Raw genomic sequence first — 564,764 nt, forward strand, 5'->3', positions numbered from 1 at the left:
GCTCTTACTGCTAGGATAAATGAGGCAGAAGAAAGAATTAGTGATATAGAAGACCAAATGACAGAGAATAAAGAAGCTGAGCAAAAGAGGGACAAACAGCTACTGGACCATGAGGGAAGAATTTGAGAGATAAGTGACACCATAAGACGAAACAACATTAGAATAATTGGGATTCCAGAAGAAGAAGAAAGAGAGAGGGGAGCAGAAGGTATCTTGGAGAAAATTATTGTAGAGAATTTCCCTAATATAGCAAAGGGAACAAACATCAAAATCCAGGAGGTGCAGAGAACCCCCCTCAAAATCAATAAGAATAGGTCCACACCCTGTCACCTAATAGTAAAATTTACAAGTCTTAGCAACAAAGAGAAAATTCTGAAAGCAACCTGGGAAAAGAAGTCTGTAACATACAATGGTAAAAATATTAGATTGGCAGTGGACTTATCCACAGAGAGCTGGCAGGCCAGAAAGAACTGGCATGATATATTCAGAACACGAAACGAGAAAAATATGCAGCTGGGAATACTATATCCAGCTAGGCTATCATTGAAATAGAAGGAGAGATAAAAAGCTTCCAGGACAAACAAAAACTGAAAGAATTTGCAAACACCAAACCAGCTCTACAGGAAATATTGAAAGGGGTCCTCTAAGCAAAGAGAGACCCTAAAAGTAGTAGATCAGAAAGGAACAGAGACAATATACAGTAACAGTCACCTTACAGGCAATACAATGGCACTAAATTCATATCTCTCAATACTTAGCCTGAATGTTAATGGGCTAAATGCCCCATTCAAAAGACACAGGGTATCAGAATGGATTAAAAAAACAAACAAAACAAAACAAAAAAACAACCATCAATATGCTGCCTACAAGAAATTCATTTTAGACCCAAAGATACCTCCAGATTTAAAGTGAGGGGGTGGAAAACAATTTACCATGCTAATGGACATCAGAAGAAAGCTAGGGTGGCAATCCTTATATCAGATCAATTAGATTTTAAGCCAAAGACTATAATAAGAGATGAGGAATGACACTATATCATACTCAAAGGGTCTGTCCAGCAAGAAGCTCTAACATTTTTAAATATCTATGCACCTAACTTGGGAACAGCCAACTATATAAACCAATTAATAACAAAATCAAAGAAATACATCAAAAATAATACAATAATAATAGGGGACTTTAATACTCCCCTCACTGAAATGGACAGATCATCCAAATGACATCCAAATGAAATGGACAGATCAACAAGGAAATAAAGGCCTTAAATGACACACTGGACCAGATGGACATCACAGGTATATTCAGAACATTCCATCCCATAGCAACAGAATACACGTTCTTCTCTAGTGCACATGGAACATTCTCCAGAATAGATCACATCCTTGGTCCTAAACCAGGTCTCAACCAGTATCAAAAAGATTGGGATCATTCCCTGCATATTTTCAGATCACAATGCTCTGAAGTTAGAACTCAATCACAAGAGGAAATTTGGAAAGAACCCCAATACATGGAGACTAAACAGCATCCTTCTAAAGAATGAATGGGTCAACCAGGAAATTAAAGAAGAATTGAAAAAATTCATGGAAACAAATGATAATGAAAACACAACGGTTCAAAATCTGTGGGACACAGCAAATGCAGTGCTGAGAGGAAAATATATAGTGGTACAAGCCTTTCTCAAGAAATAAGAAAGGTCTCAGGTACACAACCTAACCCTACACCTAAAGGAGCTGGAGAAAGAAAAACAAAGAAAACCTAAACCCAGCAGGAGAAGAGAAATAATAAAGATCAGAGCAGAAATCAATGAAATAGAAACCAAAAAAAAAAAAAAAAAAGAACAAATCAACAAAACTAGGAGCTGGTTCTTTGAAAGAATTAATAAGATTGATAAACCCCTAGCCAGACTTATCAAAAAGAAAAGAGAAAGGACCCAAATAAATAAAATCATGAATGAAAGAGGAGAGATCACAACCAACACCAAAGAAACACAAACAATTATAAGCACATATACTATGAGCAACTCTACGCCAACAAATTTGACAATCTGGAAGAAATGGATGCATTCCTAGAGATATATAAACTACCACAACTGAACGAGGAAGAAATAGAAAACGTAAACAGACCCATAATCAGTAAGGAGATTGAAACAGTCATCAAAAATCTCCAAACGAGCAAAAGCCCAGGGCCAGACGGCTTCCCACGGGGAATTCTACCAAACATTTAAAGAAGAATTAGTTCCTATTCTCCTGAAACTGTTCCAAAAAAATAGAAATGGAAGGAAAACTTCCAAACTCATTTTATGAGGCCAGCATCACCTTGATCCCCAAACCAGACAAGGATCCCATCAAAAAAGAGAATTACAGACCAATATCCTTGATGAATACAGATGCAAAATTTCTCACCAAAATACTAGCCAATAGGATCCTACAGTACATTAAAAGGATTATTCACCACGACCAAGTGGGATTTATTCCAGGGCTGCAAGGTTGGTTCAACATCCACAAATCAATCAATGTGATACAACACATTAATAAAAGAAAGAACAAGAACCATATGATACTCTCCATAGATGCTGAAAAAGCATTTGACAAAGTACAGCATCCCTTCCTGCTCAAAACTCTTCAAAGTGTAGGGATAGAGGGCACATAACCTCAATATTATCAAAGCCATCTATGAAAAACCCATCGCAAATATCATTCTCAATGGAGAAAATCTGAAAGCTTTTCCGCTAAGGTTGGGAACACAGCAGGGATGTCCATTATCACCACTGCTGTTCAACATAGTACTAGAAGTCCTAGCCTCAGCAATCAGACAACAAAAAGAAATTAAAGGCATCCAAATCGGCAAAGAAGAAGTCAAACTATCACTTTTTGCAGATGATATGATACTTTATGTGGAAAACCCAAAAGACTCCACTCTAAAACTGCTAGAACTTATACAGGAATTCAGTAAAGTGTTAGGATATAAAATCAATGCACAGAAATCAGTTGCATTTCTTTACACCAACAACAAAACAGAGGAAAGAGAAATTATGGAGTCAATCCCATTTACAATTGCACCCAAAACCATAAGATACCTAGGAATAAACCTAACCAAAGAGTCAAAATATCTATGCTCAGAATGCTATAAAGTACTCATGAAAGAAATTGAGGAAGACACAAAGAAATGGAAAAATGTTCCATGCTCTTGGATTGGAAGAACAAATATTGTAAAAATGTCTATGCTACCTAAAGCAATCTACACATTTAATGCAATCTCTATCAAAATCCCATCCATTTTTTCAAAGAAATGGAACACATAATCCTAAAATTTATATGGAACCAGAAAAGACCTTGAGTAGCCGGAGGAATGTTGAAAAAGAAAACCAAAGTTGGTGGCATCATAATTCCAGAGTTCAAGCTCTATTACAAAGCTGTCATTATCAAGACGGTATGGTACTGGGGTGCCTGGGTAGCTCAGTGGGTTAAAGCCTCTGCCTTCAGCTAAGGTCATGATCCCAGGGTCCTGGGATCAAGCCCTGCATCGGGCTGTCTGCTCAGCAGGGAGCCTGCTCCCCTTCTTCTCTCTCTGTCTGTCTCTCTGCCTACTTGTGATCTCTGTCTGTCACATAAATAAATAAAATCTTAAAAAAAAAAAAGGACAGTATGGTACTGGCACAAAAACAGACATATAGGTCAATGGAACAAATAGAGAGCCCAGAAATAGACCCTCAACTCTATGGTCAACTAATCTTCAACAAAGCAGGAAAGAATGTCCAATGGAAAAAAGAAAACCTCTTCAACAAATGGTGTTGGGAAAATTGGACAGCCACACGCAGAAAAATGAAATTGGACCATTTTCTTACACCACACACAAAAATGGACTCAAAATGGTGAAGGACCTCAATGTGAGAAAGGAATCCATCAAAATCCTCAAAGAGAACCCAGCAGCAACCTCTTCAACCTCAGCCACAGCAACTTCTTCCTAGGAACATCACCAAAGGCAAGGGGAGCAAGGGCAAAAATGAACTATTGGGATTTCATCAAGATCAAAAGTTTTTGCACAGCAAAGGAAACAGTTAACAAAACCAAAAGACCACTGACAGAATGGGAGAAGATATTTGCAAATGACATATCAGATAAAGGGCTAGTGTCCAAAATCTATAAAGAGCTTACAAAGCTCAACACCCAAAGAACAAATAATCTAATCAAGAAATGGGCAGAGGACATGAACAGATATTTCTGCAAAGAAGACATCCAGATTGCCAACAGACACATGAAAAAATGCTCCACATCACTCGGCATCAGAGTAATAGAAATCAAAATCACAATGAGATACCACCTCACACCAGTCAGAATGGCTAAAATTAACAGGTCAGGAAATGACAGATGCTGGCGAGGATGCGGAGAAAGGGGAACCCTCCTACACTGTTGGTGGGAATGCGGGCTGGTGCAACCACTCTGGAAAACAGCATGGAGGTTCCTCAAAAAGTTGAAAATAGAGCTACCCTACGACCCAGCAATTGCACTTATGGGTATTTACCCTAAAGATAGAAATGTAGTGATCCAAAGGGGCACATGCACTGCAATGTTTATAGCAGCAATGTCCACAATAGCCAAACTATGGAAAGAACCTAGATGTCCATCAACAGATGAATGGATAAAGAAGAGGTGGTATATATATATATACAATGGAATACTATGCAGGCATCAAAAGAAATGAAATCTTGATATTTGCAACGGCGTGGATAGAACTAGAGGGTATTATGCTTAGCAAAATAAGTCAATCAGAGAAAGACAATTATCATATGATCTCCCTGATATGAGGAAGTGGAGATGCAATGTGGGGGGCTTGTGGGGTAGGAAAAGAATAAATGAAACAAGATGGGATCAGGAGGGAGACAAACTTAATCTCACAGAACAAACTGAGGGTTGCTGAGGGGAGGGGGTTCGGGAGAAGGTGGTGGGGTTATCGACATTGGGGGGGGTGTGCTGTGGTGAGTGCTGTGAAGTGTGTAAACCTGGCAATTCACAATTCACAGACCTTACCCCTGGGGCTAAAAATACATTATATGTTTATAAAAAATTTTTTAAAATAAAATAAAAGCATATTTTATTTTATTATTATTTTTAAAAAATTTATGTACCTAATAGAGAGAGACCCAATGAGAGAGGATACACAAGCTTGGGGAGAGGGAAAGAGAGAGAACAGGTTTCCTACAGAGCAGGGAGCCTGATGCGGGGCTTGATCCCAAGACCCTGGGATCATGACCTGAGCTGAAGGCAGATGCTTAATGACTGAGCCACCCAGGTGCCCCAAAAGCAAAGTTTTAAAACTGATTCAGTTCCTTGTCACCTTACAGCCAATCGAGACCTGCCTTTCCTCTGAGATTGTGTTTTCCAGTCTCTCATTGAGAAATTAATAAAAGTTTAATCACAGGAAAGATTTTCCCAGTAGTTATGTGGATGCTGGGTTCATCATCCCCATACATTTCTGTTGCCCCTTGAACATTGAAATGTCTCCCTAGCTTGTCCCCTCATTTAAAATGACGTTTCCATACTCCCAAGAAGCCTGGCTTCTTAAAGAAACTTTATCCCAACCGCCCTTCCAACAATCTTCCCTTGATTATCCAAATCAGAAGCTTCATTCCTATAGAGCTATAGAAGGAATTATTCTAGATAAAACTTGGCACTTGATAGGACAGTTTTTAAGGCAACCTAAGGCAATCAGCCTATGGTCTCCCATCTTTTTCTTTAAAAACAATCCTAGAAACAAAATCCTTCATGTAAGATTGCCTGAAAATGCCTGCAAAAAAACAAAAAAACAAAACAAAACAAAACCCCCAAAACGAACCTGAATGTAACATATGGTAGTCACAGTCAAGTCCTCACAAAAATGTCCATAGCCTAATCTCTGGAACTTGTAAGGATGTTATTTTACATGGTAAAGGAGATTTTGCACATTTGATAAAGGACCTTGATTTGGGGGGATAATCCTGGGTTATCCAGGTGGATCCAATGTAATCACAAGGGTCCTTGTAAGGGGAAGGAGTAGGTCAGAGATTCTGTGATAATGATAAGGCTAAAGGTAATGATACAGACATAACTTAGGAATTTTTTTATAAAAATGATACATGGTCAGTGCACCTGGGTGGCACAGTGGGTTAAGCGTCCAACTCCTGGTTTCAGCTCAGGTTGTGATCTCAGGATCCTGAGATGGAGGCCCTTGTCGGGTTCTGTGCTCAGCACAGAGCCTGCTTGAGATTCTCTTTCTCCCTTTCCCTCTACCCCTTTTACTTGTGCTCTCTTTCTCTCTGTCAAATAAATAATCTTTAAAAAATAAAAAAAGATGTGTTCATTAAAAATTTAAAATGAAAGAAAAATAGAAAAATGAGTTATTTGAAAGTTGAGCTATTAAATATATTTGGATAGAAAGATAAAAAATATAACCATGGAATTATGTTGCACATGAGATTTCCAATCAAGATCCTAAATTTCTTTTTACTTGAATGTGATAGACAGTAACTAGACGTAGAAATGGAGGTGAGTGTTGAGGCTTGCTAAGTGTTTCTTCACCATGGAAGCTATTTTTAAAAGGATTTTAGGGTCATAAAAAATTATTAGAGTGATTGGGTTGGGGTTACTAGTTTTCCATGTCCATATTTTAAGTTTGACAATGTCAATGTAATCATGAGCATGAAAGATGAGGAAACAGTGTTCCTATACTTCTATTTCCACCCCTTGCCTGGGGCAGAAAGATTCTAAGGTAGATCCCACTTCTCTCCACCTCCTGGAATTCTTGCCCTTGAGTATTCTGCTTTTTTAGTACGGACATGACCTTTGACTTGAATCTAACCAGGAGAACACAGCAAAGGTGATAGGATGTTACCTCCATGGTTACACTGCATAAGATGTTAATATCTGGGGAGTTTCTGGGTGGCTCAGTCCATTAAGAGTCTGCCTTCAGCTCAGGTCATGATCTCAGGTCCTAGGATGGAGCCCTGCCTTGGGCTCTCTGCTCAGAGGGAGTCTGCTTCTCCTTCTCTCTCTCTGCTCCTCCCCTTTGCTTATTCTCTCCCTCTCTCAAATAAATAAATAAAATCTTCAAAAAAAAAAAAAAGATGTTAACATCTACCTTATTAGGAGTCAGATCCTTGCAGACTCTTGAACCTCTGTTTCTTGCTCCCTATTGGATAGAGCTACCCTAAGTTTCTTCCCCCAGGGCTTTTTTTAAATAGGAGAGTTCATGGAATAGCTTCTTGCGCAGACAAAGCCACCAGTGGGAGAGTTTTGATAAGACAGTCAAATGATTTCACATGTAGATATTCTTTCCAAAAAGAAATGAAACTGTGTCTCATTCCATCCTTAAAACTGACTCTCTTATTTATCCTTTGAGTTGGAAATGGGAGATGAGAAGGGAGTCTGGGTAGTGAGCTGCTCAGGTTACTTAGATTTCATACATTACTTGGCTTATACTTATAAGTATAAGTATACTTATAAGTGGGGAACCACTTATAAGCAGGAGTCACGTTATTTTTATACTTGCTCAAACCTTAAAAAGCCCTCAGTCATTGGAAGCAGTCTTCTGAATGACAAAGAATTAACTTGTGTTTTGAAAATTGGCTTTAAAATTGAGTTTCTTTCTAATTTCAGTAGTCATACACATTTAATTTCAAACCCAAGTATTTATCTCCTTCATAATGAAAATTAATTTGTGTGAGTGGCATTTGAAAGTTTTTTATTTCCATTTCATTTTATTTCTTTTCAGTGTTCCAAAATTCATTGTTTATGCACCACACCCAGTGCTCCATGCAATATGTGCCCTCCTTAATACCCACCCTCAGGATCACCCAACCCTCCACTCCCCTCCCCTACAAAACCCTCAGTTTGTTTCTCAGAGTCCACAGTCTCTCATGGTTCATCTCCCCCTCCAATTTCCCCCATATCACTTCTCCTCTCCATCTCCCAATGTCCTCCGTGTTATTCCTTATGCTCCACAAGTAAGTAAAACCATATGATAATTGACTCTCTCTGTTGACTTATTTCACTCAGCATAATCTCCTCCAGTCCCATCCATGTTGATACAAAAGTTGGGTTTTCATCCTTTCTGATGGAGGCCAAATATTCATTGTGGATATGGACCATATCTTCTTTATCCATTCGTCTGTTACATCTTGTTTTTTTCCACAGTTTGGTGACTGTGGCCATTGCTGCTATGAACATTGGGGTATAGATGGCCCTCTTTTTCACTACATCTGTATCTTGGGGGTAAATACCCAGTAGTGTAATTGCAGGGTCATAGGGTAGCCCTATTTTTAATTTCTTAAGGCATCTCCACACTGTTTTCCAAAGTGGCTGCACCAACTTGCATTCCTACCAACAGTGTAAGAGGGTTCCCCATTCTCCACATGCTGTCCAACACTTGTTGTTTACTGTCTTGTTGATTTTGACCACTTTAACTGGTGTAAGGTGGTATCTCAATGTGGTTTTGATTTGAATCTCCCTGATGGCTAATGATGATGAACATTTTTTCATGTGCCTGTTATCCATTTGTATGTCTTCTTTGGAGAAGTGTCTGTTTATGTCTTCTGCCCATTTTTTTGACATGATTATCTGTTTTGTGTGTATTGAGTTTGAGAAGTTCCTTATAGATCTTGGATATCAGCCCTTTGTAGTGTCATTTACAAATGTCTTCTCCCATTCCATGGATGCCTCTTTGTTTTGTTGACTGCTCCCTTTTGCCTGATCCACATCCTCTCTCCCTTTGTGATTTTAGCTTCTCTAATTCCATTTGATTCAGGTAGGACTGCCAGTCATGTGGTCCCACTTTCCTTGCTAGAGGGGTGAGAGCATGAGTCAGTGTGACCAAACCACAACAGTGATGGAACTTGGTAGAATTCATACCCTCAAGAAAGCCAGGAGCCATTTTGGAAATTGCAGTCAATATTGAAGAAGATCCTGGCCTTTTTATTTAACATACTTTGAGTCAGGTTTCTGTTACTTGACAGAAAATGATTGTGACAAATACAATTTGTTTTGCTTTTGGAAATCTTGGTAATAAACACCTCTATTTTGGCTTCTCCATTAAACTGGATGTACTTGATTTTATTTCTTGATAATTCTACCCTGATTAAATTAGTTATATTTTAGTTACTGAGGCAGGAATATGTAATAGGATCTCTTATTCTCTGCTGTAGTTTGAATGAGAAATCCTCAATGAAAGTGTTAATAGCTCTTTGTTTCCTCAATGATAAATATAAATTATACTTAATATAGTTAGGTATCTTCACAATTTTTAGGGCATAAATGATCATATTCAAAGACTAAGTTTTTAGTTGTCTAACACATTTTTATTTCTTATAATCATTCAAATGATAATGTGTGCATTTTAAACTTACACAAAACAGTGAAATTCATTCAGAAGAAAGTGAATGCTTCCAGTATTTAGGATAGATTTTATAAGATGAAATTGTCAGAAATATGTGTCAGATAAAATACCATAAAAATAAAACAGTGATTTTACATTTTCCCAAGGTATTTTGAGTTTGTCAACATAACTGTCCAATATCCTTGCTCTTTAAATATTGGTTATAGAACTCTAAAGCCTGTGCTTTTATCTGTTTTGTAATGTTACTTGGCTTCTTAAGTGCTAAGGGAATTGTTTGTTCTTGATTATCAGAGGTTAAAGAAAGGCTTGCTTAATACATTCATAAATCTCAATCTTCTTTCTCTTGTGCTGTTCGACCTTCAGACACTCCCCCTCCTTTCTTCCAGACTCTTCATTCACTACCTTTTGTCCTTGCATGCATATGCTAAACTCATATTTATTAAGGATTTATATGCTACACATTAGAAATGTTATTACAGTAGATAAGAACCTTGACCTCATGCAGGGATGGTCTCTTGATTTACTTTTACTGAAATGTTTAAACTCAAGATGAACTTGAGTCATCAAATTATTCAGCATCATGATCCATTTATTCTGAAGCTGATGTTTCTTATTATTCACTAATACCTGGTCATATTAGAAAACCAAGTAATTAGAAAACAATAAAAGTGGTGGTAAAGTATAAAAGCATAATACTCTGCTTGAGTGGAATGTAGTATTGCCTATATAATGCATCTGATGTGTGTTTGGGGAATATATACACACAAGAACCATGTGCACACACACACACACACACACACACACACACACACACACACCCCACAGCAGTATGGGTCCACCTTGAAGCATAATGCTCAATGGAAAAAGGAAGAACGGTATACGTAACCCAATATTATTTATTAAAATAAAACAAATAAAATAAAATTAAAATAAATAAAATTTTAAAAAGAAGAGTACAGTTTGTAGAAGAACATACCATAACTAAAAGATGCCCGGTAAGTTCATAAGAAAGACTATCCATGAAAGATGACCAGGGCATGGAAATAGGGGTAAAAGAGAATCAGTAATCTCATGAAGGAGAGGGAACCTTGAACAGGTGAATGACAGGAATGTCCAGGGCATCAAGATGGCTGACTCATTCCTTTCCACCTGTCGTTCTTGCCTGATGAAAGATAGAAATGTTTATATTAGAAGTTACATAAAGATGCACGGATGGAAATAAAACATCCTTACCTCTTGCTGTTTAAAAATTCCTGTTTAGGAATTCTCACTAGGAATAAGCATTTCATCATGGTGGTCTATAGAAATAAATATATTTTCCATTATACAATGGAAATAATTGTTTCCATTATACAAAACACCCAATTCCCCTTCTCCTGGATATTTAGATTGTTTTGAATACTTTATTACTACAAATAAAAATGTTAGGAATATTTATATGGTTAAAATCTATCATAATTTTTAGGCAATTTGTAATTATTGACTATATATGATTGACTGGTTTAAGGCTTTTGAGAACAGTGTTTTATTCTCTCTAACAAGATAATACCAGTATATATTCTCAACCTTCTTTTCTAAAACATGTTTTTTACTTTTTTTTTTTTTTTTGGCTCTTCTTTCATCACATCTTTGTCTTTTTGTAAGATTGGAATCATATAAAATACTATTTTTATAATCTCTCTTTCCCTTCACCCCCATTGTGTTCCCTTATTTTTCAGATTTGTATGGGATTTCATTTTTTATTTTTTCAAAGATTTTATTTATCTATTTGTCAGAGAGAGAGAGAGAGAGAGAGAGCACAAGCAGGGAGAGCTACAGACAAAGGGAGAAGTAGGCTCCCTGCTCAGCAGGGACTGATGTAGGACTCCATCCCAGGACCCTGGGATCATGACCTGAGCTGAAGGCAGATGCTTAACCAACTGAGCCACTCAGGTATCCTTGTTTGGGACTTTAATTATATATGCTTGATAGGAGCTATATTTTTGTCTTTTATTGAAAAAGAGCATGTAATGAAAAATATTTTTAAAAATATTTAACTTTAAAAACTTCATTTCGAGACCTTACTTTTTAAGCCTTTGGTGGGGTGGGGAATCTTGAATGGTGCAATCAATATCTTTATATCTAAATTTTATACAATGTATAGGCTGATTATAATTTTCTTTATTTTAATAACTATTATTTTAGCTGTTCGATGAAGTATGCCTTAAAATTTTACATAGAATTGGCTTTATGGTGTGTCTGTGTAGCTCCGTTTGTTGGGTGTCCCAGTCTTGATGTCCACTCAGGTCATGATTTTAGGGCTGTGGGATCCCACAAACCTTCCCCCTCTCCCCCCACCCCCAAATCAGGTTCTGCTCTCAGCGGGAAGTCTGCTTGAGATTCTCTCTCTCCTTGCCCCTCTGCCCCTCCCCGTGCTTGGGCATACATGTGTGTACTCTCTCTCTCAAATAAATACATCTTAAAAAAAAAAAAAGAATTGGCCACTCATTCATAGCTTTCATGTCTGGTATTCAGAGTAGCAAGACAACATTTAGTCTGTTGGAAAGCATTGCTTACTATACTCGTAATTCAAGCCCACTGTCAAACAGCCAGGGAAAGTTGTTCAGATTGCTTTCCTATATCTCTATGAAAGACTGAGGAGGTCAGGGGTACAGTCGTTGGGTAAATTTATGCTCAGGAATTAATTCATCATTGACTGAGCATAGAGTGTGGGCAGCAGATTCTGTGTGCTACAATAGGAAAATGGAAGGGGGAAAAATGCATACCCTTTTTCTTCCAAGAACCTTGAATCTGACTGGGAGAGATAGGATAACTTAAAGGGACAAAGAAGTCATGTTGTAAGGCAGCCATGTGCTGTCTGAGAAGCAGAAGAAAGAATACTATAGGACTGTCCTAGATGGTGGTATGTACTAGAAGCATCAGAGGAGGTGTTGGGGGCAATGCTGAGGTTCAAAGAGCAGGGAGAATTTAGAAGGATGGAGAAGAAGTTGGAAGGGTGTGTGCAGTGGGTAAGAATGGTGAGGGTTTGAAGGAATGAGGAAGGACATAGTATGGCACGGTGCTCCAGAAAGCCTAGCACTGTGATTGAATTGCAAAACAGGAGGCAAAACCCTCAAAGAGGCTACGTGGTGGAATGGGGCTGGGTTATAGGAGTGAAAATTCCTCCTCAAAACAGAGTGCTTTCTACCACTCATGTGAGGGACCACTCTCTGAGCAACCGAAGCTTCCTAGTTTCTGAGCACATCTGTTTATTCACTAGTCAATTTACAAATTAAAACCAGGGACATTTTCTCTAGTTGGTGTTAGGTATGGGTTTTGACTTGTTTAGTAACGACCTTTTCATTTCAAAGATTATTTTCTTAAATGTTAACTGAAAAAGATCCCAAGTAGTATGTCCATGAAGAAGGGAGGAAGGGTAGGCAGGAGAGGGAACAGAACTTGGCCAGTAGGAAAGACCTAGCAAATGATGCTAAGGGGCACCTAGGTGGCTCAGTGGGTTAGGCCTCTGCCTTTGGCTCAGGTCATGGTCTCGGGGTCCTGGGATCAGGCCCCACATTGGGCTCTCTGCTTGGCAGGGAGCTTCCTTCTCCCTCCCCCTCTGCCTGCCTCTTTGCCTACTTGTGATCAATCTCTCTCTCTGTCAAATAAATAAAATCTTAAAAAAAAAAAAATGATGCCAAGAGCAACTGTGCTTTGCACTCAGAAGGAGCATGTGCTCCAGGAAAAGTACTTTTAGAAAATGAGATTAAGGGGCACCTGGGTTGCTCGGTCCTTAAGCATCTGCCTTCAGTTCAGGTCATGATCCCAGGGTCCTGGGGTAGATCCCAACATCGGACTTCCTGCTCAGGAGGAAGCCTGTTTCTGCCTCTCCTGTGTCCCTGGCTTGTGTTTCCTCTCTCACTGTCTCCATCAAATTAAGGAATAAAATCATTTTTTTAAAAATGAGATTAAAACCAGTGAGATTTTACACCTAGAAATGAAAATATGGTGTAGAATTTCTAAGAGATTGACAAACTAAAGACAATGGAAAAAAACAAGAGCATCCGCTCTCCAAAAACAACAACAGACTCTAGAACCCAAGTTTATACAGATAAATCAACGTGACAGGGTCCTGCTTCAGTGTTTTCATTCATTCATAACAAATTGGGATCTTACCTGTAAGTTGCAAAGCATGATTGATGAGAATGGGGATCAGCATTTGCCATAAATTACTGAAGTCCTGTTGTAGCAAAAAGAGTATGTGCGGTCAGCTTCTGTGCTTTGTTATCGCGGTGCTAAAACTTGAAAATTGCTCTACTTGTGTTGGACATTCAATTCTCTAGCTTGGGCCGGGGAGGGAGCAGGCCAAATCCTAGGTCCTGGTAGATTCTTTAATCTGAGGTTTCATAGTGGACTCGTGGCAAACCTAAAAACAGAACTTGCATTTTAGTTTTCCTTGAGTAAGCTTTAGATATTATATAGAATTGGCCTGTTATTCCTCATTTTCAAATACAGAATTTAGGATTGAGAAACAGTGTATAAGTTAACTTCTTAGTCTTTTGGAAGACATCATCTCTAATACTTGTACTTTTACATAGGTTAGAGAACACAGCATGTTGATTCACCTGTAGCAAGACGACTGGTCATTCACACAGATTCAAAATGGTAGAAATAAAATCAAATGGGAAGTCTGAACATTCTTATCTGGGTTTTCATCCCATAAAGTGAGATTTATTCAGAAAGGCCTGCATTCTGCCTCTGTTGGTGTAACCACGTGTAATGCGAAATTGAATAAGCTTATCGATGGCATCCTTCTTTGTTAGGGGTTGGCACTCTTTTTCTGTAAGAGGCCAGAGACGGAATAACTTTTGCTATCCAGAGGGGCTGGATGATCTCCATCACAACTGCTCAACTCTGTTGTTGTAGTCTAAGAGTCCTGAGGACAATAAGCAATGAGTGGAATGTCAAGTAGGAAAACTTGACAAAAATGGGCGGGGGGAGTGGGCCCAATTTTCCCAGCAGACTAGTTTGCTGACCCTGATCTGTGTTTTCAGAGAAACTTAAACAATTAACTAAGTGAAAGAAATAATCAGAGTTTCAGAGTTTTAGGCTGTCGTTTCCATTACGCTTTTCTCTTCTTGGTGCCAAATTAGTGTGATTTTTAAAAACCTCTATGAATTATTTCTATTATTTGGAAAAGAAACCATTGGCATTAATAATTCTAAGAGAATAAAACTCTTAAATTTTAAAAATTTTAATCTTAATTACTACTTAGCCAGAAAAATATGTACAATGTACATATACATAGCCAGAAAAATATGTACAATGTACAATGTATATAAGCAATGCAATGCAGAAATTACATAGCTTCTATAGATTGTACATATTAACAGTATCTTAATATCCTTGTACATCATTGTACATCCTTGTACACCATGTACAATGTATATCATTGTACATTGTACATATTAACACTATCTTAATATCCTTATTTTAGTTTGTTTAAAAAAAAAAAAGTAGGACAACTTGTTGGTACAAATCCGGTTCATGTTACTGCAGTGCAAACTCCAAGGAGAGACCTGGAAATAGACCCCAGCCGAAAAAGTGAAGGAATCCTAACATGACTTAATGCCTTCACTGTTTTTGAAAATGGTAGGTGAAAGTCATAGAGTAGTGGATTGTGTGTAAGTGGTAAAAGGCAAGATGGAAAATGAGATGTATGGTTTTCCTTATGGCAGGAAAGGAATGGAGAAGGGAAAGAAACAATTGAGTGTCTATGTCTTGGGCATTGTGCTAGAGTCTTTTGTTTTTGGTGTTTTGTAAATAGGCTCGGTCATAGTAAAAATTTTATTTAGGCTTTGTCTTGTTGTGAATCTCAAATTCGAGCTCTTGCTGGGCTAGAGGTTTTTGAACTGTAAAAGCAACCATGCAAGGTATTTTTACCTCCTTATTTGCAGCTGAGAGAACTAAAGCTCAGAAAAGTTACTGTCACAGTAAATGGTAGAGCCAGGATTAAAACAAGGGCTTTATAATTACAAAGCCCAGCCTCCTTCCATTGTGCTACATTGTACAGATGTGATTCTCGAAGGCAGCAGAATGTCTGAGGCATACATCAACATCTTGGAGAAGCCTGGGGATGGCTTTCCTTCACAGTCTGTGTTGACTCTCAGGGATGCATGGCTTTTTTAGTATGAAGGAGGAGATGTTCCTCAGAATTGTAGAGGACAGATGGTGCTACTTAATTCTGAGGCAAAGTGGACATAATTACTTCAAGAGTGAAGTGCTTTCGGTCCTATCTAGTAGGACATGCTTTCGGCTCAGGTCATGATCCCAGGGTCCTAGGATCGAGCCCCGCATCGGGCTCTCTGCTCAGCAGGAAGCCTGCTTCCTCCTCTCCCTCTGCCTGCCTCTCTGCCTACTTGTGATCTCTCTCTCTCTGTCAAATAAATAAATAAAATCTTAAAAAAAAAAAAAAGAGTGCCTTAACCTTCAGATACATGCAGATGGCTAATAAATCCTGGTGTACAAGGGGCGAGATAGGTAAATGACTAATTTGGATGTTACTTGGCTTGTAGGAAACACCCCTCCCCCACCCCACAAAAAATCCTGTCTGGGCAAGCAGAACATTGGTGTCAGCTCTTGCAATGGAAAATTCAGTTCTTCACCCAGTGTACAGATCAAAGCCAGTTCACTGACCCAGAACCCACTGATTAAAGATCCTTCTGGAAGGACCTTGCAAAGCCACAAGGACATATGATAAACACTCCTCTAATCCTCTCCCAAAGGAATGTACAGGCTTTTGCGAGGTTAACTATAAACTAGAATGAGTGGAATATTCAAACCGATTGCAGATTCTCACATACAGTTTCTTGAGCTAATGCAGCTACTGTGCCATCAGAAACACCATCACGACTCTCGACTTGGAAAGGAAGCAATGGAGATGTTGGAGTTCTGGCACAAGATAATCTTACAGTGCTTCTGGTGGGTGCCTGTGTGTAGGGAAATGGGTACACACACCAACTAAGTAACTGACAGAACAGCCCCCCCCCCTTTTTTTTTGCTGACTTATAAAGTAACAGCAAATAAAAGCCAGGGAAAAGGTGCCAAATGGGAAATTTTCTATCCTTTCAAAGAAGTTTGAACCAACATCACATTCCACCCAGAATTTCAAAAGATTATCCCCATCTTCATAGACTTAAAGGACTTAGGAACAGGGGTTCCCACTATATCCCTTCTGATTGGACTATCTGTAGCCTCCCCACCCAACCAAAGAGGGGAATTCTAGTAGATGATGGTGGTGTTCATTAACTGATCCAAGTAGCAGTCCCAGTCCCAGCTGCTGTACTGAACCTAATGTTTTAGGCAAATTGTCATTAGCTCTGGCATTTGTAATGTGCTGTTTCTCTGTTACATGTGTTCTTCTCAATTCCCATCTGGGGAATCAGCAATAATTTATATTCGCATGAAAAGGGAAGCAAGAGATACTCGTTTTCTTGGTATGTACCGTGTTTTTCCTGATTGGCGCCCCAGCAAAGTTTGCAGGGACCTTTGTCATCTTGCTTTTCTAATAGAACATTGTGCTTGTAAAGTTTATTCATGGTGTCCTACTAGATAGATCAATTAGCAGAAGGTGGCAAGTATTGCATAAGTATTCCAAAACTAACCAGAAGGCATATGCATTTGGGGAGGTGGGTAATAAGCCCTGTGAAGATTCAGGGTCAGCAATATTGGTGAAATCTGTGGGTTGGTAGATCATCTTTACTACAGACGGCTGATCGAGTGACAAGGTACACTATACTTAGCAGTAAGGCTCAGTTCCACTTATTGGGTGACTTAGAAGACTGGCAAGTTATACAGGGGCTTGGAGTAAGGGGAAGGCTCTACAACAGGTTTGGTACTATAGGGTAGGTGATTGTGCTAGAAGTTTTCATGATAGAAAAGGAGCCTGAGGCATCAATGGCAATCCCCAATCAAGAGGTATAGTGCAGACTTTGAGAATTTAAAACAAGGCATTTTCTTTTCTTTATTCTTTCTTTTTTTTTAAGTTTATTTATTTATTTTAGAGAGAATGTGCACAAAGCAGGAGGGGCAGAGGGAGAGGAAGAGGGAGAGACAATCTGAAGCAGACTCCGCTCTGTCTGAGAAGCCTGAGAAGGGGCTCTAATCTCACGACTCTGAGATCACAAGCTGAGCTGACTGATCAAGACTAAGATGCTTAAGTGACTGTGCCAACCAGATGCCCTGAAAGACCTTTTCTTCTGTAGTGGAAAAGTATTCACCATTTCAAAAATAGCTCCTAGGGGCACCTGGGTGGCTCAGTCAGTTAAACATTGGCCTTTGGCTCAGGTCATGAACCCAGGGTCCCAGGACTGAGCCCTGCATCAGGCTCCTTGCTTAGCAGGGAGTCTGCTTCTCCCTCTCCCTCTGCCACTCATCCTGCTTGTACTCTCTTGCTCTCTTTCTTTCAAATAATTAAATAAAATATTTTCAAAAAAATAGCTCCTTGAAGTCCAGAATTGTGATGCCACCAACTTTGGCTTTCTTTTTCAATATTCCTTTGGCTATTCACAGTCTTTTCTGGTTCCGTATAAATTTTAGGATTATTTGTTCCATTTCTTTGAAAAAAATGGATGGTACTTTGATAGGAATTGCATTAAATGTGTAGATTGCTTTAGGTAGCATAGACATTTTCACAATATTTATTCTTCCAATCCAGGAGCATGGAACATTTTTCCATTTCTTTGTGTCTTCCTCAATTTCTTTCATGAGTACTTTATAGTTTTCTGGGTATAGATTCTTAGTCTCTTTGGCTAGGTTTATTCCTAGGTATCTTATAGTTTTGGGTGCAATTGTAAATGGGATTGACTCCTTAACTTCTCTTTCTTCTGTCTTCTTGTTGGTGTAGAGAAATGCAACTGATTTCTATGCATTGATTTTATATCCTGACACTTTACTGAATTCCTGTACAAGTTCTAGCAGTTTTGGAGTGGAGTCTTTTGGGTTTTCCACATATAGTATCATATAATCTGTGAAGAGTGATAGTTTGACTTCTTCTTTGCCGATTTGGATGCCTTTAATTTCTTTTTGTTGTCTGATTGCTGAGGCTAGGACTTCTAGTACTATGTTGAATAGCAGTAGTGATAACGGTCATCCCTGCTGTGTTCCTGACCTTAGCAGAAAAGCTTTCAGTTTTTCTCCATTGAGAATGATATTTGCAATGGGTTTTTCATAGATGGCTTTGATGATATTGAGGTATGTGCCCTCTATCCCTACACTTTGAAGAGTTTTGAGCAGGAAGGGATGCTGTACTTTGTCAAATGCTTTTTCAGCATCTATGGAGAGTATCATATGGTTCTTGTTCTTTCTTTTATTAATGTGTTGTATCACATTGATTGATTTGCAGATGTTGAACCAACCTTGAAGCCCTGGAATAAATCCCACTTGGTCGTGGTGAATAATCCTTTTAATGTACTGTTGAATCCTATTGGCTAGTATTTTGGTGAGAATTTTTGCATCTGTGTTCATCAAGGATATTGGTCTGTAGTTCTCTTTTTTGATGGGATCCTTGTCTGGTTTTGGGATCAAGGTGATGCTGGCCTCATAAAATGAGTTTGGAAGTTTTCCTTCCATTTCTATTTTTTGGAACAGTTTCAGGAGAATAGGAATTAATGCAGAAAAATGAAATTGGATCATTTCCTTACACCACACACGAAAATGGACTCAAAATGGATGAAGGACCTCAATGTGAGAAAGGAATCCATCAACATCCTTGAGGAGAACACAGGCAGCAACCTCTTCGACCTCAGCCGCAGCAACATCTTCCTAGGAACATCGTCAAAGGCAAGGGAAGCAAGGGCAAAAATGAACTATTGGGATTTCATCAAGATCAAAAGCTTTTGCACAGCAAAGGAAACAGTTAACAAAACCAAAAGACAACTGACAGAATGGGAGAAGATATTTGCAAACGACATATCAGATAAAGGGCTAGTGTCCAGAATCTATAAAGAACTTAGCAAACTCAACACCCAAAGAACAAATAATCCAATCAAGAAATGGGCAGAAGACATGAACAGACATTTCTGCAAAGAAGACATCCAGATGGCCAACAGACACATGAAAAAGTGCTCCATATCACTCGGCATCAGGGAAATACAAATCAAAACCACAATGAGATACCACCTCACACCAGTCAGAATGGCTAAAATTAACAAGTCAGGAAATGACAGATGCTGGCGAGGATGCGGAGAAAGGGGAGCCCTCCTACACTGTTGGTGGGAATGCAAGCTGGTGCAACCACTCTGGAAAACAGCATGGAGGTTCCTCAAAATGTTGAAAATAGAACTACCCTATGACCCAGCAATTGCACTGCTGGGTATTTACCCTAAAGATACAAACGTAGTGATCTGAAGGGGCATGTGCACCCGAATGTTTATAGCAGCAATGTCTACAATAGCCAAACTATGGAAAGAACCTAGATGTCCATCAACAGACAAATGGATAAAGAAGATGTGGTATATATACACAATGGAATACTATGCAGCCATCAAAAGAAATGAAGTCTTGCCATTTGCGACGACGTGGATGGAACTAGAGGGTATCATGCTTAGCGAAATAAGTCAATCGGAGAAAGACAACTATCATATGATCTCCCTGATATGAGGGAGAGGAGATGCAACATGGGGGTTAAGGGGGTAGGAGAAGAGTAAATGAAGCAAGATGGGATTGAGAGGGAGATAAACCATAAGTGACTCTTAATCTCACAAAACAAACTGAGGGTTGCTGGGGTGAGGGGGGTTGGGAGGGGGAGTGGGGTTATTATGGACATTGGGGAGAGTATGTGCTATGGTGAGTGCTGTGAAGTGTGTAAACCTGGCGATTCACAGACCTGTACCCCTGGGGAAAAAAATATATGTTTATAAAAAATAAAATTAAAAAAAAATAGCTCCTCACTTTTTATGGGGCCTTGATAAAAACTTAGTGCTTGACCTTGCAACGCCAAATGACTTTGCAATTGCTATACTTAGCATGACATGAGTTTTATTATATCCATTATTAATAATGATAATAATATTTTGAGCTTTAATTATAGCACAATCACTAATTATATGGCCATAATCAAGAGTTCTCACATCATTTGTTTCTAATGTAAGTTTTTTTAAAAATTATATTTCCTTTTTTTTCAATAGTAATTTTTTTTGTGGAATTATAAGGGACTTGATCACTCTACTCTTATCAATAGATAGATCATCCATAGAGAAAATTAATAAAGAAAATGTCTTTGAATGACACATTGGATCAGATAGACATAATATACAAAGAAAATAGAACATCCCATCCCTATACAAGAGAATACACATTGTTTACAAGTACACATGATACATTCCCCAGAAGAGATCATGTATTAAGCCATAAACAAGCCTCAATAAATTTAAGAAGAATAAAATCATACCATGCATCTTTTCCAATAACAATAGTATGAAACTAGAAATACATGCCAAGAAAAATAAACACAAACATGTGGAGACTAAAAGAGATGATACTAAACAACTAGTGGGTAAATGAAACAATCAAAGAAGAAATTGAAGAAAGATGGCAACAAATGGAAATGAGAACACAACAGTCCAAGACTTTGGGACAGAGCAAAAGCAATTCTAAGAGGGAAGTATACAATATAAGCCTACCTCAAGAAATAAGAAAAAGCTCAAATAAAACTCTAACCTTACAGCTAAAGGAATAAGAAAAAGAATAAACAAAGCCCAAGGTGAGTATATCCCCTATTACTAATAACTGCTCTGGAATATACTGGCATGTACTAGAATTATTATTAGGTTAACTGAGTATAAGGTCACTCCACTTAGGGATGATATCTTATGATCAACAGAAAGAGAGGGAAACCATTGAGTCCACTTCTCAGGCCATAAATGGAACACCATGTTGGTGCTTGTCAGATGTGAACTCTGGCTCCACTCTGACAGTTGGAAAAGGGAAATTCTCCTAGGAGGCAAAGCTGAGACCCGTATTCATGGAAGTTCACTTGGCATGGGTGAAGAAGAGATATGGGCACCTAAAGAGTGAGCAATAGCTGAGCTGGTTGGGTAGAAGTCTTGAAGCAGTATAATGAAAAGATCAGAGTGACAAATATGTGGGAAACTGGATTCTGGAGGGTCTTTTGGGAGTGGTTACAAGACATAGATTTTTGTGTTCCTGTTAATGTCGAAAAGAAAGCCTCAGTGCTAAGAAGTCAACAGTAAGTGGCTAGAGAGAATGACTTCTTCAGAAAACCTTGTCACTCTACTGCTGGTTCACTGGGCTACCCATGGCCTGAGTGCTGGTGATGGCTAAGAGCAGGGACTTGGTCTTAACAGAACTAAACTAGCAAGTGCCACTTCCATGTCCACCATGCCAGTGTCAGAGATGAGTACTGACCCCTCAATAGAGCACTGTCCTTCAAAGACATCATTGACAAGGCAAGAAACAACAAATGTTGGAGAGGCTGTGGAGGAAGGGGAATCCTCTTACACTGTTGGTGGGAATGCAAGCTGGTACAGCCATTCTGGAAAACAGTGTGGAGGTTCATCAAAAAGTTAAAAATAGAGCTACCCTATGACCCAGCAATTGCTATACTGGGTATTTACTCCCAAGATACAGATGTAGTGAAAAGAAAGGGCACATGCACCCCAATGTTCATAGCAGCAATGTCCATAATAACAAAACTCTAGAAGAATGGATGCAGAAGACATGGTCCATATACACAATGGAGTATTACTCAGCCATCAGAAAGGATGAATACCCAACTTTTGCATCAACATGGTTGGGACTGAAGGAGATTATGCTGAGTGAAATAAGTCAAGCAGAAAAAGTCAATTATATGGTTTCACTTACTTGTGGAACATAAGGAATAGCATGGAGGACACTGAAGGCAGGGGAAAATGAAGGGGGAAAAATCAGAGGGGGAGATGAACCATGAGAGACTATGGACTCCGGGAATCAAACTGAGGATTTTGGGGGTGGGGGGTGGGGGAATTAGCCTGGTGATGGGTATTAAGGAGTGCACATATTGCACGGAGCACTGGGTGTTATACGCAAACAATGAATCATGGAACACTACATCAAAAACTAATGATGTACTATATGGTGAGTAACATAACATAATATTAAAAAAATACCACAAACGCAGAAAAAAAAAAACACAAAAAACAAAAACAAAAAACAAAGACATAACCTAACCCCTTAGCGGTAGATTGGTTATATTTGCTCCTCCATTCTGGAAGGGGGTGGCAATTCATCATTATAAGGATATGTATCTTTCTGGCCTGCATACAGTATCTCTGTATGCGCATTTCTAGCACTCACAGAGTGCCCCTTCTACTGTCCTGGGTCTTCTATACAAAATTGTTTTAGACAAAGAAACACATTCTGTATCAATAAGTATGATAAATGGATCATAAGGATGGAGTCAATTCATCTTTTTGTCTACTCTTGGCCCAAAGGTACAGTTGTGGAATGGCCTATATTACAGCTCAGGAAAGAAGTGAGGCCAAGGACAAAACTCTGAGGGTTTGGATTGCTGTTCTGTAGGCTGTGGTACATGAAGTGAACTATCTATTTCCAATAGATAGTAGAATTTTCCCATTAACAAGAACACATTGCTTTGGGAACTGAAAGGGAAGAAGCAAGATGAGCTCCTCTTACTACCACCCAGGGGCAACTCGCTTGTAAAATGGCCGTTTCTCTGCCTGCACCTGTGGGCATTTCTGGATTTGTGGAAGAATGCTTCTGAGGATACAGTAAGGGTTCTACTGAACTTGAAAGTATGGCAACAACCTGGACACTTTCAACTCCAGGTCACTGCCAGTGGACTGTCAGGCCAAGAAAGGGGTTGCCATATTGGCAAGGATGATTGATTCTAGTCACCATGGGGAATCATGGTTGATATTATACAGTGAGTACAGAGAAACATATGTCTAAAGGGCAGGAGATTATGGGGGCATCTTGGTGTATTTCTGCCCAGCAGTAATGATGATCAAGTAGTCATGTTCATGGCTTAACATTTTCTGACTCTAGTATATTATTTGATTACATTCACTTTGTGTTTAATTTTTTGTCTTCTTCTAGAATGTACATTACACAATGCCAGGTATTTACTTTGTTCATTTATGTACTTTAAGTGGCTAAAACATAGTAGTGATTCTATAAATATTTTTGAATATATGAAGAACTACTAATGTAACTAATAAAAATTGAGAAGGAACAGAAGTATTAGAAGCTAGCATAAGTGTACAAATTCTTCCTATTTCATATATGGGGGTTAATATATTGTCTCATATTCTGGTAAATCAAAACATACAAAGTAAGCATGTTATTTAAAGTTTAATGTTAATGGGTAGGGAGAGAGTAGTTGGGTTATGGACACTGGGGAGGATATGTGCCATGGTGAGTGCTGTGAAGTGTGTAAGCCTGACGATTCACAGACCTACACACCTACGGGCTAGTAATACATTATATGTTAATTAAAAAAGAAAAAAAAAGTTTAATATTAAGTACCCAGAATGAATTAAAATAGACCTTATTATCAGTGGTCCTCTAGGGAGTATAAATGGGTTTGGGAAGAAAACTTTGGTTTATTTTAAATTCTTATTTTTATCAAATAGCTGTGCATAGTTAAAACTATTCTATAAACTTTATAAAAGCAATTATTTTGAACTTCCAGTTCTCTTTATTTGCATTTAACTCAAATTTTCTAAATTTTAAGCTTACACTGCTATTTTTACATATTCTCTAAATGAGTACTCACTGTTAACATGTTTATGGAAATATTGCTCCTTGCTGATTCAAGGAGTGTGCTTTACCTGGGTTTCCAAATTTTTCTAGATTTCTGCTTTACAATTGCTTTCTATGTTTAGTATATTACCCCCAAATATGCATATAGCTATATCATACATCTTGTAGTCATAAATCCAAATGATTGTCCACAGTTTGAAAGTCTCTATCAGCTTTTATTTCTTCCCACTGATGTCCACCTTTGCATAATTGTTCATCTTTCTGCTCTAAACTAACCTTGTTGGTCTAGTCTTACCTTGGATGCCCTTTCTTGGTCTCTTCTCTCTTGTTCTCCAGAAGTGTAGACACACCAAACCAATTTCCAATAATAGACCTATAACTTGGAAACCAAGGAGGGAAACCAGGTTAGTTTGGTTTTTTTTTGTTGTTGTTGTTTTTTTTAGATCTATGCCTTCATTTTTTTTCCCCCTTGGTTTGCTCTGTCACTTGATTTAAACATACATACATACAAACATTTATTTATTTTTGGTGCTAGTCAAGAAAGAAGAGAGAGAATATTTTGGAATCCTTGCTTGACTGAGAGATACTTCCATTCTGTCGTCTGTCATGAGGGATAATTTGTATGTATATGGAATGACAGTCTTTGTGCTGTGTATTGCCTCCTAGTACTTAGCATTGGAGAAGCCAAAGCTTTGCTGATGCCCATTCTCTTTATAGATGCTCCCCACGCCCCCAGAGATGTGGGGATCTTTATTATTCACTAAGATTATGTAATTTTTTTCTTCCATCTTTTATGCTAGGCACTTGGTGATCAGTTACAATTTGAGACCCTTGTTCTTTCATTCTGAAAAATTGCCTATTTCCCTTATAGCTTTAGAGGAAGTCTTTTTACGTCCCCTTTTCTGTGCTCTTGCTGTTATTTTGCTATTGTCATCATTTGCTTCTATGATTGAAACATGAACCCAGAGATTCTATTGGCATATCTCTGATAATACAGAAGAAGCCAAGTTATGGAGAAGAACATAGAGCCCATGTGCAAAAGAAGCAGAGATGGGAAGTGAGTAAGTTGTCTTCGCTACCTGTCCGGGTTATTCCTGTGGTTCCCCAAACTGTTTTTTCCCCTCAGGTGATAGGGAGATTTTTTTTTTTTTTTAAGATTTTATTTCTTTTATTTGACAGAGATTACAAGTAGGCAGAGAAGCAGGCAGAGAGAGAGAGGAGGAAGCAGGCTCCCTGCTGAGCAGAGAGTCCAATGTGGGGCTCGATCCCAGGACCCTGGGATCATGACCTGAGCCGAAGGCAGAGGCTTTAACCCACTGAGCCACCCAGGTGCCCCGGTGATAGGGAGATTTTGATTGAGTTGCATTTTGATTTAGTTTGATCTATGTTTCTGTCACAACTCTGAAATGAGTTCTGAATATTACAGAGTTATGCTCCTGAAACATGGAGGGGAAGTCATTGGCTTGGGCTATTTGTTTTCAGAGATACAATGATTTTATTAAAATTCCCTTGACTCTTTGATATCTAATGATGGCTGAGAGCCTCTTTCTCCCCTAATAAGTGATCACCATCTAAGAGAAGAGATTGTTGTTTTAAGAATCTTGCTTGGTTTTAATTTCATGAGTCTGAGGATTTTAAATCTCATATGACTTTATTGAGGAAACTGAAAGCAGCATTCTTGATGTCCTTAAAGAGAAGATAATGTAAATTGTTTGGAGATAATTTAGTCCTATCCCTGCTCAAATTTAGATTTTTTAAAAGATTTTTTAAATCTAATTTCAAAATTCGATTTTTTGTTTGTTCCCTTGTTTCAGATTTTTATTTAAATTGTAGTTGGTTAACATACAGTGTAATACTGTTTCAGGAGCAGAATTTAGAGATTCATCATTTATATATAACACCCAGTACTTGTCATAACAAGTGCTCTCCATAATGTCCATCACCTATTTAGACCATCCCCTGCCCGCCTCCCTCCATCAACCCTCAGTTTGTTCTCTTTAGTTAAGTGTCTCTTATGATTTGCTTCCCTCTCTCACTTTTTTCCTTCTCAGGTGTTCATCTATTTTGTTCCTTAAATTCCACATATGAGTGAAGTCATATGAAATGTCTTTCTCTGACTGACTTATTTTGCTTAGCAAAATATCTTCTAGTTCCAGCCACAGTGTTGCAATGTTGCAATGACAAGATGTCATTCTTTTTTTTTTAATTTTTTAAAGGTTTCATTTATTTATTTGACAGACAGAGATCACAAGTAGGCCGAGAGAGAGAGAGAGAGAGAGAGAGAGAGAGAGGAGGAAGCAGGCTCCCTGCTGAGCAGAGACCCTGATGTGGGGCTCTATCCCATGCCCCTGGGATCACGACCTGAGTGGAGGGCAGAGGCTTTAACCCACTGAGCCACCCATGCACCCTGATTTCATTCTTTTTGATGGCTGAGTAGTATTCCACCACACACACACACACACACACACACACACACACACACCCCTTATTCTTTACCCATTCATCAGTTGATGGGCATTTGGGCTCTTTCCATAGTTTGGCTATTGTTGATAATGCTTCTATAAACATCAGGGTTCATGTGTCCCTTCAAGTCTGTATTTTTGTACTCTTTCAGCAAATACCTAGTAGTGCAATTGCTGGGTCCTAGGGTGGTTGTATTTTTAATTTTTTGAGGAACATCCATACTGTTTTCCAGAGTGGCTACACCACTTAGCATTCCCACCACCAGAATAAGGGGGTTCCTGTTTCTCCACATCCTCACCAATACTTGTTGTTTCCCATGTTATCAATTTTAGTCATTCTGACAGGTATGAGGGTGATAGCTCATGGTTTTGATTTGTATTTCCCTGATGATGAGTGATGCTGAGCGTCTTGAAAGTTAGATTTAAACAATATGGTTCCAAATATTTTTGAGGGAGGGTTCTCAAACATTTAAGGCTCATGTATACACTTGAAAATCATTGTCATGATTAAGATGTTAAGCTGTGTTTCACCACATCAGCACTAAGCACATTTGCAGAAAAATGTTAAAGTCACGAAACATATGAACTTTCATATTAAAATTTGTCTCTAAATTTCTGTACAACTTTGATGGCTTACAGCAACAAATATGTCATTAGTACAAAAGTAAAATGTAAAACTGTGAACATCAAAATTGTATGCATTATGAAGTTACTTATATTAAAAATGATTTGATTCACAAAAAAATCCACCAGAAAAAATTTGACATAGAGGTTCTTTTAGAAGACTTAGTGTGTTTAAAATTGTTCAATTTTTCAGGAGCATTTCTAAGTAAAGGGTATAAAATTCTATAGGCTATTGCCATATTTGAATTTTTGTAATCATGCTGAATGTCTTGACTTCTTGAAAAACTGTAATCATAAAAAATTCAGAACAAACAAAGTTGCGTATATTTCCAGGTTTATGTCATAGGACATTAAAAGATTACCTACTACCCAAACACCAACAAATTTCTTTGTTTTAGGTTTGACACATGGTAGGGCCGCTGGCAGATTATGTGTTTTATGGGCAAGGGTCAGCCTGTTACAGAAATGTGAGTACTCGGAGAGAGGAAGAAAAATTATTTTTATCAACATTTTAAATCTTTTTCAGTGTATTCATTATTGAATCCAAAATAAACATTTCAACTCTCATTTTTCATCATTAGACTTCAGTGGCACAGCATTGATCATTTTAGGTCACGGTTTTTCTATAACATCAGTTAAAAAGGGATTTAGTTGAGGAATGTGCTATGCTAACAGTTAGTAGGAATAATGAATGGAGGAAAACATACCCACTCTGTGTAGACTTTCCATCTGTGGAGTTTTTGTGAGGAGGAGACCAGTTATTTTGGCTGAGTGCACCCAAGATGCTTTAATCATGGTGCAAATAGGGAAAAATCCTTAAATCAGAGAATTGGATTCTATCAGGATGTAGCTGGCATTTTTGTAGGAGAAAATCTTTTCTATTTTTGGAGCTTTGAACCATGGCCAACTTGTTAAGAACATAAATCCTACTTCCCTTTCACTAGGTTTTCATATATTTTGATGTATTCTTAGGTTCATCTAGATTTAAAACTTAGAATTGAACTCTTCCTAGGGAACAGAATTTTTTTTCCACCATGAAGTGATTATCTTTGTCTTTAGTAATGCTTTTTGCCTTCACATCTATGTTGATAGTAATCCTGGAACTATTTCTTGGTGACAGTTTGCGTGGTAAAAGTAGTTCATCGTTTTACTTTGGTCCTTACATTTTCATGTGTTTGTAAGTATATTAAAATTGATTTTTGAAAAATCAAGTCAGACAATCTTAGACTTACTTCATTTTTTTCCCCCTGCATGTTGTACATTTCTCTTTCCTTTCTTGACTTCTGGGATGATTAAGTGTTTTTTTCTCACTTATTTTTTTTTTAAGATTTGTTTATTTATTTATTTGAGAAAGAGAGAAAATGTACATAACATGTGAGGGGCAGAGGGAGAGAGAGAATATCCAGCAGACTCCCTGTTTAGTGTGGAGTCTCGCACTGGGCTGCATATCCCAGGTTATGATCCCAGGATGCTGAGATCATGACCTAAACAGAAATCAAGAGTCAAACACTCAACTGATTGAGCCACCTAGGCATCCCTTTCTCACTTATTTTAATACTGTTAATATAATTAATTATATAATTATATACATTAGTATATAAATATATATATTAATTATAATTAAAACTGCTTCTCTAAGTTGTGATTCATCTATTGTAAACTATATCAAAAACAAAAGTCGATTTTTAAAAATCTACTACAGATGATACAAGGATTCAGAAAATGTTGAGTTTATACTTTTCCTTACCTATTTAAGAGCTCAAAGCTCCTGTGCATTTTAGTCTTGTTTTAGTAACTGAACAAGACAGTATTATTGTTATGGTTACTATTATATTGTCAGTGTTTATTTGGATTTCTATAAAATTTTCCTGAGGTATAACTTGCATACAGACGTTTGCAATGAAACATTTTTTCTCAGCTGTGTCTTGACATTTCATTTTCTTACAGTGACTTTCAAAAAGCAAATTTATCTTTTATAGTTTTAGCTTTCATGTTAAATCAATGACATTTAAAGTTGATTTTCATGTGTTTTGTGGGAAAAGGTTCAAGTTTTAATGTTTTTCCATGTAGAAATATCTAGTTATAGTAGTACTATTTGCTAGGAATACTTTCCTCAATACATTGAATTATCTTGAAAATAAAATAGAAAATCAATTGATCTATATATGTGGATGAATTTCTGACCTTCATATTTTGTTCAATTGATCTACGTAACTATCCTTAAGAAGTTTTGATTACTATAGTATTATTGTAAGTTTTGGAATTAGATAATCTATTTCCAACATCTTCATTTTTTAAAAAATTTATGCAAGCTATTTTAGATCCTTTGCATTTTTATATTAATTTAGGGATTGGCATTTTTATATAAATGAGTATCCTGGAATATACACATTTTTAAAATTTACAAACCAGATTGAAGGAAAATGACATCTTAGTAATAATAAGTTCTCCAAGCTAAACATGATATACCTCTGCAATTATATACGTCATCTTTAATAACTGTATAGTATTTGTAGTTAAAATTGTAAAGGTCAGGCATACCTTAAGTACACCCCTCATGGGTCATGTTTGTTATAATGGTATCTTAAAATTTCATCTAATGAATCTTAAGCTTTGTATTAGGTCTGTTTTGTATACGGTATCAGGTATGATTGAGATCCTTTTCTCCCCCATGGGTCTGTTTCTGAGCTCTCATTCTGTTATTTTGATCTATGTGTTTGTCCTTAACCAACACTACACTGTCATAGTTACTGTAGCTTTATATGAAGTCATGAAATTGAGTAATGTGAGTCCACCCATTTTCTTCCAGCATTGTTGTGGATATTATAGTTCCTTTGACTCTTCACATCCATTCTAGAATAAGCATATCAGTGTTTAAAAAAAAATTCTTGCTGGAATCAAAGAAATACAAGCCACAATGCAATACCATCTCACAACAGTCATAATGGCTAAAATTAACAAGTCAGAAAACGACAGATGTTGGCAAGGATGTGGAGAAAGGGGAACCCTCCTACACTCTTGGTTGGAATGCAAGCTGGTGCAGCCACTCTGGAAAACAGTATGGAGGTTCCTCAAAAAGTTGAAGATAGAGCTATCCTACCACCCAGCAATTGCACTACTGGGTATTTACCCCGTAGATATAAATGGAGTGAACCAAAGGGGCACGTGCAACTGAATGCTTATAGCAGTAATGTCCACAATAGCCAAACTATGGAATAAGCAAACTATGTAAGAGCCCTGATGTCCATCGGCAGATGAATGGATGAAGAAAGTGTGTTGTGGAGACACACACACACACACACACACACAGACACACACAGGAATATTATGCAGCTATCAAAAAGGAAATGAAATCATTTGCAATGACCTGGCTAGAACTAGAGACTATTGTGCCAAGCGAAATAAGTCAATCAGATAAAGACAATTATCATATGATCTCACTGATATGTGGAATTTAAGAAACAAGGCAGAGGATCATAGGGGAAGAGGGGGAAAATATGAAACAAGACAAGACCAAAGAGGGAGACAAACCATAAGAGACTCTTAATCATAGGAAACAAACTGAGGGTTGTTGGAGGGGAGAAGGGTGGAGGGATGGGGTAACTGGGTTATGGACACTAGGGACAGTAAGTGTTGCAATGAGCACTGGGTATTAGACTGATGAATCATAGACCTGTAACCCTGAAACAAGTAATACATTATATGTTAATTAATCAAATTTAAATTTTAAAAAGTCACTCTTGGAGCACCTGGGTGGCTCAGTGGGTTAAGCCTCTGCCTTCGGCTGAGGTCATGATCTCAGGGTCCTGGGATTGAGCCCCACATCAGGCTCTCTGCTCGGCAAGGAGCCTGCTTCCCCCTGCCCCACCTGCCTCTCTGCCTACTTGTAATCTTTCTCTCTCTGTCAAATAGATTAAAAAAAAATCTTAAAAAAAAGTCACTCTCATATAATGAGAAATAAAATTAATTATGTGTGGGAATTGCAGGATTGCTGGAGCACAGTGAGAAAAGTGTGACTTTCACTGGATGATTCAATCATGTGTATGCGTTACCTATAAAAAAAAAGTTAAATTTTAAAAAATAAGAAGTATAAAAAATTAAGAAAAAATTCTTGCTGGAATTTTGAGAGGGATGTCATGACCCCAAGGATCAAGTCATATGCTCTTCCAAATGAGCCAGCTAGGTGCCCTTTGATTAGAATGTCTTCAATCTAGTCATTAAGAACAACTGACGCCTTAAAACAGTGGTTTTTCTGCTTCATAATCATGGTATAGCTCTGCATTTATTTAGGCTCAATTTATTTATTGCTCTCATCTTACTTGTGCTTTTACTTTGTGGCCCAAGTATTTCATGTGTTTGGTGTCAGCAAAAATGATCCGGGTTGCTCAGTCGCTTAAGTGTCTGACTCTGGATCTCAACTCAGGTCTTGATCTCAGGTTCCTGAGTTCAAGCTCCGTGTTGGGCTCTAGGCAGGGCATGGAGCCAATTTAAAAAAAAAAAAAAAAAAGACAATCGTACTGTTTTCTTTTTTCAATTTGAGTTTTAAATAATTAATGACTAGTATATAGTGATGCACTTACTCATTCGCTCATTTATTGAGGTATATCTGATTTATTTCAAAACTTTGCTAAATTGAGTTCTAAGAATGTTTCTATACATCACTTGAGGTTTTCTACCTGGACAGTTATAATCAGTGAATAGAAATGGTTTTATCTTTTACTTCACAAATGGGATGCTTTTTATTTAATTTTATTACCTCATTAGACTGGCTAGGACATGGAACAGAAGTAATGCAAGAGGACATCCTCACTTTCACGACATTAGGGAGAAAGCATTCAGTTTCTCATCATTACACGTTAACTGCAGGAGTTTTGCAGATGTTCTGTATCAGGTTAAGCAACTTTCCTTCTGTTCTTAATTTGCTGAGTTTTGATGATGAATGGATGTTGAATTTTAGCAATGGTTTTTCTGCATCTATTGAGATGAACATGTGGCTTTTCTTTAGTCTGCTGATACAATGAATCCTTCTGGCCAAATTTTGAATATTAATCCAGTCTTAGGGTCCCAGGATAAATCACACTTGATCATGAGACACTCCCTTTTTTTTTTAATTTTTTCTATTTTGCTGGATTAAAATTGCTAATACTGTATTTAAGATTTTCTGCATTTATGTTCATAAGGGAATGTTAAATTGTATTTTTATATCTTTTACTGGTTTTATTTTTATAAAATGATTCCTTGGGAGAGTTTGTGAAAACTGGTTTTATTTTTTAATGTTTTGGTAGAATTCATTAGCCAAACAATCTGGGCCTTGAGATTGTTGTGCTGTAAGTGTTTTTATTATAAATTCTTCTTGTTAGTACAGGACTGTACAGATGATCTGTTTCTTCTTGTATAAGATTCAGCAAGCAAGTTCTGTTAAGGGATTTATCTGCTTCATTAATTTGTTGAGTTTTTGGATAGAGATTGGTGGTAATACTGTCTTTTGATTTTTTTTTTTTTTAATGTCTTTAGGAGCCACAAAAAATGTTCCCCCTTTGATTCCTGATAAGGGTATTTTTTTTGTCTTCTCTGGTGGTTTGGATTTTTTTTTTTTGATCACTCTCAAGAAGTTTATCTATTTTATTGATCTCTACAAGGATTCAGGTTCTGATTTCACTAATCGCTTTCTCGCTTTCCATCTCTTTGTTTACAGTTTTACCAATTTTTGTTCTTTTTTGCTTGCTTCAACTTTATTGACTCTTCTTTGTTAAGGTTCTTCAAATTAAAACTTACTTTATTTGGTACATTTTTCTCTTTTTCATATATTGGTATTTAATGCTATAAATTTTGAACAGTTTTAACTGCATCCCATAGAACTACACATTCTGCGAGCTCAGTTCTTTGAAATACCTATTAGCTCTTTGTTAGGGGAAACAGCTCTCCCTTGTATTTTTTTTTTTTCTTCCTTGTAATTCTTGCACAAGACAAGCTTCTGAGCAAAAGTCATTTTTGAAGAACAAATATGCCTTGGAAACTGGAAATAGTGTCTACTTGAAGAGGGAGAATGCTGGAAATGTCACAGGTTAATATAGCTTCCTCTGTGGCTTACTTCCTTAGAGACATGTATTTGAAAATAATTTGTATTATGTTGTTTGGTGAATTGTTTTGTAAATAACACTAAAGTCAAATTGGCTAGTAGTTTTTTGCAGGCCTTTTGTGTCCTTAGTGATTTGCTCTTGTTTTGTAAAGTATTGAGCGTACTGAATTTTTCTCTTTTCTTTTCTTTAATTTCCTTCCTTCCTTCCTTCCTTCCTTCCTAAAAAGAGAAAGCACAGGCTGAGGGAGAAAGAGAGAGAAATGTCAAGCAGGCTCCAAGCCCTGTGTAGAACCTGACATTGGGCTCGATTTCACAACCCCGAGACCAAGACCTGATTTGAAATCAAGAGTTGGAGACTTAACTGGCTGAGTCAGCCAGCTGCCCCTGAGAGAGTACTGAAATCTCAAGCTATAGTTGTGGGTTTCTCTAGCTCTCTTTCCAGTTGCTTAAGTTTTTGTGTCAGGTATTTTTAAACTCTCTTCTTATATGTATACATTTTGGGGATTGCTGTAACTTTTTTGGTGAATGAACCTTTTGATCATGATAAAATGTTCTTCTTTATCCCTTTTTATGTCTACTTTCTTTGAAATAAACATTGTCAGTAAATTTCCCCTTCGATTAGTGTTTGTACAGTATATTTTCCATTGTTGTTTACTAACTTTCTGTATACTTAATAGGTGTTGCTTATAGAAACCATACACATATTTGAGTCATGTTTAAATCCAATCTGACAGTGTTTCTTCTAATTGACATATTTGGACCATTTACATTTCATCTGATTATTTAGATGGTTGAAAGCTACCACCTTACTGAATAATTTATAGTAATTCCATCATTTCTTCTTCTCTGCTGCATTTTAATAATCTTTATTTTGCTTCCACTTTACCTCCACTACTGTCTTACAATTGATACCCCTTTTCTTCCTTTTTAAAAAAAGTGTGTTCTGTACAGTTTACTATATACATCTCTAAATAACTAGTCTACCCTCAAATAATATTATTTTACTTCATATGTAGTTTAAGAATTTTGCAACAGTTTATTTCAGATTCCCTTTTCACATCCTTTGTGTTATCTTGATAATATGTATTACTCTTATACATGTATTAATCCAGAGTACATTGTTACTATGTTTGCTGCATAATGAATTACCTTATAGAGCAATTAGGCATTGTTTTAAGCATGATCTTAAAATGGTTTTTTATTTGTTCTCCCTCTGAGTCTTCAACTACATGTATATTAGACCATTTGATACTTTCCCACAATTCTTAGATGCTGTGGTTCTTATGTATTCCTCTCCCACCATACACACTGATTTTTCTCTCTGTTTCAGGTTGGGTAATACACACTGATCTTCCTTTAGTTCACTGATTTGTTTCCTCAGGTATATCCAATATACTTTTGGTCCTGATGAGGTCATTCTTTTTTTCTTTTTTTAAAGGAGTATTTATTTATTTGAGAAAGAGAGAAGTATGTGTGAGTGGAGGTAGGGGGAAAGGGCAGAAGGAGGGGAAAAGAGAGAATTTCCAGCATAGTCCTGCTGAGCCAGGAGTCTGATTCTGGGCTTGATTCCAGGACCTGAGACTTTTTTTTTTTTTTTTAACCTCCTTTCCGTTCTTTTATTTTTATAGTAAACTTTCTGGAAGTATCTGGTGGGGGTTGTAGGGAGCTGGTGGTGAGGGGGCTTTCCTGGATGGGGGTTAGAGGGATATTGCTCTGAGCTCACTATCCCAGGGGGCTTGTGTGGAGAGGGTGTGAGGAGTGGGACCAGCACAAGGGGAGACACAGCCACACAAACACACAGATTGCAGCATGTGGGTAGAGGGGAGGAGAGGCTGGATGCCATACTGCACTTTGGGAATGGGGCCAGGCCGGGACCCCCCTCAAACTAGAGCCTGGGGAGGAGGCTGGAGGCCATCACATTCCCTCCCCATCTTGAGGAAAAGATGAGACCCCAACCCGGGGTTAGGGAAGAAGGTAGGCAGCTAAGTGGTCCTGGGAGGGACCATTACCTGGGTTGAGATCAAAAGTCGGATGCTTAACTGATTGAGCCACCCACAACTGATGAGGTCATTTTTAATTTTTTTTAATAGTATGTTCAGTTAGCCAACATATAGTAGTACATCATTAGTTTTTGATGTAGTGTTCAATGATTAATTTGTTGTGTAGAACACCCAGTGCTCATCACAACATGTGCTAATGAGGTCATTCTTTATCCATTATCATGTGTTGGATTTGTATCCAAGGGACTCTTTTTAAATATCTTCTAGCTCTTTGTTAAAATTCCCTATGTGTTCATATATATTGTCTACCTTTTCCTCTGAAACCTTGAATTTATTAACTATAGTTATTTTCCACTTTGAATATTTGGGCCATATGTAGTTTGGCTCTGTTGTTTGCTGTTGGTTTTTACAGAGCTCTTGAGTGTCTAGTTTCTATAGGTATGATGTTTATTGGCTTTCGAATTTTATTTTTGAACATTCTTTGTGAACTTGGAAGGAAAGGTCTTCTCCAGAGAGACTTTTTACTTGATCTTGCTGAGACCCGGAGACCATAATGGCTCAGAATGATTCTCAGTGAAATTCTTGCCTGAATTTTCTTTCAGTGAGAATGGTTTCAATTTGGGTTTTAAAAATAGATTTTGGTTGCAAATTATTAGTGGTGATATTTCTGTTTTTGAACTTAGTATCCAGGTATGAGGAATCAAATTTCTGAGGCAGTAATAGGATTTCTAGATTACTCATAGGATAATACGGTCCTAGGGAAGAACATACTATTACAGCATTAAAAAGACAAATACCCTCAAGGTAATTGCACTCAGAAGTTTTTTACTTAGAACCCTAAAGCCTGCCTTTTCTTTTTTCCTTCCTTCCTTCCATCTTTCTTCCCTCCCCTCTCTCTTCCTTCCTTCCCCTGAGAATTTCTTATTCTTATGCTAACTCACTGATATATTGTGGAAGATGTAATATTCCATATTATATCAAGGAATACTTACTGGTTTGGGTAGAACAGTTGATTTTGGCAACAAGCCCATTCCATTGTCAAAAATGGAATTCATGGGGTGCCTAGGTGGCTCAGTGGGTTAAGCCTCTGCCTTTGGCTCAGGCCATGATCTCAGCGTCCTGGGATCGAACCTCTTATTGGCTCTCTGCTCAACGGGGAGCCTGGCTCCCCCTCTCTCTCTGTCTGCCTCTCTACCTACTTGTGATCTCTCTCTTTGTCAAATAAATAAAATCTTTAAAAAAATGGAATTCATCCTTGTTCTTAAATTTTGTTGTGATAATTTCATAGTTTGACTTCAATATTTAGGCTAGTGTTTTGAATGTTAAGCCTAGTTGTGAACCAACATCCTACACTATGTTAAACAGTGTATTGTTTAACATACAAAATGCTGTATTGAAGCACTTAGTAAACATCATATATTATTTGAAGTTTTAATGGGAATATTAAATTAACTCAAAAGTGGAAATAGATTTCAGTTCTCTGAATTATGTATGTTCAATAGCATAACAATGAAAACAGGAAAATGATTTTTTTTTTTACCTTAAACTGATCAGAAAATTCAGAGAAAGTGGCACAGAAATAAGATGCAGAAAACTTAAGGAAAAATATTGAGAGTTCATTAGCTTTGCAAGATTTGTAGTATTTCATGAAGTTGCAGTATATGACGATTTTGTCACACTCCATGGGGCTAAAGATCCGTGTATAAAAGAGAGGATGTTATACTGTAAAATTAATCAACACAAACACAGAAATGTAGTACATGATGATGGTGGAAACCATGGGTAGTTATTTGGGGGTAAAAAAAGGGCTAGAATTTTATTTCAGATGTCCTACGAAAAATAAAAAAATACACACCCTTAACTCCTATTAGATTCCCAAGTTAAAAAGTTAAAAAAACAAAGCAAAACTCTTTATTGGAAAGTAGTGGCAATTTTTTCTGTAATAGTGGTGTGAGGAAGCTCCAGACATAAAATTCATACTCCATAAAAAAAAAAAGACTACATGAAAAGACAAACACTCTCAGTGATTAAAAAATTATTTGAAATAAAAGTAAAACTGAGAGAAGACATTTACAACCGTTCATGCAAGGCTCGTTTCTTTACTGAGGGTTTTGTTCATTGTAATTCACATCTTCCCCACATTTGAACTTGTGTGGCATGGGGATGTTTGGAAGCTTCCTAAAATGGTATGGCCACGTGAAACACGAGGCCCCAGACCCACTGGCAGGTGGTGTATCCGACTTGCCCAGCAATATTCCTGCCGCGGGAGTCAAGAGCAGGCTGGCTCCAGTGAGGGGCAGTGTCTGTGTGAGAGCACAGCCCGGGTTTTAGGTTTTTTGTTTTTTTGTTTTGTTTTTTTACAGACTGTTTTTCAGAAATGTTTCCATGCCAATGCTCTGAATTGTGCAGAGGACCCTGTTTCAGGAAAGACCGTGGACGTGGATGATTCGTTGTTGCCGTAGCGGGGTTTTGAAAGGTCAGACGCAGAACTGGAGACATGTGGTTTTTCTTCATTTCCTGTCTATCTGTGAGAGAATGAAACTTGACAAAAATTCCTGTCTACTTACCTGTCAAAGAGTGATTTTAATATGCTCCAATTAGAAGTTATAGGTGATAAGAAAGCACTTTTTCTCAATTTCATAGTCAGGGACTTTTTTTTCTTGTTAAAATTAATGATGTCTTAGATTTGATGGAATATGAAATACAATGGGTTTTGACAAATCAGTGAAAGTTAATTCAAGTTTACATTTAAAGAAATGCAAATGGTGCTTAGAAGGATGAATAGATGTTAATCTTATTTATAATTTTGAAAATAAAAATTTAGAGGAAAAAGAAAATGCCATTTCACCTGTTCGACTCACCACAGATCAAGTACAGAGTGGTTGAGGGTATGTGTAAACACGTTGTCCCACAGGTTTGGTGGCGGATTAAACTCTTTTCAAAAAACAAATTGGCATCCTTACAAGACAACTTGATGTGTATCAAAATTGGGAAGAAAGATAGATTTTTGGCCAATAATTCAATATTTGCCAACTTACAGATCTATTCATGTTCAGATACGAGCTGACAAATAGAGTCACTGTGTTATTTTTAATGTAAAGAACAAAAATAACTTTAGTATTAATGACTAGTTGCATAAATGATGAGACATCCAATCAGTATAATGCTATCTAGTCCATTAAAAGTGAGGCAGATGTTTATGTGCCCATAAAGAAAGATCTGAAATATATTTTCAGCAAAAAGAGACCAGGTTCGGAATAGTGCCTGTGTACATATAAAAAAATGCTTTGATCTGTGGAGAAAACAAACCAAACAAGCCAAATATATTATATACATACACAAAGGCAAAATTCAAGAGGTATATGCTGGTAGCAATATTATTTTCAAACAAAGAACTAGGTCAGGGGCACCTGGGTGGCTCAGTGGTTTAAGCCTCTGCCTTCGGCTCAGGTCATGATCTCAGGATTGGGCTCTCTGCCCAGTGGGAAGCCTGCTTCTGACTCTCTCTGCCTGCCTCTCTGCCTAACTTGTGATCTCTCTCTGTCAAATAAATAAATAAAATCTTTTAAAAAAAAAAATAAGACAAAGGTCATTGGCTTGACAGTTTGCACTTGAAGGTAAGCAGCCTCAGGCAGCTCTAGGTATATGTACACAGTAACTCATATTTGTATGATTAATCGGCTACCCTAACTATTGACCTTGAACCTGTTATGCATCGTTTGCTTCTTGGTGTGAACCTCATGGGAAGAACAGGCCTCTCTGACCCTTATGTCCTTGCAGTTGCTTTGTCTAGATTGGCTAAAATTGACTCCACACTTCTGTAGTTTTATGGGTATGTTAGGTATTTCTCTTTGTTGAAAGGCACCATTCGGTTTCTTGGTTTGTTTTGTTTTTGTCTAAACACCAGCAGTTCTTTTTCATGGTTCTTGAGAGACCTGTCCTAGAGGGCCGCCCATTAAGCCGGCTGTTTGTCTTCTTTGCCCTATGTATGTCCCCAAACATGCCGCTGTCAGAGAGTCCACGGAAAGCAGTGTGCTCACGATGGCTGGAATATGTCCATCCTTTCTGGTGATTATTGGGACAAGCACTATTATTTTTGCTCTTGCTTGCGTTGAATGATTTATGAGTGAACTATTTAATTTTTGGAGCACTTGACATTTTTGACCTCTCATCCATCAACCCTTTCGAATTATTTTGCTTGGTAGATTGAAATACTGCTTCATTCCTTTACGGATATTTTCAGTCTTTCCTTGTCACAGGAGTTACTGCCCTGGGTTTACCCACGAGAATTATTAGGGAGGTAAGCAGATGGCTTTCAGAAGCAGGAACAGCGAGAGCTCAGCGGAGGACATTTGCGAAGAACAATGGCCCTGTTTAAGTGCTTTGCTATCATAAATTCTTAGAAAATAGCCTTTTTCCCTTAAACATTGCACTTCTGTCATGATGGTAAAGCAAACCAAAAAACCTTAGTATTCTCCTACTTAGAAAAAGTCTAAATAAAAATTTTTGCTGTTGTTAATTGACAGTATGAATACATTGAAAATGACATTAATATAGATGGCTTTGTGAGACAGTAATAAAAGTAGTCCTGGTTTTATTCTAGTTATTTAGCTAAAAGCATTCAAAATTGCTATTGAAATGGTGATAAAGCACTTTTGGTTCTAAGACTCGATCGTTAATGGTGAATGCCTTGTTGTTGTTGAACCTTAGCAAAAATTGCAACAACATTCTAAGAGTGAAATTGGTAAATGAATCAGATACTATCAGTACTCTGAGATAATGAGAAATCTTGGTCATGCAGTATATAGTTAATAAGACAGTTGTTTTGTGTCTACATTTGTTTTCTTGAACTCAAAACTTAGGGGTTAATTAGACTGGTTTGATACTTTTCTTTATAATATTGTCAGTATTGTTTCTTGGGGTGGGAGACTTAATTCAGAAGATAAGACCCAGTGTAAGATTTTGTTGTGAGTAAGACACTGGAGTGAAAACAACTATTCTCTTAACACTAGCTGAGTTCAAGTTCTGTCTCTGTTTTGGGGCCTAGTCCGAGATGTGTTCACTGGTTAGTCTAAAGAGTGCCGAATCAATCATTTTGTTCCAAGCCAAACTCCTGGGAAAACGTTCAAAGAAAAAAAAATATGTGTTTATTATGCCCAAGAGTTTTCTAAGGCAAGAAAAAGGAACTGCTACCTATCCATCAAGGGAAGATGTTTTTCCTTTCTGTTGAAAAATTTATAATTGATCCCCATGTAAGACACATTAAAGTAATAACACTGTGCTCTCTTCATTTCCTGGGTCCTTCTTAATGACAGAAAACTTCTTCTCTATTAGGACACATATACAATGACACCTCAGGATTAAAGCCAGTTAGAACCCTAAAAGTTAGGTGACCCAATTCTACTCTTTGGAGGATACACTCATCTTTTTTTTTTTTTTTAAAGATTTTATTTATTTATTTGACAGAGGGAGATACAGTGAGAGTGGGAACACGAGCAGAGGAACTGGGAGAGTGAGAAGCAGGCTTCTCGCTATCAGGGAGACTGATGTGTGGCTCGATCCCAGGACCTTGGAATCCTGCCCTGAGCCGAAGGCAGACCCTCAATGACTGAGCCACCCAGGCGCCTGGATACACTCATCTTAAAAATATAAACATCCGTTGATTCAGCATAGCTCTCTTGTCTTCCTGCTATGTGTCAGTCCCTGTCCTATGCATTAAAAATACAGCAATAAATGTGACAAAGACTCTGTTTATAGGAAGCTTATATCCTAGAATGAACTATAGTCTTCCAGAAGCACAGGAAATAAGGCCCTTTTCTTAGCTGAGGTTTTATAGATCAAGGGTACTCTATCATTTAAAAGTAACTTCTTGAAAAGGCACTCTGACGCATTGCTTCTGTAATTTACTCCATGATATCTTAAATTTGATTTCAGAAAGAAAATCTCCCTAAGTCCAAGCAATTTTCATTTATTCTATTCTTAAGAAATAGAGGATTGCTGGTTGATGACCTCTATACTAATGATTTTTAAACTAAAGGCTTTATTAAATTAGAGATAATGTTCAATGCCTCTAGGTCCAAGACTGTTTTGCATTTGTAGCAGGCATCTGGGTGATGCTGTCAAGGCTGGCTCTCCAAGAAAGGTAGTGCTTATTTACAAATGTGCCCACCACCTAGCAAAGCCTGTAAAAATCTATATGGTGAAGGTTATAGTCATTCACTGTGTCATTCAACACATTTATGACAGAGCAACCAGAAACTGAAGAACATAGTGGTTAAGAGTTAGGGATTTAGAATCAGAGAATCCATATTAACCTGTCCTTTCATCTGTAAAGTGGAGATGATTGATATTACTTGCCACATCAGGTGGTTATGGAGATTAAATGAGATAATGAATACGAAAAGTGCACATAATTTCTGGCACATATTGTTACATGTATGTGATATATATATGTATATATACATATATATATATATGATTTCCAGTTATTATAATATGAAAGGTTATGGCAGGCTTTTCCCATATGCTCAGAGAAAACACAATCACAATTAAGCATGCGAGTAAGATTTATACATTAATACATGTATACATTAATACATGCCCTTTATATATCTTCATTTACTTAATCCTCACAGTAATCCTGTGGTAGGTTAAATCTTTAATCGTTACTTATTAGAGGAGGAAACTATAGTAAGGGACAGTTAATTTGCCCATAACTAGGAAAGAGTTGATCCGGATGTCAAATTCGGTTTAATTCCAGGATCTGCCTGTTAACCATAGTAGTGCTAGTCTTATCTAAAAAGCCATAAAGTTGAAGGTCATCTCTAAGGTGGGTTTTGGCAATGACACAATCCCAAAATGAGCATGGGAAAAGTAGGTGATCAAGTCTGTCCTTGCCAGTATTGAGAATGGCATGGACAGAGACTGAAACATGGGATCAAATAGGAAGGAAATGGGAGTATTGATTTATTGAAGCATGCGTTAATAGGGGACTTGAAAAAATGGGTCAAATACCTTGCATACTCTGAGATTTTATTAATAGAGCATTAATCTCAAGGGGATGGAAACTTTTGGGGGACTTCTTGGGTTCCCACTGATGGTGTTCTTCAGGAAAGATGAAAAAGTGATGAAAAAGACCACTAATGTCAAGCAGTTGACATACATTTCAGGGAGATGTGTTCCTTAGGATATGAAAGGTGTGCATTTTTCTGTGTTGTGTTTGGGTGAAATGTGCAGTTTTCCTTTCCAGTTCTTAAGAACGGTTTATGCATCCACATATGTTTTCATCTGTAACACTGCTATATATTTGCCAAAACGTGAGCAGTTATTTTCTTTGTTTCATTCCTGGGATTATTTTTTTCCCCTGCACTCAGCAGCTAGAGATGTGCTTGGATAGGCTCTGTCCCATCTGTCTGGTTTGTTATCTTGGAACTCTAGAGACTATATAAAAGAAACATAGCTGGCTTATTGCTCTTAAAACACCCTGCCCCTCGAATGTTCCCAAACTCATACCCTTCCTCTCACTCAGTGGGCACACAGGCAGGATTCTAGAGGCTTGGCTATGCTTCTAGTTCTGCTACTCAATATCCACACAATATTGAAAGGGCAGTTTATATTCTCTGGGTCTGTTGTAATGCAGAGGTAAGGACTTTGAATCTTACCAAGATATTTGAGGGTAACATATGAAAAGTACTTCACATTTCTCATAACATTGTGTGTGTGTGTGTGTGTGTGTGTGTGTGTGTGGTTTTAGGTGTTATTTTATTTCCAACACTCAGGATAACCTTTCATAGATGTTGTTATGTCTGAGGAAAAACTGCAGATAAATACTCTAGGTTACTCTAGTTCTCCATAGGAAAGTGAAGCCTCTGAGAATTTATAATGGAAACATTTTGTCTTGGAAGACTTGAGTCTGGAGAAGAGTTACATCTCACCAATGTTGTTTTGGCCCTTGCATTTACTGATACATGTACCTTTCTCTTCATGAGATATAAGGGGCATATCTTGGTGCTTCATTAAGCAGAACAATGAATTGAGTTTTGTCTCCCCCCCCGCAATTTTGGCCATTTGCTACTCTATTTTTTTAAAGATTTTATTTATTTATTTGACAGACAAAGACCACAAGTAGGCAGAGAGGCAGGCAGCGAGAGAGGGGGAAGCAGGCTCCCGGCTGAGCAGAGAGCCTGATGCGGGGCTCAATCCCAAGACTGTGGGATCATGACCTGAGCTGAAAGCAGAGGCTTTAACCCACTGAGCCACCCAGGCGCCCCCATTTGCTACTTTAGAAGAGAAGAACAGATGTGGAGGTCCAGGCTAAACTATTCCTTTCACACAGACTTAAGGTAGGCTGAATAATGGCAGCCAAGAAGTCTACATCCTAACCTACAGAATCTGTATTTGTGTTACTTTATACAGTAAAAGAAATTTCTCGGTGGTTAGTTAAGGATCTTGAGGTGGAATGATTATCCTGGATTATCCAGGTGACTGCAGTGTATTTACAAGCCTTTTTATGAGAGGGAAAGAGAAAAAGTTAGTGAGCGATGTGGTTACAGAAGCTAAGATTGGAGTGATATGGGGACAGGAATCAAAAAATGTGGACAATCTTTACAAACTGGAAAAGTCAAGGAAACAGATTCTCTCCTAGAGCTTCTGGAAGTTATGCAGTCCTGTTGATACCTTGGTTTCAGACCCATTTTGGATTTCTGACTTCCAGAACTATACGATGATAAACTTGCTTTGTTGTAAGCCCCTGGTATTTGTGGTCATTTGTTATAGCAGCAATAGGAAACTAATACAGCTTTTACTGGATACTTTCAGAGTTCAGTGCATACTGCAACTAAATCGCTAAGTTTTTTCTCCTATATTATTATGGGAATATTATTGTTCAGATTAGTGGCAAATGTAGAAACTGTTAAAAGTTTTACTATGTTTCAGTTACCGAAATTGTCAGGAATATGTAATCACATGCTCTGTTAGTGTTTCCAAAGAAACTATTAGTGAAACTGAAAATTGTAGTTACTAGAACATTCCTTCAGCTATCAGTATATATTTTAAATTTATGCTGACAAAATAGTTTCTATTTTCTTCATCTTTTAATTGTAAGATTCTTGTCAAGCAATCAAAGGTTTTTCTTCTCTATGGTAACAAGTATCAGAGGTTGAAAAATACCAACAATTAAAAAATTAGAGGAAGGAAAGTTATTGAGGTTGTGAAAGAAACACCCAAGCTCTGTAGTCATATTGCACTTGGGATTTCTTTCATAATGACTCTGTGTTAATTACAGATATATTTTGTACCTTCTGGACTTGGATAGCATTATTGAAGTAATACATTGAAAACCAGGAGAAGAATTTTTTTTAAAACAGGACAAGATGAAATTTAATAGATGTATGTATGTACTTAAAAAATTCTTGAAAAGAATTTTTTAAGTACTCATTAAAACTTGCCATGTTAATGTGCAGAGCTTTTTTTTATATAAAAGATTTTATTTATTTATTTATTTGACAGAGAGAGTGAGAGATCACAAGTAGGCAGAGAGAGAGGGGGAAGCAGGCTCCCCACCGAGCAGAGAGCCCAATGCAGGGCTCAATCCCAGGACCCTGAGACCATGACCTGAGCTGAAGGCAGAGGCTTAACCCACTGAGCTGCCTAGGTGCCCAGCTTCTGAGCTTTTTTTTTTTTTAAGAGCTCAGAGCCTCTATCTGAATTTTCCTGTATTTCCTAGATGAATTAGGGCAAATTATACCCAGTTACTATTAATTGAGATGCAATTGAGGCATGATTGTATACATATTAAGATAGCTTCATAGACATTGCCCCCACATGGCCAAACATAGCCATTGTTGAATAATTTGTATACTCAGGTATCATATAAATATTTAAATAAAACATTAGTATTCTGCATTATAAACTTAATGATTTGGAAAGAGGAATACGTAGGCAAAGTTACATTTCTAAGTATGTTATCCCATAGGGGTAATGACCTGGTAAATTATCTAGTTACATTAATATTTTACACTTAAAAAGTAGAAATTTTTGATCTTGTGAGATAGTTGGAGTGAGTCTTAAGAAACATAGTTGGATTTTGATTTTAAGGTGAATTTTGAGTTACTAATGAGATCACTTGCCTGCTAACTCTTTTAATATTCTTGATACTAAGATGTTTTCTAATAAAATATGGCCCATAAATAGTATAACTGGGGTCTTTTTTTGCCTAGTCCCAGGCCTGTGAACACCCGTTGTCCTACTATAAATCTTCACAGTTACCTCTTTCATGGTCAGGTTTCAATGAAAAATTTTCTGGTTACCCTACCCATGAGCAATCCAGACAACTTTAATAAAACTGAGAATTAGTTCTTTGATGCGGTTCTTAAAATTGTAATTCTTGGATAAAGAAGATATGGTCCATATATACAATGGAATATTACGCCTCCATCAGAAAGGATGGACACCCAACTTTTGTATCAACATGGACAGGACTGGAAGAGATTATGCTGAGTGAAGTAAAGTCAAGCAGAGAGAGTCAATTATCATATGGTTTCACTTACTTGTGGAGCATAAGGAATAATATGTAGGACATTAGGAGAAAGAAAGGAAAAGTGAATTGGGGGAAATTGGAGGGGGAGATGAAGCATGAGAGACTGTGGACTCTGGGAAACAAACTGAGGGTTTTGGAGGGGAGAGGGGTGGGGAGATAGGTGAGCCTGGTGGTGGGTATTAAGGAGGGCACAGATTGCATGGAGCACTGGGTGTGGTTCATAAACAATGAATCTTGGAACACTGAAAAAATAAAATTAAATTTAAAAAATTATAAGTCTTTTATGTCAAAAATCTATCTTTAATTAAATGGAACACAAGAATTTATTTATCCAGATGAACCTCATTTTTAATTTCTTAAAATCTGGATATACCACAAAACTGTCCCCCAAGTTTGGCACTTGTATTTGTATTACATCATATTTTTATTTTAATTTCCAAAGAATTGACATCCTTATAGTTTTCTCATTTAGGAGCCTTGATTTGCTTATATAGGTCTCATTTTTTGTACTTTAGTGAAGTTTTAAAAATTATTTTAAAAAATGGATCTAGTTTCTGAGTATTGATTTTATTGCTAGAACTTGATAATTTGTGTTGAACTTGTGAACGGAATTTTCTTCCCACTATGTTTTCTAAATAGCCACTGCAACTATGAAGGAAAGCTATTGTTTTTCTTTCTTTTCTTGATTACATAATGTGGCCATCTTTTGGCGTTTGAATAATTTCCCTCTTGAGTTCTTTGATTTTCTAGGTTTGTGGTCAAATTATCTGCAAATAATGGTGATTTTATTATCTTCTAACTGGTACCCTTGATTTTTCTGAGTTCATTTAGTGATTAGAATCTCCAAATAGTCTTAAATGATGGCAGTGAATTTTAGATATTCCTGTCATTTGGGGAACTTTTTGAGTCTGAGAGAATTCAAAACATTCTTCAATGCAGGAAAATTCTTTGATTTCTTTGATTATTTATCCTCTAGTCTTTCTTACTTGAAGTCTTATATATTCTGTTTACTGGCCTTTCATCTTCCATCTCTGTCTTCTTCATTTTCTATTTCATTACTTTCTTCATATTTTGGGTTTGTTACCCTGAAAGCTGAGCTTGACATGGGGAGTCTAGTACAGGCACTTACTGAAGGAATGCTCTCAAGAGAAATCTGTGAGGGAATGAGCAAAGCTAAGACCAGAGAAGCTAGGCAAAGACAGAGATTCAGCTGAAGCCTGGCCTGGAATTAATACCATGGGGAGCTCCAATATATGAATGGCACTCTCTTTGAGACAAGAGGACCTAATGTGCCCCTTTGTTAGACAGCTCCTGATTGGGAGCCATGCCTGAAAGAGTGATTGCACAGGCCAGAGTCAAATCACAGGTCATATGTTCAGCTCCAAATAGTTATCATTGAGTAGTTAGAGCAGCTGGAGAATGGGTACATTGGCCCAATGCACAGGCTGAGTCACCACAATTATCTATTAAATATTCTATGTTGAAGAGTAATTTCTCAAGTAATTTCTTTTTTTTTTTTTTAAGAGAGAGAGAGTGCCTTTGAGCTGGTATGGTTAGGGGACAGTGGGCCAGGGAGATAGAGAATCCTAAGCAGACTTCATGCTAAGGACAGAGCCCCACACAGGGCCTGATCTCATGACACTGAGATCGTGACCTGAGCCAAAATCAAGAGTTGGAAGCTTAATGGACTAAGCCACCCAGGTTCCCCTCAAGTAATTTCTTAAAAAAGAAAATAAGGATAGCAACAACAATAACAACAACAACATTTCCACCTTCTAAGCAATGTTACAAATAGGTTTTTTTGGGGGAAAAAAGTCTGTATTTTTATTTGAGAAAGCATAAACCATCAAGAGCTTTAATTTTTTTCTAGAATTTCCTTTGGTTTCTTCTAGTTTAAGATTCCTCTTTTTCATGTTTATGTTATGTTCTTATTACACTTCATTTTCATTGGGAGGATATTATCCTAGTCTTAAAGATACTTTCTTATTACTTTTGTTGTAATTGTGAAGCACGAAAGTGGCAGTTTTTTATTTCTTTTTCCTGAACACTGTTGAGAGCTTCTGTCGTGTGGAATCCCACTGATCTTAAAATGGTCTTACCAATTTTCCTCATAAACTTCTGTTCAGTGTCCAAAATGGCTAGTCTCTTAATCATAGAATTTGTAAGGGTCCAAATTTCTTAATGAGATCCCTTTAGTTAGTTGGTTGTTTTTTTTTTTTTAAGTTGAAATATAAAGACATAAAGTGTCCTGTTAGTTTCAGGTACACTTCATAGTGATATGATATTTTTTTACACTATAAAAAGACCCCCATGGTAAGTCATCATCACACAAATTAGGATATTATTGGCTATATTCCCTATACTCTCAGTTAGTTTTATATCAGGAGAACAACTATTTGAGATGTCTCCTATGTTTATGATGAAATTATTGTTTATTTTCTATTGTTCAATTAAATTTTTTTGGCTGAGACTGAAAATATGAAATGAATCTAACAACCACAAAAATATTTTATCTTTGCTATAAAGATGTATGTATACAAGAAAAATGTAATTTTTTGTTTAGGGAACTGCAATTTCATCCAGATACTCGGAATGCTATTAGGAAATCCATCTCTTACTCTAGACAGGGGTCTAGCACTGACTTGTTAAAAATGAAAAGGAAAATTTTTTTTTGTTTTAAAGGACCTAATCTTGTCTACGCTCATGGAAATGGAGACCAACTGGAGCAAGAAGGGCTTTGTGTATTGGAGGCTGAAAGGAGTTTTAAAGCTTTCCTCTTCCTTTTGATGATGGTTGTTATCCTCCACTGATAGGACTAATACATAAGTTATTATGTTGTTCAGTGGAGTGACTACAATAACTGTTTACCAAAGCCCATCAATATGTTTAGGTTATAAAATGCCATTGGAATTTGATTAGATACCTGTCTTTCTGTATCACATTTCTTATGAGTGAAGCTCTGTTTCTATAAGCTGTACATAACTGTCTTTTGGAAAGATTTAGGCTCCACTGGTGGACTCTTCAGATTATGTTTGAGCAGGACATTGCCTTCATGTAAGAGCAAATACTAGGGAATTTTAAAAATAAATGATTGAAAAAGGTATACAAATATATACATATAATTACATGACTAAAATTTAGACATGGGAATTCAAGGATGAGATTACTTCCAACAGAGAAGTCTTAGAGTTGTAAAGCCCTGTAGTTGAAATAAGGACCTCAACTTTAAATGTTAGGACTAGGGAAACCTGGGCAAGCCATAGACTTGTTTTTTATACTGTGGTAACACTATTCTAGTAAGGTTAGATATCTTAAGAAAAGAACAGAAAGACAATCTCATAAACATTGTAATTTTATAGGACTCATGATACTGATTAATTAAGAACTGTATTACCTTCTTGATGGTCCTTTAACAAATTACCACAAAGCCTGTGGCTTAACACAGATTTACTGTCAAACGCTTCTTCATGTTGAATGTCCGACATGAGTAAATGTTGGACAAAAATGGGCAAAAATCAAGGTGTGAGCAGGACTGTGCTCCTTATGGCAACTCCATGGGAGGACATGTTTTCTTTTATCTGCCAGCTCCTAGAGGCTATGTTCCTTGGCCTGTGTCTCCTTTCTCCTCCTCAAATCCAGAAATACTGCATTTCTCTGACCTTTATTCTATTTTCATAGGTCTCTGGCTATAGCAAAGAAAGGTTCTCAGTTTTTAAGGACTCATGTGATTTGGTTGAGTGCACACAGATAATTCAGAATAATCTCCTTATCTCAAATTCCTTAACTGATAGCACATTCGCAAAGTGCATTTTGCTGTGTAAGGGAACATACTCACTGATTCCACAAATTAGGCTGTAGACATCTTTGGTGGGAAAGGTATTATTCTGCCTTCCGCAGAGCAGATAATTTCTAGGTGAAGTAAGAGATACAAATCTCTACCCGAAAATACCTGTTGGGTCTAATACAGTCTGTCGTCATGGCATATTTCTAACAATAATATCACTATAGAAGCTCACATAAAATTTAAAATCAACTGAAATTGCATTTCCATTTTCTTTTACTCAGGGCTAACTCCTGAATAGACAGTGTTTATATCAATAGTTTTTCTTTCTTAAACTCCCTTTTTAATCAATTAAATCCATATTCAAATTAGGATGGATTCAGTAAAGCTGATATGCACTGAGGTTGGGTTTTGTGCTCCAAAACAGAAGAAGGTTAACTTTGCAACCTTGAAACAAATAAAAATTTACCTGTGGTTCTTAGAAATGAATTTTAATGGGAAACAATGTAGTTCTATTTAAGGAAGTTTGCTCTGCTTTAGAAGCCAAGGCATTCTCATGACTTAGAATAAATGTAAATAAAATTATGCTGCTTTCAGTGTTTACCAAATCCAGCTGGTTATAGACATTTGCTGTTTTGCAGGTCTACAAACAGTTCTTGGATTTCTTCATCTGCACCTCTGACCTCTGATTTTTCCTTAATGACTGGAAAAATTAGTTCCTGCAGATTTGGAGCCATTCTTTGTTCTCAGACTGATACTGTGGAAAGATGAGCAGCTCATCACACTTGAAGTACCCCACATTTTGTCCTGGGCTTTCCTCTAGTCAGTCAGAAGGACATGGTTGGAGGTCAAAGAAACCAGGGAGGCACACTGATTTTTCATGAAAGCTGAGTTAGGTAAGATTTCACTGGTGACAACCAGCTCTGTTCATGTCAATAGTACAACTTCTCTCTCACTGACCTTTTTAAGTTTAATGGAAAACAGTCACCTAGAGAGAGGTTGACAGTAAAGCCAGAAGAGAAAACAGGACTGGGCATTAACATACCCCCACCATATAAGTAGAAACCTGGAATTCACAAGAGGAGATTTTTAAAAACTGACTCACTCCAGGAGACCTTGAAGCAATTTTCTTAAGTAACAAGTAAATCAGAAGAGACAAGAAAATACACAGCTAATGTGTATATGTGAGTGGAGGATGATACTCTGGTAGAGAAAAGGATAAAGCTGTTGAAACCTCACTGTTGTTCAAAAGTTTTTGTGCATTTTTTTCTAGCTGTTGTCTTTCTTGCCTGTGGCCAGATTGGGTTGGGTGAACACCACAGCACAGACCATCCACATCTCCACATCCTCTGTAGATGTTGACATCTTCTTATCTTCTCATCAGAGTTTTCTTGAATAAACTCTCCATTCATCCTCTCTTAGGTAGAGCTGTAATCACATGTCCCTGTCTTGAAGGGCAACAGTGGTCCCAATTTGCCCTCTGAGCATGAGGGTTTCCAGGACATGAGGCTTTCAACTGTAAATCTGGGAGAGTCTTGGGTAACCCCTTTTGGTTTGAGTGGGTTCTTGAGATGTAAGACTTTTGGAGCTAAAATCTGGGAAGTCCTCAGAATTGACTAAGATTGCTTACCCCACCAAGTCCCTTACCTTGGAGTTACTCTGGGACTTTGGTGTAAGCTACATGGAAAGAGCTGCCCTTTTGCTGACTCCAAGGGTCCATAAAGTTCTTGTCATGTGGGGAGAGTCCACGTTTTGAGAATGAACCGTCACATTGAGAAACACTACTAAAGAGGCAGATTGAAAGGGAGAACTCTACTCTTTTTACGATTTGATACTGATCGCACGCCTGCCTCTAACCATTCTAAATTCTGAATATATTCTCTGGATTTTTAATTTCTGTTAGCAAATTCCTTTTAAAAATTTTTTTAACTTGAACAGGATTGATCGTCCATCATAGGTCACTTATATTTCACATTCTCTTAAATGGTGGCAAATTGCATGTCAAAGAGATTAGACCAATTCTTTTTTTATTACCAACGTTTAGCTAAGTATTGTACACAGTATTTGATATTGTCAGACTTTAGTTTCTTCCAGTGATGTTAAATGGTACTGAATTATTAGTAGACTGAATCTCCTGTAACAATAATGATGTTAAAAAATGTCATTTTTTTTTTTTTCTTTCTGGGAGTCTAGATTGAGATTAGTATCCTAAATCCTTGGACCATTTTGCTATTGGCTGTTTGTCTTTCCAAATTGCTTAGTTCCATTTTATTTTATGTATCTCTAAGTTATTGCTTGTCTTTTATCATTGGTTATGATTTCTTTTGACATATGTAACTTTTTGTTATTGGTGTAGTGAAACTTACTGATCTCCTTTTTTAGCTTTTTTGGAGTGTGTAGGTTATTTTTAAAAATTTACCCATTCCCTACTATGAGATATGTTTCATATTTTCTTCTAACATTTGTGTTGTCTCTCATATGTAGGTCCTTACTGCCCTTGAATTTTGTTTGCAAGCTAGACATTTAAACTTACCCAAAGAGAAAGTCAATTCCCTTTATTCCTTCCCCAAATGATACAAAATAACATCTCGTCTTCAACTGGGCTCACCGTTTATGCTTGGTTCTGTTTTTAAGAACTCTAGTACATTTAACAGGATGATTAGTTTATGCCTGCATCGGTGTAACATTGTTGAAAAAACTACTACAGCTTTATAGTAAAACTTGACATGAAGTAGTTCTGGTTTTTTCTCTTTTTTAATATCAATTTTAGAAAGTTTTTTCACTGTAAAATCTTTTCAATGTTTTGATTGGAAGTGCAATTATTGTATAGATTTGTTCAGGGAAAATTAATTGCTTTAGGCTTCCTTTCTATGAATAGGGTATAATTTGTTCCTTCATCTTCTTAAATGTTAATAATAGTGTTTTATATTTCTCTCCAAGAAAAAATTTCCAACTTTTATTATGATTGTATTGAAATGGATCCCCAAATTTTCTAACACTTGTGCTATAATTTTTTCATTTCACGTAAGTTAAAAGAATCTTTACATACGTGCTGGCCTTGTTTCTGGTGTCTGGCACTATTGGCTCTAATAATTTCTTTTCATGTAGCCTCTTGAATATTTTATGTGATCATATCATTTGGAAACAAAGTCTGCTCTGTGTGTGTGTGTCTCGATGTGTGTGTGTGTATACACACACACACATACATATACATATATACATATAATTTATATATAATGCATCTAATTTATATATAACATGTATAATATATATAATTGATAAAACATATAAAATAACATAAAATATGTAATATATATTATTTATAAAATATACAGTTTGTATATAAATTGTATATAAAATATAAATATATAAATAAATGCATATACACATAAGTATATAAATATATATTTATGTAAATATAAATACACAATTTGATTTGTATTAATTATATATAATATATATAAATTATATGCATATATATACTGAGACACACACATATACAATTTATTGTAGTCACAAAGATCTTCAGTAGAGTATGGTATAATAGTGATTATAGTGAGCATGCTCATCTTATAATATTTACTATTAGGTTTGATCTACGAACATGGAATATTTCCATTTATTTAAAACTTTAAAATTCTTTCAAAAATGTTTGGAATTTTCAATGTACAAGTCTCACTCTTGCGTTATTGAGTTTACTACTAAATATTTTGGTCTTTTTTATGCTAGTGTGAATAGAATTATCTTAATACCACTTTGAGATTATTAGAAAATAAAATACAATTCTAGTATATGGAAATACAATTTATTTTTCTGCATTTGTATCCTTTGTATCTTTTTCTTGTATTTTTCTGTATTATTCTACCTTTTGACTTTATTGGGGTTATTTAATCTGATAGATTCTGGGTTTTTAATTTTTGTATGTGTATGGATTTCTCAGTTTTCTGTATACAAGAGGATATCTGCAAAGACTGATTTTCTTTCTTTCTTTCTTTTTTTTTTTGCCTTTCCAAACCAGCTGCCTTTTCTTTCTTCTTCTTGCCTGATTATACTGGCACTAAATTCTAGAATAGTATTAAGATTGATGAGGATGGACATCTTTGTTTTGTTTCTGATCATAATGCCCTCAGTTTTTCACCTGTACTGTGATGACAGTTGTAGGTTTTAATCAATTCCTTTTATAGGCTTTAGAAAGTTTTCTTCTACTATAGGCTATTGTTGAGAGTTTTCATCATAAATATTAGATTATTGTCAAACGCTTTTATCTTATTCCATCAATACAATATATAATAATAATCAATTATCAGTTGGATAATTTATTTTCAACTCTTTTTTTCCTGCATCTAGTGCTGGTAGGTGCAGATTCAAAGTTCCTGAATGTTCTGGTATCCCGTAGTTCTTCATATAAATGCCTAAGGGTATGTGCATAAGTACATATGCATCTAGTCATGTGTATATGTGTAGATATACATATCTGTGTATTGTATTTATTTCCTTAACTAAATGTTATGATGTTATGCAAATAGGATGGGGTTTGGAGGAGCATGAACCGAGTTTAAACCCTAGGATTTAAATTAAGTACTGGAAAAAAATTAACTAAGTATTAAGAAAATCATTTCATTTTCTAAATGTGTTTATTCACCTCTAGAAAGACACTGCTAATAGCATTCTTGGGTGCTGATAAGGATTAGTGAGATGATTTAAGTAATGTCTGTTACAGGCATGCCGCACAGTTGTGTGGTACATGACAGATACTGAACAATGTTAATTTTATTCATGTGTTTTTTTTTAAAGATTTTATTTATTTATTTGACAGACAGAGATCACAAGTAGGCAGAGAGGCAGGCAGAGAGAGAGGAAAGGAAGCAGGCTCCCCACTGAGCAGAGAGCCCGATGCGGGGCTTGATCCCACAACCCTGAAATCATGACATGAGCCGAAGGCAGCGGCTTTAACTCACTGAGCCACCCAGGCACCCCTGCATGTTTAATAAATAAAGTTCATAAACTTTATCACTAATTTATATTTCATGTGTCTCAGTATTATTCACCTCTTTCCTGAGATTGTTGGATTTTCATTCTTTATTGCTCTCACTTCAGCAGGAATAGAGTAGTTTAGTAACAGGATTAAGCATGCAGTAAGAGAAGAGGCCAGGAGATCAAATCAAATTCCCTTTGTTAAATTTACTATGTTTCTGTGTTGATACATAAGCACCAAAAGGCTATGAGATGTTCGTGAGAATAGATTCACAAATAGATATTAAAACCTAAGTCACATCACTCACACCAAAATCTGTAAATTTTTTTGTTCCCTCAATTGTTTGAATCCTAGCCAAAAGAACAGTCCTTTATCTTGCTAAAAAGAATGTTCATAAGCCTCCAACTTTTAAAGATCCCTGTTGGAACTCCATAATGAGAATGAAGAGAAAAAACAAGCAAGTATAAATTGATGGTATTGTATTACCTGTCTCTAAAACCTGAAAACAATGAATTTATATTATTCGGGGAAAATAATACTAGTTGTCTTGGTTACCAGGGAATGTATTTCATTAAATGGCAGTAACTCTTGAATTGACAAAAATTGTTTACTTGAAATGCATAAAGATATCCTAATGGTTTGTGTGGTTATCGTTAACTATTTTAAATGTCACTGTAAAATCAGAAATTCTACAGTTATTCCTTTTTGTTGTTCCTTTTTGAAGGGATATGATTCCTTTGACCATCACTTGGAAGTGGTATTACCAAAATAAACAAAATGGAGAAAAACTTACGAGGAGTTTATGACACCTCGAAAACCAAGAAAATTCTTTTTTTAAATTTCATTTTACTAAGGCCTCTCTGGGGGCAATCTGAGCCTGGGAGATAGAAATAAGCATGAGCCACAGGTGGCCTGATATCCTAAAGGCTGCCCAGGAGTCCACAAACACAGTCCTGTGATTTCTGCTCACATGAAGGTGATAAATGTGCCATTGTTGATAAAAATAATTAAAAAAAGAAAAACTTGAGGTGAGACTGGTAAGTATAGAATTTGCCATTGTTTTTTGTGAGTTCCCATCTCAGACATCCTACAAGTTCATTCATCTGTTTGCTTCTACAATAGAAAGTAAAGATAAATAAATAAATAAATAAATAAATAAATAAATAAATATTAGAGAAATGCGTATGGTGGATCCAGTCCCCTTTCCAATTTAAGAGTGATTCCAAAGGTCCTATACTTGCACTCATAATTTTTATTGTTCTGGAAAAACAATTTCCAGAATAGCCTTTCGTTCTCAGATGAGTCATGACCCACTGTGGGAAATCTACCCTAAGTAAAGGCAACTGCAGGGCAGTTGTCTCCCAGAGATCCTGGACTTGGATCTGGAAGTGGTAACTGACGATATCTTGAATGTAGTTACATGCATTTTTGTTGTCCTTGTTTAACGAGGGCTACTTGAGTTAGGCAGGATTGAGTTTGTTGTGCTTGGAAGCACAAATAAGAATACTTACTTTCCATAGCCAAAGGTGAGACTCTGTAATAAACATGTCTTTTCAGTCATAAATTTCTATCTTATGTTTGGAGAAACATACATTCACCTTAGTTATCAAAGTCTGTAAAAGCTGAAAATGCCAGACACTCTGCTGGCGATTTCTTTTCCTTGAAGTCCCATGACTGAATCCCTACTAATCAATCTCCAGAAGATAGACTTTCAATCAGTATCTTGTTACATAAAGAGAGACATCAACCATCAAACGTTATGTCTGTGATGGTCACCTACATAGCAGTGGTGGTAGTAATTTGGATGCTTGGACACTAGCAATAGCACAGTGGCTGTGGTGGTGAGATCAGTGGCTGCCATCAAGCAGTACTTGCTGTGAAGTCTGGACTTAGTGGAGGCAGCAGTGATGTTTATAGGGGTCTGTTATAATGGCCTGATTCTAAACATTGTTGGCCTTGTATTCTAGGTCCTGCAGTCATCCTGGAGATTGGGAGTTAACTAATATCCTTTTCATAAATTATCATTATTTTTTGTTTTATGTGGCTAGAGTTAATTTCTCTTGATTTGCAAAGTTAAATACCCAGATCTGTGTATTTTTCTTTCTTCTACTCAGATTTCTCACTTTCCTCTTGTCCCATTTAAGTACTTATTCAGCCTTCTTGCCACATTGCCTAAGGAAAGGGATACAGTTGGGTTCAGAAGAAATTCTGGCTTTGTTTTTGAAAAACTTATGCTTTGGAATGGGATTGACAAAATGTCTGACAGAATCAAGGTTTAGTATAGTTCATCTCAAATTAGGAATTTTTGAGGACTGAGAGAAGGAGAGTTAAGGATATGGGGATGGAAGAGATGTCTGTGCAAAGCTTTCCTAACATGCTTTTAGCAAGGCAGCAAGACCCCAGGGAGGAAATGGCTGGAGAGTGCAACTAGGTAGATGAGGTCATGGGTGGTTTTCAAACAAAAGATTGCTGTGTCCTAAGCAGGGCATTTTTTAAGCTGTGAGTTCTGAAGTGCTGAGTTGATGGGAGGCAAACCTTGTTTGGACAAATGAATCAATGATAAGGACTGTTTTCCCAAAATTTGACTTTATGAGAGTCCCTAGAACTTCTTAGAATTTGAGGGAGACTAAAAGGAAACATGAAGACTGAGATTGGGTTTCCTACCAATGAAGTCAGATAGGAATTCAAATTTTTAAAAAAACTGAGTCAAGAAAAAAATAAAATCATAATTTCTACATTCTTGAGTTTGTGAACTGAAAATTTTATCCACTAGGAAATTGTTTAAAAAGAAGCAAGAGTCTTAAAATTCTGGAATAAAATTAAAGAATTTTGAAAGATAATCTTGGATTAAGGAAGCCATTATAAAAACATGAAATTTAGAAATGTAGCAGTTAAGAGATTGCTACATTTAGGGGCGCCTGGATGGCTCACTGGGTTAAGCCTCTGTCTTCAGCTCAGGTCACAATCTCAGGGTCCTGGGATCAAGCCCCTCGTCAGGTTCTCTGCTCAGCAGGGAGCCTGTATCCCCCGCTCTCTCTCTGCCTGCCTCTCTGCCTACTTGTGATCTTTCCCTTTCTGTCAAATAAATAAATAAAATCTTAAAAAAAGAGAGATTGCCACATTTGAAGATTTAAAATATTTAAGTCTCTACATAGTAAACCACGTGTCATATAAAAGATAATTGATTAAATGTTTAGAGTGCTTTTACAAAGTATTAAAAGACTCTGTGCGTTAAAAGTTGAACTGAAACATAAAGTAGCAAGTTGCACCAAAAGAAACTCAAATATTTTTAGCCTATGAGGATACATTCAGTATTGGTGAAATAATCAAAGTAGAAATGAAAACATTGAGAAGTTATTTTTTCTTATTGACAATAATAATGAGGCTGTAGTGATGATAACTACAGCAACAATAGTAACGGTTTACCAAGCATTTACTATGTGCCAGCTCCTGTCCTAAGTATTTTACATGAATCAAGTTATTTAATGCTCATGAAATCCCAAGGGATTACTATTTCCCTCTAGAGTTCAACATTCATGGATACAGATAAATTTGTCTGCTGTGTCCTAAGCAGGGCATTTGTAAATTTGTAAATTTGCCTGCTTTGTTTACTCTTAGATCCTTAGTACTCAGAAAAGTGTCTGGCTCTTAATAGGTACTCTATAAATATTGACTGATAGGATTAATTTTTGTTTTACAAATGACAAACCTGGGGCACAGAGAAGTTAAGCATGTTGCCCAAAGACACAAAGCACATCAGTGGCTGAAAAAATTTATGCTATCAAGCAGTTACTCACCAGAGTATGAACTCTAAATCACTGTACTATCTCACCCAGAAAAAGAGTAAGTAATGAACAATATATGAAAGATACAAGTGGAAAGATACTATCTATACAGGGCAATTGGCAACACATATCAGAGTGAAAAATATGCCCTTTAACTCAACAGTTCTACTGCGGATGTACTCACATGTGTGAAGATTTACTTCAAACTGTGTTCACAGGTGCATTCTCTTTATTGACAAAGGACTTTAAAGAAGCTAAGTGTTCAGGACTCCCTGGGTGGTGTAGACATTTAAGTGTCAGATTCTTGGTTTCAGCTCAGGTCTGATCTCAGGGTTATGAAACGGAGCCCATCAGGCTCCATGCTCACCATGGAGTCTGCTACAGTTTCTCTCTCTTGCTTGCTTGTGTGCGCTTGCTCTCTCTCTCTCTCTTTCCATCCCCCTCTGAAATAATAAATAATAGTAAAATAAATAAATCTTAAAAAAGAGGAATTTAAGTAGTCATATATTCGGTTGAATAAATTGTGATCTCACTCTGCAATGGTGTGGTTAAAAACAAGTCATTCTCTGTGTGCTGATTTGGAAAGATTATCATAAGGGGAAACTGCAAGGACCAAAACAATGTAGTCTGCTTCTATTTGCCAAAATGAGTCCAGTATGTTCTATTTCTATGACTCTTTGTACATATCTCTTAGACACACATAACACATACACCATAAGCTTACAGTCTTTCTCGGAGAGGGACTTGGAGTCTGTTTATGGAAAGAGGCTTATATTGGATTGTATACCCTTTTGTAGTCTTTGAATGTGACCATGGACAAGCATTACTTTTTTAATAAAAAGCTCAAGCATAAACTAAATATTTGCACTCATCCAAATACATTAGTGTTAGTCTATGAAAATGTTCTCCATGGAGAAATAAGAAGAGTAGGAGGGCAGTAGAATCAGAGGCAGAAATGCAGAGAAGTGAACTTTTCTTCTTTGATGTTGAGTTTCTTATAACAGGAATATGTAATTTAAATTACATTTTAGAATGATCTTCTGGCTTTTCTTTTTAATCTGGAAGTACACACATGCATAATGAGTTTAAAGACAAAATTTTAAAGTAGGTTTGAGACTAGGAAATTGGAATTGTTTTTAAGGGTATAAAGTTTTACAGACTTTGAAGATGAATATTCTACAATCCACTCATGTAAATGTGGATGCTATTCAACAGTTGGTGAAAACTATGATTATTGTACACCCCAGTTCCAAGTTTTATTGTTGTGTTTATTTAAGACATTATAGTCTTTTAGTTCAGGACCTAGTTTTACTGTACTGTGATAAAAGAGATGAACTCTTAAGATACTTTGGAGAATTTTGAAGTTTAAAAAAATGTGGCAGAATGGCTGTTGCCATCTAGAATTTTTAAAATTGTTATTTTCCATAAATTTGAAGGAAAAATGTGTTTCCACTTCATCTATTTCTGCCATTCCATATAACTTTATTTCTTAAACAGTAGCTGAGAATAAAAAAGATGTGTTTTGAAATACCCAAATGGCATCATCTCCTCCTTGTCCTTGACCATCACCAGAAAGAATCCAAGTAAATTATTTAAACAGACTGAAGGTCAAATGCAGATGAACAGGCAAGAAGCAAAAACAGTTTCGTGTGTTTTGTAAACATGCCAAAGATGCTTCCAGTGAACATTGGCCGGTTATGTAAGCGTGCATTTATCTCTTTGTATATTCACCCATCAGGCCACTAGGGCACTTGATTGGGATTTTCAGAGGCTAATAACCTCATAAAACCCATTTAAGTGGGAGTAAAGTACGTAACAGAGCATGTACTCTCATGCTTATAAGCAAATGTTGTAGCAGGGTAAAAATGGAAAAGCGGGGTAGTCTTATATTTTTAATAAACTAGTGAAGAAACATTACAAAATAAAGCATGTTTATCATGATGAAAATTGTTAAGGCAGACTCACCCCTTTGTGAATGATGGGGATAGAGATTGAAATTATAACTCTGCTAACACTAAAGGGACTCTATAGAAAAAAAAATCTATTCTCAAGCACTAATGGTAGAAATGTGAGAAAGACTATCTCTTTTTTCTCAAAACAATTGGAATCTTAGGGGTGATAAAAAGAAGGCTGTAACTGGAAGCTTCTTCAGAAGTTAAAAGAGTTGATGTTACAGATGGTGTGAAAGAGTGAGGCCCTTCGAGGGGATGAAGATACTCTGAGGAGCAAACACAAAGAAGCTGGAGAAAGCTTGTGGCAAGTGGGGTGCCTGGGTGGCTCAGTCACTGGGTATCCACCTTCGGCTCAGGTCATGATGGTGGGGTCTTGGGAATGATGGCCCACATCGGGCTCCCTGCTCAACGGGAAGCCTGCTTCTCCATCTCCCACTCCCCCTGCTTGTGTTCTCTCTCTCTGTGTCAAATAAGTAAGTAAATAAATCTTAAAAAAAAAAAAAAAAAGCTAGTGGCAAGTATAATGAGGGAGCTGGCTTCACAGCTGACGAACTGCTCGGAGTCCATTTATTTATTTATTTTTTAAAGATTTTTATTTATTTATCTATTCGACAGAGAGGGAAAGTGCACAAGCAGGGGGACAGGCAAAGAGGGAAACAGGGTCCTAGGGAGCCTGACACCGGGACTCCATCCCAGGACCTGAGAGAAATGCAAGTGCCTTGCCAACCTGGAGCCACCCAGGCGTCCCCAGATTGGCGAATCTTTAATTCCAACTCCACATGTCACTGTCTCAGCCTATTTTTTCAGTCTTTGGAACAAAGTACTTAGTGTGTTTATACTGCAGTTTCCTCTGTGGGAGCCAGTAGATTTATAAAGCTCCTGATATGCTATCATACAAGGATTAAGGTCAACTCAGCCCATGGATATATTGGAAACCTCCGTGGCATCTTGATGCCCCCCCTCCACAGTACCAGGGACAGGAATGCCCAGGTGATGCTAGTCTCATCCCTATCGCAGCCCCTCACAGATGCTTGGGCAGTGTGCGGGCTCCAATTCCTACATCCACCATCAGAAGATGCAATTTTCTGAGCTTCAAGGGGAAAAAAATAAAGGGGACGTTTATCCCTTGGTCACAGATGGGAGTCAAACAAGGGCATCCACCAAGAGTAAAGAGTGTCTGAAAAATTGTGTCTGGGAATGAGGAATATCTAGAGCCTGAAGGTCATCTTAGAAACTTCCCTCCTATCCCACACTGTTCCAGTGCTGGCTAGAATGGTGTAGATGATCTTTACGTACTGAATACAAACAGAGTTCCAAACGTACAGAGGTCCTAGAGATTGAATAATGGGGAAAAAAGCAGGGTAAGAAAATCTATTCTCTTCTCTCCACCCACCTTTTTGCCTCTCTGCATCTTCTCTACATCCATCTCCGTAGCTTCTTCTCTGGACGCAGCTCTTCCTCTCGTTTGGCTCTCAGTCTCCTGCACTTTTTCTTCAGGTCTCTCTGGGTATCTCTCCTCCCCTCATACATTTTTTGTAACCTCCAAAGAAGACAGGAAGTAGGAAGAGATTTTCCAGAAAAGTCAGTACTTTATATAATAGCCATCACATGTGTGAGTGGAGAGTGTTTCAGTCCCCCTGCCTGTCCCTCCCCTCTCTCTGTGACAAATAAATAAGTAAAAGTCTTAAACAAAGATATCTGCCAATCTGATTTGAGTCAAAAGAGGCTTAAGTAGCACCTGTATGAGTACAATTATATATTTGATAAAGAAGTGGCAATAAAGCAGAATTAGAATCTATGTCTAGTCACACTTTTGTTTTCTTTATGTGGAGGTATTGTAAGAATCTGTTTTCATACCGGGAGTGGGGGGAAAAGGGGGCGCCTTAGTATCTCAGTCATTGAGTGGCTGCCTTCAGCTCAAGTCATGATCCTAGGGTCCTGGGATCAAGCCCCACATGGGGCTCCCTTCCAGTGGGAAGCCTGCTTCTCCCTCTCCCACTCCCCTTGCTTGTGTTCCCTCTCTTGCTGCGTCTCTCTCTCTCTGTCATTCTCTGCCAAATAAATAAATAAATAAAGCTTAAAAAAAAGGAGGGGGGGATGGCTTAAGTACAAAGGTAGCATTTTCCTTCTTATATCCTATCTTCATGTCGTATCTTCATTTTTGGGCAAGAATTGCCCAAATAAATCATTTAGAAATTGTTTTGTTCTAATTGTTAGTGTTCATTATGAATTTCTATAAAGTAAACATGTTTCAGAATTTTGTTCTTTTTTGAGAAATAGTCTATTGATGAGGATTTGCTTTTTTTTAATTATTATATGAAGCTATCATGACATGGAAAGCTACATGTCATATTCTCTTGGATAAAAATAACCTAATATTTTCCAAGCACTTATGATATGCCATAAAGGCACTGTGCTAAGTGCTAAATGTGTTTGTGCGTGTGTGTGTATAAATATATGGGCTCGTTAAATTATAATTTTAAAGAATAAGTGCTGTGGGCTATTATTTATTTTACAGATGAGAAAAATGAGGCACAGAGGTTCTATGAATCCAGGTCACAAGGATGTAAAGTCATAGACTGAGGGTTAAAGCCACTCTGATGCCAGTGGCAATGATTTTTAATTACTACCTTAATCTAAAAAGGGGCATTTTCTTTGCATTATGTATTATTATACCGATTTACTAGCTAAAACAGTCTCTCTCTCTCTCTTCTTTTTTTTTTTTTTTTTTACTCTTTTTTTCAGTGTCAGCAGAACACTTGGCATTGTGGCTTCTAGAACAAAAGGAGAGTCTGCTAAAAGAGTGTATTTCTGCCTATTGCATAGTACCTGAAATTCCATATAAGAGAGCTTGATTTCTTTTGTCTAGGATTCCTTTAAAATACCAGTAATGTTGGAGAACACTTTAGATTGTTTCCACTCCTTTCTTACTTAATAGAATTAAACTTTCAGAAGCTTTGTGACCATTCATTTTTATGGGAAAGAAGGAAAGAAAGTATTCGCAAGCTCTGGCTGCTTGCAGTATCTCACTGAGCAGGAGCAAAAGGAAAATGGGAACAGTTTGGCTTATATTTGACCCAAACATTCTGTCTTTGGCTCTCTTAAAATTCATTCTAAACTTTACAATTATGTCTCCAATATGCTAAGGTTTGACTCATTGGCTTGGCTTCTCCAAAATCTTCCAAATGCTCCATAAGACCATCATAATCAGGAATTCTAGGAGTCATCAAAAAATATTTTCAAGTTGCAGTATGTTCAGAATAATACACCTTTAAATCGGGTCCGAGTGGTTAATTTTTAAAAATTAACTAAAAAATTATTTGCTAAAATAAAACAACTGCAGCAAACTTAACTCAAATTATCTTCAAATATGGGAAAGTAAGAAACACAAAATTAAAAAAAAAATCAAACAGGAAAGGAAAAAAATCAAACATCCTGAGTAAAATAATTTAATGAATGAAATATCTTTAAAGACAAAGATCCCATGTTTTGTTTTCAAAAGACCATCTAAGTAGCTGCTTCTAAGGGAACCATCTAGAGCAAAAATGAATCTAAGTAGTTGAACCTATATGAATCAAGAAATGACAAGCAGAAAAGAGGAAAAGTGGGAAATTTTAAGGAAGAACAGCATTTATTGAGGCAATGAGTTAAATCTTCCAAAAAGATTAGATCATGAATAAGTTTACACCTAAAATAGGGCAAACTTTTTGAAATTCAAAAAGCAAATAGAACTAGAGAAAACAAGAATCATTGTGGGAATTTTATTTTTTAGAAAAGATAAGACCAAATAAACAATAAAATACGCAAGGATCCACAGGTTTTGAAAAATACAATTAAGTTTATACAGTTACCTAAAATTGAGAAACATGTTGCTCAACAGAAGATACCATCTGCCAAATTTAGAAAAAAGGCTTGAAAATATTTGCAGCATGAATATTAATGGGTTAATAGCCATGCTATTTAAAGTTCTCCTAGAGACAAACCGTAAGAGACTCTTAACTGTAGAAAACAAACTGAGGGCTGCTGGAGGGGAGGTGGGTGGGGGATGGGGTAACTGGGTGATGGGCATTAAGGAGGGCACGTGAGGTAATGAGCACTGGGTGTTACATAAGACTGATGAATCACTAAATTCTACCTCTGAAACCAATAATACATTATATGTTAATTAAATGAAATAAAAAACAAATAAAAATAAAAAAGAATAAATTTCTTCTAGAAATCAACAACAAATCAGGTAAACATAAAACAAAATTAAATACAATGGAGATAAAAATATTATTACCTGATGAAAATGGTTGGAAATGTTGGAAATACTGAGTTTTATTAGGATTATGAGAACCTTGGAGCACCTGGGTGGCTCAGTCGGTTAAGGTTTTGTCTGGCTCAGGTTATGATCTTGGGGTCTTGGGATTAAGCCCCATATTGGGCTCTCTGCTGTGTGAGGAGCCTGTTTCTCCCTCTCCCTCTGCCTGCAGCTCCCCCTGCTTGTGGTCTCTTTGTCCCCCTTCTCTGTCAAATAAATAAATAAAATCTTGGTAAAAAAAAAAAAATGAAAAAAGCAAAAGGAATATGGAGAACCAGCACTCTGTAGACATTGTAGTAGGGACATAAATGTGGAACATCTCTTAGCAAACATTTTGCTGGGATTTATTGTTCAAAAATTCTGTCCCATAGATAAGGTCTAACAAATGTCAAAAGGTTAATATCCAAAGGCATTTATTACAACTTTATTTAAAAATGCAAAAACAAAAACAAAAACAAAACAAAACCCCATGGAAATAAAGTAAGTAAATTGATCGTGGAATTAAAAAAAAAAAAGTGGCGTTGCCTTGGCGGTGCAGTCAGTAAGCAGTTGGCTCTTGGGTTCGACTCAGGTCATGGTCTCAGGGTCCTAGGATCCAGCCACACGTCAGGCCCCATACTCGATGGGGAGTCCGCTTGAGATTCTCTCACTGCCTCTGCCCCTTGCACTCATGCACACACACACATGCACACACACTCTCTCTCTCAAATAAATGAATAAATCTTAAAAAAAAAAAGTGGTACCATCATACAAAATGTAAAGAATGAGCTAGATCTTTATGAACTGTCATGGAAAGTATTCAATATAAATTAAGTGAAAAGAGCAAGATTAAAGAAAAAAATAATGCTTACAAATGTGTGTATATATATTAAACGTACACACACATAAGCAAAGATGTAAGCATATAGATGCACATAGGAAGATAAACTCCCCAGGGATATATTCACATTTAACATTTTGATGCTGACAGGGAAGTGGGTAAGTGGTTGGAATAGGAGGGACTTAGGTACTTATTTTAAAAGTTCTTTATTACATTAATTTTACAAGTATATATATACAAGTGAATTCTGTAAAAGAGTAACCAGAGAAAGAGCTAAACTGCATTTGAGCATTCAAAAGACCACCCAGAAGTCCCTCTTTTTGTTTTGAGCTTTTAAACCTTTTCTTATCTAAAAAGAGGGTGTTTTTTGTTTTGTTTTGGTTTTAGTTTTATTTTTTTAATAAGTAAGAGATCCTCTAAGGGTATAGAAAAGGAACATCTGATTTGTCGTTTTTTGGACTCATAGTTGCGTTCTGTATCTCAACTGTTGGGAGATCTGTTTCCACTGGGTTGGACTGGTTCTTACCCTGCTCTACGGACAAGAGCCTTAAGCTCCCTAGCATCCTTCTTGGACTTCCCATTCACTTTTACGAAGCAGTTCCTTAAAACTGATAAACAGCAATGAAAAGTACTGAGGTTCCTTGTCATACTGAGTGTCTTTGTAGCTGTGTTTCCAGACTTGCCTGTGCATCCATGTTTTGAATCTGTCCTGAAATTTACATATGGAAGGCACACTTTCAAGATTCATCTGTAATCTGGATGTGAAATTTGGAGCTTCTTCTATTTGCATGATTTAACGCACTATTTTTATGTACCCTTAATGTGTATTATTTTTCCTGTTCACTTGGAAAATGTATTTGATAAATAATACGTATGTAAGATATTTATGTTTTGCTTTGAAGAGTGAAGAGCCCACTGCACTCACTACATAGAGTGATGTGCGATTAAAGGGTTCTTTAAAGGATTTTCATTCATCCACTTATTCAAAATAAATAATGTAGTAAATGCTTCCATTACTAAATAGGAAGGAGTAGTTGCCGCAGAGCGACACATATTCAATATTGACTCCCCCCTTACAGAAGTGCCAAAATTCTTAAAATATCTAAGACAGACGACTTAGATATTAAGCAGAAAGCCTCTGGAAAGTCGAGTGAGGGGGTTTAATACTTACACCCAGGGATGAGGGAAATATTGGAATTTAGGATCAAAGAAGACAGGTCCTGTTGAATACCTTGTTCTCTTAATTGGGAACTCTGAAGAGCTACAGTCCCATAAACAAGTAAACAAATTTAGGGTGCTATAAGCCAACCCAATCCCTGATTGGATTAACATGCCCTGCCTCCTCAATATGGTTATCCTTCTCTGAAGGAAATAACATTATCCAGAGTTTCTACATTTTTTATATATAAGGTATGTTAATTAATAAAATAATTGCATACGATACCCCCAAAAGAAGACTAAGAGGGGAAAAAAGGAAGGAAAAGAAAATAACAGACAAGCCAAGTTGAAGGTTAAAACAATTATGATAACATGAGGGGGCTCCTGTCAGACCAAGCACCCATCCATTCTTCTGATAATCACCATTAACTGTGGACGGAAGTACTCCACACTACTCAAACCAAAGCAAGAGACACCGTGAATTGTGTAAAAAACAAAAGGGCAGTGAATGAGCTTCCCCTTTTCAGAGCTTCTTGCCTACAAGCAGACCTCAATTTGTACCATGTGGTATGACTAAAAAGCTTGACAGGGAGACCTGCAGTATTACTGGCCAGAGGAACCAGAGAACAGAGTTGTGGGCTACCAAAGACACTGGAAAGAAATAAGAAGCAAAAGCCAAAGAAGGGAAAACCAAAATTCTGCTGATAACCTTTGCAAAATATCTGGCTGATACCTGAACCAAAGATACACAGGGTGGACTAAGAAGGACCTAGTTTAGTGGGCAGGTGCTGAACTGGAACTCCAGTTGCTGCCTTCCAGACAAAGTTGCAGATAATAATCAGACACATTGTGTGTGAAACCAAAAGCATCACTCTTGGGAGGAACGTAACAGCACCCCAAAGCCTCAAAATATAACAAATGTAACATCCAGGATAGGTTGTGAAGTGACCCAAAACTCAAAGAAAGAATAATGTCTCCCACTCTCAAGAAAAAAAAACAAAGAACAAAAAACAAGCAAACAAACAAAACAACTCCTCAAAACCCAGAGAAAGAACTTGGTATGATCCAGATGAGTATGTATACATCAATTGTTTTTATAAACCAGTGACCAGAACAAAACAGAATTCTAAGTACTTACAATATTAAAACATCATATATGTATGAACGAATCTAACAAAAGATGTGCATGTTCCCTCTATACTAAAACTATCAAGACATTAGTGAAAGAAAGTTAAAAAGACTTAAACCTGAAGACACCTTTCCTGTTCATCTTTTGGAAGAAGCCCTGTTGTAAAGATGTCCGTTTTCTTTAAACTCATCTGTAGATTCACTGAAGCTCAATGAAAGTAGCAGTTGCCATTTGCTATAATTCAAGGCTGATTCTAGAATTGGTAAGAAAATGTCAAGAACAAAAAGACTTGGGGTCACCTGTGGGACTCAGTCCATTAAGTATCAGACTCTTGATTTTGGCTCAGGTCATGATTTCACCTTCATGGAACGGAGCCCGTATCCAGCTCCGGGCTTAGCAAAGAGTTTGCTTGAGATTCTCTCTCCCTCTCCTTCCACCCCTCCCCCCTTGTTCACTCACTCTCTCTCTCTCTAAAATAAATAAATAAATACTAAGAAAAACAAACTGACAAACAAACAAAATAGCTGTGACAATTAGGGGAAGAAGAAGAAAAGAAGAAACACCCACCTGCAATGAAGCAGAAGCCTTCAAGTCAAGAATTATTCTAAGGATGTAATAGTTAAAGCAGATAACTATTCTCAGAAGGAAACAGATGAATGGAATCAGATGGGGAGTCCAGAAGCAAACGCAATACTTAAAAGTCACTTACCTTGTGACAAAGTTTACATTGCTGTGAGGAGGGGACAGGGTTGTGTTTGAATAAATAGGTCTGGACCAATCAGCTATCTGTGTTAAAAAAAAAAAATTGAAAGAAAATCCTACTTCATTTCACCCTCATCTTATTTCACATTTTACACAAAAATTAGCTACTGCTATTATCTATATCGAAATGGGAACAATACAACACAAAACCATCTGGACAAAAATAAAGACTGTTCTTGACATTGAGACGTTTATGAAACACGCACAAAAGCATGAATTCTAAAAGAAAATAGAAAGTTCATGAATTGCACTAGATTAAAATTAGGAGTATTCATCAAATTTTACACTAAGAAAGGTAGAATGGCGAACTAGTCAGTAGGAAAACATACTTGAAGTACATATGACAACAGAGAGTTTGTATCTAAAATAAGCAAGGAGCTTTTCTAAATCAGTAAAGAAATAAAAATTCATGGAAAAATGAGTAAGTCTAGAATAGGCACTTCCTTTTAGCACACCTGCTGGGCTCCAACTTTGCAATATTGTTCCTTCCTGTCCTCACACCATCCAGCCAAACCCTTTTCCCCTGCTCCAGAATACCCAGGTGTTCTTTCCTCAAGCTCCTCTCTCTTTACATGTAAACCAAGAGAAAAAAGACTCCTAAGTTCTCCCCGCTGGAACATACTCCATCATCCAAACACATGTACACATTCTCTTTGAGGGCCTCCAGTTGAGTGGGCTGTAATGTGACTGCAATCTGTGTTTGGCCAGCATCAGCATAGAGAGTTGATGCATCTTTGAATCAGACCTGTGTTTTGTCTTTGTCTCTGTTCAACTAGTCATTAGGGACCTCCTAATGCCAGCAGCCATGAGATCATTGGTACAACCGAGCTATATGACATTGAGGGAGGGAGGTCTGAGATAACTCTTCCTGGAATTTACTTGTGTCCTCTGGGCATTCTAGGGCTTAATCCCCAATGGACCACTCCTGTCATCCAACGGATGTCTGCTGTGCCCACCTGAGATTTTAGTCTTATAGGTTCACTAGCACACAGCTCACTGTTGGTGGCTATGGTCCTAGGAAGTTGGTTTCTTAGGGTCAGACGCTCAGTCTCCACTAGGGCCAGATAGCACGCGAGGAACTGTTTTCTGAAGGGATAGCCTAGCTCCTAAGTATTCGATGTCTGTGCACATGCCCCATTGTAGCATGCCAGGAACTCTGTATTGTATTTTATCTATCCCACGTTTGTCTAGCACATGGCCAACCACTGGGTCATGTGGCCCAAGCAGACTCCCACTTGTTACTGCATAGCCTGTCATTGCTCTGCTCTCCTCTTAAAACTTGAAATAAAAATAGATTGGAGTAGTATTCTCAAGGAGTATATACTGCTTCCAAAGCCTGAAGCAGACTGCCAAGCTCTGTGCCTCTTAGTGATAGGCAGTATGAAGTGCTCTTGACCTTGTTGGGGATAGCACAACATAACCAGGAACTTGGAAGTTACCGAGTCTGCAGATGTTTCTGTTTTACCCAGACTGCTGCATTGTTGGATTTCTTTTTTTTTTTTTTTAAAGTATAGATTTATTTACTTAGGAGAGAAAGAGCAAGAGGGGCGGGGTGGGGGGAGCAGGATGAAGAAGAGGGAGAAGCAGACTCCCTGCTGAGCAGGGAGCCCAGCAACTCAGGGCTGGATCCCAGGACCCTGAGCTGAAGGCAGATGCTTACCTGACTGAGATACCTAGGCAACACCCTCCCCCCACTTGAATGCTGTATTGCTGTAATTAAGTGTCTCTGTCAGAGGGGACTATTTCTGAGGCCTCTACTTGGAATATCCTACTGTAATAGCTCTCATTCTGCAGGGCAAGGAGCCACTGTGAGGATTCTGCCAGCTACCAAATATATGCAGGGTGATTAGGCATTCAGAAAATGACCACCAAGTGGTGTTTTGGATGCCCTGTCCTCACTATGAGATGGACCTGGGCCAGGATATTATTACCTGGTCTGCATATGTCCTCCAGTAATAGGGGGGCTATCACAGTGTTTGGGGACCTTTAGTATCAACAATAGATCAGATCCTGTAAACAAAATCTTTGTAAATATCTGGACGCTTTTTCCTACATTCCTTCACTTGGTAATTGGCCATAGGTTTCTTTTTACAACTTGCTTTAGTATTACAGAGACCCAACCTTCTACCTTAATCCTCTCCTTCAGTCAGTGGGCCCTGGCTTGAGAACTTGCTTGGGACTGGAAACCGAGCAAGCTAGGGACTGATATAGAATCAATAGAACCTTCTTGGTTTTGCCATCTATGTTGCCCCTATGTTTATTTGTCATGAATCTCCATGGGCCACAGTCCCTTGGTTAGCAATCTGGTCTTGCTGCCAGCTACAATAATTCCATCAGACTTGAATCTTTTTTTTTTCTTTTTTTTTTAAATAGGCTCCACATCCAGTGTTAAGCCCAATGTGGGGCTCAAACCCATGATCCTGAGATCAAGACTTGAGCTGAGATCAAGAGTTGGACGCCTAACCAACGGAGCCACCCAGGCACCCCTCATCTGACTTGAATCTTATGGTAAGTCCTGCTCTCTGGCCTATTTTATTTCAGAAACTTCTCATCAATTGTCCAAGATCTGTTTCTGTAACACCATCCATCCCACCGGTCTTGCCCAGCAGAGGACCATTACTGAGCCATTACTGAGGTCGGTGATGCTTTGAACTCTTCACTACCACATTTCTTTATGTCTTAGTGTGGGCCATGTCTCCCTAGTGAACACAATCATTTGGTAAGTTCTGGAGTTGTACATAGTAGATCCATTTGAGTATGCTACATCTGTGAGCCTTTTGTTCCTTTGGCTGTCAAGGCCAAGGAGCTCTAGCACCTCAGCTTCTTCAGGATCCCCTTTAAGGGTTCTGGCAACTGCATGGTTTCTAAGTCTTGGGACAATATGCCCAGTGAGCAAACTCTGCATTATTCAGCTGTACACTGAGCCCTGGTTTAGTACATGCAGAGCCTATCCCCAGACATGTTCTCTCAGCTCCTGGTGGAGCCTATCCGCCAGGTCCTGCCAGTCCTTGCTGGGATGATCTCTTTATCTTCTGTAGGGACAATACTTTCCTTCCTGGGCTATGCTGAGGTTTTGATCCTAGTTATTAGTGTATCAGCCAGAGGGAGAGGTGGGATGGATCTTGAGAAGGGCAAGTATTTTCTTGCAGGACATGTGGCTCAAGTGAGGCTTATGCATGCTCTCCAGATGGGGTTTGTATAGACATGTGTGTGTATGTGTGTGCACACATGTACACCTCTGTGTAAAAGGGGAGTTGCTTTTCCCCCATCTAGTTGCTTTCATGTGTTAGTTCATATATTCTTCTTAGTTAAAATTCTTGAAGATACTATCTGCTTGACCCAACCCCACTTATCGAACTCTCTAGGTCAGGTGTGATCAGAAAGGTATGAACTTTATAGATGGGCTCAACAGCTGAGCAGAGAATGTGTCTGAAATCTCAGTTCTAAAGAATTGTGTTTGGGCTTGGCTGGCACCTTGAAACATGACTATGACAACAATAAATACTGAGACCATTTCACAAAGCAGGTATATATAGAAGCCTCTTCTCTTTTAACTGTTGTTCTGAGTTTAGAGGTACAAAGTAGGGAATGTTAGATATTTTTGTCCTTTTTCCAAGACATAAGCACTTGGGAACTGTGTAGGTTCTGGGGTTTGTTTTCAGTTCTAAATTACGCCTGCTATTTCTATTCTGTGTATTAACACTAACAAAATGAAAAGCCAGGGAAAAAGACTTTGAAGTAACTTCCAACTAGGTTTTACAATGCTTGAATGATCATAAAACAAAGCTGATTTTTAAAAATATGTTTAAAGTAGTAATTATGAAATAGAGGTCATTTTCCCCCCTAATTCTTAAGTTTTTTTGCATTGACCCATTATTTTTGGTTGTGACCCACTTTTAGTGGTTTTTCAGTACATCTGGCACCGGGAGGTAACTTTTCAAATGGGAAAGAGTCTCTGAGTAAAAGTTGCATTTTATAAGTGCTTGAGCTCTGCTTTGCCTCTGAGGATCTGGGATAAAATAATGGGTAGGTCCCATAGTCAAGGAGAAAGGTACTTTCTAAGTATATAATAGGAAACCTCTCAGTACACATAGAGGCCATATGGAATAGAAATACTAGAAATCAGCCTTACAGATGAATTTTAGCTTATTGATACAGCTCTCCTACATTTTTTTCCTTCCTGCTGTTGTTAAGATGGCTATAATACAGGGAATCCAAAAGAAATCCAAAACTAGAAAGCTTATTTTTCACTATTTAACTATAATTAGGTGGTCAGCATTGACTGGTTGTTTGCTCTCAAACTTCATGGCAAATGACATCCTGATATTTTTCAAGGTTTACCTATTATAGCTCATTCTGGATAAAATATATGGATGCTTTTCAAATCCCATTCTTTTGGTTTATGTTTTCATTTTGTTCTCTAGTAAAATAAGGGGCTATGTTTGTATGTTCTTATACCAGCTATCATTTCCTAAAGTCTGAATGCTTATCAATTATAGAGATGACTTAGTATCTATAGAAATTGCTCAATGTCTTATCTGTAGTCTATAAGAAGGGTCAGTTTTAACAGCAAAACTTTACCCATGCATAGTGTGAATCTATAGATCATATAGATAAAGATATAGAGATGGATACCTCCTAGGGAAAGAAAAGCTTAACTTAGGAGGTAGGAGGGAATAAAAATCCAAATTTTGAGCTAAAGGGAAACCACATTGGTAGCCTTGTGCTAAAACGGATATGTGTGGGAGAACACCTGGGCCACATATTTGGCAAACTCAGGGCAGGAAGATGTCATTGTAAAATTCTTAGTGTTTGTAGAATACCTGAAGAGGGCCCATCAGAGGTGAATCAGTCTATGGTTTAAAGGAGAAATGAATGGTTTTGTCTCTATTACCTCATATGCCAATGGTTATCAAATGTTTTTGATCTCAAGACCTCTTTATACTTTTAAAAATTAACAAAGACCCTGAAGAACTTAGTTTAGAATATTTTAGAAGATGCAAGGACCCCCAATCATGTATGTGGTTACCTGTCAGAACAATGATGGCAATAAGGGATATCTGGCCTCTGGAAAACTTCACTGTACACTTAGAATGAGTTTAAGAAAGGCAAATGACATATAAGGTATTATTTTTAAATAGTTTTGACCTTCTGGACCTCCAGAAGTCCACACAACCATACTTCAACAATGGTGCCTCAACGCACCATCTGGAAAAATAAGTTTGAACAAAGGGACACAGACTTTGCTAAATTTAATTAAGTCCTATTGATTTAGTTTATCTTCACTGGGTAAAATGTTCCATTTATGGAAAAACACATTCACATGATAAAAATTATGTGTGGATGTGTTTTTTAGAAAGTATCAACCCAGCCTGTTTTACGAAGACCAAGAAAGCATGTGTTTCTCTCTGAAAGGTGGGCGGGAGTCCTGAGCAGAGCAGACTGAGTTTCCTGAACACAGGTCGCCATGTCCTGACTGTGGTCTCCTGCTAGTGCATCCTGAGCTACTATCACTCTTTATTCAGGAATTCCAACTGGACAAATGGATGAACTACAACATTTGCGGAGTGGACTAGATTCCCAGGCCAGTAGTTCCTCCAAAGGCAAAGCACTGAGAATCTCTTGAAGAAAACTAGGGGTTTACCTAGGTAAGAGGAAAAACAGAGTGTACCTCTGAGGGAAGGAAGGGGGAGACCTTTAGACAAACAGGTAAAAGCTAGAAAAAAGGAGGTTTCCCATAAGGAGCTCCTTTGTGAAAAACTGTTTAATTTTTCTCTTGGATTCCCTGAATACTCATCTTCAGAAGATACTTTTCTTTAAATTTTATTTTATTTTTTCAGTGTTCCAAGATTCATTGTTTATGTGCCACACCCAGTGCTCCATGCAGTGTGTGCCCTCCTTAATACCAGGCTCTCACAAACCCCTACCACCCCCTCCAAAACCCTGTTTTTTTCTCAGAGTCCACAGTCTCTCATGGTTCATCTCCCCCTCTGATTTCCCCCAACTCCCTTCTCCTCTCCTCCGCCCAATGTCCTCTGTGCTATTCTCTATGCTCCACAAGTAAGTGAAACCATATGATAATTGACTCTCTCTGCTTGACTTACTTCACTCAGCATAATCTCTTCCAGTCCCGTCCATGTTGATACAAAAGTTGGGTATTCATCTTTCTTCAGAAGATACTTTTAAAACTATCTCCTCCCTCCTATACACAGCTTTGTTAAAATACTTTCTAGATATTTCCTATATTGCAGTGAAATGAAGATTTCAGAAAATAGGGAATGAGGCTCAGATGTTGTGAGAGAAAAGGCATCATGCTCACTTGTCCCCCTTGCTGAGGTGGCCACACCAGGAACAGCCTGGTGTGGAAGAGAGCCAACCTCGAAGTCCCTGGTGAGCTCTGTAGGGAAAGAGTATAATGATAAGCAACCACAGACCTGGGAGAAGTGCAGGGCCATGGAGAGCTGTCTTGGTGGTAATGGAAGAGTGCACACGAGACAAACTCTCCTCATTTTTCAAAGACATCTGCAGAAGATGACCCCCGACAGCAGAGAAGGGAAGCAGGGAGGAAATTTTTCACTGTTCTCCTTTTTAAAAAGCAATTTCCTTACATATTTCCTTACAATTTCCTTACATTCCTTTCGGTCCTTATTTTTAAGTGGGCTCCACACTGGACAATGTGGGGGCTTGAACCCACAACCCTGAGATCAAGACCTGAGCTGAGATAGAGAGTCAGATGCTTAAACAATGAGCCACCCAGATACCCCATCATCTTTTGGTCTTTAATCCTGATCTGTGATCCCCTGTCTTTTAATTAAGAGTATGTAAATCTAGCAAGTTGGTTTTGAAGAGATTCCTCTTGCATCTAATTTTGAATTGACCCATCTGCTGATTTTCTCAATTACACATTTATTAAAATGGCAGATAAATTTGTTCATATCTGTGCTAATAAGAGAACTATCAGGGCTATTGATCAAACTATTTTAAAATAGTTTATTTAAAATAATCTGGGAGCTATTTCTCTGTATTCTTTCCTAGGAATTACCTTCTATCTCTCATTAAAGGCAAGGAGATAGAAATTAAATCTTGCAAAAAAAAAATCATACACACCTATCTCTTTTTTATTAGAGGGTATTTATTCTAACATTAATTTCTCTTATATTTATTAAAAGATATATATCTTCAATTTAAAAATATTAAATATAACAAAAAGCATTGTGTGTATTAAATAACTTTATATGTCCGATAAGCAGTACTGACTCTCGGGAAATATTATATACCACATTCGGTGCAGCCATTTAGGTCTTCAGTCTCTCCAAAAATGTAATTACAAATCCAGCTGGCGTTTGGAGCCGGTACTATAGCCACATCTGTCTAATACATTTTGTTGAATCTATTAATCTTTCATGCAGCATGTTTAAAAATTTTCTGAAAATAAAGCATTCTTCACGTATAACTAAAGTATAATTTATTTATTTTGAGATTCCAGCGGGGGCAGAAAAATGTAGCCATTCTGTATCGAGAACTCCAAGTTTAATTAAAAATACTGTTGCAGATTACTGTTAGAAGTCATCTGACAGCGTCACTGTGTTGCTGTGGTCTTTTACTTCTACTACAATATGGCATATGAGTAAGAAAAATAGTCCTTGCTCCCCTTCTTTCTTGTATTGCATATCAGGAGTTAATCATAAAACAATGGTCTCTTAACATTGCAAGAAACTTTAATGAGTCAGGATCATTCAGAACTTCAAATCCTTTTTGAATTGAGGCACAGCATAAATGAAAAATGCCCAAGGATACATAGGTGGCAATATCATGAAACATAATGAAACCATTATAGTATGATAGTATCATATTCATCACCCATTATTAACATTCTTCATCAGTTCACAGTGCTTAGGGATGACCTTCAGGACTTCCCTTATTTTCATCCTACTGTGTACAAAGCTTTTGCTGTGAGATTTTAGTTGATGAGGAAGCTAAGCGAAAAGCTGCTCTCCTTTCCCCAGGAGGGGGTAATATCATGAAGTCATATATGTATCAGAGACGAGAAACTGTTACTTTTCAGGGAATCCTCTGAAATGGTTTAAATAACTTTTCCTCCTGTAAAGACTGAAATATCACAACAGGATGTTTAAAGTTCCTTCACTGTTTTTTTGAGGGCAGAGTTAAGTGGAAAGCAGAAAGGAAAGGAAAAACATCAGTAGGGCAACTAGCAGTCATACTAATACCGATGTGCTAATAGTTTATCAAGACGATATTCCAGCCCATTGGAACAAACCTTGCATTTATTTTCCTTCTTTTGGATTTATGAAGACGTAGGAGTTATTTGCCCATAAAACACATTTTCCCACAATCCTCCTGTTGTGCTGTATCCTATTTACTTTGGAGAGTGTTTAGGGGGGTCATATTTCTCCTTTTCATAGTCTTTGAGCATATACTGTATATACACTTACTAGCTGTTAAGCCCCCCTAAAGGCCCTCTTTTCTAGGCTCTCCTATGGCAGTTGGATTCCAGGAATGGTCTCCCTTCTTCACCCTGCCTTAAAGCCTCTCTTTGCCATATAAATTTCCTACCTCCTCTCAGTGAATAAGGGCAGTCCAGTTCCTTGTCCCTTGAATCAGGGTTTTCTTTCTGGCTTGCTTTGGAGAATAATAATATGAGTTGAAACTGACAGTGTGTCCCTTCCTTCCAAGCATAGCCTCAAGAGGCATCGCATGTTTTCCTTTGACTCATGCACTCGCCTATTACCCGCAGAACTCGCCTGAATCTGCAGCCTGGAGAACACAATAGCAAAACCAAGTCCTGTCTGTCTTCCCACAGCGGGCCAACATAGAATAGCCAAGAAATCAGCAATCCCCACATATGTGATTTAGCCTCTTGTTCTGTAGATTTTCTGTGGGTGAGCCTGTTTTTGTGGACGGCTCAAGTTATTTCATTTTGACACATAGATATCACCTTTATTATCTTTTTTGAAATTTATCAATATCCAATACATATTATAGATGATAATATATTCTCTATTGGATACAGAGCTATTTATCAAAATTTATCAAGTATATATATATATTCTTATTCAGCATATTATTTAAATCTTTATCTTTTTAAATTAGGGTCTGTTTGATCTTGAATTCTTAGAAAGTTATATTTTCTTGATAGGATTTTTATGGCATTTTCTCAGTATGATTTCTTAGTTTCTCCTACTAGCCCCCATCAGTTTTAGCTTTATATATTTCAAATCTTGGATGGTAAGTGAATAGTAATAATTGTCTTGAAAGGTTAAATAATAGTTGGCTAATGGTCATTTTCATGGTTTTCATTTTGTAGTCTGTTTTTATGGTCTTAGTATTTTCACTGCTTTTTGTTAAGACTGATAAATCCTTAGGATGCATATATCAATCATTTTAATGAATCTTTTGTAAAAAAGATACTAGAGGATTTAAAATACTTGATTTTTTTTTCTTTTCAAAGGAAATTGTTGGTGGTTCTTGAACAGATTAATGTAAGTAGACAACTTTCTCTGAGACTGTGAACGAAATGAGAAAATATAATACAAAATAAAAAAGGAAGAGCTGTATAGATAACAGGAGTTATAAATTATTATGGAATATTTTGAGTAACCATATAGGAATAATCAAAATACTATGTACAACTTTTTTATTTTTTTGAGAAAAATGTGAAATACCAAAACTGGCACAAGAAGAAAAAAAGTAGACCCCGCAATAGACCAAGGGTTCTTGAAAATCTTGGATTGGTGGTGGAAAGCATTTCCAAGACAGTGCAAGGCAGATATACCAGAGGGAAGTTCTAGCGATTTTTAAATTTACAGATAATAACTTAAAAAGTTTTTCTGGTTATACGCTATTGAAATATTGCTACAAAATTAGCATATGTTAGAAATCTCAATTCACAGAGAAGAAATAAAATCGTGGTCTGTTTCATAAATGACACTTGTAATAAAAAACCTATATAAAATACACTTGTATTTTCAGTGATGAATACACCATGACCAAAGGTCTATTCCTATAAGGTAAAGACATGACAGATTAATAAATTTTGTCTTTTGGGAGTTGGCACTTTTAAGCACTTTTGAGGACTCTCTTTTGTGCCTACTCTGTCATCTGTAAGAGTTGGGAATCCAGGGTTTGTTTTTTTTAAAGCATCTACTTATTACATCACTTGAACGGAGGTTGAGTTCATTGATTTTCTAATGTTGAACAGTCCCTGCCTTCCCCAGAAAAAATTAATTTGGCCATTATAGTTTCTTACTGCATTCTAGGCATCAGTGTGATAGTGTTTTACATAGAATTTTTCCATTTATGTTCTTGAATAAGATTTGTTTATAACTTGACATTCTCTTATTACCTTGTCTAGTTTGGGTATCAGAGATCTAACTAGCCTCATTCATTCTCTGTTCTGTAATTTTATGTTCTGTAAAAGAGCTTATATTTCAGGAATGTTATTGCTTGAATTGATGTAGAAACTCACCTCCATAATGATTTTGGCTCATGTTTTTTTTCGAGAGAGAGGGAAAACCATGTGTATTTTTAATCCTTTTCCTTAATAGTTATGGGATACTCTTTTTTGCTATATCTTTGTGAGCAACTTTTAATGAATTGTATCTAACATAAAAATTTGCATTATTTATATTTACAATTCCATTAATTTTATCAAATACATGTATATCTTTATTCTTTTTCTTCCTAATATTTTTTTGCTTTCTCTTTCTTGTTTATTTCTTAATCATGCCAGAAGTTTATCTTTTACATTATTCTTTTCAAGGATAGTATTACAAAAATATTTGGTGAGCACCATAGTACAGACACTCATGAGTTGAAAATGGCACTGCTTGATCTTTGCCCTATGTGTTATTTGGAATTATATTTTAAAATTTTTCTAACTTGTGTTATGATCCGAGTTTAACCATTTTTGATGCTTGCTTGCAGTTATAGTATGTAGCCAATATTTACAAATGTTGCATTTGTGCTTGGAAAAAATATTCTCAACCATTTATTAGATATATTCTATTTATGGCCTTTAGATCAATCTTATGGATTTGTTTGTGTGTACGTGTTCTAGTAATTACCGGGTATTAAAATTCTTGCAAGTATGCACTTGTCACTGTTTACCTGGATTTCAGTCCATTTTTGATTTATATATTTAAGTCTGTGCTATTAAGTATATACCTTTTTAAGAATGTTTTACCTTGGGGCTCCTGGGTGGCTCAGTGGGTTAAAGCCTCTGCCTTCGGCTCAGGTCATGATCCCAGTGTCCTGGGATCGAGCCCCACATCGGGCTCTCTGCTCCGCGGGGAGCCTGCTTCCTCCTCTCTCTCTCTGCCTGCCTCTCTCTGCCTACTTGTCATCTCTGTCTGTCAAATGAATAAATAAAATCTTAAAAAAAAAAAAAAGAATGTTTTACCTTCCAAATGACTTGAATTATTTTCATCATGTATTATTCCTTTTTGTATGTTGACTTGCTTTTTTGATTTAAAGTTGTTTTTTATATTCCTAGTTATATCAATCTTCATTTTGTTAGTATTTAGCTATTATCTCCTTTTCTGTTTCAGACATCCATCCTCTTTTATTTTTATTATTTCATTGTGTTTAATGTGACTAGTATATAGCTAGATACAAAGATTATCAATTTAGGGAAAAATTTAGGGTTGTTGAAGACCATGTCAGCAGTAGTCGACCTTTTTATTCCATGTACTATCTCTTATACAGTGTTTAATATATAAACATACTATGTCTTTTGCATTATATTTCATTTTCTGAATGAAAAGATAAAATTTTCCATGGGATATTACTTTTTTTATGATTTTATTCAATTTTTTTGACAGATCACAAGTAGGCAGAGAGGCAGGCAGAGTGAGGGGGGTAAAGCAGGCTCCCCGCCAAGCAGAGAGCCCGATGTGGGACTCAATCCCAGGACCCTGAGATCATGACCTGAGCCAAAGGCAGAGGCTTAACCCACTGAGCCACTCAGGTGCCCTGGTATATTACTTTTTAAGTAGAAAATAATGAATTGGATTTGGATTTGGTTTATAACAGAACTCAGGCTGGCTAACCTTTGTGGTGCTGGAAATAATTAGCAGAAATTGGTGACCATCTCCCTTCTCTTCTGGATAGTTTTGATAAGTTCTATAGCATGTTTGATTACTAATCTGCTTGTAAAAAAATCTCTTTATTTTACCATCCCCTGCCCAGTGTCTGCCCCATCTCTGTGCTTTGCTTTACATAATAGAACTCTTTGGATAAGTTGCCCTAATGGTTGTTTCCAGTTCCCTTGTCTCATTTTCTCCTAAACCATTTTCACATACAACTTCCCATCAAAATTAGTCTTATCAAGATCACCATAGTTAATTTTTCATCTTCATCTTATGGCCTTATCAGAATTTAACATAATTGATCATTTTATCTCCCTCAGAGCCCTTTTCCACCAAACCTCAGGGACATTTCACTGACTTTCTTCCTATTACCTGCTACTTCTTAGTCTCATTTTTTATTCTTCTTTCTGAATTTGAAGCAGTAGAGGACCCTGAGACTTACCTCCTGGGATCCCTTACTACTATATATTCTCTCCCTTGCAATGCTGATCCATTTTGTGAGCTGATCCATTTTACAATATTGAGTTCCCACATTTATAACTCTACTATGAAACTTTGTTCTGATCTAGTAAATATTTCTACTTGGATGTCAGGTAAACACCTTACTGTGTTCAGTACTGTTCACATGTTCATATGTTCACACCATATAGTTTTATTTTCTACCATGAGATATGAATGAAAGTGAAGACCGCAAGCTTTACATGCTTAGACTTGTCGTTTGATCTCCATATTGTTTATTTCTCTCTTCCACAAGTTGAAAATTGGTTTAGTTCTTATGAGTTACCTGATAGATGAGAGATGTTTAAGATGGCAGGCTCCCCTCCAGGCTGGTCCCTTGATGATCCCTATTTGTTTTATTTGTGCCATTCTAATTTTTGTGTTATGGTGACCAAAGTTTGATCGTCCTGTAGCAAATGCATTACAGATGACCCATGTCTTTGCAGTGTGTTTGACTTTGTCCAGGAAATATAGCTATAATTGTTCTAAACAAAATTTGATTTCTTTACCCCCAGGGCCTTTGGAAGTGTTTACCAACCTTTTTGTTACAAATGAGATGAGGGTTTATTTCCAGCATCTAAGAGATAAGCAATGCTACTCAACACCCCGCAATGTACAGGACAATCATCACAAAATAAAATTATCAGTAGCACCAATGTTGAGAAACCCTGCTTTACAGTTGGATCACTTCTCATTACCTCCTTTGGTACTTCTAGCTACCCTCTTTTCTCTCCTGAATGGTAGCTCCATTGCTACCAAGATTGTTTCCATTCTCACCTCAGTGTAATTTCTTCTTTGCACAGCAGCCTGCCAGTGACCTTCTAAAAAAAATCATCTTATCTATTCAAAAATCTTCCCATGGTGTCTCCTCTAATTCAGAGTAAAAGCCATAGTCCTTAGAGTGAATAGCCTGTAAGGATCTACTTCATTTGAATCCATTCTCTTGCTACTTTTTCTCCATTCCAGTCACACTGGCTTCCTTGTTCCTCCTCAAACAAGCCAGACACATCCTTTTTGGTAAGATTCTATCCCTGTTATTCTCTCTGTGTGGACCATGTTTCTTGCAGAGGTCAGCATGACTTGCTTACTTCAATGAAAAAAAAATTTTTTTTAAGGATTTTATGTATGTATTTGACACAGAGAGAGAGAGAGATCACAAGTACGCAGAGAGGCAGGCAGAGGGGGTGGCGGAAGTAGGCCCCCTGCTGAGCAGAGAGCCTGATTTGGGGCTAGATCCCAGGACTTTGAGACCATGACCTGAGCCGAAGGCAGAGGCTCAACCCACTGAGCCACCCAGGAGCCCCCAGTGAAAACTTTCTTGATCCAGTTCCCTTTCTACAAAATTCCTTATCTGCTTTAATCGGTTTTGTTTCTTACATAGCACTTATCATCATCTAGCACACTATATCATTTATTTATTATCATTTATTTTCTACCATCCACCACTTAAAAGTAATCTGCATGAGAACAGTGATTTCTGTTATTTTTGATCATTGACACATTCCCAAGGTCTTGAGTGGGACCAGGTACATTGTAAACACTCAGTAAGAAAATATTTGTTGAATGAATGAGCACGATTATCTTGATTTTTTATATCATACATTGAATAGTGTGGCAGCTGTTCAAGAATGTTTACCTGATTACCTTTATCCTTAGTTGCTGGTAACTTGCCTCTTCCTGCTTGGATTTCACTTTTACTTTATTTTTTCTAATATTTTATTTATTTACTTGAGAGAGAGAGAGAGCGAGCATGAGAGGGAAAAAGGTCAGAGGGAGAAGCCGACTCCCCGTGGAGCTGGGAGCCCCATGCGGGTTGGGAGTCCAATGTGGGACTCAATCCCAAGACTCTGGGATCATGACCTGAGCCAAAGGCAGTCGCTTAACCAACTGAGCCACCTAGGTGCCCCTGGATTTCGCTTCTGATTTAGAAGGTTAGAGTTCATTCAATGACATCTTTTTCAAAAGAGATTTTAGATGTGAAGTGTTTTAGGAGAGACTCTCCTTCTGACTTTATTGTGGGCTCAGGTTGGTTTTATGATGTGGCTCTTTGGCTCCCTGAGGCAACTGACTTAAAGTTTTCCTTATGTAAGTCACAGTAATGCCCCTTTCCCTCTATGACCACCCAGGTCTTACTATTGTATATTTATGTTTTCATATTGGTGACTACCACGAGTATCATCAGTTTTATGCATTTATGGCTTAAGTCCTTCAGTAGGCAAATGAAGGTACTGAAGATGGGCTCCTAAACATTGAACCATTTATAGTTTTCCCTCCTATTTGTCTTCCCATTTAGGACCCCCTGGTATGGCCTAGCTTTATGTGAAAAGAAAAAAGGAGGACATGACAATATGTATCATCTCACAATGTTTGAAAAAAGTTGCTTTGGTGCTACAACTTACCTACAGATGGTTTTAAAGGCATAACCAGAACAATAAGACATAATTCTTGTTAATTCCTGTATTTGCCCCAAACTATCTCCACTAGCCTGTGAAATCAATTTACCTAGATTCCCTCACCTCAATCTAAGGTTTCCTGTGTTATAGATTATATTAAAAGCATAAAAAGATTCGGCTTGATTACCCCGAACTCCACCCAGGAATAATTACTGTAAAGTACTCTGTATCCTTAGTATCCCATTTGAGATAACACAAGTGCATCTTTTGCAGCTATCCCTTCAAAAAAGTTACCAGGCAAAGACAACAAAACTAGAAACCTTAGGTACTTTTTCAGGCTAAGGCCATAATATCAATGAAATGCGATTAAGTTTCTTCCAATCTCAGGCTGTAGTGAACCAAAATTTTATGTTTGTGCGTATACTTTGTGCAAAATTTGATTTACAAATATAAATTTGAATCCATATAAATCAAAAAAACATTTGGCTTAAATTACTGTGGGGGGGGACAACATAATGCAGTAGCTTTATTTTGCAGTATTTGCATTTGGACTTTATGAAGTAATTTTGTAGTTTTGATGTAACGAGAAAGTAAAGACTTATTTTAGAAGACATGATTAAAAGGACTCTGTGATCTGTTATTCATCAGTGCATGACTGCTGGCTTTTGTTTTTGACATCATAAGAAACATGATACTTCTCTATTCTTTCATGAAAAGCACCATTCTTTTTGAGTTACTTTACTTTGAGGTGAAATTCAAAATCTATGAGAATTTACATGGATAGGAGATAGAAATTCATATCAAAGTGTGTTTTCTTAGTCATAATGAACACAGAAAATCCTCTTTCTTTGCTCTCTATGTAGCTTGTCTGCTGGAGGAGTGAGGTTAACCAGGAACAAGAAGGATAAAAATCTATTGGCAAATAAACTTTTACCTAGAGAGACAGTATAATTTTTTTCATGTGATCACATTCCACAAGTTCATAAGAAATGCCTTGAGTAATACTATGTTATTTTAGGTTTTCATTTCATCCCTCCACATCTTTACTACCTTATCCTTTTAAGACTTGTTACTGGATAAGACACTACAATTTGTCCTATATTTTTTAACTGCTGGATGCATTATTAATAATAAAGCGGGTCTCTCAATTTTGTAACACTTGTCCCATATTAAGTCATCCACCAAAAAAAATGTAAGAGACCACTGCTTAACTAAAGACTAGGATAAAGTCATGGTTGCTGTCTTTATCTTATAAAATTTCTCTAGTAAATTTTCTTTCATGTAGGGATGGTTTGCTTTTAGTTCCTAATGGAAGCTGCAGCCTTTGCTTCTCTTCCTAAGTGCTCTCTGACTTAAGGGAGGGCTTACCATCTCATTTGTAATTTTTGAAAGTTGGATTTGATCTACTGTCAACTAATAAGGAAAAGGAGAGTTGAAAGGACTTAAAAAAAAGGTCAGTAACACAACTTCATCCCAAAGTGGGCAACTTTCAAAATCTAAGTAGGACCATGGAAGTGTGAATTTATGTGCCATTTGTTAAAATAATACAGGAAATTACTCTATTTTTGAAATACAGTAATGGAGCTTTTTCTCTTATTTTTCTTCAGTGTTCTCTCTCTCTCAGCTATAGGCATCCATTAACTTTTTTTTTAAAGCAATTTTTAAAAAGATTTTATTTATTTATTTATTTATTTGAGAGAGAGAGAGAGAGAGAGAGAGAGAGAAAACAAGAGAAAGAGAAAGAGCATGAGAGGAGAGAGGTCAGCGGGAGAAGCAGACTCCCTGCCAAGCAGGGAGCCCGACGTGGAACTCGATCCTGGGACTCCAGGATCATGACCTGAGCCAAAGGCAGTTGCTTAACCAACTGAGCCACCCAGGCACACCGAGGCATCCCTTAGCTTAAGAGCACTTGTGTTTCTGTTGCAGTAACACAAACATGGACACCCTGCCCCAGTTTTGATTTCTCAAATGACCTTTTTTTTTTAAAGATTTTATTTATTTATTTGACAGATAGAGATCAGAAGTAGGCAGAGAGGCAGGCAGAGAGAGAGAGAGGAGGAAGCAGGCTCCCCGTGGAGCAGAGAGCCTGATGTGGGGCTCGATTCCAGGACCCTGGGATCATGACCCGAGCTAAAGGCAGAGGCTTTAACACACTGAGCCACCCAGACACCCCCTCAAGTGGCCTTTGGATTGTATTTATATTTTTTAAAATGCAACCCTTGAGTAATGTAATGAGTAAGTGTAGTGTTTAACAGTTAGTCAAAATGCCATGTAGACAAAGGATATTTCATATGGGAAGTTTACCCTAAGAAAGAACAATAAAAGAGAGGTGCTAAAAAAAACTAGCTGAGCGGTTAATGCATGTCATGAAAGAAATCCTAGAGAAGTGGAAGAAGACCCCAAGAAAATTCTGCTGGTACAACGCTTCGCTATCATGGACAACACGGCATAGGAATGGAAGAGCAAAGGCAGATGACCTTTGCTCATGTCTGTAAGCATTGGCTTGAGACAGAGCCCAGATGGCCATACATACCAAGACAGGCTTAGAAAGTTCCATGTGCCTATTCTAGAGATGTGTTGGTGTGAAACAAATCAAAGGAGTAAGTGATGTTTGTATCCACTGTGAGGAGACCAGCATGAGATACAGTTTTACAGACTATAAACCTGGTCATGAGTGCTCGAGTGATAATCCTAAAGGCCAAATGGATGAGCCACATATTGGTAGATGTCACTCAGGATATGCAAGAATTGTATGTGTCCTACAGCACTGGAGATCTCCGGAAACTCAGCTCAGAGCACTGGTCATGGACGAGAAAGCAAAGCACCTACACAAGCATTCCTTCTGAGACCACCTTGCCATTACCTAAACTTCCCCATGTTAGACTTCAGGTGGAAGGAGGGAAGAAGTACACCCTCTGAGAAGAAAGGAAATAAAAACGCAATGTAATGCATCCCTAATGGTAGATATTTAATGAGAAACAGGCACTATTATACCATCTTTGTGGAATGGGAACCTTCTTAGTGGCCCCATAGATTCCTCCTTAATAACTGCCAAAGGATGACCTATGAATTCTGTTTGCATCAGTGATTTTCAAGGGACCATCCTCAGGGTCTTCGCTGTCAAGCAGCTTCTGAAGTTGAGTGTTAGAAACATGGTGTGTCCTTGTTGCAGTAAGGTTGACTGAGAAGCAGCCTTGGAGACTAGCCTGGACTATAAAGGGCAGGCATGAGTAATGGCATGCCACAGACACTCAAAGGGACGGCGTTTTGGCCCCTTCTACTCAAGTACTTCCCGGAAGCTGCTGCCTCTGAACTTATCTGAATCAATGCCTTCCTTAGGGAGACAAAGTTTAGTCAAAAAAGCTGTCAAGCCCACTTGTTTGGCCACCTGTTACTCAATTATTGAATATTGTATCTAATTTGTTTACTCCATGAACCATGGAGTTTATTATGAACAATGTTTTTATTAAAAGTCTATTTAATAGGGCTTTTAAACTCTTTTCCTATTATCAAAATAATATTCTTTTAAAAATTCCCCACACAGGGATACCTAGGGGGAGCAATTGGTTAAGTGTCTGACCCTTGGATTTGGGTCAAGTTATGATCTTGGGGTCGTGGGATTGAGCCCTGCATTGGGCTCTGTGCTCAGCACGGAGACTTCTAGACATTCTCTCTCCCTCTGCCCCTCCACCTTGTGCTTTCTGTCTTTCTAATAAAATCTTAAGGGTGGGGGAGACCTCTCCCTGGGGCACCTGGGTGGCTCAGTTGGTTAAGCATCTGCTTTCGGCTCAGGTCATGATCCCAGGGTTCTGGGATCGAGCCCTGCATTGGGCTCTCTGCTCAGCAGGGAGCCTGCTTCCCCCTCTCTCTCTGCCTGCCTTTCCGCCGACTTATGATCTCTCTCTCTCTCTCTCTCTGTGTCAAATAAATAAATAAAATCTTTAAAAATAAAATAAAATAAAAACAACAACAACAACAACAACAAAAAACCTCCCCTTATAAATTGTCACATAGTGAACAGGTTACTCAGGCAAACATATGTCTGCACACACATGTTTACCCATCAATAATTAAAGTAGTCCCAGTTATTTTGTACAAACATATTGATTTCACATAGTTGAAATAGTCCCACATTTAACTCACATAAGTATATTTGTGCATACAGAAACATGAATAACTATAGATTACATGGACATTATTTGAATAATTTTAGAATTATCAATTCTTTTTATCAAAAGAGTCATAATCAGTGAAATATTTCCCATTTATGCTTTATGTATATGTGCCTTACTTAAAGGAATGATTCCGTCTTTGTTACAGAATGTCTTGTGCCTTAAGTTAGAGTCCTCCAGAAGCTGACACAAGACAGGGGTGAAGGTGCATGAAGTATATGGAAGGTGCTAGTAGGAGACTGGAGATATAAAACAGAAAAGAAGGAATCATTTAAGGATTCATTGTTAAATAGGTTACCACTTGGATAAGAGGTTAGGGAGCATTTTTCTGTAAATCAGACATGTCAGAAACCGCTAGTCATGCTCTCACGCAGTGAATACCACAAGAAAGAAGAAGGTGAAATAGTTTGAACAGAAAACCAAAAGTAAACAGAAAATTTCATATTTGTGTGGAAATTCCTCATTGAGTAGGTAGAAAGGTCCCTGCATTGCATTATTTCCCCAAAACTCGATGCCTTAAAATTTCACTTGACTTGACTTTGTTTGGCGTTGGAGCAGTGATGATTACCATCCATTCTTCACAGGCTTTAATGTATCACAGAACTGATGTTAGGAAGTCATGTGTTGCTTCACAGCACATAATAAGCAGTAAAAGGTAGTGGTTTTGAATAGTTCTGGAATTGAGTGGCATCTTATTCTACAGGAATTGTCATGCCCCCAAACCCTGTACTCAAGCTACTAAGGTGATGTAAGGAATCCCCCGGGTCTCTGGGAATGGGTGAGAGGAACTGTAACCCAAGACAGTAACCCCTTGAATTGAAGGGAATGTTGCTGAGCATATGCTGTGAGAGGTTAATACCCTAAACCCAGGAATCAAAGAGCCTCAGGTCTAAAACCTAGAGAGTCAGCAACAAGCATGGGTGTAGAGCATAGAACGCTGGACTGGAGCAAACACTTTGGAGATAACCCACAAACAAGATTAGCTTCTAGAAACTTGCTTGCATATGTTTGTCATGTATAAATGGAAGAAAGCCCGGCGGCTTCCAGGAGCAGGAGCTAACCTCCTGGACACCAGAGTGGGGCTCCATTGTCCTGGGACCTCTTGCCCATACTGTGCTAAATTTACAATCTTCTATTCTATTAGTAATACCTGATTATAACCCCATGAGGTTCAGTCTAAGTGGTGTTCCATTCAGAGGGAATGTATCCAATGCCAGCGGCCTTGAAAATAGAGACCTATATTTGGATTCTTTCGGAGGAATAGCTAGAGTAGTTTGATAGTGCATCTCGTATGGAAAGCTTTTTTGAAACTCCCATTTGGTGAGCTCCCCATGTCCCACATAGTAGCTGCTCAAACCTTTTCTTTACTCACGTCCCCATCCGACATCAGGTCTCACTTTGTCTCCTGTGGCTGGGCCCCTCACCAGTATGCCCTACAAAAGAGGTGCCTGAAATGGACCCAGTTTACAAAAGCCTTGCGTTCACTGAGGACAGAGAAAACAAAAACAAAAACAAAATAAAAACAGGAAGAACTCATATGATGGGGAAAAATTTGATCCCATTATTTTTCATTATTTTTATACAAATTTACATATTGCAAACATTTACTCAAAAATTTTATTTGAGGGGCGCCTATGGGTGGCTCAGTGGGTTAAAGCCTCTGCCTTTGGCTCAGGTCATGATCTCAGGGTCATGATCTTGAGCCCCGCATTGGGCTCTCTGCTCAGCAGGGAGCCTAGCTTCCCCCTCTCTCTCTGCCTGCCTCTCTGCCTACTTGTGATCTCTGTCTGTCAAATAAATAAATAAAATCTTTTAAAAATTTTTTCATTTGATCATAGGATATTAAAGGATATTTACTTTAGGGCCCTCACTATAAAATATGGCACTCAGTTGACTTATAATAAATATTTATGGAATGCATAGAGATCCTAAAATAAAAAGTAACAAGTGAAACATTTTATGCCCTTACAAAAATACCATTAGCCCAATGCCAGTTGATACTTTTGGTTCCTTTTTTTCGAGTTAAGGCATTATGCTTGAATCTCAAGATACCAAGCTGAATATTTTATATAAATGTGTGTATATGTACATGTACATATGTGTGTTTGTATATGTGTTGGCATACACATCTATGTGTATATACATGCATGTACACACATAGTATCTTTGGAGAAGCTCAGATAAGAATATAGAGGAAAAATAAAACCCCAACCAAGTGACTTAATTGGCTTTTTAAGTTTCATGGCTATTAGAGGCTTTATTTTTTTTTATAGGCAAAATTTAATTTTGTGGGCCATAAAGTGATAGTTTTCCTATGTTAATTTAAAATAAATCTAATATAATTTTCAGTAGTGACCTTTACTCATTCTCAACTTACTCACGTGTTCTGTCTATAATCAAATGTAACAGTTTTCATATAAACATTATAGTGTTCATTTCTTCATTACATTTATTTTTTTAATTTATTTTATTTTTTTATTAACATAATAATATATTGTTAGCCTCAGGGGTACAGGTCTGTGAATCACCAGGTTTACACACTTCATAGCACTCACCATAGCACATACCTTCCCCAATGTCCATAACCCCACCACCCTCTCCCTAGCCCCCTCCCCCCATTAACCCTCAGTTTGTTTTGTGAGATTAAGAGTTTCTTATGGTTTGTCTCCCTCCTGATCCCATCTTGTTTCATTTATTCTTTTCCTACCCTCCAAACCCCCCCACATTGCATCTCCACTTCCTCATATCAGGGAGATCATATGATAATTATCTTTCTCTGATTGACTTATTTCGCTCAGCATAATACCCTCTAGTTCCATCCCTGTCATTGCAAATGGCAAGATTTCATTTCTTTTGATGGCTGCATAGTATTCCATTGTATATATATACCACTTCTTTTTTATCCATTCATCTGTTGATGGACATCTAGGTTCTTTCCATAGTTTGGCTATTGTGGACATTGCTGCTATAAACATTCGGGTGCACGTGCTCCTTTGGATCACTACGTTTATATCTTTAGGATAAATACCCAGTAGTGCAATTGCTGGGTTGTAGGGTAGCTCTATTTTCAACTTTTTGAGGAACCTCCATGCTGTTTTCCAGAGTGGTTGCACCAGCTCTCATTCCCACCAACTGTGTAGGAGGGTTCCCCTTTATCCCCATACTCACAAACATCTGTCATTTCCTGACTTGTTAATTTTAGCCATTCTGACTGGTGTGAGGTGGTATCTCATTGTGGTTTTGATTTGTATTTCCCTGATGCCGAGTGATATGGAGCACTTTTTCATATGTCAGTTGGCCATCTGGATGTCTTCTTTGCAGAAATGTCTGTTCATGTGGAGGCTTTATTTTTTAAAGATTTTATTTGTCAGAGAGAGAAAGCACACACACAGGAGCTGCGGCAGGCTGAGGCAGAGGGAGAAGCAGGCTCTCCAGTAAGCAAGGAGCCCAATGTGGGACTCAATCCCAGGACCCTGGGATCATGACATAAGCTGAAGGGAGATGCTTAACTGACTGAGCCACCCAGGCTTCCTGCTAGCAGAGACATTAAAGTCATTGCAGAATTCTTGTTTCTCTTCTTCCCTCTGTCTTTTAGGACAGCAGTTCGCACTTCACACAAAGATCCTGGCTACAGTCAGAACATCAGCACTCCAGGAGTCCCTCTATAAATTTAGACTGTGAATGAGATGTTCTACCCTCCTTGTTTCTTTTTCTCTTGGCTTGATTACACAGTACCCCCAAGTGGTCTGTTGAACTTAGAATTCAAACATAAGAGTTGATTTAAGATACTTTGGTGAGCAACAATGAAGCTAAACTCACATTTAAAAAAGAGAAAGAGAGAGAGACAGACCCTAAAACAGAAAAATCTTTCAATCTTATCTGTAAATAAGATTATAGCCCAGTAACTGTGCCAGAGATGGGGAATGACTCTCTTGGTTCAACTGGAAAGTGAAAGACATCATAATCAGTATTTTTTTTTTAAATCTCTTCTCAATGGTCTGTGGGTTTTGGCTCCTGTGTATCTGTTAAGTGGTAATTCTAATCTTCGAAAGTCCATTTTTCCCCCCATCTAAGAAAGCTTCGTATGATCTGAAGCCAAGGAGTGCTGGAAAGAACTCAGGGCTGTTATCACATTTACTGTATAGGATATAGAGCTGCAAGGCTGATTATAGACTGATTTAAGTCTTATGGAGATGGAAAGGGGTTGGGGGGTTGGGGCTGAGGGAGCAATTGTGAACAGATATTTCAGCGAGGCTGTTTTCTGCCTAGGAAACAAAATGAACTTTTACTTCCTATAAAGTATGCACAAAATACGCCTGTTCAGGTAAATGAAGTAACATCCAGTTCAACATTTTGGGTTTTATCAATATCACATCACCAGTACTCTAGTCCTAATGAGTCCTGAGCCAAAGGTCAAGGAACTGTTTTCTGCATCAGCATGTGTGTAGGTTTAAAAGAGGCAATTACAGGAGACCTGAGCAGAAACAGAACTGGGGGACTGAACGTTCAGGCTGGCATACGCTTCAAGACGTTTAGGTGTGTATTTATATATGTGGTCAATTAGGTGGATGGCTAGGTGTGCAGTTAGAATTTTGTATCAAAGGCAAGCCTTTGGTGCCTTCCGGTTCCACCACTGAATTACAGTGCCAACTAAAATAGTGGTAAGGTGCTTGCCAAAACAAAACACTGATTCCCAGAATTCTGATTAGAAGTTTATGCAAATGCTCATCTCTCATGTTAACGTTGGTTTGAAAAATGCCAAGTCAAAACCCAAAAGGGAGTGGGTACAAGCAGCAATGCAGATGGTGGCATACCCATGGGATAATATTTATTTTCTAATCATAAGCTTTGGTGTTGATAAACTCTTGAGTTTTAGATTGAAAATAAACTCAAGTGATTTGTTTTCTCTGAAGACTTGAATTTTTAAAATTATTTTTATTAACATATAATGTATTTTTTGCTCCAGGGGTACAGATCTGTGAATCATCAGGCTTACACATTTGAAGACTTGAATTTTTAAAAACTTTTCAAATAAGGGTCAGGTTCAGTCATGCTCTGGTTTCCATAATAGCATGGAATTGTATGGGAGGCCAAAGTTGTGTGGCTTATGTTAGCACCAACAGCATAGCAGATATCTAATAACATGTATTAGAAAGTGTTAAAGTTCAAATAACAGAAATCAGATTCCACTAGCAGAAGCAGGGAAGAAGTTCCTAATTGTGCCTTTTGTAAATATCCAGAGATCGAGATGGTTTCATATGAGGCTAATCTGGTGGTACCACCTTGCCATCTAAGACATGGTTTCTTTCCATCTCACTGGTCCCTCTTCCACAGGGCAGCTTTATTTTCCGACTGACCACTTCTGGGATCCAAGATGGCATTCAGCAGCTCCTTGTATGACCTGATTGTGCACATTAATGAAAAAGTCAATAAATCTTTTCCTACTCTTCACAACAAATCTTTAGTATTCTTTCCCTTTGAACTGTCATGAGTCATGTGCTCAGGATCCATCCAGTCACTGCAAAATGAGATTTGCTGATCAGCTTAAATTTTGTTATGAGGCTTAAGTTGGAGTCAGGCTCCTCAGAAGTTACGAGTTTCCAAAGAGGAATTAGAGATCATTGAGCAAGAAGAAAAGGTGAAGGAGGAAGAGTATGCTAGGAAAGTAACAAAAATTTATCTGTTACACAAGTCTTAAGTTTGGCAAGAATTATTGACATTTAGGGATTTTAATTTTAAACAATGCTATGATTAAATTTTGAAACGAGGAAGATAGGTTTATCAGTTGGAGGATTGAGGAAGTCTGTGTTAGGCTCTGTACAAGTTATATGTTTGTATTTGGTAAGAAATTGAATGCTAGAGATGATACCACAGTGATGGTATTTTGAAGATGACCTTTTTAGGAAGGACTTGTGCATATCTTTGTAAATGTCACTAAATCTAGGAATGCAAAAACTAAAACTTAAGGGCTATTGGGATGAAGAAAACAGAGATTACATTTACTGTGTGATGATCTAGATTTAATTTGCTTTAACTGTGGTAAAGTTGAAGCAGAAACCATGGTTTTATTTTTATAGAATGAGTTAAACTTATTTTTTGCTTCTGAATTCATTGGATGTTATTAAGGTCCAAGAGTTATATTTCTGAATACTTCCTAAGAGACCATTAGCCAATGTTTATATAACCTTTTGAAGAGATTTCATATTCGGCTGAAATCACTAGGACGATTATCTTCAAAACCATGCATAAATAACCTGTCTGGTTCAGAATTTTCATTATCATAGGTAAAGAGCTTTCCTATCCTAGTTTTATACCAAAATGGTTAATTACTATTTTAAAAGTGTAAGTCAAAATTTTTTTTACACCCAGCAGAATGTAAGAACCACCAACTTTCATGGTTCTGTTGTAGTTACAGAGGACAAAAGACTTCCTCTTAGCCAGTCCTGGCTATACATGTTCTTACTAATTTAACTTGGTTTTTTTGAGAGGTTGTCTAGATCAGTTCCCAAAGGGATTCCAGGTAATACAAACAGCATTATATGGGCTTGATGGGCAATCACATTCTAAGAATAATTTGGGAATGCTGAATAATATCAAAGTATATTTGTAGTTACTAAGAACTCAACTCTTCATAAAGTAGTTATTACTATTATGACCTTTTAACCTATGAGAATATGAAGCCCATAAATATAAGATAACATTTCTCAAGATAGGAAGTGGTAGAGAAGGTTTCATGCTCATAGATGATGACTTCAGGGATAAAATCCTTTTCTTTTTCCCTTATTAACTTTTTATTGTGAAAAATTTTATCCTTACAGAAAATGGAACACGTTGTATAATAATGCCTGATGACTCACCACATGTTAACATTTTACAATACTTGCTTTATTTGTATGTCTGTGTATCTATGCATTTAAAAATTTTCTAGCCATTGGGAATGGTAGACATGACCATTTCATCTCCACAGTCTTCAGCCTTCATTTCCTAAGAAGGCCCTTCTCCTCCATGTCCAAAATGGTAGTAACTACCTAAGAAAATTAATAATTCCCTAGTATTATCTTATACCCAATCCATACTCAAATCTCTACCCTTTTTCTCTGAGTAGATTTTATATCTGATTTGTTCAAATCAGGATCCCACTATAATCAATGCCTTGTGTGTGGACATTAGGGGAAACTGTATTCTAAAACATTACACAAAACAGTCCTGAGGGTTTCTCAGGTTGTTAGAAGGAGAATTCACAGAACTGCATTTCTAGCTTGTCTGTAAAGTACAGAGCTCTTCTGGAATAGAAAAAGGTGTGGATATGAATCACAATTCAACCAGTTACTACTGGATTCATGACCTTGGGGGTGTTGTTTGATCTCTCAAAGCCATCATTTTTTCCTGTCATCTGGGAGTCTTGAGGATTAAAGGAAATAATGTAGTCTCTGTGCTTAGCAAAATGAATCCGTGTGTGCTGATACAGATCAGAGGTGCATTACCTGGAATATAAACTGTATATGTTGGTGGGAGGAAATTTTTAGAGGCAGCATTTGGTCATTTTAAACACCAGAGATGTGCCGTCAGGACGGTGCTAAGAGACAATCACATCAAATACAGGAAGAAGTTAGGAGTAAAACATTCCTTTATATGCCTAACACTGTGGCCCAAATGGAGTCCCCAAGGGTGAGAAATTGTTTCCAGTGCTGCCACATAGGGCTCATGGTTTAAATAGACGTGAATTCTCATTACAAAGTTTTTGTCATTGAAGTTCTAGCATCTGGTGACTCAAGAAAGTAGACAACTCCCTAAATTAGATGTAAGGAAGAATCTCAATCAGCCTTTGGTTAAGCAATAATGTTTCTCCCTCTGTTCAAGTGGCAATCAAAAGAATTTTTTTGACGTGTAGAAAAAAATATCCTAGTAAGTGGATCACAATAGCAAGAGAAAGAGAAGTCTATCAGAATGATGGGTTAGATAGCCATGGGGAAAACAAGGTTTCATTTTTCTCTCTTGTATTGTGGAATATATGCAACAGTGTTCATGTCATGGTTTTAGCTTTTGGTGCCATGTTGCACGGTAAACTGTAGGCAGTAAATATATGAGAATCTCCAGGATGTTCTGCATACATTTAAAACATACTGTTAGTTTAATTTGTCACTGAAATTACAATGATATGGTTGGGTAATAAATTGTTGTCTAGCGGAAACCAGTAGCAGAGGCAGAGTTTCAGGTGGTCACAGAATAAGCTCAACTTACTCTGTCCCTCGGTTGTAACTAAAATTCAAACTGGCCACAGATTCAAAAGTTAGCTCCTGTGCAGATATAAACAAACTGAGGGTGACAGAAGGGAGGGGGGTGGGGCATGGGGTAACTGGGTGATGGGTATTAAGGAGGGCACGTGTTGTGATGAGCCCTGGCTGTTATACACAACTGATGAATAGTTGAACACTACATCAAAAACTAATGATGTGCTATATGTTGGCTACTTGAAAATAATAATAATTATATATTATTAAATTATAAGTTATTAAATCATTAAATATATATTATACATTACATATATATAATAATCATATAGACATCTAAGTTTTAAAGCCAGGCACATGTCATCTTCATAATTATACTGGCTTCCAATAGAAGAAAGGAATCACCTGGTGATAGAAGCTTCAAAAATTCTTCCCCATAAAACAAAGTAAAACATGAGAAGCCCCCACCTATCTAAAATGTGTCTTAAAATAGCAAACTTATCTGGCTTCAAATGAATGTTGTTAAGTGCTGTGGTTGCTCTTTCTTCGGAGACCCCCATTATATCATCCAAATGTTACATCTGGCCTTGTCACAGACACCATGAAGCTGTTTGCCCAGACTGTTGGCCAGGACTCCAAAGTTCTTACTCACCTATGAGCCGTTCCTGCCAAGTCAGGGGAGGATTTCACAATCAAAGCTGTGCAAGGCACCTAGTTGTACTTCAGGGGGAAAGACTACAGCTATCACAGTGATGGGAGAGAGAGGTTGTAAATTACAGAGGGTCTTGAATGGAGATGCTCCCACCTCCCTTAGAACTTAGTCTTGAAATGTCATTTTGCAGACCTTTTTTATATAGAATCCATTGTGTTTTTAATCACAGCCACTTGAGAAGGCTCTACAGTCCTAACAAGTGGTATAGTTGGGTTTTTTTAGTGTTTTGCTTTTGGTTTTGTTTTTTTATCAGGTGAATGTCGGGCACAATATTTAGTCAGGTTCTGTCAGTTTTATAGCTCTTAGATTCTGTGTTTAACTTAAAATTAGCTCACTTAATTCCAGTGTAACTCTGAGAAAGGAAATAAATTATACAATGGGGAATGAACTCCTGCCGGTAATATTGAGGGTAACTTTCACTTATTTTTTTTAAACTTCAAAAATGTTAAGGGAAAAATAAGAATCATAAAAAAGGCCAAATTATTTTGGGAAACAGGGAAAAATGAAACAATAGAAAAATCACTAGAATTCCTCATCAAATGCATACACGTGTGTGCATATATGTATGTGTGTGTGTATCTTTTGGAATTAAAAACCAGTGCATGGAAGGAACCTCATACTGGTCATAAAGATTTGTGAATGGGAAGATTGCGCTGAAGAATTCACAAACACAGTGGAGGGGTTCACAGGAAATGTAAGTAGAAGGATAAGATGAAAACCAAAAGAACAAGTTAACAACAAAGCTAGATCAAAGGACTCCACACATTCATGTAGTAGTCATTCTAAAAGTGGAAAACATACGGAAAATCACGGAAGACATTTTAGACACTGAAATTACTAGAAGACAATACAAGATAATCTTTGTATGACCTTGAGCTAGGGAAGAAATTCTAATAGAATCAAAATGAGAAACCAATAATAAGACAACCCCTAGTTGGGTTTTTAATTTTATTTCCTTTTTCATTTCGTTTAGTTAAAAAGATTTTATGATTTCCTTAGTAATTTTCTGCCTCATGGATCACTTACACATAGACTCTTTAATTTCTTTTTTATTGATTATTATTTCTATTAGCTAGATATGAGTATATCTTTGTTACTAATTCCCAGTTTAATTCCACTTGGGACAAGGCATATTCTGAGTATGACTTAAGTCATCTTAAATTTATTGGAAGTTGTTTTATGGACTATAATGAGGTTTTTCCTTGTGAACTTACTGTGTAGGTTTGAAATGGTCGTGTATTCTGTGCTCTGGTATGGTGTTGGTAAGTGACAATGAGGAAATGTCAGTGGATTGTTTTGTTCAAATCTTTTATAACCTTAGTTATCTTTGGTTTAACACTGAGAGTTTCCTGCAGAAAGCCAGGCTGTGGTTTCATCAATCTGTGGATTTAGCACTTCTTTTCAATCCTGTCTGTATTTTGAATCCCTGTTACTAGGTACATACCCTTTAGGTCCTTAATTTCTTCTTACCCATGTATCTTTATGAAATGTCCTTTTCTATTCCTGGCTTTATTCTTGTATTAAACTTTACTTTCTTATTGTTAATCTAACCATTCCAGCTTTCAAAGATTTTTTATTTCTTTATTTGTCAGAGAGAGAGAGCACACACACAAGTAAGGGGAGCAGCAGGCAGAGGAAGAAGCAGTTTCTCTTGCTGAGCAAGATGCTGGTTGTAGGACTCAATCCCAGGACCCTCAGATCATGGCCCAAGCCAAAGGCAGCCGCTTACCTGACTGAGCCACCCAGGCATCCCACATTCCAGCTTTCATTTAGACTGTGTATGATATATATTTTGATACACACATGAGATTTTAATGTGGCTTATTAGAGATTATGCCCACTTATAAAAGCAAATTGTATGAGGCCAACAGTAGTAACCCTTGAATCAATCACGAATTTATTAAATGCAGTGGTGAGTTTTGTAACAAAAGAAAAACGTTAAGAAATATAATTCAAGAAGAGGAAAATGGCTCTTGTATTGAAGAAGGCAGATACAACCAAATTACTCACAAAAGAAAAAGAATAAAATAAGTTTTAAAAATAGGTTGTATAAAAGCAAATTCAAAACAGTTCTCTATAATGAGGAATTAAAAAATCAATTAATAAACAGGAAAATAGGAGGAAACATGGGTCAGTAAAATAATGAGGGGTCAAGCTGATGCTACTGTGTAAAAAAGCATAGGCTTTCACTAGGAATAGAACTTTAAGCACAAGGAGAGTAAAACATGTAAACACCCTGACCCTTAAAAAATGAATCCTATCTCCAAATATAATAAAAATAATACCATAAATTGTTGCTTTTTTTCTCCCAAGATTTTATTTAACAGCTTTTTCTATCTCCCAAAATTTTATTTAAATTCAAGTAAACATAACGACTTTTGATCACCCTCTATCTGCCAAACACTACCACAGTATCTGTAATCCTCACAGACTCTCTGCAAATGCTGGAGGTAGATTGCTTCTTCTTCTTCCTCTTCTTTCTTTCTTTCTTTCTTTCTTTCTTTCTTTCTTTCTTTCTTTCTTTCTTTCTTTCTTTCTTTTTTTAATATTTCATTTATTTATTTGACACAGAGAGATCACAAGTAGACAGGCAGGCAGAGAGAGAGAGAGGGAAGCAGGCTCCCTGCTGAGCAGAGAGCCCGATGTGGGACTCGATCCCAGGACCCTGAGATCATGACCTGAGCCGAAGGCAGCGGCTTAACCCACTGAGCCACCCAGGCGCCCCGGTAGATTGCTTCTTAACAGGAAGCTCACTTCTCTCTTCCAGCCCAGGGGATTTCTCCGAAGATCATCTGGTTAACTAGAAAGCTCACAAATAAGTAATTTTTTCCCCCTCTGTTTGCAAAAAGGTACTTGACGGAAATTTAGCTACTGAATTAACCAAACAAGTACACTTCTCTTAATATAAACAGAGAAATCCTCTGTGTCAAAAAGAGTTAAACCATTCCATTAATCTAAAGTTTTTCTTTTCTTGTCCTTTTCTTCGGGCTTTGTCTAATGCTATCAAAATCAGAAGCATGACTGTGAGATCAGCATGGTGATTTCCTCTCCCCTGTGGTATCAGAGTCTTAATGAGTTGGTTTATAAACAAATTACCATTGCAGGCTAGATGTACGATGCTCCCCCCATCACACCATCATAATAGTAGAGCATTAAAAGTACTTATACTCATTATTGCTTCCTAATACCCACACTTGCCAGCTGCAAAGGAGTTATTGCTGACATCTTCCTGTTCAGGCTGTATGGCTTATCTTTCAGTACTATTTTTTCCTACAGCCTAGAATGGTGCACACAGCAATTACTTACAGTTACTCTAATCCCACTTTTCTAATTACTGGAAATTAAATGTCAAATGATCCTTTCCTTGTACAGAGACATTAAATCATCTAACTGTTAAGAATATACTTGTATAGCGATGCCCGGGTGTTTCAGTTAAGCATCTGCCTTAGGCTCAAGTCATGATCTCAGGGTCCTGGGATCCAGTCCCGCATCTGGCTCCCTGCTCAGCAGGCACCCTGCTTCTCCCTCTGCCTGCTCTTCCCCATGCTTGTGTGCTCTCTCTCTCTCTCTCTGTGTGTCAAAAAAATAGTCTTTTTATTTTTTTCAAGATTTTATTTATTTATTTGACAGAGAGACACAGCAAGAAAGGGAACACAGCAGGGAGAATGGGAGAGGGAGAAGCAGGCTCCTTGCTGAGCAGAGAGCCTGTTATGGGGCTCAACCCCAGGACCCTGGGATCATGATCTGAGCCGAAAGCAGATGCCTAACGACTGAGCCACCCAGGCACCGCGAAATAAATAAAATCTTAAAAAAAGAATGCACTTATATAAATTGAGAAACTATGAGTCTTGAAAATAGACTCTTCCTATATGCAGTTAAAAATTTCCAGAAAAAAATGACTAACTTAAAGTATCTTTGTTATACCTGGAAATTGTGTGTTAATTTTAACCTAATATAAATAAATCCTATATATTTCTACATAACAGAATAAATTCTTCTCTCAATATAAAATAATCTACCTCTACGGAATGACTATTTTTCCATCAGAACTTTTCCAGATCTTAATCTCTTTGTCTTTCTTGCTCTCCCTATAAGACACACATGCACACACCATTTTTTTTTTAGAGCTTTGAAAAAACATCCACCATGGTCTTTACATTAATGCTGTCTTTCTCTCTAACATTTATTTATTAAATGATAGTACAAAAACTCTAGTGGATTTTTTCAAAGATTTTGAAGAACGTCAGGATAGTAATCTGAAATTTTATTTCAACCAAAAATATATGTTTATTAATATTTTATAGCAATAGTATACAATACAGTTAATCTCCTAAGGGTTTTATGGGTGAGATTTCATTCTTTATGTTACATTCATAAGACATTTATTTCCTGTTCTGTCTGAAGCTGTAGATCTGAGTCAATCTGAGATTTTGCTAAAACTAGATAAATTTGTTGTTCCCAAACTATTAAGATGCCTCATTGAGATTAAATCTTGTTTTATGCCATGATGGTTCTGATAATATTTATATAACCTATTTTCACTAGCTTTTAATACAGCTTATATTAAAAAGCTGTACAGAAGTAGAGAAAGGATGTAGAATGATTTTATCAGATGTATTCTATCACTTAAAATTTATAGCCATAAGAAACAAATGATCCTGGAAATAGTTCAGATCATATAAGAGCAAAAGCTCAGTAAGGGTGTAGGGGTGAAGAGAAAAACAAAACAAAACAGAGAAAAGGTCTGGTCCAAAATACTTCAGAAAATAGGGAGATAGATACTTTAGCAAATCAGAGGAATAAGATGTTTTCAAAGGAGAGGAAGGTAAGAAGAACATTTTCAAAATACAAAAATACCAATGAAAGTGTGACTTGTTGATTTACATTCTTAAAATGGATTCATGTAAAATGTTTCAAAACTGTGTTGATTTCTGTCTTCTGGGTCCTGTAAACCTATGTCAAAGTCACCCTGACCTGTGAGAGTTGCATTATTTTGTGTGTGTGTATAAGATACATTTTGATAGTATTATGCTCATTTTTCAGCCCTGCTTCTCATAATCTCAGTATTTTTCTCCTTTTCCTCCTATTATCATCTGTGCCTTTACATCTGTATAGTTCCTTCCCCAAAGTATACACAAAAAGGCAAACATTCTGGTTCATTCACTGTATGAAAAAGTATGTGCGCTCCACTCATTTGGATTTTTATAATTTATGATATAGGCTCATGTCTATAAACCCTACCTAGTATTGTTTTGAATATTCAAATTTTTGTTTTCTAAATTTAAAAAATATCATGCTTTATATTGGTAACCAATTTTTTTCTACCCTTTTGTTTTTTAGATATCAACACATACATTCATTTCAATTCTGTGTTTTAGTTTAAGTGTAAGTGGTGAACTACTGGTGTATTTAGTGCATTCACATTAAGAAATTTTGTGGCTATACAACAGTACATATATGAGTAAGAGAGTTTTCCAGGTTATATACCTAGATGTAGAATTGCTAAACAGGAGGTTATGTTCATTTTCAACATATTTAGATCAGCCACATTGTTCTTTAAGTTGATGTATAATTAGACTCCCATGAGCAGTCAAGCTTTCTATTTTACTTTTTTAAAACTGTACTTGATGACATACGATGTTATATTAGTCTCAGGTGTCTGACATAGTGATTCAATAGTTTTATGTGCTATTCTAGCCTCACCATACATGTAGCTATCATCTGCCTTCTGTTTTATTAAATCAAGCTTTTTACTTTTTGCCAGATATATAGGGAAGAAATACTACTGTTTTTAAATTTAGAGATCCAAAATCCCTAGTGAGGGTGAGGATCTTTACAAAATTTTTGAACTTTTGGTTTTCTTTAATTCATTTTTCATCACCTTTAAGTACAGTGAACTTTTTATTTAATATTAAATTCTCCAGAATGTGCTCTATTTAGGTTTCTCCTGCCATTGGACAAAAGCTTATTATATTACAGTATCATGAAATAAAACCATTTTATTTGTTAGCATATTATTTTAAAAAAATTTCTCACTAAAGTACATGCTTTACTTGGACAGGCCATATCAGTCTTTTTTTTTTTTTTTTTACATTGTATGCTCACATCCACCATGATAACTATGACATGGAAAGTGCTAAACAAATATTGGTTGGATCAATAAACACATATAATCTTACTGTTCTAATAGCCATTGATCAAACAACCCAACTTCTAGCTATTCAGGATATAGAATACCCATAATACTTCCTATCAGTTCAGTGGTGCACATAGACCTTGAGACATACAGTGCTTTCAATATACGTATTGCAATGTCCCCCTGATCACATTTTCTTTTAGTAACAGTGGTCTTGGATTTGGACTGACTGTCACACTAAAAAAACAAAAATACATGTCTTTATGCAGCATAAGATATCTTAAGCTCTAAGAAAGACCCTAGAACAGAAATAATAATGCAGCAATGACAGAGCTGAGGTCTCATGACTCCCAGGCATGGTGTCTGATGCCCTTGCAACACTTGAGGAATGTGCGCTCAGAGATAGGAGGCTACGTGGAGAAGGACAGTCTCCATTTAGGAAACTCATCAGCTCTTTGATTCCTTCAGCTTTTGTATTCCTTCAGCTTTTGTATAATGTTAGTCACATGCGATCCTCCAATGAATGTACAAGACTACTGCTCGGTCTTCAGATGCAACCAAATACTATCAATATTGATCCTTCTCTCCTTGAAAAATATCAAGAATGTGGCACAGGTGCTAAGTGTAGTACATCATCTTCAATCAGATTCTGATTTATCTTGGATTAAGTATAAGTATACGGGAAGAAGATAAGATCAATAAAAAAATTTTAAAGAAAAAAAGTGTAGGTATACTCCTAATAATATTGTGAGTTAGTGTTACAAGGAAGATTCAGCCAAAGTTTAGATAATCTTTTCCCTAAAGGTAGAAGAAAGGTCACAGAATTCCCTGTTAACCCTTACTTCCAGGTTCTACCCAAATATTGTCAATATTTTTACATTCCCTCCATCTTTTTGTTACAATTGTTAATACAGACATTTCTATGGTATTTTTTGGCATAAAAATAAACCTACAAAAACATCAAAACATCAGGGGCACCTGGGTGGCTCAGTGGGTTGAAGTCTCTGCCTTCAGCTCAGGTCATGATCCCAGGGTCCTGGGATCGAGCCCCGCGTCGGCCTCTCTGCTCAGTGGGGAGCCTGCTTCCCTTCCTCTCTCTCTGTCTACCTCTCTGTCTACTTGTGATCTCTCTCTGTCAAATAAATAAAATCTTAAAAAAAAAAAAAACATCAAAACATCATTAACTACAAGGACTTCCATTGTCCCATGAACAGTTGGGAGGGAAAACACATTAAGTTTGATTATACCTGTTCATAAAGTTATGGTATTTCTTTACCATTTGGATTATACTTTTGCCCACTGAGGCATACGTAATTAGCAGCTTTTTAAAGGTTGGACAGAGGCATTGACCTGCATGTGTAACTTTTTTTTTTTTAAGATTTTATTTATTTATTTGACAGACAGAAATCCCAAGTAGGCAGAGAGGCAGGCAGGGGCGGGGGAGTTAGGCTCCCTGCCGAGCCAAGAGCCTGATGCGGGGCTTGATCCCAGGACCCTGAGATCATGATCTGAGCTGAAGGCAAAGGCTTTAACCCACTGAGCCACCCAGGTGTCCCACGTGTAACTTTTTTTAAGCTAAATTTGTGTCTTGACCCAGTTCCATGATTCAATACTCCAGCTCCCCAAACCTTATTTTCTCTCCGTTGATGGGAGCTAGTGTTGAATGAAACAACAGTAAGTGTTTGCTTCTAAGTATTTATGGCATGAGTGCAACTCAAGTGTGTTATGGAAGACTTCTAGTTTTCCATCCACTGTGTAAGTACCTTGGAAGTTATCACTCCATCCTAACAAATAAAAGACTGAACTAACTGGAAAATCACCAGCTTTACTCAGATTTGTAGGAGCACTGAAGTCACAAGGCCAACCACTGTCCTGACAACTGAGAGACGGACAGGCGGATATGAAGAATCACAACAGAGTAGAAATCCAGGAACAGGAACACTTCTCTGGAAACCTTTACCACAGCAGAGAAAGCCTGAGCTGTAACTGATAAGTTGTTGGAGGCTCAGTATAGACGTCCAAGTTAAAACTCCAGAAAAACTCCTATACTTTTGTGAGTTTTGTCACCCAGAGTTGTTTCAGGTTCTTAAAGTGAAATGCCAGAGAACAATTCCCTCACCCTTCTGGAAGAGGGAGGGCAAGAGTAACTTTTGGAGTATGCCTGAGTATTCTATTATTAATGAGAATTGGCCTCATGTGCCTGCGTGGCTCAGTGGGTTAACCTCTGCTTTCGGCTCAGGTCATGGTCTCAGGGTTCTGGGATCAAGGCCCGCATCAGGCTCTCTGCTCAGCAGGGAGCCTGCTTCCCCTGCACCCCTACCCTCTATGTGCTGCTCTACCTACTTGTGATTTCTCTGTCAAATACATAAATAAGAAATTCTTTTTTATAAAAATGAGAATTGACCTCAAAAGAAGCTGTTTGACTAGAACCTTAACTTTTGGGGGATTTATAGCAGCCTAACCTGCCAGGGGAAAGGAATATCCCTGACCAGCTCCTGCACTGGGAAGCCCTTGTGCTGAAAGACTGAGAATTTATCCTCAGACTGTAGAACTCTTGCCCTCCTGCCAGACCTTGGTACCACATCCCTCAAGGTCTCTTTCCTGGAGTTTCTTTCTCCCAGTTGATGTTGCTGGTTTTCAACAAAAAATTACAAGACAGATTAACAGTCAACACAGTTTAAAGAGAGAGGGTAAACAACAGAACAAGATTTTGCTATGACAGGGATTTGGGAATGAGCAGACCTTGCATTTAGATCAATTATAATTAAACAATAAGGGCTCTAATGGATAAGTAGCAAACATGAAAGAACAGATTAAAATGTGAGCAAAGAAATGGAAATTCTGTGAAAGGGTCAAACATATTGTGTGTTCCCAAAGTAAGAAGTGCTCAGGGAAATGATCCACAAAACATATTCTACTTTCAGTTGCCGTTCAGTTTGGGTGTGTCCTAAGACTTGTAAAATTCCATTTTTGCATATGCTGAGACAAATCCCTGATGATATGTGGCTGTGATATCGTGGCAATGGTCAGCATTTTCCATATCCAGTTTCTTGAACCAGCATTTGTGTTACATCCCATATACATATACACCTAGTAAAATCACTTTAAAAAGTCTAGAGGGTGAGTGATAATGATACACTGCCATCTATACTGCAGGTAATTACCTTAATAGACAATATCCTCATTTACAGAAACGCAATATATCAGCTACCAGCTTCCAGGAACCTTATGTGTGGTTCAGCGCAAAGCTAGGAAAATCGAAACCAAACCAAACCAAAACACACACAAACGCGCGCGCGCACACACACACACACACACACACACACACATGCAAAACACAAAACGCACAGTCCATATAGTGACTCCCAAGTGCAATTACTCAGGCAGTCTTCATAGGATTACCATCACCATTATCATCAAGGGATGATGGTTAATATTGTTCTTACAAATCATCCAAATAGACTTCTAAGGTTAAGTCTGAAAATCACCTTCAAGGATACTGATCAGCAAAAAATAAATCCAGAGTTTTCATCTAGGAATGAACCATAAATTGTCCTACTCTTAGGAAAATTGCTCTTCTCATCCAAGATGTTCTTTTTCCTTAAGATATGATTACCGCTGTAAATGATCACTTCTCTTCTGTCAGAATTTCCTGTTCGTTTATATGTTTCTTGTTAAATTTTCATTTATTTCTTTATGGAGGCTCAGCCACCCTAGGTAGGATCTCTGATTCAGGCACCCACCCATCTACATGGCAGATGTAGCTTCCTTTGGTACAAATACAGGGCAATTTCCACAACTAAACAGGCAGAATGTAGAGCCCATCCTTGTTCAACAATGCAAAATGAAGTCACTATCTAGCCATCATTCCCTTAAGAATGTACACAATTCAGAGGAATTAACTCAGTCATATCTCCCTTAATGCAGATGGTCAGTACAGTGCCAGACTGGACAAGACAAAAGAATTTGCAAGGTGCAAAAGATAGTTTGTGGATATATCATTTTCCACCCTCGATTCCCACTTTCATAGCTCAGAAAACTCAGGTGCCTCCCTTACTTACTACGTATACCCAGATGTTGCATACGTTCATTCAGTAAAATCAGATAGCCCTTCATCCCTTACCACGCCCACTTTCATTTACTTTCAATTATCCATTCTAATTCTCAAGTATTATTTCATTTATTATTTTTGTGGAGGTGTAGTTGATACACAATGTTACATTAGCTTAGGTGTACAACACAGTGATTCAATAAGTTTACATGCTATGCTCACCCCAAGTGTGACACCATACATGCTACTGTATTACCATTGATTTATTCCCTATGTTGTGGCTTTTATTCCTGTGATGTACTCATTTCATAACTGGAAGCCAGTATCTTCTACTCCCCTTCACTCATTTTGCTCATCTTCTCACTCCCCTGTCCTCTGGTAACCATCACTTTGTTCTCCACTTAGGGATCTGTTTCTGCTTTTTTGTTTGTTTTCTTACCATTTGTTTTTTGAGATTGCACATATAATTGAAAACATACAGTATTTATTTCCCTATCAGACTTTCTCACTGAGCGTATAGACTGTGGGTCCATCCATGTTGTCACAAGGTCGCATCCTTCTTTATGGCTGGGTAGTATTCTATTATGTGTATGTATGTGTGTGTTTATATACTTACCTTTATATATATACCACATCTTCTTTATCCATTCATCTGTCAGTGGACACTTGGGTGACTTCCATACATTGGCTATTTTAAGTAATGTTGCAGTAAACATATGCATGCATGCATCCCTTTGAGTTAGTGTCAAACCGTTATTTTGAATATGAAAATGGACATAAACCCATAAGATCTGAGGTTTTTTAGTGAAATATATGCATTTGTTGAATGGACAGCCTGGGACCAAATTGAAAAGCATTCCATTCTCAAAATTTTGTAGTATCACTAGCTGTTGCTTCCTTTCCAGAATAAATGAAGCCCAAAGTCCAAAAAGGACATAGAAGACATTTCCATTCCAGCCAGAATTCATTTGAAGTCATTTGTTGCTCCTGGTCAGGTCCTCGGTATCTGGCCTGCCAGCTCTGGTCAGCTACTGTCATTGGGAAATCTTACACACTTTCATTTCCTGTTGGTATTCTGTACAATATTTAATGGTATGAGCAAGTTCATAATGTGGTAGAGATGTCTATAGTTATTCTACATGGTGCTGCCACAGTTTGTTTGAAATACGCAGCTACAACTCAGACTGAAGAAGTCCTCTGTTTTTGCAACCTAGTTCCTTTTTGAGCCAGGAGCTGAATTTTTCTGCTGAGTAGCTACATGAATTCACTTTCATTCTTCCTTAGAATTCCTATAGCATCTCCATAAGTATACTGCCCACACACTTGTATTCTTAATTGGACAATCATGGAGGGTGCATTTGTCTGACCACATGTCAAGATAATTGGCCATTGCCCATGAGTCCACAAAAATATAAACAATTTTCTTAGGTAAGAGCCCAGTTGTTCTGAATTGCCGTATACACTCCTCATTCCTGCCTGTTGCTTATCCTTCCACTCAGCCTCCTCAACTGTTTTTATCAAATGCAAGGAAGACATGGGCAGATTTCCAGACTGTGCTGTGTGTCTGAATTCAGGAAATTTGGTTAGACACAAGAAAGTTTGCTAATAGGAGAAAAATCTTCAGTTTTAGGAGCTAACGGTTCTGGGAATTCTGTCATCAGTCCCCAAAAGAGGGTTGCAGCCCCACCTTTGGGGATATCCCTAACAATGATTCCCCCTAACCAATCCATCCTCTATCTGAAGCCCCATAGACCAGAGTCCCTTTCAGGACCATGCTCCTGTATATATTTTTTCCATTTTATCGATAAACACTGCTGAATAGGAATGTCTTTCTGGCAGTATAACATAATAGGTGTTTCATTTCTCAGGATAATTTGTTGTGCCTTCGTGGTGGGAGATCTCCACCAAAGCCCACTAGCAGGCTGTCAAGTATTCTCAAAGGGATGTATGTAGCTGTGGTGTCAGGCTCTTGATGAATCTTCTAGTCCAGGGGTCACAGCTGGGGAACAGTGTTAGATTTTTCCCAGAGACCTCAATCTCCGTGCATTCACAAAGCTGATACTGGCTCATCTTCACAGATTACTGTGATGAAAATTTAAGATTGTTAACACCAGTAATGGAAGAAGATATTGAATGTGGATTACGGGGGAACCATATTTTTAAATGATCTTCAAAATGGATGGGAAAGTACTGGGGACCTTATTTATGTTAACACATTGTCAATGTACTGACTTTGTGGATACATTTGCACGCTTAAATATAATTTAGTCACTCATATACACATTCCTACACATTCTGACCTTCCACAAAACAAGAAATACATGTTTCCATTTGATAGGAGGTCACTAACAACCATTCTTCATAGAAAGAGAGATGCTCTTAGCACCTATTTAAAGGAGACACATCTCAGTAGTCATGGTAGCTATCTCTAGATAGCTATCCTGATAGCCATCCACAGGCAGAATTAATTCCTTCTAAACTTAGTCACATTCTCACCTAAATGCTCCCAATGCAAACACTAAATTATAATATTAATCACCACTTTATTATGTAAAATAAGAAAAACAGGAATAAGTAGTTGTTACATATTTTACATATGTGTGTGTATAATATTCAGTGTGTGTGTGTTATGTGTTAGGCATTCAAAGTCCAGAGACTTTGAATTAGGAAAAATCCATAGCTGCTTTTCTCTGTTCACTTTTCCTTCTACTTGAGCAAAAAGGATTTTGCAAGTCCTGGCCCTCTTCGTGCTAACTCTAAACCCACCAGGAGTTTAAAATGACCTACAGCTCCTTCCTCTCCTACAAAGGCAAAGCTATAGGCTTTAGTTCCTACAAAATACTTTATCTATTCCTCCATTGTTTGGTGGTATAAGACTTTATTCTTAAATGATAGTGATTATGTTGAACATCCGTAGCAACTGACAAACAAAACTAAAAGCATACGGAAAAACAACAACAACAACAAAAACAACTTGAAAGCATGCCAATTGTGTACAGTTGACGGTCCCAAGAATGAAGGGTTATAAAACTGGATTTTTAAAAATTTGTCTTCAAGATCTTTCAAAGACTCTCCTTAAAAAATACTCTTGATGATATTGTTGATAGCTACAGCAGGCCGGAAAGGAGACTATTTCAAAATATTTGTGTTCTGACCACAGATTTTGGAGGAACTCCACAATTTCCTTTTAAAACTCTAAGAATGCCTGCATGGGAATAAAAAGAGAATATGGTCATCTGGGAAAAATCAGAGTTGGCCTAACCCAGGAGAAGGATGTCTGAAAGTAGGTCACTTGACTAATAGCTTGAGGGGCAACCTGTATTTTTTTTTCTCCTCTTTCAGAATAAGAAGGAATGAGGAATCACGACTGTATATGTGCTGAAATAAGTAACACAATGAAATGTACCTCTCTAGCTCACCGTGCTCTGATCTTTATTATGTGGGAAATCACAAACACTGTCTAATACTGCTGTTGTTCTTTTTGCGTTTTGATCTCAGTGCACAGTATATAAGTGAAAAAGGTGGAAGTCATATTAATCCTAAATCGATTGGACTCCTACAATCTTCTAGACACTACATATAAGACATTGTTTAAAGATTTCTTTAGATGGTTGATACTGAACCATTCCCTGATCAAGAGACTGATTTGAATGTTTTTAAGCTGTGAAGTCTGATATTAAAACACGCAAGCCTCAAGAGTAATTTTCATGCTGATATTATTTTAATATTTTAGTTCTATCTGTAGTTCTGTGTGATGAGAACATAGAGTCTGTGCAGGGGCTGCTGGGTTCTCTAAAAGGAAAACACTTATTTGATTAAAACCATCTTTCTACTCACTTTGGTTTTACGGACATAGTTTGCCAACAAAATTCTAGAAAACACAGTAGGAAATCAAGACAAAGTTTACATGCAAGTTAATTTAACTAAAAAGAAAAAATCAACGCAATTACCGGCGTGTGAGTCCTTCTGGAAGAACAGCGTGAGAACTGGAATTTTTTTTTTTTCTCAACTACGAGACACTTACCCATATTTAGAAACAAACCAGTTGTCTCTCTTTATATGTATATATATACACACACACACATATATATATATGCACACATACATATATACACACATATATATGAATTTTTATTAACATATTTATTATCATTAACATATATTAACATATATTATTAACATATATTATTATTAACATATTTTAAATTAACATATAATGTATTATTTGTTTCAGGGGTACAGGTCTGTGATTCATCAGTCTTACACAATTCAACCAGTTCTCTTACATCAGATCATTCTTCTGTCAAAAGCAATGTCTTTTGCTTTTTTTTTTTTTTTTTCTTAAGTCTCAACCATAGCCCACCTGGGAGAGAGTATAAGTCACATGTTAGCAAAAAGTTAGAGAACCTCTGGCAAGATGATTCCTAGGTGCTTAACCTGGTGGACTTCCTTCGAAACATCCACAGCTGCTGTTTTAGTTATAATTGAGGGCTTTGATTTTGGGAATCTGGATGGAGAATGAAACGTCTTTGATTTTAATTTGATTTCCCTCCAGCTCACCCAGGGCTTACTGTCTGATTCTCTCTTTAAATTTCATAAAAATCACGAAGTGAGGAGGTTAAAAAACATAATGCACGTCAAACTTAATACTCACATGTGTTTGTTACTTCTTTTACAGTACAATTAACAAATAAAGACTGGGTTTAAACCATTTATTATTGTTAGACGTGGCCAGTGGGAACTCCAAATAGGAGCAAGAACTCTATTTTGTGGTGCTTTTGTATAGAGTTGATTATGGACAGAGTTGTAGGTGTATTTCACCTTTTTAAAAATGCAGATAGCACTTCAGATTTAGTAGTAACTGATTTACAGGAAGATTATTTGTATTTAAAAATAATTCTGAACCACTGCACATGAAAAGTCTATTACATGATGTAATAAGGTCAGAGATACAAAGGTGAATAAGATGTTGTCTCTATGCCCCAAGGAGTCACATTTACTACTTTCTACCAAAAGATTTTGAAGGCCAGTACACTGTAACTCTCTCAGCATGGATCGAATGTCCCAAACCTGCCACCCACCTTCCATCCCATACATATTATATATTCCAGTCAAATTTCTCATAATATTTTTTTTTCTTATCAAATGTCCTATTGTCTTGGTCTCTAAGACTCAGAGTATATAAATGGTTTGTGTACTCTCTGTTGTTTCTGTGAATTTTTTTAAAAAATGATTTATTTATTTGACAGATAGAGATCACAAGTAGGCAGAGAGGCAGGCAGAGAGAGAGGAAGGGAAGCAGGCTCCCTGCTGATCAGAGAGCCTGATGCGGGGCCTGATCCTGGGACCCTGAGAACATAACCCAAGACGAAGACAGAGGCTCAACCCACTGAGCCACCCAGGCACCCCTCTGTGCATTTCTATCCATGTCTTTGAATAGGTATGTGTAAGAGTGGGAGTTGGAAAGAGGCACATAGTTTAAAATTTTTTAAACACCAATGTGTTTTCCAGATGACTGCAAGGACAAAGAGTGACATGGTGCCCAGGGTTGTTTTCAACACTGATAGGGATATGGAGAGACTTAGATAAAGAAGAACACCTCCTCTTGCTCTTAAATCTTACATATGTTCTCCATCTTTTGGATGACAGTGCACACACACATGCACACGCATACAAACAATAGCCTTGTAAATGGCTTTGCCTTGCACACGCGACAGCTTTCTTACCCAACCACCAGGGCCAACTGAATGCTTTCTCCTGTTAAATAAAAAAACTGAGGTTTTCTTTTTGTAAAGTTTCTACACTGTTGTAGGTGATAGTTTCAATACATAAGTTGGAAAGATACCTTAGAGTCAGGAGTAGTCTTATAAATGATGTAAAATGTGGTTACAGGTACGTAACCTTGAGTATAAAAGTATCATGCATACCTTTAATACCTAATGTATATTATAGAATATCTTTGTAAAATATGATTTCCTAGTGTTTTTAATTACACAAAAGAAAGATCATAATTTAATGCATGTTAAGAAATAGAATAGAACTCTACTGAAAAATTGTCCTATAATCTGAGTGTTTATGGAGTCCATCTTGGTTCTCAATATCATTTCTTGGCCTTTGCCAGTTCAAAGGTTCTCTATCATTCTTTTCTTTCTTTTTTAAATTAATTAATTAGCTAATTAATTTATTTCCCAGAGAGAAAAAGAGAGAGCACATGCAGGGGGAGCAACAGAAGGAGAGGAAAAAACAGTTTCCCCTCTGCATAAGGAGCTCAAAGCAGTCTTGGATCCCAGGACGCCAGGAACCATGACCTGAGCCAAAGGCAGATGCTTAACCAACTGAGCCACCCTGGCATCCCAGTTCTCTATCACTCTTAATTCACAACAGCAATTTAAATGGGTGCCATGCAAAGCAGATGGTATGTGCTACTTCTATAGAGAGACCTGTATTTAAATACTGGAACTATAACCTTTTGAAGGGGTGTGTGAACACTCTGTACCCCAAATGGTGGTAATATCCAGTTTCAGAAACACCCACTGAGACCATAATCCATTTGTGATACCTGACCTGGGGCTGGATTTGTGGAACAAATATTCTTCTAGTTACAGAAGTCTCTAGTCAATGTTATCTACCTAAGGAGCTTTACTTGTACATTAAAACATGGCTTCTAGCCTAGTGAAAGAAATTCTGACTTGTTACCTTATTTATGAATAAAAACATTGTATTTTTTTATAGCTGTTTTAGAAGAATTTGATAAAAAGGATTCACATTTGGTGAAAGTTGAGTTTTCAGATATGCTACTATATAAGTATATTTTATTTATTTCTTAAACTGTATTGAGAGGAGTACTCACTGGCCTCTTCTGATGTTTACTTCCATATGTACAATAATCTACCGATTTTTTTAATACAAGATTTGTTTCCTTATTTGAAAGAGAGAAAGCAAGGAGGAGGGCAAAAGGAAAGGGAGAGAGAAACTGAAGTAGACTGTATGTTGAGTGTGGAACCCGATGCGGAGCTCGATCTCAGACTCTGAGATCCTGAGCTGAGCCAAAACCAAGAGTTGGCTGCTTAGCTGGCTGCAACACTCAGGTGCCCCATCATCTACTGATTCTAACAGCTAAGTTCTCTCAGCTCTTCTTAACTCACTTCTCGCTGACTCTTTCTTCCTCATAGAAACAAACCTGCTCATAGGGAACAAGGGTTTTCCATTGTTTCCACCGCAAATTGTGCAGGGACCTACTCCTTCCATGGAATCCTGCCTGGGTCTAATAACAGTGAACAGGTTGAATAAATCTACCAATATCACATTAGCAAGACTGCTTGGCTAAGAGACCTTAGACTTTATCAGTAGTAGGTATGGTGTTTCATTTGCTAAACCGTCCATCACAGTTTTTATAACTCATGTTGCAAAAAGGGATGATATTTATTAAGATCCTTCCAAGATTCTCAATAGTTTATTTTGGTACAAAACAACATTGTGGGAGATTTGAGTAGAAAAGGCATTAGGGTGATTCTATACATAAAAGTAAAAAGTATTTCAATAGGAGAAGAAAGCGAATGATGTACCAGGAATTTTTTTGCTTAAAATTTTGGAAAGTTTGACAAAAGCTAAAAAACTTCTGAAACAATTCACAGACATACTTAAATAAGTCAGTGAGCTGTTTTGAAGCACTAATAGATCAGTTGAATCATATTAGTGGACCTTCCCGAAGAAACATTGGCATAGGTACAGGAATGAAAAGAAAGAAAGCACAAAGCATGTTGAGAGGACAATGAGTAAATTAGATTAGAGAGTTAATTATGTGTAGGGAATAAGGAGAAGAATATCGGAAAGCAGGATGTATGATGAAAATGATGAGACCTGACTGCCAAATGAATATTTTATATTATTCTTCAAAACATGAAAAATAATTAGAGGTTTTCAAACAAGAACAAAATATAGTCAAAAGAGATTATTTCATGCAAGTAGGAATGACATTGGAATCTCAAATATAAGCTCTCCTAAAGCACAAAATGGGTCTTTTGAATAATACAGTCTTGAAAACTTTGTTCTGCATAGAGATAATTATTAGGCAGCACAGTGGAAAGAGAAGGATATTAGAGCAGATAAATAGGAACCTAGATGTTTATTCCATTTCGAAAGGTAAATGATGAGGTCATTTTGTGTACGACACTCATATCCTAGAAGCTTTTCTTCAGCTTTAATAATTCCGTAATTTTTTTCACTATTGAGTGTAATGTTAGCTGTAGATTTGTTGTATATGACCTTTCTTATTTTGAGGTGTTTTCCTTGTGTACCCAATTTGTTGAGGGTTTTTCTCATGAAAGGGTGTTGTGAGAAGTCAAATGCTTGTTCTCCCTTTATTGACATCATCGTGTGATCTTTATCTTTCTGTTAATGTGATGCATTGTATTTATTGATTTGCCTATGTTGAGCCATCCTTGAATCACAGGGATAAATCCCACTTGGTCAAGATTTGTAATCCTTTGAATGTGTTCTTGAATTCAGTGGGCTAATATTTTGTTGAGAATTTTTCCATCTACGCTCATCAGGGATATTGGTCTATAGTTTTCCTATAGTATCTTTATCTGGCATCACTTTGAGGGTAATGCTAGCCGCATAGAATGTTTTCAAGTGTTTTCGCCTCTTCATGTTTTTGGAAGAGTCTGAGAAGGATTGGTAGTAACTCTTTAACTGTTGAATGGAACTCAACAGTGAAGCCATCTGGTCCTGGGTGTGATATTTTCTGTGGTGGGACATTTTTAATCACTAACTTAATCTCTTTACTCATTATTGGCCTGTTTAGATTCTCTATTTCTTACTGATTCAGTCTTGGTAGTTGGTGTATTTCTAGAAATGTATCCACTTCTTCTCAGTTTTCTAATTTGATGGTATGTAATTGTTCCTAGTAGTCTCATAAAGTCTTGTGTATGTCTGTGGTATCAGTTGTAATATCTCCTATTTAATTTGTAAGTTTATTTATTTAAGTCTTTTTTTTCTTAGACCAGCTAAAAATTTGTCAACTTTATCTTTTTCAAAAACCAGATCTCAGTTTTATTGATTCTATTTTTTTTCTGCTTTCTATTCCACTTACTTCTACTCTGATATTTCTTTTTTGACTTTTTCCTGATAACTTTGGGCTTAATTTATTCTTTGCTTTCTAATTCCTTGAGGTGTGAAGTTAGGTTGTTTGCAGTCTTTCTAGTTTCTTTGTGCACTTACTGCTTTGAACTTTCAGAGCTGTTTTCCAAGCATCCCCTAGGTTTTGGTATATCATACTTAACATTTTCATTTGTTTGAAGATTTTAAAACATTTTCCTTTTGATTTATTCTTTGACCCATTGGTTGTTTAAACCCGTGTTGTTTATCTTCCACATATTTGTAGATTTTCCAGCTTTCTTCTTGCTGTTGACTTCTGTTTCATACCACTGTGATCAGAAAAGATAGTTGGTATGATTTCAATCTTCTTAAATTTGCTAAGACTTGTTTTGTGTCCTGTCGTATGATCTATCCTGCAGAATGTTCCATGCGCACTTGAGAAGAATGTGTATTCTGCTGCCTGTGGATGGAGTATTCTATATACGTCTGGTAAGTCCATTTGGCCTAAAGTCTGATTCAATTCTACTGTTTCCTTGTTGATTTTCTGCCTGTAAGGTCAGGAACAAAACAAAGATGCCCACTTTGGCCACTTGTATTCAATATCTTACTGGAAGGCTTAGAGCAATTAGGCAAGGCATCCAAATCCATAAAGGAAGGAGCAAAATTGTCGTTATTTGCAGATGCTATGGTTTTGATTTGTTTGCACAGTGAGGTTAGAAAGGATCCAGTTTTTTTCTAGGTTTCTTGTCTGTCAGTCTCTGTTTGTCATCATTGTCTCCCCTCTTGGTCACAAGATGAACATGGCACCTTTAAGAATCACATCTTACTTGGGGTACCTGGCTGGCTCAATGGGTAGAACATGCAACTCAATCTCCAGGTTGTGAGAAGAAGCCTCACTTTGTGCAGAGGGCTTGCTTAAAAAAAAAAAATTAATAATAAATAAATAAATAAATACATAAATACATAAATATCAAAACAAACAAACAAAAAAACAAACAACAACAACAATAAAAAATTATATCCTTGCATGATAGCCTCTCAGTTGAGAAGGAAAGGACTTAGGGATATTCTCTTGGCTTCAGTCTGGCCTTATATTTTTCCCAAAAGCCCTTCTCCAGGAGACTTCCCCTTGCATTTCACTAATGAGAAATGGGACTAAATGCCACCCTTACTGGCAATAATGCCACCATAACTGTCTTGGACCCTAGAGTTGGGCACATTTGTGTTCAAACAAAAGCAGGGTTCTTGTGGCTGGAAAGAAGAGAGTATGGCTGCTGTGTAGACAATATATATGGCAGTTTTGAAATTAATAAATGTAATTTTATTCAGATCATCAAGAATGTATTAAATCTCTTGTGTTCCAGTGGCCACAATATTAAAGTGAGACAAGCTGGGGTCCCTGTGCTTAAGAAGCACACAGTATTTTGGTGCATTTAGAAAAATAAACAGGGTTTATTCTGGTAAATCTATTTTAAACAGTGATAATAGAGAAGTGAGGGGGAGTGAGGAAAAAGCCTGTCCCTCTGACAAGGGGAAGGGAAAGAAATATCATATATTGATGTGTTACTCTGTGCCAACTTCATAAACATATGTTGAATAAATGTGTGAATTAAAAAATAATTATAACAAAGGCAGACTGCAAAGCTAAGCTAATTAATATATCAAAGTTTAGAATTTATGGCTGTGGACCCAAGGCCAGTATATCTTTCATCATATAGTAATTCGGTTCCTTTACAAATTGCATTGAAAATTGGGTCTAGTTGCCTAAACATTCCTGTCCTCCCTTAAAAGAAATAAAATAAAGTGGGGACATTCTGCTTTGCATACAAACATTTTTGAAAGAATTAATCTTTTGGATCAGATCAAATTGGAGCTCATCTAATTGAATTTTGGTTATATCCAGTAAATCTACCAACCAAATATAACACTGTGGCTCATAATTTCCCAATGAGATAATTAGAGGAGGCTGTGCCTTTTCAGAGATGAGACTTCATTGATGTGGAGGCAAAAGGAAACATAGTCATGTAATAAAATGTCTTGAAGTATTATGCAATTTGTCTCAAAAATACCCTGGTGAAGGGCTACTTTTTTAAAAAATGAAGAAAATGTTAATTGGACAAGCTGTTTTGTAATGCCAATTACAACACAGTGTGTTTATTCTTAGTGTATAATATTCACCAGACTTCCCAAGTCCCACAGAAAAGTTCTGAAGCGGGAGAAAAGATCCAATCCTAATTAGAAGCGGGTTGATCAGAGGAATTTATTTAAGGGGGATTAACTATCCATTCAGAAACAAAAGGCCAAATTCTTACTCCTTCTCAGCTTCAAAAGGAGCTCCCACCAAATAAAACAAGCAAGTGAAGAAGAGGGAAATGGAATCTGGCTCCATTTCTCATCCTTCTGAAGGTGCAGAAAGGACATGTGACTCCCTCAGGCAAGCTCATTAGAATAGGTGACTTGCAAACATGAAGCAGTAACATCGGATATCACACGTTCAGCTTATCTAAAACATTTAAATTAAAATAATGTTGCTTTGGAGCAAGCCCTGCAAAACGGCCAACACTTTTAATGCTTTCTCAATGTCATTGACTTACCATATATATAAATAATCTTGTTCTGGAATTCTCAGAATATATTTGATGTTACAGTACAACATCGGATTGTTAACTGCTCTAATTGTGGTCTGTTGTGTGACAGAAGTATACAAGCTTGGAAGAAGATGGTGGCTCCTAGTCATTTTATGTTTGATATTTTAGAGTAAATGTTTCAAACTCCTAAAATTCATTGCTTTTGTTAAATTAACATGATGGAAATCAGTTCCCCTTTTAAAGTTGAAATATTTTTGTAATAGGAAAGCTACACAGTAACTAAGAAAAAACAGTAAATGCTTTTTACCCGAGTTGATTTCAAGTGTTAGGTGGTACACACTTATAAGAATATCCTTTACTCAGAAGAAATAATAATTATGGTTACTTTTGAATAAAAAAATACGTAATGACTTTTAATGCTTCTATTTTACTTACATTTCTATGACATGAGGAAAATTCAGATAAGTTCTGAACAAATTCATAGTCAATTCAATTTAAGACTTAGGGCAAATGTTTTACTAAGTTCTTGACTGTGTTTTCAAAAAAATCTCAAGCCTTCCTTTTAAAGAGAGATAATAAATACATTTTAGACTTGGGACAAGTGACAGAGGATGTATTTCAAATTAGTCCTTCACTTGAGAAGAATTTTTCCACTTGAAGAAATTATTATATTTAGTGTCATAAATAATTTTGACTATAAACACCTGCACTATTTTCAGGCTCCTGTGTGAACACAAAAAAATACATTTACTTTCATAATAACACGGGTTTGAGATGAAACCCTTGCTAACCTTATTTTTGGCTGAAAAGAAAAGAAGCATCAGCTCAAAATTATGAAAAAAAAATTTAATACTTAAAAAAATGGGATACCTTTTTTTCCCATTTAATGTGACAGATGGTTTTCAATCTTTTGGACGTAATAACTGCCATTTGTGGGGAGAAAATGTAACCCTACAAGTAGGTATTACATAAATGTTACACATTCTCTATCCTAAACACGGACCTCTTACCAGGAGTATGTTTTCTTTTATATTCCTCCAGACTTGCCAAGAGCATCATGCTACATATAATGTTGAGGAATTCTTTGTGTCACTTGACATATCTTCTAAATCTTTTCATAGTTAAAGCATTTGTTATAGTGACTACTAAGTATAAAATGATATGGTGATAATATGATTTATCCAATTAGTCTATTTACCCTGCTTCTTCCTTTACAGAAGAGCGGCAAGGAATTCTCGAATTTGTTAGTAAAATGCACCTTTGCATACAACTTCTAGATTTCTATCATGCTTGTGAAGGGTACATTTTGGTCTTAGATTGAACAGACATTGCTCCCTCTTTTTTTTTTTTTAATAAACTTACATAGTTTATTGTTTTTGTGAATAAAATATTAATGGTAACGGCTACAACCCTGAAAACTTAACACTGACAAGATCTCAGAGTTAGCGAAGCTTTGAGCATAGGCCTGCTTGAAGTCAGCTTTCTTTAATTTGTCCCATAATACTTGTAGAAGAGTATCATAGATTCAAATTCTTAGAAATTTCTAGTGAGACTATGCTTATTTAGTTCACCTTGATTTACTTAATAAGACCCATTATGAGAAGTCAGTGACTGCATTCCCAAAACAGTGAAATCTATCAAAAGCTTTACTAACAAACACAATTTCTGCCTTTTCCTTTTCATGAGATAAACCAGTCAATGGTCAATCTTCACCAAGTGCTTATAAGTTGTCAGTTACAGTGATAAACAGTGGAAAGAGTGAAACTTAGCTAAATAGGCAGTACACCTGCTTTCCTGGGGCCTTTGAAGCTATTGGACCCATGGGTCTGTGAGCTTTTCAGTTTGCTTATAAATGTTAGCTCTTCTTTGTCATGTCCCCCTTGGAAAAACTATCTAAATTTTCAAGTGGAAAACTGAAAGCATCAGGTATGTTTATAAATATATGTGTATATTTCTGGGAATGGTTATATATTTTGTTATTTCTGTAATGTATATCTCCGTTTGGGTCTGAAAAAGTTTATATAAAAGTTTGAAATGTAGTTTTATCATCCACTAATTTTCAGTGGGTTGTTGCTGTTGGACATTTTTACCAGTTTTGAAGATGATCTCTGAGTTGGATGCTAGAAGAGTGACTTACTTTCCTTTGGGAAAATACATGGAAAAAAGTACTCTTTCCACTTGAAGTAAACATTTTTATTTGTTATCCAAATAACATAATTTGTAAGTTTTAGTATTTCTAAATAGGCACTGTTCATTGCTTCTCTTATTCCTTGTATTTTTTTGTTTTTGTTTTGTTTTGTTTTTACATTCTCGAAGCTCAGCTGGTCTTCTGTAAAAGGAGAATAACATTATGCAGCCTGTCCTAAAGCTTAAATAAAGTAACTAATAAAACACATGTAACACATTCTCTTATACTTAGTTGCTCAATAAGTAGAAGTTCTCATTTTCTTTGACAAGGAACAGTCATATATATGAAGTCTAAAAATGGAAAAATGATAGAGAAAAAAAAAGTCATCATCAACATTAATTGTTTATCCTGAACAGAAATCCAATGGACTCAGTTTCAATGTGGAAATTCCTTGGATTTGTAAAGTCAAATGACCAAGACACTGCTTCTTAAACCTTTATCTCTGAAGTAGTATTTGCAATAGAGAAAAATGAATGAAAATTCCTGATGATTGGAAGACAACAGCAAAATTACCAAGTTTTGATCTAAAAAGTAATGGTAATTTTATATATAACTCCATGATAAGAAAGGGGTGTAATGAAAAGTGGTGACTGAACCATAGGCTTTGGAGCAAAGCAGGTTAAGAATTTAAATCTAGGAAACATTGTATATTACGTATTGTGCTCTTTCACAGATTATTTTCTTTCTGTGAGCCATCAAGTAAAACTGACATTGGAGAGCTAGACCATGTTTATCTTAGCATACTCCTAAGGGACAATGGCAATAGTTTCATAGAAATTTTGGCATCTTGATCCTGAGATTTTACATTACCTCCAGATGCTTTAAAAACGAGAAGATTTGGTATAGAGATGGATGACGGGCACAGATGCCACATTTCAAAATCTTTGCTGTTCTCGTGGATGTTGTTAGTCTCCACCCTACAGGACTGATGGCACTGCTGTGAGAGATTGTGTTCAACAAGAACTTGCAAAGTAGACATTTATTTCTCTCTTGTAAAAAATTTCAGGGGTTGGTCCAGAGTGGTACAGAGGCTTTACAGTTGTTAGAAACCCAAAATCTTTCCACTGGGTTGCTCTGCCACATGCAATGGGAATCTTCCATCTGGGAGTCAATGAAAGTGGCTCAAATTCTTGATGTTACATTTCATTCTAGGTAGTGAAATTGGAAAAGAAGAGGGAAGGACACGTTTTTGGTTTTGGGGGTTTTTTTAGGGGCATACCCTCAGACTTGGACATTTCCCTTAGGGTCATTTTTCATTGGCTACTCCTACCTTCAATGGAGGTTGGAGATCACAGCCTTTCATTCAGTAGCTTTATACTCAGATAAAAAGAGAGGATCCCATAATTAAAGGAACAAGAAGAGAATTGATAACAGAGAAATGCTACATTTTCCATGACAGTCTCCTTTATGTTCCTGCCAGGCACAAAGAATCCAGACAGGAGGAGTCACGATTAGTCTAGACTATACTTTGCCTTGATTCCTACTACCTGTCCCAACGAGTTTTGTGAATCTCCCAGGGACGCTGACCGATGGGCCTGCTGCCCTGATACCTGGCTCTTCTCTGTACTGACATTTTCAAAAAAGCAGAGACCCAAGTGTTAATCTTCACAAATTGGAATATACTCTGAAAAGCCAGTCAAGGAAGGAGCTAAAGTAAAACCAAACAAAACAATGGACACATTTAGAGGGCTGAAAGTGATGCGGATCAAGTTGCATGCAAAGAAAAGTTTGAATAAATATTCCTTAGTTGGCTTTGATTTTGGATAAAGATCTTAATCCTAGTTCTGAGTACACACTATTCATGTCTACCAGAAATATTATTTCATCTGAGAAACTGAATTTTGGTTAAATCTTAAACAAATCCACCACATCTCTGCTCTTAGGTTTCTGGGACCTCTGGCCACATCTTCACCCTGTTGTTGAAATTCACCTCTTACCTATCCTCATCTCTGGGTACCCAAATAATCTATATTAGCTCAACCTATACCTTTGTTAACTTGAATTCCTTCTCCTTTGTTTCCTTGGGATATTCAAGTCTTTGTTTTGTGGGACTCTTAGCCTCAATCCTATGACGCTCTGTCAAGTTAGGACCTCTGACATTGCCAAGTATGCAGTTTAGGGCTTGGTGTTCCCATTAGTGACTGGATGGTCCTTGACCATGCTTCACAGTAGCAGGACTAGTTAGTTTGCCTTGGCCAATGTTATCATTTCCTAGAGCTCACTGTTGTGACTTTCCTAGGTCTGACTATATATGTAACCCCCAAATTCCTAATCCCCTCGAAGATGACAGAATTAGGAAGAGGGACCTTTGGGAGGTACTTAAATTATGAGATTGGAGCCCTTTTTAACAGGATTAGTGCCCTGTGACAGGGTTCCAGAGGGATCTCTTGCTCCTTCCACCAGGTGAGGACACAGCAGGAATTCTCCAGCTCTGAACCAGGAAGACAAGGCTCTCACCATCATGTGACCATGCTGGGGCCTTAATCTGAGACTTCTAGCTTCCAGAACTTGAAGCATTAAAATTCTGTTGTTCATAAACTACCCAGTCACTGATATTTTGTTATGATAGCCAGAATGCACTAAGACACTGACCATTCTGGATTAGGTCTACCAGGGGATCAGATACGGACTCATCCCATTCTATTGCAAAGCCTGTGGTAGCATTATAGAATGACAGTTATGTTCATCTCTGAGATCCTTCCTTCATTTGAAAGGATTTAACCTCACATTATAAGATTTGCTCACATACCCATCATTCCAATCTTTGAGGGAAAAACATTTCTAAGACTGCATGATTACAAACAATTCATTTTCTACTATGAGAGTCTGAATGAAATGTGGTTGCTTGAATATCTGTAATTGCTGTAGTTTTCATCGATAACTTTCTTAGAAGTCGGGGGGGTCAGAGAATTTATATTGCCAATTGAGGCTGTTTCAAACTCTTTGTTTTTATGGAGTCTGAGGTAAGTCATTCTCTTTAGGATAATTTTTTTTTTTTTAAGATTTATTCATTTATTTTAGAGAGAGAGAGAGCAAGGGGAAGGGTCAGAGGGAAAGAATCTCAAGCAGAGTCTCTGTTGAGTGTGGAGCCCTGAGATCACGACCTGAGCTAAAACCAAGAGTCAGATGCTCAAGCAATGGAGCCACACAGGTGCCCCAAAGTTTCATTATTTTTTTACATCCTTTCCTTTCTTCTCCCTGAGATAGTGTTTATGTGTATGGACGTGGTCGTTTGCACTGTCCTCTGGATCATTACTGATCTCTCTGGTAGTTTCTTCACTGCCACCTCATTGGACTCCCTAATGCCACCTGGTGCTCACGTGTGGTAAACTCAAGACTAGTTTCCTTGCTTTGGTTGGTTTCCCCTGGTCCTTCATGCGCATTTGTCTACAGCTTGTTTTTCCCTCTGATGACAAACCTCCCTGAGTCTTACCACCCTTAACTGAGGAACTGAGGTAGAATGCCGTCATCCCTCACCCTGGCAACCCTAGGCAGAACCCCTGGCTCAATCCTAGCTACATCCCATCTCCCTGCTCAAAAGACATGGGGACTTTTGAGGAATTGGTAGGCAACCTCTCCTCAGCCTCTTGTAGCCCATTACCTGTTAGCATATGCTGTATGAAGACCACTTTAAATAGACCTAAAATTTTCCATCCTGTACTTAGACAAGACAAAAGTAAGACTCAGTACTCTGGGATTCTCATACATTTTTGTGTTATTTCCCAACAATTACACACTTCCGCACCAGATTTTCAGTCTTGCTAGATAGTTCTTTTATTATCCTTGGAAATAACACCATGTACTCCTTTTTTAGGCAGGATTTGCCTTCTGGTTAACATCAGTTTTCTTTGTCTGTGACTTAAATTATACTCATTTAGATTTTCTGCTAATATATTTCAGAATTCCCAGAAAATTTGAAAAATATATAAAATATAAAAAATGAAAACATGTTTTTGAAATCTTCCCCAAAGGATAATAACAATCATTATTTTATACCTTCTCCATCTTTTTCTATGATTGTATTGTCATTTTGCTGTATTATATCCATATAATTTTATATAAGTAAGTCATATTACCATATATCTTTGCAAATGATTTCTTTCATTTTGCAAGCAATATTAGACATTTTGCCTATTGATGAATATAAAGAAACCTCCGTTTCAAAGGTGTGCTGTATTCTAGTACATACAAAGGCCATAATTCGTTGTATTAATCCACTCTTGGTTTATGCATTAGTAAAAAAATTTGTAAATCATGTATCTCTTTTTAATTTATCTCCTTTTGCTGAGGGTTGCTGGGGGGAGGGGGGTTGGGAGGGGGGTGGGGTTATTATGGACATTGGGGAGGGTATGTGCTATGGTGAGTGCGGTGAAGTGTGTAAACCTGGCGATTCACAGACCTGTACCCCTGGGGGAAAAAATATATGTTTATAAAAAATAAAATTAAAAAAAATGTATCTCCTTTTGTCTAGTCTTTTTAACTTGATTGTATTATGGTTGTCATTACAAAATTATTCAGCTCTTTTAAGAAATACTATATTATTGTAAAGAAGATAAAAATAAAATTCTAGATCTAACAAATAACTAAAAGCAGTGGAACCATTCATATCTTATAGCCTGGGGGTTGCCCGTTTGGCTCAGTCAGTTAAGTGTCCAACTCTTGATTTCAGCTTAGGTTATAATCTCAGGGTCATGAGATTGAGCCCAATATTGGGCTCTGGACTCAGTGGGAAGTGTGCTTAAGATTCTCTCTCTCTCTCCCTCTGCCCCCCTCTCTAAAAATCAATCAGTCAGTCTTTTCAAAAACTCTCACAGTGTGGCGTTTATAGACTCAGCTCCTAGGATTGTGTAAATAAGTAGAATAAAATCATGAAATGAAATCTGGTGTTCCAAATTCATTCTTTGTTATCCAGGACCTTAACATTTTCAAAGAACTTATACTCTTTAAAATGTTGGGAGGATTTCCAGTAACATTTTCTGGCGGGAGAAAAAAAGGGTGGGTGGTGCTTTTTACGTCCTGATCTTCCTTCAAAAATGAGCAGAAGTGAACAAGTGAAAGTGTATGGGTATACAGGAGTTAAAAACAGGCTTTCAGGAGCCAGACTATCTGGGTTCGAATTGGTCTTTCACTAGCCGTGTGTTCTGGGATAGTTTCTTTAATCTTTCTCCATCTTGTTTTTCTTATTTGTAAAAGGAGACTAAATATGTCTTTACCTCATACGGGTTTTGTCAGAACTCAAGAGATTGGCACTCTAGTGTTATGTAAGGATTTACTCTGTGTTATAATAAACCAGTAATTATTATTTCTGATGAACCTGGAAGCAACCACAACCAGGAGCCACGTTCTTTGAAACAGTGCAGTAAAAAGAAAATGGTATTGGTGTTATATAAACTCAACAGGACATGTGGATCATTACTATCGGTTAAAGCCCTTCAAAATGTGTTCTATAATTTGAGGGGGCAAATCCAGTGACCTCTTGCTTCAGATGGTGCTTGGAGGAAGCCTCCCTGACTCCCCCCTGAATGTATGAGCATGGAAAAAAAGACAAGAATGACTCAGGCACTGGGCAGGTTGACAGTGTGTCGGAGGGTCTGAGAAAAGGGCAGGGCAGGCAACTCTGCAGCTGCTGGTTTTCTTCAGAGAAAGAATAGTTACCTCCAAATCTTCACACCAAACACGACCATCTTCCCTGGGCCCAGCATTTCTCTGCCAGCTTGGGGTGGACTCAGGCTGCAAGCAGATGTTGAGTTGGTGCCTGGTACCTAAGTGACAGGAAAACGACCAGTGGGAATGGGAACTGTCTGCTAACTGAGCTCCTGCCTGTCTGAGCTGTGCCTCACATCATCTTTTAACAAGGAGGTGGCCAAGGAAAAACGGCCTCCCTTTCAAAGATGACTAATAGCCAGAATCAGAAATCAGCAAGAGATCTGTACAAAGGTAAGAGGAAAAACACATTAGGCTCCTGAAAACCCAAGGACGTTGTATGCATGGAGATGAAAACTCTCTTTTACTGAGCTAAAATGTGTGGTTTATTAAACAAATGAAGTTATTATTGAGCAGTTAATATTCTTTCAAACATCACATTGGTCTTCTTCTAAATACTTATCCCCTGAATGCATAGTAAGTCAGTGTTTTTCTTTAATATCTGAAAAGAATTCTGAGCGGTATTTTTTTAAAGTAAGGGATATCCCAGTAAACAAGGTTCAGTAATGTTTGAAAGAAGATTCAAATATACATTTGAAAGAAAGGGAGACACAGCAGTGGTTTGGAAGAACAAAAGGGGGCATGAAATTGACTGTGGGTAATGAAAACATGAAGACCCTTCTTGTGTCATTTTCTAGCATTTAAAATACATGGCATATAATTCCTTTGATGACTGAAGGATGGATTTCTTTCATCCTGTGCCCTCTGTGAATGAAAAGAATCCACACATTTTTGGCATTTATATTTCTTGGGCTTAGATGCTTGAAGCAAATGGATGTGGTAAAAGGAAAAAACAAACAAACAGGTATTCAAAATGTATTTCAGATAAAATAGATAAAAAATTTTCAAAAGACAGAAATGAATGTAATATATTAAACAGTGTATCTGAGGAAAACAATAGAACCAGTTAAAAGCAAAACAAAATCCACTGGAGAGATTCAAATCACTTAAAGGAAAAATAATCAGACTGAAGTCAAATTTTCAACATCTAATATTATGTATGTTCATTATACTCAAGAATGGCTGCATATGTGTCAGAAATATATGGGTATGGTAGATCCTATTCTATCCTTAGTGTGAGAATATGTTATTTCTACATTTGTATGAGCCAAATTTTCATTCACTATAGAGAACAGCCTTATATTTGTAAAGTGTACAAGAACCCAGGAATATAGCATCCAGAAATCCTTGTGGAAAATGTACACAAAAGTGAACTCTGGCCCCCAATGTTAAGTAGAGAAACACAGTATAAGTATTACAAATCATCAATCAGTCCATTTAAATATAGAACTAAGTTTGAAGAATAATGAGTATTTGCACAAGAACAGTTTTAAAACTTTGTAAACGTTGACAAGTTACAAAATAAAAAATGAAAATCAGACACAAACAGAATGAGAGCTGTATGCTGGTTTCCTCAACATTCCAGTGGATTAGTTATTGGTTTGTGTTGAGTTTTACAAATGAGCTACAGAAGTACAGAAACAAAGAATGGACATAAAACACTGGAAACCAAACAAGAACAACACAAGCCATTTACCAGAGTATTTTTAGCATAACATTCAAGATCATTTTTTCAAATATAATACAAAATCAATAAGCACATCATATTAATAAATTTAAATAGATTAAATCCACCCCTTAAATGGGAAATTATTAGATTGAAAGGTTTGATTGCAAAGCAATCCTGCCATTTGCTGTATAGAAGATACTCCTCCAAACCAAACGATTAAGGATGGTAGACATAAAAAGATGGGCAAATGTAGACATACATAAAAGCAAAAGTTAATAAATATATCAAATACTTAATTCATAATAAAGTATTAAAATGACAAAGGAAACTTCATAATAAAAATCCCCTTGTATTACAACTGAAGGGATATGAAATGACAAAGCATAATTGGAAAAAGTTGTGAGGAGTAAGGGAAACAATTAGAAAATAGGAGACTCTTGTTCCCCTTTATCAGCCCACAATAGATTGAGGAAGCAAGGAAGTAAGTGTGAAGAAGATTTAATTAAAAAGGAGAAAATTTCTTTATTTTTTTTTTTTAAGATTTTTTTATTTATTTGAGAGAGAGCGAGCTAGAACACAAGCAGGGATGAGGGGTAGAAGGAAAGGAAGACTCCCCACTGAGCAGAGATCCCATTGTAGGGACTCGATCCCAGGACCCTGGGATCATGATCTGAGCTGAAGGCAGACACTTAACCAACCAAGCCACCCAGGTACCCAACAAATAGAAAGTTTAAAATGCACAGTGCAGCTTATGTGCCATACATATATTAATGCATTTAAAAATTCTTTTCAAGTTCCTGTGAAACATTTACAAGTAACAAAATAACATCCCAAGCCACATTTACTGATCATTGGATAACAGAAGGAGAAGATCAAAACAAAAAGTACTGTGTTCAAATTACTTTTTAAAAATTTACCCTTATTCAACTCAGTTTGCAAGAAGAAATCAAACCAATATTGTGGATTATGTGTAAAATGTAAGTAAAATTTTGTGATACACAACTTACAGGATGCATTGACTAGAGCTGTATATAAAGTATTATTTATTGTGATAAATGCTTATATTTCTAACAAAGACCAAATATATATAGCAGTAAATTCAAAATGTTATTAAATTATACCCAACAAAAGTAAAAACAAAAATAAAACTAAAAACTGAAAGAACTGGAAGATAGACCTCACTTATTTAAAACATAGAGATAATTTACTAGATCACAGATGTTAAAAGAGTATGCATACATAAAAGAAGATGTGAGTTTGTAAAAACTATTTCAAAGGATTTCAAATAGATTGGAAGGTAACACTTTAGTAAATAGAAAAATTTAGTGAAATGGATAATTTTCCTACTACTATCTAAATTACCTAAACTGACCTATAGGTGATAGCCTGAACAGGTTAGATCCATTGTAGATACAGGGGAAGTTGTCAATGTGATTTCCAAAAGGATCTTGTGCAAACATTTCCCCGAGTGAATTAGATCAAATTCTCAAGAAGAAGAGAAATTTTCTGTTCCAGAAAGGAAACAGAGTGCTAGGAGGATTTTTTTTTTTTTCAATTTCCCCAGCTTGATCTAATAACGTAATATAATGCCTAAAAAATTGTCATAATTTACCTTTATAGCTCTAGCATACCATGAACAGAAGCACAAAAAAACTAAAAACCACAGAGTAGCCTCATTTTTTAATTTTGATGAAAATCTTTTGACCTATTAAAAATATAGAAACTAACAGCACATTAAAAAATAACATGCTGAGATCAAATATATGTCACCCAAAAATACAATGAGGTCTCAGTATAAGGAAATGTAATAAAAAAAGAAGCAAAAGAAGAAAGAACAGTGTCCCATTACCACTTTTATTATATATTATTATCTTAGTGTGAAATTAGCATTTATTGTAGTCATTAAATTGTCCTTATCAATCCTTTGGGGAAGAAAGAAGATCTACAAAAAGAAAGGAGAAGAAAAGCACAAGGATTTGCTGAAGCTATCAGTTCTTTGATGGAAGCCAGAAAATACCATTGGAAAAAAATACAAGAAATCAGAGATCAAGAGATAGACCACAGAGCATTTGAGGAATCTCAGCCCACTAATAACGCAATCCCCTCTCGTCCTTGCCCAGCTTTGGCAGGGCCTGCCTCTGTGATGGCATGGAAGGATGGTCAGTGTTACAAGCATATAATGGGTTCAGGGGGACTGGCATGTTTCCGTGATGGTTGATTTAGCCTGGTTAGTCTGAACAGCTAGTGTGTTGCCAGCCCATGGCCACCTAAACTGTGTTTTTGTTTTCTTAATCTTTCTTGTGGTCTCCTGTCTTCCAGGATAAAAATGGATAAAAGGTGGGGTCCATCCCATAATACCCTTTTCTTATATATACCATTTTTATCCTCACACAGTACAGGCTCACCTCCTCCCCAAGGGAGACAACCCAAAGTCCCATTCTTATACCGAAGCTATCCAGCTCAGAGTCCAGCATTTCTGAGCATAGTGTGGTCTTGTCTTTAAGGTCACACACGGTTCTCCGTGGTCCAGAGATATACATGAACTAATAGATGAATCAACTGCCCCACGCATCCCCACTACACGGGAGCATGGGCGTGTGCACACACACATTCATTAAAGAAGGTTGGGGTAAGAATAGTTAGCAGCAATAAAAGCCCCATTCAGAAACGGGAAGAATGGGAAACATAACACTCACTGAATCCTATCAAACAGCCCTGCTGGGCAGGAATTGTAAAGACCCCCATGTTCTCATAGTAGAGTAAGCTGCTTATTTAGACCCTGGTTAAGCACCCTTGCCTAAGTGTCCTTGTCCTTGTTTCGGTTCTCTCAGAGACTCTTACGTGGATCTGAAGTGGTCAGTAGAGACTGCATCCTCTTTGGGAAACTTGTGTTTTGAGTTGATCTTGTGCATTTTTTTAGAAGCCTAGAGTCTGCTTTAAGGGTAGAGCCAACACAGGCATTGAAGGTCAAGCCTGTGATTTTGGCAGCAGTGCTATTCCTTCAAATCAAAAACAAAAACTGGTGGGTTCTTATCTGTTTATTTCCAGTCAGTTTCCTATGAAATCAAACGTCGCTCATCTCTCACCAGGTCCCAACTGAAAGAGCCTGATGGAGCTGCAATTCACATACCACACGGTTCACCTTTTTAGAGTGTGTATTTTGAGAGGTTTTAGCATATTCACAAAATGCTGCCACCATCCCAACAGACTGAAGAACATTTTGATCACCCCAGAACAAATCCCATATCCATTAAGAGTCACTTCCCACCCTCGTCATCCTCCTTCCTGCCATTTGCTGCCAGCCCTGTGTAACTGTGAATCTACTTTGTCTCTATGGATTTTCCCATTGTGGCGTTGTGTATAAATGAAATCATTTACTCTCTGATCTTTGTGCGACTTTGTGTGACACTTAGCAGAATGTTTTCAAGGGCTTATCTGTGCTGTGGAACGTAATGATCCCACATTTCCTTTTGTTGCTTAGTAGTTTTCCACTGTATGGACATACTGTGATTTATCCATTCATCACTTGTTGGGCATTTGGATTGTTTCTACTTTTTGGTTACTCTGAATAATGCTGCTATGAATATGTGAGTTCAAGATTTTGCAGGTATGTTTTTATTCCTCTTGGGTTTATACCAAGAGACATGGACATGGATCATCTGTTAACTTTATATCGAACATTGTGAAGAAATGCCAAACTATCTTCCAAAGTGTCTACACCACTTCACCCAGCAGCACGTGAAGGTTCCAGTCTCTTCCCCAACCTTGCCAACACTTGACATTATCTGTCTTTTGATTATAGATGCCTTATTGTGTATGAAATGGGAACTCATTATAGCTGCTCGTTATTTTAATCCTTACCATGTTTGCTGGCTGATCCCCCATATAATATATTATTCTCCCCCTCAGCTTAATGGCACTTATCTTGAGGTCTCCTGAATCTGCATTTCTTGCCGTTAGATCAAAATCTTAACCTGGATTTTGCTACTGAATTGTTTCTTATTAGCAGAGAAAAATAATGGGAGGCATTTAAGAAAGCCTCTGTATCTTTTCATTTCCTAATCTTTGATGGTACTGAAGTAGTGTTGCTTCCCAAATTTCTGCAATCTTGGTCAGATTGGGTTTGGGGCCATAGGGAGCCTTTGGCAGTGTTAGCGCTTTCTTTCTCACCATAGCTTTGGTGTCCTGTCATCTGTACTAATTTTATAGCAGAGAATGGTCCTAAATATTTGAAAACTGGATGCTTTTCTTCCTAGACTGTACTTGCTAGAGGTAATGAAGAGCAGTCAAACCTATCATTGTTTTGACTTCTTCCCGATGCCTGCCCGATTGGTACAATCTCATTCTGCACCTAATCTGCCTTGAGAGTGAGCTCAGGCAGAGTATGATCACATGTTTGCTGTGGTATAATAGCAATCATCAGTCTTCCAGAATGTTCTGTTTCCTTGCTCTGTATCACAGCACTAATGAATAAATCGGTATCACAGTTTTCACTGGGGCATTATCCCCCTCTTCAGGGGCTGATTTCTAAATAAAGTGAAGTTTATATAATGAAGCAACTGAAGAATGTAGTGCCTCAAGCAAACAGAAGGTTATGTTTCTCTTAATCCACAAATGGTAAGTAGTCCATGGCAAGTGGATGGCTCTAAGCCAGAAAGACGTCCAGCAAAAAGGATTCTTTGTATATCACTGTTCTAGTAACTCTCAAGATCGTTTCTGCATCTCTTCAGCACCAAGACCTCACTCTAGTGTTGTAGGAGGCAGAAAGACGATAAGAAAGATAGTAGTTGTAGCTCAATTTTAACCCTTCTATTTTCACATCATATTCTGTCTTTTGAATTTTATCTACCTACCTACATAATCAGCATATATTCACATGTGTACTTTTCTAAACGGGCACCAGTTTCACCATGATTTGGCTTAAAAAAAAAAAAGATTTTATTTATTTATTTCTTTGAAAGAGAGAGAGAGAGAGAAAGCGAGAGCACGCATGCCTACGGGGAGGAGCAGAAGGAGAGGGACAAGCAGACTCCACACTGAGCATGGAGCCTGACACAGGCCTTGATCCCACAACCCTGAGAGTATGACCTGAGCCGAAATCAAGAGTCAAGCCCTTAACTGACTGAGCCACCAGGTGCCCCTCTCATTTGAGTTTTTTAAGATGCTGGTGTTTGTCCTCCTCTTTCTTGACTCAGATTTAAGCCTCACCAAGGAAGGGTTCCTGGTTTTTACCTTAGGACTGAGGAAGACTAGCTCTCTGTTAAACTGGCACGATTAAAAACTTAGTGCAGAGGGTCCCTGGGTGACTCAGTCATTGAACGTCTGCCTTTGGCTCAGGTCAAGATCCCGGGGTCTGAGATGGAGACCCACATCGGGCTCCCTGCTCAGCAGGGAGACTGCTTCTCCCTCTCCCACTCCCCCTGCTTATGCTCCCTCTCTCGCCGTCTTTCTCTCAGTCAAATAAATAAATAAAATTCCTAAAAAATAAAAAAAAAACCCCAAAATCAAAAAAACCCTTAGTGGAGAAGCAAGATCTTAAAGCAGAAGCACTCCAAAAGAAGAAAACCCGGAATGCTTAAATTAAGCTTTAGAAGTCAGGACAGTACCCACTCCACTCACCCCCGGCGACAGAGCTGAACATTTGGGCATCAGTGCTCCTAGGATGTTGAGTCCTTTCCATTGTCTTTCCATTGTCTGCCACTCAAGACCTGGCACTTTTTAAAAGTAAATAAATGGATGTTATTTTTATTTACCTTTTCGTAAAGTAAAGTGATTTTCAGTCTTCTTTTTGGGGTTCAGGGCGATCCTGTGCTGCACTAAAGTGAATACTGGATATCAGGGTCTGACCTACCCACTGGCCACCAGGGTAGCTGAGCAGAGGACACTTCATGTCACACATTTCCTGAACAATGCTAATAAAACATCTAGCAGAGAACACCTGCTGCTCAAAGCTGCTTCAAAAGCATTTAGATCCTTTCATGACCTATTGTAATTACTATTCTTCACAAAACATAAAAATATGTAAAGCTTTTGAGAAGATCACATAAAATTTTCTCCTTAATCTTTTAGATGATAAATCATATTAGATATTGTTTATACCTTGAGTAAACACTACTTGGACACAATGTCCCTTTTTCATAACCTTCAGGAAATTATTTGGTAATGCTTGATGTCAAATTTATATGTAAGGGAATATGTAACATGAACTTATTTGTTTGTTATGTTGAACAGTCTTTGTTCAATTTTCTTATCGGTATTACCACACTTTTCTAAAATGAAGTTATCTCCTTCTTCCTTTGTATTTCTTCTCAGTAATTTGTATACAATCGAGATTTGTTTTCTCCTTAACAGTTTAATACACTTGTCCCTTCAAATATCTGGGCTTTGAGATTTGGGGCAAAAGACCTGGAAAAACAGATATTTTTGATTTGGGATTCAGTTCCTTTAAAGATTATTGGTCTCTTCCAATTTTACTTTTCATTATATTTTGCTTGAAAATTGTCCAGTTACATCTGAGTCTGCACTCCAAAATATGTCTCAGATCTCTCCTATCTGGAACACAACGGAAAGTGACCAATCCAAAACAATTATCAGACACTTATCAGGCAACCTAGACAGTTGCAATAGCTATTTAACAATTTTCCTTCTTTAACTTTTTCTTCCTTTCAAGTCATTTTCCAGCCAACAGTACAGGCGATCTTTTCAAAATGTAAAACAGATTCTTGGATTCCCTTGTGGAAGGTTGAGCTCTCTCTTCAGCCTTCCTACAGTCCGCAGGCACCTGTCTCTTTAACAGGGACTCACAGATACATGAGTCATACCTATCTTGAAGATTACCCCTGCAAATAGTTGTTCAGAGTAACTAATACTCTTTCCAAAAGGGTCCAAAGACTATTTCCATTTTGATGTCTCTTCTGGAAGACCAAATCTCCAGGTTCTTTGTTTGTGCAAGGGCTGATCAGTCAGATGCTGAAGAGAGGTGGTAGCATTTGATAAGGTTATGTGTCCTGTGTGAGTTCCTTGCATAATTTGACCATGTCTTCTTGCAGCTGAAGGTTAAAGTAGTATTGCTGGATTTATAAATTGGCTTTTTCTAACTTAAAAAGAGCCAGTTAACTTCCAGCTAAGTTGATCTCTTTGTACTGTAACTATGGACACATTTCATTGGGCCTGGAAAGTTTAACTGTTGAGAAGAGTTGGGTCAGTATAACATGAGACTGACTTACATTTGCAGTAAGATCAAGGATGGTAAAGACCTGAAAGTAATAAAGATTTTCTATTCAAGGGTCAGGTAATAAATAATTTAGGCTTATAGACCCTGTGGGCTTTCTTGTAATTACTCTGCTGCTATAACATAAAAGTGCTCATAGACAATATGACATGAATTTATGTTCCAATAAAACCTTCTTCACAAAGCAGTTGGCAGACTGGATTTCTCCCATGGGCCATAGTTTTGCCAACCCTTGGTAGAGACAGTATTTGAGTAACTGGTGGTGCTTTGCAGATTTATTAATGAGAGTAATTGTAAAGGTAGATTCTCTTTTTTGAAGCAGGAAACATGAAACTGAGTAGCATTTTTGCCATTCTCAGAGTTGTAGCTCTTCAAGAGGGGAAGGACCAGAATCCTCCTAAAAATAACAGATCACAACCAGAGCACATTCATATTCCATTGTAGTGCCTAGTACCATGGAGTTCGTTTGAAGGTATTTACATGTATCTTAGAATTTTGACTTTTGTCCAGGCCCCGCCTTGACAATTTTGTTAGAGCTGTGTGTTTGGCAGGTGAGGTATGCACAAAAGATGTACTCTTAAGATGTGGCTTAAAACTTACCTCCTAGAGTGTTGCTTTAGAACAGTGACAAATCTGTTCCTGCTGTGGTGGACAGATGTCATGTAAGGTGTTAGCAAGTTTCTGGAGGACTGCCTATGCCAGAACCTACTTATGGTCTAAGAGTGTCAGACTCTTTTAAAGTAGTTTATGTCTAAACCATTTCATATATATATATTAAACCTGATGTTGAGGTGGCATTGTGGCATTCTGTAATGGTTTCTTTTAACTCCACCAGACTTGGTTTGGGAGGATGTCACAAATCCCTCTGCAAGTATGGCCTGGTCAGCATATTGATGAGCAAGGGCATTTCCCTTAGTCCAAATCAGTCTTTTTTTTTTTTTCCATTTTTATTTACTTATTTATTTGACAGAGAGAGATCACAAGTAGGCAGAGAGGCAGGTAGAGAGAGAGGGGGAAACAGGCTCCCTGCTGAGCAGAGAGCCCGATGTGGGGCTCAATCCCAGGACCCTGAGATCATGACCTGAGCTGAAGGTAGAGGCTTAACACACTGAGCCATGCAGGCACCCCTAAATCAGCCATTTTAAACTCACTCTTTTAACTGCTTTTATAATAGGATCTTCCTTTGTTGCATTAGGGTGTCTAGAAGTTGCTTGATGTGTCCAGTGTTTCAGGGTTCCTTCTGAAATTAGGGATACTCAATATTGCTAAAACATCTCAATGTCATAGATACCCAGAGACATACTTAGAGTCTGTTTCTAAATCAACTTTCTTTCTCTAGCTAGTTGAAAACTTCTAGGGATGGCAAACACTTTTGTCATTTGTTTTTGGTTTTGTTTGTTTGGTTAATGTTTTTTAACCAATATAATGTATTATTGGTTTCAGAGATACAGGTCTGTGATTCATCCATCTTATATAACACCCAGTCCTCATTACATTGCATGCCCTCCTTAATCCTCATCACCCAGTTACCTCATCCACAGCCCCCACCAACCCTCAGTTTGTTTCCTATGAACAAGAGTCTCTTATGGTTTGTCTCCCTCTCTGGTTTCGTTTTGTTTTATCACTTTTGTCATTGTAACAAATTTGTTCTACATTATAGGATTATATTCTGTGGATGATATGAAATCTGTAATGCAATACCCAGACTAATAATTTCTCATTCTGCCTTTAGATATATGATCCATCAATAAAAGCAGTCATGTTTAGATTTTCCTAAGGAGTTTCTAATAAGAATATATGGGGCATAGATCATTGTGAGACAGATGCTAAACAGTCATTTCTTTCTCCTTCCTCCCTTCCTACCTTCCTTCTTCTTTCTTTTTCTTTCTTTCTTTCTTTCTTTCTTTCTTTCTTTCTTTTTTTTTATAAGACAAGGGGAGAGGTCATGTTTATGTGTTACTGTGATAAATAGCAATGTATAAAGGAGGACATAACAGTCATGAAATGTAAGCTTGTGATGAAATAAGTATTTTTCATTAACCAGCAAAGTTTATTCATCTAGGTGATCATTAGGTTCATGAAAGACCCCAAAAATATGTCAGCAGAAGCTTTCCAGTGTTTTGCCCCAGCTTCCACAGCCTTGAAGAAAGATGGGTTAGCCCTTGTTAATGGATAAAGGGAAAGACTATAATTAGCTATAAGCCTGACCAGATGGTTTATGAGTGTACAGAGAGATGGGTTATGGAGTTAGGCAAACCTAGAGGAGGGGGTTGTTAGAGCTTGCTTCAGTTTACAAAATGCAGCCTCATGTTAGACCATGAAGAGAAAAAATGATTTTGCGGAAGGTGGGATCCCGATGTCTGAAAGAGGTGGTGAAAACTAGAATTCTCCAGAACTGTTTTTTTAGTTATTTGCCTAGCGAAGCTTTCAATAATTCATGGTCTGTTAGAAGTCTCCCTGAAGACTATCATGCCTCAAGTAAGGTAACAAACTATAGTTGTTTTTCCCTGACGATTTGAGTTCTTTTTCTATGGAAAGTGACTTTGGGAGCTCTTTTCATCTTCAGAGTTCTGTAACAGGTGATTCACATGTTAAATAAGGGTAGAATTACTGGGTAATTTGAGGTCATGAAACCTGTGAAAAATAAGACAGTTCCTTGAAATCTCTGGGACATGAGAGCCCTGTATTCTTGATTCTCTCAAGTAAAAGCAAACAAGTGTCGAATATCAAAATGTAAAAGGAATCTAAAGAAAACAGAACCTCAATCCATAACTTTAAAATATGCTTCAGGTAAAGTTGAAAAAAAGGAAAAATACAAAACAAAAATTTACAAGGGCTATTACTCAAGGGATCAGTCCTACATCTCTTAGCCCTTCCAGAATGATCTTATTCTTTTACTTTTGACTTCCTATGGTGGTGTCTAAGCCTGGGTAAATGTTGGGATGAGTTAGTATGAAGTTGGTGGGTTTATCTTCTATAATCTTACCAGTATGGGTAGAACTCTTGGCCCATAAGAAACTGGTATCTTATAGAAATCTTGAAGCTATGTCTGATGTATGTGCAAAGTTAAGCCTTTATCCAAATTAACTGTGGTTGGATTAGGAGTAGAGGGGACCTTTTGAATTTAGGGAATAGGTTTTCTAAGGATCTCTTAATTTGGCAATACCACTTATGTAAATCTCATTAAGTTATTTGAAATGATATCAGGAGAGTATGGCATCTTTTAGGAATCAAAGAACAGCACATATTTAACAAAAAATTAATGTTTCAGTATTTTAAAAACTAAATTTTAGATTCCTGGGGCACTTGGGTGGCTCAGTTGGTTAAGCATCTGCCTTCAGCTCAGTTCATGATTCCAGGGTCCTGGGATGAGCCCTGTATTGGACTTCCTGCTCAGCAGAGATCCCACTTCTCCCTTTCCCTTTGCAGCTCCCCTGGCTTGTGCTCTGTCACACTTTCTCTCTCTCAAATAAAAACAAAAACAAAACGAAATAGTAGACTCCAGCAGATTATTCTTGGATACAGTAACTTTATGTATCCTTAAAAATTATAGACTCAGAGAATTTAAAGTTATAAAAGAGTAAAATTGTATTTAATTTAACTCTTCTTATTTTGAATTTTGAGGGAATTCTTTTGACAGTTTCGAAGTCTGAATGCTACTTGGCTTTATATCTCCTCCCAACAATTTCATAGGCAGTTTTTGACTCTGTAAAAACAGTGCTTCGTACAGGATAAAAAATGCAACAAATAACATAAATGTATTGAAACTTAGATCTCACAAAAGGATTAAGTTGCGGGGCACCTGGGTAGCTCAGTTGGTTAAACGAGTGCCTCCAGCTCAGGTCATGATCCCAGAATCCTGGGATTGAGGTCCGTGTCAGGCACCCAGCTCCATGGAGAGTCTGCTTCTTCCTCTGACCTTTTCCCCCTCTCATGCTGTCTCTCACTCTCTCTCAAATAAATAAATAAAATCTTTTTTTTTTTAAGGATTAAGTTTCTGTTTAAGAGCCTGTTCTTCAGTAAAACTGATGTCATTCTCCATTTAAAAATTATTTTCTGCTTTTCTACATTGCTTCCAAAATAATTTCCAAATCACTTAGCTTGGATTACATGGTAATTCACAATATGGCACCCAACTACGTCTTTAGTCACTACCCCCACACACTCCACATTACCGTGTAAATACACATCTCATCACTCCCCCAACAAGTGTAGTTGGTTGACTATTTACCCTATGCCTAAGGTGCGTAATGGAAGGAAAATTTCCAAATCGTCTTGTCAACTATTCTCAGGAATAGCTCTTACAGTGAACAATTTTCCACATATTTATATTTTAAATGTATCTTGTTAAGCTGTGTTTCTGTTGTTCCCTAAGGATAAAAATATATGGTCCAAATCTCCAATCATATAATGTACTTGAAAATCTGAGATTAGGTACTCTTTGAACTTTTCTTCTTAAAACTAAATAAATAGTTCATACATATCATTTATCTTCCTTTTTTAGCCCTTTGAGTCATTATTGTACTTTTCTCTCTACCCTTTCCAAGTTCCCCACACACAAAATACAGTATAAGATGCTGTAAAAAATTGTTTCTAGTCTTCTTCAAGGATTCATTTTAAGATTTAGTCTAACAAGGGAATGCTGCTGTCTGCCCTCCTGTTTATGCATCAGTACATATTTGCATTTTAACAGTGGCAGTTTGTGACTGATTCATGGCCGCTGATGAGTCATTTTCTTGATGGATTATGTTAGATCTGTTTGTGATCTGAACATCAAAATTCTGTGATGCATAGCTAGAGTCTCTAGCTTTAAGACAAGAGCAGATGTTACGACTGTATTCAGTCTCTTAAAAGAGGTAACTAATAAGTCATCTATGCTGTCTTTATAGAGCAGTCTGGCAACAAGCATTGCCTTAAAAAAATTGAAATTTCAGCTCCACTGAAAAAAGTTGCTATTTTTCCTTCTCCATTTTCACTTTGGAAAATGAATGACAATGGTTGTCTTTTTAATCACTTAATTAATTTTCAATCAGGTTTTTCAAGTAAATGAAATTTGGACTCTAGAAGTCTCTCATTCTGGAGATTTGCATTTAAGGCAATAAAGATGTGATCCAGGCCATGATATTGCCTGGTTATTACCTGTTTGAGTAGCTATTACCATCTCTGCCACTAATGCCCCATGTCTATACTCTCTCCATATATGTTCCAAATGATTGTTGAGACTGAAATAGTCATGTGATTCAAGTAAGTCTACCCTGTCTCTTCCATAGCTCCCACACCTATTAGCACAGTGGGCTTAATTTTCCCTTAATCGACAAGCCTTCCCTTTCATGATCTTATTGTCCTACCCCTCAGTGACCATGAATTCAGATACCTGACTTTGTCTTGAGTGTCCTCTTCTGAGAGAGAATGATTGGGGTGAGTTTATTTCTTCTTGCAAGAATCATGGAGTTGTAAGGTGATCTTTATTCAAGAAGCAGCAAGACCATGAAGGTATTTGATGGTGTTGTGCAAGTTATGTGATCCTTCTAGAATGAATGGTTTTCCTTATCAGTGGCATGGGGATAAGGGTACCTGTCCATCTCATAGAAGTGTTATGAGGTTTTTTTTTTAATTTTGTTTTGTTTTGTTTTTAGAAATAACATGCATAAAAAAGCCTTTCTCTGCTTTTAGTTTGAAATCTTGCTCAAATGTAAAATGGTGCTATAATTTTACCTCCTTTTCAATATATAATCTTCTTTTGGTTACTCTCTTTCAGAATCCAGATGCAGAGATATGTGTTAAGATCTAAAAGAATGGGCTAGAAAGGAGAAGACTATTGTTAGCAATCACATAGCCAGCCCCAATTTCTCAGCCTGGATTTCTTCATATATTAAGAACCTACATAGTATTAGCAAATCCAAATGAAACAATCCTGAGACCTCATTTTTGTGTATAATAGATTAAATTTTTAAATTTATGCTATTCTAATGGTGATATAATGTATAATTAACTTCAGTATTTGAGTGGCCAGAGTTTTATGTGAAGTCGTGACCATCAAGCATTTGTTAAAAGATGATAGCATTTAAAAAAGCACTTGTAGCAAATACAGCATAACATATAAACTTGTCAAATCACTAAGTTGAACCCCTGAAACTAATGTAACATTGCATGTCATCTATCATCAAAAAACACGCACAAAAAAAGAATCTTAGTACTTAGTTTTCCTAACCTTTGAATTATGTGGTAAACATTCAGATATTCCCCATTATGACTTATGTACCTGCTCACCATCTATTCCCCACTTCTTGGCTATTTTCAGAACCTTTGGAGATGTACCCATCTCCAAAATCACATTATCTACTCTCCCTTGCTTATGTGGTGGCTAATGATATGCAAGTGGAATTTATTGAGTGAGCTTTGGGGAAAGTTCTTTAAGAGCTCTGGGACTACCAGGGAATCTTTTGCTTTACTCTTTTTTCTTATCTCCCCATCTGGAATCCAGTAATGATTATGGCAGACTAGTAGCCATTTTGTGATCACGTAATGAATGTGAGGATGGAAGTTCTACATTAAGGGTGGTAGAGTCAGAAGGTTAAATTGGGAACCTGGGCCCTGATAACATTATGGAGCCACCATCCTAGCTCATGTTGTGTGAGAGAAAAAAATTCTGAAATCAATACAAGTCTAAGTCTTTGCTACAAGCAGCTCAAAATAATTCCTAGTATCCATTACGCTTCAGAAATAGGCGAGTCAAAAGTTTTTTTCTCTTTTTCTGTATGTGAAAACAAAACTAACAACAACAAAAAGTGTAGCACCATATGTATGCTTCTGCGAGGACACATGTGAGCAAATGGACCCACAATCAAAATATGAAGAAGCTAGACAGTGTTTGTATTTTCACTCTGACTCATACTCAGGCATTCATGGATCTTGATTACAACAGTTGCTATAGAATGATTTTCCTTCAAAATTGAAATGGAGTCATTTCAAATGCAAAGAAAAAAAAATGAATCTTAAACTCTGCGCTGGAGAATGATGCTGGAAAATGTTAGAACAATGGGCAAAGTACAACTGAGAGGCTTCCAATAACTGCCAGGTCCCAAGTGTTCCACAAGATTAGCACTGTCATAAGCTTAATTATGATAGATGGTGATTAGGCATTATCTTTGGCAGTTTGCTCTGGCTTTCATTTTCTGATAGGTCTCTCTTAAGTAAACCCAAATTGGAATGAAAAAAAGAAAAAAAGGAAATCTGCCATTTTAACTCACTTTTTAAAAAGCAGTCAGCCAAAATCACCAATCAGCTCATATTTATTCAGCTTTAATAAGGAAAACAATGCCATTAGAAATTAATCAAGTTTCTACAAAAAAAGAAAAACAAAACAAAAAACATAACAAAACAGTATGCCTTAGAGATTTATGTCTAAGTAGAAGCTATCTCTCTCTTTTAGGGACTAAGAAAACTTAAAATGTGAAAGTATGCAAAATCATAAACCATTGGGAAGAAAGAGAGGTATGGAGCAAGTAAGAGAGGTTTGCCAACACATATACATGCATATGAAAGTATGCGTATATAAAAGTGTTTGGAAGAAAAGGTATTGGGATGGTCTAAATATAGAGTTATTTGCAGTTCTCAAAATAAGAGCATACATCCTTTTCTTATTCATATTTTCTTATACTTTCCAATATAATGAATATGAACCTCTTTTGTAATAAGAAAATGAAATTTTTGAAGAAATTTATTGAGCAGAAATGGTCTTATCTGCCATTTTATGTATTACTACAATAACTGTATCTTCATTTTTATTCTTAGTAAAAACGTACAATATCTAGCCATCATCCTTCATGTACATTGTGGTGGTTTTAAAACTACATCAACATATGCTTTAATAATCCTTTCTTCTCCAGGTAATGCTTAATTCCAATACCTGTGATTATGCACTAGATTTAGTTTCTCAATTCTAGCAAATAGAATAGGCCAGAAATGATATGTCACTTCCATATTCAGGTTAAAAAATCCAGTGCCTCTCTTTCTCTCTCTGGTCACTCACCATGGGGTGAACAACCTGCCATGTTATTATTAGTGCTATGAGGAATCCCATATGACAAGGGACTAAGAATCTTGGTCCAAGAGCCCATGAGGAACGGAGGCCTGGCAACAGTCAGGGGAAAATTTTGGAAGTGGATCCTTCAGTGCCATACAAGTCTTGGCATGACTACAGTCCTGGATGACCCCTTGACAGAAACCCAGTGATAGACCCTGAGCCAAAACCACTCAGCTAACCTAGACCATGATCCCTGACTCTCAGATACTGTGAGATGACTGTTTGCTGACTTAAGCTTTTAGATCTTGGAATAAGTTGTCACATAACAATGGGCAAATCATGAGTTCATATGTGAGGATTATCCAAAAGTATTCTTGGAATTCTCAAGGAAAATGAAACTCCCCAATATCTACCACCTCCAAAACCTAGAAGTACTACCCAAAATATGAGTAAAATCCAGAAAGCTAAGCCACACAGAGCAGCTGTAAAATGAAAGAAAGGGTTCAATGGCAATCCATACTCACCATCAGAAATTGACAAGAGTTCCTATGTCAGCCATAGATTTTACCCTTGGTTTTCTGTCTTTCTTTCTCAAATCAACAGGCAGGAATAGAGGGAGAAAGTGAGTGGAGACAGTTTTGGGAAAAACTCTCTAACTCCTACCATTTGGATAGGAACCATACGTGTCATCCCAGACGAGGAGGAGTAAGAAATCGTGATTGCCTTTCAAGAGAATTTTTATTTTTATTTTTTAATTTTTTTAATTTACTTATTTGACAGAGAGAATACAAGCAGGGAGAACAGCAGGGAGAGGGAGAGGAAGAAGCAGGTTCCCACAGAGCAAGGAGCCCAATGTGGGATCCCAAGATCCCAGGCTCGTGACCTGAGCTGAAGGCAGATGCTTAACCAACTGAGCCACCCAGGCACAGCAAGAATTTTTAAAGGGTTAATGCTTTCAGGGAAATACAAATCAAAACCACAATGAGATACCACCTCACACCAGTCAGAATCGCTAAAATTAACAAGTCAGGAAATGACAGATGCTGGCAAGGACACAGAGAAAGGGGAATCCTCCTGCACTGTTGGTGGGAATGCAAGCTGGTGCAGCCACTCTGGAAAACAGCATGGAGGTTCCTCAAAAAGTTGAAAATAGAGCTACCCTATGACCCAGAAATTGCACTACTGGGTATTTACCCTAAAGTTACAAATGCAGTGATCCGAAGGGGCACGTGCACCCGAATGTTTATAGCAACAATGTCCACAATAGCCCAACTATGGAAAGAGCCTAGATGTCCATCAACAGATGAATTGATAAAGAAGAGGTGATATATATATACAATGGAATACTGTGCAGCCATCAAAAGAAATGAAATCTTGTCATTTACGACGACGTGGATGGAACTAGAGGGTATTATGCTGAGTGAAATAAGTCAATCGGAGAAAGACAACTATCATATGATCTCCCTTCATATGAGGAAGTTGAGAAGCAATGTGGGGGCCTGGGGGGTAGGAAAGGAATAAATGAAACAAGATGGGATGAGGTGGGGGAGACAAACCATAAGAGACTCTTAATCTCACAAAACAAACTGAGGGTTGCCAGGGGGAGGGGGGTCGGGAGAGGGTGGTTTGGTTATAGACACTGGGGAAGGAATGTGCTATGATGAGTGCTGTGAAGTGTATAAACCTGGCGATTCACAGACCTGTACCCCTGGGGCTAATAATACATTATATGTTAATTTAAAAAAATTAAAAAATTATTTTAAAAAAAGGGTTAATGCTTGTACTATGTTGTTTGAATTTATATCACATTTTCTGGTTCTACTTGATTTGCTTAGTCTATATTTTTATCTAATTTCTTATCTTTTTAGTTACTCCCTTTTCATCCTTCTCCCTCTTCTAGTTCAGAAAATATGAAATTAATTTCTGTTCTTTAATTGGCTTAGTTATATTAATAATTTCAAATTATTTCAAACAAAAGTATTTCAAGTCTAGAGTTAATAATATTTCACCTGCTTCCAGACATTAATGATTGCGGATTTTGAGGCGCATATGGAAATACACAAGGACCTTGTTGAAAACTAAATTTCAATTTTATTTTAATTCTGTAGGTCTAGAGTGAACCAGAAAATCTACATTCTAATAAACTCCCAGCTGAGGGTAATGTTTCTGCTCCATGAAACACCTTTTAAGTAGAAACTCTTTAGAACCACATAACTTCTTCATTCTTTATAATTCATATTCCCAACCTATCATTATTTTAATTTATCTGATTTTTCTTTCTTTTTTTTTTTTTAAGATTTTATTTATTTATTTCACAGATTGAGATCACAAGCAGGCAGAGAGGCAGGCAGAGAGAGAGGGGAGGAAGTAGGCTCCCTGCTGAGCAGAGAGCCCGGCTTGGCTGGAACCCAGGACCCTGAGATCATGACCTGAGCCGAAGGCAGAGGCTTTAACCCACTGAGCCACCCAGCGCCCCTGATTTTTCTTTTTTAAACCACTATAGATAGTACTCTCATTGTTGTTTGACAAGTCCTTTTTTTTTTTTTTTAATTTTTCAAGATTTATTTACTTATTTGAGAGAAAGAGCCAGTGCTTGTGAACAGGATAAGAACAAAGAGAGGGAATCCTCAAGCAGGCTCCCGAGCCCAAAATGGGGCCTGGGATCATGGCCCAGGACCCTGAGATCATGACCTGAGCCAAAATCCAGAGTCAGATGATCAAGGGACTGAGCCACCCAGGTGCCCCACTGGCAAATCTTTGTGTGGTTTTCCTTTATCTCTGTTCTTCACTCCTTGCATCTCACACTTGTCCTTCAAGTTCTTTTTTTTTTCCTACTTGATAAAATGATCTATTAGTAACAAACTTCTCAGTTTAAGTGTGTTAGAAAATACCTTTATTTTGCCTTTATTCCTCAGCTTTGGTGTACACCTTTAAAAAATAACAGTATTTTCTTCCATACCCCAAATAATATTACCTCATTTAAAATAGTAGTGTCTTGGGATGCCTGAATGGGACAGTTGGTTAAACACCTGCCTTCTGCTCAGGTCATGATCCCAGAGGCCTGAGATCAAGCCCCGAATTGGGCTTCCTGCTTAGCAAAGAGCCTGCTTCTCCCTCTGCCTTCTGCTCTCCCCGATTGTGTGCTCTCTCTGGCAAATAAATAAATTACATCTTTAAAAATAATAAAATAAAAAATAAAATAAAATAATAGTGTCTTAATATGCTATATTATCATTATTTAAATTCAAACTTGCCCTATTGCCCCAAAATATGCAAACCAAGAGAAACCTAACACCACGGATTTAGTTTTCTTCTTATTTTTTTTTAAATAAGGACCAATGTACAATTAAAGTTTTCCCATGTAAATAAAAGTAATCTCTAGTTTATAAGTTGGTATTGCACAAATTTCTGGTTCTCAACAACCATTCATCTTAGTCTTATAGTTTGAACGCCAATTGATTAATTGTTGTCAGAATCTATATTGTCATCAAGATTTGCAAAAATTGATTATTCTTCCTGATTCTTTTACAGAATTCTCTATTTTCCCTTATTTAATGGGGCTGGTTAGTACCCTAAACTATAGTTGCTGTTTCAGCAAAGAGTATTTATTGCTCTTTGATTAGCAAATTTCAAAACAAAGAGTCAATTAGTATTTTCTTTTTATTTTTTTTATGTGTTTGGATCAAGTTGGGTGTTTGTTTTTTTTTTTCAGATTTTGTTTAAATTCTAGTGAGTTAACATACAGTGCAATGTTGGTTTCGGGAGTAGAATTCACTGGTTCATCACTTACAACACCAAGTGCTCATCTTAACAAGTGACTTTCATAATATCCATCCCCCACCCACCTTCCTCCACCAACCCTCATTTTGTTCTTTATCATTAGAAGTTTCTTGTGGTTTGTTTCCCTCTCTTTCTCATAGTTACCCCCCCTCCCATATGTTCATCTGTTTTGTAGTAGTTTCTTTGAATAAAGACTTGAGATTTCTCTTTTTGTTTACTATCATCTTGGGCCCAAGTATTTTTATAGACTGTGTTTTGTTTACAGTTATTATTCAATGTTATAAAATGTATTGTCACAAATTTGATTAGATGGAGTACTTTAAGTTTGTACTTGTCATAGTGAATTTAATCCCATGTCCATCCTCATAAACATGAACTAGCAATACCTAGCACTCATTGTGGAAGATAACTGGTCCACAATAAGATGTAAGAGAGTTTAAAGATATATCTGAACTATGTAATGAAGAGGTTCTGAACAGTATGAAATTTGTTCTCTGATTTCTGTTAGGAGAATTTTTATTCATTTACTCTTTGATTCATTGACTTATTTAATGATTATTTCTTAAGTTCTTGGTTTTGTTTTTTTTTCCAGAAAGTCCACAACTTGTTGAGGGTACAACTAAGCTCAAACCATATATATTCTCTGTCTCCTTAAAGATTGTGCTGCAATAGTGAAGGACTCTCAATCGAAATACTTCATTAATAAATTTTAAATGATTACTCTGATACGTGCTGTGCAGGATGAAGGAATCTCCCCTTTCGGGAACCAACTGCCTTGGTCTCACACTGCAGCAGAATTATCCTTGAAAAAGTGGTACTCCAACTGAGAATGGAAGGATGGGTAGAACATTAGTAGATGAATCTGGGTAAGAAGTAGGATGGATATTTCAAAAGAAAACAAAATGACTAATTCTACATAATATAAGCTGAGAATGTTTCAAATAAAGTACAGTGGTCAGAAAAATCAAATGAAATCATACAGAAATCTTGTGGAAGCTATTTTAATACAGGATAAAACTATTTTATTTATTGTATATAAGTTAAACTGTCTGAAAATACATTCAATAACTCTCCATAGAATTTCACATTGGAGAATTATGAATTGGAGAAAAGCAAAACGAATTTGTTTTTGTTGTAAAACTTTCCAAAGTATTGAAATTATTTTTGTGAACCAATATTATTTTTGAAATTCAAAACAAAATTCTAATAATTAAATTATTAAATCTACTTTTGTTATTTTTTAAAGAATGTGCATAAGATAAAGCATATGTGTAATCAAATATTTTCAGAATGTCGTGGTACATGGATGGTATCCACAAATACAGAAAAATGTAAGTAATCATACACTGTGCAGGGACACCAAGATAACTCAAGTAAATATGACTTTTTTTTTTAAGAAAGACAACTCCACATTTAGAGTAGGCACTCTGAATGCCTGGATCTTGGAGTTTGGTTTTTCTTCTGGGAATTTTCCTTCCTAATAGGCATTGCGACAGATATGAGAATGTTACGTTTGTTCTACATCGCCTCTACTTTGCTGTGTGGAAGCATCTTGGAATTCAACTGAGAAGTTCAGATTCTCCATCGGCACTTTTTTTTTTTCTTTTTTTTTTTTTTTGTAGAAAGGGAACTAAACTCTCCATCCTCAAGTGAAAGTTTTAAGCATCAGGAGTTCAGCCTTTCTTCCTAAATGTGTTTGCTTCATTAGCTTTCGGAAGAAACTGCCCTAAATGAAGAAAGAGAAGAGAGACTTGAAAACCTCCACAGTACCTCCAAAAGACTTCCTTTGCGTAGAATCGTTCATCAATTTCAACAGGAACAGAAAGTAATGGAAACGTGATCTGAATGGGCAGCGGAAACATGAGTAGTAACTTAAAACTCCATTGAAGTTATTCATCAGATAAAGGGCACAGCTTGCTCTTTCTATTACCAATTTTTAAATGTTGTGAACCTTTTTGCCAAAATTAAAAAGTATCTTCCCAAAGGAATGGTGGTGATAACATGTGAATCCTCTGTTAAAAGCACTTGACCTTCATCGGGCATTTTGTGGCATGAATTTTTGTAAATGATTTAAGATAAGACCCAGTGTATTCACAAATATGCAAATCTTTATTTGGAATCGTATGGGAACCTCTTTTAGCACCAAGTTTATTTGTATTAAACGTATTTTTTCAGGGAATAAAATGACTTTAAAGCTGGAAGGCTCTGGCATGGAGAATAGTTTGTTTGTTTTTTTAAAGGTGCTCCCATAACCATATTCTTTGAGTAAATTTGGTTTTCCAATTTTCTAAGTTTTTATACATATATCATTTACTCCTAGTTTGTATACCTCTATTTCTAACTTCATACAGCCTCTAAACAGAGGTTCTATGCTGCCCAATTTCTAAAAAAAAGAAAATAGCATGGAAATGAGGGTCTAGAAACGTTTTTTTTAAAAGGATTTATTCATTTATTTTAGAGAGGGAGAGAGAGAGAGTGAGATTTGGGGGGAGGGGCAGAGGGAGAGGGTGAAAGAGAGAATCTTCAAGAAGGCTCCCCGCAGAGCACAGAGCCCGCTGCCTTGCAGAGCTTGATCTCCTAACCCTGAGATCATGACCTGAGCTGAAACCAGGAGTCAGATACTTCACCCACTGAGCCACTCAGACGGCTCTAGAAATATTTTTTAATTCAGAAACAACAGATTAAGAATCAACCTGTGGTCCCAAGGGAGAAAAAAGTAAGTAAAATCCTCTAAAATTCTTCTGGTATTTCCCCTCTAGATCTTGGAAAATAATTGCATCTTTTTCTCCTTTTGGTGATTGGTATATTGATATTTAGTAACAATGGAGTTAGTATTTCAGGAAATGTCTTGTGATACTATAAGGAAAAACTATTTCTCAGTGGCTTTGGAAGAGTTTTGCTACTCTCAAGGCAGAGAGAGGGAAGGAAAAGAAGGCAGGAGAAAGAAGTCAAAGCACTGGTGTCTTTGAGATAAGACCAAATTACTGTAATGTTTTTAGGTAAATATTAGTTACAGACCAATCCATGAAATAAGATAAAAATTTAAAAAATGCAAAGATTTTGGGCACTACACTCTTACAAAGTTGTATTCACCTGCTTTTTAAACACAGAAAAAAATTGGAGTGCCTGGGTGGCTAAGTCTGTTCAGCACTTGAATCCTGATTTTAGCTCAGGTCATGATCCCAGGGTCCTGGGACAGAGCCCTGCGATTGGGTTCCATGTTCAGGTGGGGGTCTGAGGATTCTGTCTCCCTCCCCCTCTGCCCCTATCCCCGTTCACATGCACTCACGCTCTTTCTGGCTCTTGTGCTCACTCTCCCCTTCTTTCTAAAATAAATAAATCTAGAGGTGCCTGGGTGGCTCGTTGGTTAACCATCTGCCTTAGGCTCAGGTCATGATCTTAAAGTCCTGGGATCAAAGCCCCACATCTTTCTCTGTTCTAAGTAGGGAGCCTGCTTCTCCCTCTTCCTCATCCTGCCCCTCCCCCTACTCTCTTTCTCTCTCTCTTGAATGAATAAATAAATAAATAAATAAATAAAATAGATCTTAAAAAAAGTAAACAGAAATTATCTATAATCCATTATTTTTAGCACTTTGCTGATTCTCTTTGAGAATAATTATACCACTGTATTTTTCCAATATAATGTATTTAAAATGTTTTAAAATTCTCATTAATCTTAAAAATAAAAATAAAGTTAAAAAGCTCTAATCAGTGATGTATATTTAAGATATTTGGAAGAAAACTATATCTGCATTTCAATCAATGATATCATTTAAAGTATATAGGTATCTGTATATATACATATATATGCACATATGTGTGCAGTAAAGAAATACATATGTATGTATATATAAGTATGTATACTCATGTACATTTATTTATAATACATGGAAGTGAAAATAAGATTTATACTCATCTTTTTATGTAGTGATCCGTAGTGAATTCTTCTTCAGTTGTCTAGAATTCTTCCTTAAAGCCCAAAGGATCATCACCTTCCTTTGTGCACCTTTAAAAAAATCAACTTGAATCTTTATCTCCAAACAAATATTAAATTGATGTCTTGTTAAAATCAACATCTGTTCAAGATAAATTAATCCAAGAGGGCTGAAAGAATCAAATAAAACAGTGAATATTTGTTCATATGTAAAAAAAAAAAAACTCTTCTCAAATTTATTTTTCTTTATTTTTTAAATTGACTCCATATAGGGCTTAGCAGATTATGTGTCCCATAATCTGTGGCTTAATCTTCAGTGGCTCCAATCTGTTTCCATGATCCAGGATCAAACAAGTATCTCCATTTTTGTTTGTTTGTTTTAATCTTTGTCTTAATTCAATTAGCCAACATATAATATATCATTAGTTCTTGATGTAGTGGTCATTGATTCATTAGCATATAACACCCAGTGCTCATCACTACACGTGCCCTCCCTAATGCCCATTGCCCAGTTACCCCATTCCCTACCTCCCCTTCCACAACCCTCAGTTTCCCAGAATTAAGGGTCTTCCATGGTTTGTCCCCCTCTCTAATTTCTTCCCATTCAGGTTTCCCTCCTTTCCCTTATGATTTTCCATGCTATTTCTTATATTCCACATATGAATGAAGCCATATGATAATTGTCTTTCTCTGGATTGACTTATTTCACTTAGCATAATACCCTCGAGTTCCATCCACATCAATATAAATGGTATGTATTCATCCTTTCTGATGGCTGAGTAGTATTTCACTGTAAATACGAATGTATATATCTTTATCCATTCATCTGTTGAAGGACATCTTGGCTCCTTCCACAGTTTGGCTATGGTGGATATTGCTGCTATGAACATTGAGGTGCAGTACCCCTTTTTTTCATTACATCTGTATCTTTGAGGTAAATATCCAGTAGTGCAATTCTGGGTCGTAGGGTAGCTCTATTTTTAACTTCTTGAAGAATTTTCATAATGTTTTCCAGAATGGCAATACCAGCTTGCATTCCCACCAATCGTGTAAGAGGGTTCCCCTTTCTCTGCATCCTTGCCAACATTTTTGTGTCCTGTCTTGTTAATTTTAGCCATTCTGACTGGTGTAGGGTGGTATATTATTGTGGTTTTGATTTGTATTTCCCTGATGACAAGAGATGTGGAGCATTTTTTCATGTATCTGTTGGCCATTTGTATGTCTTCTTTGGGGAAGTATCTGTTCATATCTTCAAACAAGTGTCTCCATTTTTTATATGATCATCATACAAATCCAGGATACTCCAGAGTGTTCCTTGAATTGATTCACTTTTTAAGCAGTATTTCCAGATCTTCCAAGCTCAAGATTTTACCTTGTTATCTTGATTTTTAAAAAACATATCCTTGTCTTTCCTATCATTCTTGGGGTCCAAGGTATTCCCTCAGACCCTGGTGCAAAGATTGTTATCTTTCTGTCACCACAGAATCAGAATGTCCCATCTTAGCTGCTCTGACTTCCTCTTTGACCCAGATATCCCCTACCTATGCCCAGACCTGTGTCAAGAAGTGACAAGTACAAGAAGAGAAAGGGCATTTTTATCCAACAGAGACCCATTGATCACTATTTGGCACTATTTGGTGACCAGTATATGCAGCATTGTTTTTATGCTCTAAAATCATGTCACTCCAATAAGAGAATCTAGATAGCCAAACCAGAATTAAGTTTTAATTCCTTAGATCACCTTTTAGCCAGGTGTCATCTAGAGAACTTACTAACCAGGCTGTCTTGAGTTTACAATTAGGGAAAGAAAGGAGTATCAAATCCAGAAATGGCCCTAGCAGAATCCTGATTTTTTTTCCAAACTGCTATGTAACCCTCTACTTCTTTTGAGCTGATAATTATACAGGAAGTGGCTAAAAGGAGATGGTCCTCCTCTCCTTGGATCCACATTAAGAGACAAAACTGCTTTAATAAAGTATGAGAACCAGTAGGAAGTGATAGAGATAGCCAGTAGGAAGTGATGGAGATAGCCAGAAATCATTTTGAGTTGATTTTCATTTTTTATTTTTTTTAAGATTTTATTCATTTGAAGGAGAACACGAGTGGGGGAGGATGGACAGAGGGAAAGGGAGAGAGGCAAGCAGACTCCCTGCTGAGCATGAAGCCCTATGCAGGGTTCAATCCCAGGACCCTGAGATCATGACCTGAGTGGAATCAGACACTTAGCTGACTGAGCCACCCACCCAGGTGTCCCTTAGGTTGATTTTTAAAGAAGGTGCTCCAACATTAAGGAATACCTGATACCCTTGGGTGGTAGTGAGAAGGGAAATCCATCAGATCATTTGGCAGCCCATTGTTGAGCAGCCTTTTGAATAAAATGTTCATTGTTTTCATACTTCAAATGATCATGTAATTCAAAAATAGGACAGAGATGACTTTTAAGGGTTTCCCTGATTACACCGGAACAGCAACACTAAACTAAAATGATGTCAACTCTAGTGAAACAGCCCAGAAAATCTCAAACCAGTCAGGGTTCTAAAGATAGCTCTGGCTTCTGCCCATAATGGTTGTGAATTTACCTCTTTTCCCACTCCATGTACCATTGCCTTGTTGTGACTGCTATTTCCTGATTTTTAGTGACAATCACAAGAGGGGATATTCACTGAATTATGCTTACTTCACGTTGTTAGGACACCGTTAACATATTATGACATATCTTAAGCCAAAAATAAGTTTTTAATTTTGGAATTTTAAGTAGGGCAGAAATCTACATATTTGAGCTATTACAATACTGACATAGTATGTTAAATCCCAACAGATTTGCCACCACTCCTCCTTGAGGCCCCTTACAATGAAGGACGTTGCTGTCTTGGCTGCTTTACCAGATTTGTGCAAGCAATACTATCAATGTATATATGACTTTACGTTTGTAGGCAACTTTCACCTTATGATTTCATCCATCTTCTCAAATGCACTTGAGGAAGATAATATCCCATTATCTGGATAAGAATATGTGACTTAGCCATTATTAATGCCATCTTGAAGCAGCAGCACTGACACAGAAACTGGGGTCTTTGATACTGAAAATCTGATGCTTGGCCAGAGCTGTCATTAAAGCTTTCCTCCCAGAAGGAGAGTATGACTTGGCTCTTGTTTTGCATATACAGAGATCTGGGTGTGTAACTTACAAATGCTCACAAATAGCTTGGGGATTTTTGATACTTAATTGCAAGATTGGGTCAATTAATACAATGCTATGGATTCTCAGGGTTTCATTAGATACTTTTGATGTTGGAGATTATCCTGCACCCCAATGGATGCAGAAGGTTGGTTTGGCCCAGCCTGTCATTTCTCCCACCCCCTGCCCCCAATTACCTGGATGGTGTATTGTTAGAGCGGGTAGTGCTACTGAAGAATTCTTTCATCTGAGAGTGAAGATGAAAACAAACCCATCAATTCTCTCCCGACATTGTTCACTCCATTTTGGTTTTATCTTCCAAAGGTTTGATGTTTGATAATGAATAAATTAGGATAAAATATGAATGGTCCCTCTGTAAGGACCCAGCAGGAAACCTAGGCTGTTGAGCTAGGTCTCAATCAGCAAATGAAAGGGGTTCATTTTGGCATCAAGACCAGGCCTGTGAAGTTCGCTTATTTAAAAGAATATTGAAGATGAAAAAGGAAGTTTGTGTGCATGGTGTTTATATGTGTGTAAGACAGATAATAGATAGACTTAGGAAACACTACAAATTTTATATAAAATTATTTCTTTTCATATAATGTCATGTGTTCTTTAAAAATATTAAGTAATTTATTTCTCTGTTAATTAAATTGACATAAATGGTTATTAATGCACATAATGTTTTCTCTCCTAGAGACTGAGAGCTCATACACATATATAAAATATGTATTTTGCTGGCATAAACTGTTGCTCATCCTCCTAGAGACAAATAAAGCCATTTGTGAAAAAGAAAATTGTAGCAAAACTGGCTTTATGTGGAATGACATGAATGGCATCATAGATGTGGTGTTAATACTTCTTTCCCATTATTATGAGACTTAAATCTGCTTTTCTCTTCCTGGTCTCCTAGGTTGCTACTTATTCTTATCCTGAGGACTGTATCATCAGTGACTCAGCCACATTAACTCCAAGGCAAGATCCAGGGCCAAGGACAGGCATGTGGAAGATGGCTTGCGGTCCCATACTGTTGCCATTCTCCTCACATCTGCCCCACCATGAGAGCTGTCATAGGAAGTTAGCGGCCCACAGCTCTTCCTGTCACTCTGCACATAAACAGAGGCTGGCCTTGGCCGATAGCCGTCCCTTCATCAAGGGCATGCCTAAAAGTAAAGGACGAAGTTCTAGAAGAGTTCTTAACTATGCAAGAGGCATGAAGGTCACTTGAGGAAACACTGTCGAGTAGGCAGAGTATTTTTCTGGCATCCGCTTTTTTGCACTTTCCCACTCTTCACTGTGTCCTTCTTTCTGCTTCATTTCAGACTCAAGGACAGCTATGACATGAGACTTGAGGAAAGGCTGTGATGCAGGTAGGGAGGTGCTCATCCTTTTTGTACATCCATTAGTTGTTACTGTGGGCTCTCTTGCACGTTAAAGTCCCTTTTAACTGTATAACCCCAAACTAAATTTCTTTTTTTTTCTTTTTAAGATTTTATTTATTTATTTATTTATTTGACAGAGAGAAAGATCACAAGTAGGCAGAGAGGCAGGCAGAGAGAGGGGGGAAGTAGGCTCCCCGCTGAGCAGAGAGCCCGACGTAGGGCTCGATCCCAGGACTCCAGGATCACGACCAGAGCTGAAAGCAGAGGCCTAACCCACTGAGCCACCCAGGCACCCCTTAAATGAAAAAAATCCAAAAGTCTAGCTAATATGTTGGAGAGGTATTTTGGGTACTTTCCCAAATAACCCATCACAGGTAGCTTCTCTGCTACGTTTATATATAGCAAGCCCCGAAGGCCATGCTCTTTTAAAAAGTACTTTAAGATTCCATACCCTGAGGTTACTACTATGGCCTTATTGAGTCATTGAGCACAAAGTAATAATTCTTGTCCTTGTTATTTTTCATGATGTAAGTGAACTGGATCAGTGTAGAATCACCTTTTTTATTTTTTTAAAGTAGAGTCAATATGGAATATTTGGAAAAATATATATAGCATTACATGGATACCTCATTACATGGATATTGCAATTATAGCATTTTTTTCTTTCAATCTCTAATCTGATAGGTTCTCTTCTTTGATGTTGGAAAATAGAAAGATATAGATAAGGCAGCTAACTTCAAAAACACTGTGCTTAAATTATATTAAGCAAAGACAAGGGTTTTTTTATTCCTTTGAGAGAAATTTTAAATTTGAGAATGTTTAAATAATTAGGATTTCTTGAAGGGATGGGAAGAATAACACAAGACATGCAGCTACGTATTATGCACACAGTAAGACCAAAATACATTAAAAGTTACTGCCTTTTGTATTTCATCTAACTGTAATTGACATTCAGTATACTTACTTTTACTAAAATTTTCTCTTGACTTCTTTTCTTCTCATTTCCTTTTTCCTTTGTGACTACCAAAGCTGAGATTTTATCTATTAATTAGCACAACTTATGCTGGAGTCGCCTGGGGCAAGCACACATCAATGGCTAAGCACACATTGCCACCACATAAATTAAGAGCCTTTCAGCATGTAGGGCGGGGCAGGGTAGAGAGAAAGAGAAGAAGAAGAAAAGAAGAAAGTTGTTACAGGAAAAGTATCCACTGTAGGAAAATGTATATTAATAAATAATAAGTTGCAATTCTTTATAATATCACTAGGTGGCATGTGACTGACTTGAACAAAAATAAAACTAGACAAGAGCCAGGAAAGGCATGATTTGAAAAAAGAGCTATGTCTGCAAGTTATCTGTATTTATTTATGATCTTATCTGTTTGCGCAGTTCACAAGTCAGATACCACAAATTTGTATTGGGCATCAAATGATAGATTACATGTGAAAGTGCTCTTAGTGCCTGGTGTACAGTTAGCATCGATATGAGTCCATTTATTTTTGTGTATTTAGTCAGAGTACAAAGTGGGTTTGTTTTTTTTTTTTTTGCTGTTTATGCTGCTTTTCAAATCTATAAAGATTAATGAGAGAGGTCAAGAATTGCTATAACTAGAAATGTATTTCCTTATGGTTCATGGAATTGTTTAAAAGATAAAAATATAAACTAAATTTTTCTAATTATTCCAGAACTTCAGGTAAATATTATTTTGTTAAACATTACTACCATCTGAAGTCCACAAAGTATTCTTAAATTTGACAAAGAAGACTCCCCACCATGTCCCAAATTGAGTTTTCTAAAATTTGCAGACCTGCGTATCACCTGCACAATTTTGTGACCTATACCATGTTTATTCATTTTTGTTTAAAAAAGTGATGAATTACAAAACTTTACTCTTTCCTTTCTTCTATTAAAAAAAATACTTCAGGGGCGCCTGGGTGGCTCAGTGGGTTAATGCCTCTGCTTTCAGCTCAGATCATGATCTCAGGGTCCTGAGATCGAGCCCCGCATCAGGCTCTCTGCTCAGCGGGGAGCCTGCTTCCCCCCATCCCCCACCTTATTCTCTTCCTACTTGTGATCTCTGTCTATCAAATAAATAAATAAAATCTTAAAAAAAACCAACCTCAATACAATAATAGAGACCCTGCAAATAAAAATGGCTTTCATAAGTTATATGTGGTAGATGAGAGAGAGAACACTAGGAAATTGTGACAACACTTCAGAGCATTGTTGCTGTTGATATGCCCTGTGAAGATAAAATCCAACTAGTAAATAAATCTGTTTACCATTCATTTTCACTTTTCTGAAAATAAAAGTGATCTGATTTCTCAGATCACTTAGATCTGAAAATAATGACAGAGAATTAGCTTGAAGCAATGCCCAAAATATAAATTTTCTCCTACAATGGGTCATTTAGAGAGCCACAAGAAGAAGAAAATAATAGCAAACTACCAGTCCTAGAAAAAGAAGAGGTTTTTAATTATTTTGTGAGAAGATGTGGTAAATATATTATTTAAACCCCAACAACCGATGAAAGGAAGTATCATTATCACATAATATATAAGAGGAAAATGAAACACATGTAAGGAAAAAACTTGCCCAAAGTCACTGATCTTGTGAGTGGAAAATCTTGATTCAAGTAGATGGACATTCACATCAGGTTGCCTCTGTTGAATATTTCCAATTAATAGATTTTCTGGATAATTAGAAATACAACCTATTTCTATAAGAATACGTTCATTATCTGTTGATCACAGTTTTACAAGTGAAGAAGAAATTTCATTTGTTCTTATGATAATGCCTTGATAATATGATAATACAAATGTTCATTTGTATATGTTAATGCCTTGGTTTTGGGGATATGTTTTATAACACAAATTTAAAATGAATCAAAGGTGAGATATTCAAAATGAGGGATCACAAGTGATATTTGAATAATATGAGAATAATTAAAACTATAATTGAAGACATTTCTGCTTCTAGCAGAGTAGATAAAATAATTTGGACCAAACTCTCACAAGAATATCTAGAGAACATGGGGGAAAACTCATGCATTCTGAAAATGCTGGAGGGTGGGAAAAGAGAGTTAAAATTTATCAGACCAGAATTTGGGAAAGGATAGAGCCCCAGTGAGATAAGTTTGGAATTTGGGGTTGATCTTCCCCTCTAATTATGCCACTCAAGGCAACAGGACCAAAGTGCTCAGAGGTGAATTGGGCACTTTGACAATCTGGTATAGACCAGGAGATGGGGATTGGAGTCCAAAAACCTTCAAAGAAGAGGAATTAGATGACTTCTCATTTATTAAGTGAAGAGAGCCCCACCCTGGTCTAAGAGTGAGCTTTGTGTAAACAGCTCTTTCCAGGAATCAGAACCCAGATCCAACTAATCTCATTCCCTCAGATGGATTGAAGCAATCCCAGATTTCTAATACCCCATGAAGCTAGTAGAAGGAAAACAAAAAGACTTTGAAATAAGATGACATGTTTGGAACATGACAGACTATATAGTCTCAAATTATTTCTCCAAAGAATTTCTCAAACACATAATCTGGGACACCTGGGTGGCTCAGTCGGTTAAGCATCTGACTCTTGATTTTGGCGTGGGTCATGATCTCAGGGTTGTGAGACTAAGCTTTACATCGGGCTCCATACTGCGTGTGAAGCCTGATCAAAATTCTCTCTCTGCTTTTCCCTCTGCCCCTCCCTCCCATCCATGCACATTCTCTCTCTCTCTCAAATCATCATCATCCTAACATAACCAGACAAATGAGGAGATAAAACAGCATGACTGAAAACCAGCAGCCAGAACAAATCATAGTGCCATGGTCTGAATGGGTCTTCCCAAATTTTACATCAAAATCCAAACCTACAGAGTTGATGGTAATAGTAGGTGTGGCCTTGAGGAGGGATTATATATCATGAGAGTGGAACCTTCATGAATGGGATTAGTGCCTTTGAAAAGGAGACCCCACAGAGCTCCCGAGCCCCTCCATGCACATGAGTATACAGTGAGAAGTCTGCAACCAGGAAGAGGGCCCTCACCCATCCATGCTGACATTCCAGTCTTGGACTCCCAGCATCCATAACTGTGAGAAATAAATTTGTCTAGTAGCCATTATTTTGTTATAGCAGCCCAAATCGCTTAAGACATGTGAAAACAGACCAACAGAGGCTCCAAATATCTGAAACAAATTTGAAATAATTATACTTTGTATAAGGTGGTAATAGCCAGAATTAAAATTTTCAGGAGAAAATTGCAAACTATAAAAAATGCACAGCAATTCCAGAAGTGAAAAACAAAATAACTATAATGAGGAACTCAGTGGATGGTGTAAGAATAAATTAAAAGCTACTGAAAAAGAATTTTAGTGTAAGAGCTAAGGTATCTTGAATGACACATAAAGAGACAAAGGGGGGAAAATCGCAAGAGACATGGAGGACAGGGAAAGAATGTTTAACATAACTGTAGTTGGAATCCTAAAGGACTGAAGAAAAATGGAAGGAACAATTTGAAGACATGGTGAATATTATTTTTGTAAAACTGATGAAAGACAAAAAACCCTTTTTTAAAAACTTTTTTCAAAAAGACTCTGAATAACATGCAAGGTAAATACAAAAGAAAATCCACACCTAATCACATCAGCAACTGCTGAAAACTAAAGACAAAGAGGAAGTTGAAAAGCAATCAGAAGGTTAAGAAAACTTTAGGGATTATATTCTAATGTATGACAGTTAAATTAAAACCTAATTTCTCAATAGCAACAATGGAAAACAGGAGACAGTTGAGTGATATTTTCAAAGTGCTGACAGAACACAAGTGCCCAGCAGAATTCCATATACAGTGAAAGTGCCTTTAGAAAATTAAAGCAAAAAAAAAAAAAAAAGATATTTTCAGAGAAACAGATGCTGAAAAAACTATTACAGGTGGAGCTTACCACTGGGAGGAAAAACATCTCTTCAGAAGGGATCTCAGATGGAAGATCAGAGGTGCCAGGTGGTAAGAAGACAAACAAAAATGGTAGAAATGAGAGTAATCTAAACAGAGTGGTATGATATAAAAATGACAATGGATGGATGGTTTATATTTCATTATTTACTTATATATAATTTAATATATGGTCATGTAATAAATATATACATACTTATTTACGATGACTGAGGAAAAAAAAGCATGTAAGCTGGAAGGTGGGTATGTTCTAAGGAATTGTCTGAGAGAGTGAGACAGAGAAAAACAAATCCATGTATAGAAATTATTAGGAATTAGCAAGTCATTTTCTCCTAACCCTTCCCCATTCTAAACAGCTCAGTTCATAGCCATGTCAGGGAGGTAAGCAAGTATCTGCCAGAGCTTAGGGCAAGTATCAGAGTTAAAAGGGAATCACATTTTTTTTTAGATTTTTTTTTTAATTTATTTGACACAGAGAGAGATCACAAGTAGGCAGAGAGGCAGGCAGAGAGCGAGGGGGAAGCAGGCTCCTTGCTGAGCTGAGAGCCTGATGCGGGACTCGATCCCAGGACCCTGAGATCGTGACCTGAGCTGAAAGCAGAGGCTTAACCCACTGAGCCACCCAGGTGCCCCCAAAGGGGAATCATAAGAAAAGGGACTTACTAAGATATGTACTTTTGTTTGAAATTCTCTGGTGAATTATTGTAAAAATGTACAGAGAAGAAGAGTTTCCTCAGACTAGGTGCCCAATTTCTCCTAGTCGCCAACATCACAATTATAAAAAACTTAACAGACCATTAAGGCAAAGCCTATATGGGACTTGGTATAAATATGACACTGACTAAAATGTGCCAGCATTTTATTAGAAAGATCTATAGATTTTGTGGTGCCAGTGTGGCTCAGTCAGTTGAGTGTGGAACTCTTGATTTTGGCTAAGGTCATTATTTCAGGGTCCTGGGTTGGAGACCCATGTCAAGACTCCACGATCAGCAGGAAGTCTGCTTAAAGATTCTCTCTCTCCCTACTACCCCCCACCCACTCTCTCTCTCTCTAAAATAAATAAATCTTTTCTTAAAAAGTTATCTGATGGAGAAGTCACTTTAAAAAAAAAAGGTGTATAGATCTTAGGGTAACAAGGATCTGGGGGTTAGTGTATTTACACACAGTGAAGAAGGCACAGTTCCTCAGGTAGAAAATCGTGCTAGCCCTCTTGTCTCAGGATATAAATGGGCACAGTAACCAATTTTTTAAGTACGTACTTAAGAATGTCTCCACACCAAGAAGTATCAACTTCAAAAGATCCCTTATTTTAGAAACACATGCCTCAGATTGCCAATAGAAGGACATTTTATGACACCTTACTCCATGTCAGCCAGTAACACGTGGTTTTACAAAGGCTGTCTGTCTATTTTGCGGCACTACCCTGAAAATCTTAAACATCTTCATGACACTGTGAGCCATCTTCATGCCATCCCTGGAGATGAGGATGAATTCTCAATGTTTTCCTCATGTTGAGAATGCTGATGAGTATTTAATGGATATTTAAATGAAGTTATGTTTGGTTAGGTTTCTTGCTTTTGAAATATTATCCTAAGTTTTGAAGAGTGTTCGGGAATAAAATCTATTACAGTTTTCTCAGTATGTTGACAGATACTCATTTTAAGGAAGGACATTCAAAAGAAAGACATCACGCATTCAGGTAATGCTGCTCAACATGGGGACACGTTTGGGCTGCCCTATAACCTGAACCCTGCTTCCAGTATGTGCCCTGCTTGGACCCCAGGGGGCATTTGCCTAATTCACACAATGTCACCCTGCAGGTTAGTCTTGGTTCCTGATTGTCCCTCCAATATGCCTTTGCACTGACTCAATTCATCCTTGTATGGATGCTCTATTGTGCTGTGAGCCTTTCTTCAGTCCCCGAAAGGGCTGTCCAACCCCCTCCTTCCTCTGGGCAGCTTCCAGCAGGGAGACGTCACGGAGGCCCACTCGTTCTAACTTTCTGCCCACTAGGGAGACAAGGCAATTTTTACATGCCCTCAAATTCCACTTTGAGGGTATGGGAAACTTAGTGTGTTTTTTCTAGAACTCTTGCCTGGCAGTAACTTGTTTCTCTAAATGACTTTCTATCTTAATTTTACCTGAAGCCCCAAAAGGTCAAAAACCGAACGTCTTTAGCAGCTTTGCACTCACTTAAAAACCAAGCGACTTACACAATTTATAAGGCTTGTAAAAGTAAACAAACCCCCACTTTTGTAACGCCATCCTGAGACAACTTATGAAAGAACTGAGTTCGAAGAAACTTAGAGAATGTCTTAGCAGAGGTGTGTTGGAATGCCAAGGAATTTCCTCTCCCTGGCTCCATCAGAGGCCTCCTTACTTCGAACCCAGTGACGGAGGCTTCAAGGATACCATCCAGGGAATACTCCCCTAATACATAGGGAATGAGTGGAGTAGGGAGGTAGGGTTTGGACATCTTTCTAGATTCTGATTCCATGCAACTGACTCCCCACCATCATGACATGACACCATGCATCACTATTGAAATAAAGCTGGCCCCAAGACGAGAAGGAAATAACATGGTAGTTGCCCTTGTTGATAAAAACTAGAGTAGAATATGACAAGTGCCCTAATCAAGGCACTAAGTGCTGAATTAAAGGGAGGAGAATGATTAGTCCTACTTGTAGGAATCTGTGAAAACCCATGACAAGATGTGGGCCAAATGACGAAAGGTGCAATGGAGTTGCCCAGCAAATTGGAGAAGATTTGAGCAGAAGCAATAGGTGTGTTGCTTCTGACGAGAGAGGGACCAAGATTCCTTCGATAATGGCAGGAGGCTGGAGACTGATAAAGTATAGGGAACATGGGTGTCAAAGGGCATGAGCAAAGATGGGCGGGAGTGGGTGTCTGGGTGGCTCAGTCAGTTAAGCATCTGACTCTTGGTTTCAGCTCAGGTCATGATCTCAGGGTCATGAAATTGAGCCTCACCTTGAGCCCCACACTCAGTGGGGAGTCTGCTTGAGATTCTTTCCCTCTGTTCCTCCCCAGCTCGCTCACTTGCTCGTGCTCTCTAAAATAAATGAATGAATGAATGAATGAATGAATGAATAAAGTCTTAAAAAAAAAGGGGGGGGGTGTCTGGGTGGCCCAGTGGGTTAAAGCCTCTGCTTTCGACTCAGGTTCATGATCCCAGAGTCCTGGGATCGAGCCCCGCATCAGGCTCTCTGCTCGGTGGGGAGCCTGCTTCCCTTCCTCTCTCTCTCTGCCTGCCTCTCTGCCTGCTTGTGATATCTGTCTGTCAAATAAATAAATAAAATCTTAAAAAAAAGAAAAGAAAATATGGGCAAGAGAAGCAGATAGGAGAGAAATGGAGAACTTCTTAAGTCATCCGGTTATCCCAGAACATTCCAAATGAAGACAGTGTGAGTGGAGATTTTTTTCCTCTATGATTTAAACGTGAAATGATCATTCAATCTGATGCTGAGACTGTTTGACAATTAGCAGTAAAATATACATTGCCAGTTAAACGCAGTTTGACTCTTAACAGCAAGCTCTTATTAGGCAAGTAAATACAAATGACACTCTGTACCTGAAATGATACCAGAGAGAATCTTAAATTCTATGGTTAGTTTTTTCTCATTATCACCTAGTTTCACAGAGAGGACCAGTGGGTCTGCTATAGGGATATAGGTATGTCTTGAGCAATCTCTCTCTCTTTGTGTGTGTTTAAAGATTTATTTATTTATTTGAGAGAGAGAGAGTAGATGAACACACACACACACACACACACACACTCACACTTGTGAAGGGGAAGGACAAAGGGAGAGAGAGAGAAATTCCCAAGCAGACTCCTCCTGAGCTTGGAGCTCCCCATAGGGCCTGATCTCACAACCCCAAGGTCACAGGCTGAAACCAAGAGTTGGATGCTTAACCAGGTACCCCTTGAGTAGTATCTTTTATATTTTTGCTCAAACATATTTTCACCTATATCTTTGAGAACCTGTATTGGAGAAATACAGGAATACTTAATTTCTTCTTGAGCTGATTATCTTTCGAGTATTAAAATGTCTTAAAATGTAGGGTTTTTCCCTCTGATAATTTAAGTCACTAGATGCTAAGTGACAGTTTTTAGGAATGAGATTTTAAAAAAATTGTCATATGCTTAACAATTTTACTGCTTCACAGAAGAGGAAATTGAGGATGGAATAGGTGATCTCTCCCACTGTGTTTCCCTCTAATTACAGAAAAATAATCAAACTTCAAACTTACTGGAAAATGCCTTAAATTCTTCCAAGACATCCAAATCCATGGTCACTTCACTTTGTTTTAAATAATCTTTGCCTCTCATTTTAAGTGTTAGAGTTGATTTTGTTGGAATTTGCCCTCGAGGCTGCTCTCAAGTAACCACTTCCACAAACATTCTTTTCAACCTGTCACATCTAAAGAAGACCCTTCAGTCCTCTCATTTATAATCAGGTGCCTCCCTCTCAGTGTGAGCCTCGGCAGGAGCAGAGGGCATGCCAGGAAAGCTGCAGCCCAACTGAATACTGATGAGGTGATAACTTCAAAGAAGATGTCGCTCAGCTCACGCCAGGTTGGCAGCTGCAAGACAGGGGACTCAAGGGCTTTGTGCCTCAATGATTCATATCCTTTGTGACTGGAGAATAGACTTAACACAGTGATTCCTCAGCGAGGTCCTCTTTCTCTTCATAAGAGGTGTCGAAGAAATAGTGGCATCTGATCTCAGGACACCATTTGTTCATAGAACTCTGGACGTTTTGAACTTTTGTGACTTGAAGACTTGTCCCTTTGTCTTTCAGTCACCTTTTTATCAAGCTACGTGTAATGTCTTTCACTAATACGTAGGCTGAGGGGTGGATGTATTGTCCCCTGCCTCTGGGAAGACTCCCGAGTCAGAGCAAACAGGGAAGACTGGTTTTCCAAGATCTTTGTTGTCTCTCTCTCATGTCCCCGCTGTTCCGACTGATGAGTATAATTTCCACTAGGCATCCAAGTCAGCAGTAAATCCCCGGCTAATGATGCACAAACTTTTCTGTCCTTTCTCTAAAAGAGAAAAATACATTGAAACAATTAATTATAGTCATATTTTAGTAATTTAAGACTAATATAACCCACAGCCCATGACATCATATAAACTCTATCATAGTAATGAAAGTACGTTGTTTAGAACAGAATAATCTTTGGCACGAAAACAGTCCCTTAAAGCATACAGTCTCACGCAAGTAGATCAGAAGATAAGCTACAAGCTGAAAAGAGATGTGTTTCGTTAAAGCCCTAAAATATTTCAATATATTCTAGCTGACATTTTAACAGTTGGAAATACATAGTTAACCTAAGCGTATATAATAGACAATAGTTTGAATATGCATTAAAGTCACTCACAAAATTTTAGTGACTGTCAAGGCTTATTAATGTCATATTTTCGGATTTACAAGAAAGTCCTCTCATTCACTTTCATTAAAGCGAATTTGACCAAACGCTTTTTCAAAGTGAAATTGATAGTTAATGAGGATTAGTGCTTTTCATTTCAACCTGTTCTGATAAGCGAAGTTGAAATACATGGACTGAAGTGTTTCTCTTAGAAAGGCAAGTCTATAAATCGGGTCAATGAATATTACTTACTGTTTCACATAATCAAGAACACTAGCACGTACCAAGGATCATGTACGCAAAAATTAGTTCGATTCAAATCTACGAAAAGTCCCATTTTGCCAATTTACTCTCCTCTCCCCAGTATTAGAACTTTATGAAATAGTTTTTATTTTGTCTCCTTAATAGAAAAATAAAATCAAATGAAATATTTCTTACTAGAATCCTAACCACAGAAGCTCTCATAAAACGTCAAATGTCATAGTCCCTTATTTCCTTGGCTTACTTCCCTTGGGGTAAAGGTTTGGATTTAATTAGCATACCGTTAAAGGCATGCCATGTACCAGGCATTGGTTTACCTACTCTCACACACATAATCTCATTTCATTTTTAAATGCCAAAAAAAACCCCTCTCTATGGCATTAATAAGAGGGGAACTTGCTGGGATTTTGGAAACTGCTGAAGCTCTCATTTAGGGTTATCTGAAATGTGAGTAAATATATTTTCATGGGCTGTGTTTTCGGGAAGATGTTGGCCTGATTATTTGAATAGGTAGAGTTGCCGTGCTTCCTGAGACAAAGTGCATTGGTTTCACATCTGTTCTGTGTCCACAATACTTTACATTGTCTTCATATGATGGACATTTGTTTTGCTTACTCTCCGGCTGTAGCCCTAGAGTCTGCTTAGTATTGCTTTACATTTATCCTAGATGCTTCTGCAGTTTCTCCAGGAATGGTAAAAAAAAAAAAAAAAAAAGGTATGCACAATATTAACAGTCCTGTTTCGACTTTGATCTTTATCACAGCCCTTCTGCAGAGCCTTTCACTATCACATGCTCAGAAATGGAATTAGTAGGGCTCACCTTGACTTCATGCAATAAGGAAGTATCGCTTATTCTCACATGGAGGATTTTAGAAGCTAGGAAAGAATTAGCACATTTTTACAGTTGAAAAACGTGTACTAACCCTTCCCCATGGCAGTGCTGTTGGAGGGAGTCATGGCACAACTTCAACCACTGGACTTCCCCTCCCCCCTGTCCCTAGGACTTTACTTATTGTTCGCACCTATCCCTCCTGATTCACTGCTCTCTCCTCTCTGCAAATCATTCTTGGAGGGAAATGGACAATGCCTATCATCGTAGACAAAACGGAAGTCCCCTTGATCCACTTTCCCTTCCATTGGGGTTCCATTGTGTCCTCCCCTTTTGTCACCAGACTTGTGGAAAATGCACCAGTATGTCCTTCCTCTGCTTCTTCATTACCTAACATCCGCATACATTCCCATTTGACTTCTGCCTCTGACACCATGAAATTGTTCTTATCAGTTCTTACCACTTTCCCAAATCCCGTTTGACTTCTTTTTCTTTTCTTTTCTTTTCTTTTCTTTTTTTTTTTTTTTTACTGAGGTTATTCAGATTCTCAGCAGCATTTGACACAGTTGCACTATGTTTTTCTCAAAATATTCTCCTCTTCTAGGTTTTATGAGCCTTTCTACCTTATATACTGTTCCTTCTGGGCATTTCTTGCTTCTCCGTAAATCTGTACCATAAAATTTGCAAGTTTCAAGGGCTGGATCCTAGACTTTCCCTTCATTCTCTATATTCTTCCTTTGGTTACTTTAGCCATTCTTCTGGCATTAAATATCATCAGTAGAGTTAGGTCTGCTCTCTTATCCAAAAACAGGCATATTATTTCTTGGTTAGCAGAAAGAACTGCAAAGTACCATTTAGGACATTTTCACTCCATCTCATTTGCCAAAAAGACCCACCGAAGTATTATTCTCTTTTCTGTTATTATCAGGTATTGAAAAGTCCTCACTTAAGTATTTCTTCTTGGCAGTTGGCTCTCCCTCTTCTGAGTTGTCTTCATTTTCTAACTTTCCTCAATATTTATTGAGTTACTGTGCACACCAGAGAATATGCAGTGCACACTACACAACACAGCTCTGTTTGTAACTAGTGATGCACTTAAGACTTTATATGATACATTATCTACAACCTACAACTTCTCTATTTTAGACATAAGAATCCTGTGCATGAGATATTTAAATGTCAGGGCAAACAATACCCTCTATGCTTGTGTAGCAATTGGTAGGACATTCAGAGGAAGAAAAGGTAAATATGAGCTGGAGTAATCTAGAAGACCCTTTCCAACCCCAAATTGTTCTGATAATTTAAAGAAACTTCGAATATTCCTGTCATGGAATATCAACAGCCTTATACAGGATCAACTGTGTCCCAACAATTCCCATTAAGAGAATTTTCCTAGAGAAACAGTCAGTTAGGCATATAATTAAATCTATAAGAACTTCTTTCAGAATGCTACTCATAATAAAATATTAGCTGTATATATCCATTTTTATATAATCAAACATATTAATTTTGATAAATTGTTATGAGAGAATATGGTATTTTAAAAACAGTATGTATACCAATTATGCAGAGAAAGACTATAAAAATAAAAGATGGAAATAGAAACCATCTCGAAAAAAAGAGTAAAAGCAATAATATCTGGATAGCTGATTTCTTGGTAATATTTGATTGTATGCTTCTCTATATTAAAAATGTTCACAAGAATCATATATTGTATTAGTGACCAGAAAATTTAATTACATAATGAGTAATTGTCTAATCTCCCAAGAGAATTTCCTTCACTAAAGAAAAACACCATGGTGATTCCTTCCATACACTGTTGTTAACACACACTTCTTTCACTAGTCCTTTCTGATTGCACATAAAATTAAAACCTTGACTTACTGATATAGCTTGTGTCACAAATATTTGTAACGATTTATCTTTTTAATTCCTAGAACATAATAGTTAACCTTGATATCTTTCCTCCAAATCACATCCATAGGCAAACATGTGAATAGTAATGATTTTTATTTTTACTTTTTTTTTCTTTTTTGAATATTTTTTGTGGTATGTTGTAGAGATAAAATTGAATAAAAGGAGTCACTTCAGTTTAATGGATAATAACATTAAAATATGTGTTTTCATTGCTCACAATAAGAGATTCCTTTGAGTTCCAGTAGGTAGCTTTCCTGTCAACCTCAATGAATAACTGCCAATAAGCATGTTCATCTTTATTAGAATTGCCAAAACCAACCAACTAACCAACCAACCAACCAACACAAATATGTCAGTCACAATCCCATTCATGGTAGGACACACATAGTATTGATAGGTGTTTCTTTGTTATTTTTTAGAGAGAAGAGAGCATGAGTGCACAAGAGCATGGGGGTGGGTTGTGGCATGGAGGAGAGGGACAAGGGGGAGGGAGAGAGAGAATCTAAGGAAGGCTCCAGGCTTAGCATAATGTGGGGCTTGATCTCATGGCCCTGTGGTCACAACCTGAACAAAAATCAAGAGTTGGAGGCTTAACAAACTGAGCCATCCAGGTGCCCCATATTGATGGGTTTTAATTTAACTTTCATTACTATTAAATTGCTAAATATAAAATTGACTTTTATTATAGATTTAAGTTCCTTTCCCTAATAGGTGTATAGCTAAACTTTGTTACATAGGCTTACGATTCATGTGTATTGATTCTGTGAAATACCTGTTGAAGTTTTTCAATCACTTTTCTATTTGATAATTGTTTTTGTTGATCTAACAATGTTGTTTATATATTCTGAGTCAAAGTCCTGGGTTAGTTTTAAGTGTTATTTTGGCAGTGTGTGGCCGTTATTTTTACTCCATGATCTAGCAGACCCACTTTTGGGTATTGATCTGAAAGAACCGAAATCAGCAGCTCGAAATTTGTTACAACACTGTCCACAGTAGCCAAAATGTGGAAACAACCTCAGTGTCCACTGATGGATGGACAAAGAAAATGTGGTCTATACACATAGGGAAATACTATGCTGCCTTAAAGAGAAGGAAATTCTGTAAAATGCAACAACAGGGATAAAACTTGAGGATTTTATGTGAAGTGAAATAAGCCAGTCACAGTAAGACAATTAGTGCAGAGTTCCACTTACATGATGTATCTGAAGTAGTCAACTTTGTTAGCAGAATAGATCTCCTGTTAAGGGTTGGTATGACACTAAAATAAAGTAATAAAAAACATAATGATTTTTATAATGCACATTAGTTATATATAAATATTACATTATCAGCATTCATGATTATTTCATTGATATTTGACTTTTTAATGAAAGATCATTTGGATCCTAACTTTGATGATGGTAGTCATAGTATTTAGAATAACAACAATAGCAAATACTTGAGCATGAACTGTATGTCAAGCTCAGAGCTAGACCCCTTCAATCTATTTTCCCACCAATAACTGCCTATGATACTGCTGCTAAAGTTATTCCAAGAAGAAAGGGGTTTAAAGTTAAGAAGAAATTCTCCCAAGAACATGAAGTTCATAAGTAGGGTAGCTGGGATTCAAACTCAGTTCTGCATGACTCTAGGTTCTCTTGAGGATATTCATCTCCATGCCATCCCAAACAGACGGGTTCAGATTGGGAGGCCCTTCAACAGAAGGCCTCCTTATTTCCATGGCCAATTCCTTGCTTTCTTTTGTCAGTATCCAAGCTCTACTTTTTTGTTCTACACAACTTCATTAAAAAAATTATGTCGGTAGTAGTCAAAAGATGGCAAAAGCCATCAGCATCAATGAGAGTAGAATGAAAGTCTTTGTAACAAATGAAAATCAAGCTAAATGTAGAGAGAAACTGTGTACTTTTAAAAATCTAGAACAGTCCGACTTTATAAGCAGGTGAAGTGTGACTGTGGTGGAAACATTTCCTCTGAAAAGTCATGATTTTTCGTCTTCTTCATGTGAAAGGTTGGATAGTGATTTTTGCCTTTTAATATTCCTATGTCAAAAAGTGAGATGCCTTGGGGAAGATTCATTGGGACTTAGTTGAATATGAGGTTCTCATCTTCTAATGCTGACATTTTGATCCTCTGAGGCCTAGAAAATGAATTAGCTGTGTATACTGTAGAAAGATTAAGTTGTTCTTGGAAACTGTATTGTTTTTATGTTAGGTTACTTCTAAATCATTTTCAGAACCAAGGAATGGCAGATTTATAGAGATGGGGAAAGACCACTGAAATACTCTATTTTTTTTTTTTTTAGATTTTGTTTATTTGACAGAGAGAGTGAGAGAGCACAAGTGGGGGTACAGTAGAGGGAGAAGGGAGAAGCAGGCTCCCCGCTGAGCAGGGACCCAGATGCAGGGCTCGATCCCAGGACCCTGGGATCATGACCTGGGCCAAAGGCAGATGTTTAACGATTGGAGCCACCCAGGCGCCCCTGGAATGATCTATTTCTACTCACTTTTTTACAATTGAAAGTTGTAAAAATGCATTCCAATGCAGTTAAATTACCAGCTCACAGTTTCACATCCATCAAGAATAGATTAGACCAAAGGCAGTAAAGTTTTCTTCTCATAAAATTCAGGGTTTTGAATTTACACAGGAATATTGATTTGTTTGTATAATATACAAAAAGTGGTTTTTGTGTGTGTGTAAAAATTTGTTAGTCCTAACATAATCCTAAACTGAGAAGCTCAAGATTTCACAGCCGGCTAGACTATATCCAACCATGATAATTAAGGACTTCAACAAATGTACTCTATAATTAAACCCCTATAATTATGGGGTCTGGAATTTTATCACAAATTTCAGCCTGTTTGCCTTCATACGTCATGCAGTACTTATATGTACAAATCATTTGTGTTATGGACTTATTTTATTATTAGGGAAATTAGTTACTCCTAAGAAATGATGCTAAATAATAAAATCAGCCCATGGGTGCACATTTGAAAGCCAAAAATGGAAAATAAAACAGTGATTCAAGGTACCTCTCTAGATATGCAGAGCTTACTTTGCTTTAGAAATGCATGAATAAAATACAAGATTCTAGTCATCTGTGTATGCACGATCAGCATGAAGACTCATCCACTAGCCTATGTGCTATGGCATAGAGATACATAATGAGGCTAACATTTGTCTTAAAAACTTGTCTTGCAAAAGGTTGTCCTATTTACAGTATTTCTCTGCCTATTAAGATACTGCTGTCCACATTGAGTGTGGACAAAGAGCCTGTTGTTAATACAAAAAATCCCCTCTCCCATTTTCAGTTAGTTGATACCTCTCGGCCACAAGTGATCCAAAGATGTCTGGGCGCTGAAGCAAAGAGATGGAATGAGGCTGTTAGGATGTTTGTACCCAGACTTGTAGGTGGGAAAGTTAGTAAACTCTGTTTGTGTTTCTGTAGCTTTATATAGATAAGGATCTCTGGCGTGTTCATTCTTCCTTGGCCCCTTTCCTACATCCTAATCCAAATCTTGCCATTAGCCATACGTATTCATTTCCATGACTCCTAAGACCTGCACTTGGGTAGGAGCTCATTTTTGGATCTTAGATACACACACTCACTCTGTTTCTCTTGCATGTAAATGGAATCCTGCATTAATTCTGGAGCTGTCTGCACTACAATAAGCAGTGGGGACAAGACTTAAAAATACCCAATTTGCACAAAAGAAGAAAAGAGAGTGTCAACAAAGATGGTCACCAACAATTTCTCCTGTCCCTGCTCACGTATGCTGCTGCTTCCATCAGTGGTGAGGTGTATGATCTCAACCACTGAACCTAGACTAGATCTGTGATTTACTTTGACCAATAGAATATCACAGAAGCAATGTGTGGGGTGTGTGAGACAGACCTTAAGAGACCCTGTACATTCCCATTTTGCTATCTTGAAAACTGGCTGCCATTTAAAGAAGACCAGTTGTCCCTGGTGCATGAGAGACTCCAAAGGGAAAGAGGGAGGCCCAGGGAGCTCCCAGCCATTTCAGCAGCCTCATGCAAGTGAGGTCATCTTGGGCTTTCCAGCAGACTCCATGTAGAGCAGAACTGTCAGGTTGAACACAGCTGAACCTCAGAATAATGAGAAATAATAAACTGTGGTTGTTTTAAGCTTCTAAATTGGAGGTATTTTGTTATGCAACAATTGATAACTGAAACAGGATCCTACTAGTGTTGCCACAGCAGATAATCTAACGCCAGCCCACTGTGCTCAGTGAAACTGGTTTTTGTTTTTTGCATTTTTTTTTCTCTCCACTCACTGATACCCATGGTTGCAACTTTTTCAAACTTTCATTTCTGAGGCACCACTCTCCTGATTCTCTTCTCGTCTTCATTCTTTTCCATCTCCATTTTCAAGCCCCTTCCTCATCTCACCATTAAATATGGGTGGTTCCAAGGTTTGAATCTTGTCTTCCTTCCCCTTTTGTGGTATATATTCTCCCTTTTCCCCTCCATTTCTTAAGGAAGGAAGGAAGATAGAGGCTATCTCTTTCTCTCTTTCTTTCTTTCTCCCTCCCTTTCTTTCTTTCTTTCTTTCTTTCTTTCTTTCTTTCTTTCTTCCTTTCTTTCTTCCTTTCTTTCATAAGCTCTACACCGAATGTGGGGCTTGAACTCATGATCCCAAGATCAAGAGTCACATGTTTTACTGATTGAATGTATTCTCACCTTCTCTTTCATGCCTCCTTCTGTAACTCCCATAACTCATGTCTTCTCCCACTGTCTATTTTCCAAGACTCCAAAATTTCTAGCTCAAACCAGATCTCTTTCTAGTCATTCAGACTCTTATCACCAACTGTTAGCCAGGTAACTCTGTTTAAATATCTTAAATATTTCAAACTGGGTCCTAAACTAAGCTCTTAATTCCTTTCCCCAAAATTGTAAATGTGTGTGTGTGTGTGTGTGTGTGTGTGTGTGCATGTGTGTATGGTTTTTAAATTAACTGTTTCACCTACTTAATTACTTTGCTGCCTGCTCTTCTTTGGAGCTGCACATCTGAGGTGGTCTTCCTGTTGTCCCTCTCTCACAGTTAATCAGCCACCATGTTCTTACAACTCTAACTAGAATGTGTCTCTCAGATAATCTCTTTCTGTTTTCTGATTTAACCTAAGGTCCTCAATATTTATTTACCTGAACTAAATGAATCTTCTCCTGAATTTTTTCTTGTCTTCATTCCTTACCTCAGTTAAATGGAGTTTGCCAAAATGTAGATAGTCATGTAATTTCCTTTCTTAAATTATTAAATGGCTCCCTTAACTTTCGCTGAGCTTTCTGCCTGGTATACTAAATGCAATAACACGTGTGCACAGTGGTAAGTCTGTAAGTGTTTAACAACCTGTTCTCCATGAGGGAAAAAAGGGGTATGTGTATAATACACACACACACACATATACATATACTTTTGTGTGCATGTACATATATATATAAACATGAGGTCAGTATATTTCCATGATATAAAGCATACATCATATACATGCACAGCATACAGTTTACAGATAAAATAAACATGAAATACTTTTATAAGTTCAAGATAGCCAATTGATTTTTGCTGAACCGTTGTTATATCTTGAGCCATGTTCTGACTGCAGTTGATAAACAGCTTTAGTTCTGATGGGAGTGTTAATGATATTTTTATTTACATTAGTGATTAAGATAAACATGAATGACGACGGCATATGTTGGAACTTCACTTGCTAGTCAATGATATAAGCAACTTGGCTTAATCAGTAAAGGGTTTTGTGATATTAGAAGTATCCTTACTCAATTTTTTTTTGCTCTATTTACAATGTAATAGCAATAACTGCAATATATTTTAAGTGCCATCTGCATAAACATATCCTCCATCACTTTCTTAACCCCAGATGATCAGTAAAACAATAAATAAAAACTCAATTTGCAATGTTTGCAGATTTTTCCTGCCATAAATGCTCCCACCATGGCCAAATTCAAGCTACTAACAAGATGTCACCAGTTGAGGGTCAGAAAAAAACACACAGTAGCAAACTATTATTCAGAATTTTTACCATTTATAGGCAGTGTACGTAAATAACCTCAAAAGCATTCATAAGGAAAAAAAATTCACGAGTTGCATGAAAGTAAGTGGGAAGTTATAAGGTTTGGATATTATCTCTGTTTTTAACATGATTTGTTTGATCATAACTTTATATTATGCGACATGTAATGTAATGGCTGTGTTTAAGGACCAGCTTGCAAAACTCCCCAAATGTGAACAATTCGTGTTCTTTATCCAGTTTTATTAGCTGATTCCAGCACCCAACCTGGTGTGCCCAAGTTCTTGATCTGTTTGCCTCTGCGGGAAGCTTGTGGGTTTGGGCCTCAGAGACAGGTGAGCTCTTGGCCCTCATGCTCACATGAAGAATTCCTGCTAGGTTTTCACTTCCTGAGTGAAGCTTTGGTGAGACTGTCTGTGGCCTGTGCCAAGAGAAATGACTTCCTTTGCGCCTCACTCTTAGTATTTAGGTTTCTCTACCTCCTGCGACATCTATCACATGTGTTGTGAGTATTTCTCATTTTCCTACCACACTAACAATCTCCAGAGTCTATAGTGAAGAACTGGGACCTATAATGGGTGTTCAATTGGTTGTTTAGGAATAAATGTATAAAAAGTAAATGGGCTATTAAGGCTGACAGGAAAAAGGAAAGTGAAAATTATCCCCAGAACATAGGGCCCTCTAGCATCCTGTACAAACTAACTCTTGACCTTATCTAGCAGGAGAAAATCAAAGTGCCTCACCGTGGGGTGGGTGAGAGAGAGCATTGAAGAGTAACAGAGCAGTCTGTCAGCACGCGCCTTAGTGAAGGATCAGCCAGTCCTTAGGAGATGGAAAGTACATCAAAAGATCCTCCTTCAGAGAATCTGGCAAGATACTCCATTATAAACTTCATTGGAAATTTTTAAGTGCCAAGAGCAGTCAGAGATAACAGAACCCTTAGTCTTACAGGAGCCTTCTGGGCTTCTGATTAGGATTTCCTTAACACATGCAGCACCTAGGAATCAATTAGCAATACTATGACGACTTCCAACAAAGTAAAACACCTATGGGCAATGACTACAGAGCATTTGTGACCCTCCAAATGTTACCCCTAATGTGTTCTGAGTTTAAAAGCAAAGCAGCAAAGACCAAACCTTGTTCACACTGTCCTCTTCCAGTTTACTGTATAGCTTATGTTTGGACATGTTCTGTTGACGGGCAACTCACTACATCTCTTACTTTTCATGCTGTATTTGGCAAAACATAAACCGGGATGGCTGATAACAGAATTCTGTAACTAAGCCAGGCATTTATCATCGTGGCTACATTACTTTGAAACCCACTCTGCTGGCCTGGACAAAGGTTGGCAAGAGATGATAACACTTCCAAGGTCCTGTCTGTCCACAGGGAGTCCTTGCCCACAGGGCAGATAATTTAAAAATCTCAGCACTGTTCACACTGCGGCCATATGATCACAGCGTGACCAGGTTGGCATAATCACTTTTTGTTTAGATAGTGTGAATCTTTGGGGTTGCCATGGATCAATAATAATAAAAATAAATATATCTGTCAGATACCTACTGTATTCAATGCTGATTATCACTAATTTTGTAGCATTATTAAAGCTTAATTCTTACAATAAATGAAGACATTTGTGACTGGTTGAATATTTTCATACTGTATCAGGAATTTGTAGAAAATATGATATCTGATATCTATATTTCTAAAGCCCAGAGACTCAGTGAGATGAATTTACTTACCCAAGATGAAGTAGACTAGAACTGGCAGACCTAAATTTGAATGTAGGCCTAATTCCACAGTTACCCTCTTTGACCTACACCTTTAAATAAAGATAAGCTTCATTCATTGGACATTAAAGTTGTACTTTAGTACTTTAATAGTTCACACTATTAATAATGACTTGTAAGTCCATAACATCATCTTTATGTATAGAAATTAGTAATAAGAATGTAACTAGTTTGCCCCCAGGTTGACTAGAAACATCTGAAATATCTGGACGTCAATCTTCATGTCTACACATATTCAGACGTTCACGGGAATGCACAAAATTATGGAGCTCCTCACTGTCTCCCATGCAGAATCTTTATTGGTATATGTATTAATATCTTTCATTCAGCAAACGGTATTGACCATGAACCAGGCATTATACTAAACACTGTGGACACCTCAGAGAACAAGGTAAGCAGAATTACTGTTGCCCAATGAATGAGCATTTTAGCTTAGGAAGGCAGATTGTAAACATACAGATAAAAAGGGAACACATCAGTAACTATGATCATTACAGATGGCTGAAGTTGTTATGAAGGAGAAACACAGTGTGACCTTGGGGAGAATAATCAGAAGGCAACTACTCAAAGCCAAGTAATTTGTTACTGCTCTTTTCTTCAAGAGCAATGCCATCAATAAAGGACATAGCTGAGGGTTTCTAAGAAGGAAAAAAAAATCATTGGTAGATATTTACATTAACCTCCCTGCGTGATATGAGTAATTTAAAAAAGAATCCATTCTTTCATTTGGAATGATGTACTGACTGATGTTCCAGGTGTTTGAAAAAAGGAAGAATTTAGCAAGTGATAACCTTTACTTAAAACCTTAGTGTCTGTCAGCAACTTATTGTTTTTAATAGGTAGTTAGTAAATGATACTTTGTTTCTATTTAAAAAAAAAATCTGTAGTCCTCTGTGTAGAGACAGAGTTGCAGCTACAGACCTTTGGATCAGGGGACTCCCAGGAATCCTTCGGAAAAGTGTCATGATGGAGTTGGAAGAGCCAGGCGGTCTGGCCAGCTTGGGTCCCCAGTTGCGGGGATGTGTCCTTGCACAGGTTATAACCAGTTTTTAGAATCAGTAAAACGAGAGTGTTTCATCACTGACCCAATGATTACTGAGTTGTAACTGTCTCTGAATCTGTGTTGAGAGTCACCAAAACCAACCGTATAAATATGTAAATGATCTAGCTCTGGAGAAGGGGAAAGAATTTGGGAAAGTCAAGTGGGGAACGGAACTGTCTGTTTGGATTATCTTTTAATATTTTGGATATCGGTTTGGAAATTTTTAACACCTCACTCTAAAGCCATTGGGTGTGGATACTGCCTGACTAATTCATAATTTTCCAGTCCAGTGTTTTCATTTTGAAAGGAAACTGCAGCTCCGAGGCCATTGTCCTAGTGATCATGGCTAAATTGATATCAGGGCTCCATATGTAACTGAATTCTTTCTTTTTCTTTTCTTTCTTTCTTCCTTCCTTCCTTTCTTTTTTTTTTTTTTTTTAAGATTTATTATTCATTTGAGAGAGAGAGGGAGTGTGTGAGCAGTGAGGCAGGGGGAGAAGGAAAGAATCCCAAGCAGATTCCCTTCTGAGTAGGGATATGGAAACAGCTCCATCTCAGAACCCTGAGATCATGACATATTTTATCAGATGCTCAACCAGCTGAGCCACCAGGTGACCCCAGATGTAACTGAGTTCTTGAGCTGTGACCACAGGTGTCTCTTAGGCTAACTCTGGATCATGTCCCTTCACATACTAATTTTTAAATCTGAATAAACCCTGTTCTATTTCTGACTTCACTTCTTTCTTTTTCCTTTATTGTTTATAATAAATGAATTAATTCATGACATTCATATTTTGGAGATATAATTCAACCAATATCATGAGAACTTTGTTATTCCAGTCCATCTAGCCCTATCTCCAAGTCAACATCCAAGAAAAAAGGGAAATGTGTTGTAATTTAATTTGCCTGCTTTGTTCTTTCTCTTTACTTTTGAACTCTACTCTTTTGTTAACGGTGTAACCAATCATGGCACTATCACTGCAACACTGAATGTTCTGTCTACACAGACTTTTGCATTTTTTATATGATATCTAAACCTAGCTGTGTACGAAAAAGGAGTCAAGTTTCACAGTGTTTCTTTGTGAATGTGTTCTTTATACTATTCCCAACAAACTAGAGTTATAATCATGAACTCTTGTGAAATTCTCTGAATAATCTGGCTGCCCCAAAGAAATAGAACATATGTCCAAACAAAAACCCATACACTAATGATTATTCATAACCATCAAAGGATGTATGTAACTCATATCAAAGGATCACTAGATAAACATAGTGTGGTATATCCAGACAACAAAGATTATTTGGCCAAAAAAAGAAATGAAGTACTACAATATGGATGAATCTTTTCAACCGTATGGAGAGTGAAAAAAACAGTTCTAAGACACTGCATATTGTATTACTTGTTTATAAGAGGTATCCAAAACATGAAAATCTATAAAGACAAAAGGTAGGTTAGTAGTTACTGGGGGCTGGAAGACAGAATGGAAGAGAAATCTGTTTGGGTACAGGGTTGCCTTTAGGGGTGATGAAAATGTTCTAAAATTAGATTGTGGTGATAGTTATATATTTCTGTGAATAAACTAAAAATTTATACTTTACTTATACTTTTTTCTTTAGATGAGTGAATTTCATAGTATATGAATTATGTCTCATTAAAACTGTTTAACAAATTATCTGTCTACATTGACCTCTATTGCCAAGAACTTGTACAATGGAAATGATAGATTTTTCAAATATAATTTAGAAATATAATACACATATATAAAAAATGCTTTGGTAGTTAAGTGAAATACTTTCTGCAAGGCTTTTTGTTTCATGCTTTTGCTTCCCAGGAAAGGTGTATATTGATCCAGGAAGGTAGCCACAAAACTGTGTTTATTTCATTTGCTGACCTGGGAGACAGAGAGCAAGAAAGTCAAGAAACAAAGAGGCAGGATAGAGAAAGAAAATGACAGAAACATAGTAATTACCCTCGTGTTAGCAGTTTTGAAAAGGGTAACGTAATTTGATCTTGATATAACTCTGTCTTTTTATCATAAAGCAGATGTATGACAATGGTTTCTGGTCTGGAATGCACAGTTTTATAGCTTAAAAGCAATTTATCTAACCAGTCTTTAAAATTCTGAAGTCATTTGGAAATGTAAACTGAAAGGCTTTTTTAAACAGCATTTTTCCTATATGGAAATAAAAGGGATAGGAGCAAAATACAAACTTTGACATTTGACTGCATTTATAAACCTGGCACATTCAGTAAACATTTTGATAATGTTGAGTTAAAATTTAAACAAATGACAAAGATATGTTCGAAACGGGTTTCGAGTTGGGTTTCTTAGCTTCAACTTTACATCTGAGTAGTTACTTTCCTAACTTTTATATCACGTTCCAAAAAGAAAATATGTAACCCACGAATCAGTTGTCTTAATTATCTGAGTTCTTAAATTTGCAGCTTAAATATAGAATGAGTAAAAGATAAGTAAACTAAACCGGTAGCTCAGGTATATGTTTTATTTGCTCATTTTCCTTTGCGTGTGTGTGTGTGGGTGTGTGTGCTCAATAAATTCTGAAGAAGAGTCTACCAGCTCTCTCTCCTTTCTAAGGAGACCTTAATTCAAGCAACCAATTCCCATATATTATTTCAGTTCCACCAGTATTATTATTTTTTTTTTAAGATTTTTATTTATTTGACAGACAGATCACAAGTAGGCAGAGAGGCAGGCAGAGAGAGAGAGGAGGAAGCAGGCTTCCCACTGAGCAGAAAGCCCGACGCGGGGCTCGATCCCAGGACCCTGGGATCATGACCTGAGCCGAAGGCAGAGGCTTTAACCCACTGAGCCACCCAGGTGCCCCTCCACCAGTATTATTAAAATATATTCTATGATAGTAGAACTGTTGTAAATATTAGAATTTTAAAAAACGGTCACTTCCACTTTAGTGGAAGATATACAGGTATAAGAAATAATGGATTAAGGCTACCTGTCACACATGCCATAACAAAGGTATCTGGAGAGCCCTGTGAAAATATCTGGGAAGGAGAAGTAATTACTACTTGAGGGAAGATGGTCAGACACTTTTCAGGAGAAGCAATTAGGCTGGCTTTTGACAGAAGGATAGGTCAGGTTAGACAAGTAACTGCGGGGGATTAAGAAAGAATGCAAAAGCAAGTCACAATAAGAGGCAGGAACTTAAAGCCGGGCATATTCTGAGAACAAGTTAGTTGGTCGGGGGGCTCTTTAGTCTTCTGTGGTTCAGCTTTCCTTTCCTTTTGGATGTCCTCATTCAGCCAAGTGGGAAGCAGCCAGAAAGTGTGTTGCCACAGTGCTCTCTGCTTCATGCTTCCCAGAAAGAGATTGTCTGGGGGTTGTATGAATATGAAGCTCACGGCACTTGGCCCATTTTTCAGGATGACTCTAAGAACCTGCATTTTTATGCTTCATTGCTCTGTCACTCCTTGATGTTTTCAAACTTTTCTGGTGCCATTTCGAGCCCTGGATTGCTTGCCCCTAAAGAACAGCTTGAAGACACAGTGTGGGACAGGGCAAATGCTCTCACAAACTCATGTGGTCTCATAAAACCTGTTTTGCAAGCTTCTGCATCTCAGTTTTATGAATAAATGCATTTGAAAAACATAAATCTGTAACACTGTTGTTGTTGTTGCTGTTGTTTTTGATCTGCCAAGAATAATGGAATCTTTCTCCATTCTAGGGGAGAAACAGAGCAGAGAGGATATTTATCACACCATTTGAATGTAGGATGGCTGGTAGGTTAATTAATTTTCTTCCACTAAGAAATTTGGACTTTGTTGCTAGACTGTTTTATTCGGAAAGTGATCCACACAAATCACTAAGCCACTAATTTGATTATGAAAGTTATTTTACAATAACTTCAGTTTTTTACATTGTTGATTCAATATTGTTAGGAAAAGAAGTAAACTACACAATTCATCGCTTGTACCCTGTGGACTGTACAAAAAGAAAGAAGTATACATCAAAGGTATACCTGTGGTGTTTAAAATAGACTTTCACAAATTCTCAGATTCTGTGAAAATTTTCGAGCTATCCCTTTCAGGCAAATTCACCTACAAGCTTCCACTTCTAATATTAGTGGATGTATAGATCTTGTTAAATTTCGGATAAATGCATATACTTATCATATGTTCAGATACATATGTGGATCAGTGAGTGCTTCCTCCTGTGAGCGCTATAAAAACAAAGAATCTTTTGCTTCCTTATGGTTAATTTGCATACTTGGGCTATGTCAGGAGATCTCACGGGGCCGTGGCACCCAGGAAATACTGTCTGTTAGCAATAGTATAACACAAGAAACTTTACGGTGATAGATGGACTTTCCAGAAGTTATCACCAGCCTATTTCATTTTATTACATACAAGAATCAAGTTTACTGACAATTATCTTGGGTGATAGTATGTTTCATACTCATTTTCTTTCTGGTTTGAAAAAAATCCAGGGACTCCTGGTGGCTCAGTTGGTTAAGCATTGGACTCTTGGTCTCAGCTCAGGTCTTGATCTCAGCGTTGTGAATTCAAGCCCCATGTTGGGCTCCACGCTGGGAGGGGAATTTACTTTAAAAAATAAACAACAACAAAGACTGGAGAGAGAGGGGTGGGGAAAGAGAAAGAAAGAAAGCGAGCCACTTATAAAGCTTTCATGAAGTTTCTGAATATTGGTAAAGTCCATTCCATCTTTCCGCATGTAAGCAATATTTGTCCATGTAACTTTTAAAAAGTACTGGACATTTTCAAATATTTCCTACACTTGAACAGTTCTCCAGAAGTCTCCTGAGTTATCTCTAGCCTCACCAATGTCACAACTCCTATCCCAGCTAGTTTTGTTGGAAATCACTATTTGTGCAGGACATTCTTGGTTTTAGCACTGGAAGTTCCAAGTCTCAAAAAACCTCTCAATCCTGGGGTGCCTGGGTGACTCAGTTAAGTGTCTCCCTTCAGCTGGGGCTGTGATCCTGGGGTCCTGGGATCCAGCCCCACATTGGGCTTGCTGCTCTTTGGATAGTCTGCTTTTCCCTCTCCTTTTCTCTTTGCTGCTCCCCCTGCCTGTACACTCTCTCTCTCTCTCTCTCTCTGTCAAATAAATAAATAAATAAAATCTAAAATAAATTAGAATACATCTCTCAGTCCTGGGAAAAGCAGTACAATTGGTCATCACAGATATTAAAACTACCTAAAACTTTCATTCTCATCAAAGAACTCATCAGGGTTCACTTTCTTTTTTTTTTTTTTTTAATATTTTATTCATTTACTTGACAGACAGAGATCACAAGTAGGCAGAGAGGCAGGCAGAGAGAGAGGAGGAAGCAGGTTCCCTGCTGAGCAAAAAGCCTGATGCAGGGCTTGATCCCAGGATCCTGGGATCATGACCTGAGCGGAAGGCAGAGGCTTTACCCCACTGAGCCACCCAGGCATCCCAGGGTTCATTTTCTTGAATTGTCATTTTTTAAAAAATAATTTGTTTTCAGATTATGATCCAACTAAAGTGCATAAATTGTAATTGGTTGGTATGCCTCTTTTTTTTTAGTTTTATTAATTTGTTCTATTTTTAATCTATAGTCTCTCTTCCTCTCATCCTCCCTCACTCTTTTTCTTACTGAAGAAACTGGCTGCTTATCATGTACAGTTTCCCACAGTGTGTATCTTGCAAATTGCATTCTCGTGGTGCAGTTTATTATGTTCCACTGACCCTTATCTATCCTGTAAACTTCTAATTAGATTCAGAGTCTTGGCCACATTCATGTTACCTTTGTTAGAGTGAGGACAGGACTACATAGTGCTGTGTAGTTCTGTCATCCATGTCTGCCTGATGATAGAAGCTATTGTCTAATATTGCCTAGAATCATATGTGATCTTATGATATTTGGAATAAGCAAACCAATAGAAAAATATTTGAAGAGTACTTAAAAGTTACATAGGTCCTGTGTAACTACTATATTCTCCATTTCTTCCTGGCCCAGAAGATGGAAATTGTCGCATTTTTGTTTCCAACCAATTCCAACTCATGCGTATTACAATCATCCTTTTTCTTAAGTGTACTATCACTTTAAAAGGGAATTATTAAGGCTAAAAAAAAAAAAAGAAAGGAACTCTGCAGATATATGGACTTATTCTAGTATACATGCAGGGGAAAAAGTATTTCCAAGTGTGGCCTCACTTTTGTGCTTCTTCTTATAACACCTCATAAACAGTCATTCAGGGGACTTTCTTATTTATTTATAGTAATAATCTATTTACTAATGATATCAATCATTTTGGGAATCTGTATATGTTGGAAGTATTTTTTTCCAGGGTCTATTTTTTTTTTTAATTTCTTTGAGGTGAGTTTGGTCTTTTAAAGTTGTTAATTTTGACATTGCCCTCTGTAATATTCTTTTAAATTTTCTTGGTTTCCTTTCTTCTTTATTTATGGCTAGAGGTTGGTACTTATTTAGAGATTGAGATTTTCTAAATCATGTTTAAGTTTCTATAAACTCCTTTAATAAATTAAGAAAATGTATTAGTGTACAGAGTAGTAGATAGCTGATAATTTTAGTTCTTCTACCCCTGAAGAAATGCTGAAGAACCAGATTCATTAACCTAATGAGGTTACATTAATCACTTGGAGAAAACAGCCAGCCCAGAAGGAAAAGTCCAAAGGAGGAAATAACGTGCTGCTGGCAAAGAGCTTTAATTGTGAGTGCTGGCTTAGATCTGTTAGTAATGAGACCAGAACTGCAGTGCTGTGAGTATGTCTAACTAGGAATGTACCTGGATTTGGGGAGAGACAAAACCCTGATTAATTGATAATGTCAACCATAGAATGGAAGAGGGAACAATGGTCCACTTGCCATTTATTTTCCAAATGGCAGATATCCTCTCCAAAACCAATTCTTTTTACCAAGCTCTATCATCATCATTTATGTCAGTTTCCTAATATTATCACCACATGTTAGATGTACTGAAGAATGCAAGGAAGTACAACACTGGCTTTATTTATGTTTATGTTTACATTAACCTTGAAGGAAAAACAAAAAGTCTGTGTACCAAATACTACTCGGTGCCCTTTAAACATTTATGTGGGAATTATTTGATACATTATAGTAATACTCCATAGTCAATAAAGTTGTGATAATTCTTCCCGAGAAGACACTTAGGTCATTATATGGATGCATCTTGAAAAAATTAAGTCCATTCCATTATAGTGAATGCACAAACTAGTCAACAGGAATCTTAATCACTGCTATATTTCATGTAAATGTAGACAAATCTCCCAAACTAGGTCATGAAAATTACCACTGTCAGAGGAGTTAGACCTCAGAAAATTAGGAGATTGGCCAGTTTTTCAAATCCAAAAGGATGCCCACTAACTGTCTCCTCAGAATAAGAAGCTTACCAATATCCATCTTACTGATATTTATCTGTTACATTTCTGTCTATTTACCACACGTATCTTCACCTTTGTTTTCTGTTCCCTCTGCTGGACCTATCACTCGTGCTTTCCCATGAAGGTCTCCTTGGCTCGTGCTTACACATGGATCCTGTTTCCTCCCATGCTCCCCCACTTGCAGTCTCTTTTCCTTTCTTTAGCTCTCTGTTCCCACTACAAAGAAAATACCTCTGACTCTATAGTTCACCTTACCAAGAGAAAGGAAGTCTCTGACTCTTGTGCAGCTTTTTCCAGACTTTGATAGACCACTCCTATGTTCTAGACCAATTACAATGATTCATATTTAACCAAAGGATAGCACTCCTATAGGACTATCATGTCACCTTACACGAAAGGAAATTCTGGGGCTTGGCGTAATGTACTTTTACTTTTCAGAATATTGAATTTTATTATGAAATGGGAACAGGTCTGTAGTTTGTAAAACACAGATAAAGAAATTTTAAGTATAAACAGGTAGCTAGTAAGCAAAGATTTTGTTAGATGCAGGCACAATTCATGAGATGTATTCAATAATGATAAGTACTTAGCATATTAATCCTAAACATAGAAAGGAGTGCACAGTATTCCAGTGTATGAACATATCAGATTTTCTTTATCCATTCATCTGTCAGTGAACATTGGTCTATTTCCATATTTTGGCTATTGTAAGTAATGATGTAGTTAGTATGAGGGTGAATATTTCTATTTGAGTTAGTGTTTTTGTTTCCTTCAGGTAAATACTCAGAAGTAGAATTGCTGGATCACATGGTGGTTCTATTTTTAACTTTTGAGGAATCTCCATGCTACTTTTCATAGTAGCTGCACCATTTTAAATTCCCGTCACCAGTGTATAAGGGCCCCAATTTCCCCATATCCTTACCAACACTTGTGATCCATCTGTAATGTGGATGAACCTGAAGGACATTGTTCTAAGTGAAATAAGTTGGTCACAGAGTACAAACACTGCATGATCGCCCATATATGAGGTATCTAAAATAGTCAAAATCATAGAAGCAGAGAACAGAAGCGTGGTTGTCAGGATCTGAGGGGAGAAGGGGAGGAAAGCTATTGTTCAATGAGCATAAAGTTTCATTTATGTAGGATGAATAAGTTCTGGAGATTTGCTGTACCTATAGTTACAGTACTTTATTGTATACTTTAAAATTGATTGAAAGGGTAGATCTCATGTTAAATGTTCTTATAACAACTGCAACAAAAGAAGTACAGGAGAACTTTTAGAGATGACAGATATGTCTCTTACCTGGATTATGGTGATGGTTTTAAGGGTGTATGCACGTGTCCAAACTCATCAACTTATGCACATTAAATATGTGCAGTTTTGCATTTCATTTCTACCTCAATAAAGAAAAAGAAAGGAGAAAGAACAAGCAAAAAAAAAAAAAATTACCTAATATTCACGAGGCCCCAGGTACAAAATATCTGTGATACACTACAAATTGAGAATGCTCTCAGGATAAATGAAATGTATGAAACACTCAGTATTGATGAGTGCTTAATTTGGTCCCCCATTGGTGACAGCCATTCTGGCCCATGTCTCCTCTGCCCAAGAAATATAAATAAAATCCAAGTCCTTTGGAAGGCTAATTGACATGCTCCAGCTCTGACCAAGAACACTTGTCCCTGTGACTCTCTAATAAAGGAAGTTTTTGACATTGGTCCAGGATACCTTCTACCTGTGGGCCTTCTTGCCAAGCTCTGATACCAGTCATCACATCATCAGCAGGGAAAGCAGAGGTAGGAGAGAGAATGGCAGGCCATATGAGTATGCCGCACGCCAGGATTCAGGTAGTAGGGTCCTTGTACCCCACATAAAGACTGTCTAATGTGCCTTAGCTTGTTCTGTGTCCCCTTGTTCCTGATAGTACCTTCTAACTATGACCTCAGTGTTTAAATTTCATCTGCGGGCCTTCCTGTTCTGTGTCCTCTGGGAAAACTTCCTTGGTGCTGTACTTGGAAGCTGTCATTGCAGCAAGGTAATTTGCCTCATGTCATTTGGCTTGCCTAGTATTCATAAATAAAACATCTTTGCTTTAGGTTTGTTATTTAATATTAACTAAATGGAGTATAATAGTCTTAAGAAATAAAATAGCAGTCTACTCAAAACCAGCCTTGGACAGAAAGGAATTTAATGCTTACCTCTTCTTATTTTTTTCAGTATGAACTAGGAAAAAACCATGTACAGCTGGTTGTATTTAAGTTGTCTTTTCCATTACTAAGAATGATACTGCTTCTAGTCAGAATCTCTTCCTATTATGTATTTAATGCAAATCCATCAGTATTTACACTCTTCAAAATATTATACCTTGACTCTCTAAATATTCTAGTCAAATCTCTTTGATAAACCCAATTATTTTACCATCCCCACTATCCATGAACTATTTTTCCAATGATCTATAGGTAGTGTTTTTTGTTTGTTTGTTTGTTTTTGTTTTTGTTTTTTAAGATTCCATCTATTTACTTGAAGGAAAGTGAGAGAGAGAAAGTACAAGATGAGAGAGGGTCAGAGGGAGAAGCAGACTTCCTGCTGAACGGGGAGCCCGAGGCAGGACTTGATCCTGGACCATGGGATCATTACCAGAGCTAAAGGCAGATGCTCAACCAAATGACCTACCAGAGCATCCTATTGGTAGTTTTAAAAAGAACATGGAGGGCGCCTGGGTGGCTCAGTTGGTTAAGCGACTGCCTTCAGCTAGGGTTATGATCCTGGAGTCCCGGGACTGAGTCCTGCATCGGGGGGGGTCCCAGCTCCATGGGGAGTCTGCTTCTCCCTCTGGCCTTCTCCCTTCTCATGCTCTCTCTTACTCTCTCTCTCTCAAATAAATAAATAAAATCTTAAAAAAAAATAATATGGATTAGTACCCTATCTCCTAACTTGGACTCTTACTTTTCCTATCATAGCTTGCAGTTGTCCTAATAGATGAAGTAACATTTTAATTACTGTTTTTTTAAAGATTTTATTTATTTATTTGACAGATAGAGATCACAAGTAGGCAGAGAGGCAGGCAGAGGGGGGGTGGGAAGCAGGCTCCCCACTTAGCAGAGAACCCGATGCGGGGCTCTATCCCAGGACCCTGAGATCATGACCTGAGCCAAAGACAGAGGTCCAACCCACTGAGCCACCTACGCACCCCTAATTACTGTTTTTGATTTCTCTGTATTCTCTGTTGCATTAGTTTTCTACTGATGCCATGACAGATTACCACAATTTATTGTTTTAGAGTTCTGCAGGTTTGAAGTCCTACAGTTTGAACCTACAGTAGCTTCAAAACCTACAGGTTTCACTGGGCCAAAATCAAAGAGTCAGCAGGACTGTGTTCCTTTCTGGACAAGCAATCGCCTCTACAGCAGGTCCAAAGTTGGGCCGTTTGATCCAATAGACCTTTGTGATGTTGGAGGTGTCAGTAGTGTGAAAGGGCTGTAGAGAGCTTATGGCAAGTCCCGTTGGGAGAATCTCAGTGAAGAGTTTAGGGGTTCTGGTGCATATGCCATCTGTAATGGAAACCCCTGTTTTAAGAAACAACCACTGGCATGTTAGTGGGCATTGGTAGAGTTGGAGCACTTGACTGTGGGACATTATGTGAGCATGTGGCCACAAGTGTCTATCATGAGCTAGATCCTGTCAGTCCCAACTGTCGGTGAGTCTCATAAGTAGGGCATTCCCATTAATAATTTATCTTAACTTGAAAGGGAAACATCCAGAATCACGCATGAGCAGTGCCAGGGAGCATGAGCAAGCTGCATGAGAAGGTACCTTAATTCTCAAGGCACCACCACAACTGTGGCAGCATCTATCCCTCATATCATACCTAAGAGTTTTTGGAGACTGACTCCGTATATAAGTACAAAATGGATAATGGATTTACCACCTAACTCACGGGTAACCTGACAGTAGATAGAGAAAATCCTTCTAATTAGAAGCTCTTCAGATTATGAATCTGGTTATCTGCACTGTGTTAAAAGAAGAGAGGACTAAAGTTAGATATAAAAATTAATTGGTGGTGATCAGTGCTTTGGATGGTTGACAGGGGCCTGGAAAGAAAAGAAAGGAAAAGATTTGACAGAAGTACAAAGATATATGAAAGTGGGTATGGAATGTGAATATTGTTGTATCATATGTTAATGTTCACAAGAAAACATTCCTCAGAGAAGAGGCCAGAATTGAGAATAACCCAGCCAGGACATCGGCTTACCTCTCTCATTGGCCACTCTAGTGCTGCTGCATTAGGCATATGAATAACATGGTCCTGATGGCCAAGGTGGAGGCTATCTGCCCAACAGCATTTGCTCTTACTAGCTGATCTACTTTAAGCCAACGTAAAAAGGTCCAGATGGTGAAGAGTAAATACCAACAATCACTTGCAATTTTGGCACCAATCTTGGAGAAGACCAACTGGTCAGTTGGTGCCATATTGACTATATTTGACCACTTTCATTTTAGAAAGGCCAGCAATTTGTTCTCAAAAGAATAGATAAATACGAAGAATTTGGGTTTGCCTTTCCTACCCATAGGGTCCCGGCTAGCATGGCTAATTAAAGTTTTACAGAATGATGGATCCACTGGCATGTGATCTCACATTCCATTCTATTCGACCAAACTTCCTGCACAAAAGGTAGTTGCTTCCCTGGGGCATACACCTTCAGATGCCTTATAACCTTGTAGGAAGATTCAGTTAAAATGTAGGTTAGTGTCTGAGTGTATAACTCCAGGGGGCTGAACATTTTCCTTCTTGAACTTCAGCAGATGTTCAAAGGAAAGACTGAGAGGACTCTTGAGAATGCTCCCTAGTCATGTAAGCTGGGAGAAAGGAACAACAGGCATTGTCAGAAATCACAACCAGACCCTCCCATGCCACCCCACTCCCTGTCCGCAGTCTTTCTTATAGAGAGGAAGCTTAATTTGCAGGGAAAAGAGCATGAACAGCTCTCATTTCTAGGAGAAGAGAATAGGAAGAAGGAAAAAGCTCTGCCTAGGGGCAGAGCAGGAGTACTTGGTAGGCCCAGAACAACAGGTAAAAGAGGGACGGGGCAACTGTGAAGGCCATGCACCACCCATTCATAGAGACTGCCAAGATGAAGGCTGACTCAGAACGTCAGAGGATGATGCCCTTCCTCCTCCACTTCCCCACTTAGGTATCAGACACTCAGTAAGACACAGGTGGGAGAGCTGTGAGAAGCAGCTTCTCAGCACAAAGACATTGAGAAGCACTCCCTGGTAAACTAGCCCACCCCGAAACATGGGGTATTGCTAAAGGACTACAAAGCCACCAGGGCAGGGAGGGTAAAATGGTAACCCCAGACTTCAAACCCCACCACATGTTTACCTTGATCAATGCAAACCTTCATGCAGGGAAGAAAAAGTGTACACATCTCCAAGCCTGAGATAAATGTGTCTCAGGATCTGCTCTACTATACGTTCTACCTGGCTTCCAACAAAAATTAGAGGGCACTTGAAAAGTCAAGAACAAACATAGTCTGAAGATAGAAAGTAATTATCAAAACCAGCTTCAGATATAACCAAAGGCTGGAACTGACCGGGAACTTACAATAACTATGGATTATCTGTTAAAGGCTCTGATCGAAAAGATAGATGACATGCAGGAATAGAGGAGCAATTTTAACATAGAGCTGGAAACCATAGGAAAGAATCAAAGCTAATGGAAATATTAGAATTCAAATTGATGAAGTTTTCTATATTTATCATGTTTCATATCTCTGAAAATGAGAAAATTAGTAAAATTACTTTTACTAATACAAGAACTCAGACTGATTTGACTAATCAAGTGTTTTAAACTTACTTGTATTTCTTTGGGATTGCTTGAGTAATAAAATAAATAAGAACAAATTCAGTAAAAGTAATTTTACTGACTCAACTGTGTTTAAGTGTGTGTATGTGTGTGTATGTAAATGTACCTTTAAGCTGATTTCCTTAAATTTAATCAAAACATCTGAATTAATTTCTGCATAATGCCTCTAATTTTCAGTGATTGGATTTGGATGGAAAGATTGGGGGGAAAGTTTGTATCCGAAGCTAAGAATGCTTGTTCTAGAAACTGCATATTAAGCAAGCATGCAACCACTCAGGCAGCAACAATTTTGTGTTTCAGCTTAGATGAACTTCCAGGGGAATTGCATTAAATGGAACTGTTCTATGGGAAGACAACACTCTGTGATACAAAACAGCCCTCAAAAATTTACTAAATTGCTTTTTCATTAAGACATAGTTTTAAAAAAATATAAACGATCAATGTGAGCATTTCTCCTCAGCACAATAGCTACGTGACAAAATCAAGAAAATCTTGAATGACAATCCAGTTAGTGTTCTGCTGAATAGTGCTATTAAAAAACAATAATCACACAAAGTCTATCCACAGGTACAGCTGTTAATAGTACTACTTATTATTTGTTGAGTGCTGACAGTGAACAGACACAGCCCCTGCACTGAGGGTTTATAATAGAACCAGCCGAGACAGCCAAGCGAATCTGAATAAACTAGGCCAGTTAGTGTGAAGCTTTGAGGCTTACGTCCATCTATAAATTTCTCCCCCTTTATTCTTAAAAAACACTGTATATAAAGTAAATACATTAGTGTAATGTTTTTCTGATTTCTCATTGGTAGTTTACATTAAACAAGTCACAACTCAATTTATAATAAATCCCTTAATATCATTTAAGTACAGATCACTGAAAGTCCATGACAGCTTTTCACAGAGAATTTGCAATTAAATCCATAAATATTTGTGCTATAATAAAAATATTTTAAGCGCAAAAATTATCTTTTCTCATTTTCAGAGAATAGGAAAGTATTTTAGCAGGATAACAAAAAGCAGAAAGGAAGGAAGTAAAACCTGTTAACAACACACTATTTTTTCATAGCTGTTTGATGTCTTTCTTTTACCTGTTTTTCTGTATTGTATTTGAGCCTTTTTACAATAGGTTTTGTCCTAGAGCAAGGTTTCCTTAATATTTTTTTAAAAAGCTTTTGAAGTAATCTTAAATACATGCATATGTATGTATATTGAGTATATATACATAAATAAATCTTTTATTTAAGCCTGTAAATATAGTGTAGAATTACACATTGAATGTTTGAAAATCATGAGTTTAATGTAATATAAATTAACTATTTAGATGAACAGGAATACCTTGTTGTCCTCATAGAAGAGGACACCATTTTTCAGAAAGCATTTTAAAACAAAAATCAAGATATAGCTCATATATGTATGCTTCTGAGATGCAAAACCAGTTTATAATCTTTCTTGAATTTTTTTTAAGTTTATTATCCTGAGATAACATTTGAAAGGCTTTCCAGAAACAGGAAGACATGTTTCTGTTTCTAATTTAAATAGTCATATGATATGTGACCTTAATGTAGTAATAGGTATTCTGGCCAGGGTAGTTTCTTCTGTGGATCAAGTGTATTTTTGTTAAATTGTAAAAAATTTAAAACAAATGTCTCCCAAGCTGGAAAAAAAAAAAAACAACCCAAAAAACAAAAACCAAACCTCAAGGGCATCATCAGTCATAGGTTTAAAACACATGCCCAAATAATTAACAGCTAAATCATAGTAAAAACAAACAAACAAAACAAAATTTAAAAAAAGAGCTTTTCCTGAACACTTTGTGGTATGTAATACTTAAAGTCTTCTTTTAGAAGGCAGTTGTTCGATAATGACTGATTTTCTCTTTATACTTGTACTCAATAAACATTAATGAGTCAATGAAGTAAAAGTAGAAATATAACAGAGAAGCACTCAGTACTTATAATTTTTTTTCTTTATACATTCTTGAGTAGATTTTTAAGGTTATAGAGAATTAAATGACACATTAGAAAACATTAGGAAAAGTTTCCCTCTCCACAGCTTTAGTACACTTTATATACATTCACCTGTCTTTGGTGTGAGATCAAGAGTTTGTTGCATGTTCTGCCGTTCCTTCCTGCATATTAATACACATATATACACCCACTGCATGTCAGAGGAAGTGCTACACATATTGCATGATGACTTTTTAAAGTTTTTATATTATGCTGTTTACCCTTTTCCATGTCCATATGAAAAAGAATAAATGCTTTTAAAAAGTAAGTGACAATTTTCCATAGTAAGATGTGCAGTATTCAATCATTTGCCTAATAGTGAACATAGAGACTTTCATTCAATTCCATACCACTATGAACAACAGAGCCATAAAATTGGTGTGAAGTCCTTAGGGGCCTGGGCTTTTCTCTCTCTAAGACACATTTCTTCACTGGATCAACAGAATGTGTCATTTTAAGTTTTGCTATAGATGACCAGGACCATTTCCTAAGAGGGCTTAGCACACAGGGTCTCAGAAGAAAGGTAAGACTGTTTCTACCTGTCACATTTCACCTGCACTGACTCTTACCACTTTTTTTTGTTTTAATTTGGGGAGATTAAAAAAAAATCACAATAGGATATTTTCTTAATAATCTGCATTACTCACCCTAGTGGTGAAGCTGAGCAACTGTGATTGTTTCTCCGTTGTGTTTTCTCTTTCCTCAGTGACTTATTCTGTCCTTTTCCCATTTTTCTTCCTGACTGCTGGTGTTCTTTTAAAATTAATTTCTAGGCATTCTTTCTTATATTAGGGATATTAACCCTTGGTTTTGTTTGCTTTTGACTTTATAAAATATATTTCATAATATATACATTGTCAAATAATTGAAGTAAAAAAAAATAATCTAAGTCAAATGTCCTTCTTTTTCTTGATGATTTTTACCCTTTCTATATTGTTGCAAAGGCTTCCCCAGCCATAGATTATTCAGATATGTAGTGATGTTTTTGCGACTGGCATATCTGATAACTGGCAGTAGCAGAAGCTCGATAAACCTTTGTAAGGGAAATAGATTCTGCGAGTCAGTGACGAGTTCTATACAAGCTGCAGTGCTTCTCAGTAATGCGGTCATTGATCACGCACACATATGTGGAGGAAAAGGCTGGCTGATGTCATCAGAGAGGGCTGTTTTGTAAAATCCAGGAATGAGCTCCTCTTTCAATGAGTGGAGTTTTGAGGAGCTTTCACACGGGACACATGCCTTCCATTCCAGAAAGTTCTCGAACTTTCAGGTGAAGTTCATACCCATCATTCTTACACAAGCTTTTTTCTCCCCATTCCCTTCATCAGATTTCTTCCTAGCTTCTTACAACCGTGGCAAAACAATAACCCAGTTCACTAATTAGTATAGAAACTTTAGGCCATGCATCTTTCCAGCTGGTTAGACAAAAAAAAAAAAAAAAAAAAAAAGATGTGCTGCTTGAAATCTAGCCTGTTGTCCTTCAGGATGACTTCAGCGTGGAGCTGTACCAATGTCACAGTTCATGTGTGGCTGATGCCAGCAAAGTGCACAGAGAAACCTATGAATCTGGCTGAGTTTGTTCCTCTTTAGTTATCAACTGCTCCTTGAGAATTTCCCAAAAACAACAAGATAAGGTATGTGGAAAGGGCTTCAGTGAGATGAATAAGCTTACTCCTCTTCTGGGAGAATCGTTGATGAAAATGGACTGTGAGCACCAGTTTGCATGTAGTCATGTGTAAGCAAGTTCTCTTTGCTGAGCATTTCTAGACAAGTTGAGCTCAATTCCTTTCTCCCTTCTTCCCTTCCTTCCTTCCTTCTTCCTTTCCTCTATCCATCAGCAAGAATTTACTAAACAACGATTATATGCCTGCTATTATTCCATAATCTAGGGGATATTGGTGAGGAAGACAGGCCAGTGCCTTGTTTTGTGGTGTTAATGTTCCAATAGAACAGAAGAGCACTTGGTTTGTGATGGGCAGTTCAGTTTATCTGAACATTTGCCTTTTTGTAGTCAGATATATTCAGTCTTAATGGCCTAGTAGAAAGCCAAGAGTTTTTGTTTGTTTGTTTGTTTGTTTAAGATTTATCTATTTATTTGAGTGGGGGGAGGGACACAGGGGGGAAGGCCAGAGGGAGATGGAAAGAGAAACTTAAGCAAACTCTACACTGAATACAGAGCCCTATGCCGGGCTTGATTTCACGACCCTGAGATCATGACCCCAGCCAAAACCAAGTGCTGATCGCTCAACCTGTGGTGTTACCCAGGCACCACAGCCAAGAGTTTTTTTTAAAAGAAGGGAATAGTTAGTTGCAGAAGAGGACTTGACAATGCTCCAGATTTGTAAGGGTTTCCATTTTGATTTTCTAATCATGGCTTGCTACCACTCCATACAAGGATGAGATAATACACATGTGCCTGATGCCCCTCTTAATTTACTGGGCTTATAGGGTAAAGAGGCAGAGGCATTTGTGCCATAACAAGACCAATTGTAGAAACTTTGATTGCTCTGCAGTATACTCCAACTATGTCATCCTTGGGATCAACGAGTTAAATAGGTTGGGAAGGCAAACACAAATGAGATGTATGTTTTCTCCAAAATCCAAAGAACCTACAAAATGCTGTTTTTTACTTTGGGGTACAGGTACAACAAAATAATTCTTTACTTTGAAAGGGAGATCCTGACATGCTCCAAATTGCTGGGCTCCCAGGAACTTAATGGAGGTGGTAGGTCCTTCACCTCCTACCCTTTAACATATGTGCTTTCTTTCCAGACTAGCTACGTCATGCTCTCTGTCTTCTGTCAGCATCAGTACTAATTTAAGGAAAAGCATGTTGCTTGGAGGAATAGAAAATTTAAGGTCCCTGTGGACCAAATTACAGAAAACATTAGAAGGTAGACACAATCCAGCAGGAATTTGTACTTTGATCTCTTTCAGATAAACACAAATTGTTTCCATTGCTTTACATTAATATGGATAAAGAAAAGAAATACAACCAAACCAGTAGCTGCTTATTATCAGAGGTTATATTTATTTGCTTAAGTAAAAAGGCCACATCTAGATTTGCAGCTAAGATTAATTAAATATGCGATGATCATTTGTTTTCCAGGGCCCATCTGTCATCTGCCTGGGTGAGTTAAGTAGGAATATGAAAAAGAAAAAGTCACCACCTTTGCATCTTCTAAGTCTTTGATAGAGGCACGGATCCTTGTAGTTAGACAGTAATTCAGGATTACTTTGATTTATAATTTTGGTTTGGAAGAGGATTCCAATGGTTTCCATTTGGTATCTTACCACAGTAGCCCTTACCCTGTGTGATAGGAAACTAATGTGGGAATTCTGCCAGTTCTCAGTACTTCTATTCCTAGTACACATTAACAAGTGGAGAATAATACACAGCATTGTGGAAGAGATTGCCAGTCTGCCATATTGCCTGTCCTCCCTTGCATGTAGAGATGATCCTATAATCTGATTTTGAAAGAAAAAAATGTAAACAGGCATGATGTGTACCACTTCCGAGTATTTTTGGAAACATGTTTGCTTCTTCATATGCCCTCCCCTTTGTAGGTCTGGCAGCAAAGGTGTGGGACATAAATGAGTCCCAGGAGACAAGGAGCCTGGGAAAAGTATAAGGAACACCTGTCCAGACTCTTACAAAAGGGAGAAATATTTCTATTGTGTTATGGCCCTTATACATTGGAAAGTATATTTGTTACACTATACTGTAACATGATATATATTTACATATTATATATTTGAGAGTTGCTGTAGTCTAACACAGTGTGAATTCAGGATTTTGCTGGGCCTATTATAAGCAGACTCTGATGGAAATTCATTTGTGACTTTCAGAAGCCCAAACACTAACAAGTAAATTGCAGCGGATGTTAGTCGTCGGTTATTGGGTTCGGGGGAGTTGTTTGTTTTATTTTGTTTAAGATTTTATTTATTTGAGAGAGAGTGAGAGAGAAAGAGAGTGCACATGAAGGGGGGTGGAGGGGCAGAGGGAGAGGGAGAATCAGACTCCCCACTGAGCAGGGAGCCCGTCTCAGTGCTCCATCCCAGCACCCCCGAGATCCTGCCATGAGCTGAAGACAGACGCTTAATGGGTTGACCCAGCCAGGCACCCCAGGTATTCGAGTTTTGTTAGAATTAGTGTCCAACAATAAGACTCAAAAGATCTGGGCATATTCTATTTCTCTAAGCAAAGTAATCATAGTAAATAGTTACAGGTTCTTTTCTGGCAGGCAAAATAGAATCTTAGCTTATAGATGGTATCAGCATAGGTCTTCTCAGGGGTGTCCAGGCTTCCCTTCATTCAAAGGACTGGGGCTATGTATTGAGCCAGGTGTAGGAAATTGGTAAGAAGATCATGATCCTCTATTATAATGGATTGTTAGACACAGTGGATATTTTTGTTGTTCATTCTATTTTGTTTTTAAACACGGATCAAACAAGATTCAGTAAGTAGCCCACCCCTTGCACTTCTAATAATCCTGTGATAAATTAGAAATCACCAAAATCTCTGTGGGTCTGGGCATTTAGATTACATGGTTAATAACCAAGTTGCCCTATTAGGGTCAGAGAGACCATTTCACCGGCATCCCACAACAGAATTTGCAGCTTTGAAGAAGTCACTAGTGTATTTTTAGAGATTAATGATAGTCTTCTCATCAGTTTGTTTCTCAAGGCTTTGGAGAAAGGAGCACCTTCTAGGTCTTTGGGCAACAGAGGCAAGGGGCACATGACTCACTTGATCGATTTCCTCCTGTGTTCTAATCTCCTGCCCTCAGGGTTTCTTCTTCCCAACAACCGAAGGAAATTCTAGAATGGATAGAGGTTAGATACTCTTTTAGTCCACTCCCAGGCCTGGAATTCAGTAAGCGCTTTTTGCTGAGAATTTGGGGATTTGGGTTGTTCACTGACCTTGTATAGGACTGTTAGAAGCAGGTACCCCCCCTCACCCAGGCCACCCACCGCCCCATCTTAAATTCCATGCAGTAAGTATATGGTTGCAAAAAATTCTGATCTTCATGCACACTTCATTTCAGTAGACCTGATAAAATAATTTAAAGAGAAACTTTGTCACTGTGTATCATGGTCTGACAGATTCTTACTGATGAATACCTACAGAATGTTCAGTGCCTCCAACCCCAACTATGCCCTACTCCCTAGCTTTTTCTGAGGTTGTTTGGACTGCAACCCACTCCACAACAATTTAAGTTACAGTTCTTGTTTGTAGCCAGCAAATGGGATTCTGGTTAGCTCTAGGAGAAAAGTGTTTAATAAAATCATGTTGCCGTGTAGCTTAATGGATGGGAAGGCTAGAAATCCAAGCTCTGAGAGTAGGCAGAAACCCCAGGAAGCTGGGGAGCTTCATTGTAATCCAGGCCCAGCCTCTGGATTAGCTGGGTGGGATGCTTGTGCAACTGGCTTGGGACTCAGAACAAAGTATTGGCACGACTGCCACCGTAGCTACTGGCCACTGCTGTTGAAAGGAATTCCAAATTGTTTTTCTTTCCTTTGTGCTACTTGTTCCAGTTCTGCCAGCTATGAACATTCAAATAGCTAGACCTAGGTCAACAGCCTGCTCCCCAGTGGATAAGAAGAATGAGAACCTGGACTTTTGGGCTACTTTAGTGGGAACTGATGCCCTCCCATCCCAGCGTGTTCTCAACTGTGGGATTCCCATGACAAAGAGAAGGGAGGTCAAATGATGGGCAGCCAAAGCCTCAACAAAGGAAATGTCCCTCATAGCCCACTAATATGAAATTCTACTTTTATTTTGATCACTAGTCGAGAAATGGAGGATTTTTCTATTTTTTTTAACTTTTTTTTTTTTTTGTCTGGGAATAATTCTGTAAACTTTCAGTGGCACAGAAACTTGCCACATGACATGTAAGTGGTATATGTAGAAGCCTGAAGTATAGTCTTCGGGGTTGATGAAGCTGAAAAATTTATTGTAACTGACTTTACTATTTCGAGGATTGAGGATCCCCATTTTTAGATTTTAATCTTGGCCTTGGTTACTATTAAAAAAAAAAAAACAAAACTTAAAATACCTGCTTAGGTAGAACCAATTCCTGTGTTGAGTTTTATTTAAACTCCAAATAAACCTGAGACACTTCATGCCCTCATGTTACAGTCACAAATAAAATGCAAGTCCCAGGGGCGCCTGGGTGGCTCAGTGGGTTAAGCTGCTGCCTTCGGCTCAGGTCATGATCTCAGAGTCCTGGGATGGAGCCCCGCATCGGGCTCTCTGCTCAGCAGGGAGCCTGCTTCCTCCTCTCTCTCTGCCTGCCTCTCTGCCTGCCTCTCTGCGTGCTTGTGATCTCTCTCTGTCAAATAAATAAATAAAATCTTAAAAAAAAAATGCAAGTCCCACATTCCCCCTCCTCCAAAAAAATAGCAATAAAATGTTCATATGCTATAAAGTGCTGTAAACTCATATAACACATCACAAAGACTTGTAATAATCTTCTTCATTTATCAATCTTTCCAAAGTCCATTTGTCACAACATAGAAATTGCCACTGTAACAGTTTGTCTCACTTCATCTAAAAGTTCAATGAAACTTTCCAAGCTAGTTTTCATAGGATCTTCTCTTTCTGGTTACCTCTTCTTTCCTTCCCAGATATGTTATTTTTTCTAATAAAAAAGTTCTTTACCCTGCATGGATTTGAAGGATCAGCTTTTATCCTGTTAACCAACTGTTTGGCCCATGTGCTGAACAGGAGGAATTTAGCTTGTCACTTGGAAGACAAGAGAGGGAGAAGTCTATGGATATTTTAAAATTTTGTCTGTCATATAGTATTATATTGACTTGTCAATATTTTTTAATTAATTAATTAACATATAATGTATTATTTGCCACAGGGGCATGGGTCTGTGAATCATCAGTCTTACACAATTCACAGCACTCTCCATACCCTCTCCAATGTCCATAACCCAGCCACCCTATCCCACCCCCTCCAACCCCCAGTAGTATATGCTTTTGTTTTATAATAATCTCAGAGGCACACAGTGATTATTTGTAGAAAGTAGAATTGTGGGACAGTGGGACAGGGATTTGGGTCAAGTCAGATATTGAACAATTACAAATACATGCTAGATCAGGGAGGACTATGAGCAGGAAGTAAAGTCCTCCTATGGCAGAGTACAACGAGACCTACTTGATCCTTAGGAGTCTTGCAGAAGTCAAGAGGAGAGCTATGTGACAAGAATAAGCAGGAGCTATCTGAGCTAAAGCACAGGATGAGAAGGGACATCTTTTAGGCAGAGGGAACAGCAGTGCTGTCTTGAGGCTGGAGAAATCATAGCATGTTTTAAGCATTTAGAGAGATCAAAATGAGAGGAGTAGAATGGGATGGAACTGAATATATGAAAGGACTCACATGACCCAAGTGTTTAGGTTATTGTAAGGATGCTGAATTTTGTTCTGTGAACAGTGGAAAGCTGCTTAAGGATTTCATTCCAAGGGTATGATTTTCATGTGAAATCACCACTCGTCAGTAGTCTAAAGACTGGATCGTGGTGCAGACATGCTGAACACTAGATAGGCACCTTGGGATTTGTGGTGTTATCAAGGAAAGACAGCTGTATCAGATTAAGACTAGAAGTGCTAGAGAAAGTAAATGCATTTAAAGGCTATTTAAAGAAAAAAAAGGTGCCACGACTTAATGACTGATGGGATGTTGGTGATAAAGAAGATAAGTCAAGGATGGCTTCTTGGGCTCATGGTCAGAGCATCTGGGTGGATAGACAGTGGTAGCTCTTACTTACCTGGGGAACCCTGGAGGAAAATCCCTATTTGCTATACATATACTTATCAATACCTAAAATTGAAGCATTGGGAATGTCACATATTCATCTGAAGTCTTTCCTTAAATAGGTTTGTCGAGTTATAACTCACATATAGTAAATTTCACAGATGTTACAGGTACAGTTGGAATGAGTTTTGAGAAACACAGTTGTGTAACCAGTATAATCGTGATATAGAACATTACTGTCACCCAAAAAATTTCCTCATACTCTTTCGTCCTCTGTGCCCCTGACAGTACCTGGGACTGATATGCTAACTATCACTTTAGTTTTATCTTTTCTAGACTTTCACATAACGTCACCTTAGAATAATGCTTTTGAAATTCATCCACATCATTTCACGTATCAGTAGTTTGTTTCCCTTTTCTGCTAAGTGAAAAACCATTGGAAGGGTACAGGAGAATTATTTATCCTTTCACCACATCATGGACATATGGTTTGTTCCCAGTTTAGGGAAATTATGAATAAAGCCAGTATGAAAATGCCAGTAGTCTTTTGGATACACACACATCATTTTTCTCTTAGTAAGTATCTAGGACTGAGTTCCTGGGTTATATGGTAAACATATATTTAAGAAACATAAAAAGCTGTCAAGCTTTTTACCCAGAGTGGCTATGCAACCATGTTGCATATATATAAGTAATGCATGAGAGTTCCATTCATTCCACACCTTAGCAAACATTTGGTATTATGAATAGTTTAAATTTTCTCCAATCTACTGTGTGTGTACCATTATCTGTTGATGCTTTTAATTTGTAACTGATGTTTATTTCTCTAATCACTAATCGTGTTAGATATCCATATGTGAAAATATGAACCATTTCTCACCTTATCTACTAAAATTATGTAAAAATGGGTTACATTTACACTTAGGCAAATGTAAGAGGAAAGCTTTTAAAACTTCTGGAAGAAAATGTAGAAAAAAGAAACACTTGATACTGAGTCATGCAAAAATTTCTTAAATGGGAAAGGATAAACCATAATGGGCAAACGGATAAAGTAGACTTTAAAGAAATTCAACGTGTTTGCTCTTCAAAATATATTGTTTGGTAAGTAAAATGGCAAGCCACAGACTAGGAGAAAAGGTTTACAAAATTTGTATCTGTTCAAGGATTCCCATTCCCCCACCTTCCTGTCTCATTTTGTATAGGTTTTGTTGAGCAATTTGCTGTCATTCTTGTTTCTCTACATAATGTGTCATTCTTCTGGCTGCTTTTGAGATTTTCTCTTTGTCTTTTGTTTTTAGCAATTTGATTAAGATATGTATTAGCATAATTTCCATTATGTGTGCACACTTGCACATATACATCTGTAGTTTTCAATAAATTTGGACAATCTTCAGTCTAATTTCTTCAAATAGTTTCCCTTTCTATTCCTTCTCTCCTATAACTGCAGTTCCTCATATGTTGGATCATTTGTTATTATTCTACAACTCACCAATATTTAAGACATTTCTTCTTGTTTGGGGTTTTCTGATGTTCATTTTGTCTCTGTGCTTCACTTGGGATAGTTCTATTGTTATGTCTTCAGGTTCACTAATCTTTCTTTCTGAGAGTCTTATCTGCTTTCAATCTACTCAGTATGTTTTTCATTTGAAATATTCTAGTTTTCATCTCTAGAATTTATAGGTGAGTCTTTTTTATGTCCCACATCATCACGTTCATGTTCATGTCTATCTTCTTGTGAAGTTACAGCATAACTTCATAACTGCTTTCATGGTTTTGTTGGCTCATTCCATTATTTCCATCATGCCTGATCTACTTTTACTAACTGACATTTTCCTCCTTGTGATGGGTAATATTTTTCTGCGTCTTGCATGCCTGCAATTTTATATTGTATGTCACACAATGAAAGTTTTTCATCCTTGATGCTTTTTCTTATTATAACTTTAAATATAGTGGACTTTGTTCTAGTAGCCTGTTAAGTTGCTTAGAATCAGATGTACCATTTTGAGGCTTACTTTTAATCCTTGTTGGAATGAGCTCAAATCAATTTTAATTACAGGGCTAATTTAGCCCCATTCCTTAGCATATAATTTTCTGAGAGCACTCTCAAATGACCTTTGCATTATGAGGACCTTCTACTCTAGCTTGTGGAAATATGCAGCAGTTGAAATATTGTTCTATTTTCTGCCTCCCATCCTCCCCACCAGACTGTTGATAATTTCTTCATATACCTGTAGAAATCAGAATACAGACAATTACTTCAGAGTTTGCTCAGCAAACATCCAGAGTTCTCTCTTTGTGATATATCCACAAATTCTTTGATACTTCTCCCATCAAATGGTAGAATTTCATTCTCTTCCCTTCACATTGTTAAACTTAGTGATCCATGTCTGACAAAGAGACTGTGGCAGAAACAATGGGTTATCAATTCCTTGGTTAGGTTATTAAAACACTGTGGCTTCTTTCTTTGGTATACTATTTTGCTCCCTCTTAGATAGCTGCTCCAAAGGAGGCCAGAATCTTCAGGCCAGTCAAGTCATCTGTGACTGTAGCCTGCATCTCTGGTCACTTTCTGAGTTGCAAACTTACAAGAAATCTTAACCACAACCATCCAGATAAGTCATCCCTGAAATCTTAACACTAAGAGACTGTGTTAGAAATATAAGTGTTTGTTTGTTTGTCTGTCTGTTTCTTTCTTTCTTTCAGATACTAAGTTTTAGAGTAATTTGTTGTGTAGCACTATATTGCTCTAACATATTTTGGTATCTTGAAGTAGGGTTTTTTTTTTTTATATTTTATTTATTTATTTGAGAGAGGGAGAAAAAGAGTGAGAGAGCACCTGAGTAAGGGGAGCAGTGGAAGGAGAGGGACAAGCAAACTCTGTGACAAACACCGAGTTTGATGTGGGACTCAGTCTCCTAACTCTGAGATCATGACCTGAACCAAAATCAAGAGTTGGACACTCAACAAACTGAGCCACCCAGGCTCCCCTTGAGGTAGGTATTTCTGTAACAACAACTTAAATAGTGAGTGTGGCTTGAAGCTGGGTAGTGAGCATTGGGGAGAGTGTTAGTGAAAGCCTGAAGTACCTTGAAGAAGCTTTACTTCAGGTTTTATTTTGAAATAATTTTGCACTCACAAATTTTATGAACATAATACAGATATTTCTTATCCACACCTAATCTACTTTTCATCAGTGATAATGTCTTATATACCACATTATCAAGACAAGGAAATTGATATTGATATAATATTATAAATAAACTACAGACTTTACTTGGATTTCACCAGCTCTGTATGTGTGTATGTATGTGTATGTTTCTGTGAAATATTATCATTATTGATTTGTGTGACCATAGCCAGGATTAAGCTGCAGAACTATTTCATTATCACAGTGAAATTTCCTTTTGCCACTTCTATATGGATACACTCTCCCCCAAAATCTAATCCCTGGCTGCAACTGATATGTTCTCCACCACTATAATTTTCTCATTTCAAAAATAATATGTAGATGGAATAATAGAGCATATAACATTTTGAGATTGACTTTCATTCATCATCATACCTTTGAGATCCATTCAATACTTCATTTGATGTATGAGAATTCCAGTTGATTCCACATCCTTGTCAGCACTTGGAATTGTCAGTATTTTGTATTTTAACCATTCTAACAGGCATGTTATTTAATGTTATTTAATTAACCATGTTATTTAATTAACCATGATATTTAATCATGGTTTTAATTTGCATTTATTTTTACCAATTAATGATATGTAATACATTTTCATGTGCTTATTGGTTCTGCAGATACTTGCTTTTAAAGTTTTTCTCCCATTTTCTAGGTGGATTATTTGTTTTCTTGGTAGTGAATTCAAAGATCTTTAAAAATATTCTGAATTTAAGTCTTTTTTCAGATATGCGGTTTTCACATATCTTCTCCCAGTTTGTGGCCCAGTTTTACATTCTTTTCAGGGAAAAAAAAAAAGCTTTTTTTTTTTTTTTAAAGAGTTCATTTATTTATTTGACAGATAGAGATCACAAGTAGGCAGAGAGGCAGGCAGAGAGAGAGAGAGAGAGAGGAGGAAGCAGGCTCCCTGCTGAGCAGAGAGCCCGAAGTGGGGCTCGATCCCAGGACCCTGGGATCATGACCAGAGCCGAAGGGAGAGACTTTAACCCACTGAGCCACCCAGGCACCCCATTGGGAAAAAAAAAGCTTTTAATTGAATTTGAATCTATCACTTTTTAATGGATTTATTATTATTAATATTTATTTCTGTTTCTAGAAAAACACTCTTTGTTCTTTTCCAAATAGCACATCTAAGAACTCTTTGTTTAACCCTAAGGTACAAAGACCAACAATTTTTGTTTCATATTTTCTTCTAGAAGTTTCATGTTTTATAGTCTTATATTTTGTATTTAAATCTATGATCCATTTTGGATTAGTTTTTGTATAAGATATGAGATTCAAGTCGAGTGTTTTTATTTTGTCCTTGGTGTTCCGTTGTTGTGACCCTACTTGTTGAAAAGGTCATCCTTTCTCCATTGAATTACTTCTGCACCTTTTGTCAAAAATCAGTTGACTGTACTTGTGTGGAAAATATTTCTGGGTTCTATTCTGCTCCATGGATCAATGGAATACCACAATTTCTTGGCTTCTGTAGCTGTGGATTAAATACTAATATGAGGTGGTATTCGGTCCTCACGTGGTATTTAGACTTTATTATTTTTTGTCAACATTTTTTCCATTATTTTAGTTTCTATGGTTTCCTTGTATATTAAAAAAATCAACTTGTCTATATTTACAAAAGAATTCTGCTGGGATGTTGATAGGAATTGCTATAAACAAAAAGAACTTTCGGGCATAATTGTCACCTTTTTATATGCTTATTCTTCCAGCTCACTATATCTCTACATTTATTGAGGTCTTTATTTTTTACTGTTTTGTGATTTTCAGCATACAGATCCTGTATGTATTTGATTAGACTTACACCTAAGTATTTCATTGAGAGCTAATGTAAATGGTAAACTTATTTTTAGTTGTCAGTTGTTCATAGCTAGTATTTAAAAATATGGTTGATTTTTGGTGTTGACCTTGTATCCTGTGACCTTGCTCATTACTCTAGGAATTATTTTGCATTTATTTTGAGAATTATCTACATGGGCAATCATGTCATTGGCAAACAGGGACAGCTTTATCTATCCTTTTCTAATTTGCATTACTGGTATTTCCTTTAAGTGTTTTATTGCACCAGTTAGGATTTCAAAGACTATGCTGAATAGGAGTGGTAAGAGTGGACATTCATGCCTTGGTACCAATTTTAGAGGGATAGTATTCAGCCCTTCATTCTCATCTGTAGTTTTAAAAAACAGATATTCTTTTTCCAGTTGAAGAATTTCCCTTCGGTTCCTATTTCAGTTTGCTGAGAGTTTCAATCATAAAGAGATGCTGAATTTTGTTAAATGCCCTTTTGCATCAGTTGGTATAGTCGCACAGGTTTTCTTCTATAGCTTGTTGTTATAATGGATGACATTGATTGATTTTGGAATATTGAACCAGCCTTGAATTCCTCAAATACATCTCATGGGCCATATTATGTTATTCTGTTGATATACTGCTGAATTCAATTTGCTAGTTGCTGATTTTATTTCTGTATTTATGATTGTTGATTAAAATTGTTGATTTTATTTCTGTATTCATGATATATATTAATCTGTATGTTGGCTTTTTGTACTGGCTTTCTCTGGATTTGGTATGACAGTAATGCCAGCTTTATAAATTAAGTTGCAAAGTTCTATTTCCTGGGAAAGATGATGTAGAATTGATGTTACTTTAAAAATAAATGTTCAGTACTCACTGAAAGCATCTGGAACTAGAGATCTCTTTTTCCAAGGTTTCTAAACTACAAATGTAATTTCTTTAATACTTTGAAAAGGCTTTTGGTTTAAGGCACATGAACGTGGGTTAGGCTACAGCTGAGGGGTTGTAGGAAAATGAGGTAAATATTATTGTAAACTAAAGAAAAGAGAATCTTTGTACATCATTGACATTCAATTTAGGAAGACTGCTGTCTGCTATAGAAAATGGACCTAATGTACTTGTTCTTCAAGCTAAGAGGATTTCCAAAAATTTTGGAAGTTGGTGCTTGGTGTTTTCCTGCCTATAGAAAATGTGAAAGGAGGGAGAGAAACTAAAGAAGGTTGTTCACAAAAAACTGCCAGGACCTGATGGCTTTGGACCTTTTAAGCTTCTTTTTCTGTAAACTAATGTTAAAATTAAGAAGAAATTGCCTCAGAACACAAAGGAAATATAGGGCATTTTCAGGAAAGCATGGCATAATGATGAAGCCAAAGGCAGGACTATAAAATCCTTTGTTAAGAACTCATTGAGATTACACTTGGACATTCAGAGCATTTTTGTGTAGGAGTGAAGGTCCTCTAAAGTGTTTCCGTTGTGTCTCCCAGATCCTTTTGACCAAACACTAGGAATTCTAACAAATCTAAGAACACTTCTTAGTGTTCTCATCAGCTCCCCATCAGAAACTCCAGGTAGAGAAGGGTTTATCTTAAAGAGATTTGAGGGTGTGGTCTCATGGATTGAAAGTGAAACCCATAAAGATTCACAAAATACTTGCAAAGTTCGAAAAACAGTTAAATGTGAAGAAATATTTCTGGACAAAAAGGGGCAGAGACTATATAAAATGATTCAGAGTTGTTGGATCCATAAATTCTACTGTCAGGAAGCCAGTTGAGAAAACTAATCAATTTTAAATGCATATAATCTATCATGAAAATGGAAGGATGACTCAGAGGAGAAACCATTTCCCAGGGGAAGACCCAGTACCATGGAGAATTATCCCCAGGCCTTGAGACATAATTAAGGAACTTTAAACATTTTCCTACTTGGATTTTAGAATTGCCACAGAGCAAAGGCCCCTTTGTGCCTGGACCAGTGACTCCTTTGTGTTTCCCCTTTGCCACCCTTTTGAACAGAAACGGCTAGAGCAGCTATCCCTGCCTGTCCTACCACAGTATGTTGGGTGTATGGGAGACAAATACTGTACCTTTAGTTTCAGAAGCCTATAGAGGGAGAAAGACTGAATTAAAGGAGCTCTGCCTAATGAATGTTGCTGAAAACATTCATGCACACCTAATAACGCGGTTGAGATATTGAGATTCTGGACTTTGAGGGGATGCTTTAATAGGATGAGCCTTTTGAGGGCCCTGGGAAGGGATGAGTGCATTCTACATATGGAAGAAATGCAAATAATTTATGGTTAGGAGGCACAGATGCCCTCTGATAATTTTTAAAATATATCCATGAATTCTTTGATACTTCTTCATTTCAGTGTGGGCTGGACTTTGTGACTTGCTTCTTCTTCTTCTCTTTTTTTTTAAGAGAGAGAGAGAAAATGAACAGGGGCAGGGGGAGGGCCAGAAGGCAAAGCAGATGACCTGCTGAGCGGGGATCCTGACCCAGAGCTAGATCCCAGGACTCTGGGATCATGACCAGAGCATGGAAGGCAGATGTTTAATCAACTGAGCCACCCAGGTGTCCCAGTGACTTGCTTTTTATGAACAGAATATGGTAGAAATAATGGTAGGCCATTTTCAAGACTGGGTTATAAAAAGACCAAAGTTTACAGTGTGGGTGCGCTCTCTCTCTTGACTCACTTGTTCTGAAAGAACACATGATAGAGCAGCCAGATGGAGAGGTCCATGAGGCAAGTTTCCTACCAACAGCCACAGGATTTAGAAAACAGAACCTCTCTCTTCAGTTAAGTCTTAAGAAATAATAGTTTTGGTCAAGAGTTTGGCTGCCATCTTGTGAGAGACCCTGAACCAGAAATATCTAGCGTAGCTACTCCTAGACTCCTGATGCTCATTGAGATGATAAATGTCTACTGTTTTAAATTACTCAGTTTGTTATGTAGCAGTAGAAAACTATTATACTCTCTATTCTGCTCCTTTCTCTCTGACACTCTGGTCTGTAATTCTAGTCATCTTGCTGTGTCTTCCCTACTCAGCTCATCTTCAGAGTTCTGTTTGGATTTCTCCTCACTGTGCATAGAAGCCTCTTCACCTAACTCAGTGAAAGCATTCTTTGTATTTTCTTAATATTTTAAGGTTTTCTGGAGGGGAAAGCATTTAAGATTAGCTTTAGGTTGTGAGAGGCTTAGGGCCAGTGAGTTGAGGGAATGAGGAAGGGCTGAAGTCATCAAAGCCAACTTTCCATGTAGAGAAGCATGGTTTATAAAATGCAACATGTGAGCACTTTGTGGGTAAGAACAGTTGGTTCCACTTACTCTGATGTTTTGTCACTTACCTCCAGTGCATAAAAGCCGTGCTTGGTTGATGCTAACTACCATCTGGTGACATATGTAGTGACCTGTCTAAAGCAACATATTTTCCCCAGCTGCTCCTTTCTTCCCTCTGAGGTTAGTCATGCACACACATGTCACAGTCCTGCCTTTTCTCCTTGATTTCACCATGCACAATTTACTCAATTCCAAATCAGGCTAGTTCTTTCTTTCACATACATGCATACACACTCAAAGGCACTTTAAGAGATGCTCTTATTTGCACATCTAAGTCTCTTTAGTTAGAGCACAAAAACTTCCTACAAGTCCTTTCTCTATTAGGCTTGTTCTTTCTGAAGCCGGATAAATCATGCTGATAGTATCTGATCACCAACAGAGTTAGTGTTGTAAATCTGGATTAAGGAATTAGAATGGGAATGAAATACCATACAGAAATCAATTTCTATTATCTTCTAAATGATCTTAGAGAATCTCCTTAGAATTTCCACAACTAGTCAGTGTAAATCAATGAATTAAGCAGGGTGTTGTTTTAAAAATATATATATGAAAGAGGGGTGCCTGGCTGGCTCAGTCAGTGGAGCACATGACTCTTGATCTTGGGGTTGTGAGTTTGAGCCCCACAATGGGTGTAGAGATTACTTAAAAATCAAATTTTAAAAAAGTAAAAAATATATGTAAAAGAAATCCTACCTTTCCAAGAAGAAATGATAGCTTAGTAGAAGAAATATGTACACGACGTACACCAAACCACATGATTTATAAAAAATCTTAGAAAACATACAAATATATTATAACAGTATGTCAAATGGGAGAAAGATCAGAATTATCTGGGAATTAGGCAAAACTTTCCGTAACAATCACTATTAACCTCTACCATTAGGGATTGGTAGGGATCCTGTATCAATAGGAACAAAAAAGGACAGTGATGGGAACTTAAATTGACAACATGTGCTTCTGAGTATATTTAACCAAATCATATCAAACCTCATCTAGTTTTAAGGAATCACAAAGGTATTCCAGTAAATACAGACAATATACATTCCTCCTCAAACTTTACTCTTATATTTTTATTGTCATTGTTCAAATGATATAAGAAACATTTTATTTAATTCATATATCCTAGTGGAAATATTTCAGTAAAACTAGCTGTCTGCCTTAATACTTGCTATATTTGTTAAAAATAAACTGCCTTTGATTTCTTGCCTAGTTTTAAGTCTGTATAATTAAGTCCCATAAGGAGTGTGTAGGTTTCTAAGTAACCCAGATATTTCTTGAATGTCTGGAAATCCACACCCACCTAGTTGCTCAGTTCCAGGGATTTTACAAGACAAGGTTTGGAGGCAGAGCACTCTTGACAAACACCTAGAGTGTCTTCATGTTTGTTTTTAAGCCCAAGACAACTCAAAGAAAGTATTCTAGGACCCAGCTTATTCAAACAATGGCTTTCCTTTGAAATAAGATAGTCTGCCTCCTTTAAAGGCATAGTAGTCACCTTTGACACAAGGAACAGAAGGTGAAATAACAAAGGATGTGGGGAACCAATCTCCCAATGCTGGAATTTTAAAAAATACTGATTTGCATTAACTAATTTTTAGGTGACTGGCCTAGTACAGAGGATGCATACAGAAAGTTAGATGAAACCCTCTTGAGTCTGATGTGAAAATGTTTGGTGTGGCCAAGGAAGAGGTGTGCAAAAGGGAGTGGGGACCATGAAGATCTGTGACAAAGGAAGCAAGAATATTTAAGTTAGCATTCCCCCCAAAAGACAGAAAGAGCAAAGATACATTTTCGATGTACAAAAAGTAAAAAAGGCAAAATAATCTCACCTTATGAGATCTTTAACATACAATATTTAATGTCAGTCCCTTTAATCTCACCCTTGTTATGAGATAGAGAGAGAGTGTGTGTGTGAGAGATCCAGAGAAGGGGAGGAGGATGGAAATTGATAGCAGTGATGAATGGGAAGCCTGAAAGATAAGGTGGTAAAGGGACTCTGAAATGTCAGGGTGTCTACTGTCCTGGGAACCTTTGAAGCACACTCCGTGACGAATTACATTATCTCCCAGCTTAGAAAATTCCTAGAGACAAAGATGGATAGAAAAATCAAAGTCTTTGGGAAGTGGGGCCACAGCTTTGTGCTCAACCCTGCAGTAAGTTTTGCTTTGTGTGATGTGAAGATTGGGGAGAGAGGGACGTGCGGGTCGGATGGACTGGAGAGGCGCTTCTACCTGCACACACCTCAACTGGGGAGTGGGGGTGGGAGTGGGTGCAGAGTAAGGATGCAAATCGGCCTCCCAAGAGTGGCCAATCAGCAGTCAGGTGAGGGAATTTGGGTCCCCACCCCAACTGGGTGTGTAAGCACGTGTGTGGTTTTCTGGGACCTTTGTCCCACAAAATCACAAGAGGCGGGCACCCCTTGCTCCCTTCTTGTCAGATCTGCTTGAATCTTTTCTCCTCCACACCCACCTCGCGAGTCGTGTCTCCTCCTCATCCCGCCACAAATTCGCTCCCGCGCCTCTCAGGGTAAGAGCTCGCAACACTCCGGACCCGAGTCGTGCGCGGAGCTTGGCACACCAGGTTGCTGGGAACCGCTCCTGGCAGTTCTGCGCGGGTGCAGGCGGCGAGCCACCGCTCGGACACCGCGGCGCTCCTGCCCGCGCGGGGCAGTCCTCCCTCCTGTCCGGAGGCAGCACTGCCAGCCTTGCGCCTGCCGGCTCACTCCTGAACTTTGGGTCTATCCTGTGGGACTCCGGAAACTCTCGCAACGTCCAGAACACAGAAAATAGACTCATCACCTAATTCGCCAGGGAGCCAGAGCGCTGCGGGGCCGCGGCTCTGCCTGCCCCCGCTCCTCCCCCCACCCCACCCCACCCCACCCCCGCCCGGGCTCGGGCAGCCTCTCCGAGTCACACAGCAACCCCCCTCCCACCCCCGGCAGACAAAGGGCCTGGGCAAACTCGCCAGCCCAGCCTCCTTGCGCTCCGGGGAGGCGGCGGCGCCCGCGGTGGATCGCGCAAGGAGGCGCGCGCGGGGCAGGGAGCCGCGGTCGCGGGAGCGCGGTACCGGAAAGAGCCGCGAGATGCGCCTTACTCACATCTGCTGCTGCTGCCTCCTTTACCAGCTGGGGGTCTTGTCGAATGGGATCGTTGAAGGTAAGTTCTTCCGAGAGACTTTCGTCTGGCTTTCCAACTTCCCCAGCGGAAACCGAGAACGCACGGGGAGGCAGGGCTGGTGCAGCCGGTGCGCGGTGAGCAGGGCTCAGTGGGTAGCAATAAAAAGGAGCGTGCGGGTGCAGATGAGGCGGGCATGCTCGCGAGCGAAATGCACTCCTTTCGACCTCATTTTAAGCATCGTGGAATGATTAGCTTTCCTCTAATGAGAGCAGTAATATTTGCTTTTACAGCACCTGGAGGAAAACGGGGAAGTAGAGCAATTGATAGCGAGGCTTTGCTCTGACATATGCTTAAGAAAGTAATGTCTTTGCACGGTTTTCCTTCACCAACTAAGTGGTGTCACCAAACTTTGCTGCCCCACTCATTCTCCCCTCCCCCCATATCATCGTACTTTTATTTTGAAAATGCTGGGGTCTGTAATCTGATCGCAAGTCTTCAGGGGTTGCAAGAGTTTCAAGGACTAGACGGGTGGTCTCCAACACATTAACACGAGAACCTTGTGTCCGAACCGAATGTGAGCCTGGGAATGCTTGTGCTACTGGAACCGCGGCACTTTAAGTCCCGCACTTCTCTGTCTGCCCCGCCCGCAGGGCTGCAGTTCGCTCCCGACCGCGAGGAGTGGGAAGTCGTGTTTCCTGCACTCTGGCGCCGGGAGCCAGTGGACGCGGCCGGCGGCAGCGGGGGCAGCGCGGACCCAGGCTGGGTGCGCGGCGCAGGCGCCCGGGCGCAGGCGGCCGGCAGCTCACGCGAGGTGCGCTCGGTGGCCCCGGCGCCGCTGGTGGAGCCCGCGGAGGGCCAGTCCGAGCCCCGGCCCCAGCCTCGGCCGCCGTCGCCGCTGGCGGGTGAGGAGGACGAGGAGTTCGAATCGCAGGAACTGCCGCGGGGATCCAGCGGGGCTGCCGCCCTGTCCCCGGGCGCCCCGGCCTCGTGGCAGCCGCCGCCCCCACAGCCACCCCCGTCTCCTCCCCCGGCCCAGGAAGCCGAGCCGGACGGCGACGAGGTACTGCTGCGGATCCCGGCCTTCTCCCGGGACCTGTACTTGCTGCTCCGGAGAGATGGCCGCTTCCTCGCGCCGCGCTTCGAGGTGGAACAGCGGCCGAGTCCCGGCCCGGGCCCAACGCGGGCAGCAGCCGCCCCCCGCCCTCCCGCGCCGCCCGACGCCTCCTGCTTCTACACCGGGGCGGTGCTGCGGCACCCTGGCTCGCTGGCCTCTTTCAGCACCTGTGGAGGTGGCCTGGTAAGCGCCCTTCCTTCCCCAGCTCTCCACTTTCCCGCCACTCCGCCCTCTCCCCTCACACACCGGGCTGGTTTGACCGTCCCTCATCCCCTTCCAAAGTGGTCGCCCTGAACTTCACCCTTGTCTCCACTACGCAGGAAGTCTAACCTGGTTTACCTCCCATTGAACATCTCCTGGGCGGTGAGTGAATCTGAAGGCTAATTGGGCGGATGAACAGCCTTCTCCTTCTACATGGTCATAGGTTTCTTTTGATTACTGTATCAAACTACCTCCTGGTACCTCTTCCCACTGGTTTTACTTCTTTCTGTTTTTCAAAATAAGTCCACCACGTGGTGTCTTTTCGGAGTGTGGAAGACAGCCAGTCTGCTCACAGCAGAGTCTCCTCCGGGTCTGCCCCCACCCCCAGTTCTGCATTTATTATAAAAAGAAAAATTTTTTAAATGTCCTACTTTAAAGTTGTCAGAATAGTTCTCTAGGGAATTACATTCTGACAGCTGTCTAGAATTTAAACACATGCATAGCCACGCTGGACACCTGTTCATTGGTGTCGGGGGTGGGGGTGGGGACAGGAGCGGAGGAGTCACTAAAAGACTGGGAACTGTGGACGGATGAATGACCTTAGAACCCAGTCGGTATGCAAAGGGTCATGGTTCTGTGGTTTAACTTTTTCTTTTCTGAGGTTTACATTTTACCTGGTGGGAGTTGGCTTTTCTCCTCTCCACTCCATGGTAGAAAGTAATAGGGGTGAGAGCCTCGCTGAGAGGCCGGTTGGAATGGGAAAGTAGAAACCATTTGCGCTGTCTGAGCAATGGAGATCATCTTTGGATTTTCTCTTCTCTGCCCTGACCCAGGTTTGGGGATGATTTTTACCTCCTGTAAGTTGGCCTTTACTTTATGGTAAAATATACATAACATAAAATTTACCCTTTAACCATTTTTAGATGTACACTTCAGAGGCATTAAGTACCTTCACCTTATTGTACATCCATCATCATTGTGGCCTTTATTACTGGTTTAATACAAAACCCACAAGATATTGAAAATGCTCATGTGATTTGTGGCTTCATTTTGCTGTTTCTAATGAGCCATTGATGAAATCCACAAGGACTTATCTGAAAACAACCTGCTTGTTTCTAGAAGAATCTAATAGAAATGGAGAGCAGAAAATATCTGCACAATCAAAGCCACCCAAAGTCATGAAATGGAAAAAGATGGTCAAAATCCAGACAAAATGAAACTGGAAATTTTTACCTATGCCCTCCTAAGGTCTCATAGTCCAATGATGTAAATTGCTGGACAGGGTTATATTTTACCAGATGCTCATAATGATGAATATTCAAATATGGACATTTTTAGCCATGAGTGAAAAAAGTTGGCATGGAAAAAATACACGAAAAGCTTTTTAAAATGTTTTTTGTGGAACTGATGTTTGAACACTTCACTGGGGGAAACATTTTGTGGGGCTTTCATTGTCCACTAGTTTTTGGCCAGGGATTAAATAATTACATATAGAAAGTTCCTGGTGTGGTAGAAGCAATAGGGGATAAAGCATTTCACTGTGTTGAAATGTGGGCTTTTGGTCACATTTTCCAAATGAGCTATGCTTTCTCTCCATACTTACGGGAGCAAAGTTAGAATTATGAGTAGGTTTTTCATAGACTGAATAGGAGTTTGACATACCTCTCTGTTTATCATGTTGGACTTTTACTCACTTTTCCTATTAGCCACATATGTATATGTTCTGAACTGGGAAGTCTTTGTTATTGAGGAAATCTGACGTTGCCAGCAATACAGTATAGCAGTCAGACGTTTGAGTTAAAAGTTAGGCAGATAGCCAAGAAGAGTGGGTTTGTTACTCCAGACTCTACCATGCCCGCCCTTTTTCCCTTATGAGAGTGGATTAGGAAAGAGAACATAATTTTGTTATCTGAGCTCTGACATTGGCTTGTACCCTGACAATTGACAAGTCCCTTACCTCTCTGGGCTTCAGTTTTCATTAGTTAAATGAGAGAATTGGATGATTTAATTAAAAACTGGAGGATAGAATTGAAATTCTATTAGATGTTTAATGTATCCTGTATCCTCCACTAGGGATTTACAGGTTAGGAGAAGGACAGCCTACATAAGTGGTTATGACCTGGGTATCTATGGAGCAGCGAGGTGCTGAATCAAATCCTATTCCTGCGATGGATCCATCTTGGGAAGGTGGGGAAGGCTTCCCAAAGCAGAGTTCAACTGAAGCAGGAGGAGGCTTTTCCCAGGCAGAACAAGGCTAAAGAGTGTTTTAGGTAGAGAGATGATGCTGAAGACATAAAAGTAGAGATCTATCAAGGAAATGAAAATAAGAACCTCCTGTGACTGGGCTAGAAGGTCCAATAAGGGGAAATGACCCTAAAATATCTGGTGAATCAGACCTCAAAAGCCTTGTCTGCTAGACTATAGGCTGTTCCAAACTATTGATTATCATAAGTCTACATTGTGTTCTATATTTCCAGAAATCTGATTCTCTAATTCTAATGTGAGGAGTTATGATGACTTTCTGTGGGGGTGAATTATTTATAAATGCAACTGCTTTTAATTTGCAACAGTTTTTTTTTTTTTCTTCTTCCCAGTAAGTGAAAGCTTTCTGATCATTAGTTTCCTAGAAAAGAGTAGATATTTAAATGTACCGTCTCCTCCCCTCTTTTAGCAGCTAGATTTGTCTTCTGGTGCCTGAACTCCTCCACACCTTTTGGATTAGTGTATATTTGAAAAGATCCAAGAGTCTCTATCAGGGGAGATAGATCATCAACTACCCAGTCCTGCACAGTGGTAAACATTTATAAGGTTGGCCAATTCATTCTCCAGATACCAGTCTGCTTGTGCAATGAAAGGGGAAGTGCTAGAATAGATATTTTGGGTATATGATCAGGAGCTGCCTCTTCAAAGTACTTAATCTTTCTGGATCTCATTTTTCCTATTTATAAAACACACACATTTTATTTGCATATCTAGCAATAGATGTATGAAGTGTCCTTGCTATTTCTGTTTCCCCTTCTTAGTCTCTAATATTGAACAGTAATCTTATCTGAGCAACATAGTAGATCCAGCGGGCACATAAATATCCTAATACCAAACAATGAAACATTTGATAAATAAGTCTTCTGGGCAAGACATTGTGCAGATATGGAGAGTACAAAAAGGAGATGAAAAAGCCTTGATGTATGTTTCAAGGAGCTTCCAGCCTGGTGTGCCAGTGACAGGTGGAAACAGGGAAATACAACAGCTGAGTAGCTACAAATGTAATATGCCCCAAGTGCTTTGATGCTACTTTCTTAAATATTTCTCTTCATTTTCACAACACTGTAAGATACCTGGTTCCGAGTCAGCACTCAGTAAAAATCACTGGACAAAATACAGCATATACAGTACTTTATTATGTTTTAAGTAAGTCTATAAAAATTAAAATACAAAAATGCAACAAATTTTGTGAAAGAGTACAACAATTATATTGGCCCAAAACTAACACATTAGTTTTTGTTTTTATTTTTGTTTTTGTTTTTTAAAAGCACACCTAAGCAGAATAAACTAGGTGACTACACACACTGCCTGTGGTTCCCTTACAATGGACTGTTGAAATGGTTATCATTAATATTTGGATTATCCTTCCAGGATGATTAAGAGTGACTACTTAAACTTTATCCCCATAATTTTTAAGTTTTATACAGTACTCATTTTGATTAGCTCTTTATAGAGAATCTGCAGCCTTGTGTAAATTCAGTTGTTTTGGGCAGTTTACTCCTTTTTTCTTGTATCACAGTATTCAATGCCACAGCAAGTTCTGAAGAGTTAAATATTTTAGGATATCTATTCCATCAAGGCACTTTCTCAGGTACCAGTACTAAGGCAGGAGGGGAGAGTGTCCCGGCAGGGTTAGGGCAAGGGTTGTGCACTAGCAGAACTGGGAAGAAGTGGCATGAACATCCAAATGAAAAAAAGTAAAGATTGCCGACTTATCTCACACATCCACCTTCTTGGTTCAAGCCAAGTCTTAGGAGCCCCAGAAAAGATCTTCTAAATAAATCTAAAGCAATATTATAAAAGAATGCCATTAGTAACTCAGACATGTTGAATATCTCCTGAAAGACTGAAAACAGTTTGGGCTGGATTCATGGAGAACACGGAGACATTAGGAAACCTCCATGAATGGTGGAGGCTTTACCAGAAGTGCAGGGAGCAGGAATGCAGGGAGCAGAAGTGGCATTGACTTTTTCTCATGTCCAGTTATGACCAGCATTGGAATCCACATGTGCGTGTCTAGGCAAGAACAGAGGACAAAGACAGAGCTTTGCCAGGCATTTTGGTGACACCAGAGGACACAGCATCTCCCCTTTCAAAAGATGATCTATTGGCTCCCTGCCCCCAGCAGGTGGCCCACCTGTTTCATCAAATAACCGGAGGAGTCACCACAGATAAGTAGAGGGGAAATCGAAAAGATATGAGCTGACACCCAAGAATATCACACTTTTAAGAAAATGACTCGCATAAAGGAGAGTCATCAAACTCTGGCCAGTTAATATACAAAACAACAAAATTAATAGAATAAATGGAGACTTTAATGGAAGCATAAGAGCAGATATATATTCATGACAAAATAAATTTTAAAAAATACAGCAATACCTGCTGTCCAGAAAAAAATGATTAGTTACAATGGATCTAAAAATAAGTTGTCACTAGAATTAAAAACTCCATCAATGAACTGACAGGTAAATTTCTGATCTAGAAGATCAGGCCAAGAAATTCTCCCAGAACATAATATAAAGGACAAATGTGTCAACAGTATGAAAGAAAAGTTGTGAGCTGTGAATCCTAGGTTTGGATGTTCAAATTTGTCTAATAGCGGTTAACTTTTAAAATAACTGAAAGGATAGAATTTTGTTTGTGAGTGTAGTGTAATTTATTTGACCATTGTCCTGTTGTTCCAGTTTTCTCACTTTTATAAGTAACTCCAGGATAAACACACTTATACAGTAAACATTGAACACACATCTGATTATTTACCTCCACCCATTTATAAAGGATAGAATTTTTAAAATGCATGCAATGTACCCTAAACATTTGAATCTAATTTAAATCACATATATATGTGATTTATATATATATATAATATTTATATATATAAATATATATTTATTTTATCAAATATTATATGATAAATATTTATCTCGTGTGTGTGTGTGTGTGTGTGTGTGTATATATATATATATATATATATATATATATTTATTTATTTATCAGCCAAGCTTTGGATGTGAAGTCATACAGGTGAACCTCACCCAGTAGGCATACAAACCATTTCCAATATAGACTTTTATATTTGGAAGAAAAACTAAAGACACACTCAACATAACTTATGTGTAGAATCCTGGACTTTTAAAAATTTCATATCTTTTACAGCTGCTTCATCCCGAATAAAATTAGAGTCATTTTCCTTTAGCAACTTAACCTTTCTCAAGCTTTTCCAAAATTTTCAAGGGAACAAAGACACTTTTGCACTTGTATTTTGCTGTCTAATATTTAGTGTCATAATTACATGATTACAGAATATTGTACCTATGTATGTTCAAGCAAATGCAGCTGATTCCTGGTTAACACACAGGCTGACTGTTGGAAATAGTTGCGTGTAGCAAGACAAGGGAGGAATGTATGATCTGTGTGCATTCTGCATGTTGTGTGCCTTGGTGACCGTATTTTTAGGATGGTGCGTAGAGTGTTATTTAATTCGACGATTTGGGTTGATTCGGCTGATATAACTAAACAAGATAGTTTTTCTGTGTCACAATCACATTTCCAGAAATAAAGGAAGACGTGCACCTCCAGATCGAAGGACGAGTCACCAAGCTCACAGTGGTATAAGTAGAGACCCACGCCTAGACACACTGTGGGAGAATATTAGAAAATCAAAGAGAAAGAGAAAATTCTCTTAATGAGGGAATGATTATCTCTACTGGAATGAGTGTCAGACACTAGAGGATCAAGAGTTGATTGTTTTAGAGTTCTGAGGAAATAGGATTTTGAATCCTGGACTCAGCCCAACACCATTCATTATTTTTTTCAAGTTTTTATTTAAATTCCAGCTAGTTAACAAACAGTGTAATATTAGTTTCAGGTGTAGAATTTAGTGATTCATCACTTCCATCACTTCCAACACCCAATCTCTGGTCATCACAACAAGTGCCCTCCTTACTACTCCTTGCCTGTTTAACCTGTTTCCCCACCCACCTTCCCTCCAGTTTCTTCTCTATAGTTAAGAGCCAAATAACCATGCAAACTTAAAGGCAAAATAATATCATTTTCAAAATTATAAGGACTCAAACTTTACCAAACAGAACCTCCAAAATTGTATGCAATGAAAAGTCTTCTTCCAACCCTTTCCCAGTTATTGCTAGATTCCTTCCTAGATGTAGCTGGGGTTATTAGTTTCTAGTGTGTGGTCTAGAAGCAATTGATTAAGCTTATATTATTTGTATACACACACATGCATGCACATGTGAGATTACCACATGAGTGCACAGAGAGAGTCTCCTTTATTTTTTTGATAGTTCCCTTTATCTGATTGTAAGTATGCTCCTTAATCTACTTAATCTGTTTGGTGTTGAAGTCCACTCGATTAATTCTAGTATTTTCCTATTATGAATTGCACTAAATAAATAGGACTCTGTAGAGATACCATTTTGCTTACGTAATGTAAATCTTTGTCAAAGGGCATGTTGTACTGGTAATTTGGGGTGATGATGTCTGACTGTACCCCACAGTGGTGGTACCACTCTGTACTCTTCAGGCCAGTGGAGTACGAGAGTACATCTTTCCTCTATGCTTTTACCAATATGGGTGGTGTTAAAGACATTGATGTTTGTGAGATCTAATAGGCAAAAAAAAAAAAAAAAGTTCCCTCAGTGCAATTTTAATTGACATTTTGGGGGTATTTTTTGTGAGGCTGAGCATCTTTTCATATTTTTTTTTAAATTTTATTTATTTATTTGACACAGAGAGTTCACAAGTAGGCAGAGAGGCAGGCATAGATAGAGGGGGAAGCGGCTCCCTGCTGAGCAGAGAGCCCGATGTGGGGCTCGATCCCAGGACCCTGAGATCATGACCTGAGCCAAAGGCAGAGGCTTTAACCCACTGAGCCACCCAGGCACCCCTCTTTTCATATTTTTATTCTTATTTCCTTTCCTGTGAATGTTGTGTTCATGTCTGGTAGTCTTTTTTCATTAGAATTTTAGTCTTTTTCATTTCTATTCCAGAGCTCTTTCTGTATTAGTATTTTAAACAAGATAAATGTTAATAATGAAATAATAATGTTAAGTGTAGAAAGTTCAGAAAATATATGAAATAAGTCATCTGTAAGCTTACCATCTATAGATAGTCACGTTTTAGTGGATATGCTGAAAAGGAAATATGAGTATCAAATAAACACTCACAATTGTTCTCAAATTTATTAGTAAGCTAGTAAAAGCAAATTTCCTCCGACATCATTGCTGGTTCATTCAGTTGGCACAAATTATGCAATTTGATAATATCCATAGGGCATGCTTGGAGAACACTTAATCTTACACATTGTAGGAGAACAAACTGGTCGAGTCTTTCGTATTGTATGTACTTAAGTTTTAAATGCTTACCCTTCTTTTCAGGAATATTCATATGTGTGCAAAAGACTTACATATTAGCCTCTTCATTAAAATATTATTTTCAAGGGCAGAACATTGTAAATAGTCATCATTAGGGGGTGACATACATAGATATATTGTGCTGAATGCCTGGAGGAAGAAAAAGATAAAAGTCATTCCTTGTTTCAGTATACATACAGTCTTCAAGGAACTGTTGCTTTGCTTCAGCTTCTTGCCCTCCCTACATCCCTCACAACTCTGTGATTTAGTCAGTGTTCAGTATGCCTTTATCACCTTGAAGAACGCATCTCTTTAAGGCATTCTATGGTTTTCTGGTTTAAGATTCAGGATGGCATATATGATTGTTGTCCTACCAGTGGTGACACATGAGAATTTTCTGTATGTAGATTTTGCAGACCCTCCAGTCTTATTTAAGGCAATAATACAGTGAATTCTAATAAAATATTAATCTTAGAAGAATCGTCGTGCTGATGGATTGACATTGTACATTAAAAGTCAATAAATTCTTTAATCATATATTAATCTATATCTTAATATCTTGAATTCAGGTATGGGCCAATTTTATGAGAATAAATTTGTTTAATAATAATTGCTTATTAAATATTTAATTATTAACATTAATATTTTGTATGTACTTGGAATTTATTAGTTGAATCATAGTGTGGTATACTTTTTAAATTCAGGAAATTCTTTACAGGAGCCTTCAAGTATTTTCTATGCAACACTAAAACAGCACATTTTTATTGAGCTCATGCACAATTGAATGTTTCCGCGTAATTGCAGTTACATTTTTATCCCAGATGGTTTCATGGATTTCTTTGTACAAAGTAATGCATAATCAGAGGAGTTCCAGGTTCCTGATAGATGGGAAGTGTCTTACCTTAGGAAAGTAATCTTGACATATTTTGAGGTAGTGGGACAACTAGTAGTCCCTCTTGGATTATGATTTGGGGGGTTTCCTGAAAGGAAATTTTAAGATTCCCTTGGCTAAGCAAGGACCATAACTTGCTTCAGAGTGCATTTAGGGTGCAGCCATAGTGAGCACATCATCTTGTCTCCATCTCATCTTTATTCTCATGCCAAACCCTAGACTGAGAGAAGTGAGAAAATGGGAACTAAGCCATTTTAATGCTACCCAGATATTTCTGCAGAATTATTGTGTGACAGTGTTGAGAAGGCCCTTGGGGTTTAGAGAGTTTAGTACTTGACTTTTCCAACAAGAGAAACTTGATTCCATTTCATAATTAATGTGCATATATCTGTAATAAATTATTAACTGTTTAGGCTTTAAGTCAAGTGATTAGGAAATAGAGCTGATGAGCCCAGGCCAATTTTGGCATTATTTAACATATTCTGCTTTCCTTTTGCTTTCCATTGAAAAAAAAAAAAGTAAGATCTAAACATTTTTTTTTTCCTTCACAAGCACAAAAAGATGTTTTGCCCCAGATTTTTTTTTTTCCTCTTATTTCTGCCAGGCTTTGTCTAAAAAATATGACCACTTTCTGCAGTGAGCCCACATCACTGGCTCTTTGCTCATGCTTCTTGCTGCTTTTTTTCTTAAAATTTGGTGTGCAGATAGCTTTATCAAAATCATGGTGGTAAGTGTGAGGTTGAGGGAGTTGGGAATTCTCCATTTAAATCAGAATTCCAGACTGGGTCTCAGATCCAAGAAATGCATTTAAAAAGAACCCAAGGTGATTCTTGTGCAAGCTAAAATTTGAGGGTGGCCACTAGGAATTTAAGAAACAAACCAGATGAATATATGGGAAGAGGGAAAAAAAAGAGAGAGAGAGAGGGAAGCAAATCATAAGAGACTCTTGATGGTAGAGAACAAATTGAGGGTTGATGGAGGAAGGGGGGCCGGAGACAGGCTAAATGGTGATGGGCATTAAGGAGGGCATTTGTTATCATGAGCACTGGGTTTTGTACAGAAGTGATGAATCACTAAATTCTGCTGGTGAAACCAATATTACATTATGTGTTCACTAACTAGAATTTAAATTTTGAGTGGCTTTGAAAACTCTAGCACTCACCATCTTTCACAACTAGAGTTACATCCAACAAACTTTACACCCTAGGTGTCTTGAATGGATTTTATTGCTCCTTATTAGGTCCTATATAGTGAATTTGGATACCTTCTGTCCTTGTCTTTAACGTCCTCCCAGAACCCACTCAGATCTCATTGAGCTGGAAAGATTTTATGGATTTCAAGTCATTATTCAAAAAGTTATAAATATGTGCTCATTAGTTGGGAGGTGATATAGTTGGACCTTTATGCCAGTATGAATGTTTTTCTACTCTTTAGGTGAAAAAGTATATAGAAACTGAAACTTGCTTCTCGTTTTAGAATTTGGAAGTCAACAAAGGCAAATAACTTCGAAGTGCCACCAACAGTTGTATGGGTAATGTAACAGGAAACTTATTCCAGCTGTTTCACAATTGTTATTGTAATGAAATAAAATTGATTGGCAACACAGGAAGAAACATACATTCAGCTTGAAGGGGGTCTATGGTGGCAGCCATTTTAGATGTGAATAAGTGAAGACAGAGGCACATTGCTGTGGAACATTAGAAAAATCACTGAGAAAATTATAAACTCCTTGCAAGAAATTACCTACTCTGGAATGGCAAGGCACTGTGATAGGGTTAAGAGGACCTTTGGAGATATGTAAGAATTAAATGGTAAGCTATCTCAAATGGCAGAAGTAGCTAAAAAGAAATAAAATAGCAAGTCTCATCTATTCATTTACATTCTGTGGATGTCAATTTGGATGTCATGAGCCCTGTAAAACTCATTAGAATTAATAGCCAAAACATAACAACCTGCTTAGAGGAATGACCAGGCAGATAATCACATCAACAATCTGATAGATGCAAATGGTGTATTTCTGCTATTACTCGGATCCCAATGTGTGTGAGTAAAATGTGATAGGTAGATTTTCATTATAAAAGTGTTATATTACCAGCAGATATTTTAGCATACCCAGTTCATAGATTGGCAGTTCAGTTTTTGACCAAGGAACTTATGTATAATTAGCATAAAGTCTTTGTGTTGTTTTCTGCTCTGGTTGTGTGCTTGCAAATAGAACACATAGCATTTCAGAATTTTATTACAACAAAATAGAAAGTTTGAGTCATTTATCACACAAGTAACAATTGTGTATAAATATAACTAACAAAGCATAATGTCTGAGTGATTCATTATAGAAATATGTCTTTTAATAAATTTAATTTAACATCCTCTCTTTTGTCTACTAACATATATAATCCCTTTGTCTCTGTAGATCTCCAGTTAAAATCTTGTCAGTTCACAATAGGCAGTTCTAATTAGTAATGTTTTAAAAAGTATTGAATCAGGGGCGCCGGGTGGCTCAGTGGGTTAAAGCCTCTGCCTTCGGCTCAGGTCATAATCTTGGGGTTCTGGGATCGAGCCCTGCATCGGGCTCTCTGCTTAGCGAGGAGCCTGCTTCCTCCTCTCTCTCTGTCTGCCCCTCTGCTACTTGAGATCTCTCTCTCTGTCAAATAAATAAACAAAATATTTTAAAAAGTGTTGAATCAGTATCTTAAGTTAAATGTTGCTATGCAAAAATTTTTCTAAGTAGAATCTATTTCTCATGAGTAAGATAGATTCATGAATATGCTGAGCTGATTTTTGTAGGGTAAGTCATTATTTAAAATGTAACATAAAGGATATTGTGAATGCTTTTTTTCTACTATCTTTTTTTTTTACTGGTATGATTTATCTACCCTAAAATTCACCCAAATGTACAATGCAGTGACTTTTAGTACATTTACAGAATTGTGCAACCATAGCCACTACCCAGTTTTAGAACATTTACATCATCCCCAAGTGGTCACTCATACCCATTTCCAGTCACCCTGTTCCTACCCCCAGTGTCAGGAAACCACTAATTTACTTTCTGTTTCAATAGATTTGCCTTTATGTTTCTTAAAATGAAATCATACAAAATTTGGTCTCTTGTGTTTAAGGCTTAAACTTAGTGTAATGTTTTTGAGGTTAGTCTGAGTGGTAGCATGTATCAGTAGTTCACCTTTTTTCTTGCTGGATAATAAACAATTGTTTTTAAAAAATTTTTTTAAAGGGTTCCATATATTTATTTGAGAGAGAGAGAGAGAGCATAAGTATGGGGAGTGAGAGAGACAAGCAGATCTACGGTGAGCTTGGAGCCCAGTGCAGGGCTCGAGTCCAGGACCCTGAGATCATGACCCGAGTGGAAATCAAGAGTCTGATTAACCATCTGAGCCATCCAGGCGCCCCAATAAGCCATTTTTTATATAACACCACATTTTCTTTATCTCTTTGTAAGTTGTGGACATTTGGGTTGCTTTTACTTTTTCACTTATGAATAACGGTAATGTGAATAGTCATTGTGTAGGTATATATTTTCATACCCCGGGGGTAGACATCTAAGAGTGGAGTTGCTAGGTCGTTTGGTAAATATATTTAGGAAATTGGCAAGTTCTTTTACAAAGTACTGTGCCAGTTTATATTCCTACCAGCAACGTATCAGCATTCCAGTTTCTCCACATCCTCAGCAACACCTGTTATTATCTCATTTTGATCATAACTACTCTATGACTGTGCAGTGGTGTCTCCTTGTGGTTTTAATTTGCATTTTTCTGATGGCTGTATGGAGCAGCTTGTCATCTGCTGTCTCATAGCTACTCATAAATCATCTTGGGTGAAATGCATATCAGATCTTTTGCCTGTTTTAAGTTAGGTTTTTTTTTTTTTTTAATTATTTGGTTTCAAGAGTTCTTTATATACTTGGGTGTAAATGTTTTTTCAGACATATGATTTGCTACTGTTTTCTTCCAGTCTCTGCATTTCTATTCAGTTTCTTAATGGTGTCTTCTAAAGCTAATTTTTATAAATTTTGAAAAAAAAATCCAGTTTATCTTTTTTTTTTTTTTTTTTTTTTTTGCTTTATCAAATGTACTTTTGGTGTTGTATCTAAGAACTCTGGTCTAACTTGAAGTTGCATAGACTTTCTTCCACTGGTGGCATAGGTCTTCTTCCATACTTCTGGTTTTCATATTTAGGTCTACGATTTATTCTGAGTTAGTTTTTGTGTATGGTGTGAAGTCAGGGTCCAGATTAATCTCTTTGCATGTATATATCCAATTTCTTTCAACACTGTTTACTGGAAAGTTCATTCTTTCCTCATGAAATGCCATAGGACTTTTGTTGAAAGTCAACCATAAATACAAGTTTACTTTTGAATAATTCGTACTCTTCCTTATATACATAAATATGTTTATCCTTATGTAATATATTTTGAGTTTGGGAACTTCAAGTTTGATTTCTTTTCAAAAAATCTTTTGGCTATTCTCTATCCTTTGCATTTCTATCAAAATTTTAGGATCAGATTGTTAATATTGACATAGGGTCTGCTGGACTTTGATAGGAATTGTGTTTAAAGATCAGTTTGGGGAGTAATTCCATCTGAAACAACACAGAAGCTTTTTTGTTATCTGGAAGTTGTTATTAGTAAAGCAGTCCTTAGGGGATTTTTTTTTTCATTATAATTTAACTTTATTAAGAATTACTTCCTGTGAAAATCTTATCTCTTTCATGCAAATTTGACTTAATACATTTCTCTTTATTTTTATGATATAATGTTCTAGATCTTAAAAATAGCAGACAATTATACTTTAATTATTTTTAAATAAGCCTTAAAATTCTTCCAAACCTTTAACTGCATTTTTTTGTTATTCATTTTTTTAAGTTTTTTAATTTATTTTCAGCGTAACAGTATTCATTGATTTTTGCACCACACCCAGTGCTCCATGCAATCCGTGCCCTCTCTAATACCCACCATCTGGTTCCCACAACCTCCCACCCCCTGCCCCTTCAAAACCCTCAGATTGTTTTTCAGAGTCCATAGTCTCTCATGGTTCCCCTTCCCTTCCAATTTCCCTCAACTCCCTTCTCCTCTCCAGCTCCCCTTGTCCTCCATGCTATTTGTTATGCTCCACAAATAAGTGAAACCATATGATAATGGACTCTCTCTGCTTGACTTATTTCACTCAGCATAATCTCTTCCAGTCCCATCCATGTTGCTACAAAAGTTGGGTATTCATCCTTTCTGATGGAGGCATAATGCTCCATAGTGTATATGGACCACATCTTCCTTATCCATTCGTCCGTTGAAGGGCATCTTGGTTCTTTCCACAGTTTGGCGACCGTGGCCATTGCCGCTATAAACATTGGGGTACAGATGGCCCTTCTTTTCACTCCATCTGTATCTTTGGGGTAAATACCCAGTAGTGCAATTGCAGGGTCATAGGGAAGCTCTATTTTTAATTTCTTGAGGAATCTCCACACTGTTCTCCAAAGTGGCTACACCAACTTGCTTAGGGGATGTTTTTAAACACTGCATTGATTGATAAGGAACAGAATTAGCTACTGATAGCTCATATTATAGTGTACAAGATTTAAAATTCATAAGGATTTATGAGAACAAGGAAAGCCACTCATTTGGAGTTATGCAAATAAGATATACAAAATAGGAAGTTGTACACTTAGTGTCTGCACAATTAGGATGTGAATCTAGGTATCATATTCCTGTGCTGCTTCATATATCCCATTACTGTGAAAAAGACCAACATTGTTAGTGTCAGGTTCAAATAAAATAAATAAGTAAGTCCAAACAAACAGAAAATCCAAGAAGTCAAAAGCATTCAGACTTATTCCCTAAATGTAAATTGATATCCAAATAATTCTGTTTATTTAAATGGAGCCAAGATTTCCAGTATATAGCCTTTTATTAAAAACCAAAGTAATATGATTTCTCTGGTAATATGAGTATAGACAGATGTCTTCCAGCTATATGAATCATGATTGAGGAAATGTTACAAAAATAAAGAGCCTTAGATAGTTAATGTCCGTGTCATTAATTTAATAATGATATAAACAGGCCTCATAAAAAATAGAAATATTATATTCAGTTAATTCCAGTGGATAATTTTCACATTTTAGCAGGTTTTACATAGGGTTGTGTTATAAAACTGACAGCATCGTAGAATTGATGAGATTTAATATGAAAGCAAATGTGGTCTTGGTGTCATGTTAGGAAGTGAACGTTTATGAATGCCTAGTTGCAACTTGTTCTGGAAAAACTTGGCTTTTAAATTAAAAAGTAGTGATATCCAAATAGTTATATTTAAATCTTTGGTTTTGAGTGATAATGTAGGGAGTTATACACAGGAAATCTTTATAGGTTTTTTTTCTTAATGTGCTTAAATTTCTTCTGCTGAAGTTGTCTGTAGGTCAGGATTAAACCAGATTTTCATCCCTGTACATCTTAAATTTGAGCTTTAAGAAATAGAATGATGGTCCAAGAATTCTTCCAGGATAGGTGCTTTGGAGTGGTCAGTGGAAAATGGACAAGACATGTTTACAAATACCACCTGAAAATTGGGTCCAAACTTAAGCTGGTAGAATAGTAAATTAAAGAAATATGTTTGACCAATAATTTAATTCCCCTGATGGTTTATTTCTATAGTTCTTTCTCCTTGTCAGTCCCCAAGAGCTTACGTAATCTATGTGAATTGACACAATCTTCCTTGGAGGGAGGTACAGTCTTGAAGGAGGTCAACAGTTGGAAAGATGAAAGAGGACAAGCAAATCTACTGGTGCATATTTAGAATGTGTTCTAAGCTTAGGAATGTGGAAAGCCCTTATTTCTATTTGAAATGCTTTTGGAATAACATACTATTGCATCCCTGGGGACAGCCCAGTACTGCACATCAGTGTGGTTTAAGAGAGCTCCAAAACATTTGCCTATAGTTAGCTCAGTTGTAGTATTTTAGTAAGTGTTCTAATAACTTGGCTGCTCTTGCCTTGGCTGTGGAAACTCCACAAGTGCACAGTGTCCAATTTTTGGGTGCTTGGTCACATGGTCTTACGTGTTCTGAACCTATTAATAACTCACCATAGACTTGTAAGAGAATACATCAGACTCGATATTGGAACCGCGTAATCAACTGTCTACTTAATCCTTCTCTCATTTCTTTCCATTACCCATTCCTCTAGAAGATACACACTCAGTTCTGCTCAGTGCTTATATTCTCTCCCATTCCTGTAATTCTGAAATGGATTCCAATGAATTAGTCTTGGAGACTTAAAAAAATACAATGTGGTGCCAAAGAAGATAATGAAGGACCTCTGTAATGCTATCAATGGTTATAATTGTGATAATAACAGGTCTGTAAGGTACTTTATAGTTTATAAGCTGCATTTACAAAATCTTTTGATTGTGGTATGTCTACACATTTTTAGAAAATAAGTGACCTGCTCCAACAAATGCATAGGTGTGAGTAGCTTTTCATACCCTGGAAGTGGTATACAAGAGACATGCCTGCAAGAAATAGTGGTATTGGACTATTCTATTAATCATACCTACAAGGGCAGAAAGCAGGTGACACCTCTACCTTTTTCTTTTTCAGATCAATAAAGATTGGCGAATAGAATTCTATTTGTATCAATTTTTAAAAAGAAAGACTCTAGGCTCAGTATATAATACCTGTATTTACTGAGCACCACGATACCCCGTACTCAAACTCACACTCATACTGCCATACAGCATGGCTGATTTTCATAGAAACCCTCTAAGATACATGCTCTTGCTTGATTTTATAGATGAGATGCTGAAGCTTATGGATATTGAGTAAATCACCCATATCAAGCAGCTGGTAACACTAGGAGGTAAAATTCAAAGTCACACCTGTGTGTGTGTGTGTGTGTGTGTTCTGTGTCTATGTGTATGTCTGAGTGCATGTGTGAGCATGCATGTGTACATGGTGAAAATCTTTTGTTACTTCAGTTTTATTTATCAGAGATGCAGAACATTCACATCATTTTAATTCTTTGATCCAAGATATAGGGTAGAAATTGACGTGTAGTAGCTATAAGAAAAGAATTTGACATATTAGAAATTACTAGTTTTTTTGAGAGGCCCAGAGAGGGTTGGGGGAGGAGTAAGGGGGAGGGAGAGAGAGAAGCTCCATCTCACGACCCTGAGATCCTGACCTGAGCTGAAATCAAAGAGTCAGACGCTTAACTGACTGAGCCTCCCAAGCTCCCAGAAATTACTGATTTTTAATGTAACCTATCTTTCCTTACTCCTTCTAGTTGCTGTTCTTGTATTAGTAGTCTCAAAAGTTTAAAGCAATAAATTAGCACACAGTAGAGGGATTTTCTTTAAAATAGGCCTGTCAGAGTCCAATACCATAAACACTTCTGAAACCAAAGAATTTATTAATGTCACTTGCCAATTTCATTGTTAGAAAATGCTTTTGGAAAATCCTGGGATCTTGGAATTAATCTTGGTTTTGTTCTTTGGAATGCATAGAATTTTTTATCTCTCTTATGACAGTCAGCAATGACTGTGACAATAGCTACAAACAGAATGATAATTTATGAGTCAGTTCAGTTTGGGACATTGTACCTGGTGGTTTTTAAGAGTTACCTGAGTAGTTTTTATAGTAATCCTGTAAGGAAGGTGTCCTTATACCCATTTTGTTGATCAGGAAGTTGAGGAATTTGCTTCAGGTATCCAACGAAGTAAGCTTGGAATCAAATCCAGGTGTGCCTGGTTTGAAAGTTAATACCCTTTATGGAAGTGATTTGAAGATTGAGTTCTGCAGGACTATGAAGTTCTGAAGTGTTCTTTCAGAAGTTGCCCTGTTTCAGGTTTTGGAGTGATGGAGAATGAAGGGGAGGGTTAAGAGTAGAAGGTGAACTCTAGGCTCTTCTAAACCTGAGTGTCATCATCTCTGTTGTTTTGTGTTTAATATCATGTCATTTTCATGGAATATTTGGTTTGAAAAGTTTCCAAGTAGAATAAAAAATTTTAGGGACACCTGGGTGGCTCAACCATTAAGCGTCTGCCTTTGGCTCAGGTCTTGGGTCCTGGGATTGAGCCTTGCATCGGGCTCCCTGCTCCGTGGAGAGCCTGTTTCTCCCTCTTACACTCCCCTTGTTTGTGTTTCCTCTCTCGCTGTCTCTCTATCAAATAAGTGAATAAAATTAAAAAAAAAAAAAAAAGAAAGAAAGGACATGGTCCTGACTGAATGTGAGACTACAAACTTAATCTAAATTTAAAAAAAAAAAAGTTTTATTGGAACTCCTAGAACTTTGACTTCCAGCCATGATGAAACAGGAGCTAGAATATCAAGCAAACTACGTGAATTAACAGTGGTTTTTTCAGGCATCGGGCAAACAGTAGCACATGGCAGTCATTTCTGAGAGAAAAGACACCCATGAAGAATCCATGCATATGTCCCAGTTTACAGCCTGAGGGGGGCTGTGGCACTGAAGGAGCAAAACTTGATCCCGGGGTTTTTACTGAATTAAAAAGACAGTGTTGGGATATGAAAGGAGCTGAGGAGGCTAGAATTTGCAGAAGAGCTAAAAACTCGGTGCGTTAAAAAATAAAAATAATCGATAAATGATTTTTTAAGAAAAAAAGGTAAAAAACACAAATGCTCAATGTAAATAGAGTGAGGACATTATTACAAATGCAGTAGGCATGAAAGGGATAACAAGGGACTATAATGAACAGCTTTGTGACAAGAAATTCAGTGACTTAGACAAAATGGACAAATAATGTCATAAAACACCCAAGCTCCCTGAAGAAAAATTAGTAAATCTGAACAGCATTCTTTCTTTTTCCTTCTTTCTCTCTTTTTAAAAATATTTATTTATTTGAGAGAGGCGGGGGTGGGGGCAGGGCTTGAGCAAGGTTTGGAGGGGCAGAGGGAAAGAATCTGACGCAGACTCCCTGCCAAGCACAGAGCCTGACGCAGAGTTCAATCTCAGGATCCTATGATCATGACCTGAGCTGAAATTGAGTCAAACACTTAACTGACTGAGCCAACCAGGTGCTCCGGAACAGCATTATTTCTATTGAGAAATTGAATTTGTAGTTAAAAACTCTTTCCAGGCAAAAGTGACTCACCTCATGAATTCTGTCAATTTAAGGGCCTTCAGTCATCCAGATGCCATGTTAGGTGTCAAGTTGAATTATCCCCTCACCATTTTCATTTTTCTGTACCATATACATGTAATGGAAGATACTTTGTGTGGGGTATTTTGTTACCTTTATTGTTCCAAATTAAGAGAACTACTAAATTTCTTAATTCCCAGAGAACACAATGATCAAAAAAAAAAATTTCCATCATATTATATATAGATTTGCAAAATTTCGGTTAAGTGTTACTCTAAACACTTATTTACATTGCAGTAGAACTTGTGAGAACCAAGAACTGTTATTGACGATGTTCCATGACATCGCTGTAACTAACTGTCCATTACCACCTACACCATCCTGTCCTGCTGATCATGGACCTCTTATTTACATTTCTGGAGATCACACCATCACCATTTGCTTTGTATCATGGCAAATTTTTATACATTACTTTCATGTTGATATTTTTCAAATGAATTTTTATGAAAGCGTTAGCTTTTCAGGAAAATTCCGTTCTTAGGATTTTCTTTGGGTATGTAGATAGGATCATAGGTAAATAATATTTCTGGTATTTTCATATACTTAACTTTGCTTATATAATATAAATGGGATTATATATTATGTGTTTTCTGTAACTTTTTTGTTAAGTGAATGGCAGATTTCTATTCATTTAGAATACTACTATTTTATTAGCTATATACATTGCATATATCTTCTATAAGTTTGTAGCCTCAAGATCATTTTATGCCATTTATGTAAATTTTTAAAGAGTCATATAATATTCCATAATATGAGACCACAATAATTTACTTAAAATGCTAATGTAACTTCTTAGTTAAGAGCAAGCAGCTCTGCCATCTATTAATTCCGTTACTTTCGGTAAGATAGTTAATCTCTCTGACATTCTGCTTAACATTTAAAACAGGGAAAAATATTTCCTATTTCATATGGTTGTAGTTGAGATTAGAGAAATAATGCAAATAAATTACTCCCAGGTCAGGATTTTTCAACCTCGCCACTAATGACCTTTAGGGTAGGATAATTGTTGTGGGGGACTGTTTTGTGCGTTTGTCAAATGTTTAATAGCATCTTTGGTCTCTGCCCACTAGATACCCCATCAGGACAGCCAAAAATGTGTCTAAACATTGCCAGATTCTGCACCTCATCCCTGTAGTAGGGATACAAATAGACCCACTGAGAATCACTATTGGAGAGAAGAGCCTGGAATGGTACATGGTAGTAAGTCTGCTACATGAAGCTTGACACATGCACAACACAGTTCTCGGGGATGATCTTTGCATTGACTATATTGTAGGTGCCTCTCGCCTCAATTCTCCCTGGTAGTGGCCATTAAGAAAGCTTCCCATGTTACCAGGCTTTAGGTTGGTGCCATTTTTACACTACCGCAAATAACACTAATTTTGCAATACCACAATCAGTTACATAGATCTTTGTACACCTATATGAGTGTAACTACCAGGGATATTCCTGGAAATGTTATCTTTGAAGGGGGAGGCAACACAGGTCTTATCATACTGATTTTTTTTTTAAGATTTTATTTATTTATTTGATAGAGGGAGACACACAGAGAGAGGGAATACAATGGGGGGAGCAGGAGAGGAGAAGCAGGCTTCCTGCCAAGCACGGAGGCCGCTGTGGGCCTCCATCCCAGGACCCTGAGATCATGACCTAAGCCAAAGGCAGACGCTTAATGACTGAGCCACCCAGGCACCTCATACTGAAAATTTGATACATCTGCCAAATCACCTTCCAAAAATGCTAGACCCGTCTACACTCTCATCTGTTGCACCTAAGATTGCCCTTTTCTTCATATCTTCATCCATAGTGAATACTAATGTTCCTTTTGTATTAAAACATATTTTACAAATTTTTAATGTTTCTTTCCCTAACTCACCTTTCTTCTGTGGATTACATGCACATAAGCATTGCCTATTTTTCTATTAATCTTTTAGTATTCAAAGCTGCACCTAAATCTCTAATTATAAAACTATTCAAGTGTACAGAAAAGCACAGAGATTAAATAGAGCTAACACCCAGGTTTCATGAATGTTAACATTTTGGCATTTTTTTTTTTAAAGATTTTATTTATTTATTTGCCAGAGAGAGAGAGAGAGCACAGGCAGGCAGAGTGGCTGCAGAGGCAGAAGGAGAAGCAGGCTCTCCGCCGAGCAAGGACCCTGACGTGGGACTCGATCCCAGGACACTGGGATCATGACCTGAGCAGAAGGCAGCCGCTTAACTAACTGAGCCACCCAGGTGTCCCAACATTTTAGCATTTTTTGCTTAAGATTTTTATTTTGAGATTTTCACATGGTATTGAAGCCCTTGTGGTGCTCTTCCACAACCATCTTATTTTCTTGAGTCCCCAGATGTAACCACTGTTCTCAAATTTGTATACATATTTTCCATCCATGCTTTAATAATTACATTAAATAGGTATGCATCCATAAAAATCTGTAACAGTGTTGTTTTGTATTTTAAACATTTGCACAAATGGAATCATACTGTACACATCTTTCTAGAACTTGGTTTTTAAAAATTCATGTTGCATTTTTGTATTGTTTTAATTTAATTTTTTAAAAATATGGAATGCTCCATGAATTTGCTTGTTATCCCTGTACAGGAGCCTTGCCAGTGTTCTCTGTATCATTCCAGTTTTAGTCTACGTGCTGCTGAAGCGAGCACATCTCGTCTATCCTTTAAACTGCAGTGTGTGTTTGTGTACAGTAGAGTTTATTTATCCATCCCCCTATTGATAGATGTTCATCCACCTCACCCTCCCCCTTAGTTTTTTTCTCCTGGAGTTATAAGCAGTATAATGATGATCATCTTTATGTGAGTTTTGAGTGCACATGTGTGATAGTTTCTCTTAGGTAGGTACCTATCAGTAATGTGTTGACTATGGACGTACCATCTTCCTTCATATTTATTACATATTACATATTAACAGATTATTCTTCATGGTGATTATAATGCTGTTTCCTCTTGCCAGCTATGTATTTTCCCATACCCATACCAACAAACTTCTGGTATTGTCAAACTGTTCTTTTTCTTCTCATCTTTACTTGCATTTTGGTAATTAGTAGAACAAATAGAATTTAAAAAAAATTTTTAAGCATTTATGACAGAGAGAGAGTATGAGCATAGTGGGGAGGGGCAGAGGGAGAGAGAGAGAGAGTCCCAAGCAGAGTCCCTGCTGAGCCCAGAGAGTCTCACTGGACTTAATCCCATGACCCCAAGGTCACAACCTGAGCCGAAACCAATAGATGCTCAACCGACTGCTATACACAGTCTGTGTACTGTAGAAAAATTTGTTTTTAAAAATGGGAAGACTGAACAGTACCACAACCCACTTGATTTAACTGGCACTTCCAGATCATATGTGTTGGGGTTGTTCAGCTTTTCTCAACAAATTTTAAATAACTGACAACATATTAATGTGTTCTCTGGCAACAGTGGAATTAATGGAAATCAGCAACAAAATAATGCCTGAAAATTAGTATAAATTAGTGTTCATTTAATTACAATTACAATTATTTAATTACAATTAGTATTAATTGTAAGTGAAACAATAAATACACTACCAAATGGTACATAGATCAAAGAAGAACTTGGTAGGGAACTTAAAAAATTTATGAAATGAATGAAAATGAGAGCATGATATCAAAATATATGGGATGCTGCTGAGTAATACTTCTGGGAAAATAAAACATTAAAAACTTAATGTTAGGGAATAAAATAGTTCAATGTTAAATTAGGAAAAGAAGAGAAATGCTCGAAGGGGCGGGCTCCAGCCTCGAGCCCTCGCTTTACAGCCCCACAGAGCTGCGCCCGCTCTAGCAGTGCATGGCCCGCGCCGCGCTCTGAGGCCCCGCTTCCGGCCCCGCCGCCATCTTTCTCAAGTACGCTCGGCCCCAGCACCAGGGCACCAGCCTCGCCGCCGCCCGCCTGCTCCGCCGCCCCCAGCCCAAGCCTCCCTGAGCTCGGGGACCCCAGCAAAAAAGACTGTCCGTGTGTATCCGTTTCCGACGTCAATAAAGGAGGTGTGTGGGTTTAAAAAAAAATGCATAGATGGAAATAATATAGGTAAAAACAAAAATCATTGAAGTTAAAGCAGAAAAAGTGGAAGAAAATAAAATTTCTAGAAAGTACAATAAAATTGCTATATCTCTAGCTAGATTGAACAAAGAAAAAGAAAACACAAATTATCAATATTAAGAATAAAAGGGAGGGGCACCTGGGTGGCTCAGTGGGTTAAAGCCTCTGCCTTCGGCTCAGGTCATGGTCCCAGGGTCCTGGGATTGAGCCCCTCTTCGGGCTCTCTGCTCAGCAGGGAGCCTGCTTCCTCCTCTCTCTCTGCCTGCTTCTCTGCCTACTTGTGATCTCTGTCTGTCAAATAAATAAATTTTAAAAAATCTTTAATAAAGAAAGAATAAAAGGATAAAAGGGAGACATCACAACAGTTTCTTTGGAATTAGAGTTGTAATAAGTTAATACTGTGAACAACTTTATGTCAAGGAAGTTCATAACACTAGGTGAAAGGGACAAATCCTTGACAGATACATATTAATAAACTGAAAAAAATAATGTGGAACACCTGTGAAGCCCTAAATATAGTACAGTTGAATTTGTAGTTAAAATTTCTCCCACAAAGAAAATTCCAGGTCCAAATGTATTCATTAGTGAATTTTGTTAATCATCTATGGATGAAATACCAGATTCTTTAAAATCATATGAAAGGGACAGAACAGTTCCCAGTACTTTGAGTCCAGAATTATCCTGATATCAAATCAGGATATCAAATCCTGATACCAGAATGAGTCCAGAATTATCCTAATATCAAAAACATATAAAGAGGGGCACCTGGGTGGCTCAATTACTTGGGTGTCCGACTCTTGATTGCAGCTCAGGTCATGATTTCAGGGTTATGGGGTTGAGCCACACATCGGGCTGTGTGCTGGGAGTGGAGCCTACTTAGGATTCTCACTCTCCCTCTGCTACTCCTTCCCCCATCTCTCTTTCTCTCTCAACAAACAGACAAATGAAAACCAGAAAAAGATACTGCCAGGAAAAAAAATAAATAACCTGTAGTCTAGTTTCAGAGGACCATAGATACTAAAATACTTACCAAATATTAGCAGATCAAATTCAGCAATAGGTTAAAAAGAGTAATATATCATGACTAGGAAGGTTTTACAAGAATACAAGGATGGCTTAACTTCAAGAATGTCTATCAGTGTCATTCACTATATTGAAACAAATGAAAAGAGAAAAACTATACAACACTGCCAATGAATACAGAAAAATAGTTTGACAGAATTTAACAGTAATTTCTGATAAAAATGCTTAGCAAACTAAGACAAGATTGTACCTACCAAAACCTGTCAATGCACATCAACAAAACAAAACAAAAACACATGATTGACATAATTTTTAAGAGCAGAAGACTATGTGTGTATTATCAGTAATAAGATGAGGATATCCATTTTAACTACTTCTATTCAATCTTGCACCAGAGATCTTAAACAGTACCATAAAAAAAGTAAATAAACTAATTTAAAAATTAAAGATGTGTAGGTAGAACAGGAGGAGGTAAAATTGTTTTTATTTGCAGACAATGTGATTATACACATGAAAAATCCTAAGGAATCCATTAAATAGCTACTAAAACTAAAAAGTTTGGGACGTTTTGGAAGTTTGGGAAGGTCAGAAGGTATAATGCCAATTTACAGTAAATGAGTGTATGTGTAATGGCCAACAGACACATGAAAAAGTTCTCAACATCACTCAGCATTAGGTTTCAATCAAATTGAAACCACAGTGAGATACCACCTCACTCCAGTCAGAAAGGCTAAAATTAACAAGTTCAGGAGACGACAGATGCAGGCAAGGATGTGGAGAAAGGGGAAACCTGCTACACTGTTGGTAGAAATGCAAGCTGGTGCAGCTACTCTGAAAAACAATATGGAGGTTCCTCAAAAAGTTGAAAAGTGAGCTACCCTATGACCCAGTAGTCTCACTACTGAGTATTTACCCTAAAGATACAAGTGTAGTGATCTGAAGGGGCATGTGCACCCGAATGTTTATAGCAGCAACGTCCACTATAGCCAAACTATGGAAAGAGCCTAGATGTCCATCAACAGATGAATGGATAAAGATGTTCTATGTGTGTATGTCTATATATATATACACACACACACATGTGTGTATATATACATATACACACGTAGCACATCTTTATCCATTCATCTGTCGATGGACATATATATATATATATATATACACACACACACACACACACACACGTATATATATAATGATATATATAATGGAATACTATGCAGCCATCAAAATCCACAAAATCTTGCCATTTGCAAAGACATGGATGGAACTAGAGGGTATTATGCTAAGTGAATTAAGTCAATTAGAGAAAGGCAAATATCATATGATCTTTCTGATATGAGGAATTTTAGAGTCAGGGCAGGGGGTCGTTGAGGGTAGGGTGGGATTGGGAGGAAGACAAACTGTAAGAGACTCTTCATCTCAGGAATCAAACTGAGGGTTGCTGGAGAGGGATAGGGTGGCTGGGTGATGGACACTGGTCAGGATATGTGCTATGATGAGTGCCGTGAATTGTGTAAGACTGATGATTCAGAGACCCGTGCCCCTGAAGCAAGTAATACATTCTATGTTAACTAAAAAAAAAAAAAAAAAGTGTATGTTTGTGGGTGTGTGTGTGTAAGAGAGAGACAGAGACAGAGAAAGAGAAAGAGAGGAGACATCACTTCTTTTCTCCTTTCCTTCTAGCATCCTCCTGCTTACCTCTGTAGGTCTACACACTATTTAGCTTACTACATGTGAAACTTGAATGAGATAGTTGTTCCAGTATAATTATTACTAATCAAACAGTAAAGTTGAGGCAGCTAAAACTTCTTTCTTAGATATCTCTACAACCTGGGTATTTATTTTAATTCCTGAAGAGTTTCAAGATTATTTTCTTCTCTTCAAAGGAATAGTTGGGCACTGTCAAGATGCAGAGAAAAAATTGAGTCAGGGCTTAAAAAGCAAGATGATAATTTTTCACCATGATGTTATTCATTATATATATTACAATGCATTTCAACCATAAAGTTAAACTCTTACCATTTTAAAGTTCTATAGAAAAAGTTGCTTAAAAAGTCACTCTGTAGAGGAGCCTGGGTGGCTCAATTGGCTAAGCATCTGACTTGTTATCAGCTCAGGTTATGACCTCAGGGCTGTGATTTCGAGTTCCATGTCAAGTTCTGTGCTAGGTGTGGAGCCTACTTGTGATTCTCTCTCTCCCTCTCCCTTTGCCCCTCCCCCTTTATAAAACAAAAATAAAAAAATCTCCCTCTATACTAAGTCAATATTGAGTATTTCTATTTTTGGCGTGTATATATGCCAAAAAATAGAATTATATATATGGTTTTATAATAACATAGGGCAGATCCAGTTTACCATCTTGCATAGTGTCTTAATTCTGTTCTAAATGGTCAGATTCCTATTCATGGGTCATATATATATGGATTATGTTCATATATATATGAATATATATATGGATATATTCATGGATTATATATATATAGATATATATATATGATTAGCATATATATTATTAGAACTGAATTTTAAAGTTTTGTGTGTTTCTTCTTTTTGTGTATGTAAATAATAAATACATTTATTCTTTCTGTTGGCATCTGTAGTGAAATCTAAATAGCATAACATTTTCTAGATGAACTGTCTCAGTTTGGAATAATGTCAGTTTGTTGAAATAATTACTTTCAGTTTGCAGGAGTGGTCTGTGTTCTTACTAATTAGGAGTGTAATTCAATAAAACATGTGTCTTCAACTCTTTAAAGCAACTTATTCTTGCTTATCCTGAATCAGTGAGAACTGTAATTCATATGTATTCTTTGGGTAGTTGTTGAATCAAACCTGAAGAGATTCATACCCATATATGGATTTGAAGTCTACATGTTGGATAAGTTGAATAAATAATAAGTCCCAGATAAATTGCAAGACCCAAAGAAAGCATGAGGCAATGCTGTAACTGTATTGTGTGGGTGGTGTGATTTTTAGGCCTCTGGTTTTATTTACTTTCTGCTAGAGATCCTATTAACAGTCATAGCCCAGGAAACATAGCAGGCTTTTACATTGAATTGAAAATCTTAGTCATCTAGAGATAAAATACTTTGTAAGGTAGAGTACAGGCATAGTTCGCTCTCTGTACAGGCATAGTTCTCTCGCTTTGTAAGGTAGAGTACAGGCATAGTTTGCTCTCTGTAGATTAATAGTTGTATAAAGTGCTTTCACATATATCATTTCATTTAATGGACAGGAAGCTGTTATCCATAAGATAGGAAAGGGTTGCTTTAATTTCACTCTTAATGTTGCCTTTGTCCTGGCTAAGCTTTACACAGACACTCATACCCATTTTTATCTGCCAAGCATCAGCCTAGCTCCTAAGGCTGAAAGGTGAACCAAATTTGGCAAGAGTGTTCTTTAAATGAATGAGTGGTGTTTAAGGAAATCAATCCAGAGTATAGAATACATTTAAAAATGTTACAAAGCCTCAGTCGTCTATGAAGATCAGACTTTTTTTTTTAATATTTTATTTATTTATTTGACAGACAGAGATCACAAGTAGGCAGAGAGGCAGGCAGAGAGAGAGGAGGAAGCAGGCTCCCCACTGAGCAGAGAGCCCGATGTGGGGCTCCATCCCAGGACCCTGGGATCATGACCTGAGCCGAAGGCAGAGGCTTTAACCCACTGAGCCACCCAGGCGCCCCGAAGATCAGACTTTTAATGTCTCAATTGGGCCTATCTAGCTTTCTTTCATAGTTTTGGTTTACTATCCCAGTCAGTAGGTAGTAATTCTGACATCATTATCCTATATGGGCTAGGATGTATCGGGTGCCCATTATGAAAGTTAAGTGTGATTTATACACTTAATTAAAACAGTTGGTGGGTCTTCTCACCTTCAGGCTCATGATCAGAAGAAAAAGAAAGGTGATGTGGCAGAAATGAGAAGAAAACTGTGCCCCTTGAATTCTCTTTCTTGTGTTCATCTGTGCGATATGGAACATGTTAGTCGTCTATGAGGTCTTTTTTTTTTTTAATTTAATTTTTTTCCCAGTGTTCTAGAATTCATTGTTTATGCACCACACCGAGTTCTCCAGGCAATACCTGCCCCCATTAATACCACCAGGCTCACCCCATCACCCCCGCAAACCCTCAGTTTGTTTCTCAGACTATGAGGTCTTTTTGGTAACCACGGTGATCTCATCTTTGTAGCCTCTGGTGGGATGCTCAGTGAAGTCTCTGTGAAGAAGCCCATTTCAAAACCCACTGGCCTATGGTAGCTTCAGTTTTCAAACAGAACCGCAAGGCCCTTAACCTTTCCTTTTTTTAATTCAGTGATCTCAGAGCTTCCATTTTATCTTTTATGAGAATCTTTTTGGGACCATTGGCTCTTAGTTTCCTGGATGGATGCACAGCTCAGTTATGATTTCCCGAGATTGCTTGTTTTCACATTTTCTGGGAAACATATTCTGAGTTATACAGATGATTTGATGAGATCCACCTTTTGTGATTGGGGCTCTTTGGCTTTCTTATTTGGAAGGGTACATAGTGTTTGTTTTGAACATTGCAGTTGATGAGAATTTTTTACAGGTTAAACTTTTAATTTCTCAGGAGTTGGGATCAACACACCTTACCATTTTTTACTCTAACAATGACAGAAATAAGAACCAAGGAGGTTATATGACTTGCTTATGCTTGCATCATGTGACAAAATACTGAATTTAGTCTTTCCATGGCCATGTCCTCTGCCTTATCCTTTATGGTTAAGGTTTGTTCTGGATAGGTTGAATTGTATGAAATTGTCAACATATGAATGTCTGACATAGAATAAAAAGCAATTTCATATGCTACAACCTATACACATACCCCAAGCACCGAAAAACTCCATTTAGGAAGAGCTTCTTCTACATGCAGCTAAAACTGAATACATATATATATTTAAGTTTATATGAAGTTTACAGGGAAAAAAACCTTAGTCATTAGTAATTGCAAGTGGAATGCTCGAGGTAACAAGCTTACTTGTGGAGCTTCGTGGCTCCTTGAATTAAGAGCATGGACTCAGGAGCCCTTGTGTGGGTTTGAATCCAAGTTCCCCTATTGTAATCATCCTGTGTTACCTCAGACAATTAACTTACCCTCTCAGTGTCTGTGTCTTCACCTTTTAAGGTACAGTAAGTTACTTCAAAATTATCTGGCATCACCATAAGGGCTTAAAATGTGTTTAAGCATAATGGAAATGAGGAATGGAAAATATTTTGGTCTGTGCATGAAATAATCTTCTAGACTTTTAGAAATGCCTACTAGATATCTTTAATTAATTAAATGAATGAGGAATATTAAATTAGGTTGATAAGTAGTGGTATACCCATGGGCGATTTATACACCAATCTGTTTAAATATGTCCAAAAGAAAACCTATAAACCTAATTAGCCCTTGCATTCCGGGAAATGTCTGTTAGTTGGTTGAGCAGTTAAATGAAGATCTCTCACTAACATTCTTCCATCAAAATCCCTTTCAAATTTTTAACGCTAAAATGGCCTCTAGGATCTGATTTCCAAAAGGACTCTGACACTTCCCCATTCAAGTACAAATAAGTGACATAGTGACTTCTCATGGCCAAGTGATCAAAGTAACTATAAAATGCACACCTGCAGAGATGATGGGTTGATTTCCTTGTTTTCCTATAACCTTCACTTATCTACATAGCCTTCAAAAATTCCAGAAGAATGTGTAGGAAGCAGAAATGAGAAGAGAATGAGCATGGGTAGCCTCCTAGGGACTGTGCTAAGTCCTATATAAGGTAAGAATCAATGTGTAATATTGTATGATAGGTACACAAAGTGCTAAAATTCATGTGTTGAGTCTACCAAATAAAAAATAATTCATTTCAAGCTTGTGATAGGTGGAATAAGTACTGGCCATGTAACATTGAAGTCTAGTTAGGTAATGAGACATGAAAGTCCCCAACCCTTCAAATAAATCCATGTGTTCTGCTACAGATGTGTCATTTCATCCTAGATTGCTAAGAGAATTTACAGAGTAAATTTTCCCCATCTTCCATTGAAATTGATAATGCATTTACCATTAATGAAAGAAGGCATTGAATGGTAGTTGTTCTAACTTTTTATTTGAATTATAAACAAATGTTTATATTTCAGAATAGTTAATTGCAAAGGATGGAGGAGGAGGTGGGCCTGATAGAGACAAGTATTCACTTGGAGTTACTGATGCATTCTTCTCTTCCTTCACCCGCAGCAGCAATGGGAATAGCTGACCATGCTGTCCCTCCTTCTTGATACGTGTCTCTATCACTTGCCATCCAGCCCGTACTGCACCCTGACTGCTCCCTCTCTGGCTGCTTCATTGACCATTCCTCTTCTCTGTACTTTCCTAACAGGGGTAACCTAGTGCTCAGTCATGAGCTTTCTTATTTGGGGATCTTACCCAGTCTCATAGCTTAAATGCCAACTATATGCCAGGGATTCCAAAATAGGTAATTCTAATTTAGACCTCTCTGTTGAGCTCCAAATTTGTATGTCCAGATATATATTTGACTTTTCCACATGAGGTCTAATAGATATATCAAACTTGTTTCAAACTGAAGTCATCATTTCTCCCACTCCAACTCCAAATTCTCCTCTCCGTTTTGTCCTGCTTATGGTCATTTGGCAAGGGCCAAAAGTTGTAGTGTTGTCCTGAATTCCTTTCTTTCCTTTGGAGTGCACATTCAAACATCGCGAGCTCTACCTGCTACTTGAGCCACTGATAACCTGTCTTCATGTGGTCTTTCTCCCACCTGTAGTCTATACTCAGTACGGCCACTAGAGTGAATCTTTTTAGATAGGTCCAAGCATGCTCATCATAGTACTTGTAAAGACAATACATATGTAGTGGAAATTTAAAACATGAGTGCAAAACATACACACATCTTCAGTGTAGTAGTTATCCCTTAGCAATAAGAGAAGGGAATTGGTTTTGGGAAGGTGTGCTGGTCCGTTTCAACTGAATCAAGAGATTGTTATATTTTTTTAAAAAATTATCTACAGAACATAAATGTGAACATTTCTTAAATACTGAGAATGGATTCCCGGACACTCTGTTGTCTTGCATATTTCTGAAGGTTTGAAATATTTCCTAATAAAGAATGGTAAATAATTATAAATAAAAGTACTTCCTCTCTCGTTGTCCTATACCAGTCTGTACCAGGTTCTTAATGTACTACTTTTCTTATAATCTGTTACTTCAACTCATCCTAAGTTCTAGACATTTTTTAATTGAACATTCACTTCCATACCTTAAAAACAAAGAAAATAATATGTAAGAATGATGTTGATAAACTAGCAAGCATCCAAGTAAAACGAAAAGAACGAAGGCGGATTTCATATCAGGGATGGTTACGGTAACTGGCCACATACAGAGAAGACATGAGAGTATTTGTCATGTATTTGAAATGTGGAAAGGTGTTAGGAAGTACAGTGAGGACTCATGATTTAACGTGGTGGTGAAGAAGCCTTCTGGACCTTTTTAAGAAATATTTCTGAGCCTTACTGCTGTCCATTAGAGGCCTGGATTGCTTCAGAGCCGTGACTGCCGTCTTAATGATTGAAATGCGTAAGCAGAATATTAAATATTTACCAGAGGTGTTGATGAATGATTTCTTCTCTGGTTGGAATTTGGAACAAAGTGACCCCTAATTTCTGGTTTGGATACATTCTTGTTTAGAGATGTCTTTCTACAACGTGATGCATGGGTATGATATTCCTGATGTGGTCTGGTGTGTGCAGAGTGCTTTGGATTTCCTGGTTTTTGCCAGATTTTTTCAGCTCCTCAGGTGTATGACCTCTTAAGTCAGCCTGATATTACCGTAGCTTTTTGAGCCCATGTACTCATTGTTGGGACAAAAGAGAGAGTAGAGAAAGGTGGGGAAGAAGGAGGCTCAGTTGTGTTCTTTCAATACTACCTAGTCACACATTGGTATTCGGGGATCGTGAAGTTAAGAAACAGGCCATGTAAGGAAGAACTTTGTTGGCACAAGATTTATTTTTTCCTCTAAGTGGGTAAAACACCAATATAATTTCTTGGAAATTACCTAATGCCATTCAAAATGGGAATAAGGGGAGAATATTTGAATTATCCAAGGGTCCTAAATAGAAAAGTAATAACACTTTCTGCATACGTGCATGCAAAATGAGAAAGAAGACTTAAAATCGACAATAAGGAAACTCCTTATTTACAGATCTTCCTTGATTGATGATGGGTTTGCCTCCCTATAAACCCATCACAAATTGAAAACACTGTAAGTTAAAAATGCATTCACTTCATCTAACCTACAGAACACCATCCCTCAGCCTAGCCTACCTTGAATGTGTTCAGAACACTTAATTTAGCCTACAGTTGGGCAAAATCATCCAGCACAAAATAATATAGTACTGTCTATCTTATGTCATTTATTGAATACTGTAGTGAAAGTGAAAAACAGAATGGTTCAATGGGTACAGGATGGTTGTAGGAAGCGAGTCAGTTGCTTACCTGCTGCCCAGACTCACGAAAGAGGATTCTGTGCATGTCACCAGCCCAGGAAAAGATCCAAAGTTAGGAATCTTTTATTAAAGATTTTATTTATTTATTTGAGACAGATGCAAGTGAGAGAGAGAGCCCATTAGGCATAGGGGCAGAGGGAGAAAGAGAAGCAGGCTCTCCACTGAGCACGAAGCCGATAGAAGACTTGATCTCAGGACGCGGAGATGATGACCTGAGCCAAAGGCAGACACTTAATCAACTGAGCCAACCAAGCACCCCCAGATTCAGATTCTGAAGTATGGTTTCTACTGAACATGCATGGCTTTTTACCATCGTCAGGTTGTGTTCTTATAAGTCAACCCCGTTGTAATTGGGGGATTGTCTGTATTAGCAAAGATGCTTAAGACTGGCTGTTTTAACACATTTGGTTCCCTGCTGTATTTGCTGCTTCTGGGCACATCCGCTGACCCGTAGTATGCACTCAGTAAATAATGTCAAGTAAATTAGTTATTTTGACCTTTAGTTATTTGACCTTTAGTTGAATCCGGAAAAGAAGTTGCAACACATTTTCCATGTCTCCTAGTACCAGTGCTATGGCCCTTGACGAGTTTGCTCCACTGATCTTGTTTCCATGGTGAAGTGAGTTCGCATCGACTCCCTAGGGGTATGTAGGAGGTTGGCAATGGCTCTGTTAATTGTGAGGTCACCAGTAAGACCTGGCAGTGAGGAGTACTTCCCCACATCGCAGCTGTGCAGCTTCCTCAGTGGTCTCATTCAGTTCCACTGGAAGCACATAACTGGGCTGGAATTGCGTGAGATAAGTGCTGTAGGGGCTCATCACCATGGTGAGTGGCTCTGCAGAGTCACCGAGTGACTAACCCTTTAAGGACGAGATGTGCAACAGAACAGGCACCCACCCGCTCGTGAAGTGTTGGGGCGAGCAGTGAGCTGGAAGCCAATTGTTAAAAAAGCACATCGGGCAAGCAGGGTTAGTTAAGAAACTGAAATTCTTCTTGTGACTCAAGAAAATGGAACACGTAAAATTCTCGGACTTGCTGCAAAACAAAAGTCACGTTTTGTTAGGACTTTGGAGAACCCTGGTTGATGTAGGCACCAGTTCTTCTGCTTGGTTTTTGCTGTTGAATTCAACAGAAGCATGAGCCCGTGTATTTGATCATCTTGTTTAGGACTAGTGAAATTTTAACCCAAGCAGTGTGGGTTGGAGTGAACTGGTCAGAGTGAACTGAATAAGAGCTTATTCCTGCCTTTTGTTTTTTTTAAGCCACTTCTAGAAAGAGTTCATTCTTGTTTTAAAAAATCGACTAGATCCTACTTTTTCGAAGGGCCAGTGAGGCCCTTCCTTTGCTGATTCCTTCTCTCTTTCTTAATGTTGGGGTCCTCTGCGTTTGGTTGTAGCCTCTCTTTTACTCTTTCTCTACACTCCCTTTCTGGATAACATCACTCTTCCCTGCGGATTGAAAGATTATCTTTTGGTTGGCGGCTACCAGACATATGTCTCCAGCTCAAAACTGCACTAAGCTCCATATTCCAACTGTCCACTTGATTTCTCCACTTGGATATTTCACAGATACATCAAACCTAATAAGGTCCTTTGATTTACATCTCAGTCACAGACCTTATCTCCCCTGCTGGTGTACTTAAGCTAGAAACCTTGAAGTCATCCTGAATTCTCTGCGCTACTGTCGCTCCATGTCCCAGTATCTAAACCATTAACAAATTGGAGTGGTCACCCTCCGTACGAGTATCTAAAATCAATCTCAAATGTGTTTCCTTTTCTCCACATCCTTAGCTCAGCCACTGTGCGTTCCCCCTTTGGTCTTCTTCGTCACCATAGGCTTGCTCTTTAATCGTTATAGCTCACTTCAGACTGGTCTCCCTCATTCTCCTCTCATCACTCTGTACTCTGTTTTCCAAAAACAAAACAAGAGTTACTTTCTTCGAAATTTCTTTTGGATTATGCCATCCATTATTGGTTGCTTCCGGTTACATTTCCAATAAAATCTCCATGTCTTCTTGTGATCTTCAGAGCTCTCCATGAATCATGTCCTGCCAATGCTTCTGTTCTGTTTTTGCTACTCTTCTTATTTGTCTGTGACTCCTGCCACTGCCTCAGTCTCCGTGTCGATCCTTTCATGCTGTCCTCGCTCATCGATAGGTCTTCCTCACTGATAGACTTTACACCAGTGCCGCCATTATTAATTGCTTTAATTACAGCAGTGCCCTCTCCCAACAAGTCTTATCCCTCCATTTAAACCTCTATTTTAAACTATAGTATAATCTAAGTCACATTTATACACTGTTTGTAAAGTTAATACTTATAAAATTGGGGTGGAAAAAATAAACTATCTTGCTCTCTCTTTTTTGTGCTTGATTTCTGCCTTCTGGGAGCAAGCGCATTTCTTTTAGTACTTCCCTTGCCTCTGTCTTGCAAAGGAATACTGTTACATTAATTATCCTTTGGTTTTCATTTTTAAAATAAACTTTACTGTGGCATAACTATATATAGAACACAAACTTATGTTGTAATAAATAATAATTAAAAGGTATAAATAATAATTAAAAGGTATATATTTTTGTAAACAGAAAGTCAATCTGTTGAGTTTCTCCCAACTCAACTCTGTTGAGTTCCTCCTGTTGTCTACTCCAGGGCCATAGTCTTGATATACAGAATCCTCTGCCAAATATACCAGTCTTCTCTTGCCTCTAGGCTTTTTGATATGGCTGGCTCCTTCTTTGGATCTTGCCTCCGACGCTCACTCCTCAGACAGTTCTTAGTGGGCCACCTCATCTCAATCTCCATTCTATTTCTCTCAGATCTTTGTTTGTTTCTTCAATGATACTTTTCACTATTTCTAATTCCTTAAATATATTTGTCTGGATACCTGATTTTTCTGTCTTTCTCCCTGATATATATAAGGACCGTGAAGATAGGAATTAAAATCTCTTTTCATTTTTGAAGCATTAGTGCCTGCATGCTGTCATGTAGCAGGTTTTCAATAGGTACATTTGTAACATGTAATCATCAGGAAGATACAGTAGGACACAATAACTTTTGGCTAGACTGGTTGATAAACTTAGAAGTAGATTTAAAACTGAATTTTCTGCCTATTTCTCAACTCATGTTTTTGCACATTTAAAGACTCCATAAAAATCCTGAGGGATGGGACACCTGGGTGGCTCAGTCATGTAGGCATCCAACTTTTGATTTTGGCTTAGGTCATAATATCAGGGTCATGAGATCGAGCCCCATGTCTGATTCCATGCTCAGTGAGGAGTCTGCTTGGGATTCTGTCTCTCCCTCTGCCCCTCCCCACAATGCGTTCTCTATAAAATAAATAAATCAATGTTTTCTAAAAAATCCTAAAAGAGTAAATTAAAAATCATTCTAAGCAATGAGAGATTACAGTAAAGTGAATGGATATTAGAGAGCATATGAAAATCAAATCAATGCCTTTTTTTGATTTGAGCAAAAAATAGACTATAAAATGAGAAATGAGACAACCATCCTAATAACAAAAAGTCAGTAATTTTGGATACTGAATGTTAGGATGGAGAACTTATTTTCCACTTTACACGTGCTTGCCACTTTTCACATCTTCAACATAGTTACAGCTTCTCTTTATAATTATACTTGTGATGTTGCTTATCTATAATGGAGTTAAAAAGGAACATTTTGAAGTTGTTTTAAAATGCATCTCTCTGTCAAATGCTCGTGAAAAGTTAGAGGAGGCCAATGGTTTTCAAAAAAATGGGAGAGAAACCATATTTTTTTCATTGGTAAGAGTGACATGTATTCCTGAGTAATTATTATGGAGATAAAATAAGACTGTTGAAAGAACATAGCACAGAAGGTCATCATGAAGCATCCCTGGTAAAATCTCTAGCCAGTGTCCAAGAGAAGATACATAGTCTAAAAACCACAGGAGGATTTCATCAGGGTTTATTTTTGAATATGTATCAGATAAGTGATAGTCATGGAATGCCCCTGAGTTCCTTTCCAGTCATCATTTTCCCAGGAATCTCTGCACTCCAGGCATTCCAACCTTGCTTTTCCTTACATGCTAAGCTGGTCCCCTCTCAGGGTCTTTGTTTCTCCTTCTGCCTAGAATGTTTTCCCTCCTACTTGCCCTGGCCAACTCTCAGATCTCTGCTCAGATGTCACTTCACCCAAAAGACCTTCCCCTCATCACTCTCTAATCCTTGAAATACTTGGCACCTGAATTCATATTGTACACATAGAACTTTTCACTGAGTAAACAGGACTCAGAGGATGCTGTCATGAAACTGGGGGCTTATTCCCCCTGGGCTTCTTTCTGGTGTTGTTCACACTTAGGTTGTGAGAAGTCGCTTGGTAAATTTAGTCACAAAAAGTCTCTGGTAGTTAAAATATTTATCCTCTAATCATCAAACCCTCCAAATTTCCATAGAGTTAGTCTCTCTGCCACATGCCTTCCACATTCAGGCTTGCTTAGAGCTACTTGCTTGCAGTGAAGAAGGGGGAAGGAAGTCAGAGTCCTTGCTGTTTCCACGCCCAGGGCTTCCATTTCTCCTGCTCAGTGCCCTGAGCGTTCTCTGGCTCCTTGAGGGCAGAATCTGTACAGGAAGGAGGAGTATGTTTGGGTGACTAGTGATGTCATGGCTTGGTGACAGAGTCATGGCATGGTAATTGTGTGATGGGATAGTGGTATTGAGCATTATGTTTGATAGGTGCTTAAAATGGTGACTCTGTATCTCTCATGGGCCACACTTATGAGTTCTTGGGAGGCTGTCCTCTTCAGAGATACCCTTCAGTCTCTTGGGGTTTCACAGTTGTCTTTTAAAGAGGGCTGGTTTGTCTTCTCTAGTTGGTCACTTTCAGTGCCTGCCTTGTCCCTTAGGTATGTGAGGGGATACTTCCAGGCTATATTTGAAACTGTGTGTGTGTGTGTGTGTGTATGTGTGTGTGTGTGTGTGAAATAGAACACAGTCATAAATGAGTGTCTAAACTATCAAGGTAAAGCTTATTAACAGTGATAGAGCAATTGTATGTGTAGCTTTGACTCAGTCAAATAAATAGCAAATTGTATCCCTTCCTGGAGTGTGGGTAAATTGGTGACAGGTCTGGCCAGCCTGGACCATCACTGCTGTCCCCGACCTCTGGCTGTATGAAGTCAATCCTCATTTATTCAACAGACGGTCAAATGAAAGAATAGCTAATAAATTATGATATGTTTAGAGGGTACACTGTTATTCAGCAATTAAAAACAAGGCTTATAAAGATTATTTAATGACATTAAGAAACAAAGTAGCATTGAAGCTATTCTTAAATGGAAAAGTAAAGTAGAATATAAAACTTGAACAAATGTGTGCATGTGGGGGCGTCTGGATGGCTCAGTGGGTTAAGCCTCTGCCTTTGGCTCAGGTCATGATCTCAGGGTTCTGGGATTGAGCCCCACATCGGCCTCTCTGCTCAGCAGGGAGCCTGATTCCCCCTCTCTCTCTGCCTACTTGTGATCTGTCTCCCTCTGTCAAATAAATAAAACCTTTAAAAAAAATGTGTGCATGTGTAGAGACACACATGCACACACACACGGGTACATACCCACATATCTACTTGTGTGTCTTTGTGTATGTTAATAGACTAGGAATAAATATACACGTACCTGTGTAATCATCCTGTATGATACGGGATTTGGGATCATGATTTGCTTTTTTTAAATTATATCTTTTAAGTGTCCTGCTATTAAACGTTCTGGTTTTATGATCTGGAGACATTTTAAGGAAGAAAGTAGAAAAGAGAATTGTGAAACAAAGGAAGAAGGAAAGAAGCACTCAGTCCTTGAATGTTCTCCCAAATCAGTCTTGGGCGAGTGACTGGGTTCATAGCACTGAGGGGGGTCTGGGAGTGAAACCCTCAGCCCTCTCAGAAACCCATTTTGCCTTCGGCACCTAATGTGTCTCATCATATAAAACAGTCCGCTCAGGATAAAGTTCAGAGACTAACACAGTATTTTTGTCTTCTGCTTTGTGAGGGATGGGACCTGGCCTTGCTGTTGATATCAAATTTTGGACCTCTACCATTCGTGAGGTGTTGTGCCTGACCTCAAATCCTCAGTGCAAAATTTTTTAAAGATGAGAGTTATTTGGAATAACAGTGATATGGCCTCAGATGGCCTCACAAAGGCACTCTTTGGTTTGAATCCTGTCTTCACCACATACTGATTTGTGACCTTAGGACACATCAAATCTTTTTGAAACTCACTTTTTTCAACTATGAAACTAATGAACTTAGCCTACATGGCACAAGCTTGCTGGTTGATTAAGTGAAAACATATATACACAGTGTCTGGCACTCAGGCATATTATTTTCTTACATTATTGTTTCCTTGTAAATATTTTAGAAGAAGTGTAGAGAAAAAGACTCTATATTTTCTTTAGCCTAGGTAACTAGAGATTAGTTTGAGGAATGAACAGAGATACACATTCAGAGAGAGGCATTGGTGTGGGAGAAGGAGCACACATCTGAAGTGAGGGGATGAGAAGTGAACAGGGAGGAGCACAGATCTCAATGAAGTAGTGGGCTGAGAGGGGGATTGGGGATTTTGGTATTGGCTCCATAGAGGGTGTTATAAAACCTTTGGGAGGGATTACTGCAGACAGCAGTTGCTGACCAAAGACCTGCTTTGGAATGAGGAACATGACCAGTTTAAGGAAACAGAAACAGTTGCTAGAGAAGAGAGCAAGAGCAATGTAATATTCCTGGAGAAGAAAAGTGGTCAAGGGCCAAATGCCTCAGGGAGGAGAACAAAGGACAGGAAGTGGTGGGCGGCCTTAGAACAATTTCCAGAGTTCAGTGAGGGAAAGGAAAATGCAGGTAGCACGCAAATTTAGAGTGATGTGTTAAAACCAAAAACAAATTTGGAAACTGGGAGTATTAGATTCCAGCACTGATAGTCGAATGAACTTTCTGTGTGATTCTAAGCAAGTTATGCCACATTTCTAAGTCTCGGTTTTCTTGATTTTAAACTCTGTTGATGGCCCAGTGATTTCTAGGTTTGCGTCTACCCTCATAGGTTCAGGATACTTTCTGAAGCCCTTTGGCAAAGAAAGAAAACAGAATAATGTTAACAGTGTGGTCTCATGAAAGCTTTTTCTAAAGATGGAACTTGGGCTCACAAGGAAGGCAATGCTGGGAAAGCCGGAGGGGAGAAATTGAATAGTAATTTCCCCTCAGATGGAGTTTACAGGTAGAGTAGATGGAATAGATAGTCTCGAGCATTGAATGGATATGTTTTCTTTTTATCTCAAAAAGGAAGAGTATGTTAAGGTAAAAGCTACATTCCTTGAGCACCTGCTGTATACTAGGCCTTATGTGTTCAAGGCAGGAAGTTGAGCTCTGTGCCCAAAGCCTTGCCCCAAATAGCTCATGGTCTGATCAGGGACACACAACAACCATGACTATAGTAGACTGATTAGTGTAATAACAGGAAAGGTACAGTGTAGAAGTGGATCAGGGAGGCACTGGTTACTTTGGAGAGAGGGTCTGGTTGGCTTGTTTTTGAAGAAATAATCAAGAATGACTTTCTTGAAAGAGAAACCAGCATGTGCAATGTACCAAGATGTGATCATACAACTAAAAGTTATTCTGAAATATGTTAAAATATGAAATTTGTTCACACAATTAAAATGTGTTTGTTGGGGGCACTGGGTGGCTCAGTCGGTTAAGCCTCTGCCTTCAGCTCAGGTCATGATCTCAGGGTCCTGGGATTGAGCCCACATCAGGCTCCCTGCTCACTGGGGAGCCTGCTTCTATCTCTGCCTGCTGGTCTCCCTGCTTCTGAGCTCTCTCTGTCAAATAAATAAACAAAATCTTTAAAAATGTGTTTGTTGTGGTTATATATAAAGTTTAAGTAGTAAAAATAAAACTGAAGAGGTAGGCAAGAGTTTATCATGACCTTACACTTTATATATCTTCACAAAGGATTTAGAATTTCCCCCTGTGGGCGTAAAGGGGAAACATCAAAAGGGTCAAGTCAGGAATAGTTCAGCATTTTAAGACAATAGGTTATATAGGGTGTCAGAAGTGTATTTTCATAGACTTGCTTGTGTGTATTGAATACACAAATGCATGCAAAATCACTGCTATTTATAGTATTATTGAAAATGATGTCTTTTGAATAAAGCATCAAACAAACTTACAGTATTATAATTTACATCAAGCCCTATATTATGGTTACACTCTGAACTAAATAATGCTTTATATACTTTATTTACTTAATGAGATGTATACTGTAACATTACTATACAAAAGAATACTCAAATAAAGCCAAATGTACATTGCTCGGTTCATGTAGAGCATTAGCCATGTGTCTACAATATTTTCATAAGCATCTCAAGATGCCAGATCTTTTCACAACTTCTGTAATTGCTGTGTAGAAACAAAACATTTGGGCTTCTTCTAGAGCCTCACTAATTCTCTGATATACCTGTGGTCAGACAAGAGAGTAATCATCCTCAGATTGATTGACTTCAGGACATTGACTTTCCTATCAAGAATTTCATCATTTGATGTTTTCAATTATGTGGGTTCATCTTGTTTTTATGCTACATTTTCCCATCTCTCTACTCAAAGCAGGCATCTTCTTAACTCCTAGCTAGACTCCACGTCCTCTTTGCCTTTGCTCATAACATCTCCTCTCATGGGAACAGCTTTGCCCTCATTGTATCCAGATTCTGCTATCCCTCAAGACACTTCGGATATCCTGAAATTATAATGATCTAACACATTCCTCATGTCTTTTAGCACTTATGCTATGGAGTTCTTATGATATGCTACGTATTTTTAAAATAGGACATTATCAAAGACTGACAATATGCAGTTTGAGCCTCAGATAAATATCTTCAGCCAACCCATTGAAAGCTGACCCAGAAAACCAAGGTTCTGGAAAATAGTTTTCCAGAGAGAATCCGGGAAGAATGAAGAAAACATCTGAGGTAACTATGGTAGTGTTTCAGTTCTGTGAGGGAATGGGCAGTGAGGTGGTGGAAGTAAAGTACCCTGTCAGTAAAGAGGGGAACAAGAGTGGAGAGTGCCATGTTGTTTTCCAATTTTTAAGTCACTTATAAAAATTTTATATATTTATTTATGAGAGAGAAAGAGAGTACGGGAAGGACAGAGAAAGAGGAAGAGAGAGAGAGGATCTCAAGCAGACTTCCACTGAGAGTGGAGCTGGAGGTCTCAGGGCTCGATCTCACTACCCTGAGATCATGACCTGAGCCAACACTGAGAGTCCAGTGCTTAGCTGACTGAGCCACCCAGATGTCCATAAGTCATTTTTAAGTTATGTTTGCATTAGAGTTTTAGGATCTATTTAAAAGACCATAATTAACTTGAATTTGAAAACATGAAATATTTATATTGGTTAATTGGAGCACTTCACCAACAGTATATATGGCACATTCATCAAATCAAATTTTCTGTGCTTAGAATTTAGTGACAGTTCCAGTGCACCTACATGAAGATCATTTTCTTTGTTGTCTTAATAAAGCACAGAGGCAACTAAATAGAGAAATAAAATGTCAGAACTAATAAAAAAAAAAAGAAACGAATGGTAACATATTAATGTAATTGAGGGTAAATTTGCAAAATACTGAAATTCTTGCTAAATTGTTAAATCAAAGAATAACATTCAACGGCAAAAGAACAGATGCCACCATATGAGAATATGCACATGATAACAGAAATAAGGTAGGGAACACCTGTTAAACTTAATTTCATTTCCAAATTTTGTGTGAAATGTCTCCAAACATTTAAAATCATTTTGAAAAATCTAAATAAGAGCAATCTGGGAGAAAATTGCTTATAAGTCTTGCATTTATTTTAGATGGTGTGCTGTATGATATTCATTCACATTCTCTTTTCTTTCCTTCTGAAACTTAAAGGACAATGTTTGCACTAACGTGAATGCTGACAGATTATTGACCCTTGTGCGCAGGGACCCTTGTGCACAGAGGTTAATGGGAAACATGAGGCTTTCATGGTGACACCGAAGACCTCAAGTCTTTCTGTAGTTCTGCTTTAATATAAGGAATTATCTTGAAAGATACTGCCCGAAGCTAGAGCACTTTCCTTTCTTTAGGATAGTATTCTGGTCTCAGATGTAAAACCCTTCCCTGAAGAAAGGATGCTAATCACTTAGTGCTAACTTTGCCCCAGAGTGAGCTGAGTCGGGCACACTGTAGTCAGACAGTAAATATGTATTGAATGTGAGTCACCATTTATAATTATTCCAATATTTTTTTCCTTTTCAAAAATGGCTTCTTGTTTTTAAAAATGTCTGCAGATAAAGTTCTAACACAACAAATAATTACTAGGAAGTGGTTTCCAAATCCTAACTTAAAAAAAAATTTATTTCAGAAAATATTTAGTATGGTCCTATGGGAATACAAAGGTGGATCAGTTTTGATTCTTTGGACTCCTGAGGTCACCACTTCATACTCAAATTTTTGGGTGCTTTGATTTCTTGTGGTTATTCTAATTAATAAAATAAAAATCATGGTGAGCATTTATTGAGTGGTTACACAGTATCACACCCTATGATAAGAGCATTACATGTGCTTGTCAAAAGTCAATGTTCTGCACAGTCCTACAGTTGTGTAGATTAAGTCACTGTATCTTTCTCAAAGTTGCTTAGTAGTAGGTTATGAATCCAAATAATCTTCAGTCCACAATCTGTTTTTGGAGTCATTAAATTTTGTATGTTGGTATGCAATTCAATTTTATTTGGTTTATTTTTTTTAGATTATTTATTTATGTATATGACAAAGAGAGAGACAGTGAGAGAGGGAACACAAGCTGAGGAAGAGGGACAGAGAGAACAGGCTTCCCGTGGAGCAGGAACCCCGATATGGGGCTCAATCCCAGGACCCTGGGATCATGACCTGAGCCGAAGGCAGATGTTTAACAACTGAGCCACCCAGGTGCCCTTTGGTTTATTGTTCTAAATACAACTATACTTATAACCTTTTGAAAGAATGTATCAGGTTATAAATTTGTGATTTAAGGAAACTGAGCATATTTGTTTGAGATGTTCTTACTGAGCATCATAAAACTTATTATTTTCATCATCAGCCACACTGTCAGTTGTATTAGTGACCTTCAATACTGACTGAACCTCAGAAGCATACTGATACATGAGATAAGAGTAACATATTTTTGTATTTTCACAGTGTGCATCAGTGATACATACTGTGATACCATCCACTCTCAATCCCTGTGTAGATGTACAACATCTTAATGATTATTACTTCGAGTTTTAAATATTTACTGTCCTTTTTTCTATCAAGGGAATATTTTTTTTGGCTTTATTGTAATTACTTCAAAATTCATTCTAGTTTTACATCGGAGACAATGAACACATGTGTGGAAAACAATTCATTGGAATTCATATTAAAAATCACCCCCAAAATGGCACAAGTATATAATACCTACCTGTTATATTTTACAAGAATTGTCACAGTAAATCTTTTCTCCATTATCCCCACCCCCAGTGTGTGTGTGTGTGTGTGTGTGTGTGTGTGTCTATGAAAGACAAGGAGAGGGAGAAACAGAAGGGGACAACAGACAGAGGCGATGGAACTGTTATTCTAGTACTTGAGAATTTTATTAGTGTTACAAAAATTCAGTTAAAAAAGTGATGAGTATTTTTAGATTTATTCTTAAGATATTTTGTAACATTGATTCAATATAGAATAAAATGAGATGGCATATTGGCAATCATCTAGTCTTTCTGGAGAGAAGATATAATACACTTCAATGATTAAAACAAAAGAAAAATCCCTTCTGTACTTTTTAGGAAAACACACCTCTTTTTAGTATAGATTTAATTTTTCTTAAATTCTGTATAGAAGAATTATTGTATCTGAAGAAGTAAGTATATTATTACTATTCCAGTTGTATGTGGATCAAATTAAAGTCAACTATACATAGTTTTTATGTAATTCAAAACAGAATGAAGAACTTTGATAGTAGACTGGGTATGAAAAATGCAGTTTAAGGGATTATTTCTTCAAAAACGTTGGCTAAAGAGTTAACAGAATAGTCAAGTATATGTATTATATATATTTTATACATGTAATATATACATCACTGCAGAATAAAATAATAAAAATCAAAAAGTTCAAGTTACATGTCTCTGTGGAATATTTTCCTAGTTATAATATAAATTTATGTTTTAAAAAAGGAAGGAAAGAAATGACAAGGCTTAGCCTCAATATAATAAAAGGATACCTACTTGTTATAAGTTCTTTTTATTGATAATAACCGTATTTTACAGTTTTTAGCTCTCTGTCTACAATTGGCTAAGTTTAAAAACATGGCATTATATGACTTGAAACATGCTTGTGTAAATGATGATTCATTGTTTTCATTTCATTTCATTTTCATTTCATTCCATTCATTTTTTTCTGTACTTTACTGAGCAAAGGTTTTAAAAATGTTTAGTACATGGTTTCAGGAGTATTTTATATAATAATTTCAATGCAATGTCACCTGCCTTTGGTTTGACATGTTACATGAATCACTTTATTAAATAATGATTGTCGAGAAATTGGACTATGTGGTACATGCAATTAAAAACCGTATTGGTCTTCTATACATGCCTACATGTAAGTGACCCCATGGGTCTCCCAAAGTGAGCCTTTAACCATTCTAGAATTTTTACTGTGCATCTGTTGCTGGCATCTAGCCTCCCACCCACAGTCTAAGTCTAACTAAATGAAGATTATGCTAGTGCAATGAAGTGCACTAAAATGGGAAGACAGTTACCTCTTAGTGGCGTTGCTGAAAAAGCTTCACTAGAACGTATGCATATATGTGAAAGAAAATAGAGTGTGTGTGAGTAGGAGAGCCTAGAAAGAAATTTATCCAAATAGTATTTCTTACGTATCTTTTTATGTTATATATTTCCAGATGGGATTTATACAGCTCAATGAGGACTTCATATTTATTGAACCACTCAATGATACAATGGCCATAACGGGGCACCCACACCGTGTATATAGGCAGAAAAGGTCCGTGGAGGAAAAAGTCACAGAGAAGTCAGCTCCTCACAGTCATTACTGTGGTATCATTTCAGGTAATGCCTTCTCCTGGAAGGGCTTCACAAATATGCAATGTGAGAAGAATATATTAAGATTTTTTTCTCTTCCCTTTCTTTCTGTCTGTTCGTCTGTCCATCCCTCCATATACTAGTTTTATACTTTTCTCAAAATGTGGAATCTCTTCTGGTCAATAACAATTAAATATATTGATTTTACACTTCTCTTTTAGTCTTCTGCAAAGTGCCACATTTTAGTATCAAAAGATGGAACTCCAGAGGGACTTCAGAGATTAATATGTAACATGCCCTATATCTCTTTCGAACTGTGGAATGTTTCTCGTGGTGTACTGTTTACCTCACAGGCATAGACATGACATCAAGAGAATTCCTGATCTCCTGAAACTGAATACTGTGAGCTCATGGCCTTATTTTAGTCCACCTCTTTGAGCCCATCATAGCTATCTTTACTTTGACCTGATGCCTCTTCTACTTCTTCCTTCTTGTTCTTGTTCTTGTTCTCCTTCCCGTTCCCCTCCTCCTCTTCCTCCTCCTTCTTCCTCTTCTTTTAAATTTGGCCCAAGTAAAAATCATCTTGGAGGTTAAAATTAACAGTGTAATAGGGAGAAGAGTAAAGATTTATTTCTTTGAATTTTATTCACAGTATCAGAATACTTTCAATCTGGACATTTCAGAAGCTCATAAACATTTCCGACCATCAAATCCTAGTCTCTGCCAGTTCTGCACAGAGATAAAATGGGGCTGACTGTTTTGTGCACTTTCTTACTTACTTTGGCAGAGATCTCTGTGTTAGCAAGAACGGTAAGGAAAATGGATGATTTCTGTTATGAAAGTAGGATCTGAAAGTAATAGCCAACACTCAGAAAATAATTAGAAGTTAGGAAAAATTGTTAGATATCTAATCCAGACATCTCAGTGAATAGTCACTGATAGGAGAAACATTTCTAGTTAGAATCTGAGGAAACATGAATTTAGTTAGAATTTTGTTGTAAAGACATAAAAAATTGACTTGCAGATTTAAATTAGGTGTCAGTAGAGTGAGGGCCAAGATACCAATTTGAAAGTTGGTTATGGTATTTGAGGCTAGTTTTGGTCTATGACTTGGGACAATTAGTAACATTTACAGCAGGCATAGGTCACTCCTATCATCGCTGGCTTACAGTGTTCAGATTCAGGAAGAATTACACTCTATTTCTGTTTTGGTGTATATATCTCAAATTAATCCGTGATTTCTGTTTTCTTCCATGAAAACTTATGGTATCAGTCTGTATGGCAAGCATCTTCAGAGAGGGTTAAGTAGATCTCTGTGCCCTTCTATTCATTAATTTAGTTAATTTAAGTAAGACATATTCCTCTTCTCTCTTCAAAGAAGTATATAGACACCAAGGAGATAAAACTGCTGAACAGAAGTCATAGTGTTACGACCAAGCCAAAGAAAGTCTCTTGTGTCGACGAATGATAGCAGCAACACCTTGAATTTAGTCCATTTAAGGAAAATGTCTTGTATGAGTTATACTAACAGTCTATGCTGTGTGACTTCCAAATCGGAGTAAGTTCTAGCTGTTCTAACTACCATGAACAGGATGACACAAAGCAGGCTTTGTGTGCCATGGTGCGTAGAAGAAAGATTTCTAGAAAATTCTTAATTTTAATAGGTTTACAAAGCATAAATAAACAGTTACTATTTGGCAAACATTGCTCATGAAGTTTCTTATTGTGTTTATTTTGAAGGCATGACGGTTCGGTATTAATTGACCAAACTATTTGGGTCGGGCACTTGCATGCAAGGAGTATTAAGCTAGCAATTGGGTGATTCACCGAGTTTACCTATTTTCAAATACTTTTTAAATTTAGGTCTAGAATTTTAAAAATGGCTTTAAAAATAGCAATATGTGAAATAAAACATTGATTTACTTATACCAATTTGTCTAATTGTAGCTCTTCCCTTTTTACTTCAGATCAGGCTGATGTGTTAACATATTAAACCCTTGATTCAGCTTTGGATAATGTTGCAGTATTTGCCTTCATGCCGAGGAATGAAAAAGTTTCCTTGTATTCAAATTGGTCCTTGCACTAGTCTCCTTTATCATTTTAATGCCTTCGTATATTATGTTTCTGGGTACTGACTTCATGAATATTTTTTTCTGAACAGAAAACTTTATCCTTTAGGATGACTTTGTTGTGTCCTTCTATAGAAGATAATATAGAGAAGGCACATGAGGTTGAGAGCCAGAGACCCCCCTGGATCCAAGGCATAGCTCTGGTTTCATTCCAGCTCAGTACTCCTTGTCAATTCCCATAAGTTCTATGGGAATTTTATTTTAGTATAGTTGCCACACAATGTTAGATTAGTTCCAAGTGTGCCACATAGTGATTTGACACTCTGTTCATTATTCAGCACTCATGACAGTATTGTAGTTACTTTCTGTCACTACAAAATCAGTACAGTATTATTGACTATATTCCTTATGCTGTACTTTGCATTTATTTTGTAAAGAAGAAGTTGGTACCTCTTAATCCCCTTCCCCTATTATTCCTATTACCCTACACCCTTTTCCTCTGGCAACCACCAGGTCATTCTCTGTATTTATGAGTCTGTTTGTGGGTTTTTTTGTTGTTGTCATTGTTGTTGTTGGTTGTTTGCTGTTATGTTTTATAGATTTCACATATATGTGAAATCATATAGTACTTGTCTTTCTCTGTCTGACTGACTTATCTTAGCATAATGCCCTCTAGGTCCATCTATGTTGTCATACATGGCAAGATCTCATTCTTTTTTATAGCTGAGTGCTAGTCCATTGAATATATATATATAACATCATCTTCATCCATTCATTTTTCCGTGGACACTTTGGTTGCTTCCTTATCTTAGCTATTGTAAATAATGCTACAGTAAGCATAGGGGTGGGTATGTCTTTTCGTTTTCATTTTCCTTGAGTAAATACCTAGCAGTGTAATTATTGGGTGAGGTAGTATTTCTGTTTTTTAAGTTTATGTGGAACCTCCATACCGTTTTCCACTTTCCAAGCTCCATAGCTTCTCTGTTTGTAACACAAGCACTACCAGTCACTTTGCAGAGATACAGAGCTAAATGGTGCAGCTTTTATTCTTAAGAGGAAACCAGTGTATTATTTTAGACAAACTGGTAAGTGAGTAATTATGCTGTAGTATGATAAGGACTCTGACAGGGTCAGTACACAAGAAACCATGCATCTGATATCGGGGCCTGAGCCGCAAAGATCAAGTAAAACTTATCTTGATTACAGACTTACATCTCTGGGAGAAAGGGGAACCGAGTGTGCGGATTCTGATAATAGACTTCGGAGTCTCTGCCTGTGTTCACAAACTTATGCTACCACTTTGTAGCTGTGCGACTTTAGAAAATGGACTTTCTCTCTCAAAAGCTTCATGTACAGTAGACAGAATGGGGATAGCGATATCTGAACCTCAGAGCTCTTGTCAAAATTAAATGAGACTATGTCAGAAGGTGAAACACTCATGTGAAGTTTTTAGTGCCTGTTGTCAGGCAGGGAAGAACATTTCAGGCAAAAGGAGAAATGCGTGCAGAAGTATGAAGGCAGGAGACAGCATCAGCTGAGGGAGCTGAAACCAAATGGCTGCAATATGGACATGAGATACAACTCTGGAAAGGTAGTCATGAACTGGATGATGAGGGACTTCATTATATGTGCTGTGATAAGGATTTTTATAGGGGAGCAAAAAGGTTTAAAGCAGGCAAGTGACATTAATATATATTATATAACATTTTAGTAAAAACTTGTATGTCTAGGGACTCACTGTTGCAAGGAGGTTTGTAAAACTGAAGAACACCGATCAATTTGAGCGGGACATAGAGATCCCCTCTATTCTTAGAGCTAACTTCACCAGAAATGGTTTCCATATGTCATCCTTAACTGTTGTGGAGACTACTGTCACTATATGTAGGGCATTATGGAGAGCACACATTGAGCATTGGTGACCACACATTTTAAAATTTCTTCACTAACAGGAAGCGTGTGCTATCAACTTTGTTGTTTTCATGCATGTGTATGGGTAGAAAATGGTCTCAAGATTCGGGAGATGAAAAACAAGCTTAGCGTAGTTGATGCAGACAATGAAGCCATCAAAGAACGCAACTTAATAAAAAGATTACTTCAATATGCATGATTCATACACAATGGTTAACTTGTATGATGGAGTCTACCACTTAGTTGAGATTGTTAAGAAACATTCTAGGATGTTCCATGTAATCTATTTAAATATAACTTGCAAATAAGGGTGTAGCACACTGGCAGATTAGAGCTAGCACAGCTGCCCCTAGCTGGGGTAATAAAGGAAACAAACTTTTTTCTCTGTTTACCATTTCTTTTTACCATTCTTGCTATAGTTCAGAAGCCCCCCCATTTTATAACTCTCCCCTTGGTTTCTTCTCATCTTATTTTTCTTACATCTCTGTCTCCTCTGTGGGCATATCTTGTTCCATATGTACATCCCCTAAATGTAAGCATTTCCTCGGGTTTCCTCCTTTTCTTTCTGTTTCTTGTACCACACGCTTTCCCAAGGGTGACGTAATCCAAACCCATGCATTCAACCTTGCTTATACACTGATTAGTTCCAATCCCCAGTTAACCTCTCCTGTCAGGTGCGTAGTCACCAGTACTCAGCTATCTCTTAGACACTTCAGACTTACTCAGTCTAAAATGGAACCCATCATCTTCTTTCCCAAATTCCTCTGCTAATATCCTCTGCCTTCTATCTGCCTAGTCACTCAAAAATAAAATCCAAACAACCTCCCACCCACCCACCCCTGCACAAACCAAAACAAATAAAAACAGCAACAAAGGAGAATAATTCTAACAACCTCCCTTTTCTTCCCCTAAGTCTGATTAATTTTACATGTGATGATATCTGCTTTCTAATATTTTGCCTGTCTTTTCATCCTTTGTCTTCCTACTGTTGCATGATTTTCACATACAAGGTCAGTGACGTATCCTTGTAAGAGAGCTGCATATATACTTTCCTCCTATAGTTAGTTTATTTGGTGTTAACCCTGCCAAGACAAGTCTTTTCATCTACTTGTAGGAATACCTCCTACTAAATATTGTAAGTGTATATAACAATATACTAACTGTGCATAGGTTTGTGATTATGATTAGAAAAACTACAAAATTCATGTCTGATTGTCATAGACCTCAAGATACAGATAAAACCAATTTCTTATGTTGTCTTTCATCAAGGTCTTTGGTTTTAATCACTAAATATGGATCCAGTAAGTACACTTCTAACTCTGCGGTCCTGTTGCAGATGGCTACTGTTGTTTTTGTCCTTGAGCATCATCATGTTTCATGGTATAATGCTTTTTTTTTTTTTAAATTATTAAATAGGGCGTGTTTGCATTTGATTTATAACACTTTTGTTACCTTAGTTAACAAATTCTTTCTGATAATTTGGGTAAAACTGTTCATTAAATAGACTTTAGTCTAGGTCACTGCTAGTCAGAAAAGGAGAAAGTGTAAATAATGAAGATATCTCAGAACAGTAGAGTTTCCAGCAAAGGTAGTGGGATCCAGTTCGTGTTAGATTTCAGAGATAACTCAGTCAAGCCTATAAGACAGTAATAGAAGGAAACCAGTGGTACAAAAATTCAAGGTATAAATTAATCCTGGCACCATGGAAAGATGTTGGAGGGCAAGAAAGGTAGAATAGATAGTTTGCAAAGTAGAATGGAATAGTCTTGAATTGGATTGACAAGCCAGGGCTTCAACCTGGAACAGGACTCAAAGAAAGCAATTTATCAGATGCCACCATGATGGACTAGAACTGTGAGTTCTTCGAAATTCAAAACAAAGTTAGGGACATCCAGGAAGACATGGCCAACTGAACACACATGTTTATCTCTACAGGACTCTACTAAACACCCATGTTTACTTCTAGGGATTCCGTTAAAATTATAGTAAAGAATATAGTAAAGATGTTGGCTCCCAAGAACAAGTTTTAGAAAAGAGGTGATAAATAAATAGCAAGGAACAGAACAGGTAATCAGTGATTTAACCATGCATTGTGGAGATGGTTGCCCAAGTGTAGAAATTTATTAAGACTAATTGAATTGTACACTTCAGTGGCTCCCTGTGTTGTCAGGTACATATCTCAATAAAGATGTTAAAATAATAAATTCATTATTGAAGTATCACATGCATCTGTATGAATTATGTGTCCAATGGCTGAATTTTCCCAGGATGAAGATGAAAATTTCCCAAAATTTTCCCATGTAGTTAACACTCAGATCACAATATGGAAAATACCAGCACCACAGATGTCCCAAAATACTTAACTGTCCGGACATCTAACGTCACATCTTCCCAGCTTTTGTTTCTATAAATGGAAGCATACACCACCTACTTTTCTGTAATTGGCTTTTTTGCTCAGCGTTATATTTTTGAAGTTCATCCATGTTCTTGCACATTGCAGTTGTTGGTTCAGTTTCCTTGCTCTGGAACATTCCAGGTCTGGAACATTGTATGAATGAATAGGCCAAAATTTTTCATCCATTATATTATTGATGGTTATTTGAACTATTAAAATACTACTGTGAATAATTTGTACATGTGATTTGCATGCATTTTGGAAGAATAAATATTTTAGATCATTGGTCATTGGGTATGCAGGTGTTCAACTTTAGTGGCTACTGCTAGCCATTTTTCAAAGTGTTTATCCTAATTTAAACTCTCAGCCTGTATGTGTATAGAACTTCCATTTCTCCCCACATTCTTGTCAACACTTAATATAATCATCTCTTTATTTTAGCCATTCTGGGGATTTTAGGTAATTTAACTAATTGTGGTTTTAATTTGCATTTCCCTGAAGACTAATGAGACTGAGCACCTTCTCATATGCTAATTCGCTATTTGGATGTCTTTTCTTGTGTGTGAGAAATGTCTGTTCAAGTCTTTTGCCAATTTTTCAGTTGGGTTATCTGTTACTGATTTAGAATAGCTTTTAATTTATTATGGAAAAGTATTGTAACTATCTTCTCCCACTTGGTGGCATGCTTTTCATTCTGATAGTGGCATGTTTTAATAAACAAATTTTACATTTTATGCACTTAAATGTATAAATATGTTTATTTGTGGTTACTGCTTTTAGTTGGCTCTGTTTGAAGAATCTTTATTTCCCTGAGGAACTTCTACTGTGGGATCCTGATGGAAGACAGAACCAAGTCTTTTGTAACCCATGCATAATGTTTTAGTAATTAAGGGTCTCTGCCTGAATTAAGGATGTGTGAGGCAATCACTTAAAGCAATTTCTGCAAGTAGACCTTTATTTTGTCACTGGTTTCAAAAAGAAAATTGTGATTTTTTTTTTATTGGGTTATTTTATTGACTCTGTGCTAGAAATTTGAGTAATGCGATCTTATTGTAAGACATGAACAACACTAGATGTTACTGTTTTTCACTTTATAGATGAGGAAACCAAGGCTACCTGAATGATGTTAGTTTCCCTAGTGGCAGAGCTAATAAATGGTAGATGTCTGGTCTGTTTGATTCCAAAGTCATGCTCCAAAGCCAGATGCCCTTTTAGAGTTCATGTTGCAGGGAACTTCTTTGTTTTTTGCTCACTACTGTATTACAATCATCATAATTTGGTATTAAATAAACACTTTTTAAAATCACTGAAGAAATAGAAATTTTTTTATTCACTTTACCAATATGGAGTTACACTGGAAAATCCATTTCTCTGTTGCAGATAAAGGAAGACCTAGATCTAAAAAAATAACAGAAAGTGGAAGAGGGAAACGATATTCATACAAATTACCTCAAGAATACAACATAGAGACTGTAGTGGTTGCAGACCCAGCAATGGTTTCCTATCATGGAGCAGATGCAGCCAGGAGATTCATTCTAACCATCTTAAATATGGTAGGCAAACTTTAAAGTGCGCTTGGAATTTTTTCAAGAAAACTCTAAGGAAGAAATGCGTGAGTATAATGACATTCTTTAAAAATTAACTCATTACTGTTCCTTTCTTTTTATTGACATCAGTTAAAAAAAATGCTTTGGGTATGCCAAATTGCTCCATCTCAAAAGATATCAAAATAATAATTCACATCTTCTAGTAAAAGAAACTATCCTTATTGTTGATTTTGATGTGGCAAAACTCTCTATTTTCTTTTCTTTTGTCTTTTCTTTCTTTGTTTATGCCCTTCTTTTCATTCTCTTATAAAAGAGCATTTGCTGAAATTAGAAATGTTAGATTTTTTGTATGCATGGCCCCACCCAAAGTACTATACATTATGAGGTAGAACAAAAGGGAGGCTGGTAATCCACTGAGCTTTTACCTAGGTATGTAAAATTTGATGTCAGATACAATACTAGTTTATGAGTAAAACCTAATAGCAGTTAGCTCATTTTTTAATCAGCTGGATCACACATAGCTTAGTTCAGTTAACAATTTCTGGACTGCAAAAATCTAGTTTGTACCTAGCATCTTACAGATGTTTACCACCAAATGAATCCTTTGACTTAATTGCCTACCCTGTTGGTTAAACCTCCTGCAAGGCAGAATTAGAAGGTTGGAGTGAAGAGTGGTTCTTAGGGGAGAATGAACATAAATAAAAGCCAAAGGGAAATGTCCATTTATGATTCCAGTTACCATGTAAGGCAGGTAGGAGGCCCTGATTCAAGGATAAATATATGATGTTTCACAAAACTCCATTTTTACTGTTTTTGCTCATTTTTACCATTTGGCTTACTTGAGTGGTGAACAGATTTTCCCACCCTTCTGTCATTTCTATGTTCAGCTACTTCCAGAGCACTCGCCAGCATTCTGGTACCGGGTAGACTAACATAGCCTACCAATTTCAGTTTCTTCAAAGTAGTTCTAGATCTGAAAGTAGGGGTTTGGTTTTATATTCTATTACAAATTAAGTAAATACTAAATCTTACAAAAAATCAAGGTACCACATAAAAATTCATCTGGCTTTCCAGCATTGCTTACACACACCATCCTTTGGGAAAAACAGTTGTAAATGAGGATCTGATACCATTAATCAACAGTGGCCTGTGAGCTTGTCTTCCTGGGTAGCATTGAAGAGAAGAGCTTTGAAAACCTTTTCCTTTTTGGCAGCTAGCTTGGGGAAAAAAAAAGAAAAAATAGTCCAAGGAATGAATCGGGAGGTGGCATAAAGCAGGCTCAGTTTTCAGGACTGTTTCTCAGAAGAAAGGAGGACACTGGCATTTTGTGGTCTTAAGAAAAATTCTAGGGTTTGGTTACTAAAATGCTGTCTTCAGTATTGTGAAAGGCCTACCTTCCCTCTGTATCCCAGTGAAATGCCTACAGAGTTAAGGTTGTGATGAGTATCTCAGAAGGCTAGGTCTAAATTTCTTGGTATTTAAAATGAGTTACCCAAGTTATTCTTGCCTATTAAGCTAATTTTAAAATTACTTAAATGTTTTTAAGTTGGGATATATATATATATACACACACACACACACACACATATACATATATATATCTCAACAAAATTGAGACTTCTCCCATGTCTGGGCTTTAAGAAATATAAATATGATTTTCAGTTTTATTTCAGGATTTTTGTTTTTATTTGTTTTTAGGTTTTTAACCTTTTCCAACATAAGAGTCTTGGTGTGCAAGTCAATCTTCGTGTGATAAAGCTTATTCTGCTCCATGAAACTCCAGTAAGAAAGTCTTGAGTTTTTTGTCCTATTAAGTGGGGTGAGAAGTTGTGTTCAGGTACTTTTAAGTAAAGTGAATGTGAAGAGTGTGCTTTTTATTGACTTGAAAATCTAGAAATATGCACGAACTCCCTTAAACTATACATGAAACTGGCCTTTAGATTTGGTTAATACCTTGGTTTTATTCTAAAAATGGAACGTTCTTAGTTTCCAAGGTTCCTGACAACAAGCCTTAACTTTCCAAGATGTAATTTTTAAAAGTGATTTTTAATGACAGTTTTATTTTCTTATTTAAACCTGTGCTTTTGAAACCTTTTCTTATCTGTAATTCATTTTAGAGAATATTCTGTGGTACTTTTTCAGTATGCTGCTTAACTAGAACTTTGGAAAACATTTGTTCTTAAATTGTAGAAATAATTAAGTTATTTAAGTCTCAAAGTTCCACATTCTTAATTCACCTCTCTTCTTTTTCAGAAGAGCATGGAACATATTTTGTAGTTATTTTGCCCTCACAAAGTTTCAAGATTTTTAGCCCAGGCTAAATTAATTCTGAATGTCTTCCAGACTCTAATTAATGTTGTTATGGTCAGCAGTCTGCTTTAGTAATTCATGATGTCTCCTCAGTTTTTAGTTTTTGGTATATCTGAGAATAATTTGCCTTAAAGTGAAATATCTTCTTTTGCAGGCAGATCTATACATTGGACACCATGGAGAGAAGATGCTAGAGAGTTTTTGTAAGTGGCAGCATGAAGAATTTGGCAAAAAGAATGATATACATTTAGAGATGTCAACAAACTGGGGAGAGGACATGACTTCAGTGGATGCAGCTATACTTATAACAAGGTAAATTTTCCAAAGCCAATTAAATAACATTCTTAATTCGATGGCTGTGCTGTTAATCGGATTAATTTCTTCAGGGAATGCTTTTATTCCAGGTTTTATGTTCCAAAAAACTTTTGGTATAATGATTTTTGTCATCTCCCTCAATTTATTATAACTGATTTCTGAACAGTCACATTTTGGGTGGCATATTGACAAAAGTTTTGGCTAGGTGATTCAGAAAAAATTTTTACTCTCAATTTCCAATATGAAGACAAAGACTTTGGTGATGATAAGCGAATTTTGGTGGAATTTCAAAATGATGAACATTCGCCTACACTGTGTGTTTTTCAGTCATCACCATATGGACAAAGCACCCAATATGTTAAACTCCACAATTAATAAACTCTCTGGTACTGAGGAAAAAGTTTCAATTAAATCTCTAGCTAATTAATTTTTGGCTGCATTGTGAAAGTCTATACCACTAACACACATTTGTAATGCAGCATTAAGGGTAAATATAAAAAGGTGAAATAAGTAGCAATAATATACTCTATATGAGCACTCTATGGTAGAAATAATAAATTTCTTGCTTAGAACTACTAAAAATGAATAGTAATTCATTATTCTCTGGCAGTTTAATTTTAGTATCAATAGTATCGACATTTCACATCACAGAATACACAGTAACATCTAAAACGTGATTTTCTGTAGTGGGTATGTTAACTTCATGATAGTTTATTGTTGCTGAATTATATAAAAACTATCTAATGATAAATAATTTATAAAGGTGAAAAAAATACACATATAAATACAACACAATCGGATTTCTATGTCCAGCTATGTAAGTGGGCCTGCTACTGGACTTATACAATAAACCATGATAAAAATGGAAGAATATTAATGAGGCAAATGTGTTAGTCAGTGGAGCATGAGCTATACCATACTGCAGTCTCTGAAAGAAGGAAAATTTATTAAGTGAGCCCCACAGTCAACCCAGCTTTTTGCCAGGACAATTCTTTGGTAAAACAAGCTGGAATCTAGGTAGAGCACAGTGGTCCTGCGGAGCGTACCAGAGATGAGGGTTCTATGCAAGGAATGGTGCCAAGAGGTCCATGTACAGACCATCTGTGAGTACTTTGCAAGGCTGGTCTAAATATATATAGATAGAAACTTTGCAAAAGCATCAGAGTGCTACAACTATGGAAGTTAGATTTTTAAAAGATACTAGGAGTTGAGTAGATTCAGGCCACAACAGTGAAGCAAGCTGATTAATACCTTGCCATCACTTCTGATATTTAGCTGAGAAAACAGAAAGGTTGAGCCTTCATAGTAGGGACCTTGATCTGAAGAAATGTCTGCTCTGACCTACCCTAACAAAGCCTGAAAACAAGCACCTATAAGATATTTAGGGAAGATAGAATTTGGAGGTTGAGTTCCACCAGTTTACAAAAGCTTGGGAATTATGTTGAGATTTAGATAGATCCTCCCTCCCAAGGAACACACTCAAACCTAGTCTAAGTTCAGAGTGACCTGTCAGTAATTGAAATCCCTTCTAAAACTAGAGTCAGCCCTCTTCAGAGGAAGATAACAGAATCTTGAATCTCTATAGCATTATCATCTACAGTGTCTCAAACATAATAAAAATTAGCCAAGCAAAAAAACATGAAAATGTGACCATGGTCAAGGAAAAGTAGTCAACAGAAACTCATCCTGAGATAGTTCCACATATTGCATTTACTGATCAAAGTGTTGTAATTGGAATCTCAACAGAAGAGAATGAGAATGCCCTGAAAAATTATTTGAAGATGTAATGGCAAAATTGTTTCCTAAATTGATGGGAAAACAAAACAAAACAGAACAAAACCAAAAACCAAAACCACAACCCTTATAGGCCTAGGTGTGTGAAAACCAGAGATACAGAAAATAAGTTTTAAATTGGCCAGAGAAAGAGAGAAGTTACATAGGGGAAATAATGTTAAGATCGATGACTGACTTCCTATCGGAAAAAAAAATGAGTCCAAAAGACAATAAAAATGGTATCTCTAATGTATGGGGTGGAGGGGAACCCTATCAACAAAAAGTCTCAATAAACTTTTTTTTAAAGACTTATTTATTTGAGAGAGACACAGAGAGAGAGAGAGTGGAAGGAGGGAAGGGTGAGAGAGAGAACCTCAGGCAGACTCCCTGCTGAGCATGGAGCTCAATGTAGGGCTTAGTCTCAGGGTTCTGAGATCATGACCTGAGCTGAAATCAAGAGCCAGATGCTTAACTGACTGAGCCACCCAGGTGCCCCTCTCAATGAATTCTTCAACATGCTTTTTTAATCTATGAAATGGTATCTTCACACACATACACACAAAAAAAATCTACAGCTGACATACTTAATGGTGAAAACCGAATGTTTCCCATTAGGCTTGGAAATGAGACAAGGATGCCCACTCTTATACTTCTATTCAGTTTTGTACTGAAATCAGAGCCGGTATAGTAAGGTGGGAAAAAGAAAAAGAAAGGTATAAATATTGGGAAGAAAAAATACAAAGCATTTCTCTTCACAGTTGATCTACCTCCATACAAAGAAAATTTTAAGAAATATAGCAGCAAAATTGCCAGAAGTTGTAACTGGATATTTCAAGGCCATAGAATATAAAGTCATTGATAAAAACAAATTTATTTATTTATAGTAGAAATGAAAAGTTAGGAAAATTTTATGGTAACCTCCCAAACCATAAAAGATGTAAGAGTAATGTAACAAAAAATGGGAAAACCTCTAAAATGATACCTCCATAGCACAGCTGAGAGAAATTAAAGATCTAAATAAAGGTTTTTATTTATTGGAAGACTAAATATTATCAAGAAGGCCATCTTTCCCACATTGTCTGAGAGTCAGCATAATCTCAATGAAAGTTTGTGCCATCTTTTTTGTTGTTGTAAAAATTGGCAAGCTGATTCCAACATGTATTTGGAAAAAGAAAAGATAGAGAAGAGTCAAAACAATTTTGTAAAAGAAGAATAAACTGGGTGGGCTTATATTATTTGATTTCAAAACTTATTATAAAGATTTGGTAATCAAAACAATGGGGTTTTGGCAGAAACTTGGCAAAGTTGAATGATGTGGAATAAAGAATCTGGAAATATATGCATATAGATATGTTCAGTTGACTCTCAGAAAAACCCACCAATATAATCGAGTCATGGGAAGGTAGTTTATCAATGAAATGGCTCTACAACATCTGGATAACCATGTGAAAAAAATGAATTTCAATCCTGCTTTACACCTTGTGTGATGTTAATTCATTATGGGACATAGAAAGCTACAAGAAAGCTATAGCTATCAAACTCTCAGTAAAAAGAAAAGAAAAGGAAACAAAGAAAGAAAGAAGAAAGAAAAACAGAGGAAATCTACATGACTATAGGGAGGATAATAATTTCTTGGACAGGATACAAGAAAAGCACTAATCAAAAATTCTAAAAATAATCATTTGGACATCTCCAAAATTTAAGCCATCTTATGTCCAAAAGACATTGATATGAAAATGAAAAGACAAGCCCTGGATTGGAGAAGAGAGAGGCAATACCTCTGTCTACCAAAGCATTTGTATTGGAAATGTATATTTGTATATATGCATATGCACACATATAATATATAAATATAAAAAAGATTAAAACTCAGTAAGAGAGATGATCAGACAAAAATGACCTGTGTTTGTCCAAGTACTAGCTGGTGATCTTAAATTGATTAAATGACCTGTCTGAGTCTTGTTATTATCAACAAAGTGAGGATAGTAGTACTGGGACAAAAATATAAGACATTTTGTATAATACCTACCAAACAGTGAATGTTCAATAATTTTACTCCAAACAAATAATTGTTTAAGATCCTGTGTAGACTCTTACTGATGTGAAAGACCTACTATCAGAAAGACCATTTGTTGTATGATTATGTTATAAATGTTTTTATATTTAGTTTTGTCAGCCCATAGTTAAAATTCACTTTCCTTGTTAATAAAATTATAATTATGTAACATTGTGGGTCAACTACACTCAAAAAATTTTGGAAGAATTATAGTTTCATCCCACATCATTTTAATACATTTAAGAATCATCTTTTACTACAGTAGGTATGCTCTAAAACATTTTATTTTGTCTTGTATTGCTAGGGAAAGCTAGCAACAAGGGAAGTAAGAAGGATTAGTTAAGAGTGTGGCTTTTAAACCTTTATAACATAAGAAAAAATAGTGGATGCAATAGATTCTTTTTTCAGGACTGAAGAGAAAAATGGTATTAGAAATAAGGAATGAGGGGCACCTGGGTGGCTCAGTGTATTAAAGCCTCTGCCTTCGGCTCAAGTCATGATCTCAGGGTCCTGGGATTGAGTCCCGCATTGGGCTCTCTACTCAGTGAGGAGCCTGCTTCCCCCTCTCTCTCTGCCTGCCTCTCTGTCTACTTGTGATCTCTGTCTGCCATATAAATAAATAAAATCTTAAAAAAAAAAAAAAAGAAATGAGGAATGACATTAAAGTCACAGTACTGGTGGGGCAAGACTTGCATGTAGAGAGTATGATCCTAATATTGTATAAATTTTACATGTATTTAGTTATGTACAATGTATTTAGTTATGTGAATACATAGGAAATAAAACTGTAGAAAGAGACTTTAAAATGTTAACTATAAGTATTCCCAGATAGTGGGATTATAGGCTAATGTTTTAACTTTATTCTTATATTTCTCAAATTTCTGTAAGAAATATACTACATTTTAATGAGGAAAACAATATGAATTAGTAATCAAATTATGAGTATCATCCCCTTTAGTCTCAGAAGCATTATTTCAAACACCTAACAAGCATGAGAAAGAAGACAGATCTCATCAGGTGACAAGTTTATAAAACCTCTTTGTGGCTAATGCATTCTGACTATTCTGGTTATTTCTATATAATTCTGGTTATTTCTAAGGGATCTTTTAGTTATGGATAGAAAATCAAAGTTTCATTGTCTAAACAAGCTTTCTGCTCAAAACCCAAAGCAGAAGTCTTTGTTGAGGGGTAAAATTTGCTATGATTTTCATGTTTTATGGGGAAAAAAAAATCTTTGTACACCCTTTCAATCCTTTAGTAGAAATGTTGACTTCAATTTTTTTGTACTCTGATAGCTAGGACTTAGAATAAGACCTAATAATTTGCTTTTGATTTTTGGATCACATAGGAATAAATAGAAATAAAATAGAAAATAGAAAAATTTTTGGTTGAAATAGGAAAAAAAACTCTCAAAGGTTATACACATATGAAATACTGATAACTGCTGACTCATAATTCTCTCTTTACTTCCCCTGGGAATGAGGCGTATTCTTGAAGGATGCCTGTTTCTCCATATCACTCCTTATCAGTGCCATAAAAGTGAAAATCGACCCACCAGAGGGAATGTGTTATGTCTATTCTGAGTAGCCTAGTACCATTTGATCAGTAAAGTCTAAATGAAAGGTTTGGGTAACTGAGAGAGAAGAATCCCTTTTTAGTTAGTTTAAACATAAGGGTGATCAAGTCTTTAGCTTTGTAAGGACATTGTGGAAGATAAAACAAAAATTTAAATCTCCATGGATTCCATGATCTCATCCACATGTGACAGGCTAACCTCCGTGTGACCAGTTTCTAGTATATTCTTATCTTAGATAATTATTAAATGTTGTATGTTATGTGAGCATATTAGTAGGAAGGAATTTTAGATAGCTGTTAATTTTGGTTTCAAGTAAAATAAATAATGTTTTCATATATCCAAGCCTATCTGCCACAATATATTTATTAAATTGTTCTGTGTGATAAAATGAAGTAAATATTTTAAAGCTGACCCAGTGCAGTAACAGAAACACAAAACATGTCCTCCCAGCTGTCAACTCTATGATTTCTTAGTGTAATTATCACTTTTCTCCTTGAAATCATGGAGAAGACATAAGTTTCTCTTGAAAATACTCAAATTGAGAGTTTAAAATAAATTTAGAGTTTAATTTTGTTAATGATAGTTTAGCTTCTCATATTTACTGAAATATTTTTGGTTTATGTGCACTACTTCTGAAAATTAGTTTTAAACTAATTCCATTGGCAAGTGAAATAGAAAGTTTAATAAGATATACAAATGGTAGAAATATATTAATTTGATACAACTCATAGAATAATATCTGAATGAATCATTTATAGGTATAGCCCAGGGCACCGTAAAGCTGCACATTGAGACTTATCCTCAGATGTGTCTTCATTCTTGGAAATTAAAGGCTCTATTTTATTTTTTTCAATATAAATCAGAACTTGAACAGAATTTATTGGCCTTCCCAGTTGCCAGATTCTAACAGTTATCATTTCCATAAACTCACATTATGAAACTCTATGATGCAGTCTTCAGACCCACTGAGCCAACAGGAGCCAAGGATGAGAGAATTTCAATATGCATGATCATGGGTCTAGGCAGCAAACAAATCATTGTCCCCCATCGCCCTCCCCCCAACGTTGATTTTTATGAAGCTAAGAATACATTATTTGGGCCCTCTTTAAAGAGGTTGACAGTGGAAGAATTAAAGATTAAGAATTATTATCTGATGGGAGTTTTTTTAAATGCTGCTCACAATTTATTTTTTTAGTAGTCCTGAGGGGTACTAACAGTGCTTTTGGAGAAAAGACCTCGCATTTTTAAAATATAATTTGCTTTTTTCATTTCTTTGCTGAGTAGAAACTGGCTGTGCAAAGGACTCTAAGTGCCCTTGAAAATAAGCAGTACATTTGTCAAAGTTTTATCATGTTGTTTAGTTACAGATAAAGTCCCTTGTTTCACATTATGTAAATCAAATAGTTATGTTGCAGCCTCACGCATTATGATATGATGTATTGTATGTTTAGAAAAAGAAAAAAAATCCCTTTCCGTCTACATCTGAATATACTTTACACTCAGTGATTCTTGGCCCTACAGTGAAGATTTTGATTTTTATGTGGTTCTTTAACTTTCTGCATTACCATATTATTTGGTATCATCTATTGTGGGTGTTTCTCTCTCCTTTTGTTTGCTGGGAAAGGGAATTGCAAAATAGAACTATTCATTATTTAATACAATTCCTCAAGCCTCTAACTGATTGTGGGGCCCTTATCACATTAGAGAAATGATTGTGTGTCACCCTTTTCTTTGTCTTCGAGGTAGAAACCTTTTTCACTTATCTTTGTATTCTTCCCTTTTATCCACTGCTTGGCATATAAGAGGCACCTAATGAACCCAAGCCATCCAACTGTGTAGGTTGCACACTATGCAAGAGCAGAGGGATTTTTATATTGTTGTATGTATAAATGTACCCTGAGAATTAAGCAGTGCACAATGTATACAACCAGGCATGGTATTCCTGTGATAAATTTGATTTCTATATCTCCTGATGTAGAAAGGAGCTAAATATATCTGATCACTACTTTTAATAAAAATGTCAGAAAACCTCTTCTATTCCTCCTTATCAGTAGTTACATTCAGGTTCTGAATATGTTCCACCACCACATGGATATGTTTTCCTACATCAGTTGTTGTTGGTTTTGAGCCACAGAGACCAATTTTGCCCAAGTTGAGCACAAAAGAGGTGTCTCTCTGGAATTTTTGGTAGATGGAGAAAATCTATGTAGTACTTAGACAATTCTATGTAGTACTTAGAATGAGAGGAATAGTTGAGGAACTAGACATCAAGAAAGGCAGTGAGCATGGAAATTTTAGAAATGTCAGCCACTAGGTTTGGATGATTCGGGGCCATTTATTTTTTCCTACTATATTATTCACTTAAGATGCTCTGGGAAAAGTGGGTGTGGGTCAGGATAGGGTGAGGAGGCAAATTCTGTGATTAGAAGCTGGTAAAATATTATATATATATATATATATATATATATATATATATATATATATATGATATATTTGAAGCTGGTTGACCAGTAGAGAGATGCTGGGGTTCAGGGGATAGTTAGGGTCTTCCTCAGTGGCTGTCAAGCAATCTGTTGGATTTTAAAAACTTTCAATTATAATCCTGGGGACAAGTGTTCCAATGTATGTTTTTTTCAGATGTATAAAATTTTCTGTTTTGTGTCTTGAATATTTGAAAAGGATGCAGTTCACTAGTTTAACTTTGAAGTTTTAGGGCATGGTATTTCGATTGATTAACTTTAACAGGATAAAATTTCAGTGTGTCTTCCCTCGTTTATTTAAAGTTGTCTTTCTAATTTGGGCATGTATTTTCAAAAAGATATTTTTTAAAATTTAATTAATTATTTTTTTAAATTTATTTTCAGCGTAACAGTATTCATTGTTTTTGCACCACACCCAATGCTCCATGCAGTCCGTGCCCTCTATAATACCCAACACCTGGTTCCCCCAACATCCTGCCCCCCACCCCTTCAAAACCCTCAGGTTGTTTTTCAGAGTCCCTCTCATGGTTCACCTCCCCTTCCAATTTCCCTCAACTCCCTTCTCCTCTCCATCTCCTCTTGTCCTCCATGCTATTTGTTATGCTCCACAAATAAGTGAAACCATATGATAATTGACTCTCTCTGCTTGATTTATTTCACTCAGCATAATCTCTTCCAGTCCTGTCCATGTTGCTATAAAAGTTGGGTATTCATCCTTTCTGACAGAGGCATAATACTCCATAGTGTATATGGACCACATATTTTACTTTATTTTTTTTCAGTGTTCCAAAATTCATTGTTTATGCACCACACCCAGTGCTCCATGCAATACGTGTCCTCCTTAATACCCACCACCAGACTCACCCAAACCCCCACCTCCTTCCCCTCCCAAACCCTCAATTTGTTTCTCAGAGTCCACAGTCTCTCATGGTTTGTCTCCCCCTCCGATTTCCCCCAACTCCTCCTCTCCATGTCCCAATGTCTTCCATGTTTATTTAACACAAAAACAAGGTATAAATATTAAGACACTCAATTCTGATGGACATTCTGCCTGTGTAGTTCATGAAACTTTTTTTCTTTGCTATTTGCTTTTTAATAATTAAAAAAAATTAGCTTACTTTAAAGCATTAATTCAGTTGGAACAGTAGATTTTTAAGGCATATGCAAGTAATATTGATAAGATTATATCTTCTATATACAAAAGAAAAGCTGTTTTGTACAGTGAAGATTAATGTATCAGGTGGTAACAGCCAACTTTCAGTAATCCAGAATCAATCAACAAGTTTTTTTCAGATTTTACAGAATAAAAAATAATAGACTATTTGAGAAAAAACATTTAAAAATTTAAATGAGTGAAAACATATGTTACTGTTCCTATTGTTTGGAAATATGCATTTATCAGTATATATAGCACATTGTAACACTGCATTGTGTATATTGCATTTTGCGTATGACCCACTCCCTTGCAGTCCAGTGAGAGGTCTCTACAGTGGGCCTTGTCTAGACCAAACATATCTCTGATATACAGTATAAACCAGAGGCAGGAGAAAGCATGGCTGCTAAAACAAACCAAAGCCAAATATTTAAGGGTGGAGTTAATTAAGTGGGGAAAGGAAGAAGAAAGGATAACCTGCAAGAGGGTCATTTTATGCCTTCTCTGAATCCCAGTGAAGTATTAGAGAAGTGTTCTTAGAGAAGAGTTTCCCAGGAATCATAAAAATTCAGGTGATTCTTTGTGAAGAAAATCATGTGATAAACAAACAAACTTGTATTATTTTGTTATTTATAACTGCAGAACAGTAAACATATTCCTAAATACTGAATATGATTTAAATGTATTAAGTTTATATTAAGTCCATTTTGTGCCTTGTGTTGAAAATATATTATTTAAGGTTATGTTTCATCTTTTGAACTCTACCTTTCCCTTCTGTCCTTTACTCTAGTAATCAAGGGTTGATTCTATATCTATTTTATAGGAGTAATGTCTGTCAGATATGTGCCAGAAGGAATAGTAAAAAGTTATAATGATTAATTATTGATATTAAGTTACCTCATTCTGTAGTCCATTCATATCCATGGCTATTCACTCAAACTTTTTCTTTCTGCTCCAACCTTGTGGAAAGGAAATGGCAATATTGTAGTGATCACTAATTTCTACAGTAATTCATAATTAACATCATGTCCCCTTGCAGGAAGATATCTTTGAAAAAAGTTAAATATTATTTGATGTCAGTGTAAAGATCTCATTGAAGCAGTTATACAGTCTTTTTAATAGTTTGGTGAAAGGAGCTGCATAATAGAAAGTATAACAATAGGATAAGGTCTATCTGGCTTGATTCTATGTACATTAAGAGCTAATGTTAACAATATATATGTATTTCTCTAAACTTAAATACTATATGGTAGGTCAAATTGAAAAAAAGTACAAAAGTACAAAATGTACTTTTCCTTTAATTATGTGATAATCTGACTGACTAGATAATCATAAACTGTTCCCATTAGAAACCTCTTGGAATTGTACAAAAAATATAATGGAAAATCCTTTCACATGTGTAGATGAGCAAAGAAAGGAAGGAAGGGAAAGAAAGAGGAAGGGAAGAAGGAAGGAAGGAAGACAAAGAGAGAAAGAGAAAAAGAAGGAAGGAAGGACAGAAGGAAGGAAGGGAAAGAAAGAAAGAAATGCAGAGCTTCTGAGGTAACATAGTAACTGCCTTGAGAGGAGTTTGCTGGACCTGAAAAGCTGGGTTTTTAGGCTCAGCACATGAAGAAAAAAGACTTTGAGACTTTGTAAAGTGGGAAAGTGGTGTGAAATGATTGTATATAGCCAGAACCCTTAGATAACTCTGCCCTTGATAAAAATGGGATCTAGTAGAAACTCAGCAAACAAGAGCATGTTGTCAACAAGAAGCTTCTGTTTTAGCCATGACCCTAGATTAGGAAAAAACAGCCCATCTGGGTATTCATTACCACAAATATGATTTCAACACTGAAACACTTGTTGTTGAAAGCATAGGCAAAACTACTCTGAAGGGGCCCTCTCTCGATTTTACACCACACAAGGCAACTGCAAATAAAGTACAACTAAGTGAGTTCACAAGAGAATTTCAAAACACAAAATGAGAGCATCTCTTCCTTCACAAGAGCCAGGAGTTCCAGTAAAGAATAATCTAAAAAGCTGGGATTCTTTTAAAAAATCATATTTACATGACTGAACAATCACACCAAAAAATGAAATATGAGAATAAGATATTTCAGGGAAAACAAGTTAATTTGAAAATTGAAGAAATAAAACATCTATAAAAGGAGTGTACTTATACTTAAAATCTCAATTTCTGATTTAAGAATAGATTAGATACTGCTGAAGAGAGCACTAGTGGATTGGATGAGTGATCTGAGGAATCCTGTCAGAAGGCTGCTAGAGTTGTTAAAAGATGGAATTACAAATGAGTGCTTTAGAGTTACAGACATCAGAATGAGAAAATCAAAAATATGCCTAACGGAGTTGTAGCACAATAAAGGGAGTATGAGAGGAATAGGCTAAATAGATAATAAGAATTTGTATGTGTTCTTAGGTTCTTCAAATTAGATAACATGCCAAGTACCAAAGAAGATAAATAAAATCAAAATCAGTACCTAGACACGTCAAGGTGGGACTGCAAAACCAGAAACCAAATGCATAAAAGAAGAGCCAGTTGATCACCAACTTATATTTTTATATATATACACACCAACTTGTAAATATATATTTTATATACATGGATTTCTCTATTTATGAATGCTAGAAAGAAATGAAATACTCTTTGTTACTGGCTGAGGACCAGTAAAATTAACCTAAAATTCTGTACGTGCCTGCTGTCTCATTATGAATAAGCACATGGAAAACAAAGTCTGGAACTGTTTATTATTCATAGATCCTCACTGAAGGAAATCCTGAAGGATGTACTTAAAGAAGGAGCTCTCTAGAAAGTAAAGATCCAAACTATTACTGAGAAAATATATTGCTAAATACATGGGCAAATCTAATAATGGTTTAGAAAATCTAAATTGAGATTTGAAAAATTGAGATAGAATTATAATGTCAAAAATAACATGAAAGACTGAAGGGAGGGGTTGAATTAAAAGCATTTGATGTCCTTTCTTCAGGAGGAGCCTGAAGATAATTTTTAACTCCAGACATTCAAGTGTACGTTGTAGACAGAATAATGTCCCTGTTCTAATCCATAGACCTTGTGACTATGTTGTCTTACATTCTGGAAAAAGGTCTTTATGGATGTGATTATGTTTCAGATTTTGAGATTGAGTGATTATCCCCGATTACCTAGGGAGCCCAATGTAATCACAGGTGATAGGGAAAGAGGGAGGCAAGAGAGTCAGAGGAGGAGGTATGAAGATGGAAAGAGACCAAGCAAGTGATACCATTGTCAGCTTTGAGGATGGAAGGGAACTGTGAGTCAAGAAGTACAGCAACCTCTAAAAGCTGGGAAAGGCAAAGAAACGGATTCTTACCTAGAGCTTCCAGAAGGAACCTAGTACTCCTCATACCTTGATTTTAGCCCAGTGAACTCCAAACTTCTGACTTTGAAACTGTAAGATGATACATTTATGTTACATCATTGTATTTGTGGAATTTGTTACAGCAGCAATAGGAAAATAATACAATGCCATTTAAATGTGGAAGTAACAATTAAACACAATCTAACGATATTTTTCAAGTAGTAGCAAAAAAAAAAGAAAGGAAAATAAAACTAGATAGGAAGGAAAGTATAATTGGAAATAGAATTAACAAATAATAAAGAAAAAAATAAAGAAAAAACAAATAATAAAGAAATCCAAATATATCCATAATAAAATATTAAATTCATTTTTATATTATATAATTAGGTTTTATAATTTTAACCATATGCTGTTTGTAAGAGACTTGGAGAAAATGAAAGCTGAAAGTAAAACAAAGAAAAAAATAACAAGAAAACATCAATGTATTACTAGTATATTAATATTTGTTAATATCAGATGTAATAAACTTTAATACAGAAAACATTAGGGTACATAGGGTTTCTATACAATAGTTAAAAAATAATTCAAAATAAATTATAAAAATTCAGAGGGTTAACTTAGTTTCAACATAAAGGAAAAATTAGCCAGAATCAGAAGGAAACAACTAATGTATAACCACAATGGAATTTTAACACCTCTTTTTCAGTTACAGATTTAAAAATAAATTTAGAATTTCTAATTTTCTTAAGCAATTTTATGTCAGAGTTGGGTATGTCGCTAGATCTAATGCACATGTATAGCTTTGTTCCAAACCATTTGAAAATACACATTTTTAAAATTTTAATTCCAGGATAGTTAACATACAGTGTTACATTACATTCAGGTGTACAATATTGTGATTCAAATTTCTACACCTTATTCACTGTTCATCACCATACATATATTCTTAAAATCCCTTAACCTTTTCACCCATTCCCCCCACCCACATCCCCTCTGGCATCCTCCAGTTCTCTATATTTAAGGGTTGGGTTTTTTGTTTATTTCTTTACATTTTAAATATGCATGGGACATTTACAGACCTGCACAGATATTAAATCACAGATGCTGCTGATGAGCTGGGAAAATGTGAATTGAAAACTAACCATTTTAATCATCAAAGTGTAGATGTCGTTGGTGTAATTGACAGGAGGGTTGCACTTAATTTTATGATTTTTAATTTAGAAACAGCATTCAGATGGCTATAACAGAGTGAGGAATAAAAAAATTTTTTTTTATTTCTCTCTCACACACCTACAAAGACTAATTAGTGTATTGTTTGTAATAGTAAAAATTCTGTAGAATCTAAACATCTTTGCTCATCAGTAGGAAATGCTTAAATTATAGTATAGAAATAGCAGCAAGAACAACAAAACAACAAAAATGTGAACTAATTCCGGACAGCTTAGTAGGTGCCTGGCATTGTTTTTAAGTTTTCTCTATGTTTACTTATCCAACACATTCACTAAACTCACATTAAAGTGTTCTATATGTAGAGACTCAGTCAGTTAAGCATCTGACTTTGGCCCAGGTGATGATCTCAGGATCCTGGGATCTAGTCTTGCATCGAGCTCCCTGCTCAGCTCCCTGCTCAGTTAGAATCGGCTTTTCCCTCTCCTTCTACCCTACCCCTTTCTTTAAATAAATAAGTAAATGTGTGTATGTATGTATGTCTTATTAATCTTTATTATTTATTTATTATCTAATCTATATTATTTATTAAATAAATCTAATAAGATCTAATCTTATTAAATCTCCTAACCTGCACTATAAACCTACATGGTAGATAGTGTCCTTATTACCCCTTTTTTTCTGTAGAGATAACAGAGGCACAAGAAGGTTCAGTAAGTTGCCAAAGGTCACATAACTAGTAAAATTGAAAAGGTAGTTAAAATTGTGCTTTCATATAGTTTGCTCTGAAACTCTTCAAGATAACGGTATTCAAATAGCAAGTTGTAGCATATTTTTCATGGTTATATTCTGCCTCTGTGTAAAAATACTAATTTCCTCATGTCCCCCCCCCCTTTTTAAAAAAGATTTTATTTGTTTGTTTGACAGAGAGAAAGAGATCACAAGTAGGCAGGGTAGAAGGCAGAGAGAGAGCCGGAAGCAGGCTCCCCGCTGAGCAGAGAGCCCAATGCAGGGGTTCAATCCCAGGACCCTGAGATCATAACCTGGGTCAAAGGCAGAGGCTTAACCCACTGAGCTACCCAGGTGCCCTCCTCATGCCCTTTTAAAAAATGATTACTATCAGTCTTTTTAAAAAATTTTGCCAGGGTTATGATATAAAATATTTTGCTGTTTTAAACTGTATTTTTTACATTTGACTCTTCTATCTGGAAATTATTTTTGTGCCTGTGAAGCAGAGATCTTAACAGTATTTATCAAACATAAAGCCATGTCCTAATACCCGATACTATTTTTTGTAATAAGAAAATGAAATCTGGTAAAATTCAAAACAAGATAGAATTTTATTTTTGAAGTATTTTTAATGAAATAAGACAACATGCTTCAGTATTATATCAGAAAAAATATGTCATTAAAAATTTAATAATTCTCGGGGCACCTAGGTGGCTCAGTGGGTTAAAGCCTCTGCCTTCGGCTCAGGTCATGATCTCGGGGTCCTGGGATCGAGCCCCACATTGGGCTCTCTGCTCACCAGGGAGCCTGCTTCTTCCTCCCTCTCTGCCTGCCTCTCTGCCTACTTGTGATCTCTGTCTGTCAAATAAATAAATAAAATCTTTTAAAAAATTTAATAATTCTCATTTTTTCCTTAGAATTAAAATTTAATCTTATTTTCAGTCCTGTTAAATTGTTGGAGATAAACTTTATGATTCAGTTGTTAATGTAACCATCAAAAATGAGTCACATAATCTCTATTGACTGTGGAAAAGTTTATTTTTACTTTCATTTTCTGTTTCCTTTCTAGGAAAGATTTCTGTGTTCACAAAGATGAACCATGTGATACTGTTGGTAAGTGCACGTAAAAGTTTTTACACTTTGAGGAGTTCTGGACACCTTTAATACATCATTTGTATAGGAAATTATTTGAGAGCACTGCTTTTTTTAAAATGTTTTATTTTTTATAAACATATATTTTTATCCCCAGGGGTACAGGTCTGTGAATCGCCAGGTTTACACACTTCACAGCACTCACCATAGCATATACCCTCCCCAGTGTCCATAACCCCATCCCCTTCTCCCAACTCCCCTCCCCCCAGCAACCCTCAGTTTGTTTTGTGAGATTAAGAGTCACTTATGGTTAGTCTCCCTCCCAATCCCATCTTGTTTCATTTATTCTTCTCCTACCCCCTTAACCCCCATGTTGCATCTCCACTTCCTCATATCAGGGAGATCATATGATAGTTGTCTTTCTCCGATTGACTTATTTCGTTAAGCATGATACCCTCTAGTTCCATCCACGTTGTCGCAAATGGCAAGATTTCATTTCTTTTGATGGCTGCATAGTATTCCATTGCGTATATATATCACATCTTCTTTATCCATTCATCTGTTGATGGACATCTAGGTTCTTTCCATAGTTTGGCTATTGTAGACATTGCTGTATAAACATTCGGGTGCTCGTGCCCCTTCGGATCACTACATTTGTATCTTTAGGGTAAATACCCAGTAGTGTAATTGCTGGGTCATAGGGTAGTTCTGTTTTCAACATTTTGAAGTGAGAGAGTGCTGGTTTTAATGGAATGTCTTTAGACTGTCGGAGGTATGTATTTCCAACCTTATGTTTAATCATTGGTCAATACTTCAGTTATTAATGAAACAGCCTAAAGACACAAATACACTATATACTGGAGAAAAATTTTAAACTAGGTTTTAAGAATCTCATGAGTTCTTTTTTCTTATCGTCACAGAGATGTACACGTGGGTTCAGCAAAATTCTATTATTATTGCTAAACCAAGGCAAAATGTATTAATGTCAATGTGATTGACCTTTTTCAGGCTAATGGATTTTCTTTTTTTTAGTAATGTATGTTTGAAATTCTTTGCAGACTGTGTCAAGGAAATTCATCTCATTTCCCCGATTTTCTATATATAAAGTAGTAAATTTTCTGTATTTTGACCTGGATATTTAAATTCCTAAAACAATAACCACACACCCAGTAGAATCCATGAAACCACAGCCCTTAATTTTGAGAGAATGGCTACATATTTGCTAACATAAGTGATATATCTATATAATTTACATAACTATATATATAACCATATATTAATTATACTGCTATATACATATATTATTTTTAAGCCATGTAGCTGTATATAATAAAGCATTATTGGTAAGGTATAGTTAAGAGTCATGGTCTGGTTTTGACATATGATGTGGGTTGTATTTCTGTAAGATGTATTTTAACTTAACCATATTTGATGTGTCATATGTTCTTGGTAAGATGAACAACCTAAAAAGGGCAAAAGCAGAATAAAGGGGTACAGGTATTTAAAAAAAAAATCAGTTCTAACTAGTTCCATCATCTTAAGTTCTCATCAACCTTAGGTGATGAAAATCTGAGATAGTAAGTGGAAAATAGTTATAGATAATGTTAAGCACTTAATGATGGAGTCAAAGGAATATTTGGTTCACAAGGGGCTGTAGCATAAAAAGATCTGGACACACCAAGGAAAAGCTGACTAGATTTAGGGATGATCTTTCTAATGTCTTCTCACCTGCTTGCTGCAGTGTTTCATTTGCTTCTTTGTTTGTTTTGGTTTTTTTCTCCTCTTCTTGTCAGAATCTCTAGAAATTAATTCTCAATGTAGAGCTTTAATCAACCTAACCACACAAGCTTTGAATTACCAATGAAGCCTGTGTCGAGACAATTACCTTTCCCTCCACTTAAACAATGATACTGCCCCTAAAGCCTTCTTTAATATAGGCAGATCCACTTCTTGCCTCATTCAAGTATCTGAGAAAAATCAGCAGCTGGGGCAGTGTCTCCCATAATTATGCATGCTAACCTCCTCTTCCCATTGTGGATACACAGCCTAAAGAAGCAAGTGTTACCATGAGGCAAACCAGTTTCCTTTTGATTATGTCTGTGTTTCACATCTTGCTAAATCTGCTATTTGAAAATAGCATACATATTTGTGATATGCATTATCTATGAAACTTATTTTCTGGTTTAAAGCACATTTGAATAATGAAGTACCTTGATGTGTTTGGACAATCAGAGTTCATTAGGAAAGTGGTCTAATCAGTCCCTCTCTCTGTTCAACCTGTCCATGAAGAGTTTGGTAGAAACTGGTTTTAAATATTATAACAAGGGTTTGGAAAGTCCAGTGCCCTTCCTGAGATCTGTCGTTATTTCTGGGTGCCTAGATTCTTGGGGTCGTCTTCTTGACGGCATTGTTGAATCACTGCACCCTTCATCCACAGGCCATGGGCTAACCTCTGGGCTTCCAAATGTGTGAGCAAGTAAATATCTTTATTATTTAAACAAACTTAATAAGGTTTTTATTTCTGTAACTTGCAGCATAAGAGGTAGATTTTCCCTGATACTCACATAGTCATTTATAAGGAAAGAAGAATATGGGGCAATAGTAATAATTTTTTCTATGATTAAAGGAAGCAGGTAAACTTCTCATTGAATTATTCCCAAAGTTAAACAAATATACGTGGCTTACAGGTCATCTTAACAGCTCTCAATCTCTAGTGTCACAAAACAAAAGAGATTAGGTCTTATCAATAAAATGTTTAATTGACACACATTTTAAAATCTCCTTATGTAATACTATGGGCTGTATCTTGCCACATGTTTTTTTTTTTCTTTCTTCTTTTTTTTAGAGACAGAACATGTACAAGTAGGAGTGAGAGCTGGGGGTGAGGAACGGGCAGAGGGAGAGAGAAATTCGTAAGTAGGCTCCACCTGCAGAATGGAGCCTGATGTGGGATTCAGTCTCACAACCCTGAGATCATGACCCCAAGATCATGACCTGAACCGAAATCAAGAGTTGGTTGCTTAACCAACTGAGCCACCCAGGCTCACCTGTCAAATGCTTTTCTTACATCAGTGTATACCTTCCTGACTCTTCTATCTATTACTGATGTGAAGGCAGCCCATTTCACACTGGATACTATATAATGAAAACTTTGCAAGAAGGAAGGAGAAAGGAAAATGACTTTTGTATTTATTAGCTTGGATAATATAGACCTGAATGATGACCTTAAGATGGCAATTTCTCTTGTCTCCTAGTAGGTATAGTAAGAGAGGAAAGACAGCAGGCAAAGCTTTGAATTTATGGTATTAACTTGAATTATTCATGAAGAGGAATGCTTGCGTTTTAAAAACAATGGTTGGACTTAGGCTGTATTTTGTAATTTGAGCAACACATGAATGAACATTATCTCACTTAATTCCTTCACAATCCAAACTCTCACATTTTATTATCATAACTTTTTAGGTAAAGGAAACACCAAAATAAAACAGAGTTTGGATTTCGAAGTCAGATATCCAGATTCAAATCAGACTTCTGCTGTTTATTACCTGCACAGATGTGGGCACATTATTTAACACATTGTGAAAGTTTGGATTCCTCACTTTTGCCATAGAATCTATATTCTTGATCCCACAGAATGTTGTGAAACTGTAACATTTGTGAAGGCGGCTCATTTTTAATTGGCATTCAGTATGCACTAGGATCTGTCACGTCCCTTTTTATTCCTGTTGAGAGGTTACAAATTTGCCCAGCATCACTGTTAGTAAGTGGGTACTGGCCTCTGTCTCAGATCTTAGAATACTGGGTCTGCTTTCCTCTATAATGTGATATGTTTTATAATAGAGGACAATACAGTTAGAAGACTGAAGGTGAGAAAATTTAAGTTTGAACGAAGTTACAGATTAAATTATATAAATTAAAATACATAAAGAAATGGCAAATACAAACTTGGAAATAACTTATTTATCAGCATTTTAACTTTGTAACAATATTTTGCTCATTTGCTGATGCAAAAGATACGTACATCTTAAATGTGTTAGACTATATTTGTGTTATGGGATATTAAAAATAAATGCTTCATTTGATAAATTGTACATATTTTTTAAGCTTATATTTGAAAAGCTGTTTAGAGGGTAAAAAGTAAAAGTTGTTTTGCCATTTCCTCAGTCACTTTTTCCTATTGTTTTTGTCACATGGATGGTTTGGTAGATTGGTGAGTAGATATAGAGATGCTAGAAGAAAAAGATGCTATTATATGTTTTTATCAACACAGCATCACTTCTAATACATACGCATGTTCACCTTTTAACATTCCTGAAGTTGAGATTCATTTTGTAGCCAGAGACCTCTTAGAATTGTGCCAGTGTAATTCAGAATTTTTACGATCTTAGGTTGCGTGAACCCTGTGATAACCTCAAATTTCAGGAGAAATAATATACAATTCTGGGTGCAAGAGGCAACTGTTTGCTGGTGGTGCTGGTGAAGTTGCCTTACTTTCTATGGGATAATGATCCCCAAAGATGTACGGGTTCCAGCCCTGGAACCTAGGAATAGGTTGGGTTACATCACACAGGGAAATGAAGGTTGCAGATGGAATTAAGGCTGCCCATTAACTGAACTTAAAATAGGGGGATTATCCTGGGCTGCCTTGCTATGCCCAATGGAATTGCAAGGATCCTTAAAAGCTTAAGAGGAAAGCAGAAGAGTTGAGTCAGAGGGAGATGTAATTACTGAAGAAAGGACCAGAGAGATGTAATGTGAGAAGGTTTCAACTCATCATTACTGCTTTTGAAGGTGGAAGAAAGTGAAAAATCAGTAGTCTTTGTATCTGGAAAATGCAAGGAAATGGATTCTCCTATAGAGCCTCCAGAAAAATGCAAGGACGGCCTTCTGATACCCTGGAGTTGGCCAGTGAGAGCTGGGTCAAGCTTCTAATGAAGAGAATTTAAAGTAGTAAACTTGGGTGTTTTAAGCCACTTAATTTGTGGTAATATATTGCAGTAGCCATAGAAAATAATATACTTTCCAATAAATAATTACCTCCTCCCATGACTTATAGAGAACAAATCCAGAAATCCAGTGCTCTCAAATCTTTATAGACTGTGGGGTCAACAGTCCTCACCCAGTAGTTTAAGAACTGGTAATGATTTTTGCACTAGAAAAAAAGTAGCAATTTGTATCATGACATATAAATATGTGTAAAGAGCAACATACTAGGGTTGTGCTAAGAAACATGATTTGATAGTTGACCAATTCTAGCTGAGAGACCAGACTAAAAAAATAGTCTCTCTCATCTATGAATAGTGAAAGAACTATAATCAATTCTTTAAAATCTTTTCAAGAAAATACCACGTGCTAAGGATTTTACAGATGATTTCTACTAAAATTACACAAAAAGACCATTCCAGTATTATATAAGCTATTTTAGAAAATAGGAAAAGGTTAATTAAACCCATATAAATTTCTTACCAAATCCTAAAGAGGACAGTGTAAGAAAGAAAAACAATAAGCTTTTCTCACTCAGGAAAGAAATGAAAGAATTCTAAACCAAATATTACCAGATATCATCTCACAAGGTATTTTTAAATAACCAAGTTGAGTTACTTTATTTTAGATTTATTCCAGAAATACAACGGTAGTTTAACATTAGAAAATCTTAAAATGTAACTGTGTAATACAATTAAAGATAAAAACCATATGATCATCGCAACGGATAAAGAAAATGTCCTTCATACAACTGAAAACACATTCGTGGTAAAGACTCTTGGCAAAAGAGAACAAAGTAGAAACTTTATTAACTCACTTAAAGATATTTACACAAAATGCATAAATATCTTTTGAAAAATAGTGAAGCATTAAAAGCATTCCTCTCAAAATCAGAAACAGAGAGAATTTTATTTTCACTGTTTCTATTCAACGGTGTATTAGAAATTTTAGGCCTTAAAATGAAGTAGATGTGATGATTGTCTCTATTAAAAAAATATGGAATTAAATTATTAAAATTATCAGGAGAATGAGGTGGTTAAATATCCAAGCAATATTCAGTCACCACTTGCATTTTATATACCAGCATTTGGCAGTGAGACATTTAATTCAAAAATTCTATTAGATATATGAAAAAAAATTATTTGAAATACATCTAATAACAAAATACATAGGACATATGGAGAAAATTATTGAGCTATTTTATAATTCAATCCAAGAGGGCATAACTCACTGAAGATATAAACTATACTCATGGTCTGAAAGACTAAAGGTGAAACCAAATGGGCATTTTCCTCAAATTGACCTAGTGATGGAATTTATTTCAATAAAAATTCTAAAAGAGTTTTGGAGGAAAATTGACAGGCTGATTCTAAATGTTATAGAGGACATTAGGCCTAAGAATTGCCAAGACACTAGTGAAGAAAGAATATGGAAGGGGAATCTTCTCTATCACTTATCAAGTATGGTATGTGATAAATAAGACAAGGCTGCTGTACATGTTAGGAAAATAGACAAAGCAGAACACTGTGAGAGCAGAACACATGCTGTTAAGATATTTATGTACAAGGAGACAAGTTAAAATGAATCGCATGGTTTAAATTTATAAAAAATCAGAAGAGAAAATAGAAAATTAATTTCATATTTTTGAGGTACAGACAAGGGTTTTTAAAATAACAAAGAAATGCTAATTATAAAGGAAATGCTTGATAAATTCAATTATATTTACATTTGAAATTCCTGTGTATCAAAAAATATCATAATAACCTTGGGGCGGGGAACAGGATTTTCGGAGGTAGAAGATAATCATATTCATGGATTTTAAGGTGCCTTGATTGTCATTGATTTTAAGACTTACATTATATAATGTACCACTGAAGAGGAAAAAACAACAATGCAGGGAATTCTTAATTGTAAGACATTATCGACTGTAAGGCAAATCACAATGTGAAATAACGTGAATCTTGGAATTACTGATTGTATTTGCAACACACATAACCAAAATTATTAGAACTTAGAATATAAAAAGCAAGAAACCAACAAGAACAAGAAACAAACAAGAATTATATGTACTGAATAGAACCAAAGACTCTAGCAACCATTTTTAGAACAGAATACATAAAGGGTAAATTAAAAGAGAAAGGAAGAGAGAGAGAGAGGGAGGAAGGAAGATGGAAGGGAGGGAGGGAGGGACTGAGAGGGGAAGGGAAAGGGAAGGGAAGGGAACAAAGGAAAGGAAGGGAAGGGAAGGGGAAAGAGAAGGGAAGGGAAAGAAGGGAAATGGAAGGAAAGGGGAAGGGAAGGAAAGGAGAGGAGAGGGAAGGGCAAGTGAAGGGAAGGAAAGGGAAGGGAAGGAAAAGTATGTCAACCCCATTAGTAGATATATGTTCAGGTTACAAGGAGATTTCTGCCAAGAGAGTGATTTTAAAAGAAAGACTGATATTACCAAGTACGCTTTTTAAAATCAGAACAAAAATCTCCCATTCTTTTGGGAAATCCTAAATAAAATCATGTTGTGGTTTCTTGTTCTGATTCCATAAATATCTTCTGTCTTCACATCCATCTTTGACTTTCTGTGCTATGTTCCAGGTAACTTTCTCATCAGTATTTCTTAGTTTATACCAACTGTCTATTTTCTTCCTGCATTTTTTAAAAAAATTTATTTATTTCAGAGATAGAGTGCATAGGGGTGGGAGGAGCAGAGGGAGGGGGAGAGGGAGAGAATCTCAAGCAGACACCCCACTGAGCATGGAGTCCAGCTTGGGGCTTGACCTCATGACACTGAGATCGTGACCCGAGCCAAAACGAAGAGTCAGACACTCAACCAACTGAGCCACCAAGGTGCCCCCTTCTTATATTTCTTAATAATTTCATATGTTTAGCTTCAAGGATTTTTTTATTTCAATAGGTCTTTCATTTCTAAGCACCCTGTTTGGTCTAAATCATTAAAAGTATACTTTTTAACATTCACTTTAATAATTCTGTTATTGATGTTCTTGTGGTTGTAGTCCTATTTGCTCATTTTGTTGAATGTTGTTTTTGGTGACTTGGTGTTTGTCACTCAGTCATATAATTTTGTATTTGAGTTCTTATTTCTTAATTTCTTTTATCTGTGGGAATCCTGTATAGCCTGAAAAAGAGGTACTTTTCTCAAGATACATTTTTTTTTCACAGGGCTACCTGTGAAAAAAATGTATTCACATATACCTTAGGAGTGTCTACGTTAACTTCTAGGGTTGAATTCCTTGGATCATTCGGGTAATATAAAGTAGATATGCCAACTATGAATATTCTCAGAAGAGACCTTTTTAAAAAACAGAGTCTAGGGGCTGCCTGGGTGGCTCAGTGGGTTAAGCCTCTGTCTTCAGCTCAGGTCATGATCTCAGGGTCTTGGGATCGAGTCCCGCATCGGGCTCTCTGCTAGGCCGGGAGCCTGCTTCCTCCTCTCTCTCTCTCTCTCTCTCTCTCTGCTTGCCTCTCTGCCTACTTGTGATCTCTCTCTGTCAAATAAATAAAATCTTAAAAAAAAAAAAAAGCAGAGTCTAGGTCAAAGTAGACAAGTTTTTATGCTGTTACCTTTTGCCAGGGAGTGGTTGTTTTTCTAAACTACTCTTTCATTGTGTTGAGGAAAAGGAAAATGGTATCCCCTCCTTCTCAATTTATGTAAAAGTTCCAGTTCCGAGGTTTTACCTTGAGCATTCTCTTTTTGTCTCAGTGGCATGTCTTGGACTGAACACCTTTGATTTTGAGTTTGGCAAATCCCAGAGGGACTAGCACATTAGTGCCTGCCAGCTCAGAGCTCCACATTCTCCTTTCTTTTCCTTAGGCCTGCAGGAGGATTTCCCTTATTTATAAACTCAGCCTTGAATTTAGGGGACTTTTGTAATTTTTAATTCAGCATTTATATGTATAGGGTTGCGAACAGAATTCATTATGTATATCTACAAATACCACCTGTTCATTTCTTTAGAGTGACAGGTTACTTGCTGTTTATTTTTGGGTGAATGTCAACCCAATTCTCAAGTTTGAATAACCAGTATTTGTCTGTTAGACATTCTTTTTTATTGTTGTTTTTTAAATTAATTATTCTAATTAACATATAATGTATTATTTGCCCCAGGGGTAAAGGTTTGTGAATTGTCAGGCTTCCATACTTCACAACACTCACCATACAACATACCCTTCCCAATGTCCATAACCCAACCACCCTCTCCACCCCCCTCCCCCCAGCAACCTTCAGTTTGTTTTGTAAGAATAAGAGTCTCTTATGGTTTGTCTCCCTCCTGATCCCATGTTGTTTCATTTTTTCCTTCCCCACCCCCCAAACCTCCCTCTCTGCATCCCAATTCCTCATATCAGGAGATCGTATGATAATTGTCTTTCTCCGATTGACTTATTTCACTCTGCATAATACGCTCTAGTTCCATCCATGTTGTTGCAAATGGCAAGATTTCATTTCTTTTGATAGCATAGTATTCCATTATATATAATGGAATACTATACATATATATGTATATATATATATGTATATATATACATATATATATACACACACACACATATATATATATATATATATTTCACATCTTTTTTATCCATTCATCTGTTGATGGACATCTAGGTTCTTTCCATAGTTTGGCTATTGTGGACATTGCTGCTATAAACATTCAGGTGCATGTGTCCCTTCGGATCACAATATTTGTATCTTTAGGGTAAATACCCAGTAGTGCGATTGCTGGATCATAGGGTAGCTCTATTTTCAACTCTTTGAGAAACCTCCATACTGTTTTCCAAAGTGGCTGCACCAGCTCGCATTCCCACCAACTGTGTAGGAGGGTTCCCCTTTCTCCGCATCCTCTCCGACAGCTGTTGTTTCCTGAATTGTTAATTTTAGCCATTCTGACTGGTGTGGGGTGGTATCTTACTGTGGTTTTAATTTGTATTTCTGTGATGCTGAGTGATGTGGAGCACTTTTTCATGTGTCTTTTGGCCATCTGGATGTCTTCTTTGCAGAAATATCTGTTCATGTCCTCTGCTCATTTCTTGATTGGATTGTTTATTATTAGGGCATTAAGTTCGATAAGTTCTTTATAGATTGTGGATTCTAGCCCTTTATCTGATATGTCATTTGCAAATATCCTCTCCCATTCTATCAAGTGTCTTTTGGTTTTGTTGACTGTTTCTTTTGCTGTGCAAAAGCTTTTGATCTTGATGAAGTCCCAATGATTCATTTTTGCCATTGCTTCCCTTGCCTTTTGCACTGTTTCTAAGAAGAAGTTGCTAGAACCCAGGCAGCAACCTCTTCGACTTAAGCTGAGGTCGAAGAGGTTGCTGCCTGTGTTCTCCTCAAGGAATTTGACTGATTCCTGTCTCACATTGAGGTCTTTCATCCAATTTGAGTCTATTTTTGTGTGTGGTGTAAGGAAATGGTCCAGTTTCCTTCTTTTGCATGTGGCTGTCCAATTTTCCCAACATCATTTGTTGAAGAGACTGTCTTTTTCCCACTAGACACACTGTCCTGCTTTGTCGAAGGTTAGTTGACCACACAGTTGAGGGTCCATTTCTGGGCTCTCTATTCTGTTCCATTGATGTATGTGTCTTTTTTTGTGCCAGTACCATCCTGTCTTGATGATGATAGCTTTGTAATAGAGCTTGAAGTCTGGAATTGTGATGCCACCAACTTTGGTTTTCTTTTTCAACATTCCTCTGGCTATTTGGGGTCTTTTCTGGTTCCATATAAATTTTAGGATTATTTCTTCCATTTCTTTGAAAAAAGATTGATGGTATTTTGATAGAGATTGCATTAAATGTGTAGATTGCTTTAGATAGCATAGACATGTTCACAATACTTGTTCTTACAATCCATGAGCATGGAACCTTTTTTCCATTTCTTTTTGTCTTCCTCAATTTCTTTCATGAGTACTTTATAGTTTTCTGAGTACAGATTTTTTGTCACTGGTTAGGTTTATTCCTAGCTGTCTTGTGGTTTTCGGTGCAATTGTGACTGGGATAGACTCCTTAATTTCTCTTTTTTCTTTCTCACTGTTGGTGTATCGAAATGCAGCTGATTTCTGTGCATTGATTTTATATCCTGACACTTTACTGAATTCCTGTATGAGTTCTAGAGGTTTTGGAGTGGAGTATTTTGGGTTTTCCACATATAGTATCATATCATCTGCAAAGAGTGAGACTTTGCCTCCTTTTTTTCCTACTGGGATACATTTTATTTCTTTTTGTTGTCTGATTGCTGAGGCTAGGACTTCTAGTTCTATGTTGAATAGCAGTGGTGATAGTGACATCCCTGCCATGTTCCTGACCTTAGGGGCAAAGCTCTCAGTTTTTCCCCATTGAGAATGATATTCACTGTGGGTTTTTCATAGATGGCTTTGATGATATTAAGGTATGTACCCTCTATCCTTAACCTTCTGAAGAGTTTTGATCAAGAAAAGATGCTGTACTTTGTCAAATGCTTTTTCAGCATCTGTTAAGAGTATCATATGGTTCTTGTTCTTTCTTTTATTAATATATTTTATCACATTGATTGATTTGCAGATATTGAGCCAACCTTGCAACCCAGAAATAAATCCCACTTGGTCGTGGTGAATAATCCTTTTAATGTACTGTTGGATCCTATTGGCTAGTATTTTGGTGGGAATTTTCACATCTGTGCTCATCAAGGATGTTGGTCTATAATTCTCTTTTTGGGGGGGTCTTTGTCTGGTTTTGGGATCAAGGTGATGCTGGCCTCATAAAATGAGTTTGGAAGGTTTCCTTCCATTTCTATTTTTGGAAGAGTTTTGGGAGACTAGGTATTAATTCTTCTTTAAATGTTTGGTAAAATTCCCCTGGGAAGCTGTCTGGCCCTGGGCTCTTGTTTGTTCGAGTATTTTGATGACTGCTTCAATCTCCTTACTGGTTATGGGTTTGTCTAGGTTTTCTATTTCTTCCTGGTTCAGTTTTGATAGTTTGTATGTCTCTAGGAATATATCCATTTCTTCCAGATTGTCAAATTTACAGTGTATAGTTGCTCATGATATGTTCTTATAATTGTTATTTCTTTGGTGTTGCTTGTGATCTCTCCTCTTTTGTTCATGATTTTATTTATTTAGGTCCTTTCTCTTTTCTTTTTGATAAGTCTGGCCAGGGGTCTATTAATCTTACTAGTTTTTTCAAAGAACCAGCTCCTCGTTTCATGGATTTGTTCTCCTGTTCTTTTGGTTTCTATTTCATTGATTTCTGCTTGGATCTTTATTATTTTCCTTCTCCTGCTGGGTTTAGGCTTTCTTTGCTGTTGTTTCTCCAGCTCCTTTGGATGCGGGGTGAAGTTGTGTACTCGAGACCTTTCTTGTTTCTTGAGAAAGGTTTGTATCGCTATATACTTTTCTCTCAGGACAGCCTTTGCTGTGTCCCACAGATTTTGAACAGATGTGTTTTCATTTTCATTTATTTCCATGAATTTTTAAGTTTTTCTTTAATTTTCTGGTTGACCCATTCATTCTTTAGTAGGATGCCCTTATAGACTCCATGGATCTGAGTTCTTTCCAACTTTCCTCTTGTGCTTGAGTTCTAGCTTCAAAGCATTGTGGTCTGAAAATATGCAGGGAATGATCCCAATCTTTTGATACTGGTTGAGACCTGATTTGTGACCCAGGATGTGATCATTCTGGAGAATGTTCCAAGTGCAGTAGAGAAGAATGTGTATTCTGTTGTTTTGGGATGGAATGTTCTGAATATATCTGTGATGTCCATCTGGTCCAGTGTGTCATTGAAGGCCCTTCTTTCCTTGTTGATCTTTTGCTTGGATGATCTGTCCATTTCAGTTGGGGGGGGAGTGTTAAAGTCCCCTAGAGTTATAGTATAATTGTCAAGTGTTTTTTTGATTTTGTTATTAATTGGTTTATATAGTTGGCTGCTCCCGTGTTGGGGCATAGATATTTAAAACTGTTAGATCTTCTTGTTGGACTGACCCTTTGAGTATGATATAGTGTTCTTCCTCATCTCTTATTATAGTCTTTGGCTTAAAATCTAATTTATCTGATATAAGGATTGCCACCCCAGCTTTCTTTTGATGTCCATTAGCATGATAAATTGTTTCCAACCCCTCACTTTCAGTCCAAATGTGTTTTAGGGTCCAAAATGAGTTTCTTATAGACAGCATATTGATAGGTTTTGTTTTTTAATCCATTCTGATACCCTGTGTCTTTTAATTGGGGCGTTTAGCTCACATTCAGGGTAACTATTGAAAGATACGAATGTATTGCCATTGTATTGTCTGTAAGGTGACTGTTACTGTATATTGTCTCTGTTCCTTTCTGGGCTGTTACTTTTAGGCTCTCTCTTTGCTTAGAGGACCCCTTTCAATATTTTCTGTAGAGCTGGTTTGGTGTTTACAAATTCTTTTAATTTTTGTTTGTCCTGGACGCTTTTTATCTCTCCTTCTATTTTCAATGATAGCCTAGCTGGATATAGTATTCTTGGCTGTATGTTTGTCTCATTTAGTGCTCTGAATATATCATGCCAGTTTTTTCTGGACTGCCAGGTCTCTGTGGATAAGTCTGCTGCCAATCTAATATTTTTACCATTGTATGTTACAGACTTTTTGTCCCAGCCTGCTTTCAGGATTTTTTCTTTGTCACTATGACTTGTAAGTTTTACTATTAGATGACAGGGTATGGACCTATATTTATTGATTTTGAGGGAGTTTCTCTGCACCTCTTGGATTTTGATGTTTGTTCCCATGGTAGGGAAATTCTCTACAATAATTCACTCCAATATACCTTTTGCCACCCTTTCTCTTTCTTCTTCTTCTGGAATCCCAATTATTCTAATATTGTTTCGTCTTATGGTATCACTTATCTCATGAATTCTCCCCTCATGGTCCAATAGTTGTTTGTCTCTCTTTTGCTCAGCTTCTTTATTCTCTGTCATATGGTCTTCTATACCACTAATTTTCTCTTCTGCCTCATTTATCCTAGCAGTAAGAGCCTCCATTTTTTATTGCAACTCATTAATAGCTTTTTTGATTTCAGCTTGGTTAGATTTTAGTTTTTTGTTGTTTTTTTAATTTTTATATTTTTTTATTTCTTTTCAGTGTAACAGTATTCATTGTTTTTGCACCACACCCAGTGCTCCATGCAATATGTGCCCTCCCTAATACCCACCACCTTGTTCCCCCAACCTCGCACCTCCTGCACCTTCAAGACCCTCAGGTTGTTTTTCAGAGTCCATAGTCTTTCGTGGTTCACCTCCCCTTCCAATTTCCCTCAACTCCCTTCTCCTCTCCATCTCCCCATGTCCTCAATGTTATTTGTTATGCTCCACAAATAAATGAAACCAGATGATACTTGACTCTCTCTGCTTGACTTATTTCACTCAGCATAATCTCTTCCAGTCCCGTCCATGTTGCTACAAAAGTTGGGTATTCATCCTTTCTGATAGAGGCATAATACTCCATAGTGTATATGGACCACATCTTCCTTATCCATTCATCCTTTGAAGGGCATCTTGGTTCTTTCCACAGTTTTTATTTCTCCAGAAAGGGCTTTTATTTCTCCAGACAGGGTTTCTCTAAAATCTTCCATGCCTTTTTCGAGGCCAACTAGCACCTTGAGAATTGTCATTCTGAACTCTAGATCTTACATATTACCAATGTTTGTATTGATTAGGTCCCTAGACTTTGGTACTGCCTCTTGTTTTTTTTTTTGTGCTAAGTTTTTCCACCTTGTCATTTTATCCAGATAAGAATATATGAACAGGAGAATAAAATACTAAAAGGGTGGCAAAGACCCCAGAAAAATGTGTGTTAACCAAATCAGAAGAGACCCCAGATTGTGGGGGAGAAGAAAGGGGGTAAAAGGAACTTCAGAAAAAAAATTTTTTTTTAAATTAAAAAAAAAAAATATATATATATATATGTGTATATATATATATATATATATATATATATATATTAGACTAGTGAATGAAACCGAGCCACCCACTTGATTTTGGGTATATTTTGATCTCTTAGTAGAAACTACCTCCCAAAATTTTAAAGAACAAAAAAAATATATATATACACAAAAATAAGGGTAAACATGATAAAGGGATGGACTATGACCATAACGATGAAAAATTTAAAAAAAAAAATCTAAAAAAGGAGCTGATACGATAGGTTGGTTGGGAAATGAAAGAAAATGAAAGTGGAGAATATTTGCTCAGGCTGGAGACTAGAATAAAGCCCTGTGCTAGATTCAGGGTATATTTTGACCTATTTGAAGAAGTTGTATCCCAAATTTTTTAGAAGAAAACCCTATATGTATACAAAAAATAAAGTTAGATACAATGAAGGATAAAATATGACTATTATAATGAAGGTTCAAAAAGATTTTTTTAAAGAAAGATATTGTTATGATAAAGTAGTTAAAATATGTTAAAAGAGAAAAGAGAAGAAGTTAAAAATATTAGAATAAGGGGCACCTGGGTGGCTCAGTGGGTTAAAGCCTCTGCCTTCGGCTCGGGTCATGGTCTCAGAGTCCTGGGATTGAGCCCCATCTTGGGCTCCCTGCTCAGTGGGGAGCCTGCTTCCCCCCCTCTCTGACTGCCTCTCTGTCTACTTGTGATCTCTGTCTATCAAATAAACAAATAAAATATTTTAAAAATATTAAAATAAGAGAAAAAAATTTTAAAATTTTAATTAACTTTGCAAGACTAAGGAATCATGGGAAGAAAGCCATGAATTCCATGCTTTGCTTTCCCCTCCTCTGGAATTCCACTGTTCTCCTTGATCAGTGAGCTTGGTCTTGGCTGGATGTTCTTGCTGCTCTTCTGGGAGAGGGGCCTGTTTTAGTGATTCTCAAGTGACTTTGCCCGAGGCAGAATTGCACTGCCGTTGTCAGCAGTGGGCTAAGTAATCTGCTCGGGTTCACTCTCGGGAGCTTTTGTTCCCTGAATGCTTTCCATAGAACTCTGGAGGACGGGAATGAAAATGGTGGCCTCCCACTCTCTGGCCCAGAGGAACCAAGAGCTTGGTGCCCCACTCCTCAGTGTGCCCTCAGGGAAAAGCACTCAATCACTCCTGTCTCCCTGGTCTCAGCCGCGCTTCGAGCTCACTTGGCCTGTGACCATTTCTGTGCCTGGCACTCAGCCCCGTTTTGAGTCTCCAAACCCAGCAGATTCCTGCCTCCAGAGAATTTAGGTGAGTCTCCCCAGATCTGTCACTTGTGGGATCCCTGCTCGTAGAGCAGTGGCCTGACTGTGCCATGGATCACAGTTTAAGGTAACCCCCGAGCTGAGAACTCATTCCTCAGCTCTGTCTCTGTAGCTGACTTTCTGCTCTAATCTGCTACACTCACACACCCTGATCTTTCTGTGACCCTGCAGGACCTGAGACCACCCTGTCCCCACGAGGGCTCCACCTCCGCTTAGCCTCTGGAGCCATGTCCCTCAGTGGAGCAGACTTTTGAAAGTTCTGATTTTGTGCTCCATTGCTCTGCCACTTGCTAGGAGCCAGCCCCTCCCCCCATAGTCTATCTTTCCGTCGCTTCGGATTCACTTCTCCCCACGTCCTACCTTTCAGAAAGTGGTCAATATTCTGTTCCTAGAATTGCTGCTTTTCTTCTCTTCTGTCTCCTATTTATTGAGTTTGTACGTGTTCGGAATGATTTGATACCTATCTAGCTGAACTCCTGGGATCTGATGTCATTTCAGTCTGCTACTGCTCTGCCATCTCGCCTCTCCTCCCTGTTAGACATTCTTTTAAGTAAAAATGGTGTTCAATAAAAACCAACATTAGTTCAGCTCATAATTCAAACTGTCTCACACACCTGTTCCTAGAGACATCGTATTTTTAGTCTGCAGCAGACATGCTATATCTATACTTCCTTTTTGTTTTGAAATATTAAGAAATGTCTATACTTGGGTACAGATTTAGTAAAATTAATACCTTTTACTTTTTCAGCTAGGACATTTTAAAGGGACACTGTAGTTTTTCCCACTGGGAGCGAGTGTCAATGAGAAATAAAAATGACTGACTATCAAGTTTGGTGCTCCTGCCTTTATTTGGGCTAGGCCATTGTACCTACCATGGCATTTGCCCCATTAGCACAAATGATGGTGATTTTGACCTTGTGGACCTCTTGAAAAGGTCTAAAAAAGAGTTTATAGAAGCCCAGGATTCTGCAGAATACTCTTTGAAAAATTCTGCTCTAATTTGGGAATGATTGATAATCCATGGTGAGAAGTCGGTGATTGCTAGTGTGTGTGTGTTTTTCGTGAATCCTCCTAAGAACTTTGAAGTATAGACAATGGGTGAATATATAGAGCTGGCAAAGATATGCGTTGGTTAGTATGAGGTTTTAGCTGTGAATATTTTTCTAGCTCTTGTTGAGAAGAGAGGCTATGCATCCTTTACCACCAGATTTTCCATTCTGGGATGATTTGCTCCTCTCTGCATTCTATTGCTAGGACTTGGATGCTCTTGTATTACTAATAAAGTTTCTTGTCCTATCTGTTAGTAGATTGGAATGATTATTTATTCTTCTACACTCTTCTGAATAATTCTGGTTTTATGTACTTGCAAATTGTCAAATAGGCCTACAGACCACCTAGAAAGCAACTGCCAAGAAGAAACATATTTAGATGCTAAAACATACTTAAATAACCATTTTATGTTGACACTGCCCATGTGAGAATCTCCAGACGCTTCCCTTTCCAAACACTAGTACATTCTCCAAACCACATTTCAGCAGAAGTAATAATTTTTATTGGGTGAGAAGAAGAGGTCAAGCTAGTTTTTTTAAGTACCTTAATTTTCATTAAAAAGCTGTTGTCCATTTCTTTTGCATTATGACACCTGAAGCACAGAGAATTTTAGAGACTGAAATTATGGAAAAATTGCTAAGATCCATTCTATTTTAATACCCTTTGGGTCAGAGCTGTATTTCTTCTACCAAAAAATAATGCTAGTTCCATATTCAAGATTTTGAAATTTGTATTCCCTTGGACCAGGCAAAGAATGAAGTTACTGCTTTTCCTATGTAAATCTTACTTTGTAAGTGAATTAGTAATGTAATCAAGTCTTCAGTGGAATTCAAATATGTTTGGGTATTAACTATCTTCAAAGTCCATTCCAAGGCCTTGCTAGATTCAGCAATGACAGTGGGGGTCTTGCTCACTCAATATAGTGGGACGTATACTTCAGTAAAAGGGATTAGTAAACCTATTAGACACATGCATTGCCTTAAATGTGTTTAATTTTATATAAATTGGATCCAGGTTTGAAATACCCAGAATTTATCATATTGGTATGAGATATATTGTTATAAATTGCTGTTCACTCTTTAACAATGTGGATGTTCCCAGAAATGTGAATGGAATATATCCTATGTTGTAGACAGATGTCTGAAGATGACACTCCTGACATTCCTGGTTACTCAAACACTAATCTAGGTTCTTTTTTTTTTTTTTTAAGATTTTATTTATTTATTTGACAGACAGATCACAAGTAGGCAGAGAGGCAGGCAGGGAGAGAGAAGGGAGGAAGCAGGCTCCCTGCTGAGCGGAGAGCCTGATGCAGGGCTCGATCCCAGGATGCTGGGATCATGACCTGAGCTGAAGACAGAGGCTTTAACCCACTGAGCCACCCAGCCTCCCTATTAATCTAGATTCTGCTGGAAAGGGATTTCACAATGTAAGTCCACTCCCTCCGTTTACCTTAAGCTTTGGAGGTCTAATTCCATTCACCTATTAAAGCAGAGGCAAGGGACTGAATTGTACCAATGACCTAAATGAACATAGAAGCTGGTATTTTTCCAGATGTGAGATTAGAGTCCAGCCTGGATGACATTCTGATTTTGGCCCTGTGAGACTCTAAGCAGAAAACTCAGTTAAGTGATCCCAGACTTTTGACCAATAGGATTGTACAGTAATAAATGGGTGTTATTAGATACCACTGCATTCTTTAAGATTTATTTATTTATTTGACAGAGCACAAGCAAGGGAAGTGGGAGAAGGAGAAGTAGGGTCCCCACTGAGCAGGGTTCCCAACACAGTGCTCGATCCCAGGACCCTGGGATCATGACCTGAGCCGAAAGCAGACGCTGAACCACTGAGCCATGCAGGTGCCCCAGAAGCTGCTACATTTATAGTAATTTGCTATGCAGTTACAGAAAACTAACATTGTCAGACTAAAGGCTGCATATGTTTATACATTATACATTAGGGTTTTATATACTGGAAGAACATAAAGCCATCTTAGATGACAGTATAATTCATGGCCCTCTGAAACCAGAGTAAGAAGAAGGAAAAAAGGTGTTAGGAAATAAAAGCTAAGGGAGACATTCAAAGAGATTTTCACTTACCATACCTGATGAAACAGTAAAACTGTGAAAGGATTTTAAGAGGATTTTACAAGAAATTGCTACAACCTACAGTCTTTGCAATTTCTCAACATTTAATTTTTTTCCCATTGTTACATTAATATTAAAACATACTAAATTGAAACAGGTCTGAACACTAACCCTGTGGAGCAGCAAGGAAAGGGGTGGGGAAAACTGGGTATCAAAAGAAGACAATTGGATCGCACCAGCTCATAATATAAGAAAATACACCAAAGTTTGGGCTTCTGGTAAAGAAAATAAGAAAACCAAGGAGTCAGATTAGGCCTCTCTAGTTTTGCAACAATAAGGCCCATGGCATTCATATACTGATAAAGTGATCATATAACCTATAATTTACACTTAGAAACTTTGAAAAGTTAAAGGAGGCATAATTAATAAGAAACAAAAACATAAAATAGGACAATGCCCAGGCAAATTAACTGTATGGTCACTCTATTATTAATGAGCATATTTCAGACATGCTTTTATATATTATTCAGAAAAGTGCTTAATTCAGAAATATTAAGCTAAAATAATTATCTCTGTAATTTAGGTATTTCATTACTTAATCCCCCAATCACAACAATTAAATTTACTAGGAATCAGCAAAAGAGTTTTTGCTGCACGTGTTGGAAGCTGGTTTTATATTATTTCTTTCAAACTTCTTTTCCTTCAGTCCAGATACCACAGAGCATTAGGGTCTGAGTGTCAGATAGAAAAAGGATGATGATTTTCATTTCTCAATTCTGATCTCTGAAAGTCCTCGAATCAGTCTTAGAAGATAATAAGAACTGTGCTTCTTTGCATGCCCTTCTTCCTCAGTTTTCCTTGGTTCTTTCATTTCAGATGATCTTCTTTGACTTACTTTTCTCTCCTTCTCTTTATTGTGTTTCATTCATCCAATTTTTTCCCAGTGTTTTAGAGTACCTGCTCTGTGCCTAAAAGCATATGAGGTGCTAGGTGCTGGGGACAGAGTGGTGAATAAAATGAAACTATTTCCACATTCTTTTAAGTCTTTTCCTTTTTGCTTTCCTTTTGGTATTCTTGCCTAGGTAACTAAAATTTCCCATTTGTTTCCCTTTGTTCTGAGCCACCCTTTTTCCCCACATTTATACCATTGTGGCTTCCAAGCATAAATATATTGATACACCTCTCTGAAGTATTCAAATGCCTTAGTATTAAAAAGAAAATGGGGGTCATCAAATTTAATAATCTCATGATCAGAAGATTCTGTCTGGATCTCAGAATTTTTCTGTACCATTTATTTTCTTCTAATAAGAGAATTGAAGAAAATTGAGTTTATAAATATTTTTTCTCTTTGTTTAATTATTAGTACATACTAATATTAGTACATACTAATATTTTTTCTCTTTGTTTAATTATTAGTACATACTAATATTAGTACATACTAATATCAATGTAATCTATATAATTTTAATGAAATTTTTCAGTAGGTCAGTTCTATTATGATACGTAGAATATTATCAATTATTAGGTGGTAAAAAGTGCAACAACTGTGTAAGCCCATACAGAAGAAAATGCTTTTCCAGATATTACAGCACTTTGTGTCATTAATACCAAACTAATCTGATGATCCAGCACATTTGTTGCTTTCCACATGCCATAATCTTTCCAATTCTAGTTCCTAAGTGGTTAGGAATGGTAATGACTCTAAAGAATATTGAGATTATTGAGGTGCTTCATTTGCATTGTAGAAATAATACAGTTTCATAGGTAATTTTCTTTAAATTACAAGATGCTAGTTCTTATTGGGTTGTTTTGTTTGTTTGTTTGGGGTTTTTTTTTGGCAGAGAAGAAACTTCTATATTTAGTTTAAGGTAAGCTGGAATGAACATACTCTACCCTCTCATTGAATATACCTATAAAATATGGGAGAATGGAGCAACGATTTGGGGTTGTTAAAAGGTAAATAGTCATGTGCAGATTGAGAATAAGGTGAGAATTTGAAGTACCACCAAACCAGCAGTAAGTTTATTTTTCTCTCTCCTGGACCCAAAACCGTCATAACTAGAAGGTGGTCATTAGGGCATATTGAGTGAGAGAGGGAGCTAGGAAATCCCTTAGGTTTGTATCAAGGACCTGGAAGGTCTCCTAATGCTCAGAGAAAGTGGGGAAAATTCCCCCACTTCAAAAAAGTTGTCTGCATTCTTTCCTGCCCCATTTACCAAGCAATCCTATGATAGTGACAGTGTGGACAGAAACAGTGTCAGTAACAGGAGTCATAAAATTCTGAGATGAATCTTCTTCTCTGGTCTATAGAGCTTTTATTTTGAAAGGGAAGGGTGAACCCCATGGCTTTTTGTAACCACCATTTTACTGCTCAATCTTAGACACAGCGATGAAAACTGTACTATAGAGTGGGGTACCTAAAGCCCAGACTTTCTGGCAGTACTAATTACTGAAGTGGAAACCATAAGAACATACAAGGTTCAAAGGAGATAATGAAGAGGGAAGAGCAAGAGAAAGGAACCTCATACAGCTGCTTATCAACCATTTTTGCTTACCTCAGCTTTGCATGTGTGAACATGACCATGAAATTTCTTTGCAAAATGAGCTACTAAGCTGCTGAGTCTCCTAATTCCCAGCCTGGTCACTAGATGACAAACATATAGGATAGGAGTGTAAAGAGCTTTGAAAATTGACAATGGAAATTTGACAATGAAACCAAAGCCTACAGAACCCTGGAATTTCAGAACTTTTATCATTTTATGCTAAAAAATTTTTAAGTATCAGCATTCTTCATTAGATTTAAATAAGACTGAAGAGTCTCACAATATAGTATTAAAAATGTCCAAGAACAACCCCCAAATTACACCATCTATAAAGAAATAGGAAAGTCTCAATTTGCATGAGAAAATACACTCAGCACATACTACTCTCAATGTGGTGCAAATTTTGGAATTATATGGCAAAGACTAAAATATCTATTATAAAGATACTCCAAAAAGTAACTGTAAATATTTTTAACATGAATGAAAGAATAGAAAATCTCAAAATAAACATATATTTAATTATATGTATATTACATATATATAGTGTGTATATATAATATATATAATAAACAATAAATAAACATAATAAGCAAATATAACAAAAACCATATGGAAATATTAGAATTTAAGAAAGATAAGCAAAATAAGAATTTGTCTGCATGTATAGAGTGGTAGAATCAAGATGACAGAGAAAAGAGTTCACAAACTCAATGGTAGATCAGAAGAAAATATCCAGTCTGAACACCAGAGGGAAAAGAAGATTGGGAAAAAATATGAAGAGAGTCTTAGGGATCTGTGGGAAATATCAGAAGTAGTCATTATGGGTCCCAGAAGGACAGAAAGGGAAGAAATATGACTGATTTTGTTTTCAAATTCGGCAAAAGATTTAAATCATCAGATTCAAGAGGCCAAGCAAATTCCAAATAAGAAATACCTGAAGAGATTCACAGCTAGAGCTACCACAATCAAACAGAAAACTAACGAGAAAGACAAAATGTCACAACAAACAAACTGTTAGTTTTAGGGGAACAATGATATTCTTGACAGGGTATTTGTTATGACAAACCATAAGAACGAGTTGGGTGGCACACCATTTTAAAAATACTGACAGAAAGTTTTGTCAATATAAATAAAGATAAAATAAGAGCATTCTCAGATGAAGGAAAACTAAGAGAATTCATAACCAAAAGAGCAACTTTAAAAGAATTGCCAAAGTAAGTAATTCTGAAAGAAGGCAAATTATCTTTAATGGAAACTGGAACATCAAGAATAAAGAAAGAGCAAAAGAAATGGAGAATTGTTGTGCTCCTGGGTGGCTCAGTCATTAAGTATCTGCCTTCAGCTTGGGTCATGATCCCAGGATCCTGGGATCGAGCCCCACATTAGGCTACCTGCTCCACGGGAAGCCTGCTTCTCCCTCTCCCTCTGCTGCTCCTCCTGCGTGTGTTCCCTCTCTTGCTGTGTCTCTCTCTGTCAAATAAAGAAATAAAATCTTAAAAAAAAAGGAATGGAAAATTGGTATATATAATATAATTTTTCTCCTCTTGAATATTTTAAATATGTTAGATAGTTGAAAGCAAAATTATAATATCATCTGATGGTATTTTTGATAGATTTAAATGTAATATGCAAGACAACTCCAACATATATGGAGGAGTATAAAGGACCTATATGATGTTAAACTTCCCACATTTCACTTGATTGGTAAAATATTGTTTCTAAGTAAACTTTGAAAGTTGGATATGTATAATGTGAAACCTATAGTAAGCAACTACTAAACAGGTATATAGAAACATGTGGTTGGAAACACAATAAATAAATAAAAATGGCATACTAAAAATATTTGCAACCTTCCCTCTTATCAAAGCTTTTATTTCAAAAGAACAGAAACAAGACAGGAAATGGAAACAGAAGAAAGGAAAGAAGAGAGCACAAACAACATCAACAATAAAACACGAATAACAAAATGGCAGACCGAAATCCCAACATACATCTCAATAATTAAGAGTAAACTAAAGTAGTCTAAACAACCAATTAAAAAAGTTACCAGATTGGATCCCAAAAAAAAAAAGACCTGATTCTTTGCTCTCTGTGAGAAACTTCCTTCGAATGTAGTACGTAAGATAAGAGTAAAAATATGAAAAATATATACCATGAATAAAAAAACTAAAAACAATTCTATGGCTAAAATGTACATTTCAGAATGAAGAAAATTATTAAGAACTAAGAGGGACGTTATATAATAATAAAAGGGTCAATTCACCAAGAAGATATAATGATGTTAAATATTTCAGCAACCTACCAAAAGAGCTTTAAAATTCATGGAAGAATAACCAACAGAACTAAAAGGAGAAATAAACAAATTCACAGTTATATTTGGAGATACTGATAATCATATCTTAGTAGTTGTCAACAGAAAATCAGCACGCATGTAGGAGAATTAAACAGCATTATTAACTGATATGGACACATTGCTTTACCCAAAATAGCAAAATACATGTGCTTTTCAAGTGACATTTTCTGAGAGAACATTTTCTAGCTCATAAAACAAACTTTTAGAAATCTGAATGAATCAAATCATATGCTTTCTGTTCTTAAACATAATGGAATTGAACTAATAATGAACTATAGAAGAATAAGAAGAAAATGTTCTCTAAATATTTGGAAAATAATATTTATAAATAATTTATGGGTCGAAGAGGAAATTAAAAAAAAATAGAGACTTTTGAACTGAAAAAAGAAAAAACCATGAAAAGACAACATATAAATTATGGGATGCAAGTAAAACAATGTTTAGATGGAAATTTATATGATCAAATGCTTTTCTTATAAAGAGAAAAGGTCTCATCAATAATCTAAATTTCTAGCTAAATAAACTAAAAAAGAGGAACAAACAAAACAAAAACACATTCGTATCAACCAAAAGGTAGGAAATACTGGGGAGCTTGGGTGGATCAGTCAGTTAAGCATATGACTCTTGATTTCTGTTCAAGTCATGATTTCAAGGTCATAAGATCAAGCGCCAAGTTAGGCTCCATGCTGGGTGTGGAGCCTGCTTAAGATTCTCTTTCTCCCTCTCCATTTGTCCCTCTCCCTTTACTCCCTCCCTCCTACATTTTGTCCCTCAAAGAAGAAAAGGGGGGTGGATATTAAACAATATATATCAATCAAATGGAAACAGAAAAACAATAGTGATAATTAATGAAAGCAAACCTGGTTTTTTTGAAAATGTCAAATAAATTCTAAACCTCTAGTAAGTCTGACCAAAAAAAAAAAAAAGAAAATAGGAAAAATAGTATCAGCAACAAAAGGGATATCTTACTACAAACTCCTCAGACCTTAAAAAAATCATTAGGGAATAATACAAAGACGTCTATGTACATGAATTTGATAACTTAGCTGAAATATACCAATTGATTGAGAGTCACAAACTAACAAAACTTACCCTGATCTGAAAGAGCCTGAATAATCTTATACATATTAAAGAAATTGAATTTGTAGTTTAAAACCATCCAAGAATGAAATCTTCAAGACCAGAAAGTTTCATTGGTGAATTCTTTCAAAGAAAAGATAATACAATTTTACATTATCTCTTTAAGGAAACAGATTGATGAGGACAGTTCCCAACTCATTTTATGAAGTCAGCATTACCCTGATACAAAAACCAAACCAAGAAGCCAAGGAGAAAAGTACCCATGAAACTACAGACCAATATTCTTCATGAACATAGATATAAAAATTAGCAATTTAACCTGGTAATATGCAAGAGTAACAGAGCAGAACCAAATAGAGCTTATCTCAGAAAAGGAAAACTGATAGAATATTTGAAAATCAATGCATATAATTAAACTTAAAGTCTAAAGAAGAGACATGACCATATCAACCAACAGAGAAAAAGCATGTGACAAATTTCATTATCTACTCACAATAAAAACTCTCAGAAATTTAGGAATAGAAGGGAACTGCCTTGATAAAGAATATCTACTATCTGTCTGACACTTGACATCACATTTAACGGTGAAAGAAGGAATATTTTTGCACTTAGTCTAGAACAAGGCAGGTTTGTCCACCTCATCCTTCCTAGGGAAGACTAGAAGTAGAACAAGATAATAAATGAAAAAGCATAAATATTTTGAGCTAAGAAATAAAACTGTCTCTTTTTGCAAAAAAAAAAAAATGACTCCTTGCATAGTAGAAAATGATGAAGAATATATAAAAAAACTCTTAAAGCTAATATTTGAGCTTAATGGGATCACAGAATATAGTCAACAAGGTCAGTGTGATTTAATGTACTAGAATTGAACATTCTGAAACTGAAATTTTAAGTATATGTGTGTGTATACATACAAGTATTTATATAATACACATATAAATACATATGTAATATAAATATATCTATAATTTTTCATAGTTCCATAATGAAATATCTGCATATAAAATTAGCAAAATATGTGCAGAATCTGTGTGATAAGAACTATGAAATGTTGATGAGAATAATAAAGGAAAATCTAAATAAAGGAAGATATATATGGTATTCATGGATTAGAAGATTCAGCAAAGTACAGAGGCAACTCTTCTCAAATTGATCTGTAGATTTAACACAAAATGCAAGTTTGGGCTTTTTTTTTTTTTTTCCAAAGATTTTATTTATTTATTTGACAGACAGAGATCACAAGTAGGCAGAGAGGCAGGCAGAAAGATAGGAGGGAGCAGGCTCTCCACAGAGCAGAGAGCCTGATGTGGGGCTCGATCCCAGGACTCTGGGATCATGACCTGAGCCAAAGGCAGAGGCTTTAACCCACTGAGCCACCCATGTGCTACTGAGCTCTTTTTTGAAGATATAAATAAGATGATTCTAAAATTTATATGAAAAGGAAAATAACTGAATAGCCAAAGCACTGTTGAAAACAAAAATAGTTTTGGAGGAATCATGCCTCTTGATTTCACACTTACTACAAAGCTTGAGTAGTCAAGATGGTGTGGTATAGTTTAAGAAATAAGTATGTAGGTCAATGGATCAAAATAGAGTTTCCAGGAGCACCTGAGTGGCTCAGTTGGTTGGGTGTCTGCCGTTGGCTCAGGCTGTGGTCCTGGAGTCCTGCATTGGGAAACTGCTCAGTGGGGAGTCTGCTTATTCCTCTGCCCTTCACACTGCTGATGCTCTTTCTCGCCCTCTCTCTCTCTGAAATAAATAAATAAATAAATAAATAAATAAATAAATAAATAAATAAATAATCTTAACAAAACAAAAACAAAATAGAGTTTCCAGAAGTAGATCCACACAAATATGGCCAATTGATTTTCTACAAGGGTACAAATTCTATTTAATAAAGAGGAGCACCAGGTGGCTTAGTACGTTAAGTGTCCAACTCCTGATTTCAGCTCAGGTCATGATCCCAGGGTTGTGGGATTTAGCCCCATTCTGGGCTCCATGCTCAGCTCAGTGTGAAGTTGGCTTGGATTCTCTCTCTCTCTCTCCCTTTGCCCCTCCCCCTGCTCTCTCTCTCTCTCTCTCTCTCTCACACCCACACACCCACACACACACACACACACACACATACCCTTTCTAAAATAAATAAATAAAATCCTAAAAAAAAAAATGATCTTTCAAGAAATGGTCTTGAAAACACTGGACATCATTATGCATAATGAAGAATAATAAAGTTCTTTCACTTTTTTAATAAAATAAAATTTTATGTGTTTATACAAAATGGATTATTAATCTAAATGTAAATGTTAAACTATGAATGCCTGGAAGGAAACATAAGAGAAAAATCTTTGTGACCTTGAATTAGATAAAGAGTCTTTAGATTCAATACCACAGACATGATCTATTAAAAGAAAAATTGGTGAACTGGATTTCATCGGTATTAAAACAAAACCAAAAACACATTTGTTCTGTTAAGAGATTAAAATACAAGTTATGAACCAGGAGAAAATATAATTGACCCTTGAACAACATGGGTTTGAAATGCATGGGTCCATTTATGTGTGGATATTTTTTTATAAATACAGTACAGCACTGTAAATGTACTTTACCTTCTTGTGATTTTCTTAATAACCTGTTCTTTTCTCTAGCTTGTTTTATTGTAAGCATACAGTACATAAAACATATAACATACAAAATAGGTGTTAATTAACTTTATGTTATTAGTAAGGCTCCTCCTGATTAACAGTAAGTAGGCATTTAGTAGTTAAGTTCTGGGAAAGTCAAAAGTTATTTGTGGATTAAAAAAAAAAAATTGTTTATTTGAGAGAGAGAAAGAGCATGCAAAAGCCAGGGGAGGGGCATAGGGGGAGAATCTTCAAGTAGACTCCCTGCTGAACACAGAGCCCAACACGGGGCTTGATCCTAGGACCCAGGAGATCTCAACCTGAGAAGAAATGAAGAGTGAGATGCTTAATCTACTGATCCACCCAGGCTCCCTGAAAGCTATTGGTGGATTTGTATGTGTGTGTTGGGGGCCCAGCACCTCTATCCGTTGCATTCTCAAGGGTCAGCCATCTTGATAAATCACATATCCAGACATAAGGACTTCTGTACAGAATATATAAAGAACTCTCAATGCTCATCACTAAGAAGACAGTTTAAAAATGTGCAAGACATGACGTTATATTTCACGAGAAGAATATATAGATGGCAAATAAACAGTGCAAAGATGTCATTGTCACTTGTCATTAGGGATATGCAAATTAAATCCACAAGGAGATATCACTATATACCTATTTGATAACTAAAATTTAAAATACTGACACCATCAAGTGCTGTGGATAATGTGGATCAACTTTAATCCTCAAACACTGCTGCTGGCATGCAAAATTTTATAACCCCTAGGGATAACAATCTAGCAATTTCTTATAAAGTTATACATATACATACCATATGACCCTACAAGCCCATATCTGTGTCTTTACTTCAGAAAAACAAAAACTTACCGTCACACAAAACCTCTTCATGAATGCTGATACCTACTTTGTTCACAATTGGGAAAAACTGGAAGCAATCCAGTCGTCTTCAAGAGGCGAATGGTTTAAACAATCTGTAGTAGCTCGAGGAGGAATGTCAAAGCAATATGCTCAGTGAAAGAAGCTGGTCTCCGTAAGGAAGATGTGGTCCATATACACTATAGAGTATTATGCCTCCATCAGAAAGGATGAATACCCAACTTTTGTAGCAACATGGACGGGACTGGAAGAAATTATGCTGAGTGAAATAAGTCAAGCAGAGAGAGTCAAGTATCATATGGTTTCACTTATTTTTGGAGCATAACAAATAACATGGAGGACATGGGGAGATGGAGAGAAGGGAGTTGAGGGAAATTGGAAGGGGAGGTGAACCATGAGAGACTGTGGACTCTGAAAATCAACCTGAGGGTCTTGAAGGGGCGGGAGGTGGGAGGTTGGGGGAACAAGGTGGTGGGTATTAGGGAGGGCACGTATTGCATGGAGCACTGGGTGTGGTGCAAAAACAATGAATACTGTTAAGCTGAAAAGAAATTAAAAAGAAGAAGAAGAAGAAGAAGCTGGTCTCAAAAGGTTGCCTGCCTTATGAATCCACTTACATGACAATGTCTAAAAGACAACCCTATAATGATGATCAGATCAGCGATCCAGTGGTCATACCTGTTTTAAAAGTGGGTGAGAGTGTAACTATAACTAGAAGGCACAAAACAGTTTTGGGGAGTGATGCACCTGATGGTGATGGTGGTTAAGTGAATCAATATGAGTGTTCAAATTCTTAGAACTGTTGAATAAAAAGTAAATGTTACTGTAAATGAATTTAAAACAAAAAGAGAAAGACATTATGGGATTGTTAGACTTGCTTTTGACATTCCAGCCTAGGATTTCCCAAAGCTTTCTGCAGGTTGTATCTTGCACAGAGTCCCTAATCTCTAGGGCCTAAGGAACAGAAGAGACTGAAATCCCACCCAGATGTCACCTACCAAACACCTTTGCTCATTCACTTGGGAAGCCTTTTTAAAACGTCATCTCCCCACTGTGCCCCTTTTAAATTCACACTAATGCACTCTTCTAAACTGAGGCCCTACTGAAGAGCTGATAACTTTTGCAGACTTTAGTGAGTGTGTTCAAAGGTGTTGTTTTAGAATTTCTAAATAGAAGACTTTCTTTGTTTTCCTTTCCTTCCTTCATCCCTGTTCAAATTCTACCCATTTTTCACAACCCTAATTCATTTTCACTTTTTGAATCATTAGCTTCTCTGACTCTACCATGCATGCTTTTGGAGGAATTCAATATATCTTGCATTCATTTCCTCTCCTTTTAATCTCTTTGTGATCAAGGATCTTGCTCGCTTCCTGTCTGTGTCCTCATCACATAGCGCAGTATTGAGTGTGCTCATTGTATTTCTGAACACAGGTGCTCCATGTATTTCTGAATAGAAATGAATTCCTGATGGGAAAATGACATCTTTCCTGTGGTTTAGAATAAAAAGAAAGCTGAACTTATCTTGTTTAATTCTTGGCTGCTGGTGTATTTCTTATTAGACTCTGGCCAAAACATAAATCAGACACTTTATATTTCTATTTTAGCACAACATGTTGCAGGGGTAAGTCTTGGATACATAATTCTTATGGAATTATTATGAAAAGTGGTGGTTCATAAGGTACTTTCCTTCTCAAGATCCTTTACTGTTAAAGCTTCATTTGATTATAGGAATTTGTTTATATTAGAAAATATTTTAATGGTACTGTTAAACACTATGTGAGTATTAAAATATGCTGAATATATCCTTGGAAAACAAAACACATCTTAATTTAGAAAATACTCTGAGGTCCTCAGAGATGTTCTTATTATAAGGTCTACAAGTGCAACTTTATATTCATCACACACTTATAGGGTGTTGTCAGTGTAGGAGAACACTTAGTAAGAATCAACCACATGGGATGCCTGGGTGGCTCAGTCGTTAAACATCTGCCTTCAGCTCAGGTCACATGATCCCATAGTCCGGGGATCCAGTCCCCCATCAGACTCCCTGCTTGGCAGGAAACCTGCTTCTCCCTCTCCCACTTTCCCTGCTTGTGTTCCCTCTCTTGATATGTCTTTCTCTGTCAAATAAATGAAATCTTAAAAAAAAAAAAAAGAATCGACCACATGCCATGGGTCTTTAAATACATCACCTCTTTTACCCCTTCAAGACCTCTGTGTCATAAGGGATTGCAAACCTCATTTTAGAGATAAGAAAGTTTAATATTTAATGGTTACCATGTTTCACATAAGCCAGTACAGGCTTAATATATTTTATCTACATTAGTTAGCATTCCTAAGCCAAATGGTTAATTTCCCAGTTTTACTGTTAAGAAAACTGAGGTTCAGAAAAAAGAAGTAACTTTTCTTTGGTCACACAGCTAAAAATCAAGGCTGTGACTCAAACCCTAGAATATCTGACACAAGAACATAGATTCTTAAAGCTTTATTCTCTGCATTTTGCCTATACTGTACTTCATGCAGAAAACAGGTCATAAAAAAATTTGTTGTTGAATTCCAATTGGAGTTCTAGAAAACATCAAATCATCTTTGAGTAGGTTTTTTAACCAGTTTACTATTAATACCCTCAGTGTATACACCTTAAAAAAAGCTGAGATATTAGAAATGCATCTAAAAGTTTAAATGCTTGTCCTTGAGTAAATGTGTTTTATTTAACAAATTATGTCAAATCTCTGTATTAAACTCAATATTTTAAATTTTAGTATTTGAGATTTAAGAATATTAGATACTTGTAATTATAATTATATTGTAATTGTATTCTTTAGATTTTTTCCAGTTTATAAAATTATTTATTTTCTTGACTTGAATAAAAACCATAGTGAGTAGAAAACAAGTTATAAAAAGTAGCAAAATGATTGAAATTGGCATGATGAAAATAAAATGTTGTGTCAAACTCTTTTGATGTCTGAGTTGGTTTATGGTTAAAAATGCATGCTGTCAGTGTTTTTTACCAGTATTCTAAAAAAGCAATTTATAGAACCTTTTAGTAGCACGATATTTTTGGTTTTAATTGTCCCTGTTTAATGCCTTCAGGATATGATTACGTTATAACATTATAAAAATGTGTTGGCCAAAATTCCTGATTTATATGCAATCAGAACACTTTTAAAATTTTCCAGCTGTATCCTTCAACTTCACAGAAGTCTTCAACTGTGATTCATCTTACCTATTTTTTAAATTCATGACAGTTTTTTAATCTCCAAGGCAGATGAAATCATTAAGCCTAGTTTTTGTTTTGTTTTGTTTTGTTTTGTTTTTTGCTTTTGTGACCTAAGTCATACAGAAAGCCCGAGGACTCTGACTGATCGTTTTTAAATTAACTTAGTAATGCAAATACCAATTTTCATCCATGTTTGTGGTAGACTGCACAGTAAATTTCTCATTTCTGACTTATAAACATTAGATGTGTAATCTACCACATACGGCTTTTTCAGTGTGCCACAAACATTATATTTTCAGGTTGCACTGAAATCTAAATTAAGGATTTTAGATGGCATATGTTTTTTTTTTTTAAGATTTTATTTATTTATTTGACAGAGAGAGATCACAAGTAGGCAGAGAGGCAGGCAGAGGGAGAGGGAAGCAGGCTCCCCGCTGAACAGAGAGCCCAATGTGGGGCTCAATCCCAGGATCCTGAGACCATGACCTGAGCTGAAGACAGAGAGGCTTAACCCACTGAGCCACCCAGGTGTCCCAATGGTATATGTTTTTAATGATGTATTAAAGATGTATTCAAACCACAGTAAGGTACATTGGAGTCTGGCTTAATTTAAAATCCCTAAGGATTTGAGAGTTTAACTTCTGAAACCATTCAATAACCTGCCCTTAAATTTTCTAAAAGAGAGAAGTTAATGTGAAGTAGAATAAATCTAGAATACAATAGCAGGAGCGCAAAACTAGCCTGCAGCCGTAAATTTTCCTATTGTTTCTTCCTTTCATACAAAAAAAAGCAGCCCTTTTCATTGTCGTAGTGTAGGAAGAAGATGGGTCTGCTTGGTGGGAAAGTTTATTATAAAGATTAAGGACATGGGAAAACCAGAAAAGCAAGGAATAAACCTCTTTTGGAACTTGTCTATTACCGTGATAGTCTCTCCAGCTCTCAAAAGAGCAGAATTTAGGAATTGGCCACCTCTGCCTACTCTGTGTACCCTCCCCCTCTGGACTCACTTCCTTTCACTATATATTATGAACACTCACTTAAACCATCTTTCACCTTCTTTTTCCTACATCATATTAATATTCCATATAAAAGCTTGCCAAAGAATTTGACATGGTACCCATATGCCATCTAGTCCAGTACTTCACTGATTTTAGATATCTCCAATCACACCTTAAGATAATAAAATAAAATGAGTGATTATTCACTGTTTAATTTACCTTTAGCAACCAATTAGAAACATGTGCACACTTTTTTAAACATGTACATTCTCACCTGTAGTTAATTTTGTCATGATACACATTATAAGATCAAAGATGATACTAAATTAGGAAAAGAAAATGCTGCATCTAGCTTCCTACAGTGTATTAAATCTTTCCTCACAACTCCCTATGTCCCTTGACATAGGGACAGTGAAAACTTGTCAATTGATGTTAATTTTTCTTCTAGTTTAAATGACTTTATTCATTTACCGTGTTTTGGTTTGGTTTTAGCTAATATTCGGCTCTTCCTGATAGTTCTCCTCACCTCCCCTTTATCCTTTCCATAGCTGGGGAGATGGGCTGTAGATCAGAAATCACAGTGCTTTCACTTCCCTCTGAGATTTTTGGTATCTACGTCTTTGCAGTGCATTCCTTTGTCTATATGCTGGACTCCAAATGCATTTGGTGGGTTCAACTCAAGAATGTTGGTTTGGTCAGAGCACTGTAACTTCTGTTCAGCTCTTTCCACCACTCTCTTTATCTTCCCACCCTCCCCAGTCCCTACCTGTCCAGCTCTTAATGCTCCTAAAGATGCTGCCAGATCTCAGTCATGTCATCTGTGGGTCCCCCTAGATTAAACTGCCCACTTCTCTTGCCTTCCTGGAAACAAAAGACAAAGTAGGGTCAAACTTGACAGCCCTTCTTTCCACCTATTCACCCAGTGTTTTCATTAATTCCCTACTTGAGTCATCCGATATCAGCCTGGAGTTTCCCAATGTGCTATCCTCCAGAGTTTCAAAGGTTACCTTCCTTCTAATTCTATCCCTTCCCAACTGCCCTCAGAGCAAATCCTGTAGAAGACTAAGAAGGCATGACCTGGGTGGAAATACAATACTTGATCTTAGCCCAAAGTCCAAGAAGTAATTGACCTGTGTGGAAAAAGAGAAATGCATGTTAATACACCTTGAAATATATTATCATAGTACTATACAATGTGTAGTGTTATTGTACTATACAGTTCTACATGCTGGAAATGAACAAATTGACTTCTCAGTACTTTCCTTGTGGTGCTTACATTCTAATTGAGAGAGTGGTCAATATCTACTGGCCAGTATCCAAATAATTAAATTTAATTAACTGGTACATTAAAAGATAAACCCCTGAGGAAAAAAAGTAATGGGTGTAAGTAAGAGTAATCTGGGAGTTCCAGGGTGGGGAGAAGGGTATTTTTAATTTAAATTTGGTGATCAAGAAGATCTGGAGAAAGAGATGTAAGGAGGGAATGATCCATAGGGAAATGCCAGTGAAGAGGTCTTCAGATGGAAATGACAAGAAAAGAGAAGAGAAAAGTGGGGGGGGGGGAGCCAAATGTAGCTATGAAACTGGAATAGAATGAATAAATGGGATTATGATAGAAAATTCTAGATTTTGTACTTCTTCTTTTGACAACTTTAGCAAATTGTAAGGTTTATTGTATACATTTATATATATTACCTTGCTGTCTTTAGGATTATAGAGACATTTCCTTATTCTTCGTTGATGTTGGTAACTTGTATTTGTCTCTCTCTCTCTCTCTCTCTTTTTTTTTTTTTTGTAATTTTTGATTGGTTTGCTAGGGAATTACCAGTTTTGTCAATTTTTTTTTACGTTTGTTTTATAGTTCATTGGTTTTGCTCTTTATTATTTCTTTCCCTCTCTTTTCTTAAGCTTTGATGCTCTCTTTTCTCAGCTCCTGAAAGGAATTTTAATCACTGATTTTCAGTCTCTTTGATTTTTTTATAATATATAGTACAAATTTCCCTGAGCACTGTCATTTCAGCCTACACATTTTTTGTGTTTTTTTTTTCAATAACTATGTTTAACATATTTTCTAATTTTGATTATAATTCCTTTCACTTGTGGATTCTTTAGAAGTGTATCATCTCATGTCTAGGCAGTTTGGGTTTTTCTAGTTACCTTTTTAGTTCTTGAATTCCAAATTATTTCCATTGTGGCCAATGAACATACTTTGGATTATTTCCACTTTTGAAATTTGTGGAGATTTTTTTGCTACTCAATATATGGTCAAGTATTATAAATGTACCATTTCCACTTAAAAGGAATGAATTTTATAGTTGGATGTGATGTTTTATTACATCATTTACGACAGATTTGCTAATACTTTGTTCAGGTCTCATGTCTTGAGTGAAGATTTTTAATTGTTGTTTTATCAGCTATTAAGAGAGTTGCTAAGTCTCTCAGCTTAACTGTGGATTTTTTTTTCTCTCTTAATTTGGTTCATTTTTTTCTATTATATTTTGAGGCTTAGTTATTGAGTAAACAGAGACTTAGAATTGTACATCTTCTTGTTGGAGTAACCCTTTTATAATGAAAAAATCCTTTTTTAATCTCTCTAGATGCTTGTGACTTAAATTCAATTTGTCTAATTTTGTATATTTGTAATATTTATATTGTCACCCATTCTCTATTTAGTTGATGCTTGCATATTATACCATTTTCTATTCTTTTATTTCTAACTTGTTTATGTTCTTATACTTAAACTGTATCTCTTATAAGCACAAAACAGTTAGAGTTGTTGTTTTTTTAATTCAGTCTTAAAATCTTAATTTGGCTTTAGCATACTCTTTATTTTTCATTCATTCATTCCAACTTTATCAAGACAAAGTTGACAGATAAAAGATGTATAAGTGTAAGGTAGACAATGATGTTTTAACATACCTATGCATTGAAAATGATTATCACAGTCAAGTTAATTCACACTTCTCTCACCTTAGAGAGTTTAAATATCCATTCAATTTGACAGTCACTCATGGCAGAATCTTTTTTAATTAATGTAATTCTTGGTGTGAAATGCTGTCTTTCTATATTTGTTTTCCATTTGCCTTTAGGTCATGTTTCTTTTATTCTCTTCCTTTCCTGCCTTTAAAAACAGGTAAATCTAATATTTGTATTATATTTTCAACCTCTGTAATTGTAATTGTTAGTTATATATTATTTTACTGTTGTTTTGCAATTACCTTGTATATTATGACATGTATCATTTTACCACTGATTATTGGTAGAACTCATCTTGAACTACATATTGTTGCTTTACTTCAGTTCTCTCTATTTTAAAGTTTGGAAGACATTAAAATTGGTGTTTCATGTATTCAATATTAATTTATAGTTACTCATACATTTACCCTTTCTGGTGTCCATTATTTCCTCCTCCTTATTTTAATGTTTTAGTCTGGAATTTTTCCTTCTGTTTGAAGAAATATAACATTTCTTTACACCAGTACTTTGATTTAAAGTATCATGGAAAAGGGTTACTTTCTCTGATTTACAAAAAGATTCATTTGGGTTGCTGGAACCCAGTAAATGTAGATCTCAAGCTCCCCATCTTTATATTAAAAATGTCTTTATTTTGTCATCATTTTCTCTCTAGTTTTTGTATGAGTGGCCACCTTCTTACAGTGGGCCATTTCTTCATTTGGATTGTCATTTTTATTTTTGAGCTCATCTTCGGTAGAGTTTTTTTGCCTGTGGGGATTTTATGCTTGCTGAGATGATAGTGTCTCATCATAGTGATCCTTCATTTGTTTTCACTGAACTGACAAAGCTTTTTCTAATCCTTGTATGATCCCCAAGTTGTATGTTCAATTTGTACATTGTATTTATGGCTTCATATTCTTATGGTTTTATACCTGTGCATGCTGGTGGTTTGGGTTTATTAGTGGAGCTTTTCTGGCATACCTCAAACTTACTTTGAGCCAGGCTTCCTCGTTGATCTCCCGCATGTGGATTTTTGAGGTAATGTTCACACATTAATAGCAATTTCAGGCTTTCTGATTTGTCAATGGATTTCAGTTCCTTACTCCTTAATTTCTCTGCCTGCAAACATTTTGAAACCACACCCATTACTTAATGGGACTTGTGTCTTTTCTGATACCCAGACTTTAACAACATTAACTCATGATATTATCACTCCAACTTCGAAAAATTTCAAGCTTTATTCCTGTACTTGGGAATCTTTCTTTCTTGAAATTTAGCTATACACTAAAACTTTGAGTTAGATTTTATTTGGCACCGGTATGCGTTTTTCACAAAAAGACTCTAACCACCATGTTGTGGGAACACATAAACAGCGTTTTACTGCCTATGAAATATTCCACCTTTTTGACCACAGAGATTTACTATAGTTTTTATTAAACTGATATCTTATTTCTTGTTGTTAGAAGTCACTTTTTTCTTAGTATTCTTAGAAACTGTACTATAAAGAATGATATGGATTAAACATTAAAGAGAATTTGGAAGACTGTTTTTTAAAATACATTTATAACTCTACTGATATTAACCTCATAACTTACATAATTGTACTTTTATACTTCTAGATCATCATCTTGTCTTTTAATGGAGTAGAAGCAGATAATTAGCGAGCTAGTAAGGCAATTTATTTTAAAATATGTTCAAAGGCTGATTTGAATATAATCATGTAAATGGTTTACATATTACTTGGGCACCATCATTGTCATTCTAAAAAATTTTTCTAATTCATGGACGAAATACATTTTGATTCTTCAAAATTACATTTTTAGTTAAGGCCCCATGTTAAGTTACATTTTATATTGGTCTTTGTTTCAAGGAATTCCATCTATGCCATTCATTTCATCCACTCCTTATTGAGGATACGTTAAATGCATACTGATGGAGAGATGTACTACATGGCATGCACATTTAAAGAACATACCCTACCCTTCTGTGAAGAATAGCAACTTTTATAACTGCTTAGCCTTTTCCCTGCTCAGTGCCCACCTCTCCCCACTCAGTGATGTCACCAAGCTGTTTCTCTCCTTAAAAGCCTTTTCTACTTTAATTTTTCTCTATTTGGTATTTCTTCATAGTCTCCCATAATATCTTATGTACATCTTTACATTTTAATAATCACATTTTCCAGTGAGTTGGTGTGGCTCACGCTCCTGAAGGCACGCTCAGTATATGTTCATCTTTGTACCTTTTGTACTTGTCACCTCTTACATTATTTGTTCCATTAGGCTTCGAGCAATAATACGACTCATAAATAAATAACTTTTCTTCCAGGATACAACCTAGGACAAATACCTTACCTAGGGCAGTACAAGATTTTGTGCCAGGAGAAACAAGATTTTGAAGTTGGGTAGTCTCGTTAGTGCTTAAAGGCAACAGTGTTGAGGCCGGACGATTTTATTTTATTAGGATACACCCACCCGATCACATAAAAACTGATTTCCTGATTCATTCATTATTATAACATGCCTCCTGTGGGGTTTTAGGGGTCTATGATTATCTTGAAGAGGTATCAAATTACATTCTAGGATAGTATGCTTTGTTTTCACCTGGAGATTCTGTTGATGCCTCATACATGACTTGATTTATCTTTAGGTGGAAATTAGAGGGGTTTTTTGGTGTCCTTTTTGATTGTAGAAACTTTAATATTAAAAGAGTGTTTTAAAAAGAGTCTGTATTATATCTATATTTAAATAACAGCTGTGTTAGATCCTTTCCCCTCCTAAATTGTACCCTTTAATATAATAAGAAACATGTGAGTTTTTGGAAGGAACTGAAAAGCATAGGCTTTTAAACAGAATAATGCAAGTCATTTAAATTAGTCATGGTTACAATTATTCTTCATAACTTTCAAGTTAAAGAAAATCTCCCTGGTGTGCCAAATGTAAGACAATTAAATTCAAATTTATCAGAGCCTCAGTTGAAGACTCTGAGTTTACACATAAGAAAAAAAGAATGGGAAGGAGAGGGTCATTATGTTTGTTAAATTGCTTCCTGGTCTATAAAGGAATCTGTTAATTACTACTTAAATTTCATAGACATGATCGTCATATTTATGTCTTTAATCTTCTCATCATAAAAGTATTGTAAACACTTAAATGGATTTGGAAAATTGGAAAGGAGGAAGAAAAGTTATTTATTATCTCTCCACATGATACAATTGCTATTAGAAAATTATTGTCATTGAGGTGCCTGGGTGGCAGGCAGTTGTGGCTGCCTGGGTGGCTCAGTTGTTGAGCGTCTGCCTTTGGCTCAGATTATGATCCCAGGTCCTGGGATCGAGCCCTGAATGGGGCTCCCTGCCCAGTGGGAAGCCTTCTTCTTCCTCTCCCACTTCCCCTGCTTGTGTTCCCTCTCACTGTCTCTCTCTTCTGTCAAACAAACAAACAAAAATCCTAAAAAAAAAAAAAAAAGAAAATTATCGTAATTATACAGTCTTTTGTTTTGTTTTAAGTCAGCTATATGTCCAATGTGGTGCTTGCACTCACAACTCTGAGGTACAGTCACATTCTCCACTGACTGAACCAGCCACGTGTCCCCATTTTTAAGTAGTCTTTCTGTTCTATGGAAATGTGATGGTATGGATTTTTTAATACTTAGGTGTAATCATACCTCTATGCCAAAATGTACTCATTTCTAAATTGTATTTTATTGTATATAAATTTATATTTTATGGTATAAAATATGTCTTTTATATTATAAATTATAATTTTTATCAGCAAATTTCTTTTCATGACTACACAGTAGTCATTGATTTCCCATAGCCCATTGAGGAATCTAGGGCCCCCAAAGAGATTACTGTTCATTCTTTCTCTTCCCCTATGTTACAGGGCTAGTGCTAGGAAAATATCAAAGTTCCATACCTCTTGCATTCCTCTTGCTTCCTGCTACTGCTTCTAAGTCAAACTCTCATCCTCAAATAAAAACTCTTCATTTGGACCTGACGCTCTTCAGCTTTACCATCTTAACGTCTCTGTGATGGATTGTTCTCCTTCATTCTTGCCCATATTTCACATGGATGTTGGTCATCTTTACCCCCTTCCTGAGTTCATTGAGATCATATGCAATTTCACGTTCATATAATCAGTCCAACCAAAACTACTTAATAGTTCTTTGACCTCAATCTGGGTGATGTCTACCTCTCTCTGCTCTCCTGGCAACACTGAATCATACTATGCAACTTCATCTCTGAAATCTTATGTCTCTATCCCCAGTCTCTTATCACACTCTCAGGTACTTTTTCAGAGAGTATCTGCTCTTTTTTTCCACTGATGACTCCATTCTCCAGACAACTGCATTGTATTCTCCAAATATTTGACTTTACTTCTTCACTTACCCAACCCTATAATTTCTGTCCCTTCTTTCATTCTCAAATCTACTGTCAACTCTTATGTCCTTTGATTCTTCCTTTAAACCTCATCTAAAAAATCTCAGCCCAAATTTATTTTTTAATTTTTTTTAAAGAAGTTATTTATTCATTTGACAGACAGAGATCACAAGTAGGCAGAGACGCAGGCAGAGAGAGAGGAGGAAGCAGGCTCCCCACCGAGCAGAGAGCCCGAAGCGGGGCTTGATCCCAGGACCCTGGGATCTTGACCCGAGCCGAAAACAGAGGCTTTAACCCACTGAGCCACCCAGGAGCCCCATCAGCCCAAATTTAATCCAAATATTTTTCTTCTCTGTTTCAGCCTTTGGATTGGATGTCACTTGCTTGGACGTACTAGTGCTAGTCCATGTTCATGCTCACCATCCTCGGCTGAATCATCTGTTTTTTGACCCATGAACATTAAGTATTCCCCTAGTACTTAATCAGCTCTCCTTCCCATTTCTCTCAGTATTCTAAACTTTTGTTTCTTTTTCAAAAAATACTAACTCCCATCTACCTTTGACCCACACCGCACCTAGCATTGCATCCTTTTTCACTGGACATACAGGAATGTCAGAAAGTAATTTCTTTAACTTAACAAGTGGTACTTGTGAAAGTCTTCCAGGGAGTGCCTGGGTGGCGCAGTTGGTTAAATGTCTGACTCTTGGTTTCAGATTAGGTCCTGATCTCAGGTTCTTGATATAAAGCCCTGCATTAAGCAGGGACTCTGCTTGAGATTCTCTCTCTCCCTCTCCCTCTCCTCCGCCCCCCATTCTCTCTCTCTCAAGTAAATAAATAAATCTTTTAAAAAATATATCCTATCCAATGTTGTAAGATATAGAAAAATATGGAAAAATATAAAAAATATAGAATGGAAAGAATAATAAAGAAGAGGTAAGAATTAGAAACAAGTGACTATTTTTGGTGGGAAAAATTTATTTGAAGAGGTACAGGAGAAGAAATGCAAAACTTACTAAAGTTGATATGTGCTGGTTCATACAGCAAAGATACTGACATGATGACAGCCCACATTAGCTGACTTAATCTGCATATGGTGATAAGATTATTGTAGTTGTGAAATATAGGGGCATCATAAGGGAAATTTGTACCAAATAATGATCTTTGGCATTCTAATTATAGTTGAACTTAATTTAGTATTTTTGTATTTATTCTCAAGTTTAACTTTTTTAAATTTTCAAATGCACAAGAGAATTTTCAGTATCTTATAATGAGGAGATACTTTTTGTTCACCTTCCTTCACCCCTTCTTTCCATCTTTCTTTTCTTCCTTCTTCCTTTCAACTGTAACACAACTTCAGTTACTCTTGTATCTTTGTTCTCCATATTTTGTTGCATTAATAAGTGCATGACTTAGCTCTCTTAAAATTCACATTATGTTTAAGAATCTCTTGATGTTTTTATTTGATTTGTTATTTAATGGAACTAGATAACGAACATGTCTTTCTCCTCCTCTTTTTCTCCCTTTCCTAACCCTCTGAGTTTACCCCCACCTTCATATTTCCTTTCCACCTTATCCTGATTTAACTGTAGAATAATTCCAGTTGTCTTAATCAGCCAAATAAAGTAGTAAGGCTTATCACCTGTCTGTTCAACCTTCCATCCATTCATAAGGCAATAATGTCATCTGTTTGTAGATTTTATATTTTAATAAAATATCTTTACATATAGAGATAAAATGACATCCTTACCTACTTCATCCCTTGTTGTTTCTTCCTGTAATTATGTTTTTAAAATAGTATGATTATACTATATTTTGCTTAGAGAATGTATCTTCATTTTCCTGTTAGGCCAGTAGATACCAGGCCTTGAGAATCTGCATGAAGATTCAAATGACTAGTTGAGCCTTTCAGATACTCCATTTTCAATCCTCAAAGAATGCTTCTGTTCAAACCTTGTGTGCCTCAGTCTTGAGTCTCTGAGGTTCTACCACAGTCTTAAAATCCTTCTCCCCTGTCACTGGGGCTGTAGCTCCCCTAAATCAGTTCATATTCTTCCATGAACCTTCTGTTTCTCCAAAACATGGGCAGGACAATTTATTCTTTTATTTAAATGTAATCATTTTATAACACTATTTTTGGGGTTTCTAAAGAGAGAAGAAGAGTCACAAGCAGTCAGCTAACCATCTTTAACTAGGGACCACTCTGCACTAAATTGTAATTAGCAGGAAAAGAAACGTTAGTTGGTAGATGGATTCAAAGTTCGTTTCAAATCCTCATTCTATAATATTGAGTAGTCATGTGATCTTTGGCAAATCATTTACCTGTGCAGACCTTAATTTCTTCATATAATGAATTTAAATGTATTTTATAAGGATGTGAGGATTACAGAACATACAAATTCAAAAAAATACTAGATATCACTTAAATAACCTTTGTTTTTTGGAAATGCACTAAAAATTACATTTGGAAGGTGTTAAATGATATTTACCCAGGGAGATATCTTAATTAGTAATATAGTTCATAAATCTTTGACTAAGGAATATCAATCATTTTGTATTTTCTTACCACTGATTAAAACCAAACGATCAAATATCTTACGGAAATTGTTATCTTAGATAGTATATCATTATCATATACTCTGCAGTTGGACCTTCTCATTAGCCAAAAAATGTTCAAAGGAAATATTTTTCAATATTCCATATATCACAGGTAGTTCTTATGTCATATTAATTAAAATGGTATTTTAGAAAATAAAATTTCAAAATTTTATTAACTCAAAATATCAATTTAAGTTCAAGAATGCCCTATGTACGTAGTTTATTTTCTTTTTTTTTTTTAAGATTTTTATTTATTTATTTTGAGAGAGAGAGAGAGACAGAGTGAGAGAGAGCATGAGAGGGGAGGTCAGAGGGTGAAGCAGACTCCCCATGGAGCTGGTAGCCCAATGTGTGACTTGATCCCAGGACTCTGGGAACATGACCTGAGCTGAAGGCAGTTGCTTAACCAACTGAGCCACCCAGGTGCCCCCGTAGTTTTTTTTTTTTTTTTAGGGTATTTCTCTGAAACTAAGTTCTTTACGAGAATTGAAAAACATTTAACTCAATCATTGCTTTTTTACTTACATTGTCAAAGTTGTATCCATTCAATTATCTTATGTGACAGTGAAAAGTGGTATTTATAAAATACATTCTTAGAGCACACTTTCTGAGAGTTGGACAGTTGATCAAATGATTTAATCTGAAATATGAATTTGAAAATAATAAGAATTTATTGAGCAACTCATACATACACAATTTCCTTTAAAATTCCATTTATAAGGGCTAGATTTTATAGTTTAATACTGACATCATTTGAATAGAAAAAACATCATTTTTCATTTCTTCTACTGATGCATAGCATAAATATTTGCATTTGAATCTGACATATGATAATTCATGTGTATGTTTTCTAGGTATAGCTTATTTGAGTGGAATGTGTAGTGAAAAGAGAAAATGTATTATTGCTGAAGACAACGGCCTGAATCTTGCATTTACAATTGCTCATGAAATGGGTCACAAGTAAGTAAAAATTCTGGCTATGCCACCTATTTGCATATAACTTTGTAATTTGAGTTATTGAACTCCATTCATATCTTATGTGTTTGGGAGGGTTAGGGTTTTTTAGCAATTAGCAAAACAAAAAGATGGTGAATATCATCTAAATTTAAAATGTCTTCTGAATCCTGTAACCGTTCCTGATACGAAATCTTACTACATTATTAGCATTCACTTTAAGACATTCATTACATGGCACATGATTCATTTCACTACACATTTCCAAATGATATAAACATGGCAATAATTATGACCTTACAGAGCTATTTATTATTCAAATGTCCAAAGAAAACACTTAGTACAAATAAAAATACTTCCAGCCTATAATAGCATGTTTGTTATTACCCGATACAGAGTAAAGGAATAAATCTGCATGGTTTGGACTAATGTATTTGAAAGAAACTTCATCTGATCACACAGTTAGTATGTAATGAACAGTGTGTCTCAGGAACAAGTCTAAGTACTTTACATAGTTTGGTTCATTTAAAACTCAAAAAGCAAGGATCTCATTTTACAGATAATGTTAATAGTAATATAACTAGTAATAGCAACATTTATGTAGTACTATGTGCCAAGACATTTCTAAGTGCTTTGTATATCCTCAGAACATTTGGGGGAAGGATGGTTATTAGAATACCCATCTTATAGGGGAGAAAACTGAAGTATAAAGAAGTTACTTTGCCCTCCCAAAGTATGAAAATAGTAAGTGTTGGAGGAAGGATTTAAACTCGGGCCATATAACTGAAGTCATACTCTTCTCTATTTTTATAGTAAGTTGTCTGCTATCTTTGGGCCTTTGATCCCTCATTAGTAAGATGGGGATAATACCTGTGTTATGAGGTTGCTCTGGGATTCAGATTATGTAAGAACAGGCTCATATTTACAGCCAGTGGACTATGGTAGAAGTTGTGTAGAGTCAGACTGAATTTTGACTGTGGCCTTCCCCGCATGCTAGCAGTATCAGCAGTACATATGAAAAGTATTTTAATTGGACTCAGATTTAGTGAGGTCCTACTCAGGGAGGTGATCTTTATGGAGGCCTCTTTGGTCAAAAACATATTTAGTTTGGCTGGTAGAGCTTAAAAATTTGAATCAGTTGCCAACATTAAAAAGTATAAATTTGACATAAAAATTCAAATTTCCAGACCTGGCAACATTAGACCCACAGTCCCATATGGCAGCCATTCCTTGGAGCTGAGCAGCGTCTGTACCCTTTAGACTGGGCCCATCTTTCCCAGCTGATCGCAGACTGTAGCTCTGTAGTATTGTAATATTGTAGACCCAGGTCACTCCATTTTCAGTATATGCTTGGACTCTGGAGAACATTGAATAAATTGAGCCGTAGAGTTGGGTTGGTATAAGAAAGCTCACAAGAAGATTTATATACGACATAACAGTGTTTGATTTAAAAAAAAAAAAGCAAAACTTTTTATTCAAGTAAACTGAAGTATAGAAAAATGATCAAGTTAGAATTAAACAGCTCAATGAGTTCTCAGAAATTGAGTATGACCATGTGCTCATAACCTACTCTAAGAAATAAGACATTTTCAACAGTGGCTGGTTTTTGATGTCACTGATTTTAAAGGTATAAATATACTTCATTTTCTCCCATGCAGCCTTTCAAGGGTCAGTCTGGAGTGTTCTAGAATACAAAGTGTTTATTTGTTATTCAAAAAAGAAACAACAGAAAGATAAATAACACTTTAAGATCATCATCCTTGAGGGAAATTATGTCCTGCAGTAATGGATCCGTGTTGCACTCCAGGAATGATAGGATTTAGACTCTTAATTCCAATGTAATTTTCATCATTTAAAAGATATTCCAGTTTAATCATATTAAGGAAAACCAAGATCCTTATTTGAATAAAACATACTAAAAATCATCTTTATTCTAAACAATGTTTAGTAAAAGTGAATATTGAAAAATTTTAAGACCACAAGTGCAAATTTATCCTAAGCACAATTTTTAAAAGTTAAATGCTAGTTTTCTAATAATATAATTTTCACTCTTTAGCTATGCATTAATAGCGTGGTATACAAGCAATCTTCAGTATATTTTTATGAAATAGACAAGTAACCTGAATAGTAGAAGTTTCACTTTATGAAGCAAACTTACTTTACTTTAGTACATGTAAAATAAATTTCTTTAATCTCTGATGTATTCTAAAAATGTAGGAAAAACACAAATTAAAAGAACCAGCTACAATGCAAATTGATTTATTAACATGCAAAAGCTTGGTCAAGAACCTCCAACTACTTAAAAAACTAAATGAAATAGTTTAAGGAAGGCCACTTGAGCTTTATGTAGTAGAAACATTGGTTTATGACCAGGAACTCAGGTTGGAATGGCTAAAATGGTAGTAAAATATTATTTTATTTGACTTTTATAGAGCTGTACCCAAAATCAATAGAAATGTGCCAAAGGTAGAGTAAGGCTTGATGGATTAAGACCAGGACATGTGATATATGTTGAACTACTTAGTTACTTTTTTAAAAATCCTCCTTCCTTGTAAGCAATATTTGTCTTAAAAGTAGAGGCTACTGTTTTTCTCAAAGTAGAGAGTGGGATACACTAACAGAGTAATTGTGTCTTTAACGAAGTACATACAAAGGAATAGATAGGAGAGAGGTCGTCTGTATTAATTATATCATCATCATCCAGTATAAGATATAAAGCACAGTGAAAGAAAAATGTAAGAAGACATAAAAAGCAATTCATATTCACATAGCCTCTCAAATATATAGTTTTCACAAATATTAGATAATTATATCTATGGATCCTATGTGCTCACATGCCCAAATCAACAGAGATCTTTTACTTAGGGATATAATTAAGTTAACTATGTAAGTGAATCAGTTAAGTTCTTATTTTTTTTCTTTTCGAATTTCTTTCTTTTGTTTTTTTTGGGAGAGGTTATAACGTTTTCCAATTTGTTTCCTTACACAGAAAATGGATCATAAAATTCTGCGAACCACAATTTTAAGAATGGCAGAATGAGTCCACTTAAACTTGTCAATTAAAGAATGCCTTTGTAGTCACAAATGAAATGTTTCTAAATTGATTTGGGATGAGTGTGTTTATGTTTTTATACTTTATGTGTTTATACTTTGAATTTGGTTTCTAGAATTTCCCAGAGAAACTCCACATATGGCTGGAAGTCAGTAAGGGCTACCAAGTAATAAAACGAAGACTTAAGAGTGAGAATTTGAGTAATTGAAGAGAAAAAAAAAATTTACTATTTCAAAAGAATCTTTAATGTAAAAATGTATCAAATTTTCCTTTGGGAAATTGCCAAATAAAAAAATTTCTATGTAATGATATGTAAAAGTATAGATTAGTATCCATAGCAAGAAAGAGGAAATAAATGATTTATACCAACGTTTATGATTCTTTTTCAAAATTATTTTCCTTTCTAAACAATATGCTAAGAGGGTGTGACTTTTTTCTTATAATCAAAATTTTCAACAATAGAATGTTTTTATTGGTATTAAATGTATTGATAGTCATGAACATTAATTTACTGTGATAGAGGCTAAAACTTTATTTTCTAAAACTTTATAAGTAATACCTTAGGAAATTGTTCATGAATATGATGGAGTTTTTTGCGTGCACATGTATACACACATATGCACTATATTTTATATATTTTATATGATCTTTATAAACAATAATTTATTAAAGTAAGAAATTTTACCTTGATTTCAAGCCACACTTTATTACTGATGTATAAATTGTAGTTAGATTACTGTGTTTGGGGGGTGTCCCCAAGACCACCCTCAGGTTCCCTAATTCGTTAGCAGGACTCACAAAACTCATTAAAGCCATTTTACTCAAAAGATAGTTTATTACAGTAAAAGGATAATAGATTAAAATCCACAAAGGAACAGGCATATGGGGCTGAGTCCAGGGGATATATGGCAGAAACTCAAAGTTGTCTTCTCCCTGTGGAGTGGTGCAAAACAAACTGTGAGTTAATTCTCTAAACAATGATCTATGAAACACACACACAAAATATGGCCGACCCAAGAAACTAACCTGAGCTTTGGTATCCAGGATTTATAATAGATGGTAATGTTGGTCATGGAGGCACGACCGACCACAGACAAGGCAGACCTTCGTTCTCCATCCCCTTCAGAAATCAAACTGGCCAGGCCCTACCCAGAGATCATATCATTAGTATAAGCTATCAGGTTTGTCCTAGGGCCCCCAGGTAAAAAAAGACATTCTTATCACAAAAGATATTCCAAAAGCTTACAGATTACCTCCCAGGAGCTGGGCAAAGTCTAGACCTATGTGCAGGCTTTGGACCACCCAAAATTGCAGAGTTAACTTTTGCTGCATAATTGTACAGTATTTTTTAAGTCTTAAGATATATTTACATTAGATTGACAAAACATTCCTAATAAAAATAATAATGTCTTCTTTTATTAGAAGGCATTGTACTAAATGCTGTGTATTCCTCTATAATACAATTTCATAAAAAAGTGTAGCTATCTTTTGTGATTATCATCTTTTTACAGATGAGGAAACTAAAGCTAATAGAGATTAATTTTTTAGGAGTTCTTTTGATGCTAAGAGCATCCTTTTTTCATCAAATATATTTTTAAGATTTCTCTAGTTCTCTTAAAGTAATCTTGTTTTTTCATGCTTTTGAACTGTAAATTTTTTTAGTAGTCAAATGTCATTTTTTTATTATTTCTTCTGTAACTTTTTATGGTTAAAGAAGTCCCTCCTCATTCTAATATTAAAAAAACACATTTTGTCTGCTTGTTTTATATTTTCTTCTCTCTCATCTCTCACTCTTCTTTCTCTCTCTCTCTCTCCTTTTTTTCACCACTGAGCACTAGAAGACCACCTAGAACCTATTTTAGTGTATGTAGTGAAGTTCTCTCCATTAAATTTGATTGTTCATTAACTGCTCAATAAATTGTCTTACTGTTCAGAATGTGGTCTCTGATGATGTAAGGGCTATGCCAGAATGCAGCCCATTGCTTGCTCCATTGAAAAAGTCTTGAAAGGAGGGGGGAAAAAAAGAGAGCAAATACAGTCAGCTCAATTCAACTATGTGCTTAGTGATATAGCTGATTTACATTCTCGTGCCAGCTACTTATCTAGATACAAATCTGTAAAAAAGAGTTCATCTTCTACAGCCAGGGCACAGACCATACTCTGAATATCCCTGCCACATAATACTTACTCTAAGAGAGTGCTACATGGAAGTCATGTTTGAGTTGGTAGAGAGCACAGTATTTTTATTTTTAGCCTAAAAGGTGGTCTGTAATTGAATTGTATACATCTCTTCTCATGTATTTATGAAGTACTTTTAGCTGTAAATTCTGCAACACAATTCTTTGCCAATAATACAAGTCATTTTTTTGTACAAATAGCAGTGTTATAGATTTTGTTATATATATATATATATATATATATATATTTACATATATATCCTATAATAAAACATCACTATATTGAGTGTATCATATATACATAATACATATATAATTTATATAACAAAAAATATAAATACATACCATATATTCATATCACATCCTTTTTTTCTTTATGGCCATAAATAACTCAATCCTCTCTGTGAATTCCAACTGAAAGCAAAATAGCCTCTCATATTGGGCAAGCTCTTACTATAATTTATCCCCAGGACTTAGATATTATGATTATATAAATTATCAGGGAAATAACAATTTTAAAGATAATGTTAGTAATATAATCCTATGAGTATTTATCTGGCCTTGCTAAATCTGGAGATTTATTGAACAAAACTACACTTAGTACATCAAGACCAAAGGCTTCTGTGCCCTCCTGCAGAGGAAAGGTAGTAGTAAAATTAGCTTTATTCTAGAGAAGTTGATTGCCAAAGCTTACACAGCTAATTCAGTGCCCAGGTGGATGTTCAGAGTCAAGTTATCCAAATCCAGAGTTCATATTGTTAGTTACTGTACTATGCCACAAATCCTGAGAGATACTTTTTTTTAAAAGAGAGAGAGTGTATGTACATTAGTGCAGAGGGAGAGTGACCAAGGGGGAGGGAGGGAAAGAATCTCAAGTAGACTCAATATCCAGCTCAGAGCCTGTCGTTGGGCTCAGTCCCACAACCATGAGATAACAACCTGAGCTGAAACTGAGTTGATCGCTTAATCAACTGACCCACCCAGTGCCCCCTGAAAGATACTTCTAGGTACCTTAAATTTACTCAACTTAGTGGTGGGCTAGTTCTGTATTATCTGTCTCTACCTCATCTCTTCAGCTGTACCTCACATATGCTCCCTCTTACTGTCAGCACTGCAGCCACATTATTATCTCTTACTGATCATAATTCATATATTATATCAATAACTATTTCCTACAGGATGTGTTCTGTGTAGGTTGGTCTCTCTAATAAACACTTAATGGCACTATCTCTTTATAAATGTACATTCCTTCACCTATCACAGGCTGTAAGCTCCAAGAGGTAATGAACCATGTCCATTTTTTATTATTGTGGGATTCCTAATGCATTTGATAGTACTTGGGACATATTAGGCATGCAGTAAATATGTATAAGTGAATGCTTTAATATATTAATTTTCATAGTAAAATAGTCTTACACATAGAATGTCAATGAAAATTTGTTAGAGAAAAGATGCTATATGCACAGAGTGTTTACGCTGTTTTTAAATATTGTATGAATCTTTTAATAAGTTATCAGGTAAAGTTTTATAAAAATAATGTGTATTTGTAAATATACCCAAGACCACATAGAATGAGACTTTATTCCATTATGTATATACAGAAATGACTCCCCGCAGCCTAGAAAGGCTTAACCCCTTAGGTTTTCCTATCACAATAATTGGAAGCTCCATCCTTCTAGTTGCTCAGCCAAACACAGTAAAATTATCCTTAGGCTCTCTGTTTCTCACTTTCCACATACAGTCCATGAATGTTGAAGTTGCCTTCATAATATGTCCATATTCTGTTTGTATCTCACTAATTCTACCATTGCCATTCTGGAACAAACCACCATCATCTCTTATGTGGATTATTACTAACAGGGCTCCAGATGCATCAGCTTCTTTTCTGTAACTCAAAACACCCACTTCAAAGCCTTTGCCTTTCTTCTTTAGGTATCTGCTCAACTATCACCTTCTCAGTGAGACCTTTCTGTTAACATTTCTTAAGAATGTTAGAAGTGTAGTTTGTATAACCTCCTTTGCCTTATTGAAGAGCTGAATATAGAAATGTACTAATTTTCTAGCAGAAATGAAAAAATATTCTTCCTACAGAACTTCATTGTTATATCTAAGTAATATGTTGGCATTTATTTTCACATTGAAAATTCACAGGAGGATTCACACTAAGATTTAGATTGAGTGGAAGTTGAAAAGACATTGGAGTCTCCCATTCCCATTACAAATGCTCAAAAATCCCAAAAGGAAAATTTTATTTTTTTATATAAATAGCCAAGATAAAGAGCCAGAAGGAGAAACTTACACATGGTAGAGAGGTAGGATCTTTCCATATAAAAGAGCTGGAATTTCTCATTCACTGGGGTCTAAATTTTGGTACTGGATGGAGGAGCTAAGGGTTGAATGCACTCTGGTAAATGCGAGCCAAAGTTTCATGGCCCCTCACATGGCAATGTGTATTTCCAGTGTCCTGGAAGCAAATAATTTGGTTGAGGACATGGAATGGAAAAAAAAAAAAATTCATTGAGGTGAAACGGATTCTAATTACAGAGCTTCAAAGCATAAATGGACAAATTAACAAAACAGTTAAATAACCACCGTCATAGTAGGGGGGTTTTGTTGTTGTTGTTTTGCTTTTTGTTTGTTTTTGTTTTTTAAGTAGATTCCACACACGGGTGGAGCCCAACATGGGGCTCAAATTCACAACCCTGACATCAAGAGTCAGATGCGTAACCAACCGAATCACCCAGGCCCCAATAGTAGGTGGTTTTACCACAGCACTCTATAACTGTTAGATCAACTGAACAGAAAGATCTCTGTGGAAGAGAAGAGATTTTAAACAACTAGAAAGATTGATATACTGGGCAAATATAAAACCTGCAGCCAATTAATAAGGAAAACCTGCTCTTTCAAACTACCAGATTTTCATGAAGAAGGACCATATATCATTTTTTAGACTTAAAGAAGTCTAAACAAGTGTCCTAAAATTAATATACAAACTTTTCTTATTACAATATGATTTAGTTAAGCAACTGATAACAAAAAGAAAACTAAGAAATGCATACATTAAGAAATTTATAAGCGTACTTTTGAAAAACTCACAGATCAAAGAAGAAATCGTTAGAGAAACTAGAGAACTTAGTTTTAAACAATAACAAATAAACCACTTCACAAGTTTGTAGCATTGCAGATAAAGCAGCACATAGAAGAAAACGAGCAACTTTGAACACATATATAAAAACTAAATTATGAAATTAATGACCTTAAGTTTTCATATTAAGAGGTTAGAAAAATAACAGCAAAGTAAAAGGTATTAGAAGAGAGAAACTGCAAGGAGTAGGAACTAATAAAATAGGAAAATACAATGAAATTGAAAAGCAAAGTCAAAATTATGAAATGCAAATAAAATTGACAAATATAAAATTGATCAAGGAAGAAAATGCACAATTCATCAGTATTAGAAATGAGAAAAGGTGGCATAACAGATACCAAAGGTATTTAAAAGACACTAAGAACATACAATGAATACTATCATGACAAAATTAAAAGCAGATGAAATGGGAAAATTCTAAGAAAACATAATAGAAGGACATAAAGCCCTATAACCATTTAAAGGAATTGTGTCAGTGCATTAAAATCTTCCCAAAGAAAATACCAGTTCAGACAGAAATAGGTTCAATGAATAAATAATGCTAACATTAATATAGTTTTTCTAGAAAATAAAGGAACACTCTACAACTCATTATTTGAGGCTAGTATTAATATAATATAAAAATCAATAAGGGGAGGTGTGCCTCTGTGGCTCAGTCATCTGCCTTCTGCATCTGCCTTCTGCTTCTTAAGCATCTGCCTTCTGCTGAGGTCATGATCCCAGGGTTCTGGGATAGAGACCCACATCGAGCTCCCCGCTACTTGGGGATCCTGCTTCTCCCTCTCCTTCTGCCTGCCACTCACTCCCCCTGCTTGTGCTCTTTCTGTCAAATGAAAAAGTAAAATCTTAAAAATAAAAATCAACAAGTACAATTACGAGGAAAAAAAGCTACAGTCCTTTCTTATCTGAGAATGATGAAAAAATGAAAAAAAGTTTTCAAAATAAAGCAACACTGTAAACAAAGTAATACAAGGGAATAAAGTTGGCTTTGTGGCAGGATAGCAAAGGTCATTTGTCATTTAAAAAACTTAATACCCACATGAACAGATTAGAGGTAGAAACTATAGTATCTCAGTAGATGTCCAATAAGAAACCTATAAGATAAATTTTAATGATACTTTATTTACCAAAATTGATAGGAAACATCATTTTTTTTTTAAAGTGGGCACCATGCCCAGCATGGAGCCCGACACAAGACTTGAACTCACAACCCTGAGAGAAGCACCTGAGCTGAAATCAAGAGTCAGACACTTAACCAAATGAGCCACCCAGGCACCCCTGAGAAGCATCATTCATTAAGAATGATGGCAAAACATTAGAAGTATTTCTACAAAATTGAGAAAATCACAAGGATCTTACTACATCTATATGTGTACTGGAGACCCAAAGCATGACAAAAAAATAAAGAAGAGCTGTAGAGATGAGAATGGAAGAAATGTACCTACTTTAATTTGCAAATAGTATGATTCCCTACAAAAACATAATGTAGAAGTATGGAATTGATTTATGAATTTAGTAAGATTATTAAATATAAGGTAAATATACAAAAATCAGTGATCAACACAAAAATACAAAATGCCATTAACAAAGAGAATACTGTTTACTATAGCAATAGAGACACCAAGTACATAAGAATGAATCCAACAAAAAATATTATTAAATTTGTGTCAATGAAAATAAACCTGTTTGTGGATAAATTATTCTCTTCAGATGTCAATTCTGCTGTAAATGATTTAGAGATTCATGGAAATTCCAGTAAATAGACCCCTACAGCTTCTTATATTGTGGTTGGTGAATATTTTCAAAATTTGTATTTAACTACAAATAGACAAAATAGCCAAAACTTAATTGGAGAAGGTGGAGATGCAGATAGAGGCACAGACAGAGAAGGATGAGAAGGAGAACAATATGGGAATCTTTCCCTAACAGAAATCAAGACCGATTTCAAAAGTATAGTACCTAAGACATTTTGACATTTATACAAATAGGGACGGATATGGGCCAATGGAACAAAATACAGAGTCATAAACAGGTCCATGCCTACATGAAAACCTGATGTTTGAACAAGGTTTTGGCAGATCAGTAGAGAAAGTGGACTTTTCAGAAAAACACGATGATGTAATTAGTTTACTGCACATATAAAAATGAAATTGGAACCTTCAGATTACTTATAAAAATAAATTCTGGATAAAATAAACACTGATATGTCACAGATAAGACTTTTAAGAGAAAATATATGACACTATATTTAGGACTTTAGGATTGAAATGATTTCTAAAACAGTAAATACTTTGGGCCTTCTTTTGAAGGCAGAAACACAAGACCTGATTGAAAGATTTGACATGGATCTTAGAATTGATCACATTGTTAAGATTTTTTATTTGTGTGATGGTTTCCCTTAATGCTTAAGTTGTATTAGACTACATAACATGTATACACACACACAAATATATATATTATGTGTAAATGTATATATAACACACACTTGTTTTCTGAAAATATTTCATAGTTTTAAAAGAAAATTAAAACTAGAAAGAAATGGCAAAATGAGCATTATTTGTGTAATTGGGAAACTCAAGACAACCTATTTAAAAAATGTCCTATTAGAACAAGAGAATTTTTTTGGCCTGTTACAAAAATATATAAAAATTTTTGCTTTTCAGTACATAAGCAGCAGCCACTTGGACACTATAAAGAAAGAAAAAAAATCCATTTATATTAAAGATTGCAAAAGATAAAATAAAAAATTAAAAAAAGATAAAATACTTAGGAAAATACAGAGGAATGTACAAGACTTCTAAAAAGAAGAATTTATATCCACACAGAGAGTCATAAAAGTGGTTTAAATAAATGGAAAGACATTTTCAGGTTTAGGATAGGAGCAGTCAATATTATAAAATGACAATTATCTATATATAAATTTAATGTGACCTGCCCAAAAATGCCCTTAAAATTTTCTTTCTTTTTTTTTTTTTTTGTAATTAGAAATACCAGCTGTATATCCCATGTAGATCAACACAAGAAACTTGTTGTTAAAAAAGAAAAAAAAAAATGGGGAGGAGAAGGGTGAACTCTCCCAGATACTAATACATTTCATAATAGGTAAAACAGTTTGTGTTAGTGCTTGAATAAAGAAATAAGTCAATGGAAGAGAGAGTAAAAAAAATAAACTTATAGGTAGGAAAAGATGTAGAAATGTAGCATATAATAAAAGCTGCACCTATAATCAGTGGAAAGAAATAAATCATTCAGTAAAAATAAATAACAGGAATCTGGGGTGCCTGAGTGACTCAGTTGGTGAAGTGTCCAACTTTTGATTTCAGGTCATGATTTCAGGATCATGAAATTGAGCCCCCCCTCCTTTGGGTTCCATGCTGGTCATGGAGACTGCCTAAGATTTTCTCTTTCCCTCCACCTCTCTGCTTCTCCAATCTCCCCACAAACACGTGCACTCTGTCTCTCTCTCTCAAAAAAAAAAAAAAAGTATATAGATATAACAGGAATCTAATTCTATACATTATATATTACATCAAAACACATGAAAATGATTGCATACATTGATGTTTTTCATTTTGTTGGCTTTTCTTTTTTTGTCTTTTAGTAGGGAATGTCTGTCACTCTAGATATGAAATCTAGAAATATTGAAGGAAAAGTCACATAAAATTAACAACTCAAACATCATTGCAAGGGAAGAAACATGATGGTCAGAAGATAAATTGCCATCAGTGCAAGTATTTGCAATTTGGAAGTATTTTCCTTAGTATTATAGAGCTCTTACAATTCAAAAAGTGACAAAAGCCCCATTAGAAAAAAAATGGCACCACACAGCTCAAGGGGATCTCTCCATGGCTTTAAAACAAACAAAAACTTAGCATCATTCATAGAATGCCAGTTCAGAATAGCAGTTCCCCTTTCACCTGTCAGATCACATAAATCTATAGATTAATCCATATTTACTTCAACTATAAGGACCATTTCTTTCCTTTGGCAGGGAAACTCTTCCTGCCTTCTACCCCATTTTCTTACTTTCTCTCAGATCATTTCTTCACAAAAAAGTACTCTATGGATAGGTTAAATCTCTTAACATATGTTCTCATAAGCTCTCTGTAGTTTTTATTCCTAATTTTTTCACTGTTGTAGGTTTACATTATCTTTATCTCATTATTTGATCTCTCAGTGTCTAATTAGATTGTGGTTCCCAAGGACAGGGGCTGTGTCTTGTTTTGGTTTGGTTTTTTGTTTCTGTTCTTTTTTGTGGCTGTTGTTATTTAACATTGTCTGACACCCTTCCTATGTGCTCGATAAAGAGCTGTTAAGCAATATTTTGATAACAGTGTAAGTGAGTGTAGTGTAGAGCGTTGCAATGTGTGGGGAAACAGATATTCTTATACGTTTTTGAGAGGAGTAGGAAGTGGTGCACTATTTTTGGAGGCCATGTGGCAGTAGTTCTCCAGATTTAGAGGACTGCTTGTGCCTACATTTTCAGCTCCTTTTGCCAGCTTTAAGTATAACAAGTTTTAAAATTCTAATTGAATTGTATTTGTGTTTCTTTGCTGGCTAGAATAGTTGAACATCTCACCTTTTTCTGAGTAGCTGAAGTTGGGTCCATTACTTAAAAAATATGCAGCCTATTAAAATAATCATAAAGAGTTGAAAATGGTCACTGTTTTACATTAATAAAACAATACTTATTTTTTGGCAATTAATATCTGATGGCTCAGTACTTTCTTTTCCTATACATAGAGAATGCCCTTTTAAGGTATGTTGTATTTTTAAATAGTCCAGGGATCATAAGGTTGTGGACAAAACTCTTTATCTTGAGATTGGTATGTGACACCATTTTGTGATTTGATTTTAACACATTTATGATGCCTTATACTTGTAACAGTGTCAAGAAAATAAAAAAGCTCTAGCAGAGTTAAGTATTTTGTTAAGTTGAAAGTGCATTAAGCATATATCATTTATTTACTGATTAAACCTTTCATGTGGCCATTAGATTGCCTACTTTGCAGAGCTGTTGAGTGGATAAAATTACGTAAGTTAGGGGAAATTATAAATCATCTCATTATAAAAACACAGAACATTTTTTGATATGGCCAAAAAAATGCTTATGTGTTTTTGGGTTTTGTTTTACTTGTTGAACCAGTGGGAAAGACTAATCGCTATTACTGAACTTTGGCGTGGAGCCACGGCTTTTCCACCAAGTTGGCAATTCAGGAGTTTGTTCAGAACTGGGAGAATAATGAGGCAATAAATATACAAAGTTAGCTCCTTGAAGGCAATAAATATTTGGGGCACCTGCTGAAGTTTTAAGTATTGCCAGAGTACCAAGAATACAGGTGTCTTGTGAACTAACAAGGCTTTGAAATCAATGACATTTGCTTATATACTCTGCTGGAAACTATGCCTGGAATAGAACCAAGGGTAGGACCAGGTTATAAACCTGTTTCTTCAGACATCTGCATTTCTGTTACTGGCATCAGCTATCAGTTCTTCAGCTGAGACATCTGCAACATGTTTAATTCTTTCTCCCTTTAATTCCTCTCATAATCAGTTGCCAAATTCTACTCATTTTTCAAATGAAAGCTATCCATCTCTCTGTTACTTCTTCTGTCCTTCTTCCAGGCTTGGACTATTGCAATACGTGCTTCCTTGGTCTTTACACTGTAGTGCTTTATCTTTCGGATCTGTCTCACCCATTAGTTTAGAAATCTTTATTGCCCTTTTCCTCCAAATAAGTGAACTCCAAATTCCTTTGCCTTAGATTCATGGGTTTTATAGTGGTCACAGTCTACTTTTCTCAATGTATAATCCACTTCTCTATATCATGAATGTAAATGATCCATAACTTTCAAACTTTCTTTCTTAATGCGTTTTTCTTATTTCAACTCCCAGTCCCGCTGATTTATATCTCTTGCAACTTTACTTATCTGTTAATGGACAAGGCAAAAGCTATCACTTTTTCTGAAATTAGACCTAAAAGTCTGGCTGGAAATATATTTCCTTTTTTAGCTCCTTTGTACTGTTAATTGTAAATACCACTTAATTTCTAATCGATATTGGTTTGTACTGATATTTACAAACCCCTACACACATATCTTACAGAGCAGCAGTCTCTGTGAAAAATAGACATACTGTCTGATACATTTTTTTTTCTCCTCACAGTGTTGAGTGCGTTGTACAACATGGGAACTCAAACATGTGTTTGAATGTGTAAACTTTTGTTGTACAACTACTCGTCTCTTGAGCAGTCCTCTTGAAATTCAAAGTAGAGGATAGTTGAGTTCCAAAAGTAGAAAAGGAGAATTAGTTTGGGTCAAGGAATGCAGTTGCCTTAACTGAGAGGAAAAAATGTGTAGTTTTATAACTATATAAATATAAATATGGCAAAATAGTTTTAGTACCTGATGATATTTTGTATTCCTATATAAAATTAACTATGTGGAAATGCAATAGTTATATTATATGCCAGTTATGATGAGTCTACCTTGAAGTATGGGTACAGGCCTCTCCATCTATTTCGTGTAAGTCCTGAAGTTGTGGACTTGGAAGGGCCAAATCCAGCACTTTTAGCTATTTTGATTATTTAATCTAAAATTCTGCTAATTCTTTTTTTTTAATATTTTTATTGTGTTATGTACTGCTATGTATGTACTGCTATGCTATGTATTGTCACCATACAGTACATTGTTAGTTTTTGATGGAGTGTTCTATGATTCATTGTTTGCATATAACACCCAGTGCTCAATGCAATCTGTGCCCTCCTTAACACCCATCACCAAACTGACTCATCCCTTCATTCCCCTCCCCTCTAAAACCCTCATTTTGTTCCCAGAGTCCATAGTCTCTCATGGTTCATCTCCCTCTCTGAATCCGCTCCCCTTCATTTTCTCCTTCCTTCTCCTAATGTCCTCCATGCTATTCCTCATGTTCCACAAATAAGTGAAACCATATGATGACTGACTTTCTGTGTTTTACTTATTTCACTCAGCATAATCTCCAGTCCCATCCAAGTGGATGCAAAAGTTGGGTATTCACCCTTTCTGATGGCTGAGTAATATTCCATTCTGCTAATTCAGTAAGAAGCTAGCATATGTCCTAGGAGACACCCTATCAAACCAAAATTTGGCTAATCTCTCTCTGCTTGCCAGAAGAGTACCTTTCAGAAGGGAGTAAAAATTTTGCTTTTCATTCTACATTAATGTGCATCTACCATAAGAAAGAGAGGATATATTCTAAAGGATCAGTAAACAAACAGTAAAGAGTAAATGAGAAATGAAGATAAAGGCATTACATCATAATCTAGGATTATTAGGATGGGAATAACAGTAACCAATAACAAATTACTGTAATAATAAAAGACAAAAACTATACCCTTAATTACCCCTAGAAATCCATTGCTCCTTAAAATGTTCAAGTTTAATTATTCTTTAATTAATGTTCCTTGACCTACTAAAATTGTTAGTGGCCACATGTAACTATATTGTATCCTTTACCACACCTTTTAGGATTCCCTATAGCAGAAGTCACAAGTATCTTCCTGTGGCTACTTCCTGTGGCTACCTCTACATGCCTTGGCTAAGGTTAGATACTACTTAATGGGCAAGTGCTAGGGAAAATATATTAGAGAAATAGACCTGGGCTTGAATTCTTGTCATGCCAGCTACTCACTGAATAAACTTGAGGTAAGTCAATGTGTCTGTACTAATTTTCTTCATCCCTACAATTTGGATAAGTTTTCTTTTCAAGGTTCATTGTTCAATTGTTCATGCTTTAATTGCATGGAATAGTGGCTGACACATAATACAGAGTGCATGAATAATAATAATAATTAGAAGTAGTGTGTTTATTTCTATAAATGCTGTAATGTAAAAAGGAGATCTTTGACTCCCATTGGCCATATATGTCTCTCTTCATTCAAGGAACTGATTTCATATTCTTCAGAATTCTTACTGGGTTGGCAGGAAGTGAGGTTATTATGGAGACCCTTGTAGATCACTAACATAGCTTTTGTATTTGATCCATTGTTTAGACAATGATACCAGTTAGAGTAATAAGTAGTTTGTCCAAGTTAATAATCATAATGGGACTTCAGCCAGTACAGATGTGGCAGCATTCCCGCAACAGACTCTCTCCAAATGTAGGTTTGGATGTCAGAGTGAGTAGGTGGAAGAAGGGAAAAAATCACCCAGCTAATGAATGGTCTTATAAGAATTGGCTTTCTGTTTGCATTTCTCTAATGTATCCTGGCAAATGTGTGGTCCAGGGCCAGGCAAGCAACCTTCCTTGAGCAGAACATCTGTAGACTTTTCAGGCTTATAATTCCTCTAAGTTAGGAGGAGGCCACATTAGTTTCAACTTGCTGTCAAATTTACAGACTATTCAGTTGCTTCTATGATTCGCTATCAGCTGGTAAGTCTGTAGACATTTATTTAATGTCAAAAATTCTTGTTGTCCAAACACTTAAATTCTAGATGGTGAGAGTTTATATGTATTACTTAGAATTTGCCAGAAATTGAAGGTAGTTCTGATATGTACACCTGCCATATATTTGAAAACCACCGAAGTTAACAATCGTGGGAAATATATGCTAGAATTTATTGAAGGCCCCTTTATACAGCAAGAAGGTCTTAAAATCTGGGTTGCATTTGTAAATATAGATAATCTGGGGGAAGCATTCTGTTAAGAAGGGACTGTACAAAATGACTGTTCCAGTGAAAATTAGATTGAAGTCAGTTTACAGATCACTTGAAAAATAAGATAAAAGCTTGGGTTTTTGTCCTACAGATCATGGCTTCTTATAATTTTGAGTAAGCATCATCTATAAAGTAAATTAAAAAATAATTTCTTAGGCCTTATCTCTAGATAGTCTCTTTCAATCCACTGTGGCAGGACCCAGAACTCTGCATTTTAACTAACCCAACATCAGCATGCCCTAGGATTTTGATGTACGTGTTTCATTATTCCCATTTTCAGTATCACTGCTTGCCAAGGAATATTAAAATATTTTGCATGGAGGCAGGTGGTACCCGGGTGGTTCAGTGGGTTCGGCATCTAACTCTTGGTTTCGGCTAGAGTCATGATCTCAGGGTCATGAGAATGAGCCCGTCTTCAGGCTTGGCACTCAGTGGGGAGTCTCCTTAAGATTCTCTCTTTCTCCTCTCCCCTCCCCCATTCACCCTCTCTCTATCTTAAAAAAAATTGCCTAGGAAACTAGTTTTTATATTAATATATTCATAACAAGCTAAGGCAATTAAGGCATGGTTTAATAAAGCAAGAAGTTAAGAGGCACGAGGTCAGTCAAACATTACAAGAGTCCAGAAGTGAGAATTAGCGCTTGTCTTGGTTGATATAATTAGTTATGGAAAGGGTGGGATAGGTGGGAGAGCTTTAAGGAATACAGAACTAACAGGATCCAGGCATGTGTTCACTTCCTAAGAGCAAAGGATATTGTGTCCTAACCCCAATAGATGGTAAACTCCTTGAGGGTAGGAACTGGATCATTAATACTAATTTTTATGAACCCAACTTGGTATAGGACCCAGCATACAGCACATTTTCAACAAGTATTTGTCCAGTTCCTAGATAAACCTGGCTTAGAATGTACAGTAAAATCAAAAGGAATCCCTCTTTTGGTATCTCTCCTTTTTTTTTTTTTTTTTTTAAATTTTAACTGTTGCCAGCTTGCTTTGCTTTGACTTTTGACCTCCAACAGTGGTACATATTTAATTGTTTAATGAAGAATGAACTTTAAATGATTAAAATTATTTAAAATCTAAAAAGTAATAAACATATTTGGATTTTTTTTCCCATAAGCAGTGAACTTACACCAGACGCAGCCACAGAATTGTATGAAATTGTCATTTCTTGGAAATAGAATACAGTTCCACTTAGACATTGTGACAGTTTGTTTCTTTTTTAAAAATAAAATTTTCCTTATGATATATGGACTTTTGGTGTGAAATAATACCTCATGACAAATTATTTAATATATTTAACACAAAAAAGTTTACTCTTCTAAAGAACTACTGTTTACAAATCTGATCCTTTCTGAATTATGTAAAATATGTGAGTGAGTTCATAAATGTTCTCCTTTCTAACTCTTTAAACATCAAAAGGGACCATCTTCAAAATCCAAATGTTTCTCCAGCTTTCCGCAGGATATCACAAAACTTCCTGGCAGTGACTTTTAAACAAGTTGAGAAGTTTTATAAGATAAAAATATTTTTTCAGTTGACTTGACAACCATGTACAATGTTAGTGGAGAGTTTATTTGCCCAAGGCTCTTTGTCAAAATGAATTTAAACTGAGATTATTAAAATGTAGCTCAGTTGCACAGTACAAGGAGAGGTGTTGCTAATGTCTTACTTTTAGAATATTTTCCATATAATGCATGTGACTTGGTTTTAGAACTATATATGTGGAGGTGTATTTCTGCTAACAGAGAGTAGACATTTAAAATTATTCAGGAAACAAAAAATAAATCGTACGCATAAATGGAAAGTTTTGATCCACTATAGTTTGGTTGTCTAGAGATCTCTCTGCTTGACCATCAGACTGCCTGGCTCTGAGTCCCAACTCCACCATTAACCTCTGCACATTCTTCATGTAGAGAATAGAAGTCATGATAATAGAAACCCAATGGGGATATTGTGAGGATTAAGTGATATGATCATCATAAATGATTAATACAGTGACTGGTACAGATAAAAGTTCACAGTTTATTTTATTTCAAATCTGTAGAATCGGAACTAAGCAGTGTTTCCGGATAGTTCCAGATGTGTGGTTAAAAAAAAAAAAAAAGATGCCCATCCCAGTTTAATGATAATCTTCTATGTTACAAGTTAAATAGCTTTAGGAAAATTGAACTAATGGTAAACAATGTTTGAATCATCCCATCTCTCCATGGCTAGAGCTAATTGCTTACATGAGAATCAGGATCCCAAAAGGAAAATGATCATCTGGATGAGAAGTTGTCATCTTTCCAATTTGGAAAATCACGTTATACTACTTTGGGAAAATGTCCAAATTGCTAAGTCTTGGAAACAAAACCTCTCCTTCTCTCAAATGGACATATTATTTAAGAAGTTTTATTGTTTCTGAAAAAGACCAGTTGCCTTTCAGAAGTAATAGTATTTGTGTACGGTTTGAAAGACTGTACCACCACAGATGGAAGAGCTGAGCATGTTCCAAGGGGCAAGTGGCTGTTGATAAAACAGGGTCACCCAGCAACGTGTGCTGCAGCCAGAATTCCTCCCTGGTGGAGGTGACATGGTGATCTTGGCAAGGACTGCATCGGAGCCATACTGTTAGAAATGCATTAAGGCATTTTATTCAATTTGTGAGATTCTACCTCGTTTACAGTTTCTTTTTTTTGGGGGGGAAGATTTTATTTATTTATTTCACACACACACACACACACACACACACACACACACAGTACAAGTAGGCAGAAGGGCAGGCAGAAGGAGAGGGAGAAGCAGGCTCCCTGCTAAGCAGGGAGCCTGACACTGGGTTTGATCCCAGGACCCCAGGACCATGACCTGAGCTGAAGGCAGATGCTTAACCGACTGAACCACCCATGCACCTCTGCATTTTCTTATTTTAACATCAGAGCAAAACAAATTCTTGCCGTTATTCTTTATTTGGTTTTCTTTTAAGTCTACAACTTCCTGCAAAGCAACTTCCACAAATACCGCAAATTGCACATCATTATGTTTACCTTTTTGTGCTTTTTGACAAGTAAGAATGATGAGATTTCTCTGATTTCTTGTCCCCATAAAAAGAATCATCATGGCTTCCTACTGTATTCCAGGCACTGTGCAGGCATTTTACATCATCCTCATGTAATTTCCCTAACAACCAGTTAGGAAAGTATACTTCATAAGTGAGGAAACTGAGGCACATTTATTTCTTTGTTATTATTTGCTTGTTTCAAGTTCCATGAATAAGGGGATGGGAGATACAGAATTTACATCTCTTTCAACTTCAACATCTTTCACCATGCCTCTCAGTAACTAAACTGGTCCATACCTACTCCATATCATCTCTTACTTTTCCTCTTTATTGTCAAGGTATGAAAAAATTTAGCTTCCTAATCTGTCAGTCATCATATTAATGTGTGTTGATACAGATCATATTTAAAGACATTAATTAGAATAGGAGTGAAAAATATGGTTCAACCTAGAACTGAATTTTTCTAACACGAAAATATGGAAAATGATATCCAGTCATGTATTTATAGTTTTATTTAGACCAGAATTTTGGGAGTCTTCAGAAGTTAGCAAACACAGTGATTTCCTCATTCATTATTTTTAACTCAGAAATTAATTACTATTCTAGCCATATCATTTTCTTCTTTCAAAAAACATAATCAGTATAACAATTTTGATTCAAAGTTTTAATTTATCTCAATGAAAAAGCAATTTGATTGTCATGAAAATTCTTATTTTGATTTGAGAACACATAGGTAGTCCAGTTGTGATGTCCCTTGGCAGCTTTTATAATAATTCTTTTATTAGCATTTTAAAATATAATGTAGTTATTTTAGCTATTTGCTATTTTTATTATGAAAGACTATTTTATTATCTACATCATACAGAATGAGAAAAGGGAACCCTTGACTATCCTGCCATTATTTCAAACTTGGCTTTTACAAAACTGAATCTTTCCTCTTCCTGTGTCTTCACTATTAACCTTCATTATAAGAATTCAGTGGAGATTATATGAATGTTGTCCTGCAATAGAAGTGGTTCTATCTGGTGACTTGATTCAGAATCTAAGTCAGTTTATAGAGTATCATTCCAGTATGCCAGGATCTTAAAGAGATGAGCAAATTCTTGCCCTGAAGTAGTTGTAGCATTAACCAGAAGTTAAAATGGATAATGCAACATAGAAAATGCTCTCTCAATGTTGTTCACAGAATCCAATGGTAGGACAAAGAGCACACATACATATGATGGAAGTCAGTGAAAGAAAACCTCATGAGGGTGATTGACAGTATCCTTGAAGATCAAGTAGAATTTATCCAGGCAAAGGCATTGAAGGAGAGGCACTTTGGACAGGGCAGGAGAGGGAGTGGAATTTGTCCATGCCAACTGTGTCACGGCCAGTCCCATGATTCTAGAGCCAGCCATCTCGCTTCAGACATCCCCACTTTCCACTCTCTCACTGTAGAACCTTGGGAAATTTATTTCTCATCAGCAAAAATGGGGTTTTAACAGTCCCTACCTTAGAGAGTCATTTAATTCACACTTATAAATCCCTTTGTATGGTGTGTGACACAGAAAATGCTAAATGACAATTGTAAAATAATAAAAGAATATACTGTTTGGGACACTAGAAATCATTTGCTGAAAAGAAAATGCAGTAAAGGATTTGGAACAAGACAAAGAGACTTTGTACCATGTTAGAGAGCTGGGAGGTGCCATACAGGTAATGGGGAAGTCGAGGCATGGCAGTGGATTGTGTTTTAAATAGACTTCACTGAGGCAGAGTAGGAAAAAAGAATGTTGGTAAAGTTTAGAGGCACGGAACCCAATAATGCTGTAAAAATTGTTGAGACTAAATACTTTATAATCCTTTTTAATAGTAACAAAGGAATTGGAAGGAGGTGACAGATGAGAGAAATGTTTAGGAAGTAGAACTGGCAGGGCTTGCCCTCTCACACAAGAGTAAATAAAATAGCCTGGGGGATGATCTGAGAGAAGGGATAAATCACCTGAAGGTTTTTGATTTGGCAGACTGAGGGGCAAGTGAAGGCACAAAGAAGAGAGTGAAAGAAAAAGAGAATACAGAAGTAGAGGTTTGAAAGAGAAAATATGGCAGTTTTCCACATAATGAATTTAATGTTCTCCTATTACACCATTTGGAGAAAAGTCAGATTTTTAAATAGAGTTTCAACTTAAAGCAACAGATTCAAGATTCACTAGAAAAAATAAAGATGGCCAGGAATGGGAAAGTTCCCCAGGGACAGTTTGTGTTATATTGGAAGAAGACTGTCTAATGAAGCAGATGGGGAAAATAATAGTTTTAATGTGGTTTCAGATTTGATAGAAGGTATGAATAAAGGATCTCTGGGCAAAAACGAGAATCTTGTATGGTTGACTAGAAACTTAAACTATTTCTGTGTTTCATATATACTTCTCTGAAAATTTTCTCTCCAGATCATTTTGACAGAGGTGACTAAACATGTTATTTACCAGATTGACTGGGAAAATGTTTTTTACTAAATAAAAATATTTACGTTTAACAAAATAACAAAATTTTTAAAAAATCAATCTGCAACCTAATTTTATTTTTGATCTTTAGAACTAATTCATCTCCCATTATTTTAAGTATTTATCTGTTATTTTATTGCCATTATAAAAGTTAAAATATATTTATCTAATGTAATTTTTTTTATTTTAATTATATTCTGAATCAGCATGGGCATTAATCATGACAATGACCACCCATCATGTGCTGATGGTCTTCATATCATGTCTGGTGAATGGATTAAAGGACAAAATCTTGGTGATGTTTCATGGTCCCGATGTAGCAAGGAAGATTTGGAAAGATTTCTAAGGTACAAAGGTCATTTACCATTGTTGTATTGTCAATGTTTACATGTGCCTGCTTCTGCTACCAATGAAGGAAGGTGGCACAGTAGAGTGGAAAGGACACCAGATTAGGGATCAAGGCAGTCTGTTCCAACAGTGGCTCTTCCACTGACTCATAGTGTGAATTGGAACATATTATTTAACCCATCTGCTTCTTAGTTTCCACATTTTCTTATAAAAGAATGAGCAAGGCAATTTGTAAGGTTGGAAAATTATCTGTCACAGTATTTAATTGCCTCTTCAAAATTTCCCATTGGAAATGTTCTCATTGCTCATCATTCAGCACATCTGTTATCACAAAGAACCTCTTTAACAAAAGCTCCACCCTTTCATTGTGATACTTCTAAACTGATTTTTTTTCATTAACACATTGTTGTCACCATTTTAATTGTCCTCATTTTCTTCTTCCCCACTTTCAACAGCAGGAGCAGTTTCTCTCTGGTTGGAAAAAGAAATGAAAAATATTATTATTGTTCTAATTTTCATTTTAAACCCCCTGTTATTTACTTATCCCTTTGGTAATAAAGGAGCAGCTGAAACAGTACATGATATACAAAGTAGCTAGTGAGTGAGAGATGCTTCAAGTATCTGCAAGTCTCATGAAGATAGAGATAGAGGCACCTAGCTAGCCAAGTTCACTATAGAGATAAATCTTATTCAGGTTTCCACACCATTTCAGTTGGCAAGCCTATTTTTTCTGTTCAATGAATATTAAAATCCACCAAAACATAATGTTTTCTGCCTTACCACAACTCTGGTGTGAGCTATATGCTGGACATTCTGTGATGGTGTAGAGAACAGTATACAGAACGTGTAGTATGTGAACTCACCACCTCACTGCAACAGTAACCCTTGAGTAGTTCCTAAGGAACATAAGTGATTTTGTATGGTGGTCTTCACAAGAATCAGATGCATGATAAAATTAAATGTCACCTCGTAAATGAAAGTTGTATTACAATGTCAAGTACTGAAATATCTATAGTTAATACTCACTTGACAGAGCCTTCCATATATTCTCTTAGTCCCCAAATATAATTGATTTCTTACCTTTATACATTATTTTTGAGCAAGTTACTCTCCAAGTCTGTTTCCTCATCTTATAAGTATGTATGGTAATAACCACTTTACCATGTTATATAGATTAGCTGAATTAATCCCTATGAAAGAACTTTATAATCCAAAACATTCTGTTAACTTGACTATTATTATTATTAGAATTATCTTACATAGTTGTACATAAATGATTCTCATATGGGCATGCTTTCTATGAATATTCAGTAGAACTTATAAATCAAAGTAAGAACATATTTTTAACGTTATAAAATTGTTTCCTGTTGCTATGCTAATTATAACAAGTTTTTACATGAAATTCAAAATTTTACACGTATGTGTGTATTGCCAGGTCAAAGGCCAGTAACTGCTTGCTACAGACAAACCCCCAGAGTGTCAATTCCGTGATGGTTCCCTCCAAGTTGCCAGGGATGACATATACTGCTGACGAGCAATGTCAGATTCTCTTTGGGCCATTGGCTTCCTTTTGTCAAGAGATGCAGGTAAGGGTTGTGTCCAGATGTGATTGTTTAAGTGTATGTTCACATTCATTGTTTAGAAGCATTGACTGGAAGTGGGAAAGATTACTTTATTTCAGAGTTTGTGGCTATTTGGAGAGCACCCCAATCTTGGAAAGAGAGATTTTCTAAGAAAAGATTACTGCAATTTTTCCCCTGGCACTTTGGAAGTGATAGAAATAAGGTGTGGACATTTAATCTAAGTCAGGAAGGAATGACCCAAGAATTTCAATTTTAAAAATGGCACTGAAGCCGGGGAAATATTTCTACTGTGCCAGTTCAGTGCTTCAGTTTTAAAGCTCTTCCTTTCTTACATGCTAGGGAACCAGATAAAAATATACCAAAAATGATACATGAACATGTAATTGCAGAGGAAAACTTTTATCTTTTAACCCTGGAAATAAAATGTTAAAAATATGTTCTACCAGGACAAAAACTAGAGAGTACATTTTTAAATAGCTAAACTACAGGAAAGGGGTAAATATGTGGGGTAAGATACATGCTGTTAAGCAATGTATTAATATTCAAATGGTCACTAATTACTCAAAGAGCCCAGTGGTAGCAGTATAGAAAATATGAAGTCTGAAAGATTGACCAAAATGACCTTCTTGACTGATGTAAGAATTTTAGCTCTTCTTACTTTCCCTTCTTTCTTTTGGCTGCCCATCCCCTAACCTCCCATCTATTCCCACCTTTTCTCAACACACACACACACACACACGCACACGCACACACACACTTTGTATTGCAGGAATATACTGATAGTCATGCTTAGAGTAAGTTGGTAGCTGTATTTCATTCTACCTAAGTTTCTGTGATTGCCTCAAAGGACTTTGGCTTTGTTGAAGAGAATGCTGTTTTGGAGTACTAGCAGCATAGTTCAAATCCTTTATAAGTAAAAAAATAAAAGCATGCAGCATATGAAATATTTGATGCTCTCTCTTCTTTGTAGTTTTATCCAAGGAGTTGTTCACTTGTTATTTTCTTCTTATCCATTTCCCACATCAGTGGGTAAGCTCCAGGAGGGCAGAGAGCAATTTCTCCAGCATCTAGCCCAGTGGCTGGCACATGGCGGGCACTCAGTGAGTGACTTTAGATTAAAATAAGTGAATGTATGGAGGAGTTAGAGCTGGGTTAAATGTGACATGTCGAAGGAAGGGTAGACTACAGAATCCATCTAGCAATAGTGGACTCCAAAAGGAATTGTTGGCAGTGTGTCTGGGTGGCTCAGTCAGTTAGGCGGCCGATCTTGCTTTCGGCTCGGGTCCTGATCTGAGGTTGTGAGATCAAGGCCCGCATCAGGATCCATGCTAAGCATGGAGTCTGCTCGAGATTGTCTCTCTCTGCTCCTCCTCCCTCTCTCTCTCTCTGCTTGAGATTCTCTCTCTGCCCTTCCCCTCTCTCTCACACACATAGATGTATAATCCTTTAAAAAAAAAAAAAAAAAAAGGATTGCTAGTGTATGTGTGTGATTGTGACCTGGTTCCCAAGGGTTTATCTGGTGGCAGACCTATGGGGCCCTTGGAACTTAGCATGAGGTGTGATGATTCAACAGTAGGTAGCTTGGCTCTGTACATCTGGCCTGGATACAACCCTGAACTTCTTATTCACTCTGCTTTCATTCTGGGCCTTCATACAATCAAAGAGTGGGTTATAGTCCTCTTTCTTAAATCTTCATGGCAAAATGAATGTTTTGAGGTACATTTCCACATGCTGAAATTAGCATTGTTTTGGAAAACAGACTAGGCTGTTTCTGCTTACCATTGTAGTTTCAGTTCATGTGGTATAGAGAATTGATTACACCGATAAATGTAAAATTTTCATGTTTTGTAAAGTACCCCAGATGTTAGAAATACTCTGCAAATGATCAACTGCAAACATGATTTTGGTAAATTTTAGATTATTTTTCACAAATTTTTTTTAAAGATTTTGTCTGTTTGACAGAGAGAGATCACAAGTGGGCAGAGAGGGAGAGAGAGAGAGAGAGGGAGGAGGAAGCAGGCTCCCTGCCCAGCAGAGAGCCCGATGTGGGACTCGATTCCAGGACCCTGGGATCATGACCTGAGCCAAAGGCAGAGGCTTAACCCACTGAGCCACCCAGGCAGCCCCCACAAATATTTATATTTAAGAGCTTTTAGAAATTATTTTGTATTGCAGTTAAACTGTACTAATACACATTCTACAATATTTTGAACTCTCAAATATATGCCACATAGTACGTTAATTACTTATAGTTATGATCTAATTTGATTCTTATAGATATTATACGCCATACTCACTACTCAGTTCTGTTTTACAGATAAAAATTTGAGGCCTGGTGCACCTGGGTGGCTCAGTGGGTTAAGCCTCTGCCTTTGGCTCAGGTCATGATCCCAGGGTCCTGGGATCCAGGGAGCCCACATCGGGCTCTCTGCTCAGCAGAGAGCCTGCTTCCCTCCCTCTTTCTCTCCCTGCCTCTCTGCCTACTTGTAATCTCTCTGTCAAATAAATAAATAAAATCTTAAAAAAAATTTGAGGTCTATAGAAGTTAAATAACTGTTAACTTCTTACACGTGTCGTGTCGTGTCAGGAGGGAGTGTCAGGTGCAGATCCAAACAATGGAATACATTGTAACTGCTGTGCTCTACTGCTTCTTACGGAACTCAAACTTCTTTAAAGGTTAAAATCATAGATCAGATCACACAACACCTGGGTGACATAGTCGGTTAAGTGTGGGACTCTTGATTTCAGCTTAGGTCATGATTTCAGGGTCATGATATCTTAAGCTCTACCTTGGGTTCAGCACTGAGCATGGAGCCTGCTTAAGATTGTCTCTCTCCCTCTCCTTCTGCCCTTCTTTGCCCTCACCCCATCACATGTATTCTTGCTCTTTCTCTATCTCTCTCCAAAAATAAATAAATAAATAAATAAATCATATCCTGTGTTTTAACTGAATTTGTTTCTTCTGCTATAGCACCTGCATCATCAGGTTTAAATATCTTAATTGATTTATTTTATTTTTCTAAGTTATTTTACTCTACTGTATTTTATTTCTCACTAACCTACCTGCATGGAGTTTCTTCTATCTCTGAAAATGTGTTTATTACAGGATTTTACATCTATATTTCTCAATGTCCTAGGATGTTGCTATGTTTTAAACTAGATATTTTGTAAATAAAATAAAGTTTTGGGTATTTAGAAATAGTCTTTTTTTACCTTCAGGCTTTATGTGTGTGACATTTTTATTGATAAAATCAGTTTTTTCTTTATTTCTGTGTATAATATTTATTAAAAATTATTCTTAAAACAATACCAGAAAGAATAGGACTGCTGTGGGAAAACAACACCTCTGGGTCATGGTTTGATTGAAGAATGCTGGTTGAAGTGGCGTGAACCCAGTCTTTAATAATGTTTCTGCCTTTTATTCATTGTGTAACTTTAGTCAAAACCTTTTTCTCTTTATGACACACTCTGTAGAATAAGAAGTTGGACTATATTATCTTTCTCAGTCTTAGAGCTAAGAGAATGGACTTCTCTAATTCCACAATCATTTTCTGATACAACTCTTGAAAATCACGAGTTTAATTCCAAATTAGTGCAGAGTACAGAGTGTAGTAATTAAACCAATAGAGCTATTGAAGACAAATGTAGTCACTGATTTATAGATATTTCTTGAGTTCTAACTACTTTTCAAGCACAGTTCTGTACACTAGTAATAAAGCAGGAAACAAAGACCCCACCTTTCATGAAACTTACTTTTTTTTTTTTTTTGCAAAAAAACAGGCAAAAACATTGATACATACATTTTAACAAATACATTTATAACACATTAGTTGGTAATAAGTATTTTGGAAAGGTGCAAACCCAGATAAGACAGATAGGGAGTCAAACCAGGGATTGGGAGGGTGGGGATGATGTTATTTTTCTATAGGGTGATCTAGGAAGGCCTCCTGGAGAAGGTGACATTTATTTTGATATCTGAAGGCAGTGAGAGAGCAGGCCGCGCATTTATGTCAGGAGGAATATGGAAAGAGAAAACAGAATGCTCTGGAATGAAATTTCAGTCATGTTTCAAGTTTAAGATGCTCATTAAACATCCAGCTAGAGCTGCTAGGAAAGGTGTTAGATAAAAATGACAAAGGAGAGACAGAGAAGTTGTTGACTACTGTATTTGGAGATGAGGAACATATGGAAAAACCAACAAAGAAAATTCTGAAGACATTGGTTGGTGGGAATAGGACCAAGAGAAAACAAGATCCTGAAGGCTCAATTGGGACATTTTCAAAGTGGGAATGAAAAAGCAGAAGAAAGCGGGAGTAAAAGGAAGTCTGAGAATATGTAATTGACTTGTTTTTCCCACAAGATTTAGTACTCTGTGAGTTGGAACTATCTTGAAATCCCTGAACCTACAAGTGTCAGGGGGTATAACTTAAAAGTATGAGGGAAATAGTTGTGAAGTGTAGACTTTGGAGAGTTCTCCTAGTTAAGCCACACACTTGGATGCAATGGAGTCACCATATCTACTAGTTAGTCATCCAACATTTACAAGCAAAACAAGTCTCTTAGAAGACAGGCTTGGTAACAATGAAGAAATTATCTATCAGTCCTTTTTATTACTGTCCCTCTGGCACCTGAAAGAGTGCTCAATAAATATTAGTTAAATGAAGAAGTGAATCAACTGAATGATGGAATAAAGATTCTAAATTTTCACCTATAGTCAGTCTTGGATATATCATACATCAAGATAGCATGAGGATAACCTCAATATTATTCAGTATTAACTCAGTGTTTACACAAAAACCAGCCTATAAGGACAGATGGTTTATGTTTCACATCTTGTTTGTGAGTTAATCAGGCATCCTATGATCATCCTATTTCCCATCAATTATAAGTAAGTATCAGGCTGCATGAAGTGAGGATTCATAGCAACTCATTAAAATGTTTGTCTCAGGTAGAATCTTAGAGAAAACGGTAGTTGGTCCATAGTACTTGAATTAACTAAGAAGTATGGTTTTCCATATGTATAAACAGATAGTTATACACAAGCGCTAGAAACTCCAACATAACGTATATGCTGATCTAATTAATGATGTAAATTTACCCTTAGGATCATAACTTAATGTCTGCACAGTGTTTAAAGGAATAGGTATCTATTGAGATAAAAAACAATGTTTAGACTTGTGAAACTAGTCAACCTCCAGTAATAATATCTCACTCTTCTGACTTAATGATGGCTGGTTCCTGATTCTTAAGCAATTGGTACTTCTAGGCCATCTAGCATCTTGTGGCTGAGCCAGCTCGAAAAAGCACCAAATCATTAGAGTAGCTTCCTGAACTAACTTACCCTGGCTCAGAATTCAGAGGTATGGGTGTTTCCCTAAAACAGTAAGAGTGACTACATGAGAGTTGCTTTTTTTTTTTTTTTTTTTTTTTGTGAGAAGGAAGTGTGCTAAAAATCTGAAGACCTCCAGGAGACCTAAGGCTCTGCCTTTGGTTTTGGAGTAGGCACATAGTGAATTGAATGTATATTATATCATATAGAAAACTTCCTACTTTGATCAAATCATATGGTGACTTAAAAAAGTAACGAGGGAAGTTCCAGTTTCACATTTTTCTTATATTGAATTGGTATATCAAATACAATGGACTACTAAAACGTCTCATTCGATCCAATGAAGAGGCTGGCACTGAAATGAGGAATCTTATGAAGAATTCTAGAAATCTGATCCTCCGATTTGGCATTGTGAAATTCCAGAGGCAACAAGAATTTGGACCTTAAAAGATGTGACATCAAGTAAACCTCAATGGCTAGTAATTGTTAGGGCAACTAAGAAAGCATCACTGATAAAACATTTTGTCAAGATTGAGAAGTTGTTAAGTTTTAAGTCCTTCCTTCCTATAAGATCAGTAAAACTATGGTGGGCTAGAACTTGAAGGAAATGATTCCGAATATGCTGTATTCTAATCAATGCTTCATCTTATCCTTTGAGTTTTAGCCCTGACTCGTCTGGGAGGACATGAGTTTCATGGCCACTTAATTGACTGCATAATCCAGCTGCTTCTTTTCCTAGAACTCATTTAACCCGTGACTTTTATTGACATGGGCTTTAATTTTTTTAAGTTTTCATCTTTGTAAATTGTCTATTTACATTTTCACCCATTTCTCAGTTTTCTGGCTTTTTTTGTGCTGATTTGCAGTTCTTTCTATGGTCTAGGTGAAAATTCGTTATGTCTTAGCAACGGTGTATTTGTTGTGTGTGTGCTAACTTTTTATACTTTGTCCTTTGTCTCTTAATTTTGAGGTGGACAAATCCATCAAATTCTCCCATGAAGGTTGTGTTGTTTATATTTTTTTGTTTGTTTGTTTCCTTGTTTTTTCATCTTATACACATTCTTCCCAACTTTGGGATTAAATTCTTTTATGGTACCTATCCTTTCCTTTAGCTTAAATATTTCTTTAGCACCAGAGACATTTTGGATTTTTAAAAATTTATTCATGCAGAGAAATATTATGTAATGTTGATTTTTATTACTAGGTACATACACACAGTTTTTCATTTGCTTGATCTGTTTTTTCCTTTTCCATCTTTTTATGACTTGTGCCTTAAAATCTGTTTTGTCTAGCGTAAAAACTTCTATGCTGGCTATTATTTTCCATACCTATATCTTCAACCTTTCCAGATATAAATATAACTATGTATGTGGATCTAGATCTAGAAATGTCTATTAGAGTAAAGCAGTAGCTAGACTTTCTATTTTTCTGTTTAAACCAAGGTAATAGTTTTGTGGGGTTTTTCTGTATTTTCACCAGCTAATTTAACATTTTTTATTTTTGCATTTATTTAAATTAGTTTTATCTGGGATTTTTATTCTGTCAGTCTGTTTTGTGTGTTTCATATTTATATTCTATTTTTCCTTTTTTTCTCCTTTACCACTTTCTTATAGAGAAATGATACTTCCCTCTCTATCCAAAAATCATACATTCTTGATACACTTTTATGTGTATCAAGAATTAGTTTTATCTCTCATGGTATGAGTATTACACTGGTAGATAACTTATTTTTTCTTATTTAACTTATTTAACTATTTCTTATTAACTTATTAACTATTTCTTATTTAACTTATTTAACTATTTTCTTATTTAAACATATTTTCTTTATTAACTCATCTCTTAGTAGACATCTGAGATGTTAGCTATTATGATTAAGGCTACTCTGATCATTTGTAAATGAACGTTTGTGTGGGCATGTTTTATTCTGCAATATGAGTACATTAACCCATTACATACAAACTGTGGCCTGGGAGCTGGCTCCTTGTTTTTGCAAATAAAGTTTTACTAGAACACAGTCACCTTCATTTGTTCCTATGTCCTCTCTGGCCACCTTCAAGCTACAGCGATGGTGTTGAGTACTTGCAACGGAGACCATATGGTCACAAGCCTAAAACATGTGTTCTTCGGCACTTTACATTGTAAGTTTGCTGATCATTATTGCGGGTACTCTGGATTCTGTTGTATTCCTCTAAAGAGTATCTCCTCTCCCCGACTCCATCCACATGCCCAGAATATTAACCATTAGATTCAAACTGGAAAATCTGTCTTCCCTACTGTGGACAAGAGCTCATATCTTCAGTCCACTTTTTCCTTATCTGTCCTACAGGGAGGGTGTTTTCCAGATGTATGGGTCCAGACTGGCCTGTGAGTTTTTGACAGCTTTCACCACAGCAGCTTCTGTCTTTACAGATCTAAAAAGATGGCCTCTTTCTCACTGTTGCTTTAGCCATTTAATGCCAAGCCATAAGCACAGCCCACAGTCAGGTCAACAATGCAAAGGTATTTAACGCAGTTTGTTCTATCCCTTTGGCTCCCCTAAAAACTTCCCTTACCACTGTTCATTCTCCAGAACGAGTATGAGGTGGCTTTTTGTATTCTGCCCACAGTTGATGTTTGTAATTTACAGGGTGGTCCATCTGTGGGGATGGGCAAGATTCTCCTTGCAGAAGGAGAATCTTTTTATTTTTTTATCTCTTTCATACTAGGGATTTCTGGATTTTTTTTTAATATTTCAAAGAGTTCCTTTTTATTTACATTCTTTTTCTTTTCTTTGGGGCTTCATTAACTACGTCCTGACAGTCTTCCTTTTTCTACGTTTTTTCACACTCCTTGACTTTCTTTCACACTTGCTGGTGTGTTCTGTTCAGGAGTCCTTTGCAGCTTGTCACCTCATTGGTTGGCTCAGCTTGGGTTGTGTTTTTCCCCATGTCTGCTACTCAGACTACTCATGGTACTTCTGCCACTAAGAATCTTTGGAGTAGAGGAGGGAAAAGAGAAAACGTCAAGCTTATTTGACTTCCAGGAGTCAAAATTTCTCTGTAGAAGGATAAAGCTTTTGAGATGTAAATGAGCTGCATTTCTAGTATTTCTTTTCCCACTTTGAGGAAGTTTTATAGCATTGGCTAAAATCCAATTACTGTTGTTTTCCATATTCAACATTTACTTGGATTTTATCCTCATTTTTATCAGTCTCTTCGCTCACCGTCGTTTTTCAGTCCTTTCCTATGAGATCATATTCCTTCTTGAAATACATCATTTAGAAGTTCCTTTTGAACAGATCAGTTGGTGGTAAATACTCGGTTTTTGTTTCCTTGAAAGACTCTTTATTTAACTGTCAGTCTTGAATAAAATTTTAGCTGAGTTCAGGAGTTTATATTGACAGTTATTTTTTTTCCTCTTGCCAGTTTGAATACACCATGTACTCATTTCCTGATGTGGGTGCCAAGATACTATCTTTGCCATTTTCTGAATTTTAAAAGAAAACTTTTCAACATTTCACTTTTTTTTACACTGTTTGTTGTAGAGTTTCATAGGTGTCCAGTAATTGTGAAGACATTTTTTTCAAAGGCTGGTGTGCTAAGATTTTTTTTAAAGAATAGATATTGAATTACATTTTAAGCTTTGTACCATAAGTACAGAAATCATAGATTTTAAAGTTATCGATGTACTTGATTACATTAATCAAATCTCTGATATTACAGTAACCTTGCATTCTGAAGAAAAACCCAACTTGGTCATGGCATTGCGTTTTTTTATGCATTGCTGGATTCAGCCTGTTAAAGCTTGCTTAGCGTATTTAAGTCTAGATTAATCAATTAGGTAGATTACTATTTTCATTATCTTTTGAAATCCCTGTCTAGTGTGGGTACCTAAGGGTATTTAAAAGTGTTCCTTCTTTTTCTCTTCTCTAGAGAACTTACATAAAATGAGAAACTAAATTTTTGAAAGATTGTTAGTTTTTGGACCAGCTGTATACTTTGTGGGAAGATATTTAATAATCACTTTTAACTATTTTATTTTTACAGAATACCTCTGCTTCTTTTTTTCTTCTTGAGTCCATGTTTGTAAGTTTTTAGGAAGGTTTTAAAATATCTTTTCATTTCATGTAAGTTGTCATAAGTTGTCAAGTTTATTGGCATAAAACTGTTTATATCATATTATTTGTAGAAACCTAACATTATCTGTAGTTATACCTTCATTTAATTCTAATAGTAAGGGTTGTGGGTTTGTTTGTTTGTTTTTTGTGGGGTTTTTTTTTTTTTTTTTGCCTTCTCTTTTGTCTTTCTTTTTTTTTTTTTAAAGATTTTATTTTATTATTTATTTGACGGACAGAGACCACAAGTATGCAGAAAGGCAGGCAGAGAGAAGGGGGGAAGCAGGCTCCCTGCTGAGGAGAGAGCCTGATGCGGGGCCCGATCCCAGGACCCTGAGATCATGACCTGACCCGAAGGCAGAGGCTTTAACCCACTGAGCCACCCAGGTGCCCCTCTTTTTTTTTTTTCTTAATTTTCAATTTTATTCTTTACAAAGAACTAGATTTCTGCTTTTTATTATTCCTTTAGAGTCTTTGTTTTCTGTGTTTTAAAATACCCTTCTCCCCCTTTTTCTTCTCTTCTATCCTTGAAAGTACTATGATGTTCTGTAATGGAAAATCATGTTTTTAATAATATTATTCCATACTGAATTACATTTACTACCAAATTTTAAGTTATTGAAATTGTATTTTGGAAGATAATACAAGTGGTAGAACAAGGAGTTACATGTAAAAGATTTAATTGTTACTTCCATATGGGTGCACTTAAGTTTTTTTAAATTTTTTTAATTTAAAAAATTTTTTTAAAGATTTTATATATTAGAGAGAGAGACAGACAGACAAAGATAGTGAGTGAGAGCAGGAGCAAGGGGGGAGATGGAGAAGGAGAAGCAGACTCCTCGCAAATCAGGAAGCCCAATGTGGGGCTGGATCCCAGGACACTGGTATCATGATATGAGCTAAAGGCAGCCACTTAACTGAGCCACCCAGTACCCTAGGACTTTTGTATTTTGATATAAATTTCAGAACATCTTAATGTAACTATTTACTGTAAAGAAAGATATGAATATAGATTATCTTTGAAGATAAAATTTATGATTTTTATATATGGACAACTAATGTTCCACTTAAATTATTTCATTTAAAATATATGGTATTTTCATGTAAACATTTAAAAAATCCTACTTGAGTAAAAATCCACATTCCTATTATATGCTTTTTAAAAAATTAAAATATAATGTATTATTTGCTTCAGGGGTACAGGTCTATGAATCAACAGTCTTACACAATTCACAGCATTCACCATAACACATACCCTCCCCAATGTCCATAACCCATCCACTGTATTCCTCTACCCGCAGCAACCCTCAGTTTGTTTCCTGAGATTAAGAGTCTCTTATGGTTTGTCTCCCTCCCCAGATCCATCCCTGTTTCATTTTTTTACTTCTCTATCCCCACCAACCCCTGTCCTGCCTCTCGAATTCCTCATATCAGAGAGATCATAGGATAATTGTCTTTCTCTGATTGACTTATTTTGCTTAGCATAATAACCTCTAGTCCCATCCATGTCATTGCAAATGGCAAGATTTCATGGTTTATTGATGGCTGCATAGTATTCCATGTATATATATACACCACATTTTCTTAATTCATTCATCTGTTGATGAACATCTAGGTTCTTTCCATAGTTTGGCTGCTGTGGACATTGCTGCTATAAACATTCAGGTACACGTGCCCCTTCGAATCACTACATTTGTATCCTTAGGGTAAATACCCAGTAGTGTGATTGCTGGGTCTTGGGTGGCTGTATTTTCAACTTTTTGAGGAACCTCCATGTTATTTTCCAGAGTGGCTGTACCAGCTTGCATTCCCACCAACAGTGTAGGAGAGTTCCCCTTTCTCATCCTTGCCAACATCTATTTATTCCTGACTTGTTAATTTTAGCCATCCTGACTGGTGTGAGTTGATATCTCACTGTGGTTTTGATTTGTATTTCCCTGATGGTGAGTGATGTTGAGCACTTTTTCATGTGTCTGTTGGCCATCTGGATGTCTTCTTTACAGAAATGTCTGTTCATGTCTTCTGCCCATTTCTGGATTGGATTATTTGTTCTTTGGGTGTTGAGTTTGATAAGTTCTTTATAGATTTTGGATACTAGCCCTTTATCTGATATGTCATTTGCAAATATCTTCGCCCATTCTGTCAGTTGTCTTTTGGTTTTGTTGACTGTTTCCATGTTGTGCAAAAGCTTTTGATCTTGGTGAAGTTCCAATAGTTGATTTTTGCCCTTGCTTCCCTTGCCTTTGGTGATGTTTCTAGGAAGAAATTGTTGCAGCTGAGGTCAAAAAGGTTGCTGCCTATGTTCTCCTCAAGGAATTTGATGGATTCCTGTCTTACATTGATGTCTTTCATCTATTTTGAGTCTGTTTTTGTGTGTGGTGTAAGGAAATGGTTCGGTTTCCTTCTGTATGTGGCTGTCCAATTTTCCCAACATCATTTGTTGAAGAGACTGTCTTTTTTTCCACTGGACACACTTTCCTGCTTTGTCAAAGATTAGTTGACTATAGAGTTGAGGGTCTATTTCTGGGTTCTTTATTCTGTTCCATTGATCTATGTGTCTGCTTTTGTGCCAGTACCATCCCGTCTTGATGATGACAGCTTTGTAATAGAGCTTAAAGTCTAGAATTGTGATGCCACCAACTTTGGTTTTCCTTTTCAACATTCCTCTGACTATTGGGGTCTTTTAAGGTTCCACAGAAATTTTAGGATTATTTCTTCCATTTCTTTGAAAAAAGACTGATGGTATTTTGATAGGGATTGCATTACATGTGTAGATTGCTTTAGGTAGCATATACATGTTCACAATATTTGTTCCTCCAATCCATGAGCATGGAACCTTTTTTCCATTTCTTTTTGTCTTCCTCAATTTATTTCATGAGTACTTTATAGTTTATTGAGTGCAGATTCTTGGCCTCTTTGGTTAGGTTTATTCCCAGGTGTCTTATGGTTTTGGGTGCAATTGTGACTGGGATAGACTCCTTAATTTCTCTTTTCTCTCTCTCACTGTTGGTGTATAGAAATGCAACTGATTTCTTTGCATTGATTTTATATCCTGACACTTTACTGAATTCCTGTATGAGTTCTAGCAGTTTTGGAGTGGAGTCTTTTGGGTTTTCCACATAAAGTATCATATCATCTACAAAGAGTGAGAGTTTGATTTCTTTTTTGCCTATTCATATGCATTTTATTTCTTATTGTTGTCTGATTGCTGAGGCTAGGACTTCTAGTTCTATGTTGAATAGCAGTGGTGATAGTAGACATCCCTGCCAAGTTCCTGACCTTAGCAGAAAAGCTCTCAGTTTTTCCCCATTGAGAATGTTATTCACTGTGGGTTTTTCATAGATGGCTTTGATGATATTGAGGTACGTGCCTTCTATCCTTAACCCTTTGAAGAGTTTTGATCAAGAAGAGATGCTGTACTTTGTCAAATGCTTTTTCAGCATCTGTTAAGAGTATCATATGGTTCTTGTTCTTTCTTTTATTAACGTATTGCATCACGTTGATTTATTTGCAGATATTGAACCAACCTTGCAGCCCAGGAATAAATCCCACTTGGTCTTGGTGAATAATCCTTTTAATATACTCTTGGATCCTATTGGCTAGTATTTTGGTTTGAGAATTTTCGCATCTGTGTTCATGAAGGATATTGATCTGTAGTTCTCCTTTTTGGTGGGTTCTTCGTCTGATTTTGAGATCAAGGTCATAGTGGCTTCATAAAATGAGTTTGGAAGTTTTCCTTCCATTTCTATTTTTTGGAACAGTTTCAGGAGACTAGGTATTAATTCTTTTTTAAATGTTTGGTAAAACTCCTGGGAAGCCGTCTGGCCCTGGGCTCTTGTTTGTTGGGATATTTTTTATCACTGCTTCTATCTCCTTACTCATTATGGGTCTGTTCAGGTTTTTTATTTCTTCCTGGTTCAGTTTTAGTAGTTTATATGTCTCTAAGAATGCATCCATTTCTTCCAGATTATCAAATTTGCATGCATATAGTTGCTCATAATATGTTCTTATAATTGTTTTTACTTTTTTGGTGTTGGTTGTGATCTCTTCTCTTTCATTCATGATTTTATTTATTTGGGTCCTTTCTCTTTTCTTCTTGATACTTCTGGCCAGGGGTTTATCAGTCTTATTAGTTCTTTCAAAGAACCAGCTTCTAGTTTCGTGGATTTGTTCTCCTGTTCTTTCTATTTCTATTTCATTGATTTCTGCTCTGTTCTTTATTATTTCTCTTCTCCTGCTGGGTTTATGCTTTCTTTGCTGTTCTTTCTCCAGCTCCTTTTGATGTAGGGTTAGGTTGTGTATTTGAGATCTTTCTTGTTTCTTGAGAAAGGCTTGTATTACTCTCAGGACCACCTTTGCTGTGTCCCACAGATTCTGAACAGATGTGTTTTCATTTTCATTTGTTTCCATGAATTTTTAAATTCTTCTTTAATTTTCTGGTTGACCCATTCATTCTTTAGTAGGATGTCTTTAGCCTCCATGGATCTGAGTTCTTTCCAACTTTCCTCTTGTGATTGAGTTCTAGCTTCAAAGCATTGTGGTCTGAAAATATGTGGGGAATGATCCCAATCTTTTGATACTGGTTGAGACCCGTATTGTGACCCAGGATGTGATCTCTTCTGGAGAATGTTCCATGTGCACTAGAGAAGAATGTGTATTCTGTTGTTTTGGGATGGAATGTTCTGAATATATCTGTGATTTCCATCTGGTCCAGTGTGTCATTTAAAGCCATTATTTCCTGGTTCATCTTTGGCTTAGATGATCTGTCCATTTCAGTGAGGTGAAGTGTTAAATGCCCCTATTATTATTGCATTATTGTTGATGTGTTTCTTTGATATTGTTATTACTTGGTTTATATAATTGGCTGCTCCCATGTTAGGGGCATAGATATTTAAAATTGTTAGATCTTTTGTTGGACAGACCCTGTAAGTATGATATAGGGTCCTTCCTCATCTCTTATTATAGTCTTTGGCTAAAAATCTAATTTATCTGGTATAAGGATTGCCATCCCAGCTTTCTTTTGATGCTCATTAACATGGTAAATTGTTTGCCATGCCCTCACTTTGAAACTGAAGGAGTCTTTAGGCCTAAAATGAGTTTCTTGTACGCAGCGTATCAATGGGTCTTGTTTTTTTATCCATTCTAATACCCTGTGTCTTTTGATTCGGGCATTTAGCCCATTTACATTCAGGGTAACTATTGAAAGTTATGAATTTAGTGCCATTATATTGTCTGTAAGGTGATTGCTACTGTATATTGTCTCTGTTCCTTTCTGGACTATTGTTTTTAGGGTCTCTTTTTGCTTAGAGGACCCCTTTCAATATTTCCTGTAGGGCTGCATAGGTATTTTCAAATTCTTTTAATTTTTGTTTGTCCTGGAAGCCTTTTATCTCTCCTATTTTCAATGATAGCCTAGCTGAATATAGTATTCTTGGCTGAATATTTTTCTTGTTTAGTGCTCTGAATATATCATGCTAGTTCTTTCTGGCCTGCCAGGTTTCTGTGGGTAGGTCTGCTGCAATCTAATATTTGTACCATTGTATATTACAGACCTCTTGTCCCAAGCTGCTTTCAGTATTTTCTCTTTGCCACTGAGACCTATAAGTTTTACTATTAGATGATTTATTTACTGATTTTGAGGGAGTTTTCTTTGTTCTTCCTGGATTTTGATGCTTGTTCCCTTCTCCAAATTAGGGAAATTCTCTGCTATAATTTTCTCCAATATACCTTCTGCCCCTCTCTCTTTCTTCTTCTTCTGAGATCCCAATTATTCTAATATTGTTTCATTTTATGGTATCTTGGATTCTTCCTTCATGGTCCAGTAATTGTTAGTCTCTCTTTTACTCAGCTTCTTTATTTTCCATCATTTGGTCTTCTATACCATGAATTCTCTTTTCTGCCTCATTTGTCCTAGTAGTAAGAGCCTCCATTTTTTATTGCACCTCATTAATAGATTTTTTTAAATTTCAACTTGTTTAGATTTTTAGATCTTTTATTTCTTCAGAAAGGGATTTTATTTCTCCAGAAAGGGATTCTCTAGTATCTTCCATGCTTTTTTGAAGCCCAGATAGCACCTTGATAATTGTCATTCTGAACTGTAGTTCTGAATATAACTAATGACCCTATTGATTAGGTCCCTAACCTATCGGTAGTGCCTCTTTTTTTTTTTTTTTTTTGAGATGAGTTTTTCTGCCTTGTTGTTTTTTACAGATATGAATAGATGAATGAGAGAACAAAATACTGAAAGGGTAAAAATGACCCCAGAAATATATACACTAACCAAATCAGAAGAGACCTAAATCTGGGGAGGAGAAGAAAGGGGTCGGGTAAAAAAAAAAAAAAAAAAAAAAAAAATATATATATATATATATATATATATATATATATATATATATGCTGGTGAATAGAACAGAGCCACACACTTGATTTTGTTGTATTTTGGTCTGTTAGAAGAAACTGTCTCCCAAAATTTTAAAGAAAGAAAAACATATATATATATACAAACATAAGGGTACACACAGCGAAGGGATGGAATATGACTGTAAAGACAAAAATTTTAAAAAGATTCTAAAAAAGGAATTGATAAATTGGTTTAAAAGAAAAAAAAAAAAGGAGGAAAGAATGTGATCAGGCTGGAGATTAGCACAAAGCCATGCTCTAGATTTAGTGTATATTTTGATTAGAAGAAACTGTATCCCAAAATTTTAAAGAAGGAAAAACCTGTATGTGTACAAAAAAAGAAGGTTAAATACAATGAAGGGATTGAATAAGGGTATAGCAATGAAAATCTAAAAAGATTTTTTTAAAGTTATTGATAGGATGCAATAGTTAAAAAAATCATTAAAAAAGGGAGCAGATAAAATAATAGAATAAGAAAAAATATAATTTAAAAAATTTACTTTGAAAGACTAAAAAATCATGGGGAAAAAACCATGTATTCAATGTGGCTTACCCCTGTAGCTCTGATGTTTTGCAGTTCTCATTCATTGGTGAACTTGGTCTTGGCTGGGTTTTCTTGCTAATCTTCTCAGGGAGGGGCCTGTTGCAGTGATTCTGAAATGTCTTTGCCCAAGGCGCAATTGTACCGCCTTTGCTAGGGGCCATGCTAAGCAGTCTGCTTGGTTTCACTCTCTAGAGCTTTTGATCCTGAATACTTTCTGTACAGTTTGGGAGGATAGGAGTGAAAATGGCGGCCTCCCAATCTCCAGCCCAGAGGAGCCGAGAGCTCGGAGCCCCACTCCTCAATGCACCCTCACAGAAAAGCAGTCAATCCCTCCCATCTCCCTGGTCTCTGGCCGAACTCTGCTCTTACACAGCCTGTGACCAAGCATTTCTTTCTCTGGCACACGGCCTCATTGGAGTCTCCAAACCCAGCAGATTCTTGCTGCATGCTCCTGCACTCCTCCTGGAGGAGGAAAGAGTGGTTCTTTCCGGATCTGCCACTTGGGGGTCCCTGCTCGAAGAGCAGTGGTCTGATTGTGCCTCGGATCATGGTTTAAGGTAACCCTGAGCTGAGAACCCTCCACCTTGCTCCATCTCTGCAGCCGGATTCCCCACTCCAATACCTGAGAGCTCTGCCACATTCAGACACCCCTTGTCTTTTTGCCACCCCGTGGGTCCTGAGACCACACTATCCCCACAAGTGTTCCACTCCCCGCTTAGCCTCTAGATCAAAGTCCCTCAGTGGAGCAGACTTCTAAAAGTTCTGATTTCACCGGCCCCTCCCTCCTGCAGTCTCTCTTAATATATATCAATTCGGGTTCACTTCTCCACATGTTTTACTTCCCGAAAGTGGTCACTTTTCTGTTCCTAGAATTGCTGCTCTTCTTCTCTTCTATCTCCTTTTGAATGTGTAGGTGGTCAGAATGGTTTGATAACTACCTAGCTGAACTCCTGGGATCCGATGATATTTAGGTCTTCTCCCCCAGCATCTTGCTCCTCTCCTTGTTATATGCTTTTAATGGTCTTTTCTCATTATGGAAGAATTTTTTTAAAAGAATATTACATTATTATTTATTAGCTTTCTAGGAAGAACTGAGGTGTGAAGTTCTGTCCTGGGTTCCTATGGAAAGCATTTGAAGTTTAAAAGTTCTTTTCTTAATTGATACATTAAATTCTTCCAGCAATTGAGTTGCAAAAAATATTTGACTCTAACTTAACATACACGGTAGGGAGCCTGAGGCAGGGATGGATCTCAGGGCACTGAGATCATGACCTGAGCCAATATCAAATGTTGGACTCTTAACCAACTGAGCCACCCAGATGTCCCTTGCCCCTTTATAGTATCCTTGTAATATCTTAAGAAGGGCTTGATATTGGCCCTCATATCACACATCTGAGATACTCTACTTCTTAAGGTGGAAATAGTCCATTCCATTTCTTCAACATTTTCTTGTGTTACTTTTGACAGTTCAGTTTGAAATCCTGAATCTGAGTTATTTTTAAGAATGAGGCTGTAATTTACTTCCCATAAGTTCCTTGGACCTGCAGAATATAAAGTGTACAGAGATCTCCTCTATGAGAGATTTATTCTAAATGATTGTGCTTATCTTGAAAAGTTGCCAAGTCTGCTTTCATTCTCCCAGTGCCTGAAGTGGGAATCAATTAGAGTACCTGCTGTTATGAATAGCAGATAATGGTGGAAGGTCAGAATTTAGACCACCAACAGGTGTTCAGTAACCAGTATTATGACAAAATAACAATATACAAGATTTGCTTTTTTTTGTTCAATATGCACTTCAGTATGCACTGGTTAACTAATGAGCCTGGCAAAAATAACTCGTGTTATGATACAACTAAACTTTATGGAATACACATAAAGCAAAATTGTTCTTTGTTGGAAAATTTCACATTTGATCCCATGATTATAAGACATCCTTAACAAAGGTATTAAGGGGAAAAATACATTTAAGAACTATGATCTTAGGTTAGAGATCCATTAATTCAAATATAAATGTGTGCACAAATGTACATGATAAACAACCTGTTAACTTGAAAGGGTCTAAAATATAGCAGAGTAGCAATTTGATTTAGACATTATTGACATTCTTTAAAATAAATCCCTGGATGAAGTTTTGGTAAATGATTTGTGTAAACCAATTATAGAAGTTAGGCTAAATCTATAATACAATATATTTGGATGAAGTATTTTGAAGCAGAAAAGGTATCACAGCAAATAAAATAAGGTGAATAGAATATATCCCACTCTTGCCATACATTATATAATTTTTAAGAGAAATTATATTTTTAAAGAAAGAAAGAATAGGAAAATACTATTTGGAGCTTTGTAACAAATTCAGTGTTAAAATTGTAACTGACCTGTTTAAAACATTCAGTTAAATATCTTTCCCAAATATTTAATAAATTTGGGTCATAAGCTAATTTTTACTTTGCAGTGATTTTTTAGTCTGTTTTGCATATACCGGCAGAGTAAACCTCCTAAAATAGCCTTTTAATCTTCTCAACCTCCTGATCAACGGTGAAGTGGTTTCTTTCTCCCTCCAAATATGGAGTCCCTCGCCCTTCATGGTATTCAAGGTTTGGTTCTTCAATCTTTAAAATTTTGTTCCCTTTAAAATCTTGTATGAGACTGTGCCTTTCACATTGCCATGATTTCTTCTATATTGATCTGTCTTCTTCCACCTTCTCCATGTATCTGGATAGGTAACGCATCATCTTCACTATGCATTATTCTAATCATCTCTAACTGTCTCTTATGGACTTCCTATTTCTATGAAATGCAAATGTGTTCTGAGTGCTTCATTCTGTCTGTGATGATGGCCCCTAGAGCTGGGGCTTGGGTTTCTGACAGGCTTCCTTCCTGCCTGTTTTGAGTTCTCATCCTTCACAGTGACTCTGTCTTTTCTATCTTATCCCAGGATTTTTGTTATTCCCTCAAACTTTTCCCTAGAAAAGTTCATTGTATCCTAGAGATCTGAAACTCATTCAGACTGAGGTAAAAATGACTGATACCAGAAACGTACCCATTCATAGTCTGTGTTGTGTCATAGGCCAAGGCTATTTGGTGAAATAATGAAATACTAACCATGGCCTTTAAGTGTAAAGCAGAGCATTAAGTGAGGACAGGCTTTAGGACAGCAGGCACTTAATTCATACCACAAACCCATCACTTTTATTCTTCTAGCCTGGTTCATGGAATGATACAAATAATGGTTTTTAGCTTACACTTCTCTGTTGTACCTACATAATCTTAGTAGTAATCACATGTATTTTATTTAAGAAACATACAGATATTTAAATGTATTAAACAGATTTTCTGTTTTTAATGTATCAATATTCTAATCACTATACATAAGCCATATGTTATTTTAGTGATACGTTCATATGTTTTATTACCTAAAACATATTTTTTCTTCAAACAATTTCTGTTGTTCTATCAAGATAGCTTTCTCAAAAATTATAGACTTCACCTCAAAAATATGCTACCTCCTCCTTATTATTTATTATGGGCTTGTTTTCAGCATGTTATTTGCACAGGGTTATGGTGCAAGGTCGAGGGTGAGAAAGAATGCAGAACGAAGCTAGATCCACCAATGGATGGAACTGATTGTGACACTGGTAAGGTAAGTCATTCAAAGTCTAAGTTAATTAAGAACATGAAATGAGAGAGTCAATTATCATATGGCTTCACTTACTTGTGGAGCATAAGGAATAACATGTAGGACATTGGGAGATGGAGAAGAGAAGTGAGTTGGGGGAAATCAGAGAGGGACACAAACCATGAGAGACTGTGGACTCTGAGAAACAAACAGGATTTTGGAGGGGAGGGGGATGGGGATTGGGTGAGCCTGGTGGTAGGTATTATGGAGGGCACGTATTGCATGGAGCACTGGGTGTGGTGCATAAACAGTGCATTTTGGTGAAAAGAAAAAAAAAAAAAGAACATGGAATGAAATTCCAGAAACTCACACCTTCCTCTTCCAGTTAAATATGTATCCATCTTAATACCAGTGGAATACCTCCAGTAATTATATGAAAAATTTTTTCAGTATTTCATTCATTTTCAATTTTAACTTTCACATTGTACCAAATCTATGTTTGTTTTGTTAACATAAATGCAGGTATTTTTTTTTTATTGTTGATTATGAGAAGACTGAAAGATGTGTGTATCGCTTTAACCAAAAAATGAATTTATTTTTATTATTTAAGTTAAACATAGGTAAATAATCACAAATAATAGCATAATGTCAAACTTCCAGAGCTGATGAATCCTTTCAGTTATAAAACATTGTCTAAGAAAAGACAATGAGTAGAATTTGTCCTTGTCATTTCAAGCATTATATATAAAATATTTTAATTGACATTTTGAAGATCAGTAAATATTTAGCTATCTAAGTTCTTTAATGTGTTTCATAGGGTTTCAGGAAAATTTATTAGTATACATTTTCATATCAAAGTAATTGCTGTTGAAAAATTAATTTTTCTTTTGATTTTCATATCAAAATTATTGCTGTTGAAAATTAATTTTCTGTTCAAGATTATGAAGGAGGTAGATCTCATCTAAATATATAGTGATAGTTAATCAAAAGATAACAGTTCAATAGCTTACATTACTTTCTAATTTTTATTCTATAAAGAGAAAACAGAATGGTTAATCATTTTACTCATTAGATATAAAATCAGAAACCTCGCCTCTGAAGAACAGACATGTTTATTTCATTTAAAAAGAAACAACAATATAAAGCTTACTTGGAGTGAATTACTTAATGAAAACAATGAAGTTATGTTGACTGCTAGATTAAAAACACGTTTTTAAAAATGGACATAATGGAATTTCAGCAATTCCACTGCTAGAATTTTGTGCAAAGGAAATACATGTGTTTCACAAAAATAGATGTGTGTGCATATAAACACACACACACACACAGGCACACAAATACTTATGTAAGCTTGCAGTTTGCAATGATGAGGCATGAGAAACAATGAAAATATTCGTGATGTGAGGAATGGTTACAATGTAGCTGTTAAACGAATGAGGTAGATAAATATGTACAAACTGGAAAAAAGACATGATGGTTAATACACAGGCACCTCAAGAAAAATAATCCTTTATGATACCTTTTGATATTTACCAAAAAACTGGTTATAAATACACACATACATTGTATACATTCCTAAACTAATAGAAAATGGTTTGAAAATATAAACTCTAAGCTGTAATTAGTAGTTAGCTCTTGAGAGGGAAATGGAATTGATGACTGAAAGCAGGGTAGCTGAGGGAAAATAAAATTATTTTCCCAGACACTTTTGGATTGTTTGACATAATCATGTAGTCATTTATTACTTCTGTGATTTCTTTAATTAAAAAAGAAAAAAATATACAAACTGTTTAAGTACAAAATATCTTTTAAGACTAGAAATGTTTTATCACTAGATACAATCAACAGAAAAATGTTTTCTTGAAAGGGAATTTCTCTTAATTATCAGCCAGTTGTTTATGGACCATGCCAGATGTTTTTCTGTGAGTTTATATGGAGAGTCAGAATCTGAGTTGGTTTTATTTATTTATTTTTTATTATACACAAGTACAATAATGTGTGCATATTGGGCAAGCCTCACAGTATTATGTTGAGTAATTTATTGCTGGAATCATAAAACTCTCCACCAACTATAATTTTTATTGTTCCTGAAACATGAAAACCATAATAAACAAAGATAACCAACTATTCAGCAGTATTTCTTCAAACATCACACAGCCCATTCATCTTAGTTCTTTAACAATATAAAATCTCTTCATTTTTACAAACTGATGTCCTCAATATTTTTCCGCTATTATTTTTTCCATCTGATATTTATGAAAATGATTTCCATTATTGAAGGTCTCTAAAATAAACTTATTCTTTAAGCCATCAAAATTGCAATTGCTCTGGGGCGCCTGAGTGGCTCAGTGGGTTAAGCTGCTGCCTTTGGCTCAGGTCATGATCTCAGGGTCCTGGGATCAAGCCCCACATCGGGCTCTCTGCTCAGCAGGGAGCCTGCTTTCCTTCCTCTCTCTCTGCCTGCCTCTCTGTCTACTTGTGATCTCTCTCTGTCAAATAAATATATAAAATCTTTAAAAAAAATTGCAATTGCTCATCAAAAGTAAAATGTTTTTATTTCCCTTTAATTGTGCTAACAGTATTCTTTTAGTGGTTCTGTAATGCTTTGTGTATTGAAATAACTAATGGACTTCTCAGTTCCTCAGGTCATGTGGGCTTCTTCAAATATCCATTTGTTGCAGCTGTTGTAGAAGCCATTGTGAAAATAGCTTCCAACACTCTGCCTAGTAGTGCTGTAGTGTTAAAATATTTGAACGCTTTCAACCTCACACAAAACACTGCTCGCCTGGCCCATTGCAAACCAAGAAACTAAACTGGGAATCTTTTAATAGTTTGTTACAAAATTTTGTAATCGTGTAATTTTTTATAGTGTATCCTGATGTTGATCCAGCTATATAGCTAGTTCATCTAAGAGTGTATAATTAAGTCTGAGAAGGTGCCTACAGAATTTTATGATTCAAAATAATTGTAAAGATGGGGATTTATTTACAATTTCTGCATAGGCTTTTCCAAATTAAAAGCAACCCTTTTCTTTCTTCTCTTCTCTTTATAATACTATCATCTGTGTTTACATTTACATTTAACAGATGCTAAAGAGTTGGTAAATGACTTAGTAAAAACCAAGAAAGGTATGTTTTTTTCTCGGACAATACTTGCTAGGAATTGGGGGAGAGGAAAGGAAAGTTAAATGCAAATTTAGTAAAGTTTTAGCCTGTTTTGAAGAATTCTACATAATATATTTTATTTACTTCCCTAAATTGAGATTCTTAAATTTTACTATTGTAATTCTTTATTAAAAATATAACAACTGTAATATCCTTATACTCACACATTTGTATATGTAGATTTTATTGCCTCTGTCCTCCTCTTCTCTCATCCAACAATGTATTTATAAGAAGATTTGATTGGACAATGATGTTCCCCTGGTCATCTTCACAGACCTCTTCCAATCTTATGTTTTTATGAACTTCCCAGACATGTCCACCTAGAAATTTGATAGAATGGAAATGCAGTCAATTTTTTATGTCATGTACTGTCTCAGAAATAATCTATATTTTTATATTTCATTAGCATTTTCATAAATTAGACTGAATTAGTAGATATGACAAATTTTATATTTTTTTAACCAGGTATAATATTTCTTGAGGCTCAAAAATACAAAAGAAGAAAAATATGCTGCCAGAAAACATATGAAAATCATCATTAAGGTCATTTTATATATAAACCAAATGGAATATATTATATGATAATTTAAACAAAAACCAAATGGAATGAATTGTATGATCATTTAAACAGAACATTTAACACTTCTTTCAGTGTTGAAGTACAACACCACCTAGAAGACACAAAGACAGGTTCTCCATGGTTTCATCCAGAGATCTGGTTCTCTGCAAAGTGATGACTTTAAATACTGTACTATACTTTCTTTAGAGTTCACTGATTTATGTATGCAAATTTGACTTCTATATCTGTTTCCATTTCTCTTCATCTGCCCAGTGTGCTCTGGTTTAAATGATGTACAAGTCCAGATGCTGGTCTTTCACAGCATATTTTTAGCCTGCTGGGAATGATTGCCCAGCCTTTCAATGACAGCTTGCTGCTAAATGAGCAAGGAGCTATGATACACACCACAGAAAGCACAAACACCATTTAAATAGGCCAAAACAATTTGACCCACTGAAGTTTGACAGCTTTCATGTTGATTTTTTTTTTTTCATGAATGGCATTAGATTGTTATCCTTAAAGCCAGTAAACTATTTAAAAGGACATGGTTTCCCCCCTTCTGCAGTTTTCAGACTGAATCTTCACACAAAATTGCAATTTAATGACAATCTTCATACAAAATCTCAATGTAATGTGCTATCAATACACTCTGAGTTGTTGAGATTTTTTTCAAGCATTGATTTAAAGCTTATTGTATCTAAAAGAGGTTGAATTTCAAGTTTGACATTATGGAAAAAATCTGCAGGAACTAATTATTTTATTGCCTAGAAAAGCATTAACTGGGCTACACAAAACCATGTAGCATAGTTTTTTTCCTAAATTGTCTCTTTAATAACCATCTCAAATAATTTAATAACCATCTCAAAATAAATTCTAAAGAAATATAGATCAGTTTAGATCAGGATGAATAGAGTTTTGATTAGACTTCTAGAAACTTATTAATGATATTAATATAATAATACATACAATTTATCATTATCATCATTAATTATTGTTAACTTTTATTAAGTATGGACTACATATTGTGCTTAGTGCTTCATTCTATTCCTGCAAAATCCATTAGGTAAATATGATTATCATTCACATTTTGAAATGAGAAATGTGAAGATTAGAGTGTTTCTGTAATTTCTGCAAAAATCCCTAATAAGTCATGTTGCTCTTAAGTGTAGAAAATTGTTTAGGTCTGGAAGGATAAGCTTGCTCAACTCCATCATTATACAGTCATGAATCTGAATTTTGCAAATATTTTCTTATTATTCTCAACATAATTTTGTTCAGTTAATTTTACTTTTAACATGTTTGCCGTGATCCTGATGTATCTGATTTTTCCGAAATAAGGAGAAATCCAAGTCTTCCACGTCTGGGCACCCATTCCTGGGTGGCCACAGAAACTGCCTCTTTGGCTGCCTTTGTTTGAAGTGGATAAAAATATAATTATAAACAAGAGAATGAGTAGAGTCCTTTCTCTTCTTTCGTGATTATCTTTCTCAGTTAATCAATAGAAAACAAGTTGCAGAATAACTGGAAGGAAATGATGAAATTTCAAAGAATCCAATTGCCTAAGTCTTTTAAGTAAACTGCTTTCAAACAAAAACTTGCTGTAATGTTAACGTTTATGTTTGATGGGAACTCTTTCAGAAAAAAGAAAGAGGTCATGAAGGGAAGTGTTGAAGTTAAATCAGGGTTTTTTGTTTTGGGGTTTTTTTAATTATAAGGAAAGAAAACCACCAACCTTTCAAATCACAGTCATTAAGTTTGCTAAAATGTCTCCTTCACTCCAGTTATGCAAGAACATTTAGGTTTTATTCTCCATTCTGACGTAGGACTCTGCTTCTGTCATGTGTCCATTTTAAACTGTTAACGTTTCTCAGACTGTGTTAGTTTTCCTTTCATGGCTGTGCCACCCCAACTTCCCTCTTTACCCTGTCTCTGTCATACGTACTGAATTCTCAGAGCTGTAGGGCGAATACATGTGCACTGTTTTCATAATAAGACTGTGTGATCTGACGTGAGAACTGGGAGAACGGACCATTCTACTGCTATGACAAGAAGCAAGTGCCAACTTGGGTTTGGTCTTTTTCAGTTCATATGTGTGGGGCTCTAGTAGGTGTGATTTAATCACAATTCCAGTGACTCTGTAGGCCAGTGAATGATTTTCCGTTGTGCCCTGATTTGTTCACCTAAGACATAACTTTTGGAATAGTGGTGTAAGGCTGGAGAATGTACCAGCAGGACCTTGGCACCTGGACATGTGGCCGGAGAGTGGAGCGAGTGGAGCCCCTGTAGCCGAACCTGCGGTTCTGGGATCAGCAGTCGAGAGCGCAAATGTCCTGGGTAAACGCAAAGCTCCTGGATTGGGGGAGGGCATTTTTTCCCTCAATTTCCAAAAGCAAAGGTTTTACTGATAAACAGTGTTGGAAGGCAGAAGAAGCCTCTCAAATCCCTACCCCATGTTGGGTAACAGAAAAATCCCTCAAGTTGTTTAAATGATATAAAATCCCCCAAGAAGAAAATGAGACCAACCCCTCTCAGAACAAAGAATTAAATGTTGCACGGGGTGGTTTCTTGGGTAAATCGAAGAAACTGGTGCGTTCAAATGAGCAGGGAGACATGCATTAGATGAAGTGAGTCCATGATTAAGGGAACTGTGAGAAGGCAGAAAGGTGAATAGGACTTAAGGAAGGTAGGGAAGGAGAACAAAATCAATGTCAATATAAGCCAGTAGTCTTGAGAAATGAAGACGTGCTAGCATGTATGCAGATAGGGAGCATTTCAGGGTCTGCTCACCCAAACCCAGTCACTTGCTAGAGTGATCCCAGGAAAGCACATGAGAAAATCATTTCAGCTCTATGCTTTTACTCTTGGTGTGAGCTCAGTGGCCCGATTCCTTCAAAAGCAATTTTAAAGAAAGGGTGTGAAAACATTAGAACCAACTCCATCACAGGAATCACAGGCTTTCCATTTGGCCCCCAGCCTCTGCCCTTTACTCTTCCATGTCTATGGCAGGTTGGCTTTTATTTATCAGGTGTTTTAGAAGTTAACTTGATCAAGGATACGGAGAAAAAAAAAATATATATATATATATTTTATATATATATTATATATAATATATATATTTTTATATATATGTATATAATAATATATATATTTATATGGTTTTTAATAAGCATGTAGATTTCCTACCACTAGCAATCATTTAACGTGTCCACATTTTCCAAAATAGATTTAATATAAAGGATTCTACCTTTTTAATTTAATGCCTTTAAATTTTTTAAATGAGTAATTAACATTAAAATAAGATAAAATTGACTATTTGTACTATCTTTTCTAGGCTAGGCTCTGAAGCAAGGGATTGTAATGGTCCCAGAAAACAATACAGAATATGTGAGAATCCACCTTGTCCTGCAGGTTTGCCTGGATTCAGAGACTGGCAATGTCAGGCCTATAGTGTTAGAACTTCATACCCAAAGCATGTTCTTCAGTGGCAAGCTGTCATGGATGAAGGTATGACTCACATCGCCACCATCTTTTTTTGTTTGTTTATTTATTTTTATTGTGTTATGTTAGTCATCATACAGTACATCATTAGTTTTTGATGCAGTGTTCCATGATTCATTGTCACCACCATCTTAATGAAGTAGATTTCTAAATCTGCCAAGTATTTGACAGTAGTAGTCAATGTTATTTAACAGATGATACAGATTATATTCTAAATATATATTCTAAATATTTCAGAGCTCTCTTTTTTCATCCCTTAATGACCTATAACAGTCACAAGCACTGACTCCAAGTATATTTTTTAAATGCAGAGTATGTTATTACACATCAATTAGAGGAACTAAAATTTTTTTTAAAGTAACAGTAGGAAATGCTGCTGAGGATGAGGAGAAACTGGATCTCCTGTGTTGCTGATTGGAATGTAAATGGTACAGCCACTCTGAAAAATAGCTTGGTAGTTTCTTAAATAACTCAACATACATTTTTCATACAATTTAGGAAACACACTCTTGGGCATTTTCCCCAGTGAAGTGAAAATTTACAACTGTTAAAAAATCCCATGAAAGAATGTTCATAGCAGCTTTATTTTCAATAACCCAAAAAATGGAAGCAACCAAAAAAGTTCTGAGTACCTAACAGTCAGACACACTGAGGTACATCCATACCCTGGGATATTATGTAGCAGTAAAAGGAACAAACTCTTGATTTGTGTAGTAACTTAGTGGATTTCAGAGCTTTATGCTGAGTGAGAACAACCAATCTCAAAACATCAAATATTCTGTGCTTCCACTTATATAACTTATAACACACACACACACACACACACACACACATATATATATAGTATATAATATAATCTATGATTATATGTATATATATATATATATATATAATGTCAAAATGTAGAGATGTTAAACAGAATAAAGGTTGCCAAAAGTCAGGGATGGTGGTGGGGAAAAGGATGGTTGTTACTATAAAGGGGTAGCATAAGACAGAACTTTGTGCTGATAAAATACTTAAATATATTGATTGTGCTGGTGGTTGTGAAATTTACAAATGTGATAAAATGGTATGGGGTATACACATACCTGTATCAGTGTCCATTTCCTAGGTTTGCTATTGTACTGTAGTTAACCAAAGTGTAACCACTGGGGTAAACCAGGGATAAGGCACATGAGATCTCTGTAGTATTTTTGCAACTTCCTTAAATCTTTAATTATTTCAGAATAAGAATGTTAAGAAAACTATATGCTGCTTCATTATTTAAGAATTAGTTGGGGGGGGGGCGTTTTGGTGCTTCAGTCGGTTAAGCACCTGACTCTTAGTTTCGGCTCAGGTCATAGTCCAGAATCAGACTCGATGCTCAGCAAGGAGTCTGCTTAAGATTTTTCTATGCCTCTTCTGCTTATGCTCTCTCTAGTAAATAAATAAATCTTTTTAAAAAGAGAATTATTGGGGTGCCTGGGTGGCTCAGTGGGTTAAAGCCTCTGCCTTCAGCTCAGGTCATGATCTCAGGGTCCTGGGATTGAGCCCCGCATCGGGCTCTCTGCTCAGCAGGGAGCCTGCTTTCTCCTTTCTCTCTGCCTGCCTCTCTGCCTACTTGTGATCTCTGTCTATCAAATAAATAAACAAAATCTTTATAAGAAAAAAATAAAATAAAATAAATAAAAAGAGAATTATTTACAAATAACTTCATAACTTCTTTATTTAAGATATTTCCTGCCCATGGTAAGTCAGTGAGCTATGAGTTTGAGCTGCAGGTACCAAACATGGTGATGAATTCTCTGACTTACCTGACCATCAGGCCCCCATTTTCTCCTGTCCTTATTTCTCCCCTTAGCCAGTTTGGACTGTGCTTTTCCTTCATTTCAACAACATGCCTATCAACAGCCTAAATTCTATTGTTGATGGATTTCAATGTACCTAACTGACAGAACCCTTCTCTCCATGTAAGCATGTGAGAATAGAAGCACTAATGACAACGGCCAAATAACAAGGCCGATTCCTCCACTATAGATAAGTAGTGTTACGTGTTTGATAGTGAGAGGATGAGGAGGTAATCTCCCTTCTCTTACCTCGCATCTCCTCTAGAACCTTATTTCCCTGTCAGTTTGCACTCCAGATCTTGGTCTTGTTTAACTGCCTCAAACATGCCATGTTTTCTTCCCCTTGATGGCCTCCAAACATACTGTTTCCTAAGCTGAGACGACATGATAGTACCATCCTCTGTTCACACTATTCTCTTAATAAATGGTACCTTCTTCTTTCCAGATGCTTAGAGTTGCCATTTTTTCTTTTCTTTTACTATACATTCAAAATATCAGTAAGGTGACACTAGCCTTATCTTTTTTAATTCCAGCGTAGTTAACACACAGTGTTATGTTAGTTTCGAGTGTATGATACTGTGATTCAGCATTTCCATCCGTGATTCAGCGCTCATCAAGCCAAGTGTACTCTTACTCTCCTTCACCTGTTTCCCCCATCCTCTCATCCACCTCCCCTCTGGTAACCATCAGTTTGTTCTCTAGAGTTAAGAGTCTGTTTTTTGGGGGCGCCTGGGTGGCTCAGTGGGTTAAAGCCTCTGCCTTCGGCTCAGGTCATGATCCCGGGGTCCTGGGATCGAGCCCCGCATCGGGCTCTCTGCTCAGCGGGGAGCCTGCTTCCTCCTCTCTCTCTGCCTGCCTCTCTGCCTACTTGTGATCTCTGTCAAATAAATAAATAAACAAAATCTTAAAAAAAAAAAAAGAGTCTGTTTTTTGGCTTGTCTCTTTTTTATTTTGTTAATTTGTTTCTTAAATTCCGTATTTGAGTGAATTGTATAGAATTTCCCTTTTTGTGACTTATTACACTTAGCATTACACTCTAGATTCATCCATATTGATACAAATGGCAAGATTTCATTCTTTTTTAATGGGTGGGAACTTATCTTTGAAGTACATGTAGCGTCTGATCATTTCCCAATATTGTCAGGACTCCTCCCCTGGTACAAGCCACCGTCTCTGCCCCAGGGTTGCAACAAGCCATCTAACTGGTCTTTATGCCTGTGTTCTCCTTAAGTCTCAACAGCCAGAGTGATACATTTAAATTGTCAGTCATGTCCTGTTACTCTTCCAATTCACTGAAAGTCCATATTCATTCCTTCTAAAGGGAAGACCTTAAGGAGCTCTGCCACCTGGCTTCTTCCTACTCTCAGATTTCATCTCCACTATTCCCCATCACCCTTTCAGCTACATTGGCTCCCTTGGTCTTCCTAGAATAAGTCCTAGTGTCTTGGAAGCTCTTCCTTTCCTTACTATAACACTGTCTTCAGATATCCATAGCCTTCATTCTCTTACCTCCTTCAGGTCTTTTGTTAAATAGTAACTCAGTGCCTTTTCTTTCCCTGCTTTATTCTTTTTTCACAGAACTCATCACCATCTGCCATAATACTTTTACTTTTTTTTTTTTTAAGATTTTATTTATTTATTTGACAGATAGAGACCAGAAGTGCTCAGAGAGGCAGGCAGGGAGAGAGAGAGGGGGAAGCAGGCTCCTGCAAGCAGAGAGCCTGATGCGGGGCTTGATCCCAGGACCCTGAGATCATGACCTGAGCCGAAGGCAGAGGCTTTAACCCACTGAGCCACCCAGGCAACCCTACTTTTACTTTTATTTATTACATTCCTCCCATAATTGTTGGAAGAGCAGGGATTATCCTATTTTTGCACTGCTGTATGTGTAGCACTGTGAACAGTATCTGAATGGAGTAGGCACTTAATAAACTCAGTGAATGAGTGATATGCCTTACAGGTATTTTCTAATGATCTGTCCTGGCCCCTCTTCTCACTAAACATTCTCCTTGGGATAATATTACTTTGTTCACTAGGTTTTATTTATCATCTATATGGTGAAGGAACACTGGTATTTATTTCCAACCCAGATCTCTCCATCATGAGCCCTTTCATCACTTACCCTTCTGTTACATGGACCTCTCTACTCAGCATCTCATTATTTCTGACTCAACACACCCCTTTCCTTCTCTCTTGGTCCTACCATCTGCTTCTCTCATGCTCTCTCACAACAGAATGGCATCATGATCAACCTCATTCCTAATTAGCCAGTATCATTCATCCTCAGTCTCCATTCATCTGGAATCAAATAGCAAGCCCTATTAGTCCAAAACTTTCTTCTCCCAGCATGTTGGCTCATGATTGCACTCTCTTGAACCTGGATTCTCAAACAACTTCCTTGTCTCTCTCTGACCAGTCTTCTCCAGCCCCTGCTTCTCATTTTGGCCAGACTTGCCTTTTAAAGGCTGGATCTGTCAGCTACTATACCAAGTAATACCCTTCCATGAGCCCCACTGCTCTCAGAACCAATCTTAAACATCACTGCCTGGTTTCTAAGGCTGTTTGTGTGGCCTGCCCCTTTAGCTTGTCTGACCTCATCTCCATCAGTCACTTCTGTGTTCTCCAGCACACACAGGCCAACTTCCATTCCATCTCTCATATATATCATGCTCTCTTAGATATGGGCCTGTAAACATGCTAGTTTCTTGGCATAATACCTTTTATTTCTCGAGGTTTGTTCTCTCTCTTGCTCTCACCCCATTTATTTATCAGAAAAAAATGTCTGTTGATTTTTTTTTTTTACTCAGTTTATGTCAAGTTTCCTAGTATCTCTAGGAAAAAAGAATCCCCCTGATCCTCCAAATTGGGTATGTGCTTGTTCTAAGCCCTCCCAAACACCCTATTATAGCAGGTTTTAATGTTTCTGTGTTCTGTTATCTATGTTTAGTGGAGAGACTGCAGATATTAAGCTTCTGACAAATATTTGTTGCATATATTTGTTGTATCAATTTTTGTTGTAGAAATGATATGACTGCTCAAACAATGAAAATTATTATCTGATCCTCTGAGGATTAATCCTATCTCTGCCTCTAACTGGCTGTGCAGTTTGATACTATTAAAGTTATTTGAAACCTGTTCATTCAGAAATGAGGTAAGAGAAAGGAAACAGGTTCCCTCCAAATTAAAAAAAAAATCAGGTTTGGATGGGGGTCTATTTAAAATATTAAAACCTCTTATAAAATCATGTTTATCATCAGAATGATCCATAATAAATATTTATATAATTAGTCAGCTAGTCTTCTTTATAATTTCGCAACACAAACCCATCAAACACATCAGTCTGTATGATAAATAAAATACCCAACAGTAGTCTTTGTGTGTTACATGACACTATGGAAGAAAGTGAAATATATGATTCTTTTAAAAACACAGCATATGACACCTTAAAATGCAAGGGGCTATTTCTGTTATTCTTATGTAATACATGAAACTGTGGCTAGGAAAATTAAATACAGGGTATCAATGCTGAAGTGAACAGTTATTTTTAGAGGACAAATAAAAGAGGCATGTCTTTAACATTCAGGTATTTTACATACACTGTGCTGAGATTTGGCCGAAATCCATGTTTAATGCATATCTTGGAAAGGGTTGGTCTCTTAAATCAAGACAAAGCCTGACTGCCAAGTGAGTACTGGCATGTTACATGGATCACTCTAAAGTCACAATCTCAAGGGTATACTCCAGGAAGGAAGATTGGGATCAAATGTTTATGTCATCTGTAAAGCACAGTGAATTGACAATATGTTGTAAAAGGAGAAATAGGAAGATTTTTATCTGAATTCTTGTATGGAATATGAATGGAATTTTCTAGACGAAAATTATTCTATCTGGTTTGCTCCTCTCTTCAATGAAAACTCCAGAAAGAGAAGTACATATATATACATATGCATAATAATACACACACACACACACACATATATAAAACCACTTTTAAAGTGTTGCAATTATAGCAGTTCTTTTTAAGTCCAATGATATGACATAGTAAGTAGTCATTGAATAAACATAACCTACTTTGAGGTGTGAGAGCATACTGAAATGCTTTATTGCGGCTTATAATGGCATCTTAAAGGAAAATTTCAAAACCATGCACATTGAAGGCCATGTTCCAACTCCCCAGAATTGTTCAGAGCAGTATTCAGAAGCCACATGTGAAAACTGTTTGAAATGTTCAATTCTGAAGGCTCATTTAACTGTCTGTCTTCTCTTTGCAAAGTGATACCCTGTTCCATGCCTCTGGCTGTTATTTGGTATTTATAGAATCCCATCAGCATACGTGGAACTTTACTGAAGACATAAGCGAAGATCAGTGTCAAAGACTGTAAACTATTTTCCATTCTATTTATATGAGCTTAATAAACAGTAAAGGGCCTGGCTGGTATCAAGCCAACAGAGTAGTAATGTAGCATGGAAATTGCTCTGAAGTTTCAGATTTGGATAATTCTCCTACTGGTCTTACCAAATACTACAGTTCTTCTGTAGGATGCTTAGAAATAGAAACAGCCCTTTAAAAATATTTTGTCACTCTTGACTGAGCCTGATAGTCAAGCGTTTTAACTCTACCTGTCCTAGCTTATTGCTTAATGAAGCACTGAAGAAGACTGCCAGGCATTCAGAAACTCTTCACCCAGAGTGGTGTTCCTCCCCTAGATATCACATATACTGACATGCTTTCCGAAGAAGCAATGGAGGGAGTTGAGCCCTAGCTAGCCCTTCAGCAATTGTGAGCTCCACTGGATGTTCTCATGGGATTGTGTTGCGTTTCTACACATCCTTATAATGGAAGATCTTGAGAGAATTGCTCGTCTTAGAAATTCTTTTTTCTCCATTTAGTCATCTTTCAATTAGAAAATGCCAAATGCTTTGGCTCACAAATGTGTGTATGGGAATTTAGAAGTAACACATCAAGAAAGTCTTCATGAACGAAGTAAATCTGAAATAGCCGGAATTCTCCGATGTACTTAAATAAAGGGCAGTTCATTCCAAAAGATACGAGCAAGAAATGGTGGTGTGTAAAATATTTGGGGGCAAGAATCATTGGTTTGTCCGTGGTAGAGATTTGGTGCCAGAAAATAAGTGATACATTTTGAAAATAATCTGAAGATGTATTTCTGAAGGAGATAAGTATTCATTGGACATCTATTTTTTCCCCCAGGCATCCTCTCATTTACTGCTCATAATAACTACTCTAGAGTTACATTATTCAATTCACATCAATTATATTTTTTACTCAACAACTGTCCTGAAAAATAAAGCTTACAAGATAAAAATATTTGTGGAGTAACTTTTGCTCATTTTTTTTTATCCACTCTGTGTGTAGAAAAACCATGTGCTTTGTTTTGCTCTCCTGTTGGGAAAGAACAGCCTGTACTTCTGTCAGAAAAAGTGATGGATGGAACTTCATGTGGCTATCAGGGATTAGATGTCTGTGCAAACGGCAGGTGTCAGGTAAGACACTCCAGAAGGGAGACCGTATGTGTTGAGGGAGGGACCATATGTGCTGAAGGAGACCGTAGAGCTGAGGGAGACCATAGAGCTGAGGGACCGTTCTACCTCCTTTGAGCGGCTGCACAGGATTGTAGAAAGCTCTGCACCAAGATTCAAAAGCTGCGGATGGAGTCCTGATTCAACTATCATCTTGAGCAAATCTGATCTGCTTTGAAATTCCCTTTCTTCATGTGTCTAATGAAGGGTTTGGACTAGATAATCTATAAAATCCATGATTAGCTCAAAGAAACTGAGATTTTTATTCTGCAATGTACATATTACACATCTAAAGTGGCATTTTCTGTCAAAATATTCCAGACCCAAAATTCAAGTGCTCCATTTCTCCAAATCTTGTGTCCACGGCTGAGCCATGTGGCAAAAACCTATAAAATCAGTCCTTTTACTCACTTAATATTATGGTATTTTCAACATATTAGAACTAACTGATCTGTTCTTCTAATGCTTAAACACTTCATTTGCTCTTATCTTTCTTTTTAAAAATGATCTCTATTTACTACATGCATTTATGCACATTTCTTCATTTATCTTTAGAAAAGGAGAGCAAGTATGGACAGCATAGTGGGAAGATAAAAAGCTAGAACTTTGAAGTGACTATAATTCTACCACTTATAGTTCGCTTACCCCGGGAGATTAATAGGCAGAAAGATTAATGCCAATTGTCTTCATGTTCAACATCCATGTTGAGAAGGGAAGAAGACAAGAGTTGGGCACAGGGAGAAAGGGGGCTATGGTACAGTCACAACAGGACCTCAGCCCACCCTGTGAGGAGCATTGAAGTTGGGATGGCTCTTTAGAATTGTCCTCATTTGTGGCGAGAAACCCCGGCCTTTTTACCCCAAACATCGACAAGGGTCTGGCTGCAGACCGCACCAGAAGGGGAATGGGACCTTAGGATAGGTAGTTTTCTTCAGGCTAGGCGGTTTCTACAAAGGGAGAGCCATCAGCTGATAAACTGGGTAGGCATGGGAAGGAAATAAATTCCTTAGTTATAAAAGAGGTATCTGAGTGGCACAGCGCTGAATCCATGACAGCCAGTAAGAAACTATATTCTTGTGAAAATCACCTAAACTATGTATGCGCACAGTAACTAGTCCCTCAAATGAAGTTGTTAGACCAAAGGTCATTGACTTTTTTGTACCTTATGCTCCTTTGAGAATTTGATGAAAAGTTTCCTTTTTTCCCAGAAAAATGCATGTCTGTGCATCTGTGTGCACAGACACACACACGTGTGCTCTTGCAGGTGTGCACCAACATTTGAAAACGATTTCAAGGTATGGGTGGATCAACCTACATTCCAAGAGAGACTGTGGAATTCTGGGTATAAAATTGGAAATAATATGAAACTTAAATGCTTTCCCAGCTCTAAGATTTTATATTTTGCCAGCATGCTATAGAGTTGAAAGCACAGAATCATGTAATACCATTGGCATAAGAAAGAGTCTTATAATTACATTTTAATTTCCTTTATTTGTTAACAGCCTTGTCAGTAATCTAAAATGTAATTTTTCATTTTCCTGTAAAAAAAAATCATTGCAAGCATTTACCTATATACATTTTGTTTTCAGACCTGTATGTTGTACAAGTAAATCTTTTAACTTTATTTCACCGTTAGTGTTAATCTCTCAGGTTAGTGCATGTCTTCAATGAATTTATTCTTCCAAAAAATGTGTTTCCTTAACTGTATATGCCACATGCAATAGCCTAACTTGCTGTTATTTTCACCTCACAGTGTTTTGTAAGCCAGATCTTTTACAGAATCCCTAAATACAACAACAACAAAATTCTGTGTAAGCGCTCAGTGAATCTGATGGTTATAATTAAAGTTCCATGAAAGGGATTGTGTCTTCTGACAGAATTGGAATACTTCAAGATTCTGGCTTTTTAACTAAAATGCTACATGCAGTCTTTCAATATAATTAAAAGCATGCCACTTTTTTTTTTTTTTCCCTTTCTGGCAAGCTCCTATTTTTCAGCTTTGGCTACACAAAATACACAGTACCAAAACTGAAGGAGGACAGTTGAAAATAGATAGCTTTCTCCTTGTGACCCATTTTGCTTCTGATATTTCTGTTGTGGAAAAAGATAGAAAAAGCCCTTCTCTGTATTATCATGCTAACTGTCCATCTCCAACATGCCAGTGGTACTAAAGGGGGCCACCAGCAGAGCAATGACATTGCCTTTGCAAAGTCATTCATCCTCAACTTCTGGAGATATGTGGGTGTGTTGTGATAAGTATGGATACTTGAAACTATCAGTTACAAAATTTTTTTAAAAATCTCTTATTCTTATTTTTGAAATGTGTGACTATTGAGCCATGACATCATGTCTGTCTCTGGCTTTTATTGTAGGTTTACAGACTTGTCATATCCTGGTTACAAGGGTTGGAAATAACTAATAAGTTAGTAGGTACTAATTTTTTTCAGTCATTTAACTACTGTTCATTGAGTTTGTTGTATTTGCCAAGAAAAAAGCTAGGGATAGAGCATTAGAGTTGTGTTTATCATTTCAAAGCCACTCTAAACTCTACCATAAATTTTTCCTCAATTGTACATAAATGAAAGAATTTTTTTTTTTCAGGTCTTTTTATGGCTGCTGCTTAGTGAGCTCTTCTGTACCTTTGTTGTGTTTGGAGAATTTCCTATGGTGGCCACCTCTTTCATCTGTGACATTCTCTTTATTTCTCCCTGAATAAGCTTTGATTTGCAGATCACACTTCTCCACTAATGCATTGCTTTGTCCACCTCTTGACACTGATAGATCCCCCTTGATAAAAGGAAAGGATGCTCTATTATGCGGGTTTAATGTGATTTTGGCTTTCTCAGAATATTCATCGCGCAGCTGCATTTTATAATCTGCTTACTCCCCCCACCTGAACACCAACCACAGAAAAAGACCCTGTGTTTGTTCATGTTTTATTTAAGATGTTAAAAATTCCTCTAAAATAACTGTAACCTTATAAATGGGTGTTATCATCAGTCTCTCTTGCAACTCCTTGATTAAGGGTAATGGAATAATCATACCATTTAGTTCTGACAATACTGACATACTAAATTCTGCCCTTTGAGTCTGCACAACTTTGCAAATTATTAGCATATTTTCTGAACATCAATGGGAGACCAACATTATTCACTTGAAAAGAGTCAGTGATTTTATCCCAGAAAATTCATATTAACATAATTCTTTTGGAAGCAAATTGAAATGTATTTCCCCACTATTCATATTTTCTTACAGCGGCCATGGGGCCATGGGTTGTGAGCAGCCTTCCCCACATTCATGTGCTGGATGCCAAAGAAGATGGGGATAGAAGCTGATTCGTGAATTGTAGTGAAAATAAACATTCACATTTGATTTTCACAAAGTTAATATTTAATATCAGACTTTGCTTTGCAACCACCTTAAGAAGTGAAGCCTTCCACATAATGAAGTGTATCTGTTCTATGTTAAGTAGGATGAAGTAGATTAATAATATTGTGTTTAATAAAAATGTGATTTCCCTTGGGTTTTATATAAATTGAATTTGTCCCAATCATGTTTTTCCAAATTGCTTTAGGATACCATTTAATTCTTAATATGGGAAAAATACCCTCATCACTGTCCTGCTATTTGGTCACTTTATTGATGACATATTTGACATGAGCTTGCTCTATTAGTTTGCACCAGAGAATATGACATTTTACTAGTCTGTCAATTCAATATGTCTAGTCTGGAGATAATAGGTTTGTTCTAAATTAGTGATTAAAAAAAAGAAAAAAGGAGGGGGAAAAAAGCTCACTTTATGGTCTACTGTCAATCTCTTGTTACAGAAAGTTGGCTGCGATGGTTTATTAGGTTCTCTCGCCAGGGAGGATCACTGCGGTGTGTGCAATGGCAATGGAAAATCATGCAAAATCATTAAAGGGGATTTTAATCATACTAGAGGAGCAGGTAATTATTTTTTTTAATTTTTTCAGAATTACTAATCCAAACAGTCTTTGGGAACGGAGAGATTACACTGAAGTTGACTTAGAAATCACAGTTCTTACTCCCTAATTGAAGACTTTTGTAATGAGGATTGAGTGATTTTTTTTGTGATGACATATGATACATGTGACATGAGCCAGAGCCCGTGTCCCATTAATGTAAATATGAAGTCATCTGTTATGCATTTAATATATTGGATCAGAAAGGGAATAATCTAATTTGCATTGGCTAATGTTATCAGGTCTCTTCAGACCTTATTCTCCAATGTGAAGCATGATGTCTAATGGAGAATAATGATTTGTAACAGCCTGGAGCAGCTATATTGAGAGTATCAGTCTTCAGGTTTTCAGCTTTCAATTTTGTTTGTTTTTCCTTAATGTTTTCATTCAGTTTGAGGGAATACAATTTTGGAAATAGAGTCTGTAGCAGTGTAGCATAATGGAAACGATAACAGGGAGAGTCAGGAAATGTAGGATAAAGTTGCTTTGTCCACCTCTTTTTTTTTTATATCTTTTTTTTACTATAGTATCGTGGGATATATTAATAGTGGGAAGTCATCCTCTCCTCTCTTATATCCTTATTTAAAATACTGGTACTCCAGGGTTGTGAGAATGCAATGACCATGAAAGATCCACGTAGTGTGAGTTTTAAAGTGACCCACAACAAAAAGTGATAGGTTTGCTGTACTGACATATAACAACCCACGGGTTTGCTTTCTATGTAGAAAACACCTATCCAGTAGAAAACACTGGGTGTAAGCAGACATTTACATTAGCATCTTACCTGGACGTCTTCTCAACTATCTTTAGTATTTATGACTATATTTTCATCATTATTAGTATGCTTCTATTATATTCCTCAGTTTTTTCCCATTTTAAATTCTTTCAAATATCAAAAAAATCTGAGACTAAAGAATGTTTTAGTTTGAATACAAAGAGTGATCCATTTTTGTCTGAATAATTAAGAAAACTGAGTTCATTCTAGATACAAGAGGCCTTCAGAAAATAAAATGTAGACACAGCCCTCTAAAGTTGTATATAAACTTTTGCTGGGCCCTAGCAGAATAAAAGATACGTGAGCTTGAAGATCTTGAAGCCTAAAAATAACTGAAGCCCAGGGTAAATTGCAGATCAAAATCTCGACCTCCAAAGCTATGAAAAATGTGACAGGTCCTACAAGTCAAAATCCGCCAGAACTCATTTAGAGAAGTCATACTTTGCCATAATAGCCTCTCAGACTTTCATCTGCGAAGTACAGTTATAATGAGCTTTACAGGATGATTGTAGCGGAGGGGGGCTTACAGTATAGAAGTTCAAATGATGTCTGAAAGAACAAAGATTTTTTAAAGATACAAGAATTTTTTAGAGAATATTCTTGCATGGTAATTCAGTATGTATGGAAACAGTTCACTGAAGATTACTGGTATACATTCAGAACTAACATCTTTATTTCGTTGTAGTAACAGTTTGTTTTTCCACTAAGCATAGAAAACAGAAATGCCAGTTTAAAAATTAGTGATGCTTTTCGTTCTGACTGCATTTGTGTGGATACATTTTCCCCCAAGATTTCTAGTTCAAACCTCTGTTTTTTTATTGCACTTTGATTTCACTTTTGTTCATTTGTTCATTTTCTGTTGGTAATTCATGTTAATGGAAGCTATTATTTGGAAAATGTCTGAGATGCCTAAGATACTGGGATTATCGGAGACTAATAATGTTGCTTTTTTCCTTCCAACTCTATGCTAGTTTCACGTGACTCTCAGGGAAGAGACTAGAATTATTAGCTTGGACCATAAGATCCTGCATGGTGTTGTCCCTACCTGTCTTTCAGCATCATCTTAAACCAGCATTCCTTTCATTTCTAGATTTCTTATAGATGTTCAAACTGACCATGCTCCCTCTGGCATCTTGTATTTTAAAATATGGTTCTGTGAGCTTTCTCTTAGCTTTGCTGGCTCATTTCTAGACATCACTTAAATCTCAGTTCAAATGGCACTTCTTCAGTGAGCACTGGACAAACTCTACCTCCCATCACTAACAACTTGGTTAATGATACCATATTTGTGTCATACCTAGAGAGGCTCTAATCACATTTGTAAGTTACATTTCCTCGTCTTTCTTTCCCCACTAGTCTTTAAAAGATGAATCCGGAAAAATCTCATTACTACTTTTGTTTAACACCATATTACAAATGACCTGCATAATGTGTGATCCATTAATATTTATTAACATAATTAATAATGAAACATTATTTTTTAGCGAGTTTAAAAAACAAAAACCTGTGTAAGTCCTTAATTATATCATGAGCTTCATCTACTTGTGACTGAAGAATGTTTCTCTGGAGACAATTTTATCCTTATAGTTTATGGGCTTCCTAGAATTTCTTGAAGAAATTGAAGGCTTCTTTGGTCCAGCTGGCCATGCTCACTGTATATATTGTATGAGCAACACATGTGCAGACACATGTGGGTGTTTTCAGTCCTTGTGCTCTACTTAGAGTTTGCTAAATCATTTTTGTTGGAGCTAGAAAATAAACTTGAGGAGGTTTTTTTTTTTTTTTTAATCATGTCTTTCATTTCAACTTGCCTAGCTGCAGGATAAGTTTTTAAAGGAATTTTTAAAGATAAATTGTATTTTTGGCTGGTTGTAGAATTAGATAGCTAACCATATACACTAGGAAGAAATGGGCATAAAATGTGTTACTCTTTTTTAAAGATTTTATTTATTTATTTGACAGAGAGAGAGAGAGAGAGAGAGATCACAAGTAAGCAGAGAGGCAGGCAGAGAGAGAGAGGGAAGCAGGCTCCCTGCTGAGCAGAGAGCTGGATGCAGGGTTCAATCCCAGGACCCTGAGATCATGACCGGAGCCAAAGACAGAAGCTTAGCCCACTGAGCCACACAGGTGCCCCAAATGTATTATTCTTAATGGAAGAGATGATGATAGTGATCCTGTATAAGGAACACATGCTCTTAGACTTTTTGTTTGTATATTTGGCACAGCAGGAGGAGAGTCATACTGTTAAGTATTCTATTTTATGAAATAGTAACAGCGGGTCATAGCTAGATGCCCATGGTAGAATCAGACAGCTCTGAAGTCAGCTAATTACTGACAAAGCAGTCTTGAAAATAGTATTTTTTTTTCTTCCCTCTACCTTATTTTCTCATCTATCAAGTGAGAATGTAGTATCTACCTTGGATGTTATCATTACAATTAAATGAAAAATTTATGTCAATTGCCTATAATAGTGTCTAGCACATAGAAGTTGTTCAAAATGTGACATTTATCATTATTACTACCACGAAGATAATGACTGCTGTTGGCATTTTAAGAGGTCTGCTTAAGAACGGGCTCTCTGTCTGTTAAGTAGGATTTTTTTTTTAAGATTTTATTTATTTATTTGACAGACAGAGATCACAAGGAGGCAGAGAGGCAGACAGAGAGAGGGGAGGAAGCAGGTTCCCTGCTGAGCAGAGAGACCCATGTGGGGCTCGATCTCAGGACTCTGAGATCATGACCTGAGCCGAAGGCAGAGGCCTAACCCACTGAGCCACCCAGGTGCCCCAAATAGGATGTTTCTGTGTACAAAACCAACTATCCAACACGAGGATCAAATTTACGACATTGACATCACAGACTTTATTCAAACTGCTAAACTTGGCAATGGCCACCCTCGTATTCACTGATTTAAATATATGTTAACTAACTGGAATTTAAATCAAAACTTGCCAAAAAGTGCATTCTTAATTGTGCTAAATGACTTAATTATTGAAAACTATTTAGCCCCCCCCCCCAGTCATTGGCTATGGCTAAGACTTCAAATGTCTTCGCTCAGTATTTCTCTCCCTCCCTTCCCTCTTTAAACTCAGTCTAACTCATCTGTCCTTTAAGCCATTCCAGCTGAGTAATAGAGAATTGCTCCAGATGAATCTATGAACTTAGATATAACTGGTGTCCTAATGCACAGCAAACTCCTGAGTTTACTGCTAAACCCAAATAGGAATTGAGTTACTCCCTCTATTTCGCTCTCTCTCTCCACTCTTCTTTCTTAACATCCTGAAATTTAACATCATCTCCAAATACTTTGCTAAATTCCTTTGCTCAGAGATGAACAGTCACCTCTTGATTGTAACATCTGATGGGCTATCCGTTGTCACCTTTTTCTTTGATTTTTGTGTAGCTTTTGACACCACTGACCAACAGTTCCGCTAGAGATAATCCAATCCGTAGGATCCCACCTCACCAAAACAGTCAGATCTCCATCTTCTTGTGATTATTCCTTCTCTGGATTCTTTTTTATTTTCAGCCTGTTGAAAACTATGGCTGTCCTAGGTTGAGTCCTTCTCTTCTCTTCGTTTTCTCCAGTTACTTTCATGGCTGATATTACTGCCTCACAAAAGTACTCCCCTCACCTGATTTTTGTCTGGAGTTCCAGATGTTCCAGAGTTCTTAGCAGATATTTTTACTAGTGTGTTACATGGTTTTATTAAGTACAAATTGCAAAGTCAAACTTATCAGATTACTACCAAAACTTGACTTCCATGTTCTTATAAACTATGGCTGCATTCTCACAGAAGTAAGAAGAATGCATTTGTGTTCAGTGTTTATTTCCCCACTTTCTACTGGTTGTCAAGTTCAGAATTTTTTTTTTTTCTTCACAGGGCCCTATAGATTTTCTTCCTTAGCTTCTCATATTCCTGGGATTTTTACATTAGCTTCCTGATAACTGTTATGTATAACTATATCCCCAGGCATCCTGAGTACTGCTGTCGGATAAAGCTTCTCCAAGCCAGGGGTGCCTGGATGGCTCAGTGGGTTGAGCCTCTGCCTTTGGCTCAGGTCATGATCTCAAGGTCCTGGGATCAAACCCTTCATAGGGCTCTCTGTTCAGCGGGGAGCCTGCTTTCCCCTCTCACTCTGCCTGCCTCTCTACCTACTTGTGATTGATTGATCTCTCTCTCTCTCTCTCTCTCTCTGTCAAATAAATAAATTAATTAAATTAAATTTAAAAAGCTTTCCCAAGCCATTGTTCACAGGAATCAATTCAGTGTCTTGGGCATGCATTAAAACCCTCTTTAACAGAGACATGTTCTAACACCTCCTCTTTCTGACAGAATTATTTTATTGACATGCTACTAAAAATATTACTGAGTCTCTTACTTTCCCTTTCATACAGCGAACTCATACTTTTTCTATACATATCCAAATCCTGCCCATTCTTCAGAGACGGCTCGTCTGTTTACTTTTTGGTGAAGCTTTTCTTGACTCTCTGAAATGTTTTGTGAATTAGAGTGATTCCAGCTGATGCCAGTGTTTCTCAAACATGAGTCATATATATAACACTTTAAAAGGAAAACAAGAAAAAAAAATCCCACTTCTGTGAATTAAAAATAGCAGTGAAACTTTCGAGTGATGATGTGATCAGGTTAAGAGGACAGTTGAAACATGGGTTTATATTCCTAAGCAGGGAATTAACCATATCATCTTGCATATGATCTCCTTTACATAATTTTGGAAGTTTTCTGAACTCATATTTGTGCAAGGTATTTTTGCCTTTTCTTTCCAATTTCATTATGAGCTCACTGAGTGCCCAGATCTTCTTACCGTACTTTTGTGTATAAATTGGCAGTAAGCATTTGTTTCTATTTTCATTACTGCTTATTTTGTTCATTTTTAAAGTGATAGTGCTTGTGTGGTTTGGTGTTACTAAAAATGGTTAAATTGGATGAGCAGCATTCACTAATAGAAATTATTATTTGAAAAGCCCATGCCCCAAATTCCAGCCACTGCCCCCAGGTGGGGTGTATGCTACCTTTGGCTATATACCAATAATTGTAAACCTTTTCAGGAATTTGAATAATTAAGCAACAGATGACAATTCTGGGATTTGTTATAGTGCCTTTTTTTTTAAGATTATTTATTTTTTTATTTGACAGACAGAGATCACAAATAGGCAGAGAAGCAGGCAGAGAGAGAAGGAAGCAGGCTCCCTGCTGAGCAGAGAGTCCGATGTGGGGGCTTGATCCCAGGACCCTGGGATCATGACCCGAGCCGAAGGCAGAGGCTTTAACCCACTGAGCCACCCAGGCGCCCCTATTGTGCCTTTCTAAAACTAACTCTGCCCATCATCCATGGACATTAAGGAGGGTAATTATAGTGATGATCACTGGGTGTTTTATGTACATGATGAATCACTAAATTCTACACCTGGAACTAATATTACACTGTATGTTATCTATCTGGAATTTAAATAAAAACTTTTTTAAAAATTCCAAAAAAACCCTAACTTTGAAGTTAGACTCTCATCAGATATATGGAACTACCCAGATATTGAGAAGAATATTAAATATTATTATATATATCATATGTTTTATAATTTAAGATGTAACTATTCAGCTATAAGGTGTCTATCAGTGTTCTGCACTAAAGTCTTAATTTTGACTTCTTCTGCACACTCTCTTCTGTCTCATTTTATTTTATTATCTTATTTCTTTTTATTACATTCCTAACCTCTGCTGAAAAATCTTTCCTAAGAAACGTCTAAATGTGTCTTCCTTCTAGCTGTTTTTTTTTATTTTTTATTTTTTATTTTTTATTTTATTTTTTCAGTGTTCCAAGATTCATTGTTTATGCACCATACCCAGTACTCCATGCAATACATCCCTTCCATAATACCCACCACCAGTCTCACCCATTCTTTCACCCCCCTCCCCTCCAAAACCCTCAGTTTGTTTCTCAGAGTCCACAGTCTCTCATGGTTCGTCTCCCCCTCCGATTTACCCCAATTCACCTTGACACCTTCAGGGTGAAGCCAGATTTCTTGGTGTGGTCTGACACTTACTTGTCTTCAGCCCCAGTTTCCAAACCCTTTGTTAATTTCCTAAGGGAGTACTTGGTCTCTCTTGTCCTACACTCAGCTACCCAGAGACCTGATCCCGCCAGCTGTATTCTCTCCAGCTGCATTTCCTTCTTCCCCACACATGCTAACTTAAAGCAGTTTCATGAACAAAATCTGAGTTTATTTGCTTGGTTCCAAGATCTACTGTGTTTCTGAATGGGCTGGACAATTGTGCTTTTTTTCACCCTCATACTTCATAAGCTATCAATGAACTTCTCTTTTTTTTTTTTACATAACATACAATTACATGCTTGCCCTTAATAGTGCCATAGGCTCAACATATTTCAAAGAAAATTCTCCACTTGAAATTATGACAGCTTTTATATACAACTTTCTTTCTTTGCATATTATTGAAATTTCATAGAAAAAACTGAAACCAAAAGGAAAAAGTGGGGGACAAGTCAATTAAGAAAAAAGATCTTAAAAGAACTCGTGATTTATTTCTTGTTTTATTGACTCTTACAGGTTATGTAGAAGTGCTGGTGATACCTGCTGGAGCAAGAAGAATCAAAGTTGTGGAGGAAAAGCCGGCACATAGCTATTTAGGTAACCTGACACAGAGCCAATCCAAGTACGAGTCCCCCTCCCTCCACCCTGACAGTTGTCTGATGACGAGGACATCAATCTGTTTCTAGTTACATGTTTGAATTTCCCAGGAAGCACCTCCTGTCATATCAAGTAGGAATTTCTTTCCTTCTCTCCCAGGGACTTACCAGAGCAAAAGCAATCTGGTTGTCTATGTTTTGGGGAGAGTATAAATTGCTTCCACATGCTAGTCCATGTTTTAAAAAAAAAATTCATTGGAGGATTTAGGTGTGTTTTATTTCATACATATGCACATATATATTCCATAAATATATTTGTTTCATACATACATACACATATATATATTTATTGCATGTGCAAATGCATATATGTGTGTGTATATATATACGTATATATGAATGATTACTTTAGAAATAGAAAATCTTGTGGGATTCTCAAAAACATTCTGATATACTGAACAGATTTAATCTCTTAAGGAGAAACAATGCTGTCTCTTGCCTCACTTTAGGTATTTTCACCTATGAAGAGAGTATTTTAAATTTTTTAATGTTGTATGTGGAAAGAATTATTTCAGCTGTTTTAATTAGGCTAGTTAGTGATTTTAAATATGTAAAAGAAAATATGCAGTTGCCAAAATATGTATTGTTTATATATCAAAATTAAAAACCCATTAAGTCATGTGAAATGATTGTCTATAGTCATGGCATCCCCGGATAAAGGGATCTAATGTGATTAGGTCCAATAAAAGAGTAAAGCTTCTCCCAGAATTTAAATATTGTATTTACGTTATCTTTAAAGAAAGACTACATGTCTCTTTTTTTCTTAACAGAAATAATGTTCTCATTATTCTTTCTCAAAAGAAATAATATCCCAAGGGAAACACTTTGTACATGGAAAATAACCCAATATTATATGATTGTTTCTACTTTGCAATATTAAAAATAGTCTGCTCTTGGATTGAATTATTTTTTTCATTAGGGTTTGCTTTCTAGGAGTAGGAAAATATGAGGAAAGGGGACAGTGAAAGAAATCCTTTGTCATGTGACAGACTCATTAGTTTGTTATTACTAATTACCAATTTCATTTACTTTTACCAGCTAGGTTTTTAAATTCATTTTAAGTGCAAGTGAATCATCCCAGATACCCAAATTGTGATTAAAACTAATCTCGGGTTTTTGGAGACACTGTGCGAAACTTGGACAATTTCAGGATTTTCGTTCAATAGCCAACAATTGGCTCTTACACGTGGGAATATGTTTTCTTTTTTCCAAACTGGAAAGGAATATGGATGTCGCAAATGGAATGTTCTCATATTGTGTAAAACTCGATATTGTACTATGATTTTTAGTAACTTAACAAATGTGGCTAAAAGAACCAGCAGGTTTCACAAATGGGGCATCTCTATGCTCTAATTCCTTACTTCCTAGGCTCTTCCACCAATCCAGTCTTGTTTCTGTCTCCCTTCTGTCAAAGGGAGTTAATATAAGGTCAACAAATGCCTCCATATTAATACATCCAATGGTCACCATTCATCCAATACTTTCTTCTTTTGACTTGGAAGACTTGAGGCTCCCTGCGTCATTGGATGTCCCTTACTGGTCTCTTCCGATGGATTCTCTTCCCCTACATGTTTTCTATATGTTCCCATACTGTGGGTTTCAAGCCTGGGCCCTGCCGCCTTCCTTGCTGTCTTGTCTCCCTAGGGTATCCCATCTAGCTCCATTGCTTGACATGTCTATTGGGTATAAATTATCAAATTTCTTGTGTACCTCAGAAATAATAAGTCTAAGTCAAAAATTGTATTCCCACCCCATGCTGAAACTTCTTCCTCCTTCAGTGTACCCCACTATAATCTGTGTTACTGTATGAGTGTCTTAGGACTTCTCTATCAAGTATCACTCATCTGGTGGTTTAAACGTATTCTCTCACAGTTCTGGAGGCCATAATGGTTTCACTGGACCAAAAATCAAGGCATCTGCAAAGCTGTGCTCTCTCTGGAGACCCTATTCCTTGCCTTCTCCAGCTCCTGGCAGAGGCTAGCATTCTGTGGTTTGTGACCTCATCATTCCACTGCCTGCCTCCCTAGTGTCTTTGACATCTCCTGTTTTTCTGTCTTCAAAGCTCTCTCCTCCTACCTCTTATAAGGATACATGTGATTGTATTTCAGACCCACTTGGACTATCCAGAATAATCTCCCCATGTCAAGATCCTTAATCATATCTGCCAAGTTATTTATTTATTTGCCATATAAGTTGGCATTCGTAGGTTCCAGGAATTCAGAAACTGATATCTTTTTTTTTCCTTAATAGCATTTGTTTTTTAACTGAGGTGAAATACATGCAACATAAAATTTACCATCTTAACTATGTTAAGTGTACATTTCAGTGGCTCTGAGTGCATCACTTTGTTTTACAATCACCACCGCCATCCAACTCCAGAATGGTTCTCATCTTGCAAAACTGAAACTCTGTCTCCATTAATGGTAACTCTCCATTCCCCTCTCCTCCCATCCCTTGGTAGCCACCAAGGCTTTCTATCTTCATGAATTTGACCACTCTGCACATGTGGATATTCTCTATATGCAGAATCTCTTCTTTTGTTCTTTTATAACAATAATAACTATTCTTTTGTGACTATCATATATCACTTAGGATAATGTTCTCAAGACTTAATCATGCTATTGCATGTGTCAAAATTTCTTTCCTTTTTAAGGCCAAATAATATTTCATTATATGCATGGACCACATTTTGCTTATCAATTCATTCATTCATGGATACTTGGGCTGCTTCCACTTGTTAGCTGTTGTGAATAATACTGCTGTGAACATGGGTGTACAGATTGTACAGATGTCTCTTCAAGATCTAGCTTTTCATTCTTTTGAATATAGTCCCAGAGGTAGAATTTCTGTATCTTATGGTAATTCTATTTCTAATTTTTTTTGGACTGGCCACACCCTTTTCCACAGTTCTGCATTATTTTCCATTACCACCAACAGTGTGCAAGGGTTCCAGTTTCTGTGTTTTTTTACTAACTCTTTAAAAAAAAAAGACTTTATTTATTTATTTGAGAGAGATAGAAAGCGAGAGAGAGAGCAAACAGTAGCAGTGGGGAGGGGCAGAGGGAGGAGAACAAGGCTGACCGCTAAGTAGGGAGTCCCACACAGGACTCAATCCCAAGACCCTGGGATCTTGACCTAAGCTGAAGACAGATGCTTAACTGTCTGAGGCACCCAGTGCCCCAGTTCTTACCAACTCTTGAGGTTTTCCCTTTATCCTGGTAGTAGCCATCCTCATGGGTGTGAGGTGATTTTTTGTGTGGTTTTGTTTTGCACCTTCCTAATGATTAGTGAAACTGAAAATCTTTTCATGTACTTCTTGGCCATTTGACATATCTATGAAGAAATGTCTATTCAAGTCTTCTGTCCATTTTTGAAATAAGTTACTTGATTCATTGTGGCTGTTGATGACAATGAGTTTTAGGAGGTCATGGTATGTTCTGGATATTAACCCCTTATGAGATAAATGATTTCAAATATTTTTTCCCATTCTGTTACTGGTGTCTTTTGATACACAAGAGTTTTTGATTTTCATGAAGTTTATCTATTTTTCTTTTATCACCTGTGCTTTTGGTGCCATGTCCAAGGAGTCACTGCCGAATTCAATATTGTAAAGCTTTTGCCTTACGTTTGCTTCTAAGACTTTTATGGTTTCGGGTCTTACATTTTGTAGATAGTGTTAGTCAAGTGTACAACTTCATTTTTCTGCATGTGGATACTCCACTTTCCCAGTACCACTGATAGAAAGACTGTTCTTTCTCTGTTGAACAATCCTGGCACCCTTGCAGAAGGTCATTTGGCTCCGTATGCGAAGGCTTATTTCTGGAGTCTCTATTCTATTCCATTTGTCTATATGTCTGTTTTTTGGTTTGGTTTTGTTTTCATTTTATTTTATTTTATTTCATTTCAGTGTTCCGGTATTCATTGTTTCTGTATATATCTGCTTTTATGTCAGCAGCACACTGTTTTGATTACACTAGCTTTCTAGTAAGTTTTCATATCAGGAAGTGTGCATCTCCAGCTTTGTTCCTCTTTTTCCGGTTTGTTGTGGTTATTCAGGGTTCCTTGAAATTCCATACGAATTTTAGAAAGGTTTAATTATTTCTGTAAAAAAGGCCATTGGAAATTCAGTAAGGATTGCACTGAATTTGTAGATCATTTTGGTAACACTGACATCTTAACAGTATTAAGTCTTCCAACCCATGACCCTGGGATGTGTTTCCATTTATTTATGTCTTCTTTAATTCTTTCAGGAGTGTGTTCTGGTTTTTGTTATTGTATAAGTCTTTTACCCCCTCAATTGAGTTAATTATTTTTGATACTATTGTACGTAGACTGCTTTCTTATTTTCCTTTTCAGATTTTTCATTGCTAACATATAGAAATGCAGCTACCTTTCTTTGTGTTGACTTTGTATCATGCGACTTTTAAAACAGGCTCTCTGGTATGTGTGTGTAGAATCTTTAGGGTTTTCTACATAGAAAGAAGATCAGATCATCTGCAATCAGAAATAATTGTATTCTTCTCTGATTTGAATGCCTTTTATGTTTGTGAATTCAGTTTGCTGCTTTATTGAGAATTTTTGTGTTGGTGTTCATAAGAGAAATTGGTCTGTACTTTTGTTTTTGTATCTGTGTGTTTTTGTCTGGCTTTGGTAGCAAAGAATGAGTTATGCCTCATACTGTATGTTAGGAAGTCTTCCCTCCAATTCACTTCTTGGAGAATATGAAGATTGATGTTAGTTTTTCTTTAAACGTTTTGTAGAATTTGCCAGTGCAACCATAACATCCAGCGCTTCTTTTGGGGGGGATATTTTTGATTATTGATTCGGTGTCCTTACTAATTGTAGATATTTTTAGGATTTCTATTTCTTTGTGATTCAGTCTTCGTAAGTTTTGTGTTTCTAGGAATTTGTACATTTCATTTAGGTTATCCAATTTGTTAGCATACAGATTTTTAAAATTTTTGTTGAGGTATAGTTGACATACAATGTTATATTAGTTTCAGGTGCACAATATAGTGATTTAACAGTTTTATACATTGCACAAGGCTCTCCATGACAAATGCAGTTGCCGTCTGTCACCATACAATTATTTTAGTGAACTTGACTATATTCCCCATGCTCCACTTTTAATCCCCATAACTTATTTTGGAACTGGAAGTCAGTACTTCTTAATCCTCTTTACCTATTTCATCCATCCCTCTACCACCCACAGCTTCCAGTGTATTCTCTGTGTTCATGAGTCTGTTTCCATTTTTCTTTTTGTTTGCTTGTTTGTTTGTAACTCCACATATAAATGAAATCACATTGTCTTTCTTTGTCTGACTTATTTCACTGAGCGTAATGTCCTCTAGGTCCACATGTGTTGTCAAAAATGAGAAGAGTTTGTTTTTTAATGGGTGAGTAACATTCTGTTACACACACACACGCACACACACGTGCACACACACATGCACACACTGTATCTTCTTTATCCATTTATCTATTGATGGACACAGGTTACTTCCATATCTTAGATATTGTAAATAGTGTTGCAATAAACATAGTAAACACAGGGATGCAGATATCTTTAAGAATTAGTGTTTTCATTTTCTTTGGGTAAATACCCAAAGGTAGAATTATTGGCTCATATGGAATTTCTATCTTTAATTTTCTGAGAACCCTCCATACTGTTTTCCAGAGTGGCTGCACCGTTTACTCTCTCACCAACAGTGCACGAGGTTTTCTTTATCTTTGCATCCTCGCCAAAGCTTGTTATTTCTTGTCTGTTTGATACTAGCTATTCTGACTGGTGTGAGGATTATTTATAATAACTTTCTTATAATCCTTTTTATTTCTGCAGCATCAGCTGTAATAGCCCCACTTTCATTTCTGACTTTTTTTTTTTTTGCTTTCTTAGTCAATACAACCAAAGTTTTGTTCCTTAAAGTTGTAAAGTTAGGTTGTTAATCTGAGTTGGTTTTGTTTTGTTTTGTTTGTTTTTTGTTTTTGTTTTTGTTTTTGTTTTTGTTTTGAAAGAGAATGAGAGGGCACACACATGTGGTGGGGGGAGGTAGGGGCAGAAGGAGAGGGAGAGAGAGAATCTTAAGCAAGCTTCATGCTCTGTGAGGAACCTGACACGGGGCTCCATCTCATGACCCTGAGATCATGACCTGAGCCAAAATGAAGAGTCAGAGACTTAATGAGCCACCCAGCACCCCAAGATCTGTCTTCTCTTTTCATGTGTTTGTTGCTCTAAATTTCCCCCATCACACTTCTTTTGCTCTCTCCTCTGCATTTTACTGTGTTGAGTTTTCATATCCATTTGTCTCAAGATTTTTTCTAACTTCCCCTTGTAATGTCTTCTTTGATCCACTGGATTTTTGAGTGTGTTGTTTCATTTCCACATTTGTAAATTTTCCAGTTTTCCCTGTGACAGATTTCTAATCTAACTTCATCCGTTTGTGGGCAGAGAAGGTTCTTTGTACGATGTCTGTTTTTTAGGACATGGTTACCTTCTTGCGGGACATTATTTATCCCACCACAGTCCCTAATTTCTATCCAATAGTTTATACCAGCACTAGTTCTCCTTGATGACTGTCTTTACCACGTGAATGCATCAGCGAGTCCTGTCAGTTACTCAAATGTATCACTTTCCCTCCATAACCACTGCTGCCCAGTCCTGCTTACTCTCCTTTAGAGCATTTATCACCATCATTGTCTGAGTTGTCTTATCTGTCCACATGTGGGCTTTTACATTGTGGATCTCCATGGTTAATTCTGAAGGCAGAGATCCTGTTGCACAGAGCTTCACTGGGAAAAACTCAAGCAGACTCTGGCACACAGAAAGTAATAAAGACTTTTTATGAGTGAATTTTAATTAAGAAAAGATGGTTCATACTTGTGTAGTAATTAGTCATGGGCCAGTTCATTAAATATATCTGTTAAGTGAATCTTCACATCTCTGTAAAGTAGACACCACTAATTTTTTTTTTTTAACCAGAGACTAGAGGACAAGGGAGTTTTAAATTTCTTTCCCAAGATCATACATCTAAAAAAGCTGTGATCTTGAAATTTAAACCAGGCAGTGTGGCCATAGTATCTGATTCCTAGTGTTCCTTTTTCCTTTTTCTTTTTTATTCATAGTCTCTCACAATAATACACTTGTGATTTTAGAGTACATGTCATATACGAACATGTTGTCTTTGAACTTCCCCCCAAACTCCCTTCTTTCCCCCTTGTCTTAATTAATGAGATCAATTGTATACAGCTAACTCAGGGAAATACAAATTATGAAAAGATAGTTTTCTTCTCTTATTACTACCTCCAGTTCAGCCAGATCCCATCTTCTTTCCCTGATGCATATCTCTAAACATAAATATCAAACTACTTTTTCTTCTGAAAAGAAAATTAATTTAACATGGAATCACATGTCTGTGTTAAGTATCTGGTCTCATTATTGTCAGTTTTCTTTGTACTTAGAATTAGGCATAAGTTACTAGGGTCTTTTACTTCACAAGGAAACAGCATGAGGGCTCTTGAACACTCATAAATACTACTAAAGAGATTAGGATTGAAAATATAATATGTTGCCATGTTTATTCAAGAACCCCACTAAGTTTTCTTCTCAACTGAGGAAATCACTTTTCCTGATGAATTAAGGGAAGGGTGCAAGAATGAAGACAAAGTGACCACTTGCATAATCCTATCAAAGAACGGGAATGGAAAGAACCCAATGGCTTCTAGAGACATTGAGGAAGTTGAGCTCATGAAACTTTTGCAAATGGATGTGTTGATAGAAGACAAGCTTCAAGGATGACTTTTAGGTTTCTGGATTAAACAACTGGGCAAATAAATGGCATTTAGTGAGCTAGCACACATGGATGGAGGCAAATTTGGGGAAAAAAATGATGCGGTATTTAAATCCTAGATTTTAAGTCTCAAATATTAGATTTCAAGTCTATTATAGAGAATACATATCATAAAGCACATTTCTTAAAGACCTCTTCAGGCACTGGAAGGAAGTTATTGAAAATCATCTTTTTTTCTGAAATAGCATAAGGAAAAATAGATTATTTCCTGGCAAGCTGATCATTCTTTAACAAATTAACTCATCTACATAAAACTATATATTATCTCAAAGGGGACAATTAATTCCCTCCCAATACAATTATTATTTTTCATTATTCTCTGAGTTGTATTCCTATACATAATCATTATCTGTACTTCTGAATATCATGGCTCAATTGTTTTGTTAAAAATTAATGAGAAAGTCTAAAATGGGTAGGAGTTCAGATGGACTATACGTTATAGCTTTACAAAGTCATTATAGCTTAGGACATTTAAAAGCCTAAAAAAATAAAGGTCATATGGGTCCACTTACCTCGCCTGCAGTTTTACACACAAACCACTATGGAAAAGCTTTTCATTGAGAAAAATTTTAAAATGTTGAGCAAATTATAAGAGGAGGAAAAAAAACACATTTTAAAGTTATCTCTAAAATGAAAAGAAATTAAGGAACACTCACACGCCAAAAACAAAATGAGAACAGGAAGCCAGTATATTAGGCGGACCGAAATCTCACTTATTATTAAACCTGGAGACCAGTTTAGATTTTGAGCACCAAGGCAGACCGTGGACAGAAAACAAAGCCTGAGGCTTTATAAAGTAGAGGCTTGAACAGGAGACATCTACATAAAGCAAGACCCCAAAGGAGTACAAGCTCAGTGTGAAGGAGACATAGAAATACATTTGCACCATAAAAGGAGAATGAAAGGAAATGTGTATGTATTAACTCTGGTACTCAGTGGAAGTAGAAAATGAACTTCCTTTAAGATTCCAAACCCAAAGCAAATGCTCTATGGCTTTATAGCACGAACTTACCCAACTAGGAAGTCCAAAACTCCAAGACGTTTATTTTAATGAATTACCAAGGGGGCAGGCATATACAAATGTAAATCCTTTCTGAAATAATGCACTTTCAAACCAGGCCTCAAAGGAATTTTATAAGGTTCAACAAATATAATTTTATAGTAAAAAAATGTTCAGGAAACACAAAAGGGAATAGATGCAGTAAAAATAAGGGAGAGCAGAATTAGATATGTATTTGGATCATATATAGAAGATACAAAAACAGTATAGATTTAAAATATGAAAAAGGGATTTAAAAATAAGAATAAACAAAATTGACTAAAAGACATACTCAAATAACCAAATATAATTTTTAAAATTAAATTTTCAAAATTCAATCAATAGACTACAAGATTAGGAGAAAAATAACAGAAATACACAGCAAAAAGGAGAAAAAAGGCATAAAATAAGATGTTAAAAATAAAACAAAATATACCAACAATCTTAAGCATTTAAAAACTAAAATTTCTGTTTAAAAGACAAAAATTATCAGATTGGATTTTTAAAAAGTAACTCAGGTATATGGTGTTCATGTAAGATTCAAAAAAACTGAAAATCAAAGAATGGAAAACTATACTAGAAAAAATACAAGCAAAAATAATTCTGATAGAGCCAAAGTAATGTAAGTCAGAATTCACTGTTTTTAAAGGTTTTTTAAAATCATTTTTGAGAGAGAGAGAGCACCAGAGCATACGTGAGAGACCTGGGAGAGGGGCAGAGGGAGAAACAAGAAGCTTCTTGTAAGACTCAATCCCAGGACACTGAGATCATGACCTGAACTGAAGGCAGATGCTTAACCAACTGAACCACCCAGGCACCCAAGTCAGAACTCATTTTAAAGGAAAATGCATTATTTGAGATAAAAAGAAGTCACAGAATAATTTAAAAAATAACTTAATTCCTTATTAAGACATTATAATTTTAAAATTGTATGAACCCAGGAATTCAGCTTGAAAGCTCTTAGGCAAAAATTGACAAATCTATTGTCGTAGTGAAATTAAACATTAAATAGGGGCATGAACTGACTTCCAACCAACATATTTAAGTAACACAGAAAAAGATATTATTTAAACAGTAATGCTGGAATAATTGGGTATTAATGTGAGGGGCAAAAACTGAGCTTTAACTCCTACCTCTTATCATACATAACAATTAACTCAAAATGGATTGGAGATATACACAAAAAAGCTAAAACTCTAAAACTTCTGGCAAAAAACATAAGAGAGGGGTACCTGGGTGGCCCAGTTGGTTGAGGGTGTGGAACTCTTGGTTCTACTCAGTTCATGATCTTGGATTTGGGGATCCTGTTCCCACATGGGGCTCCAGTCTTGGTCAGGAGTCTACTTGAGATTCTCTCTCCCTCTCCCTCTGCCCCAACCCCTCACCACTCACATGCTGTGAAACTTGCACTCTCTCTCTCTCAAATAAATAAATAAGTGAATAAAATCTTCTAAAAAAAATGAGAGAAAACCTTCAAGACATTGTGGGTGGCAAAGATTTCTTTACAATAGATGTACAAAAATACCAACCCCTTCACCCAAAAATGAATGTGTTTAAGTTAATCAAAAGTGAAACTATTGCTCATTAAAGGGCACCATTAAGAAAATTAAAATGCAAGTCATAGTGTCAGAAAAATATTTGCAAAAACACTTATCTTTTTAAAAAACTTGTCTGTAAATTATACAAAAATGTAATTTTCCTGAACATCTAATAGATACCAATAAATATTCTTAATTATTGTATTACTTACAAAGGAAACAATACGATATAGGTATTTATATTTATTATCCATCTTAAAAATTATTTTTAGTACATTTAAAGAACTCTGAGCCCCTCCTCTTCTATTTTATAATAAGTTTTGTTAAAACTGGCAGTAAGTTTTCTTCAATGTTTGAATGTTGGTATTTTCTTTGTTGGAAGGTTTTTAAATCCCAACTTAATTTCTTTAGTGTGTGTCTTTGCATGCTTGTGTGCACAGTCAAATGTGTGTATGTATACGACTGTCCAGGTGGTTTCTTCTTTGGTCAGATTTGGTAATTGGTGTCTTTAAAGAATTAAGCCATTTTCCTTACCTTATCAAATTTATTTTCTTAAAGTTGTTTATCACATTTTCCTATTATACTACAATGTCTATAATATTATAGCAATATTCCTTCACTCATTTCCCATATTGTTAATTTGTGTCTTTCTTTTTTGCTTACTCAAACTAGACCTCTATCAATTTTCAATCTTTTGAAATAACCAGCTTTTGATGTCTTCGATTGCCTTTGTTGTTATTCTTTCTATTTAATTGACTTCTCTTTGTTTTTCTTCCTACTTACTTTAGGTTTGAATTGTTCATTTTTATACCATTTTCAGGTGAAAATATACTAAAATCAATTATCTGAGTTAATTAATTGATTTTGGATAATTGATTTTAGTCCTTTCTTCTTTGCTAATATGACAATTTATCCATCTAAACACTGCTTTAGCTATGTATCACAATTCAAGGATATTGTGATATTAGTTTAAAATATTTTTGCATTGCCAGTGTGATTTTCTACTTTGGCCCATGGGTCATTTATAAATGTATTGTTTAATTTCCAAATATTTGTAGATTTTTTAATAGATATTTTGTTATTGATTTCTAGTTTCAGTCTTTGTGGTAAGAGGATTCACTGAGTGTGATTTCAGCTGAGACTTGTTTCATGGCCCATGGCCCTTATTGATTAGTATAATGCATTAATTATATGTAATTGCTGGCTCTTCTCTAAATATCACCTAGCTCAATTTGGTTTGTATTTTCTGTATTCCTATTGATTTTCTTCTTGTTTTAGAAGTTAGGGAAAGAACTATTGAAATCTCCAACTGAAATTATGGATTTGTCCATGTCTCCTTTCAACTATCTCAGCTTTCTTCATGCATTTTGATGCTCTCTTTCACACTTAGGATTGTATGGTTTACATAATAAGTTTTTTAAATGTCATTTAGAATTTTACATTTAAAGTAATTAAAATTTAAATGGCATTTAAAAAAAAAATTCTTTTTTTATTTTTTGGAATTATCCCTTGCCCTGAAGTCCATGCTATCTGATACTGAAATAGCCAATACATCCTTTTTATAATTAGTGTCTCATGCTTAATTTTTCCCACGCTTTTAGGTTTAATCTACCTATGTTTTATTTTTAAAGTGCGTTCTTCTAAATTGAATAGAGTGGGGTCTTTTCCCCCCCACCATCCTGACAGTCTCTCTTTTTTAACCAATATCGTTAATGTATTTAAACATAATATAATTATGGATATATTGAATTATTTTCTGTTTTCTATCCCTTTTTAATCCTTTTTCCCTATGTCTCTGTTTTCTGTCGGACTGAGGTTTTGTTTTTTTTCTTTTTAATGAACATTCCACTTAGTCTCTTATTTGCCTGTTTGCTGTATATAGCTCTTGTTTTATACTTAAATGGCCAGTGTAGGATTTACAGTATGCATTTTTAACTTATTACAGTCTCTTTTCAAATTATATGATGCCATTTTGCAGGTAATCTAAGTTCCTTAAAAGTGTATTTCCCTTCACCTGCTTCCCTTCCTTTGTGCTATTATGCATATTTCTACATTTCATATAGTCACTTTTTTTATATGTCTTAATCACCAAAATAAGTTTTAATCACTTTTGCTTTAAAGTCAATCATCCTATAAAGAACTTATTAATTAAAAAAATATTTATGTATCTGTAACCAACATTCTTCATGCCCTCACATAATCCACCATTTCCTCCTGGAGCCATGTTCTTTCAACCTGAACAATGTCCCTTCACATTTCTTGTAGAGCATATCTGCTGGTGGTAAAATTCCCATATTTTGTTTTACTGACAGTGTATTTATTTTTCCAACCTATCTGAAGGATCTTTTCACTAGATACAGAATTCTATATTTTGTTTGCTTATGCTTTATTTTTTTTCTCACTTCAAAGGTAATGTTTCATTGTCTTCTGGCTTCTATTAGTTCTGACAGTATATCCAGAAAATTGGTAATCTTTTTTCCCTTTATATATAAAGTGCCTTTTGAAGATTTAAGATTATTCTCCTAATCATTGGATTCTAGCAGTTTGATTATGATGTGCTTTGGTGATCTTTCCTTGTACTTTTCTTTCTTGGATTCCATTGTATTGATTAGCACAGTAAGTTTATGGTTTTCATCAACTTTGGAAAAATTTGGGGCATTATGTCTTCAAATAACTTTTTTGCCTACTTCCTGTTCTCTGGGATTCCAGTTCCATCTGTATGAGTCTACCAGGTATTTCCTGTGAGTCACTGATGCTCTGTTCATTTTTTTAAAAGGTTTTATTTATTTCTTTGATAGAGAGAGAGAGTACAAGCAGGGGGAGGGAGAAACCGGCTCCCTACTGAGCAGGGAGCTTGATGTGGTGCTCAATCCCAGAACCCTGGGATCATGACCTGAGCTGAAGGCAGACATTTTAAAGAACTGAGCAACCCAGGTGCCCCAACTCTGTTTATTTTTTCAGGCTTTGTTTTTCTTTCTGCATTCCATATAGTTCTAGTCTTATCAACTTCTCAAGTTCACTGAGTTATTTTGCAATCTCTAATCAGCCCTGAAGCCAATTTAATGAATTTATTGTTTCAGATATTTTATATTTCTATTCTGAGGAATTTGATTTGCTTATTTTCTTGTAGTTTCTACTTTTCTCTTTAATATTATAGGTTTTTCTTTAAATTTTTGTGCATACTTCATATATATATATATGAAGAAGTATATTTCTTTAAATTTTTGTGCATACTGGTCATATATATACGTGTGTGTATATATATATGTATATATATATACACACACGTATATAAAATAGCTTTTTTAAAGTCATGGTCTGCTGGTTTCATCATCTCTGTTATTTCTAGGTCTCATTTTATTGACAGATTTTTTTTCCCTGATTATTGGTCATGTTTTCTGAACTTTTTCATATATCTAGTAATTTTTTGGTTGGGTGCTGGACACTGTTAATGTGAGAGTGCTAGATGACTATTGTTTTTATGTACTGTTGAGCTTCATTTTGTTGGCTTCATTTTGTTCTTTTTATTTATTGTTGAGCTTCATTAATTGCAGATCAGCTTAAGTTCTTAAAGCTTTTGTGAAGCCTTTGTTGGGCTGGATCTCGAGTAGCCTTTATTCTAAGACTAGTCCAGCCTCACTTCTAATGTGCACATTTTTATTCTATTTTTTTAGGTACTCCACTAAAGTCTCTGTTGTATGTTCAGTAGGATCTATCCTCTCTAATTGAATAGAACTCATATGTCTTCCAACCCTACATGAGCTCCAGACATTGTATAGTTTCCAGGCTCAATGTAATTGCTCTTTTCCCAGCCTTGAAAAATCTCACCACACTTATTCGCAGCTTGGTATTTAGCCACAGGCTCAAAGGAGCACCTTTGAGGATTTTTAGAGCTTGTCTCTGTGCAGCTTCCTCTTCTCCACTATTTCAAAAAACAGATTCCAGATGCCTCAGGCAATTTGAACTCTGCTCTCTGTGTGGTCATCTTACAGAAGTCCCCATTGTCTGTGCTCTGCTTGAGTTCCCACTGCCTGTGGTTTGGTCTGGTAAATATCTTCAGGCAGAAAGTCAAGCAATTTAAGACATCACATTTGTTCTCCTTCTCTTGGGGACCTCAGTTCTTTCGCTGTTGTCCAGTGTTGGAAAACAGTTGTATCATACACTGTTTGGTTTTCTCATTGTTTAAAATGCATGAGATAGTATAGTCCACTTATTATGGTATGACCAGAAACAGGTTTTCTAAAAACACGTTTTAAAGTTAATGGATTAAAAACAAAAACATAGAACAAGAAAAAAACACTTAGTGTATTGGTTCTTCTTCATATGCTCTTAAGCTTATAAATTATGTGAGTTTTCAGGTACGTATGTGTATGCCATTTGGGGGGAAATACTGAATTCCAGAAATATCGATTGAATCTAAACATTATACTATAGCCATCCCCAGAAGGTTTAAGGCAATTTTATTAGAGATTTTCAGGAAATATTCCTTTATAATTGTGTCCTGAGTATATGTTGAAACACAGAAAAAATATGGAATTATACTGGCCATAGTTACAAATCTAGACCAAAAAGATTTCTTAAAACATTTGATAGATTTCAGAGAAATACAATGAAATATTTTACCTTTTAGGCAAAATCACTTTTTTCATCAGTTTAGCATTATCTGATGTATATCCATTTGTAGGTAGTAAAAGCTATTCTCAAAGTGTTACATTTTCTGTCAACATATTAACCCCTCAAGTTTAAAATTCAAGTTAAAAATGAATACTTATATATTTTTCATAAATCTGAAAATACATATACTTAATATTTTATTAAAACATTATGCTTTATGTGCAGTACCTGGAGATCTTTTTTGGTAGAAATTAAGATTGATAAGGTGAAATTTCAATAATTTTATGGATCTGTTACTTATAATAATGGGGATATCAGCCCCAGAAAAATCCCTCAGTGGACCAGAAACACTATAATAAACCATTAATAATTTATTTTATTAATTTAAATTTTAAAACACAAATGACTAATAAGCAAATGAAAAATATCTTTAACCTTAGTAGCAATTAAACAAGTTTTTTTTTAACCTACATAGTTCATAATTTAATTCCTAGTATTTTTTCCTCACACATGTTCTTTTGCTAGTCTTTCCCTTTGCACTATTGTCATACCCACCTGTTTTCTCACCTGAGATTTCTTTCACCGGCAACAACAAGTCATCACATTTTATCAATTTCACTCCTAAATGCCTCTTGATATTTTTCTCCAGTACCTGAATCCAAGCTACCATTACTTTCTGTTGGGTTACAATGATCTCCTGTCTTTGCTATCCAAATTTGCCCCACATGCAGTCCATGTCTATACACTATTGTTCAGAAACTTTCATAGCTTTGTATTTTTTCTTAGGGAAAAAAGCCCTAAAAGTATGAACAAGGTCCATAAGATCTGGTGATCCCTTACTTCTCCAGCCTCATCTCATCATGATTCACTTCAGTACATCTGGCATCCTGCACACTTGCTCTCTGATTCTCACCAAGCTGTGACCTTTAAGACCTTCCCATCTGTAGCCCCCTCAGTCCTGAATGTTCTCTCTCCACTTTCTCTTTTCCCCTGGCTTCCAGCCTCAGGAAATGATGTCGCTCAAAGTTTTTCTTCATTCTTCCCACACAAGTTCCAGCAGATTCCAGTTAGATTATAAATTCCATAAAGCCAGAAAACATATTTATAATTGTTAATTTTGGAAGGTCCAAGGACTTTGAGTATTTCCTACTTTATACCTTATAGGTTAATAAGTAATTATTCAGTCATGATGAAATGTTTTACATGAAAAAGTGGCTTCTAAATTCAAAAATGGCACTCTCAGGGACTGTTATGCAAGCCTGTATTGGTGCAACCTTTGTGAAAATCAATTTGAGATTGTTTTTCAGTCTTTAATTGTTCTATTTATTTGGCTCTGTAATTCCAAATCTGGGAATCTATCCAAGGGAAATAATCAGATACACATAGAGTTAGTATACAGTGTATTTATCTGAGCATTATCTACCATATAAAAACTGGGAAACCTTCAAATAGTCAATAAATGGAGATTAGCTTTGATGATATTTAGGAAGATTTACTGGCTTCAGTTTTCAAAATATTTTGATAGCATAATGACATAAAAATCCTCATGTAGATGTATCTTAGAATGAAAATTCACTTATATGGAAGAGCCTGGAAGTTTAAATTAGACAAATAAAATCATTTGAAACAAAGTAAGAAGGAATCCTTAGTTTAAAATGGTAATTATGACATCTCACTTCCTTGTTATGAATCTTATTTAAATAGTAGCAGAGATGAGATCAAAGAAAAAAGAAAAAATTCATGTAGGTAAACAAAGTTATTCCGTAAAATCCCATGTAAGTGAGGGCTGTTTATAGATGAGAATTAGCATTTATCTTCCATTCTTGTACCCAGCAAATCACAAACATGATGTTCCAGGGTCCTGAGTTCTGTTTATAAAACAAACACATTTTATGTTTGAATTGTTTTGTAATGAAAATAAGTCTGTCATCCTGATTTGTTTGCTAACATGCTTTGTAATGACCTTTCTTTAATCACTTTTTTGGGTGGCATGGGACATACAGAGAATATATAAGATGTAGTGTCAACATCCTTCATAGGATTACCGCATAGACAACAGACACACAGAGCCTTTTTATTTTTTTTTAAGTTTTTATTCCTAGGAAATCTCTACACCCAAAATGGAGTTCAAACTCAACAACCCAAGATCACGAGTCACACTTTCCTAACTGTGCCAGCCAGGTGGACACACATAGTCTTAATATAATAGTTTGTTAAAGAACAAATCATTATGGGGCAGAATACGGGTTACAGATGACACATGTCTGAAGGAGGTTGGAAGAGGCCACGATAAACATGGTACCATAGCTGTAGACAGTGCCAGGAGGGAAGGCGAGCTCATGGCATGTGCTCCAACTGTGTTCTTCCCTATGGAGGAGATGCCTCCTGTCTTAGACCGGGGAGTGTTAACCCATGAGCTTAGAAATAAATGAACTGCTTCTATTAAATCATGGGAAGTGGATATTGATTAATGATGCTAATTTGTTCAGCTGTCGTAATATTTTTGAACCTCTTTCTAGCTCTACGAGACGCTGGAAAGCAGTCTATTAATAGTGACTGGAAGATCGAGCACTCAGGAGCTTTCAACTTAGCAGGCACTACTGTCCATTATGTAAGACGAGGCCTCTGGGAGAAGATCTCCGCCAAAGGACCTACTACGTCACCTTTACACCTCCTGGTATGAAGGGGTCAACTGATAATATTGCTAATCAACTTCCATGTCCAAAGCCATTCCCACTGTACCTCCTCTGATCTTTTTTCCAAGTTTGATTTGTCAGGTAGACATTCAACATCATTGAAGGGGGAGGGGCGTTTAGGTTTTCATTTTAATGTGTTTTAAATCATGATGTCAAAACCAGAAGTTATTGCAAGAAGAGCAAGACATTTTAGGGAATTAATTCACAGACTCAAAGTAGAAGGGAATTGTCAGGCAACAAGGAGCCCATTTTTTCTAGAAGAGCAGTTTTACCAGCAGTGTCTTCGTAACTCACTAGCAAGAGCAGGCGTCTGTAAAGACAGTGTTAGACACTCTGGCAGCTCATAGCATTTCACGCATCCATGGCATGGGCATTTTCTGAACCTGCATAAAATGCCTTTGATAAAATGATACCTCCCCTGGGAAAAGCTTTGGTAAACATACCTAACGACACATCCAGTTACCCTCTTTTGTTTTCTTACTGGGTGCATTGATTCCTGCAAAGAAGTATGAAAGTTGGAATCTTCGGGATGATACCCCTTCACTTTGTAGTAGAAGACTAGTTGTGAGGCAGGACAGAGAATGAAGGAAACGGAGCAGTGGGGCTCTGCATCCAAGCTGGTGGCTGGTTCATGTGCTCCTCTCGACCTTGAACTTTGCAGTCAGCGGTAATGGCTCAGGAGCCTGAGGGCTGACTGCACAGCTGGCATGTTCCCCATCCTAGTGGCAGAGTCTGAAATTCAGACACTTCAACACCTCCTTAAGTCCACACATAAAAACAACTCTAAAACACGATCAACTGACTGTTTATTTGGAGTGTGGTATGCCACATTATTTAATATCACTGCACAATTCAAGTTGAATTTGTCTTCAATTGGAGACATCTGTGTTGCTGGTCTGGGAGCCAGAGTTCAAATCACGTATCAGCCCATTTGCTTTTCCTGCTTTCTGAATGTGCCTGCAGATCACCTAGGGTTCTTATTAAAACGCACATTCTGATTCATTTGGTCTGGGAGGGACCCGAGATCTGCATTTCTAACCAGCTCCCAGTTGATGTCACTACTGTTGGCCCATGACCACATTTCAAATCACAGTTTTTTATAGAACTGCGTTCGTGGGCCTGACCGACAGGAATGAAGGGAGCAAAGGGAGATGCATGGGAACCTCTGCTCCAAATCTTCATCATAATGATAATACATCCCATTCGCTGAACACTGAGCCAGAGACTGTTCAGAGCATTTTGCATTCATGATGGCATTCAGTCCTCATGGAGACCCTGTGTGCCATGTATTATTATTTCTCCAGTGTACAGATTTAAAAAAAAAAAACAAAAAAAAACTCAGCATGAAAAAGTTAAGTAATGTGCACAGTGTCTCCCAGGAAGTTATTTAGCTGTGAATAAACCAGGTGTTAATCAGTCCTTTATGCTGCCTCTCCTGACAGAAAGCTCAGATCTAAGTTCTTTACTGCAGACAACGTGGGATCCTAAGTATACACATACTTTCAATAATTGTGTTCTTCATCTCCTCACAGTTCCTTTGGATCCTATTCCTTGATTTGAACTGGAAACTCCACTCTGTGCCTTGTGCCATCTGGAGAAAGAAAAAGAAAATGACTAAACAAACATCGTATGACCAGTATTTGGCTCTTTCCTTGATTGGGTCACTTATAATAACAACATTATCAACAACAAACATATTTTTAAGGATGGGGTTAGCAGAGAAGGCCTTCGGGTGAACTGCCTTATATAAATGTAACCTACATTTTTTTTTTTTTTTTAATGAAACAAGATGGGAGCTCTTTATGGAGCCTCTAATTCAACATCTTTAAACAGTATGTGAGACCTCAGTGTTGGGCCGGGGAGTCTCCTTGCTGCAGAATCCTTAATCTGACTGGTAATTACCAAGGTTTTTCCTGGAAGCATGAAGCATAATTAAAATCAGTGAACTATGTCTAAAAGAAGGCATCTATGTGACCTGGATTTATTCAGTAATCCAAGGGAAACTGCACTTCTAAGATATTTTTCGTTAATGACTATTACAGATTGAAAGCCGGTACTGAACTTTGAAAGGCAATACCTTTTGCTGCCATGTTTCACTATGTGCCCCTCCACGGTAACACGGTCACACTTTCCTTCTTGCAGAGCTCTACTGCCAAAGTCGAATGGTTTAAGAAAGAGCTAATGATTTTGTGGCCAATGTCTTTATTTGAAGTGGCGTTAGGTATTCAAGGACAATCTAAAGTTCTATCAATGAAAAGGTAGTTTTTTAAGGAAAAATAGACATGTTTTCATTAAGTTAAAGAAGTTGGCAAATAGCTATAATTTATGTACTTTTTATCAATTTAAAAACTATGTAATAGTCTGGTTATGTCCATAAATGAGATAAGTCAATCTCTGTCTCTCTCTCTTTTTTAACTTATTTAGCTGGAGGTCGCTCATAACTGGCAACATCAAATGAGATATTTAAGGCCAAAATAAGCACTGTGATGTACTTAGAATTAGTACCCCAGTATGTTATGTATATGTGAATTTGAAAACTATTATTTTTATTGTTGATAGAGCTGATTTACAGTTCCATTATATTAGTTCCCAAATCCACATATAAAAATATATATCTTAGTATTTCTGTTGATATATTGAACAGAGTATTGAGATTAAGAAGCAAAGAAAACTAATCCTGTGCTCATGTCCTGTTTCCCACACTGAGCATTAACTCTGAATTACCTGTCATTACAGCTACCTTGATAGTGGGGTGCCTAGGTGGCTCAGTGGGTTAAGCCTCTGCCTTCGGCTCAGCTCATGATATCAGAGTCCTGGGATTGAGCCCCACATCGGGCTCTCTGCTCAGTGGGGAACCTGCTTCCCCGCTCTCTGCCTCCCTTTCTGCCTACTTGTGATCTCTTTCTCTGTCAAATAAATAAATAAAATTTTTAAAAAAAACTACCTTAATAGAGGTTTATGTCAAAAAAGTTCTTTTTTTAAAAGATTATTTATTAATTTATTTATTTGAGAGAGAGAGAGAATGAGAGAGAGAGCACGAGAAGGGGGAGTGTCAGAGGGAGCAGACTCCCTGCCAAGCAGGGAGCCCGATGCGGAACTTAATCTCTGGACTCCAGGCTCATGACCTGAGCTGAAGGCAGTTGCTTAACCAACTGAGCCACCCAGATGCCCCTCAAACAAAGTTCTTGAAAAATTTAACAGAATTTAAATCTAGATATGTGGGGCGCCTGGGTGGCTCAGAGGGTTAAAGCCTCTGCCTTCGGCTCAGGTCATGATCCCAGAGTCCTGGGATCGAGCCCCACATCGGGCTCTCTGCTCAGTGGGGAGCCTGCTTCCTCCTCTCTCTCTCTCTCTCTCTCTCTCTGCCTACTTGTGATCTCTGTCAAATAAATAAATAAAATCTTTAAATCTAGATATGTTTTTATGCATGATATTGTATTACATAGATTGCTTTCCCAAATCCTCAGATTCATAGAAATGATATAGTCCATGGCGTTGTTTGACATGTTTTCTGCAAATGTGTTTATAAAGGAACATATGTTCTCATTTGTTCTTTCATTTAAAATGAATATACTTCAGGCATTTTTTCTTTCACTTAAAATAGATCTAATTATTGCCCATGCACTCCTAAGCTTGGCCCTGGGTGCCAGGGGACAGCAAAACAGACACAATACCTGCTATGGGTCAGTGCACTGTGGCCCAAAGTTAAGTCATTCTCAGATACTTTTCATGGTTTATCGCATTGTTGACATATGTGTATGTAACTGTACCATTGTTAAATTAGTATTTAGCAGTTCATTTGAACATAAATTTCTTTTCAAATGAAATGATCTTTCCTACAAGTGGAAAATTAATAATCTTGCCAAACTGAAATTTAACAGTAAGCAACATGGAAAAATATTATTGTCCTCAGGTCAGTTAGAAGTTCTCTACCTTCTAGAGAATGAAGTGATTCACACAGTCTTGTATCTTCTTCCTCTACTGGCACAGGGACTCACTATCCATCGTGCTGTTTTATGAGTGGAAAGACTACGTTTGACGTTAGATTGTGGTTATATCTTGATGTTAGATAGGACAGATAATCCTTTCCTCTCTAGTAAAGTCATTGTCGATATGTATCGTACTTTGAGAAACTGCCTGGTCCATTCATCAACTTGAAAAACCATGACCTGGTATCTCCGGCCTCATTCAGGTGGGCTGTTTGTCATGATGTCTTTAGCTCTGAGGTTAAATGTGTAACTCCAGTCTTTGCAGAAGTATGTCACTTTGAAGATTTCAGTAATAATGTCACAATTCTACACAGAAAAGGAGCATGCATACCATGCAAGAAACATTTTAAGGTATCCGTATCCTTGGTATTATGCTTCACATTGTCTATGCTCTCCTTTAACCTTGCTGCCTTTATCATTTTCACATATTACAGGTGCTGCTATTTCAGGACCAGAATTACGGTCTTCACTATGAATACACTATCCCATCAGACCCTCTTCCAGAGAATCAGAGCTCAAAAGCACCTGAACCCCTTTTCATGTGGACGCACACAGGCTGGGAAGATTGCGATGCCACGTGTGGAGGAGGTGGGGGATTTTCCAGCATTTATTTTATCAAAACAGCAGCTATTTTCTGATTAATCCTTGATAATTAAGGCACATTTGCAACTCCTTATCTGAAATTCCAAACTCCTTAAAGGATTGGAAACTGAAAGTTTTTTGTGACAAGTGTGGTGCCTAAATGCCTGAACTGTTTATGAATTAAATTGAAGAAAGGGCATTTACAGTTAATCACAGCATTACTTTGCGTAAATATTAATGTATTGGTTTGCAGGGGCTGCTCAAGGTACCACACAGTATATATGTACTTTTATATATACTTTCTGTATTAACTTTTTATTTTTATAAAATCTTCAAAGTTCTAACTTCCAGATACATCTACCCACAAGAATTGTAGCTCTGCAGTAAATACAAAGGTGCTATGAAAGAGTAACGTCAGGCTTGCTTCTGTGCCATTTGCATACTTAGTTTGAAAAGACAGAGCACCTGAAGAAAATAATTTAATACCCCCTGTTCCTCCATTTTGATTCTTCAAAAGTGTCCATCAACTATTTTCAATAAATAGAGATGTATCCTGAAATCTCACTCAAAGGTTTTAGATTGTTTTTTTTGTATTAGAAGTTAGCAGGTAAAAAAAAACAACAAAAAAAACCAAATTGCTTCAGCATAAAATGTAAGATTAGCAAATCACTTAATCCTGGAGTCCCAGAGATTAAACAGATTATCACTTACTCTCAGAACCAGTTAGGTTAAGGCAAGATATCAGGGCATGGGGCTCCCAGCTTGCCTTTGTATCACATATGTCAGCAACATAATACTTCATTTGTGTTTTGCACTTAACAACAGACTTGCTATAGTTCTTGAGTAATAGCTTCCTTCTAAAATTATTTTTAAATATTTACATATTTAAAATTATTTTTAAAATATTATATATAATATGTGTATATATAAAAAGATATATGTATATATAATACAAACTAGTTTTATAACATATGTATAATATATTGTATATATGTATATGTTTATATTATATTGTACAATATATACATAATAGATACATAATATACATATATATGTTACATGTTATATATTATATATACAAATAATATAAACAAACTAGTATATATAATATATAATATAAATAATATATAATTATATAATGTATACATATATCATGTATTGCACATATATTATACATATATACATATAATATACACATAATATTTATATAATCAATAAGATAATATATAATATAAACTGGTATATATAATATATAAACTCATTTATAACCCATATAGAACATATGTCTGTATATATAGCAAGAACAAACTAGTTTATATTACACATATTATATATGTTATTATAAACATATTATATATGTTTATATTATATATTTATGTATGATATATATTGTTTATATACATGTATAATACACACATAAATATAAGGTTTATATACACATATATAATGTATAATATAATGTGTAAATATAATGTGTGTGTATATATATAATGTGTATAATATAAACTAGTTTGTACAGAAGTGGAATATCAGTTTTGTTCTCTAGGCAAAGAAACTATTGATACACATACCCTAAGTGTGCTGTAGCAAGAGGGGGCAAGAGTACACAGTAGACTATTGTTTGGGGGAGAGTGTTTGGGGAAAATGAAACAAAATATACAGTATAAGTAACATAGTATAAAATTGTGATGATAAAAATTAAGCAAGAGTGAGAAATAAATATGGGTTGGGTGTTGGGAGGGGGTAGGTGCAGAATATAGTGGTCCGAAAGGTCTCAATGAGGAGATCACACTGATTTAAAATCTGCAGCGAGTGTGGATGGGCACCACCTATGAGGGTGTCTGGTAGAAGCGAGTCCCAGGCAAAGGCTCTGAGGCAGGAGTAAAGCAAGGAGTAGTAAGAATGCTAGTATGACCTTCCTTTATTGAGTAATGTGAGATACCATTAGAGGATTTGAATAAAGGAGTGACTTGTTCTGGTTTTATGTTTTTTAAAGTTATTTCCATTTCTGCATTGAGAGTAGATGGAAAAAAGAAAAGAGTAGAAGAGTTCAGTTAAGAAGTTATTACCACAGTCCAAGGAAGAGATGATTGTAGTCTGACCCCAATGTTAGCAGAGGAGGTGGGGGAAGTGGTCAGGTTCTGCATATTTTTGAAAGTAGAACTAATAGAATATGTTGAAAGACTAGATGTGGAGTGTGAGAGAAAGAAAGATGCCAGGGATTGACTCTGATGGTTTTGGCCAAGAAACTGGTAGGATGGAGTCACCATCACCTTACCTAGGAAAGCCTGTGGGACAGCAGGATTAGGAAAGAGTTTGATTTCCAACAGAAGTTTGAGATCCCTTTTGGACATCTAAGTGTGATCAAGTATGATCTATAAGTTACGTAGTCAGGAGAGAAGGTCAGAGTCTTGAGATAGAAAATATATGGATGATATTTTCAAACACTGAGACTAAATCAGGTCACCTAAGAAGTGAGTGAAAAGAAAGAGAAACTTCTAAAGGATTGAGCCTTGGGACACTCTACCGTTTAGACTTCAGAGAGAGAAGAAACAAGCAAAACAGATTAAAATGAGTAGCCACCAACACAGGAGAGGCAGGCAGAAGAGAATGCTTTCCTGTAAAGCAAGTAAGAAAGTATTATAAGAAGGAAGGAATGATCAACTCCATCAAAAGCTATTAAGTCAAAAATAATGTGGACTGAAAATTGATTATTACATTTAAATATATTTATTATATTTTAAAATGTGTTTATTGCATTTAAATACCTTTGTTATAAGATTTATTTATTTTTTAGATTTATTTATCATATCTAAATATATTTATTATATTTATTATATTTGAAACATAGAGGTCAATGATGACCTTGTCAAAAATAATTTTAATGAAGTTTTTGGCCCAAAAAGATTAAATGGAGTGGATTCAAAAGAAAATTGAGAGAAGGAGAGTATATAGGACACACTTCGCTCCTGAGGATATAGAGTAATTATGGCAGAAAGATGTCAAAATTACTCTAGCAGTTTAAAAAAACTGTTATCTGTCATCATTTCCGTGGTGACATTTTCAAAGGCCAGGTTTCTCTTGGGCCCCCATATCGCCAAGTGATATGGGAATCCTTTGCTTTCCTGTCTCCTCCTCCTAAGCCTCTCATACACCCTCAAAGTCCCATTCTTCAGTGATGCCAGAGGCCATTTGACTTAGGGGGTCCTGCTTCACATCCTCTATCTAAATAAAAAACGAAAACACAAATGGAAACAAACACATTTAAAATGAAAATCTTGGGCGACTAGGTGGCTAGGTTGGTTAAGTGTCTGCCTTCAGCTCAGGTCCTGACCCCAGGGTCCTGAGATAGAACCCCGCATCAAGCTTACTGCTCAGTGAGCCTGCTTCTCCCTCTCCCTCTTCCTGCTGCTCCCCCTTCTTGTGCTCTCTCTCTCTCTCTGTGTCAAATAAATAAATAAAATCTTTAAAAATAAATAGATAAAATGAAAATGAAAATCCATGTGGTTAGAATTTTCTCTTTACTATACCTGAGACAAGAAAGACCAGCCCCCATCCAATGGTGGGCTGTGGGGAAATGGAGTGATAAAAAGGTTGAGTTCTTGGTATAGCACTGAAAGGCTATTATTAAAATCTGTTTGTATTTAAAGTCTAGACAGGAAAATGTTTGCCCCATAAATTTTGTTTGCCTCATTTTTTTCTTGCTTTTGTAATTGCTGTCTAATAGGAGCTACATTAGAAGTAAACATACAGAATTTATCAATCTTCATTTTGAACAAATAAATTTGGGGGATTCACATTTTTTTCCCAAAAATCACATTATTTACAACGTAGAATATGTTTTTCCAGTTGCCAGACTTTAATGAATAGAGGTTTACTATAAATTTCTTAGGTTCCAGAGTCAGAAGGGCTTTTAGTTAGTTTTAAGCATAACTGCTTAATTATTAACACAAGAAAATTTAAATGCATACAGATTAAGTGACTTCTCAAGGCCACATGCCCAGTGTGGGTAGAGGTCACGTTAGAATCCAGGACTCCTAACTTCAAATCATCTCTCCTCCTCACACCTCATACTTCCTTAGAGAAGCTCAGAGGCTTCATGTCATTTCTTTTCACAAAATAGGACATGCTCCTTAGAGATCATATAAATTTTGTTTGGATTCAGAGAGATGTTTTATTTGATCTGTTTGATAAAAATTTAGATATGTCCCTATTTTTTATTTCAAATGGGTTATTTTGTAAAATAGTCCTAATTAGACACAACCTTTATATGATTTGCACTTGAATAGACCTTCTCTTTCAAATCTGTTCCATTGTGTTTAGTCAACAGTTTTCAATTATCTCTGACAATGTTAATAGGGTACATACTCCTTTCAGTGCCAAAATATTTCTGGGCTTTTGGATATTATTTTCCTTTGCAGTTCATAAATAAAGCGGACGGACAGGATTTCAAGAATCGCATCACTTCTAACTTCATACTGTCCATTTTATAGCCAGAGTTTGTAATCTTTCAGCATATACATGAATTAGAGGAAAGTGAGTTCAAAGCACAGAACATTGGAAACAGATTTATACAAAATTTATCTTCAACAGCAGAGAGGAGTAACAGCACTATTTTTTTTTAAGATTTTATTTATTTATTTGACAGAGAGAGAGAAAGAATGAGATCACAAGTAAGCAGAGAAGCAGGCAGAGGGGGAGGGGAAAGCAGGGGATGTGGGGCTTGATCCCAGGACCCTTGGGTCATGACCTGAGCTGAAGGCAGAGGCTTAACCCACTGAGCCACCCACGCACCCCATATCAGCACTATTTTACTTCACAGGACGATATGAAGCAAGAGCAAATAAAATATCACACAGCAATATAAGATTTCAATGTTTGACATGTTATTTTTTTGGATTCTGTTGTAAGGCATAGACTGCCAGCAATAAGTTAGGAAAAGAAATTTTTTTAAAAGATACCTACTGTCATGTAGCTAAATTTTTATTGTAATAATCTTTAACGTCAGAATGGCAAACTGTTTTAGAATGAAAAGCTGAACTAAAGTTAATTTGCTGCATTTTAATTAGTTTTATTAGTATCAGTTATTATAAGATATGAAAAAGCCTTTTAGAAGGAATATTTTTAAATATCGAATGGATGTTGATGATCTTAGGAAAATTTTTCCAACAGTATAACATATGCAAGCTTTTTGGCACCATCTTCTCACATTCTAATGATAGTTTTAGAATGATTTGAAAGGATATATATCATTCCGTATTTTAGCATTGGCCATTTAAACTAGTCCTTTTACTTTCAAATGGCTTAAAATGTATTTGGGAAATAAATGTTTATTTTGCATTGGTGTTCTAAAGCATCTGAAAACTCTTTGAAGGGATGTTTTACATTTATTTTGGCACCTCAGAAGTATGGTTCACTGGATAAAGTTCTTTTTAACATGAAAGACCTGTTTTAAGTGATCTTGGTCTTCAGAGGCATTCGAAACTTATCATTTCATGGTATCTGAGTGTCGTGCATTGAATTAGCGTTTCACAGTACGGCATATAGTTAACTGTATTACTCTAGAGTTTATTTTGAGCTGGTGGATAGATTAGTGATATAAACCTAGAGTAAGAGCCCCAAAATTCAGTAATCTTTTTTGAAATAAATGAATAGACATGCTTCTAGGATATCTAAATAGATACAGTTTGAAAGGGGAAGAAATAAGCCAACATCCCACGTTCTTTGCTTTAGTCCAGACCCAACCAGCTGAAGACCCTCACTTTGTTGGCCTTATATTGTGATATCCTTTAGACATGGGTTTCCTTGTGCATGAACAGATTCTAAGGAGGATCCAAGCCTTTGGGTCCAAGATGAGGGGACATAGCCAAAGAGGACACACCCCCTATCATTTTGCCAGCAGTTTATTTCCACTGTCCATTTTAAAGGCACATTGCCATTGCCTACACCATAATAAATGTTATTACCTGATGAAAATGCACCAAAATATATTTTTTCTCCACATTATTTCATTTCAGTAATATTTAATAGTTTTAAATTCTACTTTCTTTAATAAGAACATTTTTATATTAATGCAAACTCTTTATAAACTTGAGTTTTAATATGTACGTAATTCATTAGCTGAAAATGCCATAGATAACTATCCCCCGTAATTGGTCATTTGGTTTACAAATGGTTTTCACCATTTTAGGAAATAGTCTTGAGATGAACCTCTTAGAACAGAAAGCTCTTTGGCCTTGACTTACATTCTTGTACTTCACTCGTTGATTCCTTTACCAATGCCTTATATGCATTCACTATTTCTGAGTGGCCGAATGATGAGTGCTTTCTGCTTTTAGAAGATTCACTGTTCATTTAGTAGGCATCAGCTAATAATAAAATCACTGTGCAGAGTGATATGGGAAGATGTAGAAATTATTCCAGGGATATGCATACGTGCAAAGGCACTGAGGTTTATGAGAATGTTTATTTCTAGGGTTCAAAATATGAGGATCAAGGAATGAGAGATACTTTGGCCATTTTTTTCACTTTTTTATAGAAAGAAGTTAGTGCATGAAGATTCCTGAGTGTTATGTTAGCACTCGAGTGAAATTTGTCTTTAAATTTATGGGATACCATTAAACTATTTATGTGCATGAAAATGATAAGGTCAGCTTGGGTTATATATTGGGTGTTGTAAACAATACAAAATAAAAATATTTTCACTAAAAAGGATGAAATAGTCATTTTAACATTAAACCTAAGCCCTGAGGGAAAATTTTTATAGAAATATCAAAAAAATGGCTAAGAATTATATGGCATGCATAATTTTGGAAGACGTCTAAGTTAAAAAATGTATGCTTAAAAAAAACCCTGCATTTGACATATTTCTAAGAAGTGCTCAGAGAAAAGCCCATCATCCTCATTAAAAAACAGTTACTTTGGTTTCACTTATTTGCTGGCTATTGTTAGTTTGATAGAAAATAAAGAAATACATAATTTGAGGGAAAATTATAAGGACAAATGAATATATATATAGTCTTCGTCCTATAGAGGTTCAGAATTTTATTTAAAATTTGTGGTGTCCAGTAAGATAGAGGGGATTTCGATGCTGTCTACTGAAACAATGAACACACTCCTAAGAACATGTTTCTGTATTTATGATGCCAGTTTGAGAAATGTGATCTACGTGGCTAGAACATATTTTTATTAAAAATATCCATTTCTTGGGGCTAAATACAGAGCATAGAAAAAAATAACAGCTTTATCTGAGACTGGAAAAGAAGGCACCCCATCTAATATCTAGTCTTCATCAAGTATCTTCAGAGAACAACAAAAGAGTCAATACATAAAAATCACCCTTCATTTTCAGATTGTGCCCATACTTGGTAATGAGACCAATTGCATAATGGTTATGTTCTTTTATTCCTAATTGTATTCAGAACATCGAAACCGATTTCCCCAATACTGATTTAATGGGAATGACCCTGAGGTGAAGTTAATTGCCATTAAGCAAATAATACACTGTCAATAGCATGCAGCTACTTGTGGTTCAGGCAGAAATCCAGTACTTCATCACTCTCTGCCCGTCCCTAGGTTCCACAGTATTGGATGCATTGTAAATACTGCTCTAGATGCTAAAATGGAAATTTCCTGTGTTGGCTGGAACATAAAAATATATAAAAGAAAAAAGTCAAACAATAACATTTCCATATGGCTTTACAATCTAGTTGTATTTTCATAGGCATGGTGTGCCTGTAGATGGGCAATAGGTTTGGTCCCTCCAATTCTGTTGTTTTCATTCAATGAAATTTTTAAAAAGTAGAGCCAGACTTATCCTATCAGCTAAAACATGTGTGATGTGAACTTCCTTGCTACACTGTGGATGGAGAAGTCCCAATTCACAATCAGATGCCTCTCTACTTTCTTAGAACACCAGGGTGATTCCTGAAATGACACAGGTATCTGTGTCTCTTTTGACATATCAACACTTACACTCGAAGGGTTTTTTCAAGAGCTTAACATGTTAGCTCTAGGGTAGTAACCAAAGTTTTGTATTTTCATTAAAAAATGCTGTGTAATTAGTCCTGAGTTATTCACCTCATGACTACCTATATGTTCAGCAAAATGTCTCTGGATAATGTCTGCTGGTCATTTTTTTGTGGTGTAGTTGGCAGGAAAACCACTATTTAAGTTAGTTTAGGCAATTCCATCTATAATGCAAAAGAGTGTCTTATGAACTGGAAGGTGTTAAATTAGATGATAAAGCAAACATTTATATTTGATGAGAATAATGCATATGTTAATCCTCCTTTAAAGTAGGTGTCATCAGAATGTAGAAGTTGTGCTTACATCTGTTAACATTATACAGAATTTGTACAATATCTATTTAGTATGTGCATTGGGTCATAAGGGAGCACCTGGAATGTAGGAAACTAGGAGGAAGTTAACAAAAATCCTGGTCCCAATTTTGTATACTTAAGTAACTCATTACCTCGTGAGGCTGGTTTTTCTCTGTGAAAGAATGAACATAAGCCATATCTGTTTTTTCTGCAGTTTATTTAAAAATTGAAATTAGTAGGTATTGAACACTTCTTATGCGTAAAATTTAATGCCACACTCCTCCCCTTCTTGACCGACCACGGAAGAACCTGGGCAACCCCTAAGTATTTACCCCGGGCATGAAATGTGGCCTCTTCTCTGCCAGTTCCCATCAGCTTGCCTGACCATGTGGGGTGCCCAGAGCAGGCTTAGAGGACTTCCAAGCGGAGATGTTCATTTACGTAAGCAACTAGCCATAAAGTCCTACAATTCAGCCTCCGTTCTCTTTGCCAATCCGGGAAAAGACCTTTTACCTACCTGGTACTCTGTTGTCTCAGTTGAGCACCCATAGAATAAGTTGCATTGCACCAGACCTGGAATTCTCCAGATAGGGCATAATTGGTCAACATTATGCTGCCTGTGCTAGGAGATACAACTGAAGATAAAACTAAATGGTTTCAATGACATAGTATGCAATAATCAGAGTTACGATTGTTAGTTACTACACACACACGGCGAGGAAGAAAGAAAGGAGAGAGTTAGTCATTTTTTTGTAGGCTACAGATTGTCCCGGGACTGTGCCCCAGTGTTGTTGAGCGGGAAAGGAAGGAAAGGTCCTAAACCTATACCTGCTCTTCTGTCTTCTTCACCCTGTTGCTTCTTCCCATGCCCCACTCAGGTCAGAGCAGAAGATACTTAAAAATTATTCAAAGTGGTTCTTTCTCTACATTCTTTCTTTCCTTCTTTCTTGACACCAGCCTCCCTGCTCTGTTAAGTAGATGACAGAGTGACCTCTCTGCTACCAGCCCAGGCTGTCATATTTGGCACAACCGGCATGAATGTTCTGAGCTTCCTAATTATCACAGCATGACAGTCATCGGACCCGAACTAATGGCCTTGCAGTAGAGACCCAGAAGACTTGTGATTATTTTCCTAATCCTTCATGACCCATCTGGCTTTAAAATTGATAGTTGATTTAATTACTTCATAATGTCAAACAATCAGTTAAATTAGATTATGAAATCTTATATACATATTTAGACTCTTGTAGAGAAAGAGAATTAGCACATGTGTAATAGGCTCTTTAGGTGGAAGATATAAATCTTGTCAAGTAAGTGTACATAAAAATGCCCAGATAAAAATAAATACACCATGCAAGTCGTCATTTTTACCTCCCGTAATCAGAGTTTATCCTAACAAAGTAGAAAAGCCATTTTTCTGAAATCTGGTGGAAAATACCAGGAGTCCCATGGCTTTTCTTAGGGCACATCACAATAAGCAGGGAATGAGGATTTCTAGAACGTGCTTTCATGAAGGCATACAGGTTGCAAATTACAGCTTTCCACCACTTAATGCTAAAAGATGGCATAGTCCTTACTAACAAATTTAATTAATGTCTTGGCAACTTATGCTGCCACAATCCCTTGGGAATATAAAACTTGTTATTTCATATTTTTATTTTTTTAAGATTTATTTGTTTATATTAGAGAGAGAGAGATCATGCACACACATGTGCCAGCTGCGGGAGGGCAGAGGGAGAGGGAATGAGAGAGTCTCCAGCAGATTCTGTTCTGAGTGGGGAGCCTGACAAAGGGCTTGATCCCAGGACCTCGAGATCATGACCCTGAAATCAAGAGTTGGACACTTGGGGCGCCTGGGTGGCTCAGTGGGTTAAAGCCTGTGCCTTCTGCTCAGGTTATGATCCCAGGGTCCTGGGATCGAGTCCTGCATTGGGCTTTCTGCTCAGCAGGGAGCCTGCTTCCCACACACCCACCCCCGGCCTAGCTCTCTGCCTACTTGTGATCTCTGTCAAATAAATAAGTAAAATCTTAAAAAAAAAAAAAAAAAAAAAAGAGTCGGACACTCAACCGACTGAGCCACCCAGATTCTCTGCCATTTAATTTCTAATGAGGAAAAAATAACCATTTATCTTCCTTAAGCCTAGAGATACATTTTTATGTAAATGATAAGTAATATCTTCATTGATCTAACTTAAAATTCCTTCCAAAGTCTGAAAATCACAACAAGCCTAGGCATACCCTCTACATCATTTACATAAAGACCTATAATTTCTTTTTGTGTTTGTTTTTTGTTTTTGTTTTTGTTTTTTTGCTCTTTGCAGGAGAAAGGAAGACAACAGTGTCTTGCACAAAAATTATGAACAAAAACATCAGCATCGTGGACAGCAAGAAGTGCAAATACTTAACCAAGCCTGAGCCGCAGATTCGCAAGTGCCATGAGCAGCCGTGCCAAACAAGGTAACCGTGTCCCACCCACTGTGAAAGCTCCACGTGGCCACTCAGTTACTAGCATTCAAAACACACTCAAAATATTAACAAACTCACTTTTTCCTAAAGACAGTGCAAAGGAATATGTACCAAAATGCAGGGTTTTAGACAGGCAAGGTCTAGGAAAGACAGATCATTGCCTGAATGGAAAGAGAATAAAAGCAGCAAGCCAAACTAGGATTTCCCTCCACTTTCACTGTATTCTCCACAGCGTGAAAACAACAACTAAGTGGGACAGATGAGGTATAATTAAAATTATGTGATAATCTGTTGGTCACTTCTTCAAAAATGTGGTTACGGGTTGAATTTAACTAGTTGTTCTCCAGTTCCCTGAAATGATGTGTTAGAACTTGCCAAGGATGATATAAACCAAAGCCGGACTGGCTCGGACCCAGTCCCTCACAGGACACCAGGGACAGTGTCGTCCTCCTGGTTCCCGAGGCTGCCTCCTCACTTTCTCTCCCAGAGCTCCCAGTCTGACTGCCCCATTCCTGATCTCTGCCCACTGGATTCCCATGCTGGGTCCTAGTTACAGAACAGTCAGCTGTTTTGGTCTCCTATGACTTCCCCAATGAGGATGAGACTACAAAGTAGGCAAGAAACTCTTGAGTAGGAAGTAAGATGGGGATGCTGAGCAGCTGAAAATGGTGTAGAAAGAAGACTATGCCTTAGTAACCCACAGGGACAAGGAACCCGAGTCTAATTTGGAAGTGAGCTAGGGGCAAGACTGTTTGGAGTGTTTCCTATCATAGGGCTCCTTGAAAATCCATGAGCTTCATATAAAAATTAATGGGCTTCAGTGGGACTGACCCCTAATGTCAAAGGTCCTAAAAGCTTTCAGAGATAGAATAATGAAAAGAGTATGAGCCTGCATTGATTCCTCTGGAATCTAGGGGTAGGGGTGTCTGTTGAGTCTTGACACTCAGAGATCTGTTGAGGCTCAGTGAGTAAGGCTGTAGTTGTGAGTTCCCAGGGAGCTGCACAAAGATTGAGCTCCCCTCTCACTGGCTCCTGCCTTGGTGTTGCAGTGGATTTGCCTGTCCTGCATCTCAGATGTGCAAAGAATCTGTAGCTTTGTGCTGGTCTGTAACTAATAGAATATTCTGCCTGACGCTCCACCACAGTGAGTAAGTATAGAGGGAGGAGGAACAAAGTTGCCAATTAACTATATTTAAAACTTTCTGTCTTAATCTCTTTAGGAATTAGTGTCATCCAGGCTAATGCTGGGTTCTTCTGGCTTCCCGGTCCCTCCTGCCCTCCCCACCTCTGATGTAGCACTGATCCTGAGTTCCCTTTGTTTCTAGTTTATTGCAAAACTCAGTTTTTAAGCCCTTCAGATCCAGCTCATGCTATGTTAATGAGAGCTTAAAAGAATTTGGAAAATCCTTTCTTCCTCTCCAATGCTGAAATTCCAAGGCTTGTTTTTCTGTAGATTTGGTGTATTTAAGGTGACAAAAGCTGATTATCAACTTTTTCTTTCCTTTGTGTTCCTGCTCCAATATTCTTGTCCCTCCCCAACGCCCCTGTCCTTCTAAGGAACAGGACAGAAGAATGATATGTGAAAGGATGTTCAAAAAGATAAAAGCACATTAGCAGACTCTTAGTAATGTTATTCCCATTCCACCTACCTCACTGTCTGCTTTTCAGGCTAACTTCATAAGTAAAATGAACTAATTAAGCTTTTTTCTGAGGCGATGTAGTAATCAACAGGAAAAGTGATGTAGGGAATTATTGGTACCTGTAGTCAGGTCTTTGACTCCTTTCCGATCAGGGCTGGACAGATTTAAAAGCAGGGTTTTGGTCTTTGCCCCATCAGCTAAAGAACCTGGATCATTTTTGTTCTTACCATTCTTAAGAATTATCTTTTTTTAAATCTCTTTTAATAGATATTAAAATGCTAATTTATCTTGTGTTAAATAATTTGCTAAAATATTTCAAAACACCATTTGTTTCATATACCATATAATTTTTCCATTTGGAGGAAAGAGCATTGCCTTTTTCTGATATATCAGGAATCCTGGAGGAGTTGGATTTGAGGACTAGAGCATATTTGTCACTTCCTAACTTGGTCTGTAGAGGATCAGAATGTACAATACACACCATTTATTGTTCATCACTGACCTCAGCTATCTTGCGGGAAACTGCCTTGCTAATGACTTGGTAAGAGAATAGTTTTAAAAGGTCACTACATTTCTGAGTGAGAAATTTTTGCAGCTGGACACTGGATGTCTTTTTTGTTAGAGATTATTATCTTCCTTCCCTTGGAAAAGAAGTCAATATATTGCAAACCACCAAGAAGCAATGTCAGTGAAGTTAACTAAAATACTGAAAAGTAAGAAATGGACATGAGCAATTATTAGGGGTCATGGAGGAAAACTTTCTGTGACTTACTGGCATAGCATAACCTTTAGTTTTCCTGCCTCTTCTTTTTCCCCACCCTAGCAAGAAACATTCTTATTTCCATTTACATGTATTGAAAAAGTCATTAAGTAGACTGATGGAACTCTATGTGCCAAATACAAAATATATCAATGCACTAGTAAATAGCTTTGGAAGAAGGAATCTTAAAGATAAGGAAATGGGATAATTCCAAATTAGATTAATTCTAAAATACAAAGGGCTTTATTAGAATATGTTTTATATTCTATGCTTATTTTTGAGGAGTTTTCACAAGGAATGGAAAAAGTAACTTTTGGGGCACCTGGATGTTTCAGTGGAGTAAGTGTCCCACTCTTGGTTTCTGCTCAGGTCATGACCTCAGGGCCATGTGGTGGAGCCCCATATTGGGCTCCATGCTCAGCTCTAAGTCTACTAGAGACTATCCCCCTGTTCCCGCCCCACTCCCCCTGGCTTATGCTTGTATGCACAAGCTCTCTCTCTCTCTTTCACTCTCTCTCTCTCTATCTCAAATAAATAAATAAATAAATAAACGATTTTTTTAAAAAAAAGGAAAAAGTGACTTTTATCATTATACTGAGGATCTCTAAAGATTTATTTTATTTTAAAAAATAGGAGATTCCTTGAAATTGCAAATACTTCTCTTTTCAGTATTATCTTCTTGGTTCCATAATTGGAGGGAAAGGTACGTACATGGGTTTAAATAGTGCTTATAACCTGTGTATCCTCATGTAGAAAGATGAATCAGAAACTAAATAAATTTGGAAGATAAATACTTTAGGAAAAATCCACCAGGGGAGGGATGCCTGGGTGGCTCAGTCCATTAAGCATCTGCCGCCGGCTCAGGTCATGATCCAGGGTCCTGGGATCAAGTCCCACATCTGGTTCCTTGCTCAGCAGGGAGCCTGCTTCTGCCCCTGCCCGCTGTTCTTCCTGCTTGTGCTCACCCTCTTGCTCTTTCTCTCTCTGGCATATAAATAAATAAAATCTTAAAAAAAAAAAATCCACTAGGGGACTCCCAAGCAAAATGGTAGATCAGCATCATACTTGATAGACCAGGGACAAGAACTTTGTTAGAGGAAATACTAGAATGCAAATGTTATCAGGATATTTTTTTCCTTTTCAGAAATAGAAGCATAGAATCATTTAGAATTAAGCCATTGTACAGATGAGAAAACTAGATTGTATGGGATGTGACTTTCCAAACTTTGGATTATTGCCAGGGACATTTGGGCTTAAGGAAATTTGGAGAAATCGATGCTGTTTCTGTAAAACATAGACACAAATACCAATTTGAGAAATGTTTAATGACAAACTATTGTATGCAATGTGTCATGGATGCAAAGAAGTAGAAGACATTGATCTCTGCCTTTAAAGAGTTCATATACTAATCAGGAGAAGAAGGGCAAATTTTGTAGGGAGAATGTGAACCCCTCCACTTCCCTAGGGAATATCTAACAAATGCTATGTGAGAGCCACAGGCCAGGTGCCAGAGGGCAAAGGAGAGCACAGTTGTTGTGGGTTGGATGGAGGAAGGAACTTGGAACTGGCTGTCAAGAATCCAGGCAGTTGACACTCCCTAAACAGGTACCATGTGGTGAAAATAGAAAGAGTTTGAGGAGCAAGCTGAGCATATGGTTTCTTTTCCAAACAAATGAGAGATGAAGCTAGAGAAATGAGTTAGTATAAATTACCTATAAATATACTGTAACATACATAGTATATACTATATACTGGGTCCCTATTGTATATCAGACAGTATAATAATAAACACTTCTACAAAGGACAAGATGGAAACTTCACAGCTGTGAGTATTGTACTGTGAATGTGTACAGCTAGTAAGGAACCCAGAATTAAGCTCAGGACTTTGACTGCCCTGCACTGTGCTGAAATAGGATTGTGCAGGTAGTTTGGGGTGGGTTTAGATTTCCCCGCTATAGGGTTGACCTAATAATGGGGAATGCAGAGAATGTTTTACTGACAAGAACCATACAGATTTCATGAATCAATTTTCTGGCACAGGCCTTGGTTCTTCCCAAAATAAATTTGGGGAGGTGTTTAAATTAGTGGTCCTTAGGCTATATCTCAACTCATTAGAAATGGAAGTGTCCATAGATATGTACCACTGCCCTGAGGATTGTTTGAGGAAAGGATGTCCATCTAGGTGTTAAAAGGCCTATGTATTGGCAGAATCACTGAATCAGTGAAATTCAAGAAAAAGATTTGGAGTTCTTGAGGACCTCTGAAATGAGGTCGCTTCATGTTTAGTCACTGGCCTCCAGTGTCTTGATTCCATGGCCACTACATAGAAGCCAGCCGAAGGAAGCTTTCGTAGCTTTATCCAGAGGATATGGCCCAGACCCAGGAATCTTGTTCCAAGCCATTGTTGATGTACTAACGATTGCTTCCCCCAGGTAAGAGGGTCATTCTTAGGGACAGGGCTCTGTTACCTTGCTCATATCTCTGTTTGTCTCACGGTGAGGTCATCTACAGCCTCCTTGTAATTTCTGACCCTACAACCTTCTGACCCTTGGTAAGTTGCTAAAAATCTCCCCTTGCCTTGGTTTCCCTCTCCATAAAAGGCCACAGTAGTCATAGCCACTAACACTTGGAATTATTGTGAAGACTTAAAACACAAAGAACAGGAATAACTTCTATGTGTTAGCAGTTGTGTACTTACTGGGTTTCTCAGTGTGGCCAGTGTGATAAGCTGTAACAGGAAGAGCATGGAGTATGGCGCAGACCAAATCTAAGTCTTTGAGATTTTTAAGACAGAGATTTGAAATACAGAGAACTCAAAATGAGAGAAAACACATGTGTTTTAGAGAAAACTATTAAAAAAAGAAAGAAAGAAAGAAGAAGAAGAAGGAAAAAAAGGTAAAATTCACTGTGCAAATTTTGACTCCAGACATGACAAGATACACAATGGATTGGTATCTTTCAACCAGTTTTAGTGGTTCTTGCTTTACTTTTAGATGGATGATGACAGAATGGACCCCCTGTTCACGGACTTGTGGAAAAGGCATGCAGAGCAGACAAGTGGCTTGTACCCAACAACTGAGCAATGGGACTCTGATCAGGGCCCGGGAGAGGGACTGTGCGGGACCTAAGCCTGCCTCTGCCCAGCGCTGCGAGGGCCAGGACTGCATGACCGTGTGGGAGGCAGGAGTGTGGTCTGAGGTGAGGCTCGTGCCCCCATCTCTTCTCACGTCCTTGCTGTCCTCTGACTCTCAACTTGTGTGAGGTCATGGGCTGTTGCATGCTGAATCTTTGTGCAGAGCAGTCCAATACCATCTCTTAATTTTTCTCATAATAAAAGGCATATACAGGGCACCTGGGTGGTTCAGTCAGTTAAGTGTCTGCCTGCGGCTTGGGTCATGATCTTAGGATCCTGGGTTTGAGTCCCACTAAGGACTGCCGGCTCAGTGGGGAGCCTGCTTCTCCCTCTCCCTCTGTGCTCTCTCTCTCACCCTCTCAAATAAATAAATAAAATATTTAAAAAAATAAATAAAGGAATATACTCATTACATATAATTTTGCAAACAGAAAAAAACAGTTATTTACTCTTCATTCAGTCAACATTGTAACATAAGAACAAATTTTATGTTCATTTTAGAATGTTGCTTTTTCATTTATATATCATGAGTATACTCTTTAGTGGGCAGAAATGTTAATACGCATTTGATTCATTCTCTGTCCCTGAGCATTTAAAAGGGAAAGGAGAAAGGACATTAATATTACTTTGATTTTCTAGCTGCTCTGAAGCATTTTAGGTGAACAGGTGGCCACATGCACACACACACACACATCCTTGCACACCCACACATGTGTGCAGACACATGCACGCACACACACAGAATTATTCATATGCTTAATCTCAGACTATAAGATAGCATGTAAAACTGACAAGTGGCAAATGCTAGATTACAATGAGTAACCAGTCTTTTGAAAACAAGGATAAAGTAGCTTAGGTAATAAGGTTTGGGAAAATTCTTCAATTAACCCAACCTCTCCCTCCCTCCCGCCAAAGTACATTAGCAAGTAGCATGACTTTCTGTTGGCTTCCTTTTCTGGGCTATACCTTGCTGTTTAACAGATCCTTTTTCATTGACAAAGTATACTTTTGACAACGAATGTAGTATCTAACTTTACATCAGAATCAATCAGTTGGATCTGGAGAGAAGTTTCACACTAGCAAAGGAACGCACCCCACCTCCAGCCAAACTATAACATTTTTTGCAAACTTTTTAGGAGGAAATAGGCCAGAAATATTCTATACAGAATTTTGACAGCAGGTGGGAGCAATAGTATGCCTCAATGCAGTCTACCAATTAAAAAATCTCTCATTTTTAAATTTAATTTAAAATTTGACTTTACAGAACAGGGTTAGTTCCAACTGCAAAAAAAATAAAAATAAATATTAAAATGCCAATTTACACATGCAGTGTATGGAATTTTCAAGTTTTGTCTTATCTTTTATCCCTTCCCTTCTCTTTCCCTCTTCTCCCTTCTCCCGCCCAATGCTATTTTTGGTCCCTATGTCCAGATAGTCATGATGTGAACCTTTGTAAAACTGAGAAGCTTTACACATATTCCATAAAAATGAGCATAAATGAAAATGAGAAGCTAAGTTGCTCCTAGAAAAAAATAGGTGTAATATACATACGTGCTTTATATGTTATGTCACCATTGTAAATCAGGCATCAATTATTTATGAAATGAACTAAACTATTTTTGAACTGAATTATATTTGCAATGCATATAGTCATTTAGAATGATGATTTCTAGGGGTATATAATTATGCAATGAAATACTTTCCTTTTGCTAAGATTCTGTCTGTTTTCACTTGAAGAAGAGTCTGTAAGAAATGACCCTCTAAAAAAAAATTTTCATTTCCACAGACATTTCTTAGGGCTAAAACAGATTAAACCTTAGCAAAAATACATTTTTGAATTTTCTTTCATAACTATATGTACATATATGATGCCAATTAAGTTTAGCATTTTACATTTTGATCACTGTGTATTATTTGTTTCTCATCAACAATCACAAGTTATATTGCTCTGTGTAGTAATGGTCCTGTGTTCCTGAAACTCGTTACCTCCAGCACTGTGCCCTAAGCTTCATCTGGATCCTGGTCCTGGGTGTAGCTAGGCGTTTTCCTCTTTATTCTTTAACCTGGTCTTTATGTGAGTGATAGGTTTATGAGAGATTATTAGAAATATTACTTAACATAATTTAACCATTGGTCTATATCTCTAATCACCAACCTCATCCAGACTCTCTGATGTGATCTTCTAGTGTTCGGTCAAGTGTGGCAAAGGTGTACGTCATCGGACTGTGAGGTGTACTAACCCTAGAAAGAAATGCGTCCTCTCCACCAGACCCAGGGAGGCTGAGGACTGTGAGGATTACTCGAAATGCTATGTGTGGCGAATGGGCGACTGGTCTAAGGTGAGACTAATTCTGTACATTCACAATATTAGGGGATCTATAAAAGGTATGACTCATGAGAGATGGAGTCTTACATTCCCAGGTTCACATCCTATCTGTCTTTGATCATGAGCTCTATAAAACCATTTTAAAGATCAAGTAAGATAAAACGTATAAAGCACTGAAGACTGACACAAAGGAAGCCCTCGAAAAATACTATCTATTGTTATTTATTTTTTTTTGTTCATGACCTTTTTCCTTTTTTTTTAAATCATTTTTTTTAATTTATTTTCAGCATAACAGTATTCATTGTATTTGTACCACACCGAGTGCTCCATGCAATCCGTGCCCTCTCTAATACCCACCACCTGGTTCCCCCAATCTCCCACCTCCCCATCTCTTCAAACCCTTCAGAGTCCATAGTCTCTCATTGTTCACCTCCCCTTCCAATTTCCCCCAACTCCCTTCTCCTATCTATTGTTATTTTGTTGTAAATTTTTATTGATACCATTCTTTGTCAGAATATTTTTGCATAAAGCTTATCTAATAAACAGAATACTATCAGATAAGTACATTGAAAATATAACTAAGGGAGGTAGTGACAGCATCAAGCAGAGGCAATTTCTACCTTAATATGTAAAAGGCATTCTTTTTCCCACCAATTTTGAGGTTGTGTATAGAAGAAATGGAAAGAACAGCATTCTTGAAGTCCTTTGCTCAAATCAAGTAGACACAATTCATATGGCAGGGAAACTAAGTTTAATTTCATCATGATAGTAGTATTTAAATTTATGAATAAAGTTGAGCCTCATATATAAGTGAACCATAGAAAACAGCTCATCTATTCATTCTACATAAAGTATTAATAAATCCTATGTTTTAAGATAAAATTCTGATCGTTTTTGGGTTAAAACAGCTCCCAAATATGCATCTTCAAAAATGTAAGTATTAATTAAATAATCCCCTGTGCCTTGCCACATCCAGCTGTGATATTATGTACTTATTATTATGGAATCATAAAATTCTAAAGCTTAGAAGAGACATAATAAATCCTGTCTTCCTTCCCTTTATTTGATATATGAAGAAACAAGTGGTAGTCGCTGAGGCATGCTAAGGAGTGTGGTGGCTTTTCATAAAGAATCCTAAAGGCCATTCTGGAAGAAATCTTCCCAATGTGTAACACACTGTGGTTAACCAGTTTGTGTAATGTTGCCCCAAAAGAAGTTCCTGACACTGAATATCTATTTTCTCGTGATTACTGGTGCCTCTCCTCTCGAAAAATGTTTGCATACTAACATCACATGTTCTCATAACCTGTATTCTTCCTTCAAAGACCTACAACATTTAAAGTTCTCATTGGGACTCTTTAAAAGATGCATTTGTAAAAAATGTAAATCAATCCCTCCCTAAAGAATTAGGAAATACCCAGCCCAGTCCATGCAGCTCTGAACTGGTGAACCACAGAAGGGAAACCTCACACTTTAAAGGAAACAACTTTTAGAGGAAAGAGAATTCCAAATTAACCATAAACTATTTTATTTTCAGGGTTAACATTTTCCTAATTCTATAAGAGGGAGATACAGTAGGATGATAGGGGCAAGACCGTGGCTTGGAAGTCAAGACAGGAAGGGCATAGTTTGGACTCCCTCATTACACAGACGGACCAATTGATCAAGCTATTGAATATATTTGTATCTTTGTTTCCCTATGAATGAAGAAGGAAAATAATAACACCATTGTTTTCAAGTTATGTGTATATTAACTCTTTCTTCAGCACTGAAGGTATAAAACAGGGCAAGGGAATGAAAGTCCTAGTTGGAGGGATGTAGGGAAGACCACCCACTGCTCTCTTCTCACTGTAGTCACTCCACATTTATTTATTTTGGCTAGTGAAATTGAGGTGTTTTCCTTAAGTATAACAGTTATTTTTCTAAGAAAAAGTTTAAAAACCTTTAGAATAGATAAGCTCTACTTTTCCAGCGTTATTAATTAATAGGGATAGTGAGGGGTGGCTGGATGGCTTAGACGGTTGTGCGTCTGACTTTTGGTTTTGGCTCAGGTCAAGATCTCAGGGTGGCGGGGTCTTTAAAAAAAAAAGGAAATATTTTAATTCATAAGTGTTAACCTCTAGTTGCCAATAAAAGAGAAAAATTGTAATTGCAAAGAAGAGAAGATCTAGTTTTTGTTATAATTTATGACACAGAACCGTAAGCTCCTTCATTGCTGCATGTGGAAATATGACTAGCAAATCCTATTTGCGTCACATGTACTATTGCTATTGATTAATAAATGTGCCTATTCTGTGGCCGCTGGTTAAATCTTAAGCAAAGTCAAAATTAACTGGGGAGATCATAAAAAACATAACTTCTTGCTTTTCATGCTAAGCCTGAAAAAATGTTTTTTCCAATTTACCAGAGTAATATACGTGTCCCTTTTTAGGTGTACTTAGACTGAATTACTTTACGTTGGTTTTGTTGAGTTACTATATTGCTACCCTGCTTGAACATTGATAGCCTTTGTGGGTAAGGAAAGGAGTATACAGGCCTAATAACTATTCATCTTTGTTCTATGGCTTTTTACCTTTGTCTCTTGGCCTGTTTGTTTTTGTTTGTTTGCTTATGAGATTCAGTTTGTATTTTTTTCTTTATATGGATATAAGCCTTCTCTTTTCCTTAAAACTGTTTCCTTGTTCTTTTTTTTTTTAAAGATTTTATTTATTGGACAGACAGAGATTACAAGTTAGGCAGAGAGGCAGGCAGAGAGAGGAAGGGAAGCAGGCTCCCCGCTGAGCAGAGAGCCCGATTTGGGGCTCCATCCCAGGACCCTGAGATCACGACCCCAGCCGAAGGCAGATGCTTTAACCCACTGAGCCACCCAGGTGCCCTTTCCTTGTTCTTTTTTATGACTGAGGTCTCAGCATAACAAATTTAAACAGCATGTACAAGTTAAAGCAAGAGGCTCCATGTGAACTTTATTGATTTCTCCCCTTCTTTTTCACTCCCAACATATTACTTTCATGTTAAAATAAAAACCATCCCAAAATAATTACAGAGAAAAGGAATAATGCTGCGATTATTAAATGTCAGTGATTAAAGTATTCACGGACAGAGGGAGCACATAGATTTCTTATTCTTATCAGCTGTGTCCCTGGAAGAGGAATAGCAACAAGATGTGTGCAATTGTGGGTGGATTTCTGTGTTCCTCAGAGTTCAATTAATCTGTCAGTTTCACTCAAAATCTACTAGTATTTTTTAAACTATTGATAAACAGAAGTAGACTTAAAATTAAGCCTTGGATGGGCTTTAATCGGGGATATCCAGTGAGATATCCACAAAAATCTAGCTATGAAACTATGTTCCTCCCTCTGTAATATGAGTGTATCATTGGAGAATCAGTTAAAACACAAATAAATCCTAAAGCTTGTTCCACTGTCTAAACGTTGTTAACCTCTGTTGAGCCAGTGGTGTATTGGCTAAATGGACGCTTCCTAAGGAAACAGTTTGTTTATGCCTCAAACTGTGTTCACTGCATTTGTATCAGCCTATGTGATTTCTGTCATCTATGTTTTGGTAGCTTTGTGTAAACAGTGGAGAAATTGCTCTCAGCTTGAGAGAGAAAAATATAAATCCAAGAATATTCAAAAGAGAAAAATCGATCCTAAAAACATTACCTCTGATTTCTAAGTAGATATAATACAGCCTTTGTTGAACAGTGCTTACGTTTATTTCATTGAGACTAGAAAATTGGCAAAAATAGGATACAGAGTGTGTGGCTGCTCTGCTCTGGCTTGCATTAACCATTCACACAATTATATGCCACATTCTGACTATATCTCGGATGTAGATACGGCCTTGGGGCCTTTCTTGGGAGAACAGAACATGACCCATGTGTTTCTGGGCAGTAAAAATCTGTATTCACTCATTTAAGCAGTCCTTAGAATACTGAAGTGAAAAATAACATAGTCCCTTATGTTTAATGAAATGCCTTATTCTCTGCCAGAATTTGACCTTTCTGCCTTTATTCGAACGTCTGCAGCTTCTTGTTTTCATTATTGGTGGCCTATAGAGGAGCAAATAAAAAGGTATTGTTTTATCTACCTGTTACAGAAAAATCTGGATCTTCTTGAAGCTTTTACAGCATTAATTTTTCGGTACAGTATTTAACAAGAGAATTCATTCAAGCGAAATTTAATGAGACACAAAATACCTTGGAATTCTATGTAATTATTCCTGGTTTAGTCTTAGATTCAATTCATACTCTGTAATTTGAACTTAATTTAGTCCTTTAAAATTCTGGAAAATGTAACATCTCAAATTATGACATGATAAATAGATTTTTGGACAAGAGATGAGTCTTTTTGTGATGATATAATTCAAAATAAAACTGGAAGTACAATAAATCATTTTGGATGATTTAATTTACAGATAATATGGTATATCTTTGTTTAGAAGTGACAACTATAAAGATTACAATATAATGAGTCATTTTTAACTAACCCTGTAAAAGGAAACCACAATTATATCCAGTATATTCAGTTGAAGAGGAATCTAAAAACTATGAAATTATGAATAATCAAAGAGAACCTTTCTTTCCACTGGAGAAAAACTCAGTGAATCATTGACAGAAATATAAAGAAAGAAATCCTGGCCAATGTAGTCAAGAATGTCCTAGACTAATGACTAGATAACACCATGTTTTTAATATGGCATCTATAGAGCCTAGAGTTTTGCATTAAGTCAAAAGAGACAAAAAGAACCAGAGCCAGAATTCCCAAGGGAGGGATTTCTTATTGCCCCATGGCCAGGCTAGGTTTTAGGACTGTGGAATTCTGCATATCTGGACTGATCCAATGCTGGCATACACACAACCCAATTAAAATCCACTTGTTGGAGGTCACAGAATCCAAATGTATATCTTACTGGTTTTTAATACAACTAAACTAAGTGGGTTGTTACAGAGTAGTAGAGGGAAGCTTAATCCCTTGTTAAAGGATTTCCCATTCAAATGTAAAGACATAGTTAGCTGCAAATAACCAAATTAAATACCCTAATAGAATATAAAAATAGAAAATGTTAAATATCAGCTTACACCAGAGAATCAAAGGAATGGATAAAATGACAACTGCTATAATGAAGAAAATATATTGTTAAATAGATACATTAGTAAGACTGATATTTATCAAAGATCCAAATGTCATCATTTATAAGACTAAATTTATATTAATTTATGAATTCTTAAGGCTTGCATTCCCCACATTAAGTTCTATAGAAAGCTCATTTCTTGGGATATTGTCTCCAGTTCTGAGGAATAATGTAGTTAAACAAAGATAATCAAATACTGTTTGCCATAGGACTTTTAGATCCTTTAACATTTTTCTATACTTCGTGAATCTCAAAGAGAGACTAGAGTTTCTCTTTTCTTTTTCCTTTTAACCAAAGATCACTTTTGCAGAGCATATAGCTAGTTTGTTATTTAGTGTAATATACTTCAGGAAGGCTTATATTAGATTACTCAAATTTGAAAAACTAGTTTGGCAAGTACTTTTTTTGTAATGGGACAAAATCTGTAGATTTAAGCCCAACTGAAATTATCCGTAACCTAGAAAACTGTTCTTCGTGGATTTACATTTCTATATAGCATTATTTTCTAAATATGTCTATAAGTCACTGGAAAAGATAACTGCCTATCATTTTTTATAAATAGAATCTCCTAAGACATGGAAAATTTGAGCAGCTACCTCATAAACGAATATGAATCTCTTAGACTGAAATCCATCATTTTTGGATAGGCAATGAATTAAAGAAATCAGAAGTTGTGGGTTTGGTTTTAAATATTTGGGCAAGATGTCCAACTTAAGACATATTCTACATTATAGGAAAATTTGAAATACACTGGTCTCTGAGTAAGTGTTCATACTAAAGAAATTACTTAGTGATATATAGGATACTTTTCATCAGGAAAGACTTTCTACTGTGTTGTTCAGATATATCCACTGAGCATTTACACAATTTGCGATCTATCTGGAGAAAATAGTGGTCTTCTAAACCATGCTCAAAATCTCCAAACAATTGGCTATCATATTGTTTTGCCTCTGACTCTATACTGCAAGAGAATGGGACATTTTTTGCATTGTTACCATTTTTAGGGGGTTTTTTGCTTTTGTTTTCATTTTGTTTTGTTTTGTCTTTAAGATTTTATTTATTTATTTGACAGAGAGAGACAGCGAGAGAGGGAACACAAGTAGGGTGAGTGGGAGAGGGAGAAGTAGGCTTCCCGCCAAGCAGGGAGCAGGATGTGGGGCTAGATCCCAGGAACCTGGGATCATGACCTGAGCCAAAGGCAGACACTTAACAACTGAGCCACCCAGGAACCACCACCCCCCTCCATTTTTATTTTTAATATCTCCTAAGAATCTGATCTCTTACCCCAGGTAAGAGATTTTTTTAAAGTATTTTTTTTTTTAATGTTTGAATTACTCAAATTTGTCAAAGCATTTGGCTGATATGATTGAATGTGGCAGAAATATATTAGCTTAATAAGAAAGATGAACCCATACTATCTGTATATATCTTCTATCTAGAGAAAATTCATGATTTAGAGAGATCGAAGTAGTGTCTCTGTGTCTATGTGTATGTATGTATATGTAATGTAGATATATGTGCATATACATGTATAATTATAATTGCTGATATAAGAATATGTTTTTAACATCCTTTGGATTGGAGAATGCAAGAGGATTTTTTTTAATCCAAAAGGCTTAATTAACTGTCTTCTTAATAAATCCTTGAAAAAATGTTAGGCTTATAAAATAATACTATCAATGCTCTCTTGCTGCATGCTAGGGTATCTGTAATTTCATTTTATAAATCATACCTGAAAACATTTCAGTAAATAAATATGACTTAATTTAAAAATTACTCTTAATGTTCTTTATAGGGTATAGAGCATGGAACATACCAAAATTCATTTGGGGGACAATGAGTGTCAATAGGTGGTTGAGGGGAGAATATTTTCCACATACAAAATATAAAGAAATTTGATAAGAATGTTATAAAATTCAGTAGTCTTATCATTGAGTGGTTTTTTGCTTAAATGTAGTGAAGTGTATATTTACCAAATACCAGAGGATATCCAGAGATAGATATAACCAGATCATCGGGACTACCGGAGTAAGACATCTTTAAAATGCAAGAAACATATGCAAATAATTAGCCATTTAGAAAGGCATCATATGGGATCTTTGGATGCAGAATGTAGCAAAAGGGAAAGTTATTCTAACAGGTCTCTGGTTTTGCTTAAGTTTATCTGGGGCATCCATAGAGCCCAGGAGCACAACCAGCATCAATCTTTTATACCAGAGAGCTGTTCTACAGGGACCCTAGCCTCCTTCCTACATCTGTAAAATGTGCCAAAACAACTCTAGGTCTTTCTCAGTATCACAGTGCTCTAACTGTGCAAGTAGAAGTAATAACCCAGTGTCAGTGAGGCAGTGGTCCAAATGGTGCATAGTCCAAAGAAGAGTATTTCAAACTGCTTAAAATGAAGGATCTACTTTAGAGACAAAACAAAAATTGTTTGGATTAGAAAAATATAAATCTGTAACTTTATATGCTATATATAGAATGTGTACAAGTCCGTATGGGATAATAAATAAAACTAGGAAACTTGTTTAGATACGCACACACACACACACACACACACACACACATGACTTCAGGGATCAGAAAGGCAACAAGAGAAGAGCACTGAGGAGCACTACGGGGGCAACCAGAAAGCTCCATCTACAGGGAGCAAATTCTACTTCTTTCTGCCCAGGTGCCTCCACATATCTGTTTCCCTATACTACTAAGATTGGATATTATCACACTTTTTTTTAAAAAGATTTTATTTATTTATTTGACAGACAGAAATCACAAGTAGGCAGAGAGTCAGGCAGAGAGAGAGGGGGAGGCAGGCTCCATGCTGAGCAGAGAGCCCGATGCGGGGCTTGATCCCAGGACCCTGAGATCATGACCTGAGCTGAAGGCAGAGGCTTTAACCCACTGAGCCAACCAGGCGCCCCTATTATCACACTTTTTTAAAACCAATTTAATAGGTGAGAAAAATGATACCTAATTTTGAAATGCACACATTCTTTGACTTGACAAGTCTATTGCCAAAGATTTTCCTTACAGACATTTTCACCTAACTTGCTAACTATATTTTTGAAGATGTTCATTGCAGCCTTCTTTGGCACAACAAAAATTTGATAAGATCCATATGTCCTTTAAGTAGTTACATAAATCAAAATACCATATTTAAACAGTGAAATACTGTAGTTTTTTAAAAATGCATTTATCTATAAATGAGGAAGTTTCTCTAAGACTTATTATTAAATGAGCAAATATTATATGGAAGAGTTATATATAGTAGGAACTGAAGTTGTTTACATATTATTTTTATACATATTAAAAATTTGGGGGTGCCTGAGTAGCTAAGTCAGTTAAGCATCCAACTCTCGGTTTCGACTCAGGTCATGATCTCAGGGTCCTGGGATTGAGCCCTATGTTGGGTTCCGTGATTGGCATGGAGTCTACTTGTCCCTCTCCCTCCCTTCTCTGTTCCCTCCCCAGCTTTTAAGCTTCTGCTCTTGCTCTCAAATAATTTTTTTTTTATTTTCTTCACAGATATACAAAGAATAGTTTATCTGAATTACATTGGAGAAAAGGGCCTTCTGTGCTTATACTTCTACCATATCCATATGTTACTTTTATTTTATAAATAGGTTAACATTTTCTGCCTGAAATTAAAAGAAAACTAATGCTTTCCTAATACTTAAATATTTCCAGGGTACCATATCAAAAATGGTGGATGTCATGGATATAGGAAGATGCCAAGAGAATATTACAGAATATCTAGGGAAGGGAGAGGACTGGGATCTGTAACAGGTACAATAGCTCAGTATATGGAGTCCCTTAGCCTTGGATTTGAATTCTGAATCTTTGGTTCAGATAAGTTAGTGAGTCCAAATGAAATAATTCATGGAAAGTTCTTAGCGTAGTGTCAAATACATAATAACAAGATAAATGCTGTCTGTTCATATAGTAATGTAAGTAGAGATGAGGAGAGATGGTTGGCTTTGAGAAATTATTTTGGGGTTAGAATGAACAGAACTGGGGTTGGTTATTTGTGGGAGAGATGAGGAGGAGGCAGGTGTTAAGGTATTAAGAAGGACTCCCAGGTTGGCTTTCTGCTCTAAACAATATGTACAGATGTTGCCTCTGTGATGGGAAATAGGAAACCGTAAGAGAAGAGTCCAGTTGGAGGGGAAATATTTCCACTTCTCTATTGAACTGTGTTTCCTTGGCCTGTAAAATACTTAAACACAGGGGCGCCTGGGTGGCTCAGTGGGTTAAGCCTCTGCCTTCACCATGGGTCATGATCTCGGCGTCCTGGGATTGAGCCCCACACTGGGCTCCCTGCTCAGTGGTGAGCCTGCTTCCCCCTTTCTCTCCACCTGCCTCTCCGCCCTCTTGTGATCTCTGTCTGTCAAATAAATAAATAAAATCTTAAAAATAAAGAAAAAAAGACTCAAACACGGGCATCTAGAAGAGAGATCAGAGAAGAGAAATATAAATTTTGGAATCATCCACATTTAGATGGTGTTTAAATTTTTCAAGTCTAAGTGTGCCAAAGGAGGGAGCGTAGCTAGAAAAGGGAGTGTAGCTGGAGGGAGTGGGGGCAGGGGTGGGTTGTGTCTTTATTCTCAGCCCGAACTTCAGTTGCCCTCAGCCTCTGCCATCAGCGTGCCAAGAATTCCTCAAATTTTGTATATTTAAAACAAAATTCCTCATTTTATTTCCTCCAACCATACCCCACTCCCAATTTCCTTTTTCTTGAAAAATGTCAATATCATTTTCCCAGCTCCCCGGGCTGGAAACTATCCTTGGCTCTTCTTCTTCATGTAAGTAGGGATTTGTTTCTGTTGTTTTTTGCTTCCAGTATAATAATGCCATCCTTTTTACTTTTTTTCCTAGGATTAGAGTAACAGTTTCTAATGTGCTTCCTTCCCCATGCCCTCCTATTTCAGACCTGTCCACTCATAGGGATGACTTTATCACTCTATCCTATAGCTTAAGTACTTCCAGAGAATTACCTTTGGATACTCACACTGGCATTCATAGCTTTCCGTATTCCAGTCCTAACTTACCTATTGAGAAGTGTCTTATTATTCTCATTAATTAGATATCTCCACAAGCTGAGGCCTGAGCAGTTTGTACTTGTATATTCTCTGTGTCTTTGTTGATATCTCTTTGCCTAGAATGTGTTTCCTCCAAGTACCTGAGTCCTTCAAGGACCATCTGAAGTGTCTGATCTTTCAAAGGCTTCCACAATAAATGACATAATTTCTTTGGACTTAATGACTATGTTACTTTTTCCTCCAGTAATTATTTGCTGCCTTATATTGTTGCTGTCTGATTAAGAATATCTTGGGGCACCTACACAGTTCAGTTGATTACATGTCCAACTCTTAATTTCAGCTCAGGTCATGATTTCATGGTCCTGGGATCTAGCCCCACGTTGGGCTCCGCACTCAACACAGAGTCTGCTTAAGATTCTCTCTCCCCCTGGGGCACCTGGGTGGCTCAGTGGGTTAAGCCTCTGCCTTTGGCTCAGGTCATGATCTCAGGGTCATGGGATCGAGCCCCGCATGGGGCTCTCTGCTCAGCAGGGAGCCTGCTTCCCCCCTCTCTCTCTGCCTGCCTCTCTGCTTACTTGTGATCTCTCTCTCTCTCTCTGTCAAATAAATAAATAAAATATTTTTAAAAAAAAAGATTCTCTCTCTCCCTGCTTGCTCTCTCTCTCCCTTCCTCAAATAAATAAATAAATTTGAAAACTAATAATAAGGAATATTTTAATGCTTTTTACCCTTCTCACAAATCTTTCTGAGTGACCAGAACATTGCATTACATTTACAGATGTTTATTGAATAAATGATCACTAAGCTTTTTCATCAAGTAAGCAAAAAATGTAGGATATATCTAAACATTGCTTTTCTTTTCTTCTGATCCATTTTATTTTCTGACTCTAATTCTGTAAGAACTCCAACATTTCATATATTTTACTACAAAAGAATTAGTAACTAGCTTATTTTTCTTTAGGAAAATTAATCAATATAATTTTATGTAAATGTATGACTCCTTTGACCTTTTTCTGTGTGGTAAATCAAACTACTTAAAAATGTGATGTATTTTTTAAAAGGTAAATAGACCCTTATTTGAATAACAGTCAAAAAAGGGCTTAACGTTGAGCTTTCAGGTAGCTGGTGGACTTCTTCTGCATTCTCTTGAACCCATTTGGCTGAAATAGCTGTCCTAAGGTTAGATGGCAGTTATCGAACCTGGAAAGAAAACAATGGATGGAAGCAAAGCACACTTAAGAATCTTCTCTGTGACCTGCAAATACTTGGTTTATTTCAGGTTGGCATAATTTAAAGGTAACTACATAGTGCTCTCTGTGCTATTTTAAACCAAGACTTTATTAAAACAAACAAAACAAAACCTACACATTTCTCTCATATGGCCATGGAGGGATCTGATTCATTTTGGACACAGAATTGTTGGACTAGACCTGGAAATTATTTTATTTGAAAAGGAAATTCAATCACTGTCCTTCCAAGCAGTTCTCTCTGGTGGGAAGATGTTTCACAGGAATGAGGAAGATAAAATAGAAATGTCTCTATAGTCTTTTTTCACCTCTCCAACACTGTGTGATTCATAGGCTGGGAGAATTGCAAATGTGTTCAAGACTTTGTGTTTATTAATTGCTTCTTAATGCAAAACATCTTTTTTTTCTTCCATTATTGTGGTGATCAATGTGTACTTTGATATAAAAAATTATTTGGGGGGCTAATTTGATGGCCCTTTCATAACATATTCACTTCTCTGCTAATCATTCATAAGCATTCTGCTTGATTGTGCCACACACATTTCCTTGATTTGCTCTAACGATATGCAGACATTTTCATTAAAGAGAAAAGAATAGTTTGAACTGTAGAACCAAATGATGAATTAATTAAACACACATGCAAAAAAATCCTCAAACATCTGACCTCTAGGAATAGATTCAAGTCCAAATACCCATGTGTTAAATAAGGCAGATGAACTACTTTAAAAAGATGCTGAAACACTGACCAAAATAAATAACAAATCTCAAAAAACAAACCTAACTTTTGTTCCTTAGAATGTTTGTTTCACACTCACTTTATTAAAAAGTTGAAAGATGGAACTGCCAAACATATACATAAATGAATAGGAATGCTGCGCTAATAATTTCCAGTAGAAGTCATCATTTACTTTCCTTATGAGGTCCACACTCCACTGCGAATGCTACTTCACTCTTGTTAAACCACTATGGAATAATCCACTTATTCCCAAAGACAAATTATCCAAGTCTATGCTGTTAACTTTGTTATAGATTGGCACTGATCATTAGAGATTATATCAGGTTCTGTGAGATTGTCTATTATATTGGTTTCAAAAATTTTTTTTGAACTCTGTTTGCCAGTGACAATTTTCTCTTAATTTAGGAATTCCTGTTTCTTACAAAGGCCAGCTGGAAATGAGTAAAGCATTACAGAGCCTTCCTTAGCTGTTGGCCTAGAGAACACACATTCTCTCCAAAATATATATCTTTGGCACAGTCTAGAAGGAAGGAATCTCGGGTAATCTCTATGCTGGCCAAGTGTGAGAATTACTATTTTTAACCCCTGAATATACTGAAATTTGTTTGTTTTTCTAAGGAACTCAAAAGCAAACCAGTGTTAGTTATGTTTGTTAGCCAACAAAACTGCAAATAAATATCTTACAGTAGTATTTTTACTGTTGGGTTTTCTGCCTCTTCGGTGTGATGTTTCAGAAGACATTTGACAGCACTTTACAGCTTGAAGAACTTTACAGTTTAACATGCGCAAATTAATGGTTCTATAAACTCACTGGCAAACTAGTTGATTATTTAACTGGAGTCTACAAATTTATTTATACCACACTGTCCCATTTTGTTGCCAAATCCAAGTTAATGAAATATCCAGGATAACAAATAACTTCGCATCAAAACAGTGTCATTGTGACTATTGTGATGTCCTGAAAGGAGAGGTAAGAAACTATCATTTAATTAATAATTTTAAAGTTTGGCACCTTACTACAGAATCCCCATACCTAAGACTAGAGTGCAAGTGGTTTTTAGCTCCATATTCAGAATCACGTATGCAGAATAGATCTACTTGATCTCGGAAACTGTCAAGCACAGAAGCACTATAAGAATCAGGGATCAGTGCAAAGAATGAAAGTCTCCTCTCTACATAGAGGAATAGTTAAGAGATATTTACAGATATGCCATTGATAAAGAGTTCTTAAGTGAAAATGAGTTTTCTAGAAGTACATAGATCACTTGGACAAGAAGAAAACGATGTTCTTCAATGAATTTAACAGATACATGACACATGGTAGATTTTTTACCATGAGCCATTATGGAAATTCCTACATGACTCATGAATGTTCAATTGACAGAAAGATAATTCTATTACCTTGCAAAAGTAGATTCAAGTACTGTGATGGCCAAGAACCTATGAACCTTGAGAACCTCTGAAAATCATTCTCCTCTGTCATTTTGATACTTTATAAATTGTTATATGGCTATTTCTTGGTGCCTGTGTAGCTCTTATTCTTTGAATTGAGCATGTTTTCCTAATGTAAGTGTATTTCAAAGCACGTTTGCTGTCATTTACTACTATTTAGTAAATTTATGTCACTCAGCATAATGGTATTCATAGAAACTTTGGGGAACAATACATGTAGATTATCTTTAAAAGATGCAGATTCTTGATAAACATATTCAAATCTATCATAAAAGGAATATTTCTATATAAAATAATGAAACTTTAGTAGCAGAGGATGCTCATACCTTCTATGTAGTATTTGATGCATCAAAAACTTATTTATACACATTGTGTTAATTAAGATCTAATTATCTACAACCTTTCAAGATTAGACTTGAAAACAAATAATTTCCTCAGGCATCAATAAAATGTCTCAAGATGCACAGCCTTTTCTAGAACACCTTCTCTAAGGTGTTTACATGTTTTTCAAAGTATTAAACCAAGACCTGAGCAACACTGTGTAATAATGCCATAAATAATATGTCAGGAGTGAAATGCCCATGGTAAGTTTCTCCCTGCAGTTCACACATTAGACAATGCTTCAACCCTCATCCATCCTTTGTGATGGATTCCACACCTTGGCCTGCCCATGAGAAGGCTATCCCAGCCATTGAGTTCCTTTCATCTCCTTCCATGAAAATGCCCCATAATTATAAGTTTGTTAAGAAATTTTTTAGTGTGTTTTTTTTTCCTACGTTTTTTCTATTTCCCCTTATTTGTTTGCATTTAGGCCAGTTCATAAGTTTCTGGAACCAAGCTGGCAAATCTGGTCCACTACAGAGCTATCATCTGAGTACATATAACTTTCCAAGACTTTTATCTGTATCTAACACCAGGTCATCCTTGACCATTTCTAGAAAAAATAAATAAGCCAAGGAAACATCCACTATACACTTCCCCCAACTTGTACGTTGCTTCTTTCTCCAGATACTTTTTTTCAGTTAGTTCAAATGAAATTTTCTTAGGTAGCATAAAGTCGTTTAGTTCTTATTACCTGACATAAGAATGACAGAAACTAAAATTTCAGGTAACAGAAATGGTTGTAAGATTCTACCAATGTGTATCCTGTTTTAAAAGAGGATAAAGCCTTCTTATTGATTTGCCAACACTTGGATTCATGGTTCTCATTTGCTAAATGATTTTCCTAGTTGTTTTAATAGTCCAAAATGTGAATTATTGAGAAAGTTTCCCTAATCATGCTTAGTGTTTGATATTCTGTAGACATAATTTAATCCAGTATTAGAAGTTGTCACTAATCTCCCAGGGCCAGGAAAGATTCATTCCAATAAAAGAGAAATCTATGGGGATATTATCTAAAGATATGGCCCATGTGTTCCCAAGTGCAGGGAAGGTCATAATTTTCTCAGGCAATCTGAAATGATGAATATCACTAAGTCAGTAAAACAAATTTCACTTTCAAAGACTTCGGGGCTCATCTTTCAAAGACTTCGGGGCTCATTTTTTTGGTGGGAAAGAGGGATTACCAACAGCAGTTCTCCATGTACCTTGTTATCTTGGTCAAAATTAACTCCAAAATCATGTGAGCAATTTTCTAAACTGTTCAAGTTTGTTCTAAAGATTGCGGTTTCCTTTTTTCTCTGGTAAATCTGGGACATCAAGATTGCATTTCCTGTTCAGAATTAAAGGCTTCTAGTTCATGGGATTGATTCATGAGGTGCTTTGTTTCAAAGGTCCTTCTGGGCAAGATTAACTGTTGAGTTTTTTGTCAGACAATACAAGCCTCTCTATTTAAAATACTCCAGTCAGGGAACTTTCCTTGTAAAAGAAATATCAATGGCAAGTTATCAGGCACACCCTGTGTTTCTTTACCAGTTACGGGCAAATTGATGTTGACATTTTAGCATTTTGGCCTTTAGTAGAAGTCTAGAGTGCTGCTTTGTTTCAAATACATTTTAAATTTACTGGGTACTTTTGTGAAGAGCAAGATTTAAAATGTATTAGATAAAGAGACTGAAGGAGAGAGGGAAGGAAGGTAGGAAAGAAGACGAAAAGAAGAAGGAGAGAGAAAGAAAAAGCCATTGAAATTAATCTGAGATGTATAGAAACACAATGGAAAGAATTATCATATTTGGACTCAAAAGACTTGCATTTGGTGCTTGTCTCTCTTTTTTTGTGGAGCAAGTCCACTACATCTTCCATGAGTCTTTCTCTGATCATCCCAGATGAATTACAAAGCCTTAGACCCAAGACTTTCCCAAGCTCTCCTTCCCAGCCTTAGTATTTCCATGGCACTTGTCAATATCTAATGTACAGTGTCATTTAATTCTTTACTTTCCTGCTCTCTCCTGTTAGAATGTAAACTCCTTGGGGGCATGTGTTTTTCTCTATTTTATGTACTGTCATATCCCAATATCCAGAACAGTGTCTGGCACATTGTGGACTTGCAGTAAATATTGAATGAATGAATGAATGAATGAATGAAATAATCTCTATGAACCTCGCTCTTTTCATTTTTAAAGTTATGTTATTTAAAGTTATATTTAAAGTTTAACCAAGGTATTCTGTGTAAAATATAATGCTTGAAATGTAATACCTATTTCTTGTGTCCATTCATTTGTATTTATCATCTATTACATAGATCTACCAGTAAAATATCTGTAGATGAAGTGACTGAATGTGCCAGATTACCCATGACTGTCCAATGTATGCCTATGGTATAGGAATAATAATTTTAATCACTTCTTTCACAAGTGACCTGATTTGGGTGAAAAATTATATGCTCACTCTATCTCAAGATAAATCATGCAAGTGAATTGTCTTTAAGGCAAAAAAGTTTATCTCCTATCTTATAACCTAGGTTACAGCAAAACAAAACAAAACCCTTCTAATTGTTTAATTGTAAGATACGAGGATTAGATGGCCATTTGGCAGGATAAAGACAAGGAAAGATTTCTGGCTATGAACATAAGAGGAGTATTAGTGATGTTCTACTATCAAGTAATGCTTAAGCACCTGATCTCTGAATTTAGTATATGTGACTTCAAATTCCAGTTCCACTACTTCTTAACTGTAAAGTTTTGGGCAATTTATTTCACTTATTTGAGCCTCTATCTTATCTGTGTGAAAGAGGTAAAACTAGTATTCATGGGCTGCATGTGAGATATCAAAATAATTATGGCCTAACACAGTGCCTGACATATAATAAATACTGCCTGACATGTAATAAATAATACTGCTTGACATATAATAAATAAATAGTAAGGGCTAACTAATGTTAATATCCTATGAATTAGAAGCTTCTGGAGGTAGTGGTATCAGTTTCCTTTGATCCTAAAGCAGAAAACTGTCATTCTATAAGCAACTCATTATTTAAAATACTAAACAGTTGGGAAAAATTAAAAATAAATAAGTTAATTAAATATTAAACACTTGGCTGAAAGTGGATGAAATTGCCCAACTTCTGCATTGTTTCATAATCTATTCCTGACCATCTGTTTTGCATGTTTTAGAGTTTTCTTAATAAAGTTTACTGGTGAAAGTACCAACTTCATCATATTAACAATTATTAATGTCTTTATTTTCTGCATGGGATCCTGAACATAATGGATGATCAATAAATACTTGAAAATTCAATAAATGATTGGATATTCTGAGACATTTAATCAAACTACCATCTTGACAGAAACTGTGCCATTTCACTGTTGGCTGGCACACTGAATAATTGGATGATGAAATTAGAGAGTCTTTCCTGTTAAGAAGCCTCGCCAGTTAAATTATCAGACTATAGTAACTTTTAATAATCAGTGATTGGGAATTTTTACTTTCATAGTAATTTAGACCCAAAAGTATAGTTACAACCTACTGTAATGCCTTGCTTAACAAAAAGGAAATATAAGTCCCAGGTAAATTAGTTGCGAGAGACAGGATTAGAACTCAGTCTCCTCATTTCAAGGCCAGAATTATTTTGTTTCTTTTTTCCTTTAACCTCCTTCCTTTTTTTATGATTTCATTAACTTATTCTTCTGAGAGAGAGAGAGAGAGAACACAAGCAAGGGAAGGGGCAGAGGGTGAAGCAGACTTCCCACTGAAGAGGGAACCCAATGTGGGACTTGATCCCAGAATCCTGGGATCATGACCTGAGCCGAAGGCAATGCTTAACCAACTAAGCCACCCAGGCCTCCTTACCTGTCTTTTTAATCATAGTGACACGAGTTAAGGAATTGCTTAGTACATTCTATAATAAAGTAAGAGCTAGTTTAGAAGATGTCTTGTGATTTCAACTGTTTTGTTTCAAATATCTGTTCATTTTTCACCTATATGCAATAAAATTTTTACCAAAAACTATTTTATAAAGAAGATTATTATTAGTAAGAACCTGATTTTTTTATTGCTAAAGTATGCTAATGAAAATTAGATCCTAAGGCTATTAGACAATTTTTTATTTTTATTTTTTATAGTTATTATTTGAAAGAAATGTTTCAGACTATTTAATTTTGTGATAAAGCTTATTCTGTTAGTTCCAAAGGCGGAAATGATTCTGTATTAGTTAAATGAATTATAGAACTTCCATTATTTCCTGGATACTATTTTCATTTCCAGGTTATTCCCAGATTGTTACAAAACCTAACTTACATAAGGAATGCAATTAACATCTTTTTCTCTTAAGTGTTTTCAAATGTTATGAAAGGCACTATTTAGCCATTATCTACTAAAATTATATATTTGGAGTCATCATGTGTCTATAGTTACTTATTTAATTTCTTACAACCCTGAAAAACAATGTGTTACTTTGATTTGTTCATGTCTTTTGGAGTTGATTTAATTCTCTACAACTATTTGGCTAAATATGGCTAAATCTTCACTATGTAGAAAATAATATGATCAGTAAATAAATCATCATTTTCAGAAACAAAGCCATATTTACTCTTTCACTTGTAATTTTGATCCCAGAAAATAGTTGTATTTTCACAAATAAGCATCCGTTTATCTGTGTAACAAGTTAAAACTGGTGACACATTTGGACCCCAAAGACTTGTCTAATAAAAGACAATTGTACATTGAGTATGTTCTTCTTTGCAAAATGTCTTACAAATGAAGACAGAGCCTACTTCAATAAAATATAAGTAATCTATTAAAAGGATATTTTATTAGAAAAATCCAGATTATGGGTACCTGGGTGGCTCAGTTGGTTAAGCATCTGCCTTCATCTCAGGTCATGATCCTGGGGTCCTGGGATCGAGGCCCAGGTCAGGCTCCCTGCTCCATGGGGAGTTGGCTTCTTCCTGTCCCCTTGCCTGCCGCTCCCTCTGTGCTCTCTCTCGCTCTCAAATAAATAAATAAAATATTTTTTAAAAATGAATTTGTTGCAAACCAGGTATTAGAACTTTAAACACCATCCACCTGAGTGCAACACTGGCATCATTCACTCTTTCCCTCGGAGTCATACTCTCCATCTTTCTTTCCTCACCTCTGTCTTTCACGCCCCAGCACTGTGCCTGAGGTAAGCATCAACATTTCTGACCCACGTTCTGCATCAACTCTGGATGTTGTGACTCGTGTTAAATTTTAAGGAAGGGATGGAAAATGTGGCTCACAATCTAGAACAAGGAAAGAGCAACAAGGAATTTTAACACATCTTGTATCTCTCCAGTGCTCAGTTACCTGTGGCAAAGGGATGCAGTCCCGTGTCATTCAGTGCATGCACAAGATCACCGGAAGACATGGAAATGAGTGTTTTTCTTCAGAAAAACCTGCAGCATACAGGCCATGTCACCTTCAGCCCTGCAATGAGAAGATTAATGTAAATACCATAACATCACCCAGGCTGGGTAAGCAGACCAAAAACGGGATGGTTTTGAGAAATAGGGAAATGCTCATGGCTTCTTCTCTTTTGCACATTTTTTTTTAAAGATTTTATTTATTTGACAGAGAGAGAGAGAGATCACAAGTAGGCAGAGAGAGAGGAAGCAGGCTCCCCACGGAGTGGAGAGCCCGACGCGGGGCTCGATCCCAGGACCCTGGGATTATGACCTGAGCTGAAGGCAGAGGCTTAACCCACTGAGCCACCCAGGCGCCCCTCTTTTGCACATTTTTGTAAAGCTTTGTTCTTGATCTGTGTGAATTAGTTTGGTTCTGACTTAATGGGATATATTTAACTACAGTTTAGTGCAAATGGTCAGAGGGTAAAAAAATCCTAAAGACTAAACACTTAGGATTCCTGAAGCTGTCTACTCAGCCTGGCCCTGAAAATATGGATGCCACATTCTCAAGGTCATCTTAGAAAGGGTTGCAGGATGTAGATATATTTGGTGTTCTGACCAGTTTCATGGCAGAACTATTGATGAAGGTAATATCTCTGGAAGGGTGAGGTTGGGCTATATATCTTAGATCTCTCCATTGTTAATAGCCTTCCTTTTGATCCTGGGTACAAATTGTCCTTTGGAGAGTCATAGAGTAAAAAAGGCTTTCAAGAAGAGTGGGCGCCTGGATCTAAACCACTGAAAAAGAGGTAACAGTTTTTGAATCTTTAAGGACATAATATTATATACAAATAAATGCTAGTAACATGTTGATTTACATAGTTTGTTATGTTATAAATAGTTTCATATATATTCTCAATTCATGTTGTTTAATCTATCATCAAGAAGTAGATTATGCATTTTAAGTAAATATAGCTTGCACTTGCCTAAAAAATTTTCATAAATGAATTAGGCTTTATTTCTTTGGCAATTAGGGGCTTTTAACAGCACCACTGCCTGACTGTCATTGGGTTAATTTATGTTTACTACCTTCACTTTTAATCTGTATGTACAATCTACAGGGAAACAATTTAATCATACAGAACAATATTGCCAAAATTCAAAGAGTTTAATTGTCTTAGGTATTTTTTATGCATAGGATTCAATCAAATGGAAAAGTCTGGTTCTTCATAGAAATACAAAAATTCGATTTTTCAAGCCAAATAATTCACGTTTCTAGGAAATAATCAGTTCAAATGGCATTAAGCATAGTTATGACAAAAAGTTAAGCAATCCTAGAGCAGATGCCCTAAATCCATGTATTCAAAACAACATAATCCCTTCCTCTAGCAATTAGCTTGAGTCCTTCTTGAAGTATCATGTGGCAGAAAATAATGGATTAAAAATTTTTAATTAAAATTGCATTTTCTCTATTTATTATTTCTTGAAGGTATATGGCCACACACACAAGCACAGTGGAAAACCTGAAAGTAAAATAATGAGTCGTCTTAGAATGGTGGCAAAAGAAAGATTCCACATATTTTATTACTGTGAATTACAGTCAGTTTTGATAATCAGTTCTGATTTTAAAGATCTGGGAAATCAAGATCCCCAGATAGTCCACCTAGATATGTCTGCTTTCTAAGAAATAAGGAATGTGGGATAAGTGTGAGAGTATTTGCTTTGCTTTCATCCATAACCGTACTTATTCATTTATATCCCATAAAAGTGGAAATAGTGAGCAAAGTCATTTTTTCTTTTTAAACTTCTCAACTGAAAATCCACAAGAAAGTTAAATGAAATCCATAAAATTGAACCTTAAAAGCCATGTGTATTTCAACTTACTGAACTTGGGAAATTTAGCTTTAATGAGTCTGAACGAGCTCTTAAGTGAGACCATTATTCATTCATTTTATTTCTTATTATAGGATGTGTGTGTGTGTCTTTCAAGTTCCAGAAGATAGTATTAAATGAGTCAACAATAGTACTAAATGAGTCGACGTGAATGTTCACAATCCTCCCACTTAAATGATTGCTACTTGTTTCTACTCCTGACAGCTAGGCTATCTGCCTGTATTGAGTTCCCTCATTTCTGCTTCACAGCCGCGCTGACGTTCAAGTGCCTGGGAGATCAGTGGCCCGTGTACTGCCGAGTGATACGCGAGAAGAACCTATGTCAGGACATGCGCTGGTATCAGCGCTGCTGTGAGACATGTAGGGACTTCTATGCCCAAAAGCTGCAGCAGAAGAGTTGACCTCGAGCAGGCTGGCTGGCTCACAGCTCTTTGCAATTACATTATTTATAAACACACACACTAGCATGTTTTTCAGACCAAATATTATCAGATTACATATAATTTAATCAAATTAATTTATTTTTGTGCCTGCCAAACATCCAATATGGTGTTTGTTTTGGATATACAAACATTTCGATTTATACTATATGGCTTCATAAATTTATATGAATAATTTTATATGAATAAGTTGGATCCAGTTTCCAGAATCAAAATAAAAAGGGGGGGAAAATAAGAAAAAAACAAGATCATTAGGCTCTTAAAAAAAAAAAATTTTTTTTTTTTCAGTTAGGGCTGTCTCTAAGGTGCTATTCTCTCCCCACCAATACCGCTGAGTTATCCAGAATGTATACTAACTTAGTGTAATAGTTTAGTTTTATATGGAGAGAAGTCTTTTTGGGGTTTTGGTGTCCTGATGCAGAATTAGCCCATTTTCTGTAAGCTACAGGAAATGTGTAAACGTAACAAACCTCATAGTGTTGAACAGGTTTTTAGAGAATGTATTATGAATTTGGTTCAGATTTAGAGATATCCACAGGAAAAATTCTACTGTAATTATAACCTTATTTTAATAATGGAAAAGAAAAGTCAAAATAGAGACTTTGATCATGTTCATGAACATGTACTTGAACACAAGTATTGTAACAATGAAACACTGTAATGATTTACACTGAATCACCATTGCACTGTTGATATAGTGTAGAGAAACCATTATAGAAATGGTAACATCCTACAAAAATATGTATTATTTTAACATGTTGTCATTAGATTTTAGCTTTTTGAAATATTTTGAACAAAGAAAGCAGTGATCCACCCATTTCCTTGTATCTTTTTAGCAGATTTGTTAAAGAGTATAGTACTTAGCCTCACAAATCGTAAGGAAAAAATTTACCAAATATTTTTCAGCTTTTTCCCTAGAAACAAGAAAAAAAAAAACACTTATAATACTGTGGTAGTTTCATTGTGTTTTTTTTCCTTTTGAAAACTAAAAATGTTTTGCACTTCTGTGAAACGTTAAAAAACCAGCTTAAATGTTTTCTTGTGAGAAAATGTTGTACATGATTCACATGATTTCTAGATTTTTTTTTTCAATAAAATTTGTGAAGCTTCCTATTGGGAGGCATTCTTCATAGGTCTCTTCCATCTCTGCACATCTCGGCACCATCTACTCTTGCTCGGGACCATCTTCTAAGGAATGTTTGTATAATGAGCAGCCTTAGAAGATCGAGATGGTGGAGCAAAGGGCAGACATGCTGACTTCTCATTATAAATAGGTTTCTGTCCCTAAAATGGGGGTCCCTCTCCTGTGGTACAAGCCACTGCATGTGCAGATATTATGTGGCTCTCTTCATGTCCCTCGGGCAATTAGGGGTCAGGAAACCGGTGCCAGAAAATGCTGACTCTGCTACTGCTCTTGCAGTGAGTAATAAAGTCCTCTGCTTCTAACCCAGGAAGGGGTCTTCTGTCTTTTGCCCTGAAATTGTGCAGGCTCACGTGATAGAGTGTAAGTAGAGTAAAACCTCTACATCTGTGCATTTGTGAGGCTTCTCTCATTCATGTGTTTCACCTTCATTTGAAGTGGAGGGGGTATTTAGTTTCTAGATGGCCCCGCACTTATGTATATCCTGCATTTAATTGCTTAGATATAAAATTAACCAATATCCACACATCTTAAGTAAGAGAGTTGGGGCATGAGAGAGGTAAAAATTAGTAGGAGGAGACATTCTCAGTTATGTCCCTTGATTCCTAAATCCACGAATCTAGGTAGAAATAGCAAATCTGTATTGGCAGATGAATCAGACCATACACAATATTGTCGGCACATTTTCACCCAACTTGTTCTAGAACTGAATATTAAAGAAAAAATTAAAAAGTTATTGCACCTTTCTGTGAGACCATCTGCCAGAGGGTGATGGGAGAACATGGTAGTACCAGAGATTTACGTTGAGTGTGGGGCCTGTGCTACTTTTATGTAACATGGGTTCCCTAAACAGAAACAAATACCTGGAATACCAGTAGGAAATGAGGTATTTGGTAAATTAGTGGATGGTATTGTAAATACCCAGTAGTGCAATTGGAGGGTCATAAGGTAGCCCTATTTTTAATTTCTTAAGGAATCTCACACTGTTTTCCAAACTGGCTGCACCAACTTGCATTCCCACCAACAGTGTAAGAGGGTTCCCCTTTCTCCACATCTTTTCCAACACTTGTTGTTTACTGTCTTCTTGATTTTGGCCATTCTAACTGGTGTAAGGTGGTATCTCAATGTGGTTTTGATTTGAATCACCCTGTTTGCTAATGATGATGAACATTTTTTCATGTGCCTGTTAGCCATTTGTATGTCTTCTTTGGAAAGGTGTCTTGTTTATATCTTCTGCCCATTTTTTGACGTGATTATCTGTTTTGTGTGTGTTGAGTTTGAGGAGTTCTTTATAGATCTTGGATATCAGCCCTTTGTCTATAGTGCCATTATCATTTTAAAAGTCTTCATTCTCTAGATCATGGAACCAACAAGGTAAGCAGGAGTCTGTCAGTTTCTAAGTATTTCTATTCCAAATATGCCTTCCAGAATTAGGAAGATAACTATGGGGGTGAGGGGCTTCAGAGACTCTTGGTATCCTTATGAGACAGATTTAAGTCAAAATTTGGTTAAATTATTTGACTTCCATACACTCTTGCTCTGTCTTCGGGGCTACAGTAGGAGTTTAGGATCACCAGGAATAGTGTCAGATGAGATTCATTAATCATGAAAAAGTCTGATTTTTTTTTTCCCCTTCCTCCAGTAAGTACATTGTGCCCATCAGGGAAAACTTGAAGGTAAATTTACAGTATAAAATTGGACAATGTAGGAGGATCCTTCCTTAAAATGATCCACCCTCCCCTTCATTCAAGGACTCTGAGTCAGTGAACCTGTTCTCATATGGAGACTGACCAAGGAAATGCAATGTCCTGATGTGGTGATCCAAATAAGACCTCTTTTCACAAAGTCTAGAGATGTTATACTTAAACAAATCAAGTAAGGCTTCAGTAGTATTGCCCGTCTGTTTTAACCTTAGGGACTCCATAATCAATTAGCCAAAATCTTTGCAGGTCAAACCAGTCCCTTTACGTCTTTGATTCTGCTGCCCTTTATGGTAACCATTCCCATATGGTCTTTGATAGTGAAATGCAGTACTTTATTTCCTGTCCTTGTGGAATTCCACCATCCTCATTAAATTTAAGAAGCACAGTTCTGCAGCAGCATTTCCTTATTCCAGACTTTCAGAGAAACACCCCTGCAAAGTTCTTTAAGGATTCCAAGGTAGCCTTTGCTGATGTGAAGGGAGTTCGAAGTCTTGGTGAAGGGAAAACCCTCTGGAGCCTCTCAGGGGACCTATTTAACAGGTAGGTGAGCATCTATCATATTAAAACCAATCTCCCTAAATATTTGTATACTTTCCTATAGACTACATTGTAATAAGGAAGATGTGGCATCTCCATTTTATTCAGCATGGATCACCACTGGGTCTAGATTTCAGGCACATCATTAGAGTCACCCCTAGTTACGTGAAGTAACACTTTGAATCCAGAATCTCCTCTTAGTGAACCTATTTAAAAATACATAAACTAATACAGTGTTGTATTTCTTCTGCCCTAATACAAAACCATTAAGAAATATCCCCATATAAATATACTTTGGGTTTCAGTTAATATAATTGGTGAAATCTTGCAATTCCTTTGACGTGCATAACACCTCACAAGTCATGCTTTCTACTGGTCCCCTTGAATCTTCTAGGACTTGAATCTGCATTTGGATTTAGAAGACATGACAAATGCTGACACATTGGCAGTACAGTTTAAAAGGTTTTATTTGAAGATAGTCAAAGAAGCTTTCTGGGTCCCAACTTAAACCTTGAACTGTGAATTTAAAACCCAGTTTTATCATTCACCGGATTTGAATTCACACAACTGCAGGAGGAACTGGGAAAGTGAAGACCCATAAGCAGAGTTAGAGAATCAGAGTAGCCACCAACCAATCAGAGTAGCCACGTAAGAAGGGATAATCTGTTAAGAGGTCTATGGGATGCAGTTGCCTCTGTAGCTTCCTCCCTTGTGGGTATGTGGCCAAACTCCTGGTAGTAGATCTAAGCTTGCTCTTGGTCAACAGGACTGACCGTTGGAAAGCAGCAATGGACACGGAACTCAAGAGAGCAAAGGCAGGGTCATCTGGCTGGCTCAGTGGGTTAAGTCTGCCTTCAGCTCAGGTCATGATCTCAAGAGTCTTGGGATCAAGTCCTGCATCGGGCTCTCTGCTCGGCAGGGAGCCTGCTTCCCCCTCTCCCTCTGCCTACCTCTCTGTCTACTTGTGATCTCTGTCTGTCAAATAAATAAATAAAGTCTTAAAAAAAAAAAAAAAGAAAAGAAAAGAAAGCAAAGGCAGTCGGAACCTGCCAGGCCCCTTTGCCTTTGTCTCTTACTGCACCTGACTGCAAAAAGACTTTCAGATTAAGGGGTGCTGTTTCATATTGCTGTCCAAATCTCAATGAAGTTCCTCTTTTGGCCAGTTCTAACACAGAATCACACAAATAAGGAAATTCTGGGAAATGCAGTGTGCCTTTTAATTGAAGATGGCTGTATGACTTTAACTCTTTTTTTTTTCAGTTTTCTATGAGACAAGTGAAATAAAAATATATATTCTTATCCACTCGAAATAACTGTGAACGCTTTTTAAGCCCTTAATGTATGCTAACCATTCTGTTAACCACTTTACCTGTAAAACCTCACAGTAACCTTACAAGGTACTATTGTTATCCTCACATTATAGGTGAGGAAACAGAGAGATTCCATAACTTGCCCAAGAAAACAGTTGAATAGGATGCGGCTCTGACTCCAACTTCTGTGCACTCCGTTTTCCTTATCACCTCCTTTGTTCACCAATGTTGAGGATGTTTGGTGATAGAAAAAAAAAATGATTCATAAGCTAGTCACAGGCTTTCTTCATAGTCAAAGCTATCCAAGTAATTTTCAAACTCTCCAATAATTTGATGAACCCCAACTGCTCATCCAGACATTGTATAGGCTTTTCAGCTGGACATTCTTACAGATATTTCAGTTGGTTCTTGGTACAACCAGAGAGGGAGTGAGCAAGGAAGGGAAGTAGGAGAAAAGAGGGGGAAAAAAGAAAGAATGAGGACAGGAAAAGAAGAAAATATGGTTAATTAGTACGTAGACAATTTTGCCTAGTGAACCATATTTAAGTCTATTTTTACAATTCCCATGTTTCAAAAAAGAGTAATTCTGGGTCCAAATCCAAGAGGAAAAGATACTTTTATAAAAATGTGTTGTAAAGAAAAAGACCAAATGATTACCTGCATGCTAAGGGTTGAGAAGGCCCAGGTATGCATATTTCCACCAGATTTCCCTGCAATTAGAGCTCTTTGTATTTATGACAGTTGTCACTCGAGACTGAAGTTACTAATGACAATAAGGAAATAGAAACCCTGACCCAATATATGCCCAGTTACACTCAGGTAAATTTTTTGAAGAGTTAAAAGGAAAACAATAAAATGGGTGTTATATGACCAAATAAATTTGGACAATGCTGGACTTATCAAAGCAGAACTTCTCAGAGCCTTCAGTGTGAGCTTGTGCCTCATAAACTACCAGAAGAGAATATAGAGTATGTCATAAACATTTTTGGCAATAGTCTATTTTTCACTGAGCTTGGAAAAGAGCACTAAGTCATTTTTTTAATCAAATTTAATTGGATTATCAATTTCCAACCAGAGTAGAGCCCTTCCTAGGGCTTTGGGAAAAGACAAGCGCCATCATTATTTATCAAGCAAAAGACTTCATGAGGGTCTTCAGACATGACTCATGGGGCAGGAAGCATCCAAAAGGGCTGCCCTTTGGTAATGTATCATCTGGGGTAGGGCTTATAAAAGGAAAGTATGAAATACATCATCATGAAGGACAGTAAGATAAGAGCATAAACAAATCACTCTAAGATTTCAAAGGAGGGGGGAACCATACCTACTTGGGAAAATGCCTCAAGGTTTTGTGAACAGAGAGTTATCGGCAGTGGCCCGTGAAGGATGATGAGGAGGTGGCTGACAGCCAGAGTTGGGAAGAAATGTTTCCAAGCAGAAGAACTGGCATTACCAGAGGCACAGAGTGGGCTGGGTTGGGCTAGGCTGGAGGTAGAGACCAGGGATGGGGAAGAGATGGCAGGTAGCAGGAGAGAGAGAAGAAATCTTGATTTTTCAGCTGTTTGTCATGAATGCTACCTACATGGAAGATGGTGAAAGAAAATGGAGAGTCTGAAACTAAACCTAAAAACAGAAGGAGACCGTGCACAAGCATCCAGGCATCCAGAGCACAGCGGAGGGATCTAAAGGAAGGATGCCTAAGGAAAACTGAAGTCTCATTTCACCTACCTCATACTTTGGCTAAGGAAAAGGCCTAATCAAATATATTTGGATCTGGGTTCTTTGTATCCACTTGCCAATACAGAAAGCCAAAGAGAAGTAAGGTTCTTCTTGAAGATGTGTGTTATTCCCTGAAGAATCTTTTAGGAAAAGCAAACAGCCTGAGAAATATTTATTCATTAGATGGATTCTGGCAGCCTCCAGGAGAATCCAGAAAGTACCCAGTGCTTGTGCATGCTCGTAATACACTGGATTCTTGAAGCACTTGTGATTTAACTGTTTTGTTGTTAACTGTCATTAGGAAGGACCTCTTACTTTCTCCAGGAAAGGTATTGTTAACCCCCCCTCAAATGTATGAGTGTGGAAATATTATGAGATGGTGAAAGACTTTGGGTCCAAAAAATAATTATTACAGAAAACGTTGATTGTTTAATCCAGTTTTCCAACTGTAAGTAGGACATGATTTTTTTTTTAAACTCCCCCATGTTTATTGCTATAAAGAAGGTAAGTACTCTCTAGTGCCTTGCTTGATTTGAGAACATTCTGGCTGCTGCTGCTTCTTGTAAGCTATATGGCACTCTTCTGAAATCTGGTGCTGATACCTTCCACATGTGACCTCATTTACCCCTGGAAGAGAAAACTTCCTGCTGAATCAGATGGGTTTGAATCAGAGGTGCACACGTAACAAACAACCTATGTCTTTTTCGAACAGCTGATATGTCTATCCTTTGCCTTCTCATGGTGGGAAGTTTTCCTCTTCTTCTAGATGGAATCCATACTTTCCCAATGAGAACTATGGGTTGCCCAAGAAAGAATAGCTTGAAATGTGAGAGCTTATCTCCATTAAAGTCATCACTACTCCCTATACACAGTCCACAGCCTCACTCCCACCTTGGCTCTCTGAACCACAGATGGGTTCACTTAGGACAGCACCTCATCCAAACCCAGCAGCCATGATCCCCTCTGGTTCCAAGTGTACTGTATGCACAGCAAAACACACCAAAGGAGATTATGTAGCTCTGGAGAGAGTCAGGGGAACTTCAGCTCATGAATGGGTCAAGGCAGTAGATTGGGGGGCTAAATTACTATGGCAAACCCTATAGCAAATTCTTGCCATTTCTCAGTTCAGACCAAAGCTGACAACCTAAACATGGTCAGGTTTCACAGGAGCCTGAGACTCTGGAGTCCAAACAGAAGAAGAAACAAGATCCTGCATGTCACGTGGGAGACTGCATGGGCCAGGGCCAAGCCAGCTGGTGAGCTCGGCGACATTCAGAGAGAAAAACTAAGTAATCGCTCCCTTACAGGTGATATTTCATGGTCTCCAATTATGGACTGTGACATGGAAATGTTGGCAGTCTCCTTTATCCAGAGAATAGTTCCTCTTGAACTGCTCTTTCTGATGCTGTACAGAGAAACGTTTAGTGCTACATAGCGAATTTTGGCATTTTGTTAAATTTGATGAGTGTAGCCCCATCTGTCCCATTTAAGCACCGTGAATGCAGGTGTGTTTGTGTGTGTGTGTGTATGTGTGTGTGTGTGTGTTGTGTGAAAGGCAAGGCAGCATGCTGTACTGTTCTTGTGTGTTGATATTTCATTTCAAGAGTGGCTCCCAGTGTAGCTGAGAGACCTGGTTTCAGATGCCAGTTGGAGCGTCCTCGGGCTCATTAATAATGGACAAGTCTGGAGAGAGCAGCCTCACTTCCTTTGTTTTCCGCCGCAGAAGAAGGGGAACATGGATCTCTCCGTTTTGCCAAACAACAACCATCCTGACAAATTCCTGCAGCTTGATGTGAAGTCTTTCATGAGGAGCTCAGCTCTTCTTCAAGCCAGCCTGGCGAGGTTTCCGGGGGGGAATTACCCTGCTGCGCAGCACTGGCAAAACCTCGTGTACTCACAGGTAAAATCCGGGAAATGAAGCACGTGGGGCGGGGCTCATTTCTTTCTCCCTAGCTACCATTTCATTATTTGTACCAAAAAAAAAAAAAAGTCTGTAGGGAACATGGTACAAGGGAGCAGCTCATGCCTGCAACATAAAAAAGGTCTTTCTTCCTTAGCATCAGGAAAGTCTCTTAACACTTTATAAAATATGTGAATTCCCCCTACCATTCATTTTCCTCTAAGCATTCGCTTTTCTGCCTGTCCTCATTTTAGTGCCTACTTTTCATTTTACTTCTTTTCTTCAGGATTTTTCAAACCACTTGTTACATTTGCAAATTAGACTCTGGGGAACAGCCATATCTCTATCTTCTGGTGTATTCTACGCACAAAGCAGCCCACGCTCACACTGAGGCACAGCCTCTGAGGCAACCAGGGAACTCTCTTTTGCCCCTCTTAGACTGACTTGCTTTCATTTCATGCAGAGAACACTCAGCACAACAATGGATATCTAATGACTTCAGGAAAGGAAAATAGGAGGAACTCTCCTCCTTGGAAAGGTGCTGGCTATTGTCTTAGATGCTCTTCTTTTCCACAGATACCCATGTGGACAAGACGTAATGATCAGAACTGTCAAACCCAATGCAGACTTTATTTGTTGCTTTCTTCTTTTACACCTTCTTTCACTTTGCTGACGGAACAAGAATAAAGCTGATGAGTTCCATGTGCTGGAATAAACATAAGGGCCCTGACTGTTGGACAGCCCATGAAACAGGAATCATCTCTATTTTGAGATGTGAGGGCTAATGGGGTTAAGGGTTAGTCAATTTAGAAACAGGAAGAAGCATTTCATTTCAGAACAGATGTGACTGACCTACAAACCCCTGCATGTCATTAAACCCTTTGGAGTGGTTCAAATTCCCTGAACAGAAATTTGTTTTCTTTTAAGAAACAGTTGCTACTCATGAGTCCTGGTGTAAAGTGACTCCTTTGTGGTGTGTTTGTGGGCTCCTCGGGACCTTTATCATGAGATCATTCAAAACCAAGTACACTCAAATGATTATGTAAGTGTTTCCTCCACCTATAAGGGTTTTAATTTATTTCCCTCATCAGGCAGCCTGTTAGGACAACTGCCGTTGTAAAGTATTTCACATCCTTCCCCTTTGTAATCTTCAAAACTCTCCTCCCTACCAACCCCATACACACCTTTGTAGTTATGGTTTTCCTATTTTAACTTAAATGTGGTGAAATTCTTCCTTTTCCTTCCTTGTTGTTAATATCGTGGAACAAAATGACTCAAAAATCAATTCAGAAAACCTTGGCCCTCCTAGGCTATGAAGTTTAGTCAAAAGAAAACGTATCCAGTAAATTCCTTTGAGGTTGGAACACATCAGTCTAACGTCTTTTGTTTGGTACTGGAGTTGACCTATTTCCTTCATGGGAATCTTCACATTTTAAAGCTCTGTTGAATGTTGTTCTTAAACCTCAATAAAATGCATCCAATTTTTAAAGGGAATCTCTTTCAATAGGTACATTCTGATGAGCTGAAGTAGTTACCCAAGGTAAAAATCTGCTTCTTGTGTCTTTAGATATGTTATTGGTAAGTGTAAACTGTACATAAACTTACTAAATTTAGTTTTCCTTTTACTCTTAAAAAAAATGTTAAATGACAGAATAAAGGCCAACTTACTGTTGAAATGATGCATGGGGGGAATAAATCTTACAAATTCTGATAGTTTGTTAGGCATGACCCAAATTAGGACTAGGTACGATTTATATTTACTACTAGAAGAAGTAATCCTTCTTTCTGTGGCTGAACTTAAAATTCAGGAGTGGTATATTTGTTGGCTAAAATATAAATCTAAAATAAAAAGATATATGAAAGTTTTAAGTGGCTGTAGTGAGTATACCTGGTGTATTGAGGTGTTAGGTGTGCATAAGGTGGCAGCTGTGAAAAGTTCTTAATTTACAATCCTCATTCTGTTGGGGATACATTAAGCCAATGGGAAGAGCATTGAATAAAGGGGAGAGAAACTTGATTTCCTTTTTCTTTTTAAGATTTTATTTATTAGAGTGCACATGTGGCAAAGTGACAGAGAGAGCAGGAGAGGGGGCGGGGAAGGAGAAGCAGGCTTCCCAGGGAGTAGGGAACCCAGGACCCTGGGATCATGACCTGAGCCAAAGGCAGACACTTAACCAACTGAGAAACCCAGGTGCCCCAGAAACTTGGTTTCTTGCCTCAAATTCACAGTAAGCCCCTTTAAGAGACATGTATTATCACCTTTATTTTGTTTATGCCTCAATGTATCTACTTGAGAAATTAGTATAATATTAATTTTACATATCTGTCTAAAACTGAGAACAAATATAAATAATATGAGGTAAAAACAACTGAGAGAAAAGGTTTCCTATAAAAGTTTAAGAAATGTGTATTATTATTTGACAGTATTCCAAATTGTGTTGAAATTATCCTTTCCTTAGATTTTTTGAAAAACAGTAGATAATACTACTTGCATTTTTTAATTTATAGTGCGGATGGGGGGCGATGGTATTAGGGAATATAGTCAATACATCTGTCAAACCATAACTCAAGCGGTAGATTTTATACTCACATGAAATCCACACAGATTTCAGAGTTGTGTCAGCTTATCCCGGGGTCTTGCACCACCCAGATGCCTGGTGTTTGGGCTTCAGACCACCTCATAGACTGTCAAAGGACTTAACCTCCAACCATTGCCTTCAATATTAGTGGTAACTCAGCAGTTAAAACCCATATCCTATAACCCAAATATGAAGTTGAATTTCTCAGTACATGCATCATATTTCTATCCATGATTTATATCTCAAAGCTTCTTTAAAAATTCACATTCCATTTCCAGAAGAAGTTCTGTCAACCATTTTTACATGCAGAAGCAATTCTGGGCATATAGAAAAGTGAGCCCTCATTCTCATGCTTGCCAGCAGCCCTAGACACTGGATTCCACGCTGTGCAAACACACAGGTCACCGAAGTTTGCAGGGGGAGAGAACTAGCATGTATTTCTTGATCTCACTGTATTTACACTTTTCTTAAATTCTTTCACTGGAGAAGTAAAGAAGCTTCACCATAAATTTCATCTCAGTGCAATGAACAAACGTTTGCCAAAATCTAAAATTTCTGGTTGTTAAAATAATTTGGGGCATGTATCTGATGAAGGCATTTGGAATTGTATTCCAAATATTTCTGCCAATCCCTGTATAAAATGAGATAATAAAAGGAAAAGGCTAACCTTTTTTTTAGTTTAAGTGATAAAATACGTTTTTTCAGATATTGTAGTGTCTCCCCCCCCTTTTTTTGATTAGCAGTTAGACTTCGTAATCTTTTCAGACTAATCTCTTTTTGTTTTATCTTTTCCTGGTTTCCAGGAGCATTTGGTGCTAAACCTGTGAGCTGGACCAAAAGGCCAAGGACAAGAAATTGCTCTTCCCTTGATTTCTAGACGGTGTCATTTCCTGGGTTTATTCCTCAATCAACTTTCCTTGCCTTTTTTTTTTTTTTTTTTTTTAAGTCTTAATAGCTAACTTTTCCCTGTAAATTTTAACGTCTCTTCTATCTCAGTTTTTTTCTTTGGGGTAATTTTGGGCTGTGTTTTCTTTTGTTTTTGTTTGTTTTTTGGTTGTTGTTTTTGTTTTGAAGGCTATAATTGTACATTTTAGCAATCTGGCTCTGTACAGGTCCATGAGATCCATCGTGCCTTCTCTAAAAATGTCTCTATTCCTAATCCTCCACTTACTATTCTGAAAAGAACAGCCCTGCATACAGAATACTCTCCCATTTTTAATCTTATATTTGGGGAAATGCTATAGAACCTTTGAGGCACTTAAATTATTATCTAGGAAGTAGACTGAAGGGATACCCGTGTTGCTCAGGGGTTTACGTGCAAATATCAGAACATGATATATCAAGTTAGTCTAAATTTATGCAGTTTAAAAAATCTCCAGTGGGGTCTGGAATTTAGCCTTAGACAGTGTGCGGCCAGAAACAACACCAAAACTGTCCCACCGTACTGTTCTCAGACCAGACCCAAATGCCTCTGGCACTGAAGCCTTTATGAAGGACACCGTCAGTGTTACAAAAGCTTGTGTGGGACTCCAGAGTCCTGGGTAGGTGGAGAGGAAGGCAGGAAACAAAATTCAAGAGAGGCCTGGGTCAGACCACAAAAGCTTGGGATTTGTTTTCTGAGATTTTAAATTTTATCCTGAAAATTTTGAGGGCCTGGTAAAATTTTTAAGCAAGAGGATCACACAATCCAATCTGTGTTTTATAAAGATAGCTATTCTAGTACTTCAGAAACAGAATTACTGTAGTCATTGGGGACCACAAATTTGTTTGTACTGACACAAGTAATAGATAAATAAAATGCCATATTTGCATTATGATTATGAAAGCAATTTCATTGCATGTACAGATAAAATTGGGGGAAAATGGTAATCTTTATGATCTTGATTCTCCCAATCCATAAAGATGATGCTTCTTTTTCATTTCTTCAGTACTTCCTATGGCCTTTCGACAATGTCTTATAATTCTCCGTATAGAAGTTTTCATAAAGTTCATTAGGTTTATATCTAAATATTGATAAAGCTTTGTGCTCTTAAGACTAGAGCATTTTAAATAATATTTAATAATAAATTGTTACTAATGTATGCCACTGATTATTAGAGACTATGTAGTTATTACATATTGATCTTAAATCTGGAAATTCTGTTAATCTGTTTTATTTTGATAATACATATCCCTATAGATAATCATGGCATCTGCTGTTTTGTTTCATTATTTAAAATCTTATTCTTTTTATTTCTTTTTCTGTTCTTATTGTATTGCTTAGGGCTTCCACTACAATAACATATAAATATATGTGATTACTGGCATCCTTGTATTCTGAAATTAAAACAAACATTTCTCATATTGCAACTATTTGGTAAACTGTACCTTGGTAAACTATTTGGTAAATTGTTTTGGGCAGATTCTCTTAATTCATTTTTAAAGATTCCTTGCTATTTCTAGTTTGCTAAGAAAGTGTACTTTAAAAATGTTTGCATGTTTTCAAAATCTTTTTCAGAATCTGTATTGCAAAATCCTACTTTTTTTTCCTTATGTGGTGAATTTTATTAATCTTCTAATTTTTTAAATCACCCTCTAGGTACAAATTCTTTCCTGGTATAAATATTTCTTGTCCTGGTATGTATAATTTATACATATTGTAGGATTCTATTTAGCAATAGTTTATTCATGATTTTTGCATTATGCTTATAGGAGAAATTGGCCTATGATAAATTACCTTTTCTTTTACTTACTGCCTTTGTCTGGAGTTTATACTAACCTCACAAAGTGAACTAAGGAGTGTTTACTTTGTTTTCCCATTTTCTAGAAGGGTTTGACAATAATAGGAATGATTCATTTTCAAGACTATCTGGTAGAAGTTGATGGCAATATTCACTTGGCCTGGTATTTTTCGATTTTTGTGCAGTTGGGATAGATTTAAAACTACTGATTCCATAGTAAAATGATTACAGGTTTATTAATATTTTCTGTTTTTCTTTAAGTTTCCTAAGCTATGTGGGAAACTGCCCAGTTGCATGTAAAGTTTTCAAATTCCTCTCAAAATTCCTCTCATTATCCATGTGTTACATTTCTTAATCTCTGCTATTCTTTTTCTTTTTAATATTTTTTATTTATTTATCTGACAGTCAGAGATCACAAGTAGGCAGAGAGGCAGGCAGAGAGAGAGAGGAAGCAGGCTCCCTGCTGAGCAGAGAGCCCGATATGGGGCTCTATCCTAGGACACTGAGCCAAAGACAGAGGCTTAACCCACTGAGCCACCCAGGCACCCCTCTGCTATTCTTTACTCATGTTTCCTTTACATTTCTAGCCCTGTGGATGTCTGTCTTTTTTTTTCTGAGCAGCATTGCCAGAAGTGTTTTCTGTCTTTCTAGCCCTTCCAGAGAAATAGCTTTCAACATCATTCATCCGCTTCATTGTGTATTTGTTTTTTCTTTTGTACCATGTATTGATTTCTATGTTTTTTAAATTTTTATTTAAATTGCAGTTAACATACAGGGCAATTTTCCCTACTTCTATCTTCATTGTCTCTTATTACCTCATTAATTTTCTCAATCTGCTTTTGTCATGCAAACATATATTTCTATTGTAGTCTCTCAAAATACCATTTCAGCTCCAGCCAACAATTTTACAAATGTGGCATTTTTCATTTTCATTCTGTTCTACATTCTTAATTTCCATTATTGCTTCTTTAAAGTGTGTGTTTTAGTTTTCTACAATATGTCATACTTTAACTTTTTGATATTGATACATAAATTTCTAAGTTGATTGTGTTCAAACAGCATGATTCATATAATACTGAGTCTTTGAAATTTACTTTAGAGTCTAGCACATCAATTTTTGTAAATATGCAGTGTATATGTTAAAAATTAATGTTTTCAATTGTTTAGTAAAGATGTCGGTATATATGACTTAATCAAACTTAATTTTATTGCTCAAATCCTTTTTATCTTTAGTAATTGTTTTGTCTGCTTGGTAAAAATAATATGTATAAACTTCTCCTTGTAATTATCTCCAGTTTTGCCTTACAAAGATTGAGACTATTAGATGCATATAAGTTTAGAATTATTATATTTTACTAATGATACCTACTTTTATTCATTTCATAGCAATCCTCTGTATCTAACAAAGTCTTTTATCTAAAATCTATTTTGTCTGCCATATATATATATATATATATCCTTTTTTAATTAGCAAAGGATATACCTATATCCTTTTTTAATTAACATATCATGTATTATTTGCCCCAGGGGTACAGGTTTGTGAATCATCAGTCTTACACAATTCATAGCACTCACCATAGCACATACCCTCCCCAGTGTCCATAACCCAGCAAACCTATCCCTTGTCCCCCACTCCCCAGCAACACTCAATTTGTTTCCTAAGATTAAGGGTCTCTTATATATACATTGTTAGTGGTAGCTGAAGTTACATTGTGGATACAAATCTACTCAAAGTTTTAGTGACAACACAATGGAATGTATTTCTCACACAAGGTCTGATGTGGGGGAAATGGATGTCATAGGGGCCTGACCTCTAAGTTGAATCCAGACTGTTCCTTCTTGAGGGTCTACTATATCAGAATCTCTGTTGGACCTGTCTACTGGAAAGAGAGTAATCCAAGAATCTTTCAGGGATTTCAGGGGTCAACCCTGAGTTGGGATATGTCCCAATCCAGTCCTAAATCCTAATCCATGGACTGTCCCATGCCTATAAAGAAGAACTGGATTTGCTAGCCAGGCTCTGCCACAGTTTATCATTCTTTTAAACACATTTACATTGTATATATAGAGATGTGTGTGTATATATATATATATATATATATGTATATTATATATTAATATAATACATGTTTATATAATTTACATATTATGTAAATATATGATGTATAGTTACATAAATTTGTATACTTATAAATATATATTTTATATTATATAAATATATGATTATAATAATATTATTATATATTATATATAAATATTTATTTTGTATCTATAAAGTCTTCCTTTCTGAATGGGAAAAATTAAAGGCATGGCAGTCACAGGCTCCTGGGTGGTTCAGTCAGTTAAGTGTCTGCCTTTGGCTCAGAACATGATTCCAGGGTCCTAGGATCAAGTCCCATGTTGGGCTCCCTGCTCAGCAGGGAGTCTGTTTCTCCTTCTGTCCCTCCCCCCACACTTGTCAGCTCTCTCTCTCTCACACACAAAAACAAATAAATAAAACCTTTAATAAATAATAGATAAAATAAATAGATCAATAAATAAAATAGAAACATGGGAGTCATTCTTCCAAAGTAATTCTGAGGTCTCATGGGAATAGTTTATGTGGACTCCTTTCTTGAAGGTGTGGACAATTGATTAGGCCACAGTTCTGCTTTTTAGAATAACTTCTGAGGCACTGTTCTATATAGTCCTTGATTCCACCCTCTAGGAAGCATCCCCTTGTTCACTGTTCTCTTTTGCCACATCAGAAGTAGACCCTTCTTCAAGAAGAGGCTTCAAAGTTTACTCCCACTCAAGGAAATTTAGAAATCTAGGATTATTATCACTGCTTTCTTTTGTTTTGTTTTGTGGTTAATTCTAAACATTCAAAAGCTTTTAGGTATAGGCATGTGATTTCTTTGGTCATATATTTCTTACAGAATTTAGGAAATTATTTATTAATGTAATCTTATCTGACCTGACTGACTACTTACAGTCAATTTTTTATGTTAGTGAACACACCCAAAGTTCTTTGAAGGCATAACTCTCCAATAGGCTTTAATACCTTGGTTTTTTGCCTCCATTTCTGTATTTTTAGGGTCAGTGACAACCACGTAGAATCTCTCAAGGATAAGAGTTATGAAAGCACAGCCTAACGTGATCCTTTTCTTGAGTCACTTTATTTGATTGAGAAATTGCAATAGGCATATTTTGCTCAATGCTTTCTTTTTTTTAATTAATTCTGTGTTTTAGTGTTGGGGTCTACAACTAGATTTTCAACAGTAGGAAGATAGTAGGCATTGAATTTCTAGGTCCTCTCTACTCTCTTTCATTTCTTTTTTCCTACTGTCTGGTTCTTTCTCTAATCTCTAATCTCATCTCTTTCTTGTATCATATTAATGTTCTGATAATTGTAATGTCATTATATATATGTAAATGTTCTGATTATTTATAAGAATCTCTTCTAGAGCTACAGGTGATTGGGTTCCCAAATATGACAGATGACATGTATGCCAATTTTTTTTTCCTTATAAGATATTAATAACCACCATTCCAGCTGCTCATGATTTTTTCATCCCATATTTGGAATTTTAAGATATACTACTTTTTGTATTAGAGAGGATAAGGCAGGCTATGCTGTGATGGCACATATCCTCATAAAATATCACTAATTGAAAACAAAATATTTTTTTAAAGATCCATTTATTTATTAGAGAGAGTGTGTGCATGCAGTGGGAGGGGCAGAGGGAGAGAGAGAATCTTTAAGCACACTCCCTGCTGGGCTCACAGTCTGACGCTGGGCTCAATCCCAGGACCCTGAGTTCATGACCTGAGCCAAAATCAAGAGTTGGACACTTAATTGACTGAGCCACACCAGGCACTCCAAAATAAAATAAATTGCTTGCTCATGAAAAGTCTGACAAAGGCAAGTGGATTTTAGGAGCAGCTCTTTTCCAAGAAGTAACCCTGAGCATCAAGTTCTTTCATCCTGTAGTTCTGCCATCACAGAACCCTTGCTTCATAGTGACACAAAAATGGAAATGAGGAAAGTGAGCCTAAAACACTATGGGACATTTCAGGGACCAGGTTCCATGGTGGTTTCTGTTACTTTTATCCATACATCATCAACTAGGAAAGAGCTGGCCCCATTGTAACTTCAAGCCAGACTGGGAAAACCAGTCATCCTTTATGCTCAGGAAGGGAGAATGAAATTCATAAGCATCTAACCAATCACCACAATACAGAGCTCTCATTTCTCTCTATTTGCCAGTATATCTTCTCATGTTCTTTCATTCTCATTCTTTGAGAGCTTATATTTTAGGTATTCTTCTTGTAAATATTACATAATTGAATTTTAAAAATCTCATCTGACAATCTCTGTCATTAAAATAGAAGGTTTAGTCTATTTACATTTAACATGATGATTTCTAAAATTTTTCTGTTTTCCCGAGGTTCCCCCTATTCTTTGCTTCTAGTTTTATTGTCTTAAGATCAAGTTTCCTTTATTTTTTTCTATTGTTTTACTGATTTAGAAACTATATATTCTTTCTCTATTTTTAGTAAAATTTCTATACTTTGATATGATTTCTTAAAATGTTCTAATCAAAAATATCTCTGTCAATTTTACAGTCCAGTGATTTAATTGTCCCTTATTTAAAAACTCACAAATTAGTAATTATTATCTCTATTTTACCATAAAATCCATACTTGGTTAGATAGATTTATCTAAGATAAATAAGATTTATCAATTTTCTTGTTTCTTTTCTTTTCTTTTGCTCAGCATTTCTTTTTGCATATTAATCTTTACTTTTATTATTAAGTTTTTTTTTTCCTGAAGTACATTTTTTTAGAGGTTTTTTCTTTATTGGCTTGTTAATTCTGTAGTCTAAATTTTTGTTTGTCTCAATATGCATTCTAATTCACTCCTTTTACTGAATGATAGTTTACTTGTATGTAAATGACATAAATAATGACTAAAAGATATTAAAGATAAATGGACAAGGTAACAGTGAACACAGAAAAGTCTAGGTAAACTTTAAAGTGTTACTTTCCTTAAATATTTTAAAATACAAGTTATTTTAGAGTTTATATGACTAAAATAATAGAATTTTTTTTTTAGTTTTTCTTTGGTAAATGTGATCTATCCAGAATGTCGTATCAAGAGTTAGACTCAAGTACATGCTTTTTTTCTTTCTTAAGGTATTTGAAAAATATTACCAAAATATAAATGAAGCTTGTTTCTTATCCTGTCATCAGATCCTTAGCAAAGATATTCTATTAATTTTCTCTTCACATGTCCTTCAGACATGAAATTGTCATGCAACACAAAACATAAATGGCATCATATAGTAGGATAAACTCAGACTTTCAACAATGTGGTTTAGAATTAAGGGCTTGAATATTCTTTTTAGACTATAGCTCTGAATTATTAGTTATTAAAATTATTTTGTTATCTTATACCTTTTAGTTTTTCAAAGTCTTTATACATTCTAATAGATTCTGTTATTTTTTTCCTGACCCCCAAAACTGTATTTTCCTCATTTATAGAGCTTTCTTATTTAAGAAGCTCAAGGAATGGTCTAGCAGGCAAGAAAACTGACAAAGCAAATTTGTCAATGTCTGAAGAATTATCCCTCTCAAAGATGATCAAAGATGTCTAGCCTTGAAGAAAAACCTTGGGTCAGAATTATGCTAAGCTGAAATGATCCAAATTTCATATCAAATTGTTTTTTCTCAATTCAGAAACATTTTTATGAGGCTATCCATCTTAAAGACAAATGCTAGGTCAAGATGATGTATTATTTCATTGCAAATTGCAGTATTGAAGAATATAAATTGATTTTAAGCAGACCACCAACCTAATAAATTCAGAGAAGATCTCCAACTTGACCTCTAAGTATGTAAAAAATAGGTTAAGAAAATTAGGGAAACCTAAGGTCAAAGAGAATGTGAATGGTTTTATCTAGATGCTTTTTTTTTTTTTTTTTGGTTTATCAACCATTTCAGAAGGAAACTGTATGTAGTATTAGTTCACAACCTAGCTTACTTAAATACATATTTAATGTGACCTATATACCCCATTATGAGCTGAGCAAATCAGTGTCTTGATGTTCATAAATATGACTCAGAGGAATATTAATTGAAGCACGTGCATTGAATATTATTGAATATTATTGAAACATGTGTTGAAAAATTGCTGTAAATTCATGAAATGTGTCACCATTAGGGTTAAGTCTGTTTTCTGAAAATTAACTTATGTGGAATTCTTTCCCTTGATGCCCCATGATAACTGAGGCATTAATCTATAAGGTTTTTGTTTCTTCTTAATTTTATTCAGCCTATGAACACATTTTAAAGCTAGATTTTTCTACTTCCATAGTAATTTTATAGTCACAAAAACAAAAACAAACAAACAAAAACAACCAAAATAAAACCCTGAAGGTCAAATCAGACACAGGAAAAACACAACTACCCTACGCTGTTAAATTTGAGATACTGGTTGCCCTTGGGCAGGGAGAGGGAAAGGGTTTTGGAAGGGAACAGGATGTATGCCGGTAATGTCCTCTTTCTTATTGAGCTATATATATGTGTGTGTACTTTTCTACATGTAAATTTGGCTTCAGTAAAAAAAGATTTTAAAAATCTGAAAGTCAATATTAGAGCCATCTACTAGCCTGCTGGTGTGTAGACACATAAAGGAGTACGATGCTGTTCTGTCCTCCAAGCTGTCTGAAATAGGAGTCCCGAGAGAGTTTTTGTGAAAGCCAAGGCATATCTATAAAATGCCTTTTAATCTTGACTTTGCTGGATTAATACAGCAACATTAAATATTATTTTTATCAGTCATGCAATGCACAAATAGAAGTAAAATGTCATTAAATCTCAATGCAAGTGAGCTGGAAAAAAACTGGCTTTGTTCAGAATTCTGCTATTTGAATTAAAGAACAATGTTCTTTCTCTGTAGTTATAAAAGAGCATTTGAATGAATGATCACTGAAGCTGAACAAGATCACATGCAAAGAAAAACACTCAATTAATGGCGGGATTCTAGGTCAGACTAGATCCTAGGATCCTTTCCTCATTCATTATCCTCATCTGTTGGGTTTCCAGGCAGAATCAGCAGATTTTCAGGGGCCATTATTTCGCATTTCATCCTCTGCTGCCCATGGCCCATTGGTAAGAGAAGACTTGTCACTGTGTCTCCTAACAGAGAGAAAAGAAGACCATTCCTGCTCAGCGAATGAGGAGATCCGGGCCAGAGGGCATTGCTGCTGTGGACCATCCCCCACCATCCTTGTCATCAGTTCTGAAGAATAACCCACTCTATGGTGACCTAAGTTTGGAGGAAGCCATGGAAGAAAGAAAAAAGCATCCCTCGTGGACGGTTGAGGAATATGACAGGCATTCCCTGCACACAAACCTTTCTGGGCATCTGAAGGTACTCAAACCAAAGAATCACTTCCTTCAACTGATGAAGAAGTTCTGTCAAATATTCCTTTAAAAAAAAAAAAAAAACTTGAGTATTAAGGTGACAAGCACTCTTCACTAGACCCAGATCTCTAGAGTTGTCCTTTTGGCTCCTGGAATCCCTTTCTCTCTCCTATGGATTTGTTCTTAGTTTTACTATGTCAGCAATTACTGGCATCTCTCTGGTGTAGAGAGAAAGAAATGATGTGACACAGAAAGATTTACCTAGAAGGTTAAAGGTTTTTGAAAATTGATTTACCAGATTATTATGTTTTCCCCTAGTTTTGTGACCATTTATTTCATGAAGACTCAAGAATTCCCTCACCTACATTGATTCAAAACTATTCGATGCTCTTAGGCATGGGGCAAAGCAGTTCTCATCAAGGGTCATGGTATTCCAAGCCCACTCAGTGATTTAAGATTACAGATTTACATTTTGGACGTTTTCCTGTGTCTCAGTAACAAAACAAAACAAAAACATTTCAACACAGCAAAAGTATGCAATGAACTCATTCACCCAGCTTAAACCCAACTTCAGTTTTCCTTTGTTTTCTTTTTTTCCCCCTGGTGTCATCTATCACATAGAAGATCTAGAAATACCTGCAAAGCAAGGAGAATGGCCCTCTGTTTTCTGAGTGGACCAGATTCCTCCCCAGCTTTGGCTTGCCTCTGCCTGCCCTGAGGTCAGGGAGGCCTGACTTTTTCCACATACACTTCATTTAAGGTGTATCTGCTCTGAGTCCCATACGTTAAGCACCTGAAGAGTTTTTTCTGTCGCAAGGGACACAATATTGTGTCCCCTTAAAATCTGATATTTTTAAATATCCCGAATGTGCACTCTTGAAATATCTTGTCCAGAGTCTTTGAGGCTTTTTAATCTTCTAGTAGATTGAATATATCTTCTCCTTAATGTAGCCTCTTTTCCAAAGAAGTTTCCATAACAGATGCTCCCCCATAGCAACAGTAATCTTGTGGGGTTTTTTTGGTTTTGTTTTGTTTTGTTCTTATCACGAGTCTGAAGGTCAGGTCCTCTAAGAAATTAGTTAGGTTTTTTTTTTTTCTTTTTCTTTCTTTTTTTTTTTTAATTAAGTTTTTATTTTAATTCCAATGTGGTTAAAGTACAGTGTTGTATTAGTTTCAGGTGCACAATATAGTGATTCAACAATTCACCCAGGGCTCATCATGAAAAGGGTGCTCCTTAATCTATCTGGCTTTCACATTCCCCAGCCCCCTTCCCTCTGTTCTCTCTATAGTTAGTTAAGAGTCTGTTTCTTGGCTTCTCTCTCTCTCTCTCTCCCTCTCGCTCTTTCTCTCTCTCTCTCTCTCTCTCTTTCCTTTGCTCCTTTGCTTTCTTTCCTTTGCTCATTTCCACATGAGTGGAATCATATGGTATTTGTCTTTCTCTGACTTATTTTGCTTAGCATTAAATTACTCTCTAGCTCCATCCATGTCTTTGTCAATGGCAAGATTTCATTTCTTTTTATGGCTGAATAATATCTCATTATATATCACATCTTTATCCATTCATCTTTTGATGGACACTTAGATTGCTTAAAAAGTCACTTTCTACAATTAGGAAAGCATGTATTATTCTATTTCATAAATATTTCTTGACCATGTGACAGAGGCTCATCTCTACTCTTTATTGTTTACCTGAATGGCAAAAGGGTTATGAAGATGAGTATTACTGTACCTGCATCAAAAAGTTCATCTAACTGACCAGAGTAACAAAACCATAATTATAGAACAAAATAAAAGAAGAGGATAATGTTGTAATAATAATAGAAAGGGCTGTGCAGACTTAAAAGGAGGACAAAATCACACTGGATTATAAAAAGACATCACGAAAAAAGTTAATTTATGCTGGCCTGGAAGGATGCATAGAATTCCAAAAGATATGGATGGTTGGCATGAGCGGGGAGACTCTCCCGTCTGGAGTAGCAAGAAAAAAAGCACAAATTCCAGAAAGTAAGAGAGATTGTCAGAACAATAAATAGTGCAGTGTCATTGTCACTACAATTTAACTAATAGAATAACAGGAAAATAAGGCTCAAAAACACTTAAAAAGTGTTTGGATGTAGGCTAAGGAGATTGAACATCATTGGCAATGAGTAATATTTCTGTTGGCAAATTCCATGAGCTCTGTTGCAGAAGAGCAAATATAGATATGATGGGTGCATTGCTTCACTGAACCTGGGGACTGTCCCCTCCCCACCCATCTGCCACACATAGAGTTTCCCTCAAAGCCTTTGCAGACCTCATGAGCACTCTTTTGAGGGATGCTTCTGAAAGTCATAGCTTTAGTTTTCATTAGAATTTCTTTCTATACTTGATAAATTCAACTTCTTTCCTCACCATTCCTGTGCATCTCATAACCAGCAGACAGAGCCCCTAACTTATTTTCTGAAATTTTTTCACCTCTTACGGGCTGTAAAACCTCCAAGTGCCTTTGGCCAATAACATTTTTCTAAATTATAAATAAGAAAGGAGAAAAGAAGCCCCACATTTAGTTACCAGGTCTAATTAGGAGCAGAATGTAAGAGGAGTCTGGAATTACGGAAGTTCTTCCTAAGGATTGTAGGCATTAGACTTGACTTTGATGAGGACACAAAGTATGTGAAGGATACAAGTCAAGCAGACAAGGATTGCAAGATTATCTATCCTTCTGCATAGCCCATCCAAATTTTATTTCACTAGCTTTTTAAGACCAGGAAATTGAAATGGTAGCAGCACGGTGGAGGAATTATTTTGCCATCACCAGCATTTGCCCAGCTCCCTGTGTGTGTGCCCGTTTTGCACCTAGCAGGGTGCTACTGACCCCCAAAGCTGGCTTAAAGTTCACTGAGACTAGAGAGGCAGAGAGAGGGTGGGCACCTCAGCTGCAAGCCGTTGCTGATGAAAAATCAGCAGTTCTGCAGTGTCAGTAAGTCTGTAACACTGGTTACTGATTGATCCTATTCTCCTACGTAATTTTTGTTTTCTTTTTAGGAAAATCCTAATGACCTGCGGTTTTGGTTGGGAGACATGTACACACCTGGTTTTGATACCTTATTGAAAAAGGAAGAGGAACAAGAAAAGCATTCAAAATACTGTCGTATAGGTCTGATTTTGTTCCTTGTTGCCTGCATCTTGGTTTTCATAGTGACTGTTTGCACATTTTTCACCTAAAGAAAACTGCCGCAGATACAGTGGCTTGAAATTTCTTAAAAATCTTTCTAAATAAACATTTGCAGAAAAACACGCTCACGTGGTATGAATGTACTATGGAATGTTCAGCTAAGTGTCATTGTCTTGCAGAAGGCAAATGTTACCTGAGATATGCTGGCTTTCTCTGTTTTGTTCTAGAAACCTTGGTAGGAATTCTGGGGTGACCAGGAATTCTGGGGATCAAAATCACAGAAAAGCCGCTATAACAACCAAAATGAAATACAGGATAGAGAACAAAACAGCACCAACAATTGTCGGCAGACCTCTGTGCCCTGTCCCTCCCGCCATGGTCCCTAAGAAAGTTGAGCAAAGCATTTTTTTGGCTGCCCCAGGTGTGCAGATGGAAACTGGTTGTGCTGACTGTTGGGCTGAGTTCATGCTGTTTTATCTGCTCTTATTCCGATTTAAGCCAGGAAAGGTGTGTTGGGGGCTTTATTCAAACCGATTCTCATTTTCTCAGGATTGCTTTATAAATGCCTCCGTTTGATGTAGCAATTTCAGTACACCTAAACTGGAACGGGCCCTCGTTCTATAATTAATTACATTTACAGCCAGTTGGACTTACTGATTGATCCACGTTGGCTAGTGTGAGCCCTGGTGGCTCTCAGGAAGTATGTATCACCACCCATATGGTCTCAGAAAAGGCCCTAGAAAAGCACAGGAAAAACAGCTAAGGGAGTAGCATCTGAATCCTAACTGTGTCTTTTGCTAACTGTTGGACCCTGAGCAAGTTACTGTTTCTGAGAAAGGATAGAATCAGCTCCCTGGTAGGACTCGTCTAAAGGCTAAGTAAGAGACAGGTAAGAACAACATGGGGCTCCTAGTACACAGTTGCCTAGATGAGGATGGTTCTTGCTACAAATATGTGCTAAGCTTATTGGCACCCTGAGGCCACCTGCCATTGCCTGCCGCGATAGCTAGGGATGTGATGTTGGTCACAGATGGAGAATCAAGTCACCTGCCTTCTCTTTGTTCTAGAACACCGGACCCTGACTCCCCCATCCCCCAGACAGTTTAGTGCATAAAGTGGAAAAGGAACTTCCTCTTCTTCCCATTAGTCAGCCTTTGGGATTACCGCATCATTCTACCTCTCTTAAAGATACTTGAAAAAAAGAACACAAAAGTGCAGCTTTACGATACAAGAAATTCATCGTGCACAATTGTCTTAGCCATATTTGTAGAGTTTAACTTCTTGTTCCTCCTCTCATCTGTAATAGGTTTTAGCCCAATATAGAACTGAATTAAGGAGAGATGAAGGTCCTGGGGACTCCCGAGGGCAGACCCACTCATTGTGGATGCCTGGCAGACAACCGCTTGGTATTAACTCTATTTTCAAAGCTTGAGTGCCCAGCATTTGCCTCTAAGGGATTCAAACTATACTCAGGTCCCTGCTCCTCATGGAAATCATTTGTGCTGCACGAGGTTACACCCAGCTCTCTGGGGCCACATACAGGTAAGACTCTGTAAGGGCACTCACTCCACGGGGATAACCACATAAGTGTGCCAATCTGCCCCCCTCATCTCCTGGTGCCCTGTCCCCCACCGCCTTACCTTTCTCTTCTGCCTAGTCAAGCACCTGGGAACCCCCTGTTCTCTCCAGTCCTCCTCTGCTCTCTTCCATGATGCTAACACTTATTTATGTTTCAGCATGAATGTGTTTATTACTTTGCTATTGCTCCCAAACCAACCTTCACTTTTCGCCTTCAGTCTAACTGTAGGATCAAAATATATTATTATCCCTCATTGGAATAATGTTATACATCTACACGAAAGGGAAAGTCATAAGCTGAGTGAATACATCCCCGTGTGCACTCAAAATCATACTGTGAAAGCCTTTCCAACCTCTCCTTCAGTATGGGTTTTGAAAATGGCTCTAGCAGAAAAAGCACAATAAGGTCATGGAAAATACGGAGGTGACGGCCCTAAGCAGGCTCAAGTTCAAATCTGGGCTTTTGAAAAAAACCTCTGATCCAGATTCAGTGAATCAATGTTTTTAAAGTATTTAAATACAATCCTTGGCACACTATAGGTAGCCAATAAATGATATATATTATTATCTTCAAAAAAGTGACTCTTTTAATCACTGATTTCTTTTCTAAATTGGGGTAAGAAAGTCTGGGCTCCACTAATTCTTCAACAATAATGGTGTCAAAGCATATTCTTTCCCAGGCTCTTTCAAAGGTGCAGCGCCCAAAAAGTTTTGTTCTGTTGTTTTGTTTTGTTGTGCTTTGTTTTGCTTTTGGATATTAGGTAAGTGTGTTGGAGCCGTAAAAGCAAAGAGTCTGGTAATTTCCTAGAGAAAAACATTCCAAAGGTGGATACTTTTTTAAAGTGCTGCTCGCAGATTTAAGAGAATTGAAATTGTTTTTTACATAACCCATTAATGGCTATTCCAATTATATTCATGTTGCTGCCACCTAGTGGAGAGTTCAGTGGGTGGAAAATAAAGAAAAAGTGCCCATGGCAGTTCTTTTTATACAGAGTGCTCTCCTGCCATCTGGTGGTGAAGTTTACCGCCTGCCGTTAGCCCCTGAAAATGCATTCTACCCGAGATGCTTTTCAGGTGAGGGGCTGACAGCTGCTGTGATTAGAATGAGTGTGGTCACGTGGCCAGGGGCTCCTGCCTCCCTTCTTGCAACCACTTATTTTGGTTCCCGCTCATCTTGCAAGAAGAGAGATATGGCTGCCCCGGAGTCATTCTCCTGAAGGCAGAGCTGGGACCCTGGACATAAACCCCTGACTACTTACTACACAAAGTAGGCTGAAGCCAAAACTAGTGGTATTCTTGGAGATTGCTCCATTCCCAGCCTCCAACTGGTTAAATTTTTCGGAATATTAAATTTTCTACCGTGGTGTGGGCTAAGGTACGGTCTGAATTTCTACACTTTTAGCTCTCAGTGCCTTTAAATATTTTTTAATTCCCCTTTTTTCCTATACCTATTGTTTACTAGTAGTTTTTAAATCTCCCCTCATGTAACTGAAGAGGTAGTTTTATCCGCTGTCTGTCAATGTCAAAACTGTAATTAGAGAGGGCCATTAAACTTCAAGCTGTCTGGATTTCTACTTACACATGCACAGAGTCTCACAGACTGTAGAGGAAAGATAACTTTGCTGGTTCCTTCCAAAAAATCACTTAGTCCAGGCTCTTGCCCAACTTGAGGTGAGAATATTCAACCGAAGTGAGCAATTTCAGAAACTGAACACAGCTTTCTGCCAGGGAGGTTGTTCTGCTCTCATTTTATGAACACCATGACTCACGGACCTGATCAAATTTCTTTCTTTGTGCGGCCTGATGGAAAAATTCAGGAGCAAATTGGGCCCTCTCTCCTAGGAAGTGGGCAGGACTTCCTCCGGTGCTGTCCTGATTTGTGCCTCTACCTTAGAATCTCTCCTTTGCCTCACCCTCCCCTCCACCTCAACTATGTGGTATCTCCCCGTGCTTTTTTTTTTTTCTCAGTGCCTTAGACATACTGGAAAGATATAGAGTAGGTAGACAGTTCTGTGTGTTTATTATGTGTATATAAAAACCAAAGATGAAAGTCTCTCAAAAGAAAAATTTGAAATTAAAAATATATCTTAAATAAGGAAATTAGTGGTTTCAGTATAAAATGTTCCCTGGTGAGGTTTCTTTGGCCAGAAGAAATGAGATTCAAGACTCCCACAGTTTTACTTACACTATACTTACTGTTTTCAAGTTCCTGACAAAGAGAAGAAAGAAGGCATTCTTATTTTTTTTTTTTTTAAAGATTTTATTTATTTATTTGACAGAGAGAGACATAGCGAGAGAGGGAACACTAGCAGGGGGAGTGGGAGAAGGAGAAGCATGCTTCCCACTGAGCAGGGAGCCCATGGGGCTCCATCCTAGGACCCTGGGACCATGACCTGAGCCAAAGGCAGCCACTTAACAGCTGAGCCACCCAGGAGCCCCAAATTCTTCTGATGCTAATTAAACTTACTAATTTGTTTCCAGATTATGAAAAAAGTGCTAAAATCCCTCACGTTGAAATTCACATCAAGTGTGGTGAAACGTTGTTTGGATTATTAATTGAATAATAAAACAAGGACGAGGCTAGATTTAAAAATTTATCAGTCGGTTTAAATGAAATGGGAGTTAAGGAAACTTTCTAAACATATGTTTAGAGGTTAAAACATTTATAGTCAACACTTAATAGTTAAGAGAATAATGTCACTCTACCTCTTGCCATGGTTTTGTGTTTTAATATAATGATCCCAAGACTTTTTCATGAATTCTAAACTTAGCTCTTCAAAAAAGCTTTCTTTTTATTTTTTTCCTCAAGTTCTCATTTAAATTCCAGTCAGTCATCATGCAGTGTAGTATTAGTTTCAGGTGTAGAATCCAATGATTCATCCCTTCCATGCAACGCCCAGTGCTCGTCACAACAAGGGCCTTCCTATTACCCATCACCCACTGAACCCATGCCCCCGCCCACATCTCCTCTGGTAACCATTGGTAACCATTGGTTCTCTGGAGGTTAAGAGTCTGCTTTATGATTTGCCCCCTTTATGATGCGTATTGTCATCAATACCTAAATACACAACTGTAGAGCCATTTTTTGAGTTAGATTTCCAGTGGCTACCCATGGACATCAAGTCTCTCTCCCAACCCCTACCTGCCATGTACACACACCTGACCTGTCCATCTGGCCCTCATTTGAGTTGTCTTGGGTCAATAGAAACACAACAGACATAATCATACTTCCAACATTTCAACATTTCGAAACCCTCCCACTTCTACAACCCCATTCCATCTCAGCTACAATCTCAGGAAAGAAGCATTAAAACCTGTGATGTACAAGAGAAGGGACTGAGGCACAGAGCCGCCAAAGATGTGTCAGAACGAAAACTGAAGGGAGAACCTCAGTGATCTAAACCTATTCTGGATATTTTTTCCAGCCTTGTTTTTATTTTCTCATAACTGGAATGTGAGTTTGGTATATTCCAGATTTGATAAAAACAGGAGTAGTTTCTTTCTTCTCCCTTCCGCCCACAGTGTATTCCTGCTCAGCTCCAGTATCCCAGAGGGAATGCAGAAAATACACAGTTTAAATAAGGTCAAACACTGCTGTGTCCCCTCCCTCAGTAAACGCAAACGCCATAAGCTTGTGTCAGTTTGTCCATTTAGGTGAACGTGGCTTCTGTGTAAGAGAAGAAGTAAACCCTCAACCCCTTGATAAAGAATATTCCTGGATTAACTACTTTTTCTTGGCAAATAACGTTGACAGAATGTCTTCCCCATCACAATGTTCCAGAGCACAGGATCTGATTTCTCCAACCTTGCCTCAGATCATCCCTAAATAGACATCAGCCCCAGAAAGCCCCAGCTCCTCTAGAGTCCGGACAGGAGCCTAGTTCCATAGGCAGTGACCTCAAACCCAGTTGGAGGAGAACATAACCTCCAGCAGACCTTCAGGTCCACCTCAGCAACAGAGGCATTACTGGAATGAAACCCTCCAATGCCCACTCTCCGATCCTGCCAGGTAAGACACCAAGGCACAACATTGCAACATCATTTTTGTAACGTAGACACGGAGCAGACACTTCCAGTTTTTCATCAAGGCGGCGGGGGATGGGGGCGGGGGGCAATGCATAGCAAGGGGGCAAGGGAAGCAGAGAGAAATGATGGCTTTTATTTCCCTGTAGCTCGGAGTTAACTTCTCACCACCAGATGGCAGGTGTGCACCAGGATGGGAAACTACTTCCCAAATAATTTGAGGACTGTAGTTCTTTGATGTCAAAACATGGAAATCCTGATGGATGAGTGGAGAACTTGCAAAGGATAGGAGATTAATTGTGCTGATGAAGGCCTAGCATGGGGAGCAGGGCCCCGCTGAGACTGTGGAGTGTGTTCCGGTGCAGGAAGGCGAAGGTAATTGAGGTCCCATACCGAGAAGTCTTCAGACCAAGCTGTTCAAGCGGAGCGCACAGACCTCATTAACCAAGTCCTCCATGGGGTCTCTACTCAAATTGTGGGGCATGCTTGTTAAGAAATGCAGAATCCCAGGACAGCTAGATTGGAGTCCTCACGTTTAACAAGCTCCTGGGTGATTCTTTCTCTTAAGGTTGAGAAAAGATCTTGAAGAGTGTGGACACCTTAGCAAAATCTTTCAAAGCTGGGAATCAGGGATGAGGGGACCCATCATTATGCAGGGTTGTACCCATGGGAATGTTTCCATGAGTGCACGGTCCACTTGGTAGCATTTCCCTCTGCGGACAAAAAGGCAGATAAGGAGGTAGAAGTCATCTCTCCATCCTGGCCCTATCCCCGGTCTTTTTACCATCCTCGGGAATACAAAATTCATGAGCAGTGTAATCCTTAACATAGTTAAAAGCCAATCTTTATTCAATACATGCTTGATATTTAAAATGCTATGCTGAAATTGGTACTGCATTTTAAATGGAATCTTAGAATGTGTTTTGTGCTGGAAGAAATACTGGGAAAGCCTGAGCCATCACGGGTAATGCAATAGTGATTTTCTTGTGTGTCAGCAGGATTGTTATGTGAGTCAGAGGTTAGTGCTCTTGCCACATACTGTCTTTAAAGCTGGTTTCTGGGATACAAAGTGAATCCATCTGATCTCAGATATGTGTAACAGGTTTAAAATCTACAGCCAAGGGCTTGAGTGAGGAACAGAAGAGCTACTGATCTGCCTCCAGAAAAAATAGTCTCAGGAGAAATTTAGCTCAAGGAGCCATTTATCAGGATTACTAATTCAGTCTCAAATTCAAATTTTGACTCTGAATTTCCTACACCCTCTTCTGGAGAAGGCACAGGTCTGGGAAGGAGAAGTCCATCTGGATAATCGTCCACACACCCATGGCAGGGAGCATGGCATTCCTTCTCCTTTCGTTATGCCATAGCATCCGTGCTCTGTGGAGCTGACTCCTGCCAGTGACACCATGATTACCCATAGAGTGTGCTGGGCACACCAGCCATCAGCTCCCTTCTTAAGGTCCCCATAATGCATATCTCTCCAATCTGTGACTTTCTTTTAGCCAAGTGGCCTCTTAAGATGGTCTTCAGCTCACTCTCCAAGCTCATTTTCATAGCTTATCTTGGAGCCAATGGAGTGAGGATGGACCGCTTCCATGGTCTTCCCAAGCGACAGGGAATGCCGGGAAAAACTGAGATCTTGTCCAAATGTACCATTTATTCATCTCTCCTCTTTCCCTAGAATTCACTGTATGGGGTGCATCTCTGAGGTTCCTGTTCTCAAACCACATTCAAGAAATAGTAAATTTATTTCATCTCTCAGAAATCCCATATTTTTCAAGGTGCCCACTTATATTACTTACTTTCCCTTCTTTGCCCACCCTTGGAAAGAAGCAAGACTCTCCTTTCCTCCCTCCATCTAAAATGATATTCCTTCGTTAGCTGTGTCCTCCCAGAGCCTGAAATTTTTATCACTCTGAGACAAGAAGAAAATCAGTTTGATCAGGTAAACTCCTTTTGAGTGTGTCCTGTTTTGTGCCAAGGGCAGCATCTTTGAATGATAGGATGTAGACTCTGAGTCCTTGCCCTCCATGGAAGGCTCCTTCACCTCTGCCAATACAGTTTGAGACAGAAATCAGTTGAAAAGATGGCAGCAGATGTGCTGGGGAAAGAGAAAAGAATTAGTATCAATATTTAGTTAGTCCTTCCCATTTCATCTTGTCACCTGTGTTTGTGCCCATGGAGGGTAAATCATGGCATCACCTTCACCACCTCTATCTATTTCAATGCATTTCCTCTCTGAATCTATCCACAAGGAAATGATTAGTGTTACCCCCTTCAACCAGGCAGTCAGATTTCTGGGATCTTCCTAGAGCGGTAGGAACCCTCGTGGGAAACACTGAATAAAATGTATTCGACAAGAGTCAAAAGGAATGTCATGGAGAAAAGATTAGCTTTGGCTAAGGGTTGTGTGGTTTGAGTGTCTAACTATAAAGGGGCAGCCTGAAGTTTTGTGGGGGGGGGTGGAACTGCTCTGTGTCCTAATTCTGGTGGCAAATACACAGATCTATACATGTATTATAACTTTAAAAACTATACACCAGAAATTTCAGTTTTACTGTATTCTTTCTATTTGTCTGTCTACTCTATCCTTGAATGGTAAATGAAAACTTATTCTCAGAAAGTTCTATATCAGATAGCTTCTACAGATACTCTTAAATGAGCTGCCTTTTAAAAGAAGGTGAGAATTGTGATTATTTTAAAGTCTGTGTAGTGTTTGTTTCCTGAGATAGCCTGGTTCTACCACCTGCAAATGAATTTGTAAAGCAAATATTCCAGCGCATTTTCATACATTCTATAAAATACTGACAAATAAATACACTATCATTGTATCCAGATTAGAACTTTTCATTATTGTACACCTTCTATATTTTGGGAACTCTTTCAATTGCATTCAGTATTTTAAAATAATCTTGTTGTTTTCACTATCTTACCCAAAATTATGCTCTAAAATTGCGTCCTGTTGTATTCAGTGTATGTGTTTGTTGCATCAAGTAAATCAAAGAACGTACCCGGAGGGGCAGCCACTTGTTTTGCCCAAGGGGCTTGTTTGTTAATATCTTGTATTTGCTATAATATTGGAAGTATCCAGGTACACCAGTATTTGCTCTGGCAGACACTCCTGCTTGTTTGGCCAATAAGGAATTGACAGCAATTACCAAGCAAGATTTAGGTAATTCTGTTACCTAAAAACCATCTTAGCAAGAAAGCCTAGGGACTTTTGTGGTGCAGCTGTGGCCTTAACAGTAGAATCCGTAGTCACTGCAGAGGTAAGGACCCCTGTCGTCATATCCCTTCACACAGACAAAAAGCAAGTAGTGAGGGCTGTCTGGGTGGCTCAGTCCATGGAGCGTCCAACTCAGGTTGTGAATTCAGGGTTATGAGATCAAGCCCCTTGCACCCCACCCCTCCACCTCCTTGGGCTTTGCACCTAGCAGGGAATCTGCATGAAGATTCTGTCTGTCTGCTTCTCCCCCAACTCCTGCACTCTGTCTCTCAAATAAATCAATGAATCTTTCCAAAAAAAAAAAAAAAAAAAAAAAAACCCAAAAAACAAAAACAAAAACAAATAAGTAGTGAAAAAGCAAAAGGAATAAAGGTTCCATACTGGAGATGAAGATCACAGTCTGTGAGCTATATACTTCAAGATCCTATCTGTTTCCAGGGAGGAAATTCCCTCGTTGATTTTTTTTCCAGGTGCATTGAGAAATAATTGACAGGCACCTCGATAGAAGCTTAAGGCATACAGCATGAGGGTTTGAGTTCCATCTGTTGCAAAATGATGACCATAGGTTGGGCTAACATCCATTTTCTCGTATAGATACAATGGAAAGAAAAAGGAAATAGGAAACACACATTCTCCTAGTGCTAAGAACACATGGGATTTACTTTCTTAACAAGGTTCCAGGATATCATATGGCAGTGCTAGCTACAGGCATCATGATGTATCATACATCCCTGGAATGCATTTACCTTATAGAACTGGAAGTCTGTACCACTGGACCCCCTTCCCTTCTCCCAGACCCTCTACCTCTGGTGACTACAAATCTGATCTCTTTTTCTGTACACTTTGTTTAAAATTCTACATGTAAGTGAGTTTGAACAGTATTTGTCTTTCTCTGTTGGACTTATTTCTCAGTCCCACCAGTAGTGCATTAGGCACCAGTAGTGCACCCACACCAGCACTCATCTCATGTCTTTTTTATGATGCCCATTATCAGAAAATGCAAGTAGTGAAAAGGCAAAGGGAATAAAGCTTTCATATTGGAAATGAAGATGGCATGACATCTCATGATAGTTTTAATTTGCATTTCCCTAATGACTAGTGATCTTGAACATCTTCTTTTGGACCTGTTGACCTTTCATATATCTTTATGGAGACAGCTGCAGGTCCTTAATGCATTTTCAATTGAGTTATTCGTTCTTTTGCTATTGAATGAGTGCCTTGTATATGTTTGATATTAATCTCTTCTCAGATATATGGATTGCAAATATTTTTTTCCCATTCTGGAGGTTGTCTTTTCACTTTGTTGATGGTTTCTTTTGTCATGCAGAAAGAAGCTCTTTAGTTTGATGTACTGTTGCTTGATTATTTTTCATTTTGATCTTGTGATTTAGGAATCATATCTAAAAATCATTACCAAGACCAATGTCAATGAACTTTTTTGCTGTTTTCTTTTAGTAGTTTTATGGTTTTGTGTCTTAAATTTAAGTCTTTCATCCATTTTGAGTTAACTTTTATGAGTGGTGTAAAATACGGGCTCAGTTTTATTCGTTTACATGTTAACATCCAATTACTCCAGCATTATTAATTGAAAAGGCTCTTTTTACTTCACTGAGTATTCTTGGTTCCCCTGTCAAATATTAGTTGTCCATACATGCATGGGTTTATTTCTGGGTTGTCAATTCTATTATCTGTTTTGATTACTGTACCTGTATAGTACAGCTTGAAATCCAGAAGTGTGATGCTTCCTGCTTTTTTCTCCTTTCTCGTAATTATTTGGCTATTTGAGGTCTTCTGTGATTCCATATAAATTTTAGGAGTGTGTTTTCTACCTCTGTAAAAAATATCCTTGGAATCTTAACAAGGATTACATTGAATCTATAGATGGATTTGATGTTTTAACAGTATTACTTCTTCTACAGGATGCATTTCCACTCATTCGTGTCTTTAATTTTTTTCATCAAAATCTTCTAGTTTTAGAGTAGACATCTTTCATCTCCTTAGTTTAATTTATTCCTAAGTATTTTTTTGTTTGAGATGCTATTGTAAGTAGAATCAATTTATTTCTTTTTCAGAAAATTTGTTGTTAGTGTACTGAGATACTATTGAGTTTATATGTTAATTTTTTATCCTGCAGCTTTACTGAATTCGTTGATTATATCGAATAGTCTTTCTTTTTTTATTATTAACATATAATGTATTATTTGCCCCAGGGATACAGGTCTGTGAATCATCAGGCTTACACATTTCACAGCACTCACCATAGCACATACCCTTCCTAATGTCTATAACTAGCATACTATTCCTAACCCCCCACTCCCTGCAACCCTGTTTGTTTTGTGAGATTAAGAGTTTGTTATGGTTTTTCTTCCTCCCAATCCCATTTTGTTTCCTTTTTTCCCCACCCTACCCCCCACAACCCCCCACCCTGCCTCTCAAATTCCTCATATCAGAGAGATCATATAATTGTCTTTCTCTGATTGACCTATTTCACTCAGAATAATACACTCTAGTTCCATCCACATTGTTGCATATGGCAAGATTCATTTTTGATGGCTGCATAGTACAGATATATATATATATCATGTCTTCTTTATCCTTTCATCTGTTGATGGACATCTAGGTTCTTTCCACAGTTTGGCTATTGTAGACATTGCTGCTATAAACATTCAGGTGCACGTGCCCCTTCGGATCACTACATTTGTATCTTTAGGGTAAATACCCAGTAGTGCAATTGCTGGGTCATAGGGTAGCTCTATTTTCAACTTTTTGAGGAACCTCCATGCTGTTTTCCAGAGTGGCTGCACCAGCTTGCATTCCCACCAACAGTGTAGGAGAGTTTCCCTTTCTCCGCATCCTCGCCAACATATGTTGTTTCCTGGCTTGTTAATTTTAGCCATTCTGACTGGTGTAAGGTGGTATCTCACTGTGGTTTTGATTTGTATTTTCCTGATGGTGAGTGATGTGGAGCACTTTTTCATGTGTCTGTTGGCCATTTGGATTTTTTTTTTTTTCCCAGAAGTGTCTGCAAAATGTCTTCTGCCCATTTCTTGATTGGATTTCTTGTTTGGATTGATTGGATTATTTGTTCTTTGGGTGTTGAGTTTGGTAAGTTCTTTATAGATTTGGGATATTAGCCCTATACCTGATATGTCATTTGTGAATATCATCTCCCATTCTGTCAATTGTCTTTTGGTTTTGTTGACTGTTTCCATTGTTGTGCTAAAGCTTTTGATCTTGATGAAGTCCCAACAGATCATTTTTACCCTTGCTTCCTTTGCTTTTGGCTATGTTTCTAGGAAGAAGTTTCTGTGGCTGAAGTCGAAGAGGTTGCTTCCTATGTTCTCCTCAAGGACTTTGATAGATTCCTGTCTCACATTGAGGTCTTTCAACCATTTTTTAGTCTATTTTTGTGTGTGGTGTAAGGAAATGGTCCAGTTTCCTTCTTCTGCATGTGGCTGTCCAATTTTCCCAACACCATTTGTTGAAGAGACTGTATTTTTTCCATTGGACACGCTTTCCTGCTTTGTCGAAGATTAGTTGACCATAGAGTTGAGGGTCCATTTCTGGGCTCTCTATTCTGTTCCATTGATCTATGTGTCTGTTTTTGTGCCTGTACCATCCTGTCTTGATGATGACAGGTTTGCAATAGAGCTTGAAGTCTAGAATTGTGATGCCACCAACTTTTGGTTTTCTTTTTCAACATTCCTCTGGCTATTCGGGGTCTTTTCTGGTTCCATCTAAATTTTAGAATTATTTGTTCCATTTCTTTGGAAAAAAAAATTGATGGTATTTTGATAGGGATTGCATTACATGTGTAGATTGCTTTAGGTAGCATAGACATGTTCACAATATTAGTTCTTCCAATCCATGAGCATGGAACATTTTCCCATTTCTCTGTGTCTTCTTCCATTTCTTTCATGAGTACTTTATAGTTTTCTGAGTACAGATTCCTTGTCTCTGGTTAGGTTTATTCCTAGGTTTCTTGTCGTTTTGGGTGCAATTGTGAATGGGATAGACTACTTAATTTCTCTTTTTTTCTTTCTCACTGTTGATGTATAGAAATGCAACTGATTTCTGTGCATTGATTTTATATCCTGACACTTTACTGAATTCTTGTATGAGTTCTAGCAGTTTTGGAGTGGAGTCTTTTGGGTTTTCCACATAAAGCATCATATCATCTGCAAAGAGTGAGAAGTGGATTTATTCTTTGTCTATTTGGATGCCTTTTATTTCTTTTTGTTGTCTCATTACTGAGGCTAGGACTTATAGTACTAGGTTGAATAGCAGTGATGATAGTGACATCCTTGCCATGTTCCTGACCTTAGCAGAAAATCTCAGTTTTTTCCCATTGAGAATGATATTCACTGTGGGCTTTTCATAGATGGCTTTGATGATACTCAGGTATGTACCCTCTATCCTTTCTCTTTGAAGAGTTTTGATCAAGAAAGGATGATATACTTTGTCAAATGTTTTTTCAGCATCTATTGAGAGTATCATATGGTTCTTGTTCTTTTTTTATTAATGTATTGTGTCATGTTGATTGATTTGCAGATGTTGAGCCAAACCTGCAGCCCTGGAATAAATCCCACTTGGTCATGGTGAATTATTCTTTTAATGTACTGTTGGATCCTATTGGCTAGTATTTTGGTGAGAATTTTTGCATCCATGCTCATCAAGGATAATGGTCTGTAATTCTCCTTTTTGATGGGGTCTTTGTCTAGTTTTGGGATCAAGGTGATGCTGGCCTCATAAAATGAGTTTGGAAGTTTTCCTTCCATTTCTATTTTTTGGAACAGCTTCAGGAGAAATTAATTCTTCTTTAAATGTTTGGTAGAATTCCCCTGGGAAACTGTCTGGCCCTGGGCTCTTTTTTGTTGGGAGATTTTGGATGACTGCTTCAATCTTCTTACTGTTATGGGTCTGTTCAGGTTTTCTATTTTTTCCTGGTTCAGTTTTAGTAGTTTATATGTCTCTAAGAATGCATCCATTTCTTCCAGATTGTCAAATTTACTGATGTATAGTTGCTCATAATATGTTCTTATAATTGTTTGTATTTCTTTGGTGTTGGTTGTGATCTCCCCTCTTTTGTTCATGATTTTATTAATTTGGGTCCTTTCTCTTTTGATAAGTCTAGCCAGGGGGTTCACAATTTTATTAATTCTCTCAAAGAACCTGCTTCTAGTTTTATGGATTTGTTCTACTATTCTTTCGGTTTCTATTTCATTGATTTCCGCTCTGATCTTTATTATTTTTCTTCTCCTTCTGGGTTTAGGCTTTCTTTGCTGTTCTTACTCCAACTCCTTAGATGTAGGGTTAGGTTGTGTACTTGAGACCTTTCTTGTTTCTTAAGAAAGGCTTATATTGCTATATACTTTCCTCTCAGGACCGCCTTTGCTATGTCCCAAAAATTTTGAACAGACATGTTTTCATTTTCATTTGTTTCCATGAATTTTTAAAATTCTTTCTTAATTTTCTGGTTGACCCATTCATTCTTTAGTGGGATGTCCTTTAGCCTCCGTGTATTTGAGTTCTTTCCAACTTTCCTCCTGTGATTGAGTTCTATTTTCAAAGCACTGTGGTCTGATGCAGGGAATGATCCCAATCTTTTGGTACTGGTTGAGACCTGATTTGTGACCCAGGATGTGATCTATTCTGGAAACTGTTCCAAGTGCACTAGAGAAGAATGTGTATTCTGTTGCTTTGGGATGGAATGGTCTAAATATATCTGTGAATTTACATTCAGGGAAACTATTGAAAGATATGAATTTAGTGCCATTGTATAGCCTATAAGTTGACTGTTACTGTATATTGTCTCTGTTACTTTCTGGTCTGTGACTTTTAGGCTTTAGGCTCTCTCGTTGCTTAGAGGACCCCTTTCAATATTTCCTGTAGGGCTGATTTTGTGTTTGCAATTATTTTCATTTTTGTTTGTCCTGGAAGGTTTTTAATCTCTTCTTCTATTTTCAATGACAGCCTAGCTGGATATTGTATTTTTGGCTGCATATATTTCTCATTTAGTGCTCTGAATATATCATGCCAGTCCTTTCTGGCCTGCCAGGTCTTTGTGGGTAGGTCTGCTGCCAATCTAATATTTCTGCCATTGTATGTTATAGACTTCTTGTCCTGAGCTTTTTTCAGGATACTCTCTTTGTCACTGAGACTTGTAAGTTTTATCATTAGATGATGGGGTGTGGACCTATTTTTATTGATTTTTGAGGGGAGTTCTCTGTGTCCACTGGATTTTGATGCTTGTTCCCTTCACCAAATTAGGGAACTTCTCTGCTTCAATAATTTGCTTCAATATACCTTCTGCCCCCTTTCTCTTTCTTCTTCTTCTGGGATCCCAATTATTCTAACATTGATTCATTTTATGGCATCACTTATATCTAGAATTCCTCCTTGTGGGCCAGTAGTTGTTTGTCTCTCTTTTGCTCAGCTTCATTATTCTCTGTCATTTGGTCTTTTATACCACTAATTCTCTCTTCTGCCTCATTTATCCTAGCAGTAAGAGCCTCCATTTTTTATTGCACCTCATTAATAGCTTTTTTTATTTCAACTTTGTTAGATTTCTCCAGAAAGGGATTTTACTTCTCCTGAAAGGGATTCTCTAATATCATCCATGCTTTTTTCAAGCCCAGCTAGCACCTTGAGAATTGTCATTCTGAACTCTAGTTCTGACATCTTACTAATATCCATATTGATTAGGTCCCTAGCCATCGGTACTTGCCTCTTGTTCTTTTTTTTTTTTTTTTTTGAGGTGAGGGTTTCTGCCTTGTCATTTTATCCAGATAAGAACAGATGAATGAGAGAACAAAATACTAAAAGGGTAACAACAACCCCAGAAAAATATACACTAACCAAATCAGAAGAGACCTAAAACAAGGGGGAGAAGAAGAAAGGGGTGTGGGAAGATATAACTATATCTATATCTATCTCTATATATAGACATTTACCAGTCTCAAATATATATATATTTGAAACTGGTAAATAGAACAGAACTATACATTTGATTTTGGGTGTATTTGGGTCTTTAGAAGAAACTGCCTCCTAAAATTTTAAAGGAAGAATAACATATATATATATATATATATATATATATATATATATATATACACACACACAAAAATAAGGATAAACACGATGAAGGGATAGAATATGACTGTAAAGATGAAAATTTAAAAAGGTCTGGCCTTTGATAATGTAAAGAATTGATAATGTAAGAAGTTGATTGAAGAAAAAAAAGGAAAAAATGTGACTAGGCTGGAGACTAGAACAAAGCCATGCACTAGATTTAGGGTATATTTTGATCTATTAGAAAAAATTGTATACTAAAAATAAGCCTAAATATAATGAAGGGATAAAATATGACTGTAACAATGAAAACTAAAAAAGATTTTAAAAAGGTTTAAATAATCAAAAAACGTTAAAATAAGAAAGAGGAAAAATTTTAAAAATAAGAAAGAAATAAAATTAAAACAATTTAATTTTGAAAGACTAAAGGATCATGGGAAATAACCATGAATTGTGTGTGTTGCTTTCCCCTAGTTCTTGAGTTCTGCACTTCTTTTTAAAAAATTAATTAATTAACTTATTTGACAGAGAGATCACAACTAGGCAGAGGTAGGTAGAGAGAGAGGGGGAAGCAGTCTCCCCACTGAGCAGAGAGCCTGACATGGGGCTCGATCCCAGGACCCTGATATCATGACCAGAGCTAAAGGCAGAGACTTAACCCACTGAGCCATCCAGGCACACCAAGATCTGCAGTTCTTATTGATTGATGAACTTGGTCTTAGCTGGATGTTCTTGCTGATCTCCTGTGGGAGGGGCCTGTTGCTGTGATTCTCAAATGTCTTTGCCTGAGGCAGAATTGCCCCACCTTTGCCAGGAGCCAGGCTAAGTAATCTGCACGGTTTGGGTCTTGGGAGCTTTTGCTCCCTGAACAATTTCTGTAGAGCTTTGGAGGGCAGCAATGAAGATGGTGGCCTCCCAGTCTCCAGCTGGTAGGAGCCAAGAGCTCAGGGCCCTGCTCCTCATTGTGCCCTCAGGGGAAAGCATTCAATCACTCCCATCTCCCTGCTCTCCCGCCACATTCCTTGCTCACCCAGCTTGTGACCGAAAGTCAAGCCTTTCTTGCCTGATTGCATTTCTATCACAGGTACATGGCTCCGTTTGTAGTCTCCAAACCCAACTGATTCCTGCAGCGGGATCCCGTGCTTTTCTGGAGGACGAAGGTGGGTCTCACTGGACCTGCTGTTTGTTGGGTCCCTGCTTGAAGAGCAATCCCGAGCTGAGAGCCCACTCCTCGGCTCCGTCTCTGGAGCCAACTTCCCCACTCTGATACCTGGGAGCTCTGCCACACTCAGGCACCCCAGTCTTTCTGTGACCTCATGGGTCCTGTGACCACATTGTCCCTGAGAGGGCTTCAACCCCACTTAGCCTCTGGAGTGACGTCCCTCAGTGGAGCAGACTTCTAAAAGTTCCCATTTTGTCTCCACTGCTCTCTCATTTGCTGGGAGCCTGCCCCTCTCCCCAGGTCTCTCTTTCTGAACATTGCCTTGGATTTACTTCTCTGCATATCCTACCTTCCGGAAAATTGTCGCTTTTCTGTTCCTGGAATTGCTGCTCTTCTTCTCTTCTATCTCCTGTTGAATTTGTAGCTGTTCAGAATGGTTTGATAACTATCTAGCTAAACTCCTGGGACCTGATGATATTTAGATCTCCTTCACCTTCTTGCTCAAGAGAGACCCAACAGTCTCTTGGTTAAATCTTTAGGATCTGCTATATATAGAATCATGTGATTTGCACATATCAACATTTTTACTTCTGCCTTTCCAATTCTGATTTTTTGTGTTTCTTTTTCTTGCCTGACTACTCTAGATAGGATTTCTAGTACAATGCTGAGTGGGAGTATTGAGAGCGGGCACCCTTGTCTTGTTTTTTGAACCTTTCCCTCTTGAGTATAATTTTGGCTGTGGGCTTGTTATATATGGCCTTCATTATGTTGAAATACATTCCTTTTATGCGTAATTTGTTTTTTATCATGAATCAAGGTTGAAATTTGTTGAATGCTTTTTCTATGTCTGTTGAGATAATAATACAATTTCTTTCGTTTTATTAATGTGATGCATCATATTGATTAATTTGTATGTGTTGATGATTGAAGCAATGGGCTGTGCTCTCTGTTCAAGTGCCGCTGTATGTAGGGCTGCTGAATAGGCTGTGTGGCTTCCAGTGTGTTTTGGTTTCAAAATAGGCTGAAGCCTGTATTCAGGAATGAGGAAGAAGATTCCCGACCCAGATACAGAAGAAGCAGCTTTAACACTGTTAAAGCTTTTTTCTCTCTTAACTTGAGCCAATCCACCAACCTACACCCTAAATTCTCTAACCGAACAGGCCACTGGCTTTGCTTTGCAAACTCTCAGCTCCGTGCACCTGCGTCTGAGCTTCAGTGTCCCTGGAGTTGTTTTTCCAGGAGTTGTACCCAGCCTTTATGGTCAGATGGAGTCTGAAGACTCTCTACACAGCAACTGGGGCTCTGTCTCAGCTCCCTTGCCTGGGAGGGAGGGGAAGGAGCCACTCCAGTTTACTCTCAGTTCCTAAACAGGCTTTGTAGTTGAGAGGGGCTGAGACCTGCCCTCAGTCTTGCCTGTGAATGAAACCCCTGCCTGTGTATAGCCTGTGACCACTTAGTGCCTGGTACCAGGTTTGCTCCAGGGACGTCGGCTCTGCCTCCTTGCTTCTCTGCTCAAGTACCACTAAGTTTCACTGCATCCAGTTCTTTCCAGCCCTTCCGGTCTGATAGACATGGGAGATACTCTCCAAATGGGTGGGTCTTTGATTTAGCTCTTTGCCTGGGCATAGGCAGACCAGGCTCTAGGGCTGGTAAAATTCATTTGAGGATCCAAATGAGATCTATGCCCTCACTGAGTTCCCTGGTCAGAATGCACCCTTGACTTGATTCTGCAGATAAGCAAAACCACAAGCTGGGATTTCTACTGGGGCACTGCATGTATGAACTCAGTTTGCCAAGATCCTTGTGCTGGTTGTTGCAAGCATGTCTCAGCACGTCAGATTCCCAGTAGCTCAGTCCCACAGATCTCCCAGCAGCCCTTGTGCTGTGAGATCCAAATAAATCCTCCTGCAAAGTGACCCACTATGTTGGGAGGGGGGCAGTTTCTTGTCTGCCCAGGTTCCCTTTTGCCACTGGATGAAGTGGAAGCGCTAGCGAAACCTCTCCGGGTGGCGCTGTGCTGGCCTGGCGGAGGGGCGAGGCAGTCAGTGCATAGATGCATCTCTTACTTTCCTCATGTAGCCTTTCTTGGTCTCCGTGGTGCAGGAATGGTGCTTCAGCCTCACCTCCAAGTTCTAGGATTCTCTCTGTGGTATCTTGTTCTTGAGCAGTTGTTAGTTTTTCTTCTTGTGAAGGGGACTGATATCAGGAAGAATCTATCTTGCCATCTTGATGATGCCACTCTTTCTCTGAACAATTTTAATTTTAGATTTCTAGGTGGCATGCATTTCCAAGAGTCTGGTGGAGTCCTTTTTAACTGAGAGATGTGGGCTGAAGGGTCACGTCTCTTGAATTTGGCTGCTCTCTGGGTAAGTGAGGAAAACCTGGTATGACCCCTTCCAAGTAGGTTCAAAGGCAGTCTTTGTTCTTAGTGATTCCAAATCAGGAGGGTGGGAGAAAATGGAAAACATTAGTTTAAAGAGTTATAGCCAGATATGTGAGGAAATTAGAAGAATTCAGGATCCAGTTCAGTTTAGAACTATATATAATTTTCTACTGAAACATAATTTTTTACTCTATAATAACCCTCATTTCTTTCAAAGATATTGAGACTAAGATCAATTTGTTTGCAAAATAAGTCTAATCCCATTAAAGTTGGCCTGATTATTTACATAAATAAGTACAGATTGAATAGTGATTGACCATATGGGCTCTTTTCAAATCTGCTTCGCAAGAACTATTAGTAAAGAATCTTAGTTCGGTCTTGTAAAGCTTCTCAAGTCTAAGAGACCAAGTCAAAGACTCACCATCTGTCCTCACCATACCTATAGATTTGGGGTTAAGTCCTCTCTTTTTGAGGTCCCTAAAATATCCTGAGGTTCCTGGGACTGCCTCCTTACTTACTTGGTAAAGCATCAAGGAATCCTGTCAGCAAGGAATCAGGCCAGTTTGTCCAAGAGCCTTTATTATTGTCTCCATAAAGTCAACATTAGTTCCTTACATCTGTCTGGTGATACTGATTTTATGCTTATTCTCAAATATGACAGTCTAGTTAAAGCCTTGATAATAGATCAGTGTTTCTAGCTGTGTCCTTTTATAAGGAGAACAGATTCCTATTGAACTTATGTAAAGAACTATCTTGCTAAGAAAATAAGAATACTCATAAGTTTCTGAATTCTGGAGGGATTATTACATAGGGAGAAAAAGTAAATGTTTCCCTTCTGTTTACAAAGGTATATTTACAAAATTACTTTAAGTCATGGTATCTGAAGAAAAAAAAGAGGAAAAAAAACTTGCCTTAAATCTAGAAAAACAAAACAATAACGAACCAGGAATGCTTCAAAGAAAAAGTTGTAAAAATAATTATAATCATCATTGTCATCCAATACCTTGTTATTCTTTTTCTGCTTGAATCCAGTTTTCCCATTAGTTCTGGAAATTCTTACCCAGTTCAGTTCCATGATCTTAAAGTTATCAGAAACCTGTATTCTAGAGTGGTTGTCAGAGTCTTTTCCACGAATCTCCTGAAGATGAAGCACTTTTGCAGATGCTTCAGAGTAAAACAGTAATTATAAACGACGAAAAGACTCTTCAAAAAAAGGCCATGGTTAAAGATCTAATGAGAGTTCATTTGATAAGGAAAAGCAGTTATTTCCATGATATATAATAACAGAATAATAATTGAACAATGAGATTACTGACAAATTTTTAGAGACTTCAACTTTTGGAATACCTATATTAGTGACATATAACCATACACACATGCCCTAAGAAGTTGTTATCACTTCTTGCTTGGTAATGCTTTCCATGGAATTTAATATATCAAATTAACCACAATAGGTTAATATCTCTCCTTTATAAGATGGAGACAAATTCTTTGAGGTTATTTTTTTTTTCAGGGACCCTCTAGGAAATCTCCAAGTTATTTTGAAGTCAAATAGACTCCATTTAGAATTTGATTTGGAGAAGTTGTTAAAACATCAGAAGTTTCGAACATCTGACTAAACAGGATTACACATCATTATGAAATAATAATTATCAATTTAACCAAAGTGACAGTAGAAGATTTTAAAGGCAAATACAGAAGGTTTCATAGTTTGGACAAAACTTTGCCCTTTTAATATTGAGAAGAGTAGATTTCCTTAAGTAATGAAAAGCCTGATAATGACAGCATGAAATACAAGAAGTAATTCCAAGACACAAGATCTTGGTTTTCTAGGGAGATTACTTAAATGATTAAAACAAACAAACAAAAACAAAATAACTTCCACAGTCTCTTATCAAGAGCAGACAATAGTCCAAAGACATTTTGTCCTTTTACAGAGGAAAAAAATCCTAATTTTGTACCAGTGTAGTTTTGATATTAAGACTCATTCTTTTAAAATTTAAACACATTCATTCCTATCTTAACCCCTTGACCACACATAAAATTCCTTCCCCAGGATTTCATTTCTACAACTCTCATCCACTCTTGTTTTTCCTCTTGTGCATTCTGAAATGAGCAATCATTTTACTTTAGGTCAAAATTACACTCTTTTTTCTCCTTAACAGCAACAAAGCATGTCCCCTATAACTTTCCTTTTCTAAATACACTTTCAACTTTTTCTGAAACTATTTTCATGTGCAGTTGTTTCTTTTTGCCTCATTACTCCTAGTGGTTTGAATTATGCATATTGATTAGAGTTCTTAGAAAGGTTCATTTCTAGTGAAATTAGACAAATTAGATCCTCAACTAAGATGGAAATAAAAGATTCTTGCGTCCTAGATTGAGATCTATGTGTCTTTAGAATATTTCAATAAATCCTTCCATAAATAGCTTCAGTATATTTTTCTTTCCCTCCAGGTATATAGTTTCATTTTAACTTAGGGGAGAAGTCCTGAAAGAAAGTTTCTATCAGGCTCTGATAGAAATATGACCAACTTCTGACCATAGTGCTACTTTAAAAAAGAAATCCTTTTGTAGGCACCTGGGTGGCTCAGTCGGTTAAGTGTCCAGTACGCTTGATTTTGGATCCAGTCATGATCTCAGGGTCTTGAGATCAAGCCCCATGTTGGATTCCACACTCAGCGCAGAGTCTGCTTGAGAGTGTCTCCTCCCTCTGCCCCTCCCCCCTGCTTGCTCTCAAATAAATAAATAAATAAATAAGTAAAATCTTTGAAAAAAATCATTTTTAATATCTTGTCAGGTTTTAGCCTGGACAAACAATAATAATTCCTGGCCATATTAGAAAATCCCATGGGTATAACAAGCATCCCCACAGAGGGTGCAAAAGATACTTACCCTCACAAGATCCAGAGCCTTTCTAAAAAATAACCAAAAGAAACTGAAGCTTGGGCAATTCCCCTGAGAGTGAATAATAGTTTGTAGGGCCCTAGTGGCAAGTGGGGTGCATCTCACATTTCTGTCCAGCCATACTTTGGAGCCCCCAACATGAAGGTTTGAGCTGTCTGCACACAAAAGAATCACAGGCAGGAGAAAGCCAAGCTAGGTTCTCTGCACACGAGACAAATAAAAAGGCAATAACTTTCTGAGAAAGGATCAATAACCAGTTGGTACCCAAAAGCAAATTCATGAGTCATGGTCCAAAGATCTAATTCTTGCAAATGTTTTTCCTGACAATTTAAATTTGGAAAGGAAGGAACAAAATGAAATTTTATCTTCCTTTCTCAACCACACACCACAGAAATACAATCTGGGAGAGCTGGTATAAAGTCTCAATAAAAATTCTTATTTTTTGCTGAGTTCTGTCAGTTTTCACCAGATCCCATCTGCATGCTGTGGAGTGAGTGGGGTGTCCCTGTGGATCTCATCTTGGTCACCAGAAACTGTAGAGGAAGAAAGATGATTGTGAGTGGGGTGTCCCTGTGGATCTCCTCTTGGTCACCAGAAACTGTAGAGGAAGAAAGATGATTTCTCTTCTACCCTTATAGAGAGCACTTGGCCAATACCCCTTTTTCTATAGAGTATCTCATAAATGGATATGTTTATGTAGGTTAAAATTTCTCCACTGTGGCACCATAAATTCAGATTACCTTTGGTAAGATTAATTTACCTGTTCAGCATTCAAACACAATTTTACTTACTGGAGGCTTCACAGTGGACCCAGTCCAGGTTAAGGAAGACCCAGTCCAGCTCTGAACCCAGTTCAAATCTGGTTGCTTTCAGACCCAGTCCAGAAAAAAAAAAAAAAAAAAAAAAAAAAAAAAATGATCAAATAAGGTCTGAAAACTCATAATGCAAATGCTGGGAGCTAGATCTGAGAGGGGCTTCCCCAGGACCTCCAGAGGCCGTGAGAGGGCAACACAGGTACCTATATCTGGTTGCCCCTTGCTCCTGGGCCATCTGTGGTCTCCTTTGGTTTCCTCTTCTGATGCCAGAACTGTTAAAGATAAATTGAGGCATAGTAAACATTTTGAGTTTATTTGAGCAAATACCAATTTGAATTATGTAGTGCCAAACCGGAAGTGGTTAGGGGCATTCTGTGGACGTGAACCAGGGGAAAGATTTACGTAGAGAAAGCACAGAAATAAAGAAAGGAAATTATTGATTGTAGCGTAAAGCCTAGTTGGCTGCTCAAGATTGGTTACCCCTAACGTTTTGCTTTTGTAACCTTGAGGCATTTCCAGGCTTAGATTTTGGTTTGCTTATGTAGGATACCGTGGCACAAGAGCGCCCTCTGTGCTTGATTACTTTAACAGCACGTAGAGAGTATTCTAAAACAGCAAATAAACACAAGGAAACTCCAATGGCATTTCAAAAGAAGGGATCATACCTGGTGGAGGAGCATCAGAGGTTTCATAGAAACCATGAATCTTTGAAATAGGTCTGAAAGAACTGGTAAAATTTTAGTAGGTGTAGATAAATGGAAGGAGTTTTCGGGTCCATAAAAGTGAGTCAGACCAAACTCTTCGTGCCCCATGCCTTGGAGGTTGGCAGCTGCTGACAGTGCTGAACAGGTGAATGCTGATTTTCTTTTGACATTGACTTGGTTTAAGACAACAACTGAAAATGGATCTATGCCACAAATAATTAATAACTAAAGCAAAACTGAAATTCTGGCTTTGATTTATTTACCTGGCGATCTCTGTCAATTTCTTGAGCTCTCAACCTCAAGTAGCCAGACAATTTTGTCATATTTATCTCTTTCCCCCCAAAAATCAACGAGCCAAAACAATGGGTTGGAGGTCAGGAGGCTAGAATTCAACCTCTGTCAGTCTGTCCCTACCGGTGTGAGTGACCTTGGGAAAGTCTCCCCCTCAGGTGGAACTTCTTCATCCATTAAGTAATAATGAATCATTTCATGCCTTCTTCACAGCATGGAATGATCCAATAAGTGAACATTCAGCAAGAGTTGTTTGTGAGCAGTGAAGTGTTCTGCCTAAGAGAAATATCTTTATTCTGTCATTTTCCATTGCTCACCCCCACTGCCTCCTCAGCAGCACAATGATGGCAAATGTGAAAGCACAGAAGGCTATGGTGGCATAACATTGGATTTTATTACCCAGCATTTTCACTTGTGAACATATGCAGTGACCGTCAGATAAGGATATATGTTCCTGGCCTTACCTGGAATCCAAAATGACATGCCTTCATGTTCCTCTGCTGTGGCAAGCCAGGATCATTTTGTATTTGCTGGGAGAGCCTTGAACCTGGGGGAAACAATTTAAAGCCAGATAGGCTATTGAGAATTATGCCCCAAAATAAACGTAGCATAAGTATTCCGACATGAGCCAGGCTATGGGTATTTAGCTAACTATGATGGAAAAAGTTATTTTGTGCCCCAAGCAAAAGAGAATTATGAAAGTAATTTCCATCAGAAAAAAAAAAAAAAAGAACAGTTTCCACAGAACAAAAAAACTGAACTATAAATATAGTGGAACCACATAGTTGGTATAAGCAGTGAGCTAGCTCTCTTGATAGTGATCAATTTGGAGATGATATAGAATTTAACAGGTCAAAATGTCAAGTTACAAAAGAACTGTTTTGGAGAACCGAGTTAACTCACGGCATTTTAAGTCTCTGCCTTCCTATTTCTGATGGCCTCTCTGAGGATTTCTACATCCTAACTGAACCAGCTGAAATGAGATTAGCAGAGGATAGTATCTAATTCTGGCCCTAAGAAAAACTGATAAATAAGGGAAGGTTTTTTTTTTTTTAATTTACTCTAAAACCCACCATGAAATTCATTTCATTGCCCTTGATGCTTTTTAGCATCTACGTCCTTTCTTTCCTCTTGTCTACGGCACACCCCCTCCTTATTTATCTATTTTATATTATGCATGGTCACTTACATACAGGATAATCCTTCTGCTATCCTCCATATTCCATTTCCATCTCAAATCCTGTGTAGATTTCAGAATTTACCTACAGTGGGTTCCAGTCCCTCTGGAACTTTCCTTCTACTCATGTGGTGATGACTGGTAACAAATTTGTTAATGTGCCCTTCTTCTTAAGAAATAAATTTACAGGGTGCCTAGGTGGCTCAGTGGGTTAAGCCTCTGCCTTCGGCTCAGGTCATGATCTCAGAGTTCTGGGATCGAGTCCCGCATTGGGCTCTCTGCTCAGCAGAGAGCCTGCTTCCTCCTCTCTCTCTCTCTCTCTCTCTCTCCTCTCTCTCTTTCTCTCTCTCTCTGTGCCTACTTATGATCTCTCTCTGTCAAATAAATAAAATCTAAAAAAAAAAAAAGAAAGAAAGAAAGAGAAAGAAATTTACAATATAGGGGCACCTGGGTGGCTCAGTTGGTTAAGAGTCTGATTCTTGGTTTTGGCTCAGGTTATGATCTCAGAGTCGTGGGATGAAGCCCCACATTGGGCTCCACACTAAGTAGGCAGTGTGCTCAAGATCCTCTCTCTCCCTCTGCCCCCTGTGTACATACTTTCTCATACATATATAATATATATTTACATGTTATATATAAATATGTATATATTTATATTTTAAATGGGCCTTCTTAAAACATACATTTAATACACTGTCACTTCAACTAATGAGAATTTGGTTGTAGAAAACCAACAAAAGGAAATTTTGCAATAAGCCTTGCAGAAGTGTTCCTTATAGGCCAGCTACTTAAGGCTAAACTAGGTGATATCTGATGAAACACATTTTAAATATAAACTGTATAAATAGGTTAAAAGTAAAAGAATGGAAAGAGCTATGCATGTAAACACTAAGCACAAAGATACCTAGAATGGGTATACTATAAGGCAAAATAGATGTCAGAAAAAGGAGTATCACTGGGGATAAAGAGAGACATTATGTAATGACAAAGTAGTTAATTCTCACACACAAAAAAAACAATCTGAATTAATCATGCACCAAATAATAAATCTTCAAAGTACAAGAAGCAAAAATGATAGAATTTCCAGGAGAAATAGGCATAACTACAATTATAGTTGAAGACTTCCATATTCCGTCCTCAGGAACAGACAGAACAGTGAGAGTAAAAGGGCTGCGTCGAGCTCCACCTTCCCCTGATCCTCTTTCAGCTACCCGAACTCTTGAACCAGGTGTGTGTCCAATTCTATGATGACAGATAATAGCAATAGCTTCTCTTGCACACCCTCCATGCCATCAAGGTCACAGGTCTCAAGGACTGATGTGCACTTCAATCTAGCCTTTTAGGTTCTAGCTCTTGTTCGGGGTCACAGCTTGTCTTTGCTCTTCCCTGCATTACATCATCTTTCCTTCCTGACCGCCTGCTCTGCAGACTGTGGTTCCAGCATTAAATGCAAAGACAGTAGCCTTACAGACACTGACTCATGGGCTCCTGTAATTGTTTAAGGTCAAATCCTTGTAACAAATCCTTTAGTGTATCTATATCTGTGTCTCTGTACCTCTATCTTTATGTATCTGCATCTGTATCTAGAGCTATATTTTCATCTACATTATATGTATATCTACATAACCTCCTGGTTCTGCTGCTCTGATTAAAGGCTGATTGCTATAGAATTTGGTACCAAGAGTGACTTGGGATTCTCTCTCTTTCCCTCTCCCTCTGTCCCTCTCCTTTGCTCATGCTCTCTCTCTCTCTCTCTCTCTCTCTCAAAAATAATAATAATCTTTATAAAAAGAAGTATAATGGAGTTGGTTGGCTATTGTGCTGCAGAAATGAGGAAAAGAAAGTAATGAGCTCAGGACTTCAAATTCCAAGCTTAAGTTCTGCCCAAGAGAAGGAATGCTTCAATAATTGTCCAAAGGAAACTCATACCTCTTGTAGTCATAGGGAAAATATTTCTCAAAATCAAACCCAATATCTGATCCTGGGATGGCTGAATTACAAATGCAAATCAAATTCCCAATTCTATCAAATCTCTATTGTTCATGTTAGATCATTGATAGAGTTCAAGTAGCATGTGAATAATTGGAAAGGGGTCATACAGGCAAATTCCAGGGAAGCTTGGTACTTGGAACCTCAAAATTCTGCCAAGCCTTCTTTGCCTAGAGGAGACTTTTAATCTCTGCCTAATGAGATTAGTCTTCCCTTGGCTGAAGAACATGTATTGGCTTCCTCACAGGTAATTATCTTGTAAGGCACTACTGATCTTCCTTGGGACCTACTCTCACCATCTCTCTTTACTTGAAGACCTATAACTAAGCTCAAGATTCAGCTGGCCTCAAAGCACAAAACACGAAGTATGATCCATGAGGAGATCTAATATGCACAAAGTAATGACTTTTCCGGAAAGCTGGGAAAAATATATAGGAATGGATTTTCAAAGTGTAGGATCAAGATAGAAGCAATATCAAGTGATAGGGCTAACTCATCAGAGATTCTGTATTCAAAACTGAAGGCCTGGACATGGTTCTAACAGTTTTCAAGGTTAGCCATCCAAAATGTGGACCCAAAGGTGACCTATGCTGAATTAAGTTGCAGTGCCAGATTTTTTGGTATACCAAAGAGTAAGTTATCCAAATATAGGGAAATTGAACTATTTCACACACATTTAGTGACTGTTCAATATATGTATTCTCTGTTCAGCATATAAAGCTTTATTTATAGCTATTAGTTTGAGCTTATTAATTATATTATTCAACTTTGATATTTGTGATGGTTTGTCTTCTTTACCTCTCTGCTTCTGAGAAGAATGTACTAGAACTCTCTAACTACAATGGCTTGTCTCTTTCTCCTGATTATGTCAGCTTGTTTTTTTATGAAAATATTTCTCTAATGATAAAAAAGTTATATACTTTTTTGTGCTTGGACTTTTCCTTTAGGCTGTTTCCACATAAAACTCTCTTTGCAAAAGAGCATTAATAAATAATGGTGATTTTATTAAATCTAACACAGGTCACAAGGAAAGGGATTCTATTTCTCAGCTTATAACATTCATTTCAAAATTTTGCATTTCATATCCCCCTCCCAAGTTTCCATTCTTGGAGTCACATCCATTAGAGGTCCTCTTTCCCTTTTTTCTTTTCTGGCTCTACAGCTTTTGCTTCCATTCTGTGTTACCCCAGCCCCCTCTACTCACCACCACTACTCTCTCTCTTCGTTTGTTATACACAGCAATTTTAGCTCTATCCCAGATTCTTACTGCAAAGCATACTATTTAACCCACTACTTCATATAAATTCAGTGTATCTAAGGCCATTTTGATGAGGGAGACACATGCTGACTATGCTCAGAAAATGAAAGATTCCCCCACACCTATGTCCCATCTTTCTTAAGAGGCAATTTGGGCTTACACATTTAATACTGCAATATATTTCATTTCAAAATAAGACATTTTTTAATATTCAAAGAGGAGAGAGAGAAAATTGCACTTTTTCTGGTTATCTAAAGAATTATGAATAACAGCCTGAATTAATGGACTGGATCTATGTTTTTATGCCAGATTTTAATCAATTTCAATGCCATTTCAGTGTCTCTTGTGGGCAGCCACTCTGACAACTACCGGCTTGACCCATCATTTAATCTAGTCCTATTCTAAGATCATGACAAGAGAAAATACTGAGATTTCTTGGAAAACCAATGAATTTTAATGTCCTTTTTATCTCTTTGAATTATTTGTCTAATGACAGTACTTCCTGTCCACACACAGCTATGCACAGAAAACTGTCTTGTTTTGACATAAATTATATAATGTTTTTGATGATAGGACATTAGTCTATAGTCAAAATTAGTAGTTATAATTGTCTAAGACCAACTAACTCATGAGGGCAAAAAACAGGTAACTTTAGTATTACATTATTCATGTTTACTTCTATTTCAAGTATATACGTCTTTGCTGCTATCAGGAAATAAAATCTTAGTCCTAGGTCACTTCAGTCTTTACCAGCATTAGCATTTTGTATGTATTTAAAGACTATATACACTTTCAAAGTACAGAGTTGACAAGCTGCATTTCTCATCGTCCTCACACAGCCTGAAGAGGATGACATTAATATAATTCATATAAAGTGCTTGAAAAGTTAAATGTACCATATAAGTAGACCTTGGTGTACAGCAATATGATATCCAGCAATTTCTTTTATAGCCTTCAGCCAATTAAATCTGTGTTATCAATGACTGTACTCATTGCCAGCAGAGAGCATGAATTTGAATCTCAATCTGCTATTCTCCTTCATGTACTCGAGATACTAGACCCACACATATCTAACCTTTCATGTGTTCCTGTAACCCCCACCATTCTTCCTCCATGGGGCCAGGCAAGTAAAGTAGGGAAAACAAGAAAGTTTCCGGGCCAATGATGACTTTCTCTGCGCCTGTGTAAAGATAATGGGTTTTATCCATTTTTATGGTTTAAACACTCTTAAGCCATTTCAAATGAGGTGGTCCCAAAAAACATCTTTTGGTAGCAGCAGCATTACTATATGTATGTATGTGTGTGTGTGTGTGTGTGTGTGTATTTTTATATTTATATATATTTATATATTTATATATGTTACCTCCTAAACACCTGCTTTGAAGAGTTCTGCATTGTCATTGCTCATATTCATGATTTAGTAAGAGAGAGCTTAGGCTTTGGGTTTGGACAGACTAGAAATAAATCCACACTTGATTCGATTGTCTTTGTAGCCTTGAACAAGTGGCTTAGCCTCTTTGAGGCTCAATTGTTCCTCTTTTTAAAATGTTAATTAAAAAAAGTAGTGCCTAGGTGGCTCAGTTGGTTAAACATCCAACTCTTGATTTCAGCTCAGATCATGAACTCAAGGTCCTGGGATTAAGTCCCAGCTTGGGCTCCATGTTCAGCACAGAGTCTGTTTGTCCCTCTCCCTCTGTTCCTCCCCTGCTCTTACACACACTCTCTCTAGAATAAATTAATAATCATTAAAATGTTGATTAAAAAAGAATTGCCCAACAGAAAGGTTGTGAGGATTGGAAATTACTGTTAATACGTGCACCAGCCATAAAGTGTTTAACACATTGTAGATCCTCAGTCCTTGGTCACTGATACCAACTGTGGAGGCTGCCCCTGGGTGTGGAGAGCCCCGAGCAAATATTTTATATGGGGTCTCTGTCTCTATAAACAATTTGACTTAAAGCAATTATTATAACATTTATTGAGATAGGTTAAAGTTTGTTGACTTACTGATGAATACCTAATGAGAAGAAAAAAAGGTCCTCACATAGTTGTTTATTGTCCAGTCAGTGCACATGAAGATTCTTTGTGATGTTCAGATATCATTTCTTTCTGTTCGGGTTGAAGAACCCCTTCTTGTGATCTTTACGGTCACATGTACCATCCTAATTTCTTATCTCCCACTGTGAGAAAAAAGGTAGCAACACTGTTATTATAGATAATGCTGTGCTCTTCAGAATTTGTGTTTGTATTTCTTACTGAAACAAAATAGACTTCCTTGCTTCTGTAATTTCATAATACCATTTATTTACTGCTGGTTCCATCATGGCTCATGACAGCGCATCATCCTTCATTTGACCCATGAACACTGACTTCCAATGATCCTCTCAAAGGTTGTTACTGAGCTGCACTGATAATGACTACAAATGTACATTTACTCAGAGTATGCAGGGAAATTAGACCAATAATTTATTTCCCGGTCATGTTAAATTCATCATTTCAAATTTTATAACATAAAATATTGAACAGTATATCTTCCAACTATTATTCTCTAGGCTACATACAATCATGGCATTCCTGGAATGTGATCTTTGTCAATGTTGGCCACACTCCCTCCTTCCACATGTTGCCGACAATGAGAAGGATAAGGGAGGTATTCATGGGTAGGATGAAGAGAAGAATATCGGAACTTTCTCCAACATGGTTTAAGAATGCTTAGTGTGCTTAGATCTGAGACGAGAGGACTTTTATCTGAAGAGACAAGGGTGTTTTAGCAACAGTCCTGAAGCCCTCAAGCCCTCAGAAGAGATTAATGTGGCCCCTCTAGGAGGCCTACCAACTCAGGGTGGTGAGCTTCCGAGCAAGGTTGGTGTGACCAACTTTGTGGTATCTGTGGAACCCTCTCTACACAAGGTAAAGAAGGACCACAATATCCCTATTGTAGACTAGAGAAGCTATTATGGTTAAAATGCAGATGGGCGAGTGCTAGCTCACACACATGGTCCATGATTTGGAAATGGACCTTCAGTGTCCCAAACCCATGCACTTATCCCATACCCAATGTGATTGAGTATCACTCACAATCAGCATGTCAACTCCAGTCTAGAGGCATAAAATTGCACAATTTCACCACATAATTACCATATTGGCAGCAGGAATAATATACTCACCAGGCTGCCCACTAGATACTGGGACCTGGCCACTGACACCTGAAATGATCCAGCCAGCAAAGTCGTCAGACTTCATGGCACATCTGATCAACCTCACATAATTGGGAGGGCTACAGGGTCAGAGATCTCTTCAAAGGAGAAAAATAGGGGCTTGGATCCAATAGGTCCCTAGTTGGGCATAAGGCTTCAGCCTAGATGACATTGTTGGTATAGTCTGGTTTCAAGTTCCAGAAGGGGAGTTATACATTTTGAGTCAGAAACTCTAAAGTATGGAACCCTCTCTGGAGCAGCCAGAGCAAGGGACTTGCTTGCTTAAGTCTAAGGCAGTACTGCCAATTGCTATGACCAATCTTTAACAAAACTGACTGAAGGAACCAATGAGCTAGTGGTCTTATAAGCCATACTATGGGACAAATGTAGGACTCAGAGATGGAGTAAAAATATTGTTGATTTTGAGGACTTGAGAACAACATTGTTGCCTGTATTTGTTTAAAACTTTGACCAAAACTTTGATGTTGAACATGTGAAACTACAGGAAACTGACAAAATAGTTTAGATTACAAAAATTGGGATTTTCTCATAAGTCCTCAGCAGTTCTGTCCACTATTACATCAGGCTGCTTACAGCATGAAGCTGGAATGTCAATAAGGGGTGGCCTCAGCAAATAGGAAGACGTTTAAAGGTGACAAACTTTTCTAGGTCTTGATCTCTTAGTCTGTGCTTAGTGCAGGAAAACCACAGTGAGGAAAAGAAGTCACCAGACAGACATTCCAGTGAACTAGCAACATCAACAAAACAAAACAGTCAAATCAAGTGACCTAAACCTGCCCTTAAAACCCTGTTGAAAAGATCAGAGAATCTCTTTCAAATTCCATTACCTCAGTGTCTATAATGCTTCTCCAGGTTGCCATCCATGGCAGTAGGAGTAATAAAGAAATTATGTGATATGACATTTTATATGAAATATCATAGTAGAGTATTTGATTATCTAAGTTTATAAGGTTTTGCATAGTATCTAGAATGTACTTTAAGCCAATGTTGTTAAAATATGCTACATAGACTGCTTAGGTTAGAACCAAATGGAAAGCTCTCTCTCTCTCTTTTTTTTTTGACAGCTTTATGGACCCTAGAATCATGGACTTTGGGAATGGGTTCTTGAAATCTGCATTTTTAATAAACCCTTTAGGGAATACTAACCAAAAAATCTGATAACTCTCGAATTAAGATATTAGAAATTATTCAATTTAACCATGTCATCTGGAAGTAAGACATTAATTTTTTTTAAATTTATTTATATGACAAACAGATCACAAGTAGGCAGAGAGGCAGGCAGAGAGAGAGAGGAGGAAGCAGGCTCCCCGCTGAGCACAGAGCCCAATGTGGGGCTCAATCCTAGCACCCCAGGACCATTACCTGAGCAGAAGGCAGAGGCTTTAACCCACTGAGCCACCCAGGCGCCCCATTAATTTTGTTTTTTCAGCATGATGTGCTATATGCCATACAGCAAGCTATCTCTCACCATTAGCCCACCTGAACACTGAAGCCAACAATCCCTCCCTAGCACCAAATAAAGAGTGTTTTCATAGACATAAAAATCCCATCAGTGTTGTCTAGATTGGAACGCAGGCTTAGCTTTTGAGGGTCTCACCATCTGAAGTTGAGAAATAATGGAAAGCACATGTGGCAAAATATCTTAAAGACCGAAAACAAATTAGTGCTTTTTAATTAAAAACTAAGAATCTAGAAATTTCTAGATTTTTTTTTTTTTTTTTTTTTTTTTTTTTTTTAGAGAGAGAGAGAATGCATGCATCCACAAACAGGGGAGAGGAGAGGCAGAGAAAGAGAGAAAATCTCAAGCAGGCTCACTGCAGAGCCTGATGCAGGGCTTGATCTCCCCACCCTGAGATCATGACCTGAGGCAAAATTAAGAGTTGGATGTTTAATTGACAGAGCAATCCAGGAAGATTTCTGATTTCTTAAATTGCCTTTTGCATCAGTCGTTCCCAAATGCATTTAAATTCTCTTTTTTTTAAATTTTTTTATTTGTTTATTTGACAGAGATTACAAGTAGGCAGAGAGGCAGGCAGAGAGAGAGGAGGAAGCAGGCTCCCTGCTGAGCAGAGAGCCTGATGCAGGGCTCGATCCCAGGACCCTGGGATCATGACCTGAGCTGAAGGCAGAGCTGTAACCCATTGAGCCACCCAAGCGCCCCTAAATGCTCTTATTATTACAATATTTCTTCTTTCTCCATCTTGTTTTGGGTATGTACTGGTAGAAATTGTTGATTTTTCAAAAACAGTTGTCTAAGTATTTCCAAAACCTTTGATCTCCATTTAATAACCTTTCTGAAGGGTAGGTTGCTTTTCTTTGCAATACAATGTCTCCAAAAGAATGTGTTAAAAATAATTTAATGTTGAATTCTGTGTTTTTTTCAATGTGAAATTATCTTATGAGGATAGTCTCCTGAGGTGGAAATTTAACACTACCTTGTTATAAATTCCTTGAGATAGAGGAATTGACCATTACTGGGAAGAAGAGAAGAATATGAAAAAAAAAAATGCTGTTGGGAATAGAAATAGTTTTTAAAGTGATTAAATTGAAATGTAGTAAAAATTGAAATTGAAAATGTAGAATCTCAGTCCATTTTGAAATACTCAGGTGCATAAAGCCTAGAATTACCTCAGTTTACCTAGATTGACATTTCTATCATAAGTACACAGTTAACCATAAGAAATTCAGTGCTTAAAAAATAAAAAAAAATAGATTAGGTATTTTATTTTCAGTCTTTAGTATTGCCTTTTTGCCTAGCCAACACTTCTCTGTTCTTGGTCTCTGTTTGAGTAGGATGTCACCTTCTAGTATCTGCCCATCCCTATATTACCATGGAAAAGCAGTGCACAGCAGTCTCTCTCACTGTTTGTGACCTTAGCAATGGATGTAATTGACCCCAAATTTACTTTATATGGAGTTTGATGGTGGGTTTTACAATTTCAATTTAGAAACACAGGGTGAATGTGACAAAGTGAATAACTACCAGATAAATAAAATATATTCCATGTTCATTAGCCACACATATGCGTGGTGCTTTGCCTGGAGTTCAGGTGAGCCCAAAGAGAATGCTGGCCTCTGTCCTTTTAGTATTTTACAGCCTAAATTGAAAAACAAAAGCAAAAACACCCACATATGCATGTACATATATATAGTGACTAACAGTCCCTGAATCCAATGTGCTAAGTGTTATGAAGGTTCAGAGAGATGAAGGAAAGAGAGGATTCATTTTACATTCAGAAAAAGACAACAGCAAAGAAAGAGTAATGTTTTCTCTTTCTATTTTTAGATTATCAGCCAGAGAGTAAACATACTTTTTTTCCCATCATTTCAGTATATTTCATGTAATTTCACACTCATTTTTAAAAAGCATGATCCATAGAATACCCTAAAATCTGCATTTTTAGTAAGTTTCATGAGTTAAATATTCTGACAAGAATAAAACATAAAACAGTGAGAAATATTTTCCATCAATCTTCTTTTGTCATTGATAAGTAAAGCTTGTTTACATTATGGAGATAAACATGCCTTTCAGGCAAAAATATATCCTTTTCCCACATATTTCTCTTATTAGTTAATAGATGTTATGTCCAAGCTAAGGCTTCCAAAATATATTGGTAATATAAATGTTTAATGAATCAAATAATACTTTATTAGGCACAATACAAAAGACTTTAATAAGAAAACATTTTGTTCTAATTATCTTTACCATCTCTGTCCAGGAGGACAATATTTCTGAGCTCTTCATATTGCTAAATTTTCTTTTTTAATGTGATATTATTGGTACATAGCAAATGAGAGAACTAAAAGAAAAACACCAGCTAGGGGACAGAAATTAATGAGTTAGAGGATAGAAAAACCAGAAAACTTAAATTAATATAACAAAGTACTGTGTTTTGGAAAAGATTAGCAAAATAGCTCAAAATAGCAAACAAAATAGCTAGCTTGATCAAAGAAAAAAAGAAAAAACACAGATAGACAAAATAAAAAGTGTAAGATAGGAAATAACGTTTGAAATGGAAAAAAATTTTAAACAATTCTCAGATACTATTTTGTAGACTATTATGCAAAAACATTTGAAAACCTAGGCCAAATGGACAATTCCCTAAGGAAATACATGTGATACCAGGCCCAGGTGTTTCCCAGGTGAGTTTTACCAAATCTTCACCATTACACGTAAGAAAGTCTCATTGTGCAGGTCCATCCAGTCCTCTATTAGTGTCATTAATATAAACTGGCATTATTTGAGACATATATTTCTTATTTTTTAAGATTTTTGTCTATTTATTTGACAGAGAGGGAACTAAAGCAGGGGGAGCAGGAGAGGGAGAAGCAGGCTTTCTGCCAAGCAGGGAGCCCTATATGGGGCTCGATCCCAGGTCCCCAAGATCATGACCTAAGCTGAAAGCAGCCGCCTAACAACTGAGCCACCCAGGCACCCTGAGACATATTTCTGAGAGGAACTCAGAAAATGTCACACATTCTGTTTGCTCCAACATAGAAAATTTTTCTGAAATGCTACATTTTATTTGTTTAACATTCGTTATTTGCTATTATTATGGTTCCCCCCCGCCCGAGGTGAAACGGGGAAAGAGAGAGAGAAAAGAAAAAAAAGCCCTTAATTTTATGAATGTGTAAGTGATTTTGGATTTAAATAGGAGTATCTGGCCAAGGGTTTCACTGTCGGAAATAACACCAAGATATCTAGGGTCCCTGTTATTTCCTATTCTTCAAGACATTCAGGCACGATGTTATCAATGTGAAAAACACACTGTAAAGGGCTGTGGTAGACTGCTGTGACAAATTTCAGTCCAGAGTAGATAGTAGCATTTGTTATAAGGATAAACGAATCTGAGTCTGGATGGAGAGGGTGTACTGCTAGGTTAAAGCAAAATTGTTATGCTATTTATAAAAACAGTCAAATATATTCAGCTGACATAGCTCCCTATCATGTGCCAGGAGTTGCATTAAATTGCCTCAGTAAGAAAACCGCATCTGAAACACAAACAGCAATTCACGTCATCACCTGATTAGGTTTATAATAACCCTTTGCCATTCCCCAAGACTTTTCAGTGTTTCTAACTCCCCATCTGTGGAATTTAATGAGGATGTGATCAGACTGTAGATACCAATCTTACATTTCCCGGATTGAAGTGATTTTGCTTTGAATTTGCTAGTTTGAGAGAAAGAAGAGACCAAAGGACTTATTCAATGGGTAAAGGAATCTTCCAGTTGCTCAAGATACGTATTCCACATATCCAGTGAGGGCTTTGGGAAGTAATCACAAATGATACCAAAGATTCCCTTCAGTCTACCATAAAACAAGCTTAGCATAGACATACTTTTATCCCAGTTAATGCCCATTGGAACTATGAGGCCAAACTGGCATCCTAGACCTCCAGAAAATAATGTTATTTCATCGACAAAAGTCCTTCCTTACTCGAGTGTTTCTTTAGAAAAGAGCAGATGTGTTAGCACGTGTCTTTCTGTCCAGAGTTTAGCTAACCTCCTCCACGTATTTCTGCCTTGGCATCCTCTTTTTTTGGCCAAGCAGCCTGCAGTGACTTAAACTGACACAAGCCACCCCACCTCCATCCAAGCACGTACTCTAGATAACAGCCCAGAGTGTCACCAGCAAGTATAAGCTCATGATCTGATTTTTCCAAAAGTCCCTGGGATGAAAAGCTCTCCCTGGCTCCCAGGACCTTCCCACTGTGTGCCGCTTAGATAAAACCCCACCACGGAGGTTACCAAAGTCCTCCTCTTTCAGTTTGAGTTGACCAATCTGGCCTTAGCCTGGGAACCCCAAAGCACTTTACCCACAGACCCTAATAAAGTCATATGCCCCAGGACCTGGTTTTCTGTCTGCACTCTGCCTTGACCTCCCATGTGGCCTCTGAGGTGTGCTGGGTACTTCCTCCAGTATCTATGAGCAGTAAATTTTTATATTTCATTGTCTTTTGTGGTCTGTTGTTGAACCACAACAACTCATCACCTGGTATCCTGTGCTCTACTTAAGTGTTAATTCAACAAATTTCTAACACTCTCCTTAATGGTACATGACCTCTTCTTTACCCAAAGTGCTCTGAGTCTTGATCTCACTCAGGTATGAGACCTAGTTAGTGGTTGGGACTTTCTAATGTTGTGACTCAAATCAGGTCTCTGTTTACCAGATTTAGAATTTGGGGTTTTCACAATTTACATAAGACCTAACTGACTTTCTGAATATTTTATTTTGGTGGATCTCTACTGTTATGTAACCATTCTAGAGAATTCTGAGCGTCAAATCATTCCTTGAAATACCACCTCTTTCCACTCTTCTCCATTTGCCACTATGTAGGCTCTGTCCTCCAGATTCCTCCCATTTTGGGAATAATCATGGAGTCCAATTTTGTCCATTTTTTAAAAAAGAGTTTATTTATCTGACAGTGAGAGGGAGAACACAAGCAGAGGGTGTGGGAAAGGGAGAAGCAGGCTTCCCGCTGAGCAGAGAGCCTGACTCAGGTCTCATTCCCAGGACCCTGGGATCATGACCTGAACCAAAGTCAGACTGAGCCACCCAGGCACCCCCAATTTTGTCCAATTTGATTGCTGCCTTTTTCACTTAAATTCCTGGCCTAGAATGAACACCCATCAAAGTCATTTCTAAAGATTCTAGTTCTTCTCTCATCAATCTGTTTATCATAAGTATGAAAATCCTAGAATGAGGTAAGAATTTTTGTTTGTTTGTTTTTTGAGGTTTTGTTGTTTTTGTTTTTTTTAAAGCATGGGATATTCAGTCTAGTATTTCCATCTCCCAAACTCTTTCAACTTTATCTTCCAAATTATGTCAAGATGTTTCTGATCTCTTTTGCTACTTATGGTCTGTGCTCAGTATAAGTTGTCTTAATGAACCTGGAAAATGTTTACATCTTCAAGGAGCTACCATGTTTGATACAGAAACTCTAGTAAGCTCACTCATATAAAAACTTTAGCCTAATCCAAAAATTTATATTCCTTATTCTTGGTTAGGCAAAATATTCATTTCCCCAGGTACTTTACGTTTATGGATTCCTATAATAATTTTTAGTCTGAATTTTCATTTTATCACCTAAGCAAGGTTGAGATTTTTAAAATCCTGCTTACTTAGAATTAAGTGCTAGTAGAAGTCTTAGCTCTTCTTCAAGGAGGTACATTTTGTTCAGCCAAGAAACAAGCAATGAAAATCATTTGAGATGGATTCATTGGTCCTGGGCTTTCAAGATCTTCAAGATCATCTCTAATTTCATTGCTTCAGTTAACAAAAACTCACTCCTATTTAATCAAAGCTCTAAGTTTCACTTGAAAAACTTGGCCAAAGTTATTCATCCAAAGGCTGCTGTAATTCAAGAACTCAAAAAAATCAGTCTTTCAGGTTGATTTTCAGCAATCTTTAACCAACTCCTGGAGTCAATAAGGTATTTTTCTAGGACTGTCACAGGAAAACTAATAGTTTCATGCTCTGTTTTTCCTGAGAATTGTACATTATGAGTTTGTTTTCTCTAGCTATGATCATCAGGATCAAATATTCCAACCCACTATTTGGCATTCCTTATTCCATTTAAATTAGCCTTGTGGACGAGCATGTGATCCTTGAGTGTCACTCTCAGTGGGCAGATTGGCCCAGGTGAACAGTCCTCATCAATTGATTCATCCCATTGGCATGACTGCTAATAATAAGCTATCTCCTCATCCAAAAGTCCTGCTATATTTACTCCATCTCACCGAAAAACCAAATCCAGATAACTTACATTTTCCTGAGAGTCTATTGCTAGAATCCAATTTTTATTTCTTATTTCGTTACCTTTTTTTGGTTGCCATCAACAGAAATCAATTATGCTTACCCTAAGGGGAGAGAAAGAATGTTTTAGAAGAAAACTATATAGCTTACAAAATCAAAGGACAAGCTGAAAAACTAAATCTTGGAGCAGACTAGATTCAGAATAGTTTCAGGTATTCCAGTAGTAAGGACTCAGGAATTTATCATTGGGCTTTATTGCAGGCAAAGCCCTCCAATTTCCTTCTGCTTCTGGGTGTTTCTGTGTGATAACTGAACTCTGAGAACAGAGTCTGATTTGCTAACATGGATAATGGACCCACCTTTGTGGTGGTAAGGGGTAGACAGGGCCCCATGATTCCTCCAAATTATCCATCCTAGGAAAGGAGTAATCCTTACTCTACTTCCCCAGAAGGGAGGCTGGGAGAACTCTGCATATAAATACACATGTACATATATACAGACTTAAAAGAATGTCCCCTACACATGGAAAATGATTAAAAATTCTTACTGATTTGCATGAGTATTCTGGGAAAGAAATCCGATTCCCCAAATGATGGTAAGGAAGCTTCCTTCCACCACATCCCTCAGCAGCCACAGTTACGGCTTTCTGTAAATTATTTTCAGTGCACGGATTCTACACTCTCTTGTTTCTGAAACTCGTCCTTCACTTATCCTAGATGAGCTCTAGGGATCTGCAAATAGAAACATTAGACAGTGATGGAATAGGCTGGTCATCAAGATTTCCTGGTTGTCTTCACACTCAACCATCTCCTCAAACTCTCCCCAAGGTGCTAGTCCTGCTAAATTTCTAATTAGGTGGTCTCTTAGCTGTGTGTATCCAGATAGAAATGACAAATTACAAAGATAACAGGTACAGATTCTAGATAAGGCTTTGCTTTCACCACCAGCTCCTAGTGTGTTTTTTAACACAAGAAATAGATTTTCCTGCCATGGTAACTTTGTTTGGCATTGGCTGCTGAAATACCATCATGCTGTTCAATTCTGAAAGCATTTCTCTCATGTAGGGCCACAGCTTGTTCCTGTGGCATGTGGTTGCAAATTAGAAAAATACCCCCTTTCTGGGATGGAGTTAGAAAAGCCACACTCTGAGCATCAGCAACCACTCAGGTATACAACGTGGCAAACAGAGCAAGGACAGAACTTCAGCTGCCCTTGGCAGGATGGCCTAGTTCTCTGTGTAATGCACGATCTGATTTGCCATTCATGGTGGCTCTGCTCTTGGAGTGATTTAGTCCCATTGGAACCACTGAAAACCTTTCATTTAGGGTCATCTAGTTGGAAGCATCAGGAGAAAAAAGACCACAGAAAATCCTGAACTGGAGTCATCCAGTATTTCTTCTTCTTCTTTTTTTTTTTTTTGGTAAAGATTTTTGTTTGTTTATTTGACAGACAGAGATCAGAAGTAGGCAGAGAGGCAGGCAGAGAGAGAGGAAAGGAAGCAGGCTCCCCGCTGAGCAGAAAGCCTGATGTGGGGCTTGATCCCAGGATCCTGGGATCATGACCTGAGCCGAAGGCAGAGGCTTTAACCTACTGAGCCACCCAGGTGCCCCAGGAGTCATCCAGTATTTCTATATCCATTCAATTACTAAAGAAAAGCACACCATCTTACTGGTTGAAAGCTTTTTGCATTGTGGTACCCAAGTCTTGAGATGCTTCTATCTTCTTCATTATTTAATGTGATACATCATATTTGAGAGGCTAGGTCCCTGCTGAATGTAGTCAAAGTTGAATAATGAGATGCCTACCCCCTTTGCTGAAAAGAAGCTTCTCAGCTACCATCCTTCTTATACTTTCTCCTCATTCCTTGCTCTTGACTCTTCTTTCTATTATCTGCACTATGTCTTGTCCCATTAACTCAAATTAGTGCAGGCTCTTATGTCTTGGTAACTATCCTGGCTGTGTAATTTTCCCTCCATCTCCGCAATACCTTCATGGACATCATCAGGTCATGAGCCTTCTCTCTCAACTGGGCCCTCGGGACTCTCTCAAATATACACTTTATTCCCAGTCTGGTTTGGCCAGACTGAAAGTTTCTCTCTGAATTTTATCCTTCCTTACTCAATCTGGGCCCAGGCTCACCCTTTCAACTCTACTCTTACCAGTACTATGTGTTTATTTTGATCCTCTGTTACAATCATCTAGCTGAGATTCTTAATGTAGGTCAACCCAGCCATTCCCTCATTGGTTTCTAGTAATACGTCACACCAGTGGTCCTCAGATGTCATCTGGCCATCCCTGAAGGTCCCTCAAACTATTTCAGGGGTCAATGAGGTAACAGGGAATATTCATCTACCCAAGAAAGTGGCTTCAAGATCTATTTATGTCATTGTTTCCATAGGTCTGTCTTCCTTGTATAATTGCAAGTGCCTTGAGTCAAGTGTCTATTTAACACCCATTTATATGTTCTTAGCATCTGCTACCTATCTGACAAATCACAGAAAGGTCATACTTATTGTTTAAATTAATTAATTACTTCTTTTACTGTTTTTTAATATAAAGCAGGCTTATCATTTTTGATAAGGGAAATAAAGAACTAGCTATCATCCCAGTTGAAAGAAGCCTTAAAATGCTTATGTTAATAGGCCATGGCAGCTATTTGATATATTTTAGGCAAAAGACTAATATATAAAAAAAGTCCTTGGGGGTGCCTGGGTAGTCCAGTTGGTTGAGCAACCAACTCATGATTTCGGCTGAGGATCTGGTCTCAGGGTCCCAAGATCAAGGCTCACGTCAAGCTCCTCCCTCAACAGGGAAGTCAGCTTGAGATTCTCTCCCACTCTCCCTGCCCCTCCCACTTATGCTCTCACTCTCTCTCTCTCTCTCTCAAATAGATAAATCTTTTAAAAATGTCCTTAAAAATGCAACAAAATATAAATCATTTTTAATCTTCAGAAAATGTGTATTCCTAGATCCTCCCTGATGAGAGGATGTATTATGGATGTTTATTTCAAGCCCTGGAAATAGGGAAAGCAGAAGAGAGTTACCAATTGTGGGAGCTCTGAGAAAGGAATTGATTTTTGACTGTTGTAAGGAGGTACTCAATTCATCTATCTGTGTATCCAGTAAGTGGAACTTTGAAATCCTAAATATACACTGTAGTTATCAACAGTGATCTTTTAAAGGTCTATGAAGTATTAGTGAAGTGAAATCATTACAGAAAATCATATGTTCAGAAGAAAAATAAAATGAGCCTAATTAAAAGCGATGGCAATTAAAATTTACATGTCCAATTCATAATTCTTTGATTATTTTCATGACAGTACTCTAACATCTGTGTATAAAAAAATTCCATTACAAACACAAGACACACAGGAGCCTCTATAGGCTCAAAAATAAAACAAAATTATGCACAACTGAGAAATCAGCAGCATGCTAATGACCATTTGTTTTATTCATTTCTGAGATGGGTAATTGGTGAAGTGAATACTGTCTACCATCATTTTTCATTAAAGAAACATTTTTCTTTTAAACTAGCAGCTTGTTTTAAATAGAGCAGAGCCAATGACAGTTTCTCAAAATGTATCAGTAAATGGGATCCAGCTCTAATTACTGATACAAAATAGTCAGGACTAGTCAACTCTTAACTCTTTCAGTATGTGTATAGAAAGAGTGGGGACAACACTTCAAACCTGTTTGTCATGAACATCTACCACATTCTTCATTCCCCATCATCTTTGGATGGCCTTTCTCTCTGGGAGGAAATGTCTGCAGTAGGATCATTACCTTTGCAACATGAGAGTCGGAAGTAAATTGTCAGCCTCCTTTGCAGAGAGCATGAAGACCAGGGCGCCATAGTCAGACACACCTGCTGAGCCTTCTACTCAGAAAGGAGCCATGGAAATGGCCAGATGCAGGGTGTGGGAGCAGGGATGGTGCTGGCTGCCCACAGATGGCAGCCCTGGGTTCCTGGTGCAGAATTATAATTAGCACGGCTCATTGTGCATGCCAATCCTCTGAATGTCTTGTATTTGGCACCCAGCAGAGGCACCGGCCACAGTTTCCACAATCATCCAGTTCTATGTCAAATTTTAGAGGATTATGGCTGGAAGTTTAGCTTTGAGTCTCTTTTTCACCACCACACCCGCCCTCCTCCCGCCTGGTGAATCTATTAACTTTCTGATATTCTTAAATACATTGCTTTTCTGATTAAACTAGTCAGAGCAGAATCTACTGTTTACCTCTAACTGTTAGGACTGAGACACCATGGTAGCTCATAAATCAGGGGGAAATTCAAGGTCTAGCTGTTTTTTTGAGCTATTTGAATCTTGATTGGAAGAACTTGGGTTTCTACTCTGAAAGGGTAATGAAACTGAGCAGCAAAGTACAGAAGAGTTGCATGACCTGCCAAGATTTGGATTTGCTTCTTAACACCACCATTACTAGCATAAGTGATTTAACCTCTTTGATTATGAATTGTATCACTTAAGATAGATGATAATAATACCTAACAATTGTTAGGATTAAATGGGATCTTATTTATAAAGTATTAGTGCAAGGCTTCATACTTCAAACTGACAAAGAGCTTTGATTCAGCTATTGCTAATGCCTCATAATATTGGTGAAATTTTAGTTACAGAGAATCTAATCCACTCAAGCTACTTTACGAAGAAAAGGATTTATTTTAGAGGATTAAATCACTTCCAGAATGTCTGGGAGGGCTGAAGAAATGGTGTCGAGCATGTGAACTTCTAGAAAAGGCCCCAAGGCCACCATCAGAATATGCTAACAAAAAGCTGCTATCCTGGTTCCCACCAGGAAAGTGTACAATCAGAAAGCTTTTTGCTAACTAGTTAGCTTTTACCCAAGCTGCTGGATCTACCACCTGTGTTATACTCAGAAAGCTGGCCGCTGAATCAGAAAATCATTAATCAATTTCCATCGAGCTAAAAATACGCTTACTTTGGCCTATTTCTGAATTCCACATAAACAGAACCATAAATTATATCCTGTTTTGTGTCAACAATGGACCATCAGTTGGTGAGATTCATTCACGCTGCTCTGTGCAGCAGTGGGACCATCTTTTTTCATTGTTGTGTAGCTGGGTAAGGTAGGCAGAATCATGTCTCCCAATTGTGTTAACATCCTGATACCTAGAACCTGTGAAAATGTTATGGCCCAAGGCAAAGGGGAAATTGATTTGCACGTACAATTAGGTGCTAATCAACTGACTTTAATGTAGGGAGATTCTTCTGATTATCCAGGTGGGCGCATGGTAATCACGAGGGTCGTTAAAAGCGGAAGAGGAGGGACCGCAGGTCAGAGGAGCTGTATGGGAAGGATTTGGCTGGTTTTGCCAGCCTTGGAGATGAAAGAGGTGGTCCAGGAGCGAAGAAATAAAAATGTATGAAATGCAGTAATGAAAGTGAGTGTCCTCTAGAAGCTGGAAAACACAAGGAAACAGATTCTTCCTTAGAGCTTCCAGAAAGGAATATGACCCCGTCCACCCCTGATTTTAGCCAAGTACAGTCTGCATTGGACTTCTGGCCTACGAAACAATAAGAGATAACATTTGTATGGTTTTAAGCCATTAAATTTGTGATAGTTTGTACTAGTTTGGGGTAATTTGTGATTTTATAGAAAACTAATATGGAAGGGTTCTTATCTTCAGTCCCCTTGAGATTTTGGACCAGATAATTGTCATTACATGCTGTGTCGTGTATTAGGTGTTATGTGTTTTGTGTGTGTATGTGTCAGCAGCATCCCTGAATTCTACTTTCTAAATGCCGTCAGCATATCCTCTAGTTGTGGTAATCAAAATGCCTTCCAGGCATTCAAGATCACTCTCAGATGAGAACCAACACTGCACAGTATTTTATAAATATTCCACAATTTAGCCAATCTATTACTTGAAGATTTTTTGGATTGCTTCTTTGGGTACCCTCTCTATATGTGTTTTGGTTAATATATCCTGAAAAGTGGAATCACTTGGTCACAGAGTATGCTTTTTGTACCAATCTGCCATTCTCTATGCAGTGTGTGAAAATTCCTGTCACACATCGTTCTTGCTAATATTTAACACTGCCTGTCTTTGTAATTTTAGCCGTTCTAGTGAGTGTGTACAGCATTTTCTTGTGATTTAAATTTGCATTTCCGTGATACCTAAAACAATGATGCATCTTTTAAATATGGGTGTTCCCACTAGGATAGTCTTATTTAGGAAGTTTCTAATCAAGTCTTCAGCCCAGTATTTTTCCCCCATTGGCTTTTTTCTTTTTTAATTTACACAGGTTGTTTTTATGTTCAAAAACATATTCTTTTTTGGGTATGAATGAATATACATTGACTGGGTGACTGACCCTAATTACCTCAGTGCCATAAGGTTGTTATGTAATGGAATTGAAATTAAATCTGGAATCTAGGTAAAACTCCTCTCAGGTGGGCATGTACCTTAATTTTTGTATTCTCAACACTGTGAGACTGCCCAAAATTCAGTTTTCCTTTGCAGAGGCTTTCCAATGTGATAGGTTAGCCTCTGTCTCTGCACAGCTGCCTGGAGGAGAAACGCCTTTCAGCGTCGGGCTCTCATCTCCATGCCTCCCTTCTCTTCGGCGTCTTGTTCATCCCACATCTCGTTTTTGTCCCTCTGGCTCTGTGCAGTTGCCCAAAGCTCTGCCGGCATCTCTGCTTCTTCTCTGTAGTTCTCCACCTAGTTTCCCTGCCTTCCTCCCCAGTAGCCCCAACAATAATTGTCCAGCACCTTGAGGGGAAAAGCAGAATTCAGGTCGGTTTGTGATCTTGTTTCTCTTGTTCAGGTTGCCGTGGGAACTCTTTAATACCTTCACACAGGCAATTTTGTATTTTGGAGCGATTTTGTGTTTGGCTAACTCTTCTCAACAGGAGAGATGTTCGGCTGAATTCCATCCTAGCTGGATGCTTGGGCACCACTGTGGAGATTTAAAGCCCGAGATCTCACATTTGTTATAATCATCCCAAATTTCCTCCCTTTCATTTCACATCATTGTTCTCCAATAGTAGTGTAACCTTCCATAATACTAAACGGTTTCTGATGTAGCTTTTGTAGCCAGTGATAAGAGATTCTTTTAGGAAAATCACAGTCCTCTCAACTTTTGACTGCGCCTTGTACTGAGAACATAAAACTACAAGTTGGGTCTTTTCTTTCTTGTGTCATATGGTTAGAAGCAGTGAGTCACCTGCCGTGTTTTTGTCCTTCATGCTCAGTGGTTCATGGCAGAGCTACAAGGTCTCCCAAAGAGTTAATCTCATTTCGTGACCATACATGAAAATTGTTTTCCCATGGTCTCCCTGGACCACTTTCCTACCAGTTCATGCTCATCCAATCCTTTCCAGGTAACATGACTTGTCAGAGAGTCCTGTTTCCTGGAGCATTCTGGGAGTTACACACATGCCTGTTACTGAGAAATGCATTGTTTCACTTCAAAGGGAAAGGTTGAATCATCTTCCAGAATGGTGAAGAGAACCGAAGAAATGGAGTAGGTTCAATTTCTAGGGAAAAGAGATCAAAGCAATACCTAAGCCTCAGACCAGTAAATTGCCTGCCACCTCTGCCAAGGTCAGGAGCCGTGGACTCTGAGTGGTTTGCCCCCTCTGTGTCTCCAGAGCTATTCCCCTCTGCCGCGTTCCCCTCTGCCACGTCCTAGACTGGCAAAACAAGGGTCAAGCCAGGCTTGTCTCCTTCTCTTCATCACTTTTCAGTCCCAAGTCTTGTAAGAGTACACCTAACTGGCAAAATCCCATTCAGTTCTGACACCCTCCCTGCAAGAGACAAGGGATACAACAGCCTCAGGTTTCTACCCTTTGCAGTTCAGGAAAGTATCTGAGAAGAGAGCTGGAACTAATGACAAGCGAGTCTGCATTGTGCACAGATCCACTCATGACCTCTTCCCTAGGGCATCATGATTGTTCTTTTTTCACATTATTTGACCAGAATGTCTTGCTTACAGGCCCCTTACACTGTGTGTCCATACTGAAGTGATTGTGTCCTCCAGACCCACTTCTCTCCTTGTTTTCTGCTTCAGAGAACAACACCGGCCCAAAGCAGAGGCTAGGTGGGTAGCCTGGGTGCTTTCCATTTCTCTTTCATAAGAGCTTTCCAATCCAATTTAAACAAGCACCAGGTACAGGGATCCCGTGTCCTTAATATCATGCATTTCATCTTCTCCATTTTCTCTTCCACTTAATTCATGTGGACTTTTTCCTTTCTTTTCTTTATTTTCATGGGCTTTTCATTGTCCTTCTCTCCTCCTGACTCTCTTCCTATGTACTCCTCTCCAAACACAGTGTGTCCTCCCCACTACTGGTGGAGCTCTTTGTCATTTGCCCTGCCTATCCAGATGTGCAGCCTTCAGGATGGGGGTATGCAGCCACATGGAACTACTAATAACTGAGTTCATTTTGCATTTTTCTACTTCTTTCACTTTCATTTCTAACATTCCCTCTGCCTGAAATTTCTTTTGATCTTTATTCTTTTCTTAAATCCTGCCCACTCTTTAAAACTCTGTTCAGGAGCGCCTGGGTGGCTCAGTCTGTTAAGTCTGCTTTGGCTTAGGTCACGATCCCAGGGTCCCAGGATGGAACCCTGCTTTGTCATCAGGCTCCCTGTTCAGCAGGGAGCCTGCTTCTCCCTCTGTCCCACCCCTCCCCCCCAATACTTTCTCTCACTCTCAAACAAATAAAATTTAAAAAAAAATTCTGTTCATGTGAGACTTATTTTGTGAAGGCTTTCTAAACTTCCTCTACTTTAGGCGTGCATAATCTATGACCGCTTCAGACAAGTGGTTCTATCATCAAGGTTTCAGTGGTCTGTTTCTTTCCACTAGACGATCAGATCCTTGAAAGCAAGTATCTCATATATTAAACTTTGCTAACCTACAATGTAAAGTTAATAGCTGGAGTGAGTAGTCGGCATATTTGTGGAAAAAAATAGTGAATAGAGTAGAAATCTTAGTAATATCTTGCAAAGTCTATAAATGAGATTATATTTTTGAGACAATTGCAAGTTGGAACTTAATAACCTATTTTCCATAATTAGTGCGTCTCAGCATTGACAGCGAGGAACAAAGTTGACTAACCTGAGCCAGGAAGATTTTGTCTGAAAAAAAATTCTCTGTTCAAGCTAGGGTTAAAATGATTTTAGAAAATTAATGAACACCATTTCTCATAAAATTAGAATTTCACTATCTTTAACAGGACATAACCACGACTTTAAAATCTTCCAAAATGTTTACATAGTGAGGGGAAAAAAACCTGTAAATACAACAAACTATATTAGGATTAAATTCTCACGTAGGTCCCTTTTTCTAAAGTATTAGAATTTTTTAAAAAAATTCTAACATTGTAAGGTGAGGTAAAAAAGTAGTTTACCTTTACTGAGCATATTCTTTTTTTCTTTTTTAAAATATTTTATTTATTTATTTCTCAGAGAGAGAGAGAGAGCACAAGCAGGCAGAGTGGCAGGCAGAGGCAAAGAGAGAAGCAGGCTTCATGCTGAGCAAGGGACTTGATGCTAGGACCCTGGGATCATGACCTGAGCCAAAGGCGGCAGCTTAACTGACTGAGCCACCCAGGCTTCTCTTTACTGAACATATTCTTAAATCAAACCACATTCCTTTAAAATTTTCTTGGGAGTAACACACCTCACTGATTTGACACACTTACTCTGAACATGTTACTGTCCTTTGTATACAAAGACCACACTACTGCCCACAGACCAGTAGAGCATTTAGTTTCCCTAAAGAGATAATAAGCATCCAATTGTGAAACTGAGTTGCATGAAGCATATAGTCTTGGAGGTTCAAAAAAACAGCATGCATTTTCAAAATGTCCAAGTAAAATTACAGGTTTATCTCTGACTTAGAAGTAGGAAAAAACCAGGTCTCACCAAGTTGTTTATCAAACTGCATTCAAAGGAACACTGATAAGATTTTAATAGTAGTCCTTCAAAATGGCAATATGGCAAATAAACTTGGGATGCTGGGTTAAACAAATTTGCAATGACTTGGTTTTGTCTTTTATTGTGTTTGGTTTTTATAAGACTTCTAAAAGTCTTCATATGATGATAAGAATTTTGTGGATTCTCTAAGAAAGTATTAGAGGTTGCAGTGTCCCCAAATGTACATGACCATGGAATCATCCCCACTCTTAAATATGCACACTTTTTTCTTCTTCTTAAATAACTTGTGTATATTCTTCTGACCTCAATTAGGGAAATGTCTTCCTAACAAAGAAATAAAAAATGACAGTTGCCAGGAAATCTTGACAACAGTATTTTACTAAAAAAAAAAAGTTCAAAACACAAAATTGGACCTGATGAATCAGAAAAAAATTTCTAGGGGGTTAAGGACAGGGTGGTTGGGTTATAGACATTGGGGAAGGCATGTGTTATAGTGAGGTGAGTGCTGTGAAGGGTGTTAACCTTGCGATTTACAGACCTGTACCCCTGGGGCTAACAATACATTATATGTTAATAAAAAAATAAAAAATTATAAAAAATAAATAAATCACAAAAAAAGAAAAAGAAAAAATTTCTGCAAAAATTTACCTTTGAAAAAAAACAAGTAATAAGAATAAGTCCTTTGGGGTGCCTGGGTGGCTCAGTGGGTTAAGCCTCTGCCTTCAGCTCAGGTCATGATCTCAGGGTCCTGGGATCAAGCCCCATGTCAGGCTCTCTTCTCAGCAGGGAGCCTGCTTCCCCCCTCTCTCTCTACCTTTCTCTCTGCCTACTTGTGATCTCTTTCTCTCTCTGTTAAATAAATAAATAAAATATTAAAAAAAAAAAAAAGGAAGAATGTCCTTCTACTGAGTCCCTTCTCTTTCAGAGAAACAGTGGTTGGTTTGAAGAAAAGGTTTTCTTTTTTTGTCTGGCAAAATCATACCTAAATTCTCAATAACTATTGTCAGAAACTGAAGTCCTCACCTTAGAACTCATTTCTGTATTCAGTAGCTGACGCAAACAGGAATAGCTCCCTTGAATCTAAACTAGTCAGGAGCTATGCTCCTGGTATGGTAACCTCTGAGAGGTTTGCTAAGTTCACTTTGAGTTTAAAAAACTGCACTACCGAATCCATAAAGGAACCCATAAACCACTAGATGACAACTAAATACCAATTTCTGCTTACTGTAACTCGTTCCTTTTTTGTCAAGATACTTCTATATTCATATTAAATATACCATTTAATGTGTAATTCTGTGATTTTTAATATATTTATCACATTGTGCAAGTATCAACTAATTCAAGAACATTCCCATCACCATCCTGAAAAATACCTCCTACCTGTTAGCAGCCACTCCCAGTTCCCCCCATTTGCTCACAGCCACTTCATGAATTTGCCTATTCTGGAATTTCATATGGATGAAATCCCAATAAGTGACCTTTTGTGTCTGGCTTCTTTCACTTAACTTAATGTTTTCGAGGTTGATCAATCAGTACTTTATTCTTTCTTATTTTTTGAATAATAGTCCATTGTATAAACATAACATATTTTGTTTATCCATGAATCCTTTAAGGAGCTTTTTTTTTTTTTTTTTTGGCCATTGTGAATAATGCTGCTATGAACAAGTTTTTATAGACTCATGTTTACTGTACAAGTACTTGTGTGAACATGTATTTTCGGTCTTCTTGCATATGTACCTAAGAGAAATTGCTTGGTCATAGAACTCAATGTTTACTTTTTGAGGAACCACCTAAGTCCTCTGCATGGAGGCAGCACGGACTTTCCCTCCCATCTGCAATGTATAAAGGTTCCAATTTCTTCATATCCTTGTCAACATTTGTTATTTTTCTGAAAATATAAATAACTCTCATAATTCAGCAATAAAAAGGCAAATAACCCAATAAAAATGGGCAAATGACTAAAATCGGCAGTTCTCCAGATAAGACAGACACCTGACAAATGAGCTCATGAAAAGAGGCTCAATGTCATTAGTCATGAAGGAAATGGAAATAAGAACCACCGGATACTGCACGTACTCCTTTTGAGCTTGAACAGGACAATACCCTATAATTTTTTCTTGTTTTCCTTCAAGAGAACCATAGTTAGCTCCAAGGCAACTAACTTCACCAAGTACTAAAACACCTGGTGATCATTGGGCTTCTCAGCCAGAGGCAATGATACTTAGCTTGCCATCTCCTGATAAACTCTCCTCCTTTCTCTCTTCAGTAAGTTTCTACTTAATGCACACTATCAGAGATTGAGTCTATATTGTTCCCCGTATGTTTCCTGAATCCATGGCAACTTTCTGTCACCTTGAAGGGTTTAATTTTATATTTTTAAGAGAACACTTTACCTTTCAAGCAGTATTTGATCCATGTTCTTTCTATTGCCAGCACACCTACACCATTGTTTACGGGGGTCCTAGCGTATTACAGATAGTTTAATCTTTGATCCAAGAAACCTTCATTCTTAAATGGGTCATAGTTCTTTTCAAAGAGTATTCAAGAGCCTCCATTTTAAAATGCAGTTAAATATAACAATACTGCACTGGATAGAAATATGAAAGTGATATTTTGGAGCGTATCAGACAAGATATTAACATTTTATATCTAAAATTTATGAAAATTATAAGATCATCTTCATAATTATGGATGTTTTTGAGGAGTGGTTCTAATATATGCACAACCCTCACACACAGATGTTCATGTTTCTTTTTTTTTATAGATTTTTTTTTTAAAGATTTTATTTATTTATTTGTTAGAGAGAGAGAGAGAGAGAGAGAGAGAGAGAGAGCACGAGCACAGGCAGAGTGGCAGGCAGAGGCAGAGGGAGAAGCAGGCTCCCCGCCAAGCAAGGAGCCCGATGTGGGACTCGATCCCAGGATGCTGGGATCATGACCTGAGCCGAAGGCAGCCGCTTAACCAACTGAGCCACCCAGGCGTCCCCAGACGTTCATGTTTCTAATGAAATACTGGCAGAAAAGCCTTTAGAATAGGAAATAGTGACCTACTTAGTTTTTTCTGAATGTTCTATCTTTGAGACCAAAAAATTCACAGGTAATGTCGTCATGCAAAACATAATGGGAAGTACCTAGAAGAATCCTTCTATGTGCATGTTAAAATCTTTTCTTCATGACAAGGCAAAATAAGTTCATTTTTGTATATAAGCCTTGCTCTTTTTTGCATGCCAGTAAGAAAAATACAACATAATATAATTGCTTTAAAAGAGGTCATTAAGAGTGAGGAATATATCTTTGCACAACGTTTTCACTTTTACAAAACTGCTTTATTTCCCAGTTTAGAAGAATTTGCTGAAGCATGCACATAGATGCTGGAGAATAAATTATGAGAGACCATACCGCAGTACTGATTTTCAAAGCTTATGTTTCTCAGTGGAATTTTGATGAATGTCTTCAATGTATATTTATGCATATTAACAACATTTGAATTCCTTCTTGACTATAGTACTGCTTCTGAAATAGTGAGCTTTAAAGCAGATTTAAAAGGTTTCATTATGGGTGATGTTTTTCCCTTAATTTCTGGGCATACACTTGCTGTCACTCCTCATCCTTGGTGGCTATGTATATGCTAAAGAAAATAGTGTAAACCGTAGCTCCCTACTTGAAAATATTAATAACTCTGGCAAAGTTGAAATGTATTTTCTCTTCCTCACTTGCATCTTATTTTCTTCGATAGTCATATGCATTACATAACCTGTCTTGTTTCAGGGACAAGAAACTTTTCACTTTCCCCTGAGAATCTTTTCAGAAGGAAGAACCTATACCTCCTTCAAAACCAAGGTGTCCCATGTGTGGTGGCCTTTGTTCTGTAATCCACTCTCGGTCCACCACAGAGGGTCAATACTGAGGAGAAATATGCAAGAATAGTATCCATGACTCGAACATTCAAAGGACTTTTAAAGCAAAATTTATTTATTTCATTAATCAGAGGCTACATTTTGCTCTTAGTATTCTAGCTCAACATGTGGTCCTCTATTAGGTATGCTGCTTTGTGATGATTTACATTTAAAAGGGCATGCAAAGTAATTTTAAAGATATTTTCATCTCCCCTCACTGCTAACAGATTTGAAAAATGAAATGTGTTTCCTCTATTACTGATTTTTATCGCTTTCCTTGTGGCAAAAGCAAGTTCTTATCTCTTGTCTTTTACTGCACGTCAGCATGTTCCTGTTTCATTTGCTCTGTCATCGAGCAGAGAGCTAAAAACTGATGGGAAAATGTGCAGTGGGATTCTAGAACTGTCCATGAACTGCCAGGTCCTCTTCAGCATAATCCATAAGTGTTAGACCAATTCACCATGTTCCCATTAAGTCTGACCGTACCCTGGATCTCTAGGGCTACAACACACATGGCACCCTTTGATCTTTCTGAAGGGCTTGTGCAATACTAGAAAAGAAAAAATTATAAGGACCCAGTGGCCATGGACCATTATGGGAGCTACCATTAAATTTCTTTGCAACTTTCTGAAGATGGCCACTGAACCACTAACTCTATAACACTGTGTCAATGGAGACATTGACTGGATCCAAACATCATGGCTTTCTGGGATCTGTACTTTCTCCATACCTTCTCAACTGATATTTAAAAAGTAGGCACTTGGGGCACCTGGGTGTCTCAGTGGGTTACGTGCCTGCCTTCGGCTCAAGTCATGATCCCAAGGTCCTGGGATCGAGCCCTGTATCAGGCCTCCTACTCAGCAGGAAGCATGCTTCTCCCTCTCCCCTCTCTCACTGTCTCTCTCTGTCATATAAATAAATAAATAAATAAATAAATAAATAAATAAATAATCTTTAAAAAAAATAAAAAGCACATCCTTTCTCAAGGGAATTAAGAAATGTAGGTTTAAAAAAAAATAGAAATCAACATCAGAAAGTCAAAAGCATCAAAGTGAACAGATGAAAGAACACAGATTTTATGTTCTAATTCAATAGATAGTACCTATTGAACTCTCATTGTGTATAAGGCCATGTCTTAAGTGCTCTAAATGAATGACCTCATTGAGTCCTTCCAACATGCTAATGGAGGTAGATAATATTATCATCCCCATTTTATAGATAAGAAAGCTGATAATGAGTAGCATGCCCAGGATGTATGTTAGTAAGTGGTACTGTGATTAAGATTAAAATCTCTCTAAATTGACAAAGCTTTAAGACAGAAGACGTGGGTCTCCTTAGTTTAGCCTGTCTATTGAAACTAGATTCTAGGCTGCCTCTGTTATTTGCTGAGTAATTTATCTTCTCTGGAGGGGATGATCTCAAATATGAACTTCAGGTCGCATATCATTTTGAAATTTTGCATAATATCTACCCCTTTAGCATAAAATATTTGTGGTAATAAATGAAATAATGTGAGTTGTAGAAGAACATAAAATTATTAAATTGTAAATATTCATAAATGTGTGTGTAAACATCCATTTCTCATAAGAAATCTTTTTGGTAGATATAAAATGTAGGTATATTTGGATAGGCAAAAATTATAGGCCAGTGAGTGGACAGTAAGTGAAAGAGAAAGGCACTTCTTCTCACTGAGAATGGGCAATATTTATGAAGAAAACCAGTGTCTGTAAAAAGACAATGAATAAATATTTTGTATACAGTGCATAATCTTAAATATATTGCAGCTGTAAGAATGGAGAATTATCTGAAAATAGTAACACAAGTAATAGTCATTCTTGAGCAGAACATCTTGGGACAAGAAGAGGTGGTAGAAACATAGGAGATCCAGATGACCTGATAGATTAAAGAAGAGGAAACTCCCAGAATTCAACAAAAAGAATTATTGAAGCACTAACTTAGTATTCTAACTAAATTCTGCAAAAAAGAATGAAAAGCTTATACTAGAAATCAGCTGTATATGATGAGTATGATTTAGGCATTTGTACTAAGCTCACTGTGTAAAAAAAGTGGTATAGGTATCTTCCCAAAGTTAAAGGAACCAGTCCTCCAGGTTATTCTGCTATAGGTAAAACCTGGATTTTATTACAATTCCAGTAAAAAGAAGAGAAATCAAGCTTTCTGGGACGAGGACTAGAACTCTTGGAGATGTAAGACTTGGGATGACACCAACTAAGGCGGTATGTGTCAGAAATATTCTCTTGGTGGCAGGCAGAAATGGACAAGAAAGACCATATTTCTGTGGCTGCCATTCTGTGCCCTGCAGGATGTAGCCTTCCTGAAGCTGGGGCTCGGAGTGGTTGAGGAGAGAGTCTGACTCGCCTGTAGGGGCCGCATGTAAACTGGAACACATGTTTGTTGAACTCCTTTTCCATCTTTCTGCAGAAAGCACTTTGGAAGCGGCTTGTTCTGAATTCCATCCTGTGTGTCCAGTTAGTACAGAAGAAACAGGCAAAGAGGTTGAGTTTAATGTCTTTTGACACACGGAAGGCAGTATACCATAGAAGAACAAAGATAATGGGTCTGCTGGACTCAAATTGAGGATCTGGAGGTCTAAGTCCTAAAGAGAGATGGATCACTGATTACATGACCTTGGTACCATGCTGCTTGGAGGCCCTTCTAATCTAGAGGCATCATGTGCCAAGCCTGTCCTCCAAGCAAAAACTTCATCTGTACTACCGCCATCACAAAAGGCAGCAGTATGGAGAAGAGATATAATGCACTGCTCAAAATCTATAACACTGGCAGGGAAAGAAGCATGCCAAAGGGATCTATGGCTCCTAATCATGTTTACCCCAGGAAGAATAAAAAATGACCATCTCAAGATTGGTCAAAATCACAGAGCAAATGAAAAATACTCAAGATGCCTAGGGGTGCCTGGGTGGCTTAGTAGTGAAACGTCTGCCTTCCACTCAAGTTGAGCCCACATCGAGCTCCCTGCTCTTCAGGAAGCCTGTTCTCCCTCCCCCTCCCACTCCCTCTGCTTGTGTTCCCTCTCTCGCTGTGTCTCTCTCTGTCAAAAAAATAAAATCTTAAAAAGAAAAGAAAAATACCGAAAATGCCAATATCTCCCCAGAATCTTCTACACGAGCTGAAGTTCCAAGGAGAAAACACCAGAACATAGTAGATGAAATCTGGGGGACCAGCAGTTCATAGGGGCTAATAGACACCAATCTGGTATTCTCTGAGGCTCTTCTTCGAGAAGGAACACCAGCTTGAACACCAAATATCCTGTAGTTCCAGTGTGGAAGCAAATTTTGCTCCAAGGAAACAGGAATAATTAATATTAAAATGCTAGGAAATAAGAAGAGGGTGTAATAGAAATTGATACTGAATTTTTCCTACATGTGTATTGTTTTTCACTCAATAGGAGAAGCTTTTTTTACAACCTTGTATGGGTGCTACCAAAAATATAAAAAGTAAATTAATAAAAAATATATAAAACCAGGAAAAAACTGACTCAGGTAAGCTTCTGTAACAATATACTACCATAATAAGATTCATTTTTATCAGGGGGTATTAGAGCAGGGGATGCTGGCATACAGAATGCTTTCTCTAGTAAATAAAGCAGACACGGTCAGAGTCACTGCTAATCTAGAAGCATCTTTTGTGATGACAAGAAAACGATGCCCCCTCTGGGCAATATAGCTTTGCGAATCTTCAGTATGGAGAGCAGGCTATGTCTTTGGGCTAATTAAAAACTGCAACTGTCCCTATGGGTGAATGCAGTCCCGTGATGGGCTCCTATTGGCAAGAGAGCTGCAAACTGGATTGTAGCTCTTGCTTGCTACCTTGGCATGATACTGTTGTGTAGTCAGCGTTCCATACAATCGTATGTGACATCAATGCCTATACTTTAATCACATTTTTATAAACAAAAAGCACAGAAAGTACATGCATGAAAATTGGATTGTGGAATTGTGTTATTTTTATGTGTTTTTAAATTATCGGTAAGTTACAAAATATTCACAACAAACCAGTATCATTACTGAAATAAGAAAAATAATAGTAAAAATTATTGATTTGCAAATCCCCTTTCATTTGGCATCTTTTATCTCATCCCATTATTTGTCATTTGTCGTTACTTTCTGTTACTGTCTTTTGTTCAAGTTGTTATATTTTAAATGAATTCTGATAGTTGGCATTTGCCTGGGAGTGTTTAATCAGTGGCACTAGATATTCCTTCAAGTAGTGGGGTGTGGAAGAAAGCAGACTTCAAATCTTGGGTCTAATACTTTCTAATTTGGTCATTGTGGTCATTTATTCTAAACCTCAAATTCTTCATCTTTAAAATATTTAAGTAGTAATATTTAAGTAGTAAGATTACAAAAAAGGATACAATTAATGTACATATATAGTTATGCATAAGAGGTTTTAATAAATTATCATTACTACTACATCTGAATTTCTTCAAAACTGATTATATCCAGAGTCTCCAATGGCTCCCAGTGGCGCTAACTGGTCATTCATCTCAGGTGAACATGCACTTGAAGTAACTCCAAAATATGTTGGTTTCAAGTCATTGATTTCATTTCTCCTGAGTATATGCAGCTGAATTTCTTAGGGTTGGGATGAGAATTAGCTGAACTACTGAAAACCAGAAAGAAGTGTTTGTCTAGAGTATTGATAAGCATGTGCTGATATTAACAGTAGGGATAGTTTTGCTAAGTGGTGATGCTGCACAGAGGTAGCAGAAGCAGGAAGGAGAGGAGACAGCAGATGAGAAGTAGAGATACACTGGCTGAGACGACACATGCTACCTACCTGAGTGAGAATAAAGAGTCAACCACCGGTCTCTAGGTTGTTAGCTTACTTAGAAAACAGCACAGAAGACAGCTGAGAAACAACCTTGTAGAAAGAGTCAAAGGTCTCATTACTACAGCCAATTCCACAATTTCTAAATTTGCGATCTTTGGCTAGGCGCAAACTTCCAGATTGCCAGTGTTATTTCTAAAATTTGTAAAAAAATAATTATTTGAATTGACTGAGGATCAAGAGAGACATGTTTACAAAATTGCATTTTAAATATTCTGCTTATGTGTGAGTTAGTATTACCTAGAGTCACACTGGCAGTCTTCCTCTCCCTTGACTGAGGCTTCCCAGGAGCTGTGTTAGAAGACCAAGAGGAGTATAACCAAGGCCAAAGTTGTAGTGGATGTGCTAGGATGTTTATGCATTCACTGATGAGACAAATGCTTATTCACTATTTATTGTGTGCCAGAAACACAGAGTAGGTAGTGATAAGGCATAGGCCTATGGCGGTAAATAAGCCAAGATAATACTATTCCTCACCACTACAAACTATACTATGCAAGTTCTAAGAAGGGAATTGTAGGCTTCTGTGAGATGGGGCACAGGATCTGGCCAGGTAGTTCTCAAGAGACAAGTGACATGAAAGCCAAATGACAAAGGGGTGTTAACGAGTTGAAGAGAAAGAGTCTTCTCACAGGGAGGAGTGTACAAAGATCCCTGAAATCAAGGGAGCTTTGGCATTGCAGGAACTGGAAGGTTAGTGAGGCTGAAACATGGAGGCAAAAAGAATGAGCTAAGATTGAGAGGTCTGAGTCCACGCAGCCATTGCCTGGCTGCACTAAGGATTTTGGTCTTGAGGCAGAATGCAATAACCATATATTCAGTTGCACAAGACTAGTGATATTGGAGTATGAGAGACGGACATAGAAAAAGATATTTAGTTAAATCAATGGATTTGCTAAAAGTTAGAGATAATATGGATGATAGAGCTGGGGGCATAACACATATTTTCTAATTCTCTGCCTATATATTTTGGTGGATAATGGTCCCATTTACTGGGGGCCAGATTTGGGGGAAAGATCATGACTTCAATTTAGGCATGATGAGTCCAAAGTGATTTTGAGATATCTAAGGGGATGTGCTAAGTAGATTAATGGAAATTTGGGTCTGGCATTCAGAAGAAGAGATCTGGGCTGAAGTGTTACTAGATCCTTATCCAAGGACACAAGGGTTAGAAGCCATGAGCACAAAGATGGAATTCCATGAAACAAAGACTATAATTAAAAGGGAAGAACACTTGAACTAAGCCTAAGACTAAACTGACTGCTATGTGAGCTATATGGTCCTTACTTAATCTGCTACATAATTTAAATGATCTCTGGGCATCTGGGTGGCTCAGTCATTAAGTGTCTGCCTTTGGCTTGGGTCATGATCCCAGGGTCCTGGGATAGAGCCCTGCATCAGGTTCCCTGCTCAACGGGAAGCCTGCTTCTCCCTCTTCTGCTGTCCCACCTTGCATTCCCTCTCTCACTGTGTCTCTGTCAAATAAATTTTAAAATATCTAAATGATCTCTGAAGAATAAATGGCCATAAGTTGTCTAGTTGGATGCCAACCAGTCCCTAACTCAATTTTCAGAAGTAAATTGCATCAATTATACTTCTTTTATAGCTTGGCAATACTCACGCTATGATCATGGCATTTTTTTTAGTCCATCTATTTTGTTGTTATTTGTTAGCGCTTTAGATTATTAAAAAGACATGCAGCTTGTTTTAGAGAGTGGATCACTTACCAAAATTGTGCCTTGGTGCCAGAAACATAACTTAGAAAAATAAATGGAGGGGTGCCTGGGTGGCTCGGCCATTGAATGTCTGCCTTTGGCTTGGGTCATGGTCCTCGGGTCCTGGGATCCATCCCTGTGCTGTGCTCCTTACTCTGCAGGAAGCCTGCTTCTCCCTTTCCCACTCCCGCTGCTTGTATTCCCTCATGGCTGTCTTTCTCTGTCAAATAAATGAAATCTAAGAAAGAAAGAAAGAAGAAGAAGAAGAAGGAAGGAAGGAAGGAGAAAGAAAGAAAGAGAGGGAAATGGGAAAGAATGCAAGATTCTTTGATGTAAAAACCTAGAAAATAGTATACCAACTGGACAACCTTCTAAATGCTTTTCTAAGGTTAAATATGGAATCTCGGAGCAGATTACAAACTTTCTAACTGTTAGCATTGGAAACCATTCCAATAAGTTGGTTGCAACACTGCCTAACTCACTATTAAGGTTCCCTCCATTCATCTCACTGCCATTCTTTCAACTGCCATAAACAAAGTCATTACAAGGGTGACCATGGGAACCAAATATAGAAATGCCAATCTCAGCCTGCTTGGGTCTATGAACAACCACACCCTTTCATTGGCCTAGCCAGGACCAGTAAAATAGCAAGAAAAAAATGTCTATTAAACTGGCCCACTTTAAAGTTGGGTTAACTGGTTATTGAAAAGTAATCCTACTTTAATCAAAAGGTCATTTGTTGATCTTTTCAAGGTCAATTATATAATCCTGGTGAACCATCAAGAGAGATGGTTGTCTAGCTCAGTGCAGCCTTGTTCCAAAGAAAAGGTTATTTAAGAAACCGAAGGAGCTGAGCAGTCACTTAGATCAACCAGTGACATGGTTGCGTGAATTATTACACAAAAGAAAGGTGTATTTATTGTGACATTAAGGATACAGTTTGGGAACATTTTGTCAAGAAAGAGTTCATGGAGATTCTAGTAATCCAAGTGATAGCATAGCATGCATGTTACTATTATCTATCATCTATCTATTTACCAATTTTTCTCCTGTTTTATTGATGGATTAATCAAAGATGCCCATAGAAAGTCAGATTCTTTCCCTCCAGCTTCAGTTAGGTGAGGTTTTTATATGATCCTAATGACAAGTATACAAATACGAAGTGATAGAGCAAAAACCAACCTCTTAACCTATAATTGCTGACATTGATGGATACTCAATAGCTATTTATCAGAAATGTAAGTATTTATAAATTTTATCATTCTAAAATTTTGAAAAAAAATTCAAAGTGCCAAAATTGCAAAAATATGCATACTACTGAAACTAGCTGGAGAAAAAACTAGAGATCTTAGAGATCTTAGAAATACTGTCATGCATTTGTATGAGATGAAAATGTAACTCTATACCATGAAAACAAAGAATATTAAAGGGAGAGAACAATGGAAAGGAAAACAGTGAAATAGTATCACATGTAAATAAAAGGCATTAATTAAGTTGCAGGAGCAGAACATAATAAACAACAAAGAATTTAAAAAAAAAAACCTAGACATTATCATGTAAAATAAATGGGAGAGAGCTAAACCCATCTAAAAATAATAGGATTTTGAGTAACTATGAAATTGTTCTGGAGATAGATATATATATTTTGGTAGGCATATTATGAACCAAGTTATTTGGAGACCAATATTGAAAGAATACCTCAGCAGCGGAACAACAGAGAAGTTATTTGTGGATGATACCACCCTCCCCCCCCAAAAGAAGGATAATCCTATTTTTTAAGGTTTTATTTTGACAGCAATGTAATATTTGCTTTTAAAACAAATAGAATAGGGGTAAAATGCTATGGAGTTTAGAATAATAGTTAGAGAAAAGGTTGAAAGTAGAGCTATCCTACAACCCAGCAATCACACTACTGGGTATTTACCCCAAAGATAAAATCCAAAGGGGCACGTGCACCCGAATGTTTCTAGCAGCAATGTCCACAATAGCCAAACTATAGAAAGAGTCCAGATGTCCATCAACAGATGAATGGATAAAGAAGATGTGGTATATATATAGATACATATAGATATAGATACATATAGATATAGAAAGATATTGCCATATATATACTGCAATATTATTCAGTTATCAAAAAAGTGAAATTTGTCATTTTCAAGGATGTGCATGGAACTAGAGGGTATTATGTTAGGTGAAATAAGGCAATCAAAGAAAGACAATTATCATTGTTCTCACATGTTCTCACTCATATGTAGAATTGAAGAAACAAAACAGAGGATCATAAGGGAAGGGAGGGAAAAGTAAAACAAAAAAATCAGGGACAAACCGTAAGAGACTCTTAATCAAAGGAAACAAACTGAGGGTTGTGGAGGGGAAGGGGTTGAGGGGATGGAGTAATTGGGTGACAGGCATTAAGGAGGACACGTGATGTAATGAGCACTGGGTGTTATACAAGACTGATGAGTCACAGACCTATACCTCTGAAACTAATAATACACTATATGTTAATTAAATGAATTTAACAAAAAAAAAAAAGAATTGTAGTTGAGGAAAAAAGATAAAAAGCAAACTCATCATTTCTTTATATTAATAAAATTCTCTGACATGCACATCCTTTAAAAACTCACCTTTGGGAAAGAATGATTTCAAAGGAGGTTGAAGTTCTTTCTGATACATAATCCAAACAAAGAAGCAAGGACACATAAGGTCCAAAATATTTGTAGGCATCAATATATGTTCTTCTACCAGTTATCTGTTAAAAAGTACCTTTGAGTTTTGAAAAGTAGATACAGGTTACAAAGTTAATTTGGACTTCACCTTAATGAGAAATAGAGATCTGAATGTTCCGAAGTCAGGAATTATTACAACTCTAATACTGGCTAACATTTATTAAGGGATTTGGATCAGGCACCGTGCTAAGGAATTTACATGCTTTCGTAGAAACTGTAATTAACCAAATTTCCACAGGTGAAGCATCTGAACATAGACATTGTAACCCAGTCACCCAAGGCTGCTCAGAAATGGAGACTGTTTGCAAACTGAACAGTCGGATGCCAGAGCTCATAGGCTTCCCCTCTGTGCTGAATTTGGTGACAAACTAGCAAGAGAGAGACCGGAAACTCAGTGTACAGCCGTCCAGCACTGAACTGCTTAGGCCTATGTCAGAAAATGTCTGGTTCCAATTTTATTATATTTTGTTTTTTGAGTTTGAAATGCATATGGCAGGAAATTCCGAAGTACTAATGGGAATGCTAACTCAGTAGCGTGCCTATACAGGACAGGCAGGCTGGCACGAATATGGAAGTTAGCTGTGGTTTGCCTCCAAAGAACATGGAGCCACCATGGCCACAAGGTTTGCACCTGAGTCTCCCTCAGAGGGACCTGCTTTCCCATCACACCCAGAAGGAATTGTCTCACAAATCATCATATGTAATATTAATAAGACAATAGCAACAATGACAAAAATAACAAGCCCAAGGTAGGATTTTTGTGAAACATTTTTAGGGAGACAGAGGAAGGAGCTAGCATTTCATGGTTCAGAGTCAAGTTCTCACAGATCGCTTAACCATCTCTACTCTTTTTCTCTCTGAAAACCACTGCCAGTTTTCCTATAAGCCTTAGTGTCTCTCCTTGCCTTCTCTTTCAGATGTTTTCAGGAACCCTCTCACCTGTATTTCTTCTTCTTCCCTGAACTCTGAGTCTTGCCCTGAGTGTTTCTCTTTGCCTTTCTTCTATAACACAATGCATCCCTCTCCAGGATCCACAATTTTCATGTTCATTTATCATCTTGCTTAACAAAAAACATCTCTGGACTGATTCATTTAAGAAGGTTCAGAGTAGTAGGGAGGATATGTCATGACTAATAACTTACCATATTTTCTCTAGTCACACTTGGGACCTCCACGATCTGAACAGATACATGTCACCTCTTACCCTGTTTCTCGTGCATTTTGTTCCAACCACATTGGCTTCTGTGCTGACCCTTGGACCTGCCAGACACACCTTTGTTTGGTTTTCTCTCCCTGAAATGTTTTCTCTGAAATGTTTCCCATGTGGTTTACTTCCTCATCTCCTTCCTTTTTGACAAAAGTGATGTTCCCAGGGAGACCCCAGATTTCAATCCCTGATATTTCCTCCAGGCTTTCTTTGCAGCACTTAGCACTCTCTAACATAGTATGTGTTTTACTTAAGTAAACTATTTTACTTAAGTATTTACTATTTTATATTCATTTCCCCTTTATAAAGCATAGGAAGGTAGGGTCTTCTGTCTTCTATTTTTATACTACTCTGTCTTTAGAGCAAAGAATAGGCCTAACATGTAGTCAGAACTCATTATATATTTATGGTTGATTGTATCTAAGTGCCCGCATGTTGGTGATGGATGAATTTTTCAATTAATGACTGCTTGATTTCCTGAAGAAATAAATACACTTGTATGGAATCAGAAAATTTAAAGAATTTAAATCAGAGAATTCAAGCGAGCAGAATTTGAGAGTTGAGAGGTCATTTTCTTCAACCTTCCAGGTTTACAGACAAGGAGATTGGGGCCCACCCAGATCATAAGGTTTTATGGATCCAGTGACTCTCACACCACAAGTGAGAAACAAAGTTGCAATAATAATCTAGTCATCTCAAACCATAAGAGACTCTTAATCTCACAAAACAAACTGAGGGTTGCTGGGGGGAGGGGGGTCGGGAGAGGATGGTGGGGTTATGGACATTGGGGAGGGTATGTGCTATGGTGAGTGCTGTGGAAGTGTGTAAACCTGGCAATTCACAGACCTGTACCCCTGGAGCTAAAAATACATTATATGTTTATAAAAAAATTTAAAATTTTATAGAAAAAAAAAATCTACTCATCTGACCTCTAAGTCCAGTGCCCTGTCACATGTGAAGATAAATTTTAGTAAAAGAATTAAATATATTTCATATTATTCTGAAGTTTACTTTATATACAGATATTGATCAGAATATTCGAATAAACCTCCCGAAATCTTAGCTTAGTGTTGCTGTCATTTTCAGGGCTTACACCTAGGTAGCTTCTGGCTTTAGGCTGGTTTATTGTCAAAGCCCCTGCAACTTGTTTTTTGGCTGCTGGATATTACTTCTCACTGAATGAGGCACAGGTGATCTTTTTAATTCCACTAAGCTGCTGAAGCTAATAAAAGTAAAGGTCTTTTTGTCTCTGTAGCACTCCTGTTGATATAGAAATGTTTTTCCTATGTTCTCTTGCACTAAATCCTCTTGTTTCTTAATTATCCAGAGGATGGAAAACCAAAAGAAAAGAGCATTTGTGTCCAGCTCCTACTGGAACAGGGGGAAATAGTTTCCAAACTATTTCTACTTGTAAAATAGATTTAATAAGTAAAAAAAAAAAAAAAGAAAGAAAAAGAAAGAAAGAAAGAAAACAAACCAAAAAACTCTTTAACTTCAATCTTCCTACATTATTTGCCATTTAAAAGTGACTCAGAAACCATCTTTGTTTTTGGAAGAGGCAAAACAGAAATTCTGGGCTTTTGTTGTTTACATTGGTGGGGGTAACGGATCTTTTTTTTTTTTTTTTAAATTTACTGTATACCTTAATAGCAGAATGGACTATGTTTTTAAAACAAAATGTAATTAATGGTTTTAGCTTAAGAGAGATGTAATCATAGCTCAGTAGTCTGGCCCATTTAGAGATAAGGAACCAGGTAAAATACCTTGTCTGAGAGCACATAGCTAGAAACTGGCATAATTTAAAGGTTTTTGGTTTTTTTTTAAGATTTTATTTATTTATTTGACAGAGAGAGAGAGAGAGATCACAAGTAGGCAGAGAGGCAGGCAGAGAGGGGGGTGGAAACAGGCTCCCCATTGAGCAGAAAGCCTGATGCGGGGCTCGATCCCAGGACCCTGAGATCACGACCTGAGCGGAAGGCAGAGGCCTAGCCCACTGAGCCACCCAGGTGCCCCATAATTTGGGTTTTAATTCAGATCACTGTGATTCCTATATCTAAGCACTTTTGACTATGTTATGGCCCTAAAGGAGAATTGTCATTTCCCTGAAGAGTAATATCAACAGCTCCTAAACTATTTTTAAAGAAATTTTATATATTTTTAAACATTTAATTAGATTTTAGATGCATAGATTCTCAAGACTGGAAATCTCTGGTGTCATCTAACCCATCCTCCTTTCGGCAGCTTCAATCTCTTACACCGTACCTGGGCAACTGAGCCTCTGGTCTCTTGCTGAACAACTCAAGGGACTTAGTCACTACCTCCAAAATAAGTTTCAGTATAACTTTAACTATTGGAATAGTCATTTATTTTGACATAGGTGTTATATTACTAAAACTTTTGAGTTGTGTGTGGTCTTGAGAACCAAAATTTACCTAGTTCATCAAAAGTATGTTTTCTCTCATTTATCAACCTTCTTCCAGAGTTTGGAATCAGAACAGAACACAATACCATAAAACTTCAGTGTCATGTATTTGGGGAGCAGCATGGTACAAAAATTAAAATGCTGGACAGTAATGTTACCAGGTTAAGGAAATTTTAACCATGATGTACCTGGAGTCCAAAGGTCTGTCTCCTGGTCCAAGTCTACCTTCATCCCTGCTGCGTTTTGGTGCCACCTGGTGGTGAAAGCTCTCGGACAGATACTGTGATGTGCACCCTAGGTCCTCAGGGGATTAGTAAAAAGACCTATTCAAACAATGACACAAATAAGCTCATGATAACAGACTGGTAATTTCAAAGAATAAGAACAGTGATAAAGAGAATAGAACAAAAAAATTTCATTGGAAGTGGAAGCCTCTTTACGAAAGTGACATTTAAAATGTAAATGATTAAAGGAGTCAGTCTTACCTGCAGTTAATGGGAAGTGAAGTAGCAAGTACAAAGAGCCTGAGGAATATAGACACCACGTATTTTTAAAAACTGCAAGAAAAAAATAAAGCTGCAAGAACCTCAGTGAGGCTGACAAGTCGTTAGTAGAAGGAGCAGTTAAGAAGAGAGTCATTTTTCACAGCAGAAGTAGCCAGAAACCTGAATTGAAGGATTTTTAAAAGATCAGAGGTTCTCAGACTGCAGTGGGAAGTTGTTAAGGTTGGAATTGATATTACTGAAGGGAAAGCAAGAGTAAAAGCCAGGAGACCAGTTAGGAGATTATTGAAATGGTTCAGGTGAGCAGTGCTGGCGGCTTGAACTAGAATGGTAACAATGGATAGGAACAGACACGATGCCTCATTTGTTGGGAATTTCCTTTCTGTTGGTTTCATTTGGTTTTCTCTTCTTGCACTTAGGTGGTCTGTGAACATGCCCTGCATTTTAGAATGAAGAAAATGAGATAATTTTAAGTACAGTTTGTTGAGCTAAAAATGAAGATTTTTGGTCTTGTTTTGGTTGGTTTATTTACCTAGATAGACTGTCAGAGATAGGTCTCTAAATTGCAAGTGTATCCACTAAAACTCTAGCATTATTTGTGTGACGTTAGAAAGTAAGAGGAGACTGGGACACCTGGGTGACCCTGTTGGTTGAGCATCTGATTCTTGATCTCAGCTCAGGTCTTGATCTCACCATTGGGAGTTCAAGCCCCACGCTGGGCTCCGCACTGGGCATGGAGCCTACTTAAGGAAAAAAAAGAAGAAGAAGAGAAAACACTGCAGTCTTCTCATGTCAAACTGACCATCAGACCTCCAAGCATCTGCTAAAGAAGAGAAAGGAAACAGAGGCTTAAAAAGGATCTTTTCTTCTTTCTTTCTTCCTTCAAGTTGTTCAGCTTCCTCTCAGATGTGAATAAAAAAAGTGAACAGAGACACAATAGAATCTCATGAGTAAGAGCACAGACTCTGATAAAGACTGCCTAATCAGTTCTACCACGTACATGGGCAAGTTACATAACCTTTTTGTGCCTCAATTCTACATCTATAACATGAAGATAAAAATAGAACCCATTTCATGGACTTGTTCACATAATGAAATGAGTAATATAAGGTAGGTGTTTGGAAGAATGTCTGGCATATTAGCAGTGTTAAAAAAATAGTAGCTTTTAAGTTTGAGAAAGATCAGTACAGGGTTATTAAATAATTTGAAAATAAAATTGTCACCAATAGGAGGGTTATATATTTAAAGTAAGAATAAAAGGACAGTGTTTCAACTGTTTCTATCTGCTACCTGGAGATGAGTCACATACTGGAAATACTTTCTTGCCAACTTGAACACCCAGAAAGTCCAACATCAGCAAAATGATAAAACGAAAGGAACATCTAGGGTTTCCGCTTACGTCCACTTTTCTACTAAGAATTTGAAGGGAGAGGCTCTTGGTGGATGTTTTCTATTTTTCCAAAGATGGAAATCTTTTGAAAGAACCTCTGCACTTAAGAGCCTTTGACACCTCTGATCAGTGTATTGCTAATAGGAAGAGAACAAATAGGAAAATACTCTCAAGATAGGTCACAAATTTTATAGTGACTAACCTTAAATATAAAATACATAAGCTCTTCACTACATTTTCTCTTAAAGAATTATAAGAGATGTAAAAAAAAAAAGCAGTTATGTCTGGATAACTGAGTTGGATTGTAAACAACAGTCTGCAAGAGTAATATTTCCCAAGATGGCACTCTGGGTTTTTTGTTTTTTTTTTTTTTTTTTTTTTTTGTAAACCAGCAGACCGCTTTGGCAATAGCCAAAACATTCAGGAATAACTGTTAATGACATAGCCAGATGTGACTTAGAGAATCCACTGTCTGGCCAAACCACCAAATTCTACAGAAAGGGAGAATGAGCTCAGCAGGTAGAAAAAATTCCATCATGCATGGTGTATACTAGGATTATTGTTGCGACTCAATAGCATAGTCTTTATTTCCTATTGGGTTTAAAACTCTTTCTTGAAGAAGCTGGTTTCTCCCAGTGCTATTGCAAAATAGCAGATAGACCTACCTAAATCATAGCCTCTGGTGCTGAGAACATTCTAGTGTGTTCCAGGAGGGATCGATTGGTTCCCAGGGCACGCAGGACTCAATGGTGATACTAGCTGATTATTCCAGAAAAGCAGCCAACATTAGTCTTTCAGATGTATTATTACCTAGCAAGCTGTTATACTATGGTTTGTTTATTAGAAATTGATTTGTTCCAACAAATTATGACTCAAAGATAATTCTGTAAAGAAAAACTGGTTTATCCTTCTAGTAGCTGATTTCTTCACACCTCCTCATGCCTCTTCTTGGGGTTCTTGACCAGAGGAATCTTCTTGCCTGTCTCTCTCTTGGAGGAGGAGGAGGAAGAGGATTTATCTGACTAGGAAGTTTGAGAGCTCATTCAGGGCTATTTCTTTGTTCTCTGTGTATCTGTGTCTATCACTCTTTCTCCCTTGATTCCAGCTGGATGCCCACAAGAAGATGCATTCTCAGCTCCATCTTGTTCCGTAAGAGCTTTTCTTCCCTCTAGGGGTTTTGTAATCTCATCTGTTTTCTGCCATGCAATAACCTTCTCAGATTAGATTGTCTGGGGTGGGGTGGGTAAGAGGAGAAGGTTGGACTATTTTTTGAGAGGGTAGTAAATTCAGTTCAGAGGCACCTAAGAAATGCCACTTGAGCTGTTGATGCCAGTGAGTATCTAATGGCTAGAGGATTAGGATGGGGCTTGCGATATCTCAGGAGAAAATGAGGCAATTATAATTATAAGGGCTGTAAAGCTGATTAGTGGCTGTTCTGTGCCACTTATGCATCAGGGAAGAAAACAACAGTGGCAGATGGGTTAACTCTTAGGTCAACATATGAACTCCAAAAGTCCTCATGGTAGCATTTAAAGACCTCCTCAACTCCTGAAGTCACAGGGCAGACTATTGTAAAGTTCAATCCCAGGACCTGGTGTTCAGATGAGAATGACCAAGATGGCCAAACTAACTAGCAGCCCTCAAAAGTCATCTTTGTTAATGCCAAAGCCCTGATAAAGAATGAGCAAGATCCTGAGATAGGAGATGAGAATACATAGCTAAATATCCTTGAAAGCCAGACTCTCAGGTCTACCCTGAGCCTTCCAAGCCAGCAGGACTGTCTCCTTCCTCTTGGTGTCCAAAAACCTCATCAACTTGCTTAGAGACACTTAAACTCCTCATGTGGGAGATGTGCCTGGCAAGATGATTCCGGCCCTCCTCAAAATCTGCCCTAACTTCCCTCATGGCTTCTAAACCATGAACTAGATTCAGTCTCAACATGGCCTGACCAGGAAACTATTGGGAAGAAATAGATGATTCATCAAAACATCTCAGGACCTGGCTAATGTGTACTGGCGGGGACCAAAAGAACATGCTGGTAATGGATGAGGATATCTATCATTTAGGGTTGAATGTCTTAGCAATTACACTTATAGCTATTCCTGACAGGCTTCTAATATAGCTTCTTGAAGTTGAAAAAGCTGGAAATGTATGGATAAATACGGACAAAAAGCTCACAAAACTAGTCATGTCAGAATGGGTTTACTATGTAACACCAGAGAAGGGTTGACTTTGTTGCCCTAAAAGTCCCAAACAAAACTCCCATTCACTCGAACCTTAGGAATCTGCTCATAAAGGAGGACCAGCATGGTAGAGAAGTTCAGGTGGTTGTTCTCTTTAGGCAGGGATGATAGTATAGATAACATAACAGTATAGATTTGGGCTCCCTGAAGGTAATGGGAGTCCAGACCAGCAAAGGCCAGGAGGCAGCACTTAATTATCAGAATCAAGATCAAATGTAGTTACTGGAGTAGGCAGCATTGTCTGAGGCAACCAGGGATCCCTGACACATAGGGATTAGTCCATGGTAATGGCTAATAGAACATGGTGATCCTAGGGTCAAGATAAATGGGCAGCCAGCAAGAGTATTAGTTAATATCTATAATAATAATAATAATAATAATGATAATAAAAGATCCAGAGTACAAGAACAGAAAGAAGGCTTATTTATGTCAGCCGTAGCAAAGACTTGATCCTTTGCCAGTTTCCAGATCTGAGCCTATTCTCAGATCTGGAGCTCCTGAATTTCAGGGAAATTCTATGTTCTCTTGAGGAAAGATTCTTAAATGTCTGGGCAGTGTTTATACTGTGATTCTCTTAGTCTTCCTTCTTGGGAAGTCATGACAATTTTCTAGGTAACATGTATTCCAAGGGGAAAGGAGAATACTCAAATCTTTTAGGGGTAGTTGAACACAGGGTCTGAAAGGACTCTAATACAGGGTACAAAAACAGCATCCTGGCTCCCTGTAAGAGTACAGGGAGGCCAGTGATAGTGTCTTGGCTCAAAGTTTGTCTCACAGCGGGACTGGGATGTCCTTTTCCTGGTGTCTGAGTGCTCAGTTGGTATGGATATACTTGGTAGCTGACTGTACCCTCATGCTATTTCCCTGGTCTGTGGAATAACAGCCAGAAGAAGAGAAAAGTCCAGGCCAAGACTCTGGCCAAGATCATAAATCAGAAGCAATACGTCATTCTATGTGGAATTACAGGGATCGGTGCTAACCTCAAAAACATAGAAGGATACAAATTACCATTATATCCCCATTTAACCTGCCCATCTGGTACCTGCAAAAGAGAGATGAATTGTGGCAGATGTTGTAAAACCATTTATTGGGTAACATGGAAAGCTGTTAGTTTTGAATGGGGCCCCTTAGTATGTTCAGGCTGCATTACCAGCCCTGCTGCTGCCTAGGCTGTATGTCATGGCAGAGTCCACGTGCTACAGATTTCTTGATAAAGATGCTGTGTACATTTTCTGCAAGTACCAAAAGAAGAGGCTTATAGCACAGACACCTTATATTCTGGAGCAAGACATCATTCAGTACAGAGAACTATGTATCTTTTGAAAAGGAGCTGTTTTTGTGCTACTAGGCCATAATAGAAGCTTGGTATCTGACTTCAGAGCATCATGTGACTATGATGGAGAGGCCCATCCATATCTGGGTTTTTTCAGACCCACCAAGTAATAAGATTGAAGGTAAAGCATAAGACGGAAAGGATACATTCAAGTTCAGGCCAAAGGGAGCCTGAAGAGGATAAGAAATTTAGAGATAATTCAAATTCCCTCTTCTAGATGCCTTTCTATGTTGCACTAATGCCAGTCCCCCGGATCATACTACGTCCCTGTGGGGCAGTTCGCTGTGACCAGCTGACGAAATATGAGGGGTTCCAGCTGTGATGTTGGTAATATTCAAAACTGTATTGCTGCTGTGATCCCACTCAAGGTTGCCCTGAAAGACGTCAGGGAGAGAAACCCTCCTCGGGGCAGAGCTTTGAATGGTATACCCCCAGTCAGCAAGTAGCTGTGGAAGGGAAGCTGTCTGAAATAAGAATATGCATGTGCCTATATCCTCAACACTCTGACTCCATCCATGGCAGCACAGTGCTTGAAAAACTGACCTTGAAATGGAGTATTCAGAACATCAAGGATAATGGTTTGCACACACAGGGCAAAGGCTGCCCAGGTATAATACAGTTACTCCCAGTGCTGAATTTCAACCAATGAAAAGAAAAAAATTGACTTTCAACTCCCAATATGGCACCATTTTTCAAGAAACCCAACAGCTCCTTAGTGGCAAGTTAAATAAATCAGACCTCTTTCCGCCTGGAGGGAGCAACAGTTTGGGTTTACAGGGATGGATACATGTTTGAGTAAGTTTTTTTCCCAACCTTTCCTGTGTCAAAGAGGCAGCCTAAGTCTTTATGTCTGCACACCTAGAAAGCTTCTGCTCACTCCCACCTAGTGCTTCTCCCATGGACTCTGGTAAAGCTGAAGTAACACATCCACATTGTTTGTCTGTTTCACTCACTGATGAAACTATGGCTCACCAGCAGGGAACCGTACTTCTCTGTAATGCTTTGTGTCAGTCAGGTTAGGTTCAGAGACTAGGGTACGCTTGTGGACCCAGAGGTTTGGGTCCACCGTGAATGGGGACATCCTCATCAGTTCTGTTCAGTGTTTATCTCTGCTGAGTTTTGATTTTCAGTACTGCTTCTCTACTAAGATGCACATGTAAAGAAGGTCTTGGGAGACCTACTGTGCCTTTACAGATTCATGTTGCCCAAGACTGACTTTAATTCAACTGCCCTTTTCTGCTAGAACAAATAGGTAAAACTTAATGATATAGAAAGCTTGGTGACATTTTCTCCAGCATCCCCAAACTGAAGGAGAGAGTAATTAAGTCATTTCCTGTATAATAAACACAGCAAAATATAAAAGTAATGCTAATCAGCCTGGGGAACATTACTAAGAAGGAAGGGCAAGGAAGAGGAGGAGATAAATCACCGGTGGGTACCGTCAGGAGGAAATAAGGCAAGTGAGACTTGAAGTTTGTATTTGGCAATATTCTAATTACAGCTACTCACTGTGGTGCAAAGTAAATTTAATTTTTATTATCCCAACTCAGCACTCTGTTCTCATTCTGATAAGCATTACCCTAAGAACTAGCTTGTGGGACTCAAATGGATTGACTTTTTGACTTGGTGTCCTGAGGTGTCTTAAGAACTTCATCCCCACAGGAGGAGAGGACAAAACAATATATGGATAGATACATTATGGATGGCAATGCAATGGCAGATTTGGGGGGGAATAACATTTTGCTCTATTCCATTTAAAACTATATTTGTTACAATCTATTTCCTCTTTTTCCTTTTCTTTGCTTTTGCTGGATTAATCAGGTCCCCACCCCCCAACTTTATTGACTTCTACTGGCAAGTTGATATTACTCATATCGAGTTTTACTTTCTAAAGGCTAACTTCCTATTTCTAAATACTAACATTTCATTCTATATTTCCTAATTGATGTAACACATTTAAATAATATCGTTCCAGATAATTTATTCCCCAGGCATCAAGGAGAGTGGTGATTTGAAACCCAGCCTCCCCTGATGGCAGTTATGGGAGTGAGCAGAGGGGACATGTGTCATGTGACTGTTGCTGGGTGAAAACTATCATTCAATGGTGAGAATGGCCCAAAGACAAACCCAAGAATCAGTGACTCAGACAGCCTCAATTCTTCTGCGTTTGCTATTTGCATTTTCATTCAATTCCTGTTGCCCTCTCTTACCTTGTGGTTATTGATAGATTCTGCTAAAAACAAAAACAAAACAAAAAAACCACACACACCTGAATTTTTGGATTTGTGGCTTTTTTTTTAAACGTCATTTATATAACCTTTTTGGAATTTCATAGTTTTCTAATCTTCTAGACTTTGAGAACAACTTGTTCTTGTCTGCTTTACATTTTTCAGGAATTACCCATTTTTCTGGTCTTGCTGTGCTAATCTTTCACGCTATCCAGGACATCTATGAATTTGACTTGATATTTCATCTGTCATTGAAGCTGCATTTTATGAGGAAGACAAAACCATCACATACATGTCTATTGTGATCTCCACGCTAAAATCCAGAGGAAAGGATTGATTAAGTGAATGAGAATACCATAGATCATTGCGGTTTATTACATATTTTCTTTGTGAAATGCCATAGATACCTAAATTTACCAAAAGTTTCTAGAGGCAGTATGTTAGACATGAAATTTGAAAATCTTACAACTCACCCTCAATACCTTGCTTAATGCAAAAACAGCACAAACATTTAGGTTTTATTTTAAAACAACTCTCGCTGTAAGAATCATTCAAGGGAAAGATGTTAATCCTTAGGACTTCTTGCATTTATTACTTTTATTCCCCTAGCCACTTGCTTTTCCTTTTCTTTGGAGTAAAATGTGCAGTGTCTGTCAGCTGTGAATCTGCCTTCTTTCAGTACCTTTTCTGTTTCCCGTATTGGCATGTTCTATATAGTTCTTACTTTCCACTTTGCATTACTGTGTTGGAGGCTAGTTGTGAATAGGGAGCATGGTGCGTACTCAGTATGTTTTTACCCAGAATTTCACCACCCACTGTTCCTTGTCATTAATTGAAAGAGAAAACAGAAGCTAACAGGAACCGGAGTTGATGTGGCTTACAAAGTTAATGAAGTGGAGGAAATATGAAGATTTCAGGACATGAAGGAAGATGCACCCCATGAATTACAGAAATAACTAGTCTGAAATGAACAAGTTCCCACTTTTTTTTTTTTTTTTTTTGATGCAAAGGCTTAAGATATGTAGGGCTGTGTACAAAACCACAACATAATTAGAAATCCAGAAAAGTTAACGGAAATAGATTCACTTTGCCACAGAAGGAGGAGAATCAAGGGTTTGGAAAGAGTTGATTAAGAAAAAAGATTATTTGGGGGCAGGAGAAAAAAAAGATTGTTACGAATATGAAAGAGAATTAAGAAATCATAAAGGAAGAGAAAAATTAGTGTCTCAACAGGCTACTACAGTGTGATGTAAGAGATCATTATTTCAGTGCAATAAAATTGTATAACTAGGAGACATCAGCCAATATATTAGCCATAACCACCTATGCATATAAACCTAGACAAAGCTATCTCCACTGATGTAACACTTTAAATATGGTTTTATTTTTTGTTTTTAGTGAATAGCACAATAATTCAAGTATAGGGAAACAGCTTTATTGAGTAAGCTGTTTTGATAAACTTATCAAGACAGGCAAAAGCATTTCAGGTTAGTTTCCAGATGAAAGAAGAAGCTTCCCTGCACAATGAAATGTGGGGGAAGAGAAGTAGAGAGCTTCTCTGTCTTATCCTAAGGGTAGAGAAAATGGTTAGCATGGCTAAGAAAAGACTTAAATAAGACCAGGCATATGTAATAAGAATTTACCAAATTATTTGTTAGTGATTTTTATTTAAATCTTACATTCCGGGGTGCCTGGGTGGCTCAGTGGGTTAAGCCTCTGCCTTCAGCTCAGGTCATGATCTCAGGGTCCTGGGATCGAGCCCCGCATCGGGCTCTCTGCTCAGCGGGGAGCCTGTTTCCCCCTCCCTCTCTTTGCCTGCCTCTCTGCCTACTTGTGATCTCTCTCTGTCAAATAAATAAATAAAATCTTTAAAAAATAAATAAATAAACAAATAAGTAAATCTTACCTTCCATCTCACTTGGAAAGCTTTCAACAAAATCTTAATTGCTCCCTGATGCTTTTTGTTAATGGGTTGTTTTCATGGGCTATTTAAATAAAGCTTGATGTGAAGCGGGGTAATTTATGAAGACAACCAAAATATTTTGGGAACCTCAACCAATCTGATTTTTTGAAATTTAAAAACACCATAAAAATATTTCTTTCACCATACAGTACATCATTAGTTTTTTTTTTTTTTTACTGTATGGTGACATAATATAATAAAATACTATATAATATATAATATAATAATATAATATAATATAATATAATATAATATAATATAATATAACTGAGCTGTGGCTCAGTTGGTTAAACATCTGCCTTCAGCTCAGGTTATAATCCCAGGGTCCTGGGATCAAGTCCAGTATCAGGCTCCTTGCTCAGTGAGGAGACTGCTTCTCCCTCTCCCTCTACTCCTCCCCTGCTGTGCTCACTCTCTCTCTCTTTCTCAAATAAATAAATCTTTTTAAAAAATGGAGGCTGTCCTCCATTATATACATGTGTGTGTGTGTGTGTGTGTGTGTATACATATATATATATATTTCATTTTGGAAATGAAGCTACCTACCTCTACTATATTACTTTTAGTCATTCAACCTTGAGTTATTGACTTTTTACCATTCATAAAGCACTTGCTGGCACAACTGAAGAATTAAGTTACGTTAAAATGGGATAGTAACAATAAGGTCTTATATAATCAAGTACTAAAGTCACTTAATGGACACTAAGTATAATGAGTACTCAGAAGTATAGATACCTCGACATAGAAAAATGAGAAAGGAACTCAAAAAGTAAATTAACTATGATCTGGATCTTGAAAGATGGGTGAAATTTTCTTAAACAGAGTATAGAATAGATATGATGGATAGGAAGTGGGGAGGCATTTGAGGAGCAGTATGGTGATGTGGGGAAAGCACAGCATGCATGAGGAAGAGGGGAGGGAAAGGGCCAGTGGCAGGTAAGGATGTAGCAGAATAAGCCAGAAATCAGAGTCTGACCCTATAGTCACATGTCTAATCCTGCAGTCATAGAATTACCAGGCTCTCCAGGACTCGTGGAAGTATGAGGAAGTGTGGGAATTGATGGAGAAGAAGTGGCCCCTGAGGACTGTATGCTGGGTTTAGGCTGGAGTAGAATGAATCCAAGAATTCTGAACCCATAAAGTGAACCCACAATGTGAGTTGCTCACAAAATGTGAGCAACTCACATTGCTCCCTCGGCCAGCAGAAGCCACCTCTCTTGCTTCCCCCCATGAGCTGGCTCTGCCTTACTTAAAGACCCGGTCATGACCTCCTCTGAAGCAGACATGTGGGGATGGATTTTTAAAGGGCTGGATCAGAGAGGGATCAGAAAGGAAGAGAGGAGGGGACATGACATTACTTGGGTCATTTCACACATTCCCTTGATTTCTTTATACAATTTAGCAAAATCATGCAATTCTTTTTGGGTATAAACGGTCTCTCCTGGATCAGACTTTGTGTTTGTTCCCTGATCTGTTATTTTTCCACGGCTGCTGTAACAAAATGACCACAGACAGTGCTTAAAACACAAATTCTGTATATCAGAAACCCTTAAAGGTCAGCAAGGCTGAGCTCCTTCTGGAGGCTCTAGGGAAGAATCAGTGTCTTTTCCAGCTTTTAGAGGCTGCCTGCATTCCTTCACTCAGAGCCCCATCCTCCACTTTTAAAACCAGCAGTGCAGGAGGAGTCAAGATGGCGGAGAAGTAGCATCTGAGACTACTTCAGGTTGCGGGAGATCAGCTAGATAGCTTATCTAAAGACTGCAAACACCTACAAATCCAACGGGAGATCGAAGAGAAGAAGAACAGCAATTCTAGAAACAGAAAATCAACCACTTTCTGAAAGGTAGGACTGGCGGAGAAGTGAATCCAAAGGGACGGGAAGATAGACCCCGGGGGGAGGGGCCGGCTCCTGGCAAGCGGCGGAGCAACGGAGCACAAAAGCAGGACTTTTAAAAGTCTGTTCCGCTGAGGGACATCGCTCCAGAGGCTTAACTGGGGTGAAGCCCACGCGGGGCCAGTGTGGCCTCAGGTCCCGCAGGGTCACAGAAGGATCGGGGGTGTCTGAGTGTCGCAGAGCTCGCAGGTATTAGAACAGGGAAGCCGGCTACAGAGACGGAGCCGAGGAGTGAGCTCACAGCTCGGGCTTACCTTGAACTGGTCAAAGGCTCGGTGAGCTCGGAGCGCGGCCGGAGGCCAGGCAGACGGGAGTAATTGGACGCTGTTCCCTGAGGGCGCACTGAGGAGTGGGACCCCGAGCTCTCGGCTCCTCCGGGCCAGAGACTGGGAGGCCGCCATCTTCATTCCCGTCCTCCGGAACTCTACGGAAAGCGCTCAGGGAACAAAAGCTCCCGAAAGCAAACCCGAGCGGATTACTCAGCCCGGCCCCTGGTAAGGGCGGTGCAACTCCGCCTGGGGCAAAGACACTTGAGAATCACTACAACAGGCCCCTCCCCCAGAAGATCAACAAGAAACCCAGCCAGGACCAAGTTCACTTACGAGGAGTGCAGTTTCAATACCAAGGAGAGCCGCGGAATTCCAGAGAAGGAGAAAGCAAAGCACGGAACTCATGGCTTTCTCCCCATGATTCTTTAGCCTTGCAGTTAATTTAATTTTTTTTTCTTTTTCAATTTTTTTCTCTTCTTCTGCTAAATTTTTTTAAACTTTTACCCTTTTCTTTTTTAATGTTTTTTAACTAGTTTATCTAATATATATATATATATTTTCCTTTTTATATTTTTTTCATTATTGGTTTTCTTTATTTGTTTCTTTTTTCTTTTTTTTTTTTTTT

The 564,764-nt window shown here is 37.1% G+C and overlaps 2 protein-coding genes and 1 non-coding gene across 4 annotated transcripts; 2 read left to right on the plus strand and 1 right to left on the minus strand.

The window, feature by feature from the left end:
- Nucleotides 1-212,022: 212,022 nt before the first annotated feature.
- Nucleotides 212,023-462,044, plus strand: ADAMTS19 (ADAM metallopeptidase with thrombospondin type 1 motif 19). The gene is made up of 23 exons (XM_032851974.1): nt 212,023-212,127; nt 212,739-213,385; nt 258,664-258,829; nt 266,555-266,727; nt 268,420-268,503; nt 269,186-269,343; nt 284,691-284,734; nt 328,509-328,614; nt 351,408-351,548; nt 352,985-353,135; nt 373,036-373,137; nt 379,040-379,170; nt 380,168-380,340; nt 387,538-387,665; nt 391,529-391,649; nt 399,046-399,126; nt 416,743-416,900; nt 421,343-421,496; nt 432,133-432,268; nt 437,671-437,875; nt 439,997-440,149; nt 459,436-459,613; nt 461,627-462,044. The coding sequence occupies exons 1-23, from the start codon at nt 212,055-212,057 to the stop codon at nt 461,776-461,778; spliced, it is 3,615 nt and encodes a 1,204-aa protein (XP_032707865.1). The 5' UTR covers nt 212,023-212,054; the 3' UTR covers nt 461,779-462,044.
- Nucleotides 234,649-234,755, minus strand: LOC116864461. The gene has a single exon (XR_004382019.1). It is a non-coding gene; the product is annotated as a U6 spliceosomal RNA (small nuclear RNA).
- A 3,094-nt stretch (nt 462,045-465,138) lies between the features above and the next one.
- On the plus strand, nt 465,139-486,048 carry MINAR2 (membrane integral NOTCH2 associated receptor 2). 2 transcript variants are annotated; one of them, XM_032851269.1, is made up of 4 exons: nt 465,139-465,201; nt 469,948-470,124; nt 482,613-482,840; nt 485,858-486,048. In XM_032851269.1, the coding sequence occupies exons 2-4, from the start codon at nt 469,960-469,962 to the stop codon at nt 486,035-486,037; spliced, it is 573 nt and encodes a 190-aa protein (XP_032707160.1). In that variant the 5' UTR covers nt 465,139-465,201; nt 469,948-469,959; the 3' UTR covers nt 486,038-486,048. The 2 variants fall into 2 exon arrangements, with proteins under 2 accessions (XP_032707160.1, XP_032707158.1); XM_032851267.1 differs by lacking the exon at nt 465,139-465,201 and having other exon boundaries at nt 469,764-470,124.
- The last annotated feature ends 78,716 nt before the right edge of the window (nt 486,049-564,764 follow it).

Source organism: Lontra canadensis, unplaced genomic scaffold (genome assembly GCF_010015895.1).
Source record: "Lontra canadensis isolate GAN:19392208 unplaced genomic scaffold, GSC_riverotter_1.0 scaffold5, whole genome shotgun sequence".
Taxonomy (NCBI): domain Eukaryota; kingdom Metazoa; phylum Chordata; class Mammalia; order Carnivora; family Mustelidae; genus Lontra; species Lontra canadensis.

Bases quoted from the DNA above. Each gene is read 5' to 3' on its own strand.
- MINAR2 (XM_032851269.1), top strand. From the start codon at position 469,960: ATGGATCTCTCCGTTTTGCCAAACAACAACCATCCTGACAAATTCCTG. The intron at 470,125-482,612 runs GTAAAATCCGGG...GTCTCCTAACAG, and splicing joins AAAACCTCGTGTACTCACAG to AGAGAAAAGAAGACCATTCC. The intron at 482,841-485,857 runs GTACTCAAACCA...TTTTCTTTTTAG, and splicing joins ACCTTTCTGGGCATCTGAAG to GAAAATCCTAATGACCTGCG.
- ADAMTS19 (XM_032851974.1), top strand. From the start codon at position 212,055: ATGCGCCTTACTCACATCTGCTGCTGCTGCCTCCTTTACCAGCTGGGG. The intron at 351,549-352,984 runs GTACAAAGGTCA...GTGTATTGCCAG, and splicing joins GATTTGGAAAGATTTCTAAG to GTCAAAGGCCAGTAACTGCT. The intron at 387,666-391,528 runs GTAAGACACTCC...CTCTTGTTACAG, and splicing joins GTGCAAACGGCAGGTGTCAG to AAAGTTGGCTGCGATGGTTT.